Source organism: Acomys russatus, chromosome 3 (assembly GCF_903995435.1).
Source record: "Acomys russatus chromosome 3, mAcoRus1.1, whole genome shotgun sequence".
Classification (NCBI taxonomy): Eukaryota; Metazoa; Chordata; class Mammalia; order Rodentia; family Muridae; genus Acomys; species Acomys russatus.
In genome coordinates, this window is record NC_067139.1 from 25875402 (window position 1) to 26404083 (window position 528682).

The 528682-nt window shown below is 43.7% G+C and overlaps 2 protein-coding genes and 2 pseudogenes across 6 annotated transcripts; 1 reads left to right on the forward strand and 3 right to left on the reverse strand.

Annotated features, from left to right (window-relative positions):
* The first annotated feature begins 22707 nt into the window (after positions 1–22707).
* Positions 22708–484794, forward strand: Phactr1 (phosphatase and actin regulator 1). 5 transcript variants are annotated; one of them, XM_051170504.1, is made up of 15 exons: positions 22708–22875; positions 24574–24724; positions 54450–54596; positions 298879–299043; positions 374799–374879; positions 408098–408265; positions 410555–410761; positions 422471–422792; positions 439449–439696; positions 441308–441464; positions 470333–470388; positions 475690–475751; positions 481205–481345; positions 482346–482422; positions 483584–484794. In XM_051170504.1, exons 2-15 carry the CDS (start codon positions 24622–24624, stop codon positions 483597–483599), a joined length of 1950 nt encoding a protein of 649 aa, XP_051026461.1. In that variant the 5' UTR covers positions 22708–22875; positions 24574–24621; the 3' UTR covers positions 483600–484794. The 5 variants fall into 5 exon arrangements, with proteins under 5 accessions (XP_051026461.1, XP_051026476.1, XP_051026469.1 ...); XM_051170512.1 differs by lacking the exon at positions 22708–22875 and adding an exon at positions 23261–23509; XM_051170519.1 differs by lacking the exon at positions 410555–410761 and having other exon boundaries at positions 22709–22875; positions 483584–484793.
* LOC127210786 (syntenin-1-like) lies at positions 46629–47539 on the reverse strand (annotated as a pseudogene).
* On the reverse strand, positions 136137–137020 carry LOC127186882 (GPN-loop GTPase 2-like; annotated as a pseudogene).
* A 14478-nt stretch (positions 484795–499272) lies between the features above and the next one.
* Positions 499273–512800, reverse strand: Tbc1d7 (TBC1 domain family member 7). Its single transcript, XM_051170551.1, has 8 exons — positions 512633–512800; positions 511193–511343; positions 510157–510237; positions 505869–506056; positions 501952–502089; positions 501444–501589; positions 500451–500580; positions 499273–499427 (listed from the first exon to the last, which is right to left on the reverse strand). Exons 2-8 carry the CDS (start codon positions 511302–511304, stop codon positions 499341–499343), a joined length of 882 nt encoding a protein of 293 aa, XP_051026508.1. The 5' UTR covers positions 511305–511343; positions 512633–512800; the 3' UTR covers positions 499273–499340.
* Positions 512801–528682: the final 15882 nt, after the last annotated feature.

Below are 528682 nucleotides of genomic sequence, written 5' to 3' on the forward strand. Positions count from 1 at the left end.
GACTAAAACCAAAAATCAAAGTGACAGCACTTGCTAGCGAGGATACGGAGAAAGGGGAACACTCCCTCATTGCTGGTGGGAGTGCAATCTTGTACAACCACTTTAGAAATCAATCTGGTGCTTTCTCAGAAAATTGGGAGTAGGGCTACCTCAAGACCCAGCTATTCTCCTTGGCATATAACTGAAAGAAGCTCCACCACATAACAAGGACATCTGCTCAACTATGTTCATAGCAGCTTTATTCCTAGTATCCAGAACCTGGAAACATCCTAGATATCCCTCAGTAGAAGAATGGATAAAGAAACTGTGATACATTTACACTATGGAATACTGCTCAGCTAATAAAAACAAGGAAATCTTAACATTTGCAAGCAAATGGATGGAACTAGAAATGATAACCCAGACCCAGAAAGACACACATAGTATATATACTCACTTATAATTGGATATTAGCCCAACATGGATGTCCTCTGAGAGTCTTCACTCAGTGGGGGATCGGGACAGATGCTGGAACTATTGGACTCCAGATGAGTGCGGTATGGAAGAATGGGGAGATAAAAGGACCCAGAGCTCCAGGAATCCCACAAGAAGACCATCAAGGCTGGCAGATCTGGACCCAGGGGGCCTGCACAAACTGTTGTACCAACCAAGGACAATGCATGCAGTAAACTTAGACTCCCTATTCAGATCTAACTAATGGATAGCTCATTTTCCACAATTGTGGGGAGAGCGAGGACTACCTCTGACATGAACTCTGATGCCTCCTATTTGACCACATCCCCTTGCTGGGGAGGCCTGGTGTCACTCAGAGGAAGGGGAAGCAAGCTATCTGGATCAGACCTGATAGGCTGTGATCATATGGTGGGGAAGGAAGTCTCCTTCTGCCACAGATCTAGGGGAGGGGAATAGGGTGAAACAGGGAGAGAGGGGGTAACAGGAAGATAAAAGTGAGGGGATAACTATTGGGAGGTAATCTGAATAAATTATTTTTTTAAATCAATTTTAAAAGACACCCAATATAGACCTCTGACCTCCACAAGTATATGTATACATATCTGCCCGCATGTATATGCACAAACATACATTCAAGGTATGCACATAGGCCCTTTGAAAGGTGCTAAGAGGAAATGCAGTTGCATTTACACCCATGTAGAGTAGAGATGTTCTACAAACAGCATGGGCTGTAGGGAACTGGGATTAAAATTTAGTTTGAATTTCCCCTTGCATGATTTTAGACAAGGAACTTTAGCTCCAGGATGCTTGGTTGTTTTGTTTGTTTGTTTTTGTTTTTGTTTTTTGTTTTCTTCCCATCATTTGTCAGTATGTAATACTGAGAGGATTTGCTAAGAAGGAAATAAATTAATTTTATTGACAAGTGCCACACATAGGGGGGACTTCCTGACAGTCTATTGTGCACCCTGCTCCCACAAGTCTAAAATAACCTATTCGCTTCTAAAAGTAGCCACAATCCGCAAACCCCAAGGAACAGATGAGGCAAGGGTATAAGTTGGACCCTTGTATGTCTTTGCAAAAAGAACATGCTTGTAAGAGAAAGGCAAAGTGGCAATGATTTGTATCCACTCTTTTATAGGAATTGGGGCGAACCCTTTATTTTGCCTGTATCCTACAGGAGATTATTATGTGTTCCCCCTCTCAGGCCAATCCCATATAATACTGCTGACATAATTTCTTTCAAATGTTCTACCAGATATTAAAACATCTGTAGTTACTTTGCAACTCCACATGGTTGGGAGTGTTATTGCTATCATTCATATTTTAAGACCTTGAGCTTTAATGGCTTTGCAGATTTTCTCCATTGTAATTGCAATCCTTTACAACTTGAAAAGAAAACATTTTCCCCCAGAGGCACGACTCTAGTTGCTTTTATTAAAGAGATGGCTTTATCCCTCAAGGACAGAAAGGCTGTCGTCAAGTCCTTAGTGTCATCTATAGGAAGCCAAGACTGTAGAGAGAAACTGTTAAGTACAAACAAGAGTCAGTCAGCTAGTTGGGTAACTTTGGCTATCACCACAGTAGCCTGGTTCGGGCATTTGTGGAAGGGGGTGACTGGTGTGCAACACCTTCAGAGATAAAGAAAAATCTCAAAACTTTTTGAGGTCTTACTTCACATGGTGATAACAAACAAGCCTGAGAAAAATCTACAGAGTTATATAAATATGTGGCTTACCTCTTTTTCATTATAGAAATTGGACATCATGTTTCTGACTAAATTATAACACGGTATTGGTTGTGCTGTAGAACTAGTCAATACTCTTGTCTTCTTGACTTGATTTCCAAGTCAAGAGGCATAAAATTCCCACTGCACATCCTATAATTTAGGCATTAAACGTTGACTTGGCATTCCGCTTACACCTACACAGAGCCTTTCAGTCTTCCAAAATGCCACCGTTCCAGAGTTTAGCACATTTAGACACACAGATCTGTACTGCTAGGAGAATGGCATCACTCGCTCACTCGTTCTCTCCCACTTTTTTCTATAAGATGCGTTTTCACCCTAGTGCTCTCTCTACTCACTTAAAAAATTGCTGTTATGGGTATTCTAAGTTAATTGAAAGTCTTGCAAAAGCTAAATAAGAACTACTTTGCTAAAGGCTACAGCATCCTTTATCTGGATAATGCCTTCAGAAACTGCCTTCATACCAGCACGTCAACTGAGGCTTCTGTTATTAATACGTTCCCCAGCATTATCTGCTCATTATATTAACAAAATTTCTATTATTTCAAAATTCAATTGAGATTTCTGCTTCCTCTTAGGATTTCTCAGCACAATGAAGCCTTCTTCAGCTATGCATTAGGCTCACCTGGGGAATTTTTATATTACTAACACTTGAGCTTCACCCCAGAACAAATGAGTCAGACTCTTTCAGGGGTCATGTCTGAGTTTAGTACAGTCTCAAAGTTAGAAAAGTGCTCTCAGGGTGCAGCTGGGGTTTAAGACACTGTTTAGTTCTTCAGAATGTACTCAAGTCTAGTTTGTCCGAGCTTGTTTCATTATCTCCAGAGAATGCCCCATGATCAACACAATGACCAGACCACGGTCAGCTGCAATATACAAAACCAAGGCTTTTATGTTTTAACATTTGCAAACCGTTAAGATGGAGATGCTGGTCCAGAAGGTCAGCAGTGAAGCCTGGTATTCTGCACTTATAACAAGCCTCCCACTACCACCTCCATGGTTCTGTGGTCCACTTGGCGCTGAAAGGATATCAAGCATTATTGATTATTCTACTTGACAATTTTTAATCTGTAACCTCGGATCTTGAAAGATAACAATGCCTAGGCCTCACTTGTAAGGAAATTGAGCTGGGCTCCTTGGAAGGCATCAGCCTAAAATGTAGATCTTCTCCATCTAGATTTTGAAAGAGCACCTTGGGAAAGTGTGGTACGTTATAAGAGGTAGAACAGTAGAGTGTCCTTGCCTGCCCCACAGCCCAAGCAATGGTGAGAGCATGCTCAGCTACAGCAAGCCTTCAATGTCCACACCTCTTGAGACTGAGCGCTCTGGATCTGAAGGCTTAGGGAGGGATTCTACATTTGTAGCAAGCCTCCAGGTAAAACCCTGATACTCCGTGGGCCACTTGAAATCAAGTCCTTACTATTTACACTGATTTCATTTGATTTTTTTAAAACCAAAATGATTATTATCTTTTAATAATGTATGTGAGCCCAAGAAATCAATAAGAGATTGTCTGATCCCCTGCATGTATAGGCAGTTGTGAGATGCCTACTATGGGTGCTGGGATCTGAACTTAAGCCCTCTGCAAAAGCAGTAAAGCTCTTAACTACTGAGCCATTTCTCCAGCCCTCTCACTTGCTTTTATAAGACTGAAACTCAAAGCATAGTGATACAACCTGTGGGAGGCAGAGGTGAGAGAATCAGGATTTCAAGGTCATCCTGGGATACATAGCAAATCTGAGCTAGCTAGGGCTGCAGGAGACTGCATCTCAAGAAAGCAAAACCATTATGAACAAGTTAAATAATTCTGGAGTCTGGGCACTTCACCATGGCATTGTAAATAACTGGTAACACCCCTGGGGTATTATATCCGAGTAAATGGTGTGAAAGATTTGAGGAAGAAAACATTGAAGAATGTTTCATTTTCTATTGAAGACACATGCTGCATATAAACCAAAGTCATCAAGCTAATGTCTGTATACCGAGGCAAGAGGTTTTGAACTTACATTGAGAGGCCACATGGTTTTGTCTCTTACTGCACTGATCATCTCTATGTTCTCAATTGTTCTATCCAGGAGAGAATTCTTCATCGCATCATAGCTTTCTGCCCTCTTCCTTGTCTTCCCTTTCAACAGAAGGCCCCTCCATCTCTCTGAATCCTTCCTCTGACCTAAAGCTGTGTTTACTCTCATGGACTGTATGGTCATTTTGCTCCCTATCCCTGACAGTAGATAATACTGATCATAGGATGGACGAGCCAGCCTCCATCTTAAGATTAGACACCATCCTGTTATAAGGTGAAAATAAGTTCATTCCTGTTTTCTGTAAAACTTAAATTTGACCATATCTTGACCCATTTCCCACAATTTGACATGTTTTACACACTATGAAATTTGACTTACTCCCTGACTGTATCCTGACCTCCACCCTGATAAAAGATGTTCTGCCAAATAATTTTAAGATGTTCGGGGCTGGAGAGATGGCTCAGAGGTTAAGAGCACTGACTGTTCTTCTGGAGGTCCTGAGTTCAATTCCCAGCAACCACATGATGGCTCACAACCATCTATAATGTGACCTGATACCCTCTTCTGGCATGCGGGCAGAGCAATGTATACATAATAGTAAATAAATCTTTTTTTAAAAAGATGTTCAGCCACGTTCCTGCCTAACCAACATTCCTCTGTAAAAGCCCCCAACCCTTGGAAACTCCCAGCCTTGCAGTTTGAGAGCTATAAAAACCCTGCTTCTCTTACATTCAAGGCTATCCTCTCAAATCCCACATTTAGGGAGAGGCAGTTGCCAGACCAGCTTTATTGGGCCTATATAATAAAACTTGCTATACATTCAGCTAATGTGGGTAGTGGTCTTTACTCTCATTTAGTAGGATTAACATATACTCATTCTTATTGCTTCAAGCTCCAAATGTGCTGGTTGGTTCCACACGTATGTGTGTGACCTCTCCCTTTACATACAGTTTCTACTTTAAAAAAAAAACATATCTTGATATCTATAAGACACTGAAAATCAATATGACTCAAGGTGAGCCCTACTGTCCCTTGTCCTTGTATTTTGTCTGGACTCTTCCATTGCCTCTTAAGATGTTGTAACCTTAATGAAGAAAGCCAACAGGTGACAGCCTTGTGTGTGTATACCTTCATTCTGCTCCTTCAGCACAGTGACCTGCCCCTTGCAGGGGCCCTTCCAACCCTGATTCTGTCTGAGATAAGCTGAACTCCTCCTTTGTTCTCACACCTCATTCTTCTGCCACCTCTGTCTGACTCTCGTTCCCTTTGAGAAACTTCCTGCTAGCTCCTTGAAGACATCACCTGCTCTCAACACTGCTTAAACTCCACCTTGAACTGACAAAAACCCTACCTGGACCCCTTGCCAAAGTACTTTTAGGCTTGCCCTGCGAGTCTGTGTTCTTTCATTTTCTATTTTAACAAACCTAGAGCTGCTGCACTCCCCTCTAACTCCACTTCCCCTAGAGGAAGAACTCAGTTTTTGGTTGATATTTTTTAAGCACAGTTTAATGAGATTTCAAATGTGCTGCACTGAATGGTCTTTCACACTGTCTTCTTTGACTTTCTAAACAAATTCAGCTTTTATTTGCTTCATTCTCTTGGTCAATAAGCATGTATTTGTTTAAGCTCAAATGGATTGCTTCACTTCCCTAGAGACTGGCAGAGCTTTTTAAAAAAATGTCAATTTAGCAAATAGAAAAAAAAAAAAGAAAAGAAAGAAAGCTAAAAAGAAAGAAACCAGATACTTGTGTGTTAGGATGGATTCAGATGTACAAATGAAGTTTGTTTTTTTGTTTTTTTGTGTGTGTGTGTGTGTGTGTGTGTGTGAAGTGACACTACAGCTTATCCCTCTGAACCATTATTCCACAATTCAATCTCCAAACAAAAAGCATAAGTGTGTTTCATTATACAACTCAAGACACATCTAAACCACGTGGGGCGGTTTCAAGGGTAATGTTATTGACGCATGCTTTACAGGGCTCTGCAACCACTGAAGTTTAAACAAAGCCAAAATTCCAAGCTAAGATCTTGAAGTGAAACCAGAAGCTATGGTTAAGAGAACAGAAATAGAATTAACAACCCAAATGCGTCAACAGCCATGATGACTGACATCAGCAGGTTGAGACTCTATTACTGTTTTTTGATTCCAAAGGTGAGTAGGTGTTTTAAATTTTTAAGTGTTTAATGCTTGGGGTTTTTGTTTTTTGTTTTTTGGAAAAAATATATACATATTTTTTACATGGAAAGAAATTCTTTGCGAGTATTAAAAATGTTGTTAGTTTCAGCAAATTTTAAATGTTACTCATGGGCTAAAAGACAGAAGTCCCCAGAATGATAGCAGCTATCTTCAAGGGATTGTGACTTGGAGATTATTGTGATGACTGTGAATCTGGTGGGGGCAGTCTACAAAGCTGACTGGCATGGAGCTGCGTCACAGCTACGCTCCACCACAGCTAAGCTCCATGGGAACCATCCGGCAAAAGATTACTTGCTGAAGTCGGAAACACTTCCAAGAGAATTGTGAAGAACATGGAAGAACTGATCACTTTAGTCTGTGAACACAAGCTGCAGCTATTCCCAGGCAGAGCCCATCCATCATCCCATATAATGTAGATGTTATTATCTCTGCAAAGGACTTGTGGGCCCAGGTCAGAGTAAGCCAAGTATTTTTTGTGGAATAGCTTATCTCTGCCAATGAAAGAAGAGTTGGCTAAAAAATTCCTGTTGAAGCAGTTTCTCCGTCTATCCTCCCTGCCCCTAGAGCACTGGTCTAGCCTCTGCTACAGGATGCACACAGTTTTTCAATTATTAGCCAATGGGCATCTGAAGCTGTGAGTTCTTTCAGTGCAGGAGTTTTATTTTTAATCTTCTTTTTAAAAAAAATATGCTCATGGCCTTGCCTGATGCTTTTTGTAGCTCACAGTGGTTCAATACTCAAGAGTTTTTTTTTATTATTTAGCCTAGTAATTGTTCAATATTTAACAAATAAATTCTCTACCAATTACTTCATCCTTTTAACCCCTTTACCAAGGATGAACATTACAAGTGAAAGGTTAGTGTTTATTTCATGTTTTGTGAGGTTGATGAACTTGTTGGGGTGATTGATTGGTGAACTACTGCCTTGATACCATAGGGGTTTTCCTATATCGACCACTCCATCCCTATAGAGACTAAATAATAATGACTCAGTGCTTCCTATCTTCCAATGAGTCAACTAACGTTTTGGAGATATTTTGAATATGAAAACATTAGCTCTGAAGTTCGGACTAAAAGTCTAAAGAAGACCATAGTCGAAACCAGATTGGACATGACAGGGGATGCCAAGCAAGGAGCAGGAGTGAAAGGATTAAAGTCTTCTCTTTCCAGATACCCTTTGCAACACAGGAATCCCAAAGGCCAACTTCCCCTGGCATAGATGGCATGGTCAATAGTCAGTAATAACCCTAGTAGGTAAGGAATTTGAAATTTTGAAAAGGAGAAAGTTGAAATATCATCATAGAAAATCTGCAAACTGCCTATAATTCACTGCAAGTTCTGGCCTTCCATGGCTTAGTTTTTATTTTTATTTTTTTAAGAAAATTGGCCAACAGTGCTCTTTCAGCAAATGACCAAGATCACAAGTTGCTTCTAACACATTGAGAAGTTGAAGAAGAACCAACAACAAACGCTTGAAGCCGAATAGTGAATGGATATAATGGAGAGTGACAGAGCTGTCCTTCATGCCTTCCTGAACCGAAGTTACAAAACCAGAAGGTGAATTGACAAGAATACATGCGGTCAGTTAGTTATTGTTCCTTCCTATCTTAGTTCTACTCATAGATGATTCCAAGACTAAAACAAATAAAATTAATGGTGTGTGTGCATGCACATGTGTGTGTGTGTGTGTGTGTCCTTTCCACTTGACACCGATGAGTAGAGTAGCTTCTTATCCTGTCACTGGAGAGAAGGGTGATTTTCTGCGCCTTCAATAGAAGAAAAAAGGAAGAAAGTGCCAAACACCTAGTTCTTTCTCACTTCTTGCTGTGTGGACCTTGTCTTACAGGGTGCATGCCTTACCTGACTGAGGCTATTAAAAGCACAGCTTTCTCTTTCTCTCCTCGTTCTTTCTCCTCCATCCCAGCAGCTGCCAGGATTCCAGCTTGCCTGGCCTGTTCCTTCCCTCTTTTGCTAATGATCGATCATCCTTGAGTTCCTTTCTCGTTGCATTTTTAACATTCTTTATCCGCATGAACAAGGCCTGCAGAAGGGAACTGTGGGTCCTTGGAGGCAGATTCAACCACAGAGCTGTTAGTGACATTGTCCAGTGGATGACATGAGACACTCTAAGAGCACTGACTATTTTCTTTCAACAATAGTTCTTTCTGAGCCACAGCAATGCCATACAACCATTCCAAAAAAACACTTCACTTTCCGATGTATGATTCAGTGACATTTTGGCTTCACTGCCACTATAATCTAGCTTTAAAAATCTAAAAACAAAAAAAAAAGGGATTTTTAAATGTATTTTTTCTTCCTGGGTGAAAATATTTCCATTTTCATAGGCTAGCGCATTATTGGATGCATTATTTCATCTCAGCTTCTACACCAATGCCAGCTTAACTCCCAGCATTAGTGTTCAGCTCAGCTTGTCACTGTAAAAAAAAAGAAAAAGGTATAATAAGAATTGTTTCATGCCCTATACAGAAGCTTGACAATTGGTACATATTTTAGAATTATGAAATATATGTTGCTGATATCACCACTTTCCCAGCGAGTGAAACACTGTCAAATATACTGCATCTTCAAAACTCACCCTCCAATGTCTTGGGATTTAACTGAAAGGAATGACACAGAAAGTGGGCATTAAAATCCACTGGATACTGAATTTTCTTTAGCATTTCAAAAACTTTACAGGAGAGTAAAGAAAATTTATGGTTGACAAATCAATATGGGAAAGATTCTCATAAATACATACTTTAGTTTCTCATGAATTATCTAGGACTTGAATGGATGGGGTATATGGTAAATAGATATTTCTTTAAGAAACGGTCCATTTTCCAATAGATTTGCAATAATTTTGTTTTGCCACTAGCAACATAAGTGCCAGTTGACCTGCATCCTTCCCATCACCTGGTAGTGCCTTCCTCTTTTATGTTAGACAGTCTACTCAGCATTAGCTTGTCTTTCCTGATGACCAGTGAGGTCACAGAGCTTTTGATGGGCTTGTTTGTCATCCATGATCTTCTTTGGTGTGAGGGACTGAATCTAAGGTCTTCCATATGTTAAGTAATCACTGGGCCTCTGGGCTACATCCTCAGCCCTCTTGCCTCTCTTCTTGTTTAAATGTTTTTTTTTTTTAAACTGAGGTTCAAAAGGGTTCCTTTCTTTTTATTAAATAGTTGAGTTGCAAATTGCCTGTCCTTGTATCTGACTTCTTTTCAATCTATTAGCATGTAATTTTTACCTTACCCTATGACAAGTTCATGTCAAAGCACTTTTTGTCAGGCAGTGACCTACCACCTAGCTGTTTCCCCGGCCCTTGGATCAGATACCTCTTGGAATATTCGGTCTTATCCATTCAGAGAGCAATGTCCTTCAGACACTTCACAGAACTTCATAGTCACATGGTCACTTCTTTTAAAAAGAGGAAATAATTGGTATTGGGGGAATGGAGGAAAGTTGGAACCCTGTGCCCTCTTGGGGGGACAGTAAGGTGGTATAGCTGGTATGATAAACGATACAGTGGCCCCTCCTGTTGGGCAGTAGTTTTCTCTGAGATAAAACCTTGTGAATTCCCGTTTTGTAAGGTAAGTAGTTCTGAATAAACAGAATAGCAGTGATGATTGCTCAACAATGCAAAAGCATTCCTTGCCACTGAGGCTGTGTGTCAGCTGCCTATCTTACTGAAACATTCTATTCTGCAGGGCAACTCTTTAGCACAGAAAATAAACAGGTCAAAAACAGTTTCAGGAAGTCCCTGAAACTGACCAGATTCACTAGCACCTCCTTCCCCCAGACAGGCCCTTATAGTTACCCTCAGATGAGTCAAGATGCAAAGAAGACTCTCAGACAAGCCAGAGGCTCCAACCAACTGAAGCACATGGAAACCTGTTGATCTGCCTGCAGGCAGTTTAGTGTGCTCCAGATTCCAAGCTTTGTGAGCTGTCATCCATGCTTAGGTGAACTTTGATGATGCATCTATCTTTGACTCATCCCTACCCCTTTCAGTAACCCTTTGCAAATATTCCCATACGTAACCCCAATAAACACATTGGATAACCAAGTTGGACTTTGGTAGTGAAAGGACCAGTATTGGTACAAGATACCCCAAGACCAAGTTTTCAGCACAAAGGAAATTTATTTGGCCCAGAGGGACAAAGGGCAGGGAATAAGAAACAAAGACAGGAGACAGAGGATGAGGGAAAAGGAGAAAGGGACATGGGAGATGGGGAAGGGATATTTGTACTGGAAGGGTAAAGGACTGCCTCTGTCTGGATAGAGAGAAGACATACATGGCCCACAGGCAAATGTCAGTTTATAAAGATAAAGGGAGAATCCCCGTATTAGAATGGGTTACTTTGTTTTAGTTGGGCATGATAATTAGGGTAGCCAAACTGGGGCTTTAATACTTTGATAACTGGACCTTGGTAATCCCCCTTTGGAGGAGAAGTGGCCAAATAGGGGAATAAACCAAGGTGGCTGTAGGAATGCAATCTAACAGTTTTTAGCAAGGCAGAGAGAATGGGAGAAGGGCGAGACCTGCCAGAGCAAAATTTGCTATGCCCAGCCCTGCTAGAGCCCTTTTAGGTAGTATTCATACTTTAGGCTATCATGGGCTCCCTTTCTGAGAGAGAGAGAGAGAGAGAGAGAGAGAGAGAGAGAGAGAGAGAGAGAGAGAGAGAGAGAGAGAGAGTGTGTGTGTGTTGTGTTTCCCAAGGAAGATTCACCCAACACTGAGCTGTACATTTAAAATGGTTAGGATGGCAAATTTTACATCATCATGTATATCTTGACACAGTAATTAAAATCTAAAAGAATCTCCAAGAGCCCCTCATTCATCCACTTTTGTTGTCTTTGAAGTCAGTGTGGATGTACACAGCATCAAAGGAAATATCCATTTGGAGGAGGTGAGATAATGGTGGACTTGACTCCTAAACACCCGAGTGTGGGGCTCTATTGTGCCATTTACAATAGTCACACTCTCTCTGTCTGGTATGTCTAACATACTCCATAGAGCAGAGAATAGAATGAAATAGGGAAAGTTCATAATCCACTTTTTTTTTTTTTTTTTTTGGTTTTGTGGTTTTTTTTTTCCAAGACAGGGATTCGCTGTGTAGTCTTGGCTGTCTTGAAATTGACTCTGCAGGCCAGGATAGCCTCAAACTCAAAGATCTGCCTGCCTCTGCCTCTGCCTCTGCCTCTGCCTCTGCCTCTGCCTCCTGATTAAAGGTGTGTGCCACCATGGCCAGCTCCCACTTTTTATGACTGAAAAAACAATCTTGTATTGAGTTGGAGGAGGGTGTGAACAGAGCCAGATAAATGGCTAACTATGAACAGAAATTTATGATGAACAGTCTGAAGCTGCCTGGTTCTTCTCCCTTCTGACTGATTAGTCATCTATGAAATTCCTCCTTAAATCTACCATACTCTGACCACTTAACCACTTACCGAGTTACTCTCTCTGCACTAATGTTTTATTATCCATCCAATGGGAATAATAACCAGTAATGGCCTCACAGAAGATGGGCTGGGCTGGATCATGGTGCTAGAAGCAGCTGACCTTGCTGTCACTCAAGAGATTTATCAAGGAACACATGCCCATAAGTATTCAATGCCCCTGGTCTTCACAGTTCACTATGCCTGTAAATGAAGACTTGAATGCAGTACATATTCTGAAATAGTTGGTCTGGAGTGTGACAAGACTTCTAAGTCTTCAAATGATGCTTTTATACCCTTAGGCAGATTTTGAACAGCAAGACATTAGCTTCTGAGGCTCACAATGTGGTCCACATCTAAGTCTAAACATCTTCACTTTTTATAAGAAGAAAGATCGCTGTGAGTTCGAGGCCAGCCTGGTCTACAAAGTGAGTCCCAGGACAGCCAAGGCTACACAGAGGAACCCTGTCTCAAAAATTTAAAAAAAAAAAAGTCCTAATTATGCCCCATTCATGAAAACTCATGTACTGGGATCTGGGTAATGTTAGAAAGTGGTGAGATATTTAAGAGATGCTTCCTCGTGGAAAGGCATTGCTGTCTCTGTCTCCAGAAAGAATAGGAATATTCTCGGAGGACAACAGTTAGTCTTTCTGGGAAGGTTACTGTGAAGGAGCAAGCTCGGCCCCTCCCCCATGCTCTGACTTCCTCTTGCATGTGCTCCCATCATAAGACCATCTTCTATGTCATGCAACTAGAGGTGTCCTTGTTAGAGCTAGTTCTGTGTTACTCAGACATTTGGCCGTCTGAAAGATGAGCTAAACAAATGTCTTTATAAGTTATCCAGTCCCAGTTATTTCATTACACTAACAGTAATGGGAAACAGATTAATATGTTGAATGGCAGATATCTTAGTCACAATGACTGGAGTTTAACTTTGCCACTCATAAGTGAAAGAAAAGCCCAGGGCTGAAAAGTCTTATGACTAAGTCTGAAAACAAGAGATGGTTCTGTCCTTACACTTACCATAAGCATAGTTATCAAGGACACTCTTAACCCATGTTTCCTCTGAACATACATTCTGACTAAAAAGCCCATTAACAGAGAACTAACAGCTACACTCCATAGAAAAAGCATGTGTGTGTGTGTGTGTGTGTGTGTGTGTGTGTGTGTGTGTGTGTGTGTGTGTGTGTGTGCGCGCGCGCGCGCGCGCGTGCCTCATGCTATTTCTGATCTGGAATGTTCTATACCAGTGGTTCTCAACCTTTCTAACGCTGTGATACCTTAATACAGTTCCTCATGTTGTGGTGACCCCCAACCACAAAATCCTCATTGCTTCTTCATAACTGTTATTTTGCTACTGTTCTGAATATAATGTAAATATCTGGGCTTTCTGATGGTCTCAGGTGATCCCTATGAACGGGTGGTTCAACCTGTGAAGGGCTCATAACCCATAGTTTGAGAAGCGCTGTTCTACACCTTTGCAAAGGACCAGGGATATGTGACCAGTCAATGCTTTCTCAGTAATTGAATATGAAGAAACAATTTCTACAAAACAACAAAAACAAACAAACAAAAAACCTCTAGCTATCATTAGCCCCTAAAGGACTTTCTCTTTTGAAACTTCAGATAACACGTACTCTGGATTTAAGCTCTGTCTTTTCCTGGACTTTCCACCTCTGAATCTCATTTTTCTTGAGTTAAAAAAAAAAAATGGAACGTTCCAAGAGACACCAGAGTTATCACATCCTCTCTGGGGAGCTAGAAATGGCTGGCGACAGCCACAGCCACAGCCCATAAGCCTGTCAGCTGGTGGGGGTATCTCTTCTGCCATGACTAACCATTGCAGCGTCCCAGGAGGGTGTCAGGAGTGTTCCAGTGTCTCTGTCGCAGCCCAGTGGGTGCTTCTTGGCTGTGTCTTACCACATATGTTATCTTCATGGTGGATGCTCCCAGAAGGACTGTAGCTCAAGGGACTCTCTTCACAGATTTGTGTCTGGCTTTAAAACAAGGAACTCTCAAACATGTCAAATCATAGAAGCAGATGAGGGCTCTAATTTTGAGGTACACTTTCCCTCTGGGTTTGTAAAGCTGTCCCCTGAGAGGACTCTTCCTCCCTGCATGCATCCATTTGATGGCTTTCACATTTGGAAAGCAACCTTTGGGAAACAGAAACACAGTTTAGCAGGTTCACAAGTGGGGGAGGGGCAGCACTGTTAATGTACATAGCATGTAGCATTAGTTGAATGCTTCTGTTGGTTGCCATAGGAATGAGAAGACTTTTGATTTGAAATCACAGTTCCTCTGAAGCTATGTTTAAATTGCTATGCCGGATTCTTGCTATTTACCACCACCGGCTTTTGAAATCGAGGGCTCTTTAAAAAAAAAAAAAAAAAAAAAAAAAAAAACGCAGTTCAAATGTTTTCCTTGTCAAAGGAGGTTGTACCTCAAAAATGTCACTCCTGGGGTCCCAGCAGCTGAGGAGCACGGACTTCTCTCAATTACTTTGTACCACATACTTCCCAAGCGAGTGAAGTGCAACACAGTCTTGTTATTTGTCCTTGCGGAAAGAGCCTGTGAGATCCATGAGAGAATGTGAAGAGACAGCTGCCCATGTAAAGCAACTGTCATTACGGTGGTGTGGAAGCACATTTGAAAAATCAAACGATTAGTGTGTAACCAATAACCTCTGACATCATTTTCAAGATTACTTGTTTACAATGGTGGCATACATGAGGTTTTTTTTTTCTGTTTTTTTTTTTCTTTTTTCTTTCTTTCTTTTTTTTTTTTTTTTTTTTTTTTTTTTTTTTTTCTATCCAACAGCCTCCTAATACTTTCTGCTGGAAATGTAAATTTCTGATTCAACAGGGCCAAGCCTACAAGTTCAATATTAAACGCAATGCCATGTTTCATAGCATCTCTTCCTTCCCTCACCCATTACTAAGTAGACATATATTGTACCTAACTTGGACAGCATTAGAGAAATTAAACACACTAAGGATCAGACACTGTCCACAAAGCCTTCCAAATGACATCTGAACTGTCAATCCCCATATGACTTGTATGTGAAATGTCCACAGAAAGCATTGCACATGGATGGCATGGTCCCCAGCTAGTGGAGCCAACCCTTGAGAGATGACTAATTTGGCCTGGGCCTAATCCAATGATGAATTGATCATTTGATTCCATTAATGAACAATGGTGGTACTAGGTGGACTTGGTTGAAGGAAATAAGTACCCCTGGCCATCCTTTGAATGGTGTGTTTTCTTCCTGAGTGCCCTGCCACCTCCTCCTCCTCCTCCTCCTTCCCTTTCCCCTCCTTTTCACCTTTCTCTTTCTCTTCTCACCCTTCCTCTCTTCTCTCTCTTCCTTTCTTTTTCCCCTTACTCCTCTTTTCCTTCCACCATGAGGTTTTCCTCTCCATCAGCCCAAAAACAAGTAACCAACTGATACTGAATTGAAACCTCTGAAATGCGAGCTGAAATATGCATTTTTTTTCTTCCTTAACTTCTTTATGCAGGTGTTCTGTCACAGGGACAGAAAGCTAACAAACATACCACATCCGTCCTTGCTAGCTGAGATCCTGTTTTCAGTGTACTCCTCAGGAAGAGGAAAATTAAGAAAACCTGCTTTTAGCTAACGTTTAATCTCCTAAGAAAAATAATTGACCTACTTTGTTGTTGTATTCCCAGCCATTGGCAGAGTGTGAGGCACAAACAGGTGAAAATCATCCTTCAGTTAAAAAATGATGGATAAACCAGTAATGACTGTGTGGCAGGGTGCTCATCTGCAGATAGACTTTTCATTTCTTGAGCCATTTTCCATAAAGCACCTACTCTGCATCCGACATCCCCATTCATTATGCCATTTACATTTGGCAAGGGATGAGGTGGACTTTGTGAAATTCTGCTGTAGCTTGTTACTTGCAATTGCAGACTCTCTCGGGAGCTTTGGGTAGGAAGAAGGACAGATACCCTTACATGGCCGCATGGCCTTGGTGCTCGCTACTTTAGCATAGCGCTCTGTGAGTGAAAATAATGACAGCAGCTAAGGCTCCTCAGAAACATACTACAAACCAGGCACACATTAGGTGCTTAGCAGGAATTAATCCATTAGACATTTATATGTGCACAACTGACCCTAGCACAAGTTAGAGAAGACAGAATGGGATACAAACGGATTTCATCGGACCAGGACCTGATTTGTAACTAAAGTGATGGAGGTGATGTTTCCTCATTGTATATGGTAGATGAATGCAGTTTGGGGGACAAGATGGGGTCCTTACCTTCCGTAAATCTTTGTAGCTGTTTACTGTCCAGAAAGTATTTCCAAACAGTCCTGTCTATGTGTCCTGTTCTGTGTTGTCTACAATACATTATCACATTTGACCTTAATTTTCAATCCAATGGAGCACAGACTGAAGCTGTGGCCCCTTCCGCCCGCCCCCGGCAGTGAGCTTGCTCCGCTGGTTGTAAGTATTAGCACCCAGACTCCCAAGCCAATGTTCTTTACTATTTCATTGTATTATCTCCTGGATATGTGGGCAAAGCCTTTCTTTTGGGTTTACTCCACAGCCGCAAGTGTTTTGAGTCTATGGCAGATTCTTTTTCCTTTCATCTACTACTAACATTTATGAAAAATTAAAATTCAAGGAATGTCAACAAGATTTCCTTTGTTTTGGAAGGAAGTAAGCACCAGCTGTAACATTAGCTACTGCATGAGCATAATGGAATAGCTACATCTGGAAAGATGGGTTGGGAATCTTATGTCTTCAATGCCACCTAGCTCTGAACAACACATTACATTCGTTCTGGACTCTATCATGAGTAACAGTATTTGTTATGCAGTGGTGACAATACCACAGCCTTGTAAATGCACATACAAGGAAAGCCTTAAGCGGTAATATTTAGGCATAGAAATCTTGTTGTAGAGTTTGACAGTGTTTAAATCCCAAAATGAGAAAAGTAATCATGAAAGTCTCTTTGAAGTACAACTTTGATAACCCCAATTCTCCCTGCCTCCCTGTGTGCCTGTCTCCTCCATAACTTCCAAGCCCATTTCTCTGGGTGGTGCTCGCTGGTGGGCTCAGCATGATTTTCCTAGTATGCATCGAAAGCTCAAGATTTCATGTTACCCATGGAGTCTAGCAGAGTTGTGTCCCTTAGAGATCATTATTATTTCTTCCTTCAGTGTGCCTTTTGATGTTTTCAAGTTTTTATCTTGAGTTTTTATGACTAGAAAAATGCAATTTAACTTGTGCTTAATTTTTAGCCCCCTCTAAGAGAATTGAAAATAAGTGTTAAATACACAGAGAATCCACGGCACTTTGATTTCATTCTAGTGGAAGTAAAATTAAATAGAGTATGTATCTTAAAAACCATGTTTCAAAGGCCACTACTGCTGACACATCTGTCACTAGGTCTTCATTTTCATAACATCAGAATTAGAGACTGAGAGATGAAGTGAGTAGAAATGCTTGGCAATTTCTCATCTTCTCAACTCAGCATTTCTCCATTTTCTTCCTTTTAGACCAATATCTAGAGACCTAGAGCTAGATATGACTTCTGACTATTTTTTTTTTCTTGCAAAGCAAAGAGATTTGCATATCGTAAGTAAGATGAACATGTCAGAATCTATTTGGCAGAGGGTAAGATGGTATTCAAACTCATGTTGTTTATGTTTTTGTTGTTGTTGTTGTTTATGCTTTGAACTGAGTTTTTCTCCAATGTAGTCATGGAGGGGAGGGGTTATTCTTAGAAGCAGCAGCAAGAGGAGCCAAAAGCACTTATTGTGCTGTGCATCTCCCTCCTCCCAGGCCTATTCGTACATACATACTGGTGCTCCCCAGTGCAAGCTCAAGAGAGGACTGGCAGGGGAGAGTCTTCAATATAAATAGGATTAAAAATCTGCCTCTGGTGCTAGAGCAGTATCTTCTGATTAATAATGGACCCTGTTCTTGCACAGGGCCCTCGTTTGGTCTCCAGTACTCACCATGGGAAGCTCATCACCTCCCATAACTCCAGCTCCAGCTCCAGATGATCTGACACCCTCTTTTGGCCTCCATTCATGTGTGCACATGCAAACATGCACACACAAATGCATGCACGTGTGTGCGCGCACACGCGCACACACACACATTTTAAATAATAATAAAATCTGGGATAAAGGATAAAGAGATCCACCTCTGGACCATCAGGACATCTCTAAGCCATGATCCTAATTGTAATGTCTACAGATTCAGTGCTCTCTTCTGGCAGACAAATGATAACACCTGATATGGAAATATGACCAAGAACCCGTGTGAAATAAAATTAAACTACTCCTCAATATAAAAGTTCTTTTTCTCTAACTGTCTTAATGTCCTGCCTTTTTTTATTTTAGTTCCCAACTATTATCAAACCTTCCTCCAAAAACAGCAGTAGAAATTAATTTGCTCTTGTGTAAAAATAACTGACGGCGGCTGAAAGTGTTTCTTCTTCCAGGGAAATTTTCATATGAATAAAGCCTTAGATAGAATGTTTGCAGAACCATGCTATTTGATGACAGGCTTTGTTTTTTCTTTTTTACCAATTGAGAGTTTCATACGTGTAGATAATTTTTTGATCAAGGCCTCTCTTCTGTCCCCATAACCACTCTTCCCTCCCAACCTCATGGGTCCTTTTCTTTCTTTCAAGCCCACAGAATCTACTTGGTCCTCCTGTATGCATATGGCTTAATGAGAAAATAAGGGATGGATTTCTCACAAGTTAAAGGTTAAGATTTAATAGAATGATTTGCCAAATGGAAAGGAACCACTGTTCTTTTTTCCCTTTTGCACACATACATGCATATTCACATGTGTATTGGTACAAGTCTTTGTACACACATGCTAGTACGTGTGCATACATGTGTGTGGAGGTCAGAGGTTGGGCTGACATCAGGTATCTTCCTGGATCATTCTCTACCTGACATACTGAGACACAGTCTCTCATTTGGAACATAGACCTCATCAATCAGCTCTCTAGATAGCCAACCTGCTCCGGGGGTCTCCTGTCCCTGCCTCTTGCATGCTGGGATTACAGGTGGGTTACCATGCCTACCCAGCATTTTACATGGGTACTAAGGATCCAAACTCCAGTCCTCATGAGTACCTTTAGCTGATGAGTCACCTCCCTATCCTGTTTGAGAATCAATCAAATAAAAATAAATGGGTAAAGCTTTCTTACCGTCAGCCTATGTATCTATGGGCCCATCTATGAACTCATGGAGTCATGGATCAACACATTCAGTGAGAAAAATTGCAACTGAACTGAATATGTACAGAATGTTCTTCTTGCCATAATTCTCTAGGCAATAATGTCTAACAATTATTACATAGAATGGCACTGTATTAGGTATTATGGGTTACCTAGGGAAATGTTTAAGTGTGTAAGAGGATGGGTGTAGACTATATGCAAATAGTACATCACATGGTATAAAAGACTTGAGCACTTAAAGATTCTGGTATTTATGAGGTCCTGGAACCAATTTTCCACACATGCTGATGGAGTGACAACCATACTTGTTTGACAAGCTAGTGTTTTCCCTAGGCCTTCAACCAATGTCTCCAGGATCTTATTTTACTTTAAGAGAGATTCTACTATTTCCAGGTTAAGTTTAGATGGTTTATTATACAAAGAAAAATGTCCCCAAGATTTCATGCAGGCAGAAGGCAGAATTTCATGTAGTCTTAACAGGGTCTTCTTGAGAGTTCTATGATATAATGAGAGAATTGAGAAAATAAGATCATTGCATAATTACAAATGACAAGAACCTCAGGAAGCATATTAAACTCTGCCTAAACCCAGTGAAGACCAACCAGACAGTACAAGAAAAACAGGTTTCTTGTGATCTCTTTCTGAATGATTGGACCTCACAGCATCAATGGAGTAAGTGTATGGCCAAAGGTAAACTAATGCAGCTGACATTTTTACTTATGTCTAGATGCTACTCTGAAGTATATCTCTGTTTCGGGTCAATTTTATACTTCTTCACTTTTTATAGGCATTGCAAACCTATCTTCTTACCACTGAACAGGAAACAGGAAGTAAGTATGAGCACACTCAGGTCGTTTTAGTCTACAGTCTTATATTTCCATAGGGTTTAAAACATAACTTCTGCTTACAGGCCACATGGATGGTGACATTATCTGACTTAGTTTGAGTTTGGGATATTTTCAGTTAAGCTGTTCAGTGCTTCATGAATGTTAGCCTGGGCCATCACCAACTACTCTGATTTTGTTGCATGTCGGAACGAAGGGGTAGCATACAATGGAATTAGTGATGCTTCTAAACAGAGAAGAGTTATTAAAAATATAGCTGAGTTGTCAGGCGACGACTTGGCTTTTTGAGAATTGCTATGCTTTCCCACCTTTACAAGTAATTTTCTAGCTGGAAGTGGTTGTGAATCCCAACCCTGGAGGATAAGAGAGGAGAATCGTGATTGCAAGGCCAGAGTAGGCTGTATGGAACTCAAGGCCAAGCTAGACTATGGCAGACTTTTAGGCTAGCCTGAGCCACACAGGAACATGACTCAGTGGAAGAGAGCTTTTCTACCGTGTACAAGTCCTCGGTTTGATCCTTAACACCACATGACTATCAGTAATAATGGTAATTTTATCACACACATGTTCCTGTATGTCACCTGTGTTCCCCCAGATAGTGAAAATCCGTTTCTGAGCTGAGCATGGTGGCGCACGCCTTTAATCCCAGCACTAAGGAGGCAGAAACAGGTAGATCTCTGGGTTGGAAGCAAGTTCCAGGACAGCCAGGGCTATACAGAAAAAAAAAAAACCACTGTCTTAAAAAAAAAAAAAAATGATGAAGGAAGGAAGGGAAGAAGAAAGGAAGGAAATCAATTTTAGGAGCTGGTTAGATTATGTTTTGAGAATATAATGATTATTTAGTAAAATAAAGTCCCTTTTGTGGGTAAATCGTTTCCTTCCCAAACCGTTGTTTTTTAAAAGTTAATCATAGCCCTTTCACATCCCTTCCATCATTTGGGAGGGAAAAAGAGAGGGAGGGAGGGAGAGAGGGAGGTAAGGAGGAAGGGAGGTAAGGAGGGAGGGGAAAGAGAAAGAGAGAGAGAACACACACACACACACACACACACACACACACACACACACACACATGCTACACAGTGCATGTGGAGGTTAGGGGACAAATCCAAGTGTCAGTCACCACAAGTTCTCGCAGTTGGAGCAGGGCCCTTTTGTTGTTTTCTGCTGTTTGTACTAGGCCAGCTGGCCTGCAAGCTCCAGGGATCCTTAGACCTCCACTTTAGTAGCAGGGGTTACAGACAGGCATTAGCTCATCTGGCTTTGATGGAGGTGCTGAGGATTCAAACTCGGGTCCTAATGCCTGCACAGCAAGGGCAGTACCCGCTGAATCACCTCACCGGAACTTTATAAGGTATGTCATGTTTCTTTTCTTTGGTGAGTTCTCCAGAAGTTACTGAATTCCAAACCCACTCTCAGTGCCAGGAACACAGTCTACTTTTGAGATGTCCCATTCAACAGCATCTTCCATCACAGGCTCATTTACACGCAGTACAGTATCTGATGGTTTGCGCTCTCTCTCTCTCTCTCTCTCTCTCTCTCTCTCTCTCTCTCTCTCTCTCTCTCTCTCTCTCTCTCTCTCTCTCCCCACTCTCCCTCCCCCTGTGTCTCTCTCACCTATGAGTCATTATAATTGCAGTAGAAGCACAATGGAGGGTTAGAACCATGTCGCCTACACCTCACTGTAAGTGAAAGGAACCAGAAGACAGCTTTCTCTGCTTGTAAATGTCAAGTATTCACCTGCCTCTAGTGAGGGCTGAATAGAAATTCAACCTGAGAGACCTAAGGCCTGGGGTCTGAGCAAGGCTTTGTGTGTTCAGAGGTTAAGCTGACCTCCCCACCAGGCCTTCTGATTGGCCATTCCACTTAGCTCTTCCATCAAGCCAATCTCTCTCTGCAGCCCTCACTTGATACTCTGGTCTGCACTGATGGAGTCGGAGAGCCCATCCCATTATTGCCCACAAGACAGTCAGCAAAGTGTTTTCCTGGTTTCTCTTATGGGAATCCTCTAGCCCATCAAAGGCATGGTAGCATGAACGACACAGGAAAGGATGACTTAGCAGACACTCAGTAGCAGGTGTGCTCCCCCTGGCCCCCGCCCCAGCTGAGCTGTGTACACAGGGAGGGGAGATCTGATCTTCCTTGCAAGTCCCTGCAAATATTGTTTCTTCTGTCTTAACAATCCATCATGATGCTACACTGTACTAATCGTCACTTCTGCTTGGTCCATGCAAGGTGGAGGAAGGTCCTAGAAATCACACACTAGGTCACGACTTGATTAATGTCATGTCTCTGAAGAACATATCTCAAAGCCTTGTGCCTATCAGTCCTCCCTGGGGTGTGGTAGGGAGAATATCAAACCAGGCTAACCTGGGGGACCCAAACAAAGCATTCTTTTGCTGTTGAGATAATTCTGTTGCATGCAGAAAAGAGGAGTGCATTAGGCATTTTGAAGCTCTGACCACATAGAGACAGAAAGAGGAAGTGGGAAACCCGACCGGCCTACTGTGCTTCTTTCCACAAAAATAGCTCACGTTTTTAGTTGCCCACCTTGTTTGGACACTCAGAATGGAAGTGGCCTTGCACCAAACCCTCCAGGATTAGTAAGTGCTCCACACCTTGGAGAGCCTAGAAGGCAGGAGAATCATTTTAAATGCAAATTAAATTGAGGGGGTAGCAGAAAAAGAACACATAAAAGACGGTAAAACAAAACCTTTCAGTTTTCTTAAATTAGCAGGCTAATGCGCTCTAAAGAGCAGCCCCCCTCAGCCCCCGTAGCAGTATAAAACCAGCAGATCCATCATTTCCCTCCACTCAGTGCTCTTGACTGGAGATTGAAGGGAAAATTAGAAGCTGTTCTTTTGGGCTCGCAGGGCTCAGCAGCCCTGCTCAGCTTGCTCTCTGCTCTGTGGCAGCGTCCTGTTGAACACAGGGACAAGTGCTGGTGAGTGTGCCTCTTCTAACTTCGAGACTCTCCCCCGCGTGTGTCTTTCCGGCTACCTTGCCTCCGGTGGGCTAGGGGGTTTGTCTTCCATATGATCTGCGTTATAATGCGTCTTTCAAAATCTGGGAAATTTCAGACAGCCTTTAAAGCTGTTTCTAGGGACTGGTTCACAGAAGGAAAGAGTTATTTTCAGCCTAGATGCCGGTGACTGTTTCTGTGTATTGGTTATAAAGGGAATGTTGAACATACTGCCAGTTAATGGGCATTCTTCACCACCCTGCCCCGCTCAGCAGTAAGGTAAAGACAGGTGCCCCCCAACGTAGTCTAAACAACTTACTCCTCCCCGTTGCTTAAGCGTTTACCCCATTATTCTGTTGTAAATGCAAAGCCGACTGGGATTCGAGATTGTGAAAAATAGATTATTAAATCAGAATTCCGATCTTTAAATAACTGTGAGATATCTCTGCTTCAGAGGTGGGGGAGTAGGCTGTGAATGGCCCTGGGTGATGTAAAATCTACATGTAGATTTTGATGGTTCCCTGCCAAAGTTTTACATGGGGGAAAGTGGTAATTTCCTTCCTTCACAGAGGAGGGCGTGGAGAGGCTGGAACTGGCGTCACCTTCTGTTGCTAAGGTAACGTATTCTGGCCATTTTATCTGATAGAGAAAGTCCAGGGGACAGAATACATTATTCATCACCGATCTAACCAGATAATCAAAACTGTTTACTTTCGCTGGGAATATTTAGTAAGATCAAAGGCAGCTGGTTGAAACTGCTCACTTGGACTATGGACAGCCCTTGGTTTTAGGAGGTTTTTTTTCCAGTAAGTATAATTTGCTGTTGGGGTACCTTTGGCTATTTTTTTTTTCAAAGTTTCCTCTTACCAGACTTGGGTTCTTAGATGAGAGGTGTGTAGCCTTAGAAAGCAAGTGATTGCTTTAGCCTTTAAAGTCTGATTTTTAAGGACTTCATCTTATTCCTCCTTAAGAATATAATAGTGCAGAAACAGATCTGGTTCCTCTGTGGCCAGTATCAGGGACTCCACAGGCTCCAGAAGGGGCTGGTTATTTTTCGTGCCAGGCTAGTGCATGCTGAGGGAAACAGTGCAAGGCTGTGATGACTGTCTCTGCTGCACAAACCACAGTTCTGTGTCAAAAGCAGCCTATACCAGACATAGGCAAATAAGCCAGTGGCACTGTATAAAATGCGCTGAAGGGAATGGCTGAAGACTAAGGGACTCAAGGCATTTGTACAGCAAACAAGCCAGCCTGCGTAGCAAGGTGTCTGTGAGGGAATTCTTTCTACTCGAGGGGGACACCGGAAGCCCCAGGACCAATTGAGAGCAACCTGCAGGTGGGATAATACTTTCTAATGCCATTTGTCAAGCAGACTTTTAAAAACTGGTGGTACATGCATTTAAAAGTATACCTTTCGCCAGATAATATACAGCAAGGAGAAAGCAGTGTGTTACTTTAACCTGGATCATTGTATTTTTGTGAGTCGAATATATTATTTTTAATCAGTGTTAACTAAAGGTTGAATTTGCTCATACGATGCAAAGTCTCTGACAGTGGGGGCTTTGAAATTAGAAATGTCAGTCAACTGTTGGCATATGATAATAGACTATTCTTATTTAAATTAAAGAATAGACTTGCTTGACGGCCTGAAACACTGTGGCCTTTCCCTCCTTTTTATAGACATCTAAGTGATTACCTTCTCTCAAAATCCGGCTTTGAACATCGAAGATGGACTATCCCAAAATGGATTATTTTCTGGACGTTGAGTCTGCTCATAGACTCTTGGATGTGGAGTCGGCACAGAGGTTCTTCTACAGCCAAGGAGCTCAAGGTAACAAATAGGAGAGAAATGCTTTGCTGTAACCGGTGTGGCAACAGCTGTAACAAACAGCTTAAGCTCTGTCATGAAAGTTCACCAGTTAATATGCCCAAATTGATCATGTCTCCCAAAGTGCTACCAAAACTAGACATCTACCATCTTAGGGGTGTAAACAAGGGTTGGGTGCATACCTCTAAGAGCTATAAGCTATATTAGAAAGTGACTCCTACCGCCTCGAGTCTGGAGTTTACGTGTAAGAGAATTTTTAGGCAGGCAGTTACTGCACTTGTGGTCAGCCTGTGCCAGGCACCCTGACCTAGCCAAGTGCCCTCCGGCTGGCTTATGGGCTTCTCGGAGAAGTGGGCACCTCTGTAGCTGCCTTCTCCGGTCTCAGTGATCTCAGGTGCTGCTCAGAGAATCCCCAGTGTGCATTCAAGGTCTTCCACCCCTTTCTGTGCAGTGTGGCTCCTGTGTGTTTTTATTACTTAGTTCAAGGTAGTTGATTAGGCTCTAGTGTGCTTGCTCATGGTCCATTTGGAACGTATGTCATTGTTAAAGTAGCAAAAGAATTCAAAGTGTTTTCTCTTCTTGGTGGGTAGGAGGGTTTTTCTTTCTTTTTATCATAGTTTGTGTTTTTCATAAAAAAAAAAAATTTTAAGGTGCCCAGTCAAATGACCTTGATTATGACTGTGTGCCAGAGCAGGCAAGTGCAACACTGCGAAGGAGGACAGTGATCCTATCTAAATTGGAAAGTAGTTGAATTCTGGGAAGTCACAAAACAGAGCTGAGAAGGAGATGCCCTGTGCTGGAATCCTGGCATCTTTCACTGCTGCCTGACAGGAAGCTCATCTGGGGCACTGATATTACTCCTACTGCCCAGCTTTCCCCAAGTGTTCTTAGGAATTGTTTGTGCATTGTTCATGGCTCCTGGTAATTTGGAGGGCTTGCAAGCCTCCCGCTTCCATTTTCTGGGTGTGAGTGTGTGTTCTCCAAGTCAAGAGGGGCTAGGTATCATCTGCAGGATTTGTTTAAGTCAGCAGGCTCAGCAGCATAGCTCCATGTGGGGTCGGGGGGAGATAGCATGGCTAATTGCCATCCTCTATGAGGAGAAAGAGAGCATTGCTACTGTCGGCCACTTCTGGAGGTCTAAGAGTGTTCCTGGGAAGGAGGGGCAGAGGATAGTTAACTCGCCTAATTTGTCCTGGATCTACAAATAGGAAGGTAGATAGGAGTAGATGTGGAGCTGCAAGAGAGGGAAAAAGAAAGGGATTTCTACCTGTCATGGGAACTGACTTCCTACACTGCCTCATCGGCCACAGTGCATCCCATTCCAGTCTTGTCCCACAGCAGGCTGGTCCAGCCAAGCCACGAGACACAGATGGAGAAAGGAAGCAGTAGTTAACTGCGGAGGGTAAAGGTGTCCATTCGCTTTGTCCTGGAGATGAGGGACTCTTCTTGGCTTTTATGGAAGGAACACGGGCAGGGTGTGTGGGAGGCTTGAAGAGTCCAAGGCAGCCTGGGCAGCCTGGTAGCTGCAGCAGATGGAGCTGGGGGTGGAGTGGTCAGAATTGTCACCAGCAGTGATGGCGGTGCAGACTCCAGAGCTGGAATAAACGTGAAAACACATGGGAGGTGGCAGCATAAGCTATGGCTTCTCCTTGGAATCACGTGTGCCTGCGGGTGAGGAGGATGCCATTCCACTCCAGGAATCCTAGATTTGCAGGGTTGAGTGGGCTCCTCAAACATCAGCTAGGTTATGGTCCCCAAGTCACAAATCTAGGTGTTTCTGGGGTCTCAGGGCTTGCAGTTAAGCTGGAGTGACAGCAATGATGACCAAGCCAGTATACCTCTCTAGAGACCCATATTCAAAAAGCAATTCATACAGTCCTTTGCAAAATGGTTACAGTGACAGATTTCTAGGTTGTTAAGTGCATTAATGAGTCAGGTTCTAAAGTGCTCAAAACAACGTCTACAGCAGGAGACGTGGTACATCGGAAAACCAATAAAATAGATATCTCATATTAAAGGCTCTCCCTTCTCTGACTGAGTGTCCATGAGGCAGCCAAGGCTTTGCAAATAAGACACCTTAACTTACAGGAATTCAACCTCCTGTTTCTAGTGAAAAGCAAGCATGCACACACACACACACACACACACAGTGGAATGTTCAGTAAACATAAAATTACTAAGATTTTGTGCCTTGTCCCAGAAGAACCTATGTTAGGACAAACTTCAACAATAATAAATGTACACTGTGGTGCATCCCCCACCCACTCTTTCAGTTTATCTTAAGACATAGTCCCCAGATTCCCCAACACTTAGGAACATCACCATAGAGTTTTCTCCTTTGAGGATCTCTGCCTCCACTGTCACTTGGGATTTCTCACTATAGTGCAGTGGTTCACCTATGCTTCTGTTCACATTGCATGGGTGCTGAGTCTTTCCAGGACACTAAAACCCTCGGTCTTATAAAGTCCCCAGGGTAAATGATGAGTGGGTGAAGGCTGAACAGCATAGTGTGCACCTCTCTCTTCCCACAGTAAACACTGTCATTACCAGTGCATGACTGAAAACCTGTATCGGATCCATGTCAAGGCTCTGAGAACCAGGGAAAAGAAGGCAGTGGCTACTTTTCACGAAAGGAATGTGAACTGAGAGGATTAACCTCAACCCAGGCAGCTCTTAACTTAGCCAGACTAGGCCAGTATAGAGCAGTATGAGGGAGGGCTAGGAGCCTGGATGTGACACCCTCTTCTATAAAGGTCTATCTAACTGAGAATTTCACACAGAGTTAACAATCTAGAGCTTGGGTTACCCAAGACCTAATTGGCTGGGATGTTCGTGTTTGTTGCTTATGTCAATCATCCCTGTGGCTGTTTCTATAGACTGAACAAGTGTTCTCAGAAATATTAGTCTTCTAAGAAGGTAAGAAAAGATTCTGAGGGTTCCCCTTCCTTCTTTCCTGTGTGATTTAGTCTTTATTGTGTATACTATTCACAAATTCTAGAAAAATCCTCTAATTATAGGCAAAATATGTATCTACAGCAGTAGCTTTAGAAGAATGCTTTTGACTGACTCATAGGTATATTTGTTTCACTTTTCTTGGAAAACGAAAACATCATGTTCTAAAATAGAGGAGAATATTCTATTTAGTTAACACAAGAGGAGTCTAGAAAGACGTGAGTTGCTAAAGCAAGGGCAAAATGAAGTCTCCATCTTTTCCACGTCCCTTTGGAAGTGCCTGAGACTGTCAAGTGTGTGTCCAGTTCTGCTAATGAAACAGCTTGCTTTCTCCACTCTCCATTTCCCTTTGCTTTGAGTGTTAGGTGAGGATGATTGGATGACTTGGAATTCTACTATGGAACGCATGATGTGTTCTGGAGAACAAGGAGGGGGTGGTGAGGCCCACAGGCCTCCTGTTTGTCTCCTGTAAGCAGATGATGCTCTCTTGGTTGGTTTGAGAGTGGTTTGTTCCCGGGGAATTCTGGTGACACAGAGAGAGCTCTGCAAGGGCCACCTGTAACTCAAAAGGAGGATTCTGGAAACCAGCTGCAGGTGACTTCAGAGATGAGATGGGTCTCCATGTGGCACAATTCAAGCTCACCCACCATTACGCTCTGACAATAACATTCATACCCTCACCTGCAGGCTTTGTGATTTTTTTTTTTTACCATGCCCAACTTAACTGAGAAGGACACCATTAATATTTTAACAAAACGAGTATTGTGGGATTTTCTGGTTGAAGTGGACACCAGGAATTCTCTCAAGCCCCTACCTCTTCCAAACTAAGTGAAACAGAATTGGAATGGCAAGGTCTCCAGAACCACTGTTTACAACATGTTTCTGGGTTATTCCTATGAAGAACAGTGACCACTTCTCTGCATGGCTAGTGATAAAGTTTAAAAAGAAAGTATTGTATCCAGTATAGATTAGAAACACTCAGGCGATATCACCAGCTCCCCCATGGCTGAAGACTCACTGCAGTCCAAATGAATGGTGATGTCTAAGGGGCAATGCCACAGGAAGAATCCTTTTCATTGCTTCCAATGGGCAAGCCAAGCTGAGATCAGAGGGCTGACCATTTATCATATCCTGTAGCTATTTTTATTTTTATTTGGGGGCAAGGGTTGAGTTTTGGGGATTAAACCCAGAGCAAGTACTTTACCATTAATCTATATATAAAAACCCAATCTCCAGTGGCTATTTTTGCCTGAATATTTTTCTTTGCCACACACAGATAGTTACATGTTATAAACAACTATCATATATTATAAGTATTTTCTATCAGTGGTAGAGACAGATCAAGCACTCTACCACTGAGCCACACACCCATCCTCGAAGGTCATCACTTTTAAATGAGTTTAAACAATCCAAAGTGGCAAATAGGCATCAAGAAAGGAACATACATGGGTCAAAGATTGCACTTTATATATTCATTTCATGTGGTCATCCCCAAGGAAATGTTGAAAAACAGGAATGCAGGATTATAATGCAGATTAGAAAATATAAGGGCTATAGAGATAACTCAGCCTGCCACAGAAGCTCAAGGACACTTCTGTATGTGAGGCCACAGGGCTCCTATAACCCCAGCACTGAGGAGGCAGAGACATGGATCTCACTGCACAGACAACTTTGCCTAATTATTGGGGTCCAGGACCTAGTGAGATATCAAGTCTCAAAAAATACCAATGTAAGTGGTGCCTGAGAAACAGCAGCCAGGTTTGGCATCTGACATTCTCAAGACATCCTCAACCACATGCATATATATTTGAACACACAAACACACACACACACAGAGAGAGAGAGAGAGAGAGAGAGAGAGAGAGAGAGAGAGAGAGAGAGAAAGAAAGATTAAAATCGATGGGTAGAAGATTCTTGAAATAAGCCATCCATTTGGATAGCCACAAAGCTAGGATCTGATTCAATTATGCCCGACTCCAAAGCCAAAGCAATCTGAAATATCTCAACATTCCTTGCTGGAAAGAGGTGACTTTCCAGCTGGCGAGACTGACAAAATCAACCAAAGAGGTGGATGAAGGTAGCAGTGATGGTTCACACTTTCTGAGACGGGAGGCTGGGAGTGGAGTGATTTTATCACGTGCCCCAATCACACAGCTTCTAATGGGAGTCTGGCATGGAGAGCCCTGTTTCTAATTTCACTCATGTTCTTTCCACTCTGCTAGAGAGCCTCTCATTACTTGAAAGCCACCAGTGTCCCTAGACATTTAAATTACCTTCGGCATATTAAAAGGCAGCCAGTCAGTTGACTAGAGTCACAAGGCAGTCACATTTATGGTTCCCGATGACAATCCCCCCTCTTTTATCTCTTTACGTAACTCGTGGCATTTGAAGCCGTTGGTACTTGTCATAAAGTACTTTTTCTCTTGTCTGCATTGTCTTGTTCAACAAAGGGAAATGCCAGTTTTGACAACTGATGAATACCACAGCGAGCTTATCGAAGTCTCTTCAAGTTGTTTTAGGAATAGAAAAAAATTCACTGAGACCCCTCTGTCAACCTTTTCCCCTTAGCAGCCCCCCCTAATCTCTACCTTTTGTGATATGTTCCCCCTCCCCTCAAAATCCACCGGATCATTGGCTTTTGAATCTTTAGCTTTCAGATGAATGTACTTAGTCCAACTATCCTAACCTTTACACCTCTGGGATTTCTTAGTATGACTCCCAAGAGACAAAGACATTTGGTATCACTCAATTAGTTCGAAGCCATTAGCAATGGTAATTAACAACAGCATTCTTTTTTTTTTTTCCTGTGCTTAAGGCAAGACCTAGCTTCAACATTACCTCCCAGTGAGTTTTGTCTGACATTTCAGATCTCCTATACTTACATGGTAGCCTCTGACATAGTCAAGGGTTCCATTTTTATCCCATACTTGATATAGCAACTCAAGAAAATGGCAGCCTCTCTAAGCCTCAGATTCTTCACAGAGATGGTTGGCTTGCTCCAGATCTAAGGGGAGTTAAAGGGTTAAATGGGGCAGAGAGAAAGAAAAAGAGGTTGTCAATGAGAGAGAGAATGTGTTTGTCAATTAGACCTAATACTCATATTTCTTACTTAAATGCCTTCCATCTATGTCAAGTATAGTGATCTCCATAAATAACCTTTTTTGGTCGGCAACACCATCCTTGGTATAAAAGAAACCACTGTAGTTTATTAAATGCCTTTACAGACCTGGTAGAAGAAGAATCTTTCAGTCTACACTTTAAACCTCAGATTCAGAGAAAAGACTCAAGGCTTCCAGATGTGGTCTGGAAGGGAGGGTACATAGAGAGACTGGTTGGAAGAATTAAGATGGAGAAAATGAAAGAGAGCCATCAACTTAGATGTATCTGTTATAAAACAAAAGACACAAATACAAAAAAAAAAAATCAAAAGAGAAAGGAAAGCAGTACAGGAAAAGGTTAGATATACTATTAAACAATTATAGACTTTGAAACTGAATTTCCTGAGGCAATGCAGATATTAATGAATAACTGTCTGTAATCACTGAGGGATTTTGTCCTGTTTTACTGTTTGTTTGTTTTTTGTCTGAGAGTAGTTGTGAAACAGCTGCTCCCTAGCTTTCCCAGTGATGACCTCTCCTGAGACCAACTCATAGGATGCTCTGAATACATTCAGGAATTGAGTTCTGATCTGTCCCTAACTGAGAGCCCTCTCCCTTGCTTCTTTAAACCTCTACTGCCCAGTCCACGCCTTACACATTTTGGCCATTGAATCCTCAGTGCAGGCTCCCTTCACATGTCTGTTTCTTGACACCATGGAGGAAACTGTAGAGACGCATCCAAGCCACTTACTGGAAATGTACTGTGAGAAGAGCTCACGAGGTGCCAGCCATGTTGTTAAGAGCCTTAGTCATTCAGCTAGTAGCAAGCTGTACTCTCTCCCCATCCCTGTCCTCTGAGACCTCAGGTGTGGTTCGCTCCTGAAGCTGGTTTTCTCCAGAAAGACTAAGGCACAAGCCATGAAGCATTGACCAAAGTCAGCCCAATGCCCACTTACGGAGTAGCTACCGAATAGATTCTAAATGTCTACGTCATACTAACACCTTCCTGTATGACCCTTAGAGTCTTGCTAGCAATGTCAGCCATGTCTCCTGTCTCCCCACAAAGTGATGCCTTCCCATGTCTTACTTGGTTTATTACTCGTGTAACTAACTGACAAGCTAACTTCTAGACCCTGTCTCAGAGAAGGATTTCATACAAAAACTACAAAATCCCTTCTGCTCTCGCTTTTGTGGGACTCGGGTTATCATCCTCAGCAGATTCTGGTTGAGGGGGTCGGGAATTTGTTCTTTGTAACTCTAGCAAGGAAGTTGCAAGCTGTGCTTCACTCATGGATGACAAAGCAACTACCAAGCCTGCCCTCCCGGCCTCCCACATGTTCCATTTTAGACCTCTAATTGCTCACACCCAGGTTCTCCCAACCTGTGTTTAATACAGAGAACACTGTGTGTGAAGGGGAGAATGGAAGCTGATAAAGAGGGAAAATATCACAGAGAAAGCCAGGCCTCCAGTCCCATAGAGAGAGCCATGCAGTCCAGCCCGAGCTTCTGAGCATGCCTTTGCAACAGGACAGGCTTGCTCACAAAGAAGCTCCTCCAGTAGAGGTCCTTGGTATTTGGGGTACCTTGTTCCTCATACCCATCTGCTTTAACACATACTGGGGTTCAGGTTTCCTATGTAGAGCAGAGAGTGAGAGGAAGAGAGAACCTGGAATAACGAGACACAAGAGAGGAGGAAAACGACATGAAAATACAAGGAAGCACTTCCAATCAATTAATAACTCCTACTCTCACATACTGCATATGAAAGAGTGGATTAAAACGCAGCCCACACGCAGCTAGCATCAGCCATGACCCAATTAGCATAAACAATTCACAGGTGCTGGCGGATGAATTCTCGCTCTTCATTTGCCCAAACAAATCTGTTTTCTCAGGAAAAAAGGGAAAAAAATTTTTTAAAGAATGCAAGAAAGAAAACTGCCAGTACTACCCTCTGTGTCTGTATAGCAGAGGCAAGGATGCGAGCCTAGCGTACCAAAGCTAGCTCATAGTCCAGGCCAGGCTCAGTATATTTAATAAGCTTCCAGTGGGGCATAAGACACACAGATGAGCAAAACTCCTGGGTGGACACTGGTATGTTAAAGTGGAACTTTGTAGAACTGTGTTTGGATAGAGAGATGATCTTCAAGATCTGTTTCTCAATCAGAAGAGGAAAACCAGGGTAATATCGAAGCCTTTGGCAGAAGAAAATAGAAAAGACATAGAACCAATTAATTCTATGTTTAAGTCTATTTAACTATTCACCTTTTTATATTTACTTTCTGCTCTTTTTCTACCCATTGGAAAGTTACAGTTACAGTGATGTCACATACAAATTGACGATAGGAATCAAATAGTCCCCCATCTTGACTTCAGGCTGTCACTGTGTCTTAGAATTCACCATTACCTTCCCACGGTCCTGAGTTCAAACAGTGACTTCTACTTCCTAGCTTGTGTAGCTGGACCAAAAATGTAATGGCTTTTGCTTCCCTTCTGCATTTCCAGTACAAATGATAAGCAAGTCAAGAGTTATTAACCAATAGTACAAATTTGAGGATTAAATGAAACAAAATAGCACTTCACAAACTGTCTTGCAACACGTGATTTTCAAGAAGATGCATGTACTCCCTTATAATGGTAGTGTATCTACCCTATTGTGTTTTAGGAAATTTAAACAAAAATATTTCATTTAAACAGAATAATATATAGCCAGCACAGCATTTTTATGGACTGTGACACCAATACAAAGAAATAAGTAGAGCAACAGAAAATGTATTAAGATTATTTACTGAAAAATATTGAATAAACAGTACAGACAGCATCTAGCTCTCCTGAAAGGCATGAAAGTGATATAGAAGGTATGTTTCTAAGTAATGAACAACTAAATGTAGACCAGTAAGCAAAATGCTAAGCACTTAACAGCCATGTAATTAGTTGTTGCTCTGATATTAATCCCCTTTTAATTTTATCATACCACAAAAGAAAGTGGCAGGACTTCATCTCCCCAGAGAAATTCACACTCCATTCCATCTCTTCTTGAATGTTGTCTACTCCTAATTCAGTTTTCTAAGCACTTTGGGTATGTGAAACAGTCTTAAAATATAAAAATAGGAGGGAAGATGCTGAAGCAATGGTTCAGTGGTTAATAGCACCTACTGCTGTTACAAAGGACATGGGTTCAAATCCCAAGAATGTACATGGTGGCTCATAACTATAGCATCTCATGGTTGTCCATAACTCCAGTTCCAAGGAGTCAGACACCCTCTTCTGATTTCTATAGGCAACAGGCATGCACACAGCACACTTACATACATGCAGTGAAACACACACACACAAAATCAATCAACCCACCTTTAAAAAACACAAAAATAAGAAAAACTATAGAATTGATGTTGAAACAAACTAACTGACAGTTTCCCAAAATTTTATATTTGCAGTTTTACAGGTGAGTAATATTGGCCACCTTGTCCATTTCTTAGGATTTCATAGCAAAGATGAGCTCATCACAGATGAGAGTGTGTTTCCAAGTTGGTATTCAAGGGGAGGCAAGAAGTAACTTTTGTTTCAGTTAGATTTAGTAAAGACAATGAAGCACTTTCTAGGCAGTGTGAAGTGGTGTGTGATAAAGCATGAGCATCTGAAGAGAGTGACCAATTAGAATCCTGCATTTGTTACAAGGGGCACAGGCACACCACAGTGCAAACATGCAGAATGTCAAGAGAAGAGACTACATCAGTAGGCAGAAACCAAAGTGCTCAAGGCTTTGTTTGCTGAACTAAGGAATTCCAAAGAGGATGTTGAGTCCATTAAAGAATATAGCATAGTAGAGATCTGTGTTTAAATGTGTTTTTATGAAAGTCACAGATATAAAGACTGATAAGAGAAAAAGACTAAAGCCATGAGAACCACCGGCGACTGCAGTGATACAAACATAACTGGACAGTAAACAAACTGGGTGAATTCAGAAGAGGCAAGGATCCAGAATCATTAAGAAGATTCTTTGTATGTGTGTGACAGTAAGACAGCTGGATACCCAGGAAGCAGTACATCAAAAGATCCTCAGATATTACCTTTGAATAGTCAAAGTTATTCATTGAGAAAGGGATTACAAAAAAAGAGAATCAAGATGAGGAGAATTTGATTTAGAATTTAATGAATTTAGAGAGTGTATTGAATCTAGAAATATATGTAATCACCAATATGAAATAAGTTCTATGGATCCAAATCTTAGTATAAAGGCCCCTGGGTGCAATAAATATACAGAGTGTGGACCAATAATTCTTGAAAATTCTTTACTGACACCTTTTACAAGTGTTTCTGAGTTGTATTTCTTCTGGACCTTAATTTTTTCCTCTTATATTATTTAGAGGACTGGGAGATTGTTAGAAAACACTCTAAACTACAATTTGGACTATAAACACAACATTTTATCTTTAGCACTAATACTGAAAATTAATAGCTCACTTTAAATACTTACATGAAGCAAATGTTTGCAGTTGTGAAGACAATTTCAAATGCCGGATTGTGTTTTCATCAGAAGTGATGCTGTGAGTTAGCACTAAGAAGATTATCTAAGAATCAGGTCTTTAAAAAATAACTCAGAACAACTCACTCTCTGTGTAGAAGGACAATGGCTTACCACAGGACATCACAGAAGAGGAGAAGGAAGAGGTTTTACTACAGCTGGTTAGGCCTTAGTTTTCTTTTTGGACCAATGTGGCAAGCTCTTCTGCTTAGTTGGTTAAACACATTTGGTGACTAAGTTAGTGAGAGAAGATGGCACTTGCCTAACCTAATCTTATTTTTGTCTTTGAAAAAGCAGACCACATTGTGAATACCCTACAAGGCTGACTCCAACATTGAACCCATAACCCAAGTTCACATAACAGCCTGGATATGTACACTAAGGTTGCAAAGGGAAACGAAGGGGTAAGAGGCCTCTCTATGTGTCAGGATCTTTTTATTGTCTCACTTGACTCAAAAAAAGGAAATTTTGTGGAGTGTATTTTCATTATCCCCATTTTATAGATGTTCCGGTGATCAAGGAACCTCCCAAGGCCCCATAGCTATGTTATTGAAGCCATAATTTAAAATCTTGCACGTTTTGATCCTCCACATCACATCTTCTAGATCACTGTCTTTGGTTGAGCAAATGTATCAGCACGGACACTGTGAGCAGACAAATAACATGTAAAGTGCTCACATAGTTCACGTTCAAAAGCAGAATGTCTCCGGAGCTGTATGATAAGAATGTGGCACCACAGTCATTTTATGTAGTTATGCTGTAGGAGAAGCTCCCTAAAGGAATACTTAATCTTCCTTTCTTGGGAAAACTATCACAGTAGGAGGAGAGGTCTCCATACTTAGTTTGATTTAGATAGTGTATGATTTGTCTATGAAGCAACCTTCCCAGGTCCCCTTGGGAATTTCTTACAACACTCATAACTCATTTTTCCTCTTCAGTACCAATGCGGTGCATAATAATTATATAGAAAATTTAGGAAATGCAGACCATAAAACCAAACCAATTTAAGCATTCCCTGTGATCTAAAATAGGAGAACTTACAACCTGGAGCATATGCTTACATCCCTGTTGTGCACATGAACATGTTTTTAATCTAAATCAGGAAGCACAGGTTACTTTTAATTTCTCTATTTTAATTTTAAAATTAAAAATTCATCTAAACTAAGGATATTTGAATCTCTCAATGGATTAATAATCCATGGATGAAGGGAGATAGGTCCATTGTGCTTTGGTTTTGCCCCAAAGGTAACTCTGCCAGCTGGACTGTGTCCCTGAATCAGTTCTTCTGTTATTTACTAGGCAGAGTGCCTGACTAATGCCCTATGATCTGATTACCGTCAGCAGCCCATCTGCAGGCACAACAGAATGCAAATAAAACATCCACCTAATCTGCCTTGGTTGGGTCTTTCCTTCTGATTCATCTGTTAAGGAAAGTCTGTAATCCCCAACCTCACAACATTAGTGTGCCTTTCTTCTTGTGCAAGACACACCAGTATCTACCCAGGTCTCTGTAATCTTTTACTCAACAGTAGATTCATGGCAATGACAGAATGGTACAGACTGAAATTGCTACATTCAACAGATTCATTTTACAGATGATAAGATTAAGCTTTGGGGAAGTAAGGAAAACCAAGCATTGCTTATTAATACCTAACATAAACTGGAAACTAAGTATGTATGTTTCACTCAAAATCTCGTCACTGGCTAGATATTATTGCCCCAATCCATATGAAATTAAATCTTAGACAGAAATCTATATCTAATATAAATGATAATGCTAGGGCTCAAACATAAGTCTTCCTAGCTTTGTAGTTTCCTACATTTCTAGGAACTAATGGTTGGGGGTAAGAGCACTGCATATTTAGCTAGATAACATAGCTGGGTTGTGGCAGAGGAGTTAGACAAAACCCAGGATCCCGGTGCCTAGGCAGAATGTCCTAGTCAGATTCGTGTTGCTGTGCTAAACACCATGGCCAAGAGCAAGCTGGGAGGGAAAGGATCTATTTGATCTTACATCTTATAGTTAATCACGACAGGAAAGCAGGGAAGGAACTCAAGGCAGGAACCTCGAGGCAGGAACTAAAGCAGATGTGGGTGGAATAGCTCTGCTTACTGTCTTACTCTTCATGGCTTGCATAGCTTGACTTTGAATACAACTCAGGACCATCTGCCCAAAGGTGGCACCATCCACAGTGGGCTGGACCCTCCCACATCAATTATTAACCAAAGCACTGATCTTCCCCAAGGCTTGCCAACAGGCCTAACTGATGAAGACATTGTCTCAATTGTGGTTTCCTCTTCTCAGAGGACCCTAACTTGTGTCAAGTTGACAAAAGCCTAACCAGTACACTGCTATTCCTAGCTCTACATGTTATCATCTTCCTGTAAAGTGACTCAAATAACTAAGTGAACAGCCTTTACTTTGAGGTGACTTCCAAATGAACAAGGCCAGCAGTTTGCTGCATGAGGCTTCCACCAAGTATATGTCATCTTTCTGCACACTGAGCATGAATCAGGGTTATGACAGTCTTAAGACTTTAAATTACATCATTCTCATTAATTGCCATCTATATTTAAAACAAGCCATGCTGAAAATATAAAATTAAAATAATAATGCCTGCTGTTAACCTGTACTGTTGAATGAGATCTGGAAAGTGACTTATATGCTTTCACCAGGCATGATCGACATTTAAATAATATAAGTTGCTTGGGTTTCTGTCTGACTCCATTCACCATTGAAAGCCTGAAGCGCATTTTCCTTTCTTCATCTAGCATGTTTTAGCAGCCAGCCCCCAGCCACTCTGCACAGTGTCTGCTTTAAGAAACCAGGAGGAAAGGAAGCAGTGAACATTTGTTGCCCGCCCACCATTTGTCAGGCTCTGTGCTAGGTGTTTTACATGTATTACATAATGTTTTATCCTCTCAAGGCCCAGTGAGAGAGTTCATTTTATTTCTCATTTGCATCTAAGGGAACCAAAGCTTAGAGAACTAATTTTTTAAAAAAATAAGTCTGATAGGTATAAAGCTTTGGAATTGTGCCAAGGTTTAATTTCACAACTATAGCTATAGCCTTGCTTTGGGCTGGCAAGTAATAATAATTTACATACAGTCGAGTTTATCAAGAGTATCCTTTGCCAAAGACTTAATAAGGATTATGTGTGTGAATCCCCATGGAGACTGTAAGGTTTAGGTCTCACAGAGTCACAGAGATACTGATTTGCATGAAATCGTGGTTGCTATGAGCATGGAATTTAGATACTAATCAGGGAAGACTGACCACACACCTGTGTTTTTAAATAGTGCTTCCTTTTTGCTGAGAGGAATATAATATCATCACCCTTCTTATACGTTCATGCAATGTAAAAAAAAAGGGCCATAAAGTTGGCAGAAGTAAAGAGAGCAGAACTACTTTTCCTAGTGGCGCACAAGTGTAGGAGTGGGGATAAAAATACTTCAGCGACAGAAATCAGTCAGTTTGGACATGCAAAGATGAGGAGAAGAAAAAGAAAGGCTTTCCACCATAAAGACAAACAGGTTTTTATTAATACGTCTCATGTGAATAAGCAGTTTCAAATTAGGTACTGTTTTTCATAAAGTGAAGCACAGGTCCTCTGGGAGAGAGGATTGCCAGGCCCAGTGTTTGGTTCGTTAACTTCTAGTCTTGCAACCATCTCTATGGAGGCACCAATCCAAGAGACGATAGGTATCCGAGTCTTACAGAAGACGCAGACCAAAGTCACCAGGCCCATATAGCTAGCTATAGAAAACTGGGCTGGCCCAGTGCCCAGAAGTAGACCTGTCCTTTGGAAAGCCTTCTTCTACCGCATGTGACAACAAGAATATGGATTTCATCATTGTCCGGCTCTACTCTGAGGAACTCAAAAGTAGACAGCACACTCCTCAGATTGTACAACAGAGAAGACCTAAAAGGGACCTGGTACAAAGGACATGTATCCCGAACCTCGCAGGAAATGGTCAAATGAAAGCAGCCGTGCCTTCTTTGTTATGAACCCTCATAAATGTATCAGGGACAAAAGTGAGCTGGTGTCAGAAGTGTGTAAAATAGGCAGCTCCTTTAGTGACAAGCTGAGGCGCGAGAATTAAAAGGCATCAGCAACATTTTCACCTATTTTGTTTCTCCAGAAAAGGATGTTTTGCATAGAAAAGAAAAATGTTCGAGGATCTGCACACTAAATTTAGTGATAACAAAAACCCAGCCCAAAGAACATTCTTGGTATGTTTTTGCTGAGCCTGCTTAAGATGTAGAATTAACTACTGTAGACTGGGTTGGTATTGCAGTCAGTGACAACCATTTGCATCACTCACTTTTGTGTTTTCTACAGGATAATTTGCCATTGTGACATCATACTGGGTTAGACTGTGAGGCCTAAGTTTGCTTTCATTTCTAAATCTTATCAGAAATGCTAAGAGGTGAAGTGTGTTTCATTCATGCAGCCCAGATTTCTAATCTGCTTAAATAAAATACACAAGATTCAATTTTAAACAAAATATCAAGGGCCTCCAATTAATCCAAAACAAGCTACACTTAATATTACTACTGTTTGTCTGAAGACTCAGGACTTACCTAACAGTGATTTTTTTTATAACTCTTTTATAAAAGGGGTGAGCCCTCATCTCTGGAAATTCTCATAAAGAGAAAGGAATAAATAGGTTTTCTGCATTTATTTGGTTGCCTTTATAATTTCATAATCTGTCACCTATTTATCTCTCATCTGTCCATCCACAGTCTGTCTAGAGGGATATAAATGTAAGTGTAGATAATTATTTTATAACCACAGCACATTTGTCGCTACAGTACCATCCTAATCTAACCTGCTCTTTGCATTTCGATGTAAGCTGGCTGCGAATGTCTCAAAAAGCACCTTCAGCTCCAGGACAGAATCCAGGCCAAGGTCAGACCAGCCCAAGGTTAAGGGATAGCCCAGTGTACCATCGGGTCACTTGCTTTTTTGACCCTGGAACATTTCTATGCCCTTTAGTTACCCATTTATGATATAATCATTTGTGAGCCACAGGATTCTTCTCTCCCTCCTAATTTGGTGTTCTCATGATGAGACTCAGTTTACCTCTAGTAGATGAGAACATTCTAAATGTAACATGGAGACATATGCCTCATGCCCAGTTGTCCTTCCCCAGGGCTGACCGCTCTCATGACCCAGGCAAGGTGCTGCCCAGTCTGTACCTTGGAACTAACAGATGTTGGTGACGGAACGTTAATGCCGATACTCCCTTGATCATCATCAAACTTTCCCCTAGATTTAGCTTCTCTGTTGGTTCTTTCTTGATTTTCCCCCTTTGCTTGATATTTACTTTAATGGCTACAAAATGATGGTATTTACACCTCCGTGTTAATCAGTAAGCTCTCAACTCATTTCTTTTCTCATTTATGCATGCATGCATTTTTACGAGGGCTCATTCGCTTGCCATCAGGACTCAGGACTGTCTCCCTTCAATGTGACATCTTTCATTAGTGGACATCATAGATCTTTGTTTCCAAGTCATCCCAGGTTGGATCAGTGCAAGCCTCTTCAACCCGGGTCCTTATTCCTGTAATTTTCTTTCATTATAAGCCTTTTCAAGGCACAATAACTGCTAGCAATTATTTCATTCCTTGCACACATTCTAATGCAGCTCCCTTACTATGTTGTCTGAACAAGGTACTTTAAAAAATGAAAGGCATCTACAAGCAATATAAAATATTTAGGAGTTACTCTAACCAAGCAAGTGAAGGATTTGTTTGAAAAAAGATTTTCAAAACTCTGAAGAAAGAGATTGAAGATGACATGAGAAGATGGAATGATCTTTCTTGCTCATGGATCAGGAGAATTAACATAGTAAAAATGGCCATCTTACCAAAAGCAATTTACAGATTCAATGCAATCCCTACCAAAAGACCTACACAATTTTTTAAAGACATTGAAAGTTCAATTCTCAACTTCATATGGAAAAAGAAAAAACCTAGAATAGCTAAAACAATCTTGTACAATAAAAGATCCTCTGGAGGAATCTCCATACCTGATCTCAAGCTGTACTCTAAAGCAACAGTAATTAAAACAGCATGGTACTGGCACAGCAATAGGCTGGTTGATCAGTGGAATTGAATTGAAGACCCAGATATGAACCCACACACATATGGTCACTTGATTTTTGACAAAGAAGCCAAATCTATTCAATGGAAAAATGATAGCATCTTCAATAAATGGTGCTGGTCTAACTGGATGTCTATGTGTAAAAAAAAAAGCAATTGGACCCATATTTGTCACCATGCACAAAACTCAAATCCAAGTGGATCAAAGACCTCAACATAAAACCAGAGACACTAAGTCAGTTAGAAGAAAAAGTGAGGAAGAGCCTGGAACACATTGGCACAGGAGGCAACTTCCTGAACAGAACACCAACAGCCCAGGCCTTAAGGTCAACAATTAATAAATGGGATCTCATGAGGCTGAGAAGCATCTATAAGGCAGGAAACACAGTCAACAGAACAAAGCAACAGCCTACAGACTGGGAAAAGATCTTCACCAACCCTACATCTGACAAAGGTCTAATATCTAAAATATATAAAGAACTCAAGAAATTAAACACCACCAAAACAAATAACCCAATTGAGAAATGGGACTCAGAACTAAACAGAGAATTCTCAACAGAGGAATATCGAATGGCTGAGAAACACTTAAAGAAATGCTCAACCTCCTTAGTCATCAGGGAAATGCAAATCAAAACAACTCTGAGATTCCATCTTACACCCATCAGAATGGCTAAGATCAAAAATTCAATCGACACCACATGCTGGCAAGGATGTGGAGAGAGAGGAACACTCCTTCATTGCTGGTGGAAATGCTGGTACAGTCACTTTGGAAATCTATCTGGCACTATATCAGAAAACTGGGAATAGGGCTTCTTCAGGACCCAGCTATTCCACTCCTTGGAATATATCCTGAAGATGCTCCAGCATTCAACAGGGACATATGCTCAATCATGTTCATAGCAGCCTTATTCATAATAGCCAGAACATGGAAACAGTCTAAGTGTTCCTCAGTAGAAGAATGGATAAAGAAACTGTGGTACATTTACACTATGGAATACTACTCAGCTATTAAAAACAAGGAATTTCCAAAATTTGTGGACAAACGGATTGAACTAGAAATGATCATAATGAGTGAGTTAACCCAGAAGCAGAAAGAGTCAAATGGTATATACTCACTTATATCTGGACACTAGCCCAAGGGATATGTCCCATGAAAGTCTTCACTTATCAGGAAATTGGGACAGAGGGGAGGACATCCTATTTGGACTCTAGGTGAGAGAGGTATGGGAGAATGGGGAAATAGAAAGATCCAGAGGGTCCTAGAAACGTACAAGAAGAACATTATGATGGGCAGATCTGAGCCCAGGGGTCCTGCTCAAACTATGGCACCAGCTAAGGACAATACGTGCAGTAAACTTTGAAACCCTACCCATATCTAGCCAATGGATAGGACATTCTCCACTGTTGAATGGAGAGTGGGGTCTGACTTTCACATGAACTCTGGTGCCCCATATTTCACTACGTCCCTGGGATGGCGAGGCCTGGTAGCACTCAGAGGAAGGATAGCAGGCTACCATGAAGAGACTTGATACCCTATGAGCATATAGAGGGGGGGGAGGTCCCCGTCAGTCACAATCATAGAGGAGGGGAGTAAGGGGAAAATGGGAGGGAGGGAGGAATGGGAGGATACAAGGGATGGGATAACAATTGAGATGTAATATGAATAAATTAATCAAATATATTTTTTTAAATGGGCAAAAGATAGAAAACATAGTTTTCACAGGAAATGCATAAATAGCCAATGTGCACATGAAAAGCAGTGTGCACCATCAGTAAGCATGAGGAAAACAAAAATTTTAAAAACTGTAAGCTTCCCAGGCCAGTGAAGATGGCTATTTTCAATAAGACTAAAGTTAACAGTAATGATGAAGAAATGGGGGAAGTGAGCCTGAACACCATAGGTGGCAAAGTAAATTAGTACAGTCGTTACGGGAAGCAGTATGGACGTTCCTTAAAAAGTTAAAAACAGAAAGATCATGGGATCAAGCAATCCTACCACAGGGAATATATCCAAAAGAGATGAAATCTGTATGTCCAGGAGATGTCTACTCCCCATGTTCACTGTAGCTGTATTCACAATGGCCAAGAGACAGAATATGGTAAGCGTTCAGCTCATCAACATATGAACGAGTAACGAAATTGCAATGATACATGTGGTCAATACTATTCAACCATGGAAATCACAGGGACCTGTCCTCTGCAGAAGCAAATGGAGCGGGAGATCATGACGTTCAGTGAAATGGACACAAAGGGATAAGTGTTGCATGATCTCATTCATGTCTACAACTTAGGTTCTTTCGTAGAAGTTAAACACAAAACAGTGTTGACCAGGGGCCTGGGGGGATGGGTCTGAGCGCAGTGGATCTATGGGTACTGAGTCACAGGTATCCATCCACCTGCCCTGCTTCACAGCAATGTGACCATTGAGAACTGCGACGTGCTGTGCAAGCCAAACAGAAGAGAGGATTGCAATGCTATCACTGTAAGGGACTAATAAATGCTTGAGGGGATAAATATCTTTAATCTGATTTAAATATTATATATTGAACATCACATCAATAAATACAATTTTAATACGAAAAATTAAAGACATCTAAAAATATGTCTTCAATAAGAGAAAAATAAAAAAAAAATTAAAAGCTAGATGCACACATTAAAAAATAAAGAATTATTAAATAAATAGATAAAAAAGATTACAGGCATATACACGGTACACAGACAACACATTTATATAAAACATTCATACACATAAAATAAATATTAAACATAAATGTATAGGTACCAGATATAGTTGAGATAATATCCCCAAGTAAACAGTCAAATAAACAATAAAAAACATAAAGTGTTGGTGTAGTATAATTTGAACAGTCATCCACAGCCACTGAGTGGGTCTGTGGGACAGATGTGTAGTGTACAAAACTCAGCGCTCCGTGTTTCTCCACCTGCCAGCTCATACGTTCTTTATGACCCAACTTCCACAATGTTCCTTTGTAGAATGAGGACGTTAATATATGTGATTATCTTTAATCAAGTGTTGACCATTAGTTATACATGGCATTTTGACTAGTTATAGTTGCTATATCAAATGCTATCCATGGTACAAAGAAGTTTTTTGGCCAAAATTGAAGACAATGCTAATTTATAGGTTTAAACATAAATACCTAGAAGGCAGTTTCACAACATGATCACCTATTGAAACCACAAGAGGAGGTTAATGGTCTTTCCAATCATGGTCTGCTGACCAGCACCACACATGAAATCCCTTCTGTGAGCCAGACTTCATAGCTTGCCAGGAAGAAGAGAGTGGTTATGCCACTATCGCGCCAGTGGGAATATCATGCCAGGTGGGTCAGTATTGTAGTAGAAAGGTCCAGCTCTGCATGAGATAATTGATATATATCTTCCCCATCAGTCTGTGTCACCTTCTAGAACTACATAAGCTTCTCAGCAAGTTGACAGTTTCCTAGTCAGTTGAAGTTGATTTAGCTATGTTCTGAAAGCAAAGTGAGCCATATCTTCATCAGAAGACTCTTAGCGTCTGCTTATGGCAGGAAACCAAGAACGATACCGAGAGATAATATTGTTTTGGTTGCCTCTGGGTTTGGGGCCATCATAAGTAATTGTGATTTGGACATGTTCTAGGATATTTGGGTTTACTTCTACTTATACAACCATACTCAAAGTTTTCCAAAGGGATTTGACAACATGAAGACATTTGTAGCTTTTTCTTATACCCTTTTAAAGGCTATGGCATCCACAGTGATAACCCCTATCTGATTCTTACTATTGGTGAGTTGTATCTTCAGTCTTTTCCTCTTTGTTAGTTTTTCCAGAAAGTAATCAATTTTATCAATTTTTGAGGACTATTTTAAATTTTGTTTTCTGTTTTAAACTTCATTGACCTCTGCATTTATCTTTATTATTTTCCTTCTTCCTTTCACTTGGGAATTTTTTTCTCTTTTTTTCTGTCTTTCTGAGATAAAAACCTACATTAGATTTGAGCTATTTCTGGTTCTCTAAGTAAGCATTTAGTGTTATACATCCCTTGATTAGCACTGTTCTAGTTGTACCCCACATACATGGTACACTACATTTTAAATGATGTCTTCACATGGATAAAAGTTCTTCAGTTCCAGTGAATCAGCATGAATGTTTATTCTTTTGTACATATTGTTCCTTTTTTTAAAAAAACATTTTTATACTTTTAATGGGATAATATCAGATAAAGTAATCGGATAGTCATAAGGAAGAAAATCAGGATAAAGTGCCATTGCCATTTTTGTTTATAGGACAGAGTCAGAAAGTGAAACAAATTAAAATGGCATCAAGGAAACATTCTAAAATCACCCCAAGGTAGCTAAGTTACATAATGTTAGGATTCAAATGCCAAATTAAACATTACACACTTAATCTACAAGTGAAAAGGAGGCTCCAAAGTTTGTTCTACTTAGTATAACGTTTACATGAAATATATAGCGATTTGTTTTCAGAAAGCAATACGGCAACTCTTAGGCGTTTCCTTTATGCGGTAACTAGGAAATCTTGATACGACTAGGCAGCACTGCTTTCCAGGAAGCTGCTCAGGGCTAGCACAGGCCAGTTTAATAGAGAGCTAATATCTCAGGTTTCAGAAGGCAGCAATAATTCTATGTTGGCTTTTATTCTAGATGCTTACTGTAGTTAAGGCGACCGCTGAAGTGTATTACGTGAAGGTAGTTAAAATCTAGTAGTAACAATCATGAGTCTCTTGCAACCTACACACATTGTATAATGCTTTTGTGGAATGAAGCCAATGTTGATTAATTGGGATTTTACACACTCACACAGAGAAAACTTAAAAATAATAACCATCCAAGACAATCGTCCCAAAAGTACTGCGCTGATGTCCTAAAATCCAGGTATGCCACAGAGCTGAAGCCCGTGGCTCGCACTGTGTTTTGTCTAAGGAGAAAGCCGACCAGTTCTCAGACACAGCTAAGCCTACATGGTCATCCTGACCACAATGGCTTATAAAGCATCAGGTTCCCAGTGAAGTCTCACAGCTATAAACCAGGATAAGGCTACACCTATGGTAAAATCTGAAGAAGACGTCAGGTAGTGAGGTTCCCAGCCATGGTGGAAGACAGAAAGGTCTCCATGCAGCACATTCTCCCTGGCTCCAGGGAAAGCTCTGTGTGCGAAACAGAGATGTTGCCAAAGAGGAAAACTGGAAACAATCAGCTGTGATGCACTGTGGAAGGTGGTTAAACCTCAGGCATGGTGTGATCCATCAGGCTTTTCATGATGCTTGATGACATCTGTTTAATACTATGTTTGAAGATAAAGGCTGGCATGATTGTGATGGTAACTACAGTCCCAGCTGTTGACAGTATATCTGCAGTCTGAGCGTCCTTCAAGCCAATGATGTTCTGCCGTTGATCTCACGGATGTGTTGATCAGTGAGAAAGGCCGTTTCTGGCAGCAGAACTATCTTTTACTATGGATGTGATTTTTCCACTTTTAAAGATGAAGCCAACATGTCCACTGCTGTCCTTATGCATAGCAACTGTCCACTCAAAGGGCCTGTCATGAATGGTCATGGTGACCTTCTCTCCAAATGCCTGCTTGAGCAACCTGTGTGCCTTATCAGAGCTCCAGCCTGCACAGTTTTCACCATTGATCTGGTGTACCTGGTCCTCAAATCTCAGACCAAACAGGGAGGCTGGGGAATTGGCCTGGACTAGCTGAGCAAACATACCACTATCTATTGACTCAAGTCTGAGCCCAATTTTTCCATCTTGATCCTTATACAAAATGACTTCATGAATCCCTTGCTTAATTTCTGCTCTCCAAATCCCAGCATCATCACCTGTCACAGGTGCTACCATGTCGTTCACACTGGATGGTCTTGCTACTGACTGCCCTTGAGTTGGTGCTCCAGAGACCATGGGCATATTTGCGCATATTTCTTCTTCATTTGAAGTCAGTCCCATGTATTGAGAGAGCTCTGGATACAGTAAGTAGTCTAGGTAGCGATTTCCATCTGAAGGGAAAGCAGCAGAAACATCCATCAAAAGCGCCTGGTTGGCAGAAAAGGCGGTTTGAGCCTGAATTACTTTGTCTACCTGCAACTCTTCGAGAGATGGACAAAGAGACATTTTTTGCAGGTGTTTTCAGCTCCGAGGACCGCGCTGCTCCCCAACAGCTCGGCCCACCCTGCGCTTCATCATCGGCCCCCTGCTTATTGTTTCTTATATCACGTTTTAAAACTTTCTTCCAGAGTCATAAAAATCATTTTTCTATGAGAGAAAATTTCATCCAGAAAGTCTATTATTTATCTTTCACATATAAGTTCATGACTCATGTGAAATTGGGTTTGGTGTAAAGTGTTCTCCACTCCACATAACAAAGTATCCACATAACAAGTATACTCCACATAACAAAGTATCCACATAACAAAGCATTATTTATTGAAAAGTTTATTCCATCTTTTCTATGTTACAAAGATCTTCTCTTCGAAGTCACAGGACTCTTCAATATGCGTCTGCTCTTAGGTCTTCCACTGATCTATTCACACTGCACTATTTTTGTGCTCTGTGCTTTTATAAATCTTAGTGTCTTACGCTTCAAATCCCGTAAGTTCATTCTCTTTTATCAAGGTTATGCTGACTATTCTCTCTGCAGTCCATGTGCATCTTAGAATCAGTTGTCAAATTTCCTTTAAAAACGCTTAGATTTGTTTGGAATTACATTGAAGCCATAGGTCAGTCGTCAAAAGGTTGATGCCTTAACGATAATTTGCCTTCAAATTCATGAAAATTATGGCATATTAATTGTTTCTTCAAGTCTTCTTAATTTATGCTCATGAAGCCTCGTAGTTTTATGTAGAATTACTACCCATTTTTTTTAATAAAACACTTTTCTTAATTACTTGACTATTTTAATGTCATTATGTGTGGTACTTTGAATTTTTTATCCTCAGGCCAGTGAGATGGCTCAGCGTGTAAAGGGGCTTGCCACCAACCCTGAGACCTTGAGTGCAACCCCTGGAACCCATCTACATGGTGGAAGGAGAGAACCAACTCATTCAAATTTCCCTCTAACCATCACAGTCATGTGTGGTACATGTGCACCTCAGCACAGGCATTCTTAATTAATGAAATAAATAAACAAACACATAAATAAATTTTAATTAAAATATATTTTATTTTTTAATTTTATATAGGAAATGGATGTTTTATACAAACATATCCAGTGATATGGTGATTTTTTTTTTTTTTATTTCTAACAGCCTATATAGTCTTAGGGATTCTGTGTATACACAATTCTAACAGATATGACTAGGAAAATGTTTATTCTTGCTTTCAAAATAATTACCTGTTACATTTATTTTACTTGCCTTATTTATTTATCTAAGACCTTCAGTGTAATGCTGAATAGATGTGATAGCCTACATAGTGGGACATTTTTGAAAACGATAGGCATTCCATCTCATCTTTTAACTTACAGACATAGAAAATCTACATTTTAAGCTAGTAATGGTAGTATGTACCTAAAATACCAGCACTTGGAAGTTGATGCAGGGGGATTGTAAGTGCGATTATAACCTGGAATACCTGGGGAAACTATAGCTCAAAACAGATAAAAAAAAACAAAGGTCAACTCTCACCTGGCTCTGATGCAAGGCTGCTCTGGAGGCAGACGCTGAGCTATGTTTTTAAAGGATAAGTGTTACTTACTCTAAGAATTTTCATACTAAGAATATATTACCCTAATTTTCTTTGTCTTCTTGTCCCCACCCTTTTCTGTAGAAATTATAGATGCATAAAATATTTATTTTGAGCCCATAGTATATTACTTCTATTTATGGCTCCAGCTCTGGAAATAATATGCACAAAGGCTCTGGAATTTTAACTGTTTGACTGGCTTTGGAAAAGATAAGACCACATTGTACTTTCCTGGGTGAGCAGACATAGTTTTCAAAGAAGAATTTTTTTTTTAAATTTCTGTTTGGTAGCTGTTGAGGTCACAACTGAATTCAGTTTTCTGGATGTACACTCTCATATCCGCACAGGTCCCCATATAATCTTATGTGCATTGTCACATGATAGAAACAGTATGGGGGATAGATTCTAAAGAATTCAGTTTTGTGAAATACCTATGAATACTATGAATCAAGAGGGAGACTAACAGATAGCATGTTATTTCCTAAATATGATTTTATAGTTATATAGCAAAGGAAAATGGCTCTTAAGACTGAGAGGCAAAAAGGTGACAAGGATTTTTATGGAAAAGAACAGAATAAATTTCCTAGCTTGCTGTATGTTGCTGTGATAAAGACCATGATCAAAAGCAATTTGGACATGGAAGTGTTTGTTTGTTTGTTTGTTTTGTTTTGTTTTCTGGTTTTATATATGCCGAACCACAGTCCATTGAGGGAAGGAACTCAAGAAGGAATCTGATGGCAGCAACTGAAGAAGAGGCCATGGAGGGATGCTGTTCTCTGGCTTGCTCCCCATGGCTTGCTCACCCTGCTTTCTTATATAACACAGGACCATCTACCCAGCATGTGGCACTACCCATAGTGGTTTAGGTCCTTCCAAATCAGTCACTGGGAAAATTTCCTACAGACTTGCCTAAGGGTCATTCTAATGGAGTTTTCTCAATCGAAATGTTTTCTTCCCAAATGACTCTGGCTTATGTTAAATTGATAATAAATACAATGTAGTCAGGACAGTAAAACAACAGCTGCAGATAACTGTAGAATATTGGAACTCGACAGGGCCTTTTTATGTTGCCTGTGATCTGAGCCTCCTACTTAACCCTGACTGAGATCCATCCATCACCCAGTGTTATTTACTAAGGTACTTCTAGTCTTTCTAGACAAAGAAAGAAGCATATTAGGACAGCAGGAAATGGAAGATAGCAATCATAAATGAAATATGATAACTGAGTTCAATAGTATGCATCAAAATATAGCATTGTATTACCATTTTAATTAAAAGTGTGTCTATTTCAAAGTACTTCAATAACAGAATAGTCTGCCATAAACTTGTATGAAAATGTATGTAGCCAAATGGTGGCAACACCTGTAATCCCAGCATGTAAGGCAGATGCAAGAGAAATACTGAAAGTTCAATGCCAGCCTGATAACAATAAACAAGTTCATGCCACCTAGGGCTACATGGCTGGACCTTGCCAGTAATTATAACAATAACAATAATTTGAACATCTATGAAGAAAGGTAAACCTAAAACTACTAGCAGCATTAGTTCTTACTTACCATATAAAGTATTAAATGAGTAAGAAAATAGGAATTTGTTCACAGATATATTTTTCTGTATCAAGAACCAATATGTAGAATTAAAGAAACACCAGGAAATCTATGACTAGCTACTCCTTCAAACACCTTTATCATTCTTCTTCTGACATGGCTCATGAATGACATAACAGGGGGAATCCCAGGCATTTTAAACAAAAGTCCTCCAGTAACTCACAAGGAGGGGGTTTGTATAACACTCAGAGATATTTGAGCTTCTTTACTTCCTGTTCCTTCTAAAGAACAGAAACCAGCGTGTCATGATTGTGTGCTGTCTTACTTAGGGTTTTGTTGTTGTCACTAGATACCATGACCATGACAACTCTTATAAAGAAAAGCATTTAATTGGGGCTGGCTTCTAGCTCAGAGGGTTAGTCTTTTTATCATCCTGGTGGAGAAAATGGTGCTGTGCAGGCAGACCTGGCGCTAGCGTAGTAGCTGACAGTTCTACAGCTGGATCTGTAGGCAGCAGGAAGAGACAGTAAGCCACTAGGCCTGCCTTGAGCTTCTGAAACCTCAAAGCCCACCCCCTAGTGGCATACTTTCTCCAACAAGGCCACACTTACTTACTCCAACAAGGCCAAACCTACCTGCAACAAGGCTATACATCCAATAGTGCCACTCCCTATGAGTCTGGGGGAGGGACATTTTCATTCAGACCCATCAGACCCTTTCGCTAATGATCCACGCTCCTTTCCCCACTATAATAGAGCCATTCTTTTGAAAAAAATCTGTGTTTCACTGAGGATACATATGATATAATGATGGATCAAATATAATAGATGGGTGGATTTAAACTGTGGCTACAGACAGGCATAGTGGAATATGCCAGTAACCCTAGCAACAAGAAAACTGAGGCAGAAGTGGAGAGAGTTCAAAGCCAGAATGAGTAATAGTGCAAGTCCAGGGCCAGTCTGAGCTACATAACAAGATTCTGTTTCGAATACATAAAAACATGGGTGACTAGGTAGGTAGATAGGAAGATGATAGACAGACAGACAGACAGATGTATAAAATTGACTGCAGTATACCAAATATATACAATTTGCAAATCAACTAGCCAGTTGTATCTATGCTGTATCCTCAAATTCAGCTGAGGAAATTACATCTCTCTTGTACATGCAAAGACTTTTTCTTCTTGTCATTATTCCCCATGCAATACAACATGGCAAATATTTACATCAATCCTATGTTGGATAAAGTATTAAAGGGGAACTGTAATGGTCTACAGGTGAGTTAAAGTATACAGGAGGATGTGCAAGTATTTCATATAATCTTGAACATTCTATGTTTTTGGTACCCAGGATGAGTCCTGTAACCAATGCCCTGTGAACACTGTACTCATTGAAGGCATAGCATCCAGACCAGGGAGACATTGACTTGGTCCCCAGCTTTGCTTCTCACTAGTTAATGCTCCTTCATTCATTTCATCTTTCTTTCTTCCTCTGACCTTCTTAATATTTTATTGCAAAATATCTTTTAAGCATTTAAGCTACTAGTAGGTTTTTATCAACTTGACACAAACGAGAGGCACTAGGAAGAAGGGACCTCAAGTGAAGAACTGCCTCCATTAGATGGGCCTGTGGGACATTTCCTTGAATGCTAATCGACTGAGAAAGGTTTAGGCTACTATGGGTGATAGCACCTCCAGTCATGCAGGTTCCTGCCTTGGTTTCCCTGGATGCTGGAATGACAGACCATAACCTGTAAGGCCAAGTAAACCTTGTCCTCTTTCAAGCTGTCTTGGTCAGTGATTTATCTCAGCAATAGGATGCAAACTAGGGCAGTAAGGCTCATAGCAGAAATACATTATTAGAAGTACGTGAAAAGTTTGAAAAGATTTGTAGCATAGCACTTTAATACCGGTGCAGACACATCAAAAATGAGTCAGATGTGGGCAGTCCAAGCAGACTCCAAGGAAATAGTGGAGGAGAAAGATACATTGATAGGTTGAAGTTAGGTTCGGGGTGAGGTGGGAGCAGGCAGTGAGTGCCAGGATAAACAAGTTTAGACCAGCCTGTAAAGAACTGGCTGGCAGTTAGCAATCAAGTGGTGAGGGAAGTGGCTCGGTACTAAATGAGCAGAGGAAGAGATAATATCAAGAAAGATAGATTATGGAATATTTCAAAGAGACCATAAAAGAATGAATTGAACTGCTAGAAAGACATTGGTGTTTTTTCTTTTCTTTTCTTTTCTTTTTTTTTTTTTTTAATGACCTTGGTAGCCAGATGAAGTTTAGGAAGTGGTAGATGGAGTGAAAGAAGGGAGTAGGAAGTAGGAAAATGGGAAACTTGGGGAGGGTTAAGCAGGTGCAGAAGAGGTAGAGGAAGAGCCAGGCCAAGAGTAACAATGGTATGTGAAGACGAGAGACCAGTAGGGAGAGGCTAAGTGATCCCAGAGCTGGGAGGGGGGAGGCAGGGGGGAAATAACATGAGAGGGAGCTGACACCTGCAGTACAGGGAAGAGCCTGAGCTGGGAGACCACAGGGCATGAAACCACGCTGAGCCTGCCTTTGTACCCTAGAGGTCAGTTATCCACCTACTGGAGGTGCACACTTCTCAGACAGAAGAATAGCGACTGCGGGGCAGAAGGGGGAAAAAAACTATGTCAGAAGATTCAGGAAGACAAACATAAAGGAGTTTAGCCCATCAATAGTCTCGGTGGTGGCATCAAACAGGTGCGGGCCACACCCCCAGAAGAGCTTCTGGTTCTTTTGCTGTGTTTTTGTGGAGTGTAACTGTCAGGCAGTACAAGCGTTCAAAGGAATCCCAGCTCCTTTGATTGCTACCTCTCCTTCAGGAACAATGGTATAGAGCTGGTGAAGAAAGTCCAGGGCAAACATCGTTATTTGTATTATGTGTGACTGAAAGGAAAAGTTGAAAGTTCCCAAAAGTAAGTATTATGTAGAGAGAAACACATCCCACAACTTAGTGGGTATAGAAGAGGTCCATTGGTTCTGTGAATAAGCCCAGGCTACATTGAAAATATTCATGATAAGGCCCATCCTACCATTTACTCGCCCTCCACATCCCACCTCTAAATTGTAAGGGCAGGTAAGAGGGCTTTCAAAGATGCCAAGTCTGTTTCGAACTTTATTTGAACTTCTGGTTGAGACAGATAAAACAGAGGACTTGTCCTGAAAATGGTAGGTGCCCTGCCCCCAAGACCAAGGGGGCAAGACTGAGTGGCTCCAGAAGTGGCAGCAGGGATAGGAAAAGCTGGGGTCTGTGGTCCTGCAGCAGCCTCAGGCTAGCGGTTTGTACAGACTGTATTCACCTGCGCCTGAAAGGCAAGGAAGCATATTTGGCGGGAGAGGGCACAGTGCTGACTGGGCATCTTGGCTTTGGAGTCTCCCTATTCGCATTAGACTATCTGTGCCAGCGGCTGAAACAGGGCTGCGGCAGAAGGCGGGGTGTTGGCCCAGAGCGCTGACCCCTTGGCCCAGCGCTGGGAGAGGAGTTAAGGGGGAGCCCTGGGCACAGACCAGGGCTAACCTGATCTTGCTCCAGTCCACCAATCCTTAACGGATTTTCTTTCTCTCCCTTCACCCTTTTCTCTGCTCTCTTTCTCTCATTCTTTCTCTTCCTCTTTTTTTCCCCTTTTCCCTCTCCCCCTCCCTCCCTGCCCCCTTCCCCTCCACTCCTCTCCCCCTCCCCTCCCCCTTTCTATGTGTGTGAGCCTCCTTCATTCCCCTCCTCCCCCTTTCCGCCTCTCTCCCTCCCCCTCTCTCCATCTCCTTCTCCTCTCAGCTCGCCGGGCGACCCTGCTCCTGCCTCCCACATTAATGGCGGCTTCTTCGGAGGATGACATAGACCGGCGGCCCATCAGAAGAGTCCGCTCCAAGAGCGACACGCCATATCTCGCAGAGGCCAGGATCTCCTTTAACCTGGGGGCAGGTAAGGACACCCCTCGCCTTCCTCTGGGTGTCAGGCACCTGCTTCCTTCCCTCCTTTCCTCCTGGGCCGGATCAGCCCCCGCCCCTCCCTGGTGCCCCCCTCCCTGCGCCCTCCTGCCCTGCTGGCGCCCTACTCTCGCACTTGCTCCCTTTGTGTCGCCCGCGTGGGGAGGGCGTGTGTGAGTGTGTGTATTGCAGAGATGGGGGAGGGTGGCGCGTAAAGCCTTACACACAACCAGTGACACCCACGCGGGCTTTCCTCTTCCAGGAAGAAAAGTGTCAGTGGTAACAATGACCCCAGGAATCACCAGGCGGGGTGGGGATGCCTGTGCGGCTGTGGGCTGAGGGAATGGCTGGGCTTTCTGGGTGAGGCTGTCGCTGCGGGGCTACTACAGGGTGGAACTTGTTGGTGACATTCAAATGCCTGTGATTTTATCTGGAGGGTGCCACCGCAGTGCTGCTGGGGGAGGGGGGCGGGGCTGACTGGGGAACAGCTGCTGGAAAGCTACCTTGGTGGTCAAGATGAAAGCTTGGTCCACAGCAGGCACTTGGGTGATTCCATGCGGTCCAAGTGGCCCAGATAGAATTAAGTGAAAAAGATGAGTGGGACATAGAAGGGAGAGGAGGAAGGAGAGGACTGAGGGAAGGTGGGGAAGGAAGGAGAGAGGGAAGGGGGAGAGACTGGAGGTAGGAAGGGTAAATGAAGGGGACAGAAAGATTCCGAGTTCCTGTGCCTCAGGTGTGAGCACCCAGGCACCCAGTCATTTAATAAGAGATACCACTCTGTCCGTTCCCCACTGCTGCTCCAAACTCACTATGGAGTTGCTTTCTCTGAAGCTATTCACCACTAACTTGACAGAACACTTCTTCTGGATGGTTCCCAAAGCTCAGCCTGACCTGAGTTTCTCCTCTCCATGCTGTCTTCTCCAGGCAGCAAGAGTGAGCTTTTCTCTTAAGATTCAATTTCAAAATAAGTTTTAAAGAGCACACACTTTTTTTTTTTTAACTTAAGAACTGAACCGGTGCAGTTGTGGGTGTGTGCACAAGCGCTCTGAAGTGAAGGATAAGTATGTGATGCCTTGTGGAGAAGAGTTTTGACACAAGAAAAAGATTCATCGAGTAAGCAACTTTTTATGGATAAAAAATAGGAACTGATTGGACCACAGAAACCAAGTATGTTTACTTCTCAGTGACTTGACCCTTTAAACAATGTGTTATATGGTCACTTCCTGAGTGGTTGCCCCTGGCTTTGGAGTTGGAGAGTGACCTTCAGTGTGGACTTTTGGTCATTGTTGGTAGCATGCTGGAGTAGTTTATGATGCTCCCCTGGGAATCCCTGCTGGCATCTTCCAGGTCCTGCACATGCTCCTGAGAGGTCTTCCAAAGAACTGGGAAGTGCTTCCTTTAGGACAGGCATTATTCCACAAGGCTAATGTTGTTAGGAATGCTTGGTGTTTCAACTTAGTAAGAAAGAAAATGAACTAAAGTACGGTTAGTGGAGATCGCTTACCTTCCTAGTAGAGTTATACCAGAGTAATAAAAATAAAGCACTAAAGAAAGCTATCAAGTTTCAGCTACTACTACTCAATTACATTGGGCCACAGACTTAAACCAATGGCTTAATCTTCTATTCTGCTCAAATTGCTCTGGAGTCCAACTGAAAGATTGGTTCAGACAGGGCATGTCCTCATTTCAACAGGAAATAAACAACCCAGACATGGAAGCAGTCTCCCACAACCCCCCACGCCGTCTTCCTTAATGTACCCCTAAAGGCACAGTGACAAGAACAACACCATTTAGAGAAAGGTTAAAGGCAGGCAGCCACAGCGCTGTAAGGAGGGCTGAGGAGCTGTCCTCTCTTCCTGGTGCTGACACGAAGGACAGAAAGACAGAGACTTAACTGTCAGAGGGACAGGAGAGAGAGAGAGAGAGAGAGAGAGAGAGAGAGAGAGAGAGAGAGAGAGAGAGAGAGAGAGAGAGAGAGAAGAGAGAAGAGAGAAGAGAGAGGGGGGAGAGTGCTCCTGTGGTTTCTGTGAGGGAATCCCAGGAAAAACTGTGGAAGACTTTTATTCCAAAAGCTTTTCAGTTCCTGACCCCATCACACCACCACTGCCTCCTGTTTACTGTGCCTCTCACGCCTAGTCTTCCATGCCCAAATGGGACTCTCCCCTCCCCCGCCCCACCTCCCTCTAATTTTAGGTCCCTGCTCACTCCTGGGGCTTTCTTTACTTTCCAGCTGGCTGCTGGTTGCTTTCTTAACAAAGTAGATGCACTCACAGATGTGCCTTTCCACCGCATTTAAAAGTAATTGTAACCTCTGATTTAAAGGAAGAGAAAAAGCAAACAGCCTTGTTTATCTCCTTAAGCAGAGAGCTGTAATTAAGCTATTAGTGTCGTTATCAGGGCTGGTGAACAGAGGAGACTGCACACTCCCAATGCGTTGTAGAATCTAGGCATAGCAAGAATTGTGTTTGCCTCTTAACAACAGTTTATAAACTGGCCAGGCAAGTTCTCCTCTGCCTTTTCCTCATTCCCCAAAACATGCAATTACTCTGTTATTTCTGCATAAATTTTCATTCTTTTAAAGTACTTCTACTAAATATTTGCCTCCCCAGACCCCCTAATTGTGTATAAGTCCATCTTTAATATTTTACATGTTTTTCAATGTTTGAGAACAGAAATTTTCTGAGCTATGTCTTTTATTGGACCAACATAGCCCTATTTTGGGGTTTTAAGCTACTGCGCAACATTTGGAAGTTATAGGTATTGATAGATGGGTGTTTGCTTGAAATAATGTCAGTGCTAAAAACAACTGAAGACAATGTATTCATAGTAGGGCATCTACCACCAGGCCTGATTTAAGACAGTGGGAGTGGGTTTCATGTTTTCTCGGAAAAATTCAAATGTGTTGAAAGGACATTCTTTACAGGGATCCACTCTGCCACTAGCAGTAATGATGCCACGCACAGAATTCTAAATTGCTACTCAAAATATGTAAAAAGATATTCTCTCTCTCTCTCTCTCTCTCTCTCTCTCTCTCTCTCTCTCTCTGTGCATGTGTGTGTGTGTGTGTGTGTGTGTGTGTGTGTGTGTGTGTGTTACTCGTACACATGCATATGGACAAGTACATGTGGAAAGGCCAGAGGACATTGGGCCTTGGTTGGGTGACCTGATCATCACACTGCATCTTTGTCCTCTGAGACAGAATTAGTGGAGCCAGGTTTGCAGCCACCCAGCTCCAGGGTCATCCTGCCACCACCACTCTGCACCTTAGCTTTGGGACAAGTGAATGGACAACCACGCTTCTTCTCTGAGGTCTATTCTGCACTCAGGTCTTCAGGCTCGTGCAGAATAACATCTTTATCTCCGGCCCAGGAGGCGTGCTCTTTGTCGACTGACAGTCAGAATTGCTTTGTGTCTCTGGATATTTTAAATGAATAGCATGGCCAACCTCAGCACCCTTATATTCTTTATAGGAGCAGACTCTGCTTTTCTTCTTGGTCATATTGAGAAGCAGATATTTCTGACTTCCACTGCTCTCTTCTATACTTCCAGGTCCACAGGATAAAAAACTCATAACTGGCTTGGTTTGGGTACCTTAAGAGAGGAGGGGTCAGCTAGAGCCAAGACTTTTAACCTCTTCTCCATAACTAAAATTAAATACTATGTAAGATATATGTTTTTCCCTTTATCTTTTTTATAACTAGGGAAGGTAAATCTATGCACAGACAAGCCACATGGCGGGCACACCTTCAATATAAAGCTTTGATATCCATTGGAAGCAATATTTCTAGGCACTCTCCTGGCCATGAACTACAAAACATCTTTCTTTTCTCCATTGACACATGGGCTGTAAGAAACAAATACAGAAGTTGCATATCAATACATTTTTACAGATACCTTGCATTACTAAAGCAAGCCATTTTTCATTGTGACTTGTAGAGTAACTCTTTGCATAACTTCATCTCGATCACTGCTTAGTGTACAAATGAAATAGCTAAAATTTAGTGTTCTTAAATTAAAGTGGAAACTAAAGATAATTTGAAGAGCTAACATTTTAGTTTCTCAAGTTAATGAAGTAAAAAGAGACAGGACAGCCAATGTGTTATATGAATACAGCCTGGAGGAAACAGCTGGTGTCACATGCTGCTCAGTGTATGAGACAAAAGAGAGCCTTTATCTTCATATTCTGTTTCATCACATGCCTGGGCACTTTGAAAAGTGGGTGTGTCTTCTAGAGGGTAAGAGGACCATGTTGACATTTAGAATTATTTAATTTATAATTCCTTAACATAACAAAGGGTGATGGAATTGAACAGGAAACCAGTTCTACATCTTATCCAATGATGGTGGGTTTGTGCAACTTTCTACATGAATTTACAAAAGACAGCAGGAATGAGTTTATGAATAGTGTCTCTTTAATGCATATGAATGAAAGGGCTGTGTAGAAGCTTATAAGTTTCCTATTGATCTTTTCCTGCCCTATTTATGTACCCAAAACTACTAATCATTATCAGGGTTGTGACTATAGGCATGAAGAGAGGGGGAATGAGAGAGAGAGAGAGAATGAAGTGTTCTTAACAAAGTCCCATTATTGCTGTGTTTCTACCAACCAAATTGCATGTTGGTTTAATATTAAAACTATGGCTTAATGAAAGGTGCAGGACAAGCTTTATTGCTCTCTATTACTCACACATTTCTCCCATATGCCACCTGGGCCCTTTATTCAAGGGAAGAGATACTGACTTAGTGATACTCATCCCATTAAGAATATTAACTCAGCACTTGACTACGTATCAGGGCCTTTCATACACTGCTCAATCTGAGTGATGAAAAGAAATAGTATCATACTCTCTTGAATGTTAAGTCCTAAAATTGGATTCTAGACAGTAATATATAGTGGCATGTCCCTTGTCCAATGCTTGGAATCAGAGGTGATTTGCATTTCAGATATTGGCAGATTATGGGCATTTGCACGATTTTTCAGTGATTCTACTCTGAAAAACTTAAAATAAAAAAAAAATCCACACCATGCCCTCAAATCAATCATACTCAAAAAAGATTTGAGCTTGAAGCATTTGCATTGATGGTCTTTTTTCCCCTAAAGTAACAATGTTTGTTGTGTGATCTATAAGGACATTGCAAACTATTTTAAAAATTAATCACTGTAATGGACAGATTGAATAAGGCAAGCAAAGAGATTGGTTCATGTGGCAGGAAGAAACTGCAATATTGGCAGTGGAGAGAAGAAGGAGCTTGATTCAAGTTCTTTACCTCAGGCAGAAGACAAGCAGTGAGAGAGCTGAGGGGAGGCCAGGGGAAAGGCCTTGAGCTAGCACATTCCAGTGTAACTGCAGAGGACTGAGTGAGGGGACAGGAGCTGGTCATCCATGAATGAGGAAGTAGGAAACCAGTTTCGGGCTTATGGCAACACAGGGTAACAGGTGAGTTGCCAGCATGGGGCAGTCAATACCTTAGACTCTGCTTACAGCTGCATGTCTGCTCAATGGACTTTTTTGATGGACTCCTGCACAGTGTGAAGCGAGAAGAGCCTGGGGTGTTTCAGAGGCTTGGCTCAGCCAGCGAGGAGGACAGAAGAACTTGTTAGAGTTGACAGAATGGCAGGGTTCTAAGAAAGACCTGTCAAGTATGAGACATTTGCTAAGCATCCAAGTGGAGATATCAAACAAGTAAACTATACAAGTGCCTAATTCAAATAAAGCTAGGCATAAAAGCCAATAGTTATAGCCATATGCATGTACTAGATAGACTGCATTTACTAACTTTGCTCTGTCAAGGACTTTCTAGGCATTTGTTCATCCCTGACTCTAGGAGACTGGCGTTATTCCTGTGTATATGCAAACTAAGTCACAAAGAAGTTATGATGTAATGAAGGCACTATAGCCACAAAGAAGGATTGGAACTTAGGTCATGTTATCCATCTTCAAACTCTGTGTTCTGAAAGGTCACGATTAACCCCAAAGGGCAAGCCAACATCACCAACTATTTTCAGGGGTCACATTTAAAGTTTGATATAGTTGAAGGAATTTAAGAAATGGGGATAAGAACAGAATCCTAAATCAGCATTACAAGACAAAATTGTAGCTGAGACTCACTGTACTGTTTGTTATCTCACCATACTGAACTCATACATACACTTATAACTGGTAAGTACACTCAGATACTCTGTACAGTTCTATCCTATCCTGCCTGCCCTGTTCTAGTCTAACATATTTTAATTATAAAACTGCTACTTATAATCCATCTAGTGAATTTACAACCCATGGTTTGATGAATGTTACTTAATTGATGACTTTCTGGGGGATATTTCTGAACTTGGAATAGTTGCAAAACAAATCACTTGTTTCTTCTGAGTGACTGGGAGTGAGGCACATTTTCTTCTCTGACCCAGAGTGAGTCAAAGAAAAAGAAAAAAGGATTAAGAACTCAGGACTGGTATAGCACTCAGGTACCACAGGTACAGGGCCACACTGGAGATATTTTTAGAAGCCCACAAAGAGAATGTAATTTACAGTTGAAAACAGTGAACAAATAAGTCCATAAAATGGCACAAGCCATCCTAGAGGTTTGTTTTGAGGATCTAGTAATTTAATGAATGTGTAGCCCAGAATAATGCAGGGTACACAGTGAGTGTTTCTTAGCACAAAGGGGAGAATGAATGATCACTCTCCTCCATCTTTAGTCTATCTTTCTAAGGTATTCCCACTTCACAGCCATTACCACCATCACCAGCACCACTGCATCCATGACCCCCAACATACCCCTACCACACCCCCACCACAGCCCATCACACGCCCACCACGCCCACACCCCACCCCACCACACCCCATCACACACCCACCACACCCACACCACACCCCCACAACCTTCACATACAAAACTCCATAGTCTCCACTGATGCCCTTCTGGTGGCTACACCTGTCCCCTGGGAGCAGAGCTTATGAGTTAAGGATGCAGAAATACTAACATTATAGATACATTCCTAGGGGGTTACACTTTACATCTATTTAATATTATTTTCTTTGGCCACAGAAAGAAAATAAATAGCCCAAGTTGAGATTGGAAACCACTGTGAGTTCTAAATATTAGGAAAACTTGCATGAGGAATAGTTTATATTGTAATGAGGGTTAAATGATCAACTTTGAAATGCATTTTTCAAGTGGCCTCATGAGAGTGAGAAAAACCTACTGGAGGTTGCAGTGGCTCTTTGGTGGACACACTGAGTGTAACTGGAGCTGTGGCTGTAGCTCACGTGCTAGAATGCCTGCCGAGTATTCCTGGAGCCCTGGGTTCCATCCCTGGCACCACCTAAACCAGGAGTAGTGGTGCTTACCTAAAATCCCAGCCCTGGGGAGGCAGAGGCAAGACGATCAACATTTGGCAGTCATCCTCAACTAGGCAGCTATTTCAAGGACAGCCTGATCTACATAGAACTTCCTCTGCACATCATACCCCACGTAAAAGAAGAAATTAAAAGGGAAAATTAGAGAAATAGAGGGTAAATAAAAGAGAAAAGGACAGAGAAAACTTTAGAGGTTGAAAGGCCACTGGTACACGGCAGATGACAGCACCGAGAAACACAACATCAAGGCTGGGAATATGGTGCACTGGATACAGCACTTGCCGTAGAAACATTAGGACCTAAGTTCAAATCCCCAGACATGTCTACAACTAGGTATAGTAGCGCACATCTATAAATACATCTGTAATCTCAGCACTGCTATGGAGAGATATGAAGCAGAGACAGAGGGATCCTGGGAAGTTCATGGGCAGCTTAGCCTGAGTATAAAGTGACAAATAGACCACCTCTCAAACAAGGTGGAAGGGAAGGGCTGGCACCTGAGGTACCCTTTGACCTCTACACACACAGGGGGCGGGGAAAGGCATAGCCTCTTGGGAAGTTACAGGGAGTACCCTCTCGTCATGGATGAATATGAAGTTCTGTGATGTTTTACCGAACTGCTGTTTCCCAAAGCCCAAGTCCCCACATATGAGCTGTACCACATTTGGAACCTCTAACATGCAGATCATGGTCCCCCTAATTGTCTTTGTCCCGCTGAGAACCAAGAATGAGAATGCCTTCCCGTAGTGAAGTGCTAGATGAAGGGCAGGCGCACGTGTGGCCTGGGTGACTGGGAGAGATTTCTGTGTCTCCCTCTGGCAAAGTAAAACACAGGAGTAAAAACTGAGAAATAAAATGATCCCGCCAGGGTGTTGCCTTTCCCAGTCCAAAACCTCAATTCAACCTAGTAGTCCCCAAAGACTGAGCACAACCTTGACTGTCGTTATCAAGTGAGGTCGTGTTCAGGCCTCAACTATTGATTCTTCCTGTGCAGCGTGTGGTCTCCATAGAATCTCCTTCTCACTAGAGGACAAAGTGCTTGGGTTTTACAAGTGCTTTTGAGTTTCAAAGTTCTCTTGATCTCTCATTGCTTTCCTGGCCTAATTTTAGCTTTCCTGCGTGCAAATGGTGTTCACAAAGGAACCTGTGGCTTTGACCCAAAAGCACCTGTATCCCACCCTAGACCCTCGTGGAATGCCACAAGGGGCATAACTGGGCACAAGACGCCCAATAAACAGATGGCACTCTTGTTTTTTATGACCTCCTCTCCTCTTTCCTCTGCCCTCTCTCTTCCCCCAACTAAACGCCCTAATTATTTGCTTTAGCCTTACAAAAACATAAGCTGAAGTTTCGAGGCAAAAGCCTCTATTTCTGAGAGGGATAGACTTAAATGTCCCCTGTGGATGTGCGGAAGTCCAGGGCTGTTCATTACCTCCCACTCACACCATGGAATTACAGTTTGCACAGCTGTGGAGCCAGCTGCCCCCTGCAGCAGGAGCCTTGTTGCAGACTGCTAGGGAAGCTGGCTGTATCCAGCTAAGCCACTCTTCAGGAGGAATGTGACTTAAGACAGAGGCTTTTGTTAGAACTGAGCCACTCTGCGTGTAAAACAGAAACTCTAGAAACAATTTCTCCTTGTTAAAGCTGTTCAGAGGAAACAGAATGAGCAGAAAGAAACATGTGGGTGATGGGGGGGGATCTTATTTATTTGGGGTCATACATTTCCAAGGCTCTTTCCCCCAAAGTATGGATTTCATTCAAAGAAGTGAACATTTTCAACAAATAGTTGAGGACCAATAATCTGGCCTATCGCTTATTATATATAACTAGTGTATACAGTTAGTTGTTCCACGTAATCTCTTGCATGTATCTTATAATATTTGATGATGAAGACATTTAGTTAATCGTTTTGAGGAAATTGGGTGTTCAGTACATTCTTTGAATTGTGCAAGATTTCTCAATGACTGCATGGTTTCCCAAGTGCTAAAGTGCCCAAGTTACTTTTCCTTTGCCCTGTCATGGAAGGAGCTTGCTGGACATATGCAGCAATAAATCATTAATGTGGTTCGTGAAGTTTAGCCAAAGGTGTCCCCTGCACGCTACATGCTACTCGCAGTTCTCACCACAAAGCCCGCTGTGCAGAGAGCCCTGCCAGCTCTAACGGATGCTTGCTTGGCCCTTTTTGTTGGCCTGAAGATTCTTTGTCCTTCAAATCTGACCCCTGTATTTGCATGGAAAGGTCAAGTGGTATGCTGTCCAGGTACCTTGGGGATACCAGTTTCTAGAAACAAAAGATTTGCTCTTATGTCCATTGTTCATCAAAAACCTGACTCCAAGCACATCCCACTTGGTTGATGGAATAGCAGCTAAATAAACGAAGTGTGCATTAACTCTAAGACCATCTGGAACACCTATAAAAATAAAACCAGGTCAGGTCAAAGGATGCTCAAGTCAGCCTGTAAGCCCAGCCACTGGCCTCTGGGCTGTAACTCATGAAATAGTATCTGTCTGGACAAATTCTGTTGTAAATCCACCTGATAAAGAAGCATTGCATCTGTAGAGGCCTTTCATAGCCTGATTATAAGAACAACCTGGCAGAGTTACAGCCACCGGGCTCTGTGTCCTGGAGCCTCCCTGAGCCCACTTACTGAACCAGTGAAGTGGAAATACTGAGACAGAACAGAATGATGGCTGAAGCCAGCCAGTGCTGACAGGCCTGACACAACCGCTCTATCAGGAACAGTTTTAGTCCTCCCTTCCTGCTAACTTCATTCACAATAGGCGGCACACCCCGACATGACAATAAACAAACTGTACCGAAGCAGGGATCTGTTGTCTGTGTTCCACTGGCTTATTTGTACACCCTTGTCTGTAATTCAATTTAAAAATATTAGTTGGTGATTTACTTCGAAGCCACCCATTACTGTTCTTGGTTAAGGTCATTGGTGTCGAATTGCTGAAAGGAAACCAGGAGTAGCAACAGAAACACATTGTCCATTAGTATTAGAAGGCAGTATACTGAGGGGAGAGGCCCAGCTGTGAAAGATGGAATTCCTTTTCACCTGATACCAAAACTCCAATCTGAAGCTATTATTGCTTTATTGCTGAGTGTCATCCCCCACATTGTGTTGAAATGTGGGTATCTGAAAAGAAACCATACAGGTTATAATAAGGCAGAGAAGGAGACAAAGTGCAGAAAGACCATAGGTGTTCAAGTGAAAGTATTCCTCACCTGGAATTTGGGGAAATGAAAGTATGAATCAGTACTAGAATTCTGATTGACGGTGCGTGCTCTTGTGGCAACTGCGCAGGTGTATGCATCTACATCAGCCTGCATTAAGGCCGCTGCAGTGTTCTTTATGGACACTAGTTCCTAGAGCGCCTTCCTTCATCAGTGTCTGCGAAGATCAAATGCAGTCCAGAAGTCAGGATGAACCTTTCTGAGATTCTTACTGGTCTGGTTTCTCTCATACTCACTCTTTGGAGACTTGAGGGGAAACAATTGTGTGAGCACGCCAGTCCGTAAAAATGTTCATCTTCTCCCCAAATCTTGTTCCTGCGCATCTGTTGCTGAGGCTCAGTTCATTTTCTGTCAAGCACAGAGCACTGTACAGGGCTTAGGTTGTGGTAACTTCCTTTATCCCATCGCTGGTCTTGCCTCACTCTAGAATAAGATGCCTCACTGTGGTGAACGTGTAGAGGTGGTGTGGGCAGGAGCAGATGCATATGGCAGGGGAGTGAATAGGACACTGGACCTCTGGTCTCCCTCGGGGAGTTGCACTGCCACTGACTTGTGGCATGTCATCCTACAGAAGGATAAATGGATCTAGGCACTCTTGGTTCATTCAGGAGTCATGCCACAGTGAACGATGGTCTGACCACCTGACGACAAAGGAAGGTGTCACAGTAAACAAAAAGGTCCCAGTGGAGTTGTGTCACAGACAGGTACTTGAATTCTGACACTTCTGGGCAATTTTGGGGCAAGATTGTTATCTTTTTAATTTCATCTTGCTTACCTATAAGATGTATACATATACACAACACACAACACACACACATACACACACATTGTTAGAACTGCCTAAAAGGAGCTATAAAGTGAGAAGCCAGCACAGTAAGTGCTCAGTAAGGACCTTTCACATGAGTCTAAGAAGAAACAGACTTTGTTCATCTTAGTAACATAAAACTCTCATGGTGTGTCTTAGTGACACTAGTCCAGCAAGAGTCTGTATAAGAACTTGGATAATCATTTAGCAAAAGGAAAAATGGCCTCTCTTTATTCTCACATTTCATTAAATAGTCACGTTATGCATTTTATAGTGTTTCACACCTCCATCAACAATGGAATCCATAAGGAGATTCAACATCCAGAAAAAGAGGCATTCGTTTTCTGAGAGAAGCAGTCATATCTGTCTTATTCCGCCTTAAAAGCTTGTGGCTGGCAGGAGTCTCTTACTGGAATATATGCTCAGAAGTGTCCATCAAGTGAAGAAGGAATGAGTGGGAACCACAGCCAAATGGTGACCACCCTATCCTCCAAACACACTGTTGGATATCTCTTCATCATCCGATATCATCTATGGGCATCTGCAGGGATCCAGCCCTAACTCCTCCCTGACAGTGTCTTACACAGAAGCTGTAGAGAGCAAGGAGGCAAACCTATCTACCCCCTTTGACCTACCCTCAGCCAATCAGACCTCCATGTGATGACATATCCACTTCTCCCACTCCTCTCTTGAGGAACGGTTCACAGAACTGATATTCTCTGCATTGTTTGTATTGCTTATTCCGCATTCCTTTGCAATGTTATCATTAATTTGTCTCTGCCCAATTTCCTAGACAGTAAGAAGGATTTAGCATACAGTTCCTTTTCCCTCCCCTGTCCTGCATTTTAGCCAAGCACTCTACCATTGAGCTACATGCCTAAGCCTCTTTTTAATTTGTATTTTGAGTTGGGGTCTGGATCTACATTGTTCAAACTCCTTGAGCTCATGCTATTATCCGTGAAAGGCCTTTATCTTGTGATCATCCTGCCTTGGCCTATGAGAAGCTGGGATAACAGGGTTATCCCACCAGGCCTGACTGTTATGACATCTTTACAAAGCACATGGGACATTACATCCTCTGTATTTTAGAGATGACAATATCTTTGATTCTGTCCATTTTGAAAATTCACAAGAAAAACTGAAGCAGATATTGTGAAATAATCACAGTGTGCTTCTACTTGTCTCAGAAAATTTTCTTTTCCACTTGTATTGTCATTTTATAATAGCATTTAATTATTTGAAAGCCATACTTAGGTTTTATTTAAAAAATTTTTGAGTTAATTTTGTATCCAGCCAATTCTAGAGGGTCCTAGAAATCTACAAGTAGAACAATATGATAGGCAGATTTGGGCCCAGGGGTCCCGCTCAAACTAAGGCACCAGCCAAGGACAATACAGGAGGTAAACTTTAAACCCCTTCCCAGATCTAGCCAATGATCAGAATATTCTCCACAGTTGAGTGGAGAGTGTGATACGACTTTCTCACGTACTCTGGTGCCTCACATTTGACCATGTCCCCTGGAGGGGGAGACCTGGTGGCACTCAGAGGAAGGACAGCTGGTAGCCAAGAAGAGACTTGATACCCTATGAGAATATACAGGGGGAGGTAATCCCCCTCAGGAACAGTCATTGGGGAGGGGAATAATGGGAAAATGGGGGTGGGGGAGGAATGGGAGGATACAAGGGATGGGATAAACATTGAGATGTAACAAGAATAAATTAATAAAAATGCAAAAAATAAAAAATAAAAATAAAAAACAGAAAATGTAAAAAAAAAAAAAAAAATTTTAAAAAGCTATACTGACATGCCCTGTGTATGCACACATACTTGGGATAAACATAAACCAAGCAGAAGTTTTCTTTGATTCTGCTATCAGACTCAGGCTCCCTTCAAACTGGGTAAGAATGGCAGTTAAATATTGAAATACTTGAACTGAAAGAAAGCTTAATGTTGACCTTACAATCAACACATCTTACCAATGAGAAATTAGGACTTTTGGAGCTCTGTGGGCCCTACAGAAGAAAACAGAGGATGACGGGAAGATTTCATAGAATCTACACTTTAGTGCACCTCGGTCTCCAGCTCTGTGGTGGTGCACGCAGTGAAGCTCCCACAGGCTGCCCATGCCTGTCACATTCCAGCCTCACAATCAGTGTCAGCAGAGCAGTGAACTTGGTCTTGAAGAGAGCATGTCTACTGTGTGGGTCAGCACACAGTCTGTCAGTTAGAGAGCTGGATGTTAAGCTTTTTTAGTGCAGCCCCCTTTAATTCATAGAGTTGACAGTGGCGCTCAGTACACACATTGTAAGAACTGTTGAACTACCGCTGCTTGAGGTTCAGATGTTATCATTTGTTTTCTCGTCTTGCTAAAAAAGTATTGAAAGATCTGGTCTTGCTTGGCTAACTTACTTTGGCATCTTGGCCTTCTAAGGTTTATTTACTTTGAATAGCCTAGAAGCATGCTGATAGGTAATTTTATTATTGTTTTTCTATTAATTTAAATGGAAATTCAGTGTAGCTAGGGTGATGGCTTGTAAGCATATCTGATAAAAAAATATGCTTCCACCTTTAAAATGGATATCACGTGTATGCCATGGGCAGTTTGGAGCTGTTTCTATAGAAACTATTTTACAATCTTACCTTGCATTTTGGATACTTACCAAGAGACATAGATTGTTTCTTGCAGTCTGTTCAGTAGCAGGACTGAGGGGATCAGCATTCCAGTGTGTTATACAACGTTGCCACATTCACTGGCCAAGGCTAGGGTAATACATTAACTCTGTTTGGAAAATGCTTTCGGTCAAGTGCATGTTGAGGCATTTTCATGTTTCCATACCAGCCTTGAGAAGTGGAAAGTCCCATCCTACAGCGGGATGTCAAAAGCTCTTTAGAAGTCACCCAGCCTGCCTTTTACCCAGCCTGCCTTTTACCCAGCCTGCCTTTTACCCAGCCTGCCTTTCCTCAGAACAGCTGCTTTAGAATTTTTGAAAAGTCATCATAGTAGGCTTCCATAAAGGATTCTCTGTGGATTATGTTTCAGTTTCTGAGGGTTTCATGAATTTTTAAGCAATATTTGTCTTACTTTCTTGCTCTGTGAATAGCTGCTAACTCATAGTAAATGCAGCTGCGGATCAAGGGAAGGCCTTCACTGAGTGTTTGAGTTGCTGCAGAGCATAACAACCTGTTGTGTGTTCTTCCTCTCAAAGTAGGACTCAGTGAAAACCATAGAGAATGTGCAAACACTGAAAATCAGACTTGGGGCTCTAGTTCTGTATAGAGTCTCTATGGGGTAAACAAGACATCAATGCTTGCTTTTCTTGTATGCATGAAATTTTTCATGGTCATTCCCAGGAACATGGGTATACAGGGAAAAGCATATCAATGGATTCAGAACAAGAGATTGGACATTGAGAAAAATAGTCTAAGGGTGGTGCATTTCTTGAAAAATAGCAAGACAAGATTGGCAAGGCATCAACACAACCTGTCTGTCTTGCTTAAGCCTCGCTTAGCTGAATCAATGAACCAAGTAGAAAGCTTTAGCAGCATTGGCCCTAAATATTATCCCACAGTTGGCCTGGTGTTGCTTTTTGATATAGACAATGAGCTCTTGTGATACAGAGCAGTTGACTGAGGGTTTGCTATGTATGCATGAGGCTTTGGGTTTGAGCTCCCACACCAGGGAGAAAGCAAAAAGAAGCCTGGCAGCTGTGTGTCCTTTGAGAAGACAGTTTTGTTGTAACTAGGCATATAGTGGTGTCTCTTTTTGGGGGCTCTAAGTTAGAAAGTTACTCAGCAGGCCCTTTTTAGGGAGCACATCCTGGAATAAACGGTTACTGCCATTAAAGTCCCATAGGAAGCAGACCTGGGGATGAGTCCACTGTGACCAGGATTAGGTGTTATCTAGTTAAGATCATGGCTTAAGATGAGGGAGAATTTTTTTTCTACATTCTTCCTTATTTTCTGGAGAAAGGGAAGAGTCCCAGTTTGGTGAGGATGTGGATCTCATCAAGACCATGAGCTATGGATCTTAGCCCATGTGCAGCCTACACTAACGTGTGACCTATGGTTAGCTGATAAAGCCCTATGTGCCTTACTTTTCATGGGGGAGACTTAGGGTAGTAATCAAGCCTGGGTTTGTTATCGAGAAAGAAGAAAACATTCTACTTAATGATCTTGAGATGGTTTGAGCTACACAGCAGTCCAAAAATGGCTGTGGGTGTGATTAGAAGGGACAGAAGAAATGCAATGCCATATTAATAAGCTACAGAGACTGTGCCCCTGCTGATAGAAGAGCTGCAGACAGACTCCTGTGAGCAGGGCCAGCTGGCTTAACAGCAAAATCCCTCCAGTAGTGGATGTTTTTGCCTTGGCCCTCTCTTCTACACTGATCTGTTTGAGGCTGAGAGGAAACCCTCTTTAACCCCCCTAGGTGGAGCCTTGGCTGAAACAATTTGTCCCTCACTACACCTCAGGCTGTGACTAGGCAGATCCAGGTCTCCCGGGGGCAACTCAACTTATAGGGTAAAGTATTTAACTCAGTAGGCAGGTCAAAGATGTGACAGAGTCACTATGTTTAGTCATTTATGGTTCTAATTGCTTGAGGTAGTTATGCAATCTGAAATGTCACTAACCGTGGGAGGCAGGGTGTGAGTCAGGGGAAAGCTCTAGGTCTTCCTGCCCTTTCGTTTGGAAAGCCTCCTTTCTGGGTCTTTCCATTGTAGTGACTATGAAGCTGTTTTACCAAATGACCCAAAGGAGGTAATGACAGCCCAGAGATCCGAGCATTAACACATCTATGTTGCAATGTACATCATTCAGCATTTCCCATATTTAGATACATATGTCCCCTCATTCTTAGGAGCCTGGCTTTTGCACAGTAGTATTTTAAATAGATGTGGAAATAGGCAAGGCTCACCCAAAGCCTTGTCGGATGCAGAAAATGAAGACGTCAGACTGTCTAGGAGTGTCAGGGCCCTTTAGAAAGGAAGGCACTTGGTTTGCTTCTCAAAGAATGAGTAGGAATGAAACCATATTTGGAGGGACATGGCAAGTGGTTCCATGGACAAACAGGCATTTTTAGTCAGAGAAAAGGACACAAAACGCATTTTGTATGATGTACTCCTAGTTCATAAGGTTTTATGTGCATGTCTTCAAAACTATTCATAGATGGCCTACAAAGTATCAAAGCCCCCATGTAGTCAGTTAGCTCTAGTCAGTAGTGCACAGAGGCAAGGAAGGCAGTTGAAAAAGGGAAGATGATGGATCATCAGAGCGTCAGTCTCCAGACCCACAGGATGACAGACAGCACAGAATCATTCTTCAGCAGAAGCGTGGATTGGGTTGTGGCTTCTCAGTGGATGCAGGACTCCAGGAGTGAGGGATGACCCCCAGTAAAGCAGAGGAAAGAGTATTTCTGTGAAGGCAGTTTCCATGCACATGGTGCAAAGATAAGAGACCTGGGGAGGATGAAACATGTGATGTGAGTCCAAAAAATACATATAAGGCTATGGAGAAGAATGGCAATTCAGGGTCTCATAGAGGACAGTCCCCAGGGCCCCTGATAACAGGAATTGGACCATTGCTTCCTTGGGAAGACAGTTTGTTGGCTTTGACAAGATGTAAATGCTTGAAGGGGAAAGACATAGGAGGCTTGGGGAGTGAGTTGGAGTCAAGGTATTTTTAAAGTTAGGTAAATGTCAAGATCTCATAATCATTTGACTCTAAAGGACAAGTGGGGGGAATGGGTGATATCTAAGTCTCTGCCTTGGCCAACCGGATAGACGAAGGGTTCCCTTCAGAAAAAACTGAGATGATTTAGCTACTCACTGAGCACATGATGAGCTCACTGCAAGATGGTAAATTTGGGGTGACATCCTACTGAAGGCTCCAGCAAGTAGTGAACACATGGGCAAGGAATGATGGAGAACAGTTCATATTTACTGAGATCATAGAAGGCCAAGATCTTCTGATCCAAAAAATGTGCTCAGTGTATTACATTCTGCTAGATGCTATGGATTGATTCGCTCCAGGATGATTCAAAAGATTTCTCTGCAGTTTTCAGACAGTCCCCCTAACACACACACACACACACACACACACACACACACACACACACACACACACACCAGGTATGATCAAGCTATCATTTTGCTCTACTGTGCCTTATAATTCCACGCTGTTCCAAGAAGCTTGGGGAACCTGTGGAGAGAGGATTGGCAGCGGATGCAAAAAGGACCCTTAAGGCTTTATTGTTGTGTTTTCTTATAGTGCTGGGGATGAAACCCAGAGCCCTATGCTTACTAGGCTATCCTTTGCCACTGAGCCATGCTCACATCCAAGGAGAATCCTTTCAAAAGCCTGTGAAGCAGAGATACCCACCACAACAGCTGAGGAAAAATAGAGGCAGCATGGGAGAGGAGAGCGAGAGGGCAAAAGGGGATTTCTAGAGAAGTGGCAGGGCCGAACACTCAAAGGCAGCAGTCAATCCAAGCAGAACTAAACAGTCCGTGATTTTTTTCCCCAAGGGCTCTCTCAGTCAAGTGTAAGACATTTAGCAGCCGATAGAGTAGCTATGCTGGGGACAAGGTGAGCAGAGTGTGTCTTGCTCAAGGCTTCACTTACACAGAGGTACGACTGATCAGATTTCTTCCTGAGTGGGAGACCCTGTTCCCTACACTACTGGGTATGTTCCATATCCTAACTCAGTGCATGCAAGGTTCACACGTTGACTTTGCCACAGAATTATTCAAACCACCGTAATGCTAGATACTCCAATTGCAAACAGCTAACTGCAGTTACAAACATGTTGACTAGACAGATCTCATGAGGGGAAGAAGGTAGTGTGTGTAACATTAGCTGGTGATAATGAATCTCTCCAAACCTTAGGCACTGATGGACAGGTGTTAGCTTTCTCTTTCTTGAGCTTGTCATGTATCCAGGCTTATTGTCAAGTGTTCTGAGATATGCTGTGCCTCTGCACTGCACAGTGGCCTTTCTCCTACACTCATCTGTTAAGTAACATTTCCCCACCACAGCGCTCGGACCATATGTTCTCTTTCTGCAGTAATTTTGACATTTTTATGGGGTAAATGGTATTTAGGGGTGAGTCTCCTCACTCTCAATTACTAATATAGACAAACTGGGTTTCAGCATGATATCAATTCATCCCAGACAACAATTTACTAATTAAAAAGCTCTCACCTTCACTATCTTCTTAAGTTGAAATGTGCATTACTTTTCATACTTGATGGAGCATTGCCAACAAAACACTGTTGTCGATGTGCCAGGGCTGGTTGATATCCATAGGAGGCCAGCCCTGTTCCGAAGAGAGATGGAGGAGAAGTGTATGGGATGGGGGAGCAGTGGGAGAAGGGAACAAGGATGAGAGGAGGAAGGGAAAACTGAGGTCAGAATATAAAAATAAATAATGAAAAAATTTACAAAAAAAAAAAACAAAACTATTGTCTACCATCTAAACCTTCTGACTACCTGAGGATGTGTTCTTTAAACTCAAAAAATGTATTTACAGATCATAGCAAATAGACTCTACTTTCAACTTTATGTCATCGAGTAAGCGTACACACTGTGGTAAACTGTTCTGTAAACGGTTTCTTAGCTCAGGTTACAGTAAGCATCTAGTGAAGAAGTAAATAACTGGAAAACAAATAATGATAAAATTCTTTTTATTCCTGAGCCATACTGTTGTTGTTAACTTTTTTTTTCTTGGAGACTTGTGCAATGTTTTTTGATAATATCTATCTAACGCCTTCCAGATCTATACCTCCTTCCCGATGTGTGCAACTTTGTGCGCTCTCTCTCTCTCTCTCTCTCTCTCTCTCTCTCTCTCTCTCTCTCTCTCTCCTCCCTCCTCTCTCCCTCCTCTCCCCTCTCCCCTCTCTCCCTCTCTCCCTCTCCCTCTCTCTCTCTCTCCCTCTCCCTCTCCCCCTCTCCCTCTCCCTCCCTATCTCTCTCTCTCTCTCCCTCTCCCTCTCCCTCCCTCTTCCTCCCTCTCCCTCTCCCTCTCCCTCTCTCTCCCTCTCCCTCTCCCTCTCTCTCTCTCTCTCTCCTGCCCCGACCCGCCGCACTCCATTGGAATTTACTTGACTCACCCAGGAGCTACACTGTTAAAGAAAGCTTGCTCTCCCTCTCCCAGGAGCTAACAGTTGCCCTCACCCCTCAGCTCCTCAGCTAGTGTAGGACTTCATGTCTAACTCTTCTCTCCATGCTGGGGTTTGGTCTAGCCTGAGCTTGCCCTGTTGCCCTGGTCTTGTGCATGCTGTCATGACTGCAGTGAATTTCTAAATGTAGATTTCTGCCTGTGCCTAGTGGACACAGCTTCCTTGTAATTATCCAACACTCATTTTTTTTTTCCTCCCCCTCTTCCAGAATGGTCTTTGAGCCTTGAAGGAAGGGTGTGCTGTGTGTGCGTGCGTGCATATGTGTGTGTATTATATATCCCCTATATATGCATACATAGGTATAAATGTACATAAATGTCTCCTATTTAGGCCTGAGCATTCTGTAGTCGTTCATTCTCTGTGCTTCAGACAGTTGTGGGTGGGTCTCTGTGTTAATTACTATCTACTACAAATAGAAACCTTCTCTGATGAGAATATTATGTATATATAATATATATAATGTACATATATAAGGATATATATCTTCTGATGGTGATATATGTCCATATATATGTGTGTATACATATGTGTTTATGTATATATATATATATGTATATATATATGTAAATACTTCCACAGTAGTAGACGTTCATATGACTTTCTAAAAGGTATTCCCTCCTTCACCCTCATCTCCTGCCCTCACCCTAATTTAACCCTTCTTTTTCTATGATTTCCCCTTATCCCTTTGTGTACCACTCTATTCTCTATCCTTTCCCCTGACAGCAACCCATTATGGCTCCTTACTAACTTCCTGGCTTATATGAAAATTATAAATTAAACACACATATCTGAAGATTCAGAGATCATACCCAAAAAATGAGAGAAAACATGCAAAGTTTGCCTTTCTGGGTCTGGGTTACCAAATAACTATTGGTTGGTCTTTTTTGATCTTTGTTTGTTTGTTTGTTTTTGTTTTTTTCAAGACAGAGTTTCTGTTAAAGCTTTGGCTGTCCTGGACTCCCTTTGTAGACCAGACTGGCCTCAAACTCACAGAGATCCACCTGGCTCTGCCTCCCGAGTGCTGGGATTAATGGTGTGAACATTAACCAGCCTGGGTGGTTGGTCATTCTTACTATCTAAGGCTGCCAGTGGTTCTGTAATCTCATCTTAATAATTGATCCTATAATTTAAATTTTCTTAAAACAAGTACAAGCAAAAATATAATTTGAATAGCTTGATAAAGATATAAATAATAAGACACAAAATTCACCCAGTTACAGTGTCCAATTCTATGGCTTTTTAAATATTTATAACATGTGGGTCCATCACAGATTTTTGTTTCTTTGGGGGTTTAAATTTTTTTCTATTAATTCATTGGGAATTTCATATAATGTTATTTTGATCATATTACCCTGACTCCTCCCCTTAACTTATCCCAGATCTGCCCAAAATTCCTACACCCAAATGTGTGTTGTCTCTTTATAAAAAAAATTAATAAGCCATGGTCTCCCAATTTATGCTCTTCATATACTTCTTTTTTTAATTTTTTATTAATTTATTCTTGTTACATCTCAATGGTTATCCCATCCCTTGTATCCTCCCATTCTTCCCTCCCTCCCCTCCCATTTTCCCCTTATTTCCCTCCCCTATGACTGTTCCTGAGGGGGATTTCCTCCCCCTGTATATGCTCATAGGGTATCAAGTCTCTTCTTGGTATCCTGCTATCCTTTCTCTGAGTGCCACCTACTTCTTGGTATAGGATATCCAAAGGAGCATGGCTAACCCACCAGGAGCCACACCCTTAGAACAAATTGGCTCTCCCTCACCAGAAGCCATAGCTTCTCAGTTAGGCTCATGACCCCCTCCTTTCTCCACCTGAGAATGCTGACTGGCTTGGTCCCGTGCAGGTATTGTGCAGGCAGCCACAGCTACATGAGCTCATGGCTACAGAGGTCCTGTTATGCCCTTCCCTTTTAATTTTAAACTTATAACAATACCAGGCAGATATTCAGAACTTTGTGTAAAATTTCAACAGTGATGTGTAAGAGTAATAACATCTTCAAAATAATGAAAAGAACCAGGACAGCTCAGGTGAACTTACTGAAGGCGTGGCAGAAGGCTATGCCTTGACAAGTCTGGACATAGTCATCTGTGGACAGTGGTGGCCATTTGCACTTTTCTGAACTTTAAATGGATGCATCCTTACCTGTATCTCTTTAGATATAGAGGGGGTGTTCCCTCCCAGAAACACAAAAATAGGCAAATGACTTTGAATCTCCACAGAAAGAGTCCAGTTACTGTTATTTCAGCCAAAGTCCAGTTCACACCATTTTCTTAATGGGCGAGTGACATTGAAACGTCACATTTGGCTGCTGCTACCGTAGATGTATACCTGTGTTCTGCACCGGCCGTAACGTGCAGTTGCTGCCATTTATGCCAGGTCACCTCACCTGACTCACTGGTATATTTTTCTGCCACCTTCCTAAAGGGATGGAAAAATGCTATTTTTCCTTATTTGCGTCCTTTGTTTTAAGCAGAATATTTTTTTAAATGCTGCATCTCAGACTACCAAAGAGCCATGATGATAGACCCAGAAGGCTGACAGCTGAAGTACCATCTCGCTTCTAATATAAACCCTTACATTTCACAGATCTCATAATATCTGAGCTGAGAATATTTGCTTCAGGCATCCACTTGGCATTTTCCAAAAAAAAAAAAATCCTTTAAAAACCACATGGACATTTCACTTTTCCAGAATATCTGTTTCTCGTATACTGCTTAAAAATATCAAACTTCAACAAAAATATCCCATCCTGAATCAGAAATAGAAATCCCGGCTTGTTTCATGAGTCCGTTCCTTCTTCCTCCCGACCCACTCTGAGGCTAGCACATACTTCTTTTGTACTTTGTACTGAGCACTTAGTTGATAAGGTAATTAAATGTCCTGCCTAGAAAATGCATTACAGTGACATACAAAGCAGTTGTCTCTAAGAACTTGTGCTGAGGTTGTCCTGTTGAATTGAAATGCTCTGGATTGTAGTGAAAGACAGAGACATGCTGTGCCAAGGAAAGCTGCTCAGCGGGACACTGGAAACGGTAATACGCACTGGTGGTGCTGCTGGTTTGAACTGAGAGGGGCACACTGGATTAGGAAGGTTTTTCATAGTACCTATTCTTAGGTTTATTTCTACATATATGTTCATTTGTACATAATATTTATTTGTATGTGATGTTCATGTATGTTTAACATGTGTGATGATTATCTGTATGACACTCCTGTAGTTCACAAAGTGCTCTCAGAATTTCTCCTCTCAGCTCTGTGTTAGACTGCTAGAGTCCTGGATTCATATATTGTATTTCACTGGGCTTCATAGGAAATAGTCAAGCCAATAATAGGAGTCTATTCAGGCCAATCATTTGTTGAACCTGTAAGTGTCTGTGAGAGATTTAAAGGAAACATAATGCTCAGACATATCGACCTTTCACATCAGTTTTTTTTTATTTTTAATTTTTTGAGGATTTTATACATGAGAACTGTATTTATATAATTTCTACCCACTCCTCCCTTCTAAATCCTCCCATATTCCCTGCTCTCTTTGAATTTATGACTTCTTTAATTATATATAGTATATATAATTTAATATGACATATAATTTAATGTTATATTGTATATATAATTATACATAAATATATACAAATACACAATACAAATATGCACTACCTACTGAGTCCATCCGGCGTTGCTCATGTGCACATGTGTTTAGGGCTGACCACTTAGGATTAGGTAACCTATCAAGGTTGGGACTATGTAACCTAGCAAGGAAGGTAGTCCACAGTCCTATCCCTGCAAACTAGAACAATGACCAACCCAAAAGGATTCCTAGTGGTACAGTGATGTCACTTATAACTTGGGGGTAGCCAACAGCTGTCTGATTGGACATCCATGCAGTTTTACTAAAGGCTATGAACAAGGAGCAAGTGCCTTTGCATCAGATCCAGTTTCAATACTAGAAGACAAAGCCATTTTTTTAAAAATTAAAAACAAGTGCCACATAACATTTTACTCAGCAGCAGACCGTATATTTCATGGTGTTGCCGTAAGAGCATAGTGGAGGGCAGCCCAGGCTTCATGTGGGTCCTCTAGTCAGGGGAATGGTGTGAGCTGTCCCTGACTTGGACTCTGTTGCCTTCCTTTTGATCGCTTCCCTCTGGCGGAACTACCTTGCCAGGTCACAGGAGAAAAAAGCACACTCAGTCTCAGTGAGACTTGACAAGCTGGAGTGAATTTTATGAGGAATAGGGGAGGGGGGAAGGGGGATGAGAGAGGGAGAGTGGGACTGGGAGGAGAGGAAGGAGCGGACTACGACTGTAAAGTGAATAAATAAATAGGTTTTTTTTTAAATGTAATGGAACACGATAACCATCCTAACATCACAATGTACCATTCAACCCATATGCCAGGCAATACTAGAGTAAACACAGCCACCGTGCAGTCAATCTATCCAAATATGACACATAAATCTGTGGATAGTACATAACCTATGGTGATGAAGAAGGAGGAGGAGAAGGAGAAGGAAAAGAGGAAGAAGAAGAAGAAGAACAAGAACAAGAACAAGGAGAAAATGATAACGATACTGAGGAAGAGGAGATAGGTGATGTTGGTGTCACTGGTTTATACATTTACTCACAAAAAAATTCCTGTCAGACGGTCTGCTGTTATGCAGGCAAACATCAGCATCCTGAATCTCAACTTTACCATATCTTCGATCACAGCTTTTTTTCCTTGTGCTTGGTTTTAACCTCAGGGTTTATTCCTTGTGGTCCTGGGGTCCTTGGTCTGTAGCATGAAGCATGGATGTGTGGTAGGCTACACCACCAGGTTCCTGTATGCACACACACATGACAGGATGAGTTACCAACATGCTTCTTAAATTGTGTTTCTGTTGTAAATAGTACACTGCTGTTAATGAGCGATGATGATGTCTCTTGCCAGTTTCTCAGTCGTTTCTGGAGCATGTATACAGACAAATGACCCATGACTTTCCAGTGGTTCTTCAGTGTTAGGCAAGTGTTTTGTTGGCCTCAGTACCCCCAACAAAAAGATGAGCAACTACAGTGTCTAGTGCCATCACTGTCCCCTATTTCCAAGACAAAAGTCATCATCCATCTTCTTGACACATTAATCAGTGACCCAGGGGCACTCACTGCCTCACATTTTTTCCAACATGGCAAATGAGTAGATTCCTAACATGTGTGACCCTGTCTTAAATGGATCCTCAACCACCTCTAATGAAATAACACCTCCTGTGGAAAAAATTAAAATAAACATCTTAACTATTTTTTTAAAAACACTTGTTTGGAGAATGTTGGACATAACCATCTGTTGCCACCTCGCTAACTCATCACGTAGTAAACACAATGTGAGGGCATAAAGCTGTTTCCACTCGTGGGAACTGCTAATCGTGGGGCATGATGTGACAGAATGGCACTGCCCTCCAGTACTAAATTTCTGTTATGGTAGTCAGGCCATCCTGGGACATTTCATTTATTTGTGATTACCAAATAGCAAATTAAAATGTAACATTGTGTTGTTTTTTAAAACTCCACTCTGGTGCTGTTGGAGCACATCTTTAATCCCAGCACTCGGGAGGCAGAGACAGGTGGATCTCTGCAAGATCGAGGGTAGCCTAGTCTACAAAGCAAGTCCAGGACAGCCAGAGAGAGACAGAGACGGAGACAGAGACAGACAGAGAGAATCCACTATGGTGGAGAAAATATACAAATTGATGCAAGATACAAAATGAAGTGACGTGAAATGCAGTTTGTACATATGAACAACTAGGAGCAGACAGCTTTTCTTTTGCTCTCATGCTAGTAAGTTTTTCAGAAGCCTGGTTTTTGAAATTTTCAGACTCCAAGATAATCTTCTGCCAATAGTTTTGACTGGAACACAGTATATTAGCAAATCTGCCTACCTCCAGATTAGGTTGAAGACATTATTCACCCTTCTCAGAGTTTCCATGAACAAGAAACCTCTTATAGTTGTAAAAAAAAAAAATTTTTTAAGTAACTAATTAAAAAGCACAAGTCTGCAAGTTCGAGGCCAGCCTGCTCTATAAAGTGAGTACAGAACAGGCAAGGCTACACAGAGAAATCCTGTGGTGAAGAAAAGCAAAACAAAACAAAACCAAACTCACAGGTCTGCTCCAGGTCCTTTGTATATATTATAGCTTCCGGTTTAGTGTTTTTATGAGATTTTCAAATAAGTGAACGAGTGGGCCTCTGTTTCTTGTGCCTTCTTTTGGGCCCTTTTCCTTCTGCTTGTTTATTTTATTCAATTCCAAAGTGTTCATTTTTGTCTCATCTTAATATATTATTTTTATTATTTATAAGCTTAAAGTTTTTTATTTTTTATATATTTTATTAATTTATTCATATTACATCTCAATTGTTATCCTATCCCTTGTATCCTCCCATTCCTCCCTCCCTCCCATTTTCCCCTTACTCCCCTCCCCTATGACTGTGACTGAGGAGGACCACCTCCCCCTGTACATGTTCATAAGGTATCAAATCTCTTCTTGGTAGCCTGCTACCCTTCCTCTGAGTGCTACCAGGCTTCCCCATCCAGGGGATGTGGTCAAATATGGGGCACCAGAGTTTGTGTGAAAGTCAGACCCCACTCTCCACTCAACTGTGGAAAATGTCCTATCCTTTGGCTAGATCTGGGTAGGGGTTGAAAGTTTACTCCATGTATTGTCCTTAGCTGGTACATAGTTTGAGCAGAATCCCTGGGCCCAGATCTGCCCATCATAATGTTCTTCCTGTAGGTTTCTAGGACCCTCTGGATCCATCTATTTCCCCATTCTCTCATGCTTCTCTCACCTAGAGTCCCAATAGGATGTCCTCCCCTCTGTCCCACTTTCCTGATAAGTGAAAACTTTCATGGGACATATCCCTTGGGCTAGTGTCCAGATATAAGTGAGTATATATCATTTGACTCTTTCTGCTTCTGGGTTAACACACTCATTATGATCATTTCTAGTTCAATCCATTTGTCCAAAATTTCGAGAATTCCTTGTTTTTAAAACCTGAGTAGTATTACAGAGTGTAAATATACCACACTTTCTTTATCCATTCTTCTATTGAGGGACACTTGGGCTGTTTCCATGTTCTGGCTAATATGAATAAGGCTGCAATGAACATGGTTGAGCAAATTTTCTTATTGTGTGCTGGAGCATCTTCTGGGTATATTCCAAGGAGTGGAAAAGCTGGGTCTTGAAGAAGCCCTATTCCCAGTTTTCTGATATAGTACCAGATAGATTTCCAAAGTGACTGTACTAGTTTGCATTCCCACTAGCAATAAAAGAGTGTTCCTCTCCCTCCACATCCTTGCCAGCATGTGGTGTCGCTTGAGTTTTTGATCTTAGCCATTCTGATGCATGCAAGATGGAATCTCAGAGTTGTTTTGATTTGCATTTCCCTGATAACTAAGGAGGTTGAGCATTTCTTTAAGTGTTTCTCAGCCATTCGATATTCCTCTGTTGAGAATTCTCTGTTTAGTTCTGAGTCCCATTTCTCAATTGGGTTATTTGTTTTGGTGGTGTTTAATTTCTTGAGTTCTTTATATATTTTAGATATTAGACCTTTGTCAGATGTAGGGTTGGTGAAGATCTTTTCCCAATCTGTAGGCTGTTGCTTTGTTCTGTTGACTGTGTCTCCTGCCTTACAGAAGCTTCTCAGCCTCATGATTTCCCATTTATTAACTGTTGACCTTAAGGCCTGGGCTGTTGGTGTTCTGTTCAGGAAGTTGGCTCCTGTGAACGTGTTCCAGGCTCTTCCTCACTTTTTCTTCTAACTGACTTAGTGTCTCTGGTTTTATGTTGAGGTCTTTGATCCACTTGGATTTGAGTTTTGTGCATGGTGACAAATATGGGTCCAATTTTTTTTTTTTTTAACATGTAGACATCCAGTTAGACCAGCATCATTTGTTGAAGATGCTATCATTTTTCCATTGAATAGATTTGGCTTCTTTGTCAAAAATCAAGTGACCATATGTGTGTGGATTCATATCTGGGTCTTCAATTCGATTCCACTGATCAACAAGCCTATTGCTGTGCCAGTAGTATATTATGTTTAAAAAGAATGAAAATACAACAAAAATAAATGATTAGCCAGGATGGGTGAGATAGCCCATTAAAGTGATTAACACACAAGCAGAAGCCATGAATTCACATCCCTCATACACAGAAAAGCTGGGCACAGCAGTGCACTTTTATAAACCCAGTACCATAGGGGAAGACAGGCAGGTCTCAGGGGCTTCCTGGCAAACCTGTCTAGACAAAACAGCAAGCTTCCAGTTCAGTGAGCAGACCTTAAATAAACAGAGAGAGAGAGACAGACAGAGAGAAAGAGAAAGAGAGACAGAGAGACAGACAGATAGAGAGAAAGAGAAAGAGAGAGACAGAGAGAGATGCACACACACCAGGAACACAAAAGAAATCACTGAACAGTTATTTGCTGGGTGCTTAGTACTTCCGAGGCAGTATGTTTCAGAATAGAAAGACCATAGTGGCTGATAAAGTCACAACTATTCTCATAGTCCTTATATTTTAGGTGTCACTTTAGTTTAAACACACGAGTGACATTTGAAAGAAAGTCAAATCTTTGGAGGATGCTTTTCTTTGAAATCTGAACAATATTTTAATCAAACGAGGTTGTTTCACATTTTAGTTGTCAACAGTATTTTTTTTTTAAATTACACATATTCACATCAAACTAGGAAGTATTTCCTCTGTGGCCAAACTGTCTTTATTTTCTTTTTCCCTGTTTTCTTAGAGAGTTAACATAACCCCCATTACCATTTGCAAATTTAAAGTGTGAAATAGGAGGACAGCTTTTCTACTTTTCCTGTAAAAGATGATTCTGGAAAGTGGGGATCTGAGTAAACCAGGCGCTAAATGATCCATAGGCTGCTCTCCTGACTGTGTCCACACCCCCAATATGTAAAGGTTCCACTTGTCAGTGGCCAGTGCCATCAGGCAAAGATGAAATCAGGTCCCCGTGGACTCAGAAATGCCTTGTGCCACTTACATGGTTCCATTCAACATTTGAAGTATCATGTAGTTCTAGTTAAATACCACGTGATTATTAAACAACCATTTAAACAAAGTAGATTCTTTGCTTCCCATTTTGTCTGTATTCTTACGCCTCGTCCATGCTTATCTTCACTAACTTAAAAACATATGAAGCCTCAAATACTAGTTACGTAACCAAATGGATATGTACTCTCCTCTCCCTCCTCAATCAGAGCTTGAGGAAATAAGATGTTTCGTGAGAGAATAGTATTGAAGATGCTTAGATTGTTTTTTAAAAACCCAGGGAGAAAGACTAGTTCTTGCTCTTGCATGATACAGCTTGTTACAAAAATACCACCTTTAATGCACAGAAAATAAGAAGGCTTCCTCCACTTTCCCAGAAGGTCAAGATAATCATGGCCTCCTCGGTTCGACGGCAGCAGCTCCCATTCCTTCTTAAGCTGAAACTGTCGTTGTCAAGGTTAGAAATCTTCAAGCTGACCCGTAAAAATATACGTGCCGCGCACACACAGCCTTTTGTGTTCACAGTCCAGAGACACAGCAAAGAATTTGATGACAAATGTTTGCACTTTATTTGGTGTACTATTTTTGGTGCATCTGAAGAATACTAGTGCAGTCATACTTGGGGCTTTATTAAGATTAGAGCTGTGGTTATAGACTTTGATCACCCTGGGAATAGTTCCCATGGCATGGATGTATGTGGGGGGGGGGGGGTGTATAGGATGGATTCCCAACATTGAGTCATAGATTGATTCATTTCAAACTCAAAAGTAGGGCTTGGGCTGTTAGTTTGATGCTATAATTTGTTTATCACATGAGGCTCTGGTTGAAAAAAAAAAAAACGAATGCAGTATACACTATTAGATTGCTAGAATTTACTTTATCTTTTTTAGCTGTAAGCATGTTTATCCTGAGAAGCATATTAAACAGGTCCATATGTAAAGCAGGTCATAACTTTCAGAGCCTTTGGACAGCCAGAAAATCAAAACAAATTGGAAATCGAATGCAAGCTGCAAAGTCAATTAAAATCAAGTTAACAAAACTAATTTAATGTAGCAAAACATGATGGTTAGATGAAATTACCATTCAAACTGTAAATATGTTATCCACTGTTATGGCTATGGTGCTTCTTGCCCAACCATGCCAAAGATTTCAAATTGTAGATGAGAATTTTCGAAAGGAACAGAGAAAAGCATGCATTTATTCTTTATTTTTTTTTTCATGATGCAAATACATCACTTACTTTTAAAGGTTGTCTTTTAGTCCTTGTCAGTAATACTTGCACGTATACCACATTCATGGAGGGCCAGCCAGTGTTCCTAACCACTGAGCCATCTCTTCAGTCCCTAAGAATTATCCTAATTTTTAATTAAATTTCTGTAAATACATAGAATGAAATTAGTTACCACAGAGAATTGTGTAACATTACAAATGTGTGTAAGCCCTCTCCGGCCTCCATTTCTGGCAATCATGGATGCTAGCTATGTAAATCAAAGCATATTCTGGCCCTAGACCTGGAAAAGCATCTATATATCATAGGACAAAATTCTGAAAGACCCTGCTGTACTGCCAACCCATTTAAATGCACCCTTTGGCATTAACACCTTATTGTGCCTTTGCGAAAACAAGAAGTAGCCTTCCCTCCCAGCAGGCGCACCCCCAGCCATGGCTCATAGCTCAGCCACGGCTCATAGCTCAGCCACACTACCAAGTGGAACTTCAGCCCCTCGTGTCCCTCGGCTCAGTGCTCTAACGTTGTAAGAACATTCACAACTGTACATGACTGACACTGGGCATTAAAAACATTAATGAAACAAATGTCCTGTTTCTCACTTCATTTAGAAATAAATCTTGATTCTCATATGAGTTTATTAGTTAGGTTAAGCCTTTTTGTAATGTCATATTTACTTCATTTAATTAAAACAAGTGCACTGGGGGGTGAGGGCGTGCCTCATAGTTTCCCTTGGGAAATTATTGCTGGTGAATTCATTTTAAACAAAAGATACCTTCTACCCTACCCATTCATCCCATCACCCTTATGTCCCTAATTTATTTTATTTAGTATAATTGATTAAACATCCAAACCAACATCAATTCCTCTGATCCTTTCTTGATCAGTTTGTATTTATTGCAAAGATTATCTTCTTTCATGGTAAGGACTAGAAAGAACTCTCTCACTGTCTGCTATGGCCATGTCTCTTAGCAACAGAAACGTATGTGTATATATGCATATATAAATACACACACACACACACACACACACACACACACACACACACACACACACACACACACACATTATAGCTCAGTTTTTAAGAAAAAGATCTTTCCGTATATAGAGAGCATCTCAAACAGGAATGCATCATGCAGGATTATGCAATGCTGCCACCTTGAATAACACTCACTGAGTTTCAGTGCTATATGCAGGTCGTTTCTCAATGTGCAAGTCCCTCACAAAGTCCACTTGTGTCCACCTCTTGCTGTACCCCAGTGGAAAGAGTAAGGGAGGGAGATTTATCAAGGACCTCTGACAGGGAATTCTGGGTAATGCCTTCAAGTTGAAGCCAGGATGCTTAGGACACATTATGGTCTTGGGAACCTGACTGTATTTTAGTGGGATTCATATTGTTTAAATATTTTAAACATTTGTCGGTTGTGTGGTGTAGTAAAAACTCAGTTAGAAACTAGAGAAGGTGAAGTGTGTAGGAGAGAGAGAAGGCACATTCGATTTCGTATGTGCACATGACCATGTTTGCTGAAGTGTTCTGCAGACCCCACTCCATACACAAGTACTAGAGACGTGACATAGATCAGCACATATCTGCTGTCATGTGGTTGCAATCTTGAGCAGTAAATCCCCTTTCCTTTAAGCTTTATGCCTAGCAGAATTATGTAGAGGCGATTTTACTTACTGGATAATGGCCATTTATCATTCAGTAAATCTTTTGCTAGCACCCGAAAAAGCAATCAAACCTTAGAAACTGCCTTCTACCTGGAGCCCAAGCTTGTGTGCATCCCTCAGACCTCTCCCTCTGGGTATGCTCATAAGGGGATGGCCTCTGTGCAAGCAAATGAACAGCAGAATGCTGGAGCAGCTGCCTTGCTGAGCTGCCTTCCTGGCATTTGAGGACAGCCATTGCATCCACCCAATGAGGTCAACTGAAAGACGCACGTGAGGCACAGTTTTACAAATGGTCCCCAGACTTAGCAAATGCATGCCGAGTTCAAATATATCTCTGTAACTCTCGGGGGTGAAAACTGGCTCATGCTCTATCCGTGTCACCCTCTATGGCCTGGCTTCTGTGTATATATGTGTGTTTTTAATTATTTATTTTGTACATGTGGACATATATCACATGAGTACATGTGCATGTGTATGTGAAAGACAGAGGTCAACATCAAGATCTCTTTCTCTACCACCTCCTCTTCATTATTATTGTTTTGTGAGGCCAGGTCTCTCGCTGAACCCAGAAGTTACTGATAGGCTGGACTGGCTGGCCAGCTAGCTCTGAGGATCCCTCTACCTATGTAGATTATTCCCAATGCCAGGGTTACCTGTGTGCACAGGCACACACAGGTGTTAGCATGGGTGCCGAGGAGCTGAGCTGAGCTCCTCGTGTGTACACAACAGGCATTTTACCAACTCAGCTACATACCCAGGCTTGGCCCAGCTTCTTAAATTGTAGGTCGTGAGCCCATAATTAAAAATTTCTGAATGTACATAAGCCACAAAAAAAAAATCAAAATTAAGCCCTTAATGAACCTGCATGTTTTGTAACACTGACCTATGTTGCCTTGCAGTTGCAACTTTGGTTCTGAACACATAACATGTGTGCTTTGACAGGCTAAGAAGCACTGATGAGGGTTGCTCGCAGCATGTCAGTTCAGATTCAAAACTGTTTTATTATTCGTTGCAATGTTGTACTATATGTACAAAGGTACCTTAGACAAACAGGAAGCTAATTATAGGAAGCAAGGATTTCCACATTTTCCTACCTCAAGTCCTCAGCACATAAGCTTCAGATTAGTTTATTTTGGGGATATAATGTGTTAGCATGTTTTATTTTTAACAATTCCACTTGAGTGACTGCCTTGAGTATCATTTAAAAAGTTAAATGAATTTTTGCTTGGGATTGGCACCAATTTTTCAACAATCCCTGAGATGGCCCTAAACATACTCTTGTCATTTTGTACTAGACGTTTATATAACACGGCACTGTTGGTGGTGATTATAATAATTATAAGTGATATAAGTGATGATTATGGAAACAAATACAATCAACTCTGAAAACCCGTGAAAATTACCAAGTCCCTCAGTACCAAGTATTAGCCAGAATTTAATTATTTGCATAAAATAAGCTGGCACACCCATCCCATTAGCATGCAAAGTTATTTCATCATTGACAAATAGTAGAATAATATGTGTAGAAAAAGAATTGCTTTAAAGCAAGTGTCTTTGTAATTTATTATCAGTGAATGTTTGATTCCTGTGTGTACTTCATAAATCTACATGTGTCCAGGGTCATGTAAAACTTTCTTAGGTGAAGAGGGTTCACACATGGAAAGAGCTGAACAGCCCTTCCTTGTGTGATAAGTGGCTTTGGAGGAGACATGGAATGAGAGGGAGATTGGAGACTGAGATGTCTGATGCCCCCTCCCCCCTCCACTGTGGGAACTGTTGATGAAGAACCTCTTATGCTGGCGGTCATGACTGAAGAAGTGAGAGCATAAACAGAGCCTGCCACTCCCTGTCACTCTCCCCTCAGGGACCAGAGAACTTGATGAGTGGAAATGCACAAATCCAACTACCCTTGAGTACTGTGGTGCTTACTTTCAGGCCTGGAGTCACACTGCAGAGTTCTTTCCATCTGGATCTGAGTGACTCGGGCCTCAATGGGAGTCGCTCTCCCATGACGGCTTAAGGGTGGACTGTCCAGTCTACTTAGGCACCTGCTGTTCATGGGTCCTGAGCTTACTTCTGACTCCTGAAGAGGTCTCTCATTTTGATATGATTCGGAAATAGTTCAAATGCTTCCCAGGGTTCAAATGCTGGCATCTTGGTCTCCTCTGTGGTAGCTTTTGTAAGAAAGCTGTAAGAGATTGTGGAGCATGTGGAGTGGAGTTTGGTCAAGGAGCTTCTACTATTAGAATGAGATTAATGCTGGCCTCTTGGCTTCTTTGCTCATGGCTGAGTCCCTTTTCTTTTCTCTGCCATGCCATGTGCAGCTGCCTGATCTTAGACACCCAGGCTTTAAAACTGTGAGTTAAATAAACCTCTTTACTTTATAATGTACTCAGCTTATAGTATTTGATATAGAAACAGAAATGTATTAATGTACACCCACTATGTGACCTGGGATGACAAGATGCTTTCAAATCGATGGCTTCTCCATTAAGGCTCTGCTTGCTGTCTACTGTCCATAAACGGTCAGAAAACACACTTGAGGCTGGGGAGATGGCTCAGTTGGTAAGAGTACTTGCTCAGCAAGCATGAATATCTGAGGTCTTCATGCAGTATCATGCCAAAAGCCAGGTGCAGCCATGTGTGCATCTGTAACCCTAGAGCTGTGGGGCACAGGGGCAGTAACATCACTGGGCCTTACTAGCTCTAGATTCAGTGAGCAAGATAGAGGAAGACACCCAGTGTCATCCACTGGCTTCCACTTGTGTACTGGCGAGCATAAATGTACATGTGCATACACCACACACACACACACACACACACACACACACACACACACACCACACACACACACACACACACACACACACACGGAGGTGGGGCTTTTTCACCCAGTATATTCACTGAGAGTTAGACTTCTGTGTGCAACAGAGGCTAAACCTGGAAGTTTTAATCTTTGATGCTTATTTTAATGGAGTGTAGTTAATTTACAGAAGTCTGAGATGAACCACCCTCCTTGTATCGTCATGATGGGTGGCCTCCCTGGACCGTCCCTCTCACTGCCGTTTTTGCTGTAGCATAGTTCTGCTTTTCCATACTTTTGCTTCTTTTTAGGCAGAGGAGGAGGAGTAGAGATGTGTTCTTCTTTAATGACTGACTTTATCATTTCAATTTTTATTTTAAAAATCCCCAGAGAAAGCACACATTTGTCCTAAATCAACCTCTACTCTACTGGAACTTAGCTACCTTGTCAAATTATCATCAACTGCTGAATATCCTGAAGGTTGGTAGTAAGGAGCACTTACTGGTCCATTCACTGGTTCTGGAAGCATAAAACATGACCCATCACATGACCTCTTAGATAGGGAATGGCTAAAGCTGTTTTCTTCAGCAGGGCATGTGGTTAGGGCAAAGTCCTGAGATGCCACAGTGGGTCTCTCTGACCTTTCTAGTGTGATAAGGAAATGCCATTCACAGGGACAAACTAGGCTCAGCTTGAGTTGCTAAGAGGCCTTCTAACATCTGCACATAGATTTGTACTAAAAAAATATAACTAAGAAATTTTACAAAAATATTCAAAACTCTTAAGTGTCCTACCCATTTCTCTATATCTTGTATTTTACCTCTGATCGGCTTTGCCTATGGTAACACATGAAGTCCTTAACAGAAAAATGGAAATAACGAGGTATAAGAACTGAAGGAGCTGTGTTCCCTCCTTAGGGGATGTCATATGAGGCTGGGTAGTGGCCAGCTGTTGAATTAGGTGGGAGGGTTACTATTTTGTAGACAGGCAGAGAAACAGAAAATAAAGCCTTTGGGTGGCATACTGGTGACAGGAAATGAGAGGCTGTGTGGCCATCAAAAGCAAGAATTATTCAGTCCACACAGTAATTATCTTACTGCTATTTTATGAATTACACAGCCAGCTGGAGACTCAGCTGGGAGACAGAGAAAGAAAAAGAGATAAATGTTTATATTCAACCTGTACCATTTCTGGGTTCAAGTGTTTACAGTGCTCAGGTGTGAGCCTTCCTTGTGAACCATGATCCCCAATGGTGATTGTCACATGACTTAGACGAGACAAATGAGGCACTTTCAGTTCATAAGAGTTGAGAATGTCTGAGCTTTATTTGGTTTGGAATGAATGAATGAGCAGACTAATGAATGAACAAATGCATGCATGCTAGCTACCTGTTGCTTCCCTGGTTGAATAAGTATGGCCCCCATAGACACATGTGTGTGAATGCTTGTCCCATAGGGAGTGGCACTATTAGGAGGTGTGGCCCTGGTGAAGTAGGTGTGGCTTTACTGGAGGAAACATGCCACTATGGGAGCAGGCTTTGAGGTGCCCTACGCTCAAGCTATGCCTCTGGACCTGTAAGCCAGCCCCAATTAAATGTTTTCCTTTTTTAGAGTTGCCGTGGTCATGGTGTCTCTTCACAGCAATGAAACCCAAACAAATATACTGGTGTTTGCTTGTTTAATATCAAACTCTGGCTTTAAGTCAAAAGCCACTGTGTTTGACTGTCACTTTCTAGAATCCACTGTCCAGAGAGGAAAGGGGTGGTCAGCAAATTGCAAATTATTTTCTGTCATGGGTTTCAGGAAGTAAAGTTGGTACAGATCATGGTCTGTATGATATTAATCTATATTAATGTTTTACATTTAATAAAACTAATCTTTAGACTAGGCTTATTTTGAAAGTTAATTTTCTATCTAAAGACAGATTTCTTTATTCCCTTTTCTTAGTGATGGTTAAACGACAGAGAATATGAATGAAAAAGAGTATATTCATGTAACAGTTAAATACATTTTAAAATTGTCCTTAAACTTATTTAATTACACTCCAAATTCCATGGATTTATTTTAAGTGGGATACGTATCAAAAAGCTGCCAAAGGCTCATGCCCTGAGAAGGAAATCCAAGGCTGACTCCTAACTAGCAGTTCGCATCTCAAGGTGCTTTCACTCAAACCATGAAGGGAGACATGAACAAAACTCATGGCAAAGACCAGAACAGTTCACATTTATCACACATTAGGTGCTCTAAATACATTCCTAACTGTAACAGAAAAAAAAAAAAAAAAAACATGAAAACTTCCTCCTTTTCATCAAGAAAAAAAACTGCTATCAAGCATAAGTGACCAGCCTGAGTGACCAGTCCAAAGTCGGCTTATTTGAATTCAAATCTACATATCCTACTATGGCATGTGAAATAGTAATGTATAAGTAATTACTGCTCAGATTTAGATAAAGGAGCAACAAAGGAGGTAATTAGTTTCATATTTGCTTAGTAGCCAAAATAGGATGTATTATTAGGAAACATAACTGTACATGAAGAAGCACATAAATGATCATAACTACATAAATGTATAACTCATATTCTATGTGTATTGTATATATATATATGAAAATATATCTGAAAATATATGTGCATGCGTGCGTGATATGTACGTGTGAATAATAAACACGTGTACACTGTATATGCATATCTTTATGTATATGCACTATATGCATCTATTAATATACATAACATGGTGAGAAAGAGGAAATATACAGCCCCTCTCGGAGTTTACAATCTGACAAGCAGCAGCCGTAAATGCGAAGTGCACAGCTCATGGGAGCTCAGCATGAATAGGCGCCAAGCCTCACCCACCACAAGATCAGTCTTATCACTAGAAAAGATGGCAGTGCCACTCTTCACCATCATTTCCAGTGAGGCAATAAGCAGGAGTGTGTGCAGGGGACCCAAAGACAGGAAGGGACTCTCCTCCCTACTCAGAAAGCAACCTGCTGACAGCAGGTCTTTCCTGCCTGGATGTCTCAAGGCAGAAGCCCAGGTTTGACCTGTCTCCTGATCACTGAACGGAATAGAAATACATGAGACTTCATCCCTCATGTGTGATGTATTGAGCCAAGTCTCTGCCAGCACAAAACTAAAATGCATGTCTGAGAGAACAGATTCTCCAAGCAGGCTCAGCTCCCAGGTACCAGACTCCCTATAGCACGTTGTGTTTAAAATAAACCTCGCTAAACTGATTCTGTTCATCTTTCTGAATTATGTTACATGCAAAGTATAATGTATCGTGCCATTTACATTATCTTCCTTGTTCACTCATAAAGGCTTAATTTAGGCAAGAGAGATTAGCGAGCATCTACTTTACATAAGACAGCAGGATTCACTCTCTGGACACCTATTCATTTGTCCCTAAACGATGGTCTATCTTGACAAGTCAGTCCATCAACGGTCAAGGGTTGCATTGTGCTATTAACAGTCATTTTGAGATTTAGTATCATAAGTCGTGTGGAAAAATTAGAACTTCTCTTACAAGATTTTTTAAATTGCTGATTTTATTAATATGCATTGTGTGCATGCCTGCTTAGATATGTGTGCACCTGTGGAGGCTAGAAGAAGACATCAGGTCCCCCAGAAGTTAAGTTCACATGGTTGCGAGACTTCTGATCTGGATACCAGGGTGCTCTGCAAGAACAGCAAGTGATCTTAACCGTGAAGCCATCTCCACAGCCCCTCAAACCTCCTCTTGATATGGTGTCTCCACCTGCCTCTGACTGATCAAAAATATCAACGTGCTAACTAGGGAGACTGAATATTCATCCCCAGGAAAGGAAACCTTTATAATCATTGTCTGGCTATATTACCCTATGTGTCTGAATATTACGTGATTTCCAGATGCATAGAAATGTGGCTGAGCTTTCTTTTAAATGATTGCATATTAATTGCATATAACCACGGTGTTCAATGTGATGTTTTGTGCACACAACACACACTGATCATGTACAGGCCCTCCCTTCTTCTAAATCACCCTCAAATTTACTGTTACTGGATTTCTTTTACTTTTCATACACTGAAGGCAGTCTAAAAGCAAAGCTTCTCTCTCTCTCTCTCTCTCTCTCTCTCTCTCTCTCTCTCTCTCTCTCTCTCTCTCTCTCTCTCTCTCTCCCTCTCCCTCCCTCTCCCTCTCCCTCTCTCTCCCTCTCCCTCTCTCCCCCATGGTATGTGTGTATGTGTGTGTGTGTGTGTGTGTGTGTGTGTGTGTGCATGCGCGTGTGTTCGGCAGTATGAATCCATTGCTTCCTAAGTCGACTCCTTTGAATAGGAAGATAATTCCCAGTCCAATTTTGTTATTTGGTTAACCATTCATCTCAAAGCCCGAAATACGTGGATCGTCTCACTCGAGAAAAAAAACATATGCTTCAGATTCAGAAATCAGCACTCAAGAAAGAGAAAGGAGAAGGGATGGGGGAATTGAACTCCTCGTTTCTGCTAAGTACACGCGAGTGGTCGTGCTGAAGTACAGGTTGGCTCGGATCAGGTTCCACTAACAGGCTTCCATAGCAAAGCTGCTTGGAGTGTCTAAGTGTTCGATAAGTTAAACTTCTGGAAATCACTCTTCTGAGTGGACTGTAAAATGACAGCTGATTCTGACATGAGGGCACAGCTCTTCAACGCCCAGTCATGACATAAACAGCTGTTGTGTGCTCTTTATCTGCTTTCGAGCCACTTGGCTGAGCCCAGTGACAGACAGGCATGCTTGAAACTGTGGCTGTGTATAAAAGTGCCTCACATATAAAATTACGTGCTTCATGATTCTGAAGTCAAATCTCCCCAAACAGACCCCGCGTTCTAATTTCTGTCACTGAGAAGGAAACGTAAATTTTATATCCATTTAGAGAATAAGAAATCAAACTTTTCTATGATTAATCTTGGTAAGTCATCATGAAGTTGAAAATATATTCAAAATATATTAATACACATAGCCCATAGAGCACCGCAGATACGCATGAGGGTACACTGTAGGGTGCAGGCTGCTTCCCCCATGATCACGAAGAAGCCTGGAAGCTGAGGCGCACTGCCACTGCCCAGCACCACCTGAAGGAGCAGACCATGGTTTACTAGCCCAGGGAAGATCCAAATTCAGAATGGGAAGTACAGTTTCTAGTGAATGCATGTCACTTTGGCCGTCAAGAAGCCACGAAAATATCAACTCAAACCAGTGTAAGCCAGGGGCTGTCTGCACTGCCAAGGAGAGTATGTGAGTTAACAACACACTTGAAAATCAGAAAGGGAATAATTAATTTTAAAAAATCAGGAACATTTTCCAAGTGAGCGAAGGAATAGATAGCTAGAATGGATGCTCTTTACAGGATGTAGGAATAGAAGGGACTCAGAGATTACATTCTTTCATGCTCGACAGAAATAGCAGGGCCAAGGGTGTGTGATGTTAGCCTCTGTTGTAGGGCCCAATCAATTTCTAAAAATTTTTTTCTTTTTTTTAACATATACATTTACATTATTACACATATATACAATAAACTACCTACAGCAAGAATAACCATGAAACAATCAGGAATTATATAAATTTTACATTCAGAGTCTTTTGGCTATTTGTATTTGGCAACCTTGAAGAGAACATCTTTCCTATCTTGGTGAGTCTAAAATTCTGAATGTAAATCAATATCTATCATATCTCATCTTTATCAACTTAAAACATCTATCTAGACCTAAAAACATCTGAACACCCTAAACAACTGGGCCCGATCAATTTAACACTTGCTTTCTATTAAGGTTGCTCTGTTTAAGTTAGAGTGTGTTATCATGTTTATAAGCTAGAAATAAGTAACTACAGCATTAAAAGACAGTATAAAACAATAGAATTTTGTTTCAAGTTTGTCACAGTGCTGTAGTTAATGTTTTCTGCAGATGAATATTTCCCTGAAGAAGACACCAATACTTTCCCATGACTTAGCTAGGCCAAGTCTAAGGCAGTTGTCCCTCTTATCGCTGGCTTCAGTCATCCCTGGCCAGTCATGGTCGCAAAATAATAAGTGGATCATTCTAGAAATAAATGGTCCTAAGTTTTAACAAACTTTTATAATAGCAATATGTCATTATTGTTCTATTATTAGTTGTTGATGCTAATTTCTTACTGTACTTAACTAATATTTTTTCTGAGACAGGGTTTCTCTGTGTAGCCTTGGCTGTACTGGACTTACTTTGTAGACCAGGCTGGCCTCAAACTCACAGAGATCCGCCTGCCTCTGCCTCCCCGAGTGCTCTGTGCTTAACTTATAAATTAAACTTTATCATAGCTGTGTGTGTGTAGGCAAGAATATAGTACTGCACTCAGAATGCCATCTCTGTAATGGTTAAGCTTTTGGTTCTTTTGTCTTTATGGTAATATGAAAGTGTATATCCCACAGGACTGTTTTTTGTTTTTTGTTTTTTTCCCACTGTCAGCCCAGTCACCAGTAAACATCATGAGATGTTGAACATTTCATTGTAAGATAAGCTTTGAGTTAGGGCCCACTGCAGCAGCACTGATGTAGACATTAAGGTTGGAGAGACTGAACTAGAATGTTAAATCCATTTTCAGCTTACAAGGGGTACACTGGGACTCCACTGTACTCCACTGTAACTCGAGAAGCATCAGTACCACTCATGACTCTAGGCATCCATCAGGGTCTTGGAGTAAATCCCTGAGAATGAGGTGTATTCCATGTACGTGCAAGGCCACAAGGCCCAGAATGGGAAAAGTGCCAGTGTGCTGTGAGCAAGGTTTTCCTTGAACACAAAGCGAAGGCCAATCAGATACAAGCTGCAGGTTTCCCTGCCTGACTTCATGCAAAGATCAGGAAAGCCATGGAAAGGAGCTGAGTTTGCCTCTGACTTATAGTCTGGTTCCCCAGCCAGACAGGCTGACAAAGGTTGCTCAGAATCAATTGCTCTTCTGGAAGATTCTGGGAGTCCTGAAGGAGGACCCTCTGTGACCACTGGCTTGGGTCAATTGTTCTGCTCTCCCAAGGGGGATCCTTTCAGGCTTGAGAAGAAGTAAGGATCTGCAGGGAGCAGCCTCAACCCCAACCTGAGTCCCGGGACTCACACATCAAAGGAGGCAAAATAATCAGAGCATCACTAAGTCTTCTCCCATTAGCAAAACCACCCCAGAACAAATGGGGGGGCATGTCCAGTTTGCACCACCTAACAGGACAAGGGCTTGTATTTGTAGAAATGGCCTCCTGGAGACAGCACAAATGAGAGGAATATTAATAGACAAATTTCCTAAGATTTTGAGTGACTTGGCAATAATATTTTCAAACTTACCCTTAAAACAAGAGTTTTGTAGATGATGATCAGTGTTTGATTAAATGAGAATTAAATCATTGGGATACAGAGAATGCACTGGACTCTGCTAGGAAACTTGATTTCACTTGGATACATTTCTGGCTTTCAGAAGGAGTATGATTCTAACATGAATTTCCCAATGGCTGTTATCATTTTTTACCTCTCAAAATATTATTAAAGAGACAATCAGTTCATTTAAGCATAAGAAGTAACCAGAAAGAGAACAGACACCAAGGCCCTACTAGACGCCGACCCTGCGTATAATATTCTAGTAGTCATTTAGAAGAATAAAGAAGTCTAAACCATTGTCCCTGCTGCCAGGAGCTAATAGACTGGAGATGGAGGGCACATGTCACACAAGAGAAAAGTAGAGTGACAATGCAGCAGGCTTGATTGGATGCTGAAAAGCAGGTGTACGGAATAAACACGAAGGTGAATTGTCAGAGAAGCCTGCAGATTAGACACAGAAAGGAAGCCGGGACCTGGGGAAGCAAGGGTATCTGAAGGAGGAAAGGGAGAAATCACACAAGAAGCCAGGGGCATCACACAAGTTACCAGGCCTTTTCAAGAAACCAATCACCGTTCCTTTGTTCCGTTTCGTTACTGTGTTCTGTTTCCAGTGTCTGTCCTCATGTCCTCTTGAATGACCTGTTTATGTCTTCATGCTTGTTTTTTTTTTTTTTTTTTTTTTCTCTTCACCCTTCTTGAATACACTTGTAGCTCCCGTTCATTTAAAGTTGAGGTTTAATTTTTCATCATTACTTCACCTAGCCTGCCACCAATATTTGTCACTGGAGACTTTCCGCATCACTCGTATGGGGAATCGCCTGCCTGCCCCACTTCTAGGGCATGCCCTCTACTTGGTTTCTCTCCAGAGTTTTTAATTCCCAGCTCCTTTCACAGCCCTTGTCCTGCCCTGATCCCATCACACTGGAGCATCGCAGGACCAGTACCATGCTCAGCCCTGATCCTCTGCCCCCACTAACTCCTTTGGTCATCTCATCTGCTATCATGGTGTTAAACAGGGTTATTTTCTGAGATGGCATCAGATCTTACCTTCCTCATCCAGCCTTCTTCCAAGACTGTCATGTTCTACGCTCAAGTAGCTGGGTATGTTGTCGCTGTCTATTTGTTGTGGGTTTTTGTAGTTCTATCCAGTGGCCAACATCTATATAACACTGTTGTTCTCACCTTGTGATACCCAAATATCCTCCACCCTCAATTTGAAAACTGCTCCATACTTCTGGTGTTTAGGTTAAAACTGTACAGCCATTCCTGCATCTTCTTTTGCCACAAACATTTGAAGAGCCAGTTGTCAAGTCTTTGGACATTTCTGACCACGTGTTGCCACCTCCATTGTCATCTGCCTACCTCATCTCATCATCACCATCCACCTGATTTGTTCCAATGGCTTCTGAGTGATGCTCTGTGTCTACCCCTGTCCTGGAAAACTCTCTTCACAAACAGAAAAATACGCTGGTCCTTTTCCAGTGGCAGGCAGGTCATGTTCCTCCTCACATACCCCTCTGGTATCTCCAGGTCCACTTAGAGTGAGAGTGAGAACATTGATGATGATTCACAAGAGTTATAGCACATGTTTCAACATCTGTGGGTGGTGATAATGTTATGAAGAAAAGTAAAATGAGACAAGAGGGAGGGGTGAAATGAGTTGGGTATGGACCCGTTTACGTAGGAGTGGACAAGGAAGGCATCTGATGCTGTGACATTGAACAGATGCCTAAAGAGGTCGTTAATAGGCATGATTGTATCATCTAAGTACATGGAAGTAGATACAGGGGTGTGTGTGTGTTACACACCTGCATGTGTTTATACACCAATAGGATTGTTATCCTAGATTGTGATTAGAAGATTAAAGGTTCTGACACTGTCCTGCAGAAGACTATGGACAAATAATTTGATCTCCTGGAAAACTCACAATGCTATACCGATACCACAAGCCTTCCCCCTAACTGCTGAGATATGCATTTGCAAACATTTCAGTGTTGCTTGTATCTTAGAAGCAATGGTGTGGACATAATTTTTTAATTTCATCAGAAATTAGTAAGCTGAAAAGATAGCTCACCGTGATGCCTTTAGGCCCTGGGGCATTTGGGATTCCATTAAAATGGAAAGGGAGATCTAATGATATTAAATCGAAATGCAGATCCCTGAAGGTTGGTATTCCCACTCGACTGGTATTTTAAATAAAACCTTTTGCTGAGCGATCATCAAAGGCTTTCTGAAGTGTTTCTAAGTTGGCGACACCTACATGTTTGCTATTTTTGGTATGCTCTCTCTACATCAAATGCTTTGGTTAGATTAGAGATTGTACGTGTTCCCTATCAAGTTTGTGAGCTGTGTCATTTTAATTTAATTTAATTTTCGTGGGTTAAAGCTGTCTTCCCTCCCTCAAGGTCATTGTCAATTTTAACCCCATTTAAAAATAAAGAAAGAAACAAATGGACAGTTTCCAGGTAGCACTTCCAGGGATGATTTTATCCTTCACTGCTTTGTTTCTCGTTGCTCTGATAGATCATGATTAAGTCCGTACTTCACAAGTTTTTAGAATCAAAATTGAACACATGTCAACTGTTTCATTCTACAAGAGTTGGCATCCATTCCCTCAAGGTCTGATCCTTGAGTTTTATTAGGTTATAAAAGCTTGTAACCACAAAGCTTTTTATTTGGCTTTTCATTTATTCAGATATTTTTCCTTCTTGGCGTTTTTTTAAAAAGAGAGCTATTGATATGTAGTGAGCAGGAACTAAATGCAATATTATAAATTTTATTTTCTCTTGGTGGTGTTTTTTTTTTCCATCTTTTGTTATGTCAAGGAAACAAAAAGCCATCTTAAACGATGTCACTCTTTATCCTTCAACATTTCAAGGAAATTCAAAATAGAAAAAAGAAAACAAGAGAAGCCTATGGATTGGAAAACACTTGATGCTTCAAACTCTTTCTTGGTAAAGAAGCCAAAATCAGAAAGGCAGAGAGACCATTAAAGTTGCATTATCAGCCAAACCCATATCAGAATTTATAAGCTATGGCCACTATTTCAGTGCTGTTTCAGTCATTAACACCGTTTTACCAAGGTGAAAGGGAAGTGCTTTCCTATTTCATCTGGTCCTTATTACAACTATTTTGGCTCATGGTTTCAGCAGGTTCAGTCTGGGTACTTGATCCCAGGTGCACAAACAGAGAACATCAGGATACCTAGAGTAAATGATATTGGGGTCTTCATACCACACAGGGTGTAGAGAGTAAGGAGGGGACAGAGACCAACCATAACCTTCAAAGGCACGCTTCTAAAGAGGTACTTTATTCAATCTGCACCCCACAAAGTGCCCCAAACCTCCCAAAATAACACCAGCTGCTGTGCACCAAGTGTACGAGCCTATGGGGACATTTTGTATTCACATGTAATAAATAGCTGGGATCTAGAATAGAAACAATGGGACACTTTAAAGATACTTTTACCTATAGAATAGGAGAAAACTGTAGAGAATAATCAAGTTGAAAATAAATGGCCTTAGCATTATGTTGCCTAGCACTAGATGTTTCACACTTAGCTTCAGATTGAATGTCTCTCTTGGATAACTAGCAATGTCAACTAAGGGTGTGAATGGCGACTACTGTCATGCAACTTATTTATTTAAGCCTTTCTTGGAAACTCATTCATCCATGTTGAAAGGATAAAGCCATCGGAACACAAGCTGCTAGTGATTTACTGCTCCCAGGGAAGGGCACTGCTCTTCACAAATGAGTTAGGAACCACAAGACTCTAGCAAAACTGCCTGTCTAAAGCTTGGGAAACAAGATTAATGAACCCTAATGTTTGACTGATATAATAATATGCAAGAGAGTGGTGGGAGAGTAGGAGAGGAAAAGAGGGAAAGGCAACAGAAATAGTGGGGTTTTCATCATGTTTGCACAGATTAAACACTTTGGGGAAGGTCAGTCGCCTGACAGCAATGCCATGGTATTTGAAGTTTATAATTTTATTACCCTCCCACTTTTTAAACATTAAACTAGTCCATTGTATTTACGTAAAACCACAGCAATTCTTGATGGAATACAGGCCTCTCTTTATCAGAATTTATATTTTAGAATACTAATCTTCAAGTACCTGGAACAACATAAGCTGAAGGTCTCATACTGTGCTAAAAACTCACAGATGATGATTTTTTAAAAATACCCAGTGATTTAATTAAGTAGATGGTTGATCTTTTAAATTAGAAGAATTCCAACATGTGCATCTACATTCTTTTCAAATCCAAGAATTTAAACGCTGCCATTACTTAAACATTGCCAAGGCCAACAAGCTGGCTAATTTCACTTGATTGGAAAGATTTGAAAAAGAAGGAAAAAGAATTTTTTTGTGTGTGCATATGGCAGAGAAACACTTAATAACAGCTGCCATTTCTAAACATGCATTTTTTCCTAACATTTGAGTACGCTCTGACTTAAGTAAGGCTGTGTTGCTGTTTGTGGGCAGTGGTTACATATGGATCCTAAGTTGGATCAGAACATGGTTTTTCCAGGTTATAGGACTTTGGGTGCCTCGTACTGTATGTTACATTGTCATTTAATGTGACCCAGTTCCCATCAGACTTTGAACTTTCAGATATTACTATCTCTTGTCCCATCTGTTGACTTGATCCCCACCTGGTTCTCTGATAGTGATGCAAATGCTGCGGCAAAATGACTCCGAGATTAGAATGGCTGATTACAAGATATATGTTCTTTATTATATAACTAATTCGACCCTTGATCCTTGTTTTAAAAGTAAAAATCTACGTGCTAGTGGTACCAAGAATCTCCAAATACCCAGAGAAGGGAGTGAGTGGGAGGTGTGATTTGGGGGTAAGTGATAATTGCATATTTGTTGAACTCTCTTTGGGTCTGACAGCACAGAAGTGAAGAGCACTCCAAAGCTAGAGGTCATGGGTAAGTTGCAAGCAGAAACAAAAGGCAATTGATACCCATCTCTGCTCACTGTGTTCCAGACGCTGTGTTGAACAGTTATGTAAATCTCATAATCTACTTACCAGCACTAATGACTAGCTATCAGTACTGCTTTCCAGTTTTCAGTTTAAAAGAAGCACCAAGTTTTTCAGTAGAAGGACCAGACCATAGACCTGGTGTACCAAACCCTGAAGCCTCTGTGGATGAGAGAGAAAGGGGATGGGAGGTAACTGATGTAGGACTCCAGTGGGAAACATAACACCTTGGGCTTTCCAAATGTAATGGAGGTGGCTAGTCTAACACGCACAAAAACAGTAAGAGAGCAGACTGATAGCATGAAAACCTCACTTTCTTTTCTCTAATAGCCAGCTTACAAGTGTCTAAGGGCATCCAAGCATTTCCTGTGTCTTGTGGGGAAGGTTGTATAACGGAGATCAACACGCATTCATGGGCTGCTGCATTGTGCAACAAATCAAGGTCAAGTACTTTTATTGATCTCTGATCTGAAAGTTGGTGCATTTGTCACTTGCTGGCCCTGCAAAGCTTATTCTACCCATGAGACATGTATGTGAAAAGGTGACTCATTGACAACTTATTTCTTTGAGCATTTTCTAAATTGATATTTTAGAGTTTAATGACTAAAATACAGAGAAAATAAATGATAGCAATGCAAGAGATAAATTGTTTGGATGGAGGAGACATTGGATGGGGGGAGAGAGGAAGGGGGAGCTTATTTAAGATTTACACCTCTTGAGGCTAATGAAGACCCACGGTCATCTCAACATGTAAACACCAATCTCCTCATGGATTCCTCTTTTCCCATTTCATCATTCTCCAGTCACAGTGACCTTTTTGTGTGTCAAGACCTCTACCTCTACCTGACCTTGGGGCTTGGCACCATCTGCTCCTTCTAGAACACCCCGGCCTGAGATGAGTTCTTGCTCCTTTGCATTACTTTGGTATCTATTCGAAAGCTACTTCATCCAAGAGGTCATTTCGGAGCAGCAGATCTAAAGCAGCTTCTCTCTACTCTCCGTCTGTAGCACATGCCCATATTCATAACTCTTAAGAATTACCTAACCTATTGTTTCTATGGTGACTTTCTCAGGCTACTTATTTTGTACCCTTTCCCAAATATACAACACACACACACACACACACACACACACACACACACACACACACACACACCACTCAACTCTACTCCATAAAGGAAGGAACTTTGATTAATTACTGTATTCTCAAGGTCTGGCATTATACTCAGCAAAATGTTACTTCAATAAATAGTGACTTGAAAAAAAGAGGGAAAGAGGAAAGGAGTAAGAAAAGTAGAGACAGAGAGAGAGGGAGAGAGAGAGTGGAGGAGAGAAGGAAAGAAAGAATAAAGTGAAAGGAAGGGAGGCTGGATCCCACACAGTGACTTGTGTAGGGTGCTGATGATGCTGAAACTTTCCATCATGTTTGTTGATGGACCATGAGGGAGAGCTGCCACGTTGCTGCTCCCAATAGGTGGTGATAATATACTGTATGGATAAGAATTATGAGGCCAAAGGATGGATATGACCACTGCCTAACGTAGTAGCAAAAACTAGAGAAAGAGGCAGAAAGTGATTTCAAAGGGTTATTGTAGTTCTAAAAGCTGGTGACTATGGAAAAGGGATTCCAGCCTCAAAGGAACATCTAGATGTCACTGCATTGCTCGTAAGTAGATAAAGGCAAGAAGGCATTTCTTTTTTCCTTTTTTTTTTTTTTTTTAAGAAGGCATTTCTGTGGGTGTCAAATGACCAGTTTAACGTCACTCCTCAGCTGATAGGACCAGCTGCTTCCTTCTGGACTCTCCCCATTAGGTTTGCTCATCTGGCTTTGTAAGTAGAGGAACACAGCCTGTCTGCTTTGGGCGGTCACTTCAGAGGTCATTATGTCATCTAAGAGGCTATTTTTAACTCTGTTATCTTTCCCAGAATGCCTTCCTCTTGGCTCGTAATTGAGGACGCATGACGAGCATATGTTCTGGTTGTAGAACAGTCCATATGGCTTCCCCATGGCAACACCGTATGGCCCTTCCCTATCTTCATTTGGAGACAATTCACCTATGCCTTTTATAATATGTTGTCCTACCACCAATGTGTATGTCCATAAGAGATTGTTAGCTTCCATAGCTATGACCAATTATGCTGTCTTCAAAAATATCAGGGTTTTCCTCAGTCTTTGTTTTTGTTTAAGTAATCCTATGTTGGTGCCCTACAAAGATTTTAAATATGTCACAACACCCAATGATCTTATATTTTTCAACAGTCAGCGTAATTCCACCATGTATTAACTTTCCATCACCATGGCAAGATACCTAACACAGTCAACTAATAAAGAGAAAGCTGTGTTCTGGTTTCTCGTTGTGGAGATTTTAGTAAAAGATTTGTGGAACTCACTGCATTGGGCCTCTGGCCAGGTAATGTATACTAGGAGTATATGGCAGGGCAAAATTATTTGAAAGAGGGAGGGAATATGAGAAAAGAAAAGGGGAGATGAGAGAGAGAGAGAGAGAGAGAGAGAGAGAGAGAGAGAACACTACCCTCTTCAAAAGCACACTCCCAATGACCAAAGTCTTAGCCTCACCTTTTATAAAGGTTCCACCAGCTCCCAATGGTGCCATCTTGAAGACTGAGCCTTTAACACATGGATCTTTGGGGGATGCTAAGTATCCAAACTGTAACACACAGAACAAAGGGGAAAAACGCAGGTTTTTATGTGGAGCATGATGCCCATGATGAAGACACACGCCTTTCCTAACTCAGACATTATCACTAGAAATGGACACATTATGCAATATGTGCCGCTAGTCTGGGTAACCTCAGGCCAGCTGTGTAGTCATGTAGTCATACTTCATAATAAGGTAGAATCTGTAATGTTCCGATCATAGCTTAGCTTAAATTTAATACAACTTTGAAGATGAAAAGGGAAATCCAAGCATGAATACAACTTTTCATAGGCAAATGTTTCTGTAAGTGCATGAACAGAGATAAAAGTTGGCTGAAGGTGCTGCTAGTAACTGAAGGCAGAATCCATGATGCAGCAATGCTGTCAGTACCACTGCATAACACTTAGCAATTAGAAACCACTTTTATAGCATTGTCTAATCTTCCTAGCAGCACTGCATGATCATTTCCAACTGTTCTTGCAATCACCATTTTATTGGTGATAATCATCCAAGACCAGCCCCCTTCCAAAAAAAAACAGATGTTGTGATGTCCAAACCAGGCTTCTTCATTGCATGACCCCATCAGGAAGGAATAAGGAACAGCAGTGGGAGCAAGAAGTCATAGTCACGACTCTCCTTAACTTCTGAGGCCAGGCGTTTATTTATTTGGTTAGAATGAGTGTGGGGTACATAAAACCGTGGAATTGTTAATCCGTGGATCATTATTCCATATGAATAAGAGATGGGAAAGAAACTCAAAACTTGGCTTTTCACCAAAAGACTACAACCCAGGGAGAGGAAAAGTGAGTGGGCAGCACATGTAAGGAGGCTAGCTTTATACATCTGCTGTTTGCTGCCTATTACAACCTTCCCCCTGGCATCCAGTTAAAGTAACTGATTTACCTGCCATATCGCCTCCCCTTAAAGACAGAAGAGTGACTCCTGGTGTTAGTGCAGGTGGGGAAACATCTTAGCAAAGGATTTTGCAACCAAGATGAAGAGTTACCTTTCTAGAAAACATTGAGTTTAGAAAGTTTAAGTCCGTCAGGCTAGTTAATGCCCCTGGGAACCCTTCTAGCTCTCAAGGGGAAAATTGTGCCAATAAATTTTTGAGTGTAACATTTTTGAAATAGGATAATGCTACTGGGGAAAATAGTATATAATAATTACATGCACAGGTCCTTTAGTGCCTTTGTTTTCAAGATAAGAAGGCAAATAATGGATGTATCAGTGCTCCTCAGAATTAGTCACTGGTATTGATAAGGTCATTTGGGCAAGATTTACAGCATGTGGATATTGATGCAAATCTAGAGGGGAGAATATACAAAAAGATTAACAGACTCATTGCAGATGAATTCAGGAAAGCACAAAGCTCAATTATGCAGGGAAAAAATTAGTGAGGGTATGAATGGGGGCCAAGCAACCCAATGTCTGGTCAGCAGTATTGATGCTCTGTGCACTGTCGGAAGCCCCGTGGTCAGCAGTTCAGCCATGCAGCCATGTGTGGCTGGGTCATTTCAGTTACAACAGAACATAAGCCAACTAGAGCAAGTTCAGAGGGGGCCATGCAGGGACTATAAAGGTTCATGCATCAGGATAAAAATAAAAAGGAACAGAAGTTCCTCACTACTCGGCTGACAGCTATGCCAGGGCGGGGACAGCAGGAGGAGGAGGAATTAATTGCAAGGAAGAAGCTAAGACATCTTTGGAAGTTCAGGCAGGAAGCGTTTAGCAGAATCCTGGGATGTTAAGGCTGTGTGGTATCTCAGCGATCATCTGGAGCTTTGGTTGGAATTAATGAGGCTAAATTAAGCGAAGGAAACTTGAGGTAAAAAACAAGGAAAACCTCCTGCAAATGAGGACATCTTAATAGGGCTTTACTGACCCAAGAAGAAATCCATGCCTAGTTTCTCCCTCAAACCCTGGAATATCCTGCTGCAGCTTGTCAGTCAGGACCCTTGCCTACCCCTGTCCTGAGATGTGACTGAACAAAAGTGTTGGCACCTGGCATCATTTGATAGCCCATGGGCATTATTAGTACCATGTGCAAAGCATCATTGGATTCAAAATTGCATAATTAGATCTAGAAAATATATTTTCTAGGTTCTGGAAGGATAATTTCATTCTACACAGCTCTTTGAATTGTAGGAAAATTGAACTATAGATTAAATTAGATTAACTCAAGTAACTGCTGTAAAAACTTATAAAGCCAACTAATGCCATTGACGCTGAGGAGATCTGAACCTCTGCTTTTTTTTCTCAGCCCAACAACTTATTAAAATAAATAAATATGTTTAGACCTCAAACATCGGAGTCATCATTAACAATTTCTAATAGCGTAAATGTAAAAGGAACAGTCTGGAAAACAAAAAGTCAAGCCACATTCAAAACTAATCATTTTTTATGTCCCCACTAATAGAATATACAATTAGGCAAAAATAGAAACCGAACAGGAACAGATTTTAAAAGAGGGATAGCTGATGTGTATACACTCATTTTAAAAGGAATCAATTAGAGGTGACCTGCCTGATCAGAGTGAGTTTAGCAACTGGAAAAGCACTTACTTTTATTTTGCTGAATCTAAAATGCCATCAAGTAGAAGCTGTGCTGTGATGCTAACTGTCAGCAAAGAAGGCAAAGCCAATTAAACTCTGACACAGTGCTTTTTTGTTGCTTCCATTATCAGATGTGCTCTGCGTTTTTAAGCATTGCAGTGCTCCTTAGTTCAATCTCAGGATTGATGAAATATAATATTGGAAAGTTAATGACACAAGGATTGATTACAGCACCAAACTCAGTGTGTATTGACAGTCTTCCCAGGACAAGGCCTTTTGGGCCCCCAAGATCAGTTTTATTCTGATTTGAAAGCTTTGAGTTTTGATCTTCTGTTTTAAAAAGAAAATTAATACAATTAATCCTCTGTTCTTATATGACTGGGATGGGAAAATATGAAGGTTTATGTGTATGACATATAACAGGAAAGAGATGCTTCACCACAGAAGGAGCATAGATAACAACAACAAAAACAACCAAAAAAAAAATCAAGCTGCCCAAATTAGTGTACCCTTTCTGAGCTCGTGTGTATTGCTAGTTTGTTGGCATGCTGCTGTGTCTTCCTCTTCACTGATGAATGTAGCTTCTGTGCGCTCCCATTCTTCCCTTCTCTGTGCTCACTTGTTTGAAAGGTGGAGGGGTTGACACTTCCATGCCCGATGACTTACAGAACTCTGGCAACTTTGCACCAAGCACGCAGGCTAGTCCAGCCTTTTCTAAGAGCTGAGAAGAGGCTATGGGAGGAGTTAGGGTTGTGGTCTGTCTCTTTCTCACCCTTCTAGATGCCTAGCTGTGATGGAGGTCTACCACTTGTTGCCTGGAAGGAGGAGGGGCCAGATAGCGGACACCATAGGAAACATTTCAAAGCAGACAGCGCTGCTGAAAGCAGGAACAGGAGATGATGAGATGAATGGTGCCATTTCAGAATGAATCTTTGATATAAAGGCAATTCCTTACCCCAAAAGAGTTATTAAATATCACTTAATCTTTTTGTCGATAAAAATGAACACACTGGTACCTTGCATGTATGAAAATAAGAATTCCAAAGATGGACAAGAATTATTCATGCTAATTTATCCTCAAATATAATCACTACGAAACTGTACAAGACTAGCCATCACTACTTTATATGATGCTCAGACTCCCAAGCTCTTTAATATACTGCAAATGGATTTTACTTTTTGGCTATTATGTGGGTTGGGATTTGCCTTTTCAAGATTTTTTTTAGTAAAGTTTGAAGCCAAAACCTATCAAGTTATCTTGTTAGTTCAGTTAGAAATTCTTCTCACGAAGGAAATGACTCATCTTTGCTCTTGAAAACATCACACTTGGAATTCATCACTTAACACGTCGTATGGAATGTAGTTAACAATACATTTTAGGTGCCAAAACACTTCCACATCCCTTTAAGATGAATTTCTTCTTAAATTGTCTGGTTTGCTTGAGGGCGTGGTGCTTTAAGTCATTGACAGCCCCCTTTCTGGCTCTTCTAGAAGTGTGAAATGTCTGCATAACTTTGAAGGCAGTCTCACATCCCTCGGTCTCAGTGCACCCATCCCTCCTTCCCTCCATCCTTCCATCCCTCCCTGGTAGGGTTTGAGTCTGAAACGTGTCCCGTGGGCTCATGTTTGGAAAGTGTTGTCCCCGCTTGAACCTTTCTATTCTGAAAGGTTCTTTACGAAAAGACTCTATTCTGGAGTCTTTACGAAGTGGGTCCTACATAGTGGAAACAAATCTCTAGGGGTGGGGATTTGAAGGTCATTCTTGGACCTTGGCTCTGGCTACACGCTGTCTCCTGCCTGTTTTCTTTTTCCCACTGCCATGACTGGCCAGCCATAATGGACTTAAACTCTCCAAAGCCATGGGCCAGAACAAATCATCGAACTCAAAATTTTCTTTCAAATTTTTTATGCCGGGTATTTTGTCAGCTGTGCAAAAGTAGCTAAGACACTCAGCAGCATCCCCATTGTGAACCTCCCATCCATCCCACAATCCTGGCTGCCTGCCCCATGATGCTCCTAGTTTTGCAAGATGCCAGTGAGCTAATCATCAACCTGAAAGGCCTCATAGTTGATTAGCCTTAGATATATTTCAGGGCCATTTTCCAGGGTTGACAAGAAATCCCAAGTGCATTAACTTCAAAGAGATGAACATTTCTTAGTCTCTGGTTCCTCAATGCCCAATCCCCACTCTTTTATCTCTGCCTGCCAATCAGAGACCTCAGTCTGGTTCAGTTCTTGCTCTGCACCTTTTTTATAAAAACCCGTCAAGATGGCTACCCGCTTCCAAGATGTGCACCATTTAAGCTCCCAGGCTACATCTCTCAATGATCTTTTTCAACACGGGCAGAATTGGCTGCACCCTTTTCTCACATGAGCACCCCTTGCTTCCCATCTTAGCCTTCTAACATCAGAACCAATGTGGCCCCACCCAGGCTTTCAGTCTGGAAGAAAGCACTAATTTCCTTTTCTCTCGTGTCACTCAATGTGCCTAGTGCAAACCTAACGGGAAGGACTTTTGTGATGTCTCTGCTATGCCTTCTGCTCCTTTTCACTCCCAGAACCAGAAGTTTGGCCCCTGTCTCCTCTCTCTGCTTTTCTTCCTTCTAAACTCTCCTATATGCTGTTGCTGGAGCCTTTCCCTTTCTTAGGAATGGCATTAGCTTCCTCATGTGAAGGTTCGTCTGTTATGTCTCCCGGAGTCCACATTCCTGGATATATTATTCATGCTATGTCGCTATGTGTTTCTGTGGAGATCTTGGCAGCAACATCAGCAGTACCTGAGTTTGTCCGGATGCAAGTGCTGAGATATTCCCCAGACCTACCAGAGCTGACACTCTGAAGCTCAGCCCAGGGAATGGGGTTATCAGCGGCTGTTGGGCAATTGTGGCCGCTGCAAAGTTTGGAAACATGTAATCCTCCTCCCCCTATTTTCTCTGCTAGATTTTGCTAAACCTTTCAACAGGTACATTAAATTCTTTCTCTTTTGGGATCACCTCATTCTCTGTGTTGCTTTCCTAGTGCTCTTTTGTGCCTTTATCATGGCATTTTAATGCATTTTCAATTATGGGCATGTGCTTACTCTTTCCTGACAGTATTTAAGTTGAAAGACAGGTAGGTGTATATGTGTGCATGTGTTCACCAGACGTGTCTGAAATATTAGAATCAATATATTTAGTTCATTATTGTTATTATGGTCTGAATGTTAAATGTCCCCCAGGTGTATTGGACATGGTTACCACTTAATGGCTTTATTTCACTTGGCATGGAAACACGAGAAAATGAGCCTTACTGAAGGAAATATACCTTTAAAGGTTCCACAGGGTGTCAGTGTTGTGTTTGTTCTGGGTTTTGTTGTTGTTGTTGTTGTTGTTCATGATAATGCTAAAAAATCTTGTTTGCCACAAGAGCCAAGATAATGGAGCCAACTGACCACAGACTGAGACTTTAAATCTATTTAAAGGTTTAAAATTAGCTTTTCCTCCACTAAGTTGTTTGCGTCAGGAGTTTTGTCACAAAATCACAAAAGTTACTAACGTAATCTTATATCTGTGACTCGAACTCCTATTCAGCTTTGTAATATTATTTTATAAATATATTTTTATTTATTCTTTGAGAATGTCATAATGTACATAATGTATTTTGACCGTATCTACCTCCCACTACAACTCCTTCCAGATGCCCCTCTACCACTTTCCCCACAGCTTCATGTCTCTTTTTAAAGAACTCCACTGGCCAATTAATGCTCCCTGTCTGTGGGACATCAGCATCTCACTCGGCCCGCTGATTCTCAGAGAACATCAAATAAGAGGAGGGGAGGATGAGATTGACAAGGCAAAGGCTGAGGATTGCTGCGAAACTGATTGGCCATGGCAAGGCTCAGCACTAGTGAGCTCACACAGGCTGTAGTTGCCCACCCATAAGACCTACACAAGGTCAATCAAAAGCTCGGCACGGAGGGGGGAAGAGACTCATGAAGCCAACCAAAGCTGAAGAACTATTGGCAGTTGACAACTGCAGAAGCAGGGAGAGTCAGTCTGCATCAGGAGTGTGCTATTAAATTTTATTGAATTAGTCACAATATCCTTTGGTAACTACATAAGCATATGTAATTATGTGTGTACACTTAGTTTAAAAACACTTGTAGGTCCAATTTTCTCAAGTGGAGAACAGTATTGGGAGAAAAATAGCAGAGAGGTTGGGGATGGAGAGATGGCTCAGCAGTTAAGAATACATGCTGCTTTTACAGAAGACTAAAGTTCAGGTCCCAGCACCCACGTTTGGTGGCTCACAACCACTCATAACTCCAGCTTCAAGAGAATCAGAGGCCTTTAGCCTCTGCAGGCGCAAGCACACATATATGCACTCCAATGCGCACACACACACACACACACACACATCATCATCATCATCATCATCATCATCATCATCATAATCATAATAATAATAAATCATCTTTAGAAAAGGAAAATGTGGAAAAGAAAGGTGGGACTACAGTCTAGTTGTAAAACATGGTGGACAAAAAACAATTCATAGTTTCAAATGTAGGCAGAAAATCCAACTTTATTCTATTGCATTACATGGGTCAGGCGAGCTATTGAAGTAATGGTTAATTTACTCTTCAAATGATTGACAAGAAAAGAGTAATTATCCTAATTTAGGAAAAGCCTAGCACTTACTCAGCATGAAGCACTTCAAAAATGCTTGTACTTCAAGCGTTCCAGGAGGGAGATAAGGAAACATGTCTAGCAAGTAAAATTCCAGAGCTAGAATCTACAGGATGCATGGGGTGAGGGGTGGAATTCATGTAACTCCAGGTGCTACTGGGTGCCCTCCAAAGATTAACATCAAAGATGCTCAGTTAGCTTTGTTCTTCCAGCCCTTGTACGTCCTTGAGTTCACCTTTAGGAACACAAAGTCTCAAAACAACTCAAATCAGCACCAACCACAGTATATCCCTTCTCCAATATCCAGTCTCGATGTGTGCGAACTTCCTCAGCCTCCCTTAGCATCCTGTGGATAGTGAGTAGATCTCTGTGCAATAGCCCACCATCTTTCAAATTCCAGAGACCAGGTTCTCCCTGTTCCCATATGGCAAAGCTTGGAGATACCTGAATGTCCCGCCTCTGCGCCTCACTGCATATTTTCTCGCTTCTTCCTCTTCCTGACAGTTACTGCAGCATATTGAAGCACAAAAGAAATAAGCTATATAGGCAGTGACCAAAGATGGGCAACACATCCGAGATAGGATTGCAATACCAGAGGACCCAAAGAAGACTTCGTCCAACATCTTCTGAATGATTGCATAATGGAATGTAGAGATTTGATCTTATAGCACACAGAAATATGGCTGGTGCCAATTTAACACACTTCTGCTTGGATTTCTAAATCTTTTAGGTTGGCTTTTTTTTTTTTTTTTTTTTTTTTAAGTTCTTGACCTGAGAGCCTGTGCATGCTTGGCAAGCACTCTTCTATAAAGTGGGCTAAATGCCTGTCCTGTTTCATGTTTTATAATCTACAGAAAATTATCAGGGGCTATGGGGATAGCTCAGTGGTTAATAGTGCTTGCTATTCTTGGGGAGGCTCAGAGCTCAATACCCAGCACTCAAATAGAAAAGGTGCAGGAGGGAGGGGCGCTGGAGAGACAGCTTAGTGGTTAAGAGTACGTGCTGCTCTCGCTGAGGATCATAGCTAGGATCCCAGCACCCGTGTGAGGCAGCTCACAAACACCTATAAGTCCAGCTGCAGGGGATCTGATGCCCTCTTCTAGCCTCTGTGGGTACCCACGTGCATGCATGCACGCGCACACACACACACACACACACACACACACACACACACACAAGATAAATCCTAAAGAGTGTGAGTAATGCCATCCTTAGAGTGTTGTAATACTAGAAATTTATCCTTTATAGGATACATAGTACCACAATGCATTTTAATAAACCAGATCCACATTATACATTTTCTCTAGTAATAAATATAAATTGAATCTTTAGGATAACTAAAAATACACATCAAAATCTCTCAACAAATGCTGCTCTTAAAAATATCACCAAGAGGACATATATTTTCAGAGTTAGGAATTTGTTTGCCTGAGAGCTGTAATTACAAATCTGGAGTTTTTAATCCAGCAATCAGATGACAAGTCAAGCAATTACCATTCCATGCTTAACTATTTTTATGATTTTTTTCAAAGCAGCTGCTGTGGTTTCAAAGGCACAAAGAGTCTTGAGTGTTTTTTTTTTTTTTTCCTCTCTTTCCATGCTGCAACGTATTGGCAAACAAACGTCTGTTTCTCAAAACACACAGCGTCTGACTCTGAAAGATGATGTTGTGACACGTGTGCTTCCGTACACTCCCAGTGCTTCCTTAGCTCGCAGGGATGGGATCAGCTTTTCGTAAACACCACACAGTGTTGAACATAGAGGGGATAGCCAAGTAGTTTATGAATGGGTGAGTGAATGACTATTATTTGATTTATTTAATCATATGTTTGCGTCTATGACAGCAACTCGCATGAAAAGACAAAATATTTATTGATTTCATTTTCATTTCTTCCACAACAGGAGTATAGCATCAGGTAGGTTGACTGAGTAGATAGAAAGAAAGAAAGGCAGACAGATGACAGATACATTAGAGATGATATATGAATAGATAGATAAATAGATAGACAGACAGACAGACAGACAGATACATAGAGAACTTTTCAGATAATTCAGACCAATGGGGGAGTATGCAATGGGTAGTTTTATCCCATACTACTATACAAAGCAATTAGTATACAGTGAGGAGTTTTATCTCATATATATTGTAATCTATTTCACCAAGGAAAGAAAGGACCTGAAAAGCATAGAATGGGTAGTGGGGGTAGATAAATACTTCTAAGCAGTGCTGCTTTCCAGACCCATGCTTCGCAGCACATTGTTCAGGTTAGAAGAGTCAAAGGAAGACCTTACAAAGAGCAGATAATGACTCTCACCAAGCCTTCCCAGTGGGGCCGTCTTAGAGTGACTGTCTTTTATAATGATCACAGGCGTGCTTGTATCTTCTTGTGCCACTGTGCCTTGGACTTTCATCTATCCTAGTAGTTGTTACTCTCAACCCCAAATAGAGGCTAAGACTGTTTTAACCTTTTAATGATTTTCACATGTGCCGAATGAATCTATAGCTGCCCTGTGATTGCCCTGTAAAGTATGTTGAGCTAAGTGTGGTGAAGGCAAATACCTCAGGCTCAGCTACTTAAAGGAGATTTACATAATCTTCAGGTCCAATTTTCCTCCACTTATGTGCAACTTAGCCTGTCTGGCTTGGTTCTAAAGTAAACACCAGGCCATGCTGACACCAGAGAGCTGTGTAGAGCTTTGTTCTTTGTACACACATGACCTTTTTGTCATTTCTCCAACATGTCTCAAAGCAGAGTTCACTATGAAGTCCTGGCCTGCCTAATGAGCCAAGACATTCGTGACAAGCAGGTATCTTGTTCCATTATATCTTGTGTTTAAAAAAGGTATTTGTCACCCACATAGTTCCAAATATGACATTTTATGACTCATTGTAATCGCGTGTGCAGAGCCTAGTTTGGGGAAAGCTAGTTGTTCATCTAAACCACAGGGTTCTTCGATCAGTTCCTTCGATCTGGATCAGTATCTGGGCACACTTGAAACCACCACTTTTGATACTTAGAGATTTGGTGAACATGTTTCTACAACGTTTCAGGACAATTTATTCACACACACACACACACACACACACACACACACACACACACACACACACATCTTGTGTTTATGCTGTTCCAGAAACTTATTATAAGAATGGGTTTTAGTATAATAATCACAGAGCTGGAAACATGGATCAGTAGTTAAGGGCATAGACCCCTTATCTAGGGCATCTGAGTTCTACTCCAACTACCCGTACAGGGTACGTCACATCCTGCTATAACTCCAACGTGCTGGGATCCAATGCCTCTCTCCACAGGAACCTGCTCTCTCTCTCTCTCTCTCTCTCTCTCTCTCTCTCTCTGTGTGTGTGTGTGTGTGTGTGTGTGTGTGTGTCTGTCTGTCTGTCTCTCTCTCTCACACACACACACACACAGAGGGAGAGAGAGAGAGAGAGAGAGAGAGAGAGAGAGAGAGAGAGATAATTAAAAATAATAAAAATAAGAATTTCGTGGAATTGGGGTAATTCAAATAGTACAAATTAGGAACTTCCATACATAAGAAAGGTGGTCAAACTACAAGAAGACTCATATAAATAGATGCCAGGATGCCAGGGAGGTGTTTTAAATGATTGAGAAACGTTTTGAGTCAGGTTACAACTTGGTGAATACTCCATCCTTAGAATATGGTGCATTACTGGAGAAGAAGACTGTCTGGAAGTATCGTTAACACACCTGTTAGGGAGGAAAGTGCTGATTACGTCCACTGACACATTTCTGTTTTCTCTAACTTGCTGCACTGAACCCAAATCTGGCAATCTGGAATGCAAATGTTGTTGGTATTTACACAGGTGCTTTCACTATGGGGTGAATACTATGGAATAGTGCAAGAAGGGTGTTTGCCTGACACTCAGTGGCCATTCCTGTGCTACAGTAGACCTTTTCCATCCATCCCAACACCCTGCCCTGAACATTCTCATGAACCTCACCTACTCTTAGCACAAAGCCCTTGACAATCTTTATCATTCCTCAACGTTGGTGTGAGCGCCGAACCCCACTTGCCAACTCTGTCAACTGCTAGACAAAAGAATAGAGCGATATCTGAGCTGTTCGAACAGAAGTTCTCAACCTGTGGGTCACACCCCTCTGCAGGGGGTGTCAAATGTCCCTTTCATGGGAGTCACCTGAGACCACCAGAAAACACAGATATATATGATTCATAACAGTGGTAAAATTACAGTTAGGAAGTAGCAACAAAAACAATTATATGGTTGGGGGTTTCACCCGAACATGAGGGTATTAAAGGGATCCCAGCATTAGGAAGGTTGAGAACCACTGAGTAAGAGACTCAGGAGGCTCACAGACTACCTGTAACTCTCACTCCAGGGTTCTTCGGGATGCTGTGGGTACCTGAGCTCACATGTGCACATTCACACAAGTACACATTTAATTAAAAAGTAGTAAACAAAAGCCAGGAGTGGTGGCGCACGCCTTTAATCCTAGCACTTGGGAGGCAGAGGCAGGCAGATCTCTGAGTTCGAGGCCAGCCTGGTCTACTAAACAAGTCCAGGACAGTCAGGGTTGTTATTCAGAGAAACCCTGTCTTGAAAAAAAAAGAACAGGACTCAGTCCCTTGACACGTATCTTTAAGTGTCACTGTATCCAGTTTGTCATTTGACATTGTCTGTGCCTCTCATTGATGAAGAGTTTATTTGCATGGAGTATTATATTCAGTAAAAAAATATGATAGACATCTTTCTTAAAGAAAACATGATGATGTGGTTGTTCATGCCTGTGATCCCAGTGTTTGGGGGGCGGAACCAGGAGGATTATAAATGCAAGACCATCTTCTGTTAGACAGTGAGTTCCAGGACAGCCTGGATTAAACGATGCCATGCCTCAGAAAAAAAATGTTGATAGCAAAACTTAAGCTCCATTTATTCTTGTGGCCCATGATTTTTAAAAACACATTCTGCAATGATCCTTACCTTTACGTTAAAAGCCAAGACATCACATTTGAAAAGAAGTATCCAGAACCCTAATGTCGGAGGTGGAAACATGGAATAAGTGAAAATTTACTCAAAACCTCTAGACAGCCAACCTTCATTGCCAAAGTGGACAGCTCTGTTTCTGAAGAACCCTTTTGTAGGTGAGATAGAGTGTGTTTAGTGAGTGCAAGGCACTCATTCAAGTTCCAGTAGCTCAAAAGGTCATTTAGGTTTTCCACACACTCAGCATCAATAGATACAGAACAAAGCTAACCAGATAGATCCTATCTGGGTGAAAAATGAAGCCAACTGAGGACCAAGGTTCAAAGAAGTGAACTGCTGAGCAACCCAACCAGGTCTGGGATTCAGTTCCTGCACTTCTTGATGGAGTTCTTCCACAGCTCCAGGTTTCCCTCCTTGCAGAACTCAGAATGTCTGTCCCCTGTCCAGCCTGGTGTTCTATAAAGTCCTTCCTTTGGATCTACATCAGCTGGTGGATTAATGGTGCTAGCAACATCATTCAAACTGAGCCAACTAAGTCACTTCTCTTGGAATCCTCAGCTTAAAATCATGTGTATCAGGTCTCAAACCTAAAAATTATACACATGCTTTAAAAAGTAACAAAAATCCCATTGTACTCCTGTGGTGTATAATTGGTTATCCATCAGCTGGAAGCCCCAAATCTTTCCCTTCATCACCTGGCACTCATCAGAGAAGACCACTTTCAGCTCTGTGCATACTGCCTCGGAGAGGGCATGCTTCCAATATTCATGAGCATCTCCAGCCAGCAATGGCAGAGGTGGATTTTAATAATTAATCCATTAGGCCAATTTATTTCTCTAATTGGTTGCAAAGCTTTGTTAACTAAGAGATAAAAAACAATTAAAAATTTAAAAATATGGAAAAACTTTGTTGAGTGTTGGTATTAAGCATTGGCAGAGCAATGAAAACAAACAGGATGCCCTAAATTATTATGGGAATAAGTGTTTAAATATTTACAAGTTGCACTTTGACTGAAATCATTTTTATTTTTATAGATGTGTGCTGTCTGCTACTTGCACTGAAATTTGGGTTGCAAGAGTTCTGGGAGCCCTGTTAGGTTTATAACCAATAGGCACCTTGGCCTTCATGTTGGTCCCTGAGGAAGTGAAGTGGGGGGTGTGGGGCTGTCTCTGACATGGACTCCCTTGTCTGTTTTTAGATCACTTGCCCTTACCTGGGCTGCCTTTTCTGGCCTCAGTGGAAGAGGATGGGCTTGGTTCTGTTGCAACTGCATGTGCCTGGGTGGGCTGGTAAGGGGGTGGTCTCTATTCTGGAGAGAAGGGGAGAGGGAAAGGGAAGAGGATGGGACCAGGAGGAGAGAAGGGATGTAAAGTGAATAAATAAATAAATTTTTAAAAAGAAAATGAAGACATGCATTTGCAGTGACAGATGATAGCCCTATTTTGCATAACTCCTTGTGTTTCTGTTTTTCCGTGGGGGTTAGTATAACTGTATTTGATAACTAAGCCCACAAAATGCTGTATTTTAGTAAATATTAACATGTTCAATTACTTAATATTAATTCACAAAAACATTTTATATAAGAATTTTTAATGGCATAATATTAAAATTTATTTTAAAAATAAAAAATAAACAAGTAAAAACAAGACTATTTTGGGAAGATATTTAATAAGATCTGGGAATTGTTTATGGTATTACATGCATTGTTTCTTGAATGGGGTATAAAAATCTTTGCAAGGTTTTTTGGTCTGGGAACCCCTACAACATAACATTCTCTCCATCTCTCTAAATAGCATCACTGCCTAAGGTCATTAGCTCCCTGTGCTAGTTAAGGAGATGCACACATAGTTTGTGCAGTCCACTGCCACACCCAAATTTCTGGTGACCAACCAGCCCCTGCCCTTCCACTCATTATAACCATGGAAAGACTCCAGGTGCCATCAGCGGTTCTCTTACTAGCAAACCAAACCGAACACCAGGTCAGAGGGCCCATCAAAAGCGGTCAGCAGTGGCATGAAGGCTAGTACAAGAGCCATTGGGATATTACAAGTACTTTTGTGGAGGTACAGAAGGAAATTATCAGGCTTGTAACCCTAAGAGTCTCCACAAGGCAACAGCAACACACTCTCTTGGGCGCTTCCTAGGAACACGGGCTCCTGGGCTCCTGCCCAGATCTGCAGATTTGGAGTCTGCATTACAGCAAGATGCTCTAGATTCATAGAACGCCCTAAAATTTCAGGAGCCTTGAGCTCTGCACATCGCTGTTCATTCTTAGTCTGATTATGACTATTGCGTTCTCATATAAAGCCATACTCCTCCCCTGACTCAGCTTTCATTATAGCTCCTTTGTATCAGCTTCGGCATTGGTTGTTTGTTCCTGTCACCTAAAGAAGCCATTTCTATTGTATATTTGCTTTTCCATTCCTTGTGGTCTGAGCTCCCAGCCCTTTCTGAGGTGCAGACTCCTCTGGCTGTAGGATCTCGGTGGTACTATCACAAGTAGACCTGAGGAGTTCTGAGTACACTCTTCCTGTCACCCTCTGAATCTCTGCCTCCTTCTTGGCCTGTAGTCTCTTCATATTTGTAGTGGTGTGTCTAGCATTATACATAAATACTTAAGGGAAATGTTGCATGTGTGACCCAGGACAGGAGGCCCCAAGATGTCTCTTTGCTATTACAATTGTCCCACCTCTTAAACAAGGATGAGACATTCCAAGACCCTCAGTGGATGTCTGGAACCATTTGTAGGGCACCTGTATGTGCTGCAGTTCCCCTCTATACATGCTATAATAAAGTTTAACCCATAAATTAGGTACAATGAGGTATCAATAATGACAGCTAATAATAAAGTAGAACAATTACAACAATATAGTCTACTGACGCACATCTGTCAGCTCAGGACTCAGGAGGATGAGGCAGGAGGAACCCAAATTCCATGCAGCAAGCTCCTATCTCAAAACATCAAACCAAACCCAAACAAATAAAACAAAGTCACTTGAATACAAGCCCCTCACAATATTTAACCTTATAAACAATAGCCACCTTATAAGGAACAGGTAAACAACATAAACAATTTCATTTAAACAATAAACAAAACAAAAGGGGTTAACAGACAGGATGAGTCTCACTCTAGACGGGATCAAGTGGAATGGAGTACAGTGTCATCAGGACACTCAGAACAGTGCACAATTTAAAACTGATTGATCATTCAGTTCTGGGACTTTCCATTTAGTAATGTCAAGCATCATTTGACCTTGAGTAACTGAAATACAGAAAGTCAAAACAGATGAGGGGACAGCACAGAGACTCTCTAGAGAGCACTGAAACTAGAGAAAAAGGTCTGTTCTTCTGGTAGCTTCTCCGGCTGTGGCAAGTTCTGCATGAATTTAGGTAGGTTTTTTTTTTGCCCTCCGGGGGTGGGGTGGACTGCAATGCTCTATCTGATACTTGCTGATTGGTCTTACTGTGTATCACTTCACAGAGGAATCCACCCTCTCCCATGCCCAGCAGATATTCTATAAGCCGTGAGATGGTGGAATAGTGGCACTCTGTGGAACTAGTCCTAGCCATGGAAGCTATCCCTTGAGACTAATACAGTTTCATTGTTACACTTCCCTGGGCATTAATTCCCTTTCATTAGTAAGTCTGGGGTGCTGTGACTGCTTTATGCTACCTCGTTCCCAAATCTTTGGTCCTCAGCGAGCTATCCTCTATTAGGTTTGCCTCAAAACACAGCATGCTTGGTGTGAATTGAGTAGAGCTGCAAATCCCTCTGTGATTCCATGAAAGGATTCATTTTAAGCTTCAATACTTTGTGTTTATCCAGCCTGGATATAACTGTCATTGCAGCGATACAGTCTCCAATGCAGACAATAGAAGATCACACTTGGGGAGCCCACTCTAATTGCAAAGCTTTAAATTATCACTTGGTGTAGACACATCCCCTGTGCAACAACTATTTTGAAGTTTCGTGAGCTTATTAACAACCAATAGACACTGCATTTCCTCTCTAGAATATGTTGTAGAGGCCCCCTGGAAACTGGAGAAATACAAAGAGTCACATGGGTAATGCCTTTTCCTTAGATTTTGAAGCTCCAGTCTGCCCTTCCAGCCATGTGGCCACTCAAAAATTCCCTTGCCTATGAGAGTCTCACAGTTTGGAATTTCTGATGCCAACACTTATCCATTTTGATCGTTCCTTCTGAAGCCAGATCTCTTCTATGGAACAGCAAATGTGACATGTGAATCTATTCCTGAGTATTTGCCAGGCGTCAATGGAACATCTTCGTCTATTTCTTTGTGATTCTGAAATGGAAAGGGAACACAGTAATCACCCTCCTATTATTGAGTGAGAGTTGGTGGGTGCATAGAGGAGGGAGAGATAGCAATGCAGAAATACGTATGTTAGTAGTTCACCTTCTTCCAAATTAAGATTTGGGGGAAAAAAGTTATCTCAAGTTAGGTACCAAATGCAGGTCTTCTGGGAAAGCAGAGAAAGGAGGTGTTTCATTGCCCTTCGAGTTGTTGGGTTTTTTTCTTCTCTGTTTGTAAACTCTTTGTCACTCTTCTGGCCTATGCTGCTACATCATTATAATTAAACAGACAGTGATAAGGGGAGCCTTTCTACAAGGAAAAGAAGTCCGTTTCCTTCTCTGTAGGATGCTACCTTATAAAGGGGCATGGAAGATAGTTGGCTTTATCCCATTTCCTGAGATTCAGTTTCCAAAGGCAAGAATCCTTCCAATGTGGACAAGGGGGAAAAAGCCAACACAGCTCCTCTCCCTTGCAGTGACCACATTCTGTAAGTGAACACAGCGATGCACAGACAGGGTCAGCTCTGCAGCCCTCTGCATGTGCTAGAAGAAGTTCCGTGCCATCTCAGAAGTGGAACAGGACTGGCTCCTAGAGTCAGTAACCTCGGCTCTAACATAAAGAACCAACACAGAAGCCATCCACTTCTCTCCTTTAAACTTCGGATAATTACTAATATTCTAAAAAAGATGAACCATTATTTTTCTTGTGGGAGACCTTTTAGCAGACCCTTTCTTTCTGAGTTGTACCGAATGGATGTCATCTCCTGAAGCCCCTCTCCGAATCTCAGGTTCTCTCTAAGGCAAATACGATCATTTCTGTTAGGCTTCTAGTTAGGTAATTAAACGCTGTGGGTGTGGGTCTTAGGTTTCACATGAGGGAGAGATAAAGCCTGGTTGGATTTACTCCCCAGAGAAAGAAGTCATTACTCTGAGACAATGGGCTTTTGTTCTTGAGTACCTTGCGTTATGTTACATCATATGTCACAGTGTTGTTGTCCGGTGAAACCCTAGCATACATGAGAGTACCATATACTTTTTCAGAAACTAAATCTCGTTTTTGTCTATATAAATTGCAATAACCACAGTCTAGAAGACAGGCCCCTTTTTTTCTCTGTTTTTCTTTTGTTGCAAAAGTATCTTCTGTCTCCTACTAGTTAGACCAGTCAGGTGTACATGTAGACAAATGTGAAATAAGGCCGTATAATACTTACACTTAGGCAGGGCGTGCAGCTGAGTTCTGCTTCTGTGGTCATCGCCTCTGGTTTAGATACAAAGAAGGGAAACTGGTACTTTGACAGCCCGGGAAGACATTCATATTTTGACTGTAGCTGTATGCTAGGGCTGTTCTGGGTGGGGGATGTACTTGTGTATATGTGTACATGCGTTTGCTTTAAATCTGTGTGGGTGTATGTGTAATGACACGGTTTTGTGATAGTAATGTTGTTTCTTTGATTGGTAGGAAGATACTATTTGCATAATATTTGTGTAGTAACCTATAAATGACACTTATTCCTATGCTTGTCCCACCAATTCATATTATTAATAAGTGGTATAAAAAATGCAATCTTTGGCCAAGGAGACCATAACCAAAGAAACAATGCTAGAAGACAGAATTGTGAAGTACGTAAAAATTATCATCACGTATTATGCTTCCCTTTTCTGTGAACTTCCTATTCCTCCCCCCTACTTTTTGCAAAGAGATGTTGTTCATGTGAAATCTTATATGAGAAATTTATTTTTGCTTTTGAAAAATTTAGAGAGGTTAAGTTGTGTTTATCATTGATATTATTTGTTTCTAAGAAGCCATGTCAGGAATTACTCAAAGCAATAAAGGACACAGATCCATTTCATATTTATGAGATCAAAATAATAATCCCATCAGGAAGAAAAGGAAAATCCATTTCTGGCTCTTCAGCACCAGCTCAGTTAATCCCAGTCATTCTTGTCGCTCTTGGGTTGGTTACCAAGGTGCAGAACTTCTCACTAAAGACATGAGCACTTCCCACTCTGGCAGCTTGTTCCTTAGATAACCACTCCACACACTAAATACCTGATTCACATGAGAAAGAAGTAGATGATCAAAAGTTAAATATATGTAGGAGCAGGAGGGTATCTCATACAAATATGTGTGATTTAGTCTCTCTTTGGCTTCCTCGATGTCACAGGCAGTGAATATGGCATCACGGTTTTTACTGCTTTGAAAGAATTACAACATTGTTTTAGGTCAGAGGCCTGCTTTATGCCAGGGCTTCCCCCCTCCCACTTCCTCTTTTCTCCTGTCCTTCTCTCTTGCCGTGGAGTGCTGCCTCTTTACAGAAAGGCCACACTGCAGAGAGAGCTACATGAACACACATCTTCCACTTGGTCAGGAGAAATTAGAAATCATTGGAAATCACAAAGATGAAGATTTCACTCTAATTTTTAATTCTGTGTCTTTGTCAAACTTGAAAGTGCATTAGGCTGGTTCTCTTTCTATTAAGAAGAGGAACTAAGCCAGGCATAATGGCACTCATTTGTAATCCCAGCTTGAGAGGTGACAGTAGGAAGATCCTGAGTTTAAGTCATCCTCCGTTACATAGTGAGTTTGAGGCCAGCTTGGGCCACTTGAGACCAGATCGCAGCTCCACCCAGCACTTAACCGCATGCCCTACATCCCCTAACAAAAACAAATGCCCCCAAGAAGAGAAACTAAAAGCCAAAATATGAGGATCATTTTTTACCAAGTCTCTACAAAATATTACCATTGTCATTACCTCCAAAACAACCCACAAAAGGGAGAAATACATATAAAACAACCTCATTTGCTTCTACCAGCTGATAAAGATGCCTTATTTCCTCTGCCTCCTTTACTCTTTCTTCAGCCACTCTGAAACACTTTTCTTATTTGGAAACCTGCCACAGAGAACAAGGGCTTGCAGGAGAGGCCTTTCTTTGTCATCATAGGTGTAGGAGAGACATTCAGTCTTTCTGAGGTCAACCACTGTGGTTAGTCTGTGCGGTTCTGTCTGGGATTCTCAGAAATGGAGGCCAAGTGCATGAGAAAGTCAATAGGCAATGAGTGAGGCTCAGATAGGAAGCCACAGACATAACCACAGGGCATTTCTTACCTCTAACCACACTGAAGTAGCCTGTGGCCAATCACTTCGATATATATATTGAGTGTGTGTGTGTGTGTGTGTGTGTGTGTGTGTGTGTGTGTGTGTGGTGTTGTGTGCAAGAAATTTTTAATAGTAATAGTTTTCACTTGTGTGCTTCTAATTCTTTGCATAGTTAAATAATTGGTAGATATATTTGTCAACTTTTAAAATATCTTAAGATATATACTGCAGAGGAGCTGTTAGCTAAGTTGCCAATGACTGCACAGTCTAGGTCAGATTCAAACTCAAGGCTATGAGCAAATAACTTTATATAGACTTTTTTATCATGAATTTGTAAATTTTGTTCATTATCCTGAAAATTCTACAACAGGAAACTTTTAGAGAAAAATCACTTTAGTTATAAGCCACACAAGAAGGCTGTGGTTCCAAAATATCAGCCTTGTGTCAAACCAAAGAAGAATTTTGAGAAAACAACGAAGAGAATTTGGTTGTGTCCTGTAGGATTTGTCAAACACAAGTGACTGCTATCTGATTCTGGCAACAGCAACAACAACAAAAACACAAGGGACAAAGTCCATCTGGGGCAGCATAGTGGAGATCTGTGGTTTGGCAACCCTCTGGATTCCTGTAGGGTGATGGTCAAACATATGTGTTTCCATTGGGGAAGATATTTCTATGATGCCAGAAATAGAAAGCCAGCTTAGCACTCTCTGAATTAGACATTGATATAGACACTATACTGACAAAAACAGCAAAGACTCTGACAGGGATGACCCATGTGATAACCAACCCAGAGAATCAGAGTGCTTCTGGAAAGCCCAAGGAAGCAGCCATCCACCCTTCTTACAAGCTAGCTGAGAGATTCTAATTAAATGGGGCAGGCCTGACTCCCCAAAGGCCTCCATAGAAAAGAAGTGACTGTAGAGCCTCTCTGACCAGTTACAGTCACTATTGCTGTGATGAAGCGCCATAACTGAAGAAACTTGAGGAGAACAAGGTTTATTTCAGCTTATACCTTCACATCACTCATCATCAAAGGGTGTCAGGACAGAAACTCAACAAGGCAGGAACCCGGAGGCAGCAGCTGATGCAGAGGCCAAAGAGGGGAACTGCTAACTGGCTTGCTCACCATGGCTTGCTCAGCCTGCTTTTGTATAGAACCCAGGACCATCTCCCAGGGATGGCACCACCCGCAATGAGCTGCTACCCTTATCCACCCACAGTCAGTCATTAATTAAGATCCTGAGTGGTTATGCATACATTTAATCCCAGAACTTGGGAGGCAGAGGCAGACAGATCTCTAAGAGCTCAAGGACACCCTGGTCTACATAGTGAGTTCTAGGACAACTGGGGCTACAGATAGAAACCCTGTCTCAAAACGGAATGAACAAAAGCAAGGGAGGGAGGGGGGAAGAGAGGGGAATGTGTCCTACAAAGTTACCTATTGCCAGATATTATGGAGCCATCTTTTTCCATTAAGGCTTCTTCCTCGCAGAGGACTATAGTTTGTGTCAAGTTGACACAAAACAAGGCAGCACATTCACTGATACCAGCAAACTCCAAAGGCAACTTTCACTGTGACGTTCCTTGCCCTCCAAGTCCCTTTTCCTTTCCTACTTTCTCAAGCCTTGGAAGAAAGGAAGGACAGAAGGGAAGGAAGGAAGAGGATGGCTGGAGGTAGTTCAAGCCAGGAAATTAATGAAGTGGACCAGCTCCTTTTCCGTCCTTTCTAGGAGGTCTACCCTGCAAATTCACCTTCAAATAGCAGTCAGCATGTGGATAGTATACCCAAGTGGACATAACAAAGATTAATTGAGATTCAGTCAGTGACTCAAATAAGAAGAGGGTTGTTGTTGCTGTTTTTTAACTATTTCTGTGAAGGGGGCTAGACACAAAGTCACAAAGGAATGAAGAGGATGAAAATCATAGTAAATGTCTTTAGGTTTATTCTCCAAGTCCTCTTTGATAATGTCATTTGAGTTAGGCACACAAGAGATTTCTCAGGAACAAGCAAGGCCCACACAACCAGCCAATAGATTCACTGAACACTATTAGTCGGGCATCTTGACATCCAATTGAAGAAAGGCTGTGGGTCAAGGCAAACTCCAAAACCTGACTGTGCTGAACTCATCTAGTGACACAGGTTTCCACCGCCCACATAACCTTGAGTGGGTCACATACAGGTTCTATATTTTGATTTTCACTCCTGCAAAATAGGAAGGAGTACCTTTCCCCTCTGATTTGAGGAGGGAAGCATTTGCTATTTTGAATGAACCTTACTAAAATCAACAACATGAGTCTGAACAGTTGATTTGAAAGCATTGAGCAGTGAACTCTAAAAATAATAGCACGCAGAGAATGTTCCAATCATCAGAAACTGGTCCATGTTTCTGTTTGATTATAATGAAGCACACAAATGTGTTAAGTGGCTTTTCTCCACTAGTTTGCACAGCAAGCCCAGCTCTGGACTTGGGGATGGAGCTACCTTGTCAGTTTCCACATCAGTTTGGCGTGTATACAGAATGGGAACGTTCTGGAAGTGGATGACCCCATTTTGTGTGTTTTAGAGCCTGGTGTTGTACTGAGTTACACTAATTGATTTTTTAAAATAAAATCCCTCTGTCACCTGGAACTTCAGGTTCATGCTCTATTTTGTTTCACTCTCTGATTGGGTCTGGTTTTAAGAACAGGACAGGAGTCATTTCCTGCTGTTTTAGAAGCTTCAACTAAGTGTTCATTTGCTACAACCCTCCTTCATTTTACAAACACACACACACACACACCACAGTGAATGGGATCATTTGCCACTCCATTCAGGTGTGACTGCACATTGATTTGATGCACTTCTAATATATTCCTTCCAAGAATAACAACAACAAAGCCCTCAATGGTTTGCCTAAGATTCCTAGTGAGCTTATATATATACCTACTTTCAAAGAAGGGGAGACCATGTAAATCACTAAATCACTGTATATCTATCTATCTATCTATCTATCTGTCTGTCTGTCTATCTGTCATCTATCTATCTTTTGTGGTGGTGGTGGTTTTTCAAGACAGGGTTTCTCTGTGTGGCCCTGGCTGTAAGGAACTCACTCTGTAGACCAGGCTGGCCTTGAACTCAGAGATCTATCTGCCTCTCCTCCAGTGTGCTGGAATTAAAAGTGTGCACCACTAGCTCCCAGCTTGTAAATTATTTTTATTCTCAATCTGCCTCTCTGAGAAGAAGACTTGGGATGAAATTTGGGACCTTTGGAAGGAACAGGGATATAGGAGAGATGGTCAGTTCAGATTCTGTACGCCCCCATTACTAGGATTCCTCACTAGAATCACGTTCATAGATTCCATTGAAATAGGTTTCCACACTACCCCAGTTTCCACCTCCCAATTCCAGCCACCTCTTCCTGCAGCACTTTCTCCTTCCCTTCATCCCCTCCCTGCATTCCTCCTGCTCCCATCCGTACCCACTCTCAGTCCCCCCCAAAATCTATCCTATTTCTCCTTCCCAGGAAGACCCACACATTCCCCCAAAGACTTCCTTTCTACCCAACCTCTCTGAGTCTATGGCTTGTAGCTTGGTTATCATTTACATAAAGACTATTAGCCACTTAAAGTGAGTACATACCATTTTTGTCTTTCTGGGTCTGGGTTACCTCACTCAGGAGTATATTTTCTAGTTCCATCCATTTGCTTGCAAAGTTTATGATGTCATTATTTTTAATAGCCAAGTAATACTCGATTGTGTAAGTTTACCACATTTTTATCCATTCTTTGATTGAAGGACATCTAGGTTGCTTCCAGTTTCTTGCTATTATGAATAAAGCCACAATGAACATAATTGAGCAAGTGATCTTGTTATGGGATGGACTGTCCTTTGGGTATATATCCAAAAGTGGTATAGCTGGGTCTTGAGGTAGAACAAGTCTCTGTTTTCTGAGGAAGCACCATATTGATTTCCATAGTGGCTTTATAAGTTTGCACTCCCACCAGCAGTGGAGCAGTGTCCCTCACCTCATCAGGACAAGCTGTGTCATTTGTGTTATTGACCTTAGCTGTTCTAATGTAGTTTTGGTTATCATTTCCCCAATGGCTACCGATGTTGAACATCTCAAGTGTTTCCTCATCTATCTGAGATTCCTCTGTTGAAAATTCTCTGTTTAAGTCTGTACCCCATTTTTAATTGGATTATTTGTTTTTTGATATCTAGTTTCTTGGAATTCTTTATATATTCTGGATTTTAGTCACCAAACAGAGGACTAATTTCGTTTTGCCTCCTACTTCATTAGCGGTTTCTTGCAAGTTCATCTGCTAGGGTGCACTCACCTCATCCTCATCTCATTAGGAAAGTTTTTCAAGTTCACCTTTGCTCTCAATAGCTTCTTCAGTCACTAGGGTGTAAGTCTCAGCGTGTGCATGGGGAAACATCCACAGAATAAGAGAACTCTAGACACTTTTTATAACTGAAAAGAATCCTGTTCAGGTTTTCACTGAGTCTCAATTTTTGCTTGAATTTTAACTAATAATTTGAATCGATGAAGTGTTCCTCAGTCTGGCTTACTTGGCATAAATTACAAAACACTGTAATGTTGAAGGCAAAACTAATTTTTCCCATGTCTAACTCTGAAAATCCAATTCGCTGATTGATTTAGAGTCAAGAAAGCCAGAAGAAAGTATATATTTTTATTATAATTTTCCATTTTAGTAATTTTTTTGTTCTAGAAAGAAATGGAATTACATAGAAGGATATATGCGTGTGAACAACTAGATATTTGATATTTGTGTCGACGACCTTTATGAGGCTACTCACTGCACTAGAAAAGTGAAAAACTCGATCAAACTTAATGACAGTTCCCAATTTTCTCTGTACACCTCCTGCTAGGACAGAGGACTTTGTAAAGGAAATCCTTCTGCAGAGCCCAGCTGCAGCCAGCTTCCCCTGGTTATTTTACCTCTCTGTCACTGAAGGAGAAAGCATTTGGCAACAAAAGTTACTGATATCATTATAGGATATCTTCAAGTTCTTTCTAATCTGTTTCCTTAGTATGTAATTTTCAAACCCTGTCATGTTAATATGCATAATAAACACCACTCACAGAGCACCTGGAGCCAATAGTTCTTGAGCAGCTTCTAGGTTTGCAGTTTACTGTGTCCATAAATCAATACAAGGAAAAGATCGCTTTGCGTAAGGATAATTAATCTTGTTATGCAGACCAAGCAGGGGTGCTCCTGGGATTTATTGGGAGCACACTGTGTGCAGCAGGCATCTTTCTCTTTGGCACTGTTAGAAGAAGTACCAAGGAGTTCCACCAACTGCTTATTCTCACAGCTTTTAAAAGGGGTTGCTAATAACACCCTAATAAGTGCCAAATAACAACATTTCTGTGGGATAAAAATATCCCCCCCCCCCCCACCGATTCACTGCTGTCCTTCTTAAATGTTTCTGTGCATAAAACTGTCAAGACACTACTGATTATTTCAGTAGATGGTCCATCTTGAACTAGTAGTACTGAGTAACGTTCCAGGAACTTTCTGGAAAGGACTTTTCCTGCCTCCTGTTTAATCACTAGATTGTAAGGACTGTCTAAACGTCTGCTGTGGTAGAACCGCATAACTGTAAAGGCAAATGTGCCCAATTCTACTTAGAATAAAGCAAGCATTCTAAGGTATCTCAGGCTGACAACCAATTGAGAAAATGACCAAATCTGTGGGCACCTTCCACAGACAACGCACCAAGATTTATGACATTGGAATGCATTGTTTCAGAGATGCTATTAACCTAAAAGCCATGACCATGACCTTTGATCCAAGAGATGCCATTCATTCTGAATTAAATAGCTCAGCTCTGAGTATCATAAGATCTATGCATGTAAATGAAAGACTCTATATGGAAAATATACATCCAGGCCTTAACATGAAAAGACCAGGTATTCCAGTTCATGAAAAGGCAACACAGATCTGCCTTACATAGATACAGACTCGATTTAGAGGAATCTGCAGAATCCAGTGCTCACAAATGAGAACTACTCTTGGGGCCAACAAAATCTAATATTTTCATGGAAGCAAGCATGTGAAATTGTCCACCTTCCCTAAAAGTGCCAGAGGCTGATGGCATAAAGAAAGCTGAGGTGGATTCGAACATAACATACCATTCTCCCTTTAAGAACATGAATGTTAGCCAGTGCTTCACAGAGAAACCCTGCATCAAGCAAAACAAAACAAACAAACAAACAAACCCAAAAAGAAAATTATGTGCATTGTTTTCTTTGTTGTGGGACGGGAGGAGTCCGCAGTGCAAGAAGGTTTGAGCTGCCAAGGGAGCTGAGTCTTTATGACTCTCGTGGGTCACTTTGGTTCCCAGCCACTCTTGAGTGTCCTTCTTTCCTATAGAAGTTTAATTTGGGATGTGATTGTCAGGGTTATCAGAGCTAGAATTATCTCTACAAAGAGGTAGCTGTGGGTTTTGATTACCCGCTAACCTCCCCAGTCGCAGAGGGCCGAGTGGGCTGGCAATAAAGTTGTCATTCTGAGACTTTCACGTGCATGGTGCCAGTGCGTCAAAGGGATTTATTTATAGAAAAAAAAAATCATGAAATTCTCAGCTTTCAAGTAGAACACTGTGCTCCTCTATTCTCTGGCTAATTAGGAACTGTCACAGACATTTGTGCTTACCTACTTAAGAAGCATCGGTTTTATAGAGAACACTTTCTAAAGCACTTTTATATATTTTTCAGTACAAAAAAAAAAATTACACGTGAGGGCCTAGCCATGAAAGGAAATTTAGATGGCATAAAAGGATGTAAGATTATGTTGATGTGTTATTTTATAGGAAAATAAGTATGAGAAGAAGATAATTGCGCTTATTCTGTGGCGGCATTTCTGCTTAGTTTTGTTGCATTATTTGTAATAATTAGCGTGTTAGTATTACTTTAAATGCACATTTGAGCAATTTCTAGGCTGTGATATTCTTACAGAAGGAGTTGCGAGAATTTGTAGTTGTGTCTATGTGGGTGGGATCATGGGTGACTTCAGCTCCCTGTTTCTTGGCCTGTGTTCTTCCAAATTTTCTGCAGTGAAATGTATTGCTTTCTTTAAAGCTCAAAGAATTAAGAAAGTTTTCTGAGGGTCAAAAAAATAACAATACCATGTTATAAGAGGCACGCTATTGTCATTTTTATGTTTTTTAAGTTTTGGGGTTGGTTTTCCTTCCCTGTGCATGAGTGTTTTGCTAGCATGTGTGTATGTGCACTCTATACATGCAGTGCCTACAGAGGCCAAAAGAGGACATCAGATACCCCTAGAAATGAAGTTACCCCTGGTTGCGAGCTGCCATGCGGGTGCTGGGAATTGAACCTGCATCTTCAGGAAGAGTAGGCAGTGCTCCTAACTGCTGAGCTGTCTCTCTAGTCCCGACACACGCCGCTTCAAGTTTGCCATGGAGGCGAGATGTGCCTCGAAGTGCTTGATCAAGAGTGTCGTTACAGAGACAGCCAGACAGATGGCTTCTGTGAACGAGTAAGAGTGAGATGTCTCAGTAGGAAGAAGGGCAAAACTGAAAGAGTTTAGAGGCAAGGAAAACACATGAAGCCGAACCATACCTAGAGCGACCTCAGGAGACACCAAGGAAGCCTCGCGGGAGCGTGGTTCGGTGCCTTATCATGTTGGGTACAAAACAGTGGAGCGCTGTGCTTGGCTTGGGTGATGGGACTCTGGTTGGAGATGGCAGTGTAGGTGGGTGACGAGGTCACTGTACTTAAAAAGACAAGTGCTGGGTAAGTGGTATGGGTCATAGAATGAAAGAGGAATGAACTTTGGGAGAAGATTCCTTAAACTAGCCCCCATGGGATGTGAAGTGACTTTAGTTCTAAGAGGGAAGTGAGAAAGAAGCATAAGGAAACATGCACAAAGGGTTCATTTTGAGGGGTTGGGTCAGTAAAGGGCTTGTTGTGCAAACATAACAGAGGCACCACCCCTAGAAGCAAAGTGAAAATGGCTGCCAAGGTGGTAGGCTCTTATGAACACTGAGGAGGCTGACACAGGAGGATCCCTGAGGCTCACTGGCCAGCCACCCTAATAGAATCAGCATGTTCCAAGCTGAGGAAAGGCTTTGCATCAAAAAAAGAAAAAAAAAAGTAGAGGGAGCGAGAATTGTCACTTTTCTTTAGCAGCTTGGCCACTGGTAGGCTCTCTGTGCCCCAGTGGGTAACCCCATATCTATGCTCATGTGGGCAGAATAAACTGGACTCAATAGGAGAGGAGAGACAGACAGACAGGCAGACAGGCAGACACAGACAGAGAGAGACAGAGAGACAGAGAAAGAGAGAGAGACAGACAGAGAGAGACAGACAGAGAGAGAAGGATAGGTACATATATATACACATACATGCATATATACATAACATAACATACATGCATACATACATACATACATACATACATACATACATACATACCATAATTAATTAGGTGGACATGAACTTGAAGGGAAGATGATGTGATGGAGCACGTGGGAGAAGCTGGAGTAGGAGAGGTGAATGAGGAGTCGATGTGGTCAATGTAAATTGTAGCCAAGCATTGGATTTCAGATGAAATCTAAAAACCAAGTAGATAAGGTAGATGCATGCGTCCTGTAGTGTAATGTCCAAAGTTGGCACTTCTGGCACACACAAGCACATGCGCGCGCGCGCACACACACACACACACACACACACACACACACACACACACACGCACACACACCATTTTTAGAATTAAAGGTGTCCTGACTTTATATTGTGGGTCTTTTGTTGTGGTTTTTGTTGTTTGTTTGTAATTCAAATTTAACTGAAGTTTCAAAACTAAACAAAAAAGTGAAAGGGAAACCTCTGGGCAGGACACACAGTGACTTTATTTTCCAGACACTTACTCTATCCTCTTAGCAAAAAAAATTCTTAAGATTAAAAAGATTTAAGAAGAACCTTGGAAAATGTGTTGATGCGCAGCATCTCTGTAAATCCCCGCTTTATGGAATCAATGTACTTAAGGCCACATTGATGACGCATGTGCTGTGTTAAGAATGATAAATGGAAGGGGAAGAAGACAGTGAGTGGAGGGCATGGACAAGTTGGACATTTAGGTCACTGCTTTGTCATTGCCTAGTAACAATGTATTAAATGAAGCTCATCTCTTCAGAATCAAAAATTAAACACCTTAAAAAGTTGAATTACATACATTTAAACATCTAAAGTTACCAAAGAGCTATTATAATTGACTTTTTTCTCAATAAAAGAAAGCATGCATGAAATGTTCCTCCATGTTACTGATCCTGTACTAGAAAACCCATTGCACTAATACAGAGTAGATGTTTGACAAATATACATTATCCAGATAGATACATGAACAGCAGATGAAAACCGAATGAGAACACTTGAGAGAAACCATCCAGGAAAGAGACCTTCCTCCCTTGGGTCTCGGGTGCAGTTATTGTAGTTTGAACTTCAGTGACCTGAGAGCATGGGGAGAAAGAACCCTTAAACAGAAGTGTCACCTCGTATCTTATAGCTGAGGGCTGATATGGGAGCTTTGCTTAGATACAGGGCCACAGAGCACCGACCTGAAGTCTCCTCCTGTGCTTGAATCCCGCTGCTTACCCCAGGCAGGACTTAGAGTGACGTGTTTCTTACCGCTTAGGAGACTGCAGCCAATTTTTCCTACAAATGTTTCTGGATTCTGCCAAATCTGTTGCCAAGCATACCAAGAATGCTAACACAGACATGATTTACCCCAGTGGTTCTCAACCTTTCTAACGCGGTGACCCTTTGATACACAGTTCCTTGTGCTGTGGTGACCCTCAACCACAACATTATTTTCTTCATGTTTCATAACTGTAATTCTGCTACTGTTACGAATTGTGATGAAAGTATCTGTGTTTTCTGGTTGCCTTAGGGTCTTTTAAACCCTAAAGGGTCAAGACCCACAAATTGAGAACCACTGACTTAGAACCGTCTGATGCCGTTAATGCTTGCACAGTAATAAAGTTAGTTTCAAGCATCAGCAAAATTAAGGAAAGACAAGTGCAAGGCCGGGGGTGGGAAATATGCTCATTGTGACTATCACCTTAAATATTCGCAGAATGCACACGAGATTTAACAAGCTCCTTTTATAGGTTTTTGAGTGTGTGGTCCATTTGTGTGTATGTGTGTACACTAGTGTGTGTGAATGTGAACACTCATATACCCACAGCACATGTGTGGTGGTCAGAAGGCCACTCAGGTGTTGGTCCTCAGCTTCCACGCTGTTTGAAACAGTGTCTTGTGCCCCGAGCCAGCTGTGTAACCAGGCTAGCTCCTCAAGGAACTTCTGGGTTCTCGTCTGTCTCAGCCTCCCAACTTCCTAATATTAGCCCAGAACATGGGACCCGGGGACTCAAAATTAGATCCTCACATTTGCACAGCAGGTCCTTTACACCCTGAACCATCTCCTTTGCCTTTAATGGTTTTTGGTTGGTTGGTTGGTTGGTTGGTTGGTTGGTTCATTGGTTCATTGGTTGGTGGTGGTTTTGTTTTGTTTTTCCTAAGAACTGTTTGGTTGGTTTTTTATTTTCCAGTTTTTCATTTTTCTGATAATTTCATCATTTCAGTTTAGTGAAGCAATAGATCCTTCAAGTCATAATCTGCTCAGGCTGGAATGATAGTCAGCTCGCTCGGGTCAATGGTGAAACCTGGAAGCATTGCCTCATGCTCCCAAAGGAAACAGTTGAAAGTCCAACCTACAATGTTTGTTAGTGGGACATTTCCAAATCACACTATGAATGAGGAGTCTGGCATGGAATCCATACTGTACAACCTTATAGCTGAGGCGAGTACTCAGACATGTGAGGATGCTGGTCTAACAAAATAATAATAATAATAATAATAATAATACATGTCACATGCCTCAAATACTGAGACAATTCATCTCTTCTAAATAGGAAACACTGCTGGATGATTCTCTCAATCTGGCCTTGGTAATTGGGATTTAAACAAACTCTTTGGGGAGCCCAGAACTTCTCCCACGAAAGCTAATGAACTCTCAAAGCATAATTGAAGTTTTTCTTTAAAGTTAAATTTAGTGTAATGCCTACAATTTCATTTACCCTATTGCTTATTTCAAAGTTCTCCGCCTCCAGAAAGAATTATTTTACATCTCTAAACTGTAATTTGAGATAATAATAAAAAAATTCCTCCATCCTTTGTTTATGTGCTGTTAGGCACATGCACACATGCACGTGTGCACACACAGACACAGATACACACACACACACACACACACACACACACACACACACACACACACACACACACACACCAACAATAAACTCAGAGATAGGAAAGAAATCCTAAGTGCTGGAGTGTCTTTGCACCAGGACATTGGGCATAGTCAGTCTTTGTCTTAGAACACGTGGTTGGTCCCCGCAACTGTGGATGGGCTCTGAATCTGTGGATTTGGCCAACTGTGGATCAGAGACAACTGGGCACGGGGCAGGGGTAGACTGCATCTACACTAACCAGGTGCTGACATTTTGTTTACCAATATTAAGTAAGCGATAGAGTATCAAAACCGTGTATAATGCTTACATCACAGCATGTGTTATAAATAACCTGAGGGTAGTTTAATGTATTCAGGAGGATGTGCATGGGCTGTGTGCAAATGGACACTACTTTAAATGAGTCTGGTGTCTCTGGAGGATCCTAGCACCATTGTCCCTAGGACATGAAGGGAAAAATTGTACTTAGATAAAAAAAAAAGACTTCTTAAGACTTTCTTTAAGGAGCCTGTAGCTTTAGACTGCTGACCATGATATAATCCAAAAGGCAAAGTCCAAATTAGCTTGAAAACAGAGAGGAATATGGGGTATGACACTTGATCAAGGTTCTGGAGACAGCTAATAATATGTTCCTAAGGAAGCTATTTGACTTTCTAGGACCAGCTGTCTTCTCACCCATGAAAGTGATCTCCAAGGTCCCTGCTGTCTCTAAAATGCTGCGACATCAAGTGCCTATGCTATCCAGTCCTTATTCACTGACAAAATACACCAGCAAATCAAAGTAAAAGACAAAGGACTGACGTGCTGTTCCTGTCTTGCCTTCTTTTCCATATTAAATCCAAGACCATCTAAGGCATCTTTGATGTGCACCACCAGTGCTTCTAAGTCATTCCCCAGCTGCAAGTTCCTTCACACCTGAGCAATAACCATGGAGAGGGTTAGGCCTGAGGACGTGTCCTTGAAATGGAAACCCAAGTGGGAGAAACGCTTTCAAACTTTATGTTATAACTTAATATACTCACTAGGGGTGAGGGAGCAAAAAAAAATTTGTCTCCAAACCCCAAGGTCCGGAGGGTTGAAGAAACGTTTGAGGCCACAAAAAGTAGAAAACTATCTCATATCACAGCACAACCCAAGTGGATCCTGTCCTCAAGCCTTGTGTAGTATTTCCTGGGGCATAGGCACCACAGAAGGTGCTACGTCTAACTTTTTTTTCAGAAGTCCTTTGCAGGATTGGCTGTTTCCTCTAAGCCTCTGCTCTGGCTGGACACAGCTTTTGGGACCCTGCTGAGCTACCCATTTTCATCCAGGCCCTGCGGGTGTTACAGCTGCGTGGCTGCCTGCTCTGCGGTCTTGTCCAGGGATGCTAAGCACTTGGATGCCCAGAGTGGAGCACAGATGAAAGTCATCTCCCATCACAGCAGACCTCATAGATTCCAGGCTTTACTGCTCTTGAGCCCCCAAAACAGTAGCCAGGGCCTTTATCCACAGCTTGTAAGACTCGCTGGATGCTGTCCTTGTCCTGAATATGGGATGACAGAGACTAGGCTGTAGTCTTCGATGAGATGTACTAATTTCTCACTGAGCTGACGGTAGTGACTGAAGAAAGGGTCAGACACCAGTTGGTCAGGCAGGTAGGAGACGTTGAGGACTTCTGCTTAGTAGTCCAGGTTGAAGGTCAGCTTCCCACAGTGCTCAATAAGGGCCATCTTGGAGAAAAGGTTAACATGGGACAGTTCCCCATGTAGCATGGTGGCCAGGGAGGTACACAGTACTGAGATGAACTTGGCTGGGCCAGTACAGCAGTAAGAATCCACAAGGTGGACAGCAGTCAGCCTAAGGTCCCACTGAGCCACCTGGGAGAAAGTGCTGTGCAGGACAGTATGGTGCATGCAGAGCTCCACCTAGCCAGGGCAGTCAAAGAGAAAGCAGTGGCCTTGGAGGGGCTCCAGCTTGGCACACAGCCAGGCCAGGCTGGCTTCCAAGTAGTCTATGCAATAGAGCGGGCCTCCGTTGGGCCCCAGGCTCAGTGCGTCCATCATGTCGTCTAGCCCCACCAACTCACACACTCATAAGGCAGCCCTTTGTTGGCTAGGTCCCGGTTCACGACCACCACACACCAGCCCAGTGTGTGCAGGAACTCACTCATGCCCACTCAGGATGTGGTCTGCCCCAAGACCAGGATCACCACCTGTCCAAAGTCCATAGCCAGGCTGGCCCTGCAATAGGCAGAGCAGGGTAGCCCACAGATGCCTCCCGAACTAAAACAAAGAGAACCACACAGAAAAAAAACATGAGCAAACTAACTACCCAACAAGGAAGAGAAAAGCTGTGATATACTTACTTTAATGAACTGTACATTATCATTTTAAAATTCAAAAGCTTCAAAAAACTATGTAAGAAATTCTTTTAAAAGTCCTTTCTATGAACAGAGGTCAAAAACTGTTACTAGGAGAAATTTTAAAGACAAAAATATATGGTGGGAGATGTATTGGATGTCAGTTGTGTACTGTGTTTTATATACTGGCTTATGAATGAATCTTTTTGTGTGTGGCAAGGTGTTGCTATATAGCCCAAACTAGCCTTTGCACTAACAGCCCTCCTGCCTTGACCTTCTGGGTGTTAAGATCAAGCCCAGAAAATGCAACTTATTCTTTGCCAAAGTTTCACAGTGTCCTGTCAACGGCCTGGGAAGTAGAAAATAGTGCTTTTACTATTTCTATTCGGACAAGGAAATGGGCCTTGTTAAATAACATAACCAAAATTGAATAACTTTTTAACATCTAGAATAAGACTTGAGGTTTTAGAATGCAAAGAAACTAAATCAGTGATAGTTGCAAATGGAGTTGCAAGCATATTGATTTTAATCCACATCTTGTTTGTTTGTTTGTTTGTTTGTTTGTTTTATTTGAAACAGAATTTCTCAGTGTAACATCTCTGGCTGTCCTGGAACTCACATTGTAGACCAGGCTGGCCTCAAACTCACAGAGATCCACCTGCCTCTGTCTCCCCGAATGCTAAGATTAAAGACATGCACCACCATGCCTGACCATCCACAAATTTTTAAATGCTACGAAACAGAAATTTTTAGGTTCCTTTCAACACAAAAGAGAGAGAGAGAGAGAGAGAGAGAGAGAGAGAGAGAGAGAGAGAGAGAGAGAGAGAAGGAAATGAAAGAATGTACCAAGATGTCTACAGTGTTTCTTTATAAAAATCCTGTAAGTTATAATGGTGTTTTCTATAATATCACAAAAGCCCCACTAATGATGACCATGGTGTTTAGGATGGTTTCAGCGTGGAGCTCCTTCTGGAAGCATCAGGCAACTGCCAGGCTTACCTGATACTGAACAGTGTCTGAAAAGTTTAGCCACAGTGGCACAAGACTGGAAGCTTAAGCTGCCTCCGAATTTTAACTCTTTCCTCCTCTCCTGCCAACCCTGCCCCCCCCATCGCCTTTCTCTCTCTCTCTCTCTCTCTCTCTCTCTCTCTCTCTCTCTCTCTCTCTCTCTCTCTCTTTCTTTCTCTCTCTCTCTCTCTCTCTCTCTCTCCTCTTTCTCTCTCTCTCTCTCTGTCTCTCTCTCTCTCTCTCTCTCTCTCTCTCTCTCTCTCTCTCTGTCTCTCTCTCTCTCTGCATTTGTCTAGTGGCATGATTTTGTGACTCTTAAAAAAAAACAAACAACACAAAAATGAAACAAAAAAAACCCTACAAAATCAGGAACCTGGTTTAGGGTTATACTATCAGTTTTATTGATCGTTCCGGGATGTTGGCAGGGTGCCATGAAGCTATGGTAGGAGATGAGCTAAGCCGCTGGGCTTGGGGGAACTACCAGAATAATCTTTCTTCCACTGTGTTACTGGAAGCTGACACCATCTGTCTAGTGTGGGAGTGCAGAGAGCCTCTGACTTGGGAGACAGCACACCGGATGTGAGTGCAGAGAGCCTCTGACTTGGGAGACAGCACACTGGATGTGAGTGCAGAGAAAGAGCTTGTGACAATTTGGAAGGTGAAGTAACATCTTCATATACTGGTCACTGTCATCTCTGCAACATTTCCAGAACAAATGTCATAAATAATAATATCCAGAGATATTACAAATCCAGCGGCAGGGAGGGATTAATTTAGCTTTGGGATGCCTTTCTAGAAACAATAATTGAAATATTCTCCATATTATTGCCAGAGATATAAATTATATGCTTTCTAATATACCTGCATTTTCATTGCAGAGTGTAAGATTTCTCAGAGAGCGAGAACTTCCTCTTTAACTCTCTCACAATTTAATATCTCTTTTCAAGTATTAACCACACTAACAAGCTTTTCCAAGGAGGGGCAAAGCCACATCTTATGGGTCTTACTCATTTTGAGGTCACAAAAGAACTGCCACAGAGTATATAGCTTTTCTCATTCTTTATAAGAAAGCATAGTTATCCTTTGTCCAGCCCAGTGTCATTCACCAGAACAAAAGGCAAGCCAATCACACAACATCCTTCTCCCTGAATCACAGCCCTGCTTTAGGGTAGATGTACGCTGCTTGTTGGCCAAGTTAACAAACTTCACTGCGCATGAGCTGAGCAACTTACAAGGGAGCATGAAAGTCATTAAAGTGACACAATAGGAAATGCCTCACAGGGTACATCTGAGTGACTTATAGTGACTATATAAGAGTTAAGTGGGCAGAAGAGCTTATGTTAAGCTCTATATCAAATAGCTGAGATAACTACTTTAAAAGGAGAAAGTGGTTGTTTGGGCTCAGATCTGAGGACCTTCTTGCTTTGTGCTTCTGCAGAGAAAGTGCTCACAAAGTCTTCCCTCTCGCTTCCTGGCCACCAGGTTGAGAACCAACCCTTTAAAAAACATGCTTTGTAGGGGACATCTGAACTACAGCGATTACGTCATTGAATCCTCTCAACTCTGTGTGTGTGTGTGTGTGTGTGTGTGTGTGTGTGTGTGTGTGTGTGTGTGTTAGGGAGAGGATGAGTGGATACATACATGCCACAGCACACATGTGGAGGTCAGAGTCAACTTCCTTTGGGGAGTTCGTTTTCATCTTCTGCCATATTGAGGCAGGATTTCTCTTCAGGTTTCTGCAGCTGCATACTGCAAGCTATTTATCTGGAGAGCTTCCAGAAAATTCTATCCCTGCTCATGGCCTACTCTGAGAATGCTGGGAGTATGGACGGATGCCATTACAGCTGGCTTTCTATCTGGCTTCTGAACATCTTACTCAGCTCTTCAGGCTTTACCCACTGAACCACAGCCCCACTTTCAATATTCTTTTCAGGTATAAGATACAGATTTGGGTACGTTAAATGACTCATAAAGGTATTCGGTTGGCTCTTGTCAGACAGGGTTGTGAACCTGACTGAGGCCAGATCTGCCATGTTTCTTCCTTCTTTTGATAACTTCCTACACAAGGTTATGCCTTCTACTGAGAATAAAAAAATTGTCTCAGGGCTGGAGAGATGGCTAAACAATTAAGAGCACTGGTTGTTCTTCCAGAAGACCCAGGTTCGATTTCCTACACCCACATACTGATGACTTACAATTGTAACTATAGCTCCAGGGTGCCCTCTTCTGGCTTCCATGGGCTTCCATGGGCTTCCATGGGCATTGCACACAGATGGAGAACAGACATATGCAGGCAAAGCACCCATACACATAATATAAAATAAATAAACATTTTTGTAGGTCTCTACAATATCTACATCAAAATAATTTCAAAGGCTTCTGCCTTGTAATTGCTGCATTCTGGAAGGCTGGTCAAGTTTGAAATGGAAGGAATTTCTAGTCCCTTACAGGAAAAGCATGATCTACATATACTGAACATCAGACGTCAAGGATTCCTGCTTTTCCATGGCACTAGGAAAGCAAGAATGAGTTTGCAGATGGTAATGATTACGTTAAGACCAAATTCCCATCGCGCTCAGGAAGAAATCTTAGTCAGGTAGAGTAATTTCGTATTCCAGTGTTTACTGTAGCCATGCAGCCATCAAAACCTAGAAATGATAGCTTAACAAATAAATACTATGTTTAAAGAATTAAATGGAGTTGACCAAGGAGTATTGTAAACATGTCCACTGTGATGCCGAAATTCATTTTGATAATTACCTTGCTGCTTCTGGCATATCTTCTGTGGGGATCGCTAGCATCTGAGAATGTTCTTTCCTGCTGATATTGTCACTTAATTGGGCTACTTACTTCAGCTATCTGGGGCGGGGGGATCCATAACACATTTCTTTTACAAATAAAAGCTCACTCCTGGAACTCTTCTGTGTTTTTTTCAACTCTGCCTCGGGTCTCTAGAATCAAACAAATGAATCCTGCATTGTTTTTGTACACTAGCTAAATTAAATGCCTTCCTGAAGTTCCTTATTAGAAGATACAGTGATTTTGGGTACATGGTCTATTGTTTAAGTATCTTCTCACAGAGCTGACACTATTCACTTCTTAAATTTCTCCCGGTTAGGAGGATATTGCAACCCTTCTTATTACAAGGCAGAGAAGCAACTGGTTTTAGTCAACCTTAAAAGACATTAAAAGAGAAGTCATGTCTGTCACTCCAGCAACGACTGGATAGCTGAGACCACGGATATCTTGTTGCTGCCCATTGTGGTGGAAATTTATCACATCCCAGGGGGAAAGAAGAGATAGAAATAGTGGGTAACAGAGCCTGTTGTAAAAGCTGTGCCAGGGAAGTAGCAGAAGCCAAGTAGCGGAACTATCACTTGTGTGCACAGATTTATACTCACGTATGTGTGTATGGATGGACGGATATATTGACAAAAATATCGACTTACCTACAAATGCCTATTTCTTTTGACACTGAAGAGCAAGTCAGTTAGCTGCTTAGAACGTATCAATCCTTTAAATGAAATACTAAGCCATACATCAGCTGGACAGTGGCAACTGAGCTTTGCAGGTCCTCAGAGATACCTAGCGGACTGACGTTAAGTGAAAAAGATATTAGGAAGAACCGTCCCCTACTGGGAATGTCACCTTGCAGACTATTGAAAATGAGTGAAACTGATATTTTAGCTTAAATCGTTATATGTGGTCACAAAAGCCATTCCTTTCTTTGCCTCTGTGGGATGAAGAAGAAATGAGGTAAACTTCAAAGCTAAGCAGAAATCTTGACTCTGCTTTTAGTAGATGTGTGTGTAACTGTGTACTTTTTTGCCATCCCTGAATCGCAGATGAGTGAAATGTGAAACCCCATTGAAGTCTCCACCTCACACCTCACTGTGGGGTGCAAGGATAACAGGGCTAGGTAGGCACACAGGTCCCTGAAACCACTGAAGATGTGCCAGGCATTGTTCTACACACAGAAGACACAGAGGAAAAACAAGAGGAGTTCAGCAAATGACAGTTGTTATTAATGCCCGCAAACGCTCCACAGTGGAGTGCAGAGAAATGCTAGATGGGAACTGACCTCCAAAAGCCGACGGAATTTGCAGTGTTTCAACAAACGTTTGATAACGGAAAGAAAAATAAATTTAAAAGTGAGATGGAGAAATTAAGCATCGGGCAGTACCACTAGGGAGCCAAGATTGAGAGCCAAGAAGCACTGAGCTCGCTCTTATGTGTGGCCCCTCTAGTGGTAAGAACGAGTAATAGCCACAACAGGCAGCCTCTGGGAAACTGCATACATTAGGGACAACAGACAGCTTCAAGAAAAACCCACAAGGATGTGATGGACATATTTGCACAAATATCTATGTACATTTGCATCTATATTTTTCAAAGCTGGGGCTTCTGTTTTGTTTACAGTGTAAGTATGTGTTTGGGGTGCCTATAAATCTTTTCACAATTCAGGAGAAGGAAAGAGAAGAAATGCTACAAGTTATTTTAGTGTCTTTTCTCCACCAGATCTCACGGTGCATAAGTGCCACCCCGTGTCAACTCCTCTCTCTCTCTCTCTTTCTCTCTCTCTCTCTCTCTCTCTCTCTCTCTCTCTCTCTCTCTCTCTCTCTCTCTCTCTCTCTCCTGTGCCTTCCAGACTGCTCTGCCAGGCGTTCACTCATTCTTTTGCAGGAAGAAAAAAAAAAACCCTCTTAATGATGACATTATCATTTATCATTCATGGTGCAGCAGGTGCTACTGGTCCTAGGGGATCACCATTTCTGTTCAGTACTGAGGCACTGTGTTGAGATTACTATCTCCTATATATTGTTTACCACCCCCCCCAAAAAAAAAGCCCTGAAATGGAGATAACCAGGGAGGTTAATTTCCCAGGTCTGAGCAGCAGACCTCTGTGCCGTATTAAGTTCCTTTTGTGAACTCTGATATGGAGCGGCCCACGTGTGTGCCTGCAATAGACGTTATCTTATTCCTTTAAAAGGATGATTAGTCTCAATAAGAGGCAGCACTTTCTAGGGTTCTGCAAGCATAGCCTTGACTCTTTTGTTTAAAAGAGTGCTTTCATTGTCCTTAGCATCTCTCTGAAAGAAGTAACTAACTGTGGGGCAGACATCACATACCTGCTGGAAGCGAGCCTCCCACCTCCACCTTGTCCCTGACTCCAGCGTGATTCACTTGAAGGCAGCAAAAGTGAGGAATAGCCAGAGGACAGAACTCATTTTTTTATGAAGCCATAAAAATGTTAAGTCCTAAGTGTGAGTACTCATATCCGTTCTTTCCTTTTGGAAGGACCCAGCTCCACTCTGCCTGCCCAGCGTATTGCCTGGATATGGTAGGACCTTAACATCCCCTGGATGACCCATTAGTAAGTGTTCACAGAGGAAAAATTAATCTTAACTGCTGGGAAATAAAAAAATCTTAATAGAATGCTGAGTACCCAAACCTGGATCACAGTTTTCATATGCAAGGTGGGGATTCGTAGCTCATAAAGAGCATATTTTTTGTTTTTATTTTTAAACTAACTCTTTCAGTTAGCATGCAAATATCACTGGGCTTTTTTAGTTACTTTTGAGTTACTGACTTTCCAAACACCAACCTTATAGAAATTTTGGAAATACATATACTGGTACCACTTTCTCCTCTCTGGCTGTAGAGAACGTGTGACAGTTAGCAGTGGTATATGCACCACTTACTTTATGGTAATTTTCAAGAATAAGTATTACATGTTTCTGCAAGATCTTCAAGTTGTGGATAATTCTACATCTGATACAGTCATACTTAGTGATGTCATAAGTAATATTTTATGAGTAAAAGTGTATGCCTGCACAAGCACTGTGTGTGAGGCGGGTACAGCTGCTTGTGCATGCACATGTAGGTGGCTTAGTGTTCTGTGAGACTTTTCTTGGGGAGACAAAACACACACACACACACACACACACACACACACACACACACACACACACACACTTTTACCCCCAGAAAGAAGGAGAATATTTCACTTCTCTGCAGCACCCAGAAGTTAAACCTCTTGCCCATTCAAGCAGCTGAAACTTAGTTTGGATCCCCCAGAACCCTGAAATGTGCCAATGGGTGTTGTGATTTGCCTGCAATTCTAGCCTCGGAAGCCAGAGGCAGGGGATCCCTGCAGCTAGCTATCCAGAAAGCCTACCCATACCTGTGGGCTATGGATTTGGTTGAGAAACTCTGCCTCAAAGAATAAGGTAGGGAAGGAAACAAGGAAGATTTAAGCATCAGCCACACGGTTCCACCCTTACATGCATGCCATACACACATAAAAAGATAAAAGAAAGAAAAGACAAATTTTAAAAAGAATAAACTTAAAAGTGATATTTTAACATTTTATATATATACATACATACATACATACATACAGTATAATACACACATATAAGTGGAGCATGATAACAATTATGATCCTTGTTCAGTCTTAATCTCACTCCTAAGGAAGCTGAGGCAGAAGAATGACAAGCTCGAGGCCAGCCTGAGCTACATGGTATGATATTTAAAGCCAGCCTACAATCATAGCGGGGAACCCCCCCCCAATCTCAACACACCCCCAACAAAACACAGACACACAGACATACAGATACAGATCAGAAACAGAAATAAATAAATTAATAGCTTCTCTATCTATGAATCAAATTACCTTCTCTATTATGATAGAGATTAACTAAATACCAAAAGGATGTCGCTCCCCAGCCTGGGTGACACAATGCTCTTGACTCTTAGTGGAAATGAGAAGAGTGGAAAATACTTCTCAGTGCCTGTATGGATTCTATTGACCTTATTTTCTGTTTTTAACTCTGTTGGTTAGGTGTTGATGCTGGCATTAATAATGGTACTGTAAAAGCTAAAAGCTATTAATTCAAAGAATAACAGTAAATCTATGCAAATAAAATACCTCAACAAGCACAAGAGGTGGAGAGAGTCATGGGATTGAAGAAAGAGCCCTACTGAGGACATCCTGGGATGCCCTGGTGGCACTGTATCTTAATTAAGACTCATGGTGATAAATGATTTACAAAGTGCTTCTTTGTATTTGTGATGCCTGTTTCCAAAGCCAGGGAAAGAGCTCGTGGTTTGATAAAAATTCCTTCCAAAATTAATTTTAAAAATTAAAAATAGCCGGGCGTGGTGGTGCACGCCTTTAATCCCAGCACTCGGGAGGCAGAGGCAGGCAGATCGCTGTGAGTTTGAGGCCAACCTGGTCTACAAAGCGAGTCCAGGACAGCCAACGCTAACACAGAGAGACCCTGTCTCAAAAAATATTAAAAATAATACTCCTCTTCAAAGATTTACCTCTTTAAAGTTATCCTGTGTGATGCCGTTTAACTGGTGTTTTGAAAGTACTATTTCCAATCAATCGTTCTTTGTTTGACACACCTCCGTCTTTATGTGTCTGAAAGACAACATCCTTTGCAAGAACAGCAGACCAGTGGGCGGCCATCTCCATAACCAAAAGAAGTATATTAAATAGTCAACAGCAGTGAAAGACTAATTGTGCTCCAGTGAACCTGAACTTACACGCTCATCCATCTATAGGTCTAGGCTGAACCAAAGACACATATTAGCTATAGACAGAGTAGAGTTTCCAGCCCACAGAGAGATCAAGTGTGTCTTCCCATCTGTGGTGGCTTGAAAAAAAATGGCCCCCATACGCTCATGTCATTGAATGCTTAGTCACCAGGGAGTGGCACTATTTTAAAGAATTAGAAGATGTAGCCTTGTTGGAGGAGTATATCACTGGGGGGGTGAACATTAAGGTTTCAAAAGCCCATGCCAAGTTTCTCTCTCTCTCTCTCTCTCTCTCTCTCTCTCTCTCTCTCTCTCTCTCTCTCTCTCTCTCTCTCTCTCTCTCTCTCCCTATGGATCAAGATGTAGAACTCTCAGCTGTTTCTCCACCACCATGTCTACCTGCATGTTGCCACAGTCCCCACCATGTAGACAATGGACTAACCCTCTGTACTGTAAGCCAGGCCCCCAATTAAATGATTTCTTTTATGAGTTGACGTGGTCATGGTGTCTCTTCAGAGCAATAGAATAATGACTAAGGCACTATCTTTGTCCTTAACTTATTAGAAATGACCATTCATTGATGGGGGATCAAAAATGTCCACTTTCTCTGTGTTCTGATGCATGTACATATACAAATACCAAATATATAATAGTTTGCCTTAACTCAAAGATGCGTAAAGGTTGGCTCTATTTTTTTCTACTTTCTGCTTTTCTCAAGATTCTTGAGGTTTCACTGGACTGAATCAAGGCAACTGTCTCGTTTCTATGAAAAATCTGGTGCACAGAGGCGATACTTTTATTTGGAAATTTAAGCACAGTTAGGGGAGGAGGTGTTTGATAAAAGGTTTGTGGAGACAATTGGCTTGCAGTGTGGCTGCAATCTCGCTTTAAATGACATTTAATCGTGTTCTCTTCCACTTCACTGATAAACATTTCAGTGTAAGTGATCACGCTGAAAACAAGACAGGGATATTTGAGCAGAAATGGGGAAAATAGCTGGGCTTCTTGTTCTCAGGTATTTTCAAATGGCTTTCCACTGTCAGAGAATAATAAGGAAATCCCCCAGAGAAAGGAAATTCTCCGTGTCAATCCAAAAGTAACAGCTGCGCTCGCTCCCTCTCTCTCTCTCTCTCTGTCTCTCTCTCTCTCTCTCTCTCTCTCTCTCTCTCTCTGTCTCTGTCTCTCTCTGTCTCTCTCTCTCTCTGCTCTCTCTCTCCTCTCTCTCTCTCTCTCTCTCTTCTGTGTGTGTGTGTGTGTGTGTGTGTGTGTGTGTGTGTCCCTCTGAGTATGTGTCTCTCTCTGACTCCTGTGTATGTCTCTGTCTCTGACTCCCTCTGTCTCTGTCTGTGTGTGTGTGTCTCTCTCTGTAACTCTCTCTATCCTCTCTCTAATTTTCTCAACTAGCAGCTGAAAATCGTAGAAGCTTCATTACAACAACTAAAATGCCAAAAAAAAAAGGGGGGGCCTTTTGTTTCCTGTTCCATTTAATTCTCAAAGTACATCTACTCTGATTGCCTCTAATTGTCAGTGGTTGTTTCTAGCTAGGGCTACAAAGACAGGCAATCTTCTCCTTAACTACAAGCTAGATGACTCTGCAGATGGTGCCTGGTTTATTTTCTTCACAGAAAAGGCTTTCCTAGGTGAGGCAGACAGCCTCTTCTCCCAGCAGGAAGTCTCCTGAGTGGTACTGAGGAAAGCTGAGTTTGAGCCAGTCACAGGAGCTCCCTAAGAGTATGTGAGAGCATGGCTGGTTAGGACGGCCTGGCCATGTTGCGGGTAGTTCTGCAAGACAGCAGAATTTCAGCAAGGAGTGATAAAACAGTAGAGTTATGCAGGCAATTTGATCCATCAGTGCCTCCTTGTATACACACACACACATGCATGCACACACACATACATATACACGCACACTCACACACACAAACACACACACGCAGGCAGGGTGCAGAGGGACACATAATGAGGACTCTGAGGAGAGAGATGCAGGCAGAAGGAACTCTGTGGAGATCTGGGTGAAGGTCAGGTACGCAGAGAACAGCAGGACAGGCATCAGACAATGGTGGCAGCTAACAGGCAGGCTTGCCAGCACGCAGCGGGCAGATGCCGCCTGAAGAGAAGCAGCAACAGTGAGTGCCTACATTTTGCTGATGTTGTAACAAGGTCATTGCTGGATGGAGTTGATGAGGCTGGGAGAGTTCCAGCTTCACCAACAATGATGTCAACGACCATGTTCACGAACCACAGTATCCCCTGCAGTGTTTAATGGTCTGCCATTTTCCAGACAAAAAGGGCCGACAGGGTGAAAAAGCCTTCCTCCACTAAGAGGCAGAGACAGCAGCATCAAGAGTTCTCAGCCAACTTAGGCTACAAAGTGAGACTCAGAAATCCCCCACAATTTCATGAATAAAGGAAAGGCTACCTTTTCTTGGAAACATGCTTTTCTTTTTTCCTTCATCCCCTCAGATACAGGGTAGTAGGCTAGGCCAATGGGGCGTGTTTGTGGCTGAACTACTTGTGTCAGCATTTTTGTATTCCCGTTGATCCTGGAAGGATGCTTGGCTGTGAACTTGCAAGTGTCACTCTGTGATGGATGGATTTGCCCTGAGAACTCCTTGTGTATCCCATTTTTTTTTTAAAGATTTGACTCAAAATCTAGAAATGGCATGAGAACAGGACACCAGAGGAGGATTTATCCCATGTGTTGAGTTACTCCCCAGCACGGTGGCTCACAGTGGCTCATGGTGGCTCACAGTGACTAGCCCAGAGCATATGGGTATTGCTACTAACAGTCACAGGCAAGGCTCCTCACCAGAAGACTAGTGGAGCTAATGGTAAGATGCATTCTTAATGATAACAGAATGGTAGATAGACCAGCAGAGGAAATGGTCTGATGTCTGAACTCAAACAACAACCCTGTTATCTTAGGTTTCCAGGGCAATAAAATTGGTCAGAGGTTTAATTCCAAAACTCTACTCTTAGGTTATCTTAAAAGGAAAATTACTGGGCCAATAAGATGGCTCAGGGGGTAGCACCATGCAATTGGGACTCATTCTCTCTCTCTCTCTCTCTCTCTCTCTCTCTCTCTCTCTCTCTCTCTCTCTCTCTCTCTCCTTCCTCTTCCCCCCCACACACATGCATACACATACACACACAATAAATTTTTTAAAAAGAAATTATACGACTTCTCCATTTCCTCCTCCTCCTCCTCCTCCTCCTCCTCCTCCTCCTCCTCCTCCTCCTCCATTAGCCCCCGAAGGGAGGGGCTAAGGTTTGACTGAGTGCTTCAACGTCTTTCCTCTCTGCACATTGTCCAGTTGTGGATCGCTGTTAATTCATTAATTTCCATTTACTGCAAGGAGAAGCTTCTCCATCGGGTGTTATAAGGAACTGACTTATGGGTATAGCCATTGGTCATTAGAAGCCATGTTGTTGCTGTATTCATTTAGAAGGATACTAGTTGTAAGTTTCCCCTAGGCTCTTGGCCACTTTAGCGGTGTCAGGTTCCATGTTATGGAGAGGCCTTAAATCCAGTTAAGAGTGGGAAATACTATAAGTGCCAGAGGCTATGGATACATCCAGGGAAACAGAGTCTTCCAAACACAACAGGGCTGGTGCACACATGAACTCACAGGGACTGTGGCACCATGCACAAGATCTGCATAGATAGATACAGGCCAGATGGAGTCCTAGCACTGAGGTGGACATGAGGTCTCACACCAACCAAGAAGCTGTTTGTAATTGAAACCCACTGGCAAACAGGAAATTAGTTTTCTCCAGTCAATTCTCACTGGGTGTATCAACCATATTCCAGGCCAGGACCATGGCCAGGAGTGGCTGGCTAACAACAACAACCAAAACAAACAAACAAACAAACAAACAAACAGACAGACAAAAACACTCCAGGGTTGTCTTCTTTCTGTGGAGTTTTTTGTTTGGTTTGGTTTGGTTTTGTCTTACTAATTTTTCATTTTAATTTTCATGTTTATGTTCTTGTGGGGTTTTTGAAAGAAAGAAAAAGAAGGAAAGAAAGAAAGAAAGAAAGAAAGAAAGAAAGGAAGAAAGAAAGAAAGAAAGAAGAAAGAAAGAAGGGATAATCCTGGGAGGGTAGGAAGGTAGGACAGTGTAGAAAAAGTCTGGGGTGAAAAGAAAAACATCAAAATGTATTGTATGAAATATTTTAATCAAAAAGAAAAACAACAATTTTTAAAAAAGATGCTATATGCCTGAATATATACGTAGAAATAGGCTTGTTGGTCAATGGAATCAAATCAAAGAAATAGGATGGTTGATCAATGGGAATCAAATCCAAGACCCAAAAATAAACCCACACAACTATGGACACTTGCTTTTTGACAGAGAAGCCAAAACCATACAATGGATAAAAGATAGCATCTACTACAAATGGTGCTGGTCTAACTGGATGTCTACATATAGAAAATGCAAATAGATCCATATTTATCATCCTGCACAAAACTAAAGTCCAATAAATAAATAAATTTTTTAAAAGATGGAAAAAGGATTTGTTATGTACACTGGTTTTCCATATTTACTCAAGAAGTGCAAGAGTCACTGCTGGTCTTTTGCACAAACTCTATTCGCGATAGCTAAGAAACAGAATAAGCCCAGGTGTCTGTCAGAAGATGACTAGATGATGAACAGACGGTACACATACACATTGGAATTTGATTCAGTGTGACTCCTAACACAATGTGAGGATGTTCGTGAGGAAGCATATGGGAGAACAGAGACTTGTGTGCAGACATTGTAAGGCAGCCAATCTCGCATCCCACGTGCAAACACTTATCTTGGCACGCGAGCAGGAGAGCATGTCTGACTAATGTTGGTGAGTCTCATGTTCTCGGAAGCCAGGGTAGCAGGGCCCCAAGCAAATGATTCCCAATGAGACATCATAAAGAAATAACTCTGACATCATAAGCCATGTCCACTAGAAGGTGCCATGAAAGACCCTGAGAAATGCACAAACAGCATTGTTGTGCCTTCAGGGCTACTGACTCATGTGAGATGGTTCTTATGATGGTGTTATGCGGAGAATCACACATCCTTCATTTCAAGCTCCAGACAGAAGCTGAGCAGCGGTGATAAACCATCACCTACTTAGCTATTGGGAATTGAATGGTCTACACCAACACCTCTGATTTATGACCATGAGCTGTAGAGACCACTATGCCCGGTGCCTTTTAAAACCTCAGTGTCTAGGGACAGGGAAGAAAATTAGATGATAAAGGTCCCATCTTCTCTAACATTGTCAGAACAATGGAAGGATTCCTTGGATCCAAGAGCATTATGTATTTTCTATTAGCAATTAATTAGAGTAATTTTACATGTATAAACAACTTTGTACCAGATGCTATATTGCAGAGTGTAAGTATCCATGGAAACACTTCTGCAACACTTCTCCGTTGTTGTCAACGGAGCTGGAAGACAGGGATTAGAGTTACTCCTGATCAGCCGTGTCACCAACCAAGACATTAAGCCCCCCAAGAACCTAAGTTTTCCACCTTTCAGTGAGAACCCTGATAGTTACTCATAGTAGCCCATGGAAAGTCTTAATGAGTCTAAGGTTTCACCACTGTCCTGATTATCCACCTGAATGTGGAGTAGACAGTAGTTATGAAGGTGGAGTATTTGCTATGTATATTTTTTGGAGATGGTACAACAAAATACCACACTGGGCTGCTCAAACAACAAGGACTTTTTCCGTGTGTCTCTATAGTTGAAAGTCTGAGGACAAGGTGCTGATGCTCCCCACCCTGACCTCAAAGGCCTTCTTCCTGGCTTGCAGACCTTGCTCTTCTCTGTATCTTCATGGGATAGAAGTAGAGTGAACTCTGCTTCCTTTTTCATTCAATAACAAGCCTGATCTAATCTAATCATGGTGATCACACTCTCCCGAACTCATCTAAGCTTAATCATCTCCTGAAGGACCACCCCAGACTTCATCACATCAAGGTTCAGAGCTTCAACATACAAAGTCAGGACATAACACTGTAACTTTGAAGTGACCATAGTTTTTGGTAAATTGGCAGAAAGGCCAAGACTTGGGACTGTGGGAAATTATCTGAGTGAGTTTTTCCCAGTTGGAAGCAAAGAGCCCCAAATACTGCCTGAGCACAGAAATGCAGCCTTTGTAAAGGAATCCTTAGGAACGTTGCTTGAATGATGCTCATAAAATCCAGTTTGAGTTCATTTTATGATAATGGATAATTCATGTGGTGCTTATCCTCTTCATAAAATTTACGCTTTCCCAGCTTTTAAAGGAATAAAGTATCTTTGGCACAATTCTAAAGTAAATAGTACAACAGTTACTGTTGGTGGGACCTCCAATCCTTCATCACTTCCCTTTGAGACAGAGTAGCATAGGGGGTGTTAATCATATATAGGTCAGAGAAGATGTGAGTGTATTAATCAAGTGGGTCTCACATTTTGCTGTGTATGCCAGCATTCGGTGGAAAGGGGGAACGAGCCAAGATGGCCGTCCTCTCCCCAGTCTCTGATGGGTCTGGTCTTAGGTACATCCTGAAAGTTTTCATTTCTAACATATTCTTCAGGAATATTGAGGTCTCTGGTTCAAACTCAAGCAAATTCCTTGTGATTCAATGAGAAACTTCACCCCAGCATTGAGTCATAAAGTCTAAGAAGTAGTTATTTTGGCTACTTTGTCCATTGGAACAGATCAGAATTTTGTTTTTATTTTTGTTTTGTTTGGTTTGGTTTTTTATGAGATAAACATGGAGACTCCCACAAGCCAACACAGAGTTCAGTTTCCATTGTGAATTTTCTCCATAGCATAGAAGATTCATAGTTGTTTTTTTTTTAATAGCCTAGCATTTATCATCAGCTTCATTCTTTGTTCTTGACTTTCTTCTCTGTATGGCACTGATTACATAGCTAAGCTTGCTGAAATGACGCTAGTGACTGACAGCCAAGGGCAAGATGTGGGGAAGAGGGGAGGAAACGAGAGACAGGATAACCCTGAAAGCTCTCTTTCCCAAGAAATTCCCCTGTCCTTGGTAAACCAGGATAGTTAGTCAGTCACCCTGGGGAAGGACAGCTTGCTAGCGACCTTGTGGGACAGTGGGGAAGGGAGAGTGACTGTTACTGATAATGCTGTTTACACTAACATTGCTGATTCGGACTGGCAAGCTTCTCTGAAAATAATGACACCATGGGAACCTAGAAACATCCTTTGATATTGATAAATTACTTGGATAAATATTGGCAAGAATATACCTTCTGCAAGCAGCCATTACTTAGATACCATAGAACTGGTTAGTGAGTACCCATGCACACAAGCCCTCTGTCTAAGCTTTATTAATTTGAAATTCCTCTATGTTTTTACTCTCTTTCAGGTACTTTTGTAAACTATTAGTATGGGCAGCAGCTGCCTCTTGCTTCATAGTTTAAAGTTATGATAAAGTTCCATGGTAAAGGAACTCTAATGTTCCACTCACTAATTAGCACTAGTCAACTACTCTCTATGGCAAAGCTGTAGAATTATAGGTTTGCATTCTTGATCCTAGAAAGCAGTTAGTTACATTGCCTGCAAAAAAAAAAAAAAAAAAAGGTGTCCATTTTGTTGGATTCAGTGATCCATTTGGGGATTAAAGTTTAGAGACTTTGATATTATGGTTTGTTTTTCTAGCTGTAAAAACGTATGGTTCTGTTCCTGCCAAAGAACAAAACGACACAGAAATAAAGTTCAATGAAAGAAGAAGACTTTTGAGTCCCTTGTGCCATTCTCTTCCTGCCACCCTGCCTGTCCCCTCTCCATCAAAAGTGCCTGCCTCCAACAGAAATGTCTGAAGGTGCCCCTCAGTGACCGTCTTTGTGATTGACAAAGTGACCCTCACAAGATGGGTATCTATAGGTCTGTCAATCATGTCTTGTTTCTCTGATAGAGTTCTCAGCAAACCTCAGTCAGAATCGTTCTGGGGAAGAAGAATTATGCTAAACACTGCCACCAAAAGGGTTGAATCTTTGCTTTTGCCTAAGAGATGCAAGCTGCTGGTGGTGGGCGGGCTTGAACGCTCAGACCTTTGTGTGGCCTTCCATCCAGAACAGATGTGAAAGATACTAACAGACGCATGAATCACAGGACTCGATATTTTCCTGGTCAAAGAAAAGCCATACAAGAGAAATATTGAGGCTGCATTTCAAAACCACTGTGGCCTCATTTAACATCTTGCCCACTGCTTCCCCCACCCTGTACCTACCATACTGTGGACAAGGGCACTTTCAGGCAATTCTGCAACTCCCTCACCAGCCCCTCCCTCCTCAGAAGAACAAGAAACTTTCCAGAATTGTGCCCCTGCAGCTCAGCACTGCTATTCTTTCTCTCAAAAAAGAATTGGTACCTAAAGTCAGCCTGCTCAGTCTTCCTTCCTCCCCCACACACCCCGCATCGTTGCAGGCTGAGATGGGGTAATTGAGAAGGCGTATTCAAAATGCACTACTTATGTTCGCTGAGGGTAAGGAGTCTCGGTGGGGCCTCTGCCTCCCTCTGAAAGGGCAGTGTTATGTAAGTCGCTTCTAGAGAGGAGATGCTGGGTCTTGGTGACTGCAAACAAGTTATCAACAATGGAAGGAGAGGAGGTGTTTCTGCAGGCTTGTGTGCTAGCAAACAGGGGCTGGAAGTTCTTGCTGTTGTGAACCGAAACAAAGCTCTCAGAGAAAATACATGGTCCCTTGCGTGTTGCTGGGCTCTGGGCCCAAGTGGAAAACCACTTTTCTCTTTCTTCCTCTCCCCTCCCTGCCATGGTGTATTCTGTTTGCTAAAATTTAAACTTAGCTAATGGTTCAGAAATAGTAGCCCAAAGAGGTGGGGAGGGAACGGAGGTAGACGGAGAGGGGGATGAGAAAGAGGAAAAGTGGACACAAAAGGTCTGACAGTTCAAGCCCACCTACCATCTCTGAAGAGGAGGAACTGGTCCACGGCTCCCATGTGGGTGGAGGTGTGGGCCAGTCTGTACTGCAGGGCCTGCTTTCAAACTGCGAGGCCAACAGTATTCTCATCACAACTAGCATCTTTGCTGGGAGTGAGAAGTTTACATGCAGACTAGTACACCGGATGACCCTGACTCTTCTATGTCTTTATAAACTTCTTAAATAATGATAACCATCTTTTTCCCTGGTGTGGTGTTTGTGCACGTGTGTGTGTGTGTGTGTGTGTGTGTGTGTGATGTATAGTTGAACCTATACTCTAAAGATATATTGGGCAAGAAAATATCTATCCTAGAGATAGTCTGCCTAATAGGGAAGGAAGACAGGGCATGTGAGACAGGGAGGAGGGAAGGAAGGAAATAATCTATAGTCTGCCAAGACTTGTAGCTTATCAGGAACCTGTCATCAACCATCCCTTAAAACATCACCAAGGCACATGACAGAAAATGAACAGAAACCCAGAGTAGAAGAGAGAAGTGCCTTCACATGCATCTTTCCGCAGCACTGCACAATTGCACAGTCATGACCTTGAACTTGAGTCCTGTGCATTGGGCCCGAGGTCCTCCTCTGCATCCCAGGTGCTGGAGGTGTGCGAGGTCACGAGACCTCCCTGTGGAGTGTGACTATTTGCATGAGACAGCAATGTTTGACAAAATGGCTCTTATGGGTCCTTGGTATTTTATTTTTGAAAGGAATGAAAAGAAAGAAACAAATTAGCTGGCTGTATGATCTCTGCACCTGAAAAGGGACATGATAAAATTAACAAATAAGTTAAAGCCGCCACTGTTTCCTCTGCATCAACAGCATCCTTAATTGGCCCAAGGCAGGCAGCACATTCCCCTCCAGGAGATGTCAGGGAATGCAGCAGTGCGCGTGGGTGTAATAACAGGTTGCTCTGTCAATTCAGAGAGACGCTCTGACACTCCAATTTCAAGTAGAGATTATTCAACAGGAAATGTGCATCTTGTTTGGGATGCTTTTCTTTCTTCTTTCTTTCTTTCTTTCTTCCTTCCTTCCTTTCTTTCTTTCTTCCTTTCTTTTTTTTTTTTTTTTTTTTTTTTTTTTCTTTTTTTAGGTCTTTTTTTCCCCAGACTGTTGCTGTATAACCTGATTCAATTCTTCTAAAAGGAAGACTCATTATTAATGTATGATTACATGTCTTGTCAAGGGGTTTTTATCAACTCTCCTTTTGCAGGGGGATTTAGTATACTGATTTTTATTAGAAAATGTCAGTCTTTGGAAAGTTTAACAATGCACTCAACCAGAATATACACCGGAGGCCATGTGCGTGAGAATGTCACTAGAAACAGCCACCTCACATGCAGCTGCCGTCACACATGCGTGATGCACGCGGACGTGCACCCATAGATGTCCTTCTATTTGCCTTCTGTCACTCATTGCAGAACACTGAGCCTCCACTCTGAGTGTATCAGCCCTTAGCAGACCTCCCCTGCCTCTGCTTCCTGTTAAGAATTGAGCAGACTCTAAGGCGTCCTTTCACCGGTAACAGCTAAGAAGCCAGTTTACTCCCAAGTGGCTTGTTTTCCTCTCGTGTTTTAAAATCTTTAATTTTCTTTCTTTTTATGAGTCAGCTCACTCTTTTTAAAACCATGTAAATATTAATATACAGGAGGAAATGCTTACCCTTGGTATAAATTATTTTCCCTGCTATGACTAAAGATACCTGACCAATGCAATCTAAGAAAGAAAGGGCTTATGGAGGCTCACAGCGTGGTGGTGGAGGCATGGGTGCAGGGACATGAGGCCACTGGCCACATTGTATCCATAGGGAGGAAGCAGAGAAAACCAAAATGTTGATGCTCAGAAAAATCCAGTGGTTATCATCAAGAGGAGACACCCCTGAGGTGTGTCGGGGACGGCATTTCCAGAGTTTTAACTCAGGAGTGGAGGCTCACCTTGAATATAGATGGCACTGTCTTATGACTGAGTTAAAGGTGAGCAGGAGGAAGCAGGCTGAACACCATGCTTCCTGACTGTGGTCTGCTCCTCTCCCACGCCTTCACCTCCATCGTGAGATGTACCTCAAACTGTGAGACACATAAGCCTTTCAACCCCGAAACTGCTCTTGTGGGGTACTTTGTCACAGCAGGGAAAAGCATTCTATTTCCTCAAAACAAGACATACCCCATTGTCGCAACAGAGTCTGCTCACGCTCTGTGCCTTCATCCCTACGCCTTGTAGCCAAACGCTTATGGCTTAGTCATCTCCATACGACCCGTCCATGTATGCCATCCCCACCGAGCCATCACCGTCTACATCCTGCTCGTATCTACAGCTACTTGGTAATCAAACAACAAATGTTCTATCAAGCTAAAAGGGTTTTCACATCAAACATCCAAAGAGTCAATTCCTTGGGTTTCCGCCATAGTTCTAGAAGCCATGCCAAGTTCCACCTACCATCTACAATGCCTTGTACCATTACAGTGAAATAAGAACATTCACTCAAGTGACTTAAGGTACATTCTGTGTGTTTCAAACTGCCATTGTGAAAGTTGGAGCTGGGAACGCCTTCACCCTCCCTTTATTTACTTTTAAATAGAGAATTAAAACTGACTTGGTTTGGCAGACATTGAATTAAAGGGAGCATTTTTTTTTTTAATCCTGTGGTGTTTGAGTGCATTTAATCTTGGCAAAGAACAATCTGCTTCTGTATCAAATAAATAAATAAATTCAGGTAAACAATAAGCTAATACTTATGTAAGAATAGTCACACTTTATAAGGCACGTGGACATCAATGGCCCTCAAAAAAATATATATATATCACCCCAATGTCAAAGGAAATGGCTAAGAAATGTGAGGCTTGGCTTTCCAGAAAAGCGTTACGTAGACTTTATACTTACTGTGTTCCACAGAGTCTGTGTTATAATCAATCTGAAAGTTCATTCTTCGTCATGATTCCAGAAGATTCTTGCTTCCCTGTGAACCTCGGACCAGGCAGAAGTAAGGACTGTGAGTCCCCTGCTCTGATAAAAGTAGAATCGAGAGGACTCGCCCAAAGATAATCTAAGAGTCAGTCTTGCCCAGATTTTCTTGTGCTGCCCTGTGAGTCAAAAATCCCCCTCCACCTTACTCCTGAAAGTGCAGTAGTGAGAACTGGCCAAGTTTAGCAAGATGTAAAACCTCCAGCCTTGTTCCATGGCCACACTGCTTTCCTGGCCAACATTAGAAACAGCTGTTTGGGGCCTGAGGAGAAGGCTCAGCGGGTGAGCGTGCCAAGCACAAGCACAAAGACCTGAGTTCAGATCCTCATACAAAAAGCTGGGTGCAGCCATGCACACCTGCAACCCCAGAGACAGGAGGATTGCAAGAGCTTGCTCACCACAACCCTAGCCACAGACGGTGAATTCCAAGTTCAATGGGGAACTCTATCTCAAGGAAATAAGGCTATCTGTCCTCCTGTGGCCACCATGTGCATATACCATGGCATAGGACCCTCTTCCACACACATGAGTATTTGCACACACATACACCATACAATGAATACAAACAGAGAATTCACTATTGTGGAGACTGGGGTGGGCCCTCATGCACTGATGGGAATGCTTCATTTATTCTTGTGCATGAAGAACTTACTGAGCAAGCTTGGCTTGTATCAGAGTCTCTCAGGCGTTTCTGAGGCAGGATGAAGAAGCCACCAGGCAGCCTATACCGTGTGTGTCACTTAGGCAATTCTGTCATTCTGTGGGAATGTCTCAGATGAGGATGCTCACAGTGACCATCTCATAGCAGGCAAAGGCTAGCACCTGCCCATGTAAAACTTCGAAGAGCTCAGCTGTAGCTCGCCTGCTCTCCCAACTACAGTGGGCTGCATGGGGCTTGGTTCTTGAGGCTGAAATCATCTTTTCACCTAAGACTCTAGACGCCTGGCCAACTGACTGATAAAGAAAAGATGGGTGTGCATCAACTGAAAGGCCGACCAGACATTAAGGGAAGTAAGAATTTTTGAGGGGATCTTATCCTGTTTTGTGATGAGAAGAAGAGCAAGGGGATGAAGAAACATTAGACAGATTTAAATGCATTGTTTGCAGGGCGCTCACTTAGAATCAGTGATCATGCAATCAGTCTTCTGGTCCGTTAAATGCTCTCTCTGCTCTGCTTATGTCAGCTACAGGGAGATGGTGTGCGGGGGGGAAGGGGGGGGGAGCTAGGTGCTGCTAACAGTTGGGACGGGCAGTACCTGCCTATGAAACTGGTTGTGATATTGCGATGCAGTTCTTATCTGTGGCTATGTTTTTAAAGCAGGTTGTCTTCTGTTCAAGTGTAGAGGGGACCACTGTGGCCATTGCTGGAGGCCAGGAATGGGTAAGGAGACTGTGACAGTCACCTGAGCAAGAAATTTGAACAGTAACTTTAAACCAAATCAGAGGCAGACCAGTGGGTGAGAAGCACACTGACTTGGTGGAAAAGGGAGTTTTTCCAAGTGAATATGAAAATTGAGAAAAAGGGTGGCCACTGTCCAGCCAGTCTGCTACCCCAAGCAAGGAAGCCTTGTGAATCTGGTCACTGGGTGGTCCTGGGAGCCTCCTTGGAGTTTTTTCTTCACCATATTCCCACTTTCCTGAGGTATCCAGAATCTTCAAGAAGTCTCAGGCTTGTGTCCTTATCTCTCCTTCCTCCCATAATGATTTAAATCTAATCTGTACCTTTTTCCCTCCTGGCTTCTGCACCCCACATCAGAGCCTTGACATGAGAGCAGGTTGGTGTTGACACCCAGTCATATCAGCTGCCAGCATTTATTGGATGTTAGGAATTTTCCATTCACTCTCTTATTTGGTCCTCACATGGACTCTCTGGTCAGAAGATACTGTTATGTTTCCTTGGTAGATGGCAAGACCACACAACACAGAGGCGATGTGATTGGATCTGACCTGGGCAGTCTGGTTCCACAATCCCCACCCCCAACATGGCAGCTCCTTCCATAAATAATAACAAGGGTACATCCAGCCTACTCTGCCTCATCAATCATCTGTCAGGGCTGTTCTTTCTTGTAATGGTAGCTCGGAGACTATTTGATGATTTGATTGGATCTCTATTGGAGGTATATTCCTTGGAGCCATGTTATTCCTGCTGCATAGAGATGTACAAATCCGTGTGTTGAATGTTTATCATATCCAAGACTTACCACACATTCATGCATTCAAGCCCAATGGGGTCAGCGTCATTATCATCAACTCTATTTCACAGGCAATGAAGTAATGCCCCAGAAATCACAGGATGATGCTGAGATACATGTGAGAGCCAAACCCTCACGTTATCTCCATAGTCATACTTTTGACTCACAGCAAGACTCCATGACCCCCTGCCAAAAAAAAAAAAAAAAAAAAAATCTACATATCATTAAAAGCTAAAAATATCTATCCTAAGATATGCCATGTGGCTTTTGTGATCTAAGCAAAGCAAAGGTCGGGGAAGACGTGAATAAATGAGCCAGGAGAGGCACCATGGATAGAGAAGGGAAAGACACAAAATAGCAAATGAACTACCTGCTCTGCAGGGCCAGAGAGTCTGTGGTAACAGGAAAGGTGATTTGTGATCCAAAAGAAAATTGTGAGCCTAAGCTAGAAAATTGGTCAGTCTTCACATTGTTGTTGTTGTTGTTGTTGTTGTTGTTTTAACTAGAAAACAAATGTGGGAGAACAGGCCATGACCTGGGAGATTAAGATTCAGTCCCATCATCTAAAGATGGTGCTATTGATGGTGCCTGTGTGTAAAATGCCAACCACAGCCAGGTACTGTACGTGTGCAGTCAGTGTAGTAGCTCGCCCACCTGTGCATCAAGGCATGGGTTGTTTAGGTAAGGACTTAGCAACTAGATCTGCACTGAAGGGGGCATGGTGGGGTTGCGCAGCGTTGGAGCAGGAAGGGTTGTGGGAACTTTCACAAATGCACTCGGGTTTAGGGAAAGAGCAGTGTGTGCTGGAAAGCTGCGAACTTCCCCGCCTGAGGAGCAAATCAGTGCCTTTTCTGTTTTCTGTTCCTCTGTCAGTGTGTGTGACGCTGAGCAATTTATGAAGGAAAACTTCATTTGGGCACGTGGTTGAGGAGGCTGACAAATGCAAGAGCTTGGCTCTGATGAGAGACGGTTGCTCTGAGTGAGCCTGCGAGGGACAACCTAGGTGTGTGGCTCACTATTACAGTGATTATCCAGACCCCTGAGCAGGAGAACTCACACATCTCATCAAGACAACATCCACCCCTCCGAGAGGGCATATGTCTCATGACATAACTGCCCGTCGCCTGTCCGGCCACTTCCCAATACTGGCAATGTTTGATGAAAAACCACTTCAAACTCAGCAAACTTTTTTTTTAATTTTATTAATTGATTCAGATTACAACTCAATTGCCATCCCATCACTTATATCTTCCCATTCCTCCCCCTTCCTGCTTTCTCCTTACTCCCCTCCCCTAGGTCTATGACCCAGAGGGACCTCCTCCCCCACTATATGGTCATAGGCTCTCAAGTCTCATCTTGGTAGCCTGCTTATTCTTTCTTTGAGTGCCATCAGGCCTCCCCACCAAGGGGAGGTGGTCAAATATGGAGCACCAGAGTTCATGTCAAAGTCAGTCCCCACTCTCCATATAACTGTGGAGACTGTCCTGTCCATTGGGTAGATCAGAGTAGTGGTTCGATGTTTACTACTGTATTGTCCTTGGTTGGTACAGCAGTTTGAGTAGACCCTCCTGGGCCCCGATCCACCCATCATGATGTTCTTCCTTTAGGTTTCTAGGACCCTCTGGGTTCTTCTATTTCCCCATCTCCTATATTTCTCTTACCTAGAGTCTCAGTAGGATGTCCTCACATCTACCCCAATCTCCTGGTAAGTGAAGACTTTCATGGGACATTCAGCAACCATATTTTGGCGAGAAGGCTGGCGCAGATTTCAGCTGAGCTGTTTCTTCCAGGACACTGGTGATAGCTAGTAGGTCCGAGGAGTTAGAGAACAAGAGTTCTTATGATAAATCTCGATGTGTGGCCCTGACTTGGGGACATCTATAATGAACTCATAGAGTGCTCTTTCACTACCTATGTTGGCGGCTAGTTCTTTCTGATTATTCAGGGCTCTGCTCAACTGTCACTTGCTATGAAAAGCCTTCATTGCCTGACCACTCCAAGACAAGGCAAAATGTCTTCACTTTGCATCCAGTCTTATTCACCCTGGGAAAGTTATCCCCCTTCCCCCACCACCACCCACCACCACCCCCACCCCCGCCCCCGTTCCTAGCAAAGTACATGATCGAAGAAAACAGCAGCAGGCCCTGCTTGGAGCTACATCTCCACTTTGTAAATAAATGTTTTGAACATAAGGAGATCCCATGCATGCTATCAGATGGTATTAAGAGATGTTAGGTGTTATATATTCAAATGCACTTAAGTGTGAGTAATTGAAGCTATGGTTTTTGGATATAGACAGGAAATGAGAAAAGAAAAAAAGCAAACTGTTGTGCCCTAATCCCTTAGTAAACACTGTTGTATATAAAACAGAAAAAAAAAGTGAATAAAAAGGAGAAATGGCATCGTCAAGGGAAGAACAGAAACAAGACTCAGAACTGTGCTGGTGCCCAAGGCCTTCTGTGCTATCCTAGGTTTGGTTGGTCCCCTAGAGGAATGTTCTGGAAGACTGGCCAATGTATGGTACCACTGAGAATTGTTGGAATCCTTAAGTAGTGGGAGACCATGGGAGGCATCAAGTCCTGAGTGCTCTTCCCTGCACGGGGATTAGCTATTCTCACAGCGATAGGTTGGATCTCATGTAGCAAGGTTACTATGAAGCAAACTACCCGCCTCCTTCTGCACTCAGCTATTTCCTTTCTACTTACCCGTCACATTATGACATCATAAGGTAGTCCTGTGAGACAGGAGCACTGCGATGCTTGAATTTTCTAGCCACTACAGCCTTGAGTCTAATAAACCTCTTTTCTTTATAAAGTCCCGTCCTCAAGTATTTTGTTACAGTAATGCAGAGTGGACTAAGACCAAAACAATACTAAACAAAATTCAGTAGTAAGATGATACAGAGACATTAAGGAGAATGGGATATGAGAACAGGACATTTGACCCTGGCTGAGACATTCGCTGCACTGTGAGGACACAACTAAGGTAAAAGGGAGTAGGTGTAAGGAGGCACACACTGCCACATGCCAGAACGTGTCTCTGGGAACAAGTGAGAGAAAGCTACAGCTGAAAAGTAGGGCAGATTCTGAAGGGAAAGGAATATAAGAAGAAGTAGTTCCAGGGAGAAGACACGAAAAAGAAGAGGGTGAGAGACCAAGAAACAGAGAGAGTCAGTAGGAAAAGAAAATTTGTACCCATAAAGGAGGCAGGCTGAACTGAACCTACCCAGATAAGGAAATCTTCAGAATCCCAGAACGATTTGCTCATGGCTTCTGGAAGTGGGTCTCATCACGTGGTCAGCACCTCAAACCAGTGAAAAGTAACATAAGAACACCCAGAAGAAATGCTAGGCCTGTGCAGCCTGGGAAGAAATGGTTTCATTTGCTTTCAACAAATCAAAGGGTAAACACACACACACACACACACACACACACACACACACACACACACACCAAAAAACAAGACAAACAAACAAACAAACAAACAAGCCAACAAAGAAGTCACAGTAATCAGAGAAAGAGGAAAAAATTAAAATCGCTAAGAAGGAGAGCAATATTAGGCTTCCTGTCACCATATGGAGTAGGGAGGCCCCAGCTGGAGCAAACCCCACTCCTTGGCCTCCCTGCGAGGTTCTTGGGAGTGGGGGTTTGATGGAAAAGTAGTGCCTGTAGTGGTTAGAAGTGTGCTGCGGACAAGTGTGAGCTGGGTTTTAATGTTCACAAGCACTCCATCATCCACACGTAACAAGACAGCTTTGCAGACACCCAAGGAGAGATGAAGAATGGCTCCAGCAGCCTGCTCCAAAGGCCCTCCAGGTACTTGTTTCTAGAAGGCACTGGCCCAGCAGGAAGCATGGTGACCCTGGGAGTGTGCTGCCCAAGGACTGGATGCTGTGACAAAAGGGACTGACCACCGTTTCCCAGCTACCCCTGGCAGAACCATCTCCAAGGCATTAGTTCTCTGGTCTATCAAATCAAGACCACAAGGCATTTGCTAAACACAGAGATCTTTTAAAATTATATGTATGAAGAGACAAAGAAATGCCTCCCCAACTCCAGGTCCCAGGAGGCATGAGGTCTCAGTGTCCTGCCTCCTCGGGAGAGTTCCAGGCACCTATGGCCCCTTCTCCCACAGACCCTCGAGCGAGGACCGACAATGGGTTGGCATATCTCTGCTCTAATGTGATCAGCTTTGCTGCCGTGACAAATGATGTGTCTCTGGGGCTTTTGGCACTTACCTCTCCCTTTGCATGTGGACTTGGTGGTCAGCTGTGGTGCCGTGCTGTTGGGACTGTGTCTTCTAATTTCAGAACTCATCCCACAGGTATTGGGGTTGTGCTAATCATAGGAGACAGAGAGAGCGGAAGCTGGTGATGACGCTCACTGCCTTGTCACGCTTCTGCCTCAGAGCAGTGTGCACCACACTGGTCCCAACGTCAAGGTCAAACTCAGTGAGGTGCTGCCTTAGTTACTCTTCTGTCCTGTGAGAAAACACCACGACCAAGGCAACTTAGAGAAGGACGGGTTTGTTTGGGCACATGTTGCACAGGGATTAGAATGGTGGGGAGACATGGCTGCAAGTAACAGACATGGGAGCAGGACTAGAAAACTGAGAGATCACCTCTTCAAATGAACTGATAAAGCTGAGTGAACTGGGCATGACACAGAACACACACACACACACCGCCGCCTCCTCCAGTGACACACTCCACCCAGCAATGCTAAGGCACTTTAACTTCACCAAACAGTGTCACCAATCAGGAGCCAAATGTCCAAAGGCCTGAGATTGTAAAGGCCTTTTTTTTTTTTCATTTAAAACCACAACAGACGGAGACACACCTCCTCCCACAGGCCAGGGTGTGAGAGGGGAGTGACATAAATGTCCCTCAGTGAGCTACTAGGCTAGTGGGAAAGCCACTGTCTGTTCTTTTCAATGACGTATTGATAAACACACCACCCACAGCATCCTGGGAGAATCACAAATGTAGACGGAGCATGACACTTGAGACTCTAGCCTTGCCTGGCACCAGTCTCTATCCTTTGCCCATGCAAGGACAGAGCTAAAGGGATTCTGTGATTTCACTCAAATGTTTGTACCACTGAGCCCATGCATGGCATCAAGAAGTTCGTTGATAAGCAAAACCACCTTCCTTCAGCTAGTGCCACCTTCTACACTTCAAGTCCTGTGCTCATAGATTCATTTAACAAATGACATAAATGAAAGATGGATTAAAATTTGTATTATAATAGAAAATCTCCCGCTGCTTTTTCCAAGTACCATTAAACTGGGGAGGCTGAATTGGAGCCAATCTGCCCGAGGTCTCGCCAGCTTGTAATCGTTTTCCCTCCAACAACAGCCATCTTCGCAGCCAACTGCTGTGCTCCTGCCCCTGTACTTCCCAGATTCGCCACCAGAGGGAGACTTTCACATTCCGTGTACTTCTGCAAGTCTGTCCAGTACATTTTCCTCTACTCGCCCAGCAACCTTGACGTAACTTCATTCAGAAGAAAAAGGTACCCGTTGCTTTCATTGACAAGGTCGTACTTGACCTATGACTTGATTCATGCAATTCCGTGCCCTCTCACCCACCTCCCTTCTCATTCAGCCCAGCTTCATAGGCATCCTTCCCTCATGCCCTGACGTGGTCTTCCCCCAGTCAAAGAAACTGTCCGCTAATGCCCCCATTCCACTCCAGAAGTCTCTCAGGCCTCCCCTTCAAAATGAAGTGTGCATAGATCATTAGTTTTGAAAATTAAAGCTACCCACCACGCTTCCAGGCCCTTGGCACTGTTTAATTTTTCTTTCCCATCAGCCTTTTTGTCATGCTTAAGGTCCTTGATCTTTTGACTATTCGGTTTTCTGCGTTTTATTTGTTTTTATTTTAGTTTTGGTCGGCATGTGTTGGGTACTGACGCTGTGGTGGGGTTGCGTAGATGCTCTGTGATTGTCGAACTAGGGTTGTCGGGGCATGGGCTCTGTAAACATGGGGTATTTGTTTGTGGTGAGAATGTTCCTAACTCTCTTGGCAGCAGTTTCGAGGTACATAGTGCCCTGCTGTTAACCAGAACCAGTCGTCTACACAGTGGAAATCGGGTCGCCTCTCCCTATCTGTGTAGCAAAAAGCCAGAACTCACTCACCCCCCTTTCCTGACCATTGCCTGCACCCCCCACCACCTTCTGCTCCCTCACTAAGGCCTGATAAGATTGCATCTCTCCCTATGTCTATCTGCTGCTGTGGCCCAACTACTGATATCGACGTGTGGCCAAGCCTGAGGCTTAGCTCTTTTTTGCTTCTTGTGCGTACAGGGGGAGGGGTGCTTACATGTCCACATGTGTCCCCTCACCTATTTGCATGCATGTAGAGACCAGAGGTTGGCCTCCTCGTGTCTTCCCCTAGTGCTCTTCACCTTATGCTTGAAGCAGGATCACTCACTGAACCTGGAGAACACCATTTCAGCTGGAGTGGCTGGATGGGAGCCCCTGGCATCCTCCTGTCTCTGTGTCCCTGAGCTGGCGTTGTAGACCTGTGCGACTGTGCTGGTGTTGAGTGAAGGTACTGAGTCTCCAACCTCACCCCCCCCCTGCCCACCCCCTCCATGCTTGCAAATTGAGTGGCGCACCTACTTACTCACCTTCCCCACCTCTATTCATTATTAGTTGTTGTTATTATTATTTATTATTATTATTATTATTATTATTATTATTATTATTATTATTATTATTCACATTAGATGACAGATGTTATCCCCTCACTCTTACCTTCCCACTCCCACCCTCCCTCCCTCTTCTGCCCTAGTGGTGGCCTTTGGAAACCCTATCTTCATTCCTTCCAGTAAACACTCAGGAAGAATTTGTCTTAGATCAGGAGGCTACTTCCTTGTTTCACCTGCTTTCCAAGGGGAACTTTTAAAGACTTATTCTGTACTTGCTCATCCATATTCACTGCTGCTCCAGTCTTCAAAGCCGGAAATTGGAAACAGACCTAGATGTCCATCAGCTGAAGGATGGACAAAGGGAATGCTTGCTTCCGCAGTAGTCCTGTCTGCTTGAGCAAACAGCGATTTCCGTAGCGGCGTCCATTCCCCAGGCTCAGGACTGGCAGCAGCTTTAACGAGGAAGGTTTGGGTGACAAATATGAAAAGTCAGTGTCATCCATTTTACTGGTCATGTAACTGCTCAACTAGAATGGAAGTTATTTAAAACTTAAGAGCTGTTTGTGGGGTTTTCCATTTAATACTTTAGTAATCGCGCTTGGCTGCAGGTAGCCAGATTCTCAGGAAGTTGAAACTCTGCCTGGGTGAGAAGTGCAGGGCAGTGAGAGGTGAAAAGATGGTACAGCGCATGTCAGGGTCACAACTGGAGCCAGACAAGGCCATGTAGCTCCAGACAGTGCTTTACAGCAGACACCCAAATGCAATGTGGGCTGCAAAAGCAAGATCAGAGAGAGGAGGAGGAGGAGGAGGAAGAGGGAGAGGGAGGCGTGGGGGGATGGCAGTGGGCACAAGTCTGCTCTTATCTTTCAGTATACTTTTATCTAGCCTTGCTGTGGTAGTGCGCATGGGCAATCCCAGCACCCAGGAGACAGGCAGGGGCATTTCCAGTTCAAGGCCAGCCTGTGCTACATAGCAAGGCCATGTTTTGATGGGGCTTAAATTTCACCTGCTCTCCCCCACATCTGCAGAATCTCCATGAGAAATGAGCCAGGGGTAATCACTAGAGAATGGGCTAGAAGGTCGTGAGCAGAAGATACGTCATAAGTGGATGCTTGGTCTCTAGGTTGGTTTCAGACGTGCAAGATGGGTACATAGAGAAGGGGAGATTTTAAAGTTATATTTGGGAGTCTCTTCCCAGTCCATCAGCCCCTCTCTTTTCACATGACCAAAGCCTAAGTGTTGTCTCCCAGCATTACTAGATACTTCCCTTTCTGGACAAACAGCTCAAGGTCCCTTCTCACAGGCGGATCACTGGAGGGCTCACAGAGGCCTCCAGATTCACCAAAGCAGCCCCAATGTTCGAGGGAGAGAGCATTTAAGAACCCCAGTTGCACTTACTTGATGCCAGTGACACCCTTCGCCTGACAGGCACAAGAGAGGAAAGATGCCTCGGGGTTGCTATGTCTACCAAAGTGTTCATCTCAGTGATAGCCTAAAGAGCTAAGGGATCCCTGTGGAAGCCCCCTTCGCCTTCACTCTTTAATCTCTACCGCCATCCCGTGGCTATCCTTGGTATTGCATTTGAATTACTCTGTTCACATCAAACAGCCCTCTAAATATGCTATTTCCTTTCTTTTAGTAAGTACTTCTCGGGGCCCTACTTACTGCAAACTCATGCAATTAAAAAGCAAGGTGATAAAATTAAACACCAAGGAAATCTTCTGGTCCTTACTGCAGCTACAGCACTTCAAACCTGAAACGTCAGATGTCCCATTGGCTGCATCCAGAGGTTTCAAGTATTTGCACCATTCACTGGTCCTTCTGCCTGGTCATGCTGTCACCCCAAAGTTCATTCCAGGGATAGATGATGGGTCATGCTGTTTGACGATTAGCTCATTTCCGAGCTCCGATACACCCGAGAAGCAACGCAGCATGCTTCAAACTACAGCAGTCCTAAGTGTCCCCATATAAAGAAACAGAAAAAGTAAGGTTATATTTAAAACTGTGGCATGGTATAACTATTTTCATTAAACTTTCCATGTGCCATCTTCCACACTTTAGTACATAGACCTTAGAAGATAATACAGGATGGGTGCTGTTTTCAACCTAATTTTTAAGCGTGTTATTGTCCCTTACTGTTCGTGCCATATTCTGACAGCCTACACCACTGTTTGGCACACGAGACGTTCTTATTAAATGTATGTGATCAGATCAATCTGCACAATTACCTGCAATAACAATAATATTTTATTCAGAGTAAACCGTATATGTTTCCTAATTGGGATTTGAATGCAAAACCTCCTTCTGTATCCTCAACATTTGGAGATTTAGCCTCCAGCAGGTGGTGCTGTGCTGGGGGGGAGTATGGAACCTTGAGGAGGAGGAGGAAGTGAGTCACTGGGGGCAGGACTCAGATTGGACTTCCTGTCCACTCTCTGCTTCCAGCTCCACCAAGATATGGAGTGAGAAGTCCTAGCTACACGTCCTTTGTGCCGTCTTCTGCTGTGCCTTCCTGTCCACAGTAGATTGTGACCCCTCAAACTGTGAGCCAAAGTAAGCCCTTCCTCCATTAAGCTGCTTTCTGTCAAGTGTTCCACAGTGAGAGTGGTAACTATAATCTCTTACCTGCTACTAATGCTATTTGTGATTTTGTAGAAAAAGCTTTAATAAGGCAAGAAGTAGGTTGTCTGGGTTTTACTACATGGTCATGGCCACCCTAGTTTACAGTGACCTAAAATAATGGTAACAGCTGCCTTCTCCATCCCTAAGCTCTGTCATGCTCCTCAACTTGTACCTGTCAAAATACAGCCAGAGTGACATCATCCTCATCAGAAATTTTAATCTAACATCCCCAAGCCTCTCCAAATTAGGATTTCTGGGTGAATTAAGGGCCAAGGATGCCTGGCTCCTTATCCCAAAGACATCAGCGTAACAGATCTAGGTATGTCTCGCCAATGGCAACTGCCCACAGCTATCCAGTGCTGTAGCCTCCCTGTATCCTGGGCTTTGCTTTCAATGGTTTACATAGCCAGAGCCAACTATGGTCAAAAATATCAAATGGAGATCTCCATAAATAGACAACTTTTAGATTGTCTACTTTTATGAATAGTGAGATGAAGCCACTTTATCCTAAAAGATATTTGAACTATCTCTCTGACCAGTGTATCCACACTGTATATGCTGTCTGCCCATCGGTCACTCGGTAGCCATTTTGGTAATCAGGAAGCAGAGGGAGAAAGGTGCTGGAGCTTGGTTCACTTTTTTTTTCCTTTTTATTCAGTCCAGGCCCCTCAGCTCACTGGATGGAGCCACCCACATTCAGGGTGGGTCACCCTCCTCACCTAAGCTTCTCTGAAAGCATCCTCAGAGGCATGCCCAGAGGTGTGTCTCCTAGGTGACTCCAAGTTCATCACCTTGTCGGTGGAAACTAACAATCAATGTTAGTAAAGTAGTGCATTGAATATTTGCCACTATCTGCACCTTCAGCGGTCACTACAGGCACAGACAAGGAAGCTGACTGTGATTCTAACGTGAAGCTAAGGCTGGGAATCTGATTATTCACAGGGCTCATGGCAGGGAGATCTCACTAGTGTTCTGTGCATAGCTCAAGATGAACACACATGACCAAGTGCACCACAGCATCTCAGAGCAGGGCTGGAGTTTCTGTATCCTGGTGCAGCTTGGAGCCCATCACATTGATTTTAGAGAATTAACTACAGAATCCCTGTAAGTACCACTAATTTATCAGATGCTATGTAACACCTCCTCTATCAGCTAAAACCTCCAGTTCGGGAGATACAACAACTTCTTGATGTTGGCAGGCACCAACTGTATCCTTCAACAACCGCATATATGGAGAATTCAATTGTAGGGTAGATGTGAGGGGTGTCTTGATTTAGAGTCTTCAGAAACGCAAACCATGTGTTTCTTGGACAGTTGACTTAGCGTGGCTGCTATACATCCTTGTTTGTGTTTACCAGGCTTCCAATAATGAGGCACACAGATCACTCATCCGTTCCTAGCCCCAAGGTACAAATTAAATGCTTCACAAGGGACCAAAATGCCAGACAGCCCCACAGGGTGGAAAAGGAGATAGGAGTATTGGGTGTGATCCCAGTTCCTGAGCGTTTGTGGTTAAAAATAAAAGTCAACCACAGAAAGCCACTGCTCTTCAGTGACCAAAACACTTCTAAATGATTTCTTGGGGAACTAAAATATCTCTTTAAAAAAATAAAAGGAGACACCATGAAGCAACAGTTCCTTATGTTTTTCTTCCCACGCAGCTGATTTTGATCTGTACGCTCCTCTTGTCTTGTAAGTGGCGTTTCTGTACGCTCTGTTTATCCATTTACGTATTTTGAGAATTGGCAGATCTCTCCGGAGAAGGGGAAGGTCAGTTCTCCATCCCCAGAGCATTAGCGATGCTGGTGTTTCCATGGTACCTTCTTGGTGGTGAAGTTAAAGATCCCAACAACACTTTGCGGGGGTTTGAATGAAAATGGCCCCCCTGGTCTCACAGGGAGTGGCACTACTAGGAGGTGGGGCCTTGTTGGAGGAAGTGTGTCACAGGGAGCAGACTTTAAGCTTTCAGATGCTCAGTCCAATCCCTGTGTCGTTCTTTCTCCCTGCCACGTGCTGATCCAGGTGCAGAACTCTCACTCCTTCTCCAGCACCATCTCTGCCTGTGTGCTGCCACGCCCTCCCACTGTGATGATAAGGGACTGAAAACCTCTGAACCTGTAGGCCAGTCCCCAATTAAATGTTTTCCTTTACAAGAGTCGCTGTGGTCGTGCTGTCTCTTCACAGCACTAGACACCCTAAGACACCGACCTTAAGCAGTTCATGCAGCACTCTTCCTAAATCCACAGGTGGACCTGGAAAACCTCCCCAGGCAGGATGGTGATGGATATTCTCTCTGAAGAAGCCATTTCTGAAAATGATGGAACTGGATCATAAACACAAGGCTTTGATCTTGATTTCTGAGTCTCCACTTTACAGAATGGACTTGAAAATATTTGCAAGCCTCATTTCCAACGTTCACCCATCCCTGTGTGGGGAGCTTTAGTGGATGTCTGCATCCTGAAAATGGTGCCAAGGAATCTACCCATTCCTGCTGTGCAAGGGTGGCTCCTTCTACTGAAAGTTAACCCTGTCTGGTTAGACTACACACTCCACCATCCTGCCTCAGCCAGCAGCTCTCACCTTCCCTTGATAGCTCTTCCTGCTGTACTTTAACCCACGCGCATCCCATCTGTAGTAACAGTCTGTCACTCTAACTTGCTCATCAGACTCTATCATCTGTCTATGTCTATTTATCTATCATCTAGCTATCATCTATCTACCTATCTCTCAAATGCACACACACACACACACACACACACACACACACACACTTCATTTATTTTTCTGTCCCTTTCTTTCTCACTTTCACTTATATCATCAACCTTCTTTTCCGCTGTTATTTCACTAAGTGGCTACCCCAAAATGGCCTACTCTGTTGTTCCAAACTGCACTGGACATTTGTAGACCTTTGTTCGATAAAACGGGGGTGGGGGGGGGGCGGGAAGGAGCAGTACTCAGGACTTGGACCCCTCCTTTATTTATTTATTTTTTCTGTGACTGCAGGCCACACCATTCTCTTGCTTCTTGTCCTTCCTTCTGCTCACTGAAGCCTTTCAGTTCCACTCAGGCTTGCTCTGGAGCCATGGCTCTCTAGTTCATGACATGATTTCCCTATGCAGGGAATTCCCCAGTTGCACAGCTCTCTCTGCCTGTCAGCTGAGGGTTTGTAAAACTCTGCTTCCACCCTGGTTGGTCTTCTGGTACTTCCGCTTCTGTCCCCCTCCGCTGCTGCTTTAGCCCGGTCCACTGGTATCGCCGCACACTCATACCACTCCCCCCACCTCCAGGCTGGCATGCCCCTTCAGTTCCTGATCCAGCCTCCGTGCTACATCCACCACAGCCCAACGCGCTACACAGCCTGTCTCTCTCCACTGCACACCCTCTTGGCCATAAGGAATGTGATTTAGTTTCCATGATGTAGACCTCTTAGCATATGTTCTAGAAGGTTCTTTGAATTGCCTATAAAGCTCCTTTTCAGTCCTTCTTTCCTTCAGTCCAAGCTCCCCTGGCCTTAGACTCTGGACACTGAACTCAGGGCATGCAGTTCCCTCAGCTTCCTTGCTGTTCCTCACAACCAAGCCCTTTGTGCATGTTATGTCCTGGGACAGAAAAGCAAGACCCCAGCATAACCAGCCCATGTGTGTCTTGGCCTACATCTCCTCCCACACGGAGTTCCTGATAAAAGACTCCATCCCTACAGGCACTGACAGTGGCTTCCTGGTATTCCCTGGGCAACATATTACCTGTTACTTTCATGACTGTAAACTTTCAGCCAATGTACTTCCCTTCACTTATCTGAATGAACAAAACTACCATAAAAACATCTTTATGTAAATAATTGCAAGTGTCCATAGGATTCTAACACCATGTAACTAAGCAGTAGCTTGGGTTTCCTACTGCTAAGGTCAATGTGAGTTTGTTTGCGCCCTCTTCTGGGCAATTTGGGTATAGCTCAGGATGACAGAGCCAACGGTACGATTCTGAGATTGTATGGACTGCAAATGAGTAGAGGAAGGTGTGCCGGGATGGATGGGGACTTCTGTTTCCCTTCACTGCCCAAATTCATTGTAGAACAGACTGCCTACCCTGGCCTGGCCTCTAGTCTTCTAAGTGTCCTTTCTGGCAGAGAGAAAGCCTTTTTCCACTGTTGGTGGCCTCTGTCCCGGTAGTCAGAAACACCAGGGGAGGCACAGACTCCACCTAGCAGCTCTCTGTAAAGTTTTGGTGGCTTTAACTACCAAGGCTTAGCCAATACTAGGCAAAAATACTATCCTGCCCCGCACCAGGTCATACACACCGTTACAACTTCCTGCCCCCCCCCACAAACCCCTCATAGCAACTTCCTGTGACCCACACTGACATACCCACCATAGCAACTTCCTAGCCCTCCCCCCACCTACCCCACCATAGCAATTTCTAGGAGACTCCTGGTTGTCTGTCTTCACCTTTCCACTCTTTGACTCTTTCCTCTAAAAGACTACTCTTAACTTGCTTCAAAATTAAAATATTTCTCATTAATTTTTTTGTTCTCCACATATTACCTTGTTCTACTTGCTATTTTTTTCTTGTTTGTTTGTTTTGTTTTGTTTTGTTTTTGAGACAGAGATGTCACTCTCTAGTCCCCAGTGTCCTCAGACTTGCTGCAATTCTCCTGCCTTAACCTCCCGAGTGCTGTGATTGTATGAGCCGCCAAACCCAGAGCTAACATTCACCTCTTTCTTTAATCCTATTTTTCCCCTGAACTGGGGAACTCTTAGGGTCAAGTTTCAATGTCTGACCCTTGTATCAGAACTACTTTCTTTACCTCATCTTCACTTTGTCTACACTTCACTGATGCTCTCCAGTTCTTGTGCACTTGATTCGCTTAACATGTTTACTGACCTTTTAAAGCCTGTTTTGCATCCCCTGTCTTTTCTTGTTCAATAATTTTTATCTTCTGGTGTTACCACTTCTATTGCTAAGTTTCCTTCTTATTTTACAAAGGGTAATTTAGGAAACCTGGTGAAAGGGATGAGGGGAACCTTGGGAGAAAGGGTGTGTGTGTGTGTGTATGTGTGTGTGTATGTGTGTGTGTGTGTGTGTGTGTGTGTGTTCACGATGTACCCAAGGCCACAAGCATGCTAGGCCAAGACTCTATCACTTAGAAAGTGTGGCTGTCTTCTGGGCCCTAAGGAAGACCATATGAGTAAGGATAAAGGAAAGTGCTTGGAATATGGCAAGGCACAAAGCAAGAGGAAACTCTGTTAAAGGGAAACTATAACCCAAAGTCATTGGCAAAGAAGTGGGTGTTCTCACAAGTCACACCGTTATCTACGTGATTACAAATGTCCCCACCAGATGGTAACCATGGTGAAAGCCTAGTCTACCCAAGAGTAAATACACAGCTAAACAGATTTTACTTCCTCCAGGGCCACCAGATTGGACTCTACCCTGCTTCCTGTCTGCCATTTCCTCCTTCCTATTTCACTTCCTCCTAGGGTACTAGATCAGACTCCACCCTGCTTCCTGTTGGCCATTTCCCCCTTTCTATTTAAGGAGCCCCATGCTGCTGTAACAGGCCAAGCTCCCCACTCAGTTGCTTCCTTTGCCTTTTCCTTGGCTTCTGGAGCAGTTTGCAGCCCGCTCCCTAATAACTCTGGATGTAATTATTATGAAACACAAGCCAAGCGGAACTTAATTACTTTATTAACGATATCTAGACTCTTGAAGTCATATAAAATGAAATATTTTTTAAAGTATTGAGTGTAGTTACCCTCTCCCAACAGATAGATAGATATATATGTATATATATACATATATATATAGTATTTTAAAAGCCTGAGGTAAAATACGAGAGTTTTGCCATTAACATCCCTCAACTGTTTTAAATGGATCAAGAATTTGGTAGTAAAACTGGTTCCTGATAGTGATAACGTCACTCATCATTTAATTTAATGTGTTGTTGCTTCTGTTAGAAAATAACAGTCTTAAGGCTTTTAAAACAGGTTTCTGGGAGACATTTTGACCTGGAGAGCTCGCTTATCCTTTCAGCAGAACACTCCTCACATCCATGGTACTAGATAGGAGGTGATGAGTGCTCTCTATCTATGGGGTCTACCCCTCAATTCAGCCTCTACAACAAAGACCTTTATCCGTGTTTCTCAAATAACCCACATAAGGAGGAATCAGAATGAGCTATATATAAAATCAGGAAGTAGCCAGGCAGCAGTGGCGCACTCCTTTAATCCCAGCACTTGGAAGGCAGAGGCTGGCAGATCTCTGTGAGTTTGAGGCCAGCTGGTCTACAAAGCAAGTCCAGGACAGTCAAGGCTACATGGAGAAACTCTGTCTTGAAAAACAAAACAAAACAAAAACGAAAAAAACAAAATAATAATAATAATAATAATAATAATAAAATCAGAAAGTAGGCTTCTCTTGCCTGGTCTCAGGAGCATGTGGACCATTGTACTTCTGCTTCCTTTTCCTCTCACCGCTTTGACCTGGGAAAAGATAAATTACTTGTAACCTAGAGGATGAAGCACTACACACACACACACGTGCACGCACACACACACATACACACACCTATGTCAATGCCACAGGTCTAATAGCAATGTTGACAGAATTCTACTGGCCTAATACAGAGAACTGAGTGGAGGACTGGGTCTGACTCTGCTACCCTTAATGGGCCTCAGTGCCCTTGCCCTTATGTATAAAGGGGAAACAAGTAATTCTATTTAGATGATTTCTGTAAACTGCCTAGCAGCCTGAGTGGCAATACCACTGGGAATGCTATTAGTCTAGTATTTCAACAACCTTATAGAATTAGCAAGGCATTCAGCCCTCCTATGTAGTGGGAGTTTTGGTTTCCTTAAAAACCCAGTTGTATTATGTGACTATGTTTTTGTTTTAATCCCAGCAGACTTTTGCCTTGTGCAGCCTTTGAGAGATGTTTGATATTTGCCAGCTGTGGGTAGTTTTATTCTGGGGACTCAGAGAGGGAAGGGGCGCTCAGAGGAAAAAAGATGCTGCTCCTCCCTCTACTGCTACTCCCTCCACTGCTCCCCCTGCTGCTCCCTTCTCCTGCTCCCCCTGCTGCTCCCTCCACTGCTCCCCCAGCTGCTCCCCCTGCTGCTCCCTTCTCCTGCTCCCCCCACCCCGCTGCTCCCTCCACTGCTCCCCCAGCTGCTCCCTCTGCTGCTCCCTCCACTGCTCCCCCTGCTGCTCCCTTCTCTGGCTCCCCCAGCTGTTCCCTCCACTGCTCCCCCTGCTGCTCCCTCCACTGCTCCCCCTGCTGCTTCCTCTACTGCTCCCCCTGCTCCTCCCTCCACTGCTCCCCCTGCTCCTCCCTCCACTGCTCCCCCTGCTGCTCCCTCCCCTGCCACTCCCCCTGATGCTCTCCTCTGCTCTGTGCTCCCCCTGCTGCTCTTTCCACTGTTTCCCCCTGCTGCTCCCCACTGCTGCTCCTGGTTCCTGTTTGAAAAGTTGGAGATATCCAACTTGCCCCCAAGGAACCCTATGACCCTAATCAGCAGAAGTAATCCAAAGAGAACTATGTCCCCTCTCCCCATCTTTCTCTCCTACCTGGTGTTGGAACAGATTGAGTGGAGAAGGGAGGTAGAGGCATAAGGAACCCCAATAAAATAAATACAAGTACACACCAGCACCTATGAATTCTGTGTTTTCAACCACTCGTTCAAAGTTATAACTACCTGGAGAATTTTGTAAAACTCTGATATCAAAACTCATCTTCAGGGAACATGATTGAAATAAGGATGTGCTCTCAGTACACAACCCAAGACTGGTGGTAAACAGCCGTCCAAGCCTGTTTTCAAGGTGAAATCTATCTAAACATATGTTCCTATCCTTTAACTTATGTGAGTGTGTGTAGGTACATGCATGTGGGGGGGGGAGGAAGTTTTGGAAGAGTAGAGTTTGCCCATCCTATCTGAGAACCAAGAATTTACATTGCTTTGCCTTTAAAAGGCACACTTTAGACACATCAGCGCCTGATGCCCAAACATTTAGAACAGCATTTGGATCACAGAGCTTCAGAATTGCCCTACATGGCAAAGTCTCATGAACTCCCTTTCCTAGGAGGCGTGTAAGAGTGTCCTGACACGGATAGCATCTGCATACTTCCATGTTGTTTCTAAAGTTCTAAAAGAAAGGTGAAATAAGTTTGCAAACTGCTTCCCTCTCACTTTGTGTCTTCTTGTAACAGATGGATTAAGACAGAATCTATGTCCTTTTCGTTGTTCATAAATGAGACGAAAGAATAGTTGAGACAGCAGTTATACTGAATTTATTACCATTTCAGTAAATGCTGGTCTATGTTATGAAAAACACATACAAGTAAGTTCTGTGTTTCCTTTTTTTTTTCCCCCTTAATTTTCTATCACTGAGCTGAACTACTTAAGATCAACTTTTGCCCCTTCCCAAAGCCTCGTGTTTAAAGTCCTCTTGATAATAAGATGCGTGGAATTAGCACTCATTCCTTTGAAATCCAAAGTTAACTAAAACAGGGAAGGGAGAACTGATTGGCTCCGTAGAGTGCCGGTTCATAGAAGGTGAACACGCAGACCCTCCATGTCGCCGGCCCTTCTCTGCCGGTTTTCCTCTATAGCACACTTTCTCTCCACAAAGCAGCTGGGTTCTAGCAAGTGAATGGCCCCAAGGTGAAGACTATTCAAGACTGCTGAGTGGGAAGCATCCTGAGTGATGCTTTTAGCCCCCAGGAACCCCTGACTGGTCCTGGTTGGGCTATGATCAGTCTGGACCAATAACTATGTTTAGAGAAATATGCTTGGGTTTTGTTGGGTTCTGGTGACGCTCACCACTGTGGTCGGAAGACACCTTTGTGGAACAAACCTTCCAGAAAAGCAGATAGAGGGAAAGAAGAGCTTCCCCAAAATGGAAATTGAAACAAAGCAATTAAGAGCTGTCCATTAGACCTAACCCCGTTAGCAGCGATCTCCTGCTCTCCCCACAAACTCATCATCTCCACTAAAGAAAGACAAAGATCCAATAGGGAATTGACTAGATTCCGGGTTGGTGTTCCTTGTGGTTTAAGTCTTTGCTGTTGTTCTTACTTTCCCCTTTTCTATAACACTGCAAGCTTCTCTGTGGTTATTCAACTATCTGAGAGAACTCTCAGGTCATGGAATTAGTGCATTACAAAAAGAAGTATTGGTGGAGTGGTTTGGAATAAAAGCAAATTAATCCAACTTAATCGGGTCAATTGTTATCTGCAGAGAACCAAATGCTGGTTGGAGCAGAATGGGAAAGAGTAGAAAAGCAGGGCTCCAACTTGAAACGAGTTAATTTGGAGCATATATATATATATATCACATATAGTTTCTCTGTGTAGCCCTGGCTGTCCTGGAACTTTCTGTGTAAACCAAGGTGGTCTCAAACTCACAGAGCTCCACTTGCCTCTGCCCCCCTGAATGCTGGAACTAAAGGGGTGCGCCACCTACACCTGACTAGAAATTATACTTTTACTTTTGAAACTATTATTTTACTTTTATGAGTTTTTGTGAAGGCATGCTGTGAAGGGAGCTATTGTCTTGAGTTTCTACAGTGCTGTTGGTTGCATGTTAAAAGGCATTAGTCTCTACCTAAGGAGCCTGGTGCTTCCATAGACTTTAGCAGAGCAGCCTTGAGCCTCAGCTTTGAAGATTCATCCTTCATGTTTAGATTTTAACAGTTGACTGGACACCCTGATGACACATCTCCATTAGACTTCCTTGAAACTGTATTTGGATGCTGCTGTGCAAGTCATGCAGAAACAGCAATCAGTGCTGGCACAATGAAGGAAATGCTATGTTCTATTACAAGTCTCTACATAGTAGTGATGCCCAGAACCATACAGAAACTGATCAGCAGGGCAAAGGGACGTGATAGTTCAACTACCTTCCAAAGTCAAAGTCCCCCCAGGGCTGGTGAGGTGGCACAGCAGTTAAAGGTGCTGTTGCCAACCCAGACAATGAGTTCAAGTCTTGTGACCTTTAGGGTGGAAAGAGAGAGCTAACTGCCACCAGTTATCCTCTGACCTCCACATACAGGCTGTGGCACTCAAGTACATGTACACACATGCAAGCACATGCATACACAGAGCATGAGAGATACAGAGAGAGAGAGAGAGAGGAGAGAGAGAGAGAGAGAGAGAGAGAGAGAGAGAGAGAGAGAGAGAGAGAGAGAGAGAGAGAGAGAGAGTAAGAGAGAGAGAATGTATTTTTTTTTTTTAATCCAAGCAGTCTTAAGCATCCTCACTAGTAGTTCCCAAACATAAACTTTGACGGGCCATCATATCTAGGGAAGAGTCTGTGGTCTGAGCACAGTACGTGGCTAGACTGCTAGTGGTGGCACAAAAGGCTCTATGTTCCCAGATGTGGAGTGTAAAAGGAATATGAACAGCTCCTGGCCAGCAACTGCTTAATGATCTAGCAGCTCCAGTGTCTCAAGAGACCTTTATCTGTAAGAAATATCTGCTTAGGAAGTCGTGGACACCATTCTATTCAGTGGTGTAGCAAAGATCACTCCAAAAGCACGTTTCTCCTTGCTAAGCCTCGTGGGAAGAACCTTACCTAATTTGTAGCCAAAATAGCATCGCAGGCACATAGCATCACAAGTAACTATATTTCATTTGAAGAGAGTATTTCACAAGTAATTTAATGAGCGAGATGTCCTGTGGACCTTATTTGCATGATCGAAGCCTTCCTTACGAGCTTGTATAGCATAAAAAGGCGACATGTGTATTGGCTCATTGAATACTACTGGAATTTATAAAGAGAGGGAAGATAGCCAAGATGCTTCTAGAGTGGTCTAGCATCTCATTTTTCCTGGCCACACTTCTGCTGCCATAAGAGCCAAGAGGCAGCATAAGCTGATTCGCCCTATGGGGTTCTGAATAGTGGGGACTCTTTCTCGCCTGCAGTGAAGTGGGTGGACACTTGGCTTTTAAATTTCTATTACTCAAACTACAAGGCTAATTTTCAGCCCAAACTGAAGGCTCAAGTGGTTTGAAAGAATCCAAACCACTTGACTGAAAATTAAAACTGCAACAGTAATCCTGACCCCCTACTTAGTCTCAGGCTTGCAAAGTGGAAGGTTTCGTGGAAATTGCGTCATCAAGAATCATGGGCACAGGGGAGGGAAAGTGGCTCAGGGGCTAAGAGCACTGGTTACTCTTCTAGAGGACCTGTGTTCAAATCCCAGTACCCACATTGGTCATTCTCAGTTGTCTGTAACTCCTATCAAGGACTGAGAACCTCTCAGGCAGCCTGAACTCAAGGAAAGCAGATGTCTGCCTCTCTCTATGGTACACAGCCACATGTAGCTGGAATCTCGAGTGTGATCAAGGGGGCTGGCAAGGGAACATAAATTATCTACTTTGCTCGAACGTTCAGTTCAGATGGAAAGAGAAGCAAGGGGTGGAAAGGAGGGAGACGGAGACATGGCTCCAGGTATCCAGTCACAACCTAATGATTTGTAAGCAAATCTTTAACACTTTCATTCCCAGTGGAGACAAGCATCACATGTATGCTGGGGATCCTCAGGGACCCTCAAGCTTCCTACCTCTTAGTATTTTCTCTACCTGCCTCCCGCGCCATGCAGACCAAATGCCAGTGTGGGTATCGTAGCTATATTTTATCCCTATGCTCTCGATGAGGCCATTTTTACTTTTTATTTCTGTTCCAATCTCTGCAAAAATCATTGTCTGGTGCTTTGTGTAAAACACAAAAGCCGACAAACCAGAAAATATATCATTGTGCTTTGCTTTAAGAAAGACTCCCCAAATGAAAATGTCCTGTTAGGCAAGCAGTGTTTGTCTCCAGTTGGCGTGTTCTTCGGCTTCTAGTCAGCGTAATAATTTTCTGATAACCACTGGGAGAGAAGAGGGTCATTGTGGCAGAGCTTAAGAAGCTCTTGTCCATGATCCTTGATCCTGGTGCTTTGGGTTCATGGGGGACAACAGTACACCGTGGTGGGAACTCATGATGGAGTAAAAGAGACTGAGAAGGAGTCAGGACCCCACCGCCCTCTTCAAGGGTACATTTCAATGACCTAAAGGCCTCCCATTAGGCACCACTCCTTAAATGCTCCCCCCTCCCCCCTCCCAAAGGCACCACCTGAGGACCACATCTTCAATTCACAGGCCTTGGAGGAATTCTACATCCAACCTGTGGCAGCTGTTAAAAGAAGTCTAGACTTTCAAGAAACTTGCCCAGGCATTGGTAAAGAACCACTATTTCAGAATACAATGCTTGCAATATCGAGGCGTCTCCTAGAGGGCAACATACATTAAATAATGGAGAAGTTTGTCTGGGACATAACGCAAGGCTTATTTAATTCAAAAGCAAGATCCAGATACCATAAAACACCCAAACAATTGTTTGCCTTAACAACAATCTGAAATGTCTACCAGTATCCCAGCTATAAAAAAACAAAACAAAACAAAAAAGACCAGCAGGCTTTTCAGGAGGCTCATCCCAGACACCTTTATGACTGTCTGTCTGTGTCCCCTTTCCAAAGAGCTTCACAAAATCACTTCATTGTGATTTGAGGCTGTTAACCTTCCAAGACATCAGCTATAACATTCTTGTCTGAATACACCATTAATTAACTTCATGGAAGCAGCAGACAGGAGAGGGCAAAGGCATCACTGAGGACAAAGAGACGTTGGATGACCTTGTAGTTCCAGCAGCTTCACAACAGCTTGCTTTCAGAGGACCCTGTTTCCAGAGCTAACCAGAGGGCTCCAGTTGGTGGTTGATTTTTCACCATCTGTCATGTACAGGTTGAGTTATACAAAGAGAGAACCAGCTCCCTTGTCTTACAAAGGTTTATTTGGCTGGTGATCTCTGTGCTTATCTGTACAACCAGGATATGCTCTGGGTAAGAAAGATGTCACCCATGGGAGCCCATCCCAGCCACCTCCTCCCAGGGAGCGAGCTACTGTAATAAATGGCCTGTTTTAGTCTCCTGTATCTAAGAAACAGGCAATTCAAGCCAGTACCGATATGTGTTGTAGGAGATAGACATCTTACTTGAAAAAGCTTCATCCAAGCTTCTCTTACCACCAAGAAGTATAGGTTAGCATTATCAGCTTATGCACCAAGTTTCCAATAGAAAAACCCAATGGATACACATGACAAACAGGTAGAAATTAGACAGCACCGTGTGATTAGAGCCCCAAGGACACAGGGGCCAGAGGCTCATCAGCTGTGTAGTCTGTGAAGCCAGGTTACCTGGCTCTCAGCTCCCAGTGTGTCCCAAGAGCACTTAAAATGTCAACACTGATGTAAATTTGAGTACTCAAAGTTCCAGGACCTCCTTGCTGAAAACCCAGAGCATCATAGAGCGGTTAGGCGCTGAGCTGCTCTGAACTGGGTAGAATTGATCAAATGCCAACAGCTTCCCTAGGAGACCACAGCTCCCCAGGAAAGGCCTGAGTGAAGGAGACAGTTCTCAGATCATTTCAGGGTCCCCAGTTGACTCCAGAAGCCCCTGTGCCCTAATCTAAGAGAGCTCAGAGTGGCGGGGGGGGGTGCTGGGGATGGGGGGACAGTGCATGTACCCATCCCTAACTGAAATTAGAGAGGATCTCAGAGCCTACAATGCTGAGAGACCTGAGTGATTTTCACAAGCCAGAGAAACCAGAACAGAGTTGTGGACCTGCAGGTGTGGCTTACGCTGGAGATAAAGTAGTTATGTACCAAGTATTGGTTAGTGACATGCCACTGTTAAAACCTGGAAGGGCTGTATTGTATATATGTGCAATCATATAACTGTATATGTTAAAAAAAGAGAAAATTTAAAAAAAAAAGATTGAGGAGATGGCCACTCCTCATCAAGTCACTCTATTAACTCTGGGTAAGTTAATTTTTCTTTTTTTTTTTTTTTTTTTTTTTTTTTTTTTTTGGTTTTTTTGAGACAGGGTTTCTCTGTGTGTCCTTGGCTTCTTCATGAGTTCTAGGCCAATGAGAGACTCTGTCTCAAAACTCAGGTGACTAGCACATGAGGAGTTACATCTGAAGGTGTCCTCTGGCCCTCCACGCACACATGTGTAACACACACACATGAATCTCACACACACACACACAATCATTTCTCACTTGACTGAATTTCATATGTGAAGTCCTGGGCTCCCCCATCTCTTGTGTAGTGCCCCTCCCTTGCTTTATTTCTATCGGAAACTTCCTACCAATCCCTAAGTTCCATCGTATAGGCAAATTTTCCCTTGTCAGGCACCCAGTTCTTTCTCTCTGATCTCACTTCTCAATAGACAAGATTTTAAATTACTCATTTCCATGGAACAGTTTTGTTGTGTGTTTATGCACCAGAGAAAGGGACAGTTCCTTCAGCAACTATTTATGCCCACACTCAGTACAGTCTCTAGTACAGAGAATCTACTCATATTCCATGTGCTTATGGAACGGTGTGCTAGTGAAGGGAGACATGAGTACTTACAGCCTGGGTGACAAATGTATTGTCATGTTTCTGCAGTCGGAAAGACATTATTATATAAGGTATCAGGATAACTATCTTGCAAGAAAAAAAAATACAACAAAATGGAAACATTGCACCTACCTCTCGATGCACCCTTGATATTAAGACAAATGAGTAATAACCAATAAATCTCATGAGCACTAGATCCTCCTGAACCTGGGCTCCTGGGCTGGATAACCTGTCAAAGTGATGAACGACCAATATTGTGGTTGTTTTATTTTCAACATAGTGATATCCAGGTATCCTCACCTCAGATTCCACACAGACTAGCACAGGAGTCCAAAAGGTTTCTAGTTGAAGAGTAGTGTTAGTTACCTTTTTAAAGGTTAACTAGAATGTGCACAGCTGGTGTGAGCAATGTGTATACTTTAAATGATAATTCAGTGCAAGTAATTAATTAATAAGAGAACTAATATAAGCAACTGTACCAGGCTTCAAGTTCAATGCTGTCCATGGATTAGATCACTGAAACTCACATTGACTTAACTCCCTTCCCCGGGCTAGGAAATAACAATAACAGATTTAAATCATGTAATACAATAGTCTATATAAAATTTTTACAAGGCTGGTGTATTCTTTTCAAGCCAATCTCTTACTAATGAGGGCGCTGATAATAGTAAGTTTGTCACAATGAGATTGGAAGCACGGCCTGGGGTTGCTTGTAGCTGCCAGTGTTGCAGCTGACTTTAGATTGACAGTTTTAGGGGGGTTAATTCCAAGAAGGGAATGGGCCATACAAGATTCGTTCCCGGACACCTGGACCTTGCTCCCACAAACGAAAAGCAGCCCAAGCCAAGAGGTCGATGTTGCCCCTGGGTCAACACCAGCACTTAGTAAGATGTGTTCAGAATCTCTGGGATTTAGGGAATGAATAGAAACCTTGAAACCACCATTCTAATGGGACACCAATGAAATCACAGTCCTGACTGTGTTCAATCAGCAAAAAGAAGTACTGAAAAAGTTACCCTTCCTACCTTGGTGCATTAGCTAATTTGTGTGTGTATGTGTGACAGACTACAGACCTATTAGAAGCAGCTTAGGAGAAGAAGAGTTTATTTTGGCTGATGGTTTCAGAAGGTACAGTCCATCCCAAGTGGGAAACACAAGGCGGGAGATGCAAGAGTGTGCAGCTAAGCTGCCTACAGTAGTCTGAAGGACATCGTCTCAATGGACTCACATGTTTGAATACTTTGTCCCCAGCTGTCGGAACTGATTGGGAAGGATAAGGAGGTGTGGCCTTGTTGGAGTAAGTGCGCCAATGCCACCGGGGCCAACTTGGAGGTATTAAAGGACTTGTGCCCGATCCCGGCATGCTCTCTGCCTCCTGCTATGGATTTGAGATGTGAGTTCTGACCTGTTCCTACCAGTCAGGCTTTACTCCACCATCAAGGATTCTAACCCTCTGGGACCCTACCTCTAATTAAATTCTCTCTCTCTCTCTCTCTCTCTCTCTCTCTCTCTCTCTCTCTCTCTCTCTCTCTCTGTGTGTGTGTGTGTGTGTGTGTGTGTGTGTGTGTGTGTGTATTGCCTTGGTCGTGGTGTTTTATTAAAGCAACAGAAAATTATTCATTTAGTGCCTCCCTCTTCTGGAGCCAAGAAGCCAGAGGGATTGTCCAAGAAGCCAGCCAGGCTCTGATCCTCAGGACCTGCCCCCTAGTGACCCACTTCCTTACCTCCCACCTACTAAGGATTTCACAGCCTCTCCAAACAGCACCAACAGCTGGAGATCAGGGGTTAAAACTATGGGAGACTTTTTAAATCCAAACCATAACATGTGGAACCTTAGCAGCATTCATCACCAGGAAGAAACAGATGTGGGGAGGAATGTGCCAGAGAAATGTCCCAGTGGGTAAAGGCTCTTCTGCATGAGCCTGACTATTTGAGTTTGACCCCAAAGCTCATATTAATGCGGAGGGAGAGAACTAACTCCACAATATTGTCCTCTAATCTCCACTTGCTTCCTTGGCACATGTGCTCATACACAAATATCGCACATGGGAGACATATATATATATATATATATAGTATTAGATCCCCCTAGGGTCTTCAATCCCTGCTCTCTTGTTAACTATCAGTTCTGGCCTCATCACCTTTATCAGTCTAGCACAACCCCCAACATGGAGCCATGAATCTCTTTCTGCCTGACAGGACCTGTTTTCCATAGAGGGCTGGCCAGTGGCCCATCTGCAAATCTTCTCGACACTTTCCTCCTTATCCAAGGACTGCCAGACAGCCCTGAAGAAATACGGGGCTGACATTTTTAAATCCCCATGATTCCTCCCAACAGCCATAGCCATTGGAATCCCCCCACATAGCCATACTACCCACTGCAAACAGAACTAGCTGTAGACATAATTACATCACTGCTTACTGAAGGGAGCTGAGCTTAAATTTGGGCACTAAACTTATAATTGTGATTGTTGACATGGCATCTGTGATTGTGCATGGAGTCAGTCATCTTTTGTGATAGCTTTATACCTGTCGTTTTACTGGCATATAGCAGTTGTCCAGTTGCATTTTAAAATATATATTAATTTAGCATGATATCATTCTTAGCAAAAAGTATACTGTGTATTATAGGAAATTTAGCTCCCTCAGTTTTCCCCCTTGCATAAAATGACTTGCCAGTACCTAAAACCATGAGGATACATTATTAAATCTAAAGATGTTAAGAAAAGACACATAACCTTAGACACAGCCCTGGAAGTAAGTGATTGCCTCTTGGGGAATGAGACCATGAATTTTATTTAGACATAGGATGGAAAGAGCTTGGTCTCTCAGATTTTAGCTTAAGCCTTTTAGTGGTGGTTAAGAGGAAAGAATTTTGATGTTTTTTTATTCTAAAATGCCATTGTACAACTATATTTTCAGAAATCATATTGTGTAGTTTGTTACTAGTATCCTGTTAGTAGAGTTCAGTGCTGACTTTGAAGGACTTGGATTAAAATCAGAAAACCACAAGCATATTGAATATGTACACGTATGTTATTCAGTTTTAGATACGAAATGTCCTTTGAAAGGTCATGTGTTAAAGGCTGGGTCCCCAGTAATGTGTGAAGGTAGAGTTTGAAGGAAAAGATCAGTCAGATCAGGAAGGAACTGCTATAGTCAATGGGCTGATCACTGATGGAGTCATAGTTGAATGATTATTGTGAGATCATGATAAAGCAGGTAAGCCAGGAGCTGATTGGAGGAAGGAGGTCACTGAGCTATCTTGAATGGAATTTGAATGGCCTGTCCTGGCCCTGGTGTACCTCTTCTCTCATGTCTCTCTGCTCTCTGGTTGACATGAGGTAACAGCTGCCCTCCCACCATGATGTTTCTACCTTGTCATAAGCCTGAAACAAAAGCAGTAGAGACAGCTAGCTGGCCGTGGACTGAGACCTCTGAGACCGTGAGCCAAGACAAAGTGTTCTTTCCTCAGTGCTTTAGGTATTTTGTAGTTTCAATGAAAAGTTGACCAACGCAGACTGTAAGATGTATTCCATAATCTAGAAACAGCATTTTAAAATCAAGAAAATTTTAATGAACATTTTACCCAAATATCTTTAAAACTTGGAGTTAACTTCCTTGTGCAACAGGTTCTGCCTCACATTCCTCACTGCCATCAATAAGAAATTCAAAATCGGGGGCTGGAGAGATGGCTCAGAGGTTAAGAGCACTGCTTGCTCTTCCAAAGGTCCTGAGTTCAAATCCCGACAACCACATGGTGGCTCACAACCATCTATGATGAGGTCTGGTGCCCTCTTCTGGTGTACATGCAGGCAAAACATTGTATACTTAATAAATAAATAAATAAATCTTTTTTAAAAAGAAAGAAAGAAAGAAATTCAAAATCCTCAAGCTATAATATTACATGTGAAAATTAGATGCAACATGCTGTTAAGTATATGCCAGTTCTGATCTTCTAAGGAGAGAGTCCAATGTCCATTGCATCATTTATTTAAGTCCATAGAGTCCAGTTCTTTTTTTTTTTTTTTTTTTTTAATCCAGAAGTATATCTGAAAAAGCAAGGGTTTGTTGCTGTGTGGAACTGTGTTCATTCATAGTCTGTACTCCATTGCCTACATGACACTGGCAAAGTCACCTTCTGGCCTCAGTTACAGGCAGTTTTCTCATCTTCAAAAACATCACCTTGCAGGATAACGACAGCCAGATCGCTAGCACATATTTCCTATAAAAATCCATAATTCATTCAAGAAATGTGGGCAACATTATTACTGATATCATGATTGTTCACAGATGCATATCTGCTCAAATAGTGTCTGGAAGTTTCTTAATGAAGTTAATAAGTATGAGGCAAAGAGGGGAGACTAAGAGAATAACTAGTGGGCTTTGGGGCGCACGCCTGTAGTCACAGCACTTGGGAGGGGTAGGGGGGAGATCCCGAAGCCCACTCTTACACACAGTGAGTTAGATGCAACCCAAAACCACATGTAACTCTGTCTCAAACAGAAGAGGGGGGATAACTAGACTGTTGCTGTTCTACCCCCAAATTTACAGGACAATGAGTATACAGAAGCATAAAGCATTTGCTTTCAGGAGTGGGTAAAAAAAAATCCCCAGTAAATTATAGAAAGTTCTGAATCCCTATTCTAGAGTCACCTTGAACATTTCACACCACTTGCACTCATTATTAAAGCTCCATCTCTTCCATCCTCCGTTTCAGTCACACATCAGGTTAAGAGAGCAGATTAAGAACTTTTCCAAAGCCGTGAGTGCCAGAAAATCTGATTTACAAAGATGCAAATGAATGGTTTTCATTATCTTTTAATTAATGGTAATCCATTCATTATCAAGCTTTTGCTTATGTTCCTGTTTCTATTTTCCCTGCCAGAGACCTTTAAGGATGGAGGCAGAATGCAATGGTAAAGTCGATTTTTATCTATATATTAATACGTTGCAGAATCAATGAAAATGAATGGTCTATCATTGTCAAACTGCCAAACTGTCAAACAAGGCCAAGTGCAGGTGAAGCAGGAGCATCATTAAGGAGGGGTGGGAGGAGGGTTTCATAAGAAGGTGTGTCTTACTGTGCTTTACAAATTTCGGGGCTCAGAAATCATCCACGGAGCCCAGATGCCTCGCTATTGGATGAAGCTTGGGGAGCAGCAGACTGGTAGCTGGAATCTGGGGGTTCCAGTTTCTGGCTTTGTGTCTCCTTGGCAGTATGACTTCACAGAAGACTCTCCCTCCTGTAAAGATCTGGTTCACGTTTACTGAATGAGAAAAATTAGAATAGAGATGGCTGTAGATCTTCATAACTGTGCGATTGAACTACTGAGGAAAATGCTGTGTACATTTTACAGAATTACTTGCGGCGCTGTCTTATTGTACAAAGACAGCAACACATTCTATAATATTGGCTTCCAAGTCTTGCAAATTTGTATTAATGGTGCCCATTAAGGCCAATAAGTGAAAATGTTACTGAGTGTTGCCTGAGCACAGGAAAAGCACTGAAAACACTCACTTACTTGAGACATATATATATATGGAGTACCATATGATAGGATAGATAAAGCCGGGCCTGGTGGTGTGAGCCAGCTCTGTGGAAGAAGGCGGAGATGGGAGGAGTTTAAGTGCAGAGACAGCTGGGCAACTTAGTTCAAGGTAAAATGCTTGCCTAGCATATGTAAGGTCTTAGATTCAGTCTCCAACCTCCAAATTGGTGTGTGCGTGCGTGCATGCATGCGTGTGTGTGTGCGTATGAGTGTGTCTGTGTGTATGTATCTGTGTGTGTGTGTGTCTGTGTCGGTCCATGTGTATCAAATCTATAGCTTCAGAATCTAAGGTGTTTTGTCCTTCCTGCTTCACCCTATTGTCTTCAGAGGCAAACATTAAGAGTCTTTGGAGTAAATGGTGCTGTAGCCCAGGGAACATGAAGCCAGGATGCGGGAATTAGCCTAGGCAGGGTCATCAGCACTCCTAGAGAGTAAAGCAAAGCTCACAGGAGTCATCTAGAAGCACAGTTTGAGTGTTCAGAGAGCAAGGGGCGGTACTGAGGAGGCAGGACCACACATTAAGGGCATCATCAAATGTTTCTCCTAGTCCATGTGTTGTCTTCAGGGGTCTCAGCTCTGATTGCCCTTTACTCATATGGCCTTTATGCCTTGAGTGCCCCAAAGAAAACAGCCCTGATCCCTGCATGGTAACAGGAAATACAGCCAAGCACATGCAATCCAAAGTCAAGATGCTCACTAATCCCGTGATGGACCTGTGTGTGGCTCTGAGGAACTCTCATCTCCATTGAGGGCAAAAAGTACAAATCCAGGCATCACCTCTGAAGCCCACAGGACGTGAAGACCCACACGAATGTGCTTGTCCTGGTTCAAAGACATTCACCAGGACCCAAAGAGTCATCTTCTATAGCATTTTTGCCTTCAGTGGTGTCGCCATTGAGCCCAGTTTAGGTACTTCTTTCCACTGATTACAGACTGATCTAGAAGGAGGCATTGTTAACGAGCTGATTGTGAGATCTCTGTACTAACAGACTGAAAAACCGCATTCTTGATGCATCCTCAGGCTGTTCCTGCTGGGCCAAGCCTTGGAAGTCACCAAGCTTTCTCATGCTTCTGCTCCTTTCTTATTTCTTATCCTGTCAAGCTCTGCTGAATCTAGCCACAGTTTACAATCTGGATCATAGGCCTCCTCTCTATAAAAATGCAATGACTTTTCTAGAGCCCAAATGCCATCGTCACAGTGTTGTCAATGCTGCTGGCATGACTTGTGTCACAGACGGTCATTATGCATGGTTGTTAAGACTGTTCACTCAGCAAAGACACCTCACCCAGAAGACAAGGATCTAACTCCAGGCTAGAAAGCCTCCAGTTTTCTAACAGGTATAAGGTGCAATGCGGAGTAATGATAACCAGATCTCTCTATCTTTACACCTTTAAGGCCTAAGGGAGTCCCTTGTACAAGCTTGCAAAAGCTGTACCTTCTGGAAGCTTCATAGTACAAAGAACAATCTCAACATGTTTAATCGTTTACGTTGCATGTTTTGCATAAATAACTTCACTTAGGGGACATGAGTCTATAGATAGAAAAGGTGCCAGTACTTTTCCATTGTATAGAATAGGAGGGGGGTGGAATTTGAAGCTCGCTTATTTGCTTAAATTCACACAGTCAGGATTTGAATCCAGTTTGTCTGTCTTGGACCTTTAATACCAAAGCAAACAGAAAAGGAGTCCTAATGTCCACCATGGCATACATCTCCCCCCAAAGAGAACTTGCCAGCCAGTGGTGATAGAAGCTGGGCCATAGGACTGTGAGACTCCAGTGTGTTTTTACGAAAAGAACTGTAACTGTGAGCACACACAGGCACCTTTCTAGCCACCTGGAAAAAGGTATCTTTTCCTGTGCAGACAGTGAACTCCCCTCCTGTCCCCTTATTATTGCCTGAGGACTTAGAACAGCATTTCTCAACCTCAGGTCATGAGTCTTTTGGAGTCGTACAACCTTCATAGGGGTCACCTAAGGCCACACTGCATATCAGATAGTTACATTACAATTCATAACAGCAGCAAAATTACAGTTATGGGGTATCAACAAAATAATTTTATGCTTAGGGTCCTCACAGCATGAGAGTCTGTATTTGGCTTAGAACAAATGGCCCTCCCTGCAGGTCAGTGTCACACAGATTTCAGAGGACAAAGTTTCCCTCTGCTACGTGCGGCCATCTCTTGTTCTGCCTCTTGCCACCAGCATCATCTCCCTCATACCGGACTTGAACCCCGGCCAAGTTGCTGGTGCATGACGTCTATTTCCAGTTACCGCAGGCCCTGTGTCAGCTCTCAGGCCCCTGTTGACTCAGACGAAGAAGAGCAATTGAGCTATCCATCAGTTCAGGATAATGTGCCAGTCACATGTCTTTTCCTTTCACCCCTGGGGTTCATGCACACCCTGAGCAAGAGACAACCAAACTTCTTCAGAGAGCAAGCCTGTTGATGAATAAGCACCTTCTGTCCACCACGCAAGCAGGGAAGGCATTCCTCAAAGCTGTCTTTACTATGTGCGCTAAAATAACACTTAGTCCTTCTGTGAGGTTGCCTAAAGGAGCCGCTGAACATCTCTGGTTCATCAGCATCTACCTCGCTCTCTACTAACAAAATGGGCTTAAAATGAAGCTCAAGACCCCTCATCCTTCTAAAAGCTAGAGCAGTCTTGGTTTTTAAGTTCTGAATCATTTAACTTTCAGTTTCCCCTACCTCCTGTTCCAGCCCTGATAGACTGTTTCCCTCTTCTGAGTTCAGGAGCCTGGACAACTCATTTGATAAGCTGCAGCTCCATCCATCCTTTTATCCATCGGTTCATTAAGTCACGCATACCATGAATGCTGAGGTTGTCCTACATGCTGGGCAGTGTGGTGGGAGCTGGGATGAAGTTCTGCCCACATCTACACAAAGAGCCAGACAGCTCCAGAGGGTGATCAATGTAGCACTCTAGACTGTAGGGAGCCAATGCTGCTTGAAAGAAGTAAAGGAGAAGAGGGAGAAGTTAGGAGATTCATGCAAAGCTGCCTCCTCCAGTTGAAATGTCTGGATGTCAGGGCAAGGCAACAGTAGTTCTTAGAGACCTACAGATGACTCCAGTGTGCAGCCAGGTTTGAGCACATCTCTGGAAACTCCACCTAGAAATCTATGTCCCATCCCTGTACCTCTCATCCCACCACTACGGTGGCTTGCCGCTGGTGAATGGACTGGACTACAAGGACAAACAGCAGATGTGAAAGGTGGGGGTCCACTCATCCATCAGTCTCCCCAGCTGATCAAGAGGAGGCTTGTTCCCAGCTAACCCTAACCCTCACTTATTGCCGAGTGCCCCTTCTGCCCACCTCCGCCTCCAGAAAGCGCTCATGCACTAAGCCGGACAACCTGAGACTCTCCCACTCTCTGCAGAGCAACACCTGACTCTAGACCCTAGGCACTCAAACACCTGCAGGCATAACATTCTCCAAGCAGAGGAAACACACACTTTAAGATTCAATCCTCAGGGGGTTTGTGGACCCTCTCTGGGAAAGACTCATGAGGAAGTTGCCTTAACCGAAGACCCCAAGGTAACAGTGATTCTCAGACTTAACACAAATCTCAAGAATGAATGACTCATTGCTGTCCGGTCACCCCACCTACGCAGCTGTCGCTCTTGATCCTTTTGAGGACTGTTTATGCATAGCCAACCTAAATACCCTCCTGGCTTGGTCATCTTGGCTTCATTTAAAACATCCAGGTTTCTTGTGATATTCCTGAATCGTTTCTAATGTTTTAGAAACTTGTTTTTAACTTGTTCCTTCTTTCTAGCTTTTCAAAAACAATCATTTAAATTTTCTTTAAATGCTTTTGTGGCACTTCTTGGCTGAGCACTCATTTTGTAAGATAGTGGTACACATAACAGTGTCTTTTGAGTCATCAACATAGCTATTGTCTTCCTTAAATTTTGTTTGCATTTCCATTTTGTAGATAAAATATTTTATCTCCCAAGCACTGCAAATGAATGGCCTTCAGCCTGTTGAATAAATAGCCAAACCCTCCCTTTGAATGAGTGGTGTGTGTGTGTGTGTGTGTGTGTGTGTGTGTGTGTTGCACCTCTGTTGGGAATAGATGGACAGAAAAGAAATGCCACAGAGCTCAGAATAGGTCCTCAAACAATTGCACGAATATTCAGTAATCGTTGTTTTGATTTGTGTCACTCTGACAGCAGTTGTATCTGCAATGCTAACCATATTTGTCCTTTGACATCTACTTCTTCCCCAATCTCTATCCCAGGAGATGAATCATTAAAGAGAACACAAGAGCCAGACAGAGACTCTGAGGACTGTTTGGATGAATAGAAACAAATATCACTTCAAGGCCACAGAGCAAGTACAGTCAGCCTTCTCTATCCACCTGTTCTGCAGTCCTGAACCAACTAGCTCTGCAGTGACAGTATCCCTGGGAAGCAGCCTACCTGACTTGCACACACTTGTCTTCATATGTTTCTCCTCATTATTCCCTAATCCTACACTAGAACAATTTTTACACGGCATTTCCCTTGCCATAAGTGGTCTGGGTGATGCAGAGATGACTTGAAGTGTACGCCAGGGCATAGATGAACGGTCTGCCACTCTATGGAAGGACTTGAGCATCCATGAATTTGGCCCCCACAGAGCGTTTCTGGAACCAATCCCCTGTAGATAGGGAGAGAAGGAGAGAAGAAGAGTAGAGAGAGGAGAGAGGATTGTCAGTACTATGACACTAGAAGTTCATGCTGAAGCTTGACTCTTGAGTTCACAAAGGTAACAAATGGTGGGGAAGGGCTGTAGCTCAGTGGATGAGGTACTTGCCTAGCATGCATGGAATCCTGGATTCCACACACACACACACACACCCCCCACAAGCATTGCATAAAACCATCTGTAAACAAAATGATAGTAAAACAAAAATTTTTAAAGCAAACACAGCCAAGAACAGGCTTAACTTTTTGGACGAAAGGCCCTCAACTACACTGTTTCAGGAAACGGGGTCTCTCTATGTATCCCATGCTGGCCTCTCTACTTTGCCATCCTCCTGCCTCCATCTCCCAAATGCACATCTTCCTTGCAGATCTGTGTCCTGAGCTGGGAGGTCACCATGGCAGTGATATGTGCGTGGAATCTAATAATGTTCTCACAGTCTTCTCAAACCTTTAATACCCCTACGAGTCTGTGATTCTAGGCTCTGCCTTGTGACTTCAGATGGAATGCCAAAAAGAGAGAGAGAGAGAGAGAGAAAGAAAGAGAGAGAGAGAGAGAGAAAGAAAGAAAGAAAGAAAGAAAGAAAGAAAGAAAAGAAACCTGCACAGTTGCAACAAAAAGCCAGAGTCAGGGCATTGAGACAAAGTCTATTAAAACCTATTTGTCTCCATGAGTCAGTTTTGCACCACCAGGAACACCAACTCAGGGATGCCAGCGTTAATAACACTGTGTCCCCAGCATCACACCACCCTCTGCACAGAGGAATGATGGAGATGATGAAGTCATTTGTTGGTTCAGCAATGAATCAACAGTTGTCAAGTGGCTTTGCTATTACAATGAACCAGTCGAGGGCCTTCTAAGCTAGTGGAGGGACACAGGTTAAACAAGTTAAATGGATAATGGCATGTCAAACAGTGGTGGTAGGCAGTGAGTCCTGTACATAGGAAAGGGGTGATTTGTAAAGACTGCTACCAGGGAAATGCTCCCACATGGGACACCAAGAAGAAACATAAAAGCTGGTGTGAGTCCTATCATTGTCCCTTAAATAAGTGAGAGTGAGTGAACTTGGCCTGTGTGGGAACAAAATTCAGTGCAAAAGGGAGCACGAGACCCTTTCTCTGGTCCTGAGGACGCCATCACAGAGGTTCATTTAATTTTTTAATCTTCATAGCAGTTTCATGAGATAGCTCACCAGAGTGTACACAGCTTGTACAGGGTGATACTGAGTTTTAATTCTTCTGATTCCTTTTTATTATATCCTTGAAATGGCTGCATATCATAAACAGTATATATTTGCAGTACATGATTTGAGACTTCCTGATGTATGTAAAAAGCCTATGGGAGTCATTACCCTTGAGATAACAGACATAGCCTCCATCCCCCAAAGAATCTCCGTGCCTCCTCTAACCCATCCCTCTGCCCTCCCCCCATCCCCAGCTCCACGTGACCATGGCTCTTTTTTTTTTTTTTCTTTTGCTATAAATGAGCCTGGCCTGTTCTTTTCAATCTTTTTAAAGTTTGGAAGCACAGGGATTTGAACCCAGGGCTTTTCACATGTTTAGTATATTCCCAGCCTTCATTTAAAATTTTAATTTGACACAGGCTCTCTCTGAGTTGCCCAGGCTGACCCAAATCTGAGCAGGGCCTTGAACTTGTGATCTTCTTGCCTCAGCCCCCTGAGGAGCTGGGATCATAGACTTGCACCACCAAGCCCAACAATTTGTACAACCTGATATAAATAGTGTTCTATAGGGTGTGTGCTTTTGTAGGGAGGGTTCTGGGTCCTGCCACTCTGCAGGGTTACTTTCTTCTGGTTTCTCCATGTTGTTTTCGAGAAGACAACTTCATTTCCGTCACTAGGTGGTGCTGCAGTGTCCACTGTTGTCAAATATCCACTTAACCTGTTAGTGGACAGTGGCGCTGTTTCCAGCTTTACGGGTTACAAATCAAGCTGCTGGGACTATTTCTATATCTGTATCGGATCCATATATTTATCCTTAGGTAATAAAGATGGGACTAGAATGCATAGACACTTCTTTGTGTGGCAAAATCAAACTGGAACAGAGCCAAGCCTGCCAGATTTTAAGATCTACACTAAGGATAATGAGTAGCCACCAAAGGCTGTAGTCACAGAGCCTGTAATTCAGACGTCACCCAGTTCCTCTGTCATCTCAGGAGAGATTGCCTTAGATAACCCAGGATGGGAAGGCTGGCTCTGCACTCTCTCCCACAGTGATTCGTGGTCTGATAGCAGCAGGGTCCAATTCTTTCTACTGTCCTTTCCTCAGTGGTCAAATCCCAGGCAAGTCCAAGGCTGAATGAGACTTCTTGGCTCATGACAAGGGGAGGAAAGCAGCGGCTTACTGGTTTCCATTGTATCCCACTCCTCCATGTCACCTCACATCAAGCAAAAGCACATCTCAGAGAGAGCCATGTGGCCTGAGAGAACATTTCTGGAGGAAGTGGCTTCATCTAGAGACCTGAGGAGTGACAGGAGGTGGTAGATGGAAATCAAGAGCAGAAAGGGAAAGTGGTACAGCCAGCATCCGCAGCTGCTGCTAAGGCACTGAAAACAGAGCATGGGACTGTCCCAGGGACATTTAGAAGTCCTGTGCCACTGGGTAGCAGACCTCTTCCCTTACAGCCGTGGTCCTCAACCTTCCTAATGCTGTGACCCTTTAATACAGTTCCTCATGTTGCAGTGACCCCCACTTATAAAATTATTTTCGTTGCTACTTTATAATTTTGCAGCTATGAACCATAGTGTAAATGACTGTGTTTTCGGATGGTCTTAGGCAACCCCTATGAGAAGGTCGGTTGATACGCCCCATAAGGGGTCGCGACTCAGAGGTTGAGAACTGCTGCCTTGGGGATTTTTGGGCACTGTGCACCAAAGCAGCCCCTCCCAGCGAGCAGTCAATGGCAATGGTGGGTCTGAGTCCAGCTCTCCTAACCTCTCTAGTCTGGATCTTCTCCTCACACACAGAGCTGCTTCCTGTTGACAGTGCAAGATTCAAACAATCCAGCGAAGGGAGGAACCGCCTTCCACTTTACACAGTAATCACCTGCCTTGCACCATTCACTATGCTGTTTGTGATCAGGTTCCATCATTCTTTTCCTGGGGACCCAGAGTAACACCTCATCCGCTGGGCAGATGCTTTAAGAAAGGAAATGCTAGGGGACAGGGTGGGGGTCGGGGGACGTGTACAGAAAGAAATAAAGGGGAATAGTCAATGACTCATTTCCCCTGCCGTTAAAGTTATAATTAACCAAAGTTTTAAAATAAAACCTTAACGGCACCTGCTCCACCACGCAACCGCAGAAGCACACCCCACTAATCAGCTCCGACCTCACATCAACAACCCACTGCAGAAGCAATTACGGGGTGATTCTTGCCATGTGGATTGCTTTCGTGGTTAAATAACCCACGGTCCAGCATGGGAGCACGGAAACTGCAAAGCTGCCGTGCGTCCGTCTTTCAATGTTAAAGGGCAAGCATTTTATGTTATGCAGTTGTACGGAGGAGGCTTGTTTTGAGCTCGGGCACGCCCCCTGTACTGCTTTACAGTGACAGTCCTCTAGATGGCTTCAGTGGCCGAACAGGCTGAACAAGCTGAAGGACTCAGGGGAGATAAAACCCACTGAGCAGAGTCGGGCTGGAATTCACAGTACATGGACAGCCTGGGCCAGCAAGAGCAGTTGGTCACTCAGCAACCCTGGGAGGCCAAGTGGCTGAACTGCGCTTATGCGCGTGTTCCTGGGTCAGCCGCTGGAGGGGAACTATGGGCAGTTGGAGAAATGAGCCCTTAAAATAATCTACCCAAGCTGTGGTGAAGAGGCACAGGCACACAGAGCTCAAACACACTTTCTCTGACGCAGGCTTTCCATCCCAACCACTTTCTACCTCTAGCAGGGTCCTGGTGATATTTAATGAGTTTAAAAATTACTTATTAATCCTTCCTTGAAAAAATTAAACAGAGAATTAAACACAGGCAGCAACTCCACTCCTTAGAACCCAAGAGACTTAAAATCAGGCGTTCACAGCAGCACATTCACAATAGCCAAAAGGTGAGAGCACCCCAAATGTCTATCACATTGTCAGAATTGTGTGAAATCTAGCAACAACAATCACCCCTTTCCTTTCCCTCAGCTTGAGCCTCCTGAGGAAATGTCCATTTCTTAGGGCCCATTGTTGGTACCTGGAGGAGGGGCACCCACCGGTGTCTCTCCTTAGAAGATCTCTGCTCCTATCAAGACAGTGACAAAGCTGGTGTAGAACCAGAAATGTATGGGACGGCATTGATCTATATGTCTTACCCGCTGCAGCTGAAAATATGTGTTCTTTATCACAAGCAAGCACACTCACCCTAGGGTAAGATCTTCAGTGTGACGTCACTAGGGGCTTGTAGATCTGTAAGATAGTCCTTGTGAAAGGATTTTAAAATGCACCAATAATGAAATTAAAGTGTGCAGCTTATTTCCACATGTGTGAAGGTGACCCCACATTGGTGACAACTAGTGTATCCAAGAAAATAACTACTACACCGGTGGTTACATGGACAGCTTTCAAGATGTGAAGATTCGCAGAGGCTGTAAAACATCTGGAAATTGACATGGTCTGCATGAGATCTAGGTGAATCGCTCTTCTGTTTGAGGTCAGAGTTAAGAATTTGTGCTGCTGTGACCGTGGAGACCCTTCTCTGAATCTTGCTGTCGAGTGTCTCACTAGTTCTGGAGCCACAGAGGGGAAAACAATGAATAAAGGATGAAAGTTCTGCATATTTAGCTCCCAGGTCATTATATGGATTATTAACTTTTCCCAACTCCTCGTGGGATTAATTGGAAACAATCGCAGTGTTCACACCACTTCCCTACACTAATTAAAAGGCATTACACGCCCTCCCCACCCTACCCCCCCACCCCCCACCCCGTTCTACTGGTAACAAAAGGCACAAGGGAAGCTCCTCAATTACCAGACAGCAGACATGGAAGGAAAGGGCTGGGGAAACTGTGTCTGAGAAGGAAGGGGACCACAGCCCAGTGTTTGCAGAGAGAGACTCTGAGCCCACTGCTGAGCTACCAGGGACACTGGATTCTAAGCCTCTAGCTCAATCCCCAGGTCTTTATTTACTACTTGACAAAATCTGCCTAAGAATGGAAAACATGTTAAGGAGCATTAAGTAACACCCTGGTTTGTTGAAAAAACAAAAACAAAAACCAAAACCAACCCTCTCCATTCATGATTACATGTCTATGTTTTTGATTCTTCCACTCAAAAATAAATTCAAAAGGAAATTAAAACAGTATCTACAATAGAAACATCTCAAATGGTAAAGCTCTTTAAAAGCACATGCATTTATTCTGTCTTTGTCAAGAAAGCTAGAAATGCAAGTAGGTGGTTCTGCGTTTCAAAAGACCCCCTCACCTTCCTAAGACAATGTGTCTGATGAGACTGTTATTGTGTTCAAAGAGTTATTGTACACCCACTTTGCAAGTGAGGTGGGACAGAGAAGGGAGGAAGAGAGTAGGAACAAGATAGATAAAGAAGGCAATATCCCAGAAAATCTCACTCAGTTTATTTAAAGTAAGACTTCTCAGAGCATTTGGAATGTGCCTGCCTAAATCTCTAAGGCAGCAGTTCCCAACTGTGGGTCCTGACCTCTTTGGGGGTCAAATGACTCTTTCACAGGGGTCACCTAAGACCATCAGAAAACACAGCTATTTACACTATGGTTCATAACAGTAGCAAAATTCCAGTTATGAAGGAGCAAGGAAAATAATTTTATGCATGGGGGTCAGTGCAACATGAGAAACTGTATTAAAAGGTCACAGCATTAGGAAGGTTGAGGACCACGGCTGTAAGGGAAGAGGTCTGCTACCCAGTGGCACAGGACTTCTAAATGTCCCTGGGACAGTCCCATGCTCTGTTTTCAGTGCCTTAGCAGCAGCTGCGGATGCTGGCTGTACCACTTTCCCTTTCTGCTCTTGATTTCCATCTACCACCTCCTGTCACTCCTCAGGTCTCTAGATGAAGCTGCTTCCTCCAGGAAGGCACAAGTGTGTGTGCGTGCATGCGCGTGCACACACACACACACACACATCAGTCTCTCGGCACTGTGTCACTCATGGCAAGTCAACTTGTCTGCTCCTGAGGTAAAACTGTAGATTCGGTTACAGTAACGTCCATGTTGATCTTGGTTTGAGATGAGAATGTTTTCTCAATCTAAGTGCCAAGTAAATATTGGTCAAGCCAATGAACAAGGAGCAAAATGATCTGGGACATATGAATGAAGAATATTTGGATAGATTAATATTTCTTAATGTGGATGTTGGACTCTGAGGTTCTAAGAAAATGGGGAGGAGGGTGCTCTAGGGTTTAGGAAACATTGGACTCAGCAGTGTTGACCCAGCTCAGTTGATCAGGACTTCTCAGAGCATTTGAACTGCTGAAGTGTGTGAAATCTCCATGGGGAGGTGGGAAGTTGGCATGCCCAATGACATCACCCAGAATCAGTGGTCAGAGATTCCAGTTCTTCAACAAAGCATCTTATAAGACTAGAGCATGCATTGGGTGAAGCCACCAAAGAAAACAAATAGGACAAGTGTCTTGACTGATGAGAAGGCAGATGGGGAAAGCATTAACACTGTATAAAATGCTAAGTAGACTGTAATAGCAGAAAAGTTGGTACCAAGCACAGATGCAATTAGGGATGAGCATGGAAAGAGTGCAGGCTCAGGCAGAGACATCAGTGTCATACTGAACGACTTAAATGTTATGCTGCACGGAAGCAGTACAGCTGTAGGAAGGACATCACACTCTAGCTTGATTTTAGTAAGATGGTTCTGTTGGCATTGTGGAAAATAAATATGAGTGTTTTGCAAATAGAAAGCCTGTGCAATTCTTGTGATGGTTCTAGTGGGAGGGGCTAAGGATGTAGACCAGAGAAATGGCAACTGGTGTAGAAGAGGAAACTAGACAGATGCATTTGAAGGTCAGAAGCTCCTACAGAAAGGACTAAAAGCAAGAGAGCGCTCCAGACACAAGCCAATGCTCATTGGGAAGTAAGTAAATAGGGGAGGGAAAGGAAAAGGGCACCCCCACAAGTCTGGCAGCTTACAATCACCTGCAACTCCAGCTCCGATGCTTCTGATGAACTTGTCTAACCTCCATAGGCACCTGCACACATGTACACACACAGAGACATACACCAACTCATACACAAATACATGCACATGCACCCAAACATACACAAACACACACATTCACACACACACACACACACACACACACACACCAACACATACATACACACCAACTCATGCACACATACACACACAAAACAAGATAGATGTCTTGAAAGGAAGGAATGAAGGAAGGAAGGAAGGAAGGATAGCAGAGCTATTTGATGGCATGACACCACTCTAAAAACTTTTTGAGAACAGAAACCATATCCATTTTATTCATGTCTGTATGTCCAGGGTCTGCTGCATATACGTGGCAGTTGATTATAACCAGTGGCTAATTGAATAAATGAACAAACATTTAAATATATGAGTGAGCAATTAAACGCAGTGCTGTTTTCCATGGCTCCAATCATTTCCCACGTTAGCTTTGTCCTCTGTGGACCCACTGAGATACTGAGCTGACTGGCTGAGAGATCACAGAACTGGCTGGTTCTCTATCTTTAGTGAGAAGGGACTTCCTATCCTAAAACAGCTTGGCCAGTCTGAGATAATGACTCAGACAGTCAAGAATGACCGGAAGTAGATGAGCTGGACCAAGCAGGTCAGATTTATTGTACTCTTTAAAACAATCCCTCATGATTGTGGCATTTGCATGAAGGGTGAGAAATGTAGTAATCTGAGGCATCATTGAGGAGAGAGTGTCAGAATGGAAGGAAACACCATTAAGACCCTGGTAGCAAAAAAAAAAAAAAAAAAAAAATGCTTCGTGGTGATTGGAGTAGGATGTGGGAGAGCTGCTGATGAGACAGACAGCACCCAAGATGCGAGGTCCCCCCCCCCCTCTTTCTCACTGTTTGGCATAGTGATCCGTTTACCTTGGTGATGATCCTAAACCTAGCCACTATCTATCTTCCCCCCCTTAGGCACGTGAGCCTGTCAGAGATCACACAGCGGAGGTGTAAGTGCTGGCCCTACATGGTTCCAAGGCCTGGACATCAGACCCCATGTTGATTACCCCAAGAAGGCACAGATAGGGGGGGGGCGATTGTATTTCCACTCCTGTTAGGTTCATCATCTCTGTTTCCTTAGTTTGTACGTGTGGCTCTCGGCCTGTGATATACTTGAATATGGCCTAACTAATATTATAGTTAAATTTTGTTTCTGAGCGGTTTTCACCTGGTTCCACATTGGCATGCTAAGACCCCAACCCTTCTGAGATGAAACAGAACAGATGCGTGTGAGGACTAGAGCAGAGCTCTGAAGTAGCCGGGTGGCAGGAATTGCTTCAAGCATGAGCTTAAGAAAATACAAACCCTAATCCCCCATTTCCAAACCCTAAACCAAAGAATGAAACAACCATGAGCACTCTGCAAAAGCATCTATCACCCTCAAGCGATTGTATCCTAAGGTCAGTATCTCCCAGAATTGGCACTGTTCTCCTAACATGGGTGCTGAATGAAAAGGGGGAGCAAGTAATAGCCCAAAGCACTGTGGTTGTCTGGGGAGGCTCCCTGGAGGAGGCGAGCCTTGGGTAATACCTCTAAAGACAGGCTAGCTACAAAGTAGCCACAAGGGCACCTTGGGTGTAGAAGATGTGCGACCAGGAAGCCGTCTGGATATAGTGACTATGATACTATTTTCTTAAGATAAGTTTAAAGATTATTTAAATGCTAATACATTCACATACAATTTTTTTTAAAGACTGTTTAATATTAATGTCTTCTTAAACCAAAGTAGTTTGGTTTGACAACTGTGTTAGTGCTTTTCCTCTATGCTATGACAAAATAGCTGACAGAAAGAAGGGAGGAAGGCTTACTCTGTCTCGCCTTTTGAGGGTATAGTCCATCCTTGCAGGGAAGGTTGCAGAGGCAAGATAAAGATGCCACTGCACACTTCTCAACAGTCCAGGAGGCAGAGAGAGGGCAGCAAACCAACTAGGTTATAAAAGTCCAAGGCCCACCTCCCAGAAAGCCACTTCCTCCAACTAGGCCCCATCTCCACAAGGTTCCCAAATCCCTTACAACAGTATTGTAAGCTGTGGACTAGCATATGAGCCCACAGAGAACATTTCACATTCAACCGGAGATGGTAATTTGAGATTTAGTGTAAAGATAGATGGTGTCTGTGCTCAGAAAACCTCATTAATCAAGCTGGATTGGTGACTAGGCTAAGCACGCACACACACACACACACACACACACACACACACACACACACACACACACACAGAGGACATCACAGGACCACTGTAATCATGAATGCCCTGCAGTTGTGATTGCCTGCATAGACCAAGCTCGTCAACATTCTTCATATACTCTATGAAGAATGAGGGGTTCACAAGCCGCCACTTCTTTCTCACTGAGGAGCTATGGTCAGTTGGTGGTACCTGGGGAAGGGAGAGTCATCTTTCATGACATTGCCCTTTACAGTGAAGCCTCTTCGGTCCCTAGAATTAACCACCTGAAATGATGCCAAGGAAGCTCCAAGCCCATTTAGATTCAGAGGGAGAATCATATTCTGCCACTCAGTGGGAAAACATCCAGCTTCTAGAATATATGGGATGACGGACATGGTCTGTCGTGTCCACCTTTAGAAAACATGATCAATAACATGAAAATTTGCTAGAAGACCCTCACATGACATTTATCATTTACTGGGGACCTCAGTCAATTCCCACCAAATCACTCTACATAAGGAGTCTTGTCTGCATTTCAGAAACAAGAAAAAGGAGGCTCGGAGCCATGTTGGCTAGAAGCAGTCACCACCTGCTGTATGCCATGCCCTGGAGATGGTTTATAAGCATCCGGCCAGATTTTCTCTTTGGTTCACTAAAACTGGACTAAATGACCTGCATGTTCATGTGGAATGGCTCGAATCCAAGCCCAGGTCTGTCAAGTCTGCTCTAGTAGCCATTTGTGACACCACTCACATTCTGCTAGCATCTCACTCCTGTCTCAGTCCTATTTGGACCCAAGTCATAACATCAATCCCATATGGTGCTTTGGAGAGAATTAAAAGGAGCAACAAAAACAGCCTCACCCTGTGGGAAACTGCCTTTTCTCGTTGCTCACCCCAAGTGACGCTGCCACTCACATTGTGCTGAGATGACTGAAAGCAGTATGAAAAATGGCTTCTGAGATTGGCAGTGGCACCTCCTTGGCAGGGAACAAGGTAATAACCACTGTGTTATGGATTAGTCTGGAGCCCTCAGACCTTTTCCTGTCAGGCTCTGCCTTCCTTCTGGGAAGCCTTAAGAAACAGCCCCCTATTCTCCAAACGAGAATCCTTTGGCCTCATATGTCTCTTGTTTATGAAATTGCAGACCTCCCACAATGAAGCAGAACTAAACGAAGTTTAGAAACCAGATAAGCTTAATATGGCACTGGCCAGAAGACCTCCATGCAGAGCATCATATAGAGTTGGGCAAGAATACCTCAGCCCAAACACATTAAACTCATAATAAGTGGGAAGAGGGGAGAAAAAAAGAAAAGGATGGGTAGAGAGGAGGAGGAAAAATGATGTCAGAGGAGAGAAAGAAAAGAAGGGAAGGAAACAGGCAGTGGACAGCAGTCAGTTTATCACTTGCACAGCTGCCACAGGGAGAGGAGTAGAAATAAGATGGGAGGACACAGAAGAAGAGATGCTCTTACCACTCTGCCACCCAGCAGACTCCCTGACTCAGCCTCTGAGGCTTCATGATGACCTGGCAGCTCTTAGTTTTAAGAAGAAAACATTTTCCATGCAATGACACCGTAGTTACTATCCTACCAAGGGCTCATGGACCCTCCCTCTCCTCTCGAGAATCTACTGTGTCTTCACTTCCTCAGCAGAGCCATATGTCCAAGTCTAAGCCGGTCCCAGACTCTAGAATTCCCAGAAATCCCACTGACATGTTCTTGTGTTGGTTTCAACCCTTTTGCACTGTCTATGTAGGTTGAGCTTACATGTGTTTACTCTGTGACACAAGTGTATTCTCTACTCATTTCATCTCTGTAAGGACTTGTTAAGCCTTCAGCCATGCACTGCCACTCAAGGGGTTTAGTTCCATGTTGTGAAAACAAAGGGCAGAAAAAGAGTAAACAGTTGAGTAACAGACATGTAGGAAGGAAACAACTTGGAGAATATACCGGAGCCCACTGAGTAAAATGCTAGGCTCCTGGCAGCACAACATTCTAAGCTCCCTAGTGTTTTGCTTTGTTTGTTTTGAGACAGGGTTCTCTGTGTAGCCTTAGCTGTCCTAGACTCCCTTTGTAGACTGGGCTTGCCTTGAACTCACAGAGGTCCACCTATCTCTGCCTCCCGAGTGCTGGGATTACAGGCATTCACCACCATGCCTGGCTTAAGATTCCTACTTTTAAAATAGACTTTAAAAAAAAACAAAAAACAAAAAAAAAAAAAAAAACAGTTTCAAGCTGGGCGGATCCCAGCACTCGGGAAGCAGAGGCAGATGGAGCTCTGTGAGTTTGAGGCCAACCTGGTCTACAAGTAAGTCCAGGACAACCAAGGCTACACAGAAAAACCCTGTCTCGAAAAAACAAACAAACAAACAAACAAACAAACAAACAGTTTTGGATCAACAATAAAACTGGAAGGAAGGTGTAATATTTTTCCATATCTCACACACACAGCCTTTCCCACTGTGAGTATTTGAAAGCTGTATTCATTATAACAGATTATGTTTTGCTGCCACACCCTTGTTCATTGCTTATATTAGGGGTCATGCCTGGTGCTACATGTTCAATGGGCTTCTGCAATTACATCTGACAGCAGTTAATGAGAATTCTCTTTGCATGTGGTATCAGTCGTTCTCTGGTTAAAGGGCCAAGAGACTAGAGTGGCAGTTCTCAGCGTGTGGGCCGTGACCCCTTTGGCAAGCCACCATCTCCAAAAATATTTACATGATGAGTCACAACAGTAGTAAAATTATAGTTACGAAGTAGCAACAAAAACAATTTTATAGTTGGAGGGGTCACCACAACACGAGGAGCTGTATTAAAGGGTCGCAGCATTAAGAAGGTTCAGGACCATTGGACTGGGGTGTAAAGAAACTGAAGAGCCAGAATAAAGAAAAACCAAAACAAACAAACATACTGAACAATAAAGCTAAGTGCCACGCCACAGGCCACCATTCCTTATCCCACGTAAACCACTATCAGAGTGTGTTTTCTTTGCTCCAGCCCAGCTGTCCAAGAATATGAGGCCTTAAGAAAAGCTAGAACCATTGAAAATATAGATCCCACAAGCATTTACATGTTTAAAAAAATGTAATATTTTACCAATTAGTACTAAGCAATGTTCATAAGAATGACCTTAATAGGCTTGCTCAAAGAAAAGGACTGAATTCAAGCTGCCTCATCTATTAAAAATTGGGTGTAACTCACCACCTTATTGATTAGTTGTTGTCGGAACTGAGGGAAATGTGCAAAATGCCTAAGACAGTGTCTGATACTAAATGCTAAAAGCATTGGTGTGTGTAACATGTGTAACACTGAGGACAGTGACGGCAGTGGAGCTAATGTGTCAAGCGGTTAGGGCCAGAAACGGGATTGAAGATATTTGACCCCCTCAAGTATTTACCAACCCCCCTCCCCCAGGTATTTATCAATCATGTCCTTCATGAAGACAGTCTCGTGTTCCAAGGTGAATCCAAAGGTAAATGGTACATGACTCCTAGGCCCGAAGAGGTCATTTTCATATGATTATGGGAGATTGAGGCAAGTGTCATAATGCATCTTTTTTCTTTAGGTTGGGTTTTACTGTGTATCACCGACTGACCTCAAGCTTGTAATCCCCCTGTCTCCTCTACCTGAGTGCTGGAATTATACACATCATCATGTGTGGCTGCACTATGTCAATGTATAGAAAGGGTGTGGTGACAAAGATGAGAGAACTGTAGGAGTAATGAGCTACAGTCAATAGCTGAGCAACCCCTAGAAGTGTATGGTATTTGGTCAGGGGTAGGCATTTTAAAGATAGATATTCTGGGTAAAGAAATATGACTATAAACAAAACCACCGTGTCATGGAGACTATGTCGCAGTAAAAGAAATAGACAAAACAGAACCAAGCAATTGATGCAATGAGGCAAGGAGAAAAGTCCCTGAAGCCAGTTTATAATAAATCTCCAGTGTATCACACCAGACAGTAGAGATCTTACTCAAAAGGGAATAGTTTTCTATTAAAGTCTTTAAGTTGGGAGGTTATATGACGTAATGCCTGACTTTGACCCATATGCACAGTGAAGGCGGGGTGGGAAGTGAATCTGAGGGGCAGGAGACAGAGGCTTGGAGACCAGGCATGAGTTCTTGAGGCAGCTTGGGTGATATAGCCTAGCCCCCGTGGCTTAGTAAGATGGCTGCTGATTTGACAAGATTGGATGGTTTATTTCAGGGGTTTCATGAAATGAGCAGCGAGGAGACAGGTATACAAGACATAGGGCCACGTGCGACACCAAGGACTCTAACTTGAGCAGTACAGATGATCCAAAGGAGAAATTTTCTACACACCCAAGGTCTATTTGTTTTATTCTTCACGCCTCCCTGGTAGTGCAAATGAAACTAAATCTTCGGTATTATCTAAATCCCTATTTTATTTATTATTTTCCTGTTCTACTTAGGAAGATACGATGTGGGTGATGCTAGAACCAAGTGAATACAGAATCCTTTTCTGTCCACTTACTTTACTATTGCATTATTTATTACATTTTATTATTACGTAGGTGTACGTGCCAGGGCACATGTGCGAGGGTTAGAAGACAACTCGGGAGAGTCACTTTTCTCCTTCCACCATGTGGGTCCCAGAGATCAAACTCAGGGTGTCAGGCAGCAGCAAGCACACCTTTACCCACTGAGTCATCCTGCCAGCCCGCAGAGTCTTCTCAAGTTTCCAGGCAATAAAGAAAAATATGTTATCAAAGTCTAACTGTAACCATACAATGGCTAATTATAGTCCAGGGCTAGGCTACCCAGTGTGTAACCACTGTATGTGACCACTGAAGACTGACTATTCGTGAGGAGTGATACAAGTGGAAAATACAAATTAAAAGTCAGAAATAGAAAAATGAATACATAATACATCGTCTATTAATGTTTACATTAATTGCATGTTGGAATGATATTCTAAAAATAATTCCACTAATTTTTTAATGTGGATACTATGAGTTTAAAGATTATGTATATGATCCCTATTTCTTTTGGTGAGGACTGACCTATGAAATTCAAGTTATTCAGACAATTGATGTATGTTTTCCCATTATTGTTCCTTGACCTTTACTAAGGTCCAATTACCTGATATTTTCTAATATCTCCCAATGTGTCCTCATTCCTATTGAGAAAGTAGTTACTGAGGCAACTGTCACAACAGGTTGTGTGATATTCACGCCATCTGCAGGGTGAGACATAAACACCCGTCTGTCATCCCACACATAATCTGAGTCTCTGCAAGTCAGAGCAGGGAAGACCTGTCTGCCAAATCCTGCCTGGGCCACTGGCTTCTCGGGAGTCTAAAATGGGGGCTAGCAGTTCCTGCCCTCTCACCTCAGAGGGCTGTAGGGGTAGTTAGCACGGCATTTCAAAGACAGCTCTGAGGCTATGCCATCCATCTGCCGATCATCTCACTAATGGTGGTCATGGGACCAGTTTCCCTTGGTAGACGTGGACGGAGGGTAAAGAAGGGAAACAGAGGAGACTGAAGGTAGTGTCCATTCCCAAAGATGGCAATGGTCCTTTCCAAGTCCACCCCAGATCTTGCAGCACAGCCCGGCTAACTTGGAGTCTGGAGGGACCAGAGCCCACAGTGCGAACAAATCATCGTGGCATCATGTGAACCCGACCCACAGCCTAGGGTTTTATTAATCTCACCATCATGATATACTCATGCAATTAATTTCATCCCCATTTCGCAAAGAGCCTCTTCGTTCTCCGTGGCCCCTCAGTGGGCATCCATCATTTGGCAAGAGAAAGTGTATGTGGACCTGGTAAACTGGGACAGAATGAAACGAGTCCCTTCGTCCAGGAGTGTGGTGGCTTCAAAAATATGTCATTTGGCCTTGGGGATTGTGAGATGGCGGGGCAGAGGTGAAGGATTCACTCCCCATACCAAGCCAACAGCTTTTACTTGGCTTCTTGTATCTTCTAGGTGGTTGAGGGAAGATGTGCACAGATCAGGTTCCGGGTGGGGCCGGGGGTGTGTGTGGCTAACGACCCTACAGCTATGACTCCTAGAAATGTGACAAAAGTAATAAACACTTCGGAGTTCAGAGTTTGTGCATGTGTTAAAAAGCTTTCTGAGGCTTTTCAACTCAGGGCTGAGACACTGATCGGAAACCATCCAGTACCTAATCTCAAGAAAGCTGCTGTAGTTTGTGAGAAGTACCTGCCTGCCCAGCAAGGCGGTCAGGAGGTTCTGTAACCAAGAATCAAAACAAAGGAGAACGTATGCTTAGCACGGAAAGGCAGTGCCTAAAACGAAAATTCTAGCAAGGTTGATTGTTATTGTTTGATCTTTTGAGTGTCTTCCTACTCTGGGGGTATAGATGCTGCCTGGGGTTTGGGCTAGGGACTTAAGTTGGGAGAGTGTCGCTGCTACATCCATTTAAATTATATAATGGAGTCCGGGTGATGGGGTTGTTAATTTCCTTTAGAAGGAGACAAACTGCGTATTAAAAAGCTCAACAAATACTTAAAAAAAAAGAAAAAAAGGCAGCTAAGGCGGTGGCTGTGGCTTTGAGTTCCAGACTTCTCTATGGCTGAGTCCTTGGGATCCTCCCAAGCTGAGCCAGTGGAGCTGAGCTGCTGCGGGCTGAGTCGGAAGACTCACAGAGCTTGGGGGCGGTCAAATGCAGGACCAGGGTCTGGGTTGGATCCCCAGGCTACTTTCTGTTTCACTTCGAAATGTCCCTTGCTTCCAAAACCTGTGGCCTCTCAATTCGAGTGAGAAGCTGGATTCCTTGGAGACCTAGGGCTCTGTGAAGGTAAGAGGTGACTTGTATCCCGCCTGGGGGCGGGGAGGGGCACCGCCGCCCTGCAGGGTCTGGGTGGTCCCGCCCAGGAAGGTGAGCGGTCTGCGTGGTGTTCTGGGAATCTAATGAGCCTCGGGTAGGGGGTGAGGGAGGGTATCTGAGCTTTGAAAAGGGATACAATGGCCCCCTGCTGCCGAGATGCATGGCCCCTTTCTGAGGGGTGAGTTAGTGAGTTGGCTCTGTCCCCCAACTTCTGCGGCCAAGCTTGGCAACATCGGGAAGGGGACCGAAGGGGCTGCCTGGCACCGCAAGGCTGTGTGTGTGTAGCATGTGTGTTTGCAGAGCCCAGCCCCCGGGGGAGACTGTGGCTCACTCTGAGAAAGCACAGCTGTTAAAGAGCCAGAGACCAGACCCTGTGTGGATGTGTGTGTGAGCCTAGCGATCTGGGCGGTCTTTAAGGTAGGCACAGGAGTCTGAAATCATTTTTGGTGCTTTTGTGGGTTTCTTAGATGCATTTTGTATTGGCTTTTCACTTTGCATGATTTAGAGGCTTTTTGCCTTTAGGGAACTGCCAGCATCGATTGGTTTGGTTTTTAAAATCTTTGAGCCTGGTTCCTAGGATGTCCCTGATTTGTCATGTAGTCTATCCTTGAGGACCCCCGTCTTGAGATGGTGATGTTTTGTAGACCCAGGATATCCTTTGCTGACTTCACTGCAGTGAGGGCACAAGGAGTCCTGCATGCCTACTGAAGCCGGCTCCTCGGAGCCTTGGGAAGTTTCTGACTTAAAGACACAGGAAAGGCAAAACCTGAAATCAGAAGCTGTTCTTCGTGGGGAAGGGGATGTTCTTGAAGGAAGGGGGTGGACTCGGGGAAGCTGTAGATACAAATGAAAGAGGACTTGAAAATTGGAAGGTAAAAACAAGGACTGGGTCTGGTGGGATGGGCGGGCCAGCGTTGTAAGACTCGCTGCAAGGAGAGGCAAATCAACAAGAGACCTTTTCACTGGCTTTAGAAGACCATGTGGGCCCAGGCTCCTAAAGAAGCAGAGACAAGGACTAGATACACTTTACAAGAGTTGGTTTCTAATTGTTACTCTTTTCTGGTCACATGAGATCCACTAAACAAGTTATGGTGATGCTAAAAGCAGAAGGGGAAATGCCCTTAAGAATACTGACTATAAAGAGATATTCAAGGTTTTTTTTTTTATACTATCTTTCTCACCTTACTTCCAGATTTGGGCAAATTGTGTGAGGTGAATATGTAGAATTTAAGCAATTCTTTAAAATGGCACAGTGATTACGTGGCACTGTTCAAATAGAAATGCCTTATCAGCAGCTTTTACATCTCCAGGACCACATACCGTATTTGAAAATTCAAGAGTCTTGTCATGGATTTCTGTCATTTTCTCTTTCCTGGGTACCTGGCACCGCGTTTATTCTGATGCCCAACAGATAAACCTAAAGGACAAAGCCAAAGGATATGCTGAGGTTTCAAATTAAAACCTACATTTGATGTATAGGGACTATAATATCTAAATTATTTATGTTGAATACAAGAGCAGCTCAGGGGCCACCTTGTAAAGGCCACAGTGCCACAATGGTCCCTGGGGAAAACCTTGTTTAAATAATTGAGTTCCCTCTGTCTGGATTTCTACCAGATGAAATGTGCCAGGGACCCTGTTCCTGCACTGCGATTATATGCAGAAGACTGGGATTCTTACAGACGGCCTCCAGACACTGCCAACGATGATGGGGCTTTTCTGAGCCACTTAGCTTTGAGTACATTGCTTTGCACTCAAATCTGCTGATATGCCTATGTCTAGGTGCCCACATTTTTTATGCCAAGAACTCAGCCTTACAGTTTGACAGAAGACTTCTGTGTTCCTTTCTGTACAAGGGACACTCTGGGAAATGCCTTGAAGATGCCAGGTTTTGTCCCTTACCAGAGGGCATTTCATTATTTTGTGGGACAAGAGATCACTAGGTATAACAGAACAGATTTTTGAAGATCCGGTTCTTCCACCAATACAGGCCCTTTGGTTAAATTAGTAGGTTCTGAAGTCAGGTTGAGCTGTGTTCCTGTTCCATTCCTTCCACCGGTTTAATGAGCGAACGGTAGGCAGGCTCATGGCCTTTCTACGACTTAGTTTCCTCATCTATGGAACTGGATGATAGCAAGTTGTCCTGAAAGTGGGAAGTGATGTATAGATAAAGCAGCATGGCTAGCACCATGTACTGTAAGTACCTGCTGTCGTCACGGGTCTCGTTTATGACATTAGTGACCACGGGGTATTTGGAACAAACAGGTCGTTTATGTCCTTTCCTGTGTCAGACAATAAAAAGTATGTAGGGACCTTTATCCTAGTATCTGTGGTTCTGAGTGTGCTTTGGAATTAATTCACTAACTTGTCTATTCCTGTGTATAAGGAGGCATCTTTGGCCCCAAGCTTTGGGCACGTTTTGGTTTAAACCACACAGGATATCAACGGCAGCAGCAGGTGAGCAGTGCTGGTCTCCAGATGGCCCTGAGCACTACTCACTGGGGAATACCACATTGCTGATCCAACAGCTAGCGTGGCCCAACATAGGCAGCCCTTGTCTGTGGAAGTCCAACACCCCATCCAGGTGATGCTGCTTGGTGCAGCCTGTTTGGTTTTCCTCTCCCTTTGTCCTAGCCTGAATCTGCTGGGCTTAGGGCTCCTGCGGACTTTTTATCCCGCCAGAATAGAAGGGCCCATGGTGATCTGTGACTACATTCCCAAGGTTCTGAGAGCACAGTGTGATTAACCTAAAGGTGCTCAAAGCCCTCTTTTTTGCATTCCCTGAGTGTTTAACATGCTGCAAAGTTCAGAACCCACAGCTTCAGGCTAAGAGGCAAAAGCATGCAGAAGCCTAGCTTCCAGCTTCCAAGGAAGTAATTAAGTAGATAGAATTTCCTCCTGGGGATCATCATGAGAAAGGGACAGTGAAGAACTGCACAGGGCCTCCTTTCCTAGGAAACCCACAAGATAATCCAAGATTTAAAAGGAACAGGACAGATAACCTAACCAAACTTCTAGGAAAGACGAGATAAAAACTTCTAGAAAATGGAAGTACATATTGATAATAAAAACACCCTAGACATGACCATGCCACAGTGCTGAGAGGAAAGGCAAAGGGGCCACATGTGGAAAAAAGCAGCACAGGACATGAGGGGACTAAGGACAAGCTCAGCTTGAGCACCCTGAATAAATCATTTAGTTGAATTCTAATTTCCTCAGTTACAAAATGATAAGTAGCGATTTCTACCTTTCCCTCGAGGTGCTAGAGAGAAATAAATGAAAGTCTGTGTCAAAACTGAAAGGATGGGCTAGGGCCAGGTTCAGCTGGTAAAGTGGTTGCTGTGCAAATGTGAAGACCGGGGTTCTGATCCCAAGAACACAAAGCCAGGTGGGCGTAGCCTACCTGCAACCCCAGAGCTACAGAGGAGACAGGAAATCCCTGAAGTAAGCCTGCTAGCCAGACTAGCTAAAACAGTGAACTGCAGACTCAACCAGAGGCCCTACCTCACTATAAGGTGGAGCGTCATCAAGGAAGATGTGCAACATGAATATTGCCCCCCCCCCCACACACACACACACACACATGCTTTCCTAAGACTGCGCTGCATTTTCAAAAAGGTCAGTCTCTCTACTATGGGGGAAGCTTGGCATGGAACCAAACATTGTTTTCAAGTTTATAATATTGGAGCATTTACATATATGTCTGTAATGAAAGAAAATGTACTTGTACATGCATCCACACATATGTGCAACCACATACATGAGAACACACATACAGATACCACACATACACATATGTGAAACAAACATGAAAAAAATAGCCTAAAGAGACAGAAACCTCAGTGATTCTTGTGAATCTAGTCAAAAGGAATTAAAAACTATTTGGCATAAAAAAATGTCAAGAAAAAAAAGGTATGTGTGTTAGTTGCATGGACCGTCAGTGACACTCAGAATCAAACAACACCTCTGTGTTTGTTTTCTGTTTGTCACTCACCAATCTTTGTCCACCGACACTTTGAGAACTCCTGACCCAAGGACCGATACCCAACTGAGACAGTCTGTGACAGATTGTAAAAACATACATTTTTTTTACTGAAAATAAAGATGATAGTAATTTCAAATAATCTGTCACTAGCAAATAACCAACAGGTATTATGTTAGTGGCCTAGGGCTGTCTGACATAAAACACTGGCTGGGGAGCTTTGACAAAAGGAATGATCCTCTCACAGCTCCGTAGACTAGGAAGGCCAAGATCAAGGGGTTGGCAAGGTTTCTTTTGAGGCCTCTGTTCTTGGGTTACAAGTCTTTTCGCTGTGGTTTTGTGTGCTCACACTTTGGTCTATGTACTGTTTGTGCGCTAAGATCCTCTTCTGAGGACCCCATCAGATGAAGGCCTCCCTTTTAGCTTGCATCTTACCTGAGCCATTTCTTCTACGGTCTACTCTCCAAATGGGGTCACAGATTCTGGTGGTCAGTGTCTTCGTGTGAAGTGACAACCTTTTAAGTGTAGCATTCTTATTTCTAGAGCTGAGGAGATCAGTAAAGGAGCCTAGCGTTTCCTTAAAGGAATATGGTCCCTTCTTCAGTTGGTCACAGGCCGGCCTTCAGATGCCACCTCAGGTCACCTGGACCAACCAAGCTTGAAGAGAAGCTTGACTTCCTGGGGTATTTGCAGTATTTGGGAAAGCAAGGGCCTTTATTAAAAAAATTGACTCCCACTAGATGTTCTGTCAAAGAACTAAATGTGCTGCCCCCTTACCAAGGCTGTATCTCAGCTTGAACAGGTCTCCAGGAGGAAAGATGTCATTTTGATCAGATGTTCTCTTGAGGTCCAAAGGATTTGGGCACTTCTTAAGACAGCTTCCCACTTCCTTTCACTCCTCTGCCTCACAAAGGAAGTTGAAAATTGATGCTTTCATGTGGCTTCCTACCACAGTTTATGTGACCATGTATGCGCACACTATTCCTGCAGTCAGCCCCCAGCCCTCTCTGTTCTCATTCTTCATGAATGGTGACAGTCAGTGACATGGCTCCTGGAAACAGACGCACGTATTTTCACGCATACTCACATGCGCACTTCGCGCAGAAACAGAATTTGAGAGTAGAGAGAGTGAAATGATTTGCACCTGCTATTTGAAAATCATTTCCTCTCTCGAGTTTATCTCTCTGATTTTACAGAAGTTGATCAAGTTTCCCCAGTGTTATTGTAATCAGGGGAAGTGACCACTGTTGCAAATGTGCAGAGACAAAAGGCACAAACCAGAAAACAGTAATTGATGCAAGTGGGGGGGGGGGTTAGGTGTGCACAGGTGAGCGTGAGGGTGAGCATACACACACTTCCTCTCTACCTCCCACCAGGAGAGAGGATACTGTACCTTTAGCAGTACCATTTGTACACACAGTTCCCAGTTGCAGAGTGAATGCTATATCCAAACAAGAAAATTCAAGCTAAAGTATGTATGGGGGTTGGGGGCTAGATTACTCAAACAAGATATGCATTATATTAAGAGCAAAGGAGTCCATATTTAGTGCTATATAACACATCCCATCATTCCCTTTTCATTAAAAATTATGTTTACACAGGAGCGGAGAAAGGTGAGTTCCTAAAGTATTTTCCATACAAGCTTGAGGACCTGAGTTTAATACCCAGAACCCATGTAAAAATCAAATGTGGTGATATGTACTTGATATCCCAGAACTGAGGACACAGAGACAAGAAGATACCCAAGGCTTGCCAGCTGGTCAGCCTAGCCTTTTCAGTAAGCTCCAGGCCAGTGGAAAAAAGCCCTATCTCAAAAGACAATATAGATGGCACCTAGGGAGTGCCAGTCATACACACACGTACACATTTGCTCATGTACCTGCATATATGTGCACCCACACAAACACATATCTACCCCATAAAGGCACACACAAAAGGTATCCTCCAACACTCTAGATAGGAAGGTCATTACAATCATGCCTGGTACCCAGAAAGTCAAGAACACACTGCATCATTAGTAGACATCCTCATGCCAGGCTCCTTTCTCTAGGCTCCTCTGCAGAGGCAGGTAATGTATTATGGCTGCACATCAGTTTGCCCCAAACTCTAAGCAAGTTGGAAGCAAGTCAATTGAAAATATCGACTGCTCTTTTTGGTTATTACAATGAGATTGTTGGAAGAAACTGATGTAATTTAGAATAGGTTGCTGCCTGAATTATTTAACCCTGGTTTCAAAGTTCATACCTTGCCCCAAAATAGGGCCCTGGCCCTGAAATGATAAGAATATGCATGTGGGAGCAAGTCACCCAGGCTTTACCAACCCAGTGTGGGCTCTCAGGCTTTTGCAATAAACTAGAAACACCTCTGGGTTGTTGGGTATTTTTTTGGAGGGAGGAGGGGTTCATATGAAGATTTTCTCAAGTCAAAATGTGCTTTATAAATGTCTTGTCTTTTTCAGTAAAGGGAGTGCTAAGCGCTGTGCCGGGGGTTGTTGTTACGGTGTTTAATCAGCAAGCATTTATCATCTACTGTACTGAGGGCAAGGCACTGTGCTAAGAGTTTTGCAGTGCATGAAAGATGAATCACATCAACCCATACCTTTTCAGAGGAAGAAAACATGTTTTAACAAAATGCAGAGAATGACAGCTTCCATGAGAACAGAAAAATGTGGTTATTGAAGGAGAGAAGAGGGAGAGAGGAATTCTAGCTAGAAAAGGCCGTGGGGTTGTTTTTAACAGAAGCATCTGGGGGGGGGGAGTTCTATTTCCATACAGGGTGAAGAAGCAAGTGAGGAAGGATGGCGCATTCCCAACAAACAGTGAGAGAGAGAGAGAGAGAGAGAGAGAGAGAGAGAGAGAGAGAGAGAGAGAGAGAGAGAGAGAGAGAGAGAGAGAGAGAGAGAGAGCAGATTCCTAGGGGAGATTCACCTAGGGGTGCATGAGGCAAAGTGGTGGCCGGGTGGGGGCAGGTAGAAAGAAAGTAACCTGTTGTTAGATGCCTTGGAAAAACTTCCATGGCAAGCCCAGAAATGACATGGTGGTGTCTTAAAGCTATTTGTAGGGTGGCATAAATAGCAAGGCCAGAGGTGACATGGCAATCTCTTAAAGCTATTTACTTGGCATGAATAAAGCGACAGAGATAGTCATTAACAACAGCCAGCACTGATAGATTTCGTTGCACAGTAGATGCTGAGCTCTCTGGTTTAAACTGCCTCGAACCCACCCGGTATGACCAAGAAAGCCAGTCCTGATTTTCCATGTGTTCTGTTTGTACAATGTTCATTTACTTTCTAGAATGCTGTGTTTATAAACCAAATCAATTCTCCAGTTACCTTCACAGCTTCTTCATGGGACTATGCTGGGCAGTGAAGTACCAAGCTGGAATTGAGCAAGGTGACACTCCGCCTCCTTGTTTTGGCTCCCATTCTGTCCTGTCAGTGTCCATTTTGAGGTGTACTAATGGTCACATGTTGGGTGATGTTGCAGTTTGGAATGGCTTCTGCTATTTAGTGTTGAAGCGCGAAGCGCCACACTGCTGTGCAGAGCTTCCTGACCACAGGCAGGAGCACCGTGCCTTGTAGAACATACACCTACACTCGCCGTTCAAGGCATGAATTACAGAGCTGTGGCTGTGAGTTCAATGTTGACAAATGGACAATGTGTGTTGAATATGCATTTAAACAGAAACACACATAAGACATACCTATGTATTAAGGGGTTCAAGAGCATGTGCTAGCATAGAACATGTCACTGCACGTCCTTAAGAGTAATGCTTCAGTATTCACTAATTAGCATCCACAGCGACTCACAGAACTGAGCTGTGAATGACAAAAGTCCACTGGTAATTTCTTTCCACAGGGAACTAATGTAAGGGAGCTAAGGAAGTGGTAAAGTACTTGGAATTGGACCTCAGATTGATCCCAAACCTTGTGTTAAAAAGCCGGCAGGGAGCAGGAGGGTTGACTCGGTTGTTAAGAACACTTGTTGCTCTTATAGAGGAGGCAGGTTTGGTCCATCTTCATCTCCAGTTCCAGGGCTCCAACACCTTCTTCTGACCTCCACAGGCACCAGGCATGCATAATGGAACACATAAATCTTAAAACAACACCAAAGAGCCAGCACAGTGGTACACACTTGTAATACCAATGCTGGGGAGCTGGAGATAAGCAAATCCTTGGGATTTCCTGGCCAGCCAGCCCAGCCTACTGGGTTAGTTCCACATCAATGAGACATCCTGTATTTGAAGGAAAACTGTGGTTATAGCTGAAGGACTGGCACTTATGGTTGTCTTCTGTCGTCTGTCTTTCACACGTACACACAGCAGTTTAAGGCTGGGAGAGATGAAGAAATCTCCCAGGGACACATCGCTAACATGAACCCAATCTGCCAGACCAAAGCGCCATGATGGGATGGCATACATTTGTAAAGACAACATAAAAGGCCTGATTGGGAAATGACAGTGAAGAGCAGGGAGGAGAAGACAGATTCTGAGTGGTTTAGGAAGTAGGCTCAACAGGGCGTGGCCACTGGTGGCATAGGAGACAAAGAGGAGGAAGGAGTTCCAGAGAACCTTCTAAGTGGGGTGGAGCAGCTGGACTGTTAGCACCCAGGGAGTCTGAGGGACTCCTCCAGGAGGCCTAAGAGCTCAGGTTTGAGAGGAAGAAAGCCAGGCATTGGTTCATGAGCTGCGGGCTCCTTTGAATGGTGGCATTTGATCCTGACGCTCACCCCACAAGTCAGGAACTACTGTTCCCCATTTTGCAGAGGAGAGACTTCTGTCAAAGAAATACAACCACATGTCAACAGGCACCTCCCACAAGTGACTCCCAGAACAGGGCTTGCGAACTTGGGCCCACTAGCCAGGGAGGTTATCATCACAGGGTGACATTTTGGAGCTTGAAGAAAGTGCAGATGATGCCGAACACCTCCCGCCTTGCTCTCCAGTCTCTTGTTTACAGTTGGACTTTTTCCAGCATTTTCCTTCCTCCACACTTACTGCATGTCTCTCTGCCTACCTGTTGTTTTCGTTCAGATGTCTCTCTCCCGCAGGGATGTTGTTCTCCTACCCTTTAGATTTCTTCCTCTTCTTTCTCTTCCTTTTTATTCCCTTTCTTCTTCTTGTCTGCGCTACAAAGAGGTTGTTAAAAATTATCCGGGAGTTGCAGCAGCTGGACACTGCTGAGTCATGTGGGTTCTTATATTGATTAAAATAGTTAACATGCAGTGTTTCCCGGACTATAGCACATGTTTTTGAGAATTATTCTTTACGGTCTTCGTAGGTTCATGTTCGTAGAGGTGCAGTTTCCTTAGAAATGTGCTCACTAAGAGGGAGGGAGTGAAGTGCGTCTGTGCTGTTTGTCCATTAGATTTGGAAAATGTGAAGTCATGATTCCCATTAATACTTTACCTCAGACATCAATGATCTCCGACTTCTAAGATAGCAGTCTTTCTGTAGGGGTCCCAAGTCTCTATTGCTGAGCCTCATTTACCAATTTTCTGAGATAATAAGAAATATGACACTCCCCAACACTTGTTAGTCTCACAGCACTCTTCCTGCCTGAGGATAAAACAGCTCCGCAACAATACACACAGTATTCCATGGGAGCGCCTCAGAGACGTTTATAAGCCTCAAAGGCAAGTTTATACAGAATGGAGATTGAAGCCAGAGTCTTGGGCTTCTTTCTTTCTGAAATGCTTCTGGAAGATGTCCAAGAAGGTGGCCATTCTTTCTGGCCATATGGAAGTGCTATCTCCCAAGCTGTGGCACTCCTTCAAATACTCCCCAGAGCTCAAGGCCCAGAGCCTTAGGGAGGGCACCCATCTAGAATTGCTGTAGGTAAGTACAAAAGACTTCACCCAAGGGGAATGTCTAATCTTTGAAATAACCCATCTGAAGCCCTTTAAAAAAAAGAAAAAGAAAAAGAAATCTCTTGAAGGACACTAACCCTGAAGGGGCAGGGCAATGTAGTAGATGTTTCTACAAGTAGTAAACAGTAGCTTTTCAGTGAATCCATCCTCCATGAGTGTAGAGATCTGGTAGCGTAGGAACAAAGGCTCTGAGATCTCTGCCTTCTTACTTGGCCACAGCCTGAAAGGGAGCTAGGAAAGTGAAGCTTCGTTTGATCCAACAAACACTAGAAACCACCTTTCAAGTATCCCGGACAGAACTGAGTCCAAAATGTGCTTTGCCAAACCCAAGGGAAATTCGCAGCATATGTTTCTGATTCATTTATAGTTCAATCATCAAAACATTGCTTCTCAAGGACTAGTTGAGGCCAAGAAACTCTTTATGAACCATTTAAAAAACATTATCTTAAAAACAGGAAGCCTTTGTGTGCCAGGAGCCCACAGATGCCTGGGCAGAGGAAGCCTGGATATTGAGCTTTCCTTACCTGGTAGAGCGACCCCCCACTCCATCCTGTCAGGAAACCTGTTCTGGTTATTTAAATTTTCTTCACCCTTCACCACATTCCATGGGCTAAATGATACCTCAGGAGGTAACTATTTGTCTGCATCCATAATGTTAGTGCACAGCCATTAGAAAGCTAAAGCAGAGGGCTGGGGAATAGCCCCGGTGGTGCAGTGCCCACCTAAAGTACAGGAAGCCTCGGTTAGATTCCCAGTACCATAGAAGACGCAGCATGATGGTACAATTCGGTACCCCCATTGCTCAGGAGACAAGGCAGAAGTATCAGAAGTTCAAGGTCATCCTAGACTACAGAGTGAACTCAAAGCTGATTGATGAGGCATGAGGCACCATTGGTCTTTTGTTTTGTTTTAGGGTGTTGTTTTGTTTTGTTTTGTTTTTAAGTATACTTCTATAAAGGGGCCTGGAAAGCACTGAATTCCAAAGAGGCATGCACTCCAAAAAATCAAAATTAAAAAAAAAAAAAAGGAAAAAAAACTTCTTTGTTTTTAAAGTTTAAAAAAATTATTATAGTAACACACATATAATGTTAAAGTTGGCATCTTAGCCAATTTAAGTGTACAGTTCAATGGTATTAAGCAACCATCCCCACCTTCTTTCTCTAGAATCCTTCCTCATACAAAACTGAAATTTTGTCTTCGTTAAGTGGTAGCAACCGTTCCCGCCCCACCCCCCCCCACCCCCACCTCCACCCCCCGATTCCATTTCCCATCTTTTCAGCGCCTACCAACCACCATTGCACTATCCTATTAAAAAGTAACTTTATTCGTCTGGTTCCGTGAGCTTCCTCTTTTAGTGTGTGTATGCTTGTGTGAGGAACCCTGGGCATAGTATAGGAAGATGTCTTGACAAGGACTGTGTAATTATCAGAGCTACATAGTGAGACCCTTTCTCAAAAAAAAAAAAAAAAGCAATCAACACCAATGACTAGGTCCACCTCTCAGGCACGTCATGAAATTAGAGTTCAGTGAAGATGTGATGATCAAAAATACAAAGAAACGTCTGAAAGACCTTATAAAAAGACAAGCAGGTCTTATATTAGAATCACATTAGACTCTCCCAGGGACCATGTTAATATTCCTCAGATCTGGAATGGCATTTGAGCTTTCCCACTCCTAGTCTTCCAGTGATGCTGGTGTGGTTTCTTTTTGAACCACAGTTTGTAAAAGAAGGTTCTGAAAGACTAGTGCATGACACTAGGGAGCCTTTAACATTTTAAGTCAAATATTTTGGGTGGTGTTAGGCACTGGAATTTTAAAGTGCCCTAGAGCTAGCATGGAGAACCTCTGACTTGAAAATGTAGTTCATATTTCCACTGTGTCTCCCAAAATCAAATGGTTTGTGTGAGCCCCTGGTGAGTACTTAACTGTAGTGAATTCATATGTCTCTATTATGAGCCCAAGCAGCTATTTCTATGTTGCTGATAAGAGGCGCCAAATGCTTTAGATTCCTAACGTGTTGGCTGCATAGATGACATTCAGATAGAAAAAAATATAGCAACCTTGTATTCTCACCTGTGCAGAGGTCATCCTGCATATTCAGGAAGCTTCATGGAAAAGTATGAACAGAACTAACACAAGTTCTCCAACATTAAAAAAAAAAAAGAATAGTTAATATGCACAAATGCTTAGACTTGTATCGAGAACTCAGAGCCCTATATTGAAAGCACCAGAAGAAATTCTTGCATTACAAATGTTTGGAATGTTTACTATCAACCTGTCTACATTGTAAAATAAATGTAGCATTACTTCTGTGGGACACAGGCTGCCGCTTATAACTACACACTGATGGATCTTCTTGAATGAGGCCCTCAAGAAGCTGAGAGTTCCATCTACACTTGGTATAATTAACATCACGCACTGAAATACTGAGGAGTGCCCGCAAGATACAGTTGCTTCCACTTTAGCCTAATTGAGTCTGAATTTCTCTTTCTCACAGTGCTGCTGCTTCTTTAGTTGCTCCTAAAGCAACTAAACTGACAGAAAGTATTGTGGGCCAGTAAGATGGCTCAGCAGGGAAGGGCACTTGTCACCAGGCCTTTTGCTCCCTGAGGATGCATGGTGAAAGGACAAAAACCAATGTCCACAACTTGTCTTCTGGCCTCCACCCTCACACTATAGCATATAAGCATGCTCACAGACACACACCACACACACAAATTATTGTAGCATGGTGTTATGGTAGGTGGATGCCCAGTCAACTTAACCAAAAAAAGGGGGACTTTAACTGTGAAATGTTACTTTACAGCCAAAATTTAACCCACTTAGAAACCACTCTTAGCTATTCTTACTTTTACATTGGCTGGTGGCAGGCTTGAAAGAATTATAAGTTTTGCTGTCACATATATTTTCCATTGTGTGCTGTGGTAGTCCGTGTGCGTAAATCAAAAACTGAGACATTTCCTTCCAAGAGCTGAAATTGTATTGTGATGAGCAGAAATAGAAGACTGACCACTAATAGAACAGACATGACTAGGACAGCCGTGAAGAGGTGTGTGTGTGTGTGTGTGTGTGTGTGTGTGTGTGTGTGTGTGTGTGTGTGTGCGTGTGTGCAAGCTTACCCACACTTGTGCATGAGTACAATGTCAGGTGTCTTCCTCAATCATTCTTCTTCTTCTTAGTGTTTTAGGCATGGTCTCTCACAGAACCTGGAGTGTTTGGGCTCAATGTTTGGGCTAGCCTGGGCTAGTGAGCCCCCAGAGTCTACCCATTCCATCAGTGCTAGGCTGCAGACACACAGCACTGTGCCCCTGCTTTTATGTGGTTTCTAGCATCTGTATTCTGGTCTTCTTGCTTGCATAGCAAGGACTTTGTCCACTGAGCCATCTCTCCAGAAACACAGAGATAATTTTTTGTTACAAAACACTATTTTGAGCACAGTGTGTGGCCACCCAGGGATGGAGGAAATCACTCAGGATCCCTCTTGTTCATTTTTTTTCCCTCTGACCCCCACCTCCACCCATCATGAGTCCTAGAGCCTACAATTCATTTCTGGGCCATTTTCTCCACTGTCATTACCTGTGATGTAGTGAGTTCTAAGTCAGTCCTGCCTATCCAATGGGACTGGTTCCAGGTTCCTCCTCAGATACCCAAATCTACAGGGGCTCAAGTCTCTTACATACAATTGCACAGTATTTTCATATAGCCTATACTCATCTCCCTGTTATTACAAGTCACCTCCAGGTCACCTATAGCACCCAAGAGAATGCAACCTCTATGTAAATAACATGTTCTGTATTACTGACAAGCAATGATTAGGAGAGGGTTTTCCTGTTCAGCGCTGATGCCTTTTTTTTTTTTTTTTTTCCTTAAATATTTTCATTCCTGGATGGTTGGACCATGCTGTGGAATTTATGGGTCCAAATGATGACTGTATTCTTTTGAAATTGTGAATTGAAAATAAATCCTTTAAATTCCAGTTCCCTGTTACTGGAAACTCAAATAACTCAAGTCTCTTTGGGGATATTTTCAGATAGACTCGATTTTTCATTTTTGAAGAAAAGAATCTCTGTTATATAATCTGGACTGATGGCCGATGAGCTCATAGACGTCAGTTCACTGAGACAATGTAGTTCCCTTCTCACAGCAGCACGATTCGCATTTCCATTCTATCTAAACTTTAGAAAAAAGCCTGAGATCCCATCCGGTGATCTCTGGCATGGGTCCTTAATTCTCACAGCCAGAGACGGCAGTTTCTGGTGATGGATTAGCTGCATCAAAAGAGATGTGCTTCCAATGAGAAAGTAACCTAAAAATAAGAGTGGAGAATTGTTTTCAACCCTACAAACAAATAATGGAGGCCAGGCCGATGCAGATCCAAGCAGAAACAATACAAAGAAAGAAGGCAAATAAGATAATAAGAAATGAGAAAACAAAGAAACAGAAGGTCATCTCCAGATCCTAAAAAATTAAATAAAAAATAAAAAAATTGTAAGACTGGTAGCAGAGGGATGACTCCATGATTAAGAAGAGTACTTGCTGCTCCTGCAGAGAAAGGACCAGGGTTCCATTTCTAACCGCTAGGCGGGGTGGCTTGCAACTGCCTGTAGCCTGTTAACTCCAGTTCTGGGAATTGAGAGTCGCAGACCACCATGGGCTGGGTATCAAGATTGGGGTTGGCACACGGGATGGGGGTGGGGCATAGGGGAGGGGTGAGGGGAGCAGACAAAGAGGAAAAGACAGAGGGACGCAGCTTTTCTAGATGATTCTCATTTGACAGTTTCAAACCAACAACCGGCTCATTTCGGAGCAACCAGCTGAAAATCTCTAGACGTCTTGCACAGAGATAGAAATGTCACACGCACAAGCCTTGACATGTCAAATGCGTGAATGGAATAGCTCTATCTGGAAGTTTCCTGGGAGGGGATAATCTTCATCCACACAGTCCAAGTGCCACACACAGGCCAAATGTTGCCAATGAGCCCTTGACGTGTGCATGGGGGGAACTGTGGTAGCGTGTGTTGACATGGGATATTGAAGAGACAGCATGAAAAGGCAAATAGAACATCTGTTGACGATCTTTACGGTGTTACATGGTGAGATGGTACCTTGGCTGTGTTTGGGGAGAAATGGGACATGCAAGCCCTGCTGAAGACGTGGAGGCAGGAATACAACCTGCAGGGGATGGTACTCTTTTTCTTCCATGTTGCTTCCAAGGACTGAACTCAAGTCATCAGATTTGGCAGCAAGTGTCTTTACCCTCTGAGCCATATTGACAGACAGACCTTAAGAAATAATTAGACCTGGCTGGAGAGATGGCTCAGCAGTTAAGAGCACTGACTGTTCTTCCAAAGGTCCTGAGTTCAATTCCCAGCAACCACATGGCAGCTCACAACCATCTACAATGTGATCTGATGTATCCTTCTGGCCTGTGGGTATTCATAATAATAAATCAATCTAAAAAGAAAGAAAGAAAGAAAGAAAGAAAGAAAGAAAAGAAAGAAAGAAAGAAATAATTAAACCAATTTTTGGACCCTCTTAGTATAGATTCTAGGAGTTTTTATTGCTCTTGCTTGAGACCTAACCCTATCATCTGCTTCAGAGCTACATCCAAAACATTAGAACACATTAGACTGTGTGATGGTCCATACTGTTCTTCTATTGGGCAGCCAGCACAAAGCCTGCACACAGGTAAGACCACAAAGGCCTGTTCTCTTAAATACAAGCAGTAACAGAAAGCCATAGGAGGAAGAATTTTTCAATCTTAATTTATTGAGTTGGAGATTTAAAATGTGACTTAAAATTAATTCCATATTGTTGGGTGACACTGGGGACTGCATTCAATGTCTTTCACACAGAAGGTTAAGGCTCTACTACTGGGCCACTCCCAGCTTGATTTCAACTTCAAGCATGTAACCTCCTTCTACTTTCTTAGGTAGCTTGTGTACAAAGACTAAGATGGTAGTCAGCAGAGACTTGGGGGGGGGGGGGGGGAGAAGGTTCCCAGCATACCTCCCTGAAAATGCCTCTCAAATTAAGCCAAATATTGTTATGCAAATCATTTAGATGTGTTTTCCCCAGAAATAGGTGAAAAAAAACGCTATGTAAGAAATATCTTATATATTCTGATTGGTCTGTATGTTTGCCCTCCCCCATCAAGTATCCAATAGTAATATGTGTGTGACAAAGAACATGAGATACAACTCTGAAGCCTCAGCTTGCAATTAGCTTCCCTGAGTTTACAAGAAGAAAAGGCTGGAACTTGTTAAAATTGCACACATTTTTCATCCTTTCTATTAATAAATGTCTGGAGGTAGTAAGTAGGCCCCATGCAAGGTACAGCATGCACTGTGTGCTGCGCTGAGAAGAGACAGAGCCCCTGCTTTCTCCAGGGTTACAGGAGACAAACAGGCAATTACTGCATACCATAATAGCGTATGCTATAAGGAGCTACAAAAGCATGTTGCAAAAGAATCCAATAAAGACATAGCTGGAGAAAAAGAGACTCCTGCAGGTTGTGGGCACTGTTCCAGACACGTGGACATGAGCACATGCAGGGATGGAGACAGGGGAGCATCAGCTGTAGGAACTCAGAGAACTAAAACCCATCTCATTTCGCTGTCATCTGGGAGGCAGGAAGGGGGAAAAGGTAAGCTTGGAGAGGTGACAGTGGTCCAGGATAGAGCCTGCATAGTCTATGGTTCCATTTAGTGAAGTGTCCAAAATGACCAGTCTGTGGAGGCAGGACATAGATTAGTGGCCACCTGGATTTAGGACAGAAGCAGGAGGAAGTGACAGTAAAGTGTGGGTTGGTTTCTTTGGGAAGTGGTGGAAATGTTCTAATAATAGATTCTAGTGATGGCAATTCTGTAATCCATAGTAAGACACTAAATATATTAAAGTTCATGGGATTGTGGTAAGGTGCATACTTAGAACACGTATAGTAAGGCTTTTAAGGGCTAAGGGTACAAGTCAATAATAGAGCATTTGCCTAGCATGGACAGGGCCCTGGGCTCAACCCCTAGCTGAACAAAAAGACTGATAATAATAACTGAGGGGCTAGAGAGATGGCTCAGGGGCTAAAAACAGTGGCTGTTCTTCCAGTTACCCCCAGATTCAGTTCCCAGTACGGACATGATAATCTACAACCATCCAGTTCCAGGGAATCTGCCACCCTCTTCTGGCCTCTATGGGCACTGCACACACATGGTGCACAGGCACACATTTAGGCAAAATATTCACATAAAAGAATAGTTTTTTTTTTTTTAATTTGATAAATCCGTTCAAATATAAGACATTCCATATTAAGGGCTCTGGCAACCGCCGCCCCCATGAATGATGCAGATCCATGCACTTGCCTTTTGACGGACTTTGACTAGTATAACTTCTGCATGTAAGCTTGGAGGGAAGCAAAGCGAACCAAGGCCCATTGAGCCCCTACTGTCTAATAAACAGCTGCAAGGATGCCTCACGCACATCATCACATTTCAACTTCACCATGGTGTACTGATACCCTTTGCAACATGTATGGTTCATTGCTGCAGCAATGGGAGCCGTTACTCTAACCGGTCAGAAAGAGAAGCAACCGTTGCTTCATCTGTGAGACAATCATGGCTCTGGAGCAGTAAGGCACCTTGCCCAAAGCTTTGCACAAGGTTAGAATATAAGGGACATGTGACCTAAAGGTTTTCACCTTGGCTCTGACATGGAGGGAAGAAAAGTGCATAGCGTGGGGCTGAGTTGCTTGGCAGAGTGACCGACAATAACACGTTAAGTGTCCCTGGTCCATCCATTTCCTGTTCCTCTTGGAACAAATTGCCACAAAGTGTGTGGCTTAAAGCAGCACAAACCTATCCTTTCATAGTTCTGAAGGTCGGAAGGACAAAGCCAACCCCACCCAGATCAAGTCAGGATGTAGGAGGACCTGCTTCCCTCTGAAGAACTGTGGGAAAATCCAGTGTTTCATCTTCTCTGGCTTCTCTGAGGCACCCGCCTTCTGAGCCTTTGTGCCCCTCCCCGCGATAGATAACATCCGTTCCACTCCATCCCCCACCCACCCTCTCACTTTTCTTGCTTAGAAGGATTTTGGCCCACTGGAATGTTTGAGAATTCTTTCCCCTTCCCAAGGTTCCTAATTTAATCACATCTGTTCTATAATAATAATAACAACAACAACATCTGGCACATCAGCTAATCAACAAATTTGGGGATGATGAGGCCATCATTCTGCCTACTACACCCCAGCTCTAGAAAACTGTTTGGTTTGAGCCTGAGAGTATAAGCATGGCCAATGTTTTGACCTTGAACATGAGCCTAAAGCCTTTTGTCTAATGATAACAGCAAAGTCAAGACTAGAATAAAATAATACTCTAACTTATTTATATCTCATTTTAAATGTCCTCCACTCGAAACACTAGAGGAAGAAAATAAATAAAAATGTGATCATGTGCAGTTAAGGATATTATTTTTATCTGGAAATGTTATTATTAGTCATTGATAGATCCCAGAATAATGTCAACATGTCAAGTCCTCAGAGAGATCCTGTGCCAAAGAAATGTGGAAGTTTGGACAAATGAGCACAAACACACATAGAATAATATTTATATTGCATCATAACCTGTTTTGAGACATACTTTGTCTTCTACAGTTTCACTTAAAACAAACATAAGCTTCATAAGGCATGATTTAAATAGGCCAGCATTTTGGTTTTTGGTTTTTTTTTTTTTTTAAAGGTTTTGTGATAGCGACTTTGCTCTGGGTTGCTCTGGGTTGACCGCCTGCTGCCACAGCTATGAAGTGTCAACATCTAGGCACAAAAAGACAGGGTGGTTCAATAGAAGATGAAGAGCAAAGCCAGAGGCCACGAGACAGCTGGGAATCTTGACAAAAGGCACAGTTAGAAAACAGGACTTGTCTAGTGTGAGGCAGAGTTGCTAGGTGCCATGAGCTTGTCACTCCAAAGGCAAGAGACTTCATGGAGTGTGAAGAGCTTGATGCTTCAGGCAAGATGGTGAATCCTAGATACTTGGGAGGCTGAGGCCAGAGGATGGCAAGGAAGTTCAAGGGCTGCTGGGGCCACAGAGAAGGTCCAAGGGCAGGCTAGACAACTCACCACCAAGATGCTGTCTCAGAATAAAAAGTAGGCAAATAGATCAGAGAGTTCAGTGTCTCGGTGGTAGAGTACCTGCCTAGCTATATGCAACCACCAGCACCACAAAGCATTGCATATATATATATATATATATATATAAAATTTAAATATTACGCATACTCAAAATACAGAAGAGTGAGAGTTCAGGGTTGAAGACTGGGATATCCCTTCAGCTGGTATTCACTTTGCCTAAACTTTCCTCACTTCTCTTTGACTAACCAATGTATTTTCCTTTTAGCTGTGTCCTCCTTGCAATGCATCGCCTTGCTCTTAGCCTTTTGTTCTCTTACATTCAGCATATTGTCACGGACTGTATTTGCTTCAGTCCAAATCACATGACAGGCTTCTGTGCTAAGTGACGTGTCAGTTTCAAAGTGTCCTGGGACCACGAGTCAGAGTCTCCTTTTAGAAATGGTCCCTGGAGGGGAGAGCAGGCTCATTCATTACTTAGGTGACCTTTGAGCCAGTCTGTTTGGAATATCTGACTCTTGGAGCTTGTCAAATACATCTATGGCAGTGCTCTTCAATTCCGGCATTTCATTGTCTCAGCAGTCTTGGTGGATACTACAGTGGCTTTGCAGGCTTAGTCTGGGATTTCCACAAGGCAGACCCAGGCATGAGATTTCTGAGTGCAGTTTTCTATGTCAGAGAGCTTCACTCAGCAATACCAGGCAAGGTTTTAGGAAATGAGAAGAAAAAGAGAAAGAAGGCAGGAAAGAGTGTATCTTCAAGCCAGCTACATATGAACAACACACCACTGGGCTATCATCAATGTATTGCTGTGGAAGTGGGGTAGGTGTTCATGGCTTTCTTCATGACTGGCTGAGCACAGCTTTAGTAAGCATTGTGTGCCTGGCACTTACTCTCCATTGCTCCTACAGTGAGGAAACAAAGCCCACTATAGAGTTGCAGGTGTTCCCATCCCAGTAAGCTTTCTAATTATGGAAGCTGGTGCTGTTGAGTTCTGTGGGATGCTGACAACATCTGCTGCAATGAGCGAGCGAGCGAGTGTGAGAGGTGTGGGGGAAGTATGGGGAGTGAATGGTCAATTGAGGAAATGAGAATGTAGTGGTCTCCTAAGCTTGCTATGAATGTTCCAGAAATTGCAAGCTCTGGTTCTTCATTGCTGACTTAGAAACATGTACATACGTGCTCCCACCCTTGGGAGACATGGACAAAAACATTAACCTTTAGCAAGAGACTGAAAGGGAGTTCATGGAAGTCCTGAACAGAGAAATAAGATTTTAGTCTCAATCAACTATGGATCCTATATATTATTTACATGGAGGTAGTCTAGAACGCACTGCTCTTTAAAAATCTACAATGGACCTTTATCTTTCTACTTACTCTTCAGAAATAATATTAACATCATACAGTTGTGGCATTTAAAAAAAATGTTCATTGCCAATTGCATGGTGTTTCTAGAAGGCTCACTTTGGCCAAGAGTGTACTTTGGATCCTTCCTGTGTTGCACAGCAGGTATATTATCTATCCAATAGGCCAGTTAATTCTGTTATCACCAATTTTTATTTTGGCATTTAGATATGCTGTTGAAAATATATGCAGTGGGAAGACTGGGATAATTCGACTCATGAGCTTTGTTTCTGAGAAGCCAGCATCTGTGACACATAGAAGAGGCATAGAATTCAATCCCAGTGCAGGGCAGGGTACTAGAGGAAGAGGAGCCAGTTCTAAACTTCAACCATTGCACTTCAGAGCAAGAAAGCAGGGCTCCTGACTCCCACACTGCCTTAAGAGGTGCCGTGGATGGCTTATATTCCAATGACGCCCACTGGCTGAACTCCTTCAGGAGTTGCTCCTGGAGGTAGTGAGTCCTCTTGGGTGAAATCTAAACATAACTTGACTTGCATGCACCTCAGAACATTAACCAGAAGGGCTTTAGACAACATCTAAACCCAACCTTCTCATTTAGCACTGGAGGAAATCAATGCCTGGAAAATTTCCCTCAGAATACAAGGCCATCTGGCACAGATGCACTCTTGGGTAGACACTGCTTACAGCTCAGTCTTCTCCCCTCACTCACTCCCTCTGGCTTCCCAGTGACGTGCTCAGAGTCTCATCACAGGACCTTGGGCAAGTTCCCCCTAACTCTTCTTGACCTTACATGCATCCATAGCCCACTGGGGCAACCAGTCCCACCCCTTCAACATTTGCCCTCCTTTAGCCTTTGGGGTCATCTCCACGCCACTCTCCCCATGACATCTGTCCTGCCCAAGAAGCTTGGGCCTCTCCTATTTTCCATTTCCAATGTTCCACTAGCTCTCAGTTCCCCAACAAAGATGAACTCTCCTCCCCTCAGTGCACACACTCTTACACACCTGCGTCACTTCCTTGCTTTGTGGGACTTCTTCATTTTCAAACCCCGAAAGCGGTTCTAGATGCCTTTGTGCTAGAGCAGTGCTGGCACATACGTGATGAGAAATATGTGTAGGGTGAGGTCAGCTTCATACTAACTCCTAATTCCTATAGCAACCTGAGTCTCAAGAGAAAGATGTGTGTGCCAAACTCACAAAATAGACAGAAAGTACTAACAAGATCTGAAGCTCAAAATGACTCCATTTGTGCTATATCTGCACCAGAATCACCTGGCCAGGTCAACCCTTGTATGGATCTATGTTGATGGGTAAGGCTATCCATCTAAAAGGGGTGGGGCCACTCTTAGCCTTGCTTTGCCTTTAACATGCTTGAAAAGACTGTTGATTTTAAAAACCCATTCACTACAGGAGGCTGAGAGTGTCCTAAGACCTCTCTCAATCAGCTGTCCAGACGCTGAGCAGAACAGGGACTGTGACAGTCTGGTTCTGCTGCATTTGCTTTGTACACAGAGTGTGTGTGTGTGTGTGTGTGTGTGTGTGTGTGTGTGTGTGTGTGTGTGTGTGTGTGTGTGTTACCCACAGAGGATCCCCTGGAACTGGAGTTACAGAAGATTGTGTGCTGTCACGTGGGTGCTGGGACCCATACTCAAATCCTCTACATGAGCAACTGAGCTGTCTTTCCAGTTCCCAGTTTTCTCTTTTTGATACTTGGAAGAATTCAACCAGGCTTCCGTGTTCCCCCGTTAAAGTCATCCCCCCTAGTCATTATAATCACTGAACATGTCTCAACCCACCAAGTCCTCATGAAGAGTGCTAGGCAGTGAATGAAAGACACAGACTCCCACACTGCCTTAAGAGGTGCCGTGGATGGTTTATATTCCAATGACGCCCACTGGCTGAACTCCTTCAGGAGTTCAGAGTGCAGATATGATTAAGGAAGAGGTCTGAGTGGCCAGATCTCTGTTACACAGCTGGTAGTGCCCCCTCAGTGGTCAGACATCTGCATAAGCCTGCCCCACCCCCATGCCTTGGAGGGATGACTAACCCAGATGTACCTGCCTACCTTCCTTGTGTGGTTCCCAACTGCCTGGATAGCCCTATCAGCCTGCACAGGGGCACATCATGTAGAAATACACTCCTTTTCTATTTTTGAACATGGTTGGTGAGGTCAATAGAGTGAGTTTTCTTTTGAAAACAAATGACCCTTCCTAGGAGAAGACCTTGCACATACACATGCACACAAGAAATTTTGCACTGTATCCTGGGAATTCTATAAACAGTAGGATTCTCCAAGCACTAAAGACCCCTCTCATCATTTAGCTGTTGGCTATTTGCCAGCTAATATAGCTTCTTTGTACCAATGTTCAGAAGAATTCTTCCAGTTCAGGTGGTGGCTATCAGCATTGGTGGTTTCTGTTCACATGGACATGAAGTCACTGTCACAATTAGGACTCGTTAGCCATGAGCAGAGAGAGTCTCCGTGACAATTTGTAGATACATTTGATCTCCTGATTGGAAAGCAGTAAATGCAAAGTGTAATTGGGACATCCTGGTCAAATGAAGGAGAGCTGTTCTGTGCCATAACAGAGGGCGGCTCAGATTAGTCATCACGGCAGCCTAATTTATTACTTAGCAATGCGAAAACGCCGGTTAGTCTACAAAACCTACAGAAAATACAATTGTAAGTTGCGTGTGCATGTGACAAGTGACAGATGCTAAAAGCTTCACTGCCTGGCCCATTTCACCCTTCTTGCTCCCACATGTCTATCTTCTCAGTGGCCTCAAAGGGACCAGGATGAGAGAAGGATTCATTATCTCTCAGCTGTCACCTTCCCAGACCCAGCCCTTCAGGCAGCAGGGACCAGGATGTCAGGCAGTGACCGTTCAGGGCAGCTACATGCTCCCTAAAATGGGATGTGCTGGCACTCGGTGACCTCTTTAGTTTTGTTTATCCTTTTCTCCGTACGCAGACTTTCTCTTTGCCTCCTCCCCACCTCTGTCTGCATGAGTCTACGTGTGGTCCCCAGCCGTTGTGTGACGGCCCTCAAAGCAGATGGGTCTTCTCTTCCCTGCACTCTTGTCACGTTGCAGTACACCTTTCTTTTTCTTTTTCTTTTTCCTCTTTTTCAATACTTATGTTTTTCTAGGCTCAATATTATTCTTTTCTTTTCTTTAATTTATAGTTAATTCAGGATATACCCCGATTGTTATCCCCTCACTTGTATCTGTCCATTTCCCCTCGCTCCCTCTTTCACCCTATTCCCCTTCCCTAGACCAGTGACAGAAGGGGACCTCCACCCCCGCCATGTGATCACAGCCTATCAGGTCTCATCTGGATAGCCTGCTTCCCCTTCTTCTGAGTGCCACCAGGCTTCCCCACCAAGAGGAAGTGGTCAGATAGAGGCCACCAGAGTTCATGTCAGAGGCAGTCCCTACTCTCCCCACAGCTGTGGGGAATGAGATATCCATTGGCTAGATCTGAATAAAGGGTCTAGGTTTACCGCATGTATTGTCCTTGGCTGGTACAGCAGTTTGTGCCCCCCGCCAGGGTCCAGATCTGCCAGCCTTGATAGTCTTCTTGTGGGGTCCCTTGACCCTCTGGGTCCTTCTATCTCCCCATTCTTCCATACCACTCTCACTTGGAGTCCACTAGTGAGTCCCAGCATCTCTCCCTATCCCCCACTAAGTGAAGACTCTCAGAGGACATCTATATTGGGCTAATATCCAATTATAAGTGACTATATACCATGTGTGTCTTTCTGGGTTATCTCACTCATGACTAGGCCTTTGAGACACCAGGATGAGCGACTCAAAAAGGAAACAGGCTCAGAAAGGTGGGTCTCCAGCCTGAGACCAGTATGACACTGTTGTTCCTCAGAGTAGCATTCCACCTTTCTTATCTGCTTCATTCTTTGCATTTCCATTATTCTGGCATTTATAATCCTGTACAATTCTCGAGGGAATGAGAGCCCTCCATGGTCCTTAGCAGCAATATAGCACCTTAACTTGCACTTAACCTCCAAGAGGCCAGTGAACAGTAGATTGACTGCTGAGGAGAGCTAAGGGTTAAAACTGCAGAGTTTAGACTTATCAAAATAACAAACAAAGGACTGTGAATGTAGCCAGCAGAGGAGGAGAGAGTGGGCAGTTTAAGAAAAAAAAAAAAAAGCAAGTATATCTATGAAAACTATTTGAAGCTATTTGTTTTAAATATAAGTACGTATAAATCCCGTGCCGCTGAGACTCATCTCAGTCTTACAGAATTTCTTTTCAGTCTGTCCCAGAGATGCTGATGCAGAGCAAAGGCAACTCAGAAGAAAGACTGTCTTTTCGTATGTGCCTGAAACCTTTCCATGGTCCAGTCTTCATTTTCCAGGGATCCCCACACATGGTGGAATCCGCCTACACAGTTACTTTAAAATTAAATTAAACTCCTGCATCGGTTCCCATGGCTCCACCTATCCTTCCTCCTTTTTTTTTTTTTTTTTTTTTTTTTTTTGAGCCAGGCATACAGGTTATACAGATGTCTTGGTACGTGCTTCCATTTGGCTTGACATAAACCTGGCCAGCATCCCTTGGGTTTACTGGCAGAGACTCTGAAGCCACAGGACCACAGTTCTGAAGGCCTCACACATGAAGCCTGCAGCAGACAACTCAGCCCTGAAACAATAGAATCCACCTGTCTCCCCACCTTGCTGCTTCATCTCTACAGCTGCTGCTCAGCCCAGCCACTGAAATGGGCTGATGGGACTAGTTTTGGAAGTGTCTATAAAATACCACTGGGGGCTGAGGGGTCGGGCTGGGGAGAAGAACCCAAAAGGATGATTAAAGAGAAAAATAAAACAAAATCATTCCTCATCCCCGCCTTTCTTGCAGAGCAACGTGTGTTGTTTAGCTAAATATCTTTGTGATCGTTATGTGAGTAGGCACATCTGGGTTGCAACGACAGATCGAGAAAACTGACCTTGACACCAGGAGAAAGAGTGGATCTCCCTCCCCACTCGAGTTAGACACAAGCTGAGTGAGGAAAACTTCCACTGCTACAATATCTATAATGGTTGGAAAGGGAATATTCCAGAAGTTATCCTTAAAAACAAGCACTTCTCTTCATGTAGTGTGTCAATGTTTAGGCCTTTTTCCCCCTGGATAAGGAGTTAGTTTTCCTTAGGAGCCTTGCCTTGTGGCCACACCACTGGGCATTATTCGTTTTCCATTGTCAGCCAGACCATATGTATCAATGAATTGCCCGAATTTCAGAGTATAAGCCTATGGACAGTCTGTAGTGGATAGCTTAAGAATACACCTCAATTATCTTACCTCACATATAATATTGTATGCTTCACCTTCTCGTTCACAAAATCTAGATCAGGTCAAAACGAGTTCAGAAATGGCTTGAGTCCCATCATATCCTTTGTATTCCCAGAATCCACTTGGGCTTTCTTCCAAAGCCCCTGCGTCCCCCAGCCTGCTTTCCTGTGTCTGGTTTGTCTTCTCTCCCTTCTCAAGTCCAGTAAGCCACTTTACCTAACGATGGCGGGAGGAGACTGCTTGCTGGAATGGGAACTGAGTTAAGTTGTGAACTCACCTTTCACTGGAGTCCCAGGCTCTGACCTGGCCATTCTTCAGGCTCCGCCTAACCTGACTTCTCCCAGGTAACCAACATCTCCTTCCAGCTTTGCAAGGCATCATGACCCCAAACAGCCCTGCACCAGGAACTCCCCAGGTTCCAGTCCCCAAAGCCGCTTCTTGCAGCCTGCAGCTTCTTGCAGTGGCTGTTCTACTGTCTGCCTGTCGTTTGCCCATTTGCCTTCTCTCGAGCTTTCCCAGCAGGCTTGTTCTTAAGAGTCAGTTCTTGCTAGGCATGGTGGCACACTCCTTTAAGCCAGCACTTGGGAGGCAGAGGCAGGCGGATCTCTGTAAGTTCGAGGCCAGCCTAGTCTACAAAGTGAGTCCAGGGCAGCCAAGCCTATACAGAGAAATCCTGTCTCAAAAAAAAAAAAAAAAAAAAAAGTCAGTTCTCTTACATAAAGTGACTCAGGAAAATAAGAGATCAAACTCCAGCTTGTATCAATTGTAGAGACTGATTTCTCACCTGAAAGACTCTTCTTTCCTGGCCACAATTAATGCAATGCACATTCATGATAGCTACGAAACATAAATGGGGAAGGGGGTGTTTCAATTTCTTTTTTCATTCTTAAGACTAGGATCCCTACAGATGAGAAGACTAATATAGTGGTTTTATATATAAGGAAAGTGGTATGCTAAGACGCCACAGAGAGATTACAGCCAAGCTGTGCCCGAGGCTTCATTAGGTGCATTCATTTTGTTGGCGGGTTCCCTAAAAAGGATGCTTAACTTGCAGACAAATAACTTCAAATTAATTCAGTGCTTATTGCAAGGCATTGTGGGTAATCTCAGAAAATACTGAAAGAAAACCTGGCTGTCCAAAAACTCATAAGCACACAGAGAAGAAAATTATGTCACCAACTTATTATAGGTTTAACACCCTTAATCCAAAAAAAAAAAAAAAAAAGTAAAATTTGGCATACTTTAAAATCAGAAAAAATTTGAACATTGGCACAGTATCACAAGTGAGAAATTCTAAATCATGAAACTTTGATTCATGTACAAAAATTTTAAAATGTATAAAACCACCTACAGGATATATATATTATGTGATCATATAAACATAAGTGATCTAGCCTTTGGGTCTTAGCCCTGAGACATCTCATTTTCAAATTTTTCAAAGTTCAAATGTTCAAAAGTCCATAAAAAAAAAAAGAAAAATTCAAAACCTGAAATAGTTTAGTGCCATGCATTTTAAAAGGTGACATTCCTCTAGTAAGACAAGATAAATTCTCCATTTTTCTAATTCAAAGAGCAGGTGAGCATTTGGCCCCAGCCTTGAGGGGCATGAAAATGTTGGATATGTAGAGAAGTGGGAGACAGAACATTCCAGAGAAGATAACTCATAGAAAAGTAAAACCAACATCATGGAAATGTGCAGCTGAGAGATGAAATATAGAGGAGGCGATGAGATACAGAGTGGAGTAAAGAATGGCTAAGGGGGTGTGTTTACAGTTAGATTAAAGACAGAAATAATATGTGCCCACACATAGCTTAGACCCTTTTAATTTTACATCAGTGGCTCCCTGCAGGGATCTGCAATGTCTGGGGATGTGAGACCATTTAAGTTCCTAAGAAAGCAGTCCCTTCTAGTGATGACTTCTAAGAGGAAGTGGAAAGGAAGGCAACCACAAAAGGTGAGATTCAGGACATGCAGGTTCTATAAGTACTCCAAGTTAGAAGTAAATTGCATCAGCAACTCTGGCCTTAGGGATTTCAATCACCCCACTCCAAAAGCAGTGATCTTCAGTATGACCTCTGTACTTGAGTCATCTCCTGGATGCTAATTTAGACCTTTTAATAAAGGAGATTGCCAAAATTCATCTCTAGGTATTTTTTGGTAATCTTTTCTGAGGAAAGATACAGCTCCCCCAACTCAACGGCTTGTTTCATAAGAACGAGGTGACTCTTCTCATAGTGGATCTGTAAGAGAGGACTGTCCTTCAGTGATAGGTTCAAAATGTGTTGTCAGTATTAACCAGACAACCCATGGGATTTGTACGGCACAATCACAGCAATAGAAGGGCCAGGTCTGACCAAGACTAAATAACCAGCATAGTCTAACTAATGAAACCTGGCCATGGACCCCTGTCATCATCTGGTAGAGTCTGTCTCAGAGGACTCAGTTTATGTGTGGCCTTTCTAGTCTATAGATGTTAGAGTTCTGTAGAAGTAAAAGAGTATTTATGAGAATGTTCCATATTCATAATCAGGAATTTTAGTTTTAAGTGCATGTACCTTGGAATATTCTGATTACATAACCTATAATCTATAGTGTTAGATTAAGGGTAAGAAAGGTTTAGAAAGACCTGACACACTACAGATTTTCATCTTATTCTATAGATGAATGAGATACCACAAAGCCCTTTGCACAGCAGAACAATATTGTCAATTGAAACCGTTGGGAGAGAATTTTGTGCATGATTTGACTTGACTCTAAAACGTGTTCCCCCAACATATGTAAAAAGTCAGAAAGTAAAAGTAGCATTGGGAACCAGAATATTAATGTGTTACTGAAGGTGGAGGAGAGATTCATATTTTCTGTGTGTGTGTGTGTGTCTCTCTCTCCCAGGGATGGAACCCAGAGTCTCAGGCACACTAGCCATAGGCATATGCCCTACCATTGAGCTCTATTCTCCAAGATCTGAACTGTTCTATAGTGTAAAGCAAGGAGAGAACATGTTAGGTGAATTGGCACTTTTTCAAACACAGAATGACTGAAATGTTTCTGTCAAAAGTAAGGAGGTCGGGGTGCGGGGGGCTGCACCTGGATGACAAGAGTGCAGATTAAGATGGCTTCTAGATGTAGAAGGAAGGCTTTGAACTTGACCATGTGAAAGCCAGCAGAGGTTTTTTGTTTTTTGTTTTTCAAGCAGGAGAACGTAAGATTAAACATGGCTTTTGAATGAATGAAGCTCATTAGCCATTTTCCAGGAGATGAAATGGCATTCCATTGCATTCTCACTCGTGTGGGGCACTAGCAGGTGACAGCAGTAGTAGAGCAGCAGGGGGCCCACTGCAGAACTTAAAAAGCAACAGGATGTGTACAGGTCACCTAGATACTGTAGGTGAGAAAGGCTTTCAGTGCGCACCTACCATAGGAAAGAGTCTGAAGTCCTCAAGAGAAGAACAAAATGACAGAGCATCCTATCATATGGAAACGGCATCACCAATGCCCAGAGCAAGGATAGAAAGGGTATGAGTCTTTTCAGGAGTTAGGCTGGATGGGACAAGCCACTCTCTCTCCTTGTGAAGACCCCTCAATTTGATCCCTCATGCCAGGATCAATCATCTTGTGGCTGGGAAGGCAGAAAACCCAACCAATTATGCAAGTGGGAGTTCAGCTTCTCTCAATTGCATCATGTGACATTCAACTAAGGCAATCCCTGAGAACTGATAATGGAAATTAAACGCGTTGAGCTCCATTTGCAGTACATTTTATTTGGCCAAAGACATAGAGGAATACAGATACCATTTCTTGAAGAGCCTTCTCAAAGCATTGAGCAGTTGTCATAAGCAATTATAAATTAAATAGCCTTCATCCAGACTGATTGCTGCAGATGACCCAGAAATCATCTCCAAGTATTGTCTGGCACGTAGCCACATCACGCTGATCACCAATTTCCATGGGTAGGAGCGACAGGGTGGGAGAAGTGCTTGGATGCCCTGTTAAATATTCATAGGGAAGTATGAAAGCTAAAGGTTTGCCTCTGCTCCTTGGCTACAGAATTATCATTGGTGCCAGCCAACAGTGATGCATTATGAATAAAGATATATATCCGTCAATCATGCAAAACCACCAAGATACAAAATGAAGATGTTCGCAGCTTATCTGGGCAGCTTCTTAATTCTGCAATCTTATCTCCTCCTGTGCGGACAATATTACTCCTCTTTCAAGATAAGAAAATCGAAGCTGACAGGCTAAGCAATTTGACCAGCATCATGGAGGCAAGAAAAGGTAAAGCCTGGTAAATCAAGGGTCATGGCTGACTTTTGGCATCATCCTGTCAAATGGGACCAGGATTACCTAGGCATCACCTAGCCAGTCTGTCTTGCTGGCTTCTGTGAAATGGTAGTAACAACAAGAATCTACCCATTTCCGTGCAGTCTTTAAGAGTATCAAAGTGACAGTGGGGAAAGGACTCAAGTGTAGCTGGAATACTGAGCTCCAAGAGAATTCCTAAACTTGGCAGAATCCTCTGAGAATGGGGATCTAGAACAATGTGCTCCTTGCTCATCCTGCCGCCACAACAAATTTCAAAAAGAAAAAGCACTATCTTTATTCAGTGGTGTGACTATTTCCCACTCTTCATGCAGCCTTCCCAGAACTTCGTATCCTTACATAGCCTATATGTAGTAGAGAAAAATCTATCTATGAAATACTGTGTGTGAGGTGACTTCTGGGTAGACAAGCCATTCGTTGCTCATTTTCTAAACATCACCGATATAGGTCATGTGGCCAGGTACTGAAGGCAAACAGAGACACAAGACTCTACTTCCTATAGAGAGTCCAATTCTCTGGGGAGAGGCAGACATATAAACACGAACTCATTTAGCCAAAGGAGGGACAAGGCTTGAAGAAGCCGCTCTAAGGGCACAGCAGAGAAGCAAGAATAACTCTGCTGAGGTCATCACAAGAGCCTTGTCCAGGTGATGATGCCTGACCTCTGGTCCACTGCACAGGACCAGGTGGAGAGGGTGGTTAGGTCAGTGCAACCACAGCATGTTTTACTTGGCTCTAGTCCTCAGGATGCCCTTTCTCATCCTCTCTAGGAAAGTGTTTTTAAGGTCTCATCAGATGCCCGAGATAGCAGAGCAGCAGCAGCCTACCCTGGAAGCCATAATCGCAGCATGAACCAGTACAATCCTTGGATTTGTGTTTCCCCTTGTTGATGAAATCCTCCAGTTTCATCCCACCCCCTCCCCTTCCCTAGCACACAGCATCAATCCATTATCCCAAGTGTCAGACCAACCCAAGGCTCCGACCTATGGTTGATGTAAGACCCTGAGCCTAGTTTCTTGCTGTACGAGGGTACCCACCTGAGAGGATTGTGCCTGCTCACTCAGATGCCATTTTATTGGTCAATCAGGATGGCATACATTGTTTCTATAGTAAAGGACCCTGGTGTTTTAGGAAGGCAGGGTAGGAAATCAGTAAGCTTTTAACCTGATCTTAACCAGGACTGCCTGAAGCTGGGAAATTTTCCACTTGCAGAGCTCTCCAGCAGATCAGCATTCAGGAATTAACAGTTCAGTCCATTACAGTAGGAGCACCTGTCCAGCATAGTGCTTTCTGGAGACGCCAAGCATGCAGAAAGGTAGCTGTCTACAGTTCCCCTGATTCCATTAGAAAATATTCCCTCCTGTCCCTTGGTTTATTCTTGTCTGACAGAATTCCTGTCCTACATCTTTTCCTTCCAAAAAAAAAAATCTATCCTAAAACTGAAGAACTCAAACTCCCTCATCAGCATTTTGTTAGCGTCTGGAGCTGGCTGGCCTCCGAGGAATTAGTTGCGAGCTGGATGGAAAGGTGTATTACTGGGAGGCCAGCACTCTCATAGTGGACTCGGTTTAATTAGATTAAGCTATAATAACTTTGTCTTATGGGGTGGGTGGAAAATCACAAGCACAATATTGCCTTGCACACTTTAAAGCCTGGCCAAGCTTTCAAATACTGAGAATAGCAAGCACTCAGTGTGGTGAGCTTTAAAAATTCCAATGAAAATATATGACCATAATTGTGACATTGACATAACTATGTCCTGTGTCTTCTTATTTATTATGACACACCCTTCAAAATCTTAATTAGTGTCTGTCTCTCTGTCTCTTTCCTACCCTCCCTCCCTTCCTCCCTTCTCTCTCTCTCTCTCTCTTTAACCCTGATAGGACTCTACCCCAGGCTCTGTGTATGAGTTCCATGCTCAACCTCACTCATGTCCACCTGCTTGCTTGCGATGCTGGGTATGAAAATGAGGACTTTTTATATGTTGGACAGGTACTCTATGCTTGAGCTACACCCAGAAGCCCTGGTATCTTCTGTTTTCTCATATTCCAAATCCACTCACATGAGTCATTATTTACTATGTTTGGAAAGAAACAAAACTGAAGTAGCCATAGGGAAAGGAAGACTTTCAAGTTAATTAAAGACCAGGTCCTTCCTTCTTTCTCATTCCTCTGGCCCTTCCCCCAAGATCCTCCAGTGACAGAAGCTGAACAAAAACTCGGGGCACCTTTCTCTTGTACTATAAGAAAATTGAAAACGAAAGAAAATTGAAAATGTGTTGGTTGTGAAATCAAAGATCTAGAAATACACTAATTAAGTTGTCAAAAAGCGTCTTGCTTCCTTGCCTTGGTTCCGTGTACTGCATAAGCAGGTAGCCAGAAGTATAGTTAGCATAAGAGTGCTATTCTTGGACCTTGATATGGTTTTAATTATTAAATTTAAACAATCTTTCAAACAGTGAGGAAGAAAATTAGCTGACGAGGTCAAAGGAATCCAGTATCCTAGACTCCTCCAGGCATCTCTCTCCAGCCCTTGCTACCTCTCAGGCATCTCTTGCCTATCTCTGACTTGGGCACAGTCTATATCACACTGCAAAGAATGAGCGGTTGTAACCTTTCAGTAGATATCGAACCCATCAGAATTAAATCCACCCATCCATTAACTATTTACCAAGCACCTGTTTACAACCAGCCCATTACAAAGGGAGAAGAAGGGGAAATGGAGCAGAGAAACGATGGGCAGTGTGTCAGTCCCTGCTCACTCAGGAGAATGGAGAGAAACATGCAAAGACGTCATCAGACCTTCCAGCCACAGGGAAGACCGCAGTGTCTCTCCTGTGCACTATCTGACTTGTGTTCCAAAGCACATTGAGAGTTGTATCCTCAGTGCCTGCTTCAAGGATGAGAGGCTCTGGGCTAAGCTAGTTCCCAAGGGAACCCTCAGGGATCCACCCATTGATAAATGAGTAGATTTGGAAGAACGTTTGCTCTGAGGTCTTGGTAGTAGCAAGGGCTTTAGGTACTAGGGATCTGGGTAGAGGGAGATGGTGCCTGGGAAGAGTGGAAACCGGAAGCCTATGGGACTCAGGTAGTCCCCCCAGGACTTACAAATCCCAAGAATATTTCTTAAACCTCCCACCCCCTTGAGATCACTGAAATAGTGATAGAAGCAAATGTAAACATGTTGTGCAGTAGGACTGGAGAAGTGGCTCAGTGGTTAAGAGCACTTGATGCTCTTACAGAGGACCCAGGTTCAGGTCCCCCCCCCCCCCCGCCCGTAGCTACTTGATAGCTCACCATTATCCATAACTCCAGTTCATGGGGATCTGGCTCCGTCTTCTGGCCTCCACAAGCACTAGGCATGCGTGCATGCGTGTACACACACACACACACACACACACACACACACAGTGCACACAGGGAGGCAAACCACTCATACATATAAATAAAAATAAATTTAAAAAAATAAATAAAATATGTTACGTAGGGACTGAAAAGCACCTGGCTGAGTATAAACTTGCAATGGAAAAACCCAGTCCCCATAAAGGAATGAACAGCAGATCCAGGCCAGAAAAAGAGCTTACAATGGAGAAAGCGTACAACTTGCAAGTTATGATTAAATAGGTGTAACTTCTATTCAAAGGAAGGTCAAAAATAAAGAAAGAAAATTGTGGCCATCAGAGATGAAAAGGAGGAAAGGAAAATAGGAAAATAATATAATATAATTAATATAACATAATATAATATAATATGATATTGTCATAGCCTTTATACACAGACTAAATCTTCCTTTTCAATCAATGGGGAAATGATGCTCCAATAGTTCGTGTGTGAGCATCAGCCAAAGTAGCACCAGTGAACCAATGTTGCTGTCAAGTCAAGTAACTTTAAAGATAATGGCATCATTAAAGGTAATGAAAATCATTCCATAATGAAAACAATTAATACTTAATGTTAAATGGTTAATACTTAATGATTATCATTTATCTTAATGATAAAGTATCTCATGGGGAGATATAAAAGCCTAATAAAATTACTGCTTAAATATGGCACAAAGAAATGATCAAAGTTACACAGAAAAATTATTTGTCTGAAAGAGTAAGTGAGTATTTTATTTTAAAACATTTTTTCAGTAACTGATAGACTGGTTCAACTTCAGTAAGTACGATAAAGATTTCAATGACTCAACTAACAAGCTTTGTTTAATGTACATAGTCAACAGAAGACTACATGTTATCTTAATATATGCACTTTTTAAAGACTAATTATAATCCAGATCACAATAGTCAGTAAATTCTAAACTGTGAATGCCATACAAAGCAAATTTCTAAAATCCAATAAAGCTATAAATCAATTATAAAAGATTGCTGGAATCATGTTTGGAATTTAATACCTAAAAGATTCATGTAGAAAAAATAAACCAAAACGTAATTGGTCAGTGTTTGGAACTTAACAAAAGTTTGGGGTTTTTTTTTGGGGGGGGGGGTTGTTTGTTTGTTTATTTGTTTGTTTTTTGTTGTTTTTGTTTTTTGAGATAGGGTTTCTCTGTATAGCCTTGCCTGCCCTGGACTGGCTTTGTAGACCAGGCTGGCCTCAAACTCACAACAATCCACCTGTCTCTGCTTCCCGAGTGCTGGGATTAAAGGGAAGTGCCATGACGCCTGGCAACAAAGGTTTTTAATATTTTCAAAACGTATTGAATTTACAAATAGTGCTTGGATGTATTTAAATTGGTATGTGTTATATGCAGGGGGAAATAGTACTTGAAAGATCCCTGAGGTTAGCTCAAGAAATAATGAAAACTACAGCAATGCTAACATAAGGACTGCAGAGTTTAGAAATTAAGAGGTTAATGGAGAGGAAATTAAACAAAGATAGGAGTGAAATGTGTCAACACATAAAGCTCATAAAAATTATTAGAAGCAAAAGAAGCTTAAATAAGCTGATGAGAAAAAGGGGAACCCTAAAATATGAAGAAATGATTCGTAAAATTCTCACTCCCTGACAGGTAACAGGGACAGAGCAATTAAACCCCTAGCACCAAAGCCAATTAAAATGTTGGTAAATATGAAAACATTGAAGATACAGGAAGGAAACTTCATTTGCTGTTGTTGACTGATAACTGCTAAGTGGCTTTCAGAGCTGTGTCTGTTCTGTGACGCAGCTGCTCCAATTGTTATCTTCCTTGGAGCAGCTAATAGGAACAAGCAGCCAAGTTTATCAGGAGGCTCACGGGTGGTGGCCAGGGCGAGGGTGTCTGTAATGGCCACAGATCTGGAAGCCATCTAACTAACCTTGAATTGGTGCTGTCAGGCAAGGGATGGTCCAGTCATATAGTCATATATTGAAATGCTAATGCCGTGAGTGAACTGGGATTACATGAATCAACATACAATCATAAATGTACGGTGTTGAAATAAATGCAGACTGTTGCAAAATGTAAAATTGCAGTAGGCCTGGTGTGGAGCCGTGTAGCTCGCTGTAGGAACCCTCGCTAGCGTGCTTGATGCCCTGTGCTCGATCTCCAGCACCAAATAAAAGCAGATGTGGCTGCACACATCTGTAACCCCAGCACTCAGGAGATGGAGGCTACTAGAGTCATCTGCAACTACCCAGCAAGCTCAAGGCCAGCTTGGACTCCTGAGACCCTATCTCCAGAAAACAAGCAAATAGGAACACCATTCATGGTGCGTTTAAAACCCACTAATAAATAGTCGAAATTTGAAACTGCATAATACTTACATGGTAAAGGTACAAAAATACGGGTAGGCCAACCAACATCAGCTTCAGGAGAGGAGGCACCATTGGGAAACTAGTGGGGAAGGAAGGATTGACGGTCATTCTTTATAAAGTGCTAAAACAAATAATCTGCCATACAGATGCTTAAAAACTGTAGGTAGGGTTGCACTCACTGCCTTCTTCTTTGTTTTAAACCGCAGCATGGTAGCAGCCATGGTAGATTTTGTGACAGTTGTAGATCGAGGTTCAGTATCCTAGAAAACCCCACCCTGCTGAGAGTCATTTCCATCCTCAAACACCATCAATTCCAGATGTTTCTTTCTTTCTCCAGACACACTTTGAATGCTTGCAATGTCATCTATTACAATAAAAGAATAGCATTTTCAGAAAGGCCACCCTGCTCACTACTCGCCTGGCCCATCCTCTTATTAACCAAAGCATATATTGGCACTTTGAGGGCAACCCTTCCGAAAGTTTTCATCTTTGCCATCCAACTTAAACTTGGGTTGGCTTTCCAGAAGACTGGGTCCCTCAGGAAGGCTTAGGGGGGAATCAGGGGTTGCATCAAGGGACAGTTGTTTCTTGAAAGAAAAATTCACCAGCGTCATAGTGCAATGCTTACAGGCAGGTGTTTAATGCATTATAAACAGCTTTGATGGATTTTTAATTATAAAAATTAATAACGAAGTCTCCCGAATTCATGTTCCTGAAGAATGAGATGAGAGTACGCTCTTGTTCCTTCACTGCCTTGGAGACTTTTTCAACATACATGGTGCAGGGCAGAGGAGTGAATAACCTAGGCACTGAGAGCAGAAGACGAAAAAGCAGGAACCATGGGCCTGCCATACAGAGGCTCACGCCCACAGGACTTGGGGCGGGGGAGGTGACTGCAGAGGACAGTTTGTATACTTGGAGAATGGTGGTTGGGGACTGGCCTTTGATTTTCATGCTCCATGTCTTCACATTCTATGTTCCAAATCCAGTGGGATAATTTCTTTCCCACCACCACCTGCAGCAGCTGATGAGCATAATCAAGTCCTTCTCAAAGCTTCTCTGCGATGCTCCAAAATAATTTCCTCCATAAAAAGAAATCCTCTCTTTACGTGCGGTTCAACAGGAACCAGCCTAAAAAGTGAACTCCAGGCTAGAAGGGTAGATCACTACTAGAGCATCTCCCAGCATCCCTGGGTTTGGTCCAAGCCCTTAAAACCAAAACACAACAAAATTGAAACCCAGAAATGGGTGCCTCCCACTTTGGGGGAGGACGCCTTTATTTCCACTCGTAGCCTTTGTATTTTTCATTCTTCGTTCCACGCTCCAGCTGTGGGTGGATTAGAATGTCCAGCAAGAATTTCCCTAATTTGTAAGACTAACACCATCCTACCATCTCAGTCTGGGTGACAGTGACAGCTGATGAGTGTGAACAGTGTAAGGATGGATGTATTGGTCCAGATTAAAATCCACCTCAGTCATCAGCAGAGTGGGTAGTCAAACAGGTGCTGGTATCACCCATCAGCTCCCATAGGGTTCTCTGGCTCCAGCTGGGTAGAAACAGTGTGTAGGTGAGAAGCTTTTCAAATGCTTATTTTCCTCAGCGTTTAACAGCAGTAAGCAGGGACAGTAGGCAGGTGGACACAGCAGGAGTGTCAGCTTCTAAAATTAAAGTCCCTGTGCCTGCCTTAGGAAACAGGACCCTTTGCACTACCAGTGCTGCTGTCCCCATGTCCCAGTATTGGGGACTCTTGTCTCCTGGCAAGAGCCAGCGTTTTAACTCCCAGGCTGGGGTTTGAGACCTTGCCCCTGAAGACAGCTGTCTGGAAGTATTCTAGCCAACCACACCTCCCTGAGTTCTCATCACGGTTTCTTTATAGGCCTGCATCGGCTCCCCTTCTTCCCTGCATGTAGTGGGGATGATCAGCTGCTCCCTCAGGCGTGGTCATATTAGGGACCAGAGCATCTGGGAAGGCCATTTAGGAACCAAGGACCATATAACCAGCACCACACAGACACAGCATTCTTTTCCCCAGGGGTAGGATCCAGGGGAGTGATAGGCTTCTCCTGGCCACTGCCTCTCCTGAAGTCAAGAACTGGTTGTTGGGGCTCAGGCTAGAGAACCAGGGGGCTGTTGGAAGCAGGGCTCCTTGGGAGCCTGACCCTCAGTAACTGGTGCAGCTTCAGGAACCACCTCTGAAGGCCTTTGGGATGGATGCCATGGCCCTCCTCAGCCTGAATTACTGAAAGGAGGCAGGAAAAGACCACACTAGAAAAGCCTTAACTGGTCCTGATGTCACAACAGGATCACTCGTTGGGGAGGAGGGAGGGAGGGGAGGGGAGGGGGATGAGCACAGAAATAGACTTCCCAAGCGACTAGCTGGGGGCGATCCCAAGCAGCCTGCTTATTCAGAAGGGGTCTCTGGACAGATAACAGCCGTTTGAATGACCAGTCATAGCCTTGCCTCTAGCACAAATTTGTCGCCAAGGCTTGTGTTTTGGGTCCCTCATGGCCTTGTCCTTAGTCACAGTGAAGTCCCTGCACCCAGGAAATGCGCCCCCTCAGGCCAGGAGGAAATGGTTCTTCCAGGCTTGTGGCTTCATACAGCTCTGGCAGGGGCTGCACCTTCAAGAGCCAGGACACATGTTTTTGATTGTTTTGTTTGTTTGTTTTCTTTGTTTGTTTTTCGAGACAGAGTTTCTCTGCGTAGCCTTGGCTGTCCTGGACTCGCTTTGTAGACCAGGCTGGCCTCAAACTCACATTGGTCTGCCTGCCTCCGCCTCCCAAAGTGCTGGGATTACAAGTGTGTGCCACCATGCCAGGCCTAATATCTTTCACATAGTTGCCCCAAGATCGCAGGCATAAGAAGCATGCATGGGGTGGTTCGAGGGCATAGAGTGATTCAGTTGGCTACTTGATTGATAATTAGGAAGTCAAATTACCCAATGAAGAGTGTTTGTGCTTGTTTACAAGAAAAATGAACTTCAAAAATAATGCTTACAATGTAAGCATAAAGCACTCATCAACCGTATCATTTACACTGCAGCCCTAGCCGAACCCAACAGTGTTTTTAACAGTGCTTTAGTTCTGCCCGATACCTAGGAGAAAGTGGGTCCCCCTGGCCCTACTCAGTTGTATTTACAATTAACATTGAATTACACATCTGCAGGGAATGGACCTTTTCCAGCCTGGGTCAACCATCTTTTCCCTCCTCCAGCAAGTTTGAACTCAGTTCACTTTGGAGAACATTACAGCTCAATACTCACCTTTTCTTTCTTTTTTTCAAACAGTATAATGTTCTAGGAAAACACAAAAATGCTGCATCAGATGCTCAGTCACTACGTTTATCTCACTGACTGGCACTATGCCACCATGTGCTACAAAACAGTAAAGCCAGCTGCACGTTCTCCTGTGCACTAGCAGCTATACATATTTATTCCCAGCTAAAATAGTTCTACGTCTTTTCCATATGGAGAGATCTGTAGCTCCCGTCGTGAAGACCCTTGAATAAAACTCAAGGAAAACTATAAGCAAACAGCATTCCCTGTATCTACCAATGTCTCCTGTTATCCTCCTCTTGATTTAAAAGCAATGTGAAGCGCAGAGCCTGATTCCTCTGAAAACCAAATGAAACTCAAGGCCAAATCAGCATCGACTATGTCATGGTCCCGTTCGGCTTCCGGGCAACAAAGCCGGCCTGGAGAGTTCACTCTCAGTGAATGAAATGATGGGTAAAGGTTCCCAAAGTCTGTGTAAAATGTGCTTAACAGCCTGCAGTTGACATCATGCCTCCTCTGATGCCCAAGCCTGCTGCTGTAGACTCAGGAACTGATTTGCCCCATGTTTAAATGGGGTGCCAGCCCGTCCCTACAGCATGGCCCCTACACCATGGCAGAGGAGAGCTTGAACTTTCACTAACCAGGTTCAACACCCACCCCTCCCCCCCTTCTCTTGTTTTCAGATTAGGACTTAGATATAAGGTTAATTTTTGAGTTTCTTTGCTATTAAAAAAAAAAAAAGTGACAGATTTGGTGGGATAAGCTAACCTGGAAAAGGCACGGCTGTCTTCTTAAAATGAGGGATCTTAACTCAAGTGCTCTCAGTCTCCCTAAATGTCACCAATTTTGAAACCAGTGGAGAAAGGAGACTGATAAAAAGGGAGGCAAGGAAAGGGCTTCACAGTTTTGTGAAAGTTCCTTTACAGAGTTTCAGTCACTAGACTATAAATCAGCTGTAAATCTTTGTAGCATGATTGTTATATAGAGCCTAGTTAAAATGTATTGCATATACTTTTATTATTAAATATATATTATAAACAAATATATGCAATATTTTCATTAATAAAGAACCCAACAGTTTCTCAAATGCACTAGAAGCTCCACAAATCCCTCTGATCTCTCTGCCTCCACTACAATGGCCTTTCTTCTTCCAGTAAGCACATCACTGTGCCCCTAAGGGAGGTTTTAAAGTTCTCCCTCCCTCTCTTCCTTCCTCTCTCCTTGTATGTATATGTACATATATGTGTAATATTAGATAATGTATGTATATAGAATCTAAATACACTTAAATTCCAATAGCATGTTCTATTGTAATCTCTTTAGACCTCATTTAGCTTTTTAGCTCATTGTCTCTCATCCCCATGGACATTTCTTCTATGAGAAATGGCTACAAAGTATTTTTAATATATTTTATTAATTATTTATATTACATCTCAATTGTTATCCCATCCCTTGTATCCTCCAATTCCTCCCTCCATCCCATTTTCCCCTTACTCCCTTCCCCTATGACTGTGACTGAGGGGGACCTCCTCCCCCTGTATATGCTCATAGGGTATCAAGTCTCTTCTTGGTAGCCTGTTATCCTTCCTCTGAGTGCCACCATGAGTGCATCGTGGAGAAAATTGTTGAAATATAACAAGTAAAATCTAGCATCCTCTCTTTTTGGCCTGGCTTCTCCCCTGTAGAAATTGTTTGGAAGTTCACCTGATCCCAGGGTACTGGAGCGTTGGAAAGAGGATACAACCTGGCTCAATCAGACACTTGGCAAGCCTTAGAGTATATTTCAATGCCTTCCTTGGAGAATTAAGGCATCGTGTTAGAGAGAGTCATTTTCATGTCACATGCCTGTGCACCTGTGATAAAAATCGAAAGCCTCTCCATGGCTGGCTACCCTGGGATGCCCACACACACAACTCCATTTCATGTATAAGGAATATTATCATACTTAACAAAGAGAGGCACTCTGCTTCTTGCCAATGTTGCATTATCCCATGAGCTCAGTTCCCCACACCAGTCTGTACAAACAACTGTGAAGGCCAGTTATGATCAGCTAATTATACATGAAACAGCCCCGAGGGATCCAGCATACCCAAAGAAACAATGTCAGCCCTGAAAAGACCCCTCAGGGAGTAGCCAACTGGGGTCTGTTTTACAGAGTCAAAGGGGAGATGGTAGAGAAGAAATTGTGCTTCCTATTTTTACTCCTGTCCCCTTTACCACCAGCAGTTCTGCCCTGCACGACAGCCAAGGTTTCTGTGTCCTGTGCCTGCAGTCTGATAACCTCTCTTGGTTGTGTTTTATGATGCCATATGCTTCTTTCTTAAAATAGTGTGAGGGTCCTCTGATGCAAAGCTGCCAATCAGCTTGCTCCCTGAATGTCAGTGGGATGTTCGGGGGAAGGAGTGTATGTACTTTGCTGTTAAACATATTTTGGCTCAAATTTTTACTTGGTGAAAAATGCTAATTTGGAGAAACTTGGAGATGTATTTAATCTCATTGATTTTTTTCCTTGTTTCCTGAGGTGTGAAATGAAAATAATAGATCCATCTTAAAGCGGTGTTGGTGTAATGATTACAAAGGCGATAGCCATGCACAAGAAAGTCTCTGCTGTCTTCATCTTGACAGACTAGATTACCCAGCAGTGAAAAAGCACCAACGTTTCAGTAAACTGAAACAATGCGCGTATGCTTCTCTTATTACAGACATCCTCACAATTTATGTTTCAGTCAGCCTTGTGTCACTGGGACAAAAGTTGGGCATAATTAGCTTAAAAAGAGGAGAGAGAAATCGTATCTAGACTCAGGCTTTCAAATATTTGAATCCCCAGTCTCCTGGCCGCATCCCATTCTAATGGTGCAGTAAGGTCATGGCAGGAGCATTCGTGGTAAAGAGCCAGCTCACCTCATGGTGCCTGGGAAGCAAGGGGGAGGAGAGGGAAGGGGCCAGGCTCCCAATGTCCTTTCAAGGGCAAGTTTAAATGACTCAACTCCCTCCCATTATGTCCTTTCTCTTCAAAGTTCCCTCGCCCTGCCCCCCCCCCCCAGTAGTGTCACAGGGTGGGGACCAGGCCTGCAGTAGCCCTTGGGGAGGGACCTTTGGGTTTGTAGCTACTGGCCTTCGGTTCCTCATGCACATCTCAGGACTGCTCACCCAGCCCTGCTTGCTCACGGGATCTTTTAGTCACACGGGCTGACATGCCACCATGCACCTGAGGATTCAGAAATATTTGGAGAACAAGGTTAACATCTATAATATCTGCTTTATAAACAATGAGGTTTGTGGTATGGTCAGTTTTCCTGAGCTTTAACTTTGTTCATTTAACAATGTTTTGTGAGACCGAGCATGGTGACATATACCTAAACACACCAGCATTGGCTGACCAGGGCAGGGAGCTGTGAATTAAAGGTCAGCCTGGGCTGCAAGATGTGTGTGTGTGTATGTATGTGTGTGTGTGTGTGTGTGTGTGTGTCTTAAAAAGGCCATGCATATATACATATGTATACATATGTATATATTACATATACAGCTTTCTGGAGATACAAGTCTCATGTCAACTTGTTTGTGTCACCTTTCTTATTTTTTTTTAACACATTTCAACATATGTTGTCATTTCTCTGTTGATAGACTCTCCCATTCATTCTTTTATTGTGATATAAAGCAGTATCACTTTTGTGTTCTGGTGCCTTCATTTCTAGAAGATAAATAGCTACAAGTAACCGAAATATGTCCCCAAAGAAGCCTGATTCTAAAAGGAACATAAAATTATAAATGTTGTATATAAAGCATAAGCATGTACATATCTAATTTAAAATAGAATTCATAATTTGGAAGAAAATGTAACGACTCTTTAGCATGACAAGTCCCATATATTAACACTTGACAACTCTCAGCCCCAGCCAATATCTAATGACTAATGTTTAGCCCAGGCTGCAAGCCTTCCATGAGTCTTACCAATACCACCCTTAAAGATGTCGGCTCCTGGAAGCCCTCGCCTTTAAAGATGTCGGCTCCTGGAAACCCTTGCTGTGTTTCCTACCAGATCTGACTTTTCTTCTGCCAGTCAATAAAGTGGCACTCTCTCAAACAACATGGCTACTAGGGGAAGATCCTACTGGACTCAGGAGCTGCACCAGGACAGTCCTCTTCCCACCTGGGCTAATTCAGAAAAATAAGAAGCCTTTCCAGACCCATCGCAGTAGCCTCACAGGCCTGTAATTCAAACACTAGGGAAGCTGAGGCAGCAGGATCAGGGGCTCAGGGCCACACCCAGCAGCCTACATAATAAGAATCCAGCGGGAAACCACGCCCCCAAGACAGTGTTGCGAACAGGTCCGTGCAGGGACCAAGGGACCATTGCCTGCTTTGTTTCAATGTCTTCAATCACTTCTCTTCATATTACTGTCTGCTGTTTTCAGGAGAATTTTCACAGAACAATCTGTTAGTAAGCATAATTATCATAAGCCTGGAGGAAAAAAAAAATTGCTTTCTACTCAGCGTTTTCGGGCGGGGGGGGGGGGGGAATTCCCTTAGCAAAAACAAACAGAAGTCAGAAATACAAAAACAATCTTGCTCACACCATTTCGATGTCTCAAGTGTGTTTTTAAGAAGTCCAACTCCAGTTCTAAAATCAGACAGATTTTATAACCCTTCTCATGCACAGATAATCTCCCTGAATTCCACACCAAAACCCGGCGGGATTGGATTACAAAACAATAAGGTGAGAATCTCAGACTGAGTGACTGTTGTCACAGGCCACAGAACTCAGTCTGAAGAATCTGTAATAGGCAAACACCACTCCTGGGAAGATAAAACACCGTGGCTTGGGTAGCTGCTTTCTAATCTTGGTCTGCAGGAATGGTTAAAATACCTAATGATCCCACCGGAAGGAGTCAGGAAGCATATTTAACTTATTATCACAGAGGCCAGCTGTAGCTAGTCCACACATCAGGGCCAGTTCATGAGGGCTGAATATGACTTCCACTTCCACATTGCCCAGTTGCCTACAGGACTTGGCCTCCCATATCAAGTGCCCATCACATCTTCACACACAAAATATAGATGCGTTGGGCCGTGGCTCCTTATCTGTGGCTTTGCCTTCCCCTGTCTCAGTTACCCAGGACCAACCACTGTCCAGAAATACTAAATGGAAAATTCCATAAATAATTCATACATTTTCAACTGCATATCATTCTAAACAGTTAGGTGAACCCTTGGTGCGTGCGTGTGTGTGTGTGTGTGTGTGTGTACAGGTGAGTATGTGTATATGGAGGACAAAAGCTGACACTGGGATTCCTTCCTCTGCTGTGCTACAGAGGCTGGGTCTCTTCATTGAACCTTTCTAAGCCAGAGTGCTATTCAGCAAGCCCCGGGACCCTTCTGTGTCCACCCATCCAGCAGACTCCCTTTGCTGCGGTCACATGCTTGTGCCACTGTGCCCAGCTGTCACATGAGTGTTGGAGATCTAAACCCAGGTTCCCATATTTGTACAACAAGCACTTTGCACACTGAGCCATCTCTCCAGCCAGAGTCTCCCCCTTGCCGGTGCTCCACATGGTACCTACTCTTAACTCACTCAGTAGCTAGTTCAGTAATCAGCTCAACTGCCCTGCTATGATAGTGTCTTGTTCAAGTATGGTGCCCAAGAGAAGCTGTAAATTGCTTCCTTTAAATGAAAAGGAAAGGATCTCTATTTATGAAGACAGGAAAAAAAAAAATCAAATGTTGAATTATCTAGGGAAAACTGTGTACATAGCACAGGCCATGCTGTTGCTGGCTTCAGACATCCAATAGGCATCCTGGAGCACTCTAGTAAATCTGAAAATACCTGAAAGCTGTGTGCCCTCTAACCCCAGTCCACTTAAATTTCACCTGTACATCTATCCTAGCTCCTGCCACCACCACCACAACAAAAACCACCCACCAAGCAACACACACACACACAACACTATAGCACTCTTCTGTGTTTGTGAACAAATTGGAATTTTTATCCTTGATTTAATCTTCAGTTTGGACTGTACATTTAGACCGAATGTTTTTTTAAAAAACCAGATCTGAAAAAGATTTTTTTATTTTGTGATTAATGACGTGTTAATATTCAATGAGTATACTAGTTTTGTCTTGGGCTGATGTAACAATGACAACAAAGCTATGGTTTAAAATAACAGGTTTTTATCATGTCAAAGTCCTTGGACCAGAAGTCCAAGTTTAAGTTGAGCCATGATCCCCATCAATCTTTGGAAGATTTCATCTTTTTCTTTTTCCAGCTTTCATGTCAGCTTTCCCATCTCAGATCCATCTTCATGTTGCTTGCTCTTTTTGTATGGCCCTCCCATGTGTCTTTTAAAGAAAGGATTTATTGTTAATTTTTATTTAGCGAGTATGTGTGTGGCTGTGTGGGAGTACGTACACCTGAGTGCAGGTGCCCACAGAGGCCAGAAGAGGGCGATAGATCCCTGGATCTGGAGTTGCAGGAGATTGTGAGCCACTTGATGTGGGTGCTGGGAACTAAACTTGAATCCTCCATTAGTGCACACCCTTAACCACTGAGCAGCCTCTCCAGCATGTCCTGTGGGTCTTTTGTAAGAATACGTGGCTATTGGGCCCACCAACATAATTTAGGATGATCACTTCATCTCAAGGTCTTTTGGTTATATCTGAAAAGGTCCAATAAAACCACATCCGTTGTGTTTCAGACAGAGACATAGTTTACAGGGGTGGACACCATTCAACTCACTGGTGTTGGCCTTAATGTGTCTTATTTCCACTGCGTCTTTTCTCTAAGAGTTAAGGAAAGTCTTAAGCCTTATGGCTTGGATGCTCAAAAGCTTGGTCTTAGACAATGGCACTCTGTGGGAGAGATTGTGGAACCTTCTGGACAGAAAGCCTAGCTGATGGACTTACATACTGCTACCAGGCTCACCCAGAAGGTTATAGATGGGCCTTGCCTCTGATCTAGGATCTGCTCATAGGCCACTAAGTGAGAAACTACAGTAGTATATTCCCTTCTCAACAGACTAGGCCGCCATCATGCCTCTCACACCTTGATGTGCTGATACCTTTCCAAGTACGAGTGAAAACAAATCCTCCCTCCCTTCAGCCACCTTTGCCAGGAATTCTACCACAGCCACAAGAAAAGTAGCTAATACCAAGAGCATCCCCCAATGCTCTTCCCTTAACTCTGCCCATCCCTGTTCCTAAACCATTGGGTTTGGAACAGAGTGCTCCCAGCTTCTGACTCTTAGAGTGGCAGCATTCCAAGGGCCTCTGATGCCGCCATAATTATGCATTCATCTAAAAAAGCCCAGTTTCCAGTTACTGCCTTGCTGGCTTATGGATACCTCCAAGTCCCAACACAAATTCTTTGCATCTTCCAGCTTGCAATCTCCGCACCCTGCCACCCCCTTCCCCAGTTGCTGTGTATCAGCCTTCCTTGGACACCTCTCTCAACACAGCTCCACCTTGTCCACGTAAATCTTTGCAGAATTCCATCCACGTGTGCTCCAAGCCCAGATAGTGAACACATTGTTCTCCATGGCTGTTCCTGGTTACGGATCTGACGTTTCCATTCAGTGCACTTTGTTCTTACTGATGTCTGTCCTTTCGCCAAGTACCTCCTCCTCCCCCACTAAAACTTTAAGCTCTGTGACACCAGAAGTCCCACATCTTTGCTTTTGAGCTAAAATATGCATTCTTCCCATAGACAATTAATGGCATCATGAGGCTGATTCCCCGCAGGGACGTCTCAGGCCTTACTGTGCATCCAGGTCACTTCAAGACCTTGTTAAAATGCAGATTTGGAGGCAGAGCCTGGGATCTGCAGTTGTAATAAGCTCCCTGAAGCTGCACGTCCTCGGGATGGCATTTTGAGTAGCGGAGTCTCTGGACACCAAACCAATTTAAGAACGGGCTCTTCAAGTCAAGTGTTGGATGGGAAAAGGTTGTTAGCCAAATAAGTGACAGCGAGACTGACTGCCAGGGTTCCTTCCTATTTAGATTATCTGGGTGAAAATCTCAGGAAAGCCACGTAGGCCTGGTGAGTAGGAGCTCTGTTCTAAGTGACTGAATGTGTGGGTCTGTCTTTCGCTTCAGTAAATTCTCTCTTGCTTTGGAAGGTGAAGAAAAGTCCCACCATTTTTTTTCATTGAATGCTTTAGGGTGGCCGTTTTGTGTGTGTGTGTGTGTGTGTGTGTGTGTGTGTGTGTGTGTGTGTGTGTGTGTGTGATATAAGGGAAGTTGAGCTACCAACAACAACTGAGTTAAGCCAGCACAGGCTAATAGTTAAGCATGAGTTGTCCGTGGGTGGAGACAAGCACAGGCCGTGTAAAAGGCATCACTTGGCACCAAGAGCTATCTGTTCGCATGTTTTCACAACAGACACCAGAAGCCGGCTTCACTGAGGAGGTACACAGTGCACAGAAGAAGGGAAAGAGTGAACACAGGAAATATGTTCCTGTGGTCCTGCTGCTTGCTGAAGTAAAGTGGTTCCAGAAGCCTCCAGATACAACCACCAGCAGTACGCATGTCTTCTCGTCCTCTTTGCCCACCTTCTGTTGTAGCAATAGATGACACTTTTATCCTTTGCACAATCCTCTAGGGACATCACGTGAGGGTGGAAATGCTCTGTCAGGCTCCCTGTTGAATGCCGCAGCCGCTGGCCACGTATGGTTGCTATCATCTTAAGCTGTGGCTGGTACAACTGAGAAGCTGGCTCTTTGCTGCATCGTAATTTATGAAAATGTGAATAGCTTCATATCACAAGCAGGAACCATTGGGCATCATTGGTTAGCCAACTCAGGGAGGACAGCTAGGAAGAGGGAGCACCAAACAGGTAGCCGTTCAAGGTGAGCTAATGCCTCTTGCACATATCTCTGGAACAATGAGCCCCCACCTTCAGGGGCTTCTTTGATATGTGAGCTTTTGCTAGTGGGTATGTCCAAGTTTGCTATGCTACAATCACAATGATATTTGGCCAATTAAGATCAGGAGGCACAGCCTTGGGTGAGGCTTAGTATTCCGGGAGTGAATAAAAGATTGCTTCCAGTCTAGTTGTTTTAATAAGGCCAGATGGGGTTCGTGAAGGTCTTCTTATTCTGACCTGTGGGGCACAAAGTGAAGCTGGAAAAGATGGCAATGTTCAAAACACAGTTCTGAAAAGATGAACATGCTCCGAACACACTTTCCCTCTTCTCGGCAGAGCTATGGAGGAAACATAGGATGAAGGCAAGTCCTAAGCATTAGAAAATGTGTTTGCCCATGACATAATGAGATTCATCCCTTTAGGCATCCAAACAATATTACAAATACATCTTTGTCATCTCCCAGATACAGGGTATAATGAGCTGGGGACCCAGTGATACCTCATCTGACAGGAGCATACGCAGTGACATTTACCTATGGCTGGTCTGGCTGCCGATCTGGATGAGAAGGGAGATGTTACTAACGCCCTTGATGGACACTTGTAGAAAAGGGGAATGGAGTTAAATAGAGCACCTCTCCAACATCTTCCCCATAACCCTGTTGCTGACATCTCCTCCAGGGCAGAGGGTGGCAGCAGGACACTGACTTAACAATGATAAAATAAAAGTGAAACTGGCTGTATCAGTTTGGGTTGAATCATTGCAGATGAGAAATGGGACAAATGATAAGAGGGAGAGGAAGTGTGCCTAGAAACATCTCAAGGATGACTCTCACTGAGAAAGAACCCTTCATGGCAAACCTGTCTGGTTAGGGGAGAGACATCAGCGACACATCTTTTTCTGTAGGTCAGTTTCTTGGAACATTTTGACATTAGCACTGAGAAAGTTCTTGGTAACACCCAGAAGTGACTGTGCATTCTTTCATTGACACTATTTTGGTAGGCTCGAAAAGGGGGGAGGGGAAGGGCAAAGTTGGGGCTCAGAGGGGATGGGACATGTGGACATAAGTTGGGCTTTGGAATCTGACACACCTGGCTGTAAACAACTGTTTCTCTCTTCGTGCTTTGTCAGTATCACCTGGGGAGCTTACTAACCGCTACAGAACCCCCTCCCCCCCCCCCCACCCCCACCCCGGCTCTACAGTGATCTACCAAACCAGACTCTCCCCGCCTCAAAGTCTTTTTTTTTTTTTTAAATAAACATTGAAGATGTTTGGAAAGTGTAGCTTCTCAAAGCCTAGATTCCCTGAAAGGTGCCCTAGGTCTGAGGATGTCCTGTGAACGAGGAAGTGGGTTTTAAATACAATGTGACTTTTACAAGTCACAGAACAATCAAGACTCAACAAATAAGACTGTGGGTTCTCCTTCTTCCGGAAATCTCCATAATATCACTTGCCTTGCTGGGCAGGAAATCACAAAGTGATGGCTTGATTAGCTAGTATGCCTTAATTGGCATAATTGAGAATGGCTGGGTAACAGGTTTTCCCCCTTTGACTGCAACTAAGGACTCTGGAGTAAGGGCCCGTTCATCTCGGGGAAGGTTTTCCACTGGAAGCGAAAACATCAAGAATGCTGTAACAGGTTGTCTAGTCCTGGGATGTGGTTGGACCTATCCGAGAATTATAATTTGTTCTGGCCTCGATTCCACCCTACGCTTGGGACAGCTGCCTCCTGTAGTACATCTTGCTAGCATTTGGCAGCAAGAGTCTTGGAAAGGGGTGGCATCCTGGCCTGAGTTTCCAGAGTAAAGGTGGCCACAAACCCCCGCTGGCTAGGAGCTGCGGGTGCTGAGATTCACTGAGGGGTGGGGCTGCCCTGGGAGACCTTGCCCTGGAGACCCACAGCGTCGCTGGTAGAAGAGCGAGTTCAGCACTCCAAAGCCCTTCCCAGCCCCGCCCCGCCCGGGGTCTCAGGATTCGCCTGGGCTGGAAGAGGTCAAGACCTCGAGCGCGCCATCCCGCCCCGCCCCGCCCTGCCGTGGCGCAAGTGTGGCGTGGGGGCATGCGGGCGCGGCCGGGGGACGCGACTGGCAGTGCGCGGGGTGGTGGTGATCAGCGACCGGCCCCGGACGCCCGCGGAGCGGATGGCGGAGCCCACACGCGCCGCGAAGCCGCGCTGCAGGCAAGGCGCCGCGCCAGGCGCGGGCGCCGCCGTGAAGCCTAAAAAGAAAGCTTTTTATTTGCTGAGCATGAAGCCCCCGAAGGACCCCCGCCCCCAACAACAATAATAACGTGTCGTTTGTGATCCACTGTCAACTGAGCAAGGAGATCAAGCACATTTGCAGCAACTGCAGCCGGGGGGAGGACGGTCGCGACGGTGAGTGCCGGGCGCGTCGGGAGGTAGCGGGAAGGTGGCTCTGCCGGTCCACGGTCTCCGGTGCCGGCAGAGTATGCCACCCCGACAACTGCGGGGACCTTCGTTCCCCTTACCCTGGCCCTGCACTTTGCAGAATATCACCCAGAGCCAGTGGGCTTACAGCAGCGCCCAGAGAAGTAACTGATTTGAGAAGATGGGGGTCTTAGGAGATCTGTCCACAGCAGCAACAAAAGCTTTTTAAAAAGATGTTACGCCTGCTCCTCCTCCCATGGCTCACCCTCACCCCTTCCCCGGGGGCTCCTTAACTGTAGCATTTGCTGGGTTACAGTACAAGATAGTAGGCTTCCTTCAGATGGGTTCTCTTGGAAGAGGTCATTGCCCTTGACCTCTGCGGGAGCCGAGTTCACTGAGCATTTGTAGAGTCGTGTGGAAAGGTGTCCCTTTAGAGTAAAATATGGCTGTTATTTTATTTGTTTGTTTGTTTGTTTGTTGAGTATTGTTGCGGATCCCTCTTCGAAGGGTATCTAGTGACCAGTGTTGGGGAGGTGAAGGCAGCAGCCCCGGTAGAAAGAGCCAAGGGTCAGGGACAGTTGGCCCTGGAGCAGGCAGAAGCCTCTGCCCCTGGATGCCTCTGTGGGGGTGGCGCCTTCCTAAGAGCCTCCACCGGGCCATCCCCCAGCAGCTGGCTGTGCGGACTCAGGAGGGCCATCAGGAGGGCCACTGAAGGTCGCGGAAAAGTTTTAAGCAGTCAGATCTGACAGAGGGAGTATTAGCTGCGGGCCAGCCCTGAGCTCACCACCTAGCTCCAGTACACCTGCTTGAGCAGGCAGCCTTCTTGCCGTGTTCCCTTTGGAAGAAGAGATATTACTGAGAATCCCTCCAGTTCTCTGCTGGCCTCTGAAGTGCTGGGTAATGAAGTGACTGCGGATGGCCTAATGTCTTTTTGAAATTAGAGTCCTGCTAGCGTAATTATAGTTTTCTTTGATTAAAATGTGAGAGAGGCTGTGTGGTGTGGAGCCAGTCACCCAAGTGCAAACTGGGACAGTACTGGGGGTGGAGGACAGGAGCTAGGCTCCTCCTGTTGGGTTTAGAAGAAGATAATGTTTTTTGTTTTTTGTTTTTGTTTTTGTTTTTCAGAAGCACACGTTGACGTGTGTTTGTTTCTTATGCTGACTGTAAACCGGAGACACTAAAATGAAGGCAGGCAGATTAATTGGACTCCAAACTAGACCTTTCCCATATAGTATAATGGAGAATGGGATGCAAGCCAAGCTACTTCTTAAATGCCTCTCACCTTAAATGCCTATCCCCAAAAGGGCTGCTTCCCCATTCGTGGGAGTTTGTTTAAATTAGTGTCTCTGTGCACTGCTATAGTAAGGAAAGGGTGTTTGTATACTCAAGGACGTACGCTTATGTATGTAATTATGAGCTCCATCACTGGAAACATGTGCCATGTGCTGTTCAAGGCAGGGGTGTATTTTAATCTGCAGTCTGCCTCCCTCTTAGACACACATTTTCTCTATAGCCTCAGATTTCAGAATGCCCTCAGGAGTATTTACACAAGGACGTTCTTGTATCACTTAGCAGAATACACGCATGTAATAGCAGGAGACAGAACCTATATAAGGAGGGCTAAGGTTGCAGCATCTAATTTTTACCTAATTCTGCACCACTATACTGAGTGTGTGGCACTCTCATTTGTTGAGGGAAATAGAGTGTAGTACAGTTGGATTCATTCTTTTTCTCTATGGCAGGCAAGCGTGCACGCACATACGCACTTGAGCACACCTGTGCCACGCCACCCATATGGAGGTCAGAGAAGAATAATTTTCAAGATTTAGTTTTTTCCTTCCACCATGTGGGTCTCAGGAATCAAACTCAGGTCATCAGTGTCTGTGCCAAGTGCTTTAACCTGCTCAGCATTTCACTGAGCGATGGCTCTTTTAAAGAAAATGTATGCTCAGGCTTTTAAGGCTACAGACTTCTCCCAGTGCATGTGTTTGGTAAGGCTCGACAAAAAAAGACCTTCCTCCCTTCCTCCCTCCCTTCCTTCCTTCCTTCCTTCCCATGCTTTTTCTTTGTAGTGCTGAGAACTAGAACCCAAGACCTTAGACATGTCAGGTGAGCACTCTCAAACTGAGTCACAGATGGAGAAAGATGATGCTTATAGTGGGTCTTACCTGTGCACCAACTCACTCTCTAGCTGAATCTAGTTCCTTATCCATCCTTAAAGAGGCCACTTAGCTATATCAAATAGAAAATTCTGGCCCGTATAAGAAATCTTCCCTTAAAATGACAATTATTGCAACTATTTAAAGCATATTTTAATAATTTTGCCATCTAAAAATCCCCATAACCAAATGTCTTTAGCTGATATATAGTAAATTTTAAAAGAAAAAATATTCTTGACTAGCAATCAACTTTTAAATATTACATTTATTTATTTGTGTGTGTGTGTATGTACATGTATACAAGCACATGTCATCATACATATGTGGAGGTTGGAGGATAGCTTATGGTAATTAGTTCTCTTCTTCCAAACTATGAGTCCCAGGGATTGAGCTCAGGTCATCGGGTTTGTGATGTCAGGTGCCTTTACTTGCTGAAACATTTGCTGGCCACAGCAATTATCTTTTCATTCAATTCGTTTTTAGTATTCTTAATATTGATGCACAAGTATTAAAGATTCTTTTGCTGACCTTATTTTTAGCAAATTTCTTAATACTACTAATGAAAATAAACTATAACATAAAGCCACCACTCATTCATGGCAAGTTCGTGTTTCTGCCCATTTTTGCTGTCTGCCTTCTGTACTGAAACATTTCATTGTTGGCCAGCGGATAACATTGATTTTATTTATTTTTTAAAGATTTATTTACTTATTTATTATACAGTGCTCTGCCTTCATGCACACCTGCACACTAGAAGAGGGCATAAGATCACATTATAGATGGTCATGAAGCCACCATGTGGTTGCTGGGAATTGAACTCAGGACCTTTGGAAGAGCAGCCAGTGCTCCTAATCTCTGAGCCATCTCTCTAGCCCAACATTGATTTTAAAATGGCTTTTGTTTCTTCTCTTCCACAGAATCTAGGGCTGTGGTTCTCACCCATCCTAATGCTGCAGCCCTTTAACACCTCATGTTGTCACCCCCCAACCATAAACTTATATTCTTTGCTACTTTATAACTGTAATTTTGTTACTGTTATGAATCATAACGTAAATATCTGAGTTTTCCAATGGTCTTAGATGACCCCTGTGAAAGGGTTGTTCAAACCACTGATCTGGAGAATTTGGAACTGTAGTGTGTGTGTGTGTGTGTGTGTGTGTGTTCACAGCTATGAATTTGTCATGTACATTTGCTATCTTGATAAACCAAACTTATTGGAGTCACACATGAGGAGAAATAGCAGAAGTTCCTGATACATGTTTCAAAAACTCTCCTTTATCTGTAAGGCAGGCTGACTGGTAGAAAGAGAGAGAAAATTTTTATCTAAATAAAGCAGAAATCATGTACACTATGAAGCTATAAGAAATGATTACATTTCCACTAAAAGTTTATATTGGAAGTAAATAGGAAAATACTATTTGATTTATAAATGATTGAAAAGTAAGTTTATAGAAAAATCCAAGACAGAAGCAAAATATTTCTGTGTATAATTTCATGAACATTTTCTATTCTTATTTTAATTCCCTTTGAGTCTTAATTGTGGTGAGTTATTTTTGGGAAGCAGTCTCGGTGATGATAACTAAGGTGTGGGTGGGTGTATAGCTCAGTGGTAGAATGTGTGTTCAGCTTGTGTGAGGCTCTGGGTTCTATCCACAGCATCACACACAAACAAAAGCATCCCCGGGAGATGTCATTTTATTAGAAAGAAAACATTCTAACAGTTTTGAGAAATACTTGGGAGGCTCAGTCTTGTTTTTGCAGCGATATTTAAAAAGCAACAAAATGGCAGTTAGAAAAGGAGGCGTTATCGACTATTAATCAATGGGTCAGCCTGTCTTGTTGGACTTAGCAGACACCCGTGTCTCTGGATACTCACACGCTAGCTCATTAATTCACTGACTTGCTGGATGGGCCTCCAAGTTTCATTTTAGGAGATAAGAATATTAATCATGTTTCTTAGTCAACTCTTCTATGATTTTTAAAAATTTGTTATTCTTTTTGAGACAGGGTCTCACTGGATAGCTCAGGCTGACCCCAAATGCCAGGAATTCTTCTAGCTCGTCCTCCTAAGTGCAGGAATTAGGGGTGTGCACCACTATGCCTAACTCTCCTGTGTGAATGCTGAAAGGAGGATTATCCTGGATCTTTGTTACGTGGACTGTGGACTCTTCAGTAAGACAACCCTTTAAGGGAACACGCCCTATGAGTTTCTATGGACCACATCCCTGCCTTTTACAGAGAAAGCAAAGGGCATGTAGAGTAGCCAGTCCTTCCAGGTCAAGCTACCACTTGATGCCTGGGCTGCTAACACAAGGGTTCAGAAAGAAAGATGCAGGCTCCAGCGGTGGTCCACAGCTAGATCCTGGAACTTCCCTGTCTGCTGGCAAATAAAGCCTACTCTACTTGCTAGCCGGGTAGGATATTACAGTATTATTTACTGCATGGAATTGCAGGGATTAAATGAGATAATTGGTATAAAGCACTTAGCGTGGTGCCTGGCAAAAGAACATGCTTGAGAAATATTAGCTGTGATTACTATCATTTGTCTGCTTACCACCAAGTCCGATTTTGCCTTGGGTTTTTCCCCTTCTCCTGTATTAGGCTGTATTGCCTCTTCTGCAGTTAAATGTCTTGGCTTGGGTCCAAGATTAAAACATTCATTCTTCTCCATAGCTCATGGTTAAAACATATGTTTTTATATCCTAAGTAAAAAGGCATGTGTGTGTGTGTGTGTGTGTGTGTGTGTGTGTGTGTGTGTGTGTACCTAAATTTATAACGATGAAGCCCTTCTACAGTCAACTCTACAATCGAATTAGATGGATTGAGATGGATCCACTTACTTCTCAGAGTAAGGGGGCACAGAGGAGAGAGAGGAAGAGGACATAAGGCCTGAGGGTGTAGTTTGGTGGGCATACCCTGGGTGGAGGAAGACCAGCAAGAAAAGTGAAATTGGGCTTAGCGGGAAATTAGGATGCACATATAGAGCCAGGATATTCTAATGAAAGTGGACTTTCAGCTTCTTTTCAGGAGTCAAGTCCTCAAGTAGCTGAGATTCTCCTGACTTTCCTACAGTGTTTGTGAATTCAGGTTGTTTGTGCAGGACCCTGTATAGAAAGAGGGACCACATTCTAGCTATTGCCTTTGAAAAGCTTGAAAAGGCAGCTGTCGTACCACTTGAGGACACTGGTAACTGCGAGGAAAGCAGGCAAGCTTCCCCAAGGAGGGGACATTTGGACTAGGAAACAGAGAGAGTTTTCCAGGTAAAGAAAGGGAGCATTTCAGTGAGGGTCAGGAGGAGTGGGGGGATTGAAACTGGGAAAAAGCACTGTGTATCCAGGAAAGAGAGTTTGCAGGTGGCGATGTGTGGAATGTGGCAGAAGATGGCGTGAGCCAACAGAAGTCTAAGAGCACGGTGGCCAGTCTTTTCCACCCAGTTACTTGACGTGCTATGTGAAGTACTTGGAAGGTAGAAACGAAAACTATAAATATAAGAGACTAGCGAGAGAGGTGAAGCTAGGCACGTGGGTCCACTGGAGGTTGACGTGTCCAAGAGGGAAAGTTTTGGTTTTCCAGGAGCAGAAATGGTATGTCTCTCTTGCAGCAAGAGAGGTGACAAAACGCCGAAGGAGCTTCTTGACAGAGTTCCGATGTCGTCTACTAAGACGCATGGCTTTTTAGGCACAGATGACCTCACCAAGTTACCTTTAGAAACAATCTTATGAAAAACTATACAATACACAAAAGGATCCAGACAGGACACACATCAACATGAACACTCCCGAGTAATTCTGAAGTACATCTGGGTGGGGGCTTTTTTGGTTTTTGTTTTTAACTATTGCATTACTGGTAGTAACTGGGAAAAGTCAGACAAAGGAATGGATTTAGCCAGCATGGCCATTCATAGCTCAGGAAAGAGTGTGTTCATGACATCACAGGAGGGGATCCTGAAAGTCTGGTGTGCACTCAAAGTGCGCTCTGTATACTTTAAATACCCGCAATTCAAAATCATTACCTAAGTTTGTTTTTTAGTATAGTATTCTTTCTTCATTTCTTTCTCTAATGTATTTATGTACTTATTTGTTTATTGCTGTACTGAAGGTTGAGCTCAGGGACTTGCTCACAGTAGACAAAGGCCCCATTCATCAACTGTAAACCCCCAGTCCTCTTTCTGATTTGAGACAAGAACTGAGGAGACAAAAGCCAAGGAGGTTTTAAACTTGTCATCCTCCCGCCTCTCCCTCTGAATAGCTGGGATTACAATCCTCACCACCAGGCCTGACTTCAGCATAGCATTCCATTCATGGACACTTGCCAAAAAATTCCTCTTTTTACATCTCTTTCCGACACTTGACATGTCTGCTTGCGTTTACTTTGTTTAGAATAGGTCTCTAAATATTCGTGAAATTTTGTAGCTTAAAGTAGAGTCCTGTGTGTAAAGGTGATGAAGCCAGTCTAAGGATTGGTGGCCAGCATCTGTGCGTGCCACTTTATGAGGCGGCTTAGAGGGGTCTCTACCTGTTCTCTAGCCCCAAATGCTCTGTCTGTGGTTTACCCATCAAAAGAGACGGAAAGAACTTCCTGGACTTGATTGAACATGTGAGGCTTCAAGAAGCATCTCAGGCCTTGCAGCAGGCCATAGCTCTGGAGTACAGCATTCACCTGGCATCTGTGAGGCCCTGGGTTCAATTCCCTAGCACTGAGAAAGAAAAAAAAAAGTGTCAAAATGCCAATCTAAAGGGAGGGGCGCCTCCACCAATTGGGAACTGCCACTGGCTGTGTATAATGTACTATTTCTGGCTGGAGATTTGATGAAAGCAAGGACATGAATAGGGCCCAGCTGTAGGCTAGCTAGCCAGGGTTAGGGAAAGAGGTGACCCTCCCTTCAATCCTCATGTTGTTGGGACAAAAAAGAGGAGCAAGAGAACCCAGCTCTAACCTGGATCTAAGCAAGGGGACAGATGTTAAATTGGAAAAAGAAGGGATGAACTGTAGAGATATCAGCACAGCACAGACATCATGTAGCATGTTAACAGCCGACTGTATGAGGACTGATATCATGGAGGTTCCTTAGCATTGCACTGTCTCCATACCCAAGGCCAGAGGGAGGGTGAAACACGGCCATTGGTCAACTCACCTCTCAGATATTGATACTGCCGTGAACTTGATGTAAGGAAAGAAAGGAGTCTGAATTCCTGCCCTGAGGAGAAGGATATCTATGGCAGAGGTAGTCCTTAGATATTAGAAGCCAAGGATAGAGATACTCTCCTCTTTGGGAGGCAGAAAGCTACCTACGTCTTGTGGGAGGATTGCATTAGATAGATAGGACTAGGCTAACCAAGGGTCCCTTGGGGACAGGATGAAGAGCAAGGGTAGAGAAAAGTTGCAAGGTCAAGGGTAAAGCCTTCTTAGCCAGAATCTTTCCATGACTCCCCTTTGGTGTTTTCTTTCTAGTATCTTGAATAGTGAGTGCATGGATCTTAGGTGTGGAACAAAATGTGTTCAGTATGTGAATATGTGTGTCAGTGTATGAATTACCCATCAGCTAGCTGATAAGTACAAATCCAGTCATTAGAGTGACTTCAAGGACAAAGGCTTGCTGTGCCTGGGGGAAGTACTCAGGAGCTGGGGTGTGGTGAGATTTGAATGGAGGCAGTTTGGATTTGCCTCTGGCTGGGGGTGAAGGGTGGGTTGGGGATTTTTTTTTTTTTTTTTTTTAGCAGCTTTATTAAGACACAATTCACACACCATACCTAATTCACCACCTTAAAGCATTTAAGTGGTTTGGGTATATTCACAGTCTTTTTTTTTTTTTTTTAATTTATTTATTTATTTTTTTTTTTATTATTAATTTATTCTTGTTACATCTCAATGTTTATCCCATCCCTTGTATCCTCCCATTCCTCCCCCCCCATTTTCCCATTATTCCCCTCCCCTATGACTGTTCCTGAGGGGGATTACGTCCCCCTATATATTCTCATAGGGTATCAAGTCTCTTCTTGGCTACTTGCTGTCCTTCCTCTGAGTGCCACCAGGTCTCATATTCATCACTAGAGGCAGTTGCAAAGCATTTCGTTATTCTGTGCGCCCTCTAATCCTTTCAGTCAATCTGTCTGATCATCCTATAGCTCCCATCTCAGGCAAACACGAATCTACTTGTGGCGTCTGTACATTTCCCTGCTCCGGAAATGTCATATAAGTGGGATCCTGTCCTGGGTAGCCCCTTGTGTCTGGCATCCCTGCACTACACATAATGTACTTAAGGCTTATCCATACTGTAGAGCAAGGATCATGCCCTCCTTTATGGCTAAATGCATGTTCTATTGTGTGTATACTGCATTTATTCAGCCACCCATCGGCTGGGTGCATGGGTTGTTTCCACGCGGGTTATTGTGACTATCCCATTGTGAACATTCCTGGGTGTAGACACAGGTCTTCGTTTCTCCTCAGTTTGTACCTAGAGGTTGCATTGCTGTGTCCTGCAAGAAGCCATGGATTAATCACTTGAGGAATATTCCAGACTGTGTTCTGAAGTAGCAACCCAATGTATTTATGTTCTCACGGCTGTGTGTTTGTGAAAGGCTAATTTGTCTACCTCCTTTCTGACACTTGTTGTCTGTGAGTTGGATTGTAGCCACTTCGGAGAGCGTTTGAGACAGAATGAGAGAAGGTTCTGAGGCATGTTGGTCAAGAAAGGGTAAATTCAGACCATTTAAGAAAACTATAGAATCCAGACAGAGGCTGGCTGTAAGAGTGTGTGTGTGTGTGTGTGTGTGTGTGTGTGTGTGTGTGTGTGTGTGTGTGTGTGTGTGTAAGTATGTGATCTTCTAGTCCGTGTATCTTATTTCCTTGCAGGCATTTGAACAGACTTTTAAGGTGGTAGTTAGCACTCTGAACACTTCATAGAGAACAGCCAGGGCCCCCAGAGCTGCTACAGTGCCCTCATGACACCTGCTAATGCTGCCACGGATGGGCTGTTGTCCCTCTCGCCTCCTCAGCCACGGCCAGCTGCCTGAGAATCACCCTTCACCAAGCCTCTGAGAGAGGGTAGCTTAGACAGAGAAGTTTCGCTTCTTAAATTGAAGAATGAAAGAAGGGAAAGAAATGATTTTTTTAAAAATTAGGACAAGAATCGACCTCCCAAAGCAAACCATGCACCTGAGATTATCAGAGGGAGGGGGTGTTTATTTCAGGTGTGGAGGCCCTGGGGGACCACTAATATCTTCTCCCTACCCTCTAGTCAGTTCTGTCCCCAGTTTTCTCCCACATGGAAAATGCAGACGGCTGGCTGAGGTGCCTATCCCCCAGGGGGCTGTTTAACTCTGGCCCTGGGGCTCCCCACCTGGGCTTGTCAGTTGAGAAAGTTTGTCTCAACTTGGGAGTGTTTGAAAAATAACCATCAGATAATATTGCATGACACAAGACATACAGACCTCACCTGTTGGTGTCTGCCTATACATGTTTACTGGCTCAGGGCTTCCCACACTTGTTACACACTGTAATAGTTCATAAGCTACAACACAGCCCAGAAAAGCCAAAGATGCTCACAGGCCTGTTCTTGACAAAAAGTATTGGCTCGGCCCTAACTACTGCACAGGGCCTACGATTAGAAAATAGCATTCATTTCTAAGAAATGTATCGCCATAGTTGATCTTTGAAATGAAAAAGATCCTAACAATTATCCGGCCCTGTGTGTGTGTGTGTGTGTGTGTGTGTGTGTGTGTGTGTGTGTGTGTGTGTCTCGAACAGAGTACCATGGGTGACTAATATCAGAAGAATCAGGGACCACAGTTATATCCCTCATTCCTGGCTCAAGTCTTGCTCCTTCTACGAGTCCATTAGATTCCCTAGAAAATTCAAAACAGGTTCAAAGCGAAAAGCAACCTAAGAGAAAAGGACCTATCCTCTAAACTTGGTTTGAGTCATTCCAGCTTCCCCACATCCACCATGACCTTTCTGTGGGACTCGGGCTGGCACTTTTTTACCAAAGGGGATGGCTTTTTCCTGTCTCTACCTAGAAGCTAACCGTCTTGACTCTCTTATTGTTTGGCTGTGCAGTTTAGAACAATTGCCTGCGCTATTTCAGCACTTGAAGATGTACTTACACCATAATTATTTTGCAACCCACAAAAGTAATTATAAAATCAAATAATTATCTTCTAAACAAGCTGTAACCCCAGCTCTGGTTTTGGGGCGACATGGTGAGGTTATTCTTCTGTGTGTCTCACTTTTAAAGCTTTGACATTCTGCTTTCTTTGAACCCCTCACCTCAGTTGTGTTGTTATTTCCATGGCATTGGTAGTTCTACTGAGCCACAGCACCAGGCTTCTGTGGATGTAACCCACTTAGCACAGCACAGGAGTAGAAAGAGAAAAAGGTGGGGAAGGCGTGGCTCGATGGACCAACCGGCTGTGGCTGTCACTTAGTGGTAGGGTGGCTTGCAGGCATGAGTCCCCAGGTCCAGTCCCTAATGCTGCCAAGAGGAAGGAGAGAGGTAGGGTGAGGGATAAAATATAAAATAAGTGGAGTTATTCTGGAGATGGAAATTGTAAAAAGAAAATCAGACATTAAAAAGCAAAGCCAGAAGGAAACCTCAGCCTGCCAGAGTCTAATACCAGTTGCTGGTTGGACTTATCAAGAGGCTCACAGTAGCCAGACCTCTGGATCATAGAGTCTGCTGCACAGTTAGCAGCCACCCTTCTCAGCAAGTGAGGCATATAGCAGAGCTAGACTCTCTTTGAGGGACTTAAAAGCTGTTGATGGAAAATGTTGGTTTGATGGATGCCGCAGAGTCTGTAAATAGCACTTAATTCACATTCGGGAACCTCATCATCCAGTAGTAGAGCTCTTCAACACAACGAAAGGATGGACCAGAAAGGATGCCTTGGCAACAGGCAGTACCAAGGATCTACCATGCATTCAAGAAGCAAGCTCTGCACATTTCAGCACTCACTGATGTATGAGTCTTGTCACCAGCCATTGTAAATGAAGCCTGCCACAAGGCATGAGCGCCTCATTCCCCAAATAAGCACACAGTGCATGGGTTCGACTGCCCAAAGCTCTCCTGAATTCCCCTCTAGAACAAACAGTATGCTACACTTTTCTCCCAGCCTTAGTATGGATTATTCATGCACTGTTAAACAGCCTGTGGCCACCACGCAGACTCAAACGCAACACAGAAAAGACACTCAAATATCCAAAGCTGAAAGAGCCCCTTACAGTGGGAGAAGTAATGGATGACAGGCCCGTGGACTTCTCCCACCTTGCCCTGGGCCTTTGAGGTTAAACCTGTGCACAGAATCAGATTGGTCTTGCTAAAGCTCTAAGAGGTGGCTTGGGGTAACTGGTGAGCCTTGGACTGTGAGCCTTGTGTTTTCTTTTCTTACGTTATGCTAGGAGACAAAAGGAAATGGGGTTGATATGTTCAAAATGGAATATCTTATGCAAGGAATAAAAAGGACAACAAGAACCTTACAGTGGAAAATCTATTCTCTGGCAGACAGAAAGTACAGGCATCTTGGAAGGTGTTTGCATGTAAGCCAGAGGGAAGGAGATGCCCTGCTGGAGCTTAGGTTGGTGGAGTCTGCCTGACAGAGTGTCAGACTGTTCTCCACTCTAGCTACTTGGATGATAGTGCATTAAACAGTGTGTGTGTGTGTGTGTGTGTGTGTGTGTGTGTGTGTGTGTGTCTAGAATATGAACAGGCCCCTGTATGAGCAGCATCATAGCCCTGGTTTTAATTTTAAGGGGGGGGGGGAGGGTAATAAGATAGCTAATAGGGCAGCTATGACATGTGTAAGGTTGGGTGAGGTGAGTTCTGGAGGACAAGGGAGTCTGTGTGATGCATCCCAGGCAAAGTTGGTTTGGGGAAAAAAAAAAACCCAACATATCACAAATGTGTTAGCTAAAGACTTCTATCACACAATGTATGTATGAAAATACAATACTTTTGGATTCAGATTGTCAAGAATAATGCTTCTTCTTGTGCCAACATTATTACTCTCCTCCAATAAGAAAGAAGCATGATATAGTATGCATGAAAATGTCAGAATAAAATTTACCATTTCTTATGCTAAGTTGAAAAAATCTACTTAAAAAATAGTAGGGGTCTGCTTGGGAAGAGCAAAGGGACCAGTGGGAGAGGAGGGAGGGGGAAGGTATGTAATAAGGGAAAGAACATGATTAAAATATCAACAGGAATATCCAGCCTGTTGTCCCTGGGCCTCTTACTTCCCAGGATAGCTATGCATATGACCCAGAACATTCGTAGATGACAGTGTCCTATTGCCAAGTCAAACGGCTGGACACACGGTTATACGTTGTGCATGTGTAAAAACGTCATAAGCCTTTTGTACAATCAATAGGCTAATAAAAATTTTAATTAAAAAATTATAACCTTCTTTTAAAAGCCACCAGCTTAAAATAAAGTTAGATCAAGAATCGATTGAGTCTGTTCCCCTCTCGGCAGTGCTAAGGGCTCTGGAATTCCCTCTTTTGGATTCGTAAACAAATATAAAGGACCCAACAGGAGTAGCATACATCATATAAGTGCGTGGCAGATGGGCCAGTGTTCATTCTGGCCCCTATCCCATAATTAGCTGTAACTTAAAAAGTAAAAATTGACTTGGAAAATACCTAGTCTTAAATCCCAGCAAGGTTCAGCCAAGAGGATTTATCTCATCATCATTTCAGAAAACAGGCAGGGCTTATTCTTTTTTCTTGCATAATCCTAAGAGTGCAATTCCTGGCAATGTTTACCACAGAGAAGGAATTAGCAGCCTCCAGGGATGAGGAAGCCAGCGCTAGGCTCCTGCAGTCTTGCCAGACAACACCTGTACCCCACCCCCACCCCACCACCACTTCTGTTCCCCGCTTCTTGTGAAATGGGGTGCAGGAAAGAAGAAGCAGGCTTGTTTCCAGAGTCCTGGGAGAATCTAGAAAGCAGGCATCTGGGAGTCTTTCACAGAGTCAAACACATGGGTTTTGTCGTGGTTTTATATCCTAGGCACTGGCGGACGGACAGACTTCTCTTTTTCTCCCGAGACTCTCCTCTTCGGTGGAGATGCACAGGGATAGGGATGCTGAACAGGTCCTGTGACTCACAGGGCCTGAAGGTGAAGGCACAGAGCTGGAGGGACAGATGCCACACTGTCCCTGCAGCCTGCCTTGTGATTTTCTTCCCCCTGTGCCTGGTGGAGCCTTGTTCAGCTTAAGTGAGTCACAGGGCAGTGCCTTGCTTCTCAAGAGCAGTCTCTGGAGGCTGCTGTACACCCTGGTGGCATGCTGCCCCCATGGCTGATGGCCTTTTCTCTGCAGAAAGATCAAAGATGTTTAGGCTTAGGGTGCTGGAGGAAGTGCAAGCCCCTCTTTAGAGTTCACAGCCCTCTGCTTTTTCTGCCATTGTTAGACAGCCCCAGCTCTCACAGACCTTTCACAATGAGCCGCTTGGGCTTGGGATGAGATTTAGAAGTAAAGGACACTGAGGAAGATTAGGGACTGTAGTAGTTGAGTGTTAATGGAGGTAACTGAACTGAGGACCTTCTGTTGTGTCTAAGAGACATTTTTCCGTTAGTTTTTATTTTATTAATTTATTCTTATTAAATCTCAATGGTTATCCCATCCCTTGTATCCTCCCATTCCTCCCTCCCTCCCATTTTCCCCTTACTCCCCTCCCCTATGACTGTGACTGAGGGGGACTTCCTCCCCCTTTATATGCTCATAGGGTATCAAGTCTCTTGTTGGTAGCCTGCTATCCTTCCTCTGAGTGCCACCAGGTCTCCCCCTCCAGGGGACGTGGTCAAATATGAGGCACCAGAGTACGTGTGAAAGTCTGTTAGTTTTGTAGTTATGCAGAAGTAACAATATTCTGCTTAGGATCTGACTGTAATTGAACTTAATATTGCTTTTTTCTTTTTTCTTTCTTTTCAGTTGCTAAGGTGGCAATGACAAGTTCATCCTTTGTTTTTTTAAATGCTGATGGCCTGGTCAAAATGCTGACACAGAGGCCAGCATTAGTAATGCTCTTCCTGCCTTGTCTTCTGAAGTAGGGGTCTGGGGGAGTGTGCCACTGATTGCAGTGTTAAAAAAAAACATAATTATGAACATCAATGTTGATGTTTTGCCAACTTTAATGAAATGTTTTCCAAAATGTGTTCTCCTGACACTTGCTTCATGGGATGGAAATGGATGTGGCATTTTCAAGACCAAACTAGTAAGGCAAACTGAGCTAGCTATGTTAGACAGATGGCTTTAATCTGCAGCTCAGGCTCTGCCTGTGAGCTTCATAAGTCTCCTGAGGTTATGAGTGTGTGTGCTTCTTTCTCCAAATTTATCTTGTTGCACTCTTTCTTTTATTTATTTGATTGACTGGCTTTTGGGTTTGTGGCAATTGTGTCTGTGTGTGTGCACACACACCTATGCCTGTGTGTGCGTGCATAGCCATATGGAGGTGAGGGATCGGTGTCAGGTGTCTTCCTTAATCACCCTTTATCTTATTTTTAATTTTGCAGCAATCTTTTCATACACGCAGGCCACGTATTTTGATCATACCCTCCTGCACCCAACTCCTCCCTGCTCCAAACCCCTACACCACAGCCACTCTCTCTGAGCCTGATGCTCATCAATTCAGTTAAGCTGGGCGGCCAGTGAGCTCCAGGGACCCGTTCCTGTCCCTCCTCCCACACCCAGCAGTGTGACTGCTCACCTAGATTTGTTTTACGTGGGTTCTAGAGATTGAACTCATGTTCTCGTTCTTGCATGGCAAGCACTTTACCGACTGAGCTCACTGTCCGGCCCCCAAACTGAGATCCACCTGCCTCAGCCTGCCCAGGGCTGGGGTTACAGATGTACATATTACACCTGGAACTCTTCTGTATTTTTTTGTTGTTGGTTGATTGAGTTTATTGTTTGTTTTGTTTTCTGTTTTGAGACAGGGTCTCACCAGGTTAAGCCTCTTCTCGCCCCCTCCCTCGCCCCCTCCCCTGCCCCCGCTCCCGCCCCCGCCCCAAGCCTCTGCTGAGTACAGGCTCAGGCTATCCTATTCCCTCACCCCTGGAGTAGCCTGGACTATACGCATGCAGCATTGCACGAGACACTCTTGTTTGGTTGCTTTGGGAGTTTTGGGCAAAGTATCATAGGTAGCCAATGCCCTGTAGGAAAGTTAATGTGCCACCCCAGATTTCTCTCATGGAAAGTAAGACACAGCGGGCTGTGTGTGCCCCCACCATGAAAGACTGAGCAACATGCCACTGAGGGTCCTGAGTGAGTTCTTTCCTGGCAAGTGCTGAGCTCACACTGTACCATTGAAACAGCTGAACTTACCTATTCATTGACTTCTAGTTATCAGAGTAGTGGATGCTAATTAAACCATTGAATTGATTGTAAGTTTGTTTCATTTGGTCCAGGAGGGAGGCACTTCATCTTTCCTATAGCCAGACTATATGTCCCCACCCTGTGCCAGGCTAGGGCTTTCAGAGACCTTATGACATCAGTGCCTGGAACCATTTGGATCAGGGTGTCTTAGGTATTTATTCCAGTAAATTCTTCATTTCGGAGGGCAGCATCCTACACATTGTGCAGTGCTTGGGCAGCATCCTAGCCTCAAACACATGGATGTCATGAGCATCCTCCCACCCCCCCCCCCCCGACTGTAACAGACAAAGTTATCTCCAGATACTGCCCCTTGTCCTTCAGATGATACCATTGCCTCAAGGTGGGGATCACAGGCCAGGTGGATTATGCTTCAGGAACTCACCACAGCATGGGATCCATGTGGGTTTAGTCTCATGGGGAGGCTTTTACAGCAAGAAGGCTGGCCTGGACAGAAAAAAATTAGGAGGAAGGGAATCCTTAGTTAGTGAATACTAGGATACAGGTAAAGGGAGAAGGGAAGAGCCACTCCCTCGGTGTTTTGGACCGCGGACAAGATCTCTTACCCACTTTCCTCTGCCAAACCCACTGCCAGTTAATAGGAATTATCAGCAACCTTCCCAGGATAGGAGAGAGACACACTTTCTTTCAATGTAGTAGAAAATGAACCAAGGTTTGGAGCAATTAAACAATATGCCTCGGTGTCTTCAATAGTAAGTGCTGTGGTTATGGTTCCAAAGTCGATCTTATACTGCGAGACAGTATTTAAGTGATACGAATTAGAAATAATGTCAGGAAGCTTAAAGGATGGCAAATCATATCGAGACTTATCTGGCCTTAAGGGGGTGTAGCCCAGAAAACAACAGCAGTTCTTCCCCCAGCAAGGGTAGGATGGCAAGGATGTGTTGGAGTCTTGTCCCTGTGCAGAAGGACAGGGATTGACACGGGTAGGTGGAGTAGCATTGGGAGCTGGAGAAGCTACAGACAGAGAGGTGACAATCGATGGACCTTAGCCAAAGGCATTTATGGCAAGGTCAGAGGAGGGCAACAGGCTACACAGAAGCTTACAGGAGAGTGGGCATGGTGTTTGTCCTGGTCAGTTGAAAGAATATCTCAGTCCCATTGGCCCATAGATGAGCCTGTAGAACAATTTCATGATTAGTGGCTGATGTGGGAGGGTCCTGGGCAGCATAAGAAAGCAGGCTGAGCAAGCCATGAGGGGCAAGCCAGTAAGCAGGATCCCTCCGTGGCCTCTGCATCAGCTCCTGCATCTAGGTTCCTGTGTGACTTCCCGCTGTGACTTCCCGTGATAATAGACACCTAAACCAAATAAACCCTTTCCTCTCCAAGCTGCTTTTGGTCACTGTGTTCAACACAGCAATAGAACGCAAACTAAGACAGTGGCACATACCTGTAATTCCAGCACTCGATAGCCTGAGACAGGAGGATGGTATGCTCAGTGTTAGCCTGTGCTGGGTAGTAAGTTCTAGGCCAGCCTATGTCACACAGTGAAGCCTAGTCTCAAACAAGCAAGCAAGCAAGCAAAGAAACAGAAAAGAAATAAAAGCTTAGAGATTGGATGAATGAGAAATTTCTACTACCTTATCATGAAAAGGCACAACGTGGCCAGGAGGCTGACTGGACCTCAGGGTATAGGAGTTGGTCAGTCTGGTTCTAGTTCTCATCTGTGGCTTAAAAATAACGTGGTGCTAAACTAGGCAAGCTATCCACCTCTGACCTGTACCCCAAGGACCCTGCGGCATATTTCTAATTGTTTAATAGCAAATGCTCATGTATTCCCTCTTTGGAGGCAGCCAGTGCCCTGCAATATTTCTCTATTCTTTACTCGTTACTCACAAGAGCCCCTGAGTAGGCACCTCGTTTTTTAGATGTGGAAACTGAGGCTCAGCAGGTCCAATAACCTGGAGGCCTCTGGCTCTTCAGCCCTCTGCCCAGCCACCTCTTGAGCAATCTGCTTTCTCTTGAGTGAAGTGACAGCTTTCTCTTCTGTCATCTGGAGACACGAAGAGTCTCTCGGTTTTCAGGCCTGAGTTTCTGAATCCCTTTAGGCTCTGTCCTTATGTTTCATGAATAATAAATTTTACTTGCTGGACAAATCGGACATGATTCAGTTGCTTAGTTCAGTATAGTGAAGACTTTTTTTTTTTTTTTTTTTTCTCTTAAAAGGAAATGGGTTTCAACATTTCTTCCTACTGGGAAACTCAGCTATCTCTTCTCCCTGAGGTCTTTGCAGGACTGAGCGGAGGGCATGGGAAGTCGCCTGTTCATCTGTGCCTTCCCTGGAGTTATAACTATGTCCATTAACTTAAAAATTATATTACTGTCATGGCGTGTAATGCTGCGTGTGACTAGAGGCACACAGGTGCCACAATGCAGCCCTGGAGGTCAGAGGTCAGCTTTCAAGTGTCAGTTCTCTCCTGACTAGGATCAAGCTCAGGTCATCCAGTTTGCATGATGCAAGCACCTTTACCCACTGAGCTATTTTACACCCCCAGTTTTCTTCATTAAAAAAAGTAATAATAAAATTTTTAAAAAATCTGGCATGCAACTTGTTGTGAAGAGGCTGCTTGTTGGTTTCGCTTGTTTCATTTTGTTCAATTCATTTCCACAGTGAGGAAATCAGATCTCCTAAGTTCACTTGTAGATTATTTTCATCATTCACCTAAACAGAGAAGAAGAAGGCGGCTTGCTTCCTGCAGACTGGGGAGGGAGAAGGGCAATCACTGGGTGGGGAACTCTGGCCAGGTGGAAGTAGAACCTTCTGGTGTTCCAGTGGGCAGTGTGAGGATCATATAGAATAGCAGTGCAGTGGTTTTGAAGAACTAGAAGGAAGAAACTTCCACTATAAAGAAATAGTAACAACAGGTAGAAATGGGTAGCCTAATTTAAATACTGGGATGGAACATATATGTGTATATATACACATATACAAATATCAATTGCATAATACCTTGTTACTGTATAAATTTTATATTTTTGTATATTAGTTAAAAACAATTCAATTTAAATGTTCATAAAACTGGTTCCTCAAGATAGATACCAATTAGGAATAGCAGTGTTCGGCATACTGACCAATCAAAGCTGTTTAGGCGCGTAGTGTCAAATTGATGTTACTCCTGATTGAAGAGTTTAGGCAGATGCTGGAAAGCCTTTTCTTTAGAGACAAGCAGATAGTAAAAGTTTTACACTCTCACCGTATGGTCTCTGACTCATAAAGCAAATTCAGCTGTGAGCCATATATAAACAAATGAACATGGCTATGTGTCAATAAAACTTTATTTACAAAGAGCAGCAAACAGACCAGATTTGAAAAGAGGGCCATAGGTTGTCCAGCCCACCTAGTCTCCAAGGTATGATAATACAGGCAGAGATCCCAGATATTTCACTTGGAGCTATGTGACCTTCATTGTGATTCAGTTTCCACATCTGTAATATGGCGAGTCTGCTGGCATCTGCATGTGGGGTTGATGTTAGGATTAAATTAGATTATAATACCCAGGAATGGGTGTATAGTAAATGTTCAGTAAATAGAGGATATTATTATTATTATTATAAATGTTTCTTCTTTTCCTGCTCTTTTTATTCCCTGCTTTTCACTGTGTTAAGTGAATTGGCATTGGCCCCTTGCTTGTGAGTGCTATCATCAAAGGCTCATTTGCCCTCACCTGTCAGGTTCTCCAGATTTCTTGAGTTCGAAGGATAATGTATATGTTGGTGGCTTCTAGCAGCTTGTGAGCATGAACTCCCCAGGCACTTTACACACAGGGTCTGGCACATAGCCCAACATGCTGTGCTGATGTAGCTGGCGGGAGGAGGGGGAGGAAGCGTGAAGAATTACAAGATGAAGAATGCGGGAAAGAATGAACTAATGCCTTGGAAATCTTGTGGAATTTCAATTAAATAGGAATTCTGATGGGGGAGATTTTAGCATTATGTGAGCATAAATAGCTCAGGTTTTTTTTCACATGTGGAATCAATTAGCCACTTGGCTCTGTTAATTAGGGATTCCCTGAAGTGGAATCCATCGCTCATAAACTAGGAACATTAAAACCCGTCAAAGCGCTTGCTTTCCAAACAATCTATTTATGTTATAGCTGAACCAAGAAAGATAAATCACACATGCAAAACAGCTGTCTGCTGGCGTGAAGAGCTTTCTCCATTCTACAGGTTGAGGAGACTTGTTTGGAACAGTCCTTCCCATGCTGAGTCAGCGAGCATCTCATACTACGTGGCTAAGGCAGAGGAGGAACTTCCTCACAGGCCCTATCTTCTAGCTTGGTTCTCAGGTAGGGAGAGCTAGACCCCACAGCTTTAATGCTGACACTTAAGTCTTTAAGCTGCAGGTGGTTGCAAGTTGCCCTATGTAGGTGCTGCGAAGCAAACTTGGGTCCTCTTCAATAGCAATATGTGCTCTTAGCCACTGGAGCCATCTCTCCAGCCCCAGGACAAAATATTGTGATTAATATGATTTTCCCATATCAGTGGTAAAAAGGGTAACCCTTCATGGTAGAGATACATATTGTACAATCATCATTTGTGTAATGTATCAGATATGGTATGGACAAGGAGAGGTGGCTGTTTGTATAAGTTTTGTTCTGTCTCTCCACCCAGATGCCTTTCACGTAGCCTGTTTATAATGTTATAATGTTAGGGCACATTTCATTTGCTAAAATGAGAGTAGTACTTTATGATTTTGAAACAGGTGTCCAAACAATGACCATTTTGTAAAAATTAGTTTTGCCAACAATTACAAACATGAAATCAAGGTTTGCCCTTTTTCTTGGTCTTAGAGCAGGCAGTGCCCAGAAGTGTGACTATTTAACCTGTGAGAAGAAAGCCGGGCTGCAGAGAAAGGTGAAAGGTTAGCGTTCCCAACAGGTCTCAAAGATACTTATTATGTGCACGTAGATTTCCACATCACTGTCTATGAGGCTTACAGAATTTACTAGTCTAATAGAATGTCACGTTTTCACTGTCAGGGAAGCAATGGTATAGAATAGTCATGGTGACGTTTTGATACTATCTAGCTGTGGAGTGATCGTGGCAAATCGTTTCTGAGCCTATTCTTATATTTACCATTCATTACAGAGAGATTTGTACTGAGCATGAGTACTTTGAGATTTTACTGTGGCCTGTAATATTTTAAATCTGAGCACTTATAAAATATATTTATCTCTGGGCTTGCCATATTTGCCTCCTGTGCCTATGGAGTGTATGGACTACACATATATACATATGTGTATATAGAGGGACCTGGTGCTGTCACCTGCGCCTTTTTGACTAGAAGGAACTGGAAAAGTAGATGACAAAGCGATCCCTTATTTATCAGCTCTCTGTCCTTGTGAAGCCACTGCTGGACAGTAGAATAAATCCTATTGCTGCCATGTTGACAGCACTGTTCTCCTGATTCTTCTCTTCAGGCATACAGGATATCTGTGGTGCCTTTGCTTATGAAACACTAAGTTGTAATTTGTGTGTTGTCTCAAACTACAGAAGCTAAGTTTGAACTTTGCTGTGACAGTTTTTGTTGTTATCTTGGAGTTCAGGTCAACATTTGTAGTTAAAGTCTCAACTTAAAAAAAAGAAAAAAAAGCAATTGGATGTGGTGGTGCTCTCCTGTAATACTAGCACCTGTAATCAGAAGCTGAGGCGGGAAGTTTGAGAGCTCAAGGCCAGCCTGTGCTACATAGTGAGACCTTGTTTCAAACACTAAGACAAAACTGTCACTTTGAAGCTGGTGACACAGCTCTGTGGCAGAGTGCTTGCCTAGCATTCATGAAGCCTGTAGTTCATAAACCAGCATCACGCTGGTCACGGCGACGCATGCCTGAAATCCCAGCACTCGGAAGGCAGAGGCAGGTGGATCTCTGTGAGTTCAAGGCCAGCCTGGTTTACAAAGTGAGGCCAGGACAGCTAAAGCTACACAGAGAAACCCTGTCTCAAAAACCAAAAAAAAAAAAAAGTAAACAATAAATATATTCAGAATTGATACCTAAAGACTCCACAGATAGAGCCAGCAGGACCATGTATGTCAGTGGTCCCCTGGCCCCAGACTCCAAAATATTAAGAACAACACAGAATCACTGGCCAATTCTCAACCATTAGAAGTGAAGCGACCAGAACAGCTGCACCACTATTTTTTTAGCAAGGTCCTGATTTGGTAAAATAAAGAATATTTTGATTCTGCCTCCCATCCCCATCCCAACTACACCACAGCTGAAACTCTGGTTTCCTTTTGAGTTCACTGTGGGGCAACTGCATATCCTTGACATATCCCAGCTAATGTTATCATGAGAATACAGCACAGCAAAGTATAATCACCAATTTTATGAACAAATTTTTCCTAATGGGCCATCTGCTAAAAGGCCTCATAAAAGTCCTGGGTCCTTTGACAGAAAGCTGTAGGTAGCTTCCACTGGCAATTATTTTTACAACAGTCGTATACTGCTGTTTGTTTCTAGCTGTTTACCTAAGTGGACTAGCCTCAGAACAGTGGACTCGGTCTGTCAGAATCTGGAAATATGACTGAGACTAAAATGGCTTCATCCCACAGAGCGCCCGAATGTTACAGAAGAGCTTCGGCAGCTGGAGGGACATCCTCCTGTCCTTCCGAGTGCCCTAAACAAAAAGTCACTTTAGAGCTTTTAATAAAATGCTCTACAATTTATACCAGATATAATAGAGAAAAAAATGGCCCCAAGAAATAGTTCTTCTAAAATCCCTGTGTCATCTTCAAAAATAATCTGAAAATTGGTTTCTATATATCTGTCTGACCAGTGGAATTGTGTTCTCCCCCAGCCACACACACAATTGTGCATTGAATTGAATTCATAAAAGTCAGGTATTGGTCTGTTGGACAAAACACCTTTTGATAAAGTACTTAATATAGATCTTTCTTCTCCAACAACTTCCTGCCATACTGCACTTTATCTTAGAAGTTCAGTTACCTTCTGCCTGTGAGCAGAGGCCCTCTCCTCAGTGGGTGTGGCTGAGGGTTTCTGGTTCCAGGTAGAGGTCTTTCCTGTGACTTACACAGGGGACTTTTTTTTTTTTTTTTTTGTCAAACTGACATGTTCTAACAGCGTAGACTTCTCCATTTCTCAAGAGGGGATCTTTAATCTGGCTTTCTTGCCCTCCTGAGTCGACTCTTTCTCAAATCAGCAGAATTCTGTAAGTCCCCTGACTTTTTATTACTGTCAGAGGGAATGATTACATTTGCATTAGAGCCAGTATAAATGACCACACACACACACACACACACACACACACACACACACACACACACACACGAGTAGTAGGAAAAAGGCAGGAATTAGCAATTAGACTCCAATTTTCCTGAGGGATTGTTCAACAAATCTCAAAGGTAGGTAGAAGATGTGTGAAAACACTGACTTCCTGTCGCCCAGTTTTCTTCTGCCTGGTGTCTCTGTTCCAGATCTCAAGCCATTTCCATTTAAATAAATTCTTCAGGTATCATTGGTGTTTGTCTGCCTCGCTGCACGGTTGTGAATGTGTTTGAATTACTCTTGACCTTTCCGGTTGATTTAGCTATAAGATTAAAACCCAGATTATTTTATTTTACCCAAACAAAACAATTATTTATCGCTATGCCTTATTAGAGGAGCCAGTGTGCTCTGCTGCGGTCATTTGTCTATTTTCCCATTCTTCATTAGAGTGCCATGTCCATGTAAGTTAAATGATAAAGGGCAAAAATAGATTTAGCATCCAGTTGAAGCTTGGATTTGTTGTTTAAATCCAACATACCATTTTAGAGCATTTTAACTTCCTGCTTAAATCATTCCTACAACTATATTTTAGAGATTAAAAAAAAACTCTCTAGTTATAGCTAGTAGAATACCAACGCAAGATTTATTATACTAAATATATGAATTTATGTAAACTTTACTACCACCTTAATTGTTAGTCTCTTAACATTGCCTATAGGTGGGCTTGTATAATACACAACCTTGTAAGTAAAACATATTATTCTCATTTTAAAATAAACAAAATTGCCTTTATTCATAGATCTCATATCTGGTAACTCCAGGACTAGGTTTATCAGTTTCCATAGACGCTAGTCATGTGTGAACCTTCTCCAAGCAGATATGAAGACCCTAGATTTTCTCATAAGAACAGAGAGAATCCAGTGATTCCTCAATCCAAATTCATTATAAATATCCTTAGCTGCTGTGTGAATACATAGGAACAAACTGTAATAGCCAAAGCAGTTGTGATATAGCTAACTAGTCTACCAAAGAAGGGAAACAGAGAGCGAGAGAATTAGGACATAAAAGCCATCCATTTCTGACCAGTCTGTAAAAATATTGAGTTTGGTAGAAGTAAGGGGAAAACTGGCATTGAGAAAAGCCAAGGCATTTCTCTTTGAGCAGTTAGGCGACAAGCATTGATAAGATGAGAAAAATGATTAAGACCGAAATCATTCACTTTGGGCAATCAGTTCACGTATCACTCTTGTAAGCCTTTTATTCATGCTGTTATCATCTCCGTTTTATGAATGTGATAAAGATCCGAATAGAAACTTGACTGGAGTCACACAGCTAGCACTATGTCAATTAAGAGAACCTTCTAAGCCAGAGGTATGAACTTAGAAATACTCAGACTATCCATGTTAATTAAAGCCATGGGAGTGAATAAAGGAGCAGAGAGAGAGTTAGCCCTTGGAGAGTCCATGATTTAAATCAAATCCACATAGAAGCAGCAGTGCTGTTCAGGATCAGGTGTAGGTGTGTGTGTGTGTGTGTGTGTGTGTGTGTGTGTGTGTGTGTGTGTGTGCGCGCGCGCATGCGCGCATTCCATTTTATAAATAGGCTTAATTCAAGTGTTAGAATGAAAGTCATGAAGGGATTTGGATTAATTACAGATTGAGAAACAGCTTATGAAGGTTTATGATATTCTGCGAGAGAAAAGAAAGATTTGAACATGTCAACACCCCATATATACTGAAGCAGGTTAGGTAAAATGGCCTGCGACATGTTACTCAGTCACTCTCTTCATAACTATGAAATGATGCCTGCCCTCCCTAATGCCTGCCATGTGCCGGGCACTACATCTCTGCTGTAGGAGCCTTAAGGAAAAAGGAGCCGGATAAAAACCCTTCAGTGACTTACATCTCATTGATCAGAGATTGATCAAGGTGGGCCACACCTGTAGTTAGAGGAGGCTAGGAAACAGTCTTTGAATGGGCAAACATTAATTTTGTGTTCACTAAAAAGGAAGGAAAAAAAAGAATTTGATCGGCCATTGCAAAGTTGTTCTTTGGTAAGGAGAGTGTGATGTCCTGTGAGAAATAGGTCTGAGGTCTTAAAAAATTACCATACAATCTAAGGTATTTTGGCAAATCAAAAAGTTTTACTTCTACAGAAGGGTGTAAAGCCCCACAGAAATCAAGCAAGGACACCCGGTGGGAGTCCCCACTCTGTTTTTTTTATTTCTAACAATAAACAGAACCCCTTTGGCTTACTTGGGGTGGTCTGAGTTTGGCCTCACACTCCTACATAATCAGCTGACTTAAAACAATACAATTGATAAGCAGAATGCTTTTCTCGGCACCAAGTGCAACCTTGAAAATATAGTTTGATTTCAATAAGTGCTATCCTGGAGGAATTTGAATTTCTGTCAAGTGGCTTTTTGGCAATCTTTGTTTTAATGAAGTTCTGCCTTATTTAGCCTTTTGATGGTTTCTTTTGTATTTTCTAAACATTCTCACTCGTAGCTTTTGTTGGTTTATCATAAGGAGGCTCTCAGGGTACCATAACTATGTAAGTGCTTAGCAATGACGAACTATTATTCCAATAGCTACTGTCAGCTGTCTGTTGACTCTTTTGTTTACTATAGGCACTTAAGTACGATTTCAGTGAGAAGATATTGACAGAAATTAATACATCTCACCCAGCAGTAGGGTCAAAGGTAGTATCTATGGGTTGTTGAGATTGCTCTAGCACAGGTCTTGCATTCCAGAGATAGGGCCTGATTTTGCCATAGCAATTTCCCAGTAACTGGCAGGGCCGCCATTTGATAAGCTCAATAGGACCCCTTCCCACTGAGTGAGCACCTATTCTCTGTTGAGCTCTGTACCTTATAAAGACTTTTCCAGTAGAAACCTCATGAGAAAAGACAGCTGTGCATGTCATTAGCCCACCTGGCTGCATTGTCTTGTGTGGCTAGGAGAATAACAAGGATGTCAGGCCAAGCCAGACTGACATAGCTCATAGAGGCTGCATGAAGGGAAGGACTCCGTTACTCAGTAGCTCAGGGACTCCTAGAGTGGATGCAGTTTCCGGGAAGGAGTTTCAGTCCTGGGATTTGCATATTGCTTGCACATTCCCAAGCATAAGCCTGAATCAATGAGTTTGGTTGCTTGCTTGCTTGCTTGGTTGATGTGGGTTTTTTGTTTGTGGGTTGGTTGGTTTCTGTTTGTTTTGGGGTTTTTGTTTTGTTTTGTTTTTGTGAACCTAAGTCTCAGGCAGTCAAGGATTCCTGCAGATGCTGATGGTGTTTTGAAATTGGGAACTTGGGTTCAGAAACAGTTGATGGCTTTGGTTTGAATAATGCCTTTGAAGATCATTCTGTGTCAAAAAGCCAAGGGTTTCTTCTGTCCTTCAGCAATGTGTCCTCTCAGTTTCATTCCTCTGAAGATGAGATAATATTGGAGTTTTTTTGTTTTGTGGTTTCATTTTAGGACTTGAAATAATAAAGATCTCTTCTATTTTCCTCAAAATTGTCAATAGTGCTTAACAAATTTTGTCAAGTCAATGCATTATAACATCTGGCTCCACAGTCCCCACAAGTACCAAAAAATTTCCTTGTTCTAGTCCCTTATATAAAAGGGCATAGTATTTCAAAGAGCCTACAAATGGTCTCTTATATGAGCTAAATCATTTCTAGGTGGTTTACTATCCAAGATATGATGTCTTTGGTGTGTAAACAGTCATCATATTGAGTTACCTATGGAAGGCAAGGAAATATAATGGCAAGGAAAAGTGTGTTCAGTAAAGGCCAAAGTCCTTTTTAATACTTTCCATATTAGTTGACTCCATAGGTAGATGCAGGAGGCCAAGTCTACTTCCCTCAAAAGATCCAGAAGGGACAGCTACGAGGGCAAGAATAGCAACATTGAGCCTGTTCTTGCCATGGCCGTGCTTTCTTTTCGGGAACCCCATCTCCTATCCTTCAGTACCCAGGCATCTCAGAAAGAAGAGGTGGGAGCCCGGCTCATGATACAGCATTTGCCTAGCATGCATAAAATCCTGAATTCCACCCAAGCACCACAAGGAGAAGTTAAATAGTCAATAGCAAACTTTGGAAAGGGAGGGGCCTTACAAGCCCAATGGGAACTAATTGAGTTACAACAAGTCTCATTAAGGAACCGAGAGGAGAACCGCAAAGATGCTATATCAATTAAAATACCATATTGCAAGGAAATAGGAAAAGGTGGTTGACAGATTGGAAGCCCAAACTCTAGCAAAATTCCCCTTGAGCAACTTGTGGAGGAGTCTCAGGTGAGACGGCAGTTCAATTACTTGCACTGATTCTCTGCAGAGAGGAATGGTTCCGTTTCATAGTCATTAACTGTGCTTTCTGATGCCCCCCAGCTAAGACAGAGAAGCTCCTCCAATGCAAGCCCAGAGGCTCAGGTGAAACCCCAAGTGACTATGGATAGAGCAGTAGGCCTAAGCAATCAATAACCAAAATATGTAGCCGGAAAATGTTTAATGATCACATACTAAGTAAGTGCCGCTTGCAGCTTTTACATGCTAACATAATGATGATGCATATAATCAGCATAATAAAGGCCATTATTCCAATTTTGAAGTTAAGGAAATACAGTGCTGAAGGGTTAATTTGCATAAAGGCTCAGCACTAAGCGTTGATGGGTACTTATAGCTTTGATGTTCAGAGTCCAAATTTAGAAATCCGTGTATTGGCTCATAAGAATTTAAAGGCATGAAAACGAAGCACTAGGCTGAAAGTGATTCCAATATTTTTTACTTTATGTGTATGAGTGTTTTGCGTGCATGCATGTATGTGCATGCATTGCATACATGCATGGAGATGCAGAGACCGGAAGAGGATGAACTTGAGTTGTAGCTGGTTATAAACTGCCATGTGGGGGCTGGGAACCAAGCCTGGGTCCTCTGCAATAGCAGCAAGTGTTCTTAACTGTTGAGCCATTTCTCCAGCCACTCTAAACTTCTTATAGGGCCAAATTAACCAGTGACTTAACCTGTTGATAGTGTTAAAATTCTGACGTCTTCCATGCAGAGTATAACTAAAGGTCACTAGAGAAGGAACTGATAGGACACTAAGGAAGAGACATTTGGCTCTGTAGACTAACTAATAGAATTCACTGTCTGGCTGTGGTTGATTTAGAAGTATGGCCTAAAAGATGATTATTATTAGGCTAATTATTATTACGGCGGTATTTTCTAACCTGCTAGCAATCAATGAAACACAGACACCTGGTGTAGAGTAAGCCTCCACCTGGGCAAGGCAGCTATTACCTCCTAAGCTATTCTCCTCTCTCTCCCAGGCTCCATCCCATTCCTTCTGCTTGTAATAATTTCTGTTGGGCTACCTCCTATCCATGTCCAAAAATACTTGCAAGTGTTCTCCATCTCTTTCCATGAAGGACTTCAGAATTCCTCCTCTGGAGTCATGTGGCCCTTTTCCTATCCCATGGTCATTCTCCCCCTCCTTCTTCCTCCTTCCCATCTCTCTCAAGCTTCCTCTGTCTTCAAAAGCCCATGAATCTTAGCCACGCCTACCCCACTTGCCTGCCCAGGTGTATCAGCTTTTTATTGGTCAAACAGGAATAACTTTTTAGGCAAAGTTACACAGCAATACTTGGGTTACATTAAAAGACAGCAAGCAGTAATTAGCATCAACATATGTCAGACCAACTTTCAACACTATCTATATGTGTTCTGAGACAAAGCAAATAGAAAATTCTTTGTAAAATTCTCAGGAAACACACAAACAAGGTTTCTTAACTTCTGAGTAACAGTCAAGGCAAGGCCAGCTAGAGCTATTGATAGTGACCAAAATTCATATTCCTGGAAAGGGAAGAAAGAAAATAAGGCTACTTTACCAAGAACCAATATCCTGGCAAAAATATCCTTCCCAGAAATCTTGCTCAGGTTTCACATAAATTCACTACACAAATGATAAATGGCACTGAAAAACTGCTTTGGGAGCTCATGGGAGCCACATAATGAAACTGTCATGTCATTGGAGGAAGGAAATGAGAACTCAGAGCTTAAGAGGAAATAGACAAAACAAATGGCTCTTAAATGGAATGCATGCTTTCATAGGATTCTCTGATATCTTGCCCTCCATAGACAGGCCAATATCAGGAGGTGTTGGGACAGGCTCGAGGATGCTATAACGCCTAGGAGTATATAAACCTTGACAGAATCAATGGGAAGAAAGTCTGTTTGCAAAGGGCTCACATAGCCAGGCCTTGAGCATCTTCAAGCCATTCCCATAACACAATGTGTGAGCCATGGTGAACAATTTCTAGACTCAGGAATCCTTTGTGTTCTTTTAATTACCTCTCTCTGTCTCTCTGTCTCTCTGTCTCTCTGTCTCTGTCTCTGTCTCTCTCTCTCTGTCTCTGTCTCTCTCTCTCTCTGTCTGTGTGTGTGTGTGTGTGTGTGTGTGTCCACATGCCTCACCTTTTATGTGATGGTCACAGGGAAACTTGTGGTCAGTTATTTTCTTCTACTATGTGGGTACCTGGAATCAAATTCCAATCATCAGGCTTGGCAGTAAGCATCTCCATCCACTGAGCCATCTCATCAGCCCAAGACAGGAATCTTAACTTCCTGTATAAGTTAGTACGTTCTAGGCAAATCTCTTGGGCTCTTTTTTGTCTTCTTTCTTGCAACTGTATAATGCAACAAACAAAACATAAGTGTATCATTTGTCATACAAGGGCCTGTAAGACCTTCATAATGTCCCACAGGGAAATACCAATCAGTAATATCTGGAATTGACTTGAGTACAAAGGGTTAAAGATAGCTTAAGAGATTTATAACAGATATTCTTGGAGCCTTTAAAAGGCTAATTTATAATGTGATATAATGTATGTTAGTCATAACTAGAAGGAAACAAAGTTAGGAAAATATATTCCTATAGGATGGAGATCTTTTGAGAAAGAATGAGAATCTAATACTTAAACTAAGTCACCACATAAAACATTGGGGGTTTTAAAAGAATTCCCAGTGGTCTGAAGGGTCAGGGCCAAATGTCACCTGAGCTCCTTCTTAGATATTCATATTCCCTGTTCAGCACTTGTAACACAGAAGAGTAATCAAGTGTTTTAGCCAGTTGACAGTCTTGTGTGCTGTCAAGTTTGAGGTCTACTGGTTAGGAAGCTCTAGGCACAGTTGAGACCATGCAAAATCTATGTCAGTCCCCAAGACACATGCAAGTGAAGGGATAGGAAATGCCGTCCCTAGAGGAGCTGCTCTTGACCCTGTGGTCTGCTTGGTATCAGAGGAGCCTCTTTATGTTTAGATGGCCCCTCCTGAGGACACACTTTCTACCACCAAATGAACTTTCCGGATATGTCTGCTGTGTTGATATACCAACATACTTGAGAAAAATAATCTTAACGAAAGAATGACTTATTTTGTCTCCAAGTGTCAAAGGTTTGGTCCATGGTCACTAGCTCTGTTATTGGAGTAATACTGCTTACCTCATGCTGACCAGGAATCCCAGAGACAGAGAAGGGATGAAGGAGTAGGATCTTAACCCCCCTCTACAAGCCATGGCCCCAATAATCTAACTTCCTCCTATTAGGCCTTAGTTCCTGATGATTTCATCACATTCCTGCAGGACCATTGGCTGACACTATACCTTAAACATGGTCAAGGGGAACCTTATGAGCCAGGTCAAAACACCTGCTAATCCTTCTAAGTTGGTATTATCCCTACTTCGCAGAGAGGACGCTGGTGGGTCTTTCTCAGGATCACACAGTGAATTTGGTTTGTGTAGTAAGCTTTGGGATTTACTGGTTAGGGGACTCTCAGGACAGCTGAGACCATGTACACTTTTAAAAATGCATGTCCTTCCCTTTGGTTTCCAAGTAAGAGAGAGCCATAACCCAGTCCAACCTAACTGAAAGATGGCGCTATTGGCTCGTGAGGGTAAGGTACCCAGGGTTTGAATGATTTCAAGTACTGGTGCATCCAAGGCTCCATTCGACGTAACAGTGTCTTGTCACCCAAGTTATTTCTTTATTCTCTTCTCCTGTCCTGATTCAATTTTAAGGCAGCCTCTTCCCTCAAAGTGGCAGGAAGGTCACCTGCAGCTCTGAGCTACAGAAAAAGTATGGCCCTGAGGACCAGCTGCTCATCTTTATAAAAAAAGTTGTATTAGAACACTGAGTTGCTCTTTTGTATAGGTTGGCCTGTCACTGCCTTCATAGGACAGCATCAGAGATGAACATTTACAATGGAGACTGTCTGGTCCGTGAGCCCTACAGCATTTACTGTCTGGCTTAACAGAAAGAATCCACTGATCTCTATAGGAGAAATCAGGCTTAGCTGAGGTTTGACTTGCTTGTGGAAGGCACAAATTATTTTATTGAAAGAACATTTAGACCAGATAAACAAAGAGTCCACACTATTTAAAGATTGTCTATGGATTAACATGGCCTTTACACACTCATTCACAAGCTAAACAGACACGTTCTGTTCCCAGGTCACATACACTCTGTGGATCAAATGAGTGAGAGCCTGTTTGCTAAGATTCTGTAGTCATTACATGTCAGTGGTTGAAGATTAAATTCCTGGAGTTGAAACAGGAATTTTGCATTGACTGTCTCAGGAGGAACTTTGCTGATAACATCTAGTATCTTGGTAATTGTAACACCAAGTCTGTGTAATTGTAGGTTTAAATGGGGCATACGTATCTGGCCTGTTAGCCAAGTTCTGCATTCCTTGACTGCCTGTGGTCATGGACTAGAAATAGCCTTGTCATTTCCGGGCCATGCCTATGAATGGAAAGCAGGATCATGTCTTTTCATCTTATGAGATGTTTTTGTGACTTAGAGATTCATTCACTATTACCCAAGGCCGGATAAAGACTTTTCAGTTTGCAACTCTAATATTGACTATGGCGGTGGCACATTTGGTCTGTTACCCCACATGAATTCTAGCATGTCAGTAAGAGTCCCAACAAGATCCAGAATTGAGTCTCGCTGCTTGGTCTCATCCTTGAGTGGGTCACTGCGGGTAGAGGCAATTGGCCATCACAGGGCCACATGGCTACCGCTGGTGTAGCCCCCTGGAAGGAAGCCCCTGATGGACGCCTAAAAACTCAGACCCATCAGAATCTACCTGGGAGTAAATATGGACTCACACTGTCTTGGCTTCAAAATTAACATTCTTTTCACTGTATATGACATATAGCATTTTCTAAGAAGCGAGTTCAAGCTTATTCCAGTCTTAACTGGTATCTGCTGGTCTTCTAACCATAGTTCATAGTCCCAGTGTGGACATCCTCCATAGAAGCTAGAGGCAAGTATGCATAGGGTACATTTTTAGGGTAAGATTACACTTTTTTCCTCACGCTCAGCTCAAATCTGTTCATACCAGCATCTGTTTTGTAACCCTTTCATGTACTGAAGATCATGGCTTTTCTCATCCCTGAAGCCCTCCTACGGCTCAGTCAGTGAGACCAATTTGAAGAGCCAGACCTTCACACAGTGGGGAGATGGTTTAAAAATAGGCATGTCTTAATTAAAAAGCACATGTGTCTTTGCTTCTGGGCAAACTCATTGCTTTCCATTCATCAGCCCCTCCTCAGCTGTCCCAGCTGTACAGTGGGGACACTGTATAACACAGCCTCCGAAAGCAGGGTGAGGGTCTCAAAAGGTGATGTAATACAGGTGCTTAGCTTGGGGCTGGCCCGGATACAGTGGCTAAGAAATGGCAGCTGTCATCAGTACTGTTATTGTCATCATTCCTAGCATCACTGTCATTTTGTTCAGTTTTCTATCACTGTGGGAAATACTTAAATCAATTTACAAGGAGGAAAAGGTTTGTTTTGATTTGATTTAGCAATTTTATGTACATATACCATTGGATTTGATCAGATCTACTACTAACTAGTTGATTTTACTGTCTCCCTCTCCTGTTGAATGCTCTTTAACTTTCCAAACAGTCCCATGTCTACTTTCATGTCTCTTTGGGGGCCCTCTAAGTCTAGTGAGAGTTGCTTGCATGAGCATGGATAAAGACTATATAGTGGAGAACAAGCAACCTTCCGGTGCCTCTCCCACCGAGGAGGGTGACTCCCACTGCCCCAGCAACCATTATCCGCCCAGACCTTCTCAAGGAGGAGCAGAGCCCCTGTAAGCCCACCCCATCCCTAGCTCAGGCTTCCCTCTCCTGCGGGCTCTGATAGCTCAGCTGCCTGGCTTCCCATCTATTGTGTCTATGTTCTCCTTCCTAGCCTTGGACTCTGGAGTTGATTCATGTGTACATGAGCATCCTTCCCCTCCTGGCTGCCGGGGAACACTACCTTTGAGACCAGAGGGCTTGAGGAGACCAGAGGGCAGCCTTGCTGTTGCTCTGTTGTTTAAAAGAGGCTGGTTTCAAAAACACTCTGGCCCACACCTCTCCCCTTTATCCCATTATCTCTCACATCCCCGTGTCAGAAGAGTACTTGAATTCAAGCTGTTTTGTTTTGTTTTGTTTTCTGGCTTTTTAAACTGTATTCACAAGCTGGCCTTGTGCCTTCCAGTTCTGTTATCTGATGGTAGAGCAGCCAGGTTGAGAGGTAGCCTCCATCATCAGATGAATTGGAAAACTATAATACGAATTATTAAAATATAAATCAATTAAACCTAGTTGGCTTAGCAATTCTCTGCATTTAAGGACTAAGTACCTTGAATTTAATAATACTCTCATCGAGATTTCATTTAACTAGACTTATAATTACTCCTTTATATTCCTTGCCACTCCGGGCTTACAAAAACACTCTTAATTGATTATAGTTATTTTAATACTACAATTTCAGAATCATTTTTATCCATTGCTTAAAGATATAGCTGAGAATAGCTTTGGCCACCGTCTTGTTACTGTGATAAGACACTGCGACCTAAAGCAACTTGGGAAGGAGAGAGTTTATTTCAGCTTATGGATCCACATCACAGTTCACCCATCACTGAGGGAAGAAGTCAGGGCAAGAACTCAGCAGGAATCTGGAGGCAGGAGCTGATGCAGAGGACATCAAGGAATGCTGCACACTGCCTTGCTCCTCATGGCTTGCTTGGCCTGCTTTCTTTCAGCACCCAGGACCACTAAGCCAGGTAGTGAAACTGTCCACGGCGAAATAGGTCCTCTCCCATCAATCATCAATCAAGAAACTGCACCACAGTGTACCTACCTCACAGCTCAATCTTGTGAGGGCATCTTCTCACTTGAGGTTCCCTCTTCTAAAATTCAGCGTGCACCAAGTTGACCTAAAGCTGGCCAGCATAGTCATGGTGGTTAATTTTTTTTTTTACATTCCAGTAATATTTATCTTCATACTTCTCAACATGAGTCGAATGAAAAACAACCATGCTTTTGCTTATTTTAATAAATTGTGACTTAGTAAGAACTCCAAGAAGCATATTCCTGTTTTCAGGTGCTTTTGTTGTTGTTATTCTTGGGGTACTGGGAGTTCATCCTGGGGCTTACTTATCCTAGGCAAGGGCTAACCCACTGAGCCACATGCCCGGCTTCTGGGTCCAGCTCTAAACTGTAACGGTGATTCAACCCACTGAAGAGGTAGCAACTCGAGCAGCTGGTACTGTCTGAAGAAAAGGAGGTCCGAGTTCGCTGTTGCACCACAGCCTACTTGCCCACTCTAGTTGGCTTCCTTTTCAATGTTTATTATAGCCTGCTTTTAATTTCTTTTTTTATTTTAATGCCCTTCTTGGCTATCTGCAATGCACGCTTATTGAAAACCTCCTGAATTTTCATCTTCGTCCCTCAGCCTCCAGTCTGCCTGCCCCAGTGCTGCCGGGGGAAGCTCCCTTCTGCCCGCGTCTGATCTGATGCAAACCTCGGTAAAGACTTCCAACAGCACAGCATACAGACTAGTGACACCAAGCGAGCGATCACTGCTGTGTGTGCTCCTCCTCTCTTCTCTCCTCCCTTCCTAGAAACCCCATTCCATAAACTTCCCCACCCTCTTCCCAGTCTCTCCAGCCCCCCCCCCCCCCCACTTTCCCGGATCCTGCAATGTGCCCTGCAGACTAGCTTGTTTCTGCACTCCTACCTAAAAAACTTCCCTGAGATCTTGGTCTATAAAATCCAACCTCTGCAAAGAGGTCACATTATCTGGGCCCAAAGTCCTTGGCTTTGAGCTGCCTGTATGTTCTGCTTCTTCCTTTTCTCATCAGTCTTCTCACATCGGAATCATGAAATCCCCAAACTTTAGTCATCCTTCCTTCCTCGTGCCCCTTATTGCATCACAGCTGTGATGGCCTTACCTGGGTACCAGAGAACATGAGTGCGGCCGCTTTTGATTATTCTCTTTCACACTTGTTTCCTTCTGTCCCATCACATCTGCCCTTGACTGCCACGGTGATAGTCCTAAGAAACATCCGGTTGCTGTTGCGCAACTACCACATCCTAATAGTGTTACGCTTTGTGCTGTTGTGACAAACACCTAAGAGAAACTTTTTGTTTTTGTTTTTGTTTTAATGTGTTTTACTTGTAGTTTGGAGACTTTGGTCCCTGGTCAGCTGCCTGTGTTGCTTTGGGCTCATAGGAAGACCGAATATCCAGGGAGGAGTAGAGCAGCTCACTTCTTGACAGCCAGGAAGCACAGAGACAGAGGGTGAGAGGTAGGAGAGGCTGGAGATACAGTCTGTCTGAGGACATGCTCTCAGTGACTGCTTCCTTCAGTTAGGCCCCATGTCCTAATTTCCACCATTAACCTTTGATGCCTTCAGATTAGGATCTTGTCAGTAGACAAGTAGAGGAAGTTAGAGGCCTTATGACTTATTCATCAAAAGTCCCACCTATAAGATCCTGCTGAATCAAGCATTCTACACCAGAGACTTTTAAGGGCACTGCTCATGGAAACGCTGCTCACAGTGTCTTTCAAACAAGACAGCCTTTACCTGCCAATCAAAATGAAGCCCCTCCTCCAAGGACTCTTGATCTCTTTTACTAGGTTGCACTCATTCTTTGAGCCCTCCATCCCAAAGCTTGTATCTTCTGGCATCCTCTATATCTCAGTCTCCATGTTTATTGTCTACCCTATGTCCCGGTATAACCTTACCAGTCAGTGTGTTCTTCTGTTTTGGAACTGACGTAGCCCCAGTCTCTAGTAAAAGAGGACCATTTGATACACATTTATTGGATATAGTACTGTCAGATATCCTTTTAAGTTTTTTCATACGTTCCCTTCTGATTCTGAGATAAAAACCCAAATGTATAATAAAGCCCTGCCAGGAGTTCAGGTGAGCTGCTTCCAGACTCCTCCAATAATCATTCTTCAAAGACGTCACCACTGGGTTCAGTCCCTTGACCTTCCAAGATGAGCCATGTTTTCAGCCCTCTTGGGAATGTTTTTCCTACCTCTCTCTCTCTTTTTTATCCCCCCCCCCCATGGGAAAAAATTACTTTTCTCTAGCAAAACCTAGAAACACAAGCTCTCTCCAGGGTCTTCCCCAGTACTGAGAATCAGCACTACTCCCTTTGCTTTAGGCTGAATGCCCCTGTTGCAGTGTTGGCCACATTGACCCATGCCTGCTGTGCACCTCACACCTGTTCTTACAATTACATCTACTTCATCTTTCTTGTCTCCTCCACAAGTGGCCACAGGGTCTATTGCAGTATTAAATGATCAGTCGATTAAACAATAGGAAAGAGGAGATGTATGTGTGTTGCATCATGTACAGGCGGCCCCCAGTTATACAAGGTTAGAGTTTGCATCTTTCAACTTTATGGCGGTGTGAAGGTGATATGTGGGGTAGAAACTGTACTTTGAGAATTTTGAATTTACATCTTTTCCTTGGCTGGCAGTGCCGGGTCACATCTTCTCTGGCAATGCTGACAGCATCAGGGGCCAATCTCTAGTAAGTCAGTTTCAAGGGGAAAATAGCAGTGTTTCGCAGTTTTCTGTATGGCTAAGGAGTGATACCTAGTAGGTCACATGCAGTCAGTGAGTCTGGTGTTTAATGGCATTTTAATTAGTGGCAGCTTATCAGGATGTAACCCCATCCTCAGTCTAAGAGCGCCTATAGTTGAGGGTCTAAGTGCCCTCTTTATTTTGGCATGTTCAAATCATTGCTGTCCTCACCCCCAAAACTGTGCCTCCCCACTGTGTTCCTCGTGTTAATAATGCAGGTACCATTCTGCTGAGCTGAGTCTGGGAGTTAAGAATGCTCTCTCTCCTGAAGGTCGCTCAGGCAGTCACATGACCTATGGGTCGACTTTGTTTCCTATATACCTCCCTGGTGCATTGATGGCCCTTAAATCCTGCTACCCAGAAACTGCCATCTAGTCATCTGTCACCAGTGTGACTACCACAGGACACCACCTGGCACGAAGTTGCTACCACCTGCATTTGTGGGGGAAGGGAATGACCTATGTCAAAAACCATGGTGAAAGCCCAACAGGAAAACTCTCCAGAAACACGGTCAAGCTATCAGGGCTATGTCTGATGCAGGAGACCAGAGATCATTTTTATGAAGGCAATGTTGGAAGACATATATCGTGATTTGAATTCACCACAGCTTTAGATGTAATTCTTTCTGGGAGGTTGATTTCTTTTCGCTGCCCAGGAAGTTAACTTATCACTCTTATCTTAGACATTTAAGCTGGAGCATACTTTGGTTGCTGAAATATGTAAACTTGGAAGAGATTGTTTTACTCTATAGTAAAAGAAGCTGGGTGGTTGTGGCCTTTAGGGGAGGTCCATAACTCTTCTTTATGAAGGACTGGCAGTCTCAATAGCCTTGTGTCAGTTGGCCTTCCGCTATTATAACAAAATACCTGAAACAATCAGCTTATAAAGAGGAACATTTTATTTTGGAGGTTCCAGGCCGTGGCCAACTACTCTTCTTGTTTGGAGCCTGCAAGAAGGTAGCAAGTCATGGGTCTGATGGTGGCTGAAAGATGCCAACCACCTGGCTGCCGGGAAGCAACAAGACAGAAGGAAGGTCTGGAGTCCCGAGGTCCTGTTCAAGGGCAACCCTAGAACTTCCTTCCAGTGGACCCCACCTTCTCAAGATAGCACTAAACTTAACGCACCGGACTTCGGGCGAACACGCCAAATCCAAACTATAGCAATGCGGTTATTGGTATCAGTCTAAGTGTTTCCTAAAAAGTCTCCCAGTGCTCATGGCTAAGAAACATTTTAAAGCAGGACTCCAGGATAAAAGAAAGTGGGGGAAATTATAAAAATCTAATGAAAGTGTGAATGATTTTAATATTGCCCATTTACCACAGGAAGGGGGCCACTCCTTGCCCAGATCTCAGTGCTTCGAGGTTCTGAATACGGCAGCAGGGCACTAGTAAGTGGCAGGCAGTGGGTAGTAGAGACAGGGCACCAGAACAGACAGCAGATGGATATTTCCTTCCTCCCTTTTTCTCAACAAACGATTCTTTGGAGGTTACGTCTGCCATATATTGATTGAGAAATTACCACATTGGCAGTTGCTCCAACTCTTGTGTGAGTCTTCAGTCAGTCTTTTGGGGGGGAATTCTGTCACCTCCTAAGTGAGCCCCTGAAATATTCATCTCCCTTCCCTGCCAGCTTATCAAAGACTGCACAAATTCGATTGAGGGTGGGGATAGTGCCTATATAATCTTACCTACTCAGGAGGCTGAGGCAGGAGCGTTGCTTGAGACTTGGAGGTTGGGGCCAGTCTCCATGTCACCGTGGGAGCCTATCTCTTTCAATATTAGCACATTTGGTAAAGGTGTCCTAGAGCTCTAGGGTTTGGCTGACTGTCCCCAAGCTTCCAGAACACGTTGGTATGGCTTCCATTCCAAAAGGCAAACGGAGCTCAAGTCACGTGGTTTGTATTATCTGTCACCATGGATATTGCAGGCCATCTGTGAGGCTCCCATTTTAACATTTTCTCCCCCTTCTCTTTATTTCTATCACTTTCTTGGGGAAAACAAGCTGAGGAAGTGGAGAGGCTGGCAGCGATGCGTTCAGACTCTCTGGTCCCGGGTACACACACCCCGCCCATCCGGAGGAGGAGTAAGTTTGCCAACCTGGGAAGGATTTTCAAGCCTTGGAAATGGAGGAAGAAGAAAAGTGAGAAATTCAAACACACATCAGCAGGTAAGGTGGCTGCTGGCCTTGTTTCTCATGGGATGTTTATTGAGTTAACCTCGGTATCTTAATTTGTAGGGTTTTGATTAGCACCAGCTGCCTGATGCAAAGCAGAAATGCCAGCCTTGGAATTGCTCTCACCTTTAATAATTCCTAATATGATAAGGAATTGCTTTTAAGTTTCAGCTGCTTTCCTGTCGCTCACAGGGGTTTTTCTTTTCTCTTCTTGGCTATTTTTTTTTAATTAAAAAAAAAAAAGACTGCTTTTGTTTGATCTATAAATAATCTGAACTTGGAATTCCACCTTTTCTATAATTGAATACTTTCACTCCAGCCTTGACAATCCGTTTCTTATTATTCACCCTGGTTTTCAGTGCTCCAGTAAAAGTCAACACACAGCAGAAAATGACTTATGTCTGGTCGTTGGTAGATAAGATCAGGTTATTTCATGGAGGAAGAGTCATGAATAAATTATTCTTGGACAAGGCAGAAAAACAAAGAATGGACGTGGATCCCCACTGCAGTGTGAAGCTATCCATGCGTTTCGTAGCTCTGTGGCCAGCTGGGAAACACTAGGGGAGAGAAGCTGAAGGGCAAGCTGCCACTCCTGGAGCCAGACTGCCTGGGTTCAAGTCCAGCCTCTGACACTTGCTGGTTATAGGAGCATGCTTAGTTTATTTCCCTGTACCTCAGCCTTCTTATTAATAGGACACCAGGGTAAGAATCAGTACTTCACACAAATTTTTGTTTGTGGAGACTTGATAAGCAAAGCAGCTAGCTGTTTTTAAGTACGTGAAGATGTGGAGAGAAAGCTGTATAGAGAGTGGCAAGGTGTTTTAGAGGAGATGGTGGGAAATCTGTGTAGATTAGATTTGGGTTTGTTGTAGTCTTGGGTTGGTATATCAAAATACTACCCACTAGGTGGCTTAAACAAGAGAAGTTTATTTCTCACAGTCACAGATGCTGGAAGTCCCAGGTAAAGTTGCAAGCCATGTTGGTTTCCCTTGGAGACCCCCTGGTGGGCTGGTCAGTGATCCTCATCTCACTACGTACTCAAGGACCTTCTTCTTTCTATGTGTGCACAGAGCAAATGCTGTCTGGGTGGGTGTCATCCTAGGGGTGTCATCCCAGCTTATCAGAGGTCCCATAACCTTAACTTCATCTAAACCTAGTGAGTCTCCAAAGGCCCACATCTCTACCTGCGTGCTCACTGGGGCTTAAGGCTTCCAGATAGGACCTTAAGAATAAAACAAGTTAGTCTGTCCCCCATTGTTTCCTTTTATGGATCCCATCACTCCCTGAGCTCTCTTCCAGGCTTTTGTTTTCTTCCCCCCTTTTCTAAAACCTCATCTTGTTCTATCTCTTCTCCACCATTGCCTCTTCTCTGTGCAATGGTTGGCAGTTACTGTAGAAACACAGAGGTCAAAGTGCAGATAATCAGTGTTGGCAGAATGCTCAACCATAAGGGTTCATCTATATCACACCTCCCAAGCCGCAGGGAACATCACAGAGGAGGGGGTGGATAGATTGTGAGAGCTGGAGGTCAGGGAGAAATAGGATGAACCGGCCGCCTCTGTACTTGACAGGGCCACTGTACACATACATGAGACCACAGTAGCTGTGGTTACCCACAAAATACTGTCACAAGATCTGTTGACACAAAATCACAAGACTGTTGACATCCCAGCATGGAGCAGGGAAGGGCTCGTGTCCATTTTAAAAAGGAAAAATAAGTGGAGAGAAAACCGAAATGAAATGTATTCTGTAGGCAACATCAGGCAGAAGACACCAGAACAGAAAAGGAAATGGAAGAGCCCTCTGAGAACCTATTGATAGTTGTTAGCTGATGAGGGAGCCGGTTATCTTTGAGGTTGTAGCCCCTGGTAGTTGCCCGTGCTCCAGGAGATGACTCCGTACCCGTGTGTATATGAGCAGTACTGACTGAACTCAGTGAGCTACCGTATAAAAAAGAGAGAGAACATGAAGCTAGGGTTGAAGGGTATAAGGATTGAAGGATAGACCTAGAAGAAGTTAGGAGGAGACAGGTATGTGGATATGGTCACTATACATTGTGGGCATGAAAGAAATTCTCCAGGAATTAATAAGAATATTAATAAAAAATAAATAAAAGACATGGTTCTTAGATTAGAAAGTAGAGGATGCACTATGGGGCATCTTTTTACCATGATAGATGGATGAGCACACCACTACTGAAGCTATTCTGCTTTATTTCAAATCCCATGTTTCACCTGGTAGCATCCTTTCTCCTTAATTGGATTCAGAATGTCATTTATTACTTTTTCAGAGGAAAAACCTTGTGGGCTAGTCCTTAGCCCAAAGGGATAATTTGACAACATAGGGATAATGAATGCAATAAATTGTATATTGATATAAAATTGAATATATTAACTTTCCTATGTTTAGATAAGTCATAAATACAAAAAATGTACAAGAGGATTCCTAGGTTGTGAGAATGTGAGCTGGTCAGCCATTTTCTGCAGGTGTGCATATATTTGTCTTGTATGTGTATGCTGTTAAAGAAAATTGCACTTATTGAAACTGGTGAAGACAGGCTCCTTCAGAACTCTCACAGTAGGTAGACAGCCTTTGCTGTGGGGTCCTTCAGTCAGAGAGAGAGTTCAATTTTCACTCTGAAGTTTCATACATCCTGGGATGCTGAATGAGGCTGAGATGAGGGTGAGATGAGAAGTGGGTGGGTAATGACTAAGAGAAAACATCTTTGGGAGTAGGAGAAATCTTGGCTTAATCAACCGAAGATTTTTTTCTGATAACAGGACTGGATGATCAATTATCACTGAAAAGAGGTATAGTATAAGATAAAGAACCCCATTGGAGACCAACATTGCTCATGCATTAAAGATGGAGGATTCTGGCTAAAACTGAATGATGCAGAGAGAAACACAGAAGCCCCAGACCTTTCCCAGTCCCCTCCATTGCTTCCTGATCAGTAGAGATGGGAACAGGAATCTGCTGTACGCTCCTGTTGCCATGGAGCCCCTGCCACCCTCCCCACCACACTTCCTCTCCCGCTGCCAGCCTCTCAAGTTGTTTCTCATCAGGTGTTTGGTCCCAGCAGCTAGAAAAGTAACTAATACAACACTGATGACATTTTCATTAGCTTTGACTGTGCATCCTGGCTATGGACAAAACTATGGGATCCACCCTGGGTTGGAATTTAGCCAGATGAGTAAAAAGAGCAAAAGGAAAGGAAAATAGAGTATTTGTATTCATGTCCAGAGTTCCGTAACCAGTTACCATAAATTCGATGGTATAAAGCCACACAAACGTGTTGACTCACAGTTCAGAAGACCAAGATCTACCATCAAGGTACTAATAGAATTGGCTCCTCCTGGCACTCTGAGAGGGAAATTCTGTCCCTCCTTCCTGCTGCTGACCATGCCAGCCCTGTGCTTTGTTTCTGCCTGTGTCTTCAGCTGTTTCCCTTATGTCTCCTTGGGTCTCAGATCCTTTCCTTTCTCCTACAAGGACATTGGATTTAGGAATAATATTTAGGAATGATCCCATTCAAAGATACTTCTGAGGCAGGCATGGTGCCTCACACCTGTCAGCACAGTGCTGGAAAGACCTGTTACATACTGAGTACCAGGACAACTCAGCCTACACAGACAGACCCCATTTCAAAGCAACAGCATCAACAAAAATACTTTAACTTTGTTGTATTTGCAATTAGCTTCTTTTCAAGCAGGTTTTCACTCATGATCACTAGGAACTCTCATGGGTCCTTTGGAAAGTAACAAAGGTTAAAATAGGCATATAGGTTAGAAGAGAGCACTCCAGTAGACTGGCAGGAATTAGAGAAGCCAATAGATTTCAAGTCCCAAAGAGGTCAAAAGAACTTCTGATTGTCAGCGAGGTTGGCAGCCAAAGCAACTGGAAGGACAGGTGCACATGGAGACAGAACCCATGTCCTTGAGTAAAGGGTCCTCAAGATGCTACTATATGGAAACAAGACACACTGAGACTATGGTGTAGGCTCAGATACCTGCATATCTTATTTGTAAAATTCACTCTGATTTACATGACTTATCAATCACGGAAGACAAGAAACTTTCATTGTCAGCTACTACAGGACTAACAATTTCTCTTGACAATGCTCTACTCTTTTTCCAACCTGGGATGTTTTAGTCCACCATCTTTCCAAGTGACTGAAGCACTACTGTTTAATTGAGTCATAGACATCAAGGGTTGCTCTCCAGTCCTTTTCTCCTTCTATTAGCAGACACTCCTGATACAAGCAATGGTATACTTGGACAGCAACTCCCAGAGAGTAGTCACTGCCTGGCTGTTTCCCTCCCACTTGTGAGTCATGCTGGCGCTCAGCCGTACCCAGACTACAGCAGCCAGAAACAGCAGCACTCCATTGGTAGGACCCAGAGACAATCCACTTGCTTTTGCACATGGCTTTTCTGTGCCAGATGATACATAGAAGGACAGGATTTGAGGACAGGATATCATAGGAACTCCCATAAGCTGAGAACATCAGCTTCTCCTTGGGCTCCTGAGCCTAACATTTGTTCTACTGAAAGTGTTTCTTATCCTAAAAGCCTCCAGTGCAGCAGCAGCCAGCCCTTACCTTGGCCTGGGAGGCAGTGGCTTCATCTTACTGCTGGATGCTCTCTTCCCACAGAGCCAGACCACTCAATCCCTTCCAGCAAGCACATATCTTTAGATCAAACTCCTCAGATAGAGAAGACAGTCTATAATGGCATGTTAGATTATGCCTTTGAACCTGGTACTATATACAGACTTCTGGGCTCTTCTGGAAGTCTGTTACTGATGCTCAGGGTGGCAAGCCCCTGTGCTAATCTCAGATCACTAATTCTACTTTACTAGGAATTCCTAGCAAGCCACATGATTTAGGGAAATACATTTGCAATTCTTTGGGGACAAAAAAAAAAATCAAACCTAAGATCACATGAAGGCATGTCTTGGCCTCCCTTTGTTGTGTAGCGTGGCAGCCAATAGGTAGTAGATGGATGTACCATCCTTTTCCATAAAGGCAAGCTCTGAGGACCATCACTGGCATGAGCCTTAGCACCCTTGTTTTAGAGTTCCTTAGTGTCTTGGTTTCCCTAACAAAGTAACAGTGTCTCTCCTTCCTGAGAACCTAGGTTTTTGGACTTCTGCAAACCACAGAAATTTTAAAAAAGGACCCCAACTTAGCAGACTTCTTTTGTTGATGTACAGGCCATTGTCCATGAAATTTGAACAGTGAGGTCCTGAGGGAAGAGCAGATAATAGGTCTAGAAGGTGTGGGAATGTGTATGTGACATGTGAGAAGATGCACAGACCCTCTGAGCATCTGAGCCAAGGACACAAACCAGGTGGTAACAACTCACCCGGAGAGTTTACTGGAGAATAAGATGGTTAATCGAGGAGTAAGACGATGGAGACAAGCAAGTCTCCCCTCCTGGCAAGCAAAACAGAGTAGCACAAAGTCCAGAAAAGAGACAGAAGTTTAAACTCTGCAGCCTCCAAAACAAGTTATAGATTGAAAGGAGTTGTTGGCTTAAAGAGGGTTTGGAGGGAGAGAACGGGATTTGAAAAGGTGGATAAGGGACCATGTTGAACACTCTGATGAGGGTATGTTAAAGCCTGGACTTTATCCTAAGGTAATAAAAAAATCTTTGAGAGCTTGGAGAGATAGATCAGCAGTAAAGTGATTGTTATGCAAGTATAAGGACCTGGGTTTATTATAATCACAGATAATCACAGTAGGCAGATCTCTGAGGCTTGGTAGCCAGCCATTCTGGCTAAATTGGAAAGCTCTAGGACAGTGAGAGTCCCTGTCTTAAAAAAAGCAAGGTGAGTAGCATCCAAAAATGGTACCCAAGATTGACTTCTGGCCTACACGTGCGTGCGTGCGTGCGTGTGTGTGTGTGTGTGTGTGTGTGTGTGTGTGTGTGTGTGTGCGTGTGTGTGTGTTTGCGCGCGCGCGCACGCATACAGACACACACACACACTTTCAGAAGACTGCACTGCATTTTTTAAAATGTCAGTCTCTACACTATGGGAAAGCTTGGCATGGAACCAAATGTGGTTTTCAAGTTTATAATATCACACCATCTACATATCTGTTTGTAATGAAAGAAAACGTACTTGGGATAGAAGTAAGATGACACCTCATTACTGCCACATTAAATTGTCTTATTAATTGTTTCTATTGATTCTGGTAGCAAGCAAACCAGTTAGCAGGTGGTTTATTATACTGTTGGGGAGAAAGGAAGACAGACTAGACTAAAATAGTGACAACAGCAGCTGATGACTATGAACAAGCCAAGAGATATTTAGGAGCCAGAGTGAGCAATATTGATTACAGATCAAATATGGAAGAAGGGAAGAGTGAACTCCCCTCGGACTCCTTGCTCAGCAGTTAGATGGCAGGCTGTTCCCTGTGTCAGATGCCCAAGGGGCGGCTTCTAGGTAAAATGATCTATTTGGTGAAGTGCTGACTTCCACGTGTTTTCAGGACATCAAATGGAGGGGACACTGGGGAGAGACACTGGGAACACAAAGATCTGGTTGAATGTCTATCAGAAGTCATTGAAAATGTCTATCAGAACTCATGGGTGCCTGGGCTATCCTTGAAGCCATGATATATAAACTGGAAAGTTACTTGGAAAGCAGAAGGAGGTTGGAGCAGTACTTGAGAAACCTGGCCTAGACGCCAAGGGTAGGGACCAGGAAGGCAGGCAAGGCTTGGTAGGTAAAAGAGAAGGCCAGGAGGAGCTGGTGATGTCACCAAGCCAGAGCATGAGAGTTGAAGGAAGGAGAAAGGTGAACGCTGTGAGTCCTGACACTAGCTTGGGTAGTATCTTGAATTTTCACTGACAGCTCACCATTCATGGTCTTTGAAATACCATGCTGAGGAAGCTATTTGGCTGGAACTCAGCATACAATTGACAGTGAGCACACAGAGAGGAAGTGGATTTTAAAAGTTCACTCAAGCCAAAGGAAAAGAAAGAGGACAGGCATTGGAAGGCATCTTTGTTTAAGGTTGGTCAGAGTGTAAAGCGGCCTTGTTTGCTTTAATGTGGTGTTTGTGCATCAAGGGAAACTGAAACATCCATGGAGTGATTGCGACGCCAAGGAAATGCCACTTCACACCTCTTCAGGGCTCGTGCTTAAGAAAAACAAACACACAAATAAGTGTCGCCATCTGGTTCCAGTCAGAAGGCATCGCATCAAGTCCAGTAACCTTCAGCATCTGGCTGGGTCACACATCCCCTGTGGTTGCTTGTTGGGAGTGCACCATCTGGTTTGATCCTGAGCGCTAAAAATAGGCAGAAATAAAAAGAGGTCAAGCATGGACAGGCCAAAAATGTTCTTCCTTGTGTGCCCCGTCTGTGACCCACAAAGGGAGTGCCTAAGGTTTACAAGGTAAAGTGGACCTGTGGGGTGTGAGGGGGGTAAAGGCTGTGGAAATCAGTGCCTTTCGGTACTGGCTAATGAAAGATACAACCGTTGCCTCTCAGTGTGACATTTATCCACTGTTTTTGCTTATAATCCCCAAACTATAAAATACCTTGTTTCCCTTACTGTCCCAACAAGAAGCAGAGAATGTAGGTGCGAAATATGCGTATTTTGAACTGAAAGTCAGTCATGTCAGACAGTTTTGTGTTTATATTTTCTTAGTTAAAAAAAAAGAAAGGAGAAGAAGGTAGTTAATGAAGGAAAGAAAGGTCATGGTCTTTGAAGAATTTGGCATCATTCATAATTGCTCTGCTTATCACCTTTTATATGTAGATTGGGCTACATAACAGCACAAACTGAAGCTCTGTTTGAACAGCATCGGGTTGTCAATCTCTGTGTACCAATATATCCCAAGATTATTGCCTCAAAACAGCAACTAGCATCATTCCTTGTGGCCAAGAGATTGACTAGGCTCAACTAGCAGGCTCTCCTGCCAGTCTGTTAGGAAATCTCCTACACATTTGGAAGCAGATGGACTTGGAGTCATTTGGGATACACAGGGACATGAGCAGAGCTAGGACTAATCCCTTTCCATGTAGTCCCAGGGGCTTCCTATGTAGTCTTGTCTTTTGGTCTCTCCAGCTGGCAGATTTAAGACATAGATCCAGAAAGCTGGTAAGATGGCTCTGGGGTTAAAAGGGTCTCCTGCTTTCAGAGGGGACCTGTAAACCTGGCTCTAGCAGGTCCAATGCCTTCTTCAGGCCTCCATGGGCACTCATGGATCTCTGTCTCTCTGAGTCTCTGTTTCTGTCTCTCTCTGTGTGTCTCTGTCTCTGTCTGTCTGTCCATCTCTCTCTCTCTCTCTCTCTCTCTCTCTCTCTCTCTCTCTCTCTCTCTCTCTCTCTCTCTCACACACACACACACACACACACCTAAATCTTTTCTTTAAAGACAGATTCAGAGCTGATAGAGATTCACAGCCATGGTGTGCTCATGGTTAAAGTATGTCACAACCTAGAATCACCATTGGAGCAGAATCAACAAGAGTTTGGATACCAGGACTGTCTTTGGAGGCCTACTCTTGTTCAAGGTGTAACACACAACAGCTGCCCTTGTATTCTTCCCCTCGAAAAACAAAAACAAACAAAACAAAACAAAACAAAAAACTCTGTGCCCCCACTAGGATGTTGGCAACAGCAGTAGCTCTGTTGTTTCCTGTGTCATGTAAAACAAGCACAACTCTGCCCTGGCCTTGTGGACATTAATCTTAAGGCAGACAAATGTGATGTTATCTTTATTGCTAGCACTGGGGCCTCAAGCACGCTAGTCAAGAGCTCTGTGACTGTGACTGAGCTACACCTCCCCGCTCTTCACATGGTACCGTGAGCCATACTTGACAGCTAGAGAAACCTGGTGCTCAGTGATCCCCAGTTAAAAATTGCAAAGCTGGCATTTGTCTTGACTTCTATAGCCTTACAAACTAGATTACGTTTCAGATGCATGAGCTTAGGAATTTATAATTCACTGCGCTTAGTAGTGGAATTTCACTGTTTTCCTTTTCTGACATATTTTTATAAAGCTGAAAGGTGAAGGAAGAGAAACGTACTCATGGACACAGACACTGAAAGAAACAAAGGGGATCTTTTGTAAGTGGGTTTAAAGGCAATTTAAAGGGTAGCCAGAATGTGGTTGCCCACTTCTGTAATCCCAGCACTGGGAAGGTTGGGACAGGAAGATTATTGGTTCAAAGCCAGCCTAGGTTGATTATGCAGTAAAATCTTTCTTTTTTTTTTTTTTTTTTTTTTTTTGCTTTTCGAGACAGAATTCCTCTTGTAGTCCTGACCATCCTGGACTCACTTTGTAGACCAGGATGGCCTTGAACTCACAGAGATCTGCCTGCCTTTATCTCCCTGAGTGCTGGGATTACAGATGTGTGCCACTGTGACGGGCTGTAAAATTTTATCTTAAAGAAAATTAAGAATAATAAAGACATATGGTAACATCTTACACATTTAGAATGTAACCCACAATGTCTACTTCAAAGACCTACACATGGTAGGGGATCTAGATTTGTTGAATGGTTTAAAAATAACAAATTAATTGAATATCCCTAATTGGAAAAATCCAAAAATCTCCAGTGCTTTTTTAAGATTTTTAGTTGAATAGTCTAATATCTGAAAATTTGATTAATGCACAGAATTAAAAATATATAATATTGCTTTAATATTTATTATATGTATAAAATACACATGAAACCTAAGTATGTTTATATTTGTGCTCCAGTCCCCAAGATACCTACTTCATTATGTATATGCAAATATTCCAAAATTTAAACCACTTCTGGTCCTGAGCATTTGGGGAAAGGGATACTTCATTTATTCCACACCATAGCCAGTCTCATAAAAGGCCACTACCTTTATGTTTGTGTTGGAATGCCACCTTATTCTTCTGTGTGGTACATGAGATCAGTGGGCTGGGTAAACAGGGGCTTATGGAGTGGTCAGTAAATAGGGAGCTAGGAACTCACAGAACTAATCCTTTCTTTAAAAATTATTTCATGCATATGAGTGCTTTGCCTGAATGTGTTTATGTGTATTGTGTGTGACTAGTACCCACAGAAGTGAGAAGAGGCTGTTAGACATCCCAGAACTGGAGTTATGGATGGTTCTCGAAACCAAGCCCCATTCCTCTGCAAGAGTATCAAGTGCTCTTAACCTCTGAGCCACTTTTCCAGCCCCCACAAAACTAACACCAAAAATGGGAACAAAGAGTTTGTCATTCATCCTAAGATGTTTGTTTGACTATGGACTTCCACGAGTAGAAGCTGTGTATCAGGAGGTGATCCTGAACAACGGACAGAGGGGGCACATGGTAGTAGAGCCCAATTGTTGCGTTACCCAGGGCAGGTCACACTTGATATGGCGGTGTTGTCTTGTCTTTGATATATGGATGAAATCAGCACATCGTAAGGTTGCTGTGAGGATTAAAAAAGGAGACTCTAAGAGTACCTTAAGCAAGGAACGTTTTGTTTCCCATCATTTTTCTTGTAAAAGTGTGCATTCGGAAAGCCCAACCCCCGGAACAAGGAAGGGCTTCCTTGTAGTATCTGCACCTGAGATGCTGCTCACACTCTTAGGTCTTTGTAATGAATGGAGCAAGCACAGTGGTCCAGAGGAAGTGTGCCTTCCTGTGTCTCGGTTCGTGCTTCACAGGCACAAACGTGAATGATAGAAGATGCTGTAGGAGGTGGGCTTGGCCTGGGTTTCCTTCTGAAACTCTATGGCAAGCCAGAAGGCTCAGAAAGAGATAGTACATACGCAGAGCGACTATTTGCCTACTTTCCAAACCTGGACAGTTGATTTGGAAGTAAGTCGGTTTACAACTAAGTCCAGAATGAGAATTACAACCCAAGCCTGGTAAGGAGAAGATGGGAGTGTGGTCCCATAAGCATACACGCTGCCAAGTCTGAGGCCAGTAAAGAAGCACACTCAAGAGAAGATCAAAGGTTTGATAAGGACTGATACCAGAATATTAGAGTAGCCCATCATTGCACCCCCCCATCAGGGAAATGAATTCAGGACAGTGAGGGTCCCTTGCTTCTTTACAGAATGAAATGTGCTTGCAGCCTTCATCTCACATTTCCTCCTCTCCCTCTGAAGCACTTCCGCAGAAGGTCTTGCCTAGGGAGTCCGTCCCAGTGTCCCCTTGTTCCATCAACATGTCTCCTACTCCCAGAATTCTTAGTTGCTATTGGCTTCAGTTCCATCAGAAAGTCCCAGTGACATTGTCCCATCCATGCCCTCCTCTCCATGACAAATGCCTCTCACCCTCTATGGTTTCAGCCTAGGATTTTCCTGGAGTATTTCTACGATGGATGGATACATTGTTTCTGTTTGTTTTTAGTGAAGGTCTCGTGTAGCCCGAGCTGGCCTCAAATCTACCGTGTAGCCAGGGACAACCTTGAACTCCCGAACCCCCTGCCTCCAACTCCCAAACACTGGGATTACAGATAAGCACACCCACTGCCAAAGCTGATTTACCCAGGATGGAACTCAGGGTTTTGCCTGTGCTAGGTAGTCACTTCGCCAGCTGAGCTACATCCCCAACACAAATGCCAGTCTACAGCCCTGTGTTTCGTGATGGCACTTCAGAGATGGTCTCATGAGATTCCATCTTCCAATGGTCGTTGCTGGCATTTCCTTCTCTGTCAGTATCTTCTGTAGTGTTTTCCTAACATGGTTATTCCACAACACAATCCTCAGAAGGTATGTGTTTCCTTTTAAAGGAGGCTTGGCTTGGTTCACCTCCATCATCCTTCCCCACCTGCCTCCTCCATTGTTGAAATTCAAAGCTTAGATTTGAATCCTTTTGCAGATACCACCTCTGCTTGGAGACCAAGCTTCTGCAGGGTACCAGATGAGCCACTCCTCATCTATTGTCTGTTGCTGATGCTGTGGAATGATTGAATTATACAGAAAAGAGATTAATTTTCCCCTATAGTTCCGGACCAAAGACAAAGGCCATTTCTGGTGACAGCCTTCTTGCCGGCAGTCCTGAGGAGGCAGAAAGGACCATGGGATCACAGGATGATGGGACAGGTGCCCCCCAATGGCTTTCATTGAATACCCTGTCTGAAGATGATGCTTTAACCCATTAAGCTATTCAATTACTAACTGTGTAAATGAATTCTCCCATTTATGGTGGCAGAGCTCTCATTGTCTCCTAGAGGTCTCACCTGGTCTGCCCTCTTATTGTGATACAATGAAGACTAAATTTCAATGTTTCAAAGAGAAGTAAGTTTGTAGATGTTAAAATGCCTCATTTGAATCCTCACAGGCTTCCCTCCCAGGGCTATCTTGACTCCATAAAGTGAGTCATTCTTACTTTGGGGACATCTGTGGTGAATCAGGTCTCAATTTTATTTTCACATCCAGGCTAATTACTGACGTGCACTTTCCTTTCTCGCCTCTCATTTAATCCATATATTTATCTGGGTTTCTTGCATTTCTCTGGTGATTTCCTCTTGAATTATATTCACTGACTCTTAAGAATTTCATTGTTATTAAACCCTAGTTGTACCAGCAATGAGACTGATGGCCAATAGTTGTGTGTCCCCTGTATGACAAATACTTAACCAGCTGTGGTGTAACTTTCCTTGTCTGTGGAATCAATTACTCCTATTATCTGTTTCATAGACTAAGATAATGAGGCTCAGGAAAGGTCAATAGCTTGCTGGAGAATGGTAAAACCTCAGGGGATTTTGATGCAAGCCCAGCTCACCTCTGGGTCTTTTGGGCTTTCCCTGGGAAGAGCGCTGTGGTGTGGGACTTGAAAACGTGAGAAACGGAAAGGTCAAGACCCTGAGTATCTAGATAAGTTGATTTTAAATATATGTAAATTCAGGAATCTGATCCTGATAATTAGGAAAAAGAAATGAGTATTATAAGCAAGACTTGCCAATGCCAGGGTTTCTGAGGCAGAGATAACTGCGGTTACCCAACGCTTATCAATTTGTAGTGACAGGGTGTTTGGGGGTAGATTTTGCTGGTTCCCTTGTCAATGTGTAGGAGACAACAGGAATGACATCTGACAATGAGTCGATTGTGATCTGGGCTTGTTCCACTCAAACAAATATTTAGTAACCTTAGCATAGAGGAAAGTGGACCACGAGGCCTCAGAGGAATCAGGGTTCTTAAAATGAGTTCTAAAGGTCTGCCTTCTTGATACTATCCCAGGGGAGCTGGGGCCTTGATGTGGAAATGTACATCTGTAAGGAATGAGGGAAGAAATCCGTACTTAAAGAGCCTGTGTGTCTGGTGTGGGAGAAAAGGATGTGGCTGATCATTGCATCAGCTGCTCCTCCCTCACCCCGCCCTCTGCCAAATTTTCTTACTTAACACAAGTGGTATTCCAAGTGGAATTCCAAGGCCCTCTAGTGATACTCAGAGGTCAGGTGCAAATCTGGGCACCAAAGACTATTGTGGTATTCAGTATGGTTTTTCAACTTGATCCAGTGTCAGTTCATAAGAAATGACTGTCTCTTCTCTGCAATGCCAGCCAGTCTACATCCTCAATAAAACTGCTCATTCTAGGTCACCAAGAAGAGACTCGATACCCTATGAGCATATACAGGGGGAGGAGGTCCCCTTGATTCACGGACATAGGGGAGGGGAGTAGGGGGACGCAGGAGGGAGGGAGGAATGGGAAGCTACAAGGGATGGGCTAACAATTGAGATGTAATATGAATAAATTAATAAAATATTAATTTAAAAACCTGCTCATTCTATAGCACCAGGGGCTGTTCTCTTCTTTGTGTGAGGAACCAGCAGCGTGCAGAAGCTGATACCCAGGCCTTAGTATCATTGTCAAGACAGGAATTGTCAATGCTTTCCACCACACAGGAAGTGGTCATTGAACATCATGCTAATTGCATTCCCAGGTATTTCTATGGAGATTATAAAAACAGCTAGAAACTTAACTGTGCAGGCATGTTTTGTAGGAACATATTCCCGTGCAGGAGAGAATGCTGCAGCTTCTCAGTTGTAGCTCAAAAGTCTATTTCATGCATGGATGGCTGGAAAGATTCGTTACCAGGAAGTCTGCCAATCATAGTGACAGTGATCTTTGCCTGCCTGGTAAATGGCTGAAGCATCTTGAGAGCAATCTGGGCCAGATGCTTACAGGGAGATAGGGTAGTGCATCTTCCTCCCATGGCTTTCCTGTGTGGTGCCTTCCAGTAACGGACGGATAACTAAATATTACGACGATCTACCTGTCCTGTTCATCACTATCTGCGTGTTCACCCCTGCCATAATTTTGCATTTAAATTCTAAACAAAAAATTTGGGACTTCTTTTTTAAGTTAGCAGACAAAGCGATGGGTTTTGTTATGGCACCTCACACACACATGCCATGATTTTTCATGACTCCCCTCTTTTCTTATAAACAAAAGTGATAACGGACTGGCAACATGGCTCAAAGAGCAAAGGTACTTGCTGCCAAGCATGATGACCTGAATTTAGCCCCTGGGACCCACATGGCGGAAGAAGAAAGCAAACTCCTGGAAACTATCCTTGGACCTCCGTTCACGCGCTCTAGCATATAGGTGCACACAGAACTGGAGAGAGATACAGAGAAATAAATGTTTAAAATTTTGATAAATTCCATTAAAGCTTGAAAATAGAAAAGAAATGCGTCCTTAAAAGTAACACTCTCAACTTGAAAGATGACAAACGCAAGGCCAGCCTGGGCTACACAGAGCTGATGAACAGCCTGAACAACACAGCAAGTCTGTCTCAAAATAATAATAAAAAGAGCTAGGGATTTTTGAGCAATTGCCTTGTTTGTGCAAGCCCCTGGGTTCAGTCCTGAGTTGTGTAATATGTACATAATTTGGTAAATAAATAAATGAGAATTATTTATTTTTTAAAAAAAGTAACACTCTCACAAAATCCTAGCGTTTTGCCAGCACGTATACAACATGCATACTGTCCCACTGGGAGTGGCCTCCTGAGCTACAGTAAATGGTGGCTTGAGCGAATGTGTGGGTGCTGGGAAGCTCACCCAGGTCCTCTGCAAGAGCAGCAAATGCTCTTAGCCACTTAGTCATCTCTCCACCCCCTAATTTTTTTTTCAAATCTTTAGTTTTTAATTTGACATTATGTTGTAACAGAAACACACATTGCATGATATGTTTCTACTACAAGCTGACTAAATTGTTGATTGTCAACAATCACCATAAATACAGAATACTCCCTCAGCGTGAATGATTATAAATAACCCTGCCACTGTCATCTGCGTATAGCATTGATTTCTTTAGACATTTTTTTTTTCTCTTGGAGATGGAAATAGAAGCCAGGTTCAAGGGTTCGTTGCTGTGTGAATAGCTTCACGGCCTTCCTTGCCATAAAGGTTGCAGTAATTCTCACCCTTGCTGTGTGGACAGTAATGACTTCACACTCAGCAGGGTGGGAACACAGCGATGCCGGGTGGTGTGAAGTGAATGCGGTTAGTGAGAAATCAAGTACAGGAGATGAAAATGTTTCCCTGGACCTTTCAGCTTTCCATAGTCGTCCAGAGAGTCCTCAGGGAAGGTGGGCTTGCTAATCTCCCTTTGGATTCATTTCTTCTTTTGTATTTTATTTGAACCTCCTCTGTGTGTGTTGCATTGGACAACCAGTTTTCTTACATAACTTGGTACTGCCCACAAGAACTGCAGCTCAGAAAGCATGAGGTTTCTCAAGTGTGGTGGTGGGGCGGGGCGGGAGTGGGGGGGGGGCGGCAAATACTGGCTATCCATGCCAGTCTAAGCAACAACAGAAGTGAAAGGGACAGTATGTAAATCATCTCTGAAATGTTTACTTTTCTCCTTACTGTGGCAAAAGAGCTGACAAACAGCCACTCAAGGAAGGAAAGGTTTGTTTTTCCTTGCAGTTAGGAGGTGTGCCTCATGATGGAAGGGAAGGTGTGGCGACAGAACCTTGAAGCAACAGGTCACATTGCCTCTGTAGTGGCACGGAGAGATAGATCAATGCTTGGGCTCAGTTGGCTTTCAGGCCAGCACACCAGTCTATGGGGTGGAGCCACCCGCCATTAGGTCCGGTAGGGGTCCTGTCTTCCTACTTCCTCTCTGAAAACCACCTCACAGCTGTGTGTCTGCTAGCCTTTAAGTTGACAATGTAGTTTAACCGTCATGGCTTCTGATGATAGTATTAACAAGAAAAGGAGTACTGGAGGAGACAAACTGATTCCTAACAACCCCTGATTTAAGGTGAAGGTACATGAAAAGTCTGATTCCTTCAACCAATGACCAAGCAGTATATAAACAAGGCATGGCGGGGCTGGGACCACTGGGAGCCCGGCTTTGCTGGGACACCACATTTAAGGCAGAAGGGGACCACAGAGTGAAGCATAGAAGGGACTACATCAGGCCTCTTCTTAGCACATGAGGGATTCCAGAATTTACAGATCACTGTGAGAGGGTTTAAATAGAGCATTAAAGAGAGCTTGTGTTTTCACTTCAAGAAAGATTGTCTGGGCAAAGAACCCAAGTTAGCAAGTCAAAGAAAAATGCAGCTGTCCCATAAATATAAAGAAGGGCTCGCTCTCGTTTATAATTAAAGAAACACAAATTGACGCTAGTGCCACACCAGTTTTTACTTATGACTTTGGAAAAAATAAACGCAGTATGCCAGGAGCCCTGGAGTCTCTGCAGGTTGCTGCTGGCAGGAGGGATCCACACGAGTACAGTGTAGCGAGAGTGAACAGTGTTGTCAATGTGCTTTTCTTTGACCTTGAGGTTTATCAGCCTAGCAAAGGAGGAGGATCTAGCCAGGAAGAACATTCTAGACAAAGGACAATCAGTGCCGCGAAGTTCCAGATTTGGGAAAGGTTGCATCCAAATGGAATTATAAACTGCCAGGAATTTAACCTACATGTGTGCTTGCAGAAATGGAGAGAAATGGGTTCTCAAGGTTGTTCATTGCAGATCGTTTATAATAGAAAAATGTAGGAAATAAGATACATGCTGTAAGTGGAGGGCTGTTATATAAATCAAGATCCTGGGCTGGGAATCAGCGTTATAGTCGAATAGTTGCCTAAACCATGGCATTTCTGCACAACAGATTAGCATCACGCTACAAAAACATCCAAGGAAGATTTATATCTTTGGGAATGAAGAACACTACACAGGACTCTGTTAAGTGGGAAAAACAAGATGAGATACAGAACAGCACTGTGCTATGGTGCTGTTTGTATTGATTTTAAAGAGTAGATTACAGACATATATACAGATCCATTTTTAAATAAATGTTTTTCTAAAAATATGGAAGGAACATTCTAGAGTATAATGGTATGGGGGACTAGAGATAGGTAATCAGATGATAGGAAATGGAATTATTGTCATGTACATAAGTTACCACTATAAACAAATAGCAAATGGTGCTTTATCATTGAATTCTCGCCACTTATCACCTTTGCCTGACTCAGTCTTGGTCATCAACACATGCATTTTTAGGTGGCATTGGTACCCTTCGATGATCTGCACTTATCAGCTCACATGAATTGTCACAAACCCTTATGAGCATGAGCTGGTTTTACTCCCATTTTGCAGATGAAGCAAGTGAGGCACAGGATTGTTAGGCACTTTGCGTGGAGTCACAAAACTCCCACAGAGTAGAGGGAAGATGGCCACGGTAGTGCACCCCTGAGTATCCCACCTGAGAGGGCTATGAGAGTCTTGCTACCCTTCTATCCCTTTTTGCTTCCCAGCCACCACGAGATAAGCAGCTCCTTCTGCCATTTGCTCCTGCCATGGAGTGCCGCCTCCCCGCAGTCCCAAAAGCAATGGGGCCCATGGAACAAAACTAAACCATCCTGTTCCTTAGCTGGTTCATCTCAGGTGCTTTGTCACATGTGGAGAGCTAACCTGGGCCCCTGGGAGTCCCTCCCTCTCCTTCTTAAATGCTGGTTTTTCTTTCTAAAAAGAAAACAGAATTAGTCCTTTCAGCTACGCTGTGAGCCCTGAAACCAGCTATGGGCCAGGACATGTTCACAGCTCTTGTCCCCTGTCATCTGAGACAGTGGGCTCCCAGCCATGGCTGTCAGAACACCTCACACTGCAGAGCTCGTTGGTGCTCGAGAGCCTATGCCAAGGGAGCTCTCCAGCCTGTGATTCATTGCATCAAGCCTTTGCTGGTGGGGGGGGGGGCACAGGGGGGATGGGGCAGCAGGGGAGGGAGGAAGAACCCCACTGCAAGTCAAGCAGGACCTAAGGCCAGGGGGAGTAGATAAACGCATCTCAGCATCGTCTTCTTTTTAGAATCTTCTCCCGGAAATGGCAATAGCTCCTTCTTAGCAATGAATTGTGTGGGGAAACGCAAGGGAGCAACTTTCTCCCCTTCCCTTTACCCCTTCCTTCTGTCCACATTGCCCCATTATTCAGTCCACTTTTCTCCTACAAAGTCCTTTGTTCAACAAACACTTGCCCAAGATCTCTGAAACGCCAGGCACAGAAAGTAGAGAGGAAAATCCAGAGCCACCCACACTGCACACTCTTCTGGAAGAAGTAGAATGTCACCCAGTAATTACAAGGCTGCAGAGTAAGAGAGCATGAGGTACATTCACCATGCTTCAGATGCTCAAAGGAAAAGCTTCAGCTCCTGGCTTGTCTTGAAGTAGTCCTACTTGGTAATTCCTGTCCAGGAAAGTGACCTGCTGTCTACTTATTTTAGCCATTGCCTATTTACTTATATATACAAGAAAAACAAAAACCTCCCAATTCCCCACAATGTAGGCACAGGTAGAACATGAAGAGAATTTTTGTACCCAAGTGTTGATACACCTCCAGTGCTCGATATTTGGCTCCCGTTTATTTTGAGACTTCATTTTGCATGGCCGAGAAGCCCAGGGTTAGGCAGTTGAACACAAAATGGCAAAACACAGCTCCTTCCTTGGGGAGGATTGCATATGGTGTAGCTAGTGCAGAAGCAGAGGTGGTGACTGAGGGCCAAGAGGCAGTGGAAACAGAGTGAAGGTCGAAGCGAACATCGGAACGGGCAGTCAAGGTTGTTGATAAGAGAAGAGAGGCATTCTAGATGTAAGAAGACGTGTTGCAGTGTCATGGAAGTCATGTCCAAGAGAGAACTAAAAGGAACATAACTTAAGAGTGTGTGGGCTGGAGAGATGGCTCAGCAATTAAGAGCACTGTCTGCTCCTCCAGAGGTCCTGAGTTCAATTCCCAGCAACCACATGGTGGCTCACAACCATCTATAATGAGATCTAATGCCCTCTTCTGGTGTGCAGGTGCACATATAAGCAGAACACTGTATATGTAATAAATAAATAAATCTTTAAAAAAAAAAGTGTGATGGCACAGGCCTATAATCCCAGCACTGAGAGGTAGAGGCAGGGGATCAGCGGTGCTAGCCTCATCTAAATAGCAAGCTTGAGCCCAGCCTAGAATTTTGAGATCCTGTCTCAAATAATAAATCTGATGATTATGATGGGGCTGGTGGTGCTGATGGTGATGATGGTGATGGCTGAGGAGACAGGTCAATGGGCTAGGCACTTGCTTTACAAGTTTGAGCACCTGAGTTCATGTCCTCAGGCTTCACATAAATCAGGACACAGTGTATGTATCTGTAACCCCAACATTCCTGGGGTGAGATTGGAGGCAGAGATGGGAAAATCCTCGAAGCCCAAGGCTCAGTTGGCTTAACATATGCAATGGTGAACAAGAGACCCTGTCTCAAGGTGAAGGATAAGGGCAGACACCCAAGGGTGTCCTCTGAAACACACACACACACACACACACACACACACACACACACACACACACACACACACGCTCACGCTTTTTTTCATGGAGTTCTGCTGGCCCTCCTGCCCACAAAGATCCATGTGGTGAAGGCTTGGTCCCCAGCCTCTTGTGCAATTACAACATGATGAAGCCTTCAAGAAGTGGAGCCTAGGGAAAGGAAGTGAAGTAGGTAGGAAGGTGTACTCTTGAAGAGAGTGCTAGTATCCTGGCCCCTTCTCTTCTGTCCTTGCATCCTGGCTATCATGAAGTCAACAGGTCTTCACCCACTGCCAGTCACTCCCGCTGTCCCTAGCACATAATGACTGAGGACAGGACACCAGGACGAAATTCTGGATCTGACTCAGAAAGGAAGGGAGAGGCCTTTACTTGGGAGCAATTGACTGAGCCCAGGCTATGAGAGAGAGTCTTTTCTGCACCTGACCTCTAGTGTTTGTTAACTTGCTGGCTGTTTCGTGCTTTTAGGCATATCATACTATTCCCGCCTTCATCTCTCTGCGATGCCCTCACTGCATGGACATCTGTTCCATGCCTCCCCTTGCAAGGACACTCCCCAAGGACACGCAGTCAGATCACATTGGCAGCATATGTCATTCCTTGTGGCCTTTTCCCAGTCTAACTAGTAGCATTTTTAACAACTTTATTTTGAAATTGGGTCACTTTCAGAGATCCTTAGGATTGGGAATTTGGGAGATCTTGGAGTCAGACCATAGCATCTGTGAATGAGACGAAGGCTGGTGGCTCTCAATAGAGTGCCACATTTCTGCTGTCCTGAGGCAGTTCTTAGGGATTTATAAGCAAATCATTATTGGCTTTAAAATATCATCACATCCAATGATCTGTTAGCAAACATTCTTATGGAGACAAAGAAAGCCGAGACTTGAATTATTCCTATGATAGGCACGTCCTGGCTGAGTCCCAGTTCCAGAGCAAGATGAACTCTTTCCCCTAAAAGTGTTTTCCAGAAGAAGTAGACCTCTTGCCAAGAACACATGCCTGATGGTTAAAGGGCTCTCTCTTGAAAATAACCTGCTTGAGAGAAAGAAAAAGTGACAGTCAGAGCTCAATCCAGAGCACCCCAGAAGCTCAGGTGCAAATGGCACCCACATTCAGTGCCCGTCACTGTCACTCAAGTCTGGGCATCTAGCTTTGCCCAGCAAAGAGCAGAGAAGTGGTTTTGCTTGTTCATTTTGTTTTGTTTTGTTTTCAAGGCAGAGCCTCACTAGGTAGCCAAAGCTGGCCTCATATTAGCAGCCGTTCTCCTTCCTCGGCTCCCCAAATATTGGGATCAAAAGCGGGAACCACCCACCTGGCTAGCTTACAGTTTTTAAATAAAACCCAGGTTTTCCTTCTTGGAAAATGAGTGGCAGCTCCTCGATAAAAGAGAAACACGTGTCCACATTCAATTTTATCCCCATAAGGGAGGTGTGTGTGTGTGTGTGTGTGTGTGTGTGTGTGTGTGTGTGTGTATGTTGTGGCCAGACAGAGGGAGAGGAAAACATTTAGACTCAAGGTACAGGTAGCTTCTCCCTTTAAAAAAAAAAAAAAAAAAAAGCATCAATTTAGGAAAGCATGCTACAGATGAGATAACTGGCAGTTCGAGTCCCACAAAGATAGACAGGCGGCCATGAATGAGAATGATGCCGGAGTCCTTCTCTGGGCATTTGTAATTCAGAGCCAGGCTTTCCCTAAATAGCTCCTTCATGATATTGTATTTTGGGGTGTGTGGTATATACGTATTCACAACCTGCTTATATGATTTGCCAGGCTTGAGGCTGCTATCACAAAACCTCTCCCTTCACTCCAGTCTCCGTTGCTCTCCCAATCTCCGAAGCCATAAAAAAAAAAAAAAGAGCTTTTCTGAGCTCCTCATTAATTTTGCACTCCTCTCACTGCGGGAGACACGCAGATATGCAGCACCAGGTTCACAGGCCAGAGAATACTCTGCAAGCCACCATCGTATCCAGCAATAAACTTCAGAGGCATCCCTCTGGGGTTTTGACAGGGAAGACGGTCAGTCCCTGCAGGCACTCTAATTATGAAGTTCCCATGAGACCTTTGGAAAAGTTATATGATGCCCCAGCACCCAGATATGAAGTGAGTCGATCTTGATCTTTCTTTTTCACTTGGATGTTAACTTAAGAATAGCAATGTCATCCGGGTGTGGTCCACATCTTTAATCTCAAGCATTGGGGAGGCAGAGATAAGAGGGTCTCTTTATGAGTTCAAGGCCAGCCTGATCTACATTGTGAGTTCCAGGACAACCAGGGCTATGAAGAGACTTTGTCTTAAAAAAAAAAAAAGTAAACAAACAAACAAACAAAAAGGATAGCAGTGTGATTCTGATTATGCAACATGGGCCTCTGCATGTAACTCAGTTGACAGGGTATGTGTCAGTATGCTTAAAGGCCTGAGTTCAGTGCCCAGCCTTGTATGTGCCAGACATGGTGGTAAACCCCAGCACGTTGGAGGTGACAGGAGAAAGAACAGAAAACCCCTGTAATTCTCAGCTGAATAACAAGTTCAAGGCCAGCCTGAGCTACATGAAACAGTGTTTCAAAGAAGGAAACAGGACTCAAGGGACTCTTAAAGCAGCCCTTTGTCCAGCTTGACCTTGGATGCTGTCTTCTGACTTTGGATGCTGTAGCCTCTGCTTTGCCCCTGACTCAACTATTCTGCCCAAACTTCATCCCCGCATTCAGAAGCTCAAATGTGTTTCTTTAAATCAGTTACTTCAAAATGCCACAATCTGGGTTGTTTGTTTGTTTGTTTTAGGACAGGGCAGTGCAAACACATCTGCAAGAAAGCTGCTGTCTCAGTCGTCAACTCCTTCACCCCATCAGAGTTTTCTCCCTGGCTTGTTTAACTGGACGTGGCCTCCCGACAGGGTCAGGACAGAAAGGGCTTACGTTGATTTTTGTCCACTGACAACCAAATCACTGCTGCGTAGAATTTCTTTCTGCAGAGTCTTATAAAATGGGACCATCTTCTGAATGGAGAGTCCTCTAGGAACCAGTGAATTAAATTTTAGTGAACTAAACAGGAGAAAAATTGGCTCCCTCCTTGGGACCACCTGTATCTGTGTCTAGCAGTAAGATCACAGGATGATCTTTTGAGCTCAAGAGCAGAAATGAGTGCACTCTCTCTCTCTCTCTCTCTCTGTCTCTGTCTCTCTCTCTGTTTCTCTCTGTCTCTCTCTCTCTCCCTCCCTCCCTCCCTTCCTCCCTCTCTCTCCCTGTGTATGTGTGTCCTTCCCTCCCTCCCTCCTTATTCCCCCAAGAAAAAAATTAAAAACCAACCTTCCATTGTCCTTGAGGATAATAAACAATGGCTTAAGAAAGAAAAGACAGTAAGCAAACCCAGGCATCTAGACGTGGGTCCAGGGGTGAAGTGCTCGCTGTTCGGCATGAGGACTCCTAGCACCCAATATAAAAGCCAGATGTGACCGTGTACACCTGCCATTCAGCACTGGAAGATGGAGACAGGAGGCTCCTGGGGACTTGCTAGTTAGCTGTTCTACCAGAGTCAGTGTGCTCCAGCTCCGGGTTTAGTGAGAGACTCTGTCTCAAAAAAAAAAAAAAAAAAGAAAAGAAAGAAAGAAATAGAGAAAACACATGACAGTAACAGGTCTCTAGCCTGTTCACATGAATACATAGGCACACACATACACTCACACACTAAATATGATTTTAAAAAATTTTAAAGTCAGTAGACATTAGGTAGTAAGTAGCACAAGGGTGGAGTTTCCTCTTGCCTGAAGTTTACATCCTCCTTGGTTGGTATTTTTAATGAAAAAAAGCTTCTAATAGCTTGCTTCCATGACTGATAGAAAATCAAAAGTATCTTAGAGTAAGCTAAAAATAATATTTTTAGGAAAACGAACCATAGCAGGTACCTGGAATACAGACAGTTTGTTACATCAATGAGACCGTATGGATGACCAATGCATCGTCCATGGGGTGGAGAGTTTCCGAGATATGCTGGGCATAACAATTCCAAGACTGGAAAATAAACCAATAAGTTAAAGCAACAATGACTGTGGACAGAGCTCTGCTCGAATCTGAAGCCCTTGGGGAAACCCCGTTGTGCTTCTGTAACCAGATTTTACTTGTAGATGAACGGATGGATGCCCTTGGAGCGTGCTTGCCTCCCTCCTGCATGAAGTGAAGAGTTTGGCACAGACACTCTCAGAGGATTCTGTCAGCCAAAATATTCTTTGGTTTTTCTATGAGCACATTTAGGGGAAATGTGTCAAGTTTTATTAAGTGCTTTTTTTAGTTGGATTCAAATAGGGTAACAGGGAAAAAAAGTGACCAAAATAATATTAACCTTCTGTAATCAAAATATCCTTTTGTCCAGCTCCTCATTGCCTGCTTCTGGTTCTGTTGAAAGTATTGAAAATGTTACCCTGGGGCTTATTTAAATAAATGTGATGTGTAGCTTAACCCTTTAATGGAAAAGCTATAGCAACTGAGGCTGGGGAGATGGTTCAGTGGGTAAAGTGTTTACTGTGCAAGCATGAAGAGCTGAGTTCAGATCCCAAGAACCCATAAAAACAAAAAAGTCAGGTAGTGGTATTGTCCTGTCACCCCAGCACTGGATAGAGCAGAAAACAGGCAGATCCTGGGGTCTGCTGGCCAGCCACTCTAGCCAGTCAGTAAGCATAGGGTTTAGTGAAAAGCCCTTTGTCACTGTAAGTGGAGAATGACAGAGGAAGACAGCCAATGTAGATCACTGGTTCAGACACACATACCCTTGTGTGCACATGTGCATGCACATGCTCACACACACACACACGTGCACGCATACATGGCCATAGCAGTAGACTATGCTAGCCGACAAATGATGTGCCCCTCGACACTGCTAGTTTCTTTCCTAGATTAACAGCTCACAGAGAACACATGCCACACTTCCTCTACTTAATGGAAAAGAGCAACCACGAGCCTTGCAAGATACACAGCTCTCAGCGCAAGCTTGCAGAAATTTCCCTGGTGGGCCCCTCTTCCACCCTGCAGTATTTTATGCCCTACCTCTGCTCCTCACAGCTCCTTCCTCCTTTTTCTTCTTTATTTACAGATGTCTGTTTCTGACTTTTTGTGTTCCTTCTCTTTTATCACTGTGTCACCAACAAGAGACCCAATCAAACACAACAGCCCAGTGAGTAGGGTGGTGACCATTTCCCATGAGGGCTCTGGCTTCTCATACGGTCTCTCCTAGGAGAGACTCAGTCCTCCTGTACTCTCTGACTTCTTGACAATATCTCTACCCAGGCGGCTCTGTCCTTTTGTTACGTCTGCCTTGGCCTTGTGTCTCCTCAACCCATTGCTCTTATCTCTCCAGCCCACCCCACGCCCACTGCTGAAGGGACAAGCCACACTTACACGCTTATTTAAATAAGCGTTGGGGTAGCATTTCAAGGACTTTCAAATAGTTAGAAGCAGAAGCAGTCATTGAGGAGCTGGACAAAGAGAAAGTCAGTATCATTTCTGTCTTTCTCGATGTTGCCATTCTTGTCCAGCCTCGCCTTGATCATGTGGTTACTGTGCATTAGACACTCCCTGCCTGGCTCCTGCTCTTAGCTTCTTTCCGATCTGGAAAAAAAGCCCTTTCCCACACTGTGTCCCAGAGTCCTCATGAAAGCCCTCTAAACATAGGTCAGACGTTTTGACCCCCAGTGTCTATTAGTCTGAGATTAGATTTAGCTCTATCTGTCCAGCTTTGATCCTGACCTTCAGTACTCGTGTATAGCCATCCCTTCTTTGGTCCATGTCCACACTCAATGACTCTTCTATGCAGGAAAACCAAGACCCCAGCTCAGTGCACAGTTACACATTTCCTCCACCCAAGAACAGGGATGCCCTGTTATACAGCTGTGCTGGACAGTTCTATGTCAACTGGACACAAGCTGAGAGAACCTCCATTGAGGAATCACCTCCAGAAGATCTGAATGTAGAGCATTCTCTTAACTACTTATTGATGAGGAGGACCCAGCCCATTGTGGGCAGGGACATGGGTGGGTTGATAGCCCTGGGTTCTAGAAGAAAGCAGGCCGGTCAAGCCAGTAAGTAGCACCCCTCCATTGCCTCTGTATCAGCTACTGTCTCCAGTTCCTGTCCTGTTTGAGTCCCTGTCCTGACTTTCTCTAGTGATGAACAGTGATGTGGGACGTGAGAGCCAAATAAACCCTTTCCTCCCCAACTCACTTATGGTCGTGGTGTCACATCTCATAATAGCAACCAACTTTCTGTCCTTGGAGCCTAACAGGGTCTTGCAAAAAGAGGGTGCCAGTTATATTTGAAATGATTTATACGGAGCTTCAAAAGGCTTTCCAAGAACTGGTTGGAGGGACTATTTCATCTCCTCCATCCCCATCCCCTTCTACATCACCGTGTTTGAGTATAAAGGGATCCTGTGAGGACAAATACAGTCCCCTTCTCGTTAGTTCTTGACTATTCTTTCTTCTCCCATGAACGGCCCATCACCCTTCTGCTCCACTGCACAACCCCCATCCCAATAGAGAACGCCATCCCAACAGGGAACCCAGATGCCCAGAACGTGGTTTAAAGGGACACGTACCCTTCAGGTGTCTCCACCCTTGGTTCATACACTTCATCCCAGAACTGCAGGGAGTTGATCACAGGAACTCAGCTTAGGGGACGCTTTCTAGGGGATGCTTTCTTGAGTGCAACCACACACCCAGGAATGTGTGAACTTGGTGCTTGAAAAATTCTCACTCTTCTTTTGTCACTCAGGCCACTTTGGAGTGAGGTTCTGAGTGGTCACAGTAACACAGGGAGTAAGTAAGCCTGCCCTCTTTTCTTCTACTTTCATTGTGCCCTAGTTTCTATTTTAACCTAGAGTGGGGATAAGAGGTGGGAAGATGGAAGTGGAGTGGGGGGGCGGGGGAAGAAGGAGAATGCAAAAGAAGGGGAAAGCTAGAAAATAATTTTTAAAAATACTGTAAATTCTAAAATGTACAGGGCCAGCCGACTGTCCTGTGGTGTTCCTGTTGAGGACTAGGCAGGCTGAGAAGTGAGTGGCCATAGCAGAAGACCATCCAAGGATTTAAGGGAATGCAGGACTGCAGTGAAGAGTGGAGGAAGGACGTGACCTTGAGCTTAGAAGTGCACTTGATGCTACCTCTTAATTCAGGTGCTGTGTTTGAAGTTTTCTGGTAGAACAAAGGCTCCCGAAGGCCCCTGGGGGACCTAGTGAGAGGCAGAACTGGGCTTTGATCCTCAGCCTTTCCCCTGGTGTATGAGAGTTAACCCCGGTGAGCGCGAGCAGGTACGTAGGAACAGTTGTGGCTTCTGAGACAGAAGGTAGCAGGAAGGTCCTTTGATCAGCGTGCCACTTCTTCTCATTGTGGACTTGCCGCGTGGTACAGTGAAAGGAGTTCAGCTGCGAGGGGCACCACCTCCTCTTGCTGTGTGGTTTTGTTTAAACCCCATGCCCTCAAATGATCACGTTTGAGTTTTCACGTTCCTCTATAGCCAGTGTATTCAGATAGATATGAGGAGAAGGTTGCAGCCCACACTCGGATTCGGTGTCTCCACCCTGCTCTTTGTACCAGCATACACCTGATGGAAATCAAGTTGGTAAAGGAAGAACTAGAGCTGGGTCTTCCCCGCCCCCCAACACACACACACACACACACACACACACACACACACACACACACACACACACACACACACACACACACACCCCTTGTTCTTAATCCTGGTGTCCTAGGAACCAAACAAAGAGTTGGCTTATCCACTAGACTCTGAGTGTGAAAGGGCAATTCCTCTTCTGTTAGAGAACCTTCAAGGTCATTGGCTAATTGGAAAAAGCCCTGAGGGGGCAAAGCCTGCAAGGGGGGAGGGGGGGGATTGGGGCAGGGGGAGGGAGCGGGCTTCCTGCCTGTGCATCTTTTTTTTTTTTTTTTTAACTTTTTAAATAGGGAGATGTACTTGGGAAGCCTCTGGGGGAAGCAGAGTGAACCTTGGTAACAGTGGTACAGTTTTATAGTAGTCACTGAATTTGAAAGGCATTCCAAAGAGATGTCACTGTGTGCAGCAGAGGAAATATTGCAAATGGCCCCAACTAGAGCTTAAGAATCGAACCAGGGGCAGTGGCCAACATCTGTAAGCCCAGCACACCAGAAACGGACACAGAGGATCAGGAGTACAAGGCTATCCTCCCTTACCTACATAGAGAATTTAATAGCCAATCTGTGTTACCTGAGGCCCTGTCTTAAACAAAAATAAAGAAGATGGAATAGGCAGATGCACAGTTGGTGGAGTGCTCACCACACAAGCACTGTTAAACTCTGAGATTATCCCTGGAAGCCCATCTGAGAGAGAGAGAGAGAGAGAGAGAGAGAGAGAGAGAGAGAGAGAGAGAGAGTCCAAAGTCAATGCAAAAGCAAAGGAATTTATGAAGCCAACATGTTGGAGTTCACCAAGCTCTGTGGAGATGGGAGACCCCGTTCTGCAATGGTGGCGGGTCTACTTACTCTCACAGAAGCAGAACTTAACAACCGTGGTTAGTTATCACGTGGATAGGCTAACAATAGGTGACCTTTTAGGTGAATAGGGTCTGAGATAGTAAATTCTAAGCAGGGGGAAGTAGCTTTCAGGTACGTGGGGGTCTGAGGTAGTAAATTCTAGGGGCAGGGTTGAGGTAGAGGCTAGTGGAGAATCTTTAACTCGTTCTCCTCTGTTTGTTCTTGTTATCAGCCTACAAGTCTCAACTTGTTTGCTCAGCTGGCAAACACTAGGTCCAAATCTTCTGAAATCACTAATTATATCACTGCTGAGCCCAGGCCCATCTAGCTAGTAATGTCATTGATGAACTCAGGCCATCTAGAATCTCACAGCATGAGGACCTGAGTTCAATCCCCAGAACCCATGATTTCATTCATTAAAAGGAGGGAAAGCCAATCACGGTGGTATACAGCTGTAATCCCAGCTGCTGGCAGATAGAGACAAGTAGATCCCTGAATCTAACCAGCCAGCCTGCTCAGCCGAATCAGCAGGTTCCAGGTTCATGAAAGACCCTGTCTCAAGAAAAGCGAGGTCAACACCCAAGGTTGATATTGTATACATACAGTTGGTCACACAAATGAACCACATTCATACGCTTGCACGTACACACATGTACGCATACATGCACAAGGAATTGAAACTTGTGAAGAAACCATGGCAGCCTTAGTTTTCCACTTGCCTTTTAAACATTCCTATTTTAGAATTCAAGTCAGTGTCACAGCTGATTAGTTTGCAAAACATGGTTTTTCCAAGCATTATTTTTAGGGAAGATCCTTATGTATAGAAATGCTGGGGGGGAAAAAAACCAAGTATCAGGATCTATGTAGAGTGGGTTTGAGGAGGCGTGTGGCTCTGCTCTGATCTCAGCCATGACCTCTGAGGTTTCAAAAGGTCTTCTATTCCACTTGTACACTATAGAGGAAAGGAAAAGGCTGGTGTGAAAATGAAGGCAACTGAAGGCTTTCTTGTTTTGTTTTGTTTTGTTTTGTTTGTTAGTTGGTGATGGAGACTGACACCCAAGCTAAGTTCATGCTTCGCACAATCTGCCACAGAACTGCACCCCCACCCTAAGACATTAAAAAGTCTTAATGCTTAGAGAACTAATCCGTTATTGAAAAGGAGAAAGACAAGACTCAAGTCCCTTTTCCTAGGTACACAGTTAGAAGAGAAGTGGTTTAGAACCTGAGTTTTCCATGAATGTAAATTCGGATACATCAAACTTTACATTTCACTCCAGAAAAAGGTTAACTCCTTATAGCCCACAGAGATCCACCTTGTCAGTATGAGCTTCTGAGGGGCTCTGGTCCTCTGGCTGGAAAGACTGCCTCAACATTTCCACATGGTCTCCAGCATCTTTCTATGTTTTCTGTGGAAAATGGAAAGCACCATACCTATTGAAGATGGGTTTGTTTCTAAGAAAACATTAGCCATGTTCATTCATATCAATCCACATCCGGGCCTCCTTTGTTTCGCCTTGCGGCAGCCCCCATCTGTCCTGCAGTGCCACTGGCCACATTACAGAGGACTGAGTGCCCTCTAGAATCATTCATTGGGGTGATTTATTTTTATTTCTGTGTACCACAATGAGTTATTTGCATAGTATTCTGAGACTTTTTATTTTCTGGTTTATTAGAGCAAAGAAAAAGTTGTTGGGCTTTTGAGCCTTACAAAACCCTTTCGCTTTATACAAGGCAGCAGACTCAAAGGCACAATCATGCCCTCTGCCCTGGATAGGTGCCCAGAACTGGAACTGAACAGTTACTATCCAGATCTCATTCAAGCATGGCAGATGGCCGGACTGTAAACCCAGTGGTATCAGTAGGCCTTGGAGCCTACTCTGGCCACCCTGTGTTTTTTGGGAGTGTTTCATTTCCTACTGTTCCCAGAACTCCCTTCAGTATTCCCATCCCCCAACACCCTCACAAGCCTTTCCTCTTGTCATCCATAGGATTTCATCCTATGAACCTAACTCGATCCCTAGCAGCCCCAGACAGAAATGCCCCAACTCCACCCCCCCCCCACCATCCCCACCTCTCCCACCATCTCCTTCCCACCCCGTCCACTGGCTCTCTGTAACAGTTATCCTGTTAGAAAGGACGATGGGTCCTTCCACTCTCTAAAGAGCAGTCTGAGTGCTAGTCCCCCATGCATCCCAACCCCCACTTCATGGCACCATGCTCCTAAATCTCAGATTCCACCCTGTCTGCAGTTTCCTTCTCCATCAGCCTTGCTGTCTGTCGTCCCTCCCATCTCAGAAAGCCCAGGCTTGCTTTAAATTTCCCCCAGATGCCATAGTTTGTATCTCGGGGCTGCACTTTCCAAGCTTCTTGCTGCTTTGCTGCGGCTGCTCCTGTAGGGCCCCCATGCACTCCTTGTTGCTACATTGGAGATTTGTCACCATTAACAGTGAGGTTATATGGGCCGAGTACCCAGTTCCTGTCTCCTTTTCAATATCTTCCTCTCCTGATGCTGTTTGGAGTGTTCTCTTGCTTTTCTTTCCCTCTCTGGCCAGTACTCCACCTGGGAAGAATCTCCACAGGCTTTGTCTCGGGCCCCTTCTCTTCCCCGTCTCAAGAGAGTTCCCATCTTACATCTAGTTCCAGGTGTCATCCACCTGCTGATGGTACTTAAATTTCTGTTTCTACCCAGATTCTTTCTCCAGTGTTGGGCTCATGCCTAGTTCTCTCTGCTTTATCTCAGAAGAAGTTCAAGTGCAGTACGGCAAGATCCAACATCCTCATGTACACCTTACATAAAATCCTTCATGATCCCCCACCTTCCCGCGTAGCTTTTCATCTGCTGTCACCAAAGGGAGGGAAACAAACACGGATTGCAAACCCCTATGTGTCTCCCACTTTCCCTGTCCATCTCTGAATCCTGTTGATCTAATTTAATTACTCACGGAGTGCCTTCAGTCTTCTATGGTTCCTGTGGCATCTTCCTAGGTTAAGCACTCTTGTTTGGACCATCCCAATAACCTCCCATTGTCTGCCTCTATCCTCTTGGGCAACTGTTGATAAGTGTCATCCCTATATCCATGGTGATGGGTCAACTGGAAACCCACAGTTATTTCCATACTTGTACCCGTGTAAGGCACAAACGTACAAACTTGTCAAGTCCAAATGGTAGATGCTCCTTTGGGCTGTGCACAAGCTGCTTGTATCTCCCAGCTAGCAAACATACCTGCCCTTCGGGGGATCGGCTGCTTTAGCCATACGATGCACTCCATGCTTTCTCCCTCCACAGCCTGGAGGCTCTCAGTACCACACTCATCGTGCCCCTTTGTTTCCCAAGAACTTTCCTCAGTAGAGCACAGCTTATCTCATCTGGCGATGCAGTATTTGTCCATGAATGTTAGCCTTTTGTTCTGCATGAGTAAGTGAGCATCACACACAGGCCTTTTCAGCTTACATAACAGGTTCTTTCTCCGTATCCAGAGAAAAGGCATTTGGGTAAGATTTTTGAGCTTTGAGCTAACCTGGACACATTTTCTACAGAACACCATTCTTGCTTGAAAGAAAGACTTAGCAACAAACTGCGGTTAGTCATACTTGAAGCATTGCTCTCGTTCCCTCTCTGTTGCTGTGATAAAACACAAAGGTCATAATCCATCACTGAGGGAAGTCAGGGCAGAGCCTGAAGCAGAAACCATGGAGGAGTGACTTTCTTGATGACTTGCTCCCTTGCTGACTCATACCCAGCTGGCATTCCTGCCTGGGAATGGTGCCACAACTCCCCACAGACATTCCCATAGGCCAGTGTGACCTGGTCATCCATCAACAGAGGCTCCCTTCTCCAATGACTGGAGCCTGTGTCAAGGTAGCAGTTGAAACTCACTGGGACAGTTACTGAGGAAAGATTTTCTCTAACGGGAAAATAGTAGAGCCTGCAACTTTACGTCAGTGGTAGGATTTACTGCCAATGGTAAAATTGAGCTTATAAGCAAACATTAGAATTGTAAAATCTGTATCCACCCCCAGGAGGCTGTCTCTGTCTCAATACCTATACTTGTCTAAAGGAATCAGTAGGGTAGTAAATGAATTTTTTGATGCTGCAAAGTGAAATACATCAACATCTGGGAGATCTGGGAAACTCGGTGAACTGTTATTTTCCGAGTGATTAATTCATGATAGCATAGCATTCTGCATGTATAAACATTCATTCGAAATGAGAGACAGAACAGCGTGGCCTAGGATATTAAAGTAGGACGAATATATTCCTCTGGTTCCGAATCCCACCTCATATGTAGTCTTAAAAATCTAGCACTTGTATAGTTTGGGGATGGTAATACAAAAGATCCACAGCTATCCAAAGGGACTATTAAAATGTCACCCGCTTTGACGGTTGTGCACGGTTGCATTATACTTCAGCCAAACTGTGTCCCTCAATAGACTGAGCTTGAAAGCAGAGATCTAAGCCAGAAGTAAAAGATAAGCCTAAACAAGGCTGGCTCTCCCACTGCACACCGTGGCGCTTATTAAAATAATTAATTTTGTAAAAGAGAGTTGACCCGTGATGAAGAGGATGGCCCAAGTCTCAAAGCTCTCTGAGGATAGAATTTTAGAGTATGTGGCATTAAAAGGCAGTATTGTCTAAAGTATGGGGAAAGCGAAGGGAGGTAAGAAAAGGCAGTCATCGTCCCACACATGCATAATCACACTTCATGACGTCGTAGGTAACAAGTAGGGAAAGTGGTAGCACTAGGGTCAAAGGATGTCATCCATCAGACACTGTTACATACCCAAGTGATGGGATGGATAATGACTTCAGTGGGGTTGTGATAAAAGCTATTTCTAATTCCCTACCAAACAACTTGAACAGCTTTTATTATCATATGATCTGTAGGTCAGAGGCTTCTGTGTATCAAGGTTTATGGATGCATCTCTCTGGTACATGGCCTCTAAATTTCACTTAAAGGCAAGCGACCTAGAGCAAATGAAGCAGGAAGATTTATTCAGCTCCACCCCACCCCCACTTCAAAGAGACTTTGCAAAAATATTGACACCAGTGCTACTCTTTCGAAGGATGAAAATGCTCTTTTTTGCTTTTAATCAAATTGCATTTTTTAATGGGGGAACAGCAGGACAGCTGAGAAGATATAGATGGGTCCTTAATTATGGAACTCCGAGTTGTATGGTTAGATGGAGGTGGATGTAGCAAGCCTGTGTGTCGGCAGTGCAGCACACAGTCTAGTCATGCAAAAATGTAGGAACCATGTTCTGAGTTCCAATGCAGAAAGTACGTGGAGATCCACCCTGCCTCTGTGGGTAAAGTCAGGTGCTTATTAGAATGCTGGATGTCCTGGGATGGTCTTGCTACCTGCAGGTTAATATTCACACAGGTCTTGCTGGACATCCACTCTCTAGACAGACCAGCAGGTGTCTGCAAAGGTCTTCCCCACCAGTGAGTGGACACTTGTTAAAATTTGCCTTAAATGCTGTTAGAAAAGGTTCCTCCTGCCAAAAATCTATAGATGGTATTAACTAATAGTTGCTAGGAGGAAGGAGAGACATTTTTCTTCAGTGGTGTAACTACTAGTTACATATCCCCGCCTCAACCCCTTATATATGCTCCTCTAAGTTACTCTAATGAAACCCATTGGATATCCCTCATACCTCTCTCTGTCTCTCTGTCTCTCTGTGTCTCTCTGTTTCTCTGTCTCTCTGTCTCTGTCTCTGTCTCTCTCTCTCTCTCACACACACACACACACACACAGAGAATAGATGAGAGTATAAGGAAGACTACTTGGTAAGGAGAAGGGGGTCACTGAGAGAAGGGGGACAAAAAAAGGGTGATGGGGTGACAATTATCAAAAAATATCAAATGTCATAATGAAACCCATTTTATGTATAATTAGCATATGCTAATCAAAAACCTAAAAAAAAAAAAAAGAATTTTGCCTAACCGAAAACACTCTTGAATTGCTTATTGACCCAAGGCTTCACCTCTGCAATTAGAAGCACTCCCCTGTTTTCCCTGCGGGGCAGAGCAGATGCCAAGTGTTTAGCAATGAGCCTCTAACAAGCCCCATCTGAGGAACTATTGATTGGGCTGGAGGAAAAACAAGTACAATTAAGTTTTAGACCTCACTTCAGAATTCAGCATTGACCAAGGTGGCTCTAGGATTCATTAAAACCCACTCCTGGGCTTCAAGCAAAGGCGCTTTTGGGTTTGAAGAGGTCATGGGCAGCATGAAAAAGCACGGTTTTGCAACTTGGGATATTCTTGAGGGACAAAAATACAATGAATTTTTTTTCTTTTTTATAAAACATTAGGGAGTAGGTATTCCTTTATAAGCTTTTGTAAACCAATGGAGATGCTCTGAATTTCTCTCCCATGCAACTGAGTTTGCTTTTATTTTTCTGTTTCTTTATCATTTGACAATACATTTGAATGAAATGTGCTTCGTACTTTATATAAGGAATGTTAGTCATTTCCACACACCCCCATTTATCTCCTTCCCCCTTCTGGTGGGACATTTCTTCTCAACATGTGCCCCCCGACTTTCATGTCTTCTTTTTGTGTATGAGCCATTGACAAAGTTGGGGTTCATGTCTGAACAAGGGTGGGAGGTTACTTATTGCTGTGAAGGCAACTCACCAGTGACTGTTCCAATAAAGAAAATGACGCTTCCTACTCCAACAAGCATGAAATGCCAGTCATTTCCCAAAGAGCTGTGGGGTCCTATAGAACCCTTTCACATCCATAATGAACTGAAAACAGTCCCAATTTTGAGCAAATAAATACAGCTGCAGTAAGTTCATGAGTACAATGCCCATGTCATGTCCAAAGACATCTTCTTTGTTTTTTTGTTTTTGTTTGGTTGGTTGGTTGGTTTTTTTGAGAGGGTTGTTTTTTGTTTGTTTGTTTGTTTCCGCTTATCTCTTTATCCTCTAGCTCTTACATTCTTCTCTGAGCTTTTGAGTGAATTATATAGCTATCCCACTTACGGCTGTAAACTCTCCACCATCACTTGACTCTCTGGCCAATTACGGGCTTCTGAATTAACCCCCACAACCTGGAATAAGGATTTTCTCTGATGAAGGCTGGGTGCAACACTAATCTATGGATAAGAATGTGGGTATTTAGAAGGCAATTTGATCTGACCATTTAACAGAAACAACAACAAATAGTTGACCAGGCTCCTGACCAGGTATATAGAGCCAGACATGAGTTCCCTCCTGTGGATCAGGCCTTAACACCACCCAGAAAACAGTTGATTACAACCCCCTGCCTGATGACAGTTATGCCATTATTGCAGGTTCCATTTTGTCTGGCAGGTCATTATTGTAGCTCACATAATTCACAAATGAGCAAAACTATTGATAATTTTTCTCCTCCAGTATCCTGCATAGCATCTCCTGGCACTATGAAGGCTAGCTGATAGGAAGGAAGCGTCCATGTCTTGTGACCAATATGTACATTGTCTTCAGCAATAGAGTCTTGTCATCACATTCCGGAGAGCAACTATGAGAAATGACAATAGCCTGTATTGTGTTAGGAGCCAATGATCCATAAAGATATTTCCTGCACCTGGGTACTTGGTTTTCCCCTCAATAAAACATAGCTTCTAGAAGGAGCATTGTTCATCCAGGGAGGGTGACTTCATTCAAATTTTGTTCTTAGATTATTTTCTTTAATAAGATTATAAAATATGTTTATATGGCTTTCTAGCATTTACCAATACTCACTGTTAAACACATTACTCCATAATTTCATACATATGTTCTTATATGTCATAGTTAGCTCCTGAGGTCAACTTGACATTGACATAAATCTAGAATCACTCAGGAGGAGGGACCCTCAACTGAAGAACTTCTCAGATCAGATTGGCCAGTGGCCGTGTATCTGTGGGGCTTTCTTGCTAGTTGAAATAGGAGAGTCCAGTTCACTGTGGGCAGTACTATCCCCTGGGAAGGTGGCCCTGGACTATATTTAAAAAGAAAACCAAAAGAAACAAAAATAAGATAAACAGAGAACAAGCCACTAAGCAACATTTCTTGACAGCCTCTGCTTTGATTCCTCCTTGAACGCCTGCCCTGGGTTCCCAAAGTTAGACTATAACCTATAAGCTGAAGTAAACCCTTTCTCCTCAACTCGCTTTTGGTTGGCATGCTTTATCATAGCAACAAAGAAGCAAATTGGAACAGTATGGCATTTTTCTCTCTAGACCTGAATTATCTCAGTAAGTGTAATATTTTCCAGATCCATTTGACCTCCAGTTTTCACCATTTCATTTTTATTTACCACTGAAGAAAAGCTCATTGTGTATAGGGCCCGTGTTTGCATTCATTATATTAATCCATTGATGGACACCTAAAGTGGTTTTAGTTCCTCAGTATTGTGGATAGAACAGTAGTGAACTTAGATGCACAGATGTCTCTGTTGTAAGGGCACAGAGTTCTTTCTATTTGGCAGTTCCTTGCTTAGCCTTTTTGGCAATCTCCATGCTGGTTTCCACTGTGGCAGCACCAGTGAACACTCTGGCCAACAGCAAATTTTGTTCCTATTTCCCTGCATCCTTTCCAGCATTTGTCGTGGTCTGTTTTCTTGATCCTAGCCATTCCCAGTGGAGTGATATGAAATCTCTAAGACTTTTAGTTTGCATTTCCCTATGACTGAATATGCTGAGCACTTTTTTAAAGTATTGACTAGTCACTTTTATTTCTTCTTTTAAGAACTCTCTGGTCTGTCCCTCGTTGCCATTTTTGTTTGTTTTAAATTGAGTTGTTTGCTTTCTTGATGTTTAGGCTCTTTGTATATGCTAAATACTAATCCTGCATCAGATGTTTAGCTGGCAAGGATTTCCCCCTTTCTGTGGGCTGCCTCTTTAGGGAATGAACAGTTTCCTTTCAGTACAGATGTTTTTAATTTCATGAGAGCTCACTTATTGATTATTGACATTTCCTGAGTGAATGGATTCTATTCAATAAGCAAAATTTGTAAGTCCTTACAGTAGGTCTGTATTTAGAAAGGAAAGGCAAGCAAAAATCTCATTTAACAGCATAGTCTGTTTGCTCATGGCAATTACATTATGAATTATGTGTGTTTTTTAGTCCAAACTCCCCCAAAACAGAGAGAGAGAGAGAGAGAGAGAAACAGACAGAGAGAGAGAGAGGAGGGGGGGGGAGAGGAGAGAGAGAGAGAGATTTTGGGGGGGTTTGGTTGGTTGGTTTTTGTTGTTGTTGTTGTTTCTTTTTGGAATTGGAAGCATAGAGGAGCAACCTAAGCTGTGCTAAATATGTTGTAGGTGCCTGAGGTGCACTGCTACAAGTTCAAGGATGTACAAAGCCACCTTGGAAGACAACAGTTTCCAAGTCTGCATTTTTACTCAGCAGGAAAATGGTTGTTATTTTAAAGGGCTGGTAGTATATGCTACCTTGAAAACTCAGTTGATATTACAATAGGTATCTATATGCAAATCATGCCTTGTTTTAGTCGTCTACAAAGTACGGACAGACAGACCCCTATTGCTCCCTGTAGTAAAAAAGGCATCTCGTAAAAGGAACTCCTGACTTCCCTGCTCGGTGGTTAAGGCGGTCTGAGGTGGATTGGTTTGCCTCCTCATGCCACTTAGGAGGCTCAGCCAGCCTGGCTCTAATGTGATCAGAGTTCATTTTATGATGCTATCAAAACAAAAGAGATAAATTTCTACTTATTTCCCCCTATTAAAGTTTGTCACAAATATGGCTTGGAATCATTCTAAATAAATTACTTTGGCCTGTTGGAAAAAAAAAAGAGTGCCATGTTGTTAATTTTATTACTTTCCTGGCAAGCATATTGGTGTGAAGCCGTAGATATAATTGGAGGCATATTATAAATTAGACATGAAGGCTGCTAAGCACAAGATCTATACCAGCTTCAGATATAGAACATCCGACTACTTTCCCAAGGAGAAACAAGAAAGATGCTGTCAAGGTGCCAGGAGAGGTTTGTTATTGTGAAAATTTGCAAAGACTTGGCAGCAGGACGTTTGAGTGGCAATTGTGCTGCTTTCACAATTAAGAAACTACACTAAAAATAACAGGTGTTAGGACCCTGACATTCCATACCTGCAAGAACATCTTCAAGTGGATCGCTTTTTCTTTCAAAAAATAAACAGCACTTTTAAAAGAATGTGAAAATGTTTACATGGAATAAAAATGTTCCTTTGTTCTCCACTTTAATGTTGAACTAATTTTAGACTTGGAAAAATGTGAAAATGGGAGCATATCATCTTTAGTACTCTGTACCCCCACGTAATGGTGAAATTAGAAGTTTTTGGTTTAAAGTTATCAACTGGCTTCATTTTTTAAATTCTAGATAGTTGTAGCCCAGTACTAAGTTCAAACTGTCAAACCTTTCCTTGACCTGGATCTGAGAAGGGGAGGATTCCATCTTTTCCTCATGATGTACTATGTTAGCCACAAGTTAGATTTCGGTACTGTTTAATAAGGAACCTGCCTTCCATTACTGGTTTTCTTTAAAAATCACAAGAGGACACTGAATACTATGAAAGTCTTTTTCATCTTTGACAAGGTTAGTTGATTTTCTACATTGTTAATAAAGTGAAGGTGCAAGTGAGTAACTAACTTTTAATGTCTCCCTAAACTTACAATCCAGGAGTAAGCTTAATTCCGGATAAATGCATTAATATTTTGTTAAAGATTTCCATGTTTATGTTCACAAGAGATTTCCATCTGTCATTTTCCTATAATGACTTTGATTTTACCAGGATGAAGCCAGCATAATAAAATATATCACACAAGGTCTTTTTCTCTTCTTTTTCCCTAAGCAAGTTTGAGTCAATTTTGTTCATCTTTCTTTTTTAAGTATAGAATTCTACAATAGACCTATCTGGGCCTGAAGTTTCCTATGTGAGATGGGTTTAGATTTCAGAGTCATTGTCTTATACAGATTATATATAGATATGGGAATTTTTGTTTCATTTCTGTCTGCACCAGTTTAATAGTTTATGCCTTTCAAGCATTCTGTCCATTTCATGTGAGTTGTGGAACTTGTTGGTACACATTTGCTTGCAGTTGTCTCTCTTGTTTTGATGTCTGTGGCTCCTGTACTAACATCTCACAAATTTTCTTTGTGATCCTAACACTGATAACTTTTTAGTTGTTTCTTCTAGTCATAATCAGCTTACATAGGAGTGATTAATTCTACTGAACCAGCTTTCTGTGATTTTTCCCCATGTTGATTCTTTCTCATTAATTTCTGCTCTCTATTTTTCCATTAATTAATTAATTTATTTATTTATTTATTTTTACATCCCAATAGAAAGTTCTCCTCTGTCCTCTCCTCCCAGTCCCTTCCTCTCCCCCCCCTCCCCCTTTCTTCTCTTAGTCCTTCCCTCCCACCTCACCTCTCTTCCCCGTGCCCCCTTTTCATGAGTATCAACCTACTTTGGCATGTCAAGTAGGACTGGCCACGTCTTCTTCTATTGAGGCTAGGTAAGGCTGTCCAGTTGGGGGAAAGGAATCCAAAGGCAGGCAACAGAGTCAGAGGCAGCTTCTGCTCCTGCTGTTAGAGGTCCCAGCTGTACATCTGTTACATGTGTGTGGTGGGGCAGTGTGGCTAGAACCATCCCAGGGATGCTCTCTGGTCGGTGGTTCAGTCTCTGGGTCCCTATGGGTCCAGGTTAGATGATTTTGTAAGTTTTCTTGTGGTGTCCTTGACCTCTCTGGCTCTTTCAACCCATCCTCCCCCTCCTCCGTGAGATTCCCCTAACTGTGCCTAATGTTTGGCTGTGTGTCTCTGCATCTGCTTTCATCAGCTGCTGGGTGAAGCAACTCAGATGACTTGTTCCCTTCCCTCAACTCACATTGAGTTCAATTTTATTTTACTTCTTCATTTCCACTAAAGTGGGATGCTTACATCACTGATTTTTCTATAACATAAGCATAAAGTTTTATAATTTCTTTTTCTTTTTCCTTGGTACTGGCTTGTGTTATTACATTGAGCGTGAGCCATACCACTGAGCTATACCCCTAAATCCTACCTCCACAAACTTAGTTTCATTTCTATTGTTAGCCACTTACAGCAATTTAAATTCTAATTTGATTTTAATTACCATGATTTCTTCATGGACCCATTATTCATATTTACCATAACTGTTGATTCATTATTTATAACTATTTTCAAATATTTTTATTTTGACTTCTAATTAAATTGTACTCACAGAACATAGCATATACGCTTTGAGCCATTTTAAGTCTAATAGAACTTGCTTTAGTCACATGTAAAATAACTCGGTGAGCATTCCACAAGTCCTTGAAAAGAATGCGTATTTTGCAGTTTGGGGTAAAGGATCCTTTAAAATTTTTAGGTCAACCTGGTTGATAGCATTATTCTGAGTCTGTGTTCTGGTTTTGTAATTCCTCAAGCAATGTCTACAGATTTGACAGTGTGATTATGGGCTTGCCTCTTTCTTTTTTATTGATGAATGTATTTCTGCAGCTGTGTTGTTCGGGACTGTTGGATAGTATTTTCAGAAACTGCCCCATTGTTGTGTCATTCTTTAGAGATGACAGGTCTTTTTGTCTGATACTAATGCAGCATTTCAACTTCCTACTATATGTGTCTGAAAAGCAGACATTTAAAGTGGGTTTTTTGTTTGTTTGTAGTAGACAGCATAGAGTAGGTCGCTGTATTTCAATTGGCATTTCACTTTAATGTGACTATCAATATGTTTAGGTTTTTATGGACCATTTTTGCTACCTAGTTCCCATTTCTCCACTTACTCTTTGATTTTCCCCCCTCTGTGATGTCAGTGTGAGTGTGTGTGTGTGTGTGTGTGTGTGTGTGTGTATCTTTGTATGTGGTACACATGTTGTCTTTGTGTTGACTCTAACATTTATTTTATTCTTTTAAATGTCCTGAGGTTTTGTTTTGTTGTTTTGTTTTGTTTTGGGGATTTTGTTGCTGTTGTTGTTCATTTGGGGTTTTGTTTTGTTTTGTTAGTAGTTAATTCTATAATCCTTCCTAGCCTGTTTTAAGCTATTCAAGGTGGCTCGCTCCTCTTGGGCTAATTTATCTTCTTAAGGCCTGTTTAGGTGTCTACAGACTGCTACGGGTCCAGTGGGTTTTCTCCTACAGGATAGAATTTAAATTATTCTGCTTCTCCATAGTTTTAAGTTATCAAAATAGCTTTCAGTCTCCGCTAAAAGCCGAGGAGGTTTTTCTGGCACCCTTCCACAGGCCTTCCATCTCTACCACTCTCTTCTCTCTTGAGTGGCCTCAGCCTCCCTATGAACCTGCCTGATGCCCTGTTGCTGTGCCGCAGTCTGGAAGAGACTCCAGGTAGAAGTGGGAGCAATCAAAGGCCCACTTTCTGTTGCCGTCTCAGATTACAGGCCTATTTAAATATCTGAAAGCTATTTTTTTACGTTTTGTTTTTAAGATTTCTTAGTTTTACAAACAAAAGTCAGCTCTGGTTAGCCTAGATGCTAAAACCAAAAATTCTACCCTTTCCGTAAAATGACAAGGGGCTGGGATGGTAGCAGAGGGAGCTATGGTTGGTTTTGTTGTTGCTTTTTTTTGTCATTATTATGTTTTCCATGCTGGGAATCAAACTCATGGCCTCATTCATATTAGGTGAGAATGTTACCACTGAGCTGTTTTCAGACCCTCAGTTTTGTATCCTGTTTTGTGTTTTTCTTTTTTCTCTTTATATTTTTAAATCTTTTCTATTAAGCTTTACTAATTCTCATTTCAATTCCCAGAGAACACCCCTCTGAATGGACATACCATAATATACATGAGAGTCTTTCATAAGTTAAATGAAATGTGGACTCCAGTTGATGTACATTAATATTTATATGTTTCATTATCTCTTTGGGACAAAATGAAATTGCTGTATCAAAACTAGACAATTGATTGTTACCTGACACAAATTACATATTACTGTCCCAAAGGATGGTTTTACTTTAAATTCCACATAACTGTGTGAAAGTATGAATGCTGCCGTGACCTTGGAAGCACTAGTTATTAAAATATATTTTAATCTTCAATTTAAGTAAAATAGCTGACTGACTTATAGGAACATCATTTAGAGCCTCATCAATTATCATCATCAATTACCATGCTTGAATTTGCATAATATCTTCTGGTCATTTGCATATTTAAATTCTACCATGTTACATATGTATGTGTTTTAAAATACCAAATAGTACAGTGAGCACAACCCTTTCCTCTTTCGTGCCCTGTTATTTTAGTACCGCTGATCCAAGCAAATGAATTTTAAACTCCTTTGAGTTTCCAAGTGAGGCTATCATACCCTGTTGCTAGTTCAGTTATTAAGCCTCAGACATAGGTATCATTTACCTCCTACTCTTTTAGATGACTCTTACCCATGCCCTCTGCCTCCCTCCCCACACCTCTTAATATAGTGCGCGGCTAAATTGAGTCAGTAGACTATTGGCAGTGCCCTGGCTGTGTAACGCTGTCCTGCAAGGCCCACACCACATCATCACAGTTCTCTTGGTGCACAGCTTTCATGGTCCTTTTGCTTCCTATGTAATTTATTTATTGTTTTTATTTCCAAAATACCCTCATTATGATCCTTTTGTTTTATCCCACTATGTTTATTAATGCCTACATTTTATTCTTCACCGTCAAGTCACTCATCCATACATTCATCCCCACACTTGGCCGTTCTTCGTCAGGAGACCTTCCCTTGGTTGTTGCTGCATACTACCCTAGATTCCTGGCCCCTGAATTCACACTGATTCTCAACGGTTTTATTGACCCTGGCTTGTCTGATTGGAATATAGAATTCTAGATTTTAAATAGTTTTGTGACTGTTTGAGGATATCACTGTCCTCTAGAACTGGATAGTTTTGAGAAGTCAGATGAGTTCTGGTTGCACTTAATTCAGTTAGTCTTTTCTATAGTACACTTTCCTTAGTTTACAAATTCTCTGTATCCTTAATGTTCTGGAAGGCCATGGTGATTAGTCTTAACAGTCATTGTGTTTGGCAACTAGTTGACATTTTCCATCTAAAGGCCTGTTTCTTTGGCTGTGGAAAACTTTATTTATTTTCATATTTTACTTGCTTTGGTTTCCTCTCTTTCGTTCTGGAATTTTCATCAGTCAGATCCAATAAGTGAGCCCAGCTGGTCTTTATTTTCCTATTTCCATCTTTTGTCCTGGTGTCTTGATTGTGATCTGTAGGGCACTCTCTTGATTCTTCCTATATACATAATACTTTATTTATTTTGAGAATCACTTTTTTGCTTTCAAGAATTATTCTTCCCTCTTCCTTTTTCATACCATGCAGTTCACCTTTATTTAAATAAAGGCTTGATGTGTGGACATTGATGCTCTCTGCCTTGTCTGTTTCTATTGAAACAACTTTTCATTTTCCTTGTCTTCTGTTGATCTTTTGTATAAGAGTTTCCTCTCTGACTCCAGGTGGCATTTGGTTGTGGCTTATGTTTGAAAATAGGGCCCGAGGCTTGCATCTCCAACATTAATTTGAACTAAATTCTCTGAAGGACCCCCTTTCAACAAAGGAGTTTGATCTCGGAAAGGCATATTTTAGTATATTGATGAGTTTGGGGGAAGTGTTTTTAAAAATTAAGCTTTCGTCTCAGCATAAAGAAGCCATTGAAATAAAAAGGGAAAATCAAACACTTTGAACTCACACCCTAGTTGGACTTGTTTAGCAAAAAGAAAAAACTGAAGGAGATTATCCTCAAAGAAATGCTAATTAAAGATGTCAACAAATTGCGTTATATGCGCAGCTTAAGGCTTGCACTTAAGGCTCATTGGCAAAAGGATGAATTATAATAAAATTAGAATATGCAGAGAAATTTGATTGAAAGAAAACATACTATTATTGTGGGAAGCAGGGAAATTCACAGCCTCAGCAATGTTCATATATGAAAAGAACTAAGGTCAAAACCTCCAATTTCAGAAACCACATGAAAGAACAGAAGAACAAGTACAGGAAAGAAATAGCAGAGACATGGAACAGACTCATGAGCCAGAAAGTTCTGTTTTAAAAGTCAACAAGTAGAGTCACTAAAGGAATCAGGATGAAGAAGTCAAGAGACACAAAAATATGTAATAAATGAAAGCATTTTAGAAAAGTATAACCTGTAACTTTGTACTAACTTTATGTTTTTAAAGGAAATAAGATACTAGAAAAGGGTACCCAAATGGATCTAAGAATCCTAAAGAAGCCTGCAAAATTTAAATAAACTGAATCAATACGTAAAACCATTCATCGATGCTATGGTTTAGGTGTAAAATGAGCTCAGAGGCTCCCAAGGCAAAGGGCGGGGCCCTTGGCTGGTGGTACTTTTGGCCATTCGGATGCTGACATCATCAATGGGCTAGCTCATTGGTGGGTTCAGAGCTGAATGGGCTTATAGAAGATGGGGCCTGGTGAGAGGAATAGGCGGCTTTAGGCACACCTTGAAACTCATATCTGATCCCAGTCTCTTCCTCCTGTCCACCATGAAGTGAGCACTTTACATCATCCCCTCTATGATACTGTGCCTCACATGGGCGCAGCAGCAGTGAAGCCAAGTGACCAGGCACTGAAGTGAGGAGCCCACGTAATCCTTCTCTCACGCTGTTTTCCTAAGATATTCTTGTCAGTATCGAACCCTTCCTAACATACAGCAATACCTCTCCTCTCGGGCAGAGGAGCAGCCATCGCCAAGCTCTTAAGAAACGGAAACGTTCTCTTTTTAACCAGTTCACTCCAGAGGAGGGAGAAGCAATGGTCCATCCAACCTCACTCCTTTAGATTTGGCTATTACTACTCACTAACAAAATAAGAGGAGAAAATATATGTGGTCACTCCAGCAGACTCAGAAAAATTAGATTACAAAATTTAGCATGCCAGCACTAGAGAATGGCCCAGTGGTTAAGAACGGTCACCTCTCTTGCTGAGGACCCAGGTTCCGTTCCCAGCATCCTCATCACGCAACTCACAACCTCCTCCTCTTACTCCATTCCAGGGCGGTTAACACTCTCTGACTTCTCTGGGCACCTGCATCTACATGGTGCTTAATAACTGATGCACGCATACATACACATTGATATGAAATAAATCTTTTTTATACAAATTAGGAGCTAGAGAGATGGTTCAATGGTTAAGAACACATACTGTTCTCACAAAGGGCCCCAAGTTCAGTTCCCAGTACCCACATCAGAAAGCTCACAAACACCTGTAACTTGAGCTCCATGGGATCAAATATCTTCTTCTGGCCTCTGTGAGCACCTACAGGCCTAGGCACATACTTACACAGTTACACAGACATGCAGACTCACACACATACATATCATTATAAGGAAAATAAAAAATTTTAAACATTAACGCGTCCATAGCCAACAAATCAGAACACAAGAAATAGAACACAACTTTCTTAACAAAGACTGCCAATGAGAACAACACAAATAAAGAAGGTTCAGGTATTCTGCATAACCAAAGTAATTAAAGTAAAAAACAATACCAAACACACACACAAACACACACACACACACACGTGCACGCACGTGTGCACACACCAGGCTGTGATTTCACCATGGCTTCATGGAGCATATTAAAATTACAAGGACTGGAAAGGCAGAAGCAAGCATTCATTCTTTGTAAATAGCTGATAGTTTAGGACCCATGACTCATGAGTCCTGTAAGTAAGCATCAAGTAAGAACACCTACAAGTATCAAAAGCCAGATTCCAGATAGACAGAAAGCAATGAAACTATATTAACTTTGGAGAAACAGAACACTAGGAAAGTTGACAAACAAAATACAAACATTTGCAAAAAACAAAACAAAACAACAACAAACAAACCTGTTGCCCAGAGCACTGCAGAGCACCAATTTCTGCTGCTTGAAGAAGCCAAGTTCTGGGCTGGCAGCTCTTCTCTTCAAGGAACAACTCTGACTTCTTGGTTCAAGATCAAAACAATAGTTCTTTTCTTTCTAGACCCTCCACATCCCTGAGACTTCTCAGAGTTTGGGCCACAATGGTCCGTATCCACCCTTGGAGCACTTCCTTGTGGCAAGGGTGAAGGCAGATGTCTCTTCAGTTGCCCTGGAGTACACAGAAAAGCAGCCCCACACCCAGAAAATGTTCTTCTGTTACACGGACATATTAAGACACCAGAATGTGAGGCTGGAGAGATGGCTCAGAGTGTAAAGCTGCTTGCTGCCAAGCTTGATGACCAGAGTTCAATCCCCAGGGCTCACATGGTAGAAAGATAACTTATTCCTGAAAGTGTCCTCGTAACTTTGCATATGCACCTGGCATGCATAGAAATGAACGCACACGCACACGCACACACACACACACACACACACATGCACACACACGCACACACAGGTGGACAGAGAGAGGAGAGCATGCAAGTAAACGTATAAACTAATTTTAAGGAAACAATATGAGATAGCATAACAGTGTACCCTCTAGTCTAAACACTCAGCAACAGAAAAATTAGGAGCTAGAGGCCAGTCTGGGCTGTATATAAAAACTCTATCTAAAAAAAATTTAAAAGTTTAAAAAAACTGAATATAAACTCACAAACATATGTAAGTATGGTCAAATATATGGAAGGGTACATTGTATTACATAATAAATTCTAAATCAAGAATCAACAGGATTTGCGGCTGGAAAATGGCTGGCTATTGTTGCAAAGAACCTGGGTTTGTTTTCCGCAGGGCAGCTGGCAACCATCATTAACTCTAGTTCCAGGAGATCTGGTGCCCTCTTCTGCTTTTAGTGTGTACCATCCATTCATGTGGGACACATGCAAACATGCATGTAAAATACTCATACACATAAAATAAAAACAATAATTTTTAAAAAGAATGAATGGTTTATAGTTAGAACTAGTTTCTCTAGCACAGAGGTCCTAAATCTGAGCATTTCGTCCCACCCCAAGATGCCCCTGAGCATCACAGCTGGGGACACGAGACAGTGGTTTGTTCAGGGAGTAATCATAGAAAGCAAGAATGGGGCAAAACTGAGGAGGAGGAAAAGCCATGCTAAAGGTACACTAAGTCATGGTCACTACAATTGCCGAGGCTCCTCTTCCTGTCGCTTTAAACCCATGCACGTCCAGATGGCACTTGTCTTTGGGCAATATGTAAAGGGGGTTGGAGAAGATGGTATGAAAGCTAAAAATTAGCCTGGGAAGGGATGTCAAGTCTGTGCTCCTGTCTATCACAGCCCCTGCTGGCTTTAAAGTTAGATCTGAGGATGGGCCACCATTTCTTTCTCGGGAGTGGTTCTGCATAGGCACTGACAATGCAGCAGCTGCAAATGGTGCCACAGAGAAGCCATGCTTATTCTGCTTTATATTAGCTCGTTTTGTCCTCATGACATGCCGTGAAGCCAGTGACAATATTTATATCTCAATTATCTGGTGACGAAACTGTTGCACACAGAGGCTAAATGTCTTGTTCCCGGTCACTCTGCTGAGAGCTGGGAGGCTTTTATACATCAATATCACAGTTTTCCTCTTTAACCGAACAAAACTTATGTCTATGCTGCCACTGAAAGTGAGGTTCTCCAGGGCCTCTCGTTCTGTGGTGGTGGCTCAGTCACCCACAGACTGAGCCTTAAACGCCCCAGCCTTGAAGCCTCGATGTAGTAAGCCCAACTGAACTGTGGGAAAAAGTTGGTCCCTGGCGTTTTTTTTCTGTAGAAACCTGCCACTTCCCACCAATTCTTGGGTTTCCCTTTCAATTAAAAGTCAGTGGTTATTTGTAGCAGCAGGTGTAAGGTGCTGCTTGCTTGCCCTGGCTTCGATGGGCTCTGTGCAGGTGAGAGCCATGTTGAGGGTTGGTTCCAGCGGGTATCCTTTATGTCTTGTGTTATGTTCAGGTGGGTTTTGAATCTTAGGCTCCTCTTTCATATTTATGTCCTATGTGTGCATATGGAAAAAAATGGCTATCTGTTCAGAATCTCAGGGAGCTATTAATACAGGGTATTAAATATCAAATTTTAAATATCCTTAGTCTTTAAAGGCTAAAATTTGAATCTAAGTCACCATCTGACTTAAATCAATCAAACAAGGTTTTGTTTGGCACCTGTCTGCAGCCAGCTAATGGAAGTAAGTTCCACAGAAATGTGGCCTTTGTGAACAAGAGCATATTTTAAATCACACTGAGCCGGGCTTTGGAAATGTCATGTGACACAATTTTCAGTAATTTGCCTTGTGTTTTCAGTCCACACAGACCTTAGTGTCTTCCTCCCGCGCGACTGTCCTTTGTGGTGGTGGCACCAGATTCACACCACACCGTTTTAGCATCGCCTTTCTTAGCCACCTCAGCTGTTGATTACCTCTATCATACCCAGAACAGGGCTGTGCACTGGTGAGCTCTGCACAGACACCCTGTGTGAACAAGTGCGGACCATTGGGAGCTGAGCTCCTTGATGACTGCTGCACTGTACTGCTCTTGCATGGGCCCTGAGTTCGATTCCCAGTGCCCGTGTTCCAGGGGATCAGATGCCCATGCTCTCTGAGGACACTTGTGCTCACATGCACACCCCACACAAAGATACATACATATTCCCGTTATTTTATAAATAAAAACAAACCTTTAAAAATTAAGTGAATCATAATAGATGACGGGAGAAGACTCAAATTTAAGTCACCATATTCTAAGTGGGGAGCACAGATGGAATAAAGAGAAAGGGAAGAGAAGACCAGCTGGTGCAGGGACCTTCTTACCTGCTTCCTGACTGCCAGGAGATCAATAGCTGGCTGCCATGATGGACTGAAAACCTTGGAAACTGTGAGCCAAAATAAGTGTGTGCTCCCGTAAGTTGGGCTTTTTCTCTTGGTGTTTGCTCAGCAGTGGAAACTTCTCGTTAGTACAAGACTGCTCTGACATAAGAAGTTGGCTCCCGCAACCGACTGGCTTTTGTAAACTTTTTTTTTCTTCCAATTCTTCAAAACAGGGTTTCTCTGTATAGCCTTGGCTGTCCTGGACTCACTTTGTAGACCAGACTGGCCTCGAACTCACAGAGATATCCGCCTGCTTCTGCCTGACAGATAAACTTTATTCAGACGCTCAGAATTCTGATTTTTCTCCTTCTTTCAACCACTTTCTGCTATGTAACACCAACAACAACAGAATTTTATTTGACCATCCAAACTTCTTCTCTCACAAGAAAACATTTCAGTGCTCACAGCACCTATCTGTTGTGTAGATGCACACACACTATTTTCATTCTCCTCCATTTCCCTCCTTGGATTTCCATTTAAGTTATCTGCAAATTTTCTGAACTTAGGAATAAGTAAAATGGTTTTAATTCTTAATTATAACTTTATTTTTAATCACCTTGCTTCTTAGTAAGATTGGGAAAGAAAACAAATCTTTAAAAAATAGTTTATAATTTTTAAAGTGTGTGTGTGTGTGTGTGTGTGTGTGTGTGTGTGTGTGTGTGTGTGTGTGTGTGATACAGTTCTCCACTCTCACCTTTATATGAATTCTTGGAATGGGAACTTAAGTTTCTGGCTTATATGGCAAGTACCTTTACCCAGAAAACTATCTTGCTGTCCCAGAAAAAAAATGTCAGATTGTTCCTATGCCAACTATTTATGAAAACACACTTATTTATAGGCCCATATATGCTTTTTAAATAGAATTTAAGAAGGCAAAAGTCCTTAGGTTTATATTTGGAAATTGACAATTCAATGTTCTCGTTTACTTAGAGCTATCTCAGATGTTTACCTCAGAACTTTCACATGGCAAGCATGCTTAGAATCGTGTATCCCGTTAGCATTTACCTAGTTTATTTGTTGTTGATCCTGGCTTTCCCATGGAAACTGAGATGTCAGACAAACACAGCTTCCATTTCAAGCTGTGTCTTTGCCAAAGAAGTATCCTAAATATTGCTGCACTTGAGATGTGAAAAGCTGTGGACATTGTAGAACTCTCTCGGGAGAGCAGGTATTATAGTAATGTAAGCTTACCAGTTTATAAAAAGGCAACTGAGTCCAGTCGCATCTCTGGAAAGTAGTGGAAGTGGCTGCTGCCATCCCAGCACTTTCATCTGCAGTGTTCTTGGACCAAGCTCAGGAGACGCAGTTCTCATGGCAGCTCAAACAGAGAGAGCGTGAAACCTTTACCACAAGACAACCCCTCTGCCTTTTATTCTTTATCTGAGCATCAGGTGGGGTTGCAGGGGTCGTTGTTAGATGCCTGCGGTCTGGCTTAGACTGGCTAAAATGAAAACATCCGAGAGACCTTGAAGAACACAGTTATCTTACTATATATAAACAGAAGTCCAAAGGTGTTCATCTATATGTGCTGGAAAACCTTCTGTGTTATCTATACAGGTAGCTCTGAAGGCACTTTAAAGGTATTTACAAGAAAAATAAGTAAATTAAATAGACGGCCAAAGAATTAACCAAGACATGCAGAACCAAAGGCCAATTTACCAGGAAGGGGGCAAAGAGAGGACATAAAATATTATCATAGCTCAATAGGTCAGTTTCAGTACCCATCCCCCACATACACACGTTACTTGTGTAGTAAATTCTATCGTAACACATCATTATGCCTCTTTATATCAGTCCTGGTATATGTCTTAGTCCATTTTCTAGAGATGAATAATTTATAAAGAATATATATTTATTCAGCTCATTATTTCCTGAAGCCAGAAATCTGAAGAACATGCTTCTCAGGCCTATTGGGCATCTGGGGCCATCCCTCTTCCAGTGCCATGGTATCACAGAGAGATCACATGGCCAAAGACAGCAAGAACCTTAGCTCAGATCTCTCTTCTTTCTTATGAAGTCACTTATTCCCTCGTGACTTTATCCAACCCTGACAACCTCCAAATACTATAGAAAGGTGAGTTTGAGGGTTCGGTTTTTAACTCATGAACTTCAGGGGGCCACACTCAAACTCTAGCAATGTATGGCACAAGACCAACGGGAGATCTGACAGTGTGTGTCATAGACCAAACAAGAGTTAAGTAACACCACATAGTATATAATTGTGGCTATTATCATTTGAGGTTCTATGGCCGAGGACCTCATGTATGGATTTGGTGTCTATAAATGTATTCTGTAAACAAGACTGCATGAAAGGTGTTCAAGGTCATTTTATATGATGTAATATGATTTCCAAAAGTACCTCAGGTAGCTGTGAGAAGGCTAGATGGGGACCTGTGGGAAGGGCACCCTGGAGACGCAAGATGCTTTGTTTTGTCCAGGTGGGGCTTCATCCATGGCTTCAGCAGTTTGCCTGGAAAACAGGGTGTGAAGTGTCAATCAAAGAACAAAACAGAAAAGGAGGGACTTATTGGCTTCAAAATCTTTATCTTGAAGCATGGAGTTCATATCTCACGAGGCTTTATGTGAGTGAGTGTGTGTGTGTGTGTGTGTGTGTGTGTGTGTGTGTGTGTGTGTGTGTACACACATATGTATATTCTTGGAAGAAATAAGCAGTATTGTGGCCAGCACATATTAATGTCATAGCAGTGCATTTGAGCATGAGAATAGAGCAGTCTTGTTCTGAGGCTTGCAGGCACCACTCTTCAAAACAGGCCCATCCTTTGTGCCAATATTTTCCAAGAGGTAACCAAGCCAACGCAAATTGAAATTGGTTTTTAAAAGCCACCCTTAAGAGTTTTCATATGAAGGACTTTGTGCTCCATAACTCTGTGCCTTATGTTTTCCAAAGTTATTTTTAATTAGGGTTGCATAACCTGTTAGTGGTGAGACCTGCAAATATGCAGGCAGTTTGTGTCTGTAATTAGATGAGGTTGAAATCTCCCACAGGAAGGGACGGTAGGGCGAGCTTCCACCAGATCTGATCTCAGGAGAACTCCTCAGTCGCCTATAACAAGGGAAGCTCTCAAACCACATATGAACTGGGACACCAAGATTGCTCAGCAGGTAAAGGCACTTGCTGCAAAGTCTGACAATTCAAGCTTGATCCTTGGTACCCACGTGGCAGATGAAGAGAACCAGCTCCCAGCAGCTGTCCTCTGACAGCCACATGCATACTGCGGTGTGCATGCATGTTTTCACACACATAAACACACACAATAAATAGATGTAATAACAAAACGCAATACATGTGACTATCCGTCTGACACCTGAAGTTTAAGAAACTGCTTGAGAGTCGAGACACCCTGAGGTGGCCAACCTCTTGACACATTCTTGCCCCAGGGTAGGACTTTCCTGCAAAAGACATACTAACTTATTTACCAGAACCCATAAGAATTGTGGTCACGGTGCCTCACATTTGGCCATGTCCCCTGGAGGGGGAGACCTGGTGGCACTCAGAGGAAGGACAGCAGGTTGCCAAGAAGAGACTTGATACCCTATGAGCATATACAGGGGGAGGTAATCCCCCTCAGGAACAGTCATAGGGGAGGGGAATAATGGGAAAATGGGGGGAGGGGGAGGAGGGAAGAATGGGAGGATACAAGGGATGGGATAAACATTGAGATGTAACAAGAATAAATTAAAAAAAAAAAAAAAGAATCGTGGTCACAGTTATAGAAAATAGAGCCCTAGTTAATTGTGGGGGTTATTGTACTAATCTCCCTATTTTTAAATATTTAGCTTTCTCCTGGCTTGGAAGTTTTAAAGTAGAATTAAACTTTTAGAAGCTGGAAGATACAAGTAGGAGCCATTCCTTGAAGAGTATATGGTATGGCTTTGAGGTCACGAGAAGGATGTCTGGGGCCTGATCTCCCAAAGCTATACTGACTACAGCAGTCTGATGTCACCATCATAGGTTCTTTCAGAAATGAGCAGCAGTAACTGTCAGTGATGGCAGGGTCCCCCAGACATACCTCAGAGGGCAGTGCGTGCTTCGTGGCATTTGAGTGTTGATTCTTAGGCACCAAGGAGCCAGTGTCCCAGGGTTGGCTCACAAGATGGCTGTGGAAATAACAATCAACTTCTCAAGGATAGCAGGTGCCAGAACATGGAGGACAGAACAGCCTCCCCCCACCAAAATAAATAAATAAATAAATAAATATAAATGTGAGGACAGAAGTGCTAACTTGTCTGTTAAAGACAATTGTTTCAGCCGGGCGTGGTGGCACACGCCTTTCATCCCAGCACTCGGGAGGCAGATCACTGTGAGTTCGAGGCGAGCCTGGTCCAGGACAGCCAAGGCTACACAGGGAAATCCTGTCTCAAAAAACCAAAACGAAAACTAAAGACAAATGTTTCTTTTCCTCATTTTTCCTCCTGGCAGCAGCCAGCTGAGACTACATGCCGCTCCCGGTGCCGGGAGTGTCTAGAGGAGATCCCATTGTCTGGCTTCTGAGTGGACAGATTACAGCTGAGCTCCCTGGGAGAGCAGATTTCAGAGTGGGAACATTGTAAAAGACTTTTGGAAGAAATTCAAATCTGCATGTTCTTACCGTAACAGCAGGGCTCTTCCACAGCCCGGTGAATCTCACTAGACACTGAAAGGCTAATGATGGGTGAGTCTCTTAAGATGAGAACCCAGAAGACGTCTTAAACCCAGGTCCTACAGCCAGCTCTGATGAGGGAGCATGAAAGGCATTACTAATAGAAAACCCATTCTTGCTGACTATGGGTGGAATGCCTTGTCAGAAATCTCTGAAAGTTTGACAGTAACACAAGTGTCTATAACCATTTCTCTAAAGACAGAGAAAACAATGACAAGTTGAAATCAAGATGAATTGAGTTTATGTGTGTGTGGCTACTGATGCTAGAGTTTCCTGTCACATCCCTTTAATCTTCTGTGTCCCCTGCAGAGACGGGGTCTCCTGTATTTATCTCCTCATGTAGTGTGAGGCACAGGCTAGAGGCCAGCCAAGCATGAGGTGCATGTGCTAGTCAGCTTTCTATCACTGTAACAAATTACCTCAGGCTATCAACTTATGAAAAAAGAAGGTTCACATTGGCTCACAGTTTGGAGGGCGGGGGGTCCCAATCCATCCTTATTCAGGAGTGCATGACAATGAACCATTTACCTCACTAGCTAAGGAGTGAACGAAGGACGAAATGTTTGCAATGCCATTTCATTCAGGAAGATATTCTTAAATATTGTCTTTTGCTTTTTCTGTCTGTAGTTGGAACTACAGTTGGGGGGAATAATGATTATTAACTATTCATATGCATATATTTGACAGTGTTTCTGAAGAATCACATGGATATTATCTATAGAAATAAACCAGTCGACTTGAGTAGTTTTTAGGTTTTGATAGCTATTAACCGCTGCAAAGTTCCTTTCTCCTTTCCCCTCTTTTCACATGACACCCTTCAATGAAGGGTTCAAATTGAAATGCCTCTGGTTAATTTGAGGGAATGAGTGTACCCAAGGGATAAACACTCAAAGTAAGACAAATTTATGAGCCCCGTGTTCATATGCAGTTGTCATTGGTGGGGTTGACTCTTCTGTAGCTACTTTTGACCTGACACAGCCCGGACTAAGTGTTAATCTGGGCATCCCCAAAGACCTCCCCAGCAAGCTTCTTAGAAAGTTAGAATTGGTAAGTTTTGACTTCTCGTCCTTCCATATAAGATGTTTTATTGTGCATGTTTCTTATTGGCAGCACCCAGAGACCATACTGCAATAGCATATACAGTACACAGCATACAAAAATGAACCTAAAGTGATTTTGCATGTAAACATATGCACACGTGAACCTCTAGTGTAGTGTGTATAGGTGACCTGTTATGCTTCCATGTTTGGTTCGGCTTTTTGGCTTGGGGTGGGCTTGTTTATTTGGGTGGTTGGTTATTTTAAACTAATTTTTACCCTATTTTTGATTGAAGGGCCAATATGAAACTATGGCTTAATTGAATTCATGTTTATATTCTCTTATGTTTGACCCAAAAAGGTATTAGTTAGGCTCTAAGAACCACATGGAGCTTCCAAAGTGTCCTCTTACACTTCAAGGGGCAGGGTGCTTGGTGGGAGCTACCAAAAAGCTTACGAGCCACTGGCCTCTAGTAATCTAAATTTGAATAAAGCAGGCTTGAACAACTCAGGGTGGAATTAGAGCTATGCTCTGGTTTCAACACTTTGAAAACATTATTCTGAGCCTCAGAAAATGTGGGCCAAAATTAGTCCTTGGGAAAGAAACATTGACAAGCCATTTCTGCTTGGTTGGCTGTTCCTGGTTTAATTGCTTGTGCAGCATTGTACGGTGTGTAATCATGTCTCCACGTGGCTTGTGTTGAGTTGCATCATTATGGAAATATGATGCTCTATTAAGCATTAGGAAAATAATTGTTGTTTTTACAAAAACAAAACACAGCCCTTCCTCTGTTCGGTGCCATAAATTAATCACCAACAAACATGTCTTTAAGACATATGCACTCCCATTTCTTCTTAAACGTAATTGCAGGCTCCTTTTTAAAACCCTCGTTACTGTATCATGCCCTGGATAGTGGTGCTCACATGGGTGACCAAATGGGTGATTTTAGTCTTCGTAGCTTTATGTCCCTTCCCTCCTCCCCTTCTGCAGGTGCCAGCCTCCTGATTTCTATTGTACATTTCTAGCAGAGTATGAGTTAGAACACCAAATGAAGAGAAAACCAAACTAAGTTGTGACATAAAGAGCTAGAGTGATCTCTATGTGTTCAAGGCCAGCTTGGTCTACATAATGAGTGCCAGGCTACACAGTGAGACCCTGTCTCAAAACTACAAAATGAAAGTAAGCTACCATAGGTGGCACATGCCTTTAATCCCATGACTCAGGAGACAGAGGCAGCTGGTCCTCTATGAGTTAAACTGCTCTACACAGGGAGATGTATGCCTCAAAAATAAAAAAGTTAACAGCAACAAAACAACAACAACAACAATAATAAAAGTGAGTCTTGGGAGCACCCACCTACCCCCATGAGATTTCAGAAAGTGAATTTTAACACATGGATTTGTGACACTCTTTCTGTGGCTTCCTTCTCACTAAAAACTTGACTGATGTGTACTTAAAAACTGTACTTTAAACTCCAGAGAGAAATCTGAAGGGACTTAAATGATTTGTGTATTCATAGAGAGGAATACATTTTGTCAAGTCTGCTTCACACCACTAATAAGAGGTGAAATTTTTCTAATTTTTAAAGATATTTTTATTATTTTAAGTGTGTGCGACTGTGTGTCTCTCTCTGTGCATCTATATGTGTATGTCTGTGTGTGTGTGTGTGTGTGTGTGTCTGTGTGTTGTATTTGTGCAGGTGCAGGCAGAGACCAGGCCAGAGGTGTCAGGTCCTCCTAGTGGTGGAGTGACAAGCAGTTGTGAGCCACTTGCCAGGGGTATTTCCTGAACTCAGAATACACTCTTAATCTTTGAACCATCCCATAAGGCCACTAATATCATTTGATTTTTTTCATTTATGTACATAGGTGTATACATGCATGAGTTTATGTGCAACATGTACACGGAAGAGACATCAAATACTTTGGAACAGGAAGTACAGGCAGTTATGTGCCACCATGCCAGGTACTGGAAACAGCCCAGGTCCTTTGCACGTGCATCAAATTCTCTTAATCACTGAGCCATCTCTCTAGCCTCATAATTTTTTAAACATAACAGTATAAAAAATGCCAATTGAATGTCAGCATCAGCTTCTAGTTAATCAAATTGCTCATTATTCCAGTGGTTTCTTGAAGTGAGATTTTTTTTAAATGACAAGAAATAGCAGACTTTTTTTTTTCACTTAGCTTCAGCCACAGTCTGAAGGATATTAAATTCTTTTTTTTTTTTTTATTCTAAGTAACAACAGCCTGTGAAAATTAACATTTTAGCTGAACTTTCTCATAGGCCCATAGTACAAGGCTTGAAAGTCACTTAATAACCTCATTAGCGAATTAATGCAACCTGTGATTTTGCTCAGGCGCAGTTTTAAAGCACCTTTTAGGTGCATTCACAGTGAACAAAGCCTGGTGCAATCTGCAGCGAATTCTGTAGAAGTCCCACCTTAACGTGTAAACTCTAACCCTTTTTTCTTCTACAAATCTACTTCTTCTGTTTGGAGGATTGTAAATAGAATAAAATTGTGTATTTTCTCTATATCAGCATAAATAAGTTGTTGACAGTTTTCACAAATGGAATCTTCATATAAGTTTTTAAATGTGTAACTGCCTTATCTGTGTGCGTTTTCCCAGTATTTTTAATAGATAGCAATTAGAAAGTGAAGATAACTTTTAAAATGTAAAATTATACTTTACTGGTGACAGAGTAAATCCCAGCAAAGGTATTGTTCAATGTCATAGGCCTCACATGAAGTAGTCTAGCAATATTTTATAGAATATGTTTGCTATGGTCTGAAAGTGGAATGCCCCCCAACAGACTTGTGTGTATGACACTTGGTCTCTAGGTCTCTCCTGTTTAGAGGATATTATGGAACTCTGGGGAAATGAGTCCTCTCCACAGTTGTAGTTGTGGGTCTTATGACTTATAGTTACACTCTGGTTCTGGCCAAGATCTCTAGCACATCACCAGTACTCCAACCACACTGACAGGAGCCACTCCCACAGCCATGAATGCCACCATGCCTTCTCCACCATGAAACTATGAGACGAAACAAAATTTTCTTTCTTCCTCAAGTTGATTCTGTTAAAGTGCAAAAAAAAAAAAAAAAAAAAAAAAGTAACCAATACAGTATAAACACCAGACCTTGGGTATCTACTGTGACTTATCCTGTGTGTCTTTCTTCAGGCCTTATCACTGTAGTTGTCGTTGGCTGTCTCTTACTTTCCTATTGCTGTGATAAAAACAAAATGACCACTTACAGAAGGAAGAGATTGTTTGAAGCTTAGGGTTCCAGAGAGATAAGGAGTCCATCATCATCTTCACCACCATCACCACCACCACCTTCACCATCACCATCACCATCACCATCATTACCATCACCATCACCATCACCATCACCATCATTACCATCACCATCACCATCACCACCACCACCATTACCATCACCACCACCACCACCATCACCACCATCACCACCACCACCACAAACACCATAACTATCATCAACATCACCACCACCACCACCATCATCACCATCACCACCATCACCACCATTACCATCACCACTACCACCACCACCACAACTATCATCACCATCACTATAACCACCATCACCATCACAATAAGGAGTACAGCAGCAGGTAGGTACTGGAGCACCAGCTGATAGCTCACATCTAGATACATAAACAGGAAGCAGAGAGAGCACTAGGGCTGGCAGGAAGCTGTTAAAACCTCAAGCCTGCCCCCAATGACATACCTCCAAGAAGAGTATACCACCTAATCCTTCCCAATCAGTCCCATCAACTGGGGACCAAGAATTCAAATGCCTGAGACTTATAGGAGACGTCTCACTTAAACCATCACAGGCTGCCCTAGTCTTTTCTTTTCTTTCTTTTTTTTTTTTTTAATTTGATTTCATTTCTTTGAGAATCCCATCCCCTCCCTTGAAACTGTACCAAATCTTCATTGTTTACTTGCTTCTGACTTCTTGTCATTGTGCCGTTGTATTCAGTTTCCATAAGATACTTTCATGTGGATTTAGCCCAACCTGCTCCAAAGGAACTAGTGCCTCCTACATCTCACCCTTAGTCCAAACAAAGACTTCCCACCATGGGTGGAGGATCACTCAAGTTTATTGCAAAGGATATTGTATTGCAACAATTAGCTACAGGATTGTAGGAGTGGAGAAAAATCTTGAAAGTTTTATACACGCAAGCAAGAGTGTCAGTAGGTGGGCCATTGGAGGTGGAGGGCCACACAGCAGAGACCTTCATTTGATTTGATAATGTTCAGTATTCCTCCTTGAGAATAATAGAACATCTCAAAGGCTGCCTCAGGCTGCCTGGGTAGACCAGTTAAATTTTCAAGGAAGGGTAATAGAGATTAGCTGCCCTTCAAAAGCAAGCATACCCCGCCTCCAGTCCTCTCCTGTTCTTTTGAGAAGGCACAACTTAACTTTCACAAAGTCAGAAGTATAGAAGCAGCTAGAACTCCAACACCACTTGGAATGTGACCTTGCTGACATTTCCCAATCCTTGCTTCTAATGTCCACTGAAAGGTAACTTAGACGCTTCTTACCACATGCGAGAACAATGTGACGCTTCGAGGATGCACTCACATCCCAGCAGTGACTTCATCTTCTGACACACTCAAAAGAATCTCCTGGAGTTAGCAATGCGCGCAGGGATGTGATGACTCCATGGGGAAGCTGGGTGAGATTCCCTCTTCCAGTCAGATGTTCTACTATGGGTTGTGTCTTAGGCAGGGTTTATATAACTGTGATAAAACAGCATGATTAAAAGCAACTTGGGGAGGAAAGGGTTTATTTAGATTACACTCCCATATCACTGCTCATCACTAAAGGAAGTCAGGACAGGAACTGAAACAAGGCAGGAACCTCACAGCGGGAGCTGATACAGAGGCCATGGAGGGGGGCTGCATACTGGATTGTTCCTCATGCTTTGCTCAGTCTGCTGTCTTATAGAACCCAGGACCACCCGCCCACAAATGGTACCACCCACAATGGACTGGGCTCTCCCACATTGATCTCTAATTAAGAAAGTGCTCTACAGGCTTGCCTACAGCCTGATCTTATGGAAGCATTTACTCAATCCCAGATAACTACAGCCTGTGTGGAGTTAACATAAAGTTAGCCAGCACTGGAGCTGGCTGACGCCTTCAACCCCAGCACTCAGGAGGCAGAGGCAGGCAGATCTCTGCAAGTTTGAGGCCAGCCTGATCTGAGTCCAAGACAGCCAAGATAACACAGAGAAACCCTGTCTAAAAAAAAAAAAAAAAAAAAAAGCCAACAGGTTGTCAAAGAGTCAACTTCCGCCTTTCCTGCCAGTACCAGCCTAAGGTCCACTCAGAAGCACCTGAATCTATCGCAACCTCTTCTTTCCCCATCTTCCCATCCCTGAGCCTGTAGTTTAGCATCCTTCTGAATGGGCCTTCATTAATACAAGTACCCAAGGCCATCTCCAACCCGCTGCGGAGCAGACATCTGTTCAGGACCGTATGCTGAGTTCACAGCAATCATGATTACTGTGCGGTTTATTATGGAGACTTATCTGCATTCGTGAGGAAGGGGGCCATTAAGCTGCTGAATCAAGCATTCAAGTTATTTTTAAAGACTGGAAGCAAGGGGCGTTAGAGTCAGCTGCTTGGTTCTGTTCCCTTTTTAATTTTTATTTCTAAGTACCAAAGAAAAGCAGGAGTCAATTGTCCAGATATACCTTGAAACTGATTTATTACAATGCACTTGTTACTCAAAGCCCCTCAGTGCCTACCCTGAAGATCCTTGAATAAATAAGTAACAGAAGCAGTAAGTTAGCCTGGGACACAAATCAGTCTGACCTCTTAGATTCATCATGAAAATTATAACCCATTTGAAAGTTACCTCATTAATGAGTTTAAACTAAGTGGGTTAAGTCTTCTAGACACCTGTTTGCATAATCTCGTCTTCTTTCTTCTTCTTCTTCTTCTTCTTCTTCTTCTTCTTCTTCTTCTTCTTCTTCTTCTTCTCTTTCTGAAGACTCAGGTTTGTGAGCTCAGTAATCTGTGCTGTTTGAAACGTGAGCTCTCATTTCATACTGAGACATGACCACACAGCTTGGGAACTTTGTGCACTGTGATGCATTTGGAGTGAGAAAGAGACATCATTTGCCTAGAGAAAGATAATCACGCTCCAGAAAGGCAAACCCAAGAGGGTCAGCTCCAAGGGGAGCAGGAAAATACTAATCTCCTGGGCTCGCTGGTGAAAGAGCTGGTGAAAGACTCTTTGAGGGCCTCCTGGTCAGGAAGCTGGCATGTGTCAAGACATGCTGAGGACAATGGCCGGGGATGGGGGGTGGAGAGGAGGGCACAGATTCGAACCCTCTTGGTTCTGTGTGTGTGTGTGTGTGTGTGTGTGTGTGTGTGTGTGTGTGTGTGCACGCGCATACTTCATACTCATGCATGTGTCTCATGCATGTGCAGGCACCTGAAGAGGCCAAAAGAGGGGGTCTGATCCCCCCGGAGCTTGAGTTACCAGTATTTATGCACCACCTCATATGGGGGCTGGGAACCGAACTCAAGTCCTCTGGAAGCGTAGCAAGCAGTCTTAACTGCTGAGTCATACCTCCAACCCCAAACGTTAAAGATGGAACAGTGCTCCCTGAAGGCAGCATGTGGCAGCATCACTCATAGAGGAAGCAAGCCAGACAATGGTAGGAAATGGAAGCTAAACAGATTTTACTCAGTACTGTTGCTGTTGAGAGACCAGTGCTAGACTGGAGTTCAGCTCCGTGGAAGCAAAACAGGTCTTTTATACATTGGGGTGTGCCATGGGGACCTGATGGATGTGACTGAGCCATCTATGTCTGCTAACTGATAACCTACAGAGTCAGACTCCTAAACTCCTATGGAGATGGAGACAGGGGCCCCACCCCTGATGTTTGCATTTCACAGGGATGGTGTTGTATGTCCGTCCCTGTTCCCTCCCCTCTCACCTCGCCCCAGGGTCCTGGAGATACCCATCAAAGACAGCAAGGGGCCTTGGAGGCCTTAACTTTCCTTAGGTAAATGCTCCAGGCAAAGACAGCTTAGGGATCTATCATCAGCTGTCAGTGGCTTTGTACTTTCTCAGGGAGGTATTTTAAGAGATCTTGCTTGTTTCCCTTTTCTGAAGACAAAGCTTGGAGCATCTGCAAGTGTTCTGCCTGTGTTTATTCAAGCCCATCAGTGTGGGCGGCAGACAGCTTTATTGTTGCTGAAAGTTGCAGTTCTTCAGGCCAAGGTCAAGGCCCTGTGAGAAGAGTGCCCTGGAGAACCGATGAGAGAGAGCTTCATTGGGGATTTCCATCGAAGGGGAGGTGGGTGAGATGAATGTCACAGGACCTTGGCTCTGAGCACCAGGGCTGTGCTTCCAACACTGGCCATGGAGCCTCCAGTGGTAATGAGGAAAGAACATCTCGCCAAGCATTTGCTGAGTGAGTTGCTTTTCCATGACGGTGCTGCTGCATCAGGGTTTACTAAGCAAGAGTTCTGCCTCTGAGCTGTGGCTCCGGCAGTGACGTGGTCTACCGATGCAATGTCTGCCCATCGCATCAGATTTTTTTTTTTTTCCTTTGCGAGCTCAAGCATTGTCATGAGGTGTTGAGATTTTAGAGCTACCTAGCCAACAATTTCTTTCTTTTTTTTTTTTTTTTTTTTTTTTTCCCCCAACAATTTCTTGATCTTTATCAGCCTTGAGTTTCACTACATCAAGGATCAAAAGTGGCGATATGCATGTATTTTTACATGAAAGCCAGTTTTCTTTCTTGGGAGGAAGAGGAAGAAGTTGAAATTATATAGCACAGGCTGGCCTCAAACACACTAAACAGCCAAGGATAACCTTGTCAACCCGCCACGCGCTGGCATTACCGGTGTGCACCATCAAGCCCTGCCACAGCCGCAGTTTTATGCTTAGGCCAGTAGATCTGTCCTCTACCAACATCTACTTATATTTATTTATCCATTGATCTTTTTAGCTTAGGTCTGTGTGTTTTCCAGCATCTCAGTACATAATCCAAGCTAACCTTAAACTTAGATCCTCGGGCCTCAGCCGCCCAGGTGTGAGATTACAGGTGTGTATACCATGATGCCTAGCTTATACCTACTTTTTAAAAGAAATAACATTGAGGATTTGTGTCTCCATTTGTCACCTCCTCCTCCTCCTCCTCCTCCTCTTCTTCCTCTTCTTCTTCCTCCTTTTCATTAAAACATCCTAATTTTCAGGAGTTACAAAATCATGACAAGTCAACCAGCCCCACCTTATGACCTTTTGACAAATAAAGTTCTGTTGTCACTCAACCATATACATGCATTTATGGGCCACCTGTCCCTGGCTGCTCTGGCTGAGTTGAGCTGCACAGACAATAGGGCCTGAAAAGGCAGAAGTGCTGGCTAGCAGGCCCTCTTCCAACATTGGTCACTGATACCTCCTTCAAGTGTCTACTGACCAAGTCTTTTTTTTTTTCACTAAACTTATCTTTCCTGTCTCCTTGGATCATAAAGCTAGAATTCATAAAGAATTTATATTATTTCCTCTGTATCTACTCCCCAAGAAACCTTTCATTCAACCTGAAAAAAGTATCAATTTTTAGCCCCCATGAAGCCTTGAAGAAATAAGTCAGAGCTAACATCTACCCAAGTTTATATATATAATATTAATATAATAAATGATCAGGTTTATCATAATATATAGCATTATTATACCTAACAAAGCTCTTGTCCATTAATTTTCTAAAAAACTAGGAGATAAGTCCTAATTTTGTTAATAAAAACAATAATAAAGTATTTCTTTCTCTGGAAAAAAATAGCCATTTTATTTTATTGATTTTCTCAGGGTTTCTCTGTGTAACAGAGCCCTGGCTGTCCTGGACTCACTTTGTAAACCACACTGGCCTTGAACTCACAGAGATCCACCTGTTTCTGCCTCCTGAGTGCTGGGATTACAGGCCTGTGCCACCATGTCTGGCTGCCTTTTTGGTTTTTTTTGTTTGTTTGTTTTTTGTTTTTTTTTTACTTGTCCTTTCCATGAGACCTGTCCCTGCTTTCCCTCACTAAATAAATCAAAGTTCTTATCCCAAAGGGTAAAAAATAGGCCTTTAGTTTGTGAAATTATGACTGTAGTGCCCTGGGGTGAAGAAATGGAAACTTTTCAAAGCATTTAAGCTCACAGGCGAATGTTAGTGCTCTAACCTGTGCTGGCTTTCCTCTTCCCCAAAGTTCGATATATTAAACTATGTCAGTCACCTCATAGCCCTGAAGAGTGTTCTAACAGTAACAACAGGAGGAGAAGGGAGGGGTAGTGTTGGTGAGGATGTAGAGACATCTGAGGTACTGTGTGCTCTTGGTGGAATATGAAGCCGGGCAGCTGCTGTGGAAAACAACATAGTGCTCCTCAAAAATAGAACTCTAGAACTCCCATGTGATCCAACAGTTCCACTCTGTACATGTACCAAATACAAAAAAAAAAAAAAAAAAAAAAACCCTGAAAACAGGTCCACAAGAACATATCTGTGTTCACACAAGTATTATGCACATACACCAAGAGGTGGAGGCAATGAGTGTCTACCCACAGGCAGAATGGTGGCACACGTGTTTAGTCCCCGCACTCAGGGAAGCAGAAGCAAGTGGATCGCTAGTTTGAAGCCAATCTGGTCTATAAAGTGAATCCAGGGCAGCCAAGGCTACACAGAGAAACCCTGTCTCAAAAATACGAGAGAGAGAGAGAAGAGAGAGAGAGAGAGGAAGGAGAGAATGAAACATGTCATGCAATAGTGGACTGCCACTCAGCCTTCCCAAGGAAGGAAATTGTGACATACCGTACAATGTGGGTGAACCTTGAGAACATTATGCTAAGTGAAATAATATAGACACACACACACAAACCTGTGTTGTTAAGTACCTGGAATAGTCAAGTTCCAGAGACAAGGGTGACCCGTAACTGATGAGAGGGGTAATGTTGTTGTTGAGTGGATGTGAAATTTCTGTGTCACAGGGTGTAAGGGTGCTGGAGATGCTTGCACCGCCATGAGAATGTATTTAACAGCACTGATCACACCATGAACACTAAGGGAGAGGCTGAAGAGATGCCTGGGTGATTAAGAGCACTTGTTGCTCTCACAGAGGGCCTGGCTTCAGTTTCCTGCACCTACCCGTCAGTTCACAACTGCCTGTAACTCCAGGCCCAAGGGAGTGGACTCTCTCTTCTAGCCACTAAGTGCTCCTACATGCACAAAGTACACATAACCTCATGTGTAACTTGTACCGTGTACATAAATCTAGAATAAATAAATCCTTTAAAATGTTAAGATGAGCAATTTGTGTTTCGTGTATTTTATTCACAGCTTTAAGATCTCTGCAGATGGTGTCTCTGAGCTGACCACTCTGATGCGTTTGACAGTCTAGGCAGAGTCCTATATAGTCCCGTCTTCAGGGTTTCAGAGCAGCTCGTTTATCTGCCTGATGGAATGACAGGACGCTCTACTGAAGGGGAATCGAGGAGGTGGTAGACTCCTGTTGCTTGCTCCTGTGCTATTGTGTAGCCAGAGCCATAGGCAAGATTTTGTGTTGAGCCAACGATGCAAACCAGCACAGATCCTTTGGTGAGTTTTCTTTCAGCAGAGTAGGATAGGTAGAGAGAGTTTAAGTTTGCTTTTGCACAGGACTGAAGTCAGGTAGGTGCCCAGCTGAGCGCGTTCATTCAATCCCTCACTCACTCCAGCCAAGACTGTGCCAAGAGTCAGAATTTGAATTCTAAATCACCAATTTGGTTCAGGCCTTCCCCCAGATCAATGGGGAGTCCACCATCAGAACCTGAAGACCATTGGACAGTATTATAGAAGCTAGGGCTGCCCCATCATGTCTTTAAAATAACAGTCAAAGCAAATGTAACAAAATGGTCTGTCTGGTTTTCATTTGTGAATTCTGCTGGGTTCCACTGTGCATGCCGCATTGACTTCAGAAGCAGTGCACGAATGCCCATCAGAAAGCCCCCGACATGACTTTTCTTTTCCTTTTATAAGATAGATGTACCTCACTATAAGTGGAGATTGTTTCTGGGACTTCCAGATGTTGCACACTCAGATAAATGGAGAGATGTTTGTACACCCACCCATACATCTTAGGTCATCTCCAGATTGTTTATATATAACACTATGTAAACAGTTGTTTGTTGTTTAAGAAACAATGAGAAAAAAAATAACCTGTCTGTTTCAGTAGAAATATGGGGGCGGGGGGGTTCTTTAAAAATTTGTATTCACAGTTGGTTGAATTCATAGATATGAAACCCATAGATAAGAGAAGTCATTTATGGTGTATACAAAACTTTGTTAAACTCATCTTTTTATGTTATTCATCAGATTTTATTGTAGCTTCTAGATATTATATGATTGTGACTCTGAAGTCCATAAGTAAGGGCTTCATTTATCACACTTAATCTTTAAATGTCTTACGTTTGTTCTACTTTAGCTTGGTCTAGGTCCTCTCATGTCTCCTCATTCTTGAGGTCTCAGGAGAAATCTTTAAATGCTTTACAGTTAATTCTTCTATCTGCTGTGGGGTTTATTTCCTTATTTATTTCTTGATAGCTACTGATCTCAACAACTTAGCAGTTCCTTCCTATTTCTACTTTGCTTACAGCCTAAGTGGATGTTGAATTTCATTAAATATTTATCTGTATCTATGAGCTGACTGTGAGGAATTCTCTTTCCTCTGTTGGTAGTCTTAATAGTACTGATTTTGAACAGTCCCAAGACCAAGCCAAAGTAATAGTGACAAAGTTCCTTTAAAAATATATTAATGGGTTGTTTCTGAATATTACATAAAAATTCTATGTTTATAGAAAGAGAGATACCAGCCCATAATTTTCTTATCTTTATCATGTTATTATACAAAGCTAACCTTTTACGCTTTGCAGATTTATTTATTTATTTGCATGTGTGTATGTGTGTGTGTGTATGTGTGTGTGTGCACATGCATGTGGGTGCCTCTAGAGGCCAAGAAGGCACTGGTTCCTCTGGAGCTAGAGTTAAAGCATTGGTGAGCCATCCAACATGGTTACTAGGAATCTACCTCAGGTCCTCTGCAAGAACAGCAAACACTCTTTACTGCTGATCTATGTCTACAGTTCTTCAAGGTAGCCTTTAAAACAAGATGAGAAATCTATTATCAATTATTACAATTAGGAGGAGAAGGAGGAAGAGGAGGAGGAGTAACTAGAGAAGAGTTTGGGTAATACTACTATTATATATTTTTCAAATATTTGAAAAATAGCAATTAGGGAAGCCAAGTGAACCTATCATTCTCTTTGGGGGAAGAATGAAATTTTTTTTTGTGTGGAGGGAATGTTGGTTTATTTTTTGTTTTTGCTTGACAATATGATTTGTTTAACAAATGTAGTATTTTAAATTTCTTTTTAAAAGTGTTTAAAATCATATTCAAATTTCTTCCCAAATTTAAGAAAAACTCCAGATAATGTAGCACTATTCCCTACTCTTCTGCACACAGAACATGTGATACTTTCCTCTTACTTTCTCCCTTTGTAGGACAAGATGCTTTATGACAGGGACACAGGGCGGGGCTTGCCTATAGCCTCACTTATGCATTCATCAGCTTGTAATACAAACAGTAGGGGCAAACACTCATTTCCTTCAAGTGAGAGAAGTGAATTATTAATGTGCACTAGAGGGAAATTGACCTTTGCATGTTGTCTTAGTTCAGATTTCTATTGCTGTGATAAAGCACTATGACCAAATGCAGCTTGTAGAGAAAAGGGTTTATTTCATCTTACAACTCTCAAATCACACTTAATTAGTGAGAGAAGTTGGGACAGGAACTTGGGGCAGGGACCTGGAGGCCTGAAGGAATGCTGCTTACTGCCTTGCTCCTCCATTGCCCAGTTTGCTCTCTTATAGACCATCTGTCCAGGAATTGCATTGCCCACACAGAGTCGGAACCTTTCACATCAATTATCAATCAAGAAAATCCACCAGAGGCTTACCAACAGATCAATATTATGATGACACTTTCTTAATTGAGGCTCCCTTCTCAGAGGACCATAACCCATGTCAAGTTGACAAAAACAAAACAAAACAACTGGGACACTTGTCATTTCCTGGAAAAAGAAAAATCCCTACTTACTTCCAACACTTACTGGAATATAATTTGTAAAATACCATTTATAATAACATCAACAAATGAAGACATGGACCATATTCCTAGACTAGAAGGCTCAATATTGTAAAGATGATTCAGTGCAGTTTCAATCAAAATTCATATAGGATTTTTTAATGGAAATGCATGAGTTCATTCTAATTGTAGGCATACATTCAAAGATAAAGAATAGCAAAGGCAATTGAACAGGTAGGTTGAATGCCAAGAGAAACCATGAGGCCACGTGGATTTGGAATGGTACAGAGTAGAAGAAAGCAGTAGGCTTATGTCCACACACATAACCAGCCAACAGAAGTCAGAATCAACAAAGGCTGAAAGATTGATTCTCAGTTGATTAACTTTTTTCAAAGCAGCTTTGCATTCTCTCCTTGGGAGCCTTTCTATTGTGCTATGGTATAAAAGTCAGTGTAGCTTAGAATATCATGCCAGGCATCAGAAACAAAAGCACAATGCAGAGTTCTCACCACCCACAGTGCCGGCTGGGAAAGGCTAGAGCAGGTGTTTGCCTTCCTAACTATGGGTGTGTGTGTGTGTGTGTGTGTGTGTGTGAGAGAGAGAGAGAGAGAGAGAGAGAGAGAGAGAGAGAGAGAGAGAGAGAGAGAGAGAAAAGAGAAGAGAAGAGAAGAGAAGAGAAGAGAAGAGGGGAGAGAAAGGAGAGAGAGAAGAGAGAAGGGGGATGCTTTATTTCCTTTGGACAGTTGGACTTCTTACTAAAATAGAATAACAGTAACATACAAGTCAAGCACCCTGAACCTAAAAATCCAAAATCAGAAACATTTCAAGATTCTAAACTTTAGTGTGCCAACATTATGCAGTACGTGAACAATTCCACACCCGACCTCAAAAGATGAGTTACATCCAAACGAAACCGCACTAAAAGAGACTGCTTGAAATTACCTTGAAGCTGTGTGTACGAGGTGGAAGTGAAGCATAATCAAGCGTGTAGAATTGAGCCTCAACCCCGAGATAGCTCACTGTGTATATGTAAGCATTTCAGACTCCATCCAAATCAAAATCTTGAACACTTCTGGGCCCCAGCATTTCAAATGAAGAGTCCTCAACCCACGTTCATAGTTCTGGATTGGTCACTAATATGCGCCAGTCAAGTTGGTCTTCAAGTGCAAACTCCAGCTCAGAAACAATTACCTGCAGTTAAGAAGTGGCCATAGTTTACACATGACAGGATTGGTCACCTCAAGTCATTACGGTGGATCTCTAACCCACGTGTGACGTATGAAAGTGAAGTTAAATGAAATCGTAAGTGTGTGGTCCTAGTCCTCTAGGCTGAGAGGCATCTGGATTCCAGAAGTCTGAGAAAAATAAATTATGCTGTTTAAGGTAAACAGTCCATGGTATCTTGTCATGACAATCCAAGTAGACTAATCTACCATACACAAACTCTATCTTAAGACAGAGGAATCAACTGCCGGGTTAGGGACAGCCTGTGCAGTGTGTTCACTTGCAGAAAGGCTTCACAAACTATGGCATATTCCCACCCTGTAAAGGCTCAGGTCAGGAGGATGCCGCGCATTGGTAATTGTGCACAGGAATTACACAACCTGAGTTCAAGTCCAGCTTTACACTTAACACCGCCTTCATCTGCCAGGTGGAGATAATGAAACCGAGGCCCTGGGGTTATTGTGCGATGTATATAATTACGTGGTGAGCACGGAGCCCTTAATTCCTAGTACATTGTATTAGTGTGGTCAACATGGGGCAAAGCCCAGAGAGGACTAGGAAGTCAGAGAAATGTCCTTTTTAGGCAAAATGTCTCTTGAAATAGAAATATGGCATATCTATGTATAGTTATGATTGATTCACAGTTATTAGCCAACTTTAGTCCTGGCAGTAGAGAAAAAGAGATCTCACTCACTCTGCCGGAAGGTGTGGCTCAGCAGTAGGGCACATGCTGAGCACGCACAAAGCCCTCAGTTCCATCCGCAGCATCAAAGAAGCAAGCAACCAGACACTGCCATTCTTTCCTGTCTTTAAAGAGTTGGAGAAATAAAAACTTGAAAGCACCTCTCCATGTTTATATTGGATTCTTGACCTCACTGCAGCAGAGCCAGTCTGATCATGACACTCTGAAAAGGCAAGTCGCGAAGCCAGCGTGAACAAGGGCTCTGTCATCCTTTGGGTAACAGGTGGTAGCTAGAGTATTAAACTATTCTGGGTAAAATGTCAGATTTCTACTCTTGGCTGCTTGAGGTTATATGCTCCTATCACAGAGTAGCCAATAATAATTAGGAATTTATAGTAAAAACACAGTAGCACATTGTACATGTTGTAACTGGAAGGCTAAGTTCACTTAACTAACCCTAAATCTACAAAGCTGTTTTTTCTTCCTGGGCAGGGCAAAGTGTTAGAGGCGACAGAGAACAGAGGTGTGGATTTGAAGAACTCCACAATCATGAAGGAAAATCAGACATCCCCACTCTCTCAAGCACTGGAAGACAGCCCCAAAGCTGCCAGCCTTTGTGTCTAATACCAACACTCATGTCACTGTATCTGCTGTCACTGCAAGGGTTAACACTTGACAGGCAGTGAAAAAGTGTGTCATTATAGAAGTTATGAATAGAGCTTTGTGTACATCTGTTTTCATGTCACTATATCTGCTGTCACTATAAGGATTAGGTCTGAAAAGCATTTGCCGTCACAGAGGTCATGAACAGAGCTTCATGTGCATTTGTCTTCGGCTCTTCTTTTATTAAATCACACCCTACACCCAGCAGCAATGGAGACTTGCATGACATTGGGCCCTCCCACTTTCCATCCTGGACATGAGTGGGTGTGCATGAGGCCCCCATCCCTTCCTAAGGAGACGATATTTGCTAGAGGAGGGGATTTTTGTCTTCTAATGATGCAGTCTGGTGTGAACTAGGGGAAAAAGGAGGGAAGACTCCCAGAGGGTAATGAGGGCATTGTGAGCATATATGTATGAAACTGTCAAAAAGAAAAGAAAAACATAATATTCTACTGTTCTCCTGTACTAGGGAGCCAGTGGATGGTGGTGGTGGTCGTGGTGATGATGATGGTGGTGATGATGATGGTGATGATGATGATGGTGATGGTGATGATGTATCTGATCTCAGAAGAGACAGTCATGCTCATCCTGGTGGAATTTGGTGAAGAGCTCCCTGTGCTGCTTAACTTAAAGATAGAAAGTAGGAGATGCAAATTATGGAGTGAGGGTCTCTGCTGCCCTCACCATATCATTCCTTGTGGAACTATCTCCTCTCGGTTGGTTTGTTCTTTTAATGGTGGGCCCCAAGAATAGTTCATTCTGTTTCCCAAATCCTCAGTCTTTCCTCCTGTAAAATTACTTAAGTTTTGAAACTTTCTGCTTGGATTTTAACCCACTCATGCAGGCTTCGTGGGGCTCCCTGGAGCCTTGGGAAAAACTAAGTGAACATTAAGAGGTACCCTGCTGTGCACATGGTTGGGCCTTCTTGAAGGAATAGCCAAGAAAAGTCACATTGTGGCATTTATTCCTTCATTACAGGAGACAGTCTGCTGGACAACTATGCTTTTGTCATGTGTTGTCTGAGCTCTTTATTCCCTTTTGGAGATTATTGCAAAGTTACAAAGAGAAGTGGAGTTAGTGAGAGCATCCTTTAAATGTTTTTGTTTGGGGAAATAAAACATGCATTGAGTAAGTGGGTGAAGCACCCATATGGAATGCATGAGAAGGCTATAAAGCAAACACGGTGTACCTGCATTCCAAAAGGTAAAAGACTGCTGACCCTTGGAAGCCCTTCAGTGCACCTTTCTGATGTCAGCTCCCCTCCTCATGAGTGGTGGCCACTGTCCTGACTTTATCACTAAAGCATTTCCTTGCATTTCTAGGTAGTTACGAGCTTAGATCTGTGGCCGAATCACATCTGTAGCTTTTGACACACTTTTGAATTTCATAGAACTGGAATCCTAACGCGTGTTCTTCATCTCACTTTCTTCGCTCACTGTTTCTTGTGTGTTTGCTTCTTATTTTGAAACTGGCCAAACACATGAGAAGGTGAGAGAGATGGTTTTATAACTAGTCTTTGGTGGTGTATGATACTTGTTTTCTGAAGTAGTATGTGCATATGTGTGTTGTGTGTGCATATATGTGTGTGCAGGTGTGGAAGCCAGAGGAGGGCATTGAGTACACTGCTTTGTCACACTCCACCTTGTTGCTTATGTCTGTCTGAACTGACTAGGCTGGCTTCCAGCAAGCCTTAGCAACCTTCCTGTCTCAATTCGTCACAGCTTGGAGGTCATAGGTGCTCATGTTTTTTACATGGATGCAGGTGATTTGAACCCAGGTCCTCATTCCTGCTCAGCGTGTACTCTTACCCGCTAAGCCATCTCTCCAGCCCTGTTCTTCAGTATTTGACAATAAATCACACACTTCTCATTATGCATCTCTAAAAATGAGAAATTTGTCCTATGCATAGAAGGGGCCATTTTCATATGTAGCGAAGCCAAAAATAACCCCTAATGAGCTCCACTACCCTTCTAGAACTATATTTGCCTAGTTAGCTCCCCAATGCTTTTCCAAATGGCTCATACCAACTCGTGGATACACTTAAAATCTCTGAATAACATATTCTCAAGCGCATCGCTTGCAACGTAGCTGTGTCCACTCCCTTTCCACATATGCATGCATGAGACCCAGCTGGGAGGCCCTTTTCCTGTAGCAAAGAGAAAAACAGACCTGTTAGTGGCATCGTCAAGTCTCACACCTTGTCACTCCAGATACGACTCAGATACTATCTGAATTACCATCAAGAGGCATGCTCAGTCTCGGTGACAGCCAAACCAGAATTGTTAAATGGGCGTGGGCTCTGTAGTATTAGGATTCTTGAGGTTAAAGGACTCTATACTTTCGCATGTTGGGGAAAGCCTCAGAGCTGAGTTCATGGTGAGCATCCAGCCTAGAGCACTCACTGCAGCACAGGACTCCACTAACTCAGGCTGCCAGCACAGCCGCAGGCATACATGGAGATAGATACTTGGTCACCTTCATCGTTAGGATCTTCCAGCTAAGACTAGGAGGAAGAGCTTGACCCACTCCTGTGTGGTCACAGTCACCTCTTGGCACCCTTGGGGCATGGTTCCAGAACCCGAAGATGCCAAAGTCTAGCCTCTTACATTCTACGGAATGCTTTCATAGAACATGCAGGTTTCTTGCTGTGCCCTTGACTCTACTCCTGGATGGCACACAATACTGACTGCAATGCAAATGCTGGGTAACAGTGGTCATAGGGTATTGTACAGTGAGTGGTGGCCAGACCGAAGAAGATCTGTCATGAAAGGAGGGGATGGAGGCAGGCTGGGAAGAAGAGTGCCAGTGGTCAGGGGAGTGAGAGAGAAAAATGGGAGATGAAAATGCATCCCAATCTGCAGATGTCAGGCAAAGAGAAAGTCTGGGCCTGCTGTGGGCTTCTGAAAGCCCAAAACCACACACTTCCTCCAACAAGACCACACCTACTCCAACAAGACCACACCTCCTAGTCCTTCTAATCCTTTTAGACAGTTCTACTCCCTGGTAACTAAGGATTCAAATATATGAGCCTATGAGGATCATTCTTATTCAAACTAGCACAATGGGATTGTTGGATCCCTGCACCCATGTACTGGGCATTCTGCTGAAGTTGCTATCATAAAGCTATGGCAAGGGCTGTGAGACCACCCTGGCAGAGCAGAAACCGGGACCTGGACCTATTATGTGACAAGAACACTTATTCCTCATTCTCTGTATTGGATTTCTACATGGATTTAGCTTTCTGTTACTTTGACTAGACACTTGATAAAAATCAACTAAAAATCAGGCAAGACTTGTTTTAGCTCCCAGATTCAGAGTTTCTCAGTTCAAGATTCCTTGACCCAGTTAGGACTGTGGCAGAGCGTCACTTTATCACAGGCAATGTGCCATGGCTCAAAGCTGATTTTATCATGGCAGTTAGCAAACAAATACAAAAAGGGGGGATTGGCATCCCAATGTCCCCTTCAAAGGTACACCCCAATCACCCAACCAGCTTCCACCCCCTCCATGCATGTTCCTTCACAGGCTGGTAGCACGACCAGTTGCTTCCAGAAGCAAACTGTCAGCACATGAGCCTGTGAGGAACTTTATGATCTACCTGTGACATAAAAATGTTCCCCACTAGGCATGCTCATTGTGAGGACCACTTGATCCAAGCTGACAAGTACAGGAGATCCTTCCTCAAACAAGGAGGGCAAGGACCTGAGGTTATCTAAGCACTCCCTCCCTCCATGCCTCACCCCCCATACCCCTGCCCTCCTCCCTCCCCCTTCTCACGCACAAGATTCTAAAGAGAACCTTGTCTTCCCTTGATAAAGACTTACTGTTTTCATGCATCATATAATTAATTATCCTCTTGATGGTCCTGGAGAGAAGACAGAAAGGTTGGGTCTCTACTCTTCCACTTGTGTGGTCTGTCCCTGAGCAGTGCAGGATTGGCAGGCCTCAGGCACCCCATCTATGGAGTAGGAGTGATGAACACTCTCAGCATCATGGTAAGGACTGAGTTAATGGCATTAACTTTCTACGCTTCTCAAATGCTGTGTGCATGGTCCTTGTAAGCACAGCATTCTGAGGCAGCAAACGAACAGAGCCACAGAATAAATAAGCCAACGCTTTCTGGGGTGTCACCTTAACTTGGGAATTGGTGGTGGCTGGAGGAAGGATATTTTCTCATTTGGAGTATATATATTATGTAGACCCTACATTAAGTTTTCTTTATAGTGTCAGGGATTGAAACCAGAGCACTTCACACACTAAAGAAATGTCTTACCAAAACATAGTATCAGAGTGTGTGAGCCTACCTATGCCTGATAATGACCCAGTGAGCTGTTTATCAAAATCAAGGTGCCCTGGCCCTACCCAGCTTGTGAAGTCACGGGGTGAGGCATCTGTTTTCCCAGACCAGCCAAGATTTGACTGATTTGCCAGAGATCACAGGCTCCCATCAGGGCTTCACTCCTTGTCCACTATTTCTTAGTTCTTATTCTAAATTCTGCTGAAGTGTGTACGAGTGTGTGCCTAACTAATCCGCACATGGCTTTGCACAACAGAGTGCCTCTGTTCTGTCATTAGCATGTTCTCCTATAAGTAGCTACGCTCCCAAAGGATGTGGAAATGCTCAGGCTCACACAAGCCATGAAATAGCTCCTCCTCCCTCCCCCACACGTGTTTACCAGAGACTAAATCGCAGGTGCTGAAGGGACTTCTTTCCCTCCACAGGCTCCCAGCATCCCTCCTATGGGCCCTTAGTGTCTATTTCTTCATCATTGACCTCATTACACCCACTCTTCCCATGGGAAATCTCTCTCCCAGCCACACCTACCACACAGCTGGCTCAGCTGGAGGAGCACCTGGCTTGGGAACAGTTCTCTCTTCATGTGGCTTCTCCACGTGGAGCTACATGGAGAGGTAAAGCAGGGACCTCCCTCTGAAGTTTCCCACCATCCCTCAGATAGTCCTCTGGAGGTTCTGGGGACTATGCCAACACAGAGTGCCTTTCAAGAGATAGATATCCAAACGCATACCTCAAGAAGTCAGGAGTCAAGTCCAATAAATATACCCGCCTTAGAGGTAACTGAAAGAGTATTTTGAAGAGTTAGTTAAAAAATAATAATAATCTGGTTAAATGTCTTTTCAGGATGTTAAAATATTAACTGGTGTGTCATTAGCTTACCATTACCAAAACATAAATCCTAGGCTCTTTCATTAGATCACAGTGTCTGTTAACATGGGGATCTTTCGTGGGTGAGGAGAAAGACGATTGCTACCATTCACACCTGTTCTCTGTCACTTGCTTACAGCTCTGGAAAGGAAGATATCGATGAGGCAGAGCAGAGAAGAGCTGATCAAGCGAGGGGTCTTAAAGGAAATCTATGATAAAGGTAAGAGCCTGTCTCCTGTCCACAGGCCCAGGACCCAGCAAGGTGTACAGATTCATCTTGGGGTTCGCATCTTGCTTTGTGCATCGCTTTATCAAGATTTGAACATGTAAAACCTGCTGATTCTAGAGGGAAGAGAGAAGAGAGCAGAGAGCACTACAGTGCTAGATGAGAAGTGAGAATATGGTGCTTCCCAAATCAACCACACACACAGACACACACAGACACACACACATACACAGACACATACACAGACACACACACACACACACACACACACACACACACACACACACACACACACACACACACACGTAGGCCCTGGAACTGGGACAAATGTAATTGCCCAAAAGAAATATTTAAAAGTCATAATCCAATAGGATTTTCTTAGCAGATTTTTTTTTTCTCTCTTGGAACCTTGAAGTCCCTCTCCACAATAGGAAGAACTGTGAAATGGAAAATTTATAACCAAACAGAGGAGCTGAATGTTCACACAGTAACAGGCTTTCATTCCTGTTCCCCAATAGTTCTGATATTCAACGTTGAGCCTGCTGGCATAGAGTTCTCCCTCCCTCCCTCTTGTCTTCCCTTTCTTCTGCTCTCTATTTCTCCCCTCCTCCTTGTCTTTCCCCCACTCTAATGACACAGTTACTCTCAGGGTTGTATGTGAGACAGCCAGCCGATGCTTCCGGGCTTGTTCAGTTCTTCCTCCACAGCAGTCTGAGTCTGGTCTGCATATTACTCTAATTGGTGTTATTGGAGAGGCCAGATCATAAAATATTTGACTTCATGATAGTCAAATGCTTCTGGGAGTGGGGTGCTGCTGTTGCCATGATTTTTAGGGTCTTCTCCAAGCCCTGTGGGTTCCAGGATGTAAAGACAGCTTGTGTTTCTGAGGTCTGGTATATCTCTCTGATTCAGCTGTTGTAGTTTTCTTTCTTCACGGGGCCTTACTTCTTGTCTTAGTTTGGATTGATGGTGCTGTGATCAAACTCCAAGACCCAAGAGACTGAGGAGGGGGAAAGGGTTTCCTTGGATTGTTCTTCCATATCACTGCTCACCATCTAAGGAAGTGAGGACAGGAACTCAAACAGGGCAGGAACCTGGAGGCAGGAGCTGATGCAGAGGCTCTGGAGGGGTGCTGCTTGCTGGCTCGCTCCTCATGACTTCCTCAGCCTGGTTTCTTAGAGAACCCAGAACCACCCATCCAGGGATGAACCCACCCACAATGGGCTGTGACCTCCTCAATCAATCGCTAATTAAGAAAATGCCTTCCAGGCTTACCTGCAGCCTGATCTTATGGAAGCATTTTCTCGGTTGAGGTCTTCCTCCTCTCAGAGGACTCTAGCTTGTGTCAAGTTGACATAAAACTATCCAACAAACTCCTCCATGGCATGTCACCTCATCCATTATCATTATGGGCCTTCTCAGCAGTACATTTGAAAGCTTTTTATTGTAGCACAAATTGCTCGCCTCAAATGCAAGCAGCAAATGACCTGCACACCCTACCCCCTGCCCTGGTGATGAGAGACACAAGAGAGATGTGACACTGCACTCTTTCAAACTAGGCTAAGTACCTGCGCTTCCTGGGGCCCTGAGTCCCTAAAGTGAGGTACATTATCCACTTCTGCCTGGAGGAGGCTAAACAGCCGAACACATCTCCCTAGGAGTGAAGATCCTTCATTTTGTCACTTTCCTCTGAAATCTTACTTTCTATACAGTCCCCCAAACGCTGCCCAATATTAACCTTCCTCAGCACACTTCACCACCAGCTCTTCTCCACGCTCATTCCCCAGGAGAGGCGGCAGAGGCCTGACTGCAGGTGCAATGTAAAATAATAAACAAGAGAGTGCTTAAACACTGTGCTCCCAGCCCAGGCCACCTCCAGTGCAGATAAACAGCTCTGCCTGCTTCCTTCCCTCCTGTCTCCTGCAACCTTCACACCTCTGTCTGTAAAGCCTCAGGGAGGCACTGAAGCCCAGAACACTTCCCACTGTAGCACTGATTATGGATCAAGGGGAGTATTGCCTACGTGGCTTCTAAAACTTCGTCAAAGGAACTGCAGATGGTTGAAGCAGAAATTGTGCTTTGTAAAGAAAGAAGCAAAAGGCTGTGGGGATAGGGTCTGCCAGGGTGACATCAGCGGTCAGGGGTCAAGAGTGAGGGATGCCAGAACCATAGCTGTGTCTCCATGAGCAGATACACGGTGACATATGACGTGCATTCAGTAAGTAACTGGCTTAGAAAGGATCTAGTCTAGTTCTGTGTCACTGGGCACAAGAGCTTTGCTTCAACTTCCTCTTTGCAGTTAGCACTGTCTTCTCATCCAGCTTGTTGACCTAATTTCCATACTGGCTGTAGACTCTGGACAGCAGGAGCTTCAGAAGGCCAGCATCAGAGCCTCCAAATAATGTCAGATGGAGAAGAGACTCTCCCAAATGGCCATGGTTATTACTTCCGTGATGGTAGAGAGATAGAGAGACAGAAACAAACAGACAGACAGACAGTTGACAGACATAGAGAGAGACAGAGAGACAGAAAGCGAAAGAGACAGAGAGGGCAGAAGGAGGGAGAAGGAGAGGGAGGGAGAGAGAGAGAGAGGGAGGAGAGAGAGAGAGAGAGAGGGGAGAGAGAGAGAGAGAGAGAGAGAGAGAGAGAGAGAGAATGAGAATTAAAAGTTAGAAGAGTCTGGCTACATTGCAAACATGTACACTCGAATGCACATGTTCAAATATTCTAGCTGGGCATGATGAAGGTAACACAAGCCCATAATCCCAGCACTTGGGAGATAGAGGCAGGAAGATTAGGAGTTCAAGGCCAGCTTTGCTTAGAGAAAATCCACCCTAATTTACATAAGACCTTATCTTGATGATGAAGATGAAGAAGAAGATGATGATGATGATGAAGAAAGAGGAGGAGAAGGAGAAGAAGAAGAAGAAGAAGAAGAAGAAGAAGAAGAAGAAGAAGAAGAAGAAGAAGAAGAAGAAAATTTAAACTCCACTAAACATATAGTAGTACATAGATTTGTGTTTCCTGTGGCCCATTCTGATTTCTTAATGATTTATGACTTTATTATATAGCACCACATTATCAGTAGGAGTGTGAGTCCTAATCTACGTTATTTGGCTTCAGCTCTGATTCCAGCTAGGTGTGTACTGGTGCATACCTGGACTCCAAGCACTTGAGAGGAAGAGTCAGAGGCAGGCGCATCTGTGCAAGTCTGAGGCCAGTCAGGATGCCACAGTGAGATCCTGACTCACCCACCCCACAAAACCATCTGCTACTCCACACTAGGCTGGCTACCTTAGTGACTTTAGCCAAGTTTCTTAACTTCCAAGAGCTTCTAATCTTTTAATCTCCAAGTGTGGATACTATTGTTCGAGTATTGATCACAGGAGATAATATGAATTAGAACCATGGTAAATATACAAATCCTCAGGAGATGTTAGCATGCTCTCATTACTGTCTGCCCATCACCATATCTTACATTGTTTCAAGCCATTTATACCTTTACAAAGCTGACTATTGTGTGATATTTTTACTAGTGACACAACACACACGTCTCCTCACCTACATTGGGAACCCACAACAGACCACAGTAACGATGACAAGTCTAATTTAATGAATGGATAAGGTTTTTGGAGTTTTTCACAGGAGTATGGATGAGAGGATATTTACAGGGATGACTCTGAGGCAGTTGCATCACTGAAAAGTGCCCCCTTGTATGGATGACGACTTACAAAATCTGCATCTCTGAACCATCTAAACAACTTTCAGGCAGCTAGAAAATTCAGAGACCTTCTCCAGGCAGCTTTTCCAGGGAGTCTCCACACTCTTTCCATAATCTTGAGGTGTTTACTTGAGGAGGGATGCCTGTGAATCTTGTTGGTTACTTTCTGAGTCTTGTGGATGTCCTACCTCCTTCCTGCAGGGAGTGTTTCGATTCAAGGGAAATGGCTATAGAACACCAATACTGTCACTAGACCCAAGAACCAGGAAGGCAGGCATCTCAAGGGCTGGGAGGCAGTTCAGAACTCCTGCTGTGCAAGCACAAGGACCTGAGTTCAGATTCCCCAACACCCACGTAAAATGTTAGGGAGGGCCTTACACTCCTGGAACCCTAGGGGAGAAGGGGAGAAACAGGAGAGTCACTAGGCTTACTGGTCAACCAGCCTAGCCAAAAAAGACAAAGAATGCAAGCTTTAGGTTCAGGGAGGGACCCTGCCCTCAAGGGATAAGGCAGAGATTGATAGCACAAGATATTCTCTATCCTCTTTTAGCCTCCGTATGAACATTCTTGGGCATACCCTTTCCTGCAGAAACATGGACGGAATAGGAATTATTATGTTAACTAGCATAGATCAGATCCAAAAGACAAATACCGCAAATTGTCTTTTATATGTAAAACCTAGAATCAAATATAAACATATATACACATATGCAAACATGTGTAAATACCTAGACTAAGGTTTAGAGTGTTCCTTGGTCTTTTACTGAAAGCAGTAAACACCTCTACCCAAACACACACTCCCACAGAGACACACACGTATGCACACACATATATACACATAGGCACACACATACTCTTTTAACAGAAATAGGATTCTCAAATGTTTCTGGAAATCATTTCATAAAATGTGTTGGAAGTGAAGAGTTCAGTTGTCCAATGGCTTACTCTTTTGTTATTGGTTTTCCAATTAATCACATAATTCACCTTTCAAGCAAACTTCAGCTCGGAGTTTAAAAAACTACAAGATCTAGCTAGCTCAAGGCCATCTGTGAAACAAACACAGGAAACTACATAAAAGGGAACTTTCTGATTCTGTTACTTACACAGGGGTGAGGTTATAAAACTGTAATGTCTTTCACTCTTCACTTTTCAAATTTCCTATGATGTGGCTGTAATCATTTCGGGAAGGCTGCATTGTGAACATTACCATGACCCAGCAACACTCTAAATATTAATCTACTCACTTCATGATGTACACACACATGTTTGCATGTGTGTCTCTGTAAGTTTATATTTGAACCTAGATTTCCACATATGAAAGACAATTTGGGGCATTTGTCCTTTTGGATTTGACCTATCCTGGTTAATGTAGTGATTTCAGTTCTTCAGGACAGAGGGTGAAGAGGGATAATGGAACCCAAGTGACACTGAAACAACGGACAGAATATTTGGAAGAAGGGAGACCAGCAGGAAGGGGACAAAGGGAGCAAGAGTATCAGAGGGGAGAGGAATGAATTGGAATGGTGTACAACACCACCAAAACTTTAAATGTGAACATAAAAATGAGTAGTAAGCATGCTAAAGGAGCCAGCAGTGGAAAATAATATGCAGCTAGACATCTTTTTTATTTATTCCCTACTTTCATGCCTTCTTAATTTAAATGGGAATTGAATTTAAACAAACTAAAGTTTAATAAAATAATTCTGTTAGATTCACTCCCTCACTCCCTCACTCACTGATTCAGTCATTCAATCATTTGGCTGGTGAGCGTTTTGGTGTGCTTAGCTGTCCGAGGGGTGGGGCTGCAGTGCCAATGGATAAGGCAAAAACCTCACCTTCTCAGGGTTCATACTGACACAGAACAACAAACAATGTGAAGGAAGCTGGGAAGCATGACAAGAAGGCAGCATGGTGGTGGGCATGGTTCTCGGATGAGGCAATCCCAGAGAACCTGTGACATTTTCAAGAGAGGCCTGGATGAAGCCAGCAAGTGGCTGGAAAAGGAGGGCATGGGCACCCTGTTGTAACACCAGACACTGCTAGTGCTTTAAAGGAACTTGGGGCCTAATACACAAGCCTTCTATTCTTTTCATTGACTCTGGGCATTTCTGGTAGATTTGTCATCTGCTCTGTACCCATCTCAGTGTTCTTCATAATCTGACACACTTACTATTCAGAGTCCCTGGTGGCCCCTTGCTTAACTCAGGGAAGTTCTAATTTCCTGCACAATCTAGAAGCATACGCAATCTGCCCTCTGACCTCTGACATTCATCTCCCTAAATACCTCCCACTAGGTCTCTCCCCCAAACCCCACTTAGATATGCTTGCTAGTCATTGAAGTTCCATTGGTCACCCCCTCTTTGAGAACATGCTTCCCTTAGCCCTGTTAGCTCCGCATTTAAGACTTGGATCATCTTCTCAATAAAAGTTACTCAAAGGCCAAACCCACCTCTTTCCCATGTTCTTAGCCCCGTTACCTCACTCAACAGTTTTCATTCTTTCCCGCCTTCTCCGGTATGTTCTATAACTTGCCTGCTTATCAAATTAACTTTGTCTTGCCTACCGCTCCTCACTGACAGTGAGTGCCTCTAGATAGGATGTCTGGTTTGTTTTGTTTTGTTTTCAGAGATGTAGCCTAAGTGCCCCCCCCCAACAGTGCCTGGCTCATAGTTGGTGGTCAGTAGACACTGAAAGAACAATAAATATGAACACGGGCTCCATCTGCACATTCACATGATGATGACTCACCTGGAAACACTAGGCCTCCTTATTTATCCTTCTCTTTGGTCCATGAAATGGTACTGGCAGTTATTTAAATAGGTAAATTTGTGCCTGCTGTTGTCTACATGTGGATGCCAGTCCTTGCTTGTAGATATTGTCTGTGTCATCGGAGTGAACTGTTGAGTAGTAGAATGTGAAGACGGCCCAGTCCACAAAATGCTTGGCTTGAATGCATGAGGACTGAGTTTGAGCCCCAGATCCCATATGAAAAAGGAAGGTATGGTGGTACACACTGGTGGTCCCACTCTGAGAAGTCAGAGACCGAGAGCTCCATAGCCAGCCAGTCTAGCCTGTGTGGTGAATTCTAGGCCAGTGAGAGACCCTGTATCAAACCAAGATAGTGCATGAAAATGACACTCAAGGTTGTCATGTGCCCTCTACATGTACACACACACATATACATCCACACTCCCATATATATACCTGCACACACATGAACACACACACACAGAGGCCATTAGTAAAACAGTGACTCTATTCCACACACTAAGCAAGGCCCTGTATTAGCTATTAGTCCTGTTTGCACTTGTCAATCCAAGGCAGAGGCAAGGCGGCTGAAGCCTAGAGAGGCCATTGGCCTCCCACTGTTACTGTTGTAGTCTCAAATGGTCTCCACAAGTCCGTGTGTGGAAGGCTTGAGTCTAGATGCTGGAGCTATTGGGAGGTGGTAGAGCCTTGGAGATGGGGCATAGTGGGAGGAAGTAGGGTCATTGAAGGGGTGCCACTAAGGAGTCTGTGGGGCTTGTTTGCTTTGAGCCATTCTCTCTCTCTCTCTCTCTCTCTCTCTCTCTCTCTCTCTCTGAAGCGCAGCTTATCCCACCTTAGCCTCCCTAGTGAGGCTAACAGAATACAGGCCCACCATATCTGCACCCTTGAAGGGCATTTTACAGTTCCAGCCACTTACCCTGTCTGTGACTGCTCCCTAGCCAGCCTGAGGTGAGCTTCCGTGCCACAAGCCCAAAGCTACACCTGTGAAAGGAAACTCTGAAACTGAGAGCCAAACATACCTTCCCTCCTTAAAGTTGATTTTTCACAAATAGTTTGTGACAGCAGAAATCTGACTGGCACACCCCCACCTCACACCCAGTGAGCACAGAGTCAAAATGGCCTCACACCAAGACCATTTGTCACTCACTTGGAACTCACAGGAACTCTGGGAGGCTTTGTGTTTTGGCAAACATGGGACTTCAAAAATACTGCAGTTAGAAGCCATTTAAATAATGTACATAGTTACTACAGCACGGGATTTGCGTAATGTAAGACACTCCAGCCTCATGATGCTGTGATTTGTCGCTGGAGTTTCCATTGCCGCTGTGACTAACGTCAGGTAGAACGAGCAGGTTTGATTCCCAGAAACGTGTTTCTTGTGAGAAGGAAGGAGAGAGAGAGAGAGAGAGAGAGAGAGAGAGAGAGAGAGAGAGAGAGAGAGAGAGAGAAAAGGGAAAGAGATGAGGAAGGGAAAAGAATAGGAAAGGGAGGGGAGAGCGAGGGATGGGGAGAGCTCTCTGCTTCTGAAGGACGCGACATCCAGCCTGTGCTGCCAGACAGGCCTGCCTCTTTCTTGTGGCAGTCTGAAATGACAGAGTTGAGGCTGCCACAGCTCACTCAGAAGGTTCTGTCATCCCTGGGGACAGAGAATCCCACATGGAGGGGAAAAGGAAATCAAGAGGATGTGTCTGCTTCCAGGAAAGAGTAGAGCTGACGGGATACCTGTGAGCCACGTGGCTTTCCAGAACACTGTAGAGTTTAAGGTGACATTTTGCAGCAGTTAATAATAAAAACACATCAGAGTGTGAGTTTAGGGGTTTTGTTGTTGTTTTGTTTCGTTTCATTGTTCCTGTTCATGTGGGGAAAACCTTTGAAACGGTGGTTTTCAACTTTCCTAATTCTGCGACCCTTTGGCACAGTTCCTCATGTTGTGGTGATCCCTCCCCCCACCCCAGCCATAACATTAGCTTGATGCTCCTTCATAACTGTAATTTTGCTGCTGTTATGAATCATTATGTAATGATATGTGACCCTGCCAAAGGGGTCGCGACCCATAGGTTGAGAACCACTACTTTGGACGTTGGCGTTATATGCATGAAAAGGAGCTTTCTAAATGAATGCTTCCCAACACGACTCCTGCCTCAAGCCCGATATTTAAATTAAAAAGTCGTCATCTTTTCAAAATGAAAGTAAAAATTCTTCTCTGTATTAGAGGAGACAGATGTTGCCTGTGGCCTTCTCAAATCCCCTTATTTATCCAGCACCCCAGGTGCATGGACTTTTAAAGACTTCAGCATATGAGCAATGCTTTTCATAACCTTTACCAGGCATTGAGGTTTGTCCCATTTTTAGCTACTGGTGCCGTACCTACAAATAGCATCTACACAGAGCTGTGATCTGGAGTAATTCTGTGGAAAGACAGAGTGTTTACTTTCAGTAGCTGCAACCTAAAACCAAGTGCAGCCACTCAGGACTTCCTGTAATAAATGGGCGTAGGCTTGTTTGCTGGAGTCTTGCAAACAATATCCACCTATAAAAGTGTCACAGGTACTCAGCTGAAAAGCATGAGAAGTGGTTTAAATGATAAAAAAGACAAAGACATTTTAATTAAAAGCTGGATCTGGAGAGGTGGCGTGAGTGGTTCGGGCTGTCTACCACTCTTCTGAGTTTGTTTCCCAGCATCCAGCTCCAGGTAAAGGAGAAATACCGCCGGTTTACCCTGACTTCACCATCTGTGAAGATTAACCACTCCCTCTTCTGGTCTCTGCATGCACTAGACACATGCACTCACACATGCACATTCACTATATGTACCCGTTCACTACACACACACACACACACACACACACACACACACACACACACACACACACACACACACACACACAAATCTCAGAAAAGAAAACCACTGCCTAAGCCAGAAGGATGAATGAATTAGTGTTATTCCTTGGTGTGCATTAGCAAGGAGTGGACTCACGTCCGTCGTGGGCTGGTTGGCCACCTTGTCATGTTGTAGGCATTACTCAAGGATGCAAAAGTACTAGTAAGACAGGGCAGGCTAACCTAACTTATAGCCCCAACAGTAGACACAGATGGCTTGGCAGGTACAGTGGGGAAAGTAATTAACTTTCACACAGGACATGGAAGTGTGTCGCTCCACAGAGTGAGGACTTTTGTAAGGTGCCTTGCCAGGCATGCTCGGGGATGCTGATGGATGACCAGGAATCATCCTAGAGAATATGGGAAGGGGAGAGGATGGCTTAAGATGAATGCCCAGCACAGCTAGGGGTACCATGTTGAGAAAATGAAGAAAGAATTAGCACCCTCCATGCCAGACTGGTCAGAAGAACAGATTGGCATCTTCCCCAGTTGTCATCAGAGAGGCTTCACCCAGCAACTGATGGAAATGGATGCAGAGAGCCACAGCCAACCCTTAGGTGGAACCTGGGGACTCCTGTGGAAGAGGGGGAGGAAGGATTGTAGGAGCCAGAGAAGTTGAGGAAACCCACAGAATCAACTAACCTGAGCCCATAGGGGCTCACAGAAGCTGAACAGCCAATCAGGGAGCCGGCATGGGACTGACCGAGGCTCTCTGCATATATGTTACATTTCTGTAGCTTGATCTTCCTGTGGGACTCCCAACAGTGGGAGGAGGAGCTGTCTCTGACACTGGTGCCTGTCTTGGGGACCCTTTCATCCTACTGGGTTGCCTTGCCTAGCCTTAAGAGAAGAAGAGATGCCTAGTCTTACTGCAATTTCATATGCCACGACTTGTCACTCTCCATCAAGCCAGAGGAGGATTTGATGAGGAGGAGAGGAGGCAGCAGTCAGGATATAAAACAAATAAAATTAAAAATAAAATTTAAAAAGTAATGAATGTCCTCCTGTCTACCCACTAAAGAGTCAGGCAGGTTGCACTGTGATCTTTCCATGTCTGTTTCCTTAAGGGCATTTGGAGGAGCTTTAGGGGAGCTTTCCAGACAGTCAGATTCGTGGCCTCATGGTCCATCCTGCAGGAGAGGATGACTAGAACAGAGTCCAAGACGTGAGTCAGGGAGGCCAGTCAGCCATAGTCATGGGGACTCAGAAGCCGTGGCAGTGGGTGGAAGGAATAAAAGCCATAGGCATAAGGGAGGCATCAGATTAGGAAGTTATAAGAAGGACCTGTGAACCACCTAGACTTGGGGGAGGGTGAAGGGAGAGGAATAAAAGGGCCTAGGTAACCAAATGGGTGGATACAGGGACCATTCACAGAGCTGGGAACCAAGTGAATTTAAAGCATACAATATTGTGGTGACTGGCTTCCTTGACTGAGGTATCCAGCTGCCCAAGTAAATCGTCAGACACTAAGCTGCAGAGTGAGGTCTGGCACGTATGTATGTATGTATGTATGTATGTATGTATGTATGTATATCCACGATTGTTTGTCAAGAGCCACTTAAGAAAACATTGATTTTGGTTGATGGCTTAAGGGTACACCCATCATGGTGGGGAATACATGACAGCCAGAGTGGCTGTAGTGGCAGAAACATGGAGCTCCTGGTCACGTTGTGTCTGCAGCCAGGAAACAGAGAGGGATAAACACTGCCGCTCATCTGGCTTTCTCCTTTCCCCCTTCTTTATTCATCCTGGAACTCTGGTTTGTAGAATGGTGCCACCCCTCAGGGTAGGTCTTCCCTGCTCAGTTAAACCTCTCTGGAAGATTAGCACAAAACCCACCCAGAGGTGAGTCTTCCAGGGGACTCTAAATCCAGACAAGCTGATGGTGATGATTAGCCATCACGGTTGGAAAGTCGGGGAATGGGTGGTAGTTTTCCAATACAGCATAGAGTTAAGGAGTGAAGACCTTGAGAGAAAACCCCAAGGGCCTCAAACAATGTTTCAGGCGTTAAGAGGTAATCTGAGAGTAGGGAGGACCTTCCTAGGATGAGAAGGCACCAAAGAATGAAAGTAAACCAGAAATGGGCAGCATTGTGAAAGCCATGGCGGGAGACTGTTGCTTACCTATGCATGGGGCGATGCTCCAAAAGGCCAATGCAAGAAAGAAAAAGAAAGATCAGAAAGAGTTCTTTCATCATTTCACACTGTGTAATTGTAGCTGTGGCTTAGCTACAGTCAGCAGGGTGTAAGTTAGGATGTTCTAACTGTAGGCAACAGCAACAACAACAGCAAAAGACTCGGAAATCCCCAAACAGGAAGTGAATTTGGAGCATTCACAAGGCGTTTGTCCTTTATACATTACAAGTTTCTCCTTTAGAGTGCCTCAGGTGCCTTGATCGAGGCTTAGAGTTTGTTGTTGTTTGCTTGATGTTTCTTGCATGTGTGAATGATTGGAGGAAAGGAAGGAAGGAAGGAAGGAAGGAAGGAAGGAAGGAAGATCCCAGCACTCAGGGAGGCGGAGGCAAGTGGATCTCTGTGAGTTCGAGGCCAGCCTAGTCTACAAAGTGAGTCTAGGACAGCCAAGGCTACACAGAATGGAAAGGAAGGGAAGAGAGGGGAGTTGCCTGTAGCTTAGAAGAAATTTTCCTGACTTCTACCTAGAGTTTGTGTAGAGTTAGACAAGCCACTGATACTTTCAGCCTTTCTCCCTACATGAATATCTACAGGTACCAGTCGTCACATAGGAGACGCACCCTAGGCTTCTGGTCTTGGGTCTCCTTTTCTATGTAGAAAAGATACAGAACACCTTTTTTATCTCTTGGAATGTTTTTTGGTTTAGTACTAACTCAGAAAGCCCAAATACACGAGCCTTCAGAGTCATTTCCACCGTCAATCCTCATTTGCAACTCTTGGTCCCTAACCTGCTCCATTGAAGCAGCTCGGTGGCCTCCTCATGTCTCAGAATAGGATAGGATAGGGTAGGGTAGGGTAGGGTAGGATAGGATAGGGTAGGGTAGGGTAGGGTAGGGTAGAATAGGATAGGGTAGGGTAGGGTAGGATAGGGTAGGGTAGGGTAGGGTAGGGTAGGGTAGGGTAGGGTAGGATAGGATAGGATAGGGTAGGGTAGGGTAGGGTAGGATAGGATAGGATAGGGTAGGGTAGGTTAGGATAGGATAGGGTAGGGTAGGGTAGGGTAGGGTAGGATAGGATAGGGTAGGGTAGAGTAGGTTAGGTTAGGATAGGATAGGATGATGAACCATTAAACTCTATTCTGGCCCTTGTTTGTTTTTCCATGGAGTTTTTAGTGGATTAAGGGACAGCCCACTTTGAGCTCCCAGGTCCCCACTCACCTAAAGTAGAAGCTAACGCCATGAGCTATGGTCTCTGCCACACATGAACCTTGTCCTGCTCTTCACTCTCCTTCGATGTCCTGTGGAGTCCCAGTTCTTCTTCACATACGCCTCGCCAACACACCCAGGAAGAACTGAGATTCCTTATAGGGCTTCAGGAATTCCTCCACCCTGTGTCTGCCCATGTAGTCTCCTGTCGCTTATGATCTCCACCATCACACAGAGCCCATCGTCTTCCCAGGGATCCTAGCTTCTCACTGTGGACATATATTCCAAGAGCAGACTGCTCACTGTATTTGTAGACCCGTTCACTAATGCATTTTAACCCTCTATGGGAAAGCATCACTTATGCCTTAGGCCCATTATTAGGATTTCCAAGTCTACTTTCTAAAACTTTGGGCAACAGTAGAAACATCTGCCATGGTACAGTAGCCACTAACCCCATGCAGTGGTATAATACCTTAAGTATGGCCTTTCTGGCTGGTAAAGAACATTTAAAATGATAATTACCATGAGTAACCACTGCCCCTGGATGTCCTGCTCAGGAGCTTAGCTTAAGTTTATTCAGAGTAAGCCCCTGCTGCTGACCTGATACAACTCTAGCCAGTTATAAATCTTAAAACCTGGTCTCAGTTGGGTTATCTAGTAGCCGCAGAAGGCCCTGTGCACTATGGTAATGGAATCCTGTGGGATCCATGCTATCATACTGTACAGGACAGAAACTGTGCCATTCAGTTCATTCTATATGCACTCACTGTCCTAGTTGAATCTTTGATATTAAAATGGTCAGCAATAAAGAAATGGCCTCCTCTTTCAGCTGCAAACCTTGGATCCAGAGTCATTATTTAGAAATAGTGGTCAGAGACATGATAACTCACTAGCATAGATGTCAGACTTAATCCAAAAGCTACAAAAGCATTGATATTCGGGGCCCAGGGCCAAAGACAGAGGTACCTCTGGAAGGCAAGCATCATGATTTGAGTCCATGAAGTGATCCGGTCACCAAATGCCAGTATAAGAAAGCAGCCCACATCACATGAGCCTGCATGAAGGAGTCTACAGCCACAGGCAATGTTATAAATACAGCAGGATCTACCGCTACAGCAAGCTACCAATGATGGGTGATCTTCATTGTCTGCTCACTGAGATTGAGAATTACCTACTATGCACACTCCTGTACGTGTCTGTGAGAATGTTTGCAGAGAAGTTTAACTGAGAAACAAAGGACCAACATGAGTATGGGTGAATTTAAAAAAAAAAAAATGAAAATCAGGTGGGACTGTAGATATCCTATCACACTGCATCTTGACTGTGGGTGCAGTGTGACCAGTTTCCCAATACTCCTGCTGCCATTCCTTCCACATCAGAATGGGTCACACCTTCAAACAGTGAGCCAAAATAAAGCTTTCCTTCCTTAAGTTGATTCTGTCGGGTACTTTGTTTCAGTAACGAGACAAGTATTTAATGCACTATCCACAGTCAGTGTTATTTGTCATTTTGTGATTAAAAAAAAAAGTTGTATTAGTTACTTTTTTGGTGCTGTGATGAAACGCCATGAACAGCATGACTTTTGGAAGAAAGTATTTATTTCAGCTTATGGTTTCAGAGGGAGGGAGAGTACATAATGGTGGTGTAGGTATGGCAGCAGGCAGACGTTCTGCCAGAAAGCTGACAGGTCAATCTTTAGCCCCACATGGGAAGCAGAAAGAGGAAGTGCGAACCAAGGGTTCAGTTACATGAGCCAATGGAGAACATTTCTCATTCAAACCACCACAGAAGTTAATGTCACTTCCATAGTTGATGATTTGGGAGATCACCACTGAGGAAGAGGGGGAAGACAGATAAAATCAAAAGATGGAAATAAATTAAAAACATGGGCTTCTTTCAAAAAAAAAAAAAGTTAAAACAAAAACAATAGATTTACAACAATACAATAATAATACAGTACAGCAATAAGGAAGAGCCAAGTAACTTGGTAATACTGATGTGAACCAGTCTACCCCTCATATCACAATACTGATGAAGTCCTAAGATGAAATGTGTCTGCACAGATGCTTGGTTAAAGGGATTTCTGTGAGCCGAAGATGCTTGCAGGAGACAGAAAGGAGCCTCCTGGCTCCTAGTAAATCTTCCTGATAATCCGAAGGCTTCAGACTGCAGCTGGAGATGAAAGATAACCTGATAGTTTCTTCAATTTGTGGATTCTTAAAATATAGGTCCCCTAGTCCTACAGAATCCTGCAGAGCCTGTCTTCAATTCTGCCGGTACTCAGACACTTTGAAACAGGCACACACAAGCCATGTACCCACTATACAAGATGACTTTTCCTTTCTGGAAGTGAAGCCATTCCCACAAAGCTGCCATCATTTTTTTTTCATTTCTTTGTTCATTTTGTGTTTATCTTAAATAAAACTTTCCCAGCTACACCTGTAGTCCTAGCACTCAAGTAGCTGAGACAGGGGGACCATGGGCTGGAGGTCACCTAGGCTTCATAGTAAGACCCTGACTGTGATTAATTAATTAGTTGATTAGTTAAAGGAAAGTGAGAGTTTTAAGTTTTTCAATGCTTAAGAACCAAATGACAAAAATTCGTTAGTGAGCAGCGTTTCCTAAGAATGTAGTACTTTCCATGCTCCATGCTTAAAATTGTGTGAACTCTCTGTAGCATCATTTCATTTAATCAGACAAATTGAAGGAAACACTTCTTCCAAAGTTGGCATGTGCCAGGGAGCCATTTCCACTTCTGAGACTTAAAGCTTTAACCCGTCAGTGGCATCCTTGGATGACTTGTTTCTTAGTCAGCTGGTGGGTGTCACTGGCTACATAGAGCAGCCAGTGACTTTGAGGATGACGATTTAGAAGGTCACTGGTATTATCAAACTCTTTTTTTTAACACATTTTTATTGAAAAATAAAATAATTCATATTACATCTCATTTTCTATCCCATCCTATGCATCCTCCCATTCCTCCCTCCCTCTACTTTCACCCCAATCCCCCTTCCCTATGACTGTGACTGAGGGGACCTCCTCCCCCTGAATATGATGCTAGGGTATCAAGTCTCTTCTTGGTAGTCCGCTATCCTTCCTCCAAGTGCCATTGGGCCTCCCGCACAAAGGGACATGGCCAAATATGGGGCACCAGAGATCCTGTGAAAGTCAGTCCCCAGTCTCCACTTAACTGTGGAGAATGTTCTGTCCGTTGGCTAGATCTGGGTAGGGGTTTGATGATGACTACACGTTTTGTCCTTGGTTGGTGCCTTAGATCAAGCAGAATCCCTGGGCTCAGATCCACCCATCATAATGTTCCTCTTGTAGGTTTCTAGGACCCTCTGGATCTACCTACTTCCCTATCCCCTATATTTTTCTCACCTAGAGTCTCAGTAGGATGTCCTCACCTCTATCCCACTTGCCTGGTAGGTGAAGACTTTCATGGGACATGCCCCTTGGGCTAGTGTCCAGTTATAAGTGAGTATATACCATCAAACTCTTACACAGCTCTGTATCTTGTTATTAAATGATACCTTGTGGGCTGCAGAACGGTGGCTCTGGGATGGGGAGCTGGCACAGCAGATAAAGTTCTTGTCGTGCACAAGTGAAGACTAAACTGCAAATCTCCAGAACGCTCATAAATGTTGGGCAGAGCAGGTAGATATGGCTGCTGTATATAATCTCAGCACTTAGTAAATAGAGACACAAGCACCAGGAGTCCAGGGGCAAGCCGGCCAGTAAGCCAAATATATTGGCAAGCTCTAGGTTCAGCAAGAGGCCCTGCCTCAAATAATAAAGTAAGAGAAATCAAGACACCTGGCATCAATTTTATGTCTCACGGCTATAAACGTACATACATACACACTCACGCATGTGTGCACCCATACGCATGTGAGTGCTCATATACACATGTACACCACATATATATGCATGCAAAAAATAGAGAATAGTTTGTCTCCCCTCTTATTGTGTAGAGGAGGGTTTTCTTGTTTAATAGCAAAAGTGCATTAATTTCAGAAGAAAAAAAAAAAAAGATTGTGTGTACCACGGCGCACTGACATGCACCCCTGCGATGAGGACTACACCCATTGCTGGTGCAATTTTCATTGAAATCACCATTCATCCGACACTTGAAAAGATGCCCTTTTTAGTTAAAAAAGTGTTTCTGGGAAGCTGAAATGAGAACCCAGAACAAGATCAACATTAATTCTGTCTCCAAGGGAAAAAATAGTTGACAAATTATTGCATCAGGCTTCTCTTACATGTCTTTATAATGATAATTATTCTCTTGAACATAGTGTGGAGTCATCATTTTATTTTATTTTAACTGTAGCCCTTAATGATCATCATCAAGTTAAAATCTGTCTGCATTGTCATGAGTGTGAGTGTAAGTGTTAACACATATATGTCCCCAAGGGGGCGGCGGCACTTTAGCTAACATTTCAAAGGTTTTCAGTCTAAAATTGTCACATGATACTTAAATACTGTCTTTATGAGATGGATAGGTGGATGGATGGATGGTGGATTGTAGGTAGAAAGATAGATGATAAATAGATAGATAGATAGATAGATAGATAGATAGATAGATAGATAGATAGATAATGGATGGATAGATAGGTAGAAGAGAGAAGAGGATAGAGAAGGGAGTAACAGGGGGAAGAGAACAGAGACAGGAAAGGAGAGGGGAGGGGAGGAAAGGGGGAAGGAGAGGATCAGAGATAGAAAAAGAGGGGAAGAGTGAGGAGATAACAGAAGAAACATGAAGACAGCGCTGGCACATAGTAGATTTCTGCATTGCTATTTGAAGAGCTCTTATTATTGCCATCATAAATAAAATGTCCAATATAGTACTTGGCATTGAAGATGCAGAAATGTTCGCTCCTCGCCTTGTTTCCTCCCATCTTTCTGCTGTGCTCAGAGTATTTTTATAAAAAGAACAAAAAGCTCTAGATCAACACTGAAACTTTACTGGATTTTTATATAAAAATTAAAACTTTATCTATAATAAGCCAGAAATCCATCTATTTGCTTCCCAGTTCTTAAGTTTTCTATGTGGAGTAAAAGCCTACATGTAAAATGCTTGGCTGTTTTGTTCGTCTGTCCTTTAGGCTAATTTGCAAGCATTAAGGGGTTCTTGCATCTCCCAGCACACCAGGGAAGGAAGATCTGGGAGTTTAATATTATCTAATGTAGTCCATTTGTTTAAAGGGACAGAAATTGAGGTCCCCAGAAGTGAAGTAACTTGGAGCAAGCTAGTAATGGAAAGATAGCACAGACTTCCCCATGCTCTGGGGCCAGACTTTTTTTTTTTTTTTTAATCTACATGCCACTTCTCTTCCTACCAATATCTTCCAACATTTATCTGGAATTCTCACCAGCACACCTCTGTTTATTAATATACAAACTTCCCAAGAGAGTGTGGTTTATGACACAGTTCTTTCTGCTGCCTATCTGTGGCTCCTTCCATTTCCTTTTATCTAATATAAAAGAAACATCCACCTTCTAGATTGCTGGGGATGTGGGGGTCCACTGTGGTCACTCTTCTGCATCTCTCTGCCTGTGGACCATTTGAGAGATGGTAGAAATAGAAAATCTAGACAGGGTCTTATCGTGATGACTGAGACTAGCAGAACTTGAGGCAGCTGCTGATGGGCTTGACACTCTCTTACTCCTGGGCCAAGATACTTCAAATCACTCAGCAAGTGATAAAACATGCTTTGAATTAACACCAGTCTAGAGAAAGATGGAAAACATAGCTTGCAGCTGTACCCAAGAGGCCATGATGGGGACCCAGTGGTTGCATTTTAGTGATGGGCTAACTCTATGGAGAGTCAGGAACTGAGCGAGAAGTAGGAACACTTAGGGCAAATTCTTTCTGGCAGGAACCAGAGAATGTATAGAATGGGTTTTTCTTTTTAACAAAAATTGTGTGTGTGTGTGTGTGTGTGTGTGGTGTTTTATTCTGTTTTTATTTTAGTTTTGCATTTAAATTAATAAGGCACTTAATAAGGTTCCGTGTATAGTTTTGTATCTTTTTTTAGATTACAAAAGTGTTTTTTCTTTGACAATTTCATGTATTTAGATCATGTGGACCCCATGTCCCCTCTAACTCTTTATAGGCCACCCACATTCCCCTCCCCTTCATGTCTTCATTGTCATTGTGTTCTTTCTTCTCCTTCTTCGTCTCCTCTTCTTTATCCTCCTTCTTGTTTTGTTTTGTTTCTATAACCCATTGAGTCCAATCAATGTTGCCCATATACTCACAGGTGTAACTCCGCCCACTGGAGCATAGGCAACCTACCTTGGGTCACAATCCCGGAAGAAAACTGGCTCTCTCCCAGTAGCCATCACCTGTCTGCCAGTAGCATCATGAGCCACTGTATCCTTGTTGGAATATTAATAACTCTACATAGGCTGAGAAGACAGCCAAGTCAGCAAGGTGTTTACCAGGAAAGATGGAGGACCTAAGCTTGAGACCAAGAACCTACATAAAAAAAGCCAAGCACAGTAATATACACTTTTGAGTCCCAGTACCAGGGAGGTAGCAACAGGCAGATCTCTAGGGCTTACTGGCCAGTTAACCTACTCTACTCAGGAGCTCCAGGCCAGTGAAAGACTCTGTTCAAACAACCAAGGTAAGCCAAGCATGGTGGTGCACACCTTTAATCTCAGCATTTAGGAGGCAGAAGCAGGCAGATCTCTGTGAGTTAAAGGCCAGCCTGGTCTACATAGAGTTCCAGGACAGCAAGGGCTACACAGAGAGAAACTCTGTCTCAAAACACAGAAACAAAAGAAAGAAAGAAAGAAAGAAAGAAAGAAAGAAAGAAAGAAAAGTCAGCCAAGGTAGAGAGTACCTAAGGAATTGACCTCTGACCTCCACATGCACATTACACACCCACACCCACATACACATGAATAGTCATTCATATACAGTACAGACAAGCCAAAAAAACCCAACAACGTAAGACATCATTATAGGGGGAAAGTTGCCGCTCATTAAACTCTACTTATGTTGTGCCAAGTTGCCCTCAGAACTCTGGCCTCCTACATGCATCTTTCAATTTCATTTTACTATCACCCACATGTGCACACTGTTCTCTGTTCCTGCACTTGTACTTGGCATCATTCCAAGCACTCTCTCATGTATCAGTGTCACCCACATGGTCATTTCAGTCACACTGATCTCACTCCCAGCCGAGTTTCACATTTCCAAAGTATCACCTGGGAATTGGCTTTGATTTACCTGCACAAATACTCAGCCTACTTAGATGACTTTATTCTCTTATCTGCATTATTTAGATCATATTTTCTCACTATTCTGCATCTTTCCTTCTTTTTGCAGAATTCTAGTTTGTAAATTAAAAATCAGAAAGTTGTATAAGTAAGTCAAACCTATCCATCTGGCATTCCTCTTGTACAGCCTGAATAAATATATATTTTTCTAAGGCTCTATTTTTTCTTTCTTTTTTTTTTTATTCATTCTAGTTTGAAGTTTTATATTTAAATTTTTGATACATATGAAGCTTATTGAGGTAGTGGCTCAATATATTTATGTGTGTGTATAAACACAGTGACTCTCCTCCATACTCATGTTCAACAGTAATTTATTAAGCAAGGACTCTTTATTGCCTGCCTTGGGATCCCTTTGCCCTAACGGAGCTGTCTTGTATAGCAACTTGATATGCCAAGATGAGTTGATATCCATGGGAGGGCTCCCCTTTTCTGAGGAGAAAGGGAAGACTGGAAGAGTGGGAAGCAGAGGTGATGAGAAAGAGTGACTGGGAGGAGAGGAGGGAGGGGAAGCTGCAACTGGGACATCAAGTTTTTAATTTTTAAAAGTAGCACTCTTTATCTCAAAGTTCAAAAGTATCATAAACCCTGCACCTTCTCAAAACAAAAGACCCAGTGTCCAAGTAACTTTACTAAAAAGTAGAAGCTGTTGGTATGTCAGTGTCCATGAGTACTTGAATTTCTGTCACCCATTCTCCATGGGGACATTCATCTAGAAATAAATTTTCAGTTGTCTTTAGCTTTGAACAAATTAAATTGATTAGAATCCTCCTCCTTCTACAGTCTAAGACCTGAGCCCATGAAATGGTACCTCCCACATTTAGGGTGGGTCTTCCCATCCCAGTTAACCTAATCTAAAACTTGATCATAGACATTCAGTCTTTGTTTCCATGGTGATTTCAAGCCCATCGCATTGATGAGATACCAATATCTTGTGTCCTTCCTTCTCCTCCTGGTCACACTTTACTAGTTCTCCTAGGACACACATGATTGTAGATCATCATGTGCCATTTTAACCATCCACATAGATGTCTTTAAAAGGTGATATAAAACATTAAATAATTTCTAGTGGCCTGTTCAGTATATTATCCATGATAAGTGACATAGTGGTGATCAGGATAGGTATAGGCACAAATAACCCAGCTGCTTCATCTTAGTCATGGAGGTGGGATGATTCTTCTTGGGAATGGGACATCAGGAGAGTTCTCCTAACAGTGCCGATTTTTAAATGCTGGTAAAAGTGCCTGATAATGAGTCCTTGCAAACAGTAAGAAGACGTGGAGAACCAAAATAATATTAGAATTAATCAAACTTAATAAGCATTGAGTTTGTTTAGAGGTTCTAGCAGGGGAGCACAGCTACATGTGAAGGCCAGTCCTCTATTCAGGGAAGGTCATCCTCGCAACGGAGCATACAACTTTAGGAGAGTTAAACAATGGAGAGGGAGGAAGAGAACACCCACCCAGTCAGCCAGATCAGCTGTATCAACCCAGCTGTATCAATGGAGTGAGAGATGTTACAGCCAGAATGCCTACACATCCCGTTAAAAGCATTAAAAGTTCCCAGCCAATTGCTTGCCTTGAAGGTAGTATAGTGTATGATATTGGCTGTACTGTTTCCACTGTGTGTGCTATAAAATATAATAATGTAAATATTAAATCTTACTTTAAGATATAGCAGCATGATTCTTTTTAATATCTGTTTATTTATTGTTTGAAAAATCTCATACATTCATACAGTATTTTTTTTTTTACCATATTCGCTCTTCAAGAAGCATGAATGTCTCCAAATAAAATAATTCTCACTTTTGTAACTACTCTCCTTGGTCATAAATATGATTATGGATTTATCCTGTCTATTAAATAGTTTTTGCTTCATATATATGTATGTTTGTATATATGTGTATATATATATATATGTCTATGTAGATAAACATGCAGATGGATGGATGGATAGGTGAGTTGATGGAAATAAGGATGGATGCTGAGTGGATGGATGGATAGGTAGGTAGATGCTATGTTGAGTAGAGATAGATAGGCACCTCAGTATATAAACATAGTTAACATTGTTAATATTAAAGAACTTCCCAGAAACTAAGATGAATGTGATCTACAAATTCCTGATAACTTTAAAATAGAAAACCTTTAGACAACTTCGCAAAAGCCATTTATGTGTCAGTAGACATTAGAACTCTAATTACAGAAAAATCCTTCTCAAATTTGTTTTCATAATGGTATATGATACAAATATCTTTATTATTACATTTTCTAACACATACTTAAGTGGAAACAGGGCAACCAATGTGATATATTATACTGCGTTCAAGCTAAGCAATTAGCTGGGAATTGTTAATGCTTGGTAGGGATGTGAGGGAGGTAACTAAGTAACCATCTAGTATAATTGCTAAGAGAATTGTAGTTAAGATCATAATAGTACGATAAAAATCATTTTTAAAGTTTTTTATGTGTGTTGTTCTGTCTGTATGTTTACCATATGCATACAGTGCCCACAGATGCCAGAAGAGGGAGTTAGAGCTTCTACAGTTGGAGTCACAGACCATTTTTAGCCACCATGTGGTTTGTTGGGAATGGAACCTGGGTCCTCTAGAATAACAACGAGTGTTCTTAACCACTGAGCCATCTCTCCAGCCCCAACACACAAAATTTTAAAACATAGTAAGATTTCCATCATGAAAAATATTCACAGAAAGAGGATACTGCTTCTGGTATGTAGGCTGTGGGTGTCATCAACATCTATGTCCATTTTTTTAATGGAAATGTGTATTTATCGGTCACAACAATGAAATTCCCAAGACTGATCCTTCTGCAAAGTAGCTTGGGACTCTGTGGCCTAAAAAAGGTCTTTTTATCATCATCCAGAAGCTCCATTTTGAGGGAGTGAGGACATCCCAAGAGAAGGGAGTCCCTAGCAAGACTGTAAACTGGCTTCCTTAAGAAAACCCAGAGTCACAGGCGTCACCCAGACAAAGCTAAATGCAGCTGTATCTGTTGTCCCAGAGTTGCTCACATGGTGATTTCAACTCTTAAATCAGGCAACCGTAATTCAACAGCATCAGTAGTCCACAAAGCAACACTTGGTGACTGCATTTAGACCATTCCCTCTTCAGGTTGTTTTCTCTAGGGCTGTAAATATGCCTAGAGCATCAAGAGTCAGAGTGGCCTCCTGAAGATGTATCCAACTGAATGACAGCTGTGTCATCATCCCACTCACAGGACTTTCAGCAGAGCCACTTCCCATGATACCAGTTTGGACATGATAAACAAAAGCATGTTAAGAGGACTGGGCTTCTATAAGGTCACATTAACACAGCACAGCTCTCCCCGTCCTGCAGATTTGCAGCTCAGCCTTGTAATCTCCACAGCATTGGCCGTAAGGTCCTGCTCTGCTCTTGTATTCTTATTGACAAGCAGTAATCATAGCTTTCATCTCCATGACAATAATATCTACTGCTATTTAGGGTGTACAAAGTGTTGAATGAAAAGAAGAAAAAAGATCCAACCTTGCCTTCAAAAGCTAGGACTGTGTAGGACTGTCTGCTTCAACTAGTTTATATATATTTTTTTAAATTTTTTTTATTATTAATTTATTCTTGTTACATCTCAATGTTTATCCCATCCCTTGTATCCTCCCATTCCTCCCCCCCCCCTCCATTTTCCCATTATTCCCCTCCCCTATGACTGTTCCTGAGGGGGATTACCTCCCCCTATATATTCTCATAGGGTATCAAGTCTCTTCTTGGCTACCTGCTGTCCTTCCTCTGAGTGCCACCAGGTCTCCCCTTCCAGGGGACATGGTCAAATGTGAGGCACCATAGTACGTGAGAAAGTCATATCCCACTCTCCACTCAACTGTGGAGAATATTCTGACGATTGGCTAGATCTGAGAAGGGGTTTAAAGTTTACCTCCTGTATTGTCCTTGGCTGGTGCCTTAGTTTGAGCGGGACCCCTGGGCCCAAATCTGCCTATCATATTGTTCTACTTGTAGATTTCTAGGACCCTCTGTATCCTTTCATTTTGCTATTCTCCCATGCGTCTCTCATTTAGAGTCCCAATAGGATGCCTTCCCCTCTATCCCAGTTTCCTGGTAAGTGAAGGCTTTCGTGGGACATGCCCCCTTGGGCTAGTATGCAGATATAAGTGAGTATATACCATTTGATTCTTTCTGCTTCTGGGTTAACTCACTCATTATGATCATTTCTAGCTCAATCCATTTATCCACAAATTTCGGGAATTCCTTTTTTTTAATAGCTGAGTAGTATTCCATAGTGTATATGTACCACAGTTTCTTTATCCACTCTTCTACTGAGGGACACTTAGGCTGTTTCCATGTTCTGGCTATTATGAATAAGGCTGCTATGAACATGGTTAAGCAAATTTTCTTGTTGTGTGCTGGAGCATCTTCTGGGTATATTCCAAGGAGTGGAATAGCTGGGTCTTGAGGAAGCCCTATTCCCATTTTTCTGAGATAGCACCAGATAGATTTCCAAAGTGGCTGTACTAGTTTGCATTCCCACCAGCAATGAAGGAGAGTTCCTCTCTCCCCACATCCTCGCCAGCATGTGGTGTCGCTTGAGTTTTTGATCTTAGCCATTCTGATGGGTGTAAGATGGAATCTCAGAGTTGTTTTGATTTGCATTTCCCTGATGACTAAGGAGGTTGAGCATTTCTTTAAGTGTTTCTCAGCCATTTGATACTCCTCTGTTGAGAATTCTCTGTTTAGATCCAAGCCCCATTTCTCAATTGGGTTATTCGGTTTGGTGGTGTTTAATTTCTTGAGTTCTTTATATATTTTGGATATTAGACCTTGGCCAGATGTAAGGTTGGTGAAGATTTTTTCCCAGTCTGTAGGCTGTCACTTTGTTCTCTTGACAGTGTTTCCTGCCTTACAGAAGCTTCTCAGCCTCATGAGGTCCCATTTATTAATGGTTGACATTAAGGCCTGGGCCGTTGGTGTTCTGTTCAGGAAGTTGTCTCCTGTGCCAATATGTTCCAGGCTCTTTCCCACTTTTTCCTCTAAGTGGCTTAGTGTCTCTGGTTTTATGTTGAGGTCTTTAATCCACTTGGATTTGAGTTTTGTGCAAGGTGACAAATATGGGTCCAGTTTCATTTTTTTATACATAGACCTTCAATTAGACCAGCACCATTTGTTGAAGATGCTATCCTTTTTCCATTGAATGGATTTGGCTTCTTTGTCAAAAATCAAGTGACCATATGTGTGTGGATTCATATCTGGGTCTTCGATTCGATTCCACTGATCAACCAGCCTGTTGCTGTGCCAGTACCATGCTGTTTTAATTACTATTGCTTTATAGTACAGTGTGAGATCAGGTATGGAGATTCCTCTGGAGCACCTTTTATTGTACAAGATTGTTTTAGCTATTCTGGGTTTTTTGTTTTTCCATATGAAGTGCAGAATTTAACTTTCAATGTCTTTAAAAAATTGTGTAGGTATTTTGATAGGGATTGCATTGAATCTGTAGATTGCTTTTGGTAGGATGGCCATTTTTACTATGTTAATTCTCCCGATCCATGAGCAAGGAAGATCATGCCATCTTCTCAGGTCATCTTCAATCTCTTTCTTCAGAGTTTTGAAATTTTTTTCATACAAGTCCTTCACTTGCTTAGTTAGGGTAACTCCTAGATATTTTATATTGCTTGTGGCTAATGTGAAGGGTGTGGTTTTCCTAATTTCTTCCTCTGCAAGCTTGTCATTTGTGTATAGGAAGGCTACAGACTTTTTTGAGTTAATTTTGTATCCAGCCAATTTGCTGAAGGTGTTTATCAGCTTTAGGAGTTCTCTGGTGGAATTTTGAGGGTCACTTATGTACACTATCATATCATCTGCAAAGAGGGATAATTTGACTTCCTCCTTTCCCATTTGGATACCCTTGATCTCCTTTTGTTGTCTTATTGCTCTGGCTAGAACTTCAAGTACTATATTGAAGAGATATGGAGAGAGTGGGCAGCCTTGCCTTGTTCCCGATTTTAGAGGAATTTCCTTGAGTATCTCACCATTTACTTTGATTTTGGCTATTGGCTTGCTGTATATAGCCTTTATTATGTTGAGGAAAGTGCCTGTATCCCCGATCTCTCTAAAACTTTAAACATGAATGGGTGTTGAATTTTATCAAATGCTTTCTCTGCATCCAAGGAGATGATCATGTGGTTTTTTATTCTCAGTTTGTTTATATGGTGGATTACATTGATGGATTTCCGTATATTAAACCATCCCTGCATGCCTGGAATGAAGCCTACTTGGTCATGATGAATGATATCTTTGATGTGTTCCTGTATTCGTTTGCAAGTATTTTATTTAGTATTTTTGCATCTATGTTCATAAGAGAAATTGGTCTGAAATTCTCTTTCTTTGTTGAGTCTTTGTGAGGTTTAGGTATCAATGTGACTATGGCCTCATAGAATGAATTTGGTAATTTTCCATCCATTTCTATCTTTTGGAGTAGCTTGAAGAGTATCGGTATTAGCTCGCCCTTGAAGGTCTGGTAGAATTCTGCACTGAAACCATCTGGCCCTGGGCTTTCTTTGGTTGGGAGACCATCGATGATTGCTTCTATTTCTGTAGGGGAAATGGGACTATTTAGCTTATTTATCTGTTCTTCATTCAACTTTGGCAAGTGAAATTGATCAAGAAAATCGTCCATTTCCCTTAGATTTTCAAATTTTGTGGCGTATATGCCTTCAAAGTAGGATCTTATGATTCTTTGAATTTCTTCAATGTCTGTTGTTATGTCTCCCTTTTCATTTCTGATTTTGTTCATTTCAATACTGTCTCTCTGCCTTTTAGTTAGTTTGGCTAAAGGTCTGTCTATCTTGTTGATTTTCTCAAAGAACCAGCTTTTGGTTTTGTTGATTCTTTGGACTGTTTTCTTAGTTTCTAATTTGTTAATTTCAGCCCTGAGTTTGATTATTTCCAGGCGTCTACTCCTCTTGGGTGTTTCTGCTTCTTTTTTTTCTAGGGCTTCCAGTTGTGTCGTTAAGATGCTTATGTGCGATGTTTCCAATTTCTTTTTAAAGGCACTTAGTGCTATGAACTTTCCTCTTAGCACTGCTTTCAATGTATCCCACAAATTTGGGTATGTTGTTTCTTCATTTTCATTGAATTTCAGAAACTCCTTGATTTCTTTCTTTATTTCTTCCCTGACCCAGGTGTCATTTAGCAGAGAGTTGTTTAGTTTCCACGTACGTGTAGGCTTTTTGTTATTTCTGTTGTTGTTGAATTGCAGCCTAAGAGCATGGTGATCTGATAGGATACAAGGTATTATTTCAATCCTCTTGTATCTATTGAGGCTTGCTTTGTGACCTACGATGTGATCAATTTTGGAGAAGGTTCCATGGGGTGCAGAGAAGAAGGTGTATTCTTTCTTGTTTGGGTGAAAGGTTCTATAGATATCTGTTAGATCCATTTGACCCATGGCATTGGTTAATGATGTTATTTCTCGGCTTAGTTTCTGTTTCAATGACTTATCCTTCAGTGAGAGTGGGGTGTTGAAGTCTCCCACTATTATTGTGTGGGGATCAATGTGTGGTTTAAGCTTTTTTAGCAGATCTTTTACAAATGTGGGTGCCCTTGTATTGGGAGCATAGATGTTCAGAATTGTGATGTCATCTTGGTTGACTTTACCTTTGATGAGTATGAAGTGTCCTTCCTCATCCCTTTTGATTAATTTTGAAAGTCTATTTTGTTCGATACTAAAATGGCTACGCCTGCTTGCTTCTTGTGACCATTTGCTTGGAATATTTTTTTCCAACCTTTTACCCTGAGGTAATGCCTTTCATTATGGGTGAGATGTGTTTCTTGAATGCAGAAGAATGTTGGATCTTGTTTATGTACCCACTCACTTAGTCTGTGTCTTTTTATTGGAGAATTGAGGCCATTGATGTTGAGAGATATTAATGACCAGTGACTGTTAAGAGTCTTAATTTTGATGTTGTTTCCAGTCGAGCATTTGTGTAGTTGTGTTTTTGCCATGGGATAGTTATCTATTTCCTGGGTAGTTTTGGTTGTAGCTTGACCCTTTGGGATGGAGTTTTCCTTCTAGTACCTTCTGTAAAGCTGAGTTTGTGGATAGGTACTGTTTGAATTTGTTTTTGTCATGGAATATTTTGTTTTCTCCATCAATGGTTATTGATAATTTTGCTGGGTAAAGTAGTCTGGCCTGGCATCTGTGGTCTCTTAGGGTTTGCAGGATCTCTGTCCAGGCCCTTCTGGCTTTTATGGTCTCTGCTGAGAAGTCGGGTGTAATTCTGATAGGTTTACCATTAAATGTTATTTGGCCCTTTTCCCTTGCAGCTTTTAATATTTTTCTTTGTTCTGCATGTTTTGTGTTTTGATTATTATGTGGCGGGCAGTTTTTCTTTTCTGGTCAATTCTATTTGGTGTTCTGTAGGCCTCTTGTATGTTTATAGGCATTTCTTTCTTTAGATTGGGGAAATTTTCTTCTATGATTTTGTTGAGAATAGTTTCTGGGCCCTGGAGTCTGATGTCTTCTCTTTCTTCAATGCCTGTTATCCTCAGATTTCTTCTTTTCATGGTGTCCTTAATTTCTTGGATGTTTTGTGTCAGGAGTTTTCCAGATTTGGCATTTTCTTTTAATGGTTGATTCAATATCTGTGATTGTATCTTCTAGCCCTGAGATTCGTTCTTCCATCTCTTGGATTCTGTTAGAAAAGCTCACCTCTGTGTTGCTCGCCTTCTTCTCTGAGTTCTCACGTTCTCGCTTTTCTTCTGTCTGTGTGTTTATCATTGAATCCATTTTTGTTTTCAGATCTTGAACTGATTTTTTTATTTCTTTCATCTGATTTTTTGTATATTCCTGAGTTTCTTCCATTGCCTCTTTAGAGGTCTTCAGAGCTTGAACTGTTTTATTTATTTCTTTCATCTGGTTGTTTGCATTTTCCTGCAGTTTTTCCAGTTCCACTCTATGTGCTTCTTTTATGTCTCTCGCCTGTTTGTCTGCATCTTCCTGCATTTGATTACGAAATTTATTTGTTTCCTCCATTATCACCCTCATTACTAAGGATTTGAGGTCATTTTCTTGTATTTCCGTTGTATTTGAGTTCTCTGGGTTGTTTTCTTTGGGATAGCTGGAAACTGGAGACGCCATGTTGTTTTGGGGTTTTTTGCATATGCTTTTTAGTTGTCCTTTAGACATCTTGCCGTCTTTGTTTTTGTTGGGTAGCTTCCATAGTTGGATGGAGGGTGTCTGATGATAGATTCACTTGTTTTCTCACGATTTCCCTAAGCTGCGAGCTCAAAGCTTCACTGGTGTGGATGTTAGGAGGTTAGCCCTGTTGTTCTGGTCTCTCACAGCCAGTGATCTTCAGCCTCCCTGTGCTGTGGATCCTGCAATTGTTCTGGGTCTCTGAATGAGCGTTGGGTCAGGCCAAGGTATCCACAGCCTTCTGTGTTCCCTGCCAAGTCCAGCCAGGAGCACTGGGCCTGAACCACGGGCTGAACTCAGCTAGATTCTCAGGGCCTGAACCGTCTGCCAAGCTCAGCTAGGGATTCTGGGCCCAAAATGCACACAGGGTCCAGCCAGAATTTTTGGGCTGGGACTACGCACCAAGCTCCGCTAGGGCCTTTTGGCCCAAAGTGCGTGCTGTGGTCAGTTATTGACTCAGGGCCCGAACTGACCACCAATCTCAGCCAGGAATTCTGGATTCAAACTGCACACTGTGTCCAACCAGAGTCTTAGAGCTGGTGGAACCGAGTGCTCTGTCCAGCCTGTGCCACAGCAGGAGAACTGCGGCTGCTCTGAGTTAGCACCAGTGGTGGAACCAAGTGCTCTGCCCAGACTGTGTCACCGCAGGGGAGCTGCCGCTGAGCTGAGGTGCTGCCTAGTGTGGAGCTGCGGGCTCAACTAAGCCTGCGCCACAGCAGGGGAGCTGTGGCCACGCTGAGTTAGTGCCTCAGGCAGAATTGCTTGCTGGGCCGGGCCAGTACCCGGGACTCTGGGGCCAAACTGTCTGCCGAGTCCAGTCTGGGTCCGAAGGCTCCACGTGACCCAATTCCTACCCCGAGTCCCCTCTCCCGCAGCAACTCCCACCAGCCACCACACCAATCGCCTCTACCAGAAGGCTATGAGCTGCAAACCTCAGCCACCGCTGCTGGTGCCGCTGGTTCTGCTGCCTCTGCTGCTGCCGCTCCGATCAGAGAAAATCCATGCTCCTCCCGTGTGCAGGGGCATGCAGGTCCTCCGCACCCTGGTCCCTCCGAACTGTGGAGCACTCCCGCTGCCGTGATGTTCGGACCTCGGTGTTCCTGGCTCAGAAATCTGTGCAATTCCCTGAATTGTTCACTGGAGCCTCCAAACGCGGTCCACACTGCTCGCCGCCATCTTGGATCCTCTATATATATTTTTTTTTCTTTTTCTTTTTTAAGTTTATAGAAGATCCAGGTCAAACACTATAGGTCCTTGAACCATGTACTTCTTACAGCCTGCTGGTTTCATAAATTACACTAGCAAACATACATTTTGTTGGAGGAAGCTCTAAAGGGGTGGCCTGAAGGGTTTCAGTGCTATCACATATCATAGATGTAAAAAGTCGGAACATAGTTAAAGGGATGATTAATCCCAGATTCATCTCATTCATCTCACTTTTATTTCTACAGTGCGCTCTCTCTCTCTCTCTCTCTCTCTCTCTCTCTCTCTCTCTCTCTCTCTCTCTCTCTCTCTCCATTGCTTTGCAGGGCTATATTTCTGACTCTGTCTTGCATCTGGGTGTTTATTCATCTGACTGAAAGAGCTTTAAGTCCTCTTGAAAAATTAATTTGGCTTTAACATTCAGCTATCTAAGGCTCCCTGGGTGAAGATGAAACCCTGCTGTGGGGAGTTTTGATTTAACAAATGACCATTGAATAGGCGTCTTTGATCCTCAATCAGGGGGGTGTCAGCCCTCAGCCCTTTGGGGGGGACTGATCTTCAAGCAGATCAAAGTTGACATGGTTGGTGGTTGGCACCAAAAGAATTCTGGCACTTCACAGCTGCTTTGGGCAGCCACAGCCTGTTAGGCAGAGATTATAGATTTTCCTAAGTGCTTACCTCAAGAATTGGATGAGGACAGAGGTGTGCACTTAGGTAATCTCCTTCCTTGTACCTGGAATTGCATGTTCCCACTTCTTCTTTGCTCCCTAATGCTTTTTGTCTGTTTGTTCTGTTGTTGTTTTTCTTCTTTTATTGAAAATAGTTTTTTTCATATAACATATTCTGATTATGGTTTCCCTAACTCCTACCCCTCTCAATTCCTCCCTACCCCTTCTTCCATGATCCACATTCTTTCTGTCTCTTGTTAGAAAATAAACAAGTACCTAAGGAATAATAATAAATTAAAATAAGTCAAAAACAAAAAAATAGAATATGACAAAACAATCAAACAACGAAGAGAGCCAAAGAAAAAGCACAATAAATGCACACAGACACAGAGACAATCCCTTTTGCAACATCTTTGAAACAAACCTACTAAAACCCCTAAACCAGAGGCTATAACATATATGCAAAGGACCCATAAATAGAAAATTCCTTGACTTTAGCATTATGTGACAAGGAACCTCCAAACACCACAGAGTTGGTGTTGTGTTGGCATCCACTACTGGGCATGAGACCTTAAGAGTGGCTTGTTTCCCCCAGGGAGACTACCTTGGTCAAAACTTAATTTTTCATTTGCAAGTGGCTACCAATTGGAGATGGTCTCTGTCTTCAGGATGGGTGTGTGTTTCCACTTCTCCCTTCAGCTCCAGGATCCCGTCTGTTGCAGACCTGTGCAAGCTCCATGCATGCTGCCTCAGTCTATGTGCTCAAATATGTGTCAGTCCTTATGTATTTAGAGGGCTTTGATTCCTTTTTTTTTTTTTCCACCTCCTCTTCCAAAGGGTTTCCTGGGCCCTGAGGAGAAGGATTTGAGGGAAGCATCTCTTTCAGGTCTGAGTGTTCAAAGGTCTATCATTCTCTGCACATTGTCTGGATGTGTGTCTCTATATTTGTTCCCACTTGCTGCAGGAAGAATCTTCTCTGATGATGACTGAGCAAGGCTCTGATCTATACATACAGAAAAATGTCATTACAAGTCATTTTATTGCTACTTTCCTTTATCAGAACAATCGTATCTGGTTTCCCCCAGGTCACTGTCCTATCTAGTCTCAGGTTCTTGGTCACCCAAGCAGCATTGGGTATGGATTCCATCTCATGGAATGGGCCTTTACTCGAATCAGATATTGGTTGGTTATTTCCATAAGTTTTGTGCCACTACTGCATCAGCATATCTTAAAGGCAAGTCACTACTGTAAATTGAAGGTTTTATAGCTGGATTAGTATTACCTTTCTCCTTCGGCAAAGTGCAGAGTACCTCCCAGTACCATGAATACTAGCTAGTAAGGGCGAAGACTCTAGGTAGGTACCAACTTGACCTCTCCATGCTCAATGAGTTGTGTAGGTATTGTCTCCAGCAATAGTGCCTTACTATCCATTTGTGAAAGGCCACCAAGAGCCTTTTAATATTTGCTCACTAATGTAGAAATTCTCAGTTCTTGCTCTCCAGGCTCTCTTGCTAACGTTTTAAAAATTAAAAGGAAAAATATAATTTTCATTCACTTTATTAAGAAAAAGGAAGTGCTAATGTCCTTGTAGAGAGAGAGTTCAAGCTTGGATCTCCCACCTACACTAGGCGGCTCACAGCTGCCTCTTACTACAGCTCCAGTGCCACCCACTAGAGGGCCTCCCTCTTTGATCCACTCTTGTGCCTCTCTTGAAAGATGCAGAGCAATCCTAATGGGCCCAAAGATGAATCCTTGCCAACAGATAGAAATAGCTCTTGTCATGATATCCTGACCCGGCCTCCTTGGACATCTATACTCAAATGCACACACCCACACATGGATGCAACTACACATCATTAGAAATTCAGTATGTCTTTTAAAAGGGAATGAAAGTTACACACATAGAGCACAAGATGAAGGAGGATGAGAATGATGGAGAGAAAGCAGACAAGCTGCCGTGGGCGGCTGGAAAGCCTAGCCAGACACTCTCTAAACGTGCATGTTTTAAAAGCAAGAAGTTGGTGTCAAGTGCGGATACTGGCCTTGATAAAGATGGCTCAGAGCATCTAGACTTCTTAGCATCCTTGAGTGTCGCTGTGAGGACAGACCTTGTCTAATACTACCCGCTCCTTCTCTCCCACAGATGGAGAGCTCTCCATATCCAATGAAGATGACTCCCTGGACAATGGGCAGGCCCTGAGCTCCAGCCAACTGTCTTTACCTGCCCTGTCGGAAATGGAGCCTGTCCCGATGCCCAGGGACCCCTGCTCGTATGAGGTGCTCCAAGCTTCAGACATCATGGATGGACCAGGTAATGACCTGGAAGAGGCCTGGGCTGAGTCCCCAGGATGTCACAGTCTCTTGGCAGGACTTGGGATGCCTATTTTAACCATCCAGAACATGAAGACCCGGAAATGTGGGGGGAAACTAATGTTGTGGTTGTTTGTACATAACTGAACCTAAGAAAATACAGATGCTATTTTCAGATGGTGTTTTATAGTTTGTAAAAAACAAAAACAAAAAACACTTTTGTGACTTAAATTACCTTAAAGGTGTTATAACTTGTTTTATAATATTGATGGTTTAAAACACTGTTTGTTTTCTAACATTCATCTTTGTTAAGATAAATCAAAAGACTCCTGTTCCTCTCTAAACCTGTTTAATCCATCTGCTCCAAAGTCCTGGCCACACCGTTTAAGTTCCAGTGCCAATATACACGCCAATAATTATGTCAGTTTGGTTAAGATACTGGTACATCCAACTGACATGGTAGTTAAATTGTATACAATGTCCCAGCAAAGCTAGAGGCTGCCTCTGGATGAATTTAGATGCCTTCTGATTATTGCCTCCCTCATTATTTGGCTCACTGTCACCCAAGTGGCCAATTTCCCAGTCTCAGGGGGTGCAGCACCCTCCTAATCAGCCCAGAGACCAGTCCTTACCAACAGAGAGGAGAAGTACACGTCAGGAGATGGGCTGGGGAGGAGCCTCTGGGACATCCTGGAGCATGGGCAGAAAGGCCCCTGTCCTGGTGCCCTGCATGCAGCATTTACATGCACACTTTGCTCATGTGGGAGGAAGGGAGAGGGACTGGTTTCCCAAGTTGGTTCCCATGCTTAATTGTGGAACTTGGCCTGCTATTGTTCAGCGCTGAATAGAACTATGTCCCTTGTGGTGGGGAAAACTCAAGGTGTCCAGTGTTCTTTGCAAAGTTGTGCTGTTATGTAGACATTATTTCCTCCAGGGGAGAAGGAAGGCAAGAAATGGGAGGAATCCTTCATGAACTACCTCCTTGTGGCAGCCATCGCAAGCAGGGGCACAGACAATTGAGCTATATTTTGTCCTATAGAATTTTAAGGAAGAACACTGAATTTTTACATTTCAACCCAACGTCCCTTGTACCACTAGAATCTTGCAGTTAGACTATTTTAGTGAAGTCTACCACCTCGTCAGAGTCACAGCGTTTTACTGTTATTACCCAAGTTGCCAGCACAGTAGGAAGCACCAAGCTACCATCCCATGGCAACTCAGCAAAGAATCAAGCCCAGATGAAGAGATGGAGGAGGAGTTGAAATAAGACAGTGGGGGCCTGTGGCTGCAAGGCTTGCCTAGAACTCAGGGTTCCCTGGGTTCAATCCCTAGTGCCATATACTTAGTTCCAAGACGGGATGGCACACACCTTGAAATGCCAGCACTCAGGAAGTAGAAACAGAGAATTGAGAGTTCAAGGTCATCCTCTGCAACATAGTGAGTTTGGAGCCAGCCTAGAATGTATGAGGCTCTGGGAAGCGGAGCAGGGAGGGGACGGAAGGAAAAAATAAATAAATAGACAAAAAGTCTGGCATACTGGAAGTAAAGGGACTGAACCAGTAAAAAAGGTGTCACCTTTGCACATCCTCTGCCTTGTGAGAATATATAGGGCCAGGGAGGGCAAGTGACTCCTCAGAGGAGGGAGGGAGTCCTCACTGAGAGCCTGGCTCTCAGTCCTGATGGTTCCAGAGCTTGGAGGAGTAGCTACCAAAGCCTGCTGGCATGTCAACCTTGTCAGCTGCCACTGATATCCCAGGCCAGAGAGGAAAACTCTGTGGACAGCACCGATACTCTCTCTCTCTCTCCCAGTCCATGGCATGGCTCTCTCTTCCCTCAACAGAGGAAGAGCCCAGAGAATGGAAGAAAAATGCTAGTTCTTCTTTGTCCCATTAAGGGACCCGAAATCCTTGTCCTGCTCACTGTCCTGTTAGTTGTGCCTGTGGTCGCCTGGGTCACATGGTAGAGCATCTGCATTCTTTGGATGGTACAGGCTCAATTTAAAGTGGTGACCTTTTTCATGAGGAAATGCCCTTGCCCCTCCCCCTTCTCCCTCTCACTCCCCTTCCCTCTCTCTTCTCTCTTCCTCTGTTTCCCCTCTGCCCCTCCACACCCCACCTGCTTTCTTCAATTTCTCTTGTCCTTGCTTTAGCTCTCCGTGTGCCCATGATGGCCTGCAGCAGGTCACGCTCTGCTGTCTTGTTGGCCTGCCAGTGTCCCTGTCCTGTGTTCCTGGCTGGCCTGCACTGCGTTAGTGTAATGTCTCCTGTGTATCATGTGGTTGTCCCCTCAGTGTCTGAAGAGAGTCCCTCTGCCAGTGAGTCTGGAGTCCTCCTGTCCCAAGATCCTTCAGCCAAACCAGTTCTGTTCCTGCCCCCCAAAAAACCTGCTGCTTTCCCTGGAGACCATGAGGAGACCCCAGTGAAGCAGCTGTCCCTCCTCAAGCAGCCCCCGGCCCTGCCTCCCAAACCCACTGCCCGGATTGCCAACCACTTAGCAGGTAAGTCCAACATCTTGTGAGGCGCACAGCCCCTCCCTCCCTTCACGGGATAGTTCCTTTCTCTCTCAGTCTTTTTATCTGAGGCCTGAACAGGCATCTCTGGGAAGATGGCCCCACGGGGTGTTTGGGTATTTGTATGTATGTGCTGGTACATGAGGTCATGACCAGGGTTTATGTCTCCGTGTCAAGAAGCATTTGATATGCAATTGCCAGCCATATGCCAAGAACCATCGGTGTTATCTGTCATATGTGTTTCTGTAAATATGTACATTGTATTTATGTGACTGATTCAAGATTATCACCCATCTGGGTGAATTAGAATCAATGTCAAAATGTTTACACAGATGAAGAAAAGTGCTTTGCTCTGTTCATAATGAGTCTGTTAAGGCTTTAAATGTTTGTAAGTTATTGATCTAAAGTCTGGAATATTTATGCAATTAAAACTAATTTAATTCACTTGCTGTCAGTTCCCCTTTAAAAAAAAAGAAGAAAGAAAGAAAAAGGAAGAAGCTAGGCTTGGTGGTGCATGCCTGTAAGCCCAGCACTTGGGAGGTAGAAGCAGGAGGATCAGGAGGTCAAGAGCATCCTTGGCTACTTAGCAAGTTAGAGGTCAGCATGAGCTATGTGAGACCCTGTCTCAAAAAGCAGCAGCAATAGAATAACCAACCAGGTGTGTGGGAAACACCTTTAGAGGAAGCGTAGGCTCAGCAGAATTGCTCTAACATTATTTCCATATGTTTGTATGTTGACTCTATGTGGTTAGTGAGTGTGTACAGCTATGCAATTGGCTGTGTGTAATGAGATTGCATCTCACCATGTGATATAATCAGACACCTATTAACTGCTTTTATACAACATATGTGGTGCTTTTACAAATAGTATCTAAGCGACCTCTGTAATGTTTACATGTAATGGGGGAGGGAGTAGGGGAACATATTCACTTACAGTAGACAAGAAAAGGAAATGGCTTCTCCAGGCTGGCAGGACCCTGCAGGGGAAGGCATGACTGGATCCTAGGTGTCCCACCTGCTAGCAGATCAGTGACTATCCCCACAGTAACAGGACATCTCTCTCTATAGTCCAGCTCCAACAGAGACTTATGCCACACTGTTATCCCAATGCCCCCTTCAGCTCCACTGGGTATTTTTTTGGCATAAATGAGCCATTGTCTAAGAACCATTTAACACATCAATAACATATCAGTTTAGTGTCCCAACATTCTAAGGCATAAGCCCACTGTCTAATAAAAACCAAACGTCGCTCTAGGTGTTGTCTCCCCACCTGCTCTTTGCACATAGCAACGTGAGCTGAATCTCCTTTTAATAACTATCCCACAGTATAGTTTTACCAGCTGCTTGGTGCAGATCTAGGGATTCTTCTGCATGTTCTGCTGTAAACAACGTGATGGCAAGCATCTGAAGTAGGCTGCCTATGTCCTTTTAAGGTTTTCCTGGGCATTTCTAGGATTAAAACTACAAAGTCAAATTCATACACTGTATATTGTGTTATTATCTAAGTAGACACAACTCTGTGAGTTTAATGAATGCATATCTCAACAGTCCTCTGTATCCGCAGGTTCTGTATCTGTGGTTCAGCCAATCACAGATCAAAAATAATTATTACAAATTCTGTACTGAATATGCCCAGATATTTTTCTTATCATTTCCTTAAACAGCATGATGTTGCAGTTATTTACCAAGTATATGCATTGAATTAGACATTATATGTCACTTGGAGATAATTTAAAGTATAGGGAAGGGTATGGGTGTAGGGTCTATGTAAATACTATGCCATTTTGTAGAAGGGACTTGAGCATGCATGGATTTGGGTGTCCACAGGAGTCCAAAGCCAAGCCCCTACAGACACCAAGGGATGGCTGTATTAGAGGGCTTGAGCAAATGTCATTCAGAGTAGAGCCGCAGCTCCATGCAGCCTCTCCAGAGGCCCCTGAAGAAGACTGAAGCCTGGTTGACTTTCATGGAGAGAAGAACATCTGTAGAGACCTGGGGAATGGATTCTCAGGAAGAAGGCTCTGGGAAACACTCAGAAGTAGATGTTTTAGGTCACGTCAGTGGCTCAGCTGAGATAAAGACTCCATAGTGGCCTGCTGAGATTTGCGTTTTATTCCCTAGGAAGTAGCAAGACTTGGGGAGGGGGCAGTATTATGATGCAATGAGCCTTTAAATTATCTTCCCACATGGCAGGCATGGTGCCACCTGTTTTAATCCCAGCACTTGGGAGGCAGAGGCAGATGGGTCTCTTTAGGTTTGAGTCTAGCTTAGTCTACATAGGAAGTTTCAGGCCAGCCAAGGCTATGTATTGAGGCCCAGTCTTTAAACAGAACAAAACAAACAACAACAACAACAACAAAAAAAAAAAACCATTTCCTGGGTCACTGTGTAGAATGAACAGAAATAGGAAACAAGTTGAAGACTTGTCACAGATGCCAACAAAGCTACCTGTGGGCTCTGCACCTCAGCATGACTGGTGGCATTGAACACAGTGATCTGAGGCAGGAAGGTAAGCTGGCACGAATCCACTAGCAGTGGTAGGCCATGTAGACCAGTAGATAGTAAAGAATGGTTATAGAATATTTATTTCACAACATACTCTAATTTATTTAGTTATCTCGTAGATGAGAAAACATGGCAACCTTACTATGAGCTCAGGAGCTTAAGTGGGACACCTGCTCACAGGACCCTGTACGTGAGGGACTGAAGACATCACCAAATGCATCTATGCAATCTATGAGCATCCACACCATATAACTTGAAGCAAATGCATAAAAATACATTACAACCTTTTCTTATGTGTGGTTGCCTCTTCAATGTGATAAAGATAAGAGTGGGAAAGATGTTGGTGTCTAGGGGCTGTGGCACTGGAGCTATCCTTTTGGGTCTAAGCTCCATTAGACTTGCTTAATTTTCATAAATGAGCAGTCAGTCATAATGAATCTGCATCAGCGTGAAGAGCTCTGCTAACCCCGCTCTGGTACTCATTACTCCAGAGACATCTGGGCCATGTCAGAAGGAATTTATCAGCTAAGAATCCCAGAGCTCTAAATTAAGATTTGTGGGTGGCTACTATGTTCTCGTTGTTGTTGTTGTTCTATCCGTGTGTTTGGGGGGGGTGGATGCTGGACGATTGAAAGGCACCAAGCATGATTAAGAGAAGTGGGTCGTGGCCTGGCAAAACGTGGAGGAAAGAGGAGCCTGACCAGGAACAGTACCCAACTGCACAGAGAGTGGCATGCAGGACTCTCTCTCCTTAGGATGCACTTCCACGTTATCAGGAAAACAGTGGCCTGGGAGAATGTGTGTCTTACCATTCTTCTCAGCTCTTCAGCCGAGTGGAGAAAGGTCCACATTCTCCCTGTGTTCTTCATGTCCCCTCTTCTTCCTCCCTCCTCCTCCTCCTCCTCCTCTCCACCATCAGCAGCACAGGAGCCAGAGCTGGGAATTGCTGGGCATCAGAGTCTTGCCATTCTGGAAGCACAGCCTCCTCCCCACCCCCATCCCCACTCCCACCCCACCCCCATAGAGCTGCCTATGTTGTGGATGTGATCCTAGGTGAAAGAGTCTCAGAGAAATGGGTTCTTACTGGAATGATGGGTAACCCTGGAGGGAAAGTAGGATCTAGCAAAACTGTCTCCTGCCCTTCTAAATCTCCACCAATGGCTTCCCTAAGCATTCTTACCCAGAAGCTATATGATAAGCATCACAGGGCTAACGAGTGTCTTCTGCATGAGAAGCCTGTGAGGAGCAGACACCCCATACATGATAGATGAATGAAGAGTAAAGCATGGCTTCAAAGAAAAATCCTTGGTGTCCTGGCTTCACAGCTTGACTATCACATTTGGGTAGCAATTGGACAGCTGGCATTGTTTGAGAACTTTAACAGGTACCATTTAGTCCTTGAGGTACATACTATTCCCATTCCTGCCTTTTCATCACAGAAGATGACCAACAAAGACAGGAAGATGGTGACTGTGGCTAGACCACTAGTGAGTCACCAGCTTTCTTGGTTTCTGAGTTGTGTGTTTTCATCCATTTAAGAAATTGGAAAAACCTACATCGTAACTATATTAGTCTGTTCAGGCTGCCATGTCAGATAATATAGACTAGATGTCTTATATAGCAAAATTTAATTTTTTTCACATCTGGGGAGATGGCTCAGTGGTTAAGAGCACTTGTTGCTCTGGCAAAGGACCCATGTCCAGTTCTCAGCACCCACACAGTGGCTCACAACCATCCACAACGACAATTTCAGAGAATCTAGCACCCACTTCTGACCTCTGAAGGCACCAAACACAAACACGGCATACATACATACATGCAGATAAAACACTCATACACATAAAATACATTTTTTTAATCTTTTAAAAGAAATTTCATTTTTCATAGTTTTGAAGACTGAAATTTAAGGTCAAGTAACAATAACAAAAAATAATATAAATATAAACATATAATCTCTGTTGTGCTTACAAAACATTCCCAGTGTGTTAGGCACCGTAAGCAGGAGATGCATGCAGACAGCGTGCATGCTAACCATTTGATGTAAGGAACCCATGCATCTGCTGGTGTCGCTATAGCAAGAGCTCCTAGTACTAATACCCCCCAGACACCGAGAAGTGACTGGAGTCTCAGCAAAATTAAGTGTTTGCAAATTTCAGTGTGCCACAGTGTCTGCAACTACAATTTTTGCCTAACAAACATCTGTGTTCTGCCGAACTTCCCAGTGCCAGCACTTAAACAACTCTAATGAGAATAGATGCCATGGTCATTAAGCTGAAAACAATGTTCCTATTTATAGCTCTCTCTCTCTCTCTCTCTCTCTCTCTCTCTCTCTCTCTCTCTCTCTCTCTCTCTCTCTCTCTCTCTCTCTCTCTGATTCCCTGAGCATCTCCCTTCTTCCACAGTCATATGTGTATTGATCTCAGATTCATAGTGTCACTCGCTCCCCACCCCATTCTCTGACATTCTACCTACACCTTCCTCCTTCCCCTCTTCAGCCCTACACAAGTGTGTCCTCATAGCACAGAGGCCATATGTGGAGGAGGGAAGTCTTCACTTCTTGGTAGCTGGCACTTTGTAAGTATTCTGTGTTCTTTTAGGTCAAGAGTACTCCCAAGTGGAAAGTGAATGCCTATTATCCTTACAGTGCTAGAGGCAGAGGCTGAGAGGAGCCTAGGGGTGGTTACAAGGCAGAAACTGGAGCAAGGTGGTTCTGCAGAAAGACAGGCAAGGTAAAGTTAACTAGAGTTGGCTAGAGTGAAAAGTCCTAACCTGCCAGGGATAGTTAAAGCAAAGGAATACTACTACCCCCTACAGTGTACATGCCAGGGGCCGGTGATCTGGCGCTTAGGCTACTCCATATAGCATAAGCATTGCCAAAGACAAACTCAGGGTGAGCCTTAAGCATGGCTGGCCCCAACCAGAAAGGTTTCTAATACATCCAAACTCATAACCTATAGAAAGTTCAAAAAGAAAGTGGAGGGAATGCTTAAGTTGCCTGGCTTTACTTCACTATACCGGGGTCTCCATATTGTTCTAATCTCTCTCAATATCTCTCTCTCTCTCAATCTCTCTCTCTCTCAATCTCTCTCTCTCCCCCCCCTCTCTCTCCTCTCTCTCTCCTCTCTCTCTGTCTCTCTCTCTCTTCTCTCTCTCTCTGTCTCTCTCTCTGTCTCGTCCTCTCTCTCATCCTCTCTGCGCTCTCTCTCTCTCTCTCTGTGTGTGTGTGTGTGTGTGTGTGTGTGTGTGTGTGTGTGTGTGTGTGTTAGGGGAGGGGCACAGGTAGTTTGGAAATCCCATTCATTTATTCATTTAGCACTTCCCACCATGTGCAGGAGGATGTTTTACTAAGCCTTCATGTAACATTTTAGAAAGATGTTAAGACTATCAGCCTTAGGATCAGCAGGCAGCCATAGCTATGGGAAATGCTCGGCATGGAAACTATATGCAAGACAACCTTGAAGAGTACAATCGCGCCGGGTGTGTATCAGCTGTGAACAAGAAGCACAGGCCCCAGGAGCATGCGTAGGAGGGGTGTTTGCTCGAGAAATAGCAAATGGTCCTTTGGGGCAGGAATGCAGGATTCTGGTAGCATAACAATGAAAGTAGGGGCTGAAAAGCAGGCTTGTAGGGAAACCAGGAGCCTTGCGTGCCAGAAGGCTTTGTCTTCGTAAGAGGACAGGGCATCCTTTGTGGGTTCTCAGCAGCAATCACTTGATTTCAGATGAGCATATCCATGGAAACCAATAGAGATGAAGTGTACCCTGATGGCATTGGGTGTATGTGTATATGTATGTGTGTATTATGTATGTATGCATGTATTACGTGTGTATGTAGATGATATATGTTTAGTGTTGAACAAGAGCTAGTAAGTGTGTCAGCTGCTACCCTTGGCTCTCTCTCTTCGACGTCTTTTTCCAGCTTTCACTTTATTTGGACTACTATGCTTAAGTTTTGTGGGGAAAGACAACCAAGCAGTTCTGCCCATCTCAGAAAGCTTGCAATCAGCACCAAATATGCGGTAACAAGTAACTAGGGATGGTGACATCCTACGGTCAAGATTGACAAGGAAGAATGGCTTCTGGTACTACAGTTTCTCTCTAACAAGACTGGCACACTGGCCAGCGAAAGCCATTCTTAGACTGAGCCTTTAGTGCTAGACACAGATTTGGATCTCTTCTTGAAGCTGACAAGTTCAGTGAAATAACTGGGCTTTGTGTGTGTGTGTGTGTGTGTGTGTGTGTGTGTGTGTGTGTGTGTGTGTGTGTGTGTGTGTGTGTGTGTGTGTGTGTGTATGTCTGTGTGTGTGTGTGTCTGTGTGTGTGTGTGTCTGTGTCTGTGTGTGTGTGTGTGTGTGTGTGTGTGTGTGTGGATTTAAGCCCAAATAAGTTTTGAAATCATGCTGTTGATATATTCTCCCCTCAAATTTTACATGGAATACACCTTTTTATGCTAAGGGCTGCACAGATTCCTCTAACAATGTGCACACAGGGGGAGCTAACTGCATCCACATAGTTTTCTCCCTACAAACTGCAGTGGGAGGACAGTAGACACTATTTTAAAATGAGAATGGTTCTATCTTGGATTCTCACAACCTCTTGTTCCACAGTCCATGATCAGACCCTGATGCTCTGGTGACAGCGTATGCAAGTAGATTTTTGTTTTCAGTGCAGGAGATCTGGGAAGGATGGACTTATTTATCTCTTATTCTTCAAGAGTTATCAGATGGCACACACTCCTCAAACCTTCACTCTCCCAAGTTAGAGTGCGTTCCAGGATCATATGACTTTCCTTGGAACTTTGGCTGTCCTCAGTAGCAGCTCATAGATGGTCCCCAGTTTGCTGTTGCAGTCTTTGCACCCGCATCTCAAACCATGCAGTGGCCAGTAGGCACGGTCCCCTCCTGGGCTTCACTGTACTGCAAGTTAAACTACCTTGTTAAAAAGCAACGCTCAATCCGTGGTGCCTGTGAATGGAGCAGGGATGAGTTGTGAGAGGTTGGCAGGGAGCCTATCACAGTTCACACAGAAAACCAGACAGGGTCCCCTGATATAATCAACGAAGCTTCTGCCCCAATTTATTAGTGAGCTTCAACAGGTTCTCAAAACCTACAGCTCTTTGGACGTTTTTTAAAAACCACTCAAGTGATACACCTCATGAGAGTGAGAATTTAATCTGCTGTATCCTACTGATGCTCACCTTGGGATGACAAGAAGCCCCTGTTGCTGAGGCTTTTTTTTTTCCTGGAGTGGGGCTTGTGAGGGATCCGTGTACCAAATCTGAGAATCAAGACTAGAGATGTCTTCTTTCCTCCTCCTCTTCCTCCTCCTCCTCTTCTTCCTCCTCCTCTTCCTCCTCCACCTCCTCCTCCTCCTCCTCCATAAAGTCCTATTTTGCATCCCCAGTTTGGACTAATTAATACCTTCACCATGCATACCCACCCTTAGAGTAGATCCCTCTATTCTCTTTCTTCTATCAGCTCTAAATTGAAAGCTTTGATCCCCATGACTTCACTCTCTGGTTCTAGTGTTTTAGGAAGAGAGGGAATGTTTTCGCTCATCCTGATGCTTGTGGCTTTCATCAAATCCCCTCTCTGTGTGGTTTGTTTGTTTGTTTGTTTGTTTAAGTTTTAGTTTCGGTTTTTGGCTTTTCAGGACAGGATTTCCCTGGGTAGCCTTGGCTGTCCTGGACTTGCTTTGTAAACGAGGCTGGCCTTGAACTCACAGAGATCCACCTGCCTTTGCCTCCCCAAGTGCTGGGATTACAGGCATGCACCACCACCCAGCTCCCCTCTCTGCTTCTATCTGTTTCGTATATAGTAGCCTTTAACTGCCCACCATGAAGGGGAACTCCTTTCCTGCTATCTATCTCCAGACTTCTTTCATAATATTTGCCTGTCCCAGGGAAGGCTTAAAGGCATGACACCTCTATCCAACCCTACCCAGCAATGACAGCACTTGTCCATTGTTATAAATGAGCGATATCATGTGTTTTTATATAGGTCATTTGTAATGTCTAGCAAAAGACTCGCACACCTTCTCAACATGCATTTGGTGATGTTATTTGCTCTATTGCAGTGGCCATTCTTGGGGATGAATCACCTGCCTATCACATGTAACTCTAGTACAAAGAATCTAATTGAATTGCATGTCCTGAAAAGGTGATAGGCCGGAGTGGCTCAGTGGGTGAGTGACCCTCCTCCACTACCCAACAGTTCTTTTCAATGAGCCATAGTCCCCGTTGTCATCCTCTTAATTGGGGAAAGTATATTTAAGAATGAAAGTGTTCACTCATAGATGGGGGGTTTGAACCAAATTCATTTGCTGCTGCTGGTGTCTTCTAGGATAGCCTTCAATTGCAGGATTCTGATGTTTCTGGATGCATTTTTCCCAAAGGCCTGATGCATGCTATAGTTATCACATCCTGGCCTTATGTGGGGCATACACAGACACACTCATAATCTTAAAATGAATCTTCCTAGAATTTATAAAATTATTTCCCTGCTATGTATATAAAGATATATATGAAGCATAAATGAATTTCATGTTTGTACTTAGGCCCCGTCCCCAATACATGTGTGTGTGCATTCATCTAGAATGTGAGTATTAATGGTTCCAAGCATTTTGGATAAGAGCAGCTTGATCTGAGCTCAGGCTCAAATGTCTAGCACTGTGATTGCTGCTGTGGTTGTTAATGCCAATTCGATGTATGTTTTCTGTGTAGTGGGGACGGCATGAAGCAATGAGCAGAGAAAGTTTGGGAGAGGGTTTTGTATGCTAGATCTGGAAGAGAGAGTAGGAATTGACCAAAAAGACATAATAGAATATTCCAAACCACACAATATACCAAGGTCCAGGGTACAGAACCCCCTGGCAGTCAAGGGCAGCAGCAGTTGGAATGAAGGTGTTTGCTGAGGTCAGACCACTGGGTTCCAAGGAGAGGAGGGGCGCCATAAGCACTTACTTTCAGTTCCTCAGCAGACAGTGTGCTGCGGGAAAGGAGCCCAGAGGAGGCTGAGGGAGACCTCAGCAGGTGCACAGAGGTCATGGAACTCAGCAGGTGCATAGAGTTCATGACTGCACAGAAGCCACTTGGCAGCCCTTGCTGTGGGTAGGGACCTGAACTGGTGAGGTCCTAGTGAGGGTGGATATTGGAGGGTAGAGATATGTATCCCCGACATAACTCTGCCCAGAGACTTTCTGGGTACCCTAGGGAGCATGCTTCACCACAAGAGGGGTCAGAACTTAAAGTATGGGCCTGAAGACATGAACCAAGCAGCAGGCAGCCTAAGGGGAGGCCTTGGATGAGTGTTAAACTAAGGAGCAACCTAGTCCTGTTTGTGCTGTCGCGTGAGCTAGGTGGAGAGACAGAAACAGACAGATGGGGCAGCTCCATAAGTCAGTGAGCCATGAGGGCAGTGCTTCCCAAGAAGGAGCTCTGGGTGTGACAAGCAAGTGCTGCACTCCTCCGCGGCATACTCTGCTGAGCATGACTCTTGTAGACAAGCTTGCAACCTAGACAGACTCAGCCCACCCACCCCACCCCCCTCCTCTCTAGGACCAGATGAGTTCAGGGAATGCTAGGGAGAAGAACTACAAGCTCTCTCCCAGAATGCTCTCTGAGAGCTGGTCTGACCATGACCCCTCCTACTGGACCGTGTTTAGGAAGCTGTGATGACACCGTCATAGAACCAAGGGCTTGGTTCCACTTGCTTTTGAGCGCCGCCATGATGAGACGAGTGACACTTCTGTTGGGTTTTGTGCTTGTTCGCAATTTGCTTTTGCTGTTCTACACCCAGGGCCAGTGAACCACATCCCCGGCCCTTGGGAGGGCAGGGGCTACCATTGTGTTATTTTGTTTTTGGTGTTGTTGTTGGTTTTTTTGGGTTTTTTGTTTGTTTGTTTGTTTGTTTGTTTTTTAGTTTTTGTTAACTAGCATACAGAGTAACGGGTTTAATTAGAGCATTTTCAAATAGACTTTGCTTTTGTTGACCTTTTTCTCTCACTCCCCTCCCTGATTTTCCTGTGCTTCTCTTACATGGCCTCCCTTTTGTTTTCCTATCATATATTACATACATTACCTTACCTTTTATGTCTCCCTATCCCCCAAAAGTGTTTTCCCCTCCCATGGTCCCCTTTCTTGTTTCATAAAGCACGTGCACACACCTATATACACTCACAAATGCACACTCATGCTCATAACACACATTCACACATGCACACACATCCATATATACACTCAGCACACGCACATACGTACAGACTCACACACATATCTAAAAAGTAAAGTCCGGGCTCACATACAAGACAAAATATACAGTATGTCTTTCTGAGTCTCCCAAGCTCTTGGTGTTTGAGACAGGATCTTACTCTGTAGCGCAGGACCTTGCAGCCTTCCTGCCTCTGCTTTCACCAAGTGCCCAGATTATAAGCCTGTGCCTAGCCAGATATGTCACTCTCTGGTGGTTTGCTTTGTACAACCTTTTGTCCATGGCCAGAGATATTGGGGAAAGTTATACCTCAGCTGCATGCGTGAGATATATGATAAACTACTGTGTGCCCTAAAGGCCCCTCCATCTGCCCAGCCCCATGCAGTGTAACCAGTCATGAGTGGATCCTCCAGCCCAGCAGCAATGGTCACACCCCTGGCCTACTCGGTGTGTACCAAAGTTAGGTTCAGTGACCACTAAGTCTCACAAAGTGGCTCCCCTGTGACAGGTAAGGAATTAAAGTTGGCAGCATGGTTGCTTGTAGGGAGGGACTTGAGCATAGTACCAGATTCTGCCGCATGTCAGTGTAGGCAAGTTGGGCCCCGTCAGCTGAAAGGATGTGCGACTTTAACAATGGCAAATGTGTGGTCATCATGGCAGGTCCTGTGAAAGGTTCCTTTATCAGCTCCTGTTTCCATGGCACACGCCATCCCGATGCCATCCTACCTGGGCTGCCGAGGAGCCTTGTTGATAGGTCCTTAGACCCATCTCTCATCCCACCCAGGTCCCAGAGTACTCTGGTCAAGAAGCAAGTTAGTAAATGTTTCCTGAATAGTGCTCTCACTATGCTGAAGCCTTAAGTTGATGCTCTGTGGGTATCCAGGAGGCCTATCTCCATGGCTGTGGTCCCAAGGTGCACACACGCAATGTTCTGAGTTTCACCTAACGTGCCCTGACTCACATCTTCTCACCCTCCTTCTGCCGCAGATCCTGGCGCCCCTGTGAAATTGCCTTGTCTGCCAGTGAAACTGTCGCCTCCGCTACCTCCAAAGAAAGTCCTGATCTGTATGCCTGTCGGGGGCCCAGAGCTCACCCTGGCATCCTACGCAGCCCAAAAGAGCAGCCAGCAGGCCGTGGCCCAGCACCACCATACTGTCCTGCCGTCCCAGATGCAGCACCAGCTGCAGTATGGCGGCCATGGCCAGCACCTCCCGTCCTCCACTGGCACCTTGCCCATGCACCCCTCGGGCTGCAGGATGATCGATGAGCTGAACAAGACGCTTGCTATGACCATGCAGAGGCTGGAAAGGTAATGACGATGACAAGAAGAGGGTTCCCTCAACAGGGGACAGGCTGGGGATACATGTTCCCTTGAAGGAACATGAAAAGGCTTGAGAGTAAAGTCAGAGCTGAGTATTAAAGGAGCGTATGAGGGAATAGTAGGATTCCATTTTCATACTAATGAGTGATCACATTTTTTTTTAAAGTTTTTAAAGTGGGAAATGGGTAAGGAATACCCTTGCAAGCATGAGGACCCGAGTTCAATTCCCAGTGACCATGTAAAAAAAAAAACAGGCGTGGTACATGCTTGCAGTCACAGCAATGAGGAACCAGAGACAAGAGGATCCCTAGGGCTCCTCACCCAGCCAGCCTAACTCACTTGGCAAGTTTCAGGCCAGTGCCAACCTGTCTTAGAAAACAAGATGGGAAGTGCCCAAGATATGACAACCCTGGCCTGCTCACATACATGTACATGACCCTGTAAACACGCATTCACACACACACACATGAGTACCATGTATATATTCATACATACTAGGCCATATTGTTTCCCTAAACCTCCATTTGGAGAAATAATGTGCATATGTAATATTTAACAGTGATCCTCCTGCCCTGATATGGAGAAATAGGGAGAGAATAACTTTATATCCATATTATATGGCTTACTTTTAATTTTGCAAATATTCTGTGATGTTGAAAACAGTTTAAATGCAACAGGAAGAGATGAGAGCTGGAAGGAGGGGATAGCAGGGGTAAGCAGAATAGAAGAGTGGAAAGATTTGCCCTCGTTCCTGCTGAAGGAGGAAGCAAAGCACTGGCATCCGGTGCTATGCATGTGAGGAGCCACTGGCATAACCCCATCCTTCGCCAGAAACGGTGTCCACATATACTTTTCCTACAAAGAATACTCTCCCCCAGCAAATCTGCAGTCTGACACCCTTTCTGACAGTGGTATGCCAGGACCAGCTGCATCCCCCCCACCTCAGGCCTAAGGAATTCTGGGATTTCACAGCATGACTTCACAGCACACTGCTTGACCTTGAGCTCACTAAAGACAGGGAGAAAGTGTTTTCCTCTGAGGTGAGGGGGTATATTGCCAAGGGTAGTGATGGATGTCTACTGAGACATACATACAGGAAAACTGTCGTCTAGAAGGCTTAGTGAACTACTAGAGTAGGGAGGCAAACACAGGCTTACCGTGAGCCGCCTTTCTGCCTCCCAGCCAAGTGATATATTAAGATTCACTCGGTGTGTATTGAGTGTCTGCATGTATTTGCAGCATGTGCATGCCTGGTACCACAGAGGCCAGAAGAGGGCGCCAAATTCCCTGGCAGTAGAGTTTCAAACAGTTGCAAGCAGCCACGTGGGTACTGGGAACCAAACCAAGGTCCTCTGCAAGAGCACTAAGCTATCACACCAGCTCCTGAAGTAATAAATCTTTTTTTTGTTTGTTTCTTTCTTTCTTTTAATTTTCAGTCTGTCACAAATGGGTACATTCATAAAATGCACTGTTCTTTTTTTTAAATGAAGCCTCTTAACACTCAATGAACAAACAAACAAAAAGATCAGGCAGCAATCTGTCTGATTGCTATGAAAGTGTTGAAAAGTGTGTTCTCAGTTTCTGCAGTGTGGGTGCAGCAGAGTAATGAGAGGTTTGTGAGGCACCCTTTGAGTAGGTGGCACTGGGGAACCCATCTGACCCTGCCGTATAGTTTATTTACAGTGTGGGCTCACCAGGTGTGGGGGAGGGACATAGAGCACAGGGATGAGAAACTTCCAGGGTCTGTATTTATCCACAAGCACAAGGGATTTCAGATTTATCCCACCTCACGGGCCAGTGAGCACATCCCAGAATCAGGATTTGGATGTCAGACATGCTGCTTATTAGCAGTGGGACCCAAAAGTGTGTCGAATAGCCTCAGTGAGCTTTCACTCCTTATCCATAAAACAAGGATAACACTAACACTAGGGCTCTCTGTAATGATCAAATGATTTATTCAGTCCTAATCAGTCAGTTCATTGCACAACATGCCATAAATGTCCAAGAAATGGCAGTGAGCATTAAGCAAAATTATATAGCACATAAAATTACTCTTCAAGGTCTCTAAAAGGTGCATTGTAAATGGATTTGATCCGACTTATTGGAAGCTCTGTGTGTGTGTGTGTGTGTGTGGTGGGTGTGTGTGTGTATGGTGGGTGTGTGTGGTGGGTGTGTGTATGTGTGTGTGTGGTGGGTAGGGTGTATGTGTATGTGTGTGTGTATGTGTGTGTGTGTGGTGTGTGTGTGTGTGTGTGTGTGTGTGTATGGTGGGTGTGTGTGGTGGGTGTGTGTATGTGTGTGTGGTGGGTAGGGTGTATGTGTATGTGTGGTGTATGTGTGTGTGTGTGTGGTGTGTGGTGTGTGTGTGTGGTGTGTGTGTCTATGTATGTGTGGTGTGTGTATGGTATATGTGTGTGTGGTGTGGGGGGGTGTATGGGTGGTATGTGTGGTGTGTGTTTGAGTGTGCAGTATATGGTGTGTGTATGTGTGGTGTATGTGTGGTGTATGTGCTTTATGTGTGTGCTATATGTGTGTGCTGTATGTGGTTGTGTGTATGTGTGATGTGTGTGTGGGATGTATGTGTGCTCTGTGTGTGTGTGTGTGTATATATATATATATAGTAGGGGGATGTGGTGTGTATGTGGTGTGTGTGTGTGGTATGGGGGGGGTGGGGAGAGTGTGGGGTGTGTACGGTGTGTGGTGTGGAGGCAGTGTAGTGTGTGTTCCAGTTTCCTTGAATTGCAAGGCTTTATTTATCTCCATGGATGATCTGCATGTTTTTGAAAACTGATGTTTTTAGCATTTTAAATATTTTGTAGGGTTTTTTTTAAATCTCTATAGTAAGCTCTGATATTTAATTGGCATCGATTCTAGAACTTGCACTTTTTGATTCCAGCCAGCCACTCACTTTTTCTGAGGTCAGTCTATTCGGTGATCTCTGTGCTCTCATTTCCTGTGGGCAAAATGAAGTGGGATATGAAGGATTCTAGCAAGATCCTCAAGGGGGGTATGCTTTTAGAGAAGTCTTTTCTTCCTTGATTAAAGGCAGATCACACCTGGAGTTACTCACACAGAAGCTAGGGTCAACCATGGGAAGCCCCACATCTGACTGTCGGCAAATCCCACCCATTCTGCAGTGCAGAGATGCCTGCAGCAGCAGTCTGCCCACTGCCTCTGCCACTCCACTCTCCTCTGTCGCCCTCACCTGTGCTGCTATGGTCCTCTCCTGCCCCAGCACTGCTGCCTCACCCCATCCCCAGCACAGTGCTCAAAGAGATAGTGGGGCCCACGGGCAGTCTATGTACATGTTTGCCAGAGGTGCCCTCGGAGTACCACAGACTGCACGGCCCAAACAACACAGACATAGTCTTTCCTACCTCCAAAGCTGAAAGCCCAAGATCAGCATCCAACAAGGGACTCCTTTCTCTGTCATCTCAAGGTGGAAATGAGGGGTGGGAGCAGTCAAGGGTCAGAAGTGGGGCTGCATATGCTTTTATAACAAATGTACTCTCATGCTAAGGACCCTACCACCTTGATGATGGCAATCTGCTCATGAAAGCAGAGTCTCCATGATCTAACCATGTCTCAACAGGCCTGCCCTGGGGGTTAGGTTTCTAATGGATGGATTTGGAGGACATCATCATCATCATCATCACCATCATCATCATCATCACCACCATCATCATCATCATTCCTCTTTCTCTTCCTCCTCCTCCTCTTCCTCTTCCTCCCTCCTCCTCCTTCTTCTTTTGGTTTTTCAAGACAGGGTCTCTCTATGTAGCCTTGGCTGTCCTGGAACTTACTCTGTAGACCAGGCTGGCCTTGAACTCACAGAGATCTGCCTGCCTCTGCCTCCCAAGTGCTGGAATTAAAGGATGTGCCACCGCTGCCCTGTTTTGGGGGAACACATTCTAATCATAGCCTGATTCATCAACAATTCTTTGCTGAATAACTGCTAATGAAACAATGAATAGGGAGGTGCTCTCAGCAGAGCCTGAGTCCCTGGGAGGTTGGACTGAGTGAGCCTGTCTGGGAAGGATACAGGCTAGGAGCAGCACTTCCAACAGGGTGGTCAGTTGTTTAAGGAGGAAAGCATCTCAGGGTCCATCTTCTCTGTCAGATAAAAGAGAAGTGTGGCCAGATGGTGGGAAGGAAAGAATATTCTAGTCGTTTCAGAGCAGAGTGTGCTGCTACGCTCTCTCCAAATGAGTGAATGAGATTTATCCATATGAAAAAGGGCACAGTTGGCAGTTACACTCCAAGGTTTTAGAAGATTGATCATAGAAAATGAGAGTAAAGGAGTGATAATAGAAGACTGTCGTCCCGCATAAGTCAGAGCCTCAGAGCCATTGGTGAGGACACTTGGAGAGCTCTAAGAAAATTTGGGCAGGAGAGACGGCACATACCTGTGAATCCCAAACTCTGGAGGCAGAGCAAAAAGATTGCAAGTTCAAGTCCAGCCTTGAAACTTGTCTCAGAAAAAAACAAAAAGCGGGGGAGGGAAGGAAGATAAAATATCCTGTCAGCAACAATGCTCCCAATGGGTTTCACAGTGTACCTAGTACTGGAGAAAAAAACAGTCAGGTCATGCAATATGCTAAGGGCCTGTTCCAGTCTCTCTACTCTGCATATGTTGAAGTAGGTTATTAACTCTGGTGTGAAAGTTATTAGAAATAGAATGGCTCTACCTCAACTCAGACGTGAGGGAAACATCTGTTTTAACACAGACAGTCCAGAGTGAACAGGACCAACCTTTTGCAGGAAGGCCTGCAATTCCTGGCAACACTTATTGAGCACTGAATGCCACTTACTGTGACAGATGCACAGAAATCAAACAGGGGGTAGGGGTCTAGGTCTGTGTGGAGAGCGCTTGCTGAGCAAAAAACAAGCACCCAGGTTCAATCCCCAGCACTACATGAAACTGGGGGCAGTTTGTATTCACCGCCCTCAGAAGTGGAGCCAAGAGTGTCAGGTCAAGCTCATCCTCAGCTTCCCAGCAGGTTCCAGGATACCTCAGGCTATGCGGGAACTTGCCTCAAAAGGCATGGTATTTTGTTTGAGATTTAATAACTAACGGCATATAACATCATTTGTTTATGCAGTCCCTTTTTGGTTTTCCATATTAGCTAGGGATGATATTGTTACTTGTTGAGATTAATGAGAAGGGAATCATGTTTAAATTGGACGGACACAAGAAATTGAAATCCACAGCGTAACCCTCCCCACCCCCCATGCCCACAAAACTCCTCCAATCTCTACTTATAGCCCTAGGGCAGATCTATATCACTTCACAGTATTATTTTCCTTCATGTCTCAAGGTCACAGGAAATTCTAAAGACTAATAACTTGGTCTTGAACTTGGTGGTCCCAGGGTTTCTCTCAGCCTTACCAGTATGGCGCATTGACTGCATCAGCTTCCATTCACGTTTTTTTTAAAGATTTATTTATTTTTGTATTTGCCCTCAGATCAGAATGTCCCATGGCAAATAGCAGACATGACTCATTGCCCTAGCAAAATGAAACTCCCAAGGTCTCAGGGTGACTCACTGATAAACTGGCACTGATTTGAAGTTGTATTTTGTTTGTAGCACAGCAAAGGGCACATGTCCCTACACACAATGTGCTTCTTGGGGTGGGAGGGAGTATTCTTTGTTATTCAAGAGAGTTTCGAAATCTCATGCACTTCTGGCTCAACATTTGCTTCTGCTTCTTGAAAGTCAGATTTATCAATCTCCTATTTCACGGTAGTTCTTTGATCTCAAGGTATTGACTTACCCCCTAAGTGTCTCCTACACAAAGTGTTTTTTCAGCTTTAACTGCTATTCCAAGGGGTGTGATATGGTCTTGGTGCAAGGTGATCTGATGAACAAGACCTCTCCTGGCTGCACAGTGGGCAAGCCAGCCAGCCTGCAGCACACTGAAATAAGACAACACCTATGAGCACAGCTGCATCTCTTCCAGTTGTGAAACTAAAACTCTCTCTGAATGATAAGATGGCTCTGGGTTGGGAACCACCAACCTGGAGCATCCATGGTGGCTTTCTCAGGGTAGTACTCTGTGAGTCTTCTCAAAAGCAACTTCAGTACGAAGCCCAGGATTTTGCAGTGGACCATGAGTGACAAAGAGTCACCCAGGTCCTATTGTGTGGAGTCCTGATTTACAGTTTCTCAGACTGGCCTTCTGGAAGCTAAATGTATGCTAATTACTTGGATTCCCCCCTGGATCTTGAGCCTTTCTCACCATGCTGTCCAGATCCATGGTTTTTCTCAACAGCTCTGTAGTAACCCAAAGCATCACCCCAGTTCCCAGCATCCTGCTCCTCTCTCTGAGGATGAACGGGTGAAAGCTGTCAGATCTGTCTTAAACCTTCATTTCAGAACTCTTTGACATTGAACACTTAGTTACTTCTGGGTCAAATAGACATTAGAGCTCGGGGTTTGTGTGCACTGGCCCTCTTCCCATTGGCTGAATAACTAACTCTAAAAAGCAGCACAGATAAGCATAAGACACTCCATTCTAACTTCTTAGGAGACCTTTGTGAATTCTCACTGTGCTATTGAAGATAATGATAGAATTTAACACATTTACATAAACCTATCTGTGCTTAAAAAATACCATTAGTGAGTAGATAAAATTGTGATTTTTTTTCCTATTATCAGTAGAAAGCCCACAGTATTTGTCCAGGGTCACAGAACTAGAAAGAAACAAGCATTACTGACTCAGGCAGTAGGATGATAGGGCCTGAAACTCTCAGTGAGGTCTCTAAATCTCATGTGGTATTTAAATGGACACCACAGGCTTTAGTCTCCCACAGGAAAGGGGGGAATCTCTACTCCCCATCATCTGAGGAGCTCCAAAGAGTATAACAAACATAAGTGCGTGGAACATGTTCACATTGCTACTTAAGTCCGCTAAGGAGGTGTCCCAAAACAACCTCACAGCTAACAGGCCATCCTCCAAGTGTCTCATGAAAACACGCCATCGGTGTTTGAATCTTGTTTCATCTTCCCTCAAACATGCAGAGCAGGCCAGTGAGATGACATGGGAGGTAAGGGCACTTCCCGCCAAGCCTGAGGACCCGAGTTCAATCCCTGGGACCCACATAGTGGAAGGCGAGAGCCAACCCCTGAAAGTGGTCCTGTGACCTCCACACAGTCGCAGTGACATGTACATATATCCACACAAATAAATATTTTCAAACCGTGCAGTGTTAAGAAAGGTATAGTGACTATCTCTGTTTCATAGATGAAGACATAAGATCATTATTAACAATATGAACCTGAGTCTTCTCCCTCCAGGCCTTGATTTTTTTTCCCCACTAACCATGTCTCTACCTTCTCCCCAAAAGCTAACAACGCTCATTATTTCCCCTAACACCCAGTCTGAACTCTCTCTTCCACAAGCACACTGGGTAGGAGATGCAATCTACACAACAAATTCACAACAGTGGGCTATAATAATCTTCATAATGAAAAGCAAGGGTAGCAGATGTTCCTACAACCCACCTAATCTTTTGCAATGCAGTTTGCTGCAAGGAGCACCAGGATGAGAGTTTATTAGGAGACATACAGTGGGTTTGAATTCTAGACTTGGGTGGTGTGACTGTTTATAGGTCATTTGGATGAGTACAGCTCATGGTTGTGGGTGAGTAGCTGTGCAGAGGGAGCAGGCTGAAGATGCAAGAGAGAGTACCAACCATCACCAAGCTGTACGCTCTAGCCTTGGGTGATAAAATATTGTCACCATCATCCTACTACTACCCTAATCTATCTTCTTTCAGTGTCCTATCCCTGCTTTACAGGGTAATTATCTATTGATTCATCATCTGTTTTCTCGCTAACAATTAAGCTCACAAGGACAATGATTTGATTTGTCCTCGGGGTCTCACTAGAAGCTGGAACAGCCTGAGAGCCTTTGTTTTTGAAAATCAATGGACAAGAGAATTTGACAAAAATGGGAGACCTGATATTCACAAACTAAATATTAGGTGGAGAGGCATTTGGAAAGCTTGAGTGTAAAACTGTTCTATTTTGGTGAGAGGCCCATGTGCAGAACTCTCTTCATTGTATCCTCCTCTCTTGATGGGAAAGTAAAAGCTGTATCCTCTCTTCTTTGCCCCATCTCTACCAAGAATATCATTGGAAAATTCAGCTGTCAATCAAGTAGGACACAAGAGATCTTGTCTCAAAAAATAAAGTAGAAAAAAATTAACACACCTAATGTCAACCTCTGACCTCTTCATATGTAAGTATATGCATCCATGCACAGAGAGAGAGAGAGAGAAAGAGAGAGAGAGAGGGAGGGAGGGAGAGGGAGAGGGGAGACCACACCAAACACACTGATAACAACAATGATAAACAAGAGAAGAACATACTGGTGCCCCTCAGATATTCATTTTCCTACCACTCCAATGGTCACGTGTCTTCAAGAAATCACTCTCTAGTCTCTGAAAATTAAAAGAATGGACACTCATATTTAGAACTGGAAAGAACTAAGACACTGACACCCTCATCTTTAATAATCCATAAAGAAATTAATGCATAGATATCAGCAAGTGGTTGGGGTCATTCATCAGAATGTCCCCTTTCAAGAGAACTTCCAGACATCACTTTGTCTCCATCGAATGGCAACAGGCTGGTGGGTAGAAAGCCCTGTGACCCACAATCCATGAGCGGGAAGTTATTAGTCAACAAACATGTCTGCAGCACACATAAAGGATTGTGGGAAAGGTATGAAGTTAAAAATCACTGCCATGGGCTGCGAAGATAGCTTAGTCAGTTAGGGCTTGCCTGGCAAGCACAAGGACCCGAATGTAAGTGACAAAAAGTAGGACATAGTCCATGCCTATAATTCCAGTACTGGGAATGTGAGTCAGGCAAGTCGCCTGAGCTTGCTCGGAAATCACTCTAGCCTATGTGGTGGGCACGGGACACTGAGAAACTCCATCTCAAAACAAAAAGCAAACTAGATGTCTCCTGAGGAACAGCAAAGATTGTGGCCTCTCCACATCCACATGCACACACATGTGCCTGCACAAAGATGCGTGCACACACACACACACACACACATACACACACACATCACTATCTTTTTGTTTGTTTGGTTGGTTGGTTTTTCAAGACAGGGTTTCTCTGTGCAGCCTTAGCTGTCCTGGACTCACTTTGTAAACTAGGCTGGCCTTGAACTCACAGTGATCCGCCTGCCTCTGCTTCCCGAGTGGTGGGATTAAAGGCGTGCATCCCCACACCCGGCACACATCACTATCTTAAAGCCTTAATTTCCCTAAAGTTTTGTGGTTTTTTTGTTTGTTTGTTTTTTTATTTTTGTTTTTTTTTGTTTGTTTGTTTGTTTTGTTTTTTTTTTTTTTTTTGAGAATAATTGTAACATCAATCCTAAATAAAAACGTGTAATAAAGGGACATTGCTTTCGGGCATAAATCTGTGGTCAAAATGGGCCAAGAAGACATCTATTTCCCCCAAAGGATAGAGAAAATGTATTACCCACAAATATGACATGGAAAATGAAATTAAATTCCAGCAGGAATGAGCTGTAATTTCATCTTCATGCGCTACAAAGAGAGATTTCAAAGCAGCCAGCCCTTTTCCTCTCAGAGATCAAAAACGTGTGAGAAATTATGCTACAAATTGCAGAGCCTGAGGCTGAAAAATGACAAAAATAGCCACTGAAGCCCAAGAAAACAGTTCATCAGCTTCATTTTAAGAAAGCGAGTGTGCATTGTACAGTGGCCCTGGATTAGCCCAGTAAGATAAGAAGCATACCATTAGAATATTTGTTTTCCCTTGGACTTTAGTCAGCAGGAAGCTGCGCTATTGCCTAAATAGGCAAGGGTACTCAGCCTTCCTGAGGAGAGGGGGTATTTTGAGTTCCTTTTTCCAGAAGTTGTAATGGCTTTAAATGAATTCTTTTTTTCTGCCTGTTCTCTATCCTTCTAGGGGACCAATGACCCATATTTCTAAAACTGTCTAGGATTTGGTATGTAATGGGTCACACCATACACGACACACAGGCTGGCCCATAGACCACTCCTTCCCAGTACTTTCCGTTGCTGATGGTGACATCAGTAGTGGTATTTGTACCTGATTTTGTGAGCAGCAGAGATGGTGCTAGCAGCCAGGATATGGAGCATGGAAGATTGCTGGCCATTGAATAACTGGACTCCCACTCTCTGATTCCTCCTCACTTAAATGGGGAGCGATGCTTTCTGACCTGTTGGCTGCTGCAGAGTCAGGGGGAGATGCTGGTGCTTTTCACACATGATGCTGGCAATTGATGTCTTTTCCAGCCATACACAGAAACACCAACAGGTTATCAAACACTACTCATTGTTATATATCCATTAGTGGTGTGTTAGTGTGGGGGGTACAGGTGTGTGTGTGTGAGTGTGTTACTTGTGTGTGTGGCTGTGTGTGTGTTTTGAGATAATCTGTGTGTGTGTGTGTGCATGCATGTGTGTATACATACATACATATATATAGTGCTGGGTTTATAGGCATGTACCCACCACACTTGGTTACCCGGAAAATCAAAGAATAACCAGTCAAGCATTGGAACAGGGCAGATTCCTACTAGAGCAAGCACAGTAACTCAAGTGCACATTCTCTTTTAGGGGCACAGTTCCTTTCTTATCTTCTTGAGACTCCACATGATCTAATAGGTAGAGGCCAGAGGCAATACCAGATCTTCTACAAATGCTCAAGGCAGACCCCAATACAAAGATTGTCTTGTTCACGAATGTTATAAAACTTTTAGTGTCTGATTATATGTACTAAAATATATATCGTATCTATAAAATCTATTTAATACAACACCCCTGTGCTCATATGGCCACACCCTCCTCACTGTAATGGGCTTCATCCTTTATGAAACTGTGAGCTATTTGGTAACAGCAGCAAGAACAGGAACTATTATAACCAGCCATGGCAGTGGCCTGAGGCAAGGCTGAACATCATGGTGTTGTGAACACGGGACAGACACTGTTGACCTAACAGCAGCCTGGAGGCAGAGAGAGTGGCAAACAGGAAACGACTAGGGCAAGATAACCTTCAAAGATGCTCTCCCAGGGCCCCACTTCATCCACATAGACTCCATCTTCCACAGTTCCCCAACCTCCCAATAGTCTGTTCAGACTGTGAATCTACCAGTGACAAGTCCCCTGATGAAGGCAGAGCCCTCACGAACCAGTCACTGCCCCCGAAGCCCCACCTCTGAACTCTGCTTGAAACAGTGAGCTTTTAAGGCATGAGCCTGTGGGGGAGGAGCTCCGTATCTGGACCGCAACAGGGGGGAGCAGGGTAAGCAAATAGAGGCTTATAACGTTTTACAACTGAGGGATCTTCTGTGGACATGGGTAAGGTATTGCTGGAGACAACGATAAATGGGAACGGAAGAAGTGAAAATGAGCTAGGAGTGTGCTCCAGGCCGAGAGCACTGATGGTGCAGTTGTGGCAAGCTTTGTGTAGACACGTCGGTGACTAGAGGGAGGTGCAGTTAATAACATGGACCACATTGTGTGAGGTGTGGAACATCATGGGAGGTTTGAATGACTGTACACATAAGCTAATAGGTTTTACTTCTCTTTGGCAATGAACATCTTTAGGCAAATTTTGGGGGCAACTCTATCATATAAAACAAGCATTACTGAGACCGCCATCCTTCTAGACCTCCTTTGCTGCCACATGGGAGAGGGCATGTACATGCTGCACTTCCTGGGTTTGGTTCTTGGCCATAGATGACACAGCTCACACTGTACTATCTGGATTTTCCATTTGTGTGGCTGCTTTCTGTTATGCCCAGATCTTGAGAGACTCCTCGAACAGACCAACCAAGAGCCAAGTCCAAATGCAATGGCAAGGAAGTCTTTATTGCAGGTTCAAACCCGGGCCACCCCTCCCATGCACTGGCACAGCAGATGCAGGGAAGTGGCCTCGAGTCTCAATTGAGATGGGTTTTTATAGGTTTTAGACAAAGAAATAGGTTTTATAGTATATGATTGGATGACATTTGGGCAGAAAAGCTGCAAGCAGGGAGTTACAAGCCTTGATGTTTCATGGCTGGGTGATAGGTGTAGGGGCAAGTTGGCCTATAGAAAATATTGGTTGAAGCAGTCATGGGGGAATTAGGAACTTTGGCCTGGCTTCTCCTAATTGGTTGTTGCTATGCACCAGACAACCTGCTGGTCAGTTTGACCAGCAGAGAGTATATTTGGACTTTCCCAAGGTGAGCTGATTGTGTTACTAGGGCATATTTTTCTGTTTAGACTAGTTTGCTGTTTTTCTGGAATCTGGGTTCAGCCCTTGGCTAGGTTTAACACAAAATGGAGGTTTTCTTTTTTTCAAAATGGAGTTTGTCTGGTCTTTTCACTTTTGAAGACTTGGGAGCCGTTCAGAATTCCCATGAGAAAGGCAACTATCTCTGCTTTTTAGAGCCTTGCCCCCAACATGTGGGGGGTGGGGTGGGCTGACACTGATGAAAACCTTCTGGAAGACCATTCCTGTAACTAAAAGGGCAATATCTCATTGAAGGCCATGTTATCAAGGCCAGGTACCACACCACCACCCACAAAAGGCGTGATTTGCACAATTTTGCGTGTGAGGAAGTGGAGACTCAGAGACACTGAATAACTTCTCCAATATCAAGAAGAAAGTAAATGGGAAAAACATAGGCTCAAATCTAAGTCGAGATTCCCCCAGCTGGAGCCTCACCATAACCTTGCTAGCCTCCTTCTCACAGCTGGAGCCTCACCATAACCTTGCTAGCCTCCTTCTCACAGCTGGAGCCTCACCATAACCTTGCTAGCCTCCTTCCCACAGCTGGAGCCTCACCATAACCTTGCTAGCCTCCTTCCCCCAGCTGGAGCCTCACCATAACCTTGCTAGCCTCCTTCTCACAGCTGGAGCCTCATCGCAACCTTGCTAGCCTCCTTCTCACAGCTGGAGCCTCACCGTAACCTTGCTAGCCTCCTTCTCACAGCTGGAGCCTCACCGTAACCTTGCTAGCCTCCTTCTCACAGCTGGAGCCTCACCGTAACCTTGCTAGCCTCCTTCTCACAGCTGGAGCCTCACCGTAACCTTGTTAGCCTCCTTCTCACAGCTGGAGCCTCACCGTAACCTTGCTAGCCTCCTTCTCACAGCTGGAGCCTCACCGTAACCTTGCTAGCCTCCTTCTCACAGCTGGAGCCTCACCGTAACCTTGCTAGCCTCCTTCCCACAGCTGGAGCCTCACCATAACCTTGCTAGCCTCCTTCTCACAGCTGGAGCCTCACCATAACCTTGCTAGCCTCCTTCTCACTTACTTTTTATCTCCTCAGATGTTTGTCTTCTTCTCAGCATATTTCCTAACCTATACTTGGTATTCAATAGTTTATGAAGTCAGGGTTTCACTATGTGGCCCTGACTAGTGTGGGGCTCTCAATCTTCTTGCCTCAGCTTTCCAAGAGAGAGATCATCCATACTTGCACACCATAAGCACCAGGTTGGATATTGATTAGTAAAATACGTTCCGACATTTTGGTGGATTCACATAGATTCCTGGAAAATATTATTCCTACTTATACAAACGGAGGCATTCTGGTGCGTGGTAGATTGACACTTCAGGAAGAGGCCAATGTCAGCCTCCAGCTGTGTTGGTAATGTCCCTACCAGGCAGTTATTAACCACCTATATGAGGGTCTCTCTTTTGCAATGCTGACAGGGGGATGCTTTATACCTAATCATTGCAGCCAGGGGCCCTCTTGTGGAATCGGTCCTACTCCTCATCTCATACTCTTATCTTCAAGACAAAAATCACAGACTCTTCTTCTTTTTTTTTTTTTTTTTTTTAATCAGAGACCACCTGTCTTAGTTACTTTTTTATAGCTATGAAGAGACATCATGACCACAGCAACTTATAACTTCCCTCCATGATGGTCATAGACTCGAACCCTCTGGAGCTGTAAGCCCAGAGGGTTCGAGTCTATGACCATCATGGCAAGAAGCATAGCAGTGGGCAAGCAGACAAGTGAGCATAGTTCTGGAGCAATAGCTGGGAGCTTATGTTGTTATCCACAAGGTGAAGGCAGAGAGAGAGCTAACTGAGAATGGTGTGGGCTTTTGGAACTTCAAAGCCCACCCTCAGGGACACACACACCTCCTCCAACAAGGACACACCTCCTACCAACTAGGGACTAAGTATTTAAATACAGGGCCTATGGGGGCCATCCTCATTCAAACCAGAACACTATCTATAAGGTTGAGTTCCTTATCCTTCATTCCCCTCTCTTCTTCCCTTTTGATTTCACTCTGGTGATTCCTGCCTTAAGATGTTCTTGTTTTCTAGCTGCCAACATTTCTTCAAACCAAACAAGAATAGCTGTTTATCTGCTTCCCATCCCTAACTCCCAGAAGTCTAGTCTAAGCTCTGTGCCTTTTAGGAACCATGCTAATCAGAATATGAAAGTAGAAGGAGGAGAAGGCAAGGTTAGGACAAAACACAAGCCATGGAATTTTATATATGTGTATATATTTATGTATGTGTATGTATATATGTATACATACATTTTTTTTCTCTTCCATATCCCCTACTTTCCATGATACCCAAGAAAGATCCAGGCACATCTAGAATTTAGTAGCTATATTTGCTCCATAGGATGAGCAAAACAGCAAGGTGCCCACTCTGTCCAATTTATGGTTAAACATTGTGTTTGTCACCCTAGAGACCATCAACCCATGTGTTCTACTTACACATTGCTCCAGTTGCTGTGTCTATGCAATTAGTTAGGAAATGGGCCATCTCAAACCACTAATCTCTACTAAAACACTGCATTTTTGTAAATACATGATTTTATCCTATTCAGCAATTGTTATTTTTAAGTTGATTTAGTTCATTGCCTTGAACAGTATAACTCATATGGTGTTAACTAGATTTCCCATTTGTGTCATTGAAGAGTTATGTGGAAAATACAAAGATGAAAACAACCCATTGGAAACAGTGAAAGGAAGAAAGTTAATTGAATTTAAATTAGACACAGCAATAACTTAAAGTATAATTGAAAGCTCTAACGGAAACATGTGTTTTTATACACCATAGTAAGACTCCTTTAGGATAAAAATTTTCATCTAATGCCTTAATATATAATATACCTTAACAATTCATTTGTTTATAAATGTCAAATACTGTTGATGTAAAAATATATTGAGTTTCCTATGTTCAGAAATCTTTAAATACAGATATAAGCTCTATTTTGATGACCCTGAAAAGGGATACAAATTTTATCTGATCTGGAGATGTAGGTGAGTGGTAGAGTACTTGACTACCAAATGTCAGGCTTTGGCTTCAGTGCCCAACACTGGAGAAATAGAACAGAGGGATGGAGGAGAGGGAAGGTGGGAGGGAGGGAAGAAGGAAGGAAACAATGGCATTTTTCTGGCTCCATATTTCCATTATTATTTTTTTAATATTATAATACATTTATTTTTTCCTTTTTATTTATTCTTCTTTCATATATTACATCCCAACTTGCAGTTTCCCCTCTCTCCCCTCACCAACTTCCCCTTTACCCTGGATCCATCCCACCTTGACCTCTTACCCCAGGAAAGATCAAGACACCAACCAAATACAGCATAACAAGCTATAATAAGGCCAGGCACATATTTTCACATCGAGGCTGGATGAGACAACTCAGTAGGAGAAGGGTCCCAAAGGCAGGCAGAAGAGTCAGAGACACCCCCGCTCCCACTGTTAGGAGTCCCACAAGCACAGTGAGCTACAAAACCATAACACGTATGCAGAGGACCTAGGTCAGACCCATGCAGGCTCCCTGATCTCTGTGATCACTTGAGTCCCGGTCAGTTGATTTCATGGCCAGTGTTCTTGCCCACTGTCCTTGGCTTCATACAGAAGGACTCTATGTTTCTATGAGATCTGCACATAGGCACTATTAGGGAACTGTAATGGTTTATATTTTCCAATTATCAAATACTGGATGCTTTAAGCGTCTTTTTAATTGAAAATATATTAAATCGCATTGGCTTCGAGAGCATCATTCTTACAAAACTGGCCAATAGGGTCAGGCGAGGAGTTAGGTTAATGTTACCCATAACTGCCTGCAGAATCCTTGGCCCCATCCTTGGAAGAGAACGGCCTCTAGGTAGGTGGTCCATGGCTGTGTCTACCTTGATGTCCAATCATGGGGCTCAGCCTTGTATTCATCCCATCTCTTCTCTGCCTCTGTATCTCTACCCAAATCATTTCAAACAATCCTCACTCTCAGTTCCTGCCACTGCTCTGCACAGCTTTTGAAAGACAGAACCTCACTCACTAGCCTCTATTAGCTCAAGTTAGCAGGCAGGTGGGTTGCAGAGGTGCCCCGCCTTAACGGGACCCAGGTGTGCCATCCAGGGGCTACATGTTGTTATGAAACCATGGCATCACCACCACGTAGGGTTCTTATGCCTTATTCCAGACAGCTGCTTCCACCAGGAAAGTATTGCCCTAAGAGGACAAGCTAAGTATGAGCAACAGATCACATTGCCTAGGGAACTTTGCCTCTGAGAATGGGACAACTGAATTTTAAAGCACCTCCACAGCATGAATAGGACCTGTTGTACCGGCTAAGGTGAATTTCCTCTTTCTTTTCTCTTTAAACAGCTCCGAGCAACGAGTCCCCTGCTCCACTTCTTACCACAGCTCTGGTTTGCACTCAAGTGACGGTGTCACAAAAGCAGGACCCATGGGCCTTCCGGAAATCAGACAAGTGCCAACAGTTGTGATTGAATGTGATGACAATAAAGAAAATGTGCCTCATGACTCTGACTATGAAGACTCATCCTGCCTGTATGCACGAGAAGAGGAGGACGAGGAAGAGGATGACGATGATGACGCCTCATTGTACACCAGTACGTGCAGGCAGACTTTCCATGGCTGTGGGGAAAGCGTGGCACTGTAGAGACAGCACAGAATAGCTGCCTGAAGATCTGGTTTTAACTGGGCCCTGAGTGACAGGACAGCTCAGGTGACTTCCCCAGGCTCCACTTCCTTATGCAGTAATAAGAGTAAATATCTATATGGCTTCATAGCTATACACATCACGCTACTATTTCATCGCCTCCTACATCTGTCTTGATTACTTTCTTAAGATGTAACCCTCTTTTTCAAACAACAAGGGGTCAGGGTAGGGAGAGATTAAAAGAGTGTCTTGCGTGTGTAAACCTAGCTACTGTACGTGTAGCATATTCATGCTCAAGTGTGCCTCATCAGCTGTAAGTGTGGATTTAAATTCTCTGCTGAAGACATTTAACTATAATAAGAAATAGAGAAAGCAAGTTGATAATTTATCCCTGTGGCCATGAATAGCTAGGGTGTAATGGTGTGAGGATAGCTATAGCTGACTTAAGGTCAATTGTTTAATACGTGAATTTATCATAATAGCAGCCGTTTGTTGCCTATATAGGATGTTTCCAATGAGATATGATTGTATTCTCATATCTCTATCTTAAAACCATCTTAGGGAATCAACATGCTCCCATTTGGCAGGTAAATGGAGAAGGGAGAGTGAAAGTGATGTGGCAGAAACCACAGAGCTGCAGTCAGAGGCTGCAGTGACCCCCCGAGCAGAAGGGGGCAGCTGCTGAGCCCATTTGTCACGTGGTGCTTGAGAACTGACGCCTTTGTGCCAGGGTCTCTCTCCTTTGCACTCTTGACCCTTTGGGCCAGAGCATTCTTTGTTGTAAAGGTGATCCTGAGTACTGCCCTGGGATTAACAGCCTCCAGGGCCTCCACCAGCTAGACGGCAGGGCCGTCCTCCCAACCTCCACCTAATCTTCAGCAACCAAATTTCCCTCTAGACGTCTCTGGCTGCTCGCTAAAGAGCAAAATCAACTCCGGGTGAAGCTACAGACTTATAGCAGCCCTGGATGTTCTGAAACGTGTGTTCAAAAGAAAGCAGTCCCAGAATGTTGCTCATTTCAGGGTCCCCAACCCTGCCCTCACCTCAAACGGTCCTACCTGGACCACACAGCATTATTTTGCATGCGCTGAGCTCCAGATAGCTGCTCTTGTCTGTCTCCTGAGGGTTCCCAGCATCCATGTCACCAATGAACATATGCAGATATGGATCCTCACAGATCCCGCCTTGTCCTGGCAGCAGTCTGTTTCTGTGGAGCCTTTCCCAGCTGCTGAGACCTCTGTCTGCTCCTCTCCCCTCTATGGCACTGCACAGTGGGTCCTGTCCTCCTTTGTGATGTTGCCATATGCTGAGCATTTCTGAAGGGAGAGACCCAGTCACAGGCTCCCCTTCTCTTCCCAATATGTCCCACACCGTGTGCGGTGTCTGAAGTGTGGCAATGGCAGCTGCGCTAAGAACTTGGACTTTAGTGTTCTTGGGTAGTAAGCCCTTTGTGTCTGAATCCCTGCCTTTTGTTTTATAACCCACCCCTGGCTGGCCTCATGGGCCTCCAGGCACATAGGTAGGTGTCTCTGGTAACTGACGAACTTGTCCCCTCCTGCAGGCTCTCTGGCCATGAAGGTCTGCAGGAAGGACTCCTTAGCCATCAAACTCAGCAACAGGCCCTCTAAGCGAGAGCTGGAAGAAAAGAACATCCTCCCCAGACAGACTGACGAGGAACGGCTGGAGCTCAGGCAGCAGATTGGCACCAAGCTCACCAGGTAGGAAAGCACCACTGCTGCCTTTCTGACCCCCAGGACTTCTGTGGCTCAGCAGAAGTGTACAGTCTCCATCTCCAGCTTAGCCAAGGCTTGGAGATTCCACTTGATTCAAGGGTTAGGAGGTAAAGGAGGTGTGATTTGGTTAACTATGGCGGCAGTCAAGCACGCTCTCTGTTACAAAGTCAAGTGTTTGGTAGTGGTGCCTACTGCTACTCTGGATGCTTCTTGAATGGCATATATATGGTTATTAAAGACATAGGCATAGCTTCATGTTATAATACTATCTTAAGCTCTGTGTAAGTTTGTTATCTAATTCTCAGTTTACATAGTATCTGGCAACGTTTATTGAACACTTATTATTTGGGCATGCTTCTAAGCATCCTTACATTATGTAAGTTAAATTATTTCTCTTTTGAATTTTCTATAAGATACGCATGTTGATGCATAATTTACAGTTGAGGACATCTGAATTAGGCAACTTTAGTTACTGTCTTAGTTACTTTTCTATTGTTACGTGTTACTATCTATGGCTTCTTTCTCATAACTAACTTGGTTTCTTCATGGACGGTATTGTGGTGATGCTGTGGGGCTGTGTGAAGTAGTCAACGCTGATATGATTTAGCTTTGTGTGACAGTCTTCAAGTGTGAAAAACAAAAATATCAGAACACACATATATACATTTTCTCATACATTTGCTGTGTGTGTGTGCGTGCGTGTGTGTGTGATAATCTCTATCTACCTCACTGAATTGCAGTGGCATGGCCACAGTATGGTTATCTGGATTGCCCAGTGATAGTTACAACTTTCTAGAAAGCCCAACCCATGTTCTCTGCCTTCAACAGCTACTCAAAACAACCCCTCCCCCAATCATCGATGCTTAGAGTGGAGGCAACATCCACTCACTGTCCGACAATGACCTAGGTATTCCCAGATCTATTCTCTCAGACAACATATAGCCATATCTGGGGCCTGGGGTGCATGGTTTTGAACTGACTTCTGACCCAGCGTGTTCCAGCATAACCATAGTTCAAATGAAACTATCCTTAGGTGGGGAAGGCCTGGAGAAAAGGAACAAAGCAGATGGTTGGCCCTGATCCTTTCCAGAGTTCAGATCCACCCGTGCATATCTTTTATTATAGATTTTGTTTTCCGTTTGGCTCCCATTTCCCAGAATTTGCTATAGAACAGACAGAGTCTGCAGTATACAGAGGCTCAGCGAGTGACTTCTCCATGGGCAGAGTAAGGTGCCAGCACATCTGGCCGCTTAATGTAACATTGCGGTGGAAAGTGACAGAAAGAAAAAAAAGTGAGAAATAGGGAAAGGAAGAAATGGGAGATGCAGAAAATAGTCCTGCCCTCCTGGTGGTGACTGATAAGTGGAAAAGAACATTTTTGTTCCCCAGCATTCCTCCCAAAGAGAGAATGCTCCCAGCTTCTCAGGCCGAATGCACAGCCATATCCCACCCAGCATAACACTCTGGCAGCTGTGGCTAAACTCAGAAGGGGAAGAGACATGGCTGCCCATGTTTGGAAATGTTCTAGGCGCAAACCTGTGTCCAAGAAATCCTCCCTCTTATTTGCCAACCCATAAGGGGCACTGAAGACCGACTATGGTGTTTGTCTTGCCCCAGCCATCTTGGTGGCTAGAAGGACACACCAATGAAGGAGGAGACAGTCGTGGAGACAGTGGTGCTGGTGACAGTCAAGGCACTTCATGCTTTTAACTGGAGTGTTTCTTTCCTATGATGTACCTTTAGGAGCTATAGTCAGGTTACAGGGCCTGAGCGCAAAGGAGGAACAGCAGGGTTGTACAGTGTTTCATAACTCAGATGGGGAGGCCACATCCACATTGCATAGTCATCCTTGTAGACACAGACTCGCAGTATTTTAATATATTTAATAGTCGTTAATGTTTTAAATTTTTAAAGACTATTCTCTTTAGAATGAAAAGCCAGCTCTACTCCACCAGCCAGTCATTGATCCTGAAACCAAGGCAGAAAATTTGGGCCAGAGATTGACCAGCTGTTCCAGGACAAGACGCGTAGCTTCAGGCTTTGGTTGTCAGCCATCACTGGTGCCACGCCCACTCCTACTCCCACAAACCTCCCAGGCTAAAATTTTGATCACCGTGTACATATACACTGTGCACTTTGTTATTACAAAAAGTGGGGTAAGAAGAACGTAGAAGTCTATTGAGCTTGTCGGGTTGTGGCAGCAGAAACACACTGAAACCATCAGCTCTTTAAAACCCTCCAGCAGAGTCTGCAGCCCTTCATGGGGTGAGCAAGAAAGAAAGCTTTACTTTAGCCTGATGGTTTGAATAGCTTAAGGGAGGAAAAGGTGCAACAACCCAAGAATAATCCCAGAGTGAGAGTGAGGGACCGGTGAGCCAAGTGCAATAAGGTCAGTTTGTGTAGAGCCTTCCAGAATGGAGGTCATGTCTCTACCCAAAAGCACAGTTACTGTCTTTTGGCTAGGGTTTGAATGTAAAGTATCCCCTATAGGCTTGAGTGTTTGAACACTTGGTCTCCATATGGTGTTTGGGTTTGGAGGTGGGGGGTTTGCAGAAGCTTTAGAGTAGGTGGGGCCTGGCTGGAGGGAACAGAGTGCTGAGGGTCGTAGCTTCTCCTTCCAGCTAGAGCTCTTTGCTTTCTGCTCCACTGAGACGGGAGGAGTCCCACAGATGAGGCCACTCTGGCATGACTTCAGCCATGTTTCTCTGCCTGTCACTGGAGCCAACAAAGCCCTTCCTCCCCTTGTTGCTTCTGTAAGGTATCGTGTCCCAGTGCTGAGAAACGTCATCAGTGCGATTTCTATTAGCATTATCTTGAGGATGCTTTGAAGGAGACATTCCTGACCCTCGGTCAAGAAACCATCAGGATTCTTTGTATAACAAATGACTGCTTCGGTCAGCCATGGCTGGAGGAGTACAGAGTCCTCTAATTAGAGATGGGAACACGGGTGAGAGGTCATGCATTGTAGCTGCTCCTTGCATACCAGATCCCAGAATAGTGCAACAAGCACAGGAGTAAGTAAGTCTGCCCCCTAAGGAGTCAGGCAGAGAGGGCAGAGCTTCTATTTTAGTTATTTTCTTCTTTTTAATTTCCTTATTTAGACTTCATTATAATGCGCTTGGCACATCCATGAAGTAGTTCCTACTTGTTTATTAGCCATAGATGAATGCATGCAGTTGTGCATGGTGATACATACGGGGTCCCAGCTCTTAGGAGAGTGAGGTATGGAGGAGGCAGGAGGATCAAAGTCATCTTTGACTTGACTACACAGCAAGTTCAAAGCCAGCCTATGCCACACTTGACCCTAAGATAATGATGATGATTATGATACATACATACATACATACATAAATACATATATACATACAAAAATGCATAGATAGATACATTGATAGGTAGGTAGATGATAAATACATACATACATACACACACACAATAGACTGATTGATCATGTTGAGGACACACTGAGATTCTTGTCAATGAGAATGCTTAGAGTTGCTTGGTCTAAGGGTTTTTATCTGAGCCATGTGAGCAATGCTTTTTTTCCCCAGTAGCCTGTAGCCAAAGGAAATATAAAGACCTCAGGACATGTCCTCACTCCAAGCCCCCACTGTGCACGTCCTTGCTACACCCTCTCTGGGTGTCTTCTCAGGAGCTTTGACTGATCCCTAAGAAGGAATCACCTTGACTCTAGAATCTTTTTTTTTTTTTTTTTTTTTTTTACAGTTCCACGTAGCTTTTATTGTTTGCATTTCTTTTTGGTTTTTTTTGTTTTTGTTTTTGTTTTTTTAATTTTTTTAATTAATTTATTCTTGTTACATCTCAATGTTTATCCCATCCCTTGTATCCTCCCATTCCTCCCCCCCCCCCCTCATTTTCCCATTATTCCCCTCCCCTATGACTGTTCCTGGGGGGGATTACCTCCCCCTGTATATTCTCATAGGGTATCAAGTCTCTTCTTGGCTACCTGCTGTCCTTCCTCTGAGTGCCACCAGGTCTCCCCCTCCAGGGGACATGGTCAAATGTGAGGCACCAGAGTACGTGAGAAAGTCATATCACACTCTCCACTCAACTGTGGAGAATATTCTGACCATTGGCTAGATCTGGGAAGGGGTTTAAAGTTTACCTCCTGTATTGTCCTTGGCTGGTGCCTTAGTTTGAGCGGGACCCCTGGGCCCAAATCTGCCTATCATATTGTTCTACTTGTAGATTTCTAGGACCCTCTGTATCCTTTTTCTATCTGGTGCTATGTCAGAAAAATGGGAATAGGGCTTCCTCAAGACCCAGCTATTCCACTCCTTGGAATATACCCAGAAGATGCTCCAGCACACAACAAGAAAATTTGCTCAACCATGTTCATAGCAGCCTTATTCATAATAGCCAGAACATGGAAACAGCCTAAGTGTCCCTCAATAGAAGAGTGGATAAAGAAACTGTGGTACATATACACTATGGAATACTACTCAGCTATTAAAAACAAGGAATTCCTGAAATTTGTGGATAAATGGATTGAGCTAGAAATGATCATAATGAGTGAGTTAACCCAGAAGCAGAAAGAATCAAATGGTATAGACTCACTTATATCTGCAGACTCTAGAATCTTAGAGGTCTAATTTCCTTCATCTCCTCCCCGACATGATAGTCCATCTACATGACTCAATTTTTTATTTCCAATCTAACTTAACACTTCAAAAAGAAGTGGGGGGATGTGGAGCCATGCTTCTCAAAGTTCACAGACAGGATGCCGTGGCAGTGTGGCCTCCTGAGAGAGAGAACATGTTTTCTTCCTTCTATGTTTAGTTTGGGGTGCTGATTTGTTGGTGAAGTGACAGTGTTCAGGACCACTGCAAGTGGGATTGTCAGGGACAAAGGAGCTAAAACACAGAAGCATGGCCTCACTGTGGTCACAAAGACCCACCGCCCTCAGGCCCCTGGGGGAGGGCCAGCATTCCAGCTTAGCCAACAGAGGATCCACACACTTAGCCTCTCCCATGGACCTCTGTTGCCATTTGGAACAGATAAGGAGAAAACACTGGGGAGAGACAAAAAGGCAGCACCTCAGAGTAGCCATGGGACCTTCTCCACAGCCAGCTTGGCAGCAGATGAGGGTTAAAGCAGCCTGCCTCTCCCTTCTCTGTTAAAATGTCACCTCCTGGCTGGAGGGATGGCTCAGTGCGTAAAGGGGATTCTCACCAAGTTTGACAGCCTGAGTTCAGTCCAGAGGACCTACATTGTGGAAGGAGACAGCAGCCTCCTACAAATTGCCTTCTGATCTCCTTGTGCATACCATGGCCTTCCCCCCCCCAACGCACACACACACACACACACACACACACACCCCAATAACTTTTTTTCTTCTTTTTTTGTTTTTTGTTTTTTTGTTTGTTTTTTTTCGAGACAGAGTTTCTCTGTGTAGCCTTGCCTGTCCTAGACTCGCTTTGTAGACCAGGCTGACCTCGAAACTCACAGTGATCCGCCTGCCTCTGTCTCCCAAGCGCTGGGATTAAAGGCGTGCGCCACCACACCTGTAACTTTTAACAACTAAAAATACCACCTCCCACAAAGAGATCAGCTGTCAGCTTCTTTGCCATCATGGGTGACAGGAAGTTTGTCAGCACCTGCTGGAGCCATCGCAGACAGAGGCTGCACATGCACCTGGATGTAGCCACGTCAGAAGCTCTGGGCAGGCGGGTGGGGTGAGCTTGGAAAGAGACTTTCTCCTTGTGGGGTCTTTTCCCTACACTGAACATGGCCTTTACCTGTTTTTGTTTTGTTTTGTTTTTGTTTTTTTCTTCCCTGTGATCAAAAGAAGACGCTGACTCACTTTCAGCCTTCTGGGTAGCTTACACAATAGAAAACACATTGTCCCACAGGTCTGGAGACTGGCGGTCTGAAAGGAAGATGTTGTCAGACGGACTCCTTGAGAAAGGCTCTGCAAGCTACACTACTTGTCCCTCCCCAGCCCCACATGCACTGGTTTGCTGAAAACTTGGGGCCCGGGCCCTTCCTTGACTCTATTTTTACATCCAACTCTGCCTTCCGCTTCGCATGTCGTTCTCCCTAGGTGTCCTCTCCTCCGAGGAAGGACAGCAGCTGTAGAGGCTAGAACCCATCCAATAACCTAAGTTGGAACCGGTTCCCTCTATAAAGACCCTGGCTCCATTCTCAAGGGTTCTGAGGGTTAAGGCTTTGACATATAAGTTGGTAGAATACAGAATTCATCTGAGGGATACTTAGGGAAGAATAAAATGACTCTAACAGAGGGACCATGACCTCAAGAGGATGTGAGGACAGAGAGATGTTGTATAGAAGTAAAACAGGCAGTTATAAGACTTGGGAGCGAGGGTGGGATGAAAAGCCCCTTACATTAAGGAGCCGTCACTGTTGAGATGAAGCCCCCTATTGTTTTGAAGAAATGAATGACCATTTTGTTGTCTCTTCTGGAAGAAAAAAAAAAAAAGAGGGGGACTATTAAAATAAAAATTCCAGGTTTTAGTCAGTTTTCCATTACTATAAAAGTAAAAAAAATACCTGAGATAATCAAATGACAAAAAAAGAAAAAAGAAGGATTTGTTTTAATGCAAAGGTTTAGAGGTTTTTTCAAACTGTAATTAATCGGCCCACAAGCTGTTGGCTCTGTGTGGAGGCAGCACACTATGGCAGGCAGTACGTCATGCTAGGAAGCACATGAAAAAGCAAAGCTTCTCCCCTCATGGAAGCCATGAGGCAGAGGAAAGAATCATCCCATAATTCCCTCTAAAGGCACACCCTCAATGACCTAAGGACCTCACACCAAGATCCACCTCTCAGAGGTACTGCTACCTCTTGATATTTCCAGTTATATCACTGGGTGGGTACCAAGTCTTTAGCACATGGCCGGTGATAGGCATTTATCCAAACCATGGCTATTTATATACCAAATGATACATTTGTAGACTGACCTTAGCCCAAGGTCCCCATCTCGGTCCCGGACCATCTGGTTGCAATCTTGGATCCTATGTGCAGAGTATCCATGAGGCCTCTGAATGCACTACCATGCTGATGAACTAATGGCACAGGAATAGCCTGTGGGTTGGGGACACAAGCACGAGCGTATTCACGTGTGCGTCTGTAGCAATTTAGAGTTAACATATGGGGGCTGTAGACTTCCTGTCAAAAGTGACCCTGAGAATGTCACTCCACATTGCTGAAAACAATGTTGTTTCTATCTTACTGTGCTTCGGGGATTTAGTCAGGCAGGTCTCCGAACAGTGACAGGTGTCAACTAAAGGAGTGTGGATTAGAGAAGCGACTTTGTTGGTTGACAAAGCCGCGTTGCTCTCTGATCCTTACCTCTTGACAGCCTAGGAATTAGGAACCAGCGCTAAAGCTGCTCCAGGTGGTGACAGCTTAAAGCTCTACTGAAGCCATGGAAACCAGCCCCCAGCACCAAGGGCTGGGCCAAATGTAGCTCCTTGTTTTAAAACGTCCGTTTCTCTCGGCTATCCACATCAGTAGGCTCAATGTCAGACCCTGAGGGACTAACCCCTCTTTGTGTTTGCAAAGGGCTTGGCAAACCAGCCTTGGGAGGCAGGAAAACAGTTGTCTGATCTTCCCCATGAAACCTCACCACTTCTATCCTATTTAAGATTGAACAATATCCTATCTTTAAGGCATCCTAGGTCTCTATTTTATCCTCCAAACAGTCTGCCGTATCATCAAAATAAGGAGTATATAAAATAATATGTACTGAGGTTGGTGCACCTTTAAGTCATAACACAGTATTCAACAGAGGAAAATCACTTGAGATGCATATTTTATGCTCATAGCCCAGGCAAGAAACTACAGCAATCCCAACTTCTATGGAACATTCATAGTGTTTATTGTTTGGCAAGATTGATTCTACAGTCTGACACTCCAGCACCTACCTGCAAAGTGGCAAACAACGTGTCCCCTGGGGCCTAAGGACAAGTGCTGGGTGTGAGTTGGCATCACCCCAGGCTAGATAACTTCTTCTGCTATGGAAACTCTTTCTAAAAATAGGAATACCAATCAGAGGTTGTATGAATCCTATTCGGCCTGAATTTACTTAGTGTCCCTGGGTACGCATCCCTGTGGATCCCACTTGGGAGGAAGCAGGGAAGACAATAGACTGTTAATTCCTTGTAGATGCCGATCATGCATCATTGCACCCTCTTCTTCATCATCATCATCATCGTTGTCATGATTATTTTGGCTGTAGAGGCAGCACGAAAGAGGACATGCATTGAGAAGCAAAAGAGGAATGCGGAGGGAGCCAGTCTTTAGATTCACACAGTCTGGGTGGAACTGGGTTGTACTGGGTAGACACTGTCCATGAATTCTGAAGCCTCTTAAGAAATGGAAAAGAGAGGCCAATCACCAAACTGACTGTTTGTGAGGGGAGCATGTCAGGATGAGCCTGGCATGAGTGCAGTGTTTTCCTGTGCTGTGTTTGCGTTAAAAACACTGGGATATAAACCTGGAGAGATGACTCAGTGGTAAAGAGCATGGACTACTCTTATAGAGGACCAGGCCCCACATGAGACTTCACAACCGTCCATAACTCCAGTCCCTCTTCTGGCCTCCATGGGTACTGCCCCCATGTAGTGCACATACACATATGCAGGCAAAAAACATGCAAACACATAAAATAAAAATAAACAAATCTTATAAAAGCACACACAGTGTTCCTTTGAGGAGGAAAGATTATTTTAGACCATCCACACTTTCATGAACTCCCTGCACAAAGCAGAGAGTTGTTTTTGTAAGCTCCGCAAGACAGCTAGCATCACCTGAAGCCTTCTCACATCTCCTGAGGCCACAGCCATGTGTGCCCACTGCTTTCTTCTTACTATTGTTTAATAAAAAGTGATAAAAACGACCCTTAAATAAATGTGAGAGCAGGGCACTTTGGGAGAGGGCAGTGGGGAGAGGCACACACTCCAGTATTCTAGTTTTAGCTTTTTTTTCCATTGCTGAGATAAAACCCTCATCAAAACTAACTTGGGGAGGGAAGAGTTTCTTTCATCTTACACTTCCAGGTATAACAGTGACTCGGGGCAGGAACCTGGAGGCAGGAACCTGGAGGCAGGAACCTGGAGGCAGGAACCTGGAGGCAGGAACCTGGAGGCAGGAACTGAAGCAGAGTCTGTGAAGGAACACTGCTTACTGGCTTGATCCTCATGGCTCGCTCAGCCTGCCTTCTTACTATAACCCAGGACCACCTACCCAGGGGTGGAACCACCCACAGGACACTGGCCCTTCTCACAGTGATCATTATCAAGGCATGCCCAGAGGCTGCTCTAATGGAGGCAATTCCTTAATCAAGGTTCCTACTTTCCCAGTAAGTCTGGTCTATATCAAGTTGAAAAAAAAAAAAAAAAGCCAGCGCATAGAGGTTCTGGGCACGGAGAGGTGGGTGACTCCCATCCCAGGACTCATGGTGGCTGAACATCTCAAAGCCATGCAATAGTGCCTGTATTCTCTGTCCCTCTCATGCCAGCTTCTTGCTGAGAATCAGGTAGTAGAGACTGAGCTGGTGGTGGCTGTCCATATGATGGCTTCCTGCCTGCCTGTGTGTGCATGTGCATGGTGCACATATGTTTGCATGTGTGTCTGTGTCTATATGTCTATGTCTCAGTAGAAAGGGAGTCAGTCTGGAAGCCATGCCCAGGATGGTGGGTAAAAAGCCACATCCCTGGCAAACCCTTGAGCTCTGCATCTGTGCCCCACAGCTGCCCCAGAAGCCTCTGCATTTTTCAGTAATGTAGTAAGTATCAGGTTCAGAAGAGCTCTCTCTGGCCAGTGAGAATAAATTGAGCTGTGTTTTAAAATTGCAAACGGCTTTCAGAAGAAAGGGGCTGTCCATGGAGATTGTGGGTCCTCTGTTTTCCAATTTCATAGCTTTTTTCTCCTCCTCCTTCTCCTCCTCCTCCTCCTCCTCCTCCTCCTCCTCCTCCTCCTCCTCCCTCCTTCTTCTTCTTCTTCTCTGTGTAGCCTTGGCTGTCCTGGACTTGCTTTGTAGACCAGGCTGCCCTCGAACTCATAGAGATCCACTTGCCTCTGCCTCCCAAGTGCTGGGATTATAGGCATGTGCCACCACATCTGGCTCATGTCTTCTTCTTCTCCTCCTCCTCCTCTTCCTCCTCCTCTTCCTCCCCCTCCTCCTTCTTCCTCTTTAAGGACTGGTTTATTCTAGCTACATTTTAAATTTCGGGTGTACAAGTTGAAGAGTACACAATCCATTGACTATAGAGTAATGGATTGGTAGACTCCTCTGAGCTGCTTTTCTGGTCACTTCTTCAGGGCTTCTCTGGAGTTGGATTAAGGGGAGTCTTCCAAGACTGGCTCAGTACAGCCCACTCCTCCCCCCACCCGTTAGTTCTCAAGTCAATTTTCTCCTCAACATTGTTGAGCCAATCTTCAGCCACCTTTCCTATTTACTCTTCACCCTGGCACATAGCGGAAAAGAAGGCTCTGGCTCTTGAACTGCTTGGCTAAATAAAAGTGGGGTTACCCTGAGCACATGCAGCGGCAACTCTCGGGGCTGTAGTTCTGGATGTGGATGGCTTGAAAACCTTTTGCTGTTGGGACATTCCACTCAGTGTCTCCTCTAATCACCCTTGTCACAACCCCGTGAGATGGCTGACACCAGAACTCTCACATTGTATGTGAGGAAAGTGAACTAATGATCTCAGACACCATCCATGGTGAACAAAAGCAACACCCCCCCCCAACCCAGAGTTTCCATGTTTTCTGCATATCTGTTAGGAGACATTGGCAGTTACCTTTTGTTTTTATGTTGAGCAGGATTCCCCTTTCAGGTACCCATGGCTTACTAGGTGTCCTGTGGGGTGGGGTGGCTCAACAAAGAGGCGTGGAGGGCATAGAGCAAAAAGAAATGAGAGGATCTTGTTTCCTTGGGTGCTTCACTGAGCTCTGTAGTGATTCGAAGACCGCTGTCCTTGGTAAACAAGATGCCCAGGAAGCGGGGGTGGGGTGGTGCAGGGCTGGGGGTGGTGGGGGTCAGTTAAGCCATGTGTGCTTGTGTAATGCAGGAAGGTGTCCAGTGTCATGGTCCTTGGGCCAGTGACAACAGCCTTCCCTGAGAACTTGCCAGAAATAGACACTCTCAGGCATACCCCAAAGTTAGAAATGTGCGTTTCAACCATTGTTAAAGTGTTAGATGAAACCAACACATCTTGAAATAAGAGAAAAGCAGTGGCTAGTGGGAAGTTGGCAGTTGGACCCAGCCTTGAACAATCTCTGTTCTCTTAACTAGCTGCACCTTTTTTTGTTTGTTTTGTTTTGTTTTGCTTTATTTTTTGGGACAGGGTTTCTCTGTGTATCCTTGGCTATCTGGACACCCTTTGTAGACCAGGCTGGCCTCGAACTCACAGAAATCCGCATACCTCTGCCTCTCGAGTGCTGGGATTAAAGGCGTGCGCCACCATGCCCGGCCTGACTAGGTGCATGCTTATCAAAACTAACTCCGCAGGCTGGTCTAGAACTCAAGACTCCAATGCCACCACCTCTCAAGTGCTGACATGTACCACAAAGCCCTGCCCAGATCAGCTCATTCTGAAAGCTTTGCCTCTGTGAGGCTGTGACTCACTTGTGAATTACGGGTGACTATTTATGAATTTCTTTCAGTATCTGATAGGATGACAGCATTTTTAAACTATTGCTTGCTACTGTGTCTAACACCCGTCATTTTACAGATAAAACCAAGGCTTATATAGGACATGCTTCTAGCCAAGTTTAAGCAGTAGTAATAGCCTGTGAACAAGGGTCTAAAAATCAAGTCCCTAAACTTTATCAAATGCTGTAAATTAATATCCACCAAAGGGGGTGGGGGCCTCTAGACATGCATCCCAGTGGTAGAATGCTCACATAACATAAATGCAGGCCTGGGTTCAATCCTCAGCATCTATGAGTGCACATACACAAGGGATGTGACGGGGAGAGAGAGGCATCTACTTCTCACTGGAAGAACAGGCCAGTTATGTGCTAGGACACATGAGAAATCACATTTCTTAGTTGCTTTTTTTCAATGTAAAAAGGACTTAGAAAGCCGATTTCAGAAAACAAACTAAATGTCTTAACATAGACGTTTTGGGTTAAATCTTTAAGAAGTATGTCCAAGTCAAGAGTGGTGGCATATGCCTATAATCCCAGCACTTGGGAGGTAGAGGCAAGAGGATCAGAAGTTCAAGGCCAGCCTCAGCTACATAGTGAGTGAGACGGCAACCTGGGCTACATGAGACCCTATCTCAAAATGGAAGGAAGGAAGGAAGGGGGCATGGAGGGAGAGAGGGAAGGAGGAAGAAATGAAGGAGGGAGGATGGAAGGAACAAAGGAAGGAAAGAAGAGATATTTCTAGTAAGCAAATCCCTAAGATTTAAAAAAATAAAACTCAGGATAGTTTGTAGTTCTCCACGAGTGCTTTGACCCTCTTTAATCCCACTTAGCTGAAATATGTAATTAATTGCAGAAGTGAACAGCATGCCCTTGTGGAGACTGCTGGAGGGTCATCCTTGCTGAGGAAGACACTAACAGCTGTGAAGGAGGAGCCAGATAGATAACACAGAGATTAAGTGCACTGGCTGCTCTTTCGGAGAACAGAGTTCAATTCCTAGCACCTACGTTAAACATCTCACAACCACCTGTAGGTGCCCACTTGTCGGGGCCAGAGCCAAGTGTTCAGCTTAGTGATAGAGTGGTTACCTGGCATACCCAAAGCCTTGGGTTCAACCCCTAAGACTACAGAAAAAAAAATAGCAGGATAATATCTTTAAAAACTAAGAAAGTCATTAAAAGATTCTTCAGCTAGTGCCTTCATTTGACTTGGCCCATTCTAATGATTCTGTTTCCTAAAGGATAAGCAACAGCCAGTCATTCATATGTATTAAGAATTCTTGACTGGCCAGACACAGTGCTGGACGCCTTTAAGCTGGTCTCTGTGAGTTTGAGGCCAGCCTAGTCTACATAGCAAGTGCCAGGACAGCCAAGACCTCAGAGTGAGACTTCAAAAAACAAACAAAAACAAAAAACAAAACAAAACAAAACAAAACAAAACAAAAAAACCCTGAATTCTCTCTGGAGGTGTCAGGGAGGGTACTTCATGTCCACAACATCACTTTCTTTATCCCTCACTCACCAAGCCTGGCTTTATGAGTTTAGTGGGACGTGAGTTTTTCCCTGCTCCAATGACAAAGCTTGCACATAGCCCTGAATGTTTAAGTGGCCGAATTAAATACAACTGAAATTTGGCACCTAAGTTGTTTCTTGTGTAGCCCTGTACATTTTGTTCCCTGGCAAAAAACCTAAATCTTGCACAAAATGCTAATAGGAGCAATTCATTTTATCTGTCTTCATTATATTTATTTCACTCCCCTTAGAATGCCAGGATTTTTCTAATAACCTCCAAAATATAGATGCCAAACTAAATAGCAATGTTTAGGGAAAAAAAACTATCAAGAAGAGAAAGAGAAAAGCATCCACAGATTAAAATGATGGGAAATTGCTCTCCCTATGAGTCTAAAAAGCAAACCCTTTGAAATCTAAGTGAGCACACTTCTATTTTAGGAAATGTGATCATGAAATTTTGATGGTCTGTGCCCACTGAATCATTAAAACAATAGATTTGCACAATGCAAAGGCAAGGTAGCTCCTTTGAAAGGAACTGGGCAGGCAGATATATTGTGGGCACTGGCAGGTAATCAGTATATGAAAAGAGGCTTGCCTCCCATAAATTCTACCCTTCTTTTGTCTGTTATAATCTTCCTTGTTTTGCCTGTCTTCATATTGCAAGCCATCAAGTTCCCTCTTAGAAGATGTCAAGGCAGTCCACTGCATCTTCGTATGTGTCACAGTGACGTGGTGAGGCACTGCCCTCCCCCAAATTGACTGCACCCATGAATCTGCCACCTGCACATTCTTCCCTGAGAAGCCTGGTTAGTGCCCTGATGCTGTGCTTATGTTACCACTGCCCTTGCTTGGTGGAAATAGAGTGGCAGGTTGGTTCTAATGCCCACCCTGTCAAGGCAGCCCACCCCAGCAGCAGCTCCCGGATGCACCTGTGCCTGCCCTCGCTCTGCTTGCTTCCTCAGTTCACAGTCCTTAGTCAGCAGCGCCATCAGGGGCCGTTGCCCCATTGCCTCTCCTCAACGCAACACATAGTTCAGGAGCAGTGTGCTGACCTGTGCCCCCGATAGTCCCCAGAAGGGAACTGCAAATATGTGTAAGTTCACCTGAGCAAAAAATACAATAAGCCTGTTTGTTGAAGTCAAGGCTAACCAACACTATATAACAACAATAACAAAAAAGCTGGGCTGGAGACATAGCTTAGTAGTTAGGACACCTCCAGAGGACCTGAGTTCAGATTCCAGCACCCACATCAGGTGGCTCACGTCTACCTGGAACTCTAGATCCTGGGAAACTACATCTTCTTGGATGCTGGCATTCTTGTGGTATACACACACACACACACACACACACACACACACACACACACACACACACACACATCACATCACATCACATACATTCCCATAGCTATGCACAAAGATAACTTATTATGTTTTGGATTGCCTTAGACATTAGCTGAAGTGGAAGTTCGCACCATGCATTCCATGAGTAATTGTTGAATTTGTGACTAACACAGGACTGAGCTATTTGTAAGGCTCTGTAAAACACTTTTGGGCACTCAACTTTTCACTTACATACAGATTTCAAATGCCCTATTAGAGAAACAAACTTGACGTAAGAAGAAAACCTGATGACTTTTGTGTGTTTTGCCATCTCGTCAATAGCAAAGTCCTAAGGCGCACAGCTGCACAAGCTAAGCCATCACTGGAGGGTCAGTTAGTAGACAGAGCAACCAATCATAGCTCAATCCTTAGCTGGCTCCAGTGGAGGAGCTCACAGCTGCAGCCACACCACTACAGCTCTTATTTGACTGCAGAGCTACCAGGTAGCTAATCTTCCTGGGGGCCAGTGTGGAAGCAAGGTACCAAAGACTGAACATCATCACACTGTGGAAGATGGCGCTCAGCACAGAGAGTGTGAGTGTAATAATATTCAGTGATCAAAACAGTGTGCAAAGCAAGACTAGTCAGTGCGTGAGAGGCATGCCATCTTCCAGATGTTCTCTCAGTGGGTGATGGCAGAAAAGGATACGAGCCAAGCTTCCCATCCTACATTGTTGCCTACAGCTGTAGAACTGGGAAAGGCTTACACTACTGCTGGCCTTTGTCACCTGTTGGCCATGCTCTTCCTTCTCAGTCCAATGTGAGGGACCCAGCAGGAGGCACCTTTTGATGAGGCTTAGAAACTACCACCATAACTACCAAGCAGTCATATACATTTTGTATTAGGGAACCAAAATAATTGGTATCAAGTAGGTTGTCATGGTTTGTTGTTGTTGTTGTTGTTTTGGGGTATTTTGGTGGTGGTGGTGGTTTTTCGAGACAGGCTTTCTCTGTGTAGCCTTGGCTGTCCTGGACTCACTTTGTAGACCAGGCTGGCCTCAAACTCACAGCGATTCACCTGCCTCTGCCTCCCGAGTGCTGGGATTAAAGGTGTGTGCCACCACGCCCGGCATATTTTCTTTATGAATGAAGCCTATCAGAAAGTTTCCAAAATATTCCTCATGTTTCCTTCTTTGTCTTGTCTTGGTTGGTTTTAGCTTAATGGCAGGTTCCCATGTAGGCCAGTCTAGCCTCAAACTCATTGTGTAGCCAAGGATGACCTTCTCATCCTCCTGTGTCTGCCTTCTGAGTGCTGAGATTACAGGCTGCACCAGCATGCCCAGCCTCATTTTTCCACTCTTTTCCCACATGAACAGGTCCTTTCCAAGTGTGAGTGAGAAGTCTATCCCATCATTAGCACTCTGTCTCTCCTGAGCCGCCTAGAATTTAGAAAGCTGTGTTAGTGTGGTTTGGGTTTGAGAAAAGATCTCACCAGGTAGCCCAAGCAGGCCTTTATCTCATGATTCCTCTGCCTTGTGCTCCCAAGTGCAGCACACAAGCATGTACCAACATACTTGGCTAAGAAATACATCGTCAAAGAATGTGGACTATGAATTCAGATTGGTTAGACATTCCTGGAAGTTCTTGTGCTTCCCCAGTGGGGAAACGGGCCCTTCTTCATGACATATATATGTGATGTGTTTCCTGGAAGACCGTCAGGCAACAAGAAAGCAGTTAAAATCTCATAACTGTTCGTGTTGGCCTTTGGGATGGCAAGGTTATCATTTCGTTTAAAATGAATGTTTAAAGTTGAGGATCCAAGGATCCGGGAAGAAGAGAGTAATGAGACTTTACGTGATACATTCTAGAAAACAGCAAAATTGTCAAACCCAAACTGTTATAGGAACTGGACCAGGTGTGTCTGCTTCTCAGCCCCTTATCCAAAGACTGGAAGACAAAGGGCAACATAGATGTACCAAAGTGGTAAGGTGACCTCTATAGGAGAAAAGCAGTAGTACAGAGTAGAAAAGGAAGCCCTGTCGAGATTGACAGTGGTCACTTCACAGCCCCAGGTCACAGCCAGGGTACTCTTCTAATGGGGTCTAAAGGAAAGAGGAGCCTGTTACTGAGAAGCATAGTTTTTGTGGGTCTCCATTTTAGTTAACAGTGCAAGTCATGTACTCATTTTAATATTGAGCATGCTCTTCCCATAATGCATCTGCATGCTCAATTACACATAAGCATAAGATGCTAAATAGGTGATTCTCCAGTAAAAGTTCATTTAAAGAACACAATATTACTTCTTGAACATGTACTCAAAACTGGTTCAGAATGGATGGGCCCTTCTAATCTTCATTCCAGATACCCTGGGAATACATTTAAATAGGAACTGTGCGGGCTTGATTTTGTTGAGATAGGGAACCTTATACTCACTGTTGTACAGAGATGGGTATGCATGTAGCTTGATGCACTGTTTAAAGTGCGTGGATGTGCACAGTCCATGCAGGTAAAGGAGCTGGGCTGCCAAGTGCGTTAGTACAAGAGGGGTAGTGTATATAACCAAAACCAAATAGAGTTCTAGGTTACTAAACGCCATCTTGGATGCCTGCCTCAAAACCCTGCTGTTCACACCCCTGAGACCCTTTGGTGTTTGTGTGGTTTGGTACCAGGTTTCTAAACAGCGTAGGACCATCTGAACTTGAGTAGTCATTTTCTCCACAAATATGAGCTCAGGAGAATCCCTTGAGGCGGCCATAAGGAAAGTGACAACAGAGCTCCGTTGAACGAGCAGGGGAATGGCAGCAACTCTCAATTCCCATCTCCAGTCTTCCCTATGACTTCTCCTCCTCCTCCTCCTCTTCCTCCTCCTCTTCCTCCTCCTCCTCCTTCTGAAGTGCTAAAGGGATAGAGAGGAGACTTTGGCCTGTTGGATGGGTAACATTAAATGAAGATGAGCTACCTCTGTATCCTGAATTTCCTAGGAGAAACCTGAGATATTTTGGGGCCTGTCTCTAACTTTTCACCCTTTCTTAGTCTCTGGAGAATGAGCACAGTGGGTTTTGGCATGTGCTGGGGCCTAAGAAGGCAGGGCTGCTGGCGAGGTCCAGAACCATTGCCTTTTATGAGTAAACTAATTACAACATTCGGGAGAGGGACATTGGTGGGGTGTTTGATTCATTGCTTTCCATTTGGGGAGACAAGGTCTCACTCCGTAGCCAAGGCTAGCCTAAGAGTCACAGCTTTCCTGGTTCAGCTTCCAAAGCACGGTCACGATGAGGACTTCTTAAATCATCTGGGCCATACGTACGCACCAGCCCACCATGATATGACCTGTGAAATCCACCCTCAGCAGCCAATCTCGGAGCTATGTCTGGTCTGATCACTTTGCCCTCATCCTAGTGCTCTGTGCTTGCCAAAAGCACCATAGGAAGGAAGAAAGTTCCAAGACATCTAGATAAGGCTCCAGTTAAGAGAGGATAGCCTGCGTACTCCCACGCAGCAAACATTCTTGCTAGTGTCAGGTCCTTGGCTCAATGCAGACAGTTGTGGGCACATCTGTGGGGGCACATATTCTGAGTCCATAAGGAGTCTTTCCCTCGGGAGGTTGGTCCCATTGCCATGAACATCTACTTCCTTTCTTTGGATACTAGCAATAATTAGGGAGAGTGTCTTGAGGATGGAAAAGGAGGAGAATGGCCAGTGCCGTCTGATACAGGCATGGCCTGCTCTGAGACACACGTTCCAAACCACCTAGGGACTCCCAGAGAGAACTGGGACAAGATTAAAGGTTGTGTATTTGTATGACATGGGGGAAGATTCTGTGTGGCTTACATATTCCTTTCCTTAATCCCCATAGTTGGAGTGGGGCACCTTGTCTAAGCCTCCACCCTTAAGGAGAAATCATTCAAAGTATCCCAAGTTTTGTGCCCTTGTCTGTCATACGTCAATCAATGAGATAGGGGGTTACTATTTGACTGTGAAAGCCACTGCCTTCTCCCTCGTGCGGTGTGTTCCGTGGCTTGCATGCAAGCACCTTCACCAGAAAGGAGACTCTCAACAGGGCTGACTCCATCCCTGGAGGCTTCAACAGGAAGAGATGGATCACTTCTTCCGAGAACTAGAGGTTTATTTGCAAAGTTATGGGCAAAGGTGAGGACAGGTCTCAGGATTCTTCCTGACACAGCTCCAGGCAGTCTTCCTCAACACCTGGGCTTGACAGTGAGAGGAACGTGTTTTTTCATTTGAGACGCACGTGCGCTCTGCTTAGTTCTGTCTTCTGACCTCACCAGGAAAGAAATGATTCTGCTTGTCGGTTTCCATATGAAGACGTTGTAAGCATGTGGCAGATGCTCACATGTGACAGTAAGTTCTGGACTGGGAAAGATCCACCTCCACCCCTCCACCCCTCCAGCCCTCCACCCCTCACCCCTCAACCCCTGAAGCCAGAAGGCTAGCACATCTGTCACTCCTCATTGTCATCTTCTTCTTAATTCCCAACCATTGAACAGCTCCACCAGAAAGCAGTCAGTAGACCTCACTTTTAAAGTAATTTTTGAATAAAGTTAAAATACTAAGTATTATATAAGTGATTTAACATATTGGTCCAAATTATGGCTTCCTAGCCCCTTCAGAAACTTCTTGACTCTCTAGGGTGAAAAAACAAATCTCCCTTTTCAGCTTAAAGGCTACCACTTTGCTCAGTCTCTTTCCTTGCTATTGCTCATGACCTGCCCCACCACAGTGGAGTCCATGATGACTCAATTTCCATCAGGATCTACAAGCTAGCTCCAAATCCTTGGGTGCTCTCTGAACTGCTGACCTACTAGTGGAGCCCTCTGTGTTTTATGCAAAGCAGGCCAGTGCTCTCTAAGAGACCTGAAGCAGGAACCTGGAGGCAGAATCTTATGCAGACACCATGGAGGAATGCTGCTTCCTGGCTTGTTCATCGTGGCTTGCTCAACTTTCTTTCATGCATTACCCACTTGCCCACTTGCCCGGTTGCCCAGGGGTGGCACCCATCCCACAGTGTGATGGACCCTTTTTATATCAATCATTATTTTTTTTTTAAAGTATCTTATAGACTTACCTACAGGCAATCAGATAGAAGTAATCTCTCAGTTAAGAGAGTCTCTTCCAAATGTCAAGTTGACAAAAATTAAGGCCCTGTGCATCTGTTGGACTTGGGTACAGCTTAGTGATATCATATGTGCCCAGGACACACAAGACTCTGGCCCTGCATCCCTACCATCACATTCATAAAGGAAAATAAATGTCCGTACCTGCCTTCTACCCTTGGCCTTTATCTTGGCTGACTGTATGAAGAATGCCTTTGCTAGGCCAGGTGTGGTGGCTCACACTTTTAATCCCAGCACTCAGGAGTCAGAGGTAGGTGAACTTCTGCAAGTTCAAGGCTACCCTGGTCTACACAGCAAGTTCCAGGATAGCCAGAGCTACTTAAAGAGACCCTGCCCCAAAAACAAAACAAAAGAATAGCCTTGCTTAAATCAGTGTGTTCTGTATGAGTATTAACTAGCTTAATTTCTGTTGTAATGACTCAAATACTCCTCCAGAGTGATACCTGCCTACCTGTTGATATAGGGCTGTGTCCAGTGGCCCCTAATAACATTGGAAGCATCCACTAAGCAGGCTGTCAAGCTTTCTTGCTGTTATGTTTTGTTTTTCATGACTTTGATGCCTAGTAACATACACATTTATATTGTTATTCCAGAATGAATTTCCACTCAACACCAGTGGCATTAGTACAGTGTTTCTCCTGGTTATTGACTTGGAGTGCAATAAAAGGCCTCACATCAGGGTCGTACTGGGGTCATGGCTCCCAGAACAGAAAGCCAAAAATATTCTCTTAACTGTAACCTATTTAATCTCTTCAAGTGAGGGGGCTTTTCCTAGTTGCCAAAAATACTTCATACTTTATTCTAGTTTGTTAAAAGAGTCTTTCATATGCCGTTCTCTTTCGGCCCTCCCAACATTCTTCACAGCAGGGAGCTTCCATGTTGCTATGCCGCCTGCCTCCGGGAGACACTCAGGTGTGGAAGTATAGTCAAGGACATACCTGACTGGCTTGCGCCACAGCTGATGGTGGTGAGTGGTAGATGGTGGGAGGGAGTCAGGAAGCTTAGTACCTGTCCATCTTCACGTCTGCCCTTGCTCTCGCTGGTAGCCAGGCTAATTTTTCATAGCTTGAGAGAATGACAAAGTGAGAGAAAACTAAAAATGACAGGATTGAGTGTGGGGAGCTATAGAATTATCAAATTAGTTGGAGCCTTTTTTTTTTTTTTTTTTTTTTTTTTGCTGCCTGCCGTAGCTCCCAAACAATTGACACCCACATCGCAATGGTAGAAAGTTCCTGTGCTAAGCTGGGGAGATGTCCCAGTATGTAAAAGCACACACTGTGTAAGCAAGACACCCTGACTCAAATCCCCAGAGCTCAGACTAAGGCTGTCCTCTAACCTGCACTCATGTGCATCGCACACCCATGCAGCCATATATGCTGCATAAATGCCACACATATACTATTGATGATGGCAATTAAAGTTAGATGCTCTGCCTCATTTGCTGAGAGAAATGACAAAGGTTCTGAAGTAAACAGAAAAACTGCCATCATGCCTTCCCAGAATAACCCTTGTGCCCCGTGAAGGCCTCCACACAAACCCAGAGTCCATGCTTATCTGAGCTTAGCTATTAATGATTTACATCCTCTTTAGAACTCTGCTGGGCCCCTTCTGTATGCCAGGAGTTACACCAAACGCTGTGATTTCACCATGCAAAATCCTCCCATAAGCCCTCTTCAGGATGGATAAGGTCATCTTTAAAGCCAACAGCCCAACAGAGGAACTTGGTGTCCTGCTTGGTGGGTCAGAGACATCTGAGGTTTCCTAACCCTTGGATTTGTGACCAGGTTATCTCACGGTGAACTAGGAAGGGAGGACAGATGGCGTATCGAGGCCACAGTACACTGAGGTTGCAGGGCAGCGCTGGATGGAGTCTCCTTTCAAAGCTTAATGCAGTATCTGTCCCTGGAAGGCTGGTAGCAGAGGAAGGAGCCACTTGTACTCTTGCTTTCCCCTCGCTCCTCCTCTGCCTGTTCTCAGCACCAAATTTGAGGAAGTCTGATCAAGACCATCAGGGTGCTTTGCTCCGAAGTCTGATCAAGACCATCAGGGTGCTTTGCTCCGTCGCACAGAGAAGGAACAGCAGCTTCTCCAGCCTCCAGGCTCTGCTCCTGATAAGTAGGAAACCCAAGCAGCTCACGGGTGTGCACAGCTCTGCCCCCTGAAGGAGAAGGTATTATCCTGCCTGCAATCTGGGGAAAAGCAGGAATTAAGAGCTGAAAGAGGAAGGCAGCAGTCTTCTGGAGGCTAGGGAAGAGCTGCACAGGAGCCTCTGGTCAGAGGTGTCATGTGATGGGTGGGGAAGCAGGCATAGCATTCAAGCAGGGAAGATATGATCAGATTTGCTTCCTTAGGACCATTACATCTGGGCTAAGGAAGACCAGAGCGAACAGGCTGGCAACAGGAGAGATGCCGGTAGCTGGCTTTCCCACACTGGGGAGATCAGATCGCAAGAGAGATGGAGGGTGAAAGGTTGCTGTCTGCCTGGCTACTGTTTTCATCCAGGTTTTCGTTCCCTCCCAAACTCATGCTAAAACTGAATTCCCAGAGTCATATGCTAGAGGCATTTAGAGATGGCACCTTTGGCAATAATTAAGATTAGATGAGGCCATGAGAGCGTGGCTCCCGTGAGGGCATAAGTGGCTTCATAGGAGGAAAAAGACGGAAGTCTGCAGATTGCTCTGTCTGGCCACGTGATACACATACACTTCCCATGATCCAGCAGGAAGACCCTCACCAGAGGCTGATGCCCCAGAACCGGCAGCTAAATAAGCATCCATACAACTAACCGAGCCTGAGATCCAAGTCATAACAATAGCAAACAAGGTGGCCATTGCAGACAAGGAAGCTCAGAGAAAGTGATTCTGGGTCCTGAGTAGGCGGCTCCCTGGGCATGGGATGTAAGACTATTTGGAGAGTAGTTTATCCAGAGAGGGTGGAGGTGAATTAATTATTCCTCAGGGACCCTTTAAATGTGATGCGCTGTCAAGTGCACAAGAAGACAACTGGAAGAGGTCAAGACTCTTCGCAACATGAGTGTGACAGAAAGGCTGGAATTTGGAGTTCCCAGCATATTGATGGAAGTTGAAGTTGGGCATGGTGCACGAGATCACGGACTGTGTGGCAACATCAAGAAGGATGAATCTGTGTTGAATAGTTCTTATGAGAATCAACTGTGTTTGCCATGTTGACTGAGAGACTAGGGAGTTTGTGTTGACCAAGACCCAGGTAGAAATGCCTCAGCCCCCACGGAACCCACAGAGGAAGGAGACAGGATTCAGTACTTTTCCCTGACCCCACTGTGCTATCTCCATGTGCGTAGCTTCCCATTGCTGTGAATGGCATACGACTGGACTCTGTCCCCACCCCACCCCCAAAGGTTGGTTTTGTGCTGGAAGCTCCATGTGGCCATGTTGGGTGGTGGTGGGGCCTTTAAGAGCAGGAGCCCACTAGAAGATGATTGGGTCATTAGGACCCAGGCTTAGGGACTAAAGTTCTCCTGGGACCTTAATCAGATCCCAAAAGATTGAGTTCTTTCAAAAAGAGCACTTCGGATCTTTTAAATTTCTTTAGTTTCCTAACTCCATCTATGATCTAGTCTGCATGCGTTCCCATCACTCCTATGCAACCGTGTGACCTGTGCTTTCAGCCTTCAAAATTGTGAGCTAAGTAAACTATTTTTCCTTAATAAAATACGCAGCCTCTGATATTTTATTATAGCAGCAGCATTAGAAAATGCTGTCACTTCTGTCTTAGGAGGGAGGACCTTGCCTCTGTTTGTCTCCTTGGATTCCTCTGCATTCCTTTCCATCTGACTGAAATGTGATGGTTTCCTCTGGTGCTGGGAGTCAGACACAGCTTCCAGGATCCAGACCTGAGAATCAAGGCTCCCCCTACCATAAATGAAGCGCCAGAGTGACCCCCATCCTCAGATGTGTAGCCCATTTTCCTAAATGCCCTTCGCCCTGGATTCCCGCCACCCTTGTCTTTGGAGTCTCCCTAATTGCCGGAAAGGCCAAATGGCCTCCATCAGACATTAGAAAGAGAGAGTCCTGCTGCTTCTCCTGGAGTTTATGTAAACATCCTGTTACTAGGAAACTATCAAGTCCTTTACTCAGGGAGGGGCCTGTCACTTCAAAGAATGACTGAATGTTTACTTCAAAGAATGATTGAATGCTTAATCCTCTTAATCCTCCCTTGAACACCTGGTTGTAGCTTTTTACTTTAAAAGAGACTTATCCTTCCCCTTGGGGGCCACAACAGCTCCTGAGCCTATTGCGGTCCTAGCTTACTAAAAGTCGACGTGCCCCCCCCCCTCAACCCACCTCAGTGAATAAAGTCGCTTTTTGGTATACGTAGACTTCCAGGGTTCTCTCCTTTTTAATTGCGCATCCCTCAGACCCAACAAAAGCAGCTGCAAGTGCTGGTAAAAAGCTGTAGCCCTGATGGTCTGTTGGCAATGAACCCTCATGAGCTCTGTGCTGCAGAACCGATCCTCTTGGACTCAGACTAGTGAAACCTACAAGGGTTCTTATCATCTCTCTAGGCAGAGGCTGTGACTCAAAAAGATGGTATTCCCTACTCTGTACATATTTAAAGCATCTGACAGTCAGATCTTCCTGCCATTTGGGTTGTCTTTGTGGGGTGGGAAGTTGGATTTTGTTTTATTTTTGTAGTCTTTTCACACCAACAGGAAAGCATGCATTAATTTGTTTTTTTTTAATAAGATTTATTTATTTATTATTATGTATACAGTGCTCTGCCTGCATGTGCACCTGCAGGCCAGAAGAGGGCATGAGATCACATATAGATGGTTGTGAGCCACCATGTGGTTGCTGGGAATTGAACTCAGGACCTCTGGAGGAACAGCCAGTGCTCTTAACCTCTGAGCCATCTCTCTAGCCCCTAATCTGTTTTTCTTACAGCCCTTCCTTGATAGCATCTTCAGACTGAAGAAAGACAAGGTACATTTTTAAATTTTGAAAGAAAATAGAAGGCTCACTGTTGTCATCTGGTGACATAACGACACATCAGCAGGAACCCGGGTTCAGTTTATGGTCAATTTAGCCATGGCCCATGAAACAGTTTTGCAACTCAGAGATATTCACTAAAACAGGGTCACATGTATGGTAATAGCAAAGCTTTTATGTTTAAGATAAGAAAATGATAAGATACCAAGTGCCAGATATTAGATTATATGAGGTTTATTAAATGAGCATGGGGGGAGAAGGAAAGGGAAAGGAGTACTGGGGGGCAGGGGTGGATAGAGACAGAGACAGAGGAAGAGAGGGGAAGAGTAAGAGGTAGGACTGTCCTCTTATATAGACCTAGGCAGGGCCACGCCCCTGTGGCAGGTAGGCAATGACATCACAGGTAGGCAGACTGAAGCAGAATCCCAACAAAAGCTATTTAAGATCACTCGAAAGTATACTGTTTTCCTTTGGATAATTCACTTCATGTGAGAGTTTAGCTCTGACCATTTATTTCCCTTGCCACATAGCACATAAACATCCAGATATAGATAGGTTTTTTTTTTTTTTAATGTAATGCGAGTCTAAATAAGATACAATTAGTTAACTCTGCCAGCAAAGTAGGATTAAAGAAATAACAGCGTTTTCAGAAGAAGTCTTGGAGTTCTCACCCCGAGGCTTGATAATCCTCTTCACCCGCAGTCTGACTTTGCATGGCTCCTGTTACCCAAAGTCAGCCCCAAGCCCCACACAACCAAATGTAGCATTTTGAGAAAAGAAAGGTCCCATTTCCTGAACATTTGTTGTAGTACATTGTTACAATTGCTCTATTAGCAAGTGCTGTTCATTTCTTGGCGTACCTAATACATGATTAAGCTATATAATAGATAGATATGCACAGGAGAACACAGTGTAGGTCAAGTTCAGACCTATCTCAGTTTCTACCGTCCACTGGTTGTCTTGGAATGTATCTCCCGTGGATAAGGAGGGCTGGCTGTATGAGTTACTTGTCTCACTGCTCTGACAAAACCAGTTGAAGGGAGGAAGGGTTTGTTTTGGTTCAGTTTGAGGTGCAGTCCATCATGGCTGGGAATTAGCTCAGGGTAGCAGGAGTCTCAGGGAGCTGGTCACATTGCATCTGCAGGCAGGAAGTAGAAAGAGACTGGTCAGCTCACTTTCTCTTTTTTTATTCAGTCCAAGACCCCAGCCCAAAGAGAGGTACCACCCACTATGAAGGTAGATCTTCCTACCTTGTTTAACCTAATTAGCTAATCCCTCACAAGCGTTCCCAGAGGCTAGTCTAATCTAGATAACCCTTCAACAGGCCCACCCAGACCTTGTCTCCTAGATGATCCCAGACCATGGCAAATTGACAATCAATACTTACTGCCACAGCTATATACACAGCACATATTTCTGAGACCCAGTCTTGACAAGAGCAGTATATGCAAGGATGGTGGCGTGGTTGTAGGAACCAGGAAGCAGAGTCAAAGAAGAAAGTGCTGAGAAAAAAAAAAAAACAAAAAAAAAAAACTATTGTTCCCATTTGTGCTTCCCATGTCTGTCAGGAGTATTGGAGAGAGTCAGTCCAAAGCCAGAGGGAATCCCGTCAGGGGCCTCCACTCAATGAAGCTGGTTCTTGTACATACAAGAAAGAATTTCAGGATATGCCAGGGTACAGTAAAGTCAGTGTGTTCATTAAGTTGAGATTAGAGAGACTCACTTACTAGATTTAAGTGTGCATGCTCGTGTGTGTGTGTGTGTGTGTGTGTGTGTGTGTTTCTGTCTGTCTGTGTCTATGTGTCTGTGTAGACAGAAAAAGAGAGGAGGGGCACGGGGAGAGGAAAAAAGAGCAATAATTAGTGAGATCAAGAGAAAGAAAAAAGGAGGTGTCCTGTGGATTTCCAAAAAGGATATAATTTACAGCCAGTTAAAAGATTAATCATAGTTTAAAAATTAAGTATAGAAATATAAACTGGTTTTCTTATTTCTTTTTAAGAATTCCCTGTCTGAAATTGAACCTATCAGGTGATTTTATGAGGTGCGTTGTTCAGGTTTAGGGATGGGAAAGGAATGCTAACAGCCTTAATGCAAAGGTCACAGGCATTTTGGCCCTAAGCAACCACAATCCATCTATTGTTTTTAACTTTCATGTTTGAGGTAAGTCTTGAAGAATAAGGTATTTTCTCTATGAGCAATCTTTTTATTACATTTTATTTATTCAGTGTGTGTATTTGGATTCGCTAGAATGGCAAATCCACTGTGCTTATATTGACCAGCTTATAATAAGGAATATGGGATATGGGTGAGCAGCTAGATGGAGAGATGGGTAGGGGAAAGGTTAGGTTCAGCAACCTGGAAGCTCATCAGATCTCATTGTTCAAGTTTTCATAAGCTTCCACCCTCCGATCACATGGACTTTCTAGTGTCCAGTCCCCTCCAGAGGCTACCTAGGGGTCCTACCCTAGCCCATCTCATTAACTTAAAGTCAAATGTAATCTGAAAGGACTCATTTGGAATGTCAGAAGTCCCAGGGGTTCAGGTACTCTTCAGTAGGAAGCTCCAGAGGTTCAGGTAGGATGGTAGAAAATAGAATCAAAGAACACATCTCTTTCATAATATGTTACAACAATGTTTTACAGAGAAAAAGGAATCATAAATGTGAAAATGTTCTTACAAACTTTAAAACACGTTGGAAGACAGTTTCCAACAGTTTCAAGGTGTTGTCAGTTTACAAATAAAAAGACTTGAATTTGAAATTGTTATACTTGGAGGCTTTGTGGGCCTCATATTTTCACTTTTCAACCTAGATACCAATCAGAGTCACCAAACAATAATGTATTTCTTTGGGAATAGCAGAACACTGCAGTGAAAACGGAGGTGACATGGTAAGCTATGAACATTCAAGGAAACCAAGGCAGGAGAAAGATTTTAAAGGCAAAGTGGGCATTGCTCAATAAACTCTAAAAATAATAAGCTTTAGCTGATATAAGAATAAATATCAAGGTTGTCTGATACAACACTGAATACACAGTTGGGCAGATGTCCTGATAGATGCATGTGGTACCTCTGTATAAGGTGTGATTTTTGCAGTCTCCATAGCACCCAGGCTTGATTTAATTGGTTGACTTCTTGCTAGGGCATGACCAAAGCAACTCCATCTTGATCCTTACGACTTCCTCACATTCTCTGGTCTCTCTTTAGACTCCATGCTGTAAATATCTCGCCAACTGCAGACCTCAGTTTCAGGAACTTGGGAAGTGACTAGAGCTGTATGATTCGTGCCTTTCTACCCATATGTCCCAGTAGGGGATTCTGGGGAGCCTAGAATCCCTTCTATACCACCCATCCTGCACACACCTTATCCATGCCTCGTGGCTGAAGCAGATAGGCCGAATAACTGCGGGCCTGCTCGGTGACAGCCAAAAGCCTGAAAAAAAAAAAAAAAAAAAAAAAAAAAAAAAAACAAAGGACAAACGTCCCTGTTTCCAGTCAGGTCCATTCGGTGTGGCATCTATCCTCCTGGAACTTTATGTAGGTGTCTAAGCATGTGGTTCTCCTGTTGTGAGCCACTCCCATTGTCTGGTAACTTCTGTCCCTACCTGTCACTGGCGTCTGTCCCTGTTTCCCCACATGGCACCACCAGAAGCTCCTGCCACTGCTATGCTGCTGCGTTCTCTATGACTTAATTATGCACCCGGTAATAAGAGTCATTTCTGTGCCCGTTCATCTGGCATTCCATGTCTAATAAGGCTCTGGTGGGGATGGGTGGAGCCCGGAAGAAGAGTTAACCATTGTTTTCTGCAGACAGACGCCCTCTCTTGCACGTCCTCCAGGCCACCGGCCTCAGTGTTCTGGGTGTGCACAAAGGTAGCAAGAAGCCAGCACTAGCCTGGAGGCAGAGAGAGAAAGGCGAGAGGCCACACAGCCTTTACAGTCAAGAGGCTACGAGGAAAGAAAGGGACTTCTGTGAAGAGGAAAGGCCCAGGCTAAGTTTCGGTCTCCTGGCCTGGGGGCACTGGAGGAGCAGGACTGGGGAGGGGCCAGCCGAGGGAGGGAGGGAGGGCAGCTTTTGCGTGACCTGACGCAGGGTGCCCTTCCTGGCCTTGAAATTGAGGAACCGAGGAGGCCCTGGCAGCGAGTCAGTGGCTGCAGAGCACAGGATGGACCGGGGACTCCAGCTGCTGACTCTGCCTGATGTAGCTGCTAGCGCCGTGGAGACCACTGACCCCAGAAGGCTATGACATGGTCCAAAAACTCTTCCTGGATTTTTTTCGTAGGCGGCTGAGCCAGAGACCCACCGCGGAGGAACTGGAGCAAAGGAACATTCTGAAACGTAAGTTGACTAAGCCCAAGGTGGCCAGACACTCAGGGGCACCCTTCCTGGTAGCTCCACAGTGGCTCACCCCGTCTCTCCCGGGGTCCACGGAGCCTCTGAAACCTCTCCTGCGGGAGCCCTCGTAGACACCGAGGATTGCACCCTCTCTGTAGCTGAGCTGACCTGGGCCACTGGCTTCCCAGGTGTAAGTTAGGAACTCCCCAGCTGAAGGCAGAGCTGAGCTAAGAGAAAAGCTGATAACCAAACTGAGGCACTTTCCAGAAAAAGGTGATTTTTTTTTTTTTTTTTTTTAAGGAGAACCAGTGTCACCTTTACACCCAAACTGGCTTTAAAACACCAGCTTGCACTTCGGTGGATAGTGTAAGGGAAATTTGAAAGTGTGGGCTGGAAAACAGTTGGCTGCTGTTGGTGGACCACCTCAGCCCCTGAAGTGCCGGCTTTAAAGTGCGAGAAGGCGTTGCCCATTGAACATTCATCTTGTCCTCCTGAGGCTGGAGGGACTGGTGGCATGCTTGCATGATGCTCTCATTCAGGGAAAACTGGCTGTGAGGAGGCTGTGGACGGGGGAAAGGGGCCTCTTGTTCAGCTCAGGACACAGACTGCATCTGAATTTGTACAAAGAATCCACTTGGTACTAAATCAATTAAAGAATACAAACTAATGAAAGAAACCAGCATTCCAGGATCCCCAGTAGGACTCAGTTTAGCAGTGGGTGTTCAGTTTTTATTAATCAAACCACATCTAGCAGAACCCTTGCTGCCTTCCTTACCCCATTTTCTCAACACAACCAATAAAAAATGTTTAGTTTAGTATGTGATTCTTTTTTCCTAGCCCCCAAAATCCCTAATTTCTCTCTAGAAGAAAAGAATTCGATATTAGAGCCTATCTTATAGTCACAGGTGTACACACACGCACGCGCGCACAGACACACACACACACACGCAGGCTTTGCTGCTCTGGATGACTGGATATTTCCTCTTAAATCATCTGGTTTCTGGCTGCACTTTCTACCCCTCCTCCCAGTGGTCTTGTGACCTGCCAGTGTTCAGTGATGTGCTAAGAGAGGATGTTTGCCTTTTGCCTGGGGAGGCTGTGACAGACTCTGCAGCCCACTGGGTGCCCATCCGCTTGCCTGTCAAGAGTCTTTCATCCTTTCTCCAAGGCAACCATTACTCTCCCAAGCTCAGAGCAAGCTGTTCTCAGGACCAGTTTTCCTGGGTCCGGGGCATGTCTTACAGAACAGAGAGAGGTGTCTGAGGATCTGGGTGTAGATTTTTTTTTTAATTGATTGGTGGGGAGGGCATATGCCACAGCACTCGTGGGAAGGTCAGGGGACAACTTTCAGGAGTCATTCTTGCCTTCCACCGAGTGAGTCCAGGGCATCAAACTGGGTTGTCAGGCTTAGTGACAAGCAGGTTTATCCACTGAACCATCTCAGCAGCCCTAATTTATTTTTTAAATATTTATTTATTTATTATTTATACATATTCTGCCCGCATGTGTGCCTGCCCACCAGAAGAAGGCACCGGATCCCATTGTAGATGGTTGTGAGCCACCATGTGGTTGCTGGGAATCGAACTCAGGACCTTTGGAAGAACAGACAGTGCTCTTAACCTCTGAGCCATCTCTCCAGCCCCCCACCCCTAATTTATTTTTAAACCAGTGAGTGCCCTTCAAAGTTCCTAAGTTTGCCAGAGCACAGTGGCACATACCTGTAATCCCGTCATTCAAAGATTGTGAGGAAAGGAGGCGGCATACTGTGAGGTCTAGTCAGCCTAGGCTACATAGCAAGACTTTCTCAGAACAAAAGTTTCTAAACGTATTCTGCTGTGAGGTAAATGGCATAGAACTCTGTTAGAGACTGCTACCCTTGGGGAAGTCTTGGCTTTTAGGATGTTTCCTTTTTGTCCCATGCAGACAGCTGGTCCATTATAAAGTTGTCATTGTTGGTGAGAACTGAAAAGTAGAGACGGAAGTCTGATTCCTCAAATCAGATATCTGATAAGCGCACTTCCTCCACCCCTCCACTGCTCTGAGCACTTCCTCCACCGCTCTGGCCACCTGAGCCGGTGCTGCAAGCAGGCTGCTGCCTCTTGCTTGGGTTTCTGTAAATACTGTTTCCCTCAGAAGCAGTAAGGCTTAGGGAGCAAGAATCCCTCAGCTCACACCCAGCTTCCACCTCCAGTTGGCCCAGATGCCAGAAGAGCAAAGCCAGCTGATGCCTGGCACTCTTTGTTTGATACTTTTGTTTTACTGTTGAGTGCTTGAGTCTAACCAGCCCAGGGAGACTAAAGGGAAATTTGCGTGATCGGATTATCAAATATCTTCAGCCTTTCCCTCATCGAGAAGCTAATTCAGACCCTGCCTAACCAAATCGAAACAGATTGACCATCTCTCCATTTCAGAACCTTCCAGAGATGTACTTGTTCTCCCTGCGCTCTGGGCTTCTGTCTTTCTAAATTGGTTTTCTGTGTTTATTATTTAATCTACTTGTGTGGAATTTTGTTGGTCCTGTTTTTACTTGGGAGAGAGTTGTTTCATTTTTTTCTTCTTGGTTTTGGTTTTCTGTTTGTTTCCTGTAGCCCAGGCTGGGCCTTAAACTTGGTGTGTTTGTGTGTTTGTGTGTGTGTGTGTGTGTGTGTGTGAGTGTGTGATATATATCCAAGGATGACTTTGAACCCCCTAGTCCCCTGCCTCTACCTCCCAGGTGCTGTGATTGCATATGTCACCATACCCTGCACCTACTTAGTTCTTATATAAGACATCTTAAGAGATTTTTGCAAACATCCCCCTCAAATAATCAGTTCTAAAACTTAACTTCTGGCCTTTAAACTGGGAGAGGAGCTGGGAGACTTGGGGAGGCAGAGGCCAGGTTTGGTCCGCAGCCCCACCCAGCCCAGCCTCTTAAGCAAGCCCTCTGTTTGTTCAGTAGCCAATGAGGCCCCATGTGCATCTGAGCACATAATGAACTCTGGGAGTGGGCACCGTGACGATGACATCACCGGCCTTTCCTGGTCTTTCTTCTCAGTTGCCTAGTAGGATTGCCTTGGTATCCTCTGCCTGAGAATCCATGACACTGGGTTTGTAAATGGCTTTGAGCTAACATTATGGACACCATAGGTGGTAGTTTATGACCCGCCCCTCTAAGGGGCCTAAGAATCTACTTAGGAGATGAAGGCCCTCACACTGTGTCATCTCTGGCACCCAACATCCACCCTCATGGCTCGGAAGGAGCCTGTAGGTCAGGAGTAAGGTCAGGCCCAGTAATGAGAAGGAAGACCAGCCTAAAGCAAGTTGGGACAGCAGGAAAAAGCAGAGGTCTGAACTGTTTGACTGGTGAGCGGAGTCAGGTGTGGCTGGTGGCTTCGTTCCCTAGGGTCTTTCATGACTTCATTTGGAAGCCGAGAGTGGTAGCCTATGTGGTCTCTAAGTTTCAACATGACACCCTCAATCCACCTCTGGGACAGACTGCTAGGTTCCCTTCCTACCCACCCTGCTACAAGTATAGCTAGCTGCCTGGGGTCTGCCTTCAAGTTGAGTCTCCAATAGACTGATTAATACTAAGATATTAATGGCTGTCTAGTTTCCTAGATTTTAATACGGTAATGTACTTTTTTTTTTTTTTTTTTAATGTCAGTCTTTGGGTTTCCCTTCTTCTAAGTCTTGCAATCTGCTTCCCAATTTGTCTGTGATAGGTTAGTTCATACTAAGATGGTAATGTTATAAGAGGTGTTTAGCTGAGATAATTGTGTGTGTGTGTGTGTTTTAAGGGAAGATCTGGGAAGGAAATAGGTACTGGCATTGTGGGGTCTCTCGTGGCCCATTCCACAAGAAGAGTGGGTATTTACTGTGCTGCCCATACAAGGGTCCTGATCCCCACAGGCAAACAGGGACACCAAATCATACCCCTAGGGGTGACACTCATGGCCCTAAGTCCCGCTCTGACTTGCCACTGTTTTGTTGCCAGAAAAGTCGCTGCCACCTTGGTTACAACTGGCTATAACTGTCTGTTGCTGACATCCTAGGGTGGCAAGAGGGGAAAGTAGAAGAGTTAGTCATGTACTCCTGGCCTCGATTTCTATGCACTGAAATTTCGTTAAGAAATTTCACCCTATACTGAGAGCTTTAGAAGCCACAGCAGAATTATAGCGGTGTGCCACTTCAACAAAATAACAGAGCTGCAGAGCCCACCATGACAAAATGAGAATGCAGGTATCCCATGCCAAGCTTAATGGGCACTGTGCCCAGATCAACCCATCCTTTACTTTTGCTGATGCTCTCCTAACTCCCCCATGGCCGAGGACCTTGCACCTTAAATGACGCTAGTTGGCGTTCATGGTATTTTTCACATCAGATGGTACCATGTTGATGACTGTGCCTTCACAGAGACCAAGGAACCCTTCCAAGGCCCAGAAGGTAAATGTTCTGCTTCCGCCCAGTTAGCTCAGACAGGGGGGAAAAAAAAAGGCCCAAGTCCTCTCGCCCTTCTTCCTATTCCCTTCTGGGGACCCTCACTACAGCTCTTCAACCTCAGGCAAGCCAGATGCCTGTATATTAATCCAGGAACGCTTGGTCTCTGAAGTGTGCTCCTAAGACACCGCTTCCAAATTCAAACGAAGGCAAATATAGTCCACACTCTGGCCTCACACATGTTTCTGTGGACTTCTGGGAAGACTTAAAGAAGTAATGGGATCAGGGCTTGTGCACGGTGAGAGTTCTGAAGTGAGTACAAACAGCCTTTTCAGGTTGTAGCTGCCTCTGCCCCACGTCATTCCTGCAGCAGGTGGAGGCGTGTCCTCTCTCCTGCCCTATGGGGCTCTGGGCTCTAGGGCCATCCTCAATGAGGCCCTTTTAGCCTCTTAGAGGTTCTAAGGGGCCTGAAGTGTACACCTTCCTCAAAGAAGGTGTCCTTGATTCTCCCCAAAGGTTTGTCACTGCCAACAGTGCTCCCACATTTCTTAAAGACACCTCCTTGGCTTCTAGTCACATTGCTCATCCCAGCATCCCTACCTGGGCCCCTGAGCCCCTGGAGACATCTAAAGAATAATAATGGAAAACAAAAAGTTAGTCAATGTGCTCCCAGCTCCCCGGCCACTCCCCTACCCACTCCCCACCCCCCCCCCCCCCCCCCCCCCCAATCTGAAAGGCTGCAGGAAGATGGAGACAGCCCTCACACAGAAGCACAGCTAGGGAATGGGCCCTGAGTGCTTGGGCTAGAGCTTGTGAAGGTCAGAGGTTACAGCCATGTGTGAGTGCCGCCATGCACTGTCGTCAGGGGCATCTTCTGTGTATTTTCAGCTCGGAATGAACAAGAGGAACAGGAGGAGAAGCGGGAAATCAAGAGAAGGCTGACTCGCAAGGTAAGACAGTTGCCCAGGCCCAAAGCTGCTCAGCGTTGCTTGGCTTCCAGCAGCCTTGAGGACTCTGAAGCGCCCTGGCCCACCGTACTCAGACTCCCTAACACTTTTCTTGGGGAACAATGACCAACTCAGCCATGACTCGGTTCCAGGGAATATGACTCTTTAGATATCTGTGGGTACCAGAAACACTCATGATATACAGACATATCTGCAAACAAAGCACCCACATGCAGAAAAATAAATGAGTAAAAAAAAAAAAAAACACACATTAAAAATAAATTTGTGTATTTTAACCTTACCACACCATTGGAAGCTCATTATAAAAATTAGTAGTTCCACAAAACAAAAGATTCGCAGGCATAGAGGTGCACACCTTTAATCCCAGCACTTGGGAGGCAGAAGCAGGTGAGTTTTATGAATTCGAGGCCAGCCTGGTCTACAGGGTGAGCTCCAGGTCAGCCAGAGATACATAGAGAGACCCTGCCTCAAAAAAAAAAAAAAAAAAGCAGTAATTCAAGATGAACATGATGGCTCACGCCTGTAATCGCAACACTCAGAAGGCTAAGATCACCTCAAGTTCAAGGCACCAAAACAAACAAACAAAAATGTTTGCAATAGTAGCTTAAATATAATATTGTCTTTTGCTATGGTCAGAGGACATTATGATTTTTCTTCATTCTTCCATTACTACCTGTTGAATTTTAGGAACTATTTGACTTTCTTCTGCCAAGTTCAATTGGAATTATTGGATCAGAAAAATACCAACAGTGCCGATCCATTTAGTGAAGAAGCTTGGGGGAAAAAAAAAAAAACAAACAAACACTTAAAACTCATACAGCTGGAATTTTGCTACATTTTTCTCCCCCCAAATAGAGGATATTGCCATGCTATATAGACTCACAGATCTTGCGAAACATGAGTGGCCTCTTGAGGAGGAAAAAAAACCTTGAATAATAAACTTGGAACTATTCTTGGGCCCTTTTGAAAGTTTAATTAATTGATGGCACACAGGATATAACGCTCCCTCCATGGCCTCAAGTGTTTTCAATCAGCCCCCTGCAGTGGCCATCTTGAAAAGGGGGTACTCAGTCTAAAAGACGGTGAAGAGCCCCATTAAAATTAATTCTAAAGATGTTCATTAGTGACTTTCTCTCCCCGGAAACATTACATGCAGGATGTGATTATTCAGAGGTCCTGAGAGGCCACGCCACTTATTCAGAAGGTAATTTGTGTTTCTCAACACTCTCTCTCCCGAAAGCCACCTCAAACACTGGTGGCAAGCCAAATGCCAAACTAATTCAAGGAAGTAAGATAAACAAGGGCCTGGATGGCAGGTAGCTGGCTGGCATCACACCGAGGGGGACAAAAACAGAAGCTGAGTGGCCTGGCTTTGGTTTCCACCAACCCCAAGTCTTTGATGGAAAAATGCATTCACTAATGAGACTGGGTGGGGGATGGGGGGCCGGTGGTGGAGGTGATACATTCATTTGTTCTCTGTGTGTCCTTGAAATGACAGCAAATAAAAAGGAGACAAACCCCTCATTTTTGATACGGAAAATCAAAGACGGTTAGAAAACAGTTCAATTTAGTCTATGTGATGCCCCTTTTAATGTGTATGGGGGAAGGCTAGGAGAAACTAGTCTTTGGAATTTATATGCATCAATGATTTCAGACATAACATTATTTTTAAAATCAAGTGTTCTTTACAGAATTTTAAAAAATATTTTAAAAAGCTATGGGATGGTGGGAAATATTTAAGTAAATATAGATTTCACGGCAAAAAACAACAACAACAAAAAAGAAAACGGTTCAAATACAGTTTCTCATCAAGTTCATTGGAACTGACAGCTGAAACCCCCTCGATTTTCTAAAAATGTAAGATCGCTTGCTAAAAGGTGGTCATGGGAAATTACTTAGACATCAGCTGGGCATGATGGCCCGTGCCTCTTCTCCCCGCATTCTGGAAGTCAGAGGCAAAGACATTGCTGTGAGTTTGAGGCCAGCCTGGCGTACAATAACAAGTTCCAGACCAACCTGGGTGGGCAACATAGTAAGATCCTGTCTTGGAAAAAAAAAAAAAAGAAATAAAAAAATAAAGGAAAAGAGGGAGGGAAGGAATGAAGGAAGAAAGGAAGAGGAAAGAGAGGAAGGATTGTGTAGACATCTATCCAGTTCTTATCTCTTAAGATCTTATGTTCCTACCGACAGAACTTTTACTCTAACTGCATAATGCAGAAGTGAAGGAGGCAAGAGTTTGGCTTCCTACACCCTGTCCCACAGGAAGATGACACTAGCAACCTTACCCACAAACAGCCCCTAGATTTTGCAGTTACCATCATTGTCTCCGCTGACACACCCCCACCTCACCCTGCACTCCCCACCCCAACCCCTAGCCAGGGGAATGGCCTTGCAATCTTAATTCCAGCATTTCCAGTCCCCCGAGGCTTCCATGGGGAGTTAAAATAGTGACTTTGAGAGCAGGAATGAGTGTTCTGGAAGGAGACTGAAGGATGTAGAAGCCGGAAGTTGCTTTCATATTTCTCTGGGTCTGCATGCAGAGCACTGTGGTGCCCACCAGCAGGTGGGAAATACACAGCCCCCTGTCTCTGGGCAAATGCTTTTCTTTTGAGCCTTTATCATACCAAAACCAGATGTCAGAGCTGGTGGCTGTTTATAGCCTCAGCCCTCAGTTTTTCCTTAATAAAATTCTATTGAATTTTAATATACTAGTGAAAAAAATAAAAATAAAACCCAGGGACTGGTGTTGATACCAACAGACCAAATCATTTTCTGTAACTAAATTGGAAACATAAAAATTATATGCTAAAAATAAATGCCTGTCTCCCCTCTCAAAAATAAAAAATAGAATTGAGACTTGGAGATGTAGCTCAGTGACAGAGCGCTCATCTCCCGTGTGCAAGGCCCTGGAATCCATCCCCACCACAAACCCCAAGAAAGGGCAGCTCACTGATTGAAAGCGTACATGTCCACATGGTGGGAGGAAGAAAAGGAGTGTATACTTGGGTTGGGTTTCTGTGGAATTTGGGTTTCAATTCATTGGCTCTGGTTTTTTGTTTTGTTTTGTTTTTCAAGTTTTTGGCTACATGCAATCCTGCTGGCACAGATGAACACAAAGGGCACTTCTTCTTCTCCCAGTCCAACCTCCTCAGATAACCGATTGTCTCCTCAGTACCTAGGCAGGACCTCCGGATTGGGGCATGAGGGCTAGGTGCACAGCTTCGGAGACCAAGCCCATTGAAGAGAGCTCTGGAAGTCTGGCCACATTCCACTCAAGACCCCCACAAGATGACAATCTGTGCTGTCCCCTCCCAGAACATGAGCACGATATCATGTTGATTTGATTTAAAGTGATGGTGGCATAGCACTGGGGCAAGAAAAGCAACACACACACACACACACACACACACACACACACACACATACGTCCCTGAGCTCTTTTGTCACTGAGACTTCTGTTCTCTCAGATTCTGCTGTTAGACAAGCAACTGGTGCGGTCCAGATCCAGTTTATTTATTCACTTACTTTTTTGAGGGGAGTCAGGGGAGTGGGGGCAGATAGACTCTCTCTAAGGTAGCACAAACTAGCCCTGAATTCACCATGCAGGCCAGGCTGACCTCGGACTCTACATCCTCTTACCTTAGCCTCCTGAGTACTGAGATTGAAGGTGTGAAACACTAAACTCAGCTAGTGCAGTCTGTGGTTTCCAGGAAGATAAATTCAAAAGTCACGGCTTAGGAACCTTGCCCAGGTTGTAGCAAACATCGAAAATTGAGGTACCGGGATTGAGGAACACAAACTAGAGAGTAACTGTTTATCTGGTGTGAATATGGCAAAAATTAAATTCTATCAGCTCTCTTTTTTTTTTTTTTTTTTTTTTTCTTTTTGAGATGTATTATTGTGTACACAGTGCTCTGCCTGCATGTACACCTGCAAGCCAGAAGAGGGCATTAGATCACATTATAGATGGTTGTGATCCACCATGTGGTTGCTGGGAATTGAACTCAGGACCTCTGGAAGAGCCAACAGTGCTCTTAACCTCTGAGCCATCTCTCCAGCCCCAGCTCTCATATTTCAAAGAGAACATTTTGATGCCAGGATGACCGCCATTTTAATATCTAGCAATCTTGGCCACACAGCATAAGAAACTATTTTTTCCCATGATTAGGAACAAGGATGCCAGAGTGTCCATCCCTCAGACAACCCCTGGTACCTCAGGACAGACTAAAAAAAATGCTACCAGGGTCTAGGCATGAGGCAGTTCCATCATCACTAGGCCTCTGACCCTTGGAGCAGCCATTAGGCCTGCTCAGCCCTACCCTTGCTCTCACCACCAGGCTCCTCTCTGTTTAATGGCACCAGGATGTCATCTCACTGTACCATGGTAGCAGCACGCTGGAACATTCCAGCTCCAGCCAAGGGCATCAGGCAGATAGCTGCATGGCAGTCAACACAGCCAGAGTAATTTGGATTTGTTGTTTGTTTTATAGGCCAGAGCCATAAGACTTTATCCGACTGCCTCTTCTATTAATAGCAGTCAACAGTCTAGGGCTCGGAGGAAAATTTGTTTTTAAATAACGCTGGTTGAACACGCATTGACAGTGTCGTAAAGGGAGTGATTGGACTGCTCCAGAAGAAATAAGCCTGTGACAGGGAAAGATAATAGAAATGTCAGCTTTGTGTTGTTAAAGGACAGAGGAAGGGTGCTCAGGGAGAATACCAGGAGATGGCTAAATAAATGTGACTTCATTCCTTTCTCTTCACAAAGCTTCTTCTCCATGGCACAAGTGCAGCCTTGCTCAGTCTGCAGTGGCTTACTAACCTTACAGTTGACCTTCTGGAAGAAACTAAAAACTCCTAAATCAACATATCCCATCCCCTCAGACTCCAGAGGCTGCTACCATTTGCAAGTGCTTTTCTGTGTACCTAAAACACCCAGGCATATATGCATCTGTAGACACACGTGGGCATGTGCACGCACACACACACACACACACACACACACACACACACACACACATAGTATGTCACAAACCCATTCTGCAGAGCACACAAAATTTAAGACAGAGACGTATGCTTACCAATCCAAGTTTAAACGGAATCATTGCTTAAGGCGCCTGCCTCTCCCTGGGTGAAGGACAGAGAAAATCCACAGCAGGCACTCACAGCTACACAGATAGCCAGACTTCCTAGCAGGCCAAGACAGCAGCACGATAATAAAGGACAGGCTTTTGTTACCGTACAAGCCTAAGAAGTTGAAAGGGACAATAAAGCTCTCAGAATCCCAGTGCTCCGGGTTCTTCTCCCTGCTCCACCTCACTCTATAACTCGTCAGTTGTCTTCCTGGACTCATTTCCCACACCTACAAATTCCCACATGGAACTGAGGTCTAAAGCCCTCTTTTGACTGGGTCCCACCTTTCTCCCTCCCTGCAGCTCAGTCAAAGGCCCACTGTGGAAGAACTCCGGGAGAGGAAGATCCTCATCCGCTTCAGTGACTACGTGGAGGTGGCAGATGCCCAGGACTATGACCGCAGGGCAGACAAGCCATGGACTCGCCTCACCGCTGCTGACAAAGTAAGCAGAGGGGGTGAGAAAGGGGGATGTGGGCAGGCGTTTTATAAGGAGAGCACCCCACCCCAAAAGTGCTGCATCCTTAATGATGCTCTCTTCTCACTGCACTCCAGATGACCAGTGGAGGGGAGGGGGACTTCTCTTTCTTTTCTTCACTTGGAGAGCACAGAACAGACACGATACTGTGCCCGCTTCCCAGGAGGAGGAAGGACAGTATCCTGGTCCATTTGCTGCTTCCGTAGCAGAACATTTGAGGCTTCGTGATTTTATACAGGAAGGTTATTTAACGATTCTGGACTCCAGAAAGCCAGAGGTCAGGCAGCCTTGTCTAGTGAGAACTCCACTGTTGCTCCATAATGGGGTATAAGTCAGGGAGATGAACACACGCCAGGGAGAGAACATAGGAAGTAGACTTACTTCTGTAAGCTCCTCCTTTAACTAATCCCATCCCCTGATAAAGGCATTGTCTTCTCTTAACAACCAGTTGCCCTCACAAGGGCCCCGCCACCACTCAGGAGAGCGACACTGAGAAATAGAGTTCTGACACAAGATCCTTCAGTTCGCCCCATAGCATGCTGGGGGACTATGCCAAGAAAGACAGAATGACACTGGACTAGGCACAGAGCTGTTCTCAACATGAGCCTACAGGTTTATCACTGGCTCTATATGTCAGGACACCTTCCCGGGCCCCAGATAGGATAATTGCAAAGGGGAGGTGAAGTCAAACTCACTACCTGTGCCATCTGTAACCCCACAGGAGGCATGGGGTGCAGGGACCTCATAAAATATGGCCAGCTCCATTAGACCCTCATGATGTCTCCAAAGAAGAGAGGTCCTGGAAGGTTCTAAAGAACCCCCCCAGGTGACTTTTTCCCCCCTCCCTGTAGACAAAATGTTTGTATCCACTATATAGTTGTTTGGAAGAACAAAAGTGCTGTTAGACATGTCAACAGGGAGGCCAGCCCACCTCTTGAGCGTGCTGACCACCTTACTCTCCCTCCAGGCTGCCATTCGAAAGGAACTCAACGAGTTTAAAAGCACTGAGATGGAAGTCCACGAGTTAAGTAGACACTTAACAAGGTTAGTATTGATGGGGTCCGGCTTGTGTGTTCCACCACAATGTCACTTTATTTTGTTTGAGACACAGCTGACTTGGTTCTCACTACATAGACCAGACAGGCTAGGAACATACAGCAATCCTCCTGCCTCTGCCTCCTGAGTGCTAGCTGGCTTTGCAGGGGTGTCCTGTCACACTCAGCTCGGTCAGTATTTACTTTCAAGTATTTACTTCCAAGTCTTTTGTCCTGGGTTGACAAGTCGCTTTGTGGGTGAGATAGGACAGAGGTCAACATCAAGTTCTGCCTTTAAGTTGATAAAACAAGAGCAGGGAGGCTGTGTGTGGTGGCATATGCTGTTAGTCCCAGCATTAGGGAGGCAGAGGCAGATGGATCTCAGTTGAGTTTGAGACCAGCCTGGTCTACATAGGGAGTTGCAGGCCAATGAGGGCTCCAGAGTGAGACTCTGTATCGTAACAAAAACAAAACAAAACAAAACAAAACAAAAAAATGGTTTGGAAAACAAACCCTTAGGCAACGGATGTTAAAATGTTAAGTGGCCAGGAAAAAAAAAAAAAAGTCACCCTCTGCTTTTTAATTCACTCAAATGAGAAGTAGGTACTGGACGACCCCCAAAGAGAGTTTTTATAAAAACTGAAGCTGGGGAGGGAAGAATATTGCCAACATATAGTCAGCAGAGGCCAAACCTGGGCAGAACTCTAAAATACCACAGAGGACCACTAAAGGGCATGCTGCGCTGGCTGTTCTGCCACACAGTCCTGACGGATATCCTTTGGGGAAAACGAGACACAGAAAGATCTAGCAATGGAAGGTGTGTGCATGGCTAGTTAGTAACTAAGCTGCTGGCTTTTCTAATCTCTCCTCTGGAGAGCAGGTGGGAAAGCAGGCCTTACCAATGTACCTACTGCCTGACTCGGGCACACAGTTAGGAGTGCCATCTTGGCTGCCGTGCAGAAGTCCTGGTGGAACCTCCAAAGACTCCACATTAAACTTTCTCAGGTCCCTAGGTCTGTGGTGTTCAAGTATGTGGAGTGCCCTTCCGTGTTTGTGTCATGGGTGGGAGGTCACACGGGCATGCGGCTGTCACAGCCAAGCTATCTCGGGACGGGAAGATGCTGTTGTGGGAATCTGGGCCTCAGCCTTGATGGAGTTCCTTCTTTTCCAGGTTTCATCGACCTTAACAGTGGGATTACTCTTGAGTGCTCTGCTGTCTTCAAAACATAAATTTATAAGAACCATAAGTGCTGGCATTCGTCCACTTCCCTGTTACGATGTAAATCTGAACTGCCTTTTTTAAAAAAAAAAAAAAATATGAAAGAGACAAAAGAAAAAAAGAAGAAGACGACGAAACAAAAGGAACCACAATCAGGATTCTGTGCAGGAACACCATGGTGACCACTCCTCAGAGCTTCTGGCACCACTTCTGCTATGGAAAGGTGTCCAGGCCCCCAGCAGGGACCTACCTGAGGACTGTCCAGGGGCTGCCTCGTCCCCTTCATCCAGACCCAGCAGGCACCACATTGGTTCAGTCTTTGGTGAACCTCTTCCTCACAAGGGACAGTTGCCTGAGTCCAAAGAAGCCAAGGGCAGTAGGTGTGGCATGGGAGTGGCTAGGTGAAAGTCATAGTCTAGCTGGCCTTCTAGACTTGGTTAGACACACAGGCTCCAGATGGGGCTTCTACGTTGGGGGCCCTTGAAAGGGAGAGAGATGCTGGAAAGGGAGATGACCTATCACAGTCCCTCCACCTCTCTCTCTCTCTGTCTCTTTCTCTCTCTCTCTCTCTCTCTCTCTCTCTCTCTCTCTCTCTCTCTCTCTCTCTCTCTCTCTCTCTGTCTCTCTCTCTCTTCCTGTGGGAGCCTAGGCTGGCACTTTGATCGGAAGCATGTGTGCTGTGGCCATACATAGGAGGCTAGAACTGAGCATCTACTTTGACCTCCTGCCAAACACTCGCTGCCTGCTCAGTTCATATTCACTGACCAGCTTATGCTTGGACAGCCCAGGGCTTTGGGTGATCCACGCATAAATGCCATTGCTAAGGTTCCCTGTGGTATTCATGAGTTTAAGCTGACCAGGGGCTGGCATCAGAAACTCCATGGCCCACATTTTTTTCTTTGGCCTTGTACCACACCTGGGACAGTGATGATGCAGCTTGGCAGCTAATAGCTTCTGAGTATCAATGCATGGAGGCCAGCCGGGGGACCAATGTCCCACTGCCTCTCCAGAGCCTTCTACTCTGCTGGCTTTGCACTGAAGAGTCTCTGCAGAGATCTCTGTCTTAGCAAGGCTAGCCCTAGGCAAAACTTTGCCAGCCATGACTGTCTGTTCTCTCTCTCTCTCTCTCTCTCTCTCTCTCTCTCTCTCTCTCTCTCTCTCTCTCTCTCCCCCTCTCTCCTCCTCTCTCTTAGGATGTGCCTCCAGCTCCCCTATTGACAGGGTCCCCAAGGGTTGGGTGTGCACTGAGGGAAGGACACCCCAGACCCTAAGGAGGTCTTCTGCAGCACTGTTTTTCCTTCCTAACCCAGCTCACAAACCCTTGGGTGCTGAGCTTTCAGAGTCACCATGGCTTCTCTAAGTGATGGCTTACTCCGCAACACACCTGGGATTTAGGAAGATGCCTGCCGGCCAGCCTAGCTAACCAGAAAAGAGTTAGTTGGCTGGCCTCTTGTCAAACCAGCTGGGATCAGGTTACTCATAGCACCCTTCAGTGAGTAAGATTCTCTGGAGCATGGAGGGCCCCATTGCCAGTTGCTAACCCATGAACCAGAGTTAAAAGAAAAGCTTAGATCAGCCCCTACAGGTAGCGCCACAGAGGTGCTGCTCTCCTGCCACTGTCTGGATGGAGCACACACCTCTGGCCAGTTCAAAAACACCACCATTACTGGGTCTTTCTGTTACTATTACTTGAATGTCCAGAGAGGTATTCAGGGAAAATGTGGCAGGAATTTTAGCATGGCTGTAAACACAGTCTTCCCAGAAGGCTTACTGACTTTTGAATGTGCACATGGTAGGAGGAAAGATGCAGAAATCTTTCCTTGAACTTCCCTAGGGTGGAGGGTAGGCACATGTCCAAGGTGGAGGGCCCTGCCCAGCCAGGCCTGAGGTCTGCATTTCCTCTAAGCAGCAGCTGCGCTTCAGGCTGCTGTGGTGGCCTGGCTGGACAGGCCTTCCCCAGCCAGGAAGAGTCCTAAGGAACTCCTCCCACAAAGGCCCATGGCTTCCCTGCTGGCCACGGTTCTAGGGCCCTTCTGATTGCCTGGCAACAAATGTCCCAACTCATCAGTCTCCCCGCTGCCAGCCAGCAGCCTCCAGTGTTCCCTTCAGCGTGCCCAGGGACTGCCCTTCTCTTTGTACATGGAAGAAACTGGACAAGATGTCCACGTCACTTCCTGCACGGTACCCTTTGGCCGAAGTTACTTGCTCAGAGTTAGGGGTGCGCCTCGCATGATCCTGAAAGGTCACCTCCTTTGGGGATCAGCTATTTCAAGGCCAGGCTCAGCAACCTCCCCAGCTGTCGGAATGGCACCTGCACTCTCCTTCTGAAAACCTGCAGTCTTTGGTGAGCTGAACCATGCCCCCCCCCCTTTGTTAGGACAACTGAAGTGGTTCAAATTGTTTCCGAAGGTGACAGCTTGACATTAATTAGGGGGTAGTAAAAGGCTAGCTGGGTGGCTTAAAACAGCCCTTTCTAAGAAAGCTGTAGTTTTCAAGTGAGTTCATCTTCAGCCTGTACATTTTCACCTGAGCACTGTGGAGCTCGGGTTAGCAAGGAAGGCGAAAAGGACACGCGTCAGACCTTACGTTTTTCTCTCAAAATGAGGCATTGCTGAACCCCTTTCCCAGCTCCACTTTCCTGACAGAAGAGCCTGCCACTGACAAACTGGCTTTCCCAAAATCCCGGTCACTTCATTCGCTAGACGCCCTCCAAGCCCTGCCAGGTTTTAAGAACGTGAGCCTTTCTGCCAGATAGAGAAATGAAACCACACAATGGTCAGTGTGAGGAGACGCTCTGGGTTTCTTTTCTCCTGCTTATATGAACATGTGTTTGTACTTTTGGAATGAGCATCGTGGTGTGTCGCTTCCATGAATGGGATCCCAGGCTCTCCCTGTGCACAGCCAGTGGGCAGGGGTCACCTCTGATGACTTCTTCCTCCCATGAGTCTGTTCCTCCCCCAAGCAGGTTGCTTTCTCCAGTTGCTTCCTGGTGTCTGTATATAGTTCGTCTTTGTATAGGAGTGAGTGAGTGTGGTGACCGTCGATGCCGTGCCCTCCCGGGCTCTAACCTAACAGATGACGGCTGTATGAGGAAAATGCTAGATGCTGTACATAGAATATAAATTAAACTGGATCTCTGTGGCCTAGGTTTTGTACATACAGAAACTGCATGGTATTTAAATTATTGTTTCTCTCTGATGATGTATGCAGTTTCTTTAAAAACAAACCAAAAAAAAAAAAAAAAGTTAAAAAAAAACAAAAACAAAAAACCAGCTTTGACTGCTGTGTTGTTTTATCACCTGTTAGTAGGAGCCACCAAAAATAGTTGGGCTGGGGAAGGGTTGGCAAAGGGAAAGGGAAGGAGATCACCAGTTACTGGAGAGATCAGCAAGCTCATGTTCCTGGCAGCATTCGGGCATGGGGGCAACATTGCTGCCCATAGATGAACTTTCTAGAACGTTTGTAGCCTCCGCCATTTTTGATATTTGAAAAAAAAAAATCTCCCAAACCTGTGTCCCTGAACAGTCTGGGGAGCGAATATAAATTAGCCTTTAGGTAAGTCACTCAGGCATCTTGCTGGTTTAGGTATCAGACAGCTTGATAGCCTGAGGGTCTTTAGGGTGTCTCTGTAGCCAAACAAAGGGTGTATATTTATTTGCCTTTTGAGAACAGTGGACTCTCTTTATCTGAGGGTTCAACCACCTTTGGATCAAAAATATAAGGGAGACTGCATCGGTACTGAAGCATTGCCTGGCCACTGTTTCCTAAACCATACACTATGGTGTCTACACACACACAAATACATTGCATCAGGTGCTAATATATCATTTCAAGCATACGGGAGGATGTCCAGAAATCACAGGTAAATACCGTACTGTTTTATACCAGGGAATTGACTATTTTATTTATACAGATTCGCAATAGGAATGGTCCTGGAATTCCACAAACAGACAAAACGACAGACCACTGTATATGCACCAGCTTCTTGAGGACTTGAGTGTCCGTTGAGCAAAGCAAGCATTCTCTCACGTCACCTTCTGGTTTTGCTAGGCTGTCCCTCTGAGGGCACAAGAGAAGCCGAGGGCTGCCATCTAGGTGAGGAAGGCTGCTGGGTCTCATACACTGGAGCCAGCGATATGAGAAAGCAGCTTTCGGAGGGAAGGCCAGCAAGGGACTGGCCTGCATTAAGCCTTGTAGCAGAATCACCTGGGATTCTCGTTGAGGACTCAGTAAGTCTGGCTGCAGGCAGATCCTGTGCTGGGTGGTACTCCCAAGGCCTGTGCTACAGCTGGGCTAGGAACCACACTTATGGCACAGGCTTCAGAGAACCGGTCACTTGCTGTGACTGGGACACACACACCCCCACCACTGTCCCCACCCCCAACCCCCCAGTAGCTACATGAATGGAACGGGGCTGCTGGAGCCAGAAGTAAAGCTCCAGGCTCCCTGTCTCCCCAGGAAGGCCGAGAAGCACACAGCAGGAGTGGCTCCGGGCGGCACAGAGTGTGTGGTGTATAAGGATCTCCCCTTCTACTCATGTGTGTCCCTCATCCCACCCTTCCCCTCTCCCAGAGCTCTCTGGGTTTTGGTAAGTCTCACCTGAAAAACCTGGATGCAATTTCCTGTGGGCATAAAGGGCTGGGAAGAAAAAGATTTTTAAAGAGCTCCAAAGAAAGGGAATAAAGGGTCTGGTCGTGTAGTCTCAACAAGCAGAGGCAGCCTGGTGCCTTCATCCCCGTATCTGTTTGCATTTCCCTAAGTGGTAGTAGTGCTGGTCCATGTCACTTAATTACTCCACACTTTTGTTTCCTCATCTTCAAAGTGAGGTCTTTTGAATTACATGTTCTATTTTTAGTGTGTGTGTGTGTGTGTGTGTGTGTGTGTGTGTGTGTGTGTACAATGAGCATGAGTGGAGGTCAGAGGTCAACATTTGGTGTCGGTCCTCACATTCCACCTTTTTTGAGATTGGCTCTGTTGTTGGCTGCTGCACAGGCCCTGGATGCCTACGGGGATTCTCCTGTCTCCACATCCCACCTCACTGTAGAACTGTTGGGATTACTGACACCATGCCTGGCTTTATGTGGGTTCTAAAGCTCCAAACTCAGGTCTTCATATGTGTGCAGCAAGCACTTTACCCCCTGAGCAGTCTCCCCAGCTTACATAACATGTTCTCAAACATACTTAGAGAGTTGGAGACAGGCGTGGTTTGAGGTTTTTGAAGGGTATTTTGTTTGAGACATGGTCTTAATCTATAACCCAGGATGGCCCAGCTATGTGGTCCAGCTAATCCTCCTGTTTCAGTCTCTCGGACCATCATGCCCAGCAATATGATAGAGGTTTTTGGTTGGTTGGTTTTTTGGTGTTTTTGTTTGTTCATTTATTTGATTGGTTGGTTGTTGTTGTGTTTTGTTGGTGGTGGTGGTGTTTTGGGGGGTTTGGTTTTGTTTGTTTGGTTTGGTTTTGGTTATTTTGAGACAGGGTTTCTCTGTGTAGCCTTGGCTGTTCTGGACTCGCTTTGTAGACCAGGCTGGCCTCGAACTCACAGAGATCCACCAGCCTCTGCCTCTGCTTCCTAGAGTGCTGGGATTGCAGGTGTGTGCTACCGTGACCAGTAATATGATAGTTTTTAAAATACTAAACTGAGTCCTGAGAAGACAAAACCTCTTACCAGGTCCTTTGGGGAAGCTCACCCCTCAGGCCACTTGCAAGTACCAGCATCTCTCAGTGAATCTTCTGTCCCTGTCTGCCATGGACGGGCCTGGAGAGCTACCCTCTTAAGATGTTGTCCTCCTCAAGTACTCATGTGATGCTTAAGACATGTCCTCCTCCTCACAGCAATGAGGTAACTTCAGCCCAGTTGTTCACCCAGAGCATACTGTCTCCTGGCTCGGTCTCCATAGATGTCTAGTACTGGCTCCAGAGCAGTCCCTCTGTGCAGCTATAGCTAAACACCAGGGACCAGGAAAGATAAGTCCCTCAGCCTCATCCTGACCCCATATTACTCGCTCAAGTCTGCCTGAAACTGAGATGAGGCTCTTGTCCATGGACTTACAGGACTTGACAGCCAGGTGATATTTATGACCTACAAAAAAAGTAATGCTGAACAAGGTCCTGGTGTTGCCTGAGTCTACAGCCAAGGCAGGAAGAGAGCAGCAAGCTGCTGGGTGACTGGAAGAGGTCTTAATCAAGTCGGCTGGGCAGGCAGAAGTTGCCACCATGCACACAATCAGGACAAGCAGATTATTCTCCCTCAGCAGCCCCACAGCCAGTTCCCAGAACCCTGGGAGGCCAGCTGTGCCTGCCAGGCAAGTACATTTGGACCTTTCAGCGCTGTACCAGAAACTTCTAGAAGGCTCAGGGGCTCACAACCACTCCCAGTGTGCTGGCTATGCACACCTTAGGATTCAAACAGCACAAGCCAGGGCAGGAAGCTGTCCCTGGGCCAGCTGTGTGCTGCCTTTGGGGCTCCCTTTCCAAGCCACTCTTTTCTTTTCTTTTCTTTTCTTTTTTCTTTTTTTTTTTTTTTTTTGTTTGTTTGTTTGTTTGTTTGTTTGTTTATGAGATAGGATCTTTCAACATCTCCTTGGCTGACCTGGAATCCACTGTACAGACCCAGGCTGGCCTCAAACCCATAGCGATCCACTTGTCTCTATCTCTGAGTGCTGCAATTAAAGGTGTGTGCCTGGCTTCAAGGTATTCTAAAAATACCAGCTATCATTTTTGCCAGACCCAGGCCCTGCCCTCACCCCATGGCTACCCATCCATACTTTCCTGGCATCAAGTGTCCCTTGTGTCAATTTAGCACTCCTCACTTCTATCTTCCTGGCTTGGTGACAGGCACAGAGCCAGCAGGACAGACCCCCTTCGTTTTCTGTAGAAAAGCATACTCAATAAAATGCTTGCTTTGGGATTACAGAAGTTGGCTCTAACGAAAAGAATGGGGACAAAGAGCAGGGAAGACTTAGCCAATCACTGCAGAACCTCCTATATGGTGGCCTTTCCTCCCCACTATGCCCTGCTATTCCACACCTCTTTCCATTAAGAAATGAGGAGCCTGAAGGAAAGGGATCGCAAGTCAAAGCCTGACTGGGCTACAGAGTGAGTTCACGGCTAGCCTGGATGACTTTCTGAGACCCTGTTCCCAGATGAAAGGTAAAAAACAGACTGGGGAATAGAGCTCAGTGGTAGAGGGCTTTGCCTAACATGTGAGAGGCTCTGGGTTCCAGCTTTAATGCTACAAACAAAACAAAACAAAACAAACAAAAACCAAACAGACCGGCAGGTGCACATCACACTCATTTCCATTTTTTAGGACAGTAAGTGGACAAGGAAGCTGACTGGAGGTCTTTGTGCCCACACTGGCGTGACTTCAGTCATATCACAATTTAAAATCCAAGCCCAGGCCACAGTGAGGAATGCAAGCAGGCTACAGGCCACACAGCAGCTGTTCTAAGCAGGGACAACCCCCCTATCCCTCCCACCCCCACTCCCCACCCCCGGCCAGACACTGTGAGGCTTTCATGTCACCAGCCCTCTGTCAGGAAATGTAGCCTTTTTTGTTTCTCCCTGAGACAGGGTCTCATGCAGCCCTACATGATGTTCTGGGACATTGTGCTGGACGCCTCTATCCCTTACTGCCATTTCACAGGCTAGGGGACTTAGGCTGACAGAACATAGGACAGCAGAGCTACATGAATTCCAGCCTCTTGGCCTGGTCCAGTTGCCTGGTTCCCAGACCTACAAAGGACAATCAGGAAGGGGACAGTTGGAGGCATTCTTTTTTTATTCAGTGTTGGGCTTGACCATAGGTCCTTTGAATCAGTGTTGAGGACTGAATGCGGATCCTTCTTTGTAGTACTGGGGGGTTGAATTTAAGGCCGTTGACTCAGTATTGAGGATTGATCCTAGGGAAGTACTCTACCACTGAGCCACAAGACCAACACTTCTTTTTACTGTTTAAGACTGGAGTTTAGGCCAGGTGGTGCTGGTGCACGCCTTTAATCCCAGCACTCAGGGGGTGGATATCTTGAGTTTGAGACCAGCCTGGTCTACAGAGTGAGTTCCAGGACAGGCAGGGCTGCATAGAGAAACCCTGTCTCGAAACAAAACAAAGATAGGAGGAATCCAGTAACCCAAGCTGTCCTGAACTCACTCTATAGCCCAGGCAGGCCTCAAGCTTGCAGGTCTTCTGTCTCAGCCTCAGCCTGTGACACCATACCTGGCTTAGACAGTTTCAACCATCTGCCCTGATAAACTGCATCTGCTCTGCTGAGTCACTTCAGCAGTAGCTGGAAGGTCACCTAACATTAACTAAGACCAATTGAGGTCTGTTTTTAATGTCAAAGAAGTCTAGAGGTAGGCTGGGAAGGGCTAGTATGATGGTTCCCTGACAATCTGCATCACAGATCCATTTTTCTGCCCTACCTAGCCCTTATTATGTGACTTTTATCCTTAAGGTTACCTCACAGTCCAAGATGACTTCTAAAGTTCCAGCCACTGCTTATGGGTTCTAGCTTAGAACTAAGAGGCAAGCTCAACTGCCATCTGGGTAAATCTTCCAAGCGCCTGTGAGAGAGGGTGTGGGTGCATACATGCATGGTGCATCTTAGGGTCAGAGTGCCATGCCTTCATCCTTTATTTGAGACAGGTCACTCACTCACCGGCACTTTGTTTGCTGCCTTCCATGGATGCACCTGTTTCTGCCTCCCATTTTGCCTTCACTAAGATTATAGGCACACGCCACTATGCCCCACTTTTTCCATAGGTTCTGGGGACCCAAACTCAGGTCCCCAGGCTTGGGAGACAAGCAGTTTACCAACTGAGCCATCTCTCCAAACTAATAAAAGTCTTTTACAAATTATTCTGAAAGACCTGCTGTCACCTTCTATCCTTTGAAAGTCTTGTAAACAGATCTGCTTATTAAGAAAGAAGGGGAAGATGGTTACTAGTTAAAGGGCAGTAAAGTGGTGGGTCAATTCCCAATAGCAATCCTTGGAGATGAGATCTGTGATAGGTTATCAGAAACCACTTCCTGTGACCTGGTGGGGAGAAAGAAGTCTAAAAAGAACATCGCTCCTCTGTGGTGCGGAACTTCTCTTCCTAGTCTGAAGTCCTTCATATGCCATTAGGAATGAGGTCAGGCTGGTCATATATCTATCTCTGTCTCTCTATCACCTGTCTGTCTGTCTGTCTGTCTGTCTGTCTGTCTGACAGGATCTCACATAAACCAGGTTAGCCTTAAACTATGTACCTGGTGACGAACTTGAATTCCTGATCTTCCTGCTTCTATCTGCTAGGATTTGAGGCATGCACTGCCACACGTAGCCTAGTCATATAAAGTGAGAAAACAGCTCTGACAGGTGCTTCTCTGAATAAATTCTTTAGCCAGCAGGGTTAAGTCTCCCATTAGCTAAAATCTGCATGCCCGGCAGTACTTGCTATACATATGGTGGCTCCCAAGCAGCTTTGGCAGGAATCTTCGTGGAGGCACAGATCGTGGACCCCTGGGCCCCATCCAGGCCTGTGATGTGAGATCAGAATCAGCAAAGTCCATCCATGCCCAAACTGGAGACCCCTGTTGTTAGGGTTTGGATGATGGAAGGGGTACCACACAGTCACACCATGCAACAGACTTATGGATGATGCGAGGGTGCCTCGGAGAGGGGACAAGATGGGGGCAAAGAGAGGCAGATATGGTAGAAGAGTCAGAGTGTGTGTGTGTGTGTGAGAGAGAGAGAGAGAGAAGAGAGAGAGAGAGAGAGAGAGAGAGAGAGAGAGAGAGAGAGAGAGAGAGAGCAGGCTGTGATGGTGGGGATCTTTCAAAGGGTACTCATGTCACATTTGGTGGCTGGAGATGGCATGGCTCTGGTGCTGAGTAGCTGAAAGCAGACTGGGGAGCACCTAGTTCTGGAATGTGGGTGGTCCTAACACCTCTTTCAGTAAAGCATCTTCAGAGTGTAGGATGGATCTTTGTTTGCCTAAGTGTGCCTTTCACCCTGGATGAACAGATAAGGGCAGGGTCACGGGTGGCCCCTAGGCTACTGATTGGTCCATGGCTGAACCAGACCCACAGACTTAAGAATCAAGCCAAGAGCCTGGCTTAGAGGTTGTACAGTCACCACATAAAGGCGTTTTCAACTCAGGGAAAGAGAGGTAGTGAACATCTTCTAGCCAGGAAGCAGGAACACCTGGCCTGACCTACTTATCAGTGACCTCCCTCACCCGCTGTGCACCCGGAACTTCCCTTCTCTTATCTCCTTGCTGGCTGGTCAGCAGGCTTCCTTTGCAGGCTTCCCTGGGTTCTGACATTCCTCAGGCCTAGACTTGCCTTCTCTGCAATCCTGTGATCGGTCACCCTTAGCAGCCACAACTCTAATTGCTTCGACTCGAGTTCGTTCAACTGTCATATGGTCTGGCAACCCCAGTTTGGGTCCAGGTACCCTGGAAAGCCATGCCCTAACCTCCCTGCCCCACCCCCATGCAATCAGACAGACACACACACACACACACACACACAAAATTGCTGCCTGCTGCTGGCCTCTAACCTCCCACCTCCCAGCTTTCAGCCGACTTCTTATGAATGTTCGCAGGGCAGACCCAGCCATGAAAATGGTTTGCCAGGGTTGCAGTGTAATACTTCCCTCTCTATGTCTCCTCCCACCAGCTCCCACCCCAGAAAGGGCTGGCTGGCCAGCTACAGTAGTTGGCGGAAATTACAAGTAAATGGTGCAGAACAAGCCACTCAGACACAGCTGAGCAGGAGTCCTGATCCCTCAGCCCTGCAAAGCAGGTATCTGATGAGCGGGCATGCTGAACAGAGTGCAAGGCTTTTAAGGTGTCCTCCTTGCCACAAGGAACACTCCCCACTTGTGCAGATGTAGGCTCACCAGTGGCCTGGAGGGTACTGATTGGCCCATGGCTAAATCAGAACCACAGATTTAAGAACCAAGGCAAGAGAGCGGCTTCAGAGGCCATATATGCACCACAGAAATGTGCTGTCTTAGAACCAGAGACAGAAGCTTTTAGCTCACCCACCCAACACCTGAACAATGCCCACCCTTCGGGGGGTGGAGGGTGCGTGGCTCTAGACAAAGGCATTATGTCCAAGGTAGGCATCAGGGAGGGACCACTGGGATGCCAGGCATAGCCCTGGCTTGAAGCAGCTTGGTCTTGGGAAACATGGAAAGTTTAATCACACCAAGTGAGTAAGGGCAGCTATTAGTACCAGGGTGCCATTGAGTAAGAGGGGGTTGCTTCTGAGTTCTACAGCACAAGATAATTGTAACCCACAACTAAACATCCTAAGGCAGTAGAGGGAATTTTCAATGCTCCCAACATAGAGAAATGATCAATGTATTACGGTAGTGAATATGCCAATGACTCTCATACAGTCGTCCCACACTTTAGAAATATACTGAGTTGTTCCATCACACCCTCACAGACATGCACGAGCTGTTTGTGTGGTGTCAATTTACAGATATCTGTAAGGAACTGGGCAGGTGGCTTAGTGGGTAGAGCACTTGCAAGCATGAACTCCTCCTGAGTTCAGATTCCCAGAAGCCATGTAAACTGGACACAATAATGTGTCAGGCAGGAGACACTCCAGGAGCTTGAGGGCTCTCCAGCTTGTGTACAGTGTGACAAACAAGAGTCTCTGCCTGTCCCAAACAAGCTGCAAGGAAAGGACCAACACCCGAGGTTGCTTTCCGGCCTCCACCTGTATGCACACATACACCTCCAAACACACACACACACACACACACACACACACACACACACACACACACACACACCATATGTACACAAAGGGTTTTAAGTGTATCTGTTTCTTTATGTTTAAGGATAGGAATTAGTGAACCAGCATTTGCTCACCATGCACAAGGCCCTGGCTTGATAGCCCAAGCCAGTCCTTCAAAAATGGATGATGTCTTAGACACTAGAAGCACAGAGGAAGTGGAGTGTGCTTTCGGTCCAGAAGTTCACAAGGGTGTCTTCTGGGATAGACAGGCTGAGACAGACCTTGACGGGTAAAGTGGCTCAGCAGACAGGATCTAGGCACACTCTCCCTACCTGACTGTGGGTTGCAGGCATTCATATTCCCGGGTGCTCTGGGCCTTTTGCTTTCCTTTTGCTTAATTTTTATGTTTGTCATGAGACAGGGTCTCATCTAGCCCAGGCAGGCCCTGAACTCATTACCCTCCCCTCCAGAGTGTTGGGAGTGGAGCTGTGAACCACCACACCTAGATGTGACCTGGTGTTCTCGGTGCCCATGTGTGATGCGCACCATCATGTACACAGTAGGCTGTGGAGAAGAGTCCAAGCGTGAGGCTGAGGAAAACTAAGCTGAGTGACGGGCTCAGAACCAGGGAAGAGCACAGAGGCTCCCGCCCTGCCCCTTACCGGAAGCCTGTGCTGACACCTCTTCCACTGCTACCTTGCATCCCAGAGTCAGTGTATCCTTCCCTTGTGTGCCAGCTCAGGAGGTGAAATGTACTCTCGGCTTCTAGAAGGAAACAGACTCGGTTACTGCTTATATTCCAATCTGTCATCGGCTCCCAGAGGGCAGGCCCCAGGCATCTGCTCCAGAAACCCAGCGCTCGCTCGGTGCTGCTCATAAAGGAGCGAGTTCACACTGACGTCACAATAAAGGGAATTAAGAGAGCAGACACCAAGTGGCTAGGACAACACAGATGGAGGGGCAACATTTAGAAGCAGATCATCCGAAGTCTCTGCACCGCGCTGCCTCCTTCAAAGTACCAACTGTCATAAGGGAAAAGCCACACATGTTCCAACACACACGCAGACCCCCACATAGACAAGGCATACTTACACACCAAAATTGTACATCTACCCTACATTCCACATGTACATAGACCCAACACACGTACACATGCCACATGCTTCATCACACACACTGTACACATAGACCTGCCTATTCATACACTCTGACCTCACATACACCAGCCCCCCTTGACATATACACTCACAAATACACATTCCACCTACACACCTACCCCCCCACACACACACACCACATAGACATCAGCTCCACTCCACATGCATACTGACTCACACATACACCACATACTCATCCCATATATATACAACTACCCCCACACACACACACACAAACCAAATACACCAGCTTCCCCAACACACACACCCCCACACACATCCCTTTTCCTTTATGTCTTCAGTTCTAGTGGGTTTTGAGCTTCTGTCATTGTGTTTAAAGACTCTAGAGGAGACCGAACAGAACCGAGTTCATCATGGTAAATCCTAGCTTTGCGAAGACGACGGAGAATCCCCATTAGAGCTCTAGCCCCGGCTGTGTCGAGCACCCTGGCCTTTAATGTGGAGCCAACAGTCCCCCACATCTTGACTATGTTCTGGAGAAAGAGAATACAGGGGCATTTTTACTAGAGGTGGAAGGCAGGAGGCAGAAGGTAAACCCCAAGCTCTCTCCAGATAGTCCCACCATGAAATAGTGGGGCCCTGCGTGCTGTCAGCTCTCATACAGTTCTCAGAGAGCCCTTGGCTATTTAGTTTCTAATAAGAAAAATATGCATGGTGTCACATTGACTCACTTTAAAAAAAAAAAAATCCCTCTCTATCCTTTATGGACAGGTTTCACCAAGCTGGGTTTGACAGTGCACACATGCAAGGTGCTGTGTGGGTTCACGCAGTACAGCAGGAGCCTCCACATGAGAGCCCCAGACCTTGAGGGAGCAGTGGGGAAGAGTAGGTGCAGCCCCCAAGTCTGTTCCCCAGCCACAGGTCCTGCCTGGTTCCTCACACCCACTCGGAGAAGTCCACCTCCCCAGCACCCAGAGCTGCATACTTTCAACTCCTCTTCTCCAGCTTAGACATTGCTAGTTCTTTTACAGCTCCTGGGACTGGGATTCCCTAACAGCAGTGGATTTTACCATACCTATTTTACTAAACAACAACAACAAAAAGTGTTCAAATGATACGTGACCACTGAAGAAAAGTAACCCATGTTGGGAGATAGCTTAGTCCATACAACTTTTGCTATGCATGCATGAGGATGCAAGCGCCACCCCCAGCATCCAGATACAAAGCTGAACATGACAGCATGTGCTTGAAATCTCCAATCTGGGGAGGTAGAGGCTGAAGGATCCCTGAGGCTCACGTCCATCTAGCCAAGCTTACTTAGTAGGCAAGTTCCAGGTTAGGTGAGAGACCCTGTCTCAAAAACCAAGGTGGATGATCATCCTGAGGACACCAGAGGTTGACTCTGGCCTCTACACATGTAGCCAAGCACACTCGTACCTGCACGCGTCTGCACGTGCACATGCGCACACACATGCACACGCACAAGAGAAGGAATGCAAGTTCTTTATCATATCTCTGCCGGATCCTCATAGTCTCCTCAATCACTAGGAAGAAGGTAACTAGGGCAGGTTTTCCTTTGCATATATATGTTTTCTCCCTATGTCCCCAAAGCTTTTCAGGTTACTGGGATCGTTACTAAATAGATGGTTGGCAGAGAATCATTTTTAAAATATGAACTGCATGTAGCTGTGTGTGTCCAGAGGGTTTTCTTCTGAGCAGAGCTCCTAGTCCCTCTTAAGAGACTCTGGCTGTCTGTACTCACTGACCAGCTGGTTTTGGTGGCTCCATTTCTCTTCAACTCTGTTGCCAGCTATATCACACGTCAGGGAGGGACTGGCTTCTCAGAGGGACTGTAATCTCATCATCTCCCTCCACCACTGTGTAGGGGGATGGTGCAAAAACTCTGATTTTCTCCCTCCGTTTCTTACAGGACTGTGATCAGAGTCAATCTGAAACAAGGGCCCATTTCATTCACCACCCTCAAAGCCACCAAAGGCTTCATGAACGGTGACCACTATGTGACAGACGTGGCCCAAGGATCATCAGCTATTAGCCCTAACGTGTCATCCCTCCTAATCCTGTGGTAGCAGAGGGTTCTGGGAAGTCCACCTGACATTCAGTGATTTGTTAGAAAACACCAAGAAACCCCCAGATACCAAGCAAGTGCTCTTTCCTACAAGGCAAATGCAGAAGAGTTTTATTTAATAAAAGCTTCATGACAGTAACCCCAGCACTCAGGAGGCTGAGGCAGGGGGACTGCCAGGAGTTCAGGGCCAGCTTCATACTGAGTTACAGAAAGCGAGGTATAGAAAAGACTTCATTCTAGTTGGCACAAAGAGCATGGAACATATAAGAAAATGCAAAGACCATTTTTCAGCCAGTTTAGCAAGACCGAGCATGAAACGGCAATTAGCACACACTTACACATATTCTAGGTCAACAGAAGGCAAAAGCCAAATCCAAGATGTCAAGAAAAGGAAGCTGTTCTTTTTCCAGAAACGGGCCTTTCTAAGTAGCTAACACGTGCTTGGTGCTCATTAGAGGGGGGCAGCGCTTCACTTGTGCCATCCACGAGCATACCCAGGCTGCACCTAAACTGAGCCGTGTACGACCAGAAGGCACTTCCTAATCACCCCCTTAAGACACGACCCCAGAGATGCATGTCGGTGTCCCCAAGAGATGCAGATTCCAACATGGCTACACCAGGTATTCTGATTAAATTATTTTACTGGGTGGGGTGAGGGTGAGGATATTGCATTTTGAGCACCACTGCAAGATGACGAGTTAGTAGACCAAGTGACATGGACGAAGTGCTCAGGGAGGGCCTGCAGACTGCCCATGAAGTCATGGGCTGTCAGGAGGAATGCACCGGGGTCCCACAGTGTTTGTGCCACAAGTCGATGGCCTTGCTCACAATGGCGTCTGAGCTGTCCTGAGGAATCTGTGAAGAACAAAGGAGCCCGAGTGAAATTCCCGTGTTTGTTTCTTCTCTCACCCTCTGTCGCAGACCTGTTTCCATGAGAGCTTCCTGTTTATGGAGGGTGACTGCAGATGTGAAGTGATAATGCTCCTGGGGACACACTGAGTAGCCCTGGTGCCACGCAGCCCTGCCCACTCACACTTAGCCCCGGACAAGTACTCAGCTGCCTACGGTTCAGCACTGCTCTCTCGGCAGGGAACAATGGCCCAAACTCACAGGGCTGTTCCCAGGGTGACAGAAGATAGCCCTCACTTGGCACATACCCGGCACTGTTGGCCTCTAATTAATATAATGACAATGATTCACGTAATGAACACATCCACATTCCCTTAGCTCTTATTATTTACTTGGACACACTTCACATGTTAAAGCTGGCTAATTGGGGTTTGGGGGGGAGTTGGATTCTGAGTCTACTCCACAGTGTACTCACTCTATGCAGGCTCAGTCTCTTTACTGTTTCCCAGGGAGAGGGAGGAGGAGCTGAGCCACTGAGGCCTTCCCAGGACACACCAGTACTCAGGCACATTAACCAATCCAGCTAGGATCACACCAGAGGCAGTTAGGGCAGGGAAAGCCTAAGGAAGCCCAATGGTGCTCACACGCCTCAGGTTCCTGCTGGGCTCCCTGAGGATGAGCCTCCACCCTCAGGAGGCATGCTGCAGGCAGAGGGCTTGCCATGCAGACCAACAGCCTCCCAAGAGAAGCAACGCTGTTAAGGAAAAAGAACTATTTCTTCTTGCCAGGAGTAGGGTGCTTGGCTATAATCCCAGCACTCTGGAGGCTGAGGCAGGGGGATTACTGAGAACTGGAAGCCAACATGGGGTGTATAGAGAATGCCAGGCCAGTGTGGGTTATAGTCCAAGTCACCAGCTCAAACCAACCACAACAAAATGCTTTAGTAGAGTAACAATACACAATAGGACGGTTGGCTTGCCAAGCTGCCTTCATTTCCAGAACCCAAGTCTAAGGAGACCAAGTACTCACATTTTCCAGAAACTTTGTTATCTTCTCTGCACTGTTTAGTGCCATGACCTTTATCTTAAAGGTCAATAATATTTCTACCGCTACAAAAACTAGGATCTTACAGGATCCGCTTATAACTTTATCCCAGACCCTAGAAAACAGAGAGATCACCAAATTAGAGGACTTTAAAGCTGATGTTACCCAGACATCTCAGATTATAAAATAAAACCAAATTACACTCATTTTAAGTGTATGTTTCAAAGAATAACTCTGAAATAATCAGTACCAACAACAGGACAAATGAACCTCTGAGCAGATTCTAGATAGAATAGTGTTACATTTACCTCTAATGCTTCCTATATGCTGACTTCCTTTCTTCAAAACAACATCACAAAGACCTGGAGTTGTGGACTCAGACTGAGAAACTCTCTTAACCTAGTGGTTCTCAACCTTCCTAATGCTGCGACAGTTCCTCATGTTGTGACCCAAACCGTATGATTATTTTTGTTGCTACTTCATAACTGTAATTTTGCTACTGTTATGAATCATAGTGTAAATATCTGTGTTTCTGATGGTCTTAGGTGACCCCTGTGAAAGGGTTGTTTGACCCCAAAGTGGTTGAGATCCACACGTTGAGAACCACTGTCTTAACATGTGTCTCAAAGTGAATGGAGAAGCAAAGTTTGTCTTTGGTGACCTTCAGCTCGTTTGAGGCTATCATGAAAAGTCTAAGAAAGGTGTCTGTCCGTTAGGATCCAACACCTGTCTGGAACGGAACCACTCAGGCTGCTGCACACTGCTTCAGACACAACTCCTGGAGGCACCCAGAGGCCCGCAGTCTTCATAGCCATGTATTCAACAAAAAGGAGACCACATTACAGAAACTGCTAGGAAACGTAGCTTTGAATCGCTTTCTTGTTCTGAAGCCAACTCCAACTTTGAGGGGTGATCACATGAGGGGCCAGGATCTCCTTCCGACTCCACACTGCCAGTATGCAGTGGGGGAACACGTACCTCTGTAAACTGGACTCGGGCAGGCATCCTGCGAAGCACCTTTTGAACCAGAGACCGTAAGGAAGTGTGGACACTGCAGAACACGTCTTCAGGTGACTCAGCAGCCTACTGTCCTCCAGATTCAAATACTGTTCAAAAGCCTTGGGCTAAAGATTACATAGCAAGTGATTACTGTCAATCTGAGTTACAATCAGAATCGCCTAAGGACTTAAACCATTATAATTCTAGGCCCCACACCTATTTAGACTCTGATTTAATTGAGAAAGGGTAATGAGAAGTTTTAAAAATCTCACAAGTACTAACAGGAAGTCAGAACTGAAAGCCAGCAGTTTATCTGAATGAATCGAGAAGTTCTGCAAATATGGAGCTGCAGACACACAAATAACAAGGTAGGCCCAGGTGTAGGGTAATGTACTTATGTGTTCCTATGTGTGTGAGTGTACATATGTTCAAGCTGGAACAAGATGACAACAAAACAACAACAACAACAACAACCCTAAAACCTCACCAGCTGAGGTAAAGAATCCCGGTACTTGTGATTTAACTGTTTCACGAAGCATCGAGTGATCCAGTAACAGCCAACGCTATCTTCCACCATCTCTTCCATGGCTTTAGCAATGGCAAGAAAGACTTCATCCTCTGGCTCCTGAAAGATTAATAATAAATCTCAAGAGGCCGGCAGCAGAAGGGAAGACATATTTCTTTCCTGGAATTGTAGCACTGCCCCCTGCATCCTCAAGAGGCCACATTAATAAGTCAGTTCGGGATCAGAAGGCAGAGTGTGTCAGTGAGGAGATTCATGGGAGTCAGCATGGCTGAGCAACAGCTGGCTTTTGTGTGGAGTCTGCTGCAAGCACAGGCAAGGCAGGGTCTCTCTCTACTCAGCCAGGCCCCATGCTAGATCAGGGTTCCTTCAAAGGGGTGTGATGACAAAAACTATTTTGGAATGTGTCAGTGCAGAGCTTATAAATACAGAGGGACTCCAAATGGGCTCACAAAACATCTGATTTATGTCAAAGCTTCAACACATACTTTTAGAATGCTCTTCTACTTAAGTTTAAACACCCTAGAATCAGAATTTTAGGAGAAGAATGACATTTCTCAAATCTGCTAATATTCAGACGTGAAAATAAACCCTTGAGTAATTTTCAACAGAGGAATATTATAAAACAAACTCTATTTCAAAAGTTATTTTGTTTTCAAACATCGCCATCAACACTAAAAACAAACCAAGAAACCTTACATTTTTGCCTAGGATTTCGTAGTTTGGTACGTTTAAGGTTAAAGGGAAATTAAGAAACACCTTTCTATTCCCTCTGAGAAGCCTGAAGGTAAATGAAAATTCCTGTTTTAACAAAAAGCAGCCCATTCTTAGGCTTTCCTTCAGCTCGTTAATATCCACAAAATGTAAGGAGTCGCAGAGTTAGCACTACAAGGAATGTATTTCTCTCAACAGTTTACCACAGCATTGAGGGACACAGAAGGAGCAAGGAGGAAAGGAAGTCTCCTCTCCAGGCCTAGGCCTGGTCTGGTGACTCTGCAGGTTGCATGTCACTGCCTGCTCCCAATCCCATTGCCGAGTCAAGGGAAGACTAATGTCCTTCACCCAGCTGTGCTCCAGCTAAGAACTTACAAGCTCATTCTAGCAGATAATAGCAAAAGAGGGGGCTGGGTGTGCCGGCACCATGTTCAGACAGCAAGCGCACCTGAGACTGCAGGGAAGGTGGGCTCAGAGCACGGACCGGTGGGTAGGGACGAGATGGGAGGCATGCCAGTAACAGATTTAGATTCCTTATACTAACAGAATAGCTAACCTTACTCAGCATGTAATTCAAGAACTCACAGCCCTTCTCCTGCCTCGGGCCTGCAGGTTCAGCTGCTGGGGAAGCTAAGGAAGGAGAAGGGCAGCTGGGCCACTCAGTAAAGGTGAGTCAGGGACCGCAGGTGGGCTAGGGATGTGGCGCCCAGGAGGGCACAGATTCAGTCCCAGAACCACAGAGCCCATGTGGCTCTATCAGTGTCACAGTGTTGCCTCTGAGTGACAGGAAAATGAGCCTGTCCTAAGAGCCACTTAACATTTGGGCTTTTGGCCTGCTTCATAAATGTAATTGTAAGAGTGAACGGATGGCCTTTATTAGCACTAATTTGTCACAGGCATTCTATCATTAGCTTCCTACATCTATAAAGATACATAATAAGTCAGATATAAAATAGGTCCCCTATGTTTTGAGGCAGGATCTCACTATGTAGCTGGTCTCAAGCTCCAGATCCTCCCTTCTCAGCCTCTAAGGACTGGGGTTAGAGGTGGTGACATCACACCTCACTCAAAGCTCCATCTTCATTAAAAACAAGTTCTGTAGATAATCAAAGATTGCAAGTAAATCCTTGCTTGAAAAATTCATCCTGGCTGGGTGTGGTGGCTCATGCCTATAATCCTAGCACTCGAGAAGCAGAGGCAGGTGGACTGCTATGAGTTCGAGGCCAGCCTGGTCTACAAAGTGGGTCCAGGACAGCCAAGGCTACAAAGAGACCCTGTCTCGAAAAAACAAAAAACAAAAAACAAAAAAAACAAAAAAGAAAAGAAAAAGAAAAAGAAAAATTCATTCTGCTTTAGCCAAATAGAGAAACTACCTAGACACCTGCAGGAAAGCAACTAGAGGTGGCTGGCACTGTCGGCACGTACAGGAAAATAAGCCAGAAGCGAATGCCTTAGGCCAGTGGGAACTTCTTAACATCAGCAACTGTCAGAGGGAAGGCTCAAGTGAACTTGTAATATGGGGTAGAAATTGAACTTATCATTGCGAACCCAGGATTGTATTATAATATAGAAAGATATACACTAATGTATAAAGGATGGGGTGTAACTCAGCAGAAGAGTACCTGTCTGACATGTGATGCTCTGGGTTTCAGCACAGCAGCACAGCATCTATATTTTTCTACATATATACATACACATACACACACACAAACACTATATATACATATACATGTGTGTGTGGTGTGTATGTGTATATAAAAGAATGAGAGACAAATTGGCTGGATGAACACGTATAGATGTATATAGATACTCATATATATATTTCCTACTTCTGCCTACCAAGAGAGCCTCAGAGCAAACAGCCCAGGAGGACAGAAACAAAGGCTCAGGCCAGAGCTGCAGCAGAGGAAACAAAAGCTGATCCTGGGGCATCTTTTTGGGCCAAAGTCTCAGGAAACACTTGAAGCAGTGAACGTGTCAGACAGACACGGGTGTCAGATAAAAGAGGCTCTACTAGGCAAAGCTAGAGCATTTTCAACACTAAAAAAAATGGCAGTGAAAGATTATAGGCCATTAACAGACATCCACACTGGCATCGATAAAACAATGGAAAGGGAAACTCTTACAGATGGAGCCAACTAACAGAAAAGGAAGAATTCAGGAATTCAAGAACCCTATTTGGCAATCAGAGCAGTAAAAACATTTTAGGTGATAATAATAATAACAACAACAATAATAGGGTGGGTATTTATATATCCCAAAATTCCATGTGGGTGCTACACACCTTCAATCCCAGCACTAAGGCAGATGGAGCTGTGTGAGTTCAAGACCAGACCAGCCTGGTCTAAGTCACAAGTTCCTGGCCAGCCAGGCTGACAGAGTGAGCCTTTGCCTCAATTTTTTTAATTAATTAATTAATTATATAGTAAATGTAATAAATAAATTGTATATGAATAATTGTATATAACCAATAAATATGTACTGTTTAATGTATTATATGTATAATATATTTATATATTATTTTATATAACCACTTATTTATATTTATGCTGTAAATAATATATGATATATATTATATATATAAACTTACATCATATATATAAACTTACATGTAAATTGTATATATAATTTAATTTTTCCATATATATATTTGCAATAGGCCATGTGGGTGCTGGGATTTGAACCTGGGTCGTCTAGAAGAGTAGTCAGTGCCCTTAACTGCTGAGCCATCTCTCCGGCCCCACTGAAAGTTTCTAAGACAAAACATTACGTAATGGAAGCTAGCAAAAATAAAGTCTTAGAGGCATGGCTCAGTGATAAGAGCTCTTGCCTAGCATTCATGAGGACCTAGGTTCAAGCCACACCTCTGCAAACACATTAACAGACAAAATCAAAAGTAATTTTTGTTTGGTTTAGTTTTTTTGGCTTTTTGATATCGGGTTTCTCCATGTAACAGCTCTGACTGTCCTGGAACTGAACTCGCTCTGTAATCCAGGCTGGCCTCGAACTCACGGAGATCCACCTGCCACTGCCTCTCAAGTGCTGGGATTAAAGGTGAGCATCACCACCTCCTGGCAAATGGCTCAGCCATTAAAGGCTAGGCTCACAACCAAAGTAATTTAAGAAAAAGGGGTTGAGTTAAATGTCAAAGGAGAATGACCACTCACCAGCGGAAAAAAGGGACTTCGAGGCAGCTTCCCAGACTCAAGCTGGTACATGCGAAGATACACTTCAGCCTGAGGGGTGGCGTCACTGATGAAGCGAACTACTGTGAGGGCATGAAGAACATCGGAGTACTGATCTTTGCGATAGGCCATCACCTGAGCATGAGAGTCGTGGTGTGGAGGCAAGATCCCTACACAGGAAGGCGGGACAGGAAATGGGCAAATGCTGAGACACCCACCCAAATCCCTCCTTTAGCCGAAAGAATCCTGTGAGAAGCGGCCCCCACAGTTGAGATTCACACAAATAACGACCATGTAAATTCCCTTTCAAAAACTCTCACTCTAACAATCTTATGTGTTCAGAGCTTTGCGAGCTGGTACATCATTGATATTAGAGAGAAAGGAGACGGCACCACAGAAGCCTTTAAACAAGCATGTGGCATAATTTCAAGACAATAACCACATCAACCGTAACGATGGTTTGACTCCACTCACGGATCGCAGCTGAGAGCATCTTTAGCTCCTGAGGCCGCTCTCCATCTCCAGCACTTGGCCTCCTACATCTCAGACCAGCTTATTGAACCCTTTTCTCAGCTAAAACTCATGCACAGAATACCCCATCACTGGGGCAAAGCAGGTCCGTGGTCTTCGTCAATAAGGTCATCCTCCATTTCTTTGATACTTTATAGTCGTGACTTAAGTATGTTGCCTGCTCATTAGGCTTTAGAATGACAGTGTGTGTGTGTGTGTGTAGGACGACTTTGAGGGGTCAGTTCTCACCTAACTGTGTATGTATGTGTGTGTGTGTACACTTTGAGGGATCAGTTCTCACCTGACTCTGTCTGTGTGTGTGTGTGTGTGTGTAGGACGACTTTGAGGGGTCAGTTCTCACCTGTGTGTGTATGTGTGTGTATGTATACACTTTGAGGGGTCAGTTCTCACCTGACTCTGTGTGTGTGTGTGTGTGTGTGTGTGTGTGTGTGTGTGTGTGTGTGTGTGTGTGAAGGACGACTTTGAGGGGTCACCTCTCACCTTCCACCTTTAGGTGTGTTCTGAGGAATGAACTCAGGCTGCTGAGCCTACACAGCAAGCACTTTTACTCACTGCCATCTCACTGGCTTCCCTTCTTTATTTTTAATTAGTAAATGGCATTGTGACAACAATGGGAAGACCGCTGGCCATGTCTTCAGTGGCACAGGGCTCCAGTCTCAGGTCAGCTAATCCCAGGACTTCCCAGTGTTTCAGTCTATCACAACATTGGTGTCATTTGTGTCCTCATCTAGCAGAGGCAGGAAATGGGACAGACAAGCCCAACACCGAGTGTTCCCTGGAGAATCAGAGCCCCAAGCACTGGCCTAAGAAAATGGACTGTAGAGTGGTACCAATGCATTGTTAAGGCTCATCTTGAGGTAAGCAATTTTTTTCATTTTATTTATTCCAGCCCCATTAACGTAATGAGGCTGTCCAAGTCAGAGACTCTGGAGTCAGGACTACTGGGTTTGAGGTCTAACCACAGTTCACTGACTTGAAGATCTTCAGAAATTCCCCCTGTCTCCTGTGCCTCATCTTCTCCCCCTCTGAAAATCAGAGATAATAATACCTAAGTCCACAAGTTGCTGTGATGATGAGACAAACTCATAAAGTCCTCAGATGAATGTCTGACACATGCATGTCATGCAAGTTCACTTGACTGTGACTCCCTTTGGCACAAAACCCCACAGACCAATTATTCTAAAGAATGTTCTGGGAAGCAGCAGCTAGACAAACTCAACAGTCTTCAGCCATAAAACATGCCCAAGGGCACTTCCCTGATGTAAACGCCAATGTGTCTGCGGGGCTCTGTACCAGGTTCTCAGAGAAGTCAAGGAAACACACTTAAATGCCCTCCTGTTCTTGGCTGGTACAGACTGAAGATCTATAGTTGAACCTGCCATAGGCAGTAGAACATCAATTGTTAAGCCTGGGTCTACGAGTTTATCCCAACAGTTCTCTCTGGCATTTCCCTAAAATGGTACTAGAGAGGCAGCATAGTAGAGGCCAAGGCAACCAAATCAAGCCAAAGAGCCCTTTATACTGTGACAGCTCTGCACTTCTTGTGCCTCTAACCTACAGCAGAAAAACAACGGTGGCTTAGATAACAACAAAGGTAAGAAAAGCAGAGGTAAAAAGTCAGTCAGTTGAGCCCTGGCACTCAAGAAGTGCCACATACACAATCTAACAATTTCCCATTAGTAAGACACAGAACATCCCAGAAGTGGACACTGATGAGAGCTGCCTAAAATGCACCCTTAGAAAGAATTTATTTTGATGACTACAGAGTCTTTATGTAAAATTCAGGGGGAAAAAAAACCCAAGAAAACTTAGAACAGTTATCATGACTTTTGTGAATGGTTACCACACACCTAAGCAGACACAAAGGAGCCTAAAAAGCTGCCATGGTCCTCAGCAACAAGAAGCCATCATGGAGTGCCTTCTAGGATAGCTTGTATTCCCTTATGCCCTCCATATGACATGGCCAGACTGGGGGCTATAAATTTATCAGGTTCTGAAAATATACTACAAACAGAGCACGAGGTCTGTTATCCAGCACTCCCCCTCACCCTTGCCCTTGAAGTGAGCTTTACATACATAAGCTTTAATTCTTTGCCTGTTACGGGCCTTCATTAGGAATGTTTTAGGCTCCCAGGGCCTGTATCCATCTAGGATAGGTAGACTTCCCTCAGGAGAATTCTATAATTCCTACATATAATTTATGTAAACTATTTAAAGTAGTGACGGAACCCATCAATGCCCAGTACCCAATGGTCGTTCATATTCTTCTTCAAGCTCCATCCTCACCCTGTCTCACAGGTAGTGAACCCCAGCTGCTTCAGGAAGAAATAGAGGGTGATAACAAGTGGGATTAGATGCTCCAGCAGGCTCAGCAGTGATGGGGTAAATCCTGGGCTCAAAGGAATGCTGCCAGCTGCTTAGGGCAGATGCTCAGCCGCTTCTCCTCCTCACTCAGCCCAGCTCTGGAATTCACACACATTTTAAGGCACAAACAAACTCTGATTCCTCCTTTTAAGAAAATCTGTTGGGGCTGGAGAGATGGCTTAGAGGTTAAGAGCACTGGCTGCTCGTCCAAAGGTCCTGAGTTCAATTCCCAGCAACCACATGATGGCTTACAACCATCTATAATGTGATCTAATAGCCTCTTCTGGCATGCAGGTTTACATGCAGGCAGAGCACTGTATATATAATAAATAAATAAATCTTTTTTTTTTAAATCCATTTTAAAAAAAGAAAATCTGTCATATCATTTTTATTTCAAAGGCTAAAGATACATTTATGTATCTCAGTAAGGGAGCAATACAATTAACTGTGGTACAGACCAATGACTAAACCCATGATTCTGTGCAAACAGAACACCAGTGAGGAAGCTCTTCTCTACTTGTTCTTTGACCATTTCACCCTCTCCATTCAGATACACTCATAGAAATCACATTCTTCAATCCTTTGTCGATATGGTTCCTCTTATGGAGATAGGAGTGTTCCCCTTTGTAGCCAAGGCTTTCCAGAAACTCACAAGTCAGCCCAGGGCCTCAAGCTCTGAAAGACCTTCCAAAGGCTAGGGATCCAGGCATTTGCTAGTAAGCCTGGCTAGTTCCGTAACATCAGCACTTCTGCTACCAAGAGTCACAGAGTACAATGCACTTAAGGCTAAAACCTAAAAGCAATTTAGGTCAAGATGTCTTTTGACAGATGCAAAACTGGAGCCCACTGTGGTCTTCCTCCTCGTTACCCCACTGACAGTAAAGATGTCCAGTTCTCCCTTCTCCAAGCCCAAGGTTCTTGCCAGATGACATGGCCACCTAAAGTGTATGCTTGAGTGGAACTGATTTTGATGGCCACAAAATCTCCATGTAATATTTAAGGAAGAAAGAAAGAAAAAAAAAGATTTAAGAAGGAAAAATGCTATGGGTAAAACTACAATAGTTGCCATTGCTTTTGCAGGTAGTGACCACAGAGACCCACCAGACACCTGAGCGCACAAAGGCTTTAGTTCAGGAACAAATACTATCTTCTCCACTGCCACCAATAAGCAGACACTCCAAGAATAATTGTTAATATATTTCTGCCGAAGTCACCAACCTAAAGGCTTTTTACAGTGAGCAGTAATTGGGCCTCCTGGGAAAGACCCAACAGTCAGCAAAGAATCTAAGCAAATCCTCCTTTTGAGACTGTAAGGTGACAAAGGATCCCACTCAATACATGTGAAATTAAATCCCTCACCGCCTGGGTCTCATACCTAGAAGCACCTTCCATACCAAAGCACGGTACATGGATGGGAGAGGGAACCTCTGGCTAAACGTGCAAAGCTTCTCGATGTCTAAAGAGAGAGAAAGAACAATTAGAAACGTCTCGTGGGCTCACAGCACCTGATAGTGCAGGTCCATTTCCCAAAACTGCAAGTCTAGCTCAGACACGCCTTGAGGAGAAAGGCATCACATGATGAGCAAACTTAGGAAAGGTCTCATTCCTAAGCGGGTCTTCCACAATCAAGCTATCTACAAGAGCACTTTTGCAGCACAGACATGTACTTTGCATATATTACTACATTCCCTCTAGTGTTAACATTACTTACTAAATATGGGACTGGGTGGGGACACGGTGTTGCTCAGTGGTAGAGCACATCTTAGCATGTGCTAGGCCCCAAGTTCCATCCCAGCTCTGCCAACAATAAGAAGCGCCTGTTTGTTTTTATACTATGGCTCTGTTTTACTGTGTGTAACAACAGCTTTTATTATTGTTGGCTTAAGATGTGTAGTAAAGGATTATCTTCCACAAAAGAAAATCATACCCAGGGTTCTTGTAGAGTTTACCTAGAAACCATGGTGATACATCTAGAAATTGAGAGGAAATATATAGGCTTAATTTAAAAAAATAGTATTGACTTCTTTTTAAGGGTAAGGATGCCTTATGTATCCCCTGGCTGTCCTGGAACTCTCCATGGAGACCGGGCTGCCCTTGGACTCAAAGATCTACCTGCCTCTGCCTCCTGAATGCCAGAAAGTTTTGCATCACCACACTCAGCAGTGTCAGTTTATAAGAAGTTTTGCAAAACCTTCTGCTCCAGTGAATTTGAAAAACCTTCAACTCTTCTCAAATTACACCACTCTGATGTGTCCATTTCACTTTAAAAAATGTGTGTATACACACATATATACATACATATATATGTGTATATGTATATATATATATCAAATGACAAGCGCTGCTTTGAGTCCTTTAAGGTAATGTTCCTGGTAACTGTAAACCAATAAGGTTATGCAGGTGAGACGAACCCAAACGGTCATCTTTCAGGAGAATTTCCAGTGATTTCTTTTCTTCAACTCCTCGAAACCCGACTTTCTCATAGTAGACTGAACGAAAGTTCCTCTGAGAGTCGTCAGTCATGTTTCATTCTTAGAGGGTTTTTTTTTTCTTTTAGTGTGCCTAAAACCAAAGAAAAAAATAATCTGAAAGACATTAAGTGATTTTTCTCTGCCTTTTGAATAAATAAATCACCTGTCCCTAAGCAAGGAGCATTAAATCTTTAAATCCACACAACCCTAATCCCACCTTCCTTATGTACCTTGGTCAAAGACAAGATATAAGTATGCTGTTCTCCAAGCTACTGAAACAGATGGCACAGAATGAAGGTGCTAGGGTCATTCTTTCCTTATGAGAGCCCCTAGTATGATGAAATAACTTGTAGCCACTGTAAATGTTCAAATAAAAAAGATGAAATGGAAAAGCAGGCAAGTTATGTCATATAAGCAGGGTGTTAGGTAAGCAATGGTAACTACAATGATTCTGCTTCCAGTTTTACAACTAGTCTCACGAAGTGGCTCAGGCTGGCCTCGAACTCTTCCCCTCTGCTTCCTGGGTGCTGGGATAAAAGGTGTGGACCACCACTCCTGGTCCAAGATACACATTATTATTTTTCTAATAAGAGGAAATCCAAAATGTTAACAACAGTTATCTTGAGTTATTAGGATTCTAGGTGTCTTTAATTTCCTTTGTTTTGCTTAGCTGTGCTTTCTAAAATGGGCAACAAGTCCTGCCCTTATTTTTCTTCTACTGTAAACACAATTCTTCCAAATATATCAAAATATGAAACCTCCAACAGATAAACTATATTAACGTATAACCAGAAGACGGTTAGGAATGTAAACAGATGACCAGATGACAAGTGTGACACCACATTAAAACATGGCATGAGCACTTAGAGCATATCAGAGGCCCACCATTCTTCCAGAACAATTCTCATGATTCTACTGGTGAACCCAGAAAAGATCAAATTAGCTTAGTGAAGCAAACACTAAAAATGCAAATATTCTTGCAAAGAATAAAGTTCTGAGCTACTAAAAGGCCCCCACCCCCACGCACGTCCCCAGTGACCAGGGCAGGGCGGATTACTTGACGGTACGTGTGTGTGTGGGGGGGGGGGGGTCATCTGAACAGATTCTGTCACAGGAAAAATTAGAATTCACTTTTGAAAAAACGATTTAGAATTTAGTGTTGCTTTTAAAGAGTTCCATGCTTTCTTAATAGCTGTTTTTAAAAATCCAAAGCATTAAAATGCAAAGTCTGGAAATTTTGGTTTTTCTTTTCTGTAATAGCAAAGGCACCGCCCCAAAGGACTTGCTGTCAATTCCTGACAAGGTGCCTTCCACCTGCGGGAAAGGTGCCGGCACCCGGTGAAGCCCCAGGCCCCGATCTCCCGACTATGTACGCTTCACCTCCAGCAGTGCAAACACGCCCGGGTTCAGACTAAGAGATCCGGGGAGGCATCGGAGAGCAGACCGGGCACGCGGAGCCACCGGCAGGCAGGCGGAACGAGAAGTGTCGGGCCGAGTGAGCGAGGGGAGCAATGCCACCGGACACCGCGCCGGACTTCCTGGCCGCAGCCGCACGCTCTGCGTCGCCGCTACCCGTCACCGGACGTGACGTTGCACAGAATACGCATGCGCAGAAGGCATGGGCAGGAAACTCCTCCCACGCTCCGGCGCTTAAGCAGTAACGCCCGAAAGAGCTGAGAGGTAGTAGCAGGCTGAGGGTCTTTGCGTGCGGGTGCTTCAGTGTCTGCCCCTCATCAGCAGGTGTTTACTCTTGATCCCGAGACCCTGATGATCGTCTGCCCTTCTTTGCGGCCGTGCATGCTTAGAGTGCTCTTCTCCGGCCGCATTGGTCCTGACCAGTGGGGACCGGGATACCCCCAGCCAGTGTTTTATCCTCCTCGTTGGGTGAAGATTATCCTTGGTTTATTGATTGCACTGCACTGCTTCTCTCGAACGTTCAAAGTGTCCATGAGAAAACAAAAGAACAGTAAGGCCTCAGCTATTAAGAATTCAGTGACGGACAGGGGAGATGGCGGTTAAGAGCACTTACTACTGTTGCAGAGAACTCTGGTTCAAGTCCCAGCACTCACGTGGTAGCTCACAACCATTGGAACCCCAGTTCCAGGAAATCCAAAGTCCTCTTCTGATTCCTACCAGTATTGGGTACACGCATGGCGCACAAGCACGCAGACAATTTTATACACATAAATAAATATTTTAAAACTTAGCGGTCTTCCAATGGTCAAGGAAAGATAAGCAAAGCTGTTTGTTCAGAGTTTACTGTGCGAGGGGGGTAGTTGCTGTCACTTACCTTTTGGCAGCAACGCAGTCAAACCTAGGAGATGGCCAGGTGCCCAGCCAATAGAGGCTGCTTGCCTAGGGAAGCTGAGCTGCTGGACAAAACGGGGACATTCTGTGTGATTTGTCATGGAATGCATATTCTTTGGCGTTGGCACTGAGTTGGAAGTAGGTACTAAATTAGGGAACTATTGGGAAGATGTAACTGTTTTGGAATAGGCTGCTGTTTGGCTTCTTGGATGGTTAGTCACAGTCTGGCTTCCCACAATGTTTCAGTAAAGGAGCTATTTTTCTATGCAACTTGTTGAGTCACAGTATATGTTATGTATGGCCAGGCCATGTCTTTGTGTAATCAGCTCAGTTAAAATATAAAAATGAGAGGTGGAGTAATGGCAAAATGGTTAGGAGCACTGGCTGCTCTTCCCGAGGACTTGGGCTCAGTTCCCAGCACCCTCATGGCAGCTCACAACCCTCTGTAACCCTAGTTCCAGGTAATGGATGTGCACTCATGTGGTGCACAATGCACATGCAGGCAAAACACCCATACAAATGTTTAATATATATATATATATATATATATATATATATATATATATATATATATAAAATATATATTGAAGTTAAAAATACCGTGGTACAAACTTGACCTCATTGTTAGATTTAACAGATATAGTGCTCTTTAAACATTAAAATTAACCCTTTCAGTTTCTGCGTTTATTTCACAGGTCCATGGGCTCAAGAGTACAGCAATGCCTGGGAAAGTTTAAGCCTCTGTGGTTTAAAAGCAATCTTCCAGAGAAAACATGGTTTGGGGATGTGCTCTTAAGAGCCCAAAACTTAACAGACTCTTATGACACTGGCTCAAACTGGGAAGTTAGACATCACAATCAGACGAATAAAGTACATCATGTGTAAGATGGGTGCAGAATTCCAAAATGGAGAGTGTGTGGCGATTGGATTCACAAATCTGTGCCACTCCCAGCCTTGCCTACTGCCACCATCTTCACTTCCTCAATACTGGGGTACTCGGCCTTGCTTAAGGAGCCCGTTAGGGGTGGCTTACTCCAGCTGTATTTACCTCAGCTGATCTGAGGGCAAGTCATAACGATTGCAGTCTCCTTTTTGCCTCTGACAAAGAGCTATGACCGTGTCGGAAGGATTCATCAGCGAGGTGGCACAAAACAGATATATACAGTGGCAGCAAAACGAGGGCGTCTAACAGCCTATCACTGTCGGGTTTTGATGAGCTGCTGACCTGGGCATTTGGAAGCCCCTAGAAGAGATAAACTTCTTTGAAACTGTCTTCTATTTTCACAAGATGACCTCTTAAAAATGCCTTGTATCACCTCTCCACCTTGTACTCAAACACCCAAACCCTCACATAGCGGCATCTGACCCTTTTCCTGGTCTGCCCTTTTGTTACTAGTGGTCCTGCCTTGGGACCTTCTCATGTTATTTCCTCCGTCCCAGACAATTTCAAAGGCCCACTGTCTACCTCAGCCCTCAGTCTTGTTTGGATAGTCCCCACACTGAGCCCCGCTCCCTAAACCTGCTCTCCTAACCCAAGTTTCCGTCCTCCTGTTCCCTGGCCTGAGTTTTTCTCCTCAGTTCTCCTCGTCTTCTAACACTATGCTTAATTTATTAGGCTGTGTCCTCCCACCAGAATAAGAGTCCCACAAGGTCAGGACTCTTATTGCTTTGCTATGGAAGGTATCCTGTGAACAGTACCTGGCACACCATATGCTGACTGTGTGTGGTTAGCAACTAAAGGGGATCGCACACAATGAATGGGTGCTCACTATTAAAGTCATCTGTTTGGGCCATGAGCTGTTAAAGGCCATGGCTAGTCGTCGCCTTACTCCTGTTGCAACACAGTCCTTCAGAGATGGCTTTACTTGAGCTGTTTTTACTTCATCTAACCCTATGTGTGCGGTTTATGTGTCATCAGGGACGCTGTAGAACAGTGGACATCATAATACACGAAAGAGACAAATAGCCTTCAATATCATGACAGGTAAAGCAGACAGGCAATGCATTTTGTGGAATTTAATTGGAACAAAAAGTACTTTTTTTTTTTTTTAGTAGCAAGTAAAATTAATATAACAAAATATTACCAAAGCATGAAGATTGCTATTGTAGTTTAAAATCAACGCTGCTCTCTGAAGATCGGTGTGTTAAAAGCTTGGTTCCCTTCTTGCTGCTATTGGAAGGTGCTGGAAACTTTTAAAGGCTGGACCTAACAGGAGGTTTTATGTTACTGAGAGTGTCTCCTCCATGGTGCCTGGGGCCCAAAAGTAACTGAACCGAAGTGCAAGATAAAATAAGCCTTTTCTCCCTCCCCCCAAAAGGTCATGTAGCTCCTGTCCTCGTTGCACTAACAGAAACATAATAACATGCTTGGTGACCCTGTAAATTCAGATAATTTGGGTCAAATCTCATCCACACTATCAGAAGACAGTAGATCCTGGATGGTCACAAAGGCTCGTTTTTCCTCTTCATTTTGCCCTTTCCCAGAAAACTAGATCTGTGGATCTGGCTTAACTCAGTCAACTAGGCAGAGCCAGGTAAATATGGAAATTCTTCCGGGGATGAGGCCAGCGCTCTTCTCTAGGGGACCATTGCTCGAAGTGTTTACATATCCTGTGTGCCTTGTCCAGTATATGGGTTTTAGACTCATCGTGATGGTTAACCTTGTCGATTTGACAGGGTCCAGATCGCCTTGGAGACTAACTCCTGGCTCTTTCTGCAGACTTTCTACATGGGCTGGAGAGATGGATCAGAGGTTAAGAGCACTGGCTGCTCTTCCAGAGGCCCTAAGTTCAATTCCCAGAAACCACAGGGTGGCTCACAATTATCTATAATGAGATCTGGTGCCCTCTTCTGGCATGTAGGCGTACATGCAGACAGAAGACGTGTGTGTGTGTGTGTGTGTGTGTGTGTGTGTGTGTGTGTGTGTGTGTGTGTGTGATCTTAAAAAAAAAAAAAAGACCTGCCCTAATTAATTCTATGGGCCAATGTTCCAGACAGAAGCAGTGTTTAAATGTGAAGTACCCCTCCCCAGTTCATATATTTGAATACTTGGTCCCCAGCTAAAGCTGCTGTTTGGGAAGGCTCTGAAACCCTTAAAGAGGTGGAACATTGCTGGAAGAAGTGGGTTCCTGGGGGCAGGTGTTGAGTTCCTGTTTACACTCCTTCCCTGACTATGGATCCAATGTGCCCAGCAGCCTCCTGCCGCCGTGTTTCTCCTAGCGTGATGCCAAAATAAGGTCTTCCTCCTATGGGTTCTCGTCAGGTATTTCTATCACAGTAGCAAGGCTGGGAGCTAGCACGGCTTCAGCGAGGCGCTGTCTCCTTAAGTGATGGGAAAGGTAGTCGAGAGAAAGCTGTAAAGGATTTCTTTTTTTGGCGTGGGGGTGGTGGTGGTGGTGGTGGTGGTGGTGGTGGGTGGGTGGGGGTGGTGGTGGTGGTGGGTGGGTGGGTGGGGTGGAGGTCGTGACAGGGTTTCTTTGTGTAGCCTTGGCTGTCCTGGACTCGCTTTGTAGACCAGGCTGGCCTCAAACTCACATCAATCCGCCTGCCTCTGCCTCCCGAGTGCTGGGATTAAAAGGCATGAGGGCCGGCGTGAAGCATTCTTAAAACAGAGTGAGTGCAGCTCGGTGCTGAAATCACACACTGTGCTGGATATTTTTTGTTGCTGTTGGTTTTGGTTTTCGAGACAGGGTTTCTCTGTGTATCCTTGACCGTCCTGGACTCGCTTTGTACACCCGGTTGGCTTCGAACTCACAGCAATCTGCCTGCCTCTGCCTCCCAAGTGCTGGGATTAAAGGTGTGCGCCACCACTGCCCGGCTCGTGATGGATAATTTTAACGTCAACTTGACACAACCTAGAGCTATCTAAAAGGAGAGAACTTCAACTCAGGAGAGCCCTCCATAAGATGCAGCTGTAAGGCATTTTCTTAATTAGTGATGGGGGCGGGGGAGTCCAGCCCCCTGTGGGTGGTGCTACGCCTGCGCCTGCGCTGGTGGTCCTGTGTTTCATAAGAAAGCAGACTGAGTCGTAGGGAGCAAGCCAGTAAGCCGCACCCTTCTATGGTCTCTGTGTCAGCTCCTGCCACTAGGATTCTGCCGTGTTTAAGTTCCTGCCCTGACTTCCTTCCGTGATCAACAGTGCTGTTGAAGTGACGGTAAATAAACCCTTCCCTCTCCAACTTGCTTTTTAGTCATGATATTTCATCGCAGGAATACAAACCCTAACTAGGCCTGGCGTGGTGGCACACTCCTTTAATCCCAGCACTCAGGAGGCAGAGGCAGACAGATCGATGTCAGTTTAGGGCCAGCGTGGTCTACAAAGTGAGTCCAGGCCAGCCAAGACTACACAGAGAAGCCTTGTCTAAAAAAACCAGAATTCTAGAATGCTTAATCAAATCTTTAAGCAAAGTGCACACCAGGAATCCCCTCCACGAAGGTGGGAGTTTAGCAGCTCGGCCATCCCAGGAATTTAGCTCCCTGTAATTCTCAGTGGAAGCAGCAGAGGGCAGCAGTGAGTCCAGATAGCCTTCACGCTGCCCCGTAAAGGGAGAAACTTCATTGCTGAGGCAGGCTGGGGATTTTGTCCCCACTAACCAGCAATGGATGTTTCCAGGTGCTGAGAAAAAGACCGGCCTTACGGCCTTACGTGCCCAGTAGGCCACGGGCCCATCTTCACCTTGCAGGTGGAAGTCCCTGAACAAAGCAAAAAGGACACATACTGTTCCCGTTAAAGGTGAAATGTCCCCGACAGGCTCCTGTGTTTGGATGATTATTCCTCTGTGGTATGGTTTAGGGCGAGGTTTCAGACCTTTAAGGTGGAGCCTTTTGTGCAGAGGGGACATATGATCTTTTTTTTTTTCTAAGTATCTTACTATGTAGACAAGGCTGGCCTCAAACTTGTGATCATCCTGTCTCCGCCTTCCAAGTGCATGTACCACCACACCAACAATCTCATGGGACCATTGTCATGTGTGCTGTCCATCGACCTCACTATCATATAGAGCAAGACTGCTCTTATTGCTGATGAGCCAGCTTGATATTTAAAACATGGTCCATGCACTAGTGCTGGTCCCTGAACTTGGTTTACCGACAGTCTGTGAGGCAAGCATGGCCTTTCAGAGCAAGGGTAGAGGTCCTTTATAGCAACTGGATGGTTATTTTATGTCTATTGAATCTGGTAACCAAAATTGGAAGTTTATGTTTTATATGTCTCTTATTTATTTCAGTTTTCTAGTAATTGATGGCTCACAATTGGGCACAGGATCAGACAAAAACAAAAAACAAAAAATATTGTTGTATAGAATGTATAGCACAGAAGTAAAAATTCATGGGAGATACACACACACACACACACACACACACACACACACACACGAGAAAATTAAACGCCATCACCATTGGTTGGTTGATTTTTTTTTTCAGTGCTGGAATCCGCGGCCTGGTGCCTATAAGCCAAGTGCTCTACCATGGGTCTCACCTACAGCCCAGCACGTTCGCACAAACATGGAAGAGCTTCTTAATTGACTCAAAATAAAAAGCAACCAGAGGAGATCAGCAGTCCAGGAGCAAGCAACAGAGTCCCCACAGCCAGCCTCGTCCACACAGGGAGTTCCAGGTAAGACCATTTTTCTGGTTTTTTTGCTTGCTTGTTTGTTTGTTTTGTTTTTTTAAGAAGTTGTCATTTCGGGATATGGAATGGAGGTCTAGAAATACCGCATTTATAAAGAGGCAGGAGCAGCGGTTTTGTAGGGGAGACATAGGTAGGACAGAGGATTACACTGTTCTTGGTTTACTTTCAGGGAAGTCAGCTGGAAAGTGAACAGCTGTTGTGAGTCTCAAGCGAGCAGTAAGGTATCCAGCCAAGTAACGCCATTGGCCCAGAGGTGCCTCATATTCCACCTCCCTCCTCCTCTGCTCCACATCTGTATGCAAGGCCACTTCCCTAACACGAGATTCTCTCCACTAATAAAAAACAAGGAGTCCCGGAAAGATCAGTGCACTCAGCCATTTTGATCAAATGCAGAGCCCTTCAGAGAACATGATTTGATGGGAAGGGTAGAATCGGCTGGAGGGGACTGCAAATATCCATTCCTTCTTCCGCAATGTCAAGTACCAGACGAGGAGCTCAGAGCATGCTGATGGAAACCCCAGTTGCTGTGGTTTGAATGTCCTCAGAAAAATCATGTTAAAATCTTATTGCTTCTGTGAGGGTGGGGATTAACTGAGTTAAGATTTTTACAGGTGGGACCTTTGGGAGAAAATTAAAGGTAAAGGAGGCAGCAAAGGTGGGGCGCTGATCTAATAGGACCGTGGCTTTATAAAAGGGGAGAGTGGAGCAAGGACACTCAGTCCTTTTCACCACACAAGGCCCCAAAGAGCACCTCAGAGCTCTGCAGAGCCCCCAGTAACGAGGAAGTATGTCCCCCGAAGCCACCATCCGTGTTTGAACTTTCTAGGCTTCAGAACCATGACCAAACCAACCTTTCCTTGCAGGTTTCTCCATTCCTGGTATTCAGATAGCCCCACTGGAAATAAGCTAAGACCAAGTGTAACGACAGGTGCTTCTCTCAGGTCAGGAGACTCCTGGCAGCGGGCAGGGTCCTAGAAAGTGCAGAAGCCAATTTACTGCTAATTTACTGAGTTTAAGAGGAGCCTATTTTGAGAGCAATGGGAGGCCACTGAAGGTTGGTGTCACGAGGTAGCATGCTGGTATAGCCATGGGGATGCTGCACCTGGGTCCTGGGGCAGTAGACAGGAATCCCAGGATGCTGTCGTGCCATTCTGATTCAGTTCCCCTGTGAGCCCGTTAAGCCCAATTAATGGTAATTTACTTTCCAAAGGTCACATTTTGACTTCTACTCCTCTGTGATTTGGCTCAAACTCAACTTCAAATTTAAGTTCACGTTAGGTTTAGCTGTCTCCAAACCATTCATTGCCATTTTCATGGTATAAAGCTGTCTCTGGCAACACAGGCATTAAGGCTTCTCAAGGTGCCGGTTAGGCAAAGCATGTCTCGTTCAGCTCCCCTGTAAAATGGGGTGTGGGGAGCTGTATGCCACGTGGGTTTATCATGGGGAGAAGAAACACGCGAAGCTAGCGGGGCGGCGGTGGCACACATCATTAATCCCAGCACTTGGGAGGCAGAGGCAGGCGGATCTCTGTGAGTTCAAGGCCAGCCTGGTCTTCAGAGCAAGTTCCAGGACAGCTAGAGCTGTTACACAGAGAAACCCTGTTTCGAAAAGCCAAAGCCAAAACAAAACCAAAAATCAAAGAAGAAGAAACACATGAAGCTCTTATGGGCATTGTCATTGCTAAACCATGACACCAACATCAGTAGTTTGGTGGACAAGGCCACACGGGCAAGGGCCCTCTTTGTCATCTATGCGAGGTTAGAACTAAGAGCAGGCATATGTGCACCTACATAGTACTCCGAAAGAAATGGGAGCCACGGCACAGGGTTGCTCCTCATATGAGAGAGAGATAGGCTGGGGGCGGAACAGGGTGGGGCTGGGGGCGGAACAGGGTGGGGACTTGGTTACTCTTCTGCTGCTGCTGTGAAGAGACACCGTGACCAAATCAACGCTTGTAAAAAGACAGCATTTAACTGGGGGCTTGCTTGCAGTTTTAGAGGATTAGTCCATTATCCTCAGGGCAGGGAGCAGATAAGGCACGGTGCTGGAGCAGCAGCTGAGAGCTTTACATCCTGATCTGCAGGCTATAGGAGAGAGGGAGGGAAGGAGAAGGAGGGAGAGAGAGGGAGAAGTATGGGCTTTTGAAACCTCAAAGCCCCTCCCCCCAGTGACACACCTCCTCCAACAAGGCCACACCTCCTAATCCTTCCTAAACAGTTCAGCAACTGGGATAAACAAGCAAAGCTGTGAGCCTATGAGAGCAGTTCTCATCCTCCACCACAGAGACAGAGAGAATGTGTGTGCTTGGTGTGTACGGTATGCTAAGGGCTTGACCCTGGGCCTCTTACAGGCCAAACAAGTGCTCTCAAACTGCTGACTGAGCTACGTCTCCATCTTTAAGCACAAGCTTTTGACAAGAAGAAAAGGGTTCTTTCTGATGGCTGTGTGGGAAATGGCCACAAGACAGCACCTGCCACTGAGGGCAAACTAAGTCGTCAATGAGTGTTTATTTAGCTCCCACTCGCTTCTGGGGACTCTTCCCCGTCACTTCAAGTATCTGACACAAAACAACTTAAGGGAGGGTGTGTTTCTTTCAGCTCATGGTGAAGTCATGGCATTGGGGGTGTGTGGCCTCTGGTCTCATTGCGTGCACAGTCAGGAAACGTAAAGAGATGAGTACTGGGGTTCAGCTGGATCCTTCCTCCTTTTACATTGTATTCATTCTTGGCGTCCAGCCCATGGAATGGCACCATCCATATTCAGGGTGGATCTTCAGTCATGCTGACAATAAAGATTAGCCATCTCAGAGTATGTCCAAATATATAACTATATATTAAAAAAAAAAAAAAGATATTCTTGCCTTATGAGGTGATATGTTGTAGCACACAGGCAATAAACAGCAAATGAGTACATTTGTCTTTCAGAAAGAAAAGGCAGGCAAGGAGAACCTTGATTGAGCCCACCTTGTCCGTTATAGAGCAGGCTACTATAACGCTAGCGTGGGAGCCTAGTTTCTTAGCCAAATGCATTGGAGAGACAGACACAGCAGGGGGGACTATACTCCCATAAATGTTTCCTGGCAGGCCCCTGCAGTATAGTGTGCACAGTGCACAGTGTCTGCAGAGGATGACAGCACGCCCTTGTGGGTAGCTTTCTCAAGTCCTCTTGTGTAATTTTGTACGAGTTGTCAAGTGAAGCATCAATAGATAGTTTTCCCCAGTGCCCAAAGGAAGTGTTCTCCCTGAGTCCAGTCAAGGCAGTGGCCCAGCAAACACCATCCTATGGATGACAGTTGTCCTCTCGACCGAGCCTGGAACCCAGCCCTAGGGTGAGAGGAGAGGCACCTGCTTCCATGTCCCTCATGCTTGCTCCATCTCCGCCCTAGCGTGGAGGCTGCTTCCTCAGTCCGCCATTTCTGTATGCATTGGTGCTTATCCGCGCCTAGCCAGCCCTCTACCACTCCATCCCCATAAGAATTACATTCAACTGTCCCTGTGAGGTACGTCTCCTGGTCAGATCCTGACTCATGTGAGAGGCTCGGCACAGAGATCCAGGAAGCATGCTAGACTATTGAGAGCTGCCCAGCAGATAACGCCTGCTTAGAGCCACATGATAAGCATGGGAGCGGACCCAGAGACCCCAGAGTTAAAAGGTCAAAGAGAGATGCACAGATGCAAAGAAAGTTTGCACAGAAGTCAAGGAGTAATAGCAAGGTAGAGTGGAAAGAAAGGGTTTCCTGGAAGTCGAGATTAAGAAGTTTACAGGGTAGGAGTAGTCACTGGTGTCAAATACTTCTTGATGGCATCTGCAGAGTTCATTCTGGGTGGTTCTTAAAACTCTGGCTTGCCATTCAAGCCATCTGAATGTGGCTGGAGCCTGTCAAGTGAGAGCAGCTGATGCAGCCAGCCTGGACCCTAGAGCCACAATGGGGATTCTGTTTGTTTGTTTGTTTTTTGAGACAGGGTTTCTGTGTAGCTTTGACTGTCCTGGACTCACTTCTGCCTTCCGAGTGCTGAGATTAAAGGCATGCCCCACCCCCCAGCTTGGAATGGAAGGCAAACAGAAGAGACAGATTGGGTAGCAGGCCCTAGATACACCTGGAGGCCTCCTGAGGCCCCAGCCAATGTCTCAGCCTCTGTTTGTTGGGTGGGGAGGGCCTGAAGACGAGTATATCCATCATTCTCCTGTGCTGCTGGCCTCCGCGGCTCCTGGTGCCACATGGGCAGCCTCCAATTACATGTGACTGGTCCCTAAAGACTTTTGGTACCACAGGGCCCACTGGAGTGTGGAGGTAGAAAAGAAAGTGTTTCTGGTTAAAGCATCTGAGCAAAATGGTTACAGAGCACACAGCTCGTTTGTGGAGAGTGTGCCGTGTCTCAGTGGGCTGTGGCAGAACAAGGTAGCCAGCCTGTGGCTGAGGAAGTAAAAGCCAAAATTGAGCATGGATTGTTTTGTTTTGTTTTGTTTCCAAAACAGGGTTCCTCTCTATAGCCTTGGCTGTCCTGGAACTCACTCTGTATACCAGGCCGGCCTTGAACTCAGAGACCCAGTGGCCTCTGCCTCCCAGAGGACTGGGATTACAGGTGTGTGCCACTACCGGTCACCCAGCTCCTGGGCATGGATTTTATGTATTTCTGTCACCGAAAGTAAAAGGTTCTTTATATCCATAAGTAGACCACTCGTTGAGTGTAGACGTGAACACATCAGGGGAGTGGGTGAGCAGCGCAGCACAGAGAAGTCAGAGGACAACGTCAAGGAGTCAGTTCGCCTCTTCCACCACACAGGCTCTGAGGATCAAACTCGGGTCATCAAGCTTGGTAGCGCACACCTGGGCCCACTGAACCAGCTTCTGGAAAACAGTTCTGAAACAGCTGTAAATGGTCCATGATCAGCCTCATGGCAAGCGGCAGCCGCAGCACAACCTTTCTAAACCTCTCTAAAGCACAGCAGGAGCTTCAGAGCTGTTTCTACCTCTGCAGAGCTCGGCCTGGATGCCATCTCTAACCCGACAGGTAGGCGGGGCTGCAGATGCAGCGTGGGATGGGATATTGACAATGAACTGAAAGCGTGGGGCATGGGGTGGCCCACGGTCTCTTGAGTATCACAACTAGGGCTCACCATAACTGCCTTCCACTTCTCCAAGATGGAGTCTGCAGAGGCCCAGAGTAGCCAAGTGGCTCACAGATGGGCAAATTAGAGAGGGGCTGGTGGTGTAGCTCAGCCCATAGAGTATCTGCCTTGTGTGCACAAAGCCGTAAGTTCAAGTCCCAACACCGCACAAACTGAGTGTGGTAGCAAGGGCCTATAATCTCAGCAACTCAGCAGGAGGATTTGGAATGTTAAGGTCACCTTTAGCTACATAGTGAATTTGAGGCTAGCCTGTGGTAAATGAGACTATCAAAGGAAGGAAGAGGTACCGGAAGGGGGGGGGGAGGGAATTCTACTACAGGGGAAGGTGGAATATGACTGTGGTGTGTGTGTGTAGATAACGTTGTTAGCCGCTCAGACTGTCTCGAAGTGGCTGTTGGTATGAGCCTGGAACATAAGGAAGGAGAAGGTTAAGTCTAAGTGAAATTCGTAACGTCAGAGCCACCTGTCAGCGAACCTCAAAGTGCTTCCCTGAAATGTCGCGATGCTGTGGTTATGTAGAGGCCAACGCCCCAGGTTGCCAATAAAGTCATTTCACCAGCAGGGCCCTACTGACCCCACAGAGCGAAGCCTCTCCTCAGGCTTAGGTGACTCCCCGACAGACAGGTAGAATTTCTGGGTGTTGCAGTTCACTAAAGCCCTCTTGGCAAATGTGCCGTCTGGGGTCCCCTCTCTCCCCGTAACCTGGGCAATACCTGCAGCGCAATACCTGTGAGCTGGGTAACCTGGGGCCTGAGACAACCTGCCTGGGGGGTGGATTCCAGCCATGGGTTCTGAAGCAGCCATTCCTTCCCTCCACCCTGACCCGCTCGCTCCTGAGTCTGTGGGTCAGTAGCAGCGCTCCACTGAACTGAACGGAGCAGCGCGCAGTGCGTAGTCGCAGGGGATTTAAACTTATCTGAACACATCGCTTGTGAAAGGGCTCTTTGTAAGCTCTTTATCTGGGTCAAGGATGCTGAATCGCCGGTAAAGAAAGTACAAGGAGGCTCTTCACAGACAGGGGAACAAGGTTTCCTCACAGACTCGGCGGCTGCCCAGGCTTGAAGGGCTCCACAAACCCTGGCCTCCTTTCTGCAGCTTTCAATGTGGAGGATAAAAGGCGGTCCAGAGCTGGGAAAAGGGCCTGTCCTGGAGTTCCTAGCCAGCAGTGCTAATGAGCTGTCTGCAGACCTCTGCCAGGCTTGGACGGAGCCTTTCATGTACTACACCTGTGTTAACAGCCGCCGTGCAAAGGAGGATTTGTTGCCCTAAAGAATTACAAATGGCCTTTTTGCTTTGAGGCTCTCCAGGGTAAGAGGGTTCACAATGGTGGCAGAAGAGACAAAAAAAAAAAAAAAAAAAAAAGACTATGCATTCCTAAAATGTTAGGCTGGCTTTCTGGGCCATGGCCAGGAGGGGGCGCTGTGGTTCAACTTCCGAGCTGCTTTCACATTAGTCTTTCTTTTAGTGCAGTAAAATATGCATAATAAAAGTTAGCATTTTAATTATGTTTAGGTGTATAGTTCAGTGTCTCTTACTAATTCGTTCTGCTGTGCAGCCATGGCTCAAATATCTTCAGAGCTTCATGGGGTTTGTGTGTGTGTGTGTGTGTGTGTGTGTGTGTGTGTGTGTGTGTGTGTGTGTGTGTGTGTGTGTGTTGGCTGTCCTGGACTTGCTCTGTAGACCAGGCTGGCCTTGAACTCACAGCGAACCACCTGCCTCTGCCTCCTGAGTGCTAGGATTAAAGGCGTACACCACCACTGCCAGGGTCAGAACTTTGGTTTTTTGTTGTTGTTTTGTTTTTCCAGACAGGGTTTCTCTGTGTTATCTTGGCCATCCTGGACTCGCTTTGTAGACTAGGCTGGCCTCGAACTCACAGCAATCTGCCTGCCTCTGCCTCCTCTGCTGGGATTAAAAGTGTATGCCCAGAACTTTGTTTTTTAATGAGGCCATTTTGTTAATTTTTGCATTTGAAGCACACTTTGGTAATTACCTTGGCCTGAGATTCTTTGCCATAGATCGGCCTTAACCACTACACCGCTGCAAACAGCCACATCAAGGCAGGTCATTTTGCAGAGGACAAGGTTCTCCTAGTTTCTTGGTGTCATCGCCACCTTGCTCAGGTTGATTTAGTACTCTGCCCAACCGGCCTTCACCAAACTGACACACAAGCTTCTCCCACAGAGGTGGGCTCGGCAGCTTCGAGAGTTCCACATGCTAGGCCATTGTGCCTAAGGTGTCCTCCCACTTGTCCCATAAAACAGTTAGCACAAGCTATGCATCCTCAGCAGCAGTGTCTTTCTTGCCTAGGGCAGCAGGATATAGGAAAAGCTTAATTCTCAACAAGCACCCAAGCCTGCAGGTCTGCTCCACTTAGGATCGGCATGTAAAGCGGTATTTTATTATTTTACTCTTTCTGTTTTATGTGTATGAGTGCTTTGCCTGCACCTATGCCTGCATACCACATAGAAGCCCTGTCCTCAGGGGCCAGAAGAGGGCAATGGATCAGTTAGGAGCTTGTGGTGCTTTGGATAAGAATGGCCCACATAGGCGCATATATTTGAATGCTTAGTCACCAGGAAGTGGCACTGTTTGAAAGGATTAGGAGGTGTGACTTTGTTGGAGGAATTACATCACTGGGAGTGGGCTTTGAGGTGTCAGAAGCCCAAGCCAGGCCTGGGGGGTGGGGGAGGTAGGGGATGTGCGTGGGGGGGGTGGTTCCCTCTTCCTGCTGCCTTCAAATCTGGATGTAGAACTCTCAGCTGTCATGTTTGCATCCCACCACGCTCCCTGCCATGAGGATAATGGACTAGACCTCTGAAACTGTAAGCCAGCCCCATCAAATGCTTTCTTTTTATGAGAGTTGCTGTGGTCATGTATTGTTTTTTAAAATTATCTGTATTATCTGTAGACCTGGCTAGCAATCAATCAAGACACAGACACTTGTTATATTTTAAGATAGCCTTAGTTAACCTGGGGCAGGGCAGATATCAATCCTCTAAACTACCTCCCATAGTGGGGCAGCCATGGGATCCCCGTCTCAGTCCCATGCCGTCTGCTTCTAATAACTTCTGTCAAGCTACCTCCCATCCATAATCCCAAATACTTGTTAATGTTCTTCATCTGGGCTGGGTTCTCCATCCACACCGCTGGCCATGTGCTGCTCTTCTAGCTAACCCATGGCGGCCTTCCTCTCTTCACTTCAGGTCTCTCTCCTTCTCCTTGTGGCAGTCCTTCTTCTTCCCAGAATTCCTCTCTCTCTTAGCCCCACCTATCTCCTCTACCCTGCCCAGGTGGGATGGCTTTTTTATTAAGCAAAAGGTAGGTCCCAGACAGCAAGCAGTAATTAGCATCAAAATACATCGGACCATCCCCCAACAATAATGTGTGTGCTGGGAATTGAACTGCAAGTCCTCTGGGAGAGCAGTCTGTGCTCTTAACTACTGAGTCATCTCTCCAGTGCCAGTATTTTTATTTTTAATAAAATTTTTAATAAATTGTGTGAGTGTGTAAAGGTGAGGTGATGACTATATCATATTTGTCATTCTTTTGTGTTTGGAACTTTAAAAACCATCTGTTTGAAATGCTTGGTTAAATACTCTCCCCTCCCCCCACATACACACACATTAAGTTGAAATCAAGCACCAAAATGAGAAAAGAGGCAGAGAGCAGATGGTTCACTTCATAGAATGCCTTCCAGTTTTAGCCATGTTGTCTCGTATGATGGACTCTCGCTCCCTTTAAGGCTAAATAATACTCTGTTAGGTATGAAAGCATCGTATTCTCTTTCTACCTTGATGGATTTCTGGGTTCGTGGCATATACGAGGAGATGGTTCTTCGACATACTCATTGAAATACTTTGGATCCACAGTGTCTCCCCAAGGACTGTTCACCCCTTTGTAAACTTGTCACCTCGGGCATTTGTCATGATTTTAGAAGGCTGGAGCACTGACTTCATCTCCTTAGATATCTACCCAAAGATCAAACAGCAGTTCTATTCTGCTTTCCTGCAGAACCCACCGTGTTCTCTATGGCAACTGTGCTAATTTACATGCCCACACAGCCTGTAAGACTTTGCCTCATTACTTCATCGCCATCTGTAGTCATTCTAAGTGGGGAGAGGTGACTCGGGGTGAATTTTGCATTGTCTTGATAATAAGCGGTATTCAGTATTTTGTCAGGTACCCGCCTGTTGGCTTTTTCTATATCTTCTGTTGACAAATGTCTATTCAAGTCATTTGTTCATTTTAAAAATCAGATTGGTAGGGGTTTTTTGTTGTTGTTTTGTTTTGTTTTTGCTGTTTTGATCAGATTTAAGTCATGCGCTACTTCTGCCCAGCTTGAGTCAATTTTTGAATGAGAGAT

Excerpts from the sequence above, each read along its gene's own strand:
- Phactr1 (XM_051170504.1), top strand. The coding sequence starts at position 24,622 with ATGGACTATCCCAAAATGGATTATTTTCTGGACGTTGAGTCTGCTCAT. Across the intron at positions 475,752-481,204 it reads AGAGAAGGCTGACTCGCAAG|CTCAGTCAAAGGCCCACTGT; the intron begins GTAAGACAGTTG and ends CCCTCCCTGCAG. Across the intron at positions 481,346-482,345 it reads GCCTCACCGCTGCTGACAAA|GCTGCCATTCGAAAGGAACT; the intron begins GTAAGCAGAGGG and ends CTCTCCCTCCAG.
- Tbc1d7 (XM_051170551.1), bottom strand. The coding sequence starts at position 511,304 with ATGACTGACGACTCTCAGAGGAACTTTCGTTCAGTCTACTATGAGAAA. Across the intron at positions 506,057-510,156 it reads GGTATGGAAGGTGCTTCTAG|GGATCTTGCCTCCACACCAC; the intron begins GTATGAGACCCA and ends CTTCCTGTGTAG. Across the intron at positions 500,581-501,443 it reads CCCGAGTCCAGTTTACAGAG|GGTCTGGGATAAAGTTATAA; the intron begins GTACGTGTTCCC and ends TCTGTTTTCTAG.